The 576,716-nt window shown below is 42.5% G+C and overlaps 5 protein-coding genes and 1 long non-coding RNA gene across 9 annotated transcripts; 5 read left to right on the top strand and 1 right to left on the bottom strand.

Annotated features, from left to right (window-relative positions):
- The first annotated feature begins 65,386 nt into the window (after positions 1-65,386).
- LOC111841653 (NLR family CARD domain-containing protein 3-like) lies at positions 65,387-110,941 on the top strand. Of its 3 annotated transcripts, none has more exons than XM_072715739.1 (11): positions 65,387-65,588; positions 93,695-93,779; positions 93,911-93,988; positions 94,079-94,146; positions 95,194-95,467; positions 95,630-95,671; positions 95,853-97,617; positions 99,800-99,973; positions 104,565-104,738; positions 104,853-104,899; positions 110,122-110,941. In XM_072715739.1, exons 4-11 carry the CDS (start codon positions 94,132-94,134, stop codon positions 110,643-110,645), a joined length of 3,015 nt encoding a protein of 1,004 aa, XP_072571840.1. In that variant the 5' UTR covers positions 65,387-65,588; positions 93,695-93,779; positions 93,911-93,988; positions 94,079-94,131; the 3' UTR covers positions 110,646-110,941. The 3 variants fall into 3 exon arrangements, with proteins under 3 accessions (XP_072571840.1, XP_072571839.1, XP_072571841.1); XM_072715738.1 differs by lacking the exon at positions 65,387-65,588 and adding an exon at positions 72,348-72,383; XM_072715740.1 differs by lacking the exons at positions 65,387-65,588; positions 93,695-93,779; positions 93,911-93,988 and having other exon boundaries at positions 94,108-94,146; positions 95,316-95,467.
- Positions 110,942-130,309: 19,368 nt separating this feature from the next.
- Positions 130,310-135,313, top strand: LOC140592327 (uncharacterized). Its single transcript, XR_011992699.1, has 4 exons — positions 130,310-130,375; positions 130,489-130,660; positions 130,796-130,923; positions 132,285-135,313. It is a non-coding gene; the product is annotated as an uncharacterized lncRNA (long non-coding RNA).
- Positions 135,314-149,671: 14,358 nt separating this feature from the next.
- Positions 149,672-152,923, top strand: LOC140592258 (uncharacterized). Its single transcript, XM_072715155.1, has 2 exons — positions 149,672-150,659; positions 152,519-152,923. Exons 1-2 carry the CDS (start codon positions 149,672-149,674, stop codon positions 152,521-152,523), a joined length of 993 nt encoding a protein of 330 aa, XP_072571256.1. The 3' UTR covers positions 152,524-152,923.
- Positions 152,924-154,360: 1,437 nt separating this feature from the next.
- Positions 154,361-156,600, top strand: LOC140592326 (uncharacterized). The gene is made up of 4 exons (XM_072715729.1): positions 154,361-154,749; positions 154,852-154,998; positions 155,617-155,718; positions 155,905-156,600. The coding sequence occupies exons 1-4, from the start codon at positions 154,405-154,407 to the stop codon at positions 156,208-156,210; spliced, it is 900 nt and encodes a 299-aa protein (XP_072571830.1). The 5' UTR covers positions 154,361-154,404; the 3' UTR covers positions 156,211-156,600.
- Positions 156,601-212,503: 55,903 nt separating this feature from the next.
- Positions 212,504-575,179, top strand: LOC111832835 (cadherin-4-like). Of its 2 annotated transcripts, XM_072715730.1 has the most exons (18): positions 212,504-212,600; positions 212,691-212,749; positions 214,353-214,464; positions 346,449-346,472; positions 418,555-418,730; positions 444,537-444,710; positions 499,522-499,677; positions 520,139-520,283; positions 526,315-526,487; positions 530,666-530,803; positions 548,553-548,738; positions 550,254-550,507; positions 557,511-557,653; positions 563,973-564,206; positions 564,416-564,649; positions 564,823-564,962; positions 572,901-573,065; positions 573,402-575,179. In XM_072715730.1, the coding sequence occupies exons 2-18, from the start codon at positions 212,693-212,695 to the stop codon at positions 573,606-573,608; spliced, it is 2,718 nt and encodes a 905-aa protein (XP_072571831.1). In that variant the 5' UTR covers positions 212,504-212,600; positions 212,691-212,692; the 3' UTR covers positions 573,609-575,179. The 2 variants fall into 2 exon arrangements, with proteins under 2 accessions (XP_072571831.1, XP_072571832.1); XM_072715731.1 differs by lacking the exon at positions 564,416-564,649 and having other exon boundaries at positions 212,521-212,749.
- LOC140577580 (uncharacterized) lies at positions 244,806-247,608 on the bottom strand. Its single transcript, XM_072714928.1, has 5 exons — positions 247,597-247,608; positions 246,518-246,708; positions 246,266-246,421; positions 245,731-245,820; positions 244,806-245,335 (listed from the first exon to the last, which is right to left on the bottom strand). Exons 2-5 carry the CDS (start codon positions 246,701-246,703, stop codon positions 245,048-245,050), a joined length of 720 nt encoding a protein of 239 aa, XP_072571029.1. The 5' UTR covers positions 246,704-246,708; positions 247,597-247,608; the 3' UTR covers positions 244,806-245,047.
- Positions 575,180-576,716: the final 1,537 nt, after the last annotated feature.

Raw genomic sequence — 576,716 nt, 5'->3', positions numbered from 1 at the left:
CATGGTCTTGAATGTCGTTCATCATGAAATTCTGGCCACAGTACATATAAGTCACCATGCACTGTGTTAGTGACTCATCCTCCTGTGTCTGCGTGAGATTCTGTAATGAAAAAAGTCCTGTCCTTTTTAATTTGCTTTTGAACTAGACCAATAAATACAGGACACTACACAGATTTCTTTTAGATATACACAAGACAAATGTTGTACTTAGAACCTCCTACAGTGTCTATGACTGACATGCAAGTAATCATACATAATAACCAAGACTGTGTATAATTACTGTAAAACACTGCGGCAGCCACCATAGATGTAGAAAGTATCCAAATATGGTGGTTATACCTATGCTTTATTCACACAAGCTTTAAGTGTCCCTTCAGCATGCCAACTTTCACATAACACAGGCTAATTCACATTCACCCAATCTGTTAACATCAAAGTAAATTGTTTACCTGTAAACTGATATCCTTCTGTAGTGGCCTCACATATATAATAGCTTGGCCAATGTTGGCTGACGTGCATAAATAATGGGGAGTGTACCCACTACTGGGGCAATCAATTACTGCTAGTGTTCGAGACCGTGAGGAACCTCTTACCCGAAGGGGCTGGTAGCCCCCACAGTCATGCAAAGCAGGGTAATGAGACAGTAACATATTGGTAAATTCAGTGGCAGTGCAGAATTTATCTGTAAGTGAAAACCACAGTCCTTATTATTGAGTGATAAAATAACAAAACCTTTTTACAGTGTACACATTGGCCTTTGTCAATAATCATTCCTTGATGCAAATTTAGCTACTATAACTTTTTTACAGGTGTGTATGCAATTTTGGTTCTATGTGCTGTACTGTTACCAGAAAATGTTAGTCTTCTTTCTCCCAGGCCTGCCTTCTCTAATTCGTATTTTTCTGCTGTCCCCGGAACAACTTCTTGCCGTCGGTTAGCCAGGCAGAAGAATCTGTGCGTGAATGTTTTTTTGGTGGTCTTTGGCATCAAGCGTGGTGCAGTTTGAGGCCGATTATAGGGCCTAAAAAGCCTTAATACCTCCGATGCAAACAAAAATAACAAGTTAATCTTTTAAATAATGCAATAGTAAATGAGATATGGTTATACATAAGTTTTCATAACACATTAAATCATTCAAGTGACACACCATTTGACATTTTTAACATTTAACTGATCCCTTTTTCAGAGTATAACAACTAGGGATAGTAATTAAAGGGATAATAACTCCCTGGAGCAGCTTCATGATAAATACCTTGCTCAGGGGCAGAATTGTGAATTAACCTTATTGGGTTCCACATGGAAGGTGTGATCCCCAGCCACTACACCAGCACTGTCATCAATATAATCTACATGATTGTAGGCTTTAGTATGACCATATTTCGGCCAATGAACCTTACAATGGTTTGAAAGTTAGAAGCTGGGACCAATTGATTAGTTGGCAGTATGCTTCAAATGAGGCTACCATTTTCTCTTATTGTTTTATTTAAAATTTTGTATGGGTTGCATATTTTGTTGGGCTAACGTCTCTGTCAGATAATGTCGACGGGTAGCATTTTTCAGCTGCTTAACGTTACATGCGAAACAAGATTACCTCACGTTCCACTCTCTCCATGACGAGCCGGTGTGCCAGCACCTGAACACAGTCACCGGCCGATCTGGAGTTTGGCTTGGACTCCTCTCTTCAAGTGCCGTGGCGGCCTCTCGGAGAAGATGGACAACGGACTTCTCCATTGCATTTGCCTCTTTCGCGCGAATTCCAGTGAGCGTGACGATTAAACAAGGAAGTGACTTTGTTAATGAAGGTCCGCCTTGATGAGCGGTCTGACAGTTGGGAATTGCAAATTGAGTTTCCCCACCAACATGCAATGCAATTGCCAGGGACGCCATTGCCATTTGAATAAAGAGGCAAAAAACCCATGGCAATACGAAATGCAATTCAGTGCCTTGTTATTCTATTCATTATTCAAAATATTTTGAAATGAATTAAGGATTGCATAAGCACTTTGCACATTGAATTGCCGATTGCAAAATGTATTTTCAAATTAAATGCTCAGATTAAATATTGAAATGACAAATGCATGCTCTGATTGAATATTGAATTGCCAATTGCAAAATGAATTGCCATTTGAATTTTTGTGCTTATAATCTTCCATACTCGTTAACCGCATGTGGATTCCCCGTGTTTACCAGCTGTTCCTGATCGTTGTCAATTAGTCCATTGTATTTAGTCCGCGTTTCCGTTTGTTTCCCCAGTCCGGTCATTGTATTGTCAATGTGTTTTCGCCTGCCTTGTGTACAATTAAACCCGGTGTTCCCCTATTCCTGGAGTCCCGTCGCTTGCTTCCGCCCTGTGACGTGACACAGAAGGCCTTTGATGTTGTCCCCCACAAACGGCTCTTGCTAAAGCTTAAAGCTGCAGGGATTTTAGGAACTGTGGCAGCTTGGATCGAAAACTGGCTAACTGACAGGAAGCAGCGAGTAGTTATTAGAGGCACAATGTCACAGTGGGCCTCCGTTCATAGTGAGGTACCGCAGGGTTCAATTTTAGGACTGTCACATTTAGGCAAGTAGGCTAACCAGGAAGCAGGCGAGCTGAGCCAAACTTACGGGTATAAGGGGGTTTATTGGCTGACGGACAGACAGGCACGGACATCTACGGACAATACAATGACAGATCTGAGGAAGACTGACTCAGACGAGGACTAAATACAAAAGACAAGCTAGGCCTAACAGGACACAGGTGATCACACTCAGGGCTGAACACGAGGTAACGAGGTGGGCGTGGCACACATCAGGAGCGGACGGAGCGGGGCGTGACAAGGACCACTATTGTTCCTAATTTACATTAATGATATTGACACAAATACATATAGTAAACTGGTTAAATTTGCAGACGACACCAAGGTGGGCGGTGTAGCAGATACTGATCTAGCAGCAGAGAGGCTTCAACGGGATCTGGATTTAATTAGCGAATGGGCTGATACTTGGCAGATGAAATTTAACACAGATAAATGTAAGGTAATCCATGCAGGGAGCAGAAATATAAAGTACAGATATTTTATGGGTTCCACTGAAATAAAGGTAGCTGAATACGAGAAAGATCTCGGTATGTATGTTGATGCTTCCATGTCCCACTCTCACCAGTGTGGGGAAGCAATAAAAAAGGCCAACAAAATGTTGGGTTATATCTCTAGGTGTGTGGAGTTTAAGTCAAGGGAGGTGATGTTACACTTATATAATTCCTTGGTAAGACCCCACCTAGAATACTGTGTGCAGGTTTGGTCACCATACCTCAAGAAGGACATTGCTGCCTTAGAAAAGGTGCAACGAAGAGCTACGAGAATGATTCCTGGTCTTAGAGGAATGTCTTATGAGGAGAGGTTAGTGGAACTGAATCTGTTCAGCCTTGAGCAAAGGAGACTAAGGGGGGGGATATGATTCAGGTCTATAAGATTCTAACGGGTCTGGATGCTGTTCAGCCAAATGACTATTTCAATATAAGTCTAAATACTAGAACTTGTGGCCATAAGTGGAAATTAGCGGGAGAACATTTTAAAACAAATTTGAGGAAGCACTTCTTTACACAGCGTGTAGTTAGAGTATGGAATAGTCTTCCTGCTAGTGTAGCGGAAGCTAAAACCATGGGTCCCTTTAAATCAGAGCTAGATAAGATTTTAACAACTCTGAGCTATTAGTTAAGTTCTCCCCAAACGAGCTTGATGGGCTGAATGGCCTCCTCTCGTTTGTAAATTTCTTATGTTCTTATGTACAGAAAGTGAGGAGGTCTGAATGACTGTATTTTTTAACATTAATGTTATCTGTCTGTTTTAGTGCCTACCAAAGTCAGAAAAATTGCATCCGTGAAAAGACCATGGTCTGATGCAGAGACCAGGGCTGTTATGAGACACTTCAAGAACCACATCATGAAAGGACACTTCACTTCTAAAATGGAATGTGAGGCCTGCATAACAGCAGAGCATCCAACTTTGAAAAAGAACATTCAGGACTATGTACGTAACAAGGGTGTAGCTTTTAGACGCCAGGTAGCTAAATAATTTATATGAGTTTGAGAGCCCTGAACTGCCTATAGGTATTACTTAAAAATATTTAGGTTAATTCTAGTATATTTCAAAAATCTTGTTAATGTGTTTTAGTGAGTTTATGTTCAGCATCCTTTGGCTTTTTTGAGCTGTTTTGACTTAAGCTCAATTGACCAAAATCAGTTCTTGAAAGTAAGATTGTTAGAAATACTTGGTTTCATTGTACTTTTTAGAGGTAAGTAATGGTTTTACCTTTTACTTATATTTTGTGTTCAAGAGGAACTCTAAGATTTCTAAGATTTTATAATCCAGTCTAAGCTAAGGTTTGAAAACAGACCTTGTGTAAAAGTGACTGATTATGTATATGTATGTACTGGCCTCTTAATCCATGTCAGTCCTCATATACCAGATAATTGTTAAATTTGTGTATTGTAAGTCAACAGGCCTTGTAATCCCAAATGTCCTGGTAAAAAATAAAATGTCCCTGTAAGCCTGTGAATTGTCAGGTTTTTGTCACACTAACTTAAATTTGAAGTGGGATGTATGTTATTTACACCAAATAAAAATTTTTGGTGTTGGTTCTGTGTTGATAAGACAGTGGGAAAGGGGTGTCCCCATAAACCACTGTGGGTTCAGGTTGTCCTGCTAAACACCATATACCTGTATGTGTGTGTGTGCGGAAAATATTTAAAAGATTAGGGTAGTGTTTACCCTTTCATCAGTGTTTTTTTGCAAGATGATGGGTAACGGCATGAGAGAGGTCGACTTTGATCACCGTTTAGAATTGCAGTTTACGGCGATAATTGCTGGAGCGAGTTCTTCGGAGAAAACCTATTTTACTAAGGAAATGCTTTTAAATCAGAGTCACTGTTTCATAGGGGCACCCGTTAAAAAAATAGTTTGGTGTTATGCTTCCTATCAGCCGCTTTATGATGAATTGCGTGATCGGATCAGCGAAATTGAATTTATACAAGGGCTTTGTCACACCCGGGTAAGAAGGGAAACAGAGATCCAGAAATGCAGGGATGCGGAGACTTTAATGAGGGCAGTGGATGACGAGTACAGGTAAATGTCGTCCTTGCGCAGAACCGGAGCACTCTCTCCCCCGATGGGGCGCAGAGGTGGAGAGTCGCGAAGACTGCTCTGATCCCGGAAGAGGGGAGCCGAAGACTACGTACCAAAGGGGCGCACTGGAGTCGTGGTCTGGGTTCGGTCGCAGGGTTCTTCAACAGGGGAGTCTGTCCGACGGGAAGGCACAGGACAGGGGCACAAAAGAAGGGGGAGACAGGAGGCGCCGGGCTCAGCAGGACAGGGAGGCTAAGGACGGGGTCGGGTCTGAGGAGGGAAGGGAAGCAGGTAAGGACGGTACACAAGGCAAACGGGCTGGGCTGGGCTGGGCTGGGCTGGGCTGGGCTAAACGGGCAGACGAGAGACAGGAGTAACGCTTGGTATGGCTTCTATACATAGGCTCAATACTTCGCGAGGAAGTTCTGTTACAGCTCAGCTTATAAGGGAGGTTGATTGAAGGTTGATGAGCTGCACCTGTCGGGCCCCGCCCCCGTGGGCGTAACAGGTTGATTGTCGGTTGATGAGCTGCACCTGACAGGCTTCCTAAAAGCTGAGAAGATGAGGAGCGCTTCCCCTCCGGCTCCTTCATAATTATCGATGATTTGATGGACAACTCGTCCGAAAACAAACTCGTGGCAGAAGCTTTCACGAGATTCAGACATCACCGTCAAATCTCGGTCATCTACCTTGTGCAGAACGTATGTCATCAGGGCAAGTACAGTAGGACTATAGCCCTAAATACTACTTATTATTGTCTGTTTAAGACAGAATGCAAATCAAAGTATTAGCTCAGCAAATGTTTCCTTCACAGAAAAAGTTTTTTCTAGATGACTATGAAGAGGCCACTCGACCCGCGCACGGGTATTTATTAGTCAATTTAAGAGACACATGCCCAGAAGAGTTCCGAGTCAGGACCGGATTATTACCGGAGTCGCTCCCCGTCCTCTTTCTACTGTGCCATTGATTTACAGTAATACTAAGCAATGTCCGAGCATCTCAGGAAACACCTGCCGACCCTTAAAGTTTTACAGAGGACGAGGGGGGTGAAACGTAAAAAGATTCTATCGGACCCATCTAATGACATAATTTTGGCTCTCTCCGAAATCTGTCTCATAAGAGGTCGTATACCTTTAACTGTAGCTCAACTTAACAAGCTTAAGAAGCAGAAAAGGGTGATCAAACTTTTCGCCTGTAAGAAAAACAGCGTTGCAAGGAAACGCAAGGCCGTGCTTCAGAAAGGAGGATTTTTATTACTGCTTCTGTCAGTGGCTCTGCCATTCATTACAAGCCTGTTCGCCAGTAAGACGGCTAACTAGCTTTTTGTTTTTCCACCACTACCACCATGAGCGAGGTAAAAAAAATGTTCCTGCTGAGCCCCCAACAACTGCGTATACTGACCCAGAGGGCGACCCCGCATACCATCGGGGAATCGGCCCTGGGTGAACTTGAAAACCAGATGCACAGTTTATTAAATCAGCCGGGTATGAACTCGCACGAAAAAGTAAAGAAATACAACCAACTGCTACAGAGGTATCTGAATTTAGTCCGAAAAGAGTCGAGTCAGAGGCGAGAAATTATCCTTACTGAGCGGAAAGAAAAAACGGACGAGGGTGTGGAGGAGGAGAGACAGCCTGACGGTGCGACTAGGGACAAATCTGTACAAGAAGTTGTCCAGCAAGTGGCGCCCCGGGCTAGAAAGAACATGGGGTACATCATGCAGAAACTGCTCGATTCCGACGGGGCAGTACGTTGGACCCAGTCAGGTGAACTCATCATCAGAGATTGACCCATTAAAGGTTCTCATATTTTGGATTTGATGAAAACTTTATCCCAGCCGAAATCCCAGGCCGTCGGATATCCTAAAGGCTGGGAACCCTTTTTAAACGTAATATTCGAATTAAACATCCCCCTCACGACCATTGGTAACATTTAAGCTAGGAAAGCCCTAAGCCATCTTAAAGATTACGGTGGCGGAAACGGCATGGCGGGGGGTCCCCACCCACCCTCCTCCCCTTCTCTGAAAAAGAAGCGCAAGAGACGTGGAAAATTTTGTACCGACTCTCCGCTTGTGGGTACCCCTCACACGCCCCGCAATTCCTCCCCTGAATATCGTTTATGGCCTTTAAAGGCCTTTTATACCTTATTTCGCTAGCGTGCCTCCCCAAGAAGCGCATAAAACTTTTAGGGTAGTAAGGGGAATCGGGAGAAAACCATAAGAATCAAAGAAGGAGGCTTTCCCCTCTTGGGGCTCAAAAATTATCCCGATCCAGTGTTCACCCTCTCTATTGCGGGCGTGCGTGTTTGCGACCATAAAAGTGGGCCTCGTTTCTACGCAGGTGGGTAATAAATCGCTATGCCACACACTTCCAAAAGCATCCCACAGCAGGGGTCGTAAAAGGCATTCCAGTTCATGATTAAAAGTCCATCAAAACCTGTCTCTTGCAGTTTATTTCAATCACGCTGTCGAAGCAGGCGTAGACGATGAGACTCATGGTTCAAGGTAGCGGGGCTCTGAACCTTAAATCCAGACGGCACGTGCCGCTGATGACGGGTGACAGGGCACCGCCGTCCAGCTCGTCGTCTCGGGAGAGATTGAGAGCAAATAGCGAGTATCCGTTTTCAAAATCCTCACGGTTAATGCATAGCGCCAAATCCCTTAAATGCCTGTTTGTAGCCAGGAAAAGGTTGTAAAACTATCTGACCGACTGCCTCGCGTTAAAAATGGGCTGGAACAGTTTGCTGGGTATGTGTCGGCCGTTTACAGACAGGCTCAGAAATTCCAGGTCGTAATGCTGAAACCTGAATGGGTTTCTGTTTCGCGTGCCCACGAACGCGGCGTGGTCCACGATCCCAAAAACGATGTAGTGCGGTAAGTTACCCAGGAAAAGACTGTCCTGCGGGCAGACCCGTGACTGCGCAGGCAGCGTGTAATTTTTAACGACTACCCTGCTTATAGGGTACAGGGCGTTTGCTTTCATGAGAGTGGCCGAGTGACCCAGTGATACCGCCGGGGAGACGTCCACTTTTTTCACAAACAGACTGGCCCTCAGTATTTTCAGTTCATAATCGGCGTCATTTCTACACATGAGACAAAATTCGCTTTTAGCCTTTACAAACTTTAAGCGTATATCCACATTGTTTAACAGCATTCGTTCGCTGAAAAAAATATCAGCGTGTACAGGGCCGATCAGAGAAAATTCCAGAGAGTTTCTACAGAAGGCAGCTCACTTCTGCAACCCCACATTAGGGCCCTGGGGGGTGATGTCCATACTATCCAAGTTGGCTCCGATGTCTTTGTTCCGCAAAACCGGGGAGCCCATGCCCCGCCTGACTGGTGTAATACTGAATAAATCTCTGCGAATTGTGGTACGCCATGCTCTCCCCACCACCTCCTGTGCTTTCTCTTTTTTTTTTAAACGGGGATCTTTGGCACGGGGCAAAAGTTTTTAGCTTGACAATTGTTTTTCCATAGGAGAAATTTCCATGGAGGCTCTGCTTGTTCACCGGTACATAGTGCAGCTTGTGGAACGGCAAAGTGACTACGTCGCCGAACGTACCGTCCATTTTGACGGTTCTCAGGAGCGGCACTACAAATTCCCCCACGTGCTGCGGTTCCATGATGTTCAGTAGACGTACATATTATAGAATTGTGCGTGAATGTCGGCGGGGTAGGGCGAGGTCGACCCGGTACCTCCTACGTTATACCAGCGACCCGGCTCAAAGCTCAGCATGTAGGCCAGAGTAGGTTTAAATTTGATCCTGTATTTCTGTTGTCCGGTTATATTAACCCTTCGCGTAATCTCACTGTATGAGAATAAAACATCCGTACCTAATTTTTTGAACGAAGCGTTGATTTCGGACACAATCTGTGAAACAGATTCATAATATCCGACTTTAATTTTCCGAGGGAAAAGGTAAGGCAAATCTACTAAAGGATCGGGGTCTCTTTTTGCTTCCACCTCCATATCCCACAATTCAAAACCATTTTCGGGGTATGTGATATTTCGCCACGTGTAACAATACATGATTTCAGCCAGTGCTACTTCGTAAGGCCCCCGTAGCTCTATAGTTCGCGAGAGCATCACGGTGTAATCTGAACTCTGGTTATCGGGGAAGATGGAGAGACAAGAGTTTGACGGTAGCGTGAGGTAAAAAGAGGGCCGATCCTTCATTTTTTTCTTTCTTTTTTTTAAAAAAAATATTAAATCTGTATCAAGTCCGACTGCAGTATCCACGAATAAAATCTAGAGGGCCAACCCTGCCAGCGTACTAAAATCCACTTTTTTCCCTTTTTGTCAGTCTTATAGTCTATAACCTTCTCGACCTTGAACGCACGTTTCGGAGATATTTTGACTTTCTGCAGCTCCGCTTCATAGAATGTACCCTCAAGTATTTCACCGCGCACGTCCCTCAATTTATACACCAGCAGGGATCTGGGTACTCATCCGTAAATGTCTGCTCGTACATTTTGTCAAATATCTGACTGTGCTTGGAGACTCTCAGTGTCCCCTATGTTAAACTTAAAACGTGACCGTCTGCTTTTTTTTTTAAAGGTTTCTGAAAAGTCCCATTTAAAAACTCCTTACCGGCATCCGTCTATAACTTGAGGGGTATGCCCCCCTCGGTTAAAATAGAATCAAAGGCCTCCGTTACAGCCACCCCCGTCTTGTTTCTTATCGCACGCGCGTAGGCCTTTTTAGAAAAAACATCAATCACTGTAAGGAGATATTTTAACCCGTCGTTGTACATGTCCAGCCCTTGCATGTCGCATAAATCGGCCTGCCACTGATACATGGCTCTCGGTACAAACACTCTGTTCCTGGGGAAATTCTTTTTAACCGGTTTATGTAAAGTATAACTGTCTTGAATAGACAGCCACTCTCTGATGTCATCTGTAGGATCACGCAGGCCCCACAGCCAGTATTTTATGGCCGCTGAGGGAGTGAGTCGGCCATGCCAAGATCTCCCTCCGTACCTCTTTGACCCAGGGCCCCTCTCCAGGAAGCCGAAGCCCGCATTCCAATGTTTATGGCCCTCAAACGGAGGACCCAGATAGTGGAAAGGGGGGGAGATCCTGCATCTCTCTGGAGTGGGACAAAGCTAAAATCATATGCCATCTATTGTGTATTTGATTGTGTGTTATCCTCACTATTAGTTGGCATCATTACTGTAAACTTGGTGGATGTGTATGTGTCAGTCACAATTGTCTTTTATTTTTCTTATGAATGTCCCATTGTATCTTTGCCACTTGGAGAATTATATACATATATATATATATATATATATATATATATATATTAATAGGCACAGATAGGTAAACACTGGGGTTATCCAACCACGTGCTCACACCTCTCTCAGAGAATAGGGGAAATGAGTTTAAGTGGTGTAACCAAGTAGGTAGAAATGTTTGAGCACATAGTTATTTAGTTAACAGAACTAAGGAAGGCCCCCACCCCTCACCAAAAGGGGGGGGGAAGGGGTAGAAATGCGGTTGCTTATCTATGCCTTACAGTCGTAAATCAGAGATTCGCGCTCTTTTCCTGCCTCCCTTTGTCTGAAAGAGACCATGCAATGTATGTGAAAATTTGTGTACTGAACCCCTTTTAATAGCCCAATTTGCTACATTTTATAATTTTGCAATGTATAATCAACACTGTTCTTTTACTGAAGTAAAGAAAGTTACCCAAGCCATCCTTAATTAGGACACACTGTATGCAATGGGGTACAGCTTCAGTAAAATATACCTGAACTTGTCACAGCTGTGAGATATGCCACCTAGCCATGTATTCTGTACATTGATGGCAATAATAAGCATGCACCTCATAAGAGGAATTATAAATTAATCAATGAAAATTAGCAAAGGTTTGGATCAAAGGTGGAATATCATGTTTGGTATCAATGTCATCCTAAATTATGTCCGAATATGAATCCGGGGACGGATTATTACACAATTGAACCTATCCAAAGCTAAATTACTTAATTAAAATCAGCACAAAAGTTGGCCAAAGACCACCATAAATCTATGGGGACATTCGGGGAGCCTGCAACCGGCCCCTCGGATCCAGGTACCAATTCTCATTGGGTATGAGTTGGACCCTGGGTCATGAATATTCATGGGACCCATGGGGCATAAAAACCTCACACCCAGAGAATCAGGAGGAGGAGGAGGAGGAAAAAAAAAAGTCATCGAAAGAAGTCATCGAAAAAGGAGAAGAAAACGTAAAGCCTCCAATCCAAGACTGCGGGAGAAACTACGCGCGGAGAAGATTAAATCTACCATCGAAACTACGAAGCCTCTTCGCCGCGAGTTTCAACAAAAGACAAAGCTGATCCCCGCTGCAATCACGTAAACTCACCGACAACTCTCTAATAAGCAACTAGTACCGGCTGATCTACGCCGAAATCTGGGTTGCCTGTTTAGATCCTAGGCTTGCCGTTGCAGAACAGTATTTAATCAAAGCTTATCACTGTTTCCTACTGTAAATCCATTTTCCGTAATTTCGTTATTGTGTTTGTACGTATTATGTTATGTTTAATGTTTGTCCTGTTTTAGTGTAGTATTAGAATAAACGCATGCTGTTCACATTTTAAATCTCCCTCTCTGTGCTTACAATAAGTCACTTTATTGGTCTGAATCCCGTTACTGAGCTTTGAAGTCCCACTCGCGTCCTCAAGTATCGCGAGACTCTCTCTTTGGCCAAGAGCTGAGTCGCTAGGTTACAGAAAGAAGCTAACCCGGTGGACGGGCAGCTATCTTAGACTGAGTAGTGATACCAACGAATGAATTCCATTCACATTCTGGACTTAAATCATCCAGATCTTTACCAAGTGGGACTAATATAAAGACTGTGATATCGGAACAACAACTCAAACCTAATATTCCCTATTTAATTGTGTATGAATTAATAATTAATTAAATTCATAATCAATTCCCCTGAACATTGGTGGGAAACCATCCCCATTTGAGCTGTTCAATTCCTACATAATTGGTGGAGAATTGCGGGTACCGATTTAAACTTATTGTGAGCACAAAATTTAAACTTTTACAAGCAGACAGTCGAATAGGCATTACTGTTAACGGATTGCATTGGTTGACGATTGAGCGAACCGCAGTCAAAGGCATCAGAACGGAACTACGCGGGTTTCCTACTGTGCCTTACTAGTAGTAGTTTGTTTAAATTTTGCGTTTTATTTAAGCATTTTATTTTAGGTTTCGTTTTCTTAACTGCAGTAAACGCTTATCCTATATCTGACGAGATTCTCAGGTATAGTGCGTTGTTTCCAGGATAGATTCGGACGAGGTTCTCCGTCTCTAACATCCTGCCAGAGATCTCTAAATTAGCCAATAGGAATTTTTGTTACGAGGATCTAACCTGAATTCCATTGTGCTTAGACTCCCTGAGTTAAGACCGATAGCGTAGCTAACTATCCTCTTACTCACACGTTTGTGCCTGCTTTAGGAAAGAGCAAGCTTAACGCCACCACGGGCAAATAGCCGGAGGGTGTGTGTGTTATTTAACGGGAGTCTGGTGCAGAAAACCCGCCGTGGTATAAGCACCATTTGCGACGTGACGCGACAGCACACTCGCTGCTTGGATCCGTCGCCAAAAGGCAAGCGCCGCCTTGCTGTCGTAGTAAGGTTCAGAGGTCTTAAGCCGCGCACCGCGCAGACCATAATGTGCTTGCATTAAAGGTCGATTTTCTAGCATTGGCAAACCAGCATTGTCTAGCGATCGGCTCGATTACGAGTGCCGTCCACGAACGCCACCGTAATCACATCTGGGTCGGATAAGGCTGCAGGCCTGCCCCGACGCCACTGCAGGGGTCACAAACGCCTCCCACCGAGGGAGTAAAACCCCATAGAGCCTCTAGTGGGCCGGCCTGGAAGTACCACGCCATTTTGGATTGCGCCTCTAGGCGTCAACCATAGAAGTACAACGCCATTTTGGATCGCGCCTCTAGGGGTCAACCATAGGAGTGCTACGCCATTTAAATTGCGCCTCTAGTGGTCAGCTCCGAAAACACTGAATTGGATCCAACGGCATTGTACTCTGAGCAGAGGTCAACCATAGGACTACTTTTATGTAACTTGGTGGCATCTAATTAGTTAATTGTTACACAATCAACTTGTGTTTATGATAAATTAATTAGAATCTCATTTGATTTAATTTGACGTTTCCTTTCCCTGTTTCATTTTAATTTGGGCTTTTCACATTTTATGATTTTAATTGCTCCCTTCCCCCACACAAGGACTTATGCAAGGGTTTGAATTAAATACATAAAATCAATAATAATAAATCAGTTACTTGCCCTACCACCTCAGGCAGCGGTTGGGGTTCTGAGTGTGATCAGTCAAGCTTTTCCGGTACTGGGTGTTTACCATCCGCTCTAATTGGTGGAGCTTGTCCGAGTTGCTGCTGTCACTGCTTGCGATCTTACAGTTTGTCAGAACTGAAAGGGAAGTTCTCAGCAATTGGACGCCCAAAAGCGCGCCAGCTGGGCTGCACCCACTGACTCATTAAGGGCAAGGTTGGCAGGTATCTCGGGAGGTCATTACAAGTTTGAGCAGGACCTCGTCTAGGGCAAAGTTCAGGAGAACAGCCCTAGCTTGGACTCTCAATCGGTTGGGTGACACCCGAGTGCCGTTGCGCCGTCTCTTGTTCGAGTCAGGGCCAGGCAGTGCGCCCAATAAGCTGAGCCCCACCTGGGTTGTCTCAGTTGTGCGTACAGAACACGCCCTTTCCAAGTTGACATTGCTGGGGATCGGGGGAGTGGGAGCCGGGCTCGGGCCTGCTTGGCTAAGATTGAGCTGTGGGACGTGCCTGGTCCGGGAGAGACACCTGACAGCATTCAAACCCCTCCACTCCAGTAAATAGCTTAACACCGCGACACACCGCATAAAGGCAAGCAGAACAGAACCTGCCAATTTTCCCTCTTCTGGTTAAATCTGATCTGCAACAGCAAGCCAGGTTTTGAACGCGGTCCCACTGCTATTGCTGCTGGAAATTCTCCTTGTTCCCCCAACTTCCCTTCTTTCTCTTGACAGCCCATCAGTAGTCACACACACGGCCGGTGGTGTGACTCCTTCCAGACTTAGCTGTCGTTTCTTCTTCCTACCACAGACGCTCACAGGGAACAACTTTTCTTCATTTATTTTGTCTGGGTAACCAGTTCGTGGTCAATACACCCGCCCTGTTACCCATTGACGGGCCCTAGTCCTATTTGTTTTCTTTTCCTTTCTTTGATTTGTCACCTCAGTTTCAGGTAGCAGGCCACCCGCCTAGCCCATACCCGTCTGAGAGCAACAGACCTCTAGTGTCACCCTTCAGTTAATCAAGTCACTATGGCCCACAGAGAAAGCCCCCTGGACCAATGGAAAGCCTTAGGCACCTGGCTGGACGTCATGACTGGCGATTTCCTGCCCGGTCACACGGAGCTCATACAGGGAAAAGGCATGGACCAAATTGATGAGGACATTGCTGAACTCATGGCCACGCCCCCTACTCAGAAGCCCGGGAGCAAAGAGCTAACCAAAGTACTCGGCTCCCTAGCACACAAGCTTCTAGCCAGGCTGATGATGGGTGAAGAAGAAACCTCCCGCCTCCAGGAACAGGTGCAAATCCTCGAGCAACGGGATGGAGACACCCGAAGACTACTGGCTGAGAGTCATCAAGATGCTATCCAAGCACAAGATCGCATCGAGAAGTTGGAGCAAGAACTCCAGCAAAAGAGGACCCCATCCCCAGAGGGGGAGGAGACCATAGAAGATGACACACATAAACTCAATGAAGAGCTTCAACAAGCCCTGGAAGAGCTCCGAGTTCAGGCTGATCAACGAGAACAGAAAGCCAAAGCCACCCGAGAGGACCTCACGGCCAAACTCAACCAGGTTGAAACCCTGTTGGATAGAGCCCACAAAGAGCTCCAGGAAAGGAACAACCGAATCCAATCCCTGGAGGACCATCGGGGAGAAGCCCAAAGGCAAGTCCGCGAGCTCAGGCACCAGGTGACGGACCTCCGAGAACAGCTCAGTGACGCTAAGAGGAAGCACCAGGCTGATGCTACGGAACTTGACCAGTTGAGCCAAGAACTCGAATGGGCGCGCGCAACGAAGGCAGAATATGAAACGCCGTACAACCCAGCAAGAGCACCAGGGTCCCCTCCTGCCACACTACCGCCCCCAAGGCAGTTGTATCCGGCTCCAGTGACTACTCACAGGGTGGAAGGACCACCCCACCTATCCAGCAACTTCAAGGAACCAAGCGCCTGGAGAGCCCATTTCAAGGGAGACTCCCCAGACGGCACGAGCCTACCAAGACCAGTCCCTCACTACTACAGACTCACCACCAAAGAGCTGGATAAGGTAGCCCGGAACGTGAACAAGTTCACCCCTGACCCTACGGGCGGCCACGACATACATGCCTACTTACAAGATGTTGACTTCCACCTCCAAAGGCTGGACAATGTGACCCATGAAGATAGACTCTACCTCATCAGGATCACCTCCAGCCTAGAGGTCCGCAGCTTCTTGGATCGACAGCCAGATCAAGTCAAGATGGACCCCAAGCTGCTACATGAAGCACTGACTCGAGAATTCTCTGATCCAGAGTCAGAACAAGGTCTTACTACGGCACTCGACGTCAGACAGAGTAGACAGGAAACGTCCCAAGTCTACTACAACCGCTTACGGCGAGCCTACTTCGGGTCCAAAAATGAGCCAGGCATGGAAGAAGATGTAAACTTCAAGATTCTCTTCCTCCGGAATCTCCATCCCACCGTGAATCATCACATCGGGCTCATGGCGTGCCCCCACACCATGACCAGCCAGCGGCTGCGAGACTTGGCAATCAAGGCCTATAACAAGCAACGAGCAGCAACAACAGAGAAACCACCCAAGGCTACCACAGTGCTGAACCTGGTGACGCAAGACCCCAGCCTACCCTTAGAAGGTGGCCACTCTCAACCCCCTGGTCCAACCCGTAACCACGGTTGGAAGGCCATGGGCCCCAGAGAGCGATACCCCAGCTCACGCCCTCAGCAGGCAAAGTCCCAGCCAGGTCAGTGGGAGAAACGACGCCACCTTAACAAGGGCAAGCCACAAGCACGGGATTCGTGGAACAAGACGGAAGACCGGCGTCCTAACTCCGGCTCTCCCCCGAGACCGCGAAGAACCCTACCACGGCACCAGTCCGATGGAACAAGGGATTTGGAACGGGATGCAAAGCCGGAACCGTCCAAGAAAGAGGAGGAGTCCGCCCTGCTTCAAATGCTGCGCGACTTCTTCGAACAGAATCCTCCCAAGAGTCCCAGGAATTTTCGAGAGAAAGATCCCAAGTGACTAGGACGAGAGGGCCAGCCGTCACCTGAACCCGCACCTGACCATACCCGTGAATTGCCCTGGCCTTCAACCCCAGGCAACGTTCGAACCCCACCGGTCATTCCTATCATAACCAGGGAAGAAGCCCTGGCTCCAATAGAAAAACCTGCGGACTCACACCTCGTTGTCACAATTGATGTTGCTGCCCCCACCACAGAACCCGACCAGGGAGATGAGCCCTCGCCTGTGCCTGACAGCGTTGTTCTTGTGGTGTGTCGTGATTCGGAACACCAACCCGATGATGGCAACACCTCGCCAATCTCCGTCCAGGCCCCTGCACCACGATTCCTGGGGGACTTGGTGGAAAGGGGGGTTGCCAAGAAGCTGTATCTATCCCTCACCCTAGAGGATGTGATCACCTTGGAGGCCCTCATCGACACGGCAGCAGACATCACGCTCATGTCTACCAGCCTCTTCCTACAGGTGCAACACCTAGCGGCTTGGGAGAACAAAACCCTCCAGCCCAAGAAGTGCTCCCTGGACGTGCAGGCTTATTCACCAATAGGCACCAGGATCGAACACGTGATGCCACTCAACTTGTCCATTGGCCCAATGAACGTGATGCACCCCATATACATTTCCCAACTCGAATCCATCCCTCTCCTCATTGGAAAAGACCTCCTGAACCGGTTTGAGCCACTGCTGGACCTGCAGCGCTTAAAAATCTGGGCTCAGGTCCGAGAACCACTGCCCTTACCGGCATCCAACACCGTCATGGGGGAATGCCAAACCTTGGCTGTCTCCCCAGACTTCACTCCGCACCAAGGAAAAGACTCCCCTCCAGATCAGCGTCTCAACGCAGGAGACCCATACCAGCGACATGACTCCTTCCTATGCAGCCTGGATCCTACGCCGGGACCCTATCGTCCCAAGGTCAGGGACGGCATTCGGCTCCAAGGCATGGAAGTCATGGACGTGGTGATGACTTTGGGGGTGGAAAAATCCGCTATTAGCCAGAAACTGTACGAGGAACTAAGGCAAAGAGACGTTCCCGTGCCACATGCCAGTAAAGCCTCGAGGTTCCCGCTGAGCACGGACCCGGAGTCCACTGTCTCAGCCACAGGCATCTGTGCCCTGGACCTCATCTGGAACCAGCGATCTCTGAGGCATTACTTCACGATCATCCCAAGTCTTCCACACTCGGTCCACATTGGTGCGGATCTACTGGTCAGAATGGCCATCCAAGTGGACACAATCAACAACGTCCTTTGGACCTCCCTACGGGGACAAATGCACCAATCCGAGGTGAACCTTGACAACCTCTGTTCAGGACAGACCATTCCGGAAGCATGCGCAATGGTCACCGAACGAACTGTGACACTCCCCGCATACAGGAAAGGCATCTCGATGCGCCTGAACATGCAGAAAGGCCAAACGCTAGACCACTCCATGGCCTTTTTCCAGCCGTCCGCCCAAGCAACGGAATTGGGACTCACCCTGGAGGCCATGCCGCTTCTGGAGGTAACAGGTCGGACAGTGTATGTGCTCGTCAATAACTGCACGGCAGCCGACATCACTGTACCCAGGGCAACCAGGGTAGGATGGCTCATCAGCCAACAGTTCCATGATTTTGACCTAGCACTTCCGGTGATTGGTCAGATCCCCACTAACTTGCTGACAGCCCAGCTGGACAGAGATCGGCTGTTCACAGCACCGACCGGCGCCATCGCCATTACTTCCACCGTACCGGTGACGAAGGAGGCGGTATGTAGAGTTGAACTCACAGATGAGCAACATCTCACAATTTGTGCCATAACCACAGACTCAGAAGCGGTCAAACCCCCAAATCAGTCGATGCCGAAGTCCACAGAGGAAATCAGTGAACCCTACACTGGATTTGAGGCGGAAGTACGGCAAATCCTCAAAGACGCCGACGCTATTGACTGTGATGAAGATCGCCAAAAGCTTCGTCAAGTCATCTATAAGTATAAGGACTTCTTCGCCAAAGACTCTCTGGACTGTGGACTCACGGACATTCACATGGTCCGCATCCCCACTCGACCAGGGGCCCCGCCAACATTCGTGAAGCAGTACAAGATACCCATCGCTTCATACGAGCCTGTGCAGGACATCGTCGATGCCATGTTGAAAAAGGGGGTCATCCGACCATGCAACAGCACATACTCAGCCCCCATCTGGCCAGTTCTCAAACCGAATGGGAAATGGCGCCCCACCATCGACTACAGGAAACTGAACCAGCAAGTGCCTCTGTCCCGTTGGCCCATGACACAGCTGGAACAAGACCTCCCCAGAGTCGGTGGTGCCAGAATCTTCTCCACTATGGATGTGGCCTCAGGATTCTGGACCATCCCAGTGCACCCTGAAGACCAACATAAGCTGGCATTCACCTTTGCCAACAGACAATACACCTTCACCAGGTGCCCCTTTGGTTATGCCAACTCGCCGGCTGAGTTCAACATTTTCCTGAACAAGGCACTGCCTGACGCAAGAGCTCGAGGAAACCTTGTCTATGTGGATGACATTCTGGTCCGAAGCACCACAATGGACGCTCATCTGCTTGAACTTGACCATGTTTTAGGACAACTGGCTACAGCAGGTGCTAAAATTGCCCTCCACAAAGGCCAGTGGTGCAAAACCAAGGTCAATTATGTTGGCCTGTTGGTGGGCCCAAACGGTGTTGAGCCCCAGTCCAGCCGCACCCAGGCCATCCAGAACATCAAGGCGCCCTCTAACCTGTCAGAATTGCGCAGTTTCCTAGGGGTGTGCAACTACTCCAGACAGTTTATCGAAAACTACGCGGACGTTGCCAGACCACTGACCACCCTTCTGAAGAAGGATATCCCATTTCAGTGGACCACAGAACAAGAAGAGGCCATGACAGAACTGAAACGGCTTTTGTGCTCAGCACCCTGCCTGGCTTACCCAAACCCGGACAAGGAGTTCCACTTGGAAGCAGGCTTCTCGAAGGACTGTCTGAGCGCAGGGTTGTATCAAGTCTATGACCAAGACAGGCGTGTAGTTGCCTATGCCAGCAAAACCCTTCTGGCACCAGAACGCAAGTATTCCGATTGTGAAAAGGCACTACTCTGCACCGTTTGGGCAATGACGCATTTCTCCAACTACATTGGGGGACAGAAGACCATCATTGAAACTAACCATCAACCTGTCACGTTCCTCAACAGCCAGCGCATCAGAGATGGGGTGGTCACTAATTCACGCATAGCCACCTGGCTGATGACACTCCAGGGCCGTGACATCGACATCCGGTATGCCCAAACCCAAAAGCTACCCCTTGGGACAGGACTAGCTAGCTGCCAAAACTGCTCTCGGGATGAACCATTAGCAATCAGTGTCCCTGACCCACAGACGGTGATGGAGCCATCTCACCATCACTACTTTGATGAGAACGTCTGTAAGGACATGGCCACCGTTTATGTGGACGGGTGTGCTTTCAACCATCAAGGAAACCTGAAAGCCGGGGCAGGTCTCACATGGCTCCGAGACGATCCACTCCCACCACAGCAGTTCAAGCTGGGCCCCCGCACGTCACAGTATGCGGAACTAGCAGCGATTTTGATTGCCTTGGAATTGGCTGCCAAACAGGGCATAAAGGATTTGCTGATCTGCACGGACTCCAACTATGCACGACTCAGCTTCCTATGCCATCTCCCTCACTGGCAGCAGAATGGCTTCAAGACATCAGGTAACAAGCCAGTCAAACACCAGGAACTGCTGCAGACGTGTGACGCACTGATAACGTCGCACGACATGCACATTTATTGGAAAAAGGTCCGTGGTCACTCCAGACTCCCAGGCCTGGACAAGACCTACAATGACCAAACAGATGCACTCGCCAAAGCTGGAGCGTTGAACGGAGACCCGTGGGAGTTTCAAGCCCCCCCACCCAACCCTGCTGTGCATGCCATCACTCGCCGCCAAGCTCGTGAGCTGGCCTTGGCTCCAGCATCTTCCTTCCTGGACCTCGGCCCTCAGCTTACTGACTCAGACGTTGTCTCCCTCCAATCTGCTGATGCTGTGCTCAGCAAGATCTCCGATCACCTCCGCGACCCCGCCACCAACCCGATTTCGGCCACGGATCTCGACGCCTCCGCAGATCTCCGCGTCCTCATCCAACTCCTCGCCTTTCTGCGTCTGGTCAAGGGCGTACTTCTCTACGTCCCCAAGGATCACACTTCGCCAAGGCTCGTGGTCCCTCGGGACCAAAGGGGGGTGATGCTACTCTACGCCCATGACGCACCCTGCGCGGGACACCGCAATGCCAAAACAACCTATCAAGCCCTCAATCAGGTAGCTTACTGGCCTAACATGCGGCAGGACGTGACAGAATACGTGAAAGGGTGTCTGGTTTGCTGCCAATTTCAGCCAGCAAACCCAAACCACAAGGCCCCTCTACAGCGCCGAGGAATCAACTTCCCGTGGTCAGATCTGCAGATCGACTGGGTAGGACCCCTGACGAGATCGACCCGGGGAAACAAGTATTTCCTGACTGTCACCTGCCAGTTCACCAAGTGGGTAGAATGCCTACCAGCACCCAATGACACAGCCCAGACAACGGCATACCTGCTCATGAACCATGTGTTCTCCAGATTTGGCCTCCCGCTGAAGGTCAACTCAGACCGAGGCACCCATTTCACTGCCGAAGTGATGAAGGACATCTGGAAACTTCTGGGCATCAAATCAGAAGGACTGGGATGTAAAGCTACCGCTGGTACTCATGGCCATCAGGGCCACACCCCACAAGTCCACGGGAGTGTCACCCTTCGAACTAATGACAGGACGACAAATGACACTCCCTCTCCACCTCCTCTACCAAACAGGTGACCACAGCCTTGTCACAGCCTACACCACGCAGCAGTATCTGGACAGTCTGCACAAGCACCTAAGAGCTTCCTTCGCATTCGCCCAGCAGGAGTTGCAGAAGGCAGCAGAAGGCAGGAAAGCCTACTATGACCAGAAAACCTCACAGGAAGAACTCCAAGTGGGGGACAAAGTCTGGTACTACAACTTCGTGCAGCCGAGCAGTCGGAATTCCACACAACGACTCTCCCGGAAACTCCTGCCACGCTGGTCAGGACCGCATGAAATCGTGGACAAACTGTCCCCTGTAGCTTACCGTATTAAAATGAGCCGGGGCACTCCAGAAACATGCCTCAAGTGGGTTCACCGAAACCAAATCAGGCAACACCGAACCCAAGGAAGGCTGGGAACACCCACTGATCATTCCCAAGTGGACCGTGGTCAGGATCAAGCCAGCCTTTCCAAATAAACCACAGCCAACCTTCAACCTTAAATATGTCCCCAAGCTCAAAGGGACAAGGAAACTCAGATGAGTAGACTAAGGTGGTGAGCCTGACTACTGGTATCTGAGTGACATTAAGTTTTCTTTTTAACTGTTTATTTCATTTGGTTGTTGTTTTTGGTAAGGACCTGGGGTGGCTCACGCGTGCCCGGGAAATTACTGAAGAGGATACGGTTATGCATTTTTATTTGTCCCGTTTATTTGATTTCGGTCGTTCCCTGGCTGAGTGTTAGGGTTTTCAAACTCTCTCTGTCCCCTCTGCACCGGTGTGCACAATCCACTCACTATCCTACCCTCTTTCACTACTCCTTAACCCTACTCCACAAGCTCAACCACCCGAGGCTCTGACCTAGCTCAGTGCCCCTCATAACACGACCTTTCATTGTCTACCCCCTGCCACTAGGAGGATGCTGACCCTGCTCCTGACGTTACTCTGGATGGGAAGAGCAAGGACCCAGTCTGAGACGGTTGTTCCTGGGCCTGCATCAGGCATCGTTTTGAGGGAACAACCGGGCCTATTGATTACCAACTGCCGTACCCACACGCAGAGGGTATTCGTCCGTCTCGACCCCTACGAGGTCTACCGAACCCATTACCCCAATGAAAAGCCCCAGGCTAGTTGGGCGGGTATCAAGTGGACTCAGGACGCCCTTCACCATGCTGCTGCGGACACTACCTATATGTTGCAGCAGTTACAAAAGATGACTGTGACCCAAGCCGAATTAAGCGGTTCCAATCCCCGGCCAAAGAGGTTCCTGGGGGCGCTGCTAGGGGCTGCCGCAGCTGTAGGCACCCTTTTTAATATTGGGTTTACCACAGTCAATGCCATAAATTTAGCCACCGTACGGCGTCACGTCAGCGAATTGCAGGACGAAATTCCCAAACTTCAAGAACAGATTCGCGCCCAGAAGGAGGCGTCCCAAGCTATCGGTAAAACCGTGCAGGGCACCATCGTTGTGGTAAACACTCATAGTGTCATCCTCAACCAGACAGTGAAGGCCGTAAACCAACTTTTTCACGTTCTTCAGAACGACTATGCGCACACGCAAGTCGTTTCGTTGTTGATGGGGGACATGCTTCGCGAGAAGTTCCTCTTTGGATAGCTTGGCCATGGGTAGAATACCACCGTACCTGGTGCCCTTGAGCCTAGTGCAAGATATCCTGGCCGGGGCCACACTGGGAGCTGTACAGTCCATACAAGCCCATTTAGCTTATTCCCTGGGAAGCGCTATACCATTATACGTTGATCCCATTCTCCGGGAAGTAGCATCCCTCGTGAACCTGCCCATTATAGACCCAAACAGCATCTACCGCCATAAACCGGTGTTGTCCCCACTCACTCCTGCCTCCAAAGCCTGATGCCAACGGTCGACTCCCTTCTACCATACTACCCAGGCTGTCAAAAGGATGGGAAGTTTCTGTGTCGTGTCTTGTGATGGTGATCCCTTTTAGCTCTTTGTCGCCTGAATGATGGCAGTGCCATAATCAGCCGAAAGGGGGGATATGTAGGATCACGCAGGCCCCACAGCCAGTATTTTATGGCCGCTGAGGGAGTGAGTCGGCCATGCCAAGATCTCCCTCCGTACCTCTTTGACCCAGGGCCCCTCTCCAGGAAGCCGAAGCCCGCATTCCAATGTTTATGGCCCTCAAACGGAGGACCCAGATAGTGGAAAGGGGGGGAGATCCTGCATCTCTCTGGAGTGGGACAAAGCTAAAATCATATGCCATCTATTGTGTATTTGATTGTGTGTTATCCTCACTATTAGTTGGCATCATTACTGTAAACTTGGTGGATGTGTATGTGTCAGTCACAATTGTCTTTTATTTTTCTTATGAATGTCCCATTGTATCTTTGCCACTTGGACAATTATATACATATATATATATATATATATATATATATTAATAGGCACAGATAGGTAAACACTGGGGTTATCCAACCACGTGCTCACACCTCTCTCAGAGAATAGGGGAAATGAGTTTAAGTGGTGTAACCAAGTAGGTAGAAATGTTTGAGCACATAGTTATTTAGTTAATAGAACTAAGGAAGGCCCCCACCCCTCACCAAAAGGGGGGGGGAAGGGGTAGAAATGCGGTTGCTTATCTATGCCTTACAGTCGTAAATCAGAGATTCGCGCTCTTTTCCTGCCTCCCTTTGTCTGAAAGAGACCATGCAATGTATGTGAAAATTTGTGTACTGAACCCCTTTTAATAGCCCAATTTGCTACATTTTATAATTTTGCAATGTATAATCAACACTGTTCTTTTACTGAAGTAAAGAAAGTTACCCAAGCCATCCTTAATTAGGACACACTGTATGCAATGGGGTACAGCTTCAGTAAAATATACCTGAACTTGTCACAGCTGTGAGATATGCCACCTAGCCATGTATTCTGTACATTGATGGCAATAATAAGCATGCACCTCATAAGAGGAATTATAAATTAATCAATGAAAATTAGCAAAGGTTTGGATCAAAGGTGGAATATCATGTTTGGTATCAATGTCATCCTAAATTATGTCCGAATATGAATCCGGGGACGGATTATTACACAATTGAACCTATCCAAAGCTAAATTACTTAATTAAAATCAGCACAAAAGTTGGCCAAAGACCACCATAAATCTATGGGGACATTCGGGGAGCCTGCAACCGGCCCCTCGGATCCAGGTACCAATTCTCATTGGGTATGAGTTGGACCCTGGGTCATGAATATTCATGGGACCCATGGGGCATAAAAACCTCACACCCAGAGAATCAGGAGGAGGAGGAGGAGGAAAAAAAAAAGTCATCGAAAGAAGTCATCGAAAAAGGAGAAGAAAACGTAAAGCCTCCAATCCAAGACTGCGGGAGAAACTACGCGCGGAGAAGATTAAATCTACCATCGAAACTACGAAGCCTCTTCGCCGCGAGTTTCAACAAAAGACAAAGCTGATCCCCGCTGCAATCACGTAAACTCACCGACAACTCTCTAATAAGCAACTAGTACCGGCTGATCTACGCCGAAATCTGGGTTGCCTGTTTAGATCCTAGGCTTGCCGTTGCAGAACAGTATTTAATCAAAGCTTATCACTGTTTCCTACTGTAAATCCATTTTCCGTAATTTCGTTATTGTGTTTGTACGTATTATGTTATGTTTAATGTTTGTCCTGTTTTAGTGTAGTATTAGAATAAACGCATGCTGTTCACATTTTAAATCTCCCTCTCTGTGCTTACAATAAGTCACTTTATTGGTCTGAATCCCGTTACTGAGCTTTGAAGTCCCACTCGCGTCCTCAAGTATCGCGAGACTCTCTCTTTGGCCAAGAGCTGAGTCGCTAGGTTACAGAAAGAAGCTAACCCGGTGGACGGGCAGCTATCTTAGACTGAGTAGTGATACCAACGAATGAATTCCATTCACATTCTGGACTTAAATCATCCAGATCTTTACCAAGTGGGACTAATATAAAGACTGTGATATCGGAACAACAACTCAAACCTAATATTCCCTATTTAATTGTGTATGAATTAATAATTAATTTAATTCATAATCAATTCCCCTGAACATTGGTGGGAAACCATCCCCATTTGAGCTGTTCAATTCCTACACATCAGTAGCCACTTTTTTCCCCGTATCTTCCTCCACGGCTCTCTGCAGTTTGGAGGCACCCCCGTATGACCCCGGGTGGCTGGGGTCATAGTATGTACGGCTCAAGACACGAGCTGTAGTCTTGGCAACAGACATGCTTTTCACACAGTGAGTGGGGGGTGAGAGCGAGGATGCAGCATTTTATAAGTGTCTGTGGGGAGGGTAGGGAGGGGGGTTTTTATATGTGGGTTTGTTTATAATTTTAGTGATTAAATGTTGACACAACAATGAAATTGTGTGTTTCTGCATTTAACCCATATGTGTAGAGTTTACAGTAGCTGGGGTGGGGTTCGAACCCACACGAACATACGTCCAACACCTTAACCACTTGGTATTTTAAAAAGTCTATTACAAGGGTATACATTTAGTCAAAAATATAGTTTTAAAAATGTTATTACAAAGATATAGTTTTAAAAAAATTAATGAGGTAGCATTCAGTTACAGCCATGACATTTGTTGAGGTAGATTAGCGATGTCACATGCAGTAAGGTGGATATACTGTAGTGGCTTTTTCAGCGATACATGTATGCAGAGTAGAAAGCATCTGATTAACATCGATAGGCTGCTTATTATGAAATTTAAAGGCAACTACGTCTAAGATTAAAGCATAAAATACAAAAATGTGATTACAGTCAAAATCATCGATGGGAATACAAGATACTGTAGACCCGCACGTATGAGACTTTCGGGTGATTGTCCTTCTCTCTCCTCCATCAGCTGAGTAAGTAAAACTATCCCCCGCTGATAATTTTCACCGACTTGAGCGATCTCAAATATCAGTCTATGAAAGCATCAACAAGCATAATCATCCCTAGGAACATCCCGACAATCACTTTTCTGTTTATCAATAGCATGCAAAAACAAAGGACTAACTTTTTCTAAAAAAACGTTTCACATAAACCGCCGTAAGGTGCTGCCGATACCGTTCCCCATCACAAGTTACTTTTTTGTTTTAGTCTTGGGCCTCCCAACGAGTCAGAAATTCTTCTTCCAGGATCTGCTTAAGCACGGGGTTCTGTTCAAACAGATCCAGTTCCAGTCGACTGATTTCCAGCATTCCGTCGCGGGCCTCCCGTAGATTGTACAAGATAGCTTCCACGGCCCCCTCCAACCTGCAGACGGAAGCTTGGATGCCCAGGGTGGTCAGAACGTGAGTTAAGGCGGGTGTCAGCCGGTCGGTCCAGAGGTCACGCAGCACAGAGTCAAAGTGTATGTAAAAGTAATTCCTGCCAGGAGGAAACAGGCAAGGGTGCTGTCTTTGACTGGGATGATCCACCTCACAGCCGTAGCAGTTTTTCTGCTGATGCTTCCTGATGACTGAGGCTAAAAGACCCACTATCATCGCTTTTATGCAGTTGAGTATCCCTCTGCACAAAGCTGGTCTAGAGAAAAGCGTGCAGATCTCAGGCGTTAGAGGGAGCTCTCCAGGATCAGAGGCCGGTGTTGCTGGTGCTGGTGGGGACGGAGGGACCTCTCCAGGATCAGAGGCCTGTGTTACATTTTCGTAGTACTCGCGGAAATTGGCTTCGTTTCTAGGTTGAGGAATATTTAGAACCCGCCTAATCTGTACATTATTGAATCTATGGCGTCGTACAACCCCGTCAGGCTGGGGATCCACGTCACCAACACCGGCACCTTGCTGTTCAATATCAGCATTTTCAAATTCTCCGAAATCCCATACACGATCATCCCCGCCCAGCCCCAACTCATTTTCAATCTCCGCAGCATTGAGAAGAAATTCTGCGTCTGACGAGGCTTCCATCAATTCAGAATCCGCGGGGGACCATGCGGCCTCGTCGCCTGGCAACCCCCATCCCGCTTCTGCTTCAGAGCCCCTTTCATTTAACATGCTTATTTATGTCTCAAAGGATGGTAGGAAACAGGGCTCTTGGACCCTCGCTTCACCAGACGTTGCGAGTGGCAAGTCGTGTTGAACAAAGTAAACCACATCATTTTCATTATTAACGTTGTTGTTGATGATGCCAATTTCATTTAATAAGGCTTCGGGTATAGGAGGGGGTGATGCTGCGGGTGGCGAGTCGTGTTGATAAACCGCATCATTTTCAATATTAGCGTTGTTGATTTCATCTAATAAGGCTTCGGGTATATGAGGGGGTGATACTCCGTCCATACCTGCTGATTCAGGTCTCTCGTAAAATACAATAACTGATGAAGCATATACTGACTCAGATGAATAAATTTTGGTACAATACAGCTTCTCCTGTGAGTTTACAGTGTATTTTCACTATTTGCTGTACATTTTCATAAGTCATACATTTCCAAATCCTGTTCTGTATTGTCTTAACTGGGATATTTAAATATATCAGTAATTTTGTTGTTTCCCTGTCCTAGTCAGCAAGACAAACAGTTTTTACTTGAGACTTTACAGCTGAGACCAAACTTCTGTTTAATGAAATTTACAAATGAAATTTGTAAATTTACCCTGACACTGTAATATTTGTATAGGGTTGTAACTAACGATTATTTTGATTATCGATTCATCTGATGATTATTTATTTATTTTTCCGATGAATCAATTATTAATTGGGGGGGGGGGGGAATTCGATTTCCAGTCTTTTTTAATAACCGAATGGGAGACTGGGGACGGTTGCAACACTTTTTGCATTCCTCTCATTTACTCAGAGACTGTTTGGACTACACCAGCCAACACTTTTTGCATTCCTCTCATTTACTCAGAGACTGTTTGGACTACACCAGCCAAATTTGTATACTATAAACTTACATCTGTCTGCTAATTACCCATAGTACTTGTAGTTAATTATATTTTACATATCCTGCACAACATTGATTTGAACTGAAGAAGTCAGACGTTGCAACCGTCCCCAACATACACATATAAGGGACGGTTGCAACATGTTAAACATATATTAAATTTCAATAATTAACCATTGCTTTTTCTCTGAACTTGCATAGTTGTCATGATCCGCTCCGTCCGCTCCTGATGTGTGCCACGCCCACCTCGTTACCTCGTGTTCAGCCCTAATTGTGATCGCCTGTGTCCTGTTAAGTCTAGCTTGTCTTCCCCAGACTTGTCATTGTATTGTCATGTGCTGTGCTTTGTCCGTCAGTCTGCCTCCATTAAACCCCGTTTGTCCGTATTTCCGGCTCGCTCTCCTGCTTCACCGCTTGCCTGCTTGCCGCGTGCTGACAATAGTACTGTGTAAATCTACAATTATACAATAATATTAAAGGAGATTTTTATTCATATTGAAAGTTCCGTATTTTTATGTCACATGAGATTTTTTAAAAATGCATTTATTGTTCAAACATGGATCTGCTTTAAAACATGTAAAAAAATATTGAATACAAAGTGAATTTAAAGTCACCCCAACAATTCTACTGGCTCTCAGGATAAATCTGCCAGTTACTAGAACAATTATAATATAATTCTTACTAATTAACAGTATTTAAACATACTGTAGTGACTGTGGGGCTGCCTCCTCATTGGCTACTTCCACGCTGGCCGCACGGAGCATTATGGGAGTTCATGGTTTGGGAGCGGGTTAGCGCTATATTGTTCCGGTATCGTGCTATGTTGTGCTGGGTGAAGGGCATGGGTTCATTGTGTGTTATTGTAATGGGTGCTGGCACCTTTGAGGCTGCCTGCCGGGGAAGCTGCGCCCCACCGTCCTCGCGAAGCGGAGCCTGGTTAATGACGGTGAGCGCGGCTCGCTCGGCAAGGGGAAGAGAGAGGGCGGACTTATGAGGTGAATCAGTGCAGTGCAACCTCTGAACGCAAGAGGGCGCACAGGTTCCTTTAGCCTTGTTCAAGGCTGGTAAATAAAGGGTCGGATGTGTTCCAAATTGCACTTGAACTCCTTGTGTTGAGCCTTCCTCTCTGTAGTGAACTTGGTCTCCCTCAAAGTTCATTACAATTGGTGTCAGAAGTGGCCAAGATGGACCCTCGAGCGATGGATGACATTGAACAGCTGATCACCTACCAGGAGTAGGCACTGCAGCGAGCCCGGGCTGAAGGACAAAGCAGTGGACGCCGGATGAGGAAGCAAGTTCTGGGGTACGGCGAACGGGCGGTGCACTCCTGCGATGGTAACTGCAGAGTGGGCAACGCTGTGCCGGCGAGGGGACGCCATGGGCGGGGCTTCGAAGGGCTCGGGCTGCAGCTCAACGGCAGCGATTCCAGACGCTCCGGCGCCGGCGAGCACGGGGCGGGTGGCGCTTCGGCAGGACGCCGAGGGCGGTGCCTTGAAGAGGAGGAGCCGACTGCGCACGGCGTGAGCCGCAGCGAATGGGCTGACGGCGGCGGAACAACGCGAAGAGCCGGGGTGGCGGCAGGCCCAAACCTGCCCGCGTATTCTGGCGGTGGGCCACCGGATGCGTTCATTACGCAGGTGGAAATAGCAGCGGGGCTGTGCGGGTGGTCGTCACAGAAAACGGCGGTAAGAGCCGCCCTCGCGCTCGAAAGAGATGCACTCCAGGTCCTGGACGATCAGCTTCCGGCAGAGCGCACGTCTTGGAGGAGCCTGCAGGGGGCGCTGCAGCGGAGGTTCGGCCGAGCGAACAGTGAGGAAGAGGCCCGCACCGCATTAGTTTTAGCCACACGTACAAACGGTGAGACGCTTGGCGCTTTCGCAAGTAATCTACGGGGGCTGGCGAGGCACGGCTACCCCAACTTCCCAGCGGTTATCCAGGACGACCTGGCACGGCTGGCCTTCCTCCGTGGACTGACGCCACGGCGACTCCGTGATCACGTCAGGCTGGCGGAGCCATGCACATGCCAAGAGGCACTGGACGTCGCGTCATGAGCAGAGGGTGTGCTAGGCGACCGCGCCACTTCAGCCAACAGTGACGCGGAGCTGAGCCGCCACTGTTTCGGCTGCGGGAACGCAGGCCACTTGATCCGCGACTGTGATGCTATCGAGCATGGACAGCGTACTCAAAACCGGACACGTTTAAATGGGGAAGCGGCGCCGAGATGGGAGCCACGGTGCCGAGACCAGTGAGAGCTCCCCACACAACGGAGTTCAGCGCGCGGCTGGGACGAGCAGGCCTGTATGTCAAGGGGGTCTTTGGGGGTGTAGTGGGTCATGCCCTCCTAGACACCGGGTCCACAGTCTCACTGTGTAGGGCGGGCTGCCTCATGGAGGGGGACGCCGGGGGCACTGAGGTGGCTCCAAGTTGTGCACAGACGGTAACATCGGTGACAGGTGAGTGCTTACGCTTTCTGGGGGTACGGCGCGTTAAAGTGGAAATCGGTCGAGTCTCCCTTTCGCACTCATTTTTAGTCTGTGACATACGGGACCACTGCATTGTAGGGATGGACCTTTTGGAGCGCCTCAATGCAGTGATCCACGTCAGGGGAAATAGAATGAAGGTGGGACGCAAATGGGTGGCGTTGGCGAAAGAACGCGACGAGCTGGGGAACGGTTTGCCGGTAGCAACGGTGTGCGAGGGAGGGGCGAGCGAGACCAGGACCACTAGCGCACCCGGAGTAGCCACGCGTACTGTGGGGGAGCACGCGATGGCAGAGCTGCTGGTTCGCAGTAGTGAGAACCTGGAGCCCGAGCAGACAGAAGCGTTGCGCGAGCTATTGGAGTTCGAGGACATTTTTGCCGTGAACGAACTCGAATGCAAGCGGACCGACTTGGTGCAGCACACCATTTACACGGGGGACGCCGCCCCCATCCGGGAGCGCCCACGCCGGCTACCTCTAGCGAAGCGCGAGACCGCCGAGGAGAAAATTCGGGAGATGGTGCGCGCAGGCGTGATTGAGCCGGCGAGCGGGCCTTGGTCCGCACCGGTCGTGTTAGTCGCAAAGAAAGACGGCTCATGGAGATTTTGCGTGGACTACCGCCGGTTGAACTCGGTGACACGCAAGGACTCGTACCCCCTGCCCCGCATCGATGAGGCGTTGGACCGCGTGTCCGGCTCCTCGTGGTTCAGCTTGCTGGACTTGAGGAACGGATACTGGCAGGTGGGGCTAGCGCCGGACGCGCGGCCCAAAAGCGCTTTCTCGATCGGGCAGGGACTCTGGCAGTTCACGACCATGCCGTTCGGTCTCTGTAACGCCACAGCTACCTACAGCGGCTAATGGAGAGGGTACTGGCGGACGTCCCGGTGTCTTGGTGCGTGGTGTACCTGGACGACCTGCTGGTACACGTGAAAACGTTTGAGACCGCGCTCGCGAATCTGAAGGAAGTATTCGGTGCGCTGCGGCGAGCAAAGCTCAAATTACATCCGGGCAAGTGCCACTTATTCCGGTGTAGGGTTACGTTCTTGGGGCATGTGTTGACCAAGGACGGGGTAGCCACCGACCCGGCTAAGATTGAGGCCGTTAAAAACTGGCCAGCGCCAGCGAACATCAGGCAGCTGCGTAGCTTCATGGGTTTGGCATCTTACTATAGGCGGTTCGTGAGGCACTTCGCAACCGTGGCGAGCCCGTTACACCGGCTGACGCAGAAAGGCGTCGCGTTTGACTGGGATGAGCGCTGCGAGCACGCTTTCTCCGCGCTGCGCTCATCTCCGCGCCGATATTAGGCCACCCCGATCCACAGCGCGCGTTCGTTCTCGACACCGATGCCAGCGATGTAGGACTAGGGGCAGTGCTAGCGCATGAAGGAGGCCCCGTGATAGCCTATTACAGCCGCACGTTCTCACAGCCAGAACGGAACTACTGCGTGACTCGGAAGGAGCTGCTCACAGAAATTAGCGCGTTGAAACAATTCCGGCCCTACTTATACGGGCAGAAATTCACGCTGCGAACTGATCACGCGTCGTTGGTGTGGCTAATGGGGTTTCGCGAGCCCGAGGGGCAGCTTGCGCGGTGGCTAGAAGTCCTCCAGACTTATGACTTCGTGGTGGTGCACTGGGCAGGGCGGCTGCATGGGAACGCAGACACACTCTCGCGGAGACCGTGTGTGGATTGCCGCCACTGCGATAGGAAGGAGGTAGTTGATATTGTGAGAGCGCTTAGCACGGGGCCGCACTGCGACATCAGCCACGCGAGCATAAAGGAGGGGCAGGCAGCGGACTCGGAGCTCGAGCAGCTCAGCCGTTGGGTACAGACGGGGCAGCGGCCGGCGTGGGCAGACATCACGGACGTAGGGCCCGAATTAAAAGCGCTCGTGTCCCAGTGGGAAAACCTGGTGGTGCGCGAAGGAGTGCTTTATCGTCGTTGGGTGCGTGGGGACGGTAGAAGCATGCTGTGGCAAGCGGTCGTGCCGAGGGCACTAAGACCGAGCATTCTAGGCCTCGTCCACGAAGCTATTGGTACGGGACACTTTGGGAGCGCGAAGACGTTGGGGCGGCTGCGCGAACGTTTCTATTGGCTGGGCGCGCACGAGGACGTAACGATGTTCATGCACCAATGCGATCGGTGCACAGCCAAAAAGGGGCCGACACAGCAGGCACACGCACCGCTGCAGGTTTACCATGTGGGGGCGCCCATGGAGCGGGTGGGGGTTGACGTGCTGGGTCCGTTTCCTATCACCGAGCGGGGAAACCGTTACATCGTAGTAGCCATGGACTACTTTACTAAGTGGCCCGAGGGTTTCGCCGTACCTGACCAGAGTGCCGCCACCACGGCCACGGTACTCGTGCACGAGATGTTCGCGCGATTCGGAGTCCCTGAAGAGCTCCACAGTGATCAGGGCCGCAACTTCGAGGCCGAGGTTTTCGGCGAGGTCTGCGCACTGCTGGGGGTGCAGAAGACGCGCACCACACCTCTGCACCCCCAGAGCGATGGCCTCGTCGAGCGGTTCAACCGCATGCTCGCCACGCAGCTTGCGATTTTGTGCAGTGATAAGCAGAAGTACTGGGATCTTCACCTCCCATTCGTGTTATGGGCGTACTGGTCGGCGGTTCAGGGGTCCATCCAGTGCACCCCGGCGTCACTCATGTTCGGGCGGGAGCGCCGCACACCTGTGGAGCTGGTGTTTGGTTCCCCTCCTGAGCCAGAGGTAACAGGGGAAGCAGGTTTGGGCTATCTGGGCCACCTCAGGGAGCGCCTCCGCATGGCGCACGAGCTCGCGTGGCAAAACACAGCGGATGCCGGCACCAAACAGAAGCGCGCCTACGATGTGCGTGCGCGCGGGTGCGAGTTCGTGCCAGGGGGGCGAGTCTGGGTGTATAACCCCATTAGAAAGAAGGGGGTGTCGCCCAAGCTCGCCTCCCACTGGCTGGGGCTGTATGTTGTGCTGGAGCTTCTCTCTGAGGTGGTCTACAAGGTTAGGCTGAAGAAGCGGGGCAGAGTTGTAGTGCTCCATGTAGACCGACTGGCTCCCTATCAGCCAAGGGTGGCACCAGATGGGGACTGTGGGGGCCAGGACGTGCCTTCTCCCGCGGACACTGGGGATGCTGGCACTGGGGACTCTGGGGGGGATGCCCCCGCTGAACTGAACTTTCCTTCCCCCACCAGGTTACGTCGTTCGGGCCGCGTCTGGCGGCTTCCCCCCCCTCTACAGGACTTTGTGCTGGACTCTGTGGCTGGGGACAGCCACATGTATGAGGGGGGGGGCAGTGTAGTTACTGTGGGGGCGGGGCTGCCTCCTCATTGGCTACTTCCACGCTGGCCGCACGGAGCATTATGGGAGTTCATGGTTTGGGAGCGGGTTAGCGCTATATTGTTCCGGTATTGTGCTATGTTGTGCTGGGTGAAGGGCATGGGTCCATTGTGTGTTATTGTAATGGGTGCTGGCACCTTTGAGGCTGCCTGCCGGGGAAGCCGCGCCCCACCGTCCTCGCGAAGCGGAGCCTGGTTAATGACGGTGAGCGCGGCTCGCTCGGCAAGGGGAAGAGAGAGGGCGGACTTATGAGGTGAATCAGTGCAGTGCAACCTCCGAACGCAAGAGGGCGCACAGGTTCCTTTAGCCTTGTTCAAGGCTGGTAAATAAAGGGTTGGATGTGTTCCAAATTGCACTTGAACTCCTTGTGTTGAGCCTTCCTTTCTGTAGTGAACTTGGTCTCCCTCAAAGTTCATTACAATACATTTATTGTACAATATTGAGAATATCAAATACAACCCAAATAAAGTTGCACAGATAGTCCTAAACAGTGGCTAATCACCCCTCATATAAAGTACCCCACATCTATACTGACTAACAGTAGAAATCTGCCAGTTAGAAGAACAATTTTGGGAACTGGCTTCCAATGAACCTTTCAGAAATAAAATGTTATAAAATGTAAATAGTTTTTATTATCTTTCACTTTTTACCGATATTACCCTAACCCTCTCTTGGTCTTCTGAGAACACTCTTCTGATGGTCCTGTACCCTGCACGTGGTAACTTATCTGATCCCTCACTTGCAAGCTTCTCTCTTTTCTTATGGAATCGAAATAAGGTGGTATGACAGATGTAAAAGTCCTTGGCAACTGCCCTGACTGTCCTGCCCTCATTCCTAATTACGTTTGAAGCTTGTTCCAAAATTTTGAGGGGAACCCCTCTGTTAGTAACTCTCTTCCTCACTCTTGGCATACTGGAAAAAACAGAATATTATTTCTATTTTTAGATCCATAAACTACAGTTAAGCTGTATAGCAGTATACTTCGGACTTAAACTGAAAAAAATGTGCTGATTCTGAACTAAAAATGTTAAAAAGTAATGATATGTAGTCTATTTCAATATGGCTGGTTGGCTTGGGGACAGTTGCAGCAAGTTGTTGCAACCGTCCCTGACCTGCCAGCCATGACAGAACACCATGTGTTCTACCGAACGTCCCATCACACCTTACAAAGACTACATCAGGGACCCAACGAGCACCAAACACAATTACATATAAGAAACACAATGTTCTCAAACGCCGAACTGTAAGACGCATACACGGTGGGAGATTTATGTAAGCTAATTATACACGAGGATCAGACCGGGTACACACAAGACACAGGTAAACACATACGCAACAATAAGGAATTACCTATTAACAATAACAGCAACAACACAACAATAGCTATTTACAACTGCACGCGGGGCATGCTGGGATATGTGCCCCGCCGGTGCTACAGTATATACAACAGAACAGTACAGAGCTAAAGTACCATGAAAAGAAAAAGCACATTTTAAAAGCTTAATTACAAGCTACAACATCTACTGTGGCTTAGCATTGCCATCTAATAGTTCCGTTGTGGTCACTAGCTATCATTAACTCACGGTGGAATCAGTCACAGTTAGCATTGGGAAGTAGCCGAACATTTGAAAAGCCATATAATATAAAATTATTCACAACTATAATGTTAACTTGTTTAGTTGACGTCGTTTAATCGGCTAGCTTTTAACATGGCAGCAACATTTGTAGCTACATAAACGTTGACAAAACTCTTCTGTGTCTGGTTAGCGTTACCAACTGTTGTTCCCTCATGGTCACTATTGTTAGCTAAGCTGTGGACTCAGTCACAGTTAGCAAGCTAACTAGTGAGGGAATAATTCTATAAGGGGAAATTGAGGGAATGATTCTATAAGCCTGTAACTAATCAAAACGAGAACTGACTGGCGCGCTGGCAAGGCAAGGTTACCTAATCGGAACAGATAGAGGGGGTGACAGAGAACTTCAGTGGCCCCTACTTATCTTTTAGCCTTCCAGAAGGACAACTACGAACCGACTAACTAGAGCAAGTGTCAAACATGTGGTTGTCATGTAGACGGAAGGTACCGAGAGAGGGGGGGGATGCCCAAAGGGCTCTAAAAGGGATACAGCTGATACATATGGCAGAGCTTCCTCGTGTACATGCTGAATGTATGTCAGATGGTCGCTCCCTGATTATAATCAGTCAAGAGAATAAACCGGTGATCTGCCTGTGGCGCCCCTGAACACCTCGGTTGGCCGTCCCTGCCGGCTGTGCGGGGTCGGGGATGGGGACTAATCGGGGCCAGTCGGGGATCTGGCCCCGGTGCCGGAGGGGGGCCCACTCCTGGCACGCCCTTATTGCTCCCCTGGGCCCAACACCACATTTCACACAACACTAGAGCCTTGAGGGGCAGTGGGGAGGTGCGCCGAGACACTGCCCCTCAATTTTTACTTGCATGTTAGACACCACATGACACTAGGGCTGAGGAGGTGGGTTGAGGCAGGTGGGGCTCTGCCGTCTGTCAGCGGTGGGGTGCCCATGCCTCAACTGCTCACCCACTTTTTGCACCTTAGTCATATACACAGTCCATATTACATTAGGGCCCTGGGGGTGCAGGGAGGGGGATGGGGGACTCTTCCATCTGCCAGTGGTGGGGCCCTCATACCCGAACTGCACCCACTAATTTTAATGCATTGTAGACATAAACACACAACTCTCTCACACATGTACATGCACACTTCACACCAACATGGGTCGGGGAGGGTATGGGGGCCGAGGGCCCCCCCCTAACTCTCTGTCTCTGGCCCTGCGCGGGTGGGGTGGCCTGCTGGGTGGAAGACCTATCATGGGGGGATTTGGGCGGCCCTGGCAGGTGTGGGCGGCCTCCTCTCTTGGGCCGCGGGCCGGGTGGTGCTTGGCTCTGCTGCGCCGTGGTGGGGCCCTGGCGGGCAGTCCGGGGAATCTTGGGACGCTCTGGGCCCTGCTAGGCGGATTGGGGGGTTCGGTCTGGGCTGGGCGGGGGGTCTGCCGCTCCCCGGTGGGGGGGGGGCCTCATTGTATGGGCCCCCCTTGGATCATCCTGCAGTGTTGGGGGGGAGGCGTGCCGGGTCGCTGTGGTGGGCGGCGGCCCGTCCTGCCGGGGGACTCCGATGTGTGGGGGGCCATCCGCCGGGGGGGGGGGGGGTGGTCCCGGTTGGTGGGGCCCTTTGGCCCTGGACCCGCCTGCCTCGGTGGGGGGGTTGCGGGTGGGGCTGGGGGGCTCGCCGCCCATCCTCCCTCTGCGGGCCTCCCTGTACGGGGGTTGGCGCCCCCTTAGTCCCTCGCGGGCTCCCTCTCGGGTTGGGCGGGTGGTTGTCTCAGGGATGCGTGGCTGTGGGCCCTTGTGCCGGGGGGGAGGTAGGGTGGCCTCGGTTGCCTGGTTCTCCTACCTTCGCCTTGGGCCTGGGGGGGGGGGGGGGTGCTGCCACCTCCCCTGATGGCATTAAATGCCAGCACATCCAATGACAAATCAGGACACACCTACACTTGCACATGCATACAAGAATGGTTGAGCGATCAATATCATTATTATTATTACTTTTTAGGGTATGTTATAGATTTAGGAATTGAAATATACATATATAACGGTACGATCACATGTGTGTATGCTACATATATATAATACCGATTTGTCACATTATTATTATTATCACTGATGTTATCATTTTTGTTGTTTGACGAGTGTTATGTTTCTTATGATTGTTTGTATTCTGTATTCCCCTATACTTAATTTTTTTCCATCCCACCTACATTATTAGTGTTATTATTTCTGTATACCTTTTTTTTTTTTTCTCTCTCCCCCTCTCCCCATGGTGATTGATGTCTGTTATTGTTACGCTTGTTGTTTCTGTATCCCCCCCCCCCCCTGTTTTTCTTTTTTTCCTTTTTCCACGGTACTGGTGAGTTCAGAGCGGCCACACTCTTTGCTCTTGAATGTAATGTAAAATAAAGTTGTCCTCCGAAGAGGGGGGGTGGTGGTGGGCAATAAAAAAAAAAAAAAGGTGTTACATTTTAACAGTGAATACAGCACCAGGTAAAAGCTTGGACACACCTACAGAATATCATCTGTTAACTCCTCAAGGTTATGTAAGTGCTGTGTTTTCATGAGCAAGCAGAGAGATGGAGTGCTGTGACAGATAACCTGCCCCCCCTACAGTCAACAGACCTAAACCAGTTGGATCAAAGAGTAAGAGCAAGGCTTCGCCTGGTGGCTTGTGCAGGCTTATCTTTGACCCTCAAAACATACAACTAGCCTAGCTAAAATGCAACCAAACTTTACCTCCAAAATTTGCAAGCCTCCCAATACGAGTGACGGGTACTTTCCGTTCTCGGGCTGTTTCACTCAGCTGAGGAAACAAAAAAAACAGAAAATAAGTGAAAGGAATAAGAATGATACATGACACCTATTATATGATCATTTTAATGTACGTGGTGAAAAACACACTTATTAATTAAGGCATGATACAAACTTGCTTTCAGTTCAAGTAAAAACATGAAAAAAGAGAACTGGGGGAAAAATGTTACCACTTGTTTGTGCTGTTTGGAACTGCTGACTTTGTCCTCTTCTGTTTTTTCAATTTCCTTTGCAGCAAGTCCATTAACTGACGAGTGGTCTTGATGGAATGAGCGGGGCTGTCCTAAAAACTGCCTGTTTGGGTCCTTGCAGCTTCCAAATATCTTCATGATATGTTTCCTACTGACGGGGACAAACAGCCCAGGCTGCAAACTCATTGGTCTTTCACTGGGAAGAATACAGTCCCTCCATGTCACATCACTTTTTATCATGGAACCAATCTGACTGGGGTTGGCAAAGGCTTCTTTGGGTCCATGAAGACAGTGCAAACAGTTTCTCTCTGGTCCGAAATCAGAGGCATGCCAGTGCTGCAGGCCCTTTCACAAACAGAATGAAGAGTTAACTGGAATGACATTACAGGTTTGATTTAGCAGGGCTACTTAAGTACTAAACGTCTTAAGTTTTCCAGTAATTTCTATATACTGAAATACAGAAAATGTACCACTACTGCAAAATATTTTATTCAGAAGCTCTTACATAAATAGATAGGAACTGAATTTTTTCAAACTAGATATGTATGCTAGTGTTTGAATGTCAGTGCTAATGCAACAACCAAGAAACATTTGCAACATTATTCTTACTAAATCCTATAAATTTGTTAAAAGACGCTTGTGATGCTAGATTTATCCCTTCAATAAAAAAGAAGAAAAAAAAACCAGTGATCTGCAACTTCTCCCTGTGTCAGCTGTAAATCTCTTCTCATCCACGGACCCGGTGGAGACGGCATACTCCAACACTAGCCACAGCAGGTTGAAGTTGGTTATAAAAAATACCAAAAAGCTAACATGAAGGAAATTCATGAACATAACTTAGCATTAACCTGGTTTAACAAGCTGGATGTTTGTTCGACCGCGCATCAGGCTGCTGCCAGATTTTGAAATCCCGTGCTCTGCGCGTGCACGAAAGTGTCCGCGAGGGACGTGGATATGGAAATACAAAGCAAAACACTCAGTGGTTGGAATTTAGAGGCTGTAAAAATTCTGAATGTGATGAGACAGTTTACGCCATATACAAGTGGAATTGTAAATGTGATCATGATTACATTTACTATTTCAGAAAATGATGCGAGGAAGCATATGGTATATTTTTTTAAATTCCGTTTAATTCAAAGGGGGTTGAATTCGTAAGCATTAAACTGAATTGACAATGTCCAAAACCTAGTGTGGAAGTAAAATTGGACATTGGTAGGCCCGGGAGGGGATGCATATTGGGTCTGTTATGTCTTAGGCCTTAGGCCAGAAGAGATTGTTTTGAATACTATGTGACCTCACTTTGTGATAGCTGCCTGCAGTTGGCTCCGCAGAAGTTCGGACCTTGGAGAGGCAGACAGTGGAGCAAAGGGGGGGAGAAACCACTTGCAGGAAGAGACTCGAAGCCGCCCCAACTGCTGCACAAAGAGTTATAGCTTATTAAAGTAGTTGTAGTAGTCAATATAATATGTTACGCAATTGATTGTATCATGTTAATCATACTAATCATATGTTAACCATGTATTTTCAGCGATTCAGGGACAATATGTCAATGTGTTAATCATTAATCAATGGAACACCCAAACATTAACAGTGATTCAATGTCATATAATTAATATCTATATACATATCTCATGTAGAGTCTAGAAGCCGAGGCTGTCTCCAGTAAGTTGCGTACAATGGGTGGACTTTACCTTGCTACCGAGATGAACCAATGGAGCAGGAGAATTGTGTTTGTTATACGTTTCAGCTTAGTTTGTTGATGTTTCATGACCAATCAGGACTTAGAAGTCCTGGGAGTTATGGTTTATCTACTGGTTGCTCTGTGTGCTGGGGGGGACTTGGTACCAAGGGCCAGAGTGTGATGGGAGCGCTTTGCTGAACTTGCTGGAATAAAGGAGATTTTCTTTACTCACCAAACTAAGAGTTCCAGACTTTTATTCTAAGTGCTTGATATATAATTTTTCTACCACACTAGGCGTTTAGATATTAAACTACATATCAACATCGAAGAGAGTTCGTAATCAAAAGTCCAGATACTGAACCTGATTTGCACGTCGTGCAGACGTACAGATATAGTCCTGGACGGACCGACCCCATATAGCCATGATCTGCAAGTCTGGGAGACGTCTCATGTTTGGGATTAGTGAGTAAACGCTGTTTTGTAAATTTTAAGTATGTAAATGGTGTTTATGTGCATTTACCCTCCACTACACCACTGAATGAAGGATTTGTGTTAATTAGTCTAAATAATTGCATAAAATAATCCAGGAACTCCACAACGTCACATTATCGTCAAATACTACCGTTTCTGGCAGAATTAAACCAAGACTCCGCCTCTGCCATTTTTCAAACGTTTTTTTCAATTCTTCCAGAATTCATCATTTAGGCTACTCAAGGCACGGCATTGGTTCTCGTCTCCTTTTTCTTTTATGGTGGTCGGTATCCAGCTTAATGGTGCTTTACTGTCACCACGCCTTTGGTTAGCTTACTGCTACCAAATAAGGGGGTAGCCACTGTACTTATCTGTATAATAACAAAGACCCAACTAGTCGATTATTGAATTACTTGGCAACTATTTTAATAGTAGATTTTAATCGATTTAATTGATTAGTTGTTGCAGCCCTATATTTGTATAAGTATATTTATAAAGCTCTGAGCAGTGTTGGGGCTCAGTGATCAGTACTACAGCCGAGCCAGAGGTTCTAGGGCAGGGGTCATCAACTATATTTGTCAGAGGGCCAGAGTTTTACCAGACAGTCTCCTTGGGGGCCGGACCCCGAAGAAGAAAATCAAATAAAAATCTAATTTTGGCTTAACATTATGTTTAATGTTTATACTTTTTCCATTTCATTACAAAACTGAAGGCATTTGATTGAGGCTCCCATACCTATACCACAGTCAACCACTAGGAGGCTAAGTCAACTTTATTTATAGAGCACTTGAAAAACAAACACGGAGGAAGTGACAGGAAAGGGTCTCTTAACAGAGGTAAAATGGCACTCTCAAAGACCATGAAACGCAAAGTTGATGTAGAAAACAGGTCCTTCAATGATGACTGGACTGAAAAGTACGCATTTATCATGCCAACCTTCCGAAATGCATCACCAGTATGCCTAATTTGCAGCGAAACTGTTGCTGTTGCAAAAGAGTACAATCTGCGCCATCACCACAAGACAAAACATTCTAATTTCAAGGTTTCATATCCTGAGCAGTCAGAGGCCCGTCAGAGAAAAATCGCCACATTGAAATCTGCCTACTCCCGTGCAAGTGGCATTATTACTCGAACTTTAACTGATCAAGAGAGAGTGACGTGTGCATCCCTGCAGGCTGCTTGGGTGCTTTGCAGACATAACCGGCCTTTCACGGAAAGTGAGGTTTTAAAGGAGTGCATGATCACCGTTCTGGAGGAACTTGCCCCCGACAAATCAATGGACAGAATTATTGCATCTGTCAAACAAGTACCTCTATCTGCCTCAACTAATGCACGTCGTGTGCACGTTTTGGCAGAGCAAGTGCAGAAAGCTGTCATCGACGGGGTTAAGGAAGCCAAATACTTTTCGCTAGCTATTGATGAGTCCACTGACAACACAGATATCTCACAGTTGTGCGTTTTTGTCAGATACTTTGATGGCAAAGATTTCCGAGAAGAGCTGCTGGTATTGCTTCCGCTGGAGGACAACACCACTGCTGACATCATCTTTGGAAGACTGGAGGATTTTTTTAAAAGCCATGGATTGCCCCTGGATAAAATCAACCTGACAGTGACAGATGGTGCATCTGCCATGATTGGAAAAAACAAGGGTCTGGTGAGCAGAATAAAGACTAAAACAATGAAAATTATCAACCACATCAGAGGAACTTCAAGCACGCAGCACCGCCTGTTCCGCAAATTTGTGCTTGAATCCCAGGCTTCTCATGATGACCTGTTACTCCACAATGACGTGCGCTGGCTTAGTAAGGGCAAAGCACTGGAGCGCTTTGTTGAACTCCGTGCGCAAGTAGTGGATTTTTTAAAACAAAGTAAATCCAAAGTGGCAGCTGACCATCTCCGCGTCATGCAAGACACATTATACGTGTGCAACGTTGCGTTTTTAGCAGACATCTTCTCCCATTTGAATACACTTAATCTCCAGCTGCAAGGAAAAGGAAAATCAGTGGTGGATTTGGTGGAAAAACTTGATGCCTTTGGGAACAAACTTGATCTGTTCCACGCAGATTTGTTGTCAGGGAGGCTGCTGCACTTCAACACACTGAAGACGGTGGGAGAAGGCAACATAACAGACAAGATGAAGACATTCATCACACAATTAAAAGATAACTTTTCTGCTAGATTCGATGACTTTTTCATTTCCAGGGATGTCATTGGATTTGTGCGTGACCCATTCACCATCAGCTCAAGCGGAGAATTCTCCACAAACGCGGTGAAAATGCTGCCATTAGACGAGGCGGCCATTCAGAGCCAGCTGGCTGAAATTCAGGTCGCAGGCGACATGAAGGCGGTTCTCCGTGGTGCTGAAAGCCTGAGCGCATTTTGGGTATCTTGTCCCGAGACCTATGACACATTGAAAACGCTGGCTATGTATGTGCTCACCATGTTCGGTTCAACCTACACCTGTGAGGCTGCATTCTCCAAGATGAACTCGATAAAAACACACGAGAGGAACCGACTGTCAACCCAGTCTTTGGAGGACTGTTTGCGGTCTGACAGCGGCCAAGCCTGATGTGAAAAAGTTGGTGTCAGAGGGGAAACTTTAGCCATTGATTAAGCACTGTGAGTAGCCCGTTTCAGCATTGTGATTTGAATACAAGCCCACTTAACGTTTCATTTGATGTGCGAACATTATTTGTGACCTGTTTTGTTCTGATACCAGGTTATTTATTTACCATGCTATAGTATTTTAAGTTGTGCCAGATTGTTTTTCCTCCTTTTTTTAGTCCTGAGGAGTCTGCTTGTTTCAAGCATATTGTTGAGACTTAGAAATAAAAAACAAATGTTAAGTAAGGGCATGAGGAAAAGTTATGCGTTCGTTTTTTTTTTGTTTTTTTTTTTAAAAACCTGTTTGAAACAATAAATGCTTAACACCGCATAGTCTGTCTGAGTCTGTCCTCATTTCGGAGTGTAGCCTAAATATAGTCATAAATGATGGTTATTCTGACAAGAGACTCAGTTGTTGTTATTTTTAGTTGCTTTAATAGTGTGGACCACTATTTTCTTTTTGATCCTCACAATTTTGGAATCCAGTCGCGGGCCGGATGGAACAGCTCAGCGGGCCGCCAGTTGATGATCAGTGTCCTATGACCTCACGGTAAGTTTTGGCATCAACAGGGTCTGCACCACTGTTGTACTCTGTCTTTTGTTCACATGGGGTTGACCTTGGCTTGCAAACTGACATGCCAAATCTTTCCAGTACCTTCATTATATACTTTTTCTGACTCATTTTTACACTCCCATTATCCTGTTCAAAATCAATTCCAAGGAAATGTCTCAGTTTTCTGAGATAAATAAGTGTCTTATTTATATCATTCAACAAATCATCATTGCTAGCAGTAATAAGTAAATCATCAACCCAAATTACAAGTATTGCTCTCTCATTCCCAATTTCTTTTGTATAGACACAATGGTCTGCGGGGTTTTGTGCAAAACCATTTTCAGTTAAGCAATCACTAAGCATTCTGTTCCAGTTTCTACCGGATTGTTTGAGACCATAAAGTGACTTGTTTAGTTTACAGACTAACTTTTCACCCATGTCAGATTTTACCTCAGATCCCTCTGGTTGTTCCATATATACATCACAATCAATAGGAGCATGCAAATATGCCGTCTTAACATCCATCTGGTGTAAATTAAGATCATATTGTGCTGCTAATTGCATCAGAACACGTATTGAGGTAAGACTGGCAGTTGGAGAGAAAGTCTCTTTGTAGTCCACTCCCATCACCTGATTATAACCTTTAGCAACATATCTGGCTTTATAGGTTTCTGTCTGATCTGCATTACTTTTGACAGCATAGACCCATCTACCCCCCCTTCATGTTTGCCCTCTGTTAGGGTAGTTAGTGTAAATGTATTGTTCTCCTGAAGAGAATCCATCTCATCTTTCTCTGCTTTAGGTGAGCTCATAGCTTCTTTGAATGTTTGTGGCACATCACACATCCTGTAACAATAGTCAATGCTAATTAATGCCTGATCATTAGACCTTGCATCAGTAACATACTCAGAGAGGTACTGTGGAGCCCTCCTATCTCTTTTGGGGTAGCGAGACTCAATTCCCTCAATCTGAGCTGTATCTGTCATATCCCAGCTATCAGAAGTACCCTGGGATTGTTTTACCTTCCCTTCCTTCTGCTTAGTTACAGTTACCGTCGGTCTAGATGACACATATCTTTCCTCAAGAAAATCCTCATCAATCATCGATGGGTCTGTCTGAGTTTCCTTCTCACTTACATTCTTTGTGACAAACCTCACCAGTCGGTGTTTCAGAACTTTCTTTGTGTCAGGGTAGTAGACTAGATATGCAGGGCTGTTTTTGTCATAACCTACGAAAATTACCTTATCGCATCTTGTGTCTAACTTCTTATCATGTTTGTATGCGTAACATACATATCCAAATACTTTCATCCTAGACAAGTTGGGTTTCTTGCCTGTAAGCATGTAGTGGGGAGTTTGCCTTGTTCTGCTATTAAAGCATCTATTGCGTATAACTGCAGCTGTCATTATAGCATATGTCCACAATTCTTTTGGTAGATTATACCCAATTAACATGCATCTCGCCATGTGTTACGGCCAAAGCAATGACCGCAACATAAACAAAACCAAAACGACTGGTTTTAGGGTTTTTATTTTACAACAAATAATAAATATAAACACCAACGCAAATGTCCAGGAACCACGAGAGAACAACAAAACAAAAGATCAACTCAACAAAAGTCTCAGCAGCAGGAACACTCAGCGTGGCATCGAATATCCTACAAATCTCTCTCCAGTCCAGGTAGACCCAGGGCCCAGGGCTTTAGTAGGGAAAACTCCACCCATCCAACAGGTCTCACCTGTAAACAATTAGAGATTGATACCACCGCCTGCAATCTAAGAAAACCTATAATGCAGTCCTAAACAAAATAAACAAAAACCCAAAGAGGGGCGTAACACCCCCACACTAAAATGGTGACTCCAGTCTCCATAACCAAGGAAACCCCCAATGCCGATATTCCCCCTGCAAAAGAAAAACACAACAGTTTAATAATTTAACATACCTGTAAAACTACAGAAAAGAACCCATAACAAAGGCACCCTAGATAAAGTATCAGCAATAATATTATCTGTGCCTCGAATATGCCTGATCTCTAAACTAAATGGTTGCAAGATCAAACTCCACCGCATCAACCGATGATTTGCATTTCTCATACGATCCAAAAATTTTAAAGGATCGTGATCACTGTACACCACAACCTTATGGGAAGCACCTATATAAACCTCGAAATGCTGAACTGCCAGGACAAGAGCCAAGGTCTCCTTCTCTATGGTGGAATACCGCTGTTGATGACAATTAAACTTCTTAGAAAAGAAGCAAACAGGGTGATGAATATCTTCCTCACCCAACTGAAAAAGCACAGCTCCCGCACCAACCTCGCTAGCATCCACAGCAAGCAAAAATGGCTTCGAAAAGTCAGGTGCAGCTAAAACAGGGGCAGAAATCAACAACGCCTTGACATTCTCAAATGCGGTTTTACAAAGCCCAGACCACACAAAAGGCTTCTTTGGGCTAAGCAAATCAGTCAAAGGGGCGACCACAGAGGAGAAGTTCTTACAAAAGGCTCGATAATAGCCCACCATGCCTAAAAATCATCGCAACTCACGACGATCTATAGGAACAGGAAAATTGCAAATAGCAGAAATTTTTGCATCTAGAGGGCGCACCTGTCCTCCCACGATTCTACCCAAATAGGTCACAGTGGCCTTCCCAAAATCACACTTTGCCAAATTGATAGTAAGATTAGCAGCAGAAAGGCGGTTGAAAAGCTCCTGTATCTGACAAAGGTGTTCTGACCAAGAGGAGCTGTAGCAAACCACATCATCAAGATAAGCTTCGCAACCAGACAAACCAGAGATCACGGTATTAATCAATCTTTGGAATGTAGACGGAGCGTTTCTCATTCCAAAAGCCATAACTTTATAGGACAAAAAATCGTCAGGGGTAACAAAAGCAGAGATCTCCTTTGCACGAGCGGTAAGAGGTACCTGCCAGTATCCCTTGAGCAAGTCAAACTTGCTCACGAACACGGCAGCTCCCACCCGATCAATGCAGTCGTCCAAGCGAGGCAAGGGATAAGAATCTGGCCTGGTGACAGCGTTCACACGCCGATAATCGGTACAAAAACGAAAAGTTCCATCAGGCTTTCCCACTAAGATACATGGAGAACTCCAAGCACTGACACTAGGCTCAGCAATATCATTCTCAAGCATGTATGCCACCTCAGTCCTTAAAACCGCTCGTTTTATTGGGTTGACACGATATGGATGTTGTTTAATTGGGGCTGTATTTCCAACGTCAATGTCATGCTGTATCACAGGGGTTTGCCTCGGAACATCACTGAACAACTCTGGATACCGACCTACAAGTTCCAGAATGTCAGCTTCCTGAAATTTTGACAAATGTGACAGACAGTCAGACAAAATAGAAAGCATCTGAGTGTTATTAAGCCGCCCCTCAATAACAGCACGAGAGGGACACGATTCAGCACCCTCACAGTCCTCCACAAGAGAGGACAACAACACCCCTGTCTCCTTGACAGAAGCCAAGGTGTCCATGTCTAGTTGCGGAGAACAGGAAGGAACAGAGTCAAGGCGAACAAAATAGGGCTTTAACATATTGATGTGACAAACCCGCCTCTTTCGGCGCCGATCTGGTGTTGCTATGACATAATCTCGATCAGAGATCCTCCGTTCTACCACATAAGGACCACTGAAACGAGCCTGTAAAGATGACCCAGGTATAGGCAATAACACAAGAACTTGCTCACCCACTTGGAAACGTCTATATTTAGACTTACGATCAAACCAAGTCTTCATCTTCACCTGAACTCGTTCAAGATTTTTTTCTAGCCAACTCTCGAGCCCTCTGTAAACGGGAATGAACATCAGAAACATGACTCAGCACACTACTTTGAGGAGAATCACTGAGCCACTGATCTTTCAAAACAGCCATAGGGCCACGTGGTGTATGGGCAAAGACGAGATCAGCAGGGCTAAATCCTAGAGATTCCTGTACTACCTCTCTACAGGCAAACAACAGCCAAGGAACAGCATCTGCCCAGTCCTTACCAGTTTCCACACAATAAGTTCGCAACATACTCTTTAAGGTCTGGTGAAACCGCTCCAAGGCCCCTTGACTTTCAGGATGATAGGCACTGGAAACGTTATGCTGTATACGCAGCTGTCCTAACACTTGGCCAAACACACGAGACGTAAAGTTGGAACCCTGGTCAGTTTGAATAACCTTAGGGAGACCAAACAATGTAAAAAATTTTAACAGTTCCTTAGTTACAGCCTTAGCAGTGATCTTCTTCAAAGGAACTGCCTCTGGAAAACGGGTGTTTACACACATCATTGTTAATAAATATTGAGAGCCATCCTTAGACCGCTCAAGTGGGCCAACAACATCCACAATCACATGATCAAAAGGCTGTCCAATCACAGGAATAGGATACAAAGGAGCAGGAGGAATAGTTTGATTAGGTTTTCCAGTGATCTGACATACTCTACAAGTCTTACAAAACCGAACCACATCCTTCTTCACCCCAGGCCAAAAGAAGTGTTGTAATACACGGTTAAGTGTTTTAGTGACACCAAGGTGTCCAGCTAGACCATCATGAGCAACTTTTAATACATCACCCCTGTAACAAGTTGGAATTACAACTTGGTATACAAAGCTCCACTCTTCAGGTGCATTATAAGGCCTCCATTTCCTCATCAGAAGTCCATCACGCAGAAAATAACAGAGAGGCTCTTTATCAACCTCAATCTCAGATACCACAGACTGGAACAGAGTGGCTAAAGAGGGATCTGCCTTTTGGGCAGTAATGAAGTTTACCTTAGAAAGAGGATTCACACCATCAGTTTTACCTACTTTCCCCACAGGACCAGATAGAGAAACAGGGGAAGAAAGCTCAGATTTCAGAACCTCTCCTGGGGAAACAAAGAAAGTATCAGACAGATCAAATACGTCACTATGTAAAGAGGAGTCCCCCACAACATTTACATTCCGCTTTGTCATCGAACGAGTTACAGCGCAAGCAGGAAAGACGTCAGGATGTTTTAAAACACACTCATGAACGTCGAAACGATCAGGAACTGTAACGACATGAGGAAAGACAGAACCAGGATTACCCCACACATTACTACCGGCCAGATCATTCCCCAATATAAAAGTTACACCAGAAATAGGTAAACTTTCACGAACCCCAACAAGAACCTTACCTGTAACCATGCTAGATTGCAAATAAATCAAATGAAGTGGGACAATAGTGGAGCCCATTTCAAACCCACGCACTAAAACGCTAATATCGGTTTTGGTTTCGTCCGATAGAGGCAAAACCCCAGCCAAAATAAAAGACTGTGCTGCACCAGTATCACGCAGTATACGGACAAAGGTAAGCTGCTTACTACTGGGAAGTGAAACAAACCCATCACTCATAAAAGGCGCATACCCCATCCTTACATGCCTCGAATGTCTACCATGCACCGGGGATACTTTTATTAACCCAATGCTCTTTGCAACCCGTTTTTTTTTAAGCACAGGACAAGCTGCCACTAAATGACCCAACTTCTTACAATAGAAACAAGCCTGGTCAGAACTACTGGAAGATGATACGGCTTCATCTGTATGGGGGGGGAATGACAATCTACGCCAATCTCTAGAAAAAACACGATGGGTCAAAGCGAACTCGTCTGCCAGAACAGCAGCTTCATGCAAGGTATTAACTTTCTGTTCGTTCAAATAGGTAGCTACTACATCAGGCACACAGTTCTTAAACTCCTCGACAAGAATTAAATCTCGAAGTTTTGCCTGATCAGCTACATCTTTTGAAGAACACCAGCGATCAAACAACATTTCTTTTTCACGAGCGAACTCCACATATGTGAGACGCCCAGGTTTTTTGTATTGCCTAAACCGCTGCCTATACGCCTCTGGGACAAGTTCGTAAGCACGCAATATAGCAGCTTTGACCACATCATAATTTGAGCTCTGCTCTAACAGGAGAGAGGAATACACCTCCTGTGCCTTTCCCACTAACACAGACTGGACCAACAAAGACCATACAGTCTTGGGCCACTTTAAAGTTGTTGCTACCTTTTCAAAATGTGGGAAATATTTCTCCACCTCTTTTTCGTTAAACGGCGGCACTAGTTTCACATACTTAGTGATATCAAAACCTCCCCACTGTTCGAAATCAAAATGTTCATATCTAGCTTCAAGCGCTAACCGTCTCAATGCCAACTCATTTTCCAGTGCCTTAGTATGCAAAGCTTCCCTCTCTTTATCAATTTCTTTCTCTCCTTCATACGTATGGCATCTTTCATATCAACAGGTGGCAAAACTCGCTTTTCAACTAGGATAGGCACTAAGACAGTTTTCAGTACATGCTTTAACCGTTTCTCAGAACTTGTCAACTCAATATCGAAATACTCCGCAAGACTCAGAAGTTGTTCTTTAGTTAGAGACTCAAACACCTCCGGAGATGGATTCTCCACAAACTCCCGCACTACCGAAGCCATGTTTTTTTTTTATTTTATTTTTTATTTTTTTAAACCCAAAACATACAAACAAACGGCTGCATTTTAACAACTTAATCTAAAGTGGTCATCAAAATTCCCTACAAACACATGACCACAAGTTGTCCTCACACAAAACCACGCCACTAAACTGACAAACTGCCGGGTTAGGTCAACTAATCGGGTAAAACTCAAACAAAGCAGCCAACAAAGACCCAACCCAAAATACAGCTTGTTAATCGCTACACTCAATAGCGCACAACAAAGCGACCACAAAGTAGGCTATGCTATACGTAAAACAGCCCGTCACTGCCACATCCCAAGCCTGACTTACAAAGCAAAAAAAAAAATCTAACTCACCTTCCCCACTAGTCTTCAATGGTTCCCCGACCCGGCGACTTTAAACATTAAACTCGCGAGCAGGGAGCCGACCGAAAACACAGTCTACCCCCATACCCCGAAACGTACAGAGTCAGAAATCCCATCAAAAACAACAAACTAACAAAATAAAATGACAGACTCAGTCTGCCCGCCGGCTACCTAATTGGGATGTGCAACGACTCAGCGGTCACCACCTATCAGCAAACTCACCACAGGGTCGCACGCGAACTGCTACTGAGATTAACTCAAAAGATCCCGGATGAGCCCCCAATTTATGTTACGGCCAAAGCAATGACCGCAACATAAACAAAACCAAAACGACTGGTTTTAGGGTTTTTATTTTACAACAAATAATAAATATAAACACCAACGCAAATGTCCAGGAACCACGAGAGAACAACAAAACAAAAGATCAACTCAACAAAAGTCTCAGCAGCAGGAACACTCAGCGTGGCATCGAATATCCTACAAATCTCTCTCCAGTCCAGGTAGACCCAGGGCCCAGGGCTTTAGTAGGGAAAACTCCACCCATCCAACAGGTCTCACCTGTAAACAATTAGAGATTGATACCACCGCCTGCAATCTAAGAAAACCTATAATGCAGTCCTAAACAAAATAAACAAAAACCCAAAGAGGGGCGTAACACCATGTCAAATAGTGTGCGCCAAATTCTCTCTGCTGTGCCATTTTGATGTGGCGAATACGGTGCAGAGAACTCATGTCTAATGCTATTCTTACTAAGGGGTTACATCGGCTAGAAATCTTTCTGCAGCTTTCGCTGTATCACTCTTAGCTTTCAGGAAATATACAAACACTGTACCTGAATAGTCATCTGTAAAAGCAAGAGCATACTTAAATCCATCTTTTGCTATAGGGTCTATAGGACCAGCCAAATCAGTATGAATGAGCTCAAGTGCTGCTTTCGCACGAGCATCTGCTTCCCTGTTTCTGCTTTGCACAAATTTACCTTGTGTGCATACCTCACAACTCAGTTTAGACTTGTCAAATTTACCCTTAATCTGCATGCCCTCTACAACATCCTGCAACCTGGAAACATCATCATAATTGCAGTGACCTAGTATTTCATGCCAAGTTTGAATATCATAACAACCATTACAAAAATCACTGGTGTCATTAATTTCACTAACAGCATCCAAGTAATACAGTCTATTATATTCTTTTATCTCAAACTTTGTACCACTTTCATGGATGAGTTCATCATGTCCCTGCTCGAACTTGATTGAAGCTCCGTTGGTTGTCGCTGCTTTTACCGGAAAGATGTCTTGTGGATATGACGGGATGAACAGCGCGTCTCTCAGTGTAGCCTTCACTCGCTCTCCTTTGCAGTTCATCAGGTTCACCTCTGAGTCGTCTCTTTTGAGCGCAACTCCGTTTGCCCTGGTGCCCTCGGCCAATTCAATAAAGTGTTTCTCTGGCCAGAAAGTGTGATCAAACTTCTTGAACTTTCTGATGTCTGTTATAATGTCCGGTATCAACCATCAGGCCTCTGTGTTTCAGTCCGCTTGGTTGGAGATGGCTGGCCATGAACGTATATGTGTGCTTGCACTCATCCTCACCAGCCACTTGTTTCACAATGTCCTTTCTCTTACGCCTGCAAAGTGCACCTGTGTCTGTCGAGCTTTTACAGTGCCCGCACCATTGCTTTCTCTGTCGTTCGCTTGGACATGCCCGGGCCTTGTGTCCCTTCACTCCGCAGTTGTAACAGACAATGTCGGTGCCTGTAGCGATCCCTCTCCCTCGAAAAGTAGCATTTGCTTTCATCACGTTATCATCTGAGCTGGCGCGATATTTCTCAGTGTTAAATTCCGCGAATGTCGAATTCTCGTCGCCTTGTGTAATGTGGATAACGAATGGCTTAAACGACTCCGGCAAACCTTTCAGAACCATCGCAATCAAAAGTCCATCACTCAGAATCAGCATTACATTCCGCAACAGGATCTACACAGGATCCAACATGGCACTGGCCGCTGCTAGCCCCACCAGGGCAACCACACCTGGGCTACAGACACCATTGGCCTCCAGGCATGCGAAGATGAACGAAAAGGTTGAATAGTGGCCCCAGACACTGTGCCAGACGATGCAGAGATGTAACCGAAGCTGAGGGCGAAGAGCCCAGTGATAGCAGCGAGTGGCAAGAGCAGAAGTGCCACCCCGCTGCACATCTCAGCCTCTACGATCTGCTGGAGATGGCAGAGCAGTACCAGGGCCAGGATGGGCAGAGCCAGGGCTGCCCCCTCCGCAGCCTCCATCATCATCACACCCACTCCACCTAAACCACCATGCAGGGTTTCTTCAGGGGTGAGCTGCAGCCATGAGGAGAACCCTAGTCCTCTGGAAAGCCGCTGCCCACCAGGGGGAGGATGAAGAGGATGAAGAACATTGAACGGAATGGCATCACTGACACATGGAGAAAGAGAGAGAACAGGATCAGTTTATGGGTGGGAAAGGCATAAGTCCATTAAAACCAGTGTATCCCTGTGTAGGACACGTCACAGGTCAGAACCTGAGCAGTGTCTGAGCTGCAGACTGTGAGTATGTGAGGCTGCCGGAACTTTGCAGAAAGCAGCCCTGTTTATTCAACATGCTGAGCAGCTACGCATCTTGACATCACATGTCTATGTGTGAGAGATGGAGATTTTTCCAGGGCTGTGCAAAAACTTTTTGAGGGGCAGCTGTTCAGTACTCAGTACCTGTAAAGCTTGTGAACAAGTTCATATGAAATAGTTTAGGAAGAATAGGCAGGTGCTCAGGAAAACCAAGACCCTCTTGCTTCATATCTCTGTGAATGACAACTGTCAGCCAGCGGTGTGGATGTAGCTTTAAGGCGTTTCTATCTGCGAAGAAAAAAAATATATGAAGGGGATGATATTAATCCATGCTGTTGTGGTAGAAAAATTATAAATCAAGCACTTAGAATAAAAGTCTTGACCTCTTAGTTTGGCGAGTAAAGAAAATCTCTTTTATTCCAGCAAGTTCAGCAAAGCGCTCCCATCACACTCTGGCCCTTGGTACCAAGTCACCCCCAGCACACAGAGCAACCAGTAGATAAACCATAACTCCCAAGACTTCTAAGTCCTGATTGGTCATGAAACATCAACAAACTAAGCTGAAATGTATAACAAACACAATTCTCCTGCTCCATTGGTTCACCTCGGTAGCAAGGTAAAGTCCACCCATTATACGCAATTTACTGGAGACAGCCTCGGCTTCTAGACTCTACTTGAGATATGTATATAGATATTAATTATATGACATTGAATCACTGTTAATGTTTGGGTGTTCCATTGATTAATGATTAACACATTGACGTATTGCCCCTGAACCACTGAAAATACATGGTTAACATATAATTAGTATGATTAACATAAGTATGATTAACATGATGCAATCAATTGCGTAACATATTATATTGACTACTACAACTACTTTAATAAGCTATAACTCTTTGTGCAGCAGTTGGGGCGGCTTCGAGTCTCTTCCTGCAAGTGGTTTCTCCCCCCCTTTGCTCCACTGTCTGCCTCTCCATGGTCCAAGCTTCTGCGGAGCCAACTGCAGGCAGCTATCACAAAGCGAGGTCACACAGTATTCAAAACAATCTCTTCTGGCCTAAGGCCTAAGACATAACAGACCCAATATGCCTCCCCTCCCGGGCCTACTAATGTCCAATTTTACTTCCACACTGTGAATCTGACATATTAACTATGGCAGAGAGGAAATACACTTTTAATCAGGGGCTACAGTAAGCTTTTTCTTTTCTTGAACCAACACTGAATGATTGACTGAAGCTTTATGCCCTCATCACAAAAACATTTATTCTGTTGCTCACAGAAGAAAGTAAGAAGACCACCTGTGCACTTCCAAGCACAAAAGACGGCTGAGGGCTGTGAGCGGAACCAGCTGAGTATTTCCTTTGGCACTCTGACTCCTGGTGATAGGGAGCTAAAACGGGCCACTCAAGGGCACCTTAGCTCACCGTACTGCGAAACGCAAGCAGCGCTTCAGGTCAATGCACTGCACATGTGGGATAATCAGGACATTCTGTGACAAGCTCTCCATATGTCAGAGTCTTATTACCAATGGTTTTTGCACAATCAGCTGACAATGTTCAATGAGTGCATGGAGGAGCTTGGCAAACAGAAATCTACCATAGTTTACTTAGTATTCCTCTTGTACAGCCTGCAGAAGAAGCTGATTGAGAGGACCGCATGCTTCATTGGACTGAAGCTCTGTTTGTCCTAATGGTTTGCACCAGTGGCGGCTCCTAGTCAAAATTTTTGGTGAAACAAACCACTCTCCATCCCCGGTGCACCACAAAACAAACTCCACAGATTGCCTTGCCCGCCCACCCCCTCCGGACAGCTTGGTTTTCATTTCAGAGGTGTTGTGTCAGTCATATTGAAGTGGACAACTACCCTATCACAGTAGGCAGTCACTTGTTTCATGGGTGGGACTTATTTGCATAAGACTCCATTGAACCTGGAAAATCCACCAGTCGCCAGGGTCTGAGATGATTTGCACTAATGCGGGGAAAATATTGATCAGGGTGAAGCTTGTTTCATTGAAATTCTCTGTTTCACCGCGTTTGGGGATGGCGCTGTTTCACGTTTTTGACCAGAGCCGTATACCATTGAGGAGCTAAAATTAGGAGATGCACCTTATTTTTATGAGCATTCTGTGGTTTCACACCAATAAAAAGTGATTGTCATGAAGATTATTTTTTCTTGGTGAAACATTGTTTCACCTGTAGTCTTATAGAAGCTGCCACTGCTCTCTGCCACATATTATCTAGTATCTGCAGGCCGGACGACTGTCCCATCAGTTCCTTCTGTAGTAATCCAAACTTTCTGACCAGATGTGAGTTCTGGGAGAGGTCTGGAACGGTGTCTGTGGTTGTAGTGTTTTGCCTGCTGACGCCTTCCCTCCTCATCCTGCTTGCGAAAAACTTGCAGATTTGGCCATTTAGGATCCAGCTTGGCCGTTGGTTGGGGCAGGGAGGTGCGCAGGTTTCTCCCCATAAGCAGCTGAGCTGGTGAGACCCCAAGCTCCAGCGGAGTGGCTCTGTATGCAGCGCTCGGCTGCGGTCACTGTCCTTTTTCCACAGGTCTTTAATGGTCCTAACCGCACGCTCGGCTTCTCCATTGGCTTGGGGGTAACGAGGGCTGCTTGTGACGTGAGTGAACTGGTACTACTTTGCAAACTGTTTGAACAGCTCAGATGAAAACTGCGGCCCATTATCTGATACAACAGTCTCTACAGTTCAACAACAACAACAACAAATTTATTTTTGTATAGCGCATTATCACAACATTACATTGTCCCAAAGCGCTTTACAGCATCCCCACCCAAAGCCCCCAGTGAGTAAGCCATAGGCGACAGTGGCAAGGAAAAACTCCCTAGAAGGAAGAAACCTTGGGAGGGACCAGACTCAAAGGGGGAGCCCATCCTACAGGGGCCGGCAGGGAGAGTCAAATACAGTTAAATCTGAAACACAAACAGGGAGCAGGGGGGAGATGACAAGCCGGTGCCACCACTCCCTCCAATCGCCAGGCAGCCAGAAGGCAGGGAGCGGGTCAAACAAGGAAGATGACACAGGCAGAACGGCGAGCTGGATGCACGGACATCATTGGTAGAGGCGACGTCACATGTTGCAGGGTGTGCTGGACATCTTGATAGATTGAGGGCTCCAGGCAGCACCCCCCAGGAGAAGGTGGTGGAAATAAATGCAATTAGTCAAAGTTCCATGTCTAGCAAAGGCCTCTTTGACAGCTTTAATAGTAACCTCAGCCGAAGTGTGTCCTGTGTCCTGTGTCTCTGACATGTGTCACACCTGTCCACCATCTGGCTAATCTGTGCTGTGATACCGGGCCACCATACTGACTGTGTAGCTCTGGCTCGGCATTCTGTAATTCCTTGATGGCCTTCATGCAGACGCTGAAGAACATCCACTCTCAAGGGGGGAGGTATCACAAGTCGTTCTCCCTTCATGAGAAGGCCGTGAGCAAGGTGAAAATCCATTCTGTGCTGCCAGTATGGCTTAATGTCTGGATCTAACTCACATTTCTCTGGCCATTCTGTGAGACAGTGGTTTGTCACTTGTCTGCATATGTCTGTTACACACGTAAAGACAGAAGCATTGGCTGGTTTGTAACAGGTTGACTTTATTCTGTAATCACAGAAAAGAATAGCTTTTAATAGTAATGGCTACATTGCGCTGACTGCTGTAAACAGCTACCTCTCGAACTGAGCCACTTCTAAGGCTTGAGAAGTCAGTCTCTCCCTCATGCGCCACTACTGCCATCTTCTGGCAGAAATTGGTATAACACCAGATGTTACTGTTAAATAAAAATGTGAGGGAGTGCCACACAGCAAAAACAACTGAAACACAAGTCATGAAATGAAAAGTTGTTGGGGGGGGGTGCCTTTTTATAATCAAATAGTCCTGGGTGCCACACATCATCTTCCACTTTATGGACCTTCACTTCTTTCTCTAGCTGCAGAGGGTGGACCTCCTAGCGGGGCTCTGGACAGGGCATCGGCGGTGACCAGGTTCTTCCCTGGAACATGGATGATCTTGAATGAAAAGCACAGCAGTCGCAGGCAAAACCTCAAGATCCGCGGTGGAAGATCATCCAAGCCTCTTATGCTCAGTAGAAGAACCAGGGGCTTATGGTCTGTCATTAATGTGAACTGTAGACCGATTAGGTATGAAGAGAGTCTCTCACATGCCCATGTGACTGCCAGTGCCTCCTTTTCAATTTGCGCATAGCTCCTCTCAGTGTCCGTTAGTCCTCTTGAGATGCATGTCACCGGTCGCCACGAACCATCAGTCTGTTTCTGTGTAAGTACAGCCCCAATACCGTATGCTGATGCATCAGCAGCAACTCTTGTGTCTGCTGTGTTGGAATACTGAGCAAGTACTTCTGGAGAACTTAATATCTCCTTTAGTCTCAGAGCAGCTGTCTCCTGGGGTTCTGCCCATGTCCATTCATTCCTCTCTTTCTGCAGCTCTTTCAGTGGCGTGGTTATCATGGCCAGCTGGGGCATAAACTTTGCAAGATAGTTGGCCCATGAGACGTCGTACGTCTTCCACACACTTAGGCTGTGGCAGCTGCTGGATCGCCTTTACTTTATTTGGGTCTGGCTTGATGCCATTTCTTTAAACTTTGTGACCCACGAACATAATTTCTGTCTTTGAAAACTCACATTTCTCATTCAGAGTGAGACCCTCCTCCTGAAACTTCTGCAGCACCTGGTGCAGCCTCCTGTCGTGCTCCTGTGTGTGTCTACCATACACGAGAATATCGTCAGCGTGACAGATTACTCCATCTGAATCCTACAGCATCTGCGACATTCTCCTCTGAAAATGCTCCGGAGCCGATGCTAAGCCAAAAGGAAGTCGATTGAACTGATATCTTCCAAAAGGAGTGATGAAGGTTGTGAGGGGTTGTGACTTTGGCGTGAGAGGAATTTGCCAAAATCCAGAGCTTTGTAAACACTCTAGCCTCTCTCATCATTGCAAGTGTTTGGTCCACTGCGGGGAGAATATGGCATTCTCTTTTCACCACTGCGTTTAGGGGAGTGAGGTCTACACATATTCTGGGTGGCTTATTTGCAGGTTTTGGGATGACAACTATTCCTGAACACCATGCTGTTGGCTCAGTGACCTTAGACATAACTCCCATCTTTTCCATCTTTTCTGTTCAGCTCTGCTTGTATTGCCTCTCTGAGGGGAAGGGGGACTCGTCGGGGAGCAGAGAGAGCAATGGCTGTGGCTCCCTGTTCCAGCTCTATGTGGTAAGGCTCTTTTAACCTGCCCAAACCTCAAAAAACATCTGTATACGCTGCACTGAAGTCTATCTCAGCTTCCCTGACTGTGTCCACTCTGTACACTAAACCCAAGGCCTCGCATGCTAGTCTGCTCAGCAGTGGATGTACCAGCCCTGATACAAGGTAGATATTCTGTGAAGTCCTGCATCCTTTTGCCACCAATTGTGCTTTAAAGCAGCCTTTCACTTTAAGTGGGTAACTACTTGAGCCTAGCAGTGTCTTCTTTGGTTCCTGCAGCTTACCATCTCGTTCAGGTTTGTATAACCTCTCCGGTATAGACGTAACATCTGCTCCGGTGTCAAGTTTAAACTCTACATTTTCTCCATTTATCTTGACTTTTTCTGTCCATGACTGTGATCTCTCTGTCCCAGTTTCTCCCAGAAAAACAGTCTTCATCGTCTCCGTCATCCTGGTGTTCTATGACTTTGTGTAGACCTGATGCCTCGCCTGAACGGCAAACTAAAACAAAATACCCATTTTTCTGACATTTCCGACATTGTACGTCTCTAGCTGGACAGTCTTTCTGTGAGTGTTTCTTCTCTTTACCACACCAGCCTGTATTAAAATGGACGAGAGAGGGATATAGGGCTCTCGAAGGAACAAACAGGCACGCTTAGGTTCACTCAAATACACTTTAATAAGTAATACAAAATGATCTCGCATTAACACCAATACTAAGCTATCATATTGAAGGCAATGCAAAATAACTCGTACTACAATGGGTATCAAATATATATATATCTTATAGCTAATAGTATTAGGTGCAAAGGTGCGAATATATATAGAAAAGAAGCAATAATACATAAAAGAAGCAAGGAAACATAAAAAGTTACGAAATATTATCACAAGCGCCGATAATTTACTCGCAACAATCAATGGAAAGCATAAGCAGTTGCAAAGCTATTTACACTCGGACGTGCTATCATCACCCACCTTCATGGACTGGGGAGCCCTTTCAGTCCTGGCAGGAGACCAACACGTGAGTTCCGAGAAAGTGCTGGGCGATGCGCGCTCAATCTCACGGCTGAACTCCAGTCAGTACTGGGATCTCCCCCTTCCTTTATACTAAATTTAGAGTTGCATGTGGGCAGGAGGTAAGCTGGCCAGGCTCACCCCTTCCCCCCAGGCAATATATGGTGCTCCAATTGCCCCTTTTGTCCGAGTGATGCTGCTTGCGATAACATGCTACAATAGGCGTCCTTGCGCAATGCCTCCCTGTTCCCCCCTAAAGGCATTATAGGGTGCTGTATACCGACCCCCCCCCCCCCCCCCCATCTCCCAAAACCAAGATAAGCATCCTGCATGCCGATCTAATGGCCCAGATGAGCATCCTGGCTTCTCTTTATGAGCCCAAGTTATTTATGGCAAAATTAGGTTTTACAGGGGATCGGTAAATAACATGTTTGTGCAGTTTAGTAACATTCGGGGTGAATCATGGACGATTGATCTGAATTTCAGGACGATCAGTCCACACGCGATCGGAATTAATCCACAATTACAACTTAAAGTTAATTCCATGTCACGTGGGTGACGTAATCGTCCACGAATTCATCCTAATACACAGCCACACTCTTTTTCACCCACCTTATATGGATTTTGTCCAGATTCTTTGTATGTTGCCACGTCTGCGTATGTGGCATCCATGTTTGATATCTTGTCCTCTACTGTGCTGCTGTGCAGAATTGTCTGTTGTTTTTTCACTTTTTCGCTTTGCCTGACTTTTTGTGTGGCTTTTGCGAGTGTTAACTCCATTTGTAGCTGTTCAGTAACTTTTTGTCTTTAATCCCAACCAGGACTCTGTCCCTCTTTCAGCTCTCCAAAGTCGCAGCCTTCTGACAGTTTGTGTACAACTGTGATAAATGTTTCTGCACTCTCTCCATTGTGGAATTGAACTGTGCTCTTTCAAATATTATATTATAGCAGCAAAGAAACATAATCAAAATGAAGAAATCTGACATTTATGTGCCAGATCCCTCATTACGATGTGGATTATGTTGAAAAATGTAAAAATCAAATCTGTGGGCTGACAGTGATCATAAAAGCTCTCTGTCTAAACCTGACACATTCTGTCTATAACTGTATATACCTGCATGTTACATGTTACACCTTATGCCACATGACAGCCTGAGATCCCATCATCTTTTTGCAGTAAATCCGCTTCATCTGAGGAAAAAAGCAAATAAAAGATTAACAAAAGTCTAAAAGGACACAGAGATTCATTCTCAGTATAACTGATATCTCCTACCAGTTTGCCTTCTAGATAATTTCTCTTCCCATACATTTTCTATACAGTGTCCAATTCGGGGTTGTGGGAGACTGGAGCCTGTAAGATGCCCAGGATGGGGTGCCGACCCATTCCAGGGCACACTCATAGTGACAGTCACACTCACAGTGACAGTCACACTCATAGTGACAGTCACACTCACAGTCATACTTTTGGACAAGCTGGTAACTTCAATTCACCTGTTTTGGACCGTGGAGGGAAACCGAAGTATCTGGAGGAAAGCCCATGTTGACTCGGGGAGAACATGCAAACTCCACAGACATAAAACTAAGGCAGAGACTCAAACCCCAGTCCCAGAGATACAAGGTAACACTGCTAACCACTGCAGCAACACACCACCCACTAATTTCTCTCTACAATATCAGATTGTAGATTGGGGGAAAAAGATCAATGTCAGTAATAGATATACTCATGAATGCTAAATAAATCTTTGATTTGTGTACAGTTTGTATAATGAAGTATTTTATTCATAAACTGCAACTCCAGTGTTTGCCAGATCTGCTCTTCTCAGTCAGGCCTCAGTCCAAAACCATACCTACCTCAGCTTCAGAGGCAAGACAAAACATTTTTGGAAAATGGAAGAAGCCAGTGGATTCAAACCAGTTCAGCTGTCCAGACTGTCTGGATCTACTGAAGGATCCAGTGACTATTTCCTGTGGACACAGTTACTGTATGATTTGCACTTTGAGCTGTATTAAGTCGTTTCTTTCTCTCAGATCTGGCCACTTATTTTCTGGGTGTTTTGTAGAGCTGATAGAAAATCGATGTGTAGGACTTCCACATACTCTTTTGGTGTATTTTTATCATCATTAAGCAACATACTCAGAAACTCAGTACTCAGAAAGTGCAAAATAGTTTTAAAGTGCAAAAAACAGCATTATGACATATACATGTGTGATTAATGAGCTATTACAAAATATACATCTATACATCTTCTTATTTGTGATTTTAAAATGACATTTTGTTCTGCCTCTGCCTTGCAGTTCAAAAATGCCTCTTTTTGGTTTTGTTTTTATGACCTTCAGTATCAGACTTTGAAACCAGAATGGCCTCATTTACATATTAAATAAGCATGCAGTTAATTTGCAGTTAATTTAAGGTTATTTGTGGGCGCAAACTAGATTCGAACTCAGACTTGTGCATGTCTGCACATTCACAAGATTTATCACGGGATAATGTGCGCACACCAGGATTGATAAATCGATCGATTTATATGCCATTTTTTATGCGTATGCAGTTTTTCTTTTGAATGAGGCCCCTGGATGCAGCATATCCTCACACCAGGATCTTATTTATAGACTTGACCTCTGCTTACAGTAAATATTCTCACTTCGTTTACAGGGATAACAGATCAACCCAAACTTGTTTGTATGATTTTCTAAAGGACAGACCTCAACATGTGGTTGTTAATGGTTTTAAATCTATGTCTTCTGATTTTAAACACAGGGCTTCTGCAGGGTTGCATTTTATCCCCAATCCTCTTGTTCAACCAGATTCACTCGTATCAGAGAAGGAGTACGTGACTCTTTAAATTAAAACACGCAGAAGACACGGCCGTGGAGCTCAGCTGACTGATACCAGCTCGCTGGGAGACTGTCATTGGTTTGTGGAGGGAAGACTCCTTGTGGCTTAACATCTCCAAGACTAAGGAGCTGTGCTGTGGGGGCAAGAGGCAGACTGATTTTCCTCATTCACACCTTTCTCCCTCTAAGGCTGTTTCACACTTTTGCCATGGCCTATGCAAGTGGCCGACGCCATAGTGAGCATTTATACTTGTGCACGGTCTGAGGCACCACGACGCGTTGTTACATTTCTGGGGTGGTGCCCATCAGTCTACGGCATAAGCTACGGCATAGGGTATGTGGCTACGCTGTACTTACGCCGTACCAACGATGTAGATTATACGCAAAAGTTTAAATCAATTTTTAGTCTGAGCGGACAGTAGACAGAGCAGGCTGAGGCATTTAAATACCTGGGCATTTAAATACCTGCCTCCATGTCATTCGCCCAACATGCTGACCTTGTGTTTAATATGGCCCAATGGCTTCTGCTTCTTCCACAGAGGCTTATGAGTTTTAATGTTGGTCATTTATTGGTTCTGTTCTCACCATTAATCTGACATGCTGCTAAATCTCTCTTAGTGTTAAACTAAAATCAAACGTTTCTCAGGTTGTTAATCAGGCCAGATAACAGGGGCAGCTCAGCTTTCACTGCCTGAGTTGTTCTCTCTTGATCAGTCTCTAGGAAAGATACATACATAATATAATACATTATAATACAGGACTCACCGCAGGACCCATAAGTTTTATGTATGAAAAACAGCAACAAAACCACGTGAAGGTTTGGCATGAAATATCAGGCGAAACATCAACACAAGCAGATGGCTTCCATATTAAAGGAATGGGAGCAGAAACAGCTGTGGGCAGCAGAGAGCGCTCAGCTTAGAGCACCGAGCTTCATGGGAGGAGAGCAGGATGTGTGTGTGTGTCTGTGTGCATGAGAGTGTATATGTGAATGTGTGTGTGTACAGGTTTGTATTTACTGCATTGTGAGGAAGAAATATCTCAACAATGTGTCAAAACCTGTTACTTTTTAGCTTATGGGAACATTTTTCAGCTCTCCACAATATAATCTTGAATTTCATAAAAACTTGTGAATGTAATCAAACAACGAAATTAGCCAAAAGTCTAATATTTGGTTTGGTTACTTACGGTTCAGGTTAGAGCTGGATAAAAGATACAGTTATCTTAGTTAGGATTAGGGATATGCCCAGAGAAACGACAGTGACGCCCTGTGACTGTCAAAGGACAGTTTACACGTGTGTCACACGTGTGTGTCACAGTAACTGGGCACAACTGTAATAATTTGTATGCTTTTGAAGACAAAAATGTCTGTGTTTGTGTCACCAGGGGGATAAATTTTCCCGTTTGCATGTGTGTCACTGTCTGTAAGTATATCACAGATTTGAGGGAAATGCTTGTGCATATAGGCTGTAAACCCTCATGCTCATGCATTTTAGTCTCTGTAAGTGTTACGTTCCGGCTGCTGTCAGGCGCATCATAAACGGACTCAGACTCAGGATGGCTCGATTGTCAGGGGTAATTTATTAACAAAGAGCACAAACAGGAGAAAACATAACAGAAAAGGACAATGAGACACTGATGCAGAGCCAAAGCCGGCGTGGTGGCTGCCACAGGATCGATTCCTCCCCCCTTAGCCGGGAACCCACCTTATAGACCCACCCCCAGGGGAGCAGGTGCACCACGTCTAAATCTCACAGAATTCCTAATGAAACAGAATTTATGTTTTTTTCTTGTAATTGGTAATTACCTACACTGCATCATTGAAGACCAGGTGCTTTTTTGCAACATCACAAAATTTTAGCGATTTTACAGTGGTACCTCATTTCTCGAACTCATTAGAACTCGAATTTCTTAAAAGTCGAACCAACCAGTTCAAAAAAAAAATTACCTAGAGCTCGATCTGAATCTCAGTGGTCAAACTGTGAATGCCGACCTAAGATAACTTGTACGCACGGGGAAATGAGTCACATGGCACGTCTCAGTGGAAACAAAGGGTAAAGCTTCAGTCTCAGCCTCGCATTAGCTGTGATAGCATCGTGCATGTTTACACTAGCTGAATACAAGTATTTAGACAGTAAAAATAAATCAAACGTCAAAAATAAATCAAATTTAGACAATGATAGACAGTAACAGTAATTATTATTATTACATAATAAAATACATTTAAAAATAAAGATTTCTTACTCATTATTTTAATATTAATAATAAACCATTAAGACATTTAATTATAATAATATTGTCATGCCGAGCGGGGACGGAACGGAGACAAAGGCGCAGATGTTAGGGTATCGGGGAATACGGGGTTTAATTACAGGTAAGGCAGGCAAAACGCAGACGGACAATACAATGACCGGACTGGGGAAACAAACTGAAACGCGGACGAAATACAGAGGACTAATGACAACAACCAGAAATAGCTGATCACACGGGGATTCCACGCGGGGTTAATGAGGGGGTGTGGCACACGGAAGGAGCGGACGATCGGGGCAAGACACATTGTTTGGATACATTTATTTTCTTATTTTACAAATTACTGTTTGTGCTTAGATGTGTTTAGTACAGTATATGCTCTTCTTGTTTTATCCGGTTCATTTTGTGTTTAAATGCTAAAAAAAGCATATTTACGTGTAATGTTTTGGGGCCGGGAACCAATTAATTGGTTTTCCATTATTTCTTATGGGGAAAATTCAATCAACTCGAAAGTTTAGGATTCGATCCGATGTTCTGAACGGATTAAATTCGAGTTCTGAAGTACCACTGTGATTTATTAAGATTTTATGTTATTTATGTTTGCTTAGTTAACATATGATTAATTTGATTATATTATTTATCTTTACTAAGTTACCTCAGGACCGCTGTAGGCTGTGAGAGACGTTATTACTTTGTTGATTTTCAGGTAATAGAATGTCATTTAATAAAATGTCATATTAGGAAGTTGCTGTCTGCTGCCCCCTGCTGGCCAAAGCATCACCGCTGCAATATCAGGCTGCTGCGCTCAGTCACCAGAGAGCGGGGATTAAGTGTGTTACTCAGTTACGCTCTGGGCAGCCCTGAACCGGGACATTTATAGGATAGAATAGGAAGCCTTTATTGTCAGTGTACAGTGATGCAGAAGCTTGGAATAAGCCACATTCGAACCAAAAGGCGGACAACTTTTCAATGTGAAATCTCCCAAAAATCCCAAGACGAAAGACCAAAAGAGAAAGGTAAGGAAAGACGGCCGCAAATAGGGTAGACTAAGGTGGTGGGCTTGACTACTGATATCTGGATGACCTTTTCAATTTTTTTTTCGTTTATCTGTTTGTTTGTTTTGATAACTTTTCATTTTATTTGGTTGTTGTTTTTGGTAAGGACCTGGGGTGGCTCACCGGTGCCCGGGAAATTACTGAAGAGGATACGGTTCTGCACTTTTCTTTGTCCTGTTTGTTTCTTTGCAATTGTTCTCTGGCCGAGAGCTGTTGTACACTATACTATCTCCCTGTTCCCTTTGTGCCGGTGTGCACAACACTCAAAGTCTGTCTTGACTTGCCACCTCATCACCTACCAGGCTGAGATAAGGCCAGGCCTGGTATGAGAATGGATAAGGGGCCCTCAACTTGGCATGCAACCCCCCCGCTCCCTTTCCATCCTGCCTTACAAACCACAGAATAAAAAATACAAATAAAGCTCTCTTTTTAGTTTGGCTTGTGTATATCCTGTATATTTGTTTACTCATTATTGCTAGTCTCAGTATCCATATAGGTTATGTTTGTGTCCTTAGACAATGTAAGTGTTTTATGTGCCTCCCTTATAACCGTGTTTCAAAGAGTATTACCTATTTTACCCTTCTCACTTGAAACATTATATAAATATGGATACATACAGTCATGGCCGAAATTATTGGTACCCCTGGAATTTTTCCAGAAAATGCACCATTTCTCCCAGAAAATTCCTACAATTACAAGTGTTTTGGTATATACATGTTTATTTCCTTTATGTGCATTTTAACAGAAAAATGCCCTTGCTGGATGAGTACAGACTTGTACAAATTCCTTATGGTTTATCCGATTCCCGATCCCTTGATATTCAGTCAAGTTTTTCGGCTGATCAGATCTACATCAATCCGAGATATGTAGTTTTGAAAAAAGTGAAATGATGTAGAATGTGTGATTATTTGTCATGTTACCTTTTGTGTTGGAAGAAAACTTTATAATTTTGTTATATCCTGTTGTCAGGGTCAGCTCCTGTTGTCCCAGTCTGTGTCCTTTTCCCCGTTGTTAGTCTTTAGTGTTTCCCCTGCCTCTCTAACAGCCACATAGTTCAATGAGCTGAGTATGCAGCTACTTCTGAACCCCTCAGTCTTGTGTTCAAATCCTGCCTCCTCTGTTTTTGTAAATTTTGTTCCCTTGTGTTTCATTTGTATCACTTTTCTAGTTCCTATGTCTTGTGATTTGTATTCAGTTTTGGTTTCATGCTTTGTGCCCGTGGTTGTATTTTACCTCTCTGTTATTCCCCTAGAGTAGATTCTGTTTCTTAGTTTTTCTGTTAGTTCAGTTTCCCGAGTTAATTATTACTTTCACCTGTTGCCTGTTCTTGTGCTGATCCTTGTGTGTTTCCTGATTGCTCGTTGTCCTGCACCCTCCCTGATTGGTTAATTGTCTCATATCTCACTCCTGCTATGTCATTATCCATTTTAGTTTCTGTATTAAAGTTCCTGTCTTAGTTCAATTCTTGAGTGGGTCAGTGATGTCATTTGTACTTTGCCTACCAAACCTGCTCCTTGTTGCCCTGAATCGCTTTGTAGTTAGTCATTGTTCTCCCCTTTTTAGTTTTGACCCCTCATTGGTCTGTTATCGTTTTGCAAGGGTTTTTATTGTTTTCAGTTCTTATAATAAACCTCGTTTGTCCTGTGAGCCGCAAGCAGGTCGTCCACCTTCCTTCCTGCCTGCACCATGCCCTGCCCTCCTGTCAGAATCTCCTGAATCCATGACAGTTGTTTGATTTCTGTCTTATTCTTAGATTGTGTATTTTATTGTCATTGGCAATTTTTGTGTGAACACTTTTTGCATGGGGCTTCCGGTATTTTTAACATGATGTGTGTTGCCAATGACAACACATAATGTGTTAATATTACACATGAATACACATCTTTGTGTTAACCTTCCTGACACATTCACTGTGTCAAAATCATTAGCACAGTGATTATGTCAAAAATAACACAATGAACGTTGTCCCAAATCTCACCCATTATGTGTAAGAATTTGACATAGTTTGTATCAATTTTAAAAGATCCTTTCTAAGAGTGTATTCGTTTTCCTATATATTTTTCCCCAACAATCTGCTCAAAGGAGAGCTTCTTAAGTATGACTTTAATAAGCACTGGAACAGTTCACATCGATGGCTCAAAAACTGATTATTCCCTCCACAGCAACTGCTTGACTGCAGCATGAGAGATGGTGGTTTTCTTTATAAATATAACACTGCAGGAATCCTTCATAAGAGGCATTAATCAGAACTGGGCAGAATCAAAATATAAAATACAAAGTTAATAACTTGAATCATCTAATCATAAATATGATTTTTGCAGATTGGGTGCATGAACCTGCCTCCCTAGACTATAGTATGATCATGTTATTTTTATTTGTTCTATACAACACCTGTGTACACTGATATATGTGCTTGTTATTGATACTGGGGCGAGCAATAGCATAATAGGCAAAAGAAAAGTTGCTTTACTGCCTGAACATAAGAGAATGTTCTATGTGCTTCAGTAATGACGACTAAAAACTATTCCAGGGGGCTTTTTGGGGGTAAACCTGCAGTGTCGAATGTGACTGTGACATACTATGACTTTGGCACATTTAGAGAGGTGTATGCATTCCAGGGGCATCGGAAACTGGGAGAACGTGTTCATCCCAGTATCAGCAGAACCCCCCCCCTTCCCAATTAATAAATAAATACATAATCAACAGTGCATTCCTTATCTCTCAGTATGGATCCACGTGTTACTGAGGCCAATTAGCTGCGTACTCAGAGCACAAGGATGAGACCTAACTAAGATTGTACTCATGTGTCAGACAATATAATTTTATCATATGGACAAGTTATTTTTAGTTAAGTGATGTTTGGTTATGAAACTGTACCCTTAACAATGTTAGTCTAATTTTAAATGAGCAGTATGAGCCGACAACAGTGATGAGAGACAGTTAAGAAAGGCTCAGAGCAGCTTCATGAAAGAGTCTTATGGAAAATTCACTTAACTAAGAACATTTTGGGAAACACACTGGATCATTAAGCGACAACTTAAGGTATAACTTACAAATGATGTAGCGTTAAGAAGGTTTCCAATTTAGCCCAAAAAACAGCGTCCAATGGACGTCTGGTGCTGGGTGAGACGTGTTACTTTCGAAAAGCACGTTTGTAAGAATAAATGATCTTGATTAATAATCGTGCTGAAGAGTAGTAATGAAATTTAGATTTAACAGATATTTAGCAGAGCTTGTGTGCAGGAGGACCGTGCGAGACCCTGTTGAAGGATGATGTCATGCAGCGGAGTCATGACACGAGCTCAGCATCATGGCGGGAAAGGTTTTAAAAGCCAATTTCTATCACGTGATCCCAAATGTTGGCTGAACACACTTAGCAAACAGACTGCTCAGGACCAGCTGTCTGATCCTGCTGTAGTTATGCAGGATGGCAGCCCAGCAGTTCAGCCTCACTACAGCAATCTCCTGGCCATCTGGCTCACGTGAGGCCACTGTGCAGTCCCGGTGCCTTGGCCCAACAGACAGCTGCTCAGAAAGATGTAAAAGTTATGCCAAGTGTAGCACAGCAGTAGAGAGTACATCTGTAATATCTGTAATATTATTGGGCCTCATTCACCAATATTTTCTTAAGAATTCTCTTAAATTTGTTCATACGAAATTTGTTAAGAGCAACCTACGTCGGATTCATGACGTGTTCTTAAGTAGCAGAATTGTTCGCACCTTTGTTCTTAAGAATGGTGAATTCCACATCTTCGGAACTGAAAGCGCGTGCCAGTTTGTCCTAATTAGCATAGGGAAATGCCCTGCAATTTCCCATAAAAGGGCATGAGACTGTAGGGTCGTGTGCAAGGAATGGCGAAGAGACGCGCAGGCTGTGAGCCGCTTGGCACTAAGAGGAAAAAAAACTTCAGTAATGCTTAAGTAGAAGTATTAATACAGTAAAATCCCATTATAGCGGGCTCGCTTATAATGGAATATCATCTATAATGGACAAGGTCCGCTGGTCCCGGCCATGCGCCTTTAAGAACATGCAGAAAAAGCATTGGATATAGCGGACTCGCATATAATGGAATTTTGCTTATAACGCACAAACCATTTAGTCCCCAGGGCCGCTTCTAGCTGTAGTTTTGTTCGCTATAACAGACATACAGGCTCCGCCGACAAGGCGCGTGGCGTGCCGGTGATATCCAGCACAGATACCTAGTCGGGATTATTAATAGTCACACATCTGGTCATGTAAAGTTGGATTACTACATGTACAATATAATAATTTATACTACAAGTGTGTCTGCTGTGGTGTGGCATGAGTAAATGTTGTCCTGTAGTTGTGTTCTGGGCATACAGCAACTCTGGATATAACAGACTTTGGATATAACGGACTGTTTTGCCAGGTCCCTTGAAGTCACACTTCCACCAGGGTGACACGGACCAAATATGGCTCTGATTGCACACGATCATGGACTATCAAGCCACTGCGGCTGAAAGGGTCGAGTCAGTGTTTTCCCACAAACTTAATGTATTCAATGCTTGTTTTCAGGCTAATTGTGCTAATGCTAGCCACACAGCTAGTGACAGCTATAACTTGCTAATGGAGTGCGGTAACATCATCACCATCGCAGAGCGTGACGTGCACAGGACGCCGCAGCGGGTCAACATCAGGAAAGTGCTAGATCTGTACGACATCTCTGGGTGCCTGACCAGAGTCTTCATCTTCAACGAGTCTCTGGCTCAGTCTGTGGTCCTCACATGCTTTTAAATACCCACCAGCAGTGGTCCTACATTCCTGTCAACATCTATGGGACTGCAGTGGAGAGGGTGATCAGCTTCAAATATCTTAGCATAGACTATACAAACAAAAATCCCATCAAAAAAGCCAAGGCAGCATCTCTACCACCTGAGACACCTGAGGAAGTTTTGGCTCTATCCTATGATCCTAAGGAGTTTTTACTCCGGCACTGTGGAAAGTGTCTTGACCGAGAACATCACCTCAGACATTAAAGGTCTACAGAGAGTAATCCGGCTGCCGGAACCCTACATCAGATCAGATTGACAGTCTCTGCAGGACGTTTACACCAGGAGAAGCAAGACCAGGACAACCAGGATCGTCAAAGACGATCGCCTCACCCCAGTAACTGCCTGTTTGACCTGCTTAAATCAGTCAAATGCTTCAGGAGTATTATGGCAAAAAGAGAGAGACTCAGGAAGTGCTTCTAGGCTCAGGCCATCCATCCATCATTGTGACCACTTAATCCCAAGTGGGGTCACAGGGGGGACCAGAGCCTATCCCAGGCATGAACCTACACACTGCAAGATGCACACACAGGGCCAATTTAGACTTACCAATCAACCTGCCCTGCACACCTTTTGGACCATGGGAGGAAACAAGAGCCCCCAGCAGAGACCCCTATTTAACATGGGGAGAGTGTGCAAACTCCAAACAGAAAGGACCGCCTGATCCTGGAATCGAACCCAGGACCTTCTTGCTGTAAGGTAGCAGCATTAACCACTGCGCCACCATGCCACCCAGCTCAGGTCATTAAACTGAAAAAAATGAGAATATACCACCACAGCTTTTTAACTGTTCATAATAACACACTCTGAACTCTCAAGGAACTATACCTCACCTGCTGTTATGAAATCTGTGTCTTAAGTCTATTTACAACAACTAGCACAATGCACTTCACAATACAAATACATGAGTATACTGTATACAGGGTTCCCGCTGCCGCTCGTCACTCTCGTCATTGACGAAAACGGAACCCATGTTTTCAACCATGTTTTCAGCACGCAAATTTTTACACAGTATTCACGATTCAGTGAGTTTAATGATTAATTTACTAAGAAGCGGCGAGACAGTGACTAAAAAAATGGATGCTGAAAAAAAGTGAAGAATTTGATTAGTAGAAGCAAAAATACAAAGAAAAGTGAAGAATTGAAATCAAACTCCAGGGGGAACCCTGTGTATATATTCTGTTATATTGCACACTGTACAGATATTGTCCATAATTGTAATGTTTATTTGGATATATATTTTTATATATATTTTCACTGCCTTCGTCTTATCCCCTTCATATGTATCTTCAGTTTAATTTGTTAAACTTTATTGCACAGGACTGAATCAGGGTACATTTCACCATGCTGCACTTGTACAGTATAACTGTGTATGTGACAAATAGGGCAGCCAACTGTACTTTAACAGTAGGTAAATGTACCTTTTAAGGTACAGAAACTGACTCTGAGGAACATTATTGTACCATTGGGGCTACATGTTGTTTGTACATCTCTCATGTAAAAAGAGAAGCATTTTGCTCACTACAGCAGCACATATACTAAAAGTGGAACGATAGAGAGAAGATTAGCATGGCCCCCATTGGTTGTCGGTGGGGGGCTATGGGTAGTTGAGGTGGTGGTAGGGGGCTATGGGCGGTCGAGCTGTTGTGGAGGGTTATGGGTGGTTGAGGTGTCGGTGGGGGGCTATGGGTGGTCAAGGTGTTGATGGGGCAGGTAAAGGAGCATGCGGGACTGATGCAGGGAGCAGAGGGGCAGGCTGGGGTTGCAGAATAGGAGTAGTGGTAGCTTGCTGCCGTCTCCGCACAGCCTGCCCAGACAGGTCTGGAGGCGAGGTGGAGGGAGGTGTTCCACCCTCCTTTCCCGCTTTCACGTGTTCTGTCCTGCCTCATAACTACAAAAAAAAGAAGTTGCAGCATCTTTAGAACTTATCTCTGCCTTTGTCTGCCTTCCTGTTCAGATCTCAAGGTAAGACGGAGAATATTTTAATAAAATGATTTTAGTTACTTTTGTAGAAGTTTATGATGTTTAATTCCAGGACTAGAAGTGTGACATGCTTAAGATTCGAGTAAAAGTAATGTACTCATATGAATTAATAATTTTAAATCACTATAATCAGCCACATAAGAATGTCGCTATGTCTTTGCGTGGCTGTCTCAGTGTTCCTCTGTGTTCCGCTGTTTTGTACAGGAATTCTTACTTACACAGTACTTTGTTACATTAGTTACTGAACAGACCAATGTGATAATAGTAATAAACACAGGGCTTGTTTTCTTCGTGATCTACGTGTTACACATACTTCCTGCTCCTGTAGAATTTGCTGGGTCTGTCTGACCAGCCTCAGCACAGAGCAGAAAATGGAAACTTATCCATTTATTTTAAGAGTAATTGACCTCTAAAATAAAATTAAAATTTTTATTTTGCATAATATGTTTTGAATTTCCCTAATACAACATATAAAAAGCTTCACTTGAGGTTAAACTTACAAAAATGAACAAAGGTGACAATACTGTCACGTTCGGGTATGTCGGCAAGCAGGGAGGCAGGAGAGCGAGCCAGACTGATGGGTAATCAGGAGATTTAATGGTGACAGGAGAGACAGGCGTGGACATCAACGGACAATACAATGACGGATCTCACGAGACGTACTCAGACGTGGACACAAGACTAGCCAGATGTAACGGGACACAGGTGATCACAACCAGGGATGAACACGAGGTAACGAGATGGGCGTGGCACACATCAGGAGCGGACGGAGCGGGGCGTGACATAACCCCCCCCCAAAGGCGCGCACACCGGGCGCGCCCGAGAGGAGGCGACGGACGAGACGAGACCGGAATGGAAGGGGGACAAAGGGGAGCCCGAGGGAGCCTCAGGCAGAGCTGCAGCGGGCACCACCAATTCCTGGCCAGCAGGGGGCGCCTCGGTGGGCGCCGCCATCACGCGGCCAGCAGGGGGCGCAACCGCGGGCACCTCGGGCGGTACCGCCGGCAGAGCGGAGGCAGCTGCAGGGACCGCAGGCAGAGCTAGCGGGTCAGGCAGGTCAGGCAGGACAGGCAGTGCCGTGGGCAGCGCAGCAACAGCAGCATGCGGTGCCGTGGGCAGAGAGGCGGCAGCTGCAGCAGGCGCTGCTGGCAGGTCCAGAGCAGGCAGGTCCGGAACCGGCAAGCTAGGGACTGCCCCTTTAAGGGCTTTGGGCACCCGGGTGAATGCCGTATCTTACGGCGCGTACCCTGCCTAGACCCAGGCGTGCCGGCCGGTAGTTGTACTCTTCCTTTTTTTTTTTTTTTTTTTTTTCTTTTTTACCCCTCCACTGCGGGGGACTACTTAATCTGTATCTATTTATTTATTTATTAATTTATTTTATTATTATTATTATTATTATTATTATTTATTTTATTTAATTTTTAATTATTATTTATTAATTTATTTTTTATTTTATTTTATATTTTTATTTACTTCCTCAAAAGAAGGAGAGGGAGGGGGGGGACAAAGGAGAAGGAGGGGAGAGAGGGAGAGAGAGGAATGGAAAGAAAACAAAAAAAAAAACAGATAATCTGCTTCCATGTCTGCTGAAAAGAGAAAGACAACATACAACATCTGTACTAATCACAACGACCATCAAACGTTAAATGTTGTTGAACAGCACACACAACCAGCCTTACAACCCATGCCCAGAAACAACAGCCGATCAAGACAGTGTGTGTCCGTGAGCATGTGTCCGTGAGCACCTGTGTGTACACCTGTGTGTCAGCGCGCTGGTGTTCCTAAGGTTTCTCCATGTAATTGTCTAGTAGTGTGTGTAGCAGTAGCAGCTGGTGTCAGCTCGGCCCCTCCCCAGAACCCTCAATATCTATGTGCAACTTAAAATTGAGAAGTGGGCACTGGCACCAGAGGTAAGGCTGAATGAACAGACCGCCCTCTGGACGCCATTCCTTGTGCCCACCCCCAAGGCCCTAAATGTATGTGTCATGAGAGAGTAAGTAATGAGAGTGTCTAAGTTGTGATGTGATTGAGACACAGGTGGTCACGGGGGGACAGAGGAGGAATACCTCCCCTGCATCCCAGCGACCCACCTGCACCTCAAAGCCCTATATGTGTGTTGGGGTGACAGAGCGGGAGGAGGGAAGCATTTAGGGATGGGGAGGAAAGGATCGGGGGGGGCAAAGTACCCCCCCTCTGGAGCCAGCCCCCCCGCTGACCCCCATAAGCACCCCCGCTCCCCGAAATCCACCCAGGGCGGGAGAGCCGAGGCCCATCCAGTCCGGGGGCCCAGAGCAGCGGCACCACCGGGCACCACAGAGCCCGGGGCAGCCAACCAGACCCCACCACAGAGGGAAAAACTACACCCACCCCACCATTCAGTCAACTCCCAGACTACATAAGACAACAGACACCCAGGTTGGGTCCATTCTCCTACTCTATTGGATTCCCCCCCACCCCCGCAGAGTGGATACCCCTAAGGCAGGGACCACCTGCGGGCAGATGGTAACAACCTCCCCACCAGCTAAAGAGGCCCCCAGCCCCTCCAATGCGCCGAAGGTCCCCGCGCCGGGGCCGGGCCCCAGTGCACGCGCCAGCCCACACCCCGGCGACCCACCCACCAGGACCCAAGCCCCCCCCAGCCCAGCCGGAACCCCAGCCCGGAGGCAGAGCGCCCCCAGAACCCCAAGCCTGCCCCGGACCCACCCAGGAGCAGCACGGCCGCCAGGCTGGTACCCTACGTCCGCCGGCACAGGCTAACCCAGCAGCGCTGCATGCAGCCGCCAGAAAGACGCCACCCAAGAGCCACCAAAGCCCCATCCAGGCCAGGACCACAGTCCCAGCGCCGACGGGCTCTGTGAACCCCCCCAGGGAACCCCCAGACACCCCAAGCCCATAGGCCCCCCCCACACCAACAACAAAGACCGAAGCGGGACAAACCTGTGACCCCCCACCGCCACTAGGTGATGGAGCTGATCAAAGGAGCCCAGAGAGATTGGTCTAATGTGGCGGCAGAAGCTGTATCAAGACTAATATGGTCCAGCAAACTCTCTCTATATTGGTTGATATTAAGGTTATTTTTATTTTTCCAGTTCATGAGGACAGTCTTCTTAGCAATGCATAAAGCGGTGAAAGCCATGTGGGTTGTGTTAATCTCGGTAGTGACACCATCTAAGTCACTGTGGTGTTTTGAATACGTTTACATACGTGTCAGCAGGTGTCGCTGTTACAAGATAATGTAGAGGTATGGGAAGAGAGGGGTGATTAAAGAAAAAGGAATTCAGTTGTAAAACTACTACCCGAGTACAGAGATTGATTGTTCCGAATACACAACATATTGGCGACGAGGATGGCTCTTCTTGCCCTCTCACCCCCTCCTGCTTTTTTGGAAACTCCCGGTGAGCCGACCATACAGTTTAATTCATGGATTCGTATGTTTGATAACTACGTGACGGCGTTGTCTGAAGTGGAAATTCCGGAGAAGAGAAAGCGTGCTTTGCTAATTCATTGCTTAGGTACAGAGGGACAGAGGATTTTTTACACACTCACAGTGTCTGATGACAAATATGAGACTGCGCTGACTGCTTTACGAGCATTTTTTGTGCAGAAAGTAAACGTGGTTGCTGAGATAAATTTCGCCAACGTGCTCAGAGACTCGGTGAACCTATCGTGCAGTATGTGGCTGCTCTGCGTGAGCTGCTTGTGAACTGTGACTTTGGCGCGCTTGCGGACGATATGATTAGAGATCAGATTGTGGAGTAGACATGCACTTCACGTATACGGGAACGTCTGCTGTTGGAAACGGACCTCACTCTGCAAAAAGCGATTACTATCGCGGGACAAATTGAGTCTGCAGTAGCAGAGGCTAAAGCTATGGAGCGGACTGAAACTTTAGTTAAAGTGGTGCATACTGGCCCACGCGAAGATACAAAACAACGGTGGCGTCAGAAATCTGTACCACGTAAGCCCACACCTTCTCATCAGATGCCATCTCGTGACTCGCAAGGAAAAATGGATGCAAAAACATGCTTCAGTTGTGGCACTACATCTCACTTAGCAAATTACCCTAAATGTCCAGCTAGACAGTCAAAATGCAGACAGTGTGGTAAATTTGGACATTTTGCAAGAGTCTGTCGTAGTTCAGCTCCCACCTGCAATGTACAAGAAGTTACTGTGCCTGAGTTAACAGTCTTGAGCATTGATACGCCTTTGCAAATGAAACAGAAACAATATCTGACATGCACTGTTTCCTTGCACACGGAGAGTGGTAAATCAGTTGACACTGAACTACTTGTAGATACTGGATCAGCTGTTTCCATTCTCCCAGAGAACCTGTACCGCCAGCACTTTTCAGATATTTCCCTTAATGCACCTAATGTTAATTTAGTGACATATTTGAAAAAGACTATTCCAGTTTTAGGGTGCTTGTCCCTTGATGTTACCTTTAAGTGTCACTGTGTGCAGGCTTCATTCTACATCGTATCTGGCGGAACACCATTACTTGGTATGGATCTCTTCACTGCTTTGCATCTTGACATAAGGAATGGATCTGTTGCATCTTCTACAGAAAACAGCCAAGCTGCTGTGAATTTCACTAAGCCTTTGGGTTTGGCTGCTGGCTTTGTACATAAAATAAAAGTGCGTTCAGATGTGCCGCCAGTCCAGCAGAAACTGCGTAGGCTGCCATTTGCAGTGAGAGATGTAGTCTCGCAAGAGTTAAAGAGGCTGGAATCTGAGGGGATCATAGAAAAAGTAGACTCCTCTTCCTGGGTGTCTCCAGTAGTTGTCATTCAAAAGAAATCTGGGGGAATTCGACTTTGTGTTGATTTAAGAGAGCCAAACAAAGCTGTAATCATCGACAGTCACCCATTGCCACACATTGAGGAAGTTTTTACAGAACTGCGTGGTGCTTCTACGTTTTCTACAATAGATCTCCAACATGCATATCACCAAGTGACTTTGCATCAGGATAGTAGAGATCTGACAGCTTTTGTCACACATGACGGACTGTACCGTTTTACAAGGGTCCCTTATGGGCTGGCCTCAGCACCTAGTGCATTTCAAAGGATGATGGAGATTTTGGCAGGTCAGGATGGTGTGCAGTGTTATTTAGATGATATCATTGTCTATGGTGATAATCCAGAGGTACATGAGAAACGACTTAGATCCGTACTACAGCGTTTGCAAGACAGTGGTTTAAAGCTTAATGTAGAAAAGTGCCCAAACGGGTGGTTTGCCCTCTTCGGGTTGGGGAAGACGTACTGCCTCAAGTGGAGGAGTTTAAGTATCTCGGGGTCTTGTTCACGAGTGAGGGTAGGCGGGATCGGGAGTTGGATAGACGGATCGGAGCGGCGTCTGCAGTTCTGCAGGCGCTTAACCGGTCCGTCGTGGCTAAGAAAGAACTAAGCCAAAAAGCCAAACTCTCGATCTATTGGTCCATCTTTGTCCCTACCCTCACCTATGGTCATGAGCTATGGGTAATGACCGAAAGAACGAGATCGCGAATACAAGCGGCCGAAATGAGGTTTCTCCGCAGGGTGTCTGGGCTCTCCCTTAGGGATAGGGTGAGAAGTTCGGATATCCGGGAGGGCCTCGGAGTAGAACCGCTGCTTCTTCACGTCGAAAGGAGCCAGTTGAGGTGGTTTGGACATCTGGTGCGGATGCCTCCTGGGCGGGTACCCAGGGAGGTTTTCCATGCCTGTCCTACAGGGAGGAGGCCCCGAGGCAGGCCCAGGACTCGCTGGAGGGATTATATCTCTTGGCTGGCCTGGGAACGCCTCGGTGTCCCCCCCGAGGAGCTGGTGGGGTTAGCTGGGGAGAGGGAGGCCTGGGTGCCTCTACTGAAGCTGCTACCCCCGCGACCCGAACCCCGGACAAGCGGAAGATGATGGATGGATGGATGGATGGTAGAAAAGTGCCACTTCAGGAAAACGGAGCTGCTATTTTTGGGCCATGTTGTTTCTGCTTCAGGCTTACATCCAAATCCAGATCATGTTCTAGCTATACAGCAAGCGCCTCCTTCTCATGATGCACAGTCCTTGCGTTCTTTTCTTGGACTGGTTGGATGGTATTCCAAATTCATTCCCAATTATGCGACATTGGTGGAACCTCTCCGTGCAGTGCTCAGAAAGTCTACTAGCTTTTCCTGGACAAAGGGAGCACAGGATTATTTTGACCGTTTGAAACATCTTATCACTGTTAGCCCAGCCCTTGCATTGTTCGATCCTTCTTTACCAACAACAGTTACTACAGATGCTTCAGATTATGGCATTGGTGCAGTGCTTACCCAGCATCATGGCATTGCGGAAAGGACTGTTGCTTTTGCATCTAGAACATTGTCAGATTGTGAGAGGAAGTACTCCACAATAGAAAAAGAGGCCTTGGCATGTGTGTGGGCAACAGAAAAGTGGCGTACCTACCTACCTCTGGGGCCGACACTTTACTCTTTGCACTGATCACAGTCCCTTGTCCACTCTGCTTTCGACTAAGGGCCTTGGACGCGCGGGCATGAGAATCGCCCGATGGTCTGCACGTCTGCTGTGTTTTAACTACAGCATAAAGTACAAACCTGGACAAGACAATGTGACGGCTGATTGTTTGTCCAGACTTCCACTCCCAGTCACCGATTATAGTCAGGAGCAAGAACTTGAGATGGTTGCAGTGCTGTCTCCTGAGTTTGCAGCTGTTACTGTGGAGGAGCTTAAGTCTGCATGTGACGCTTGTCCTATTCTCCAGCAGGTAAAGGCTTGCATCGAAAAAGGATGGCCTTGTAATACTAAATGCAAAGCTATCGCTCCTTATCATCGTCTTCGAAATGAGCTGTCTGCATACGATGGGTACATAATTCGGGGCACACATCGAGTGATCATTCCAGAAACATTACAACCAAAGTTCATACAACTGGCTCATGCCACACATCAAGGAATGGTGCGCACAAAGCAGAGACTGAGGGAATTGTATTGGTGGCCTGGCATGGACTGTCAGGTGGAAAATGCCATCAAATCTTGTGCTACCTGTCTCCAGCACGATAAAACTGCTACTACACATGTAGCCCCACTCTGTCCTGTGCCTACTCCAACGACCGCTTAGGAAAAACTGGCTATTGATGTAGTTGGGCCCTTGCATAATGCCCCTCAAGGATGTCGCTTTGCGATAACACTTATTGATTACTACAGCAAATGGCCAGAGATTGCGTTCGCGCCTGATGTGACTTCTGCAACTATTATAAAGTTCCTATCTGCTACATTCAGTCGTGAAGGAAATCCGCTTGAACTTGTGACCGACAATGGTTCACAATTCGTTTCGGCTGAGTTTGAGGCATTCCTTACAGACAGAGATATTAAACACTATCGTAGCTCTGTCTATTACCCCCAAGCGAATGGTGAGATTGAACGTTTTAACATAGTGTTCAAAGACTGTTTACAGACTGCTAGCATTGAAGGTAAAGAGTGGAAAGCTTTTGTGACAGAGTTTTTGCATACATACAGGGCAACTCCACATGCTGTGACAAAACTGTCGCCTGCCGAACTTTTGCATGGCCGACAAATTAGGACAAAACTACATGTGAGTGGTCTTCCATGCGTGACCCCACCGAAGAATAAGAAGGATTTAAAACAGATCATCCAACGGTCACAAAACAAAATGAAAGACTATACAGATCGGCAACGCTGTGCAACACCTCCGAAGATAGAAGTTGGGACATTTGTGCGTGTTAGAAGGCCTGGGATCATCAAGACAGGACAGTACAAGTTTACACAGCCTCTTAAGGTTGTCGCAAGGCGAGGCTCCGCAACATACCTCCTCTCTGACGGGAAAGTTTGGAATGCTATGCATTTGGCTCCAGCTGCATCCTGTGTCAACGCACCTGCTACAACTTCTGTAGCAGAAGACTCCTTCATGTCTCCTGTAGCATCTCAAACACCTCAAATGGCAATTTCTCTTCCTCAAGCCCGACGTACTCGTAGAGTGCATCGTTCTCCAGTGTGGTCTAAGGACTATGTTCCTTAAAGAGACATGCTCTTTAATTTAACGGGGGAGGGCGATACAAGTACTTTTGAGAAATAGTTAAAAAAAAAAAATTAATAATGTGTTTTACAAAACAAGGTATTGTGGAATATTTAGTGGCATAATATTACATGTTGCAATATTCAGAATTGTGGTTTTCTGGTGTTCTGTGCTTTGTTCAATTTTGCTTGTAAGGCAAGTTTCCGTTCTTTCACAAAAAGGGGATATGTGGTGTTTTGAATACGTTTACATACGTGTCAGCAGGTGTCGCTGTTACAAGATAATGTAGAGGTATGGGAAGAGAGGGGTGATTAAAGAAAAAGGAATTCAGTTGTAAAACTACTACCCGAGTACAGAGATTGATTGTTCCGAATACACAACAGTCACCCAACAAGCAGACTGAAGGAGAGGCTGGAATGGTACATTTCAGACACTTTGATAAGTCCTCACAAATCCTGCACCAAAACATCTGAACAGGTGGACAAAACCAAAGAGCATGGATGTAATTGTCAGGTGTATCCCCTTGACAGTGTGAGCAGTTGTTAGAAGATGTAAAACCCATCCTGAACATCCGATGCCCTGTATAGTGCACTCTATGCAGGATTTTGTATTGTATTAATTGTAAATTGGGACTTCTAATCAGTTCGAAGGTTTTTAAGCATGTCTTAGACCAGAAAGTGTGGTTCCAGCTGATTGATAAATCTGCCTCCCATTTTGCAACAGGAAGGGATATTGAATCATCCATTTTGGAAAGTGTCCTGTATATTTTAGACAGTAATTTGGGGGTTTTGAGATTAAGGAATTCTGCCACCCTTGGTGGTATTTGTAATTTGATTTGATTAGACTTGAATTTCCTTTTTACTATAGATTTAACTTGTTGATATTCTAAAAATCTATTCTTGTTAATCCCATGTCTTTTAACTAATAAGTCAAAGGGGATAAAGTCTATTTCTTCGAATATATGTTCCAAGTATTTAATACCTTTACAACTCCAATCCGGGAAATTTATCATATTATTGTTTAGTAGTATGTCAGGGTTGTTCCAGATGGGAGTACGTTTGCATGGGATTAATGAAGACTCAGTCATTTTAAGAAACTCCCACCATGCTGTCAGAGAAGAGCTGATACTGATGCTTTTGAAGCATTCATGTCGTTTAATGTTTGAGCTAATGAATGGTACATCCGAAATGTCTATGTTATTGCATAGAGCCTGTTCTACGTCTAGCCAAGGTTCATCTAAGAGGGTATGTTTTAGCCATCCTGAGATGTTTTGAAGCCTGTTGGCTAAGAAGTAGTGGTGAAAGTTAGGCAGATCTAGTCCTCCTTTGTCCTTGGTCCTTTGCAGCGTTTTTAAGCTAATACGCGGTGGTTTATCTTTCCAAAGGAATTTAGAGATGGCGGAGTCCAGAGATCTAAACCAGTCAGGTGATGGTTTACTTGGAATCATTGCAAATAAATAATTAATTCTTGGTAACACCATCATTTTTATTGATGCAACCCTTCCCATGAGTGATATGGGCAGGGACTTCCATCTAACCAGCTCATCCTCTACCTTCTTTAAAAGTGGGATGTGGTTTAATTTAGTTAAGTCTGCCAGCCTAGGTGAAACATTAATACCTAAATATTTAATATCCCCAGATTGCAGTGGAGTGGAGGAAGAGTTCTGAAAGGAGCAGTTAATTGGAAGAACTGTAGATTTTAACCAGTTTATTGAATAATCTGAGACTCTTGAGAAAGAGTTTATTAATGTAATTACCTCAGAGAGAGTGGTTTGTGAATGCTGGAGAAAAAGTAACACATCATCCGCATAAAGACTGACCTTATGTTCCACATTCTTGCATTTGATGCCTTTAATCACTATAGCCTGTCTAATTGCTGCTGCTAGTGGTTCAATAAAAATTGCAAACAGTGAGGGGGAGAGAGGGCATCCCTGCCTGGTGCCCCTCTTGAGACAGAAGCTAGAGGATGTTTGGTCATTCGTCCTAACACATGCTGTTGGGGAACTACAGTATATAATATTTTTAACCAGTTTATAAAAGAGGTTCCAAAACCAAATTTGTGTAATGTTGCAAATAAAAAACTCCAACTAACTCTATCGAATGCTTTTTCTGCATCTAGAGACAATATTATGATTTGAAGGTTTTTATTGCACGAATAGTCTATCAGATTGAGTAATCTACGTGTGTTTGTTGATGAGTGCCTCCCTTTTATGAAACCAGTTTGGTCAGGATGAATTATGTGAGGGGTTATCTTCTCTATTCTTTTTGAGAGAGCTTTGCAGATTATTTTAAGGTCAACATTAATAAGTGATATTGGACGATAGCTGGTAGGCAATATAGGGTCTTTGCCTGGTTTTAGCAAGAGACTAATGTTGGCAGAATTCATATTTGGTGGTAGTCTACCATTTTCCTTGGTTTCCTGCAACATTCTGTAGAATGTTGGTGACAGAATTGTCCAGAATTCTTTATAGAATTCTACTGGAAATCCATCTGGGCCTGGAGCCTTATTATTGGGCATACTGTTCAAAGCTTCCTGGAGTTCACCTGGTGTCAGCAGAGAATCCAGTGCCATCGTTTGATTATCTGATAATTTCGGAAGGGTTATACTATCAAGAAACTGATCAATTTCGTCTTTAGATGGGTTTATCTGTGGTAAGTATAAAGATTTGTAAAAGTCCTTGAAAGTGTTGTTTATTCTTTCAGAGTCATATACTGTATCCCCAGTTGAGTCTTTAACAGCACATATAGTTGTTTTTTCTTTATTTATTTTTAACTGGTTAGCTAAAAATCTACCTGATTTATTACCATATTCATAATTTTGCCAGCGAAGTCTTTGTGCTAAGAATTGTGTTTTTTTATGAATAATTTCATTTAATTCTAATTTTGCTTTACGTATTTTATTCAGCATTTCCTGTTCCTGGGATGATACATAAGCTTCTTCTAAGGATTTAATGTTTTCTTCTAATTCCTGAATATACTTGTTTTCTCTTTTCTTTTTATGTGATGAGAATGAGATTATTTTACCTCTCATCACAGCTTTGCCTGCTTCCCAGAGAACAGATGCTGATGTTCCAGGCAGGTCATTATAGTCTAAATATAAAGCCCACTCTTTTTTGAAATAGTTAATAAAATCTCCATCTTTAAGCAATGATGTATTAAATCTCCAGTTTCTAATTGGTGGAATGGCTTTCTTATTTATTAGGGTTAAAGATACAGGAGCATGATCGCTGACAGCTATAGGGTGTATCTCAGTGTCTGAAATGTCACTCAGCAGTGAGCTACTGATTAGGAAATAATCCAGACGAGAGTAAGAGTGATGGACGTGTGAGAAGAAAGTATATTCCCTACGGTTGGGGTGAAGAGAACGCCATGCATCGCGAAGACCATAGTCGCTCATGTACTGCTTAACTATATTTATGGATTCCCAATTGCGCTGAGCAGCTGTACTGAGCCTGTCCATTTCTTTATTTAGTGCGAAATTGAGATCACCCCCAAGAACGAGTGCGCTATCTAGGTGTTCAGAGAGTGCGGTAAAGAAAACGTGGAAGAATGAAGGGTTATCAACATTTGGACCATATATACTAACAATACATAACTTCTTGTTAAGTATAGATAATTTAATGATTATAAATCTACCTTCTGGATCTATAATTGTGTTGAGTAATGTGAAATTAACATTTTTATGTATTAAAATTGCTACTCCCCTTTGCCTAGAGTTATAACAGGCTGAGAACACATTAGGAAACTCAGGTGTTTTAAGTTCATCTGTAGCTGTGGCAGGTCTATGAGTCTCTTGTAATAAAACAACGTCTGCCTGTAGTTTTTTAAGCTGGCTAAATATTTTTAACCTCTTCTCTCTGGAGCCAGCTCCATGCACATTCCATGAGACAAACCTTAGTGTGCCCATAGACATGTGTGTGTAGCTAATATTGCACGTGCACATGAGTCAGATACGAACGAGCGTGTGAGCGCTTGTGTGCGTGTGTATCCTATATGTCTGTGTGCACTATAAGGTCGGAGTGGTTGTGGTGAAGCTAAGTACATATGTACATGATCATGTCGTGCAGATGTGTAAAAATCGAGGGTGTTGTGTGTGATTGAGTAGAAATTTAAAGCAGGTGATCGGTGCAGGGAAAGCAGGGAGAAGTGAAAAAGACATACAAAGGGGCACGCGAGTAAGGGTATTAGTGAGAAACATAGAAACATAAACATTGTTAGCACTGTAGCGCCGCGGAGACTGACGGTAGTGTATTTGTTATGACCTAACATTAAATTAGCGAATTAACATGTATAAGCTAGATTGATGTAAACAGAAGAGGATTTGGGAAAAGAAGAAAAATATAACAGGTTCTTATCTGGAGTGGCGTTAATATAACCAGGGAGTGATGTTAGGGTCGCGGTAGAGCTGTCCATCCACGTAGAGCCGGTCCACGGCGATGACAGCTCGGGAGCCCTTCTGGATGGAGCTGCGTCGGATTGGGAACAGAACTTTGCGTCGCTCCAGAATCTCTTTGGGGAACTGGTCGTTTACGCCAAAGTCCGTTCCTTTCAGCTCCCTGCCGCGGCTCTTCACCTGCTGCTTCTGTTTGAAATTCCCGAATTTGGCCACAATAGGACGCGGTCTCAGGGCACCAGGCCTCTTAGCTCCCAGCCGATGGACTCTGTCAAAGCAGATGCTTTCCACAGTGTCCTCTGGAAGCTTCAGGTGGATCTTGATACTGTAAATGTTTTAACCGTAATTTCTGCGTCCTCTTCAGCAGATTCCGGGATGCCTGAAAACACCAGGTTATCTCTCATACTACGGGCTTGGAGATCGATGACAGTCTCTTTTATTTTTTTATTTTCTTCTTTTAGATTGGTCACATTCTCAGTTAGAGACTTGACCGAGCCCCGTAGTGAGGCGTTTTCAGCAGCGAGTGTTTCCACCTGTTGCTGGCTGAATTCCAAAGACTCCCTCAGGGATGTGAACTCCTGATGCAAAATCTCGACCAGAGACAACCTCGCGTCGAAGCTGGACAATCGCTTGTCGATTGACTCCAGGATGTCGGCGAAGTCTTTACTAGTCGGCGAAGTTGCTCCGGGGGAGTCTGCCGGGCGACTTCTTTTGGATGACGGCGTCTCGCTTTTGCCCGGGGAAAATGTATTGAGGTTCTTCTTCATGACTGTAGTTTCGAAGTACCAGTCAATGTATTCTTCGAGTGATTCCAACTTCCCCTCGCTGTCCTCGCTCAGCTCGCTGTTCATTCAGATTTTCCGCCAAGTCTCCGGCGTCTGACGTCACTTACAGCATTTCCGGTATTTGTACTTTTCCATGGGAGGCGGCTACTCGTCCGCGAGGCTGGCAGCTGGAGTGACCTCCCGGCTTATCAGGAAGTCCCCGTGCCCGCCGGCAGGGAGGAAAGCGGGGCGCAGTGAGCCCTGCGCTTCTTCTTCTTCTTGCGGCTGGGGCAGGTCGGTGGAGGGGGGGTTACCTCCGAGAAGGTGAGCGATCGCAGTTGCCTCTCCATGAATCCCTCGACCAGCTGCCGGAGGTTTTCGCGCACGTCGGCGATTACGTGCGCGCCCGTGATTGGAGTCATCTCCTGAAGAAGGCGACCGCTCTTGCTGGCTAGTTGCCATAGCCCAGGGTCCTCACGGACCTCGGGCTGTGACAGCCAATACAGCACCTCGTCCAGCAGCTTGATGCGGCTTTCCTCAAGCTGCGGAGGTGCGCTCGGGAGATCCGTCATTCTGTCACGTTCGGGTATGTCGGCAAGCAGGGAGGCAGGAGAGCGAGCCAGACTGACGGGTAATCAGGAGATTTAATGGTGACAGGAGAGACAGGCGTGGACATCAACGGACAATACAATGACGGATCTCACGAGACGTACTCAGACGCGGACTAAATACACAAGACTAGCCAGACGTAACGGGACACAGGTGATCACAACCAGGGATGAACACGAGGTAACGAGGTGGGCGTGGCACACATCAGGAGCGGACGGAACGGGGCGTGACAAATACAGCAATCCCAGGTGCTCAATTTGGATTTTCTGCTCAGATCTGATTTTTTTGTTAGCCTGATTTTAAAATGTAGCCAGTATCAGATTCCAGTGTGAACTGGTCACAGTCCTGAAATGACACACATGTGTAGAAGAACAATAACACACAGCATTATTCAAATAGGATTTAGACCAATTCAACACCATTCCACACAGCCCATCATCAATGGGTTATTCAAAAGTACTATTTTTACTCACAACTTTTTAATTTTGAAGGAGGAAATATTTTTTTGCAGTGCAGTGATCTATTAGACCAAATCGACCCCTTGTAATTCAGTACTATGTGCCGGTACTCCCCTTCTTATTCAGCACTAGGTACTGGTACTGCCCTGGTTATTGTGAACTTTGTGCAGGTGCTCTCCTTGTTATTCAGCACTAAGTGCTGGTACTCCCATCGTTATTCAGTACCAGGTGCTGGTACTCTTCTTGTTATTCAGTACTACATGCAGGTACTCCTCTTGTTATTCAATACCAGGTGCTGGTGCTCCCCTTGTTATTCAGAACTACATGGAGGTACTCACCTTGTTAGTCAGTACCAGGTTCCAGTACTCCTCTTGTTATTCAGTATTAGGTGCCGGTACTCCCCTTGTTATTCCGTACCAGGTGCCAGTGCTCCCCTTGTTATTCCGTACCAGGTGCCAGTGCTCCCCTTGTTATTCTGTACCAGGTGCCAGTACTCCCCCTGTTATTCAGGACCAGGTGCCGGTACTGCCCTTGTTGTTCAGTACCAGGTGCCGGTACTCCCCTTGTTATTCAGGACCAGATGCTGGTACTCCCCTTGTTATTCAGTACCAGGTGCCAGTACTCCCTTTGTTATTATGTACCAGGTGCCAATACTCCCCTTGTTATTCATTACCAGGGGCCAATACTCACCTTGTTATTCAGTACCCGGTGCGAGTACTTCCCTTGTCGCCTTTCACTTTTCACACAGCAGAACCATAGACCAGTGTTTCTTAAACTTTTTCTGTCATTCCCCACTTTGGAGGTATGGAAGGGTTGTAAGCCCCACCTGTCCCAAATCGTCCCCAACAAAATTGTAATAAACTGGGCTTTAAGTTTAACTGTTCAAATTTATTGAAATAACATTACATTTTAAAACTGTAACTTCATATACAGTAACAGCATTAAAATCTTTCACACATGGAACCTAAATAAAACATCTAATAAAAGTACAAATATATTATCACTTTGCATGAAATAACACTTTGTTCAAACATATATGATAACTATAATAATAATGCATTTATGTTTGCATTATTATTAGCATACAAAACGGACATATGAAATAAACAAACAATCTTGATTGCTGACAGTAGCCTCGTCTACTTGCAGTGCAAATCGTGTGTCTCTCAGTTTTTCCACGAGTTGGTCCTCGAGATCATTTGAAATATTGCATATACGTTTTGCAACGGTATTGTTTGACAGGGGTATAGTTTTCAATTTGGCAGCACTCGTCTCATCCAGCATAACTGACAGCATGTCAAGAGCAGTGGGGAGAATGAGCTGCTCAGCTATCGTGTGTGGTTTCTTGCAACGGGCAATCCTGTACGCAACTTTGAAAGAAGCCATCTGTGCATTTTTATTAACTGAGGTGGATTTTACCATTCGACTTTCCTGTTGACGATATTCCGAGAGTTTTCTTTCGAAGAAGTCAAGCGGTTTATTCATGTGTTTGGGATGTTTTGTCTCTAAATGCCATCTTAATTTGTTGGGTCTCATGCTGTCTGCAGCTAAAGACACAGAACACATACAGGTTACTCATCTGCCCCCACCACACCAGCTGTAAATCCAAGAGCAAGATATGCCTCATCATATTTTCTTTTTGGTTGGCCTTTTTGATGATTAGGTCTACTGTCTGTCTTGGTTTTCTCTGCCGGCGCGAATCTCCAGTTTTCTTTTCGTTCCGTGTAACAAATCTATCCATTTTAATTATACCTGCAACTGTGTACCGCCTCTCCACATTTAATTATTCCACTTCAATTACTCCGACGTAAAATCACTGTCGTAAAGTACTGTGGTTCCACGTGACATTTTCAATGCCATTCGTTCGCTGATGTTGTTTTAATTTAGGATTACGTTTAAATGTATCTTTGTTTTGTTTTGGGTGTATGGTAATTAAATAAATGAATTAATAGATTTAATAACACAAATGAAAAAAATAAATGAATAAACAAAAAAGTCCCCCTGTATTTCGCGCCCCACTTGTCACGTCTCTGTTCCCCACCAGTGGGGCGCGCCCCACACTTTAAGAAACACTGCCATAGACAATCGCTGTTCTCCCAATTTAGCGGCTCTGTCAGTCATGTACAGGCCTTTTTATTTACCGAGAAAGATAACTATAGTAACTGTCATGGCTCTTTCCTCCCTCTGGATGCCAGTGTTTGCACTGCCCTGAACCAACTATACAGTATTATAAACAAGCAGCAGGCTAATCCTGATGGAATATCATAGCTGCTGACTTCAATCAGGCATGCCTAAAGGTTGTACTCCCCAAATTCACTCAATACATGAACCAGGGGGCAAACACACACTTGACAGCGTTTATTCTAACGTCAAGCATGTCTACAAAACTGTGCCTTTACCACATTTAGGCCAGTCAGACCACCTTGCTCTTCTCCTCATCCCAGCCTATGTCCCTGACTTTGCCGGAGGGTGTTACTTACAGTTGTAGGTAAATGTACCTTTTAAGGTACAGAAATGAACTCTGAGGAACATTATTGTACCATTGAGGCTGCATGTTTTGTACATTTGTCATGTAAAAGGAGAAGCATTTTGCTCGCTATGGCAGCACATATACTAAAAGTGGAATGATAGAGAGAAGATTAGCATGGCCCCCATGGGGCGAGTTGGGTCTTGTTGAATATCAGGACTTAGAACAGGACACACAAACTCCTTTACATTGCAAGCTGTTCTGACAATGTCAGTGTCAACAAACCCGCCCAGGTTTTTCCAAATCAGAAGCCCTGGATAATGAGAGAAGTTCACTCACTCATCAGGAACCGCCACACTGCCTTCAGGACAGGGGACAGGGTACAGTACAGCACAGGGTGAGCTGAGCGGAGGAAGGGCATCAAAGCTGCCAAGACGGCACAGAAACTGAAAATGTAGGACCACTTCACAGACAGCAACCAGGGCGGGTGTGGCAGGGAGACCACAAACTACAAGGGCAGCAACACCGCTACTTAATGCAGACGCCCCACTGGCAGGGGAGCTAAACAGCTTCTTTGCTCGCTTTGAGACACACAGGTCAGACACAGTCACACTGTCCCCCCCAGCCTCCAGCACTCACACACTGACTCTGCAGGAACACCAAGTGAGATGTGCACTCAGGCAAGCCAACCTGAGGAAAGCTGCTGGTCCTGACAGAGGATCAGGCAAAATACTCAAAGCATGTCCTTCCCAGCTCTCGGGCATCCTCACCAAGATCTACAATCACTCCTCAGCACTGGCTCTCCACAAGGCCGTGTGCCAAGCCCACCAATCTATGCCCAGTATACCTATGACTGCACTCCCACCCATCACACAAACACCATCATCAAATTCATGGACGACACCATGGTTATCGGGATCATCTCAGGATGAGAAGAGTCAGAGGTACAGAGGTTCAGAAACTGACAGGGTGGAGTTCAACAAACAATCTGGTGCTAAATATCACAAAGACAAAGGAAGTCATCATTGACCTCAGAAAGCACAGAGGTGATCATTCCCCACTTTACATCAATGAAGTCTCTGTGGAAAGAGACCATTCCATCAAATTCTTGAGGGTACATATCTCTGAGAAGCTCTCCTGGTCTACCAGCACTTCGACACTTGCTAAGAAGGCACAACAGCAACTCCATTTCCTCAAAGTATTCAGGAAAAACAAGCTGGATCAGAAGCTGCTTGTGGCCTTTGATCGCTCTGCCATCAGATGCATCCTGGCGTACTGCATTACAGTGTGCAGTGGTGGAAAGAGTACTGAAAATTGGTACTTAAGTACAGATATTGTTACATTGCTGAAATACTACTCAATTACAAGTAAAAGTACTAGTGTACAAAGTACTCTTCTCAAAAACTACTCAGACTACTATTTACTTTTTTTAGCCGTTGATATTTTATTAATTATCCATAACCACTGAATCAAATTGGAGAACCATGTAGAAAACAGCTACTTCAAACATTTCTACATTACCGATGAAATACAGTGAGGGAAATAATTATTTGACCCCTAGCTGAATTCTTAAATTGATCCATTAATAAATAAGTGAGAAGTTTATAATTTCACTGGTAGGTTTATTTTAGCAGCAAAAGATAGATTATAAACAAAACAAGCAAGAAAATATCATCATGTAGCAGTTACAAACCAATTTGTCATTCATCTCAGGAAATAAGTATTTGATCCCTTGTAACACATGCTTTAGTACTTGGTGGAATAACCATTGATTGGAAGCACAGCTGTCAAACGTTTCTTGTAGTTGGTCACCAGGATTGCACGCCGATTATCAGGAATTTTCATCCACTCGACTTTGCAGACCTCCTCCAAATCTCTAAGGTTGTTAGGCTGTCACTTGGATAGAGGAAGCTTGAGTTCCCTCCATAGGTTTTCTATGGGATTAAGGTCCAGAGACTGGCTAGGGTACTCCATGACTTTAATGTGCTTCTTCTTGAATCACTCCTTTATTGCCTTGGCCGTATGCTTAGGGTCATTGTCTTGCTGGAAGACCCACCTGCTGAAGGGGTGGCTGAAGGAAGAAGGTTCTCATCCAAGATTTTATGGTACATGGCCCCATCCATCTTTTGATGCGGTGCAGCCGTCCTGTGGCAGAAGAACACCGCCAAAGCATAATGCTTCCACCTCTGTGTTTGATGGTAGGGATGGTGTTCCTGGGGTTACAGTCAGCATTCTTTTTCCTCAAAACACGTCGAGTAGAGTTGATAGCAAACAGCTCGATTTTGGTCTCATCTGACCACATCATATTCTTCCAAGCCTCATTGGAATTATTCAGGTGTTCACTGGCATACTTCAGACAGGCCTGAACATGGGCCCTCTTGAACTGGGGTACTTTGTAAGCAATGCAGGATTTAAAATCGTAACGGCATGATGTGTTACTGACGGTTTTCTTGTTGTCTGTGGTCCCTGCTGCTTTGAGATCATTAGCGAGCTCCTCCCGTGTAGTTCTGGGGTTAGCCTTCACTGTTCTTAAGATCATTGATGCCACATGAGATGAGATCATCCTTGAAGCCCCAGACCGAGGGTAATTGGCAGTTATTTTGTCTTTCTTCCATTTGTGAATAATTGCAACAACAGTTGTCACTTTCTCACCAAGCTGCTTGCTGATGGTCATGTAGCTCATTCCATATTTGTGAAGGTCAACAGTCTCTGATGTCCTTAGACAGCTCTTTGTTATTTCCCATGGTAATAAGGTTGAAGATGTAGACAGGTTGGTGACCCAAGAATACTGTTTAACAAAGTAATGCCATTAAATGACAATGCTGGTTTAGTATCTGTTAATACTTAATTAAGTACTACTTGTGTTGTGTTAGTGCACATGTACTTGACCTAAATTCTTGCTGGCTTGTAGGGGATCAAATAATTATTTCCCTAGATAAATAACAAATTGATTTGTACCTGTTACATAATGATTTTTTTCTTGTTTGTTTTGTTGAAAATCTCTCTTCTGGTGTTAAAATAAACCTACCAGTGGAATTACTTGTGAAAATAAACAAACAGGAGTTTTGCCTGTAGTAATAACTTTTACCAGAGCAGAGCCAGCAAACAGCTGGGCAAGGGCCTTAAAGCCTTGGACATAAATATATCTTGGAAAGTTCACTTTCTGAACCTTTTGTTAAGTTTCAGCAAAAGCTGATTTTCAAAGTTCACAGAGCCTTTCTGAGATTAGAGGCTGAAGTCTTGTATGCCGAAATCACTGCAGATGGCAAACAAAGTTTGCACTGCATTAGCACGCTGTCTCCTTTCCTCCCTTTGTACGTGAACAGCTCCTCCAAGTGCGGCCAGGGACACTCATCCTCCGGTATTTCTCGGTCATTTTTACTGCTTTGAATATTGCTGTCCTCCAAGAAGTTTGTTTCTCCAGACCTTCAGTCCTTAGATTACTCCGAGCTCCTTTACTGAGCGATTATAATCAGAACGTGCTGCAGTGGGGCTGGGTGCTTTTTTCCAATCCAGATATCAGGGTTCATTGGTCCGTTTGCCATTGGATACCTTTATTGTCTACCGAAATGCCAGTCAAAAGTTTGAATATTAATTCAAATTGTTGGGGTACTCAGGAATGAATTGCAATTTTAAAAGTAGCAAAGTAGATTCCTTACTTTAATTTGTACTTAAGTACAAGTAAAATTACAGACTAAAAATATATTCATAGAAGTACAACTACCCAAAAAAACTACTTAATTAGAGTAACGTGAGTAGTTGTAATTTGTTACTTCCACCCCTGAGAGTGTGGTATGCCGGGGGCTCATCTGCAGAGGACAGTCCTCTAGAGGTTTAGAAACTCAAAACAACCCAAAAAACCATCAGTTGCTCTCTGTCATCCCTGGTCTCATGTCCTGCTCGTACGATCCTCCCGTGTGCCAAGCCCCCCTCGCTACCTCCTGTGGAATCCCCGTGTTACCAGCTGTTTCTTGTGAATTAGTCTGATGTATTTCAGTCTGCGTTTGAGTAGGTTTCCCCAGTCCGGTCATTAACGTCTTTTTGAGTATGTTGATTAAACCCCGTGTTCCCCGATTCCTTAAGTCCTGCCTCTACTTCCCCGGTCCGTATCTCTTACGTGCATGACACCTGGAGACCATCTCCAGCTTCCTCTGCCTCTCCAGAGCCCAAAACATCCTCAGAAACTCTGCCCATCCCGCAGGCCACAAGTTTGACCTGCTGCCCTCTGGTACAGTAGGTGCTACAGGTCCATCAAAACACGCACCTCCAGACTCAAGGACAGTGTCTTCCCTTAGACCAAAAGATCACTGAACAACAACAAAAAAATGATCAATGTGCAATATTAGTCTTTAGTGATTACAAAAACCAGTTTAATAATACTAATCCTTTTCAATTTATCTTATTCTTCCAAAGTATTGATTTTTGCTACTTGCCTCCATTAGTTGGCTGTTTATTACATATGCAAACACAGATAAGTATTTATTTATTTGACTGTGTTTTTCTAATTCTTTATTGCATTGACCAGTAGCTGCATGCCTAGTTTTGTTGTGTATGTTATATACAATGACAATAAAGCTTCTATTCCATTCTATTGTTATTCAGTCTCAGGTGCCAGTACTCTAAGCAGATATTGTGCGGTGCCGGTACTCTGAAGAGAAAAACAAAGAGGTGCTGGTACTGCATCCCTGTGAGTACTGACCCACTTCAAGCACTGAATACATTGATAGAAAAGCGTATAGTTTCATTTCCAAAGTGCCCATTGAATACTGAAGGAACATGCAGTGTAATGGCTGTATCCTTTTTTTGACTTAAACACAGGGTGAAATACTGTATGACCCATAGTTATGAGTCCAAATGATCAGTGGACGTCTCTGCCTGTGACTGCAAACTGCCTGTGTGAGTAAAAACTGACCAGTTTGCTTTGGATGTAAGATATTAAACTGACTTTTGAATATAAAGCTAACATTACTTTTGGTTTTTTATTAGAGTCAGACTGATACACAGGACCTGGTTTCCTTACAGCCATAATCATCTAAGCAATGGCTCACCAAGAGGTTTGGCTACAGCATTTCGGCATTTGATGCATTTTGTCCATAAATACCAGACACTGAAAGGCAGGGAAGCTTAAGCTGAGTAACGATTTTCAGCTGAAGGTTGCTAAACATAGCAGATAAAAAGCTCCCTCTCCACAGTGCTCTTCCCCAGGCTACTTCCGTACCGTACCGCCCTACACCAAATGTTACAGACGAACTGCAACAGAATAACTTAATCTAAAATATGTATAATTATATTACTTCCGTACTGCCCTACACCAAATGGTACAGACGGGCTGGAACAGAATAACTTAATCTAAAATATGTATAATTATAATACTTCTGTACCGCCCTACACCAAATGTTACAGACGAACTGCAACAGAATAACAATCTAAAATATGTATAATTATATTACTTCCGTACCGTCCTACACCAAATGTTACAGACGGGCTGGAACAGAATAACTTAATCTAAAGTATGTATAATTATATTACTTCTGTACTGCCCTACACCAAATGTTACAGATGTACTGTAACAGAATAACAATCTAAAATATGTATAATTATATTACTTCCGTACCGCCCAATGCCAAATGTTACAGACGTACTGTAACAGAATAACAATCTAAAATATGTATAATTATATTACTTCCATACTGCCCTACACCAAATGTTACAGACAGACTGGGACAGAATAACTTAATCTAAGATATGTATAATTATATCGGATGCTGCCTTAACATGATGTTTGTAGTCTGTTTTGATTTTGACCCTATTGACACTACTGGGTCTTAAATTTAAACTCTTTATATTGGACAGGTCTCTCTTATAAAAGAGATTTTTAAAATCAGTGAAACTAACCTGGTTAAATAAGGTTAAATAATAATGCAGAAATAAACACACGTGTGTCTCCTATAGTAATGAAAAATCATAGCAGGTGTCTTCAGCAACCACATAAGACTGTAAGCAGGAAAACTGACTTCTGTTAAGGGAAAGTTCAGTGCATGTGTGTGAGTGACCATAAACAGGTCTGTGAGTCTCATGGACTCATCTCTGACATTCTGCAGACCCAGACCTCGCTCGCCGACCTCTTGTTGCGTTCTCTGGAGGAGCTCACTGAAGATGAGTTGACTAAGATTAAATATAACCTGATTCATCTGGCATATGAAAAGTATCGGCGCATTCCCAGGGGTCAGCTGGAGAATTTGAACAGAATGGGCATCGCCGACATGATGATACGTTCCTATGGTGAAGTCGGCGCTCTCAAAGTCACGCTTGAAATCCTGAAGAAGATGAACCTGAATGATCTTGTTCAGAGACTGAATGAAGACCTGCAGAAGTGTAACCATATTTTTAACCTTTCTTGTTTTTCATATAAAATGTAATCTTTTTTAGGTTTTTAAAAATAAATATATTAAATAACATTAAATGGGAAATGACGAAGAGTTTGCTATATACTGATGATGAAGATAGAACTGAATATGAAATTCTTTCGTTTTTCAGGTAACAAAGCAGGAAGTGAGCTGGGTGACGTATCAGAGAAAAGTAAGAGGTGTATGTTGTTATCTACATGTATGTGGTGTTTCAGAAAAAAATCTGTATGATGTGAAATTTAAAGTTTCGTTTATCACAGTGAAATAGTGAAAAACGTGTGTGTGTGTGTGTGTTTATATTCTGGTCAGGATCCTTTTGAGAAATAGTCCATTTTCCTCCCGTATTTCTTCAGGGGAACTCATGACGGACAGAATAAAATGTAACCTGAAGAAGAAATTTGAGTTTGTAACCGAAGGGAAAGCTAAGGAAGGACAGCCAACACTTCTCAAAGAGATTTACACAGAACTCTACGTAACTGAAGGTGGAACTGGAGGAATCAATGATGAACATGAAGTGAGACAGATTGAAACAGCATCCAAGAAAAGGCAAACAGAAGATACTACAGTGAAGTGCAATGATATATTTAAACTCTTATGTGGACGTGAGACACCTATCAGAACTGTACTCACTAAAGGGGCAGCGGGTATTGGGAAAACAGTCTCTGTGCAGAAATTTATTCTAGACTGGGCAGAAGGAAAAGCAAACCAGGACATTCACTTCATATTTGCTCTTCCTTTCCGGGACCTGAATTTGCTTGAGGGTGAATTCAGTCTGATTGAACTTCTTCACTACTTTGACCCAGAACTAAAGCTATTTCAATCCACTGAGCTGTTTAGGTGGAAGATCTTGTTCATCTTTGATGGTCTGGATGAGTGTCGCACTTCTCTAGATTTTCAGAACAATGTGACCTGGTTTGATGTAACAGAGAAAATATCACTGGATGTGCTGTTGACTAACCTCATTAAGGGGAATCTGCTTCCATCAGCTCTCCTCTGGATAACCTCCCGGCCAGCAGCAACCAATCAGATACCTCCTGAGTGCATCCAGCAGGTGACAGAGATACGAGGGTTCAGTGATGCCCAGAAGGAGGAGTATTTCAGGAGGAGATTCAGTGATGAGAGCTTGGCCAGCAGGATTATCACACATGTGAAATCATCAAGGAGCCTCTTCATCATGTGCCACATTCCTGTGTTCTGCTGGATTTCAGCCATTGTTCTTGAGAGTCTTTTTAGTGAGTCTGACAGGGGAGAAATTCCAAGGACTCTGACTGAAATGTATACACACTTCCTGATCTTTCAGGCAAGTTTAAAAAATGACAAGCATAGGTTTCAGACCTCTATGACCCAGAATAGGACAAGCTGCTACAGAAAACTGAAGGATGGATGGATGAAAAAAAATGAAACCAAGCTTATTACATGCTTCCTTCTAAAACTTGGTAAACTGGCTTTTCATAACCTTGAGAAAGGCAAGCTCATATTTTATGAGGAAGATCTGAAACAGAGTGACCTTGATGCCAGAGAAACTTTAGTTTACTCTGGAGTGTGCACAGAAGTCTTTAAAGAGGAATATGGCTTGTACCAGACAAAGGTGTACTGCTTTGTGCATCTGAGCATCCAGGAGTATCTCGCTGCTTTATATGTGTTTCTATCAAACTCATCAGCTGACCTGCTGAAGACTGCAGTGAAAGAGGCATTAAGGAGCAAGAATGGACACTTGGACCTTTACCTCCGCTTCCTCCTGGGCCTCTCAACAGACTCCATTCAGACTCTGTTACAAAGGCTACTGGGACAGACAAGAACCAGCTCACATAACATTGAGAAAACAGCCCAATACATCAAGGGGAAAATAAAGGAGAATTTATCTCCAGAAAGAACCATCAACCTGTTCCACTGTCTGAATGAACTGGGTGACAATTCTCTAGTAGAGGAGGTACAAAGATACCTGAATTCAGGAAGCCTTTCAGCAGAAAATCTCTCACCTGCACAGTATTCAGCTCTGACCTTTGTGATGCTGATGTCAGATGAGGAGCTGGATGTGTTTGATCTGAAGAAATTCTTCAGATCAGATAATGAGCATTGGAGGCTGCTGCCTGTGGTCAAGACATCAAAGACAGCTCTGTAAGTGATGTGAGGATGTAAAACATGTCTTTTCTGGCAGTAATATATCAAACATACAATTTCTTCCTCCTCAGGGATTAATGACTTGGCTAGATTTGTTTTTTGATATTCTGAATGCAGATTTTATGTGATGTAGTAAAAAACACAAAAGTGACATTTCCACTAACATCCACTATGCCTTCCGATAACTGGGACAGCATCCTAACCTGCTATAGAAACAAAGAGGGCTCTTTATCTGGAAGGTTTATAAGTGAAATGATCCTTTATTTGCACAAGTACTGGTATATTGTTATGTTTCTCTTCTCACTCTCCATGAGAGACACAGACACATTTACAGGGAGAACAAGCTTAGGGGTCACAGCACTGGGTTGGCTGGCATCCAGCACCCCTGGAACTGGAGGTTTAAGGGCCTTGCTCATGGGCCCACAGACATGTGACTATTCTGCCGAATCTCGAACCAGCAGTCTGTCAGGTTTGTTAAGTCAGCTGTTCAAACCCAGGCGTGAGGACTCTTCAGCTAATCAGTGCTCTAATTAATAATCTGATTAGTGAGTTGCAGCGAAAACCCACATACCCAGCAGACCTTTCTGGATAAGACTGCCCACCACAAGTTTAGACCATCGTAAGGGCACCTTATAGGGCACTGCATCACATTCTCTCCACTAGAAGGGCTCATTAATACACTTCATCACATCTTCTTGTTCTATAAGGCACCATCTCCCGTGAAGGGGGCACCCTAGATGGTACTAAATCGTGCGATGGGCAGCTAATAGTGGCATTTTCACCATTCCTAAGGGAATATTTGTGATGTGTTTTCAGCCATGGGGGCACTAGAGTGGCGACTGCCCCCCCATCCCCCCTCTGAGTCCACCAGTGGCCTGTGCTGCTCGCTTGTTTTAATGTTGCTGTCAGTACTATTAACAATGTGTAGGTTATACACTCACCTAAAGGATTATTAGGAACACCTGTTCAATTTCTCATTAATGCAATTATCTAATCAACCAATCACATGGCAGTTGCTTCAATGCATTTAGGGGTGTGGTCCTGGTCAAGACAATCTCCTGAACTCCAAACTGAATGTCAGAATGGGAAAGAAAGGTGATTTAAACAATTTTGAGCGTGGCATGGTTGTTGCTGCCAGACAGGCCGGTCTGAGTATTTCACAATTTGCTCAGTTACTGGGATTTTCACGCACAACCATTTCTAGGATTTACAAAGAATGGTGTGCAAAGGGAAAAACATCCAGTATGCGGCAGTCCTGTGGGCGAAAATGCCTTGTTGATGTTAGAGGTCAGAGGAGAATGGGCCGACTGATTCAAGCTGATAGAAGAGCAACTTTGACTGAAATAACCACTTGTTACAACCGAGGTATGCAGCAAAGCATTTGTGAAGCCACAACACGCACAACCTTGAGGCGGATGGGCTACAACAACAGAAGACCCCACCGGGTACCACTCATCTCCACTACAAATAGGAAAAAGAGGCTACAATTTGCACGAGCTCACCAAAATTGGACAGTTGAAGACTGGAAAAATGTTGCCTGGTCTGATGAGTCTCGATTTCTGTTGAGACATTCAAATGGTAGAGTCAGAATTTGGCGTAAACAGAATGAGAACATGGATCCATCATGCCTTGTTACCACTGTACAGGCTGGTGGTGGTGGTGTAATGGTGTGGGGGATGTTTTCTTGGCACACTTTAGGCTCCTTCGTGCCAATTGGGCATCGTTTAAATGCCACGGCCTACCTGAGCATTGTTTCTGACCATGTCCATCCCTTTATGACCACCATGTACCCATCCTCTGATGGCTACTTCCATGTCACAAAGCTCGAATCATTTCAAATTGGTTTCTTGAACATGACAATGAGTTCACTGTACTACAATGGCCCCCACAGTCACCAGATCTCAACCCAATAGAGCTTCTTTGGGATGTGGTGGAACGGAAGCTTCGTGCCCTGGATGTGCATCCCACAAATCTCCATCAACTGCAAGATGCTATCCTATCAATATGGGCCAACGTTTCTAAAGAATGCTTTCAGCACCTTGTTGAATCAATGCCACGTAGAATTAAGGCAGATCTGAAGGCAAAAGGGGGTCAAACACCGTATTAGTATGGTGTTCCTAATAATCCTTTAGGTGAGTGTATATATGTGTCTGTGTCTTAACATATTTTCTTTTTCCAGGCTGAACAGCTGTAATCTCACAGAGACATGCTGTGACACGTTGGCTTTAACTCTCAGATCAAACTCCTCACCCCTGAGAGAGCTGGACCTGAGTGACAATGACCTGCAGGATTCAGGAGTGAAGCTGCTCTCTGCTGGACTGGGGGATTCATACTGTAAGCTGGAGATACTAAGGTCAGTCCAGTTTGACGGTACAAATATTGAACTGGTACTTCAACATCATAAAGTAGAGCTGGGCGATATAGCCTAAAAATAAAATCTCCGATTTTTTTCACAATAAATCCGATTTTCGATTTTAATCGATTTTCCCCTCCCCTACTAAAAATCAAACTACAGATGACAAATAAATGGTTCAAATCTAGTTTTAAGTGTATTTTTTTTAGAGTTAAAGTGCAATTTGACAAGCCAAAAAAGATGCTTGCAAGTGAGATGGCAGACCCAGGGCTCTCAAGTGTCACGCATTGAGAGTGACAGTCACTCTTTTCAGTCTTTTGTCACGCACTCCCGCCACACATTGAAAAATAATTTGTAGGCTAATATGCCGCAGAGCCCAATTTTTCCCCAGACTGCGGCACAGTAGCGCCTCACTATAAAACAAGCGTGTCTCCGCTGGAGTCTAATGGTGCATTCGTTTTTCTCTCGGAACTCGGAAATTCTGAGTTAAGTGACATTACGTCCGACAATCCCCCGTTCGAGCTACCACATCTCGGAACAAACATGGCTGCCTCCTTGAACACGCTGCTGTGTGTTGTTGCTTTATATTTTAGCAGATTTGGAGTGAGATTATTTTTTCCGAGAGACAAACAAACAAGAAATACGAACTAGTCAAACCACATTAAAAGCTTTATAAAATATTTTAGTACATTCATAGCGATATTCTTTTTTCGATTGGCAAACAAACTACAAACAAACCAAAGACACTAACAAGTGTGGTAAAAATCTGATATTGCATGCTAGGATACTGTTTACGGTCATGATATGGTATTCTCTAAATCGAATACGTGCAATTACATTTGTAACTATTAATACATTTAACAAAATAAACATTTTTAAAGATTTATAAAATAGAATTACTGTTGAGTGTGTAAGCCGCTATGTTGAAATTACGTCACAGGGGTAACTCGGACAACAAATGGTGCGTTCGATTATTTCTCTCCAAGTCGGAACTCGGATGAAAACGTCACGATACGTCACGAAAAACATCACTTCCCGTCGGAAACACGCCCCTTTTATGACGTTGAAGTCGGATAAGATTTTGTTGCCCGAGTTGCCCTTGTGACGTAATTTCAACATGGCGACTTGGTTTGTTTGTAGTTTATTTACTGTTCGAAAAAAGAATATCGCTATGAATGTACTAAAATATTTTATAAAGCTTTTAATGTGGTTTGACTAGTTCGTGTTTCTTGTTTGTCTCTCGGAAAAATCTAAATTTCTCCATTTTCTTCATTTGTAAAACTCCAAATCTGCTAAAATATAAAGCAACAATACACAGCAACGTGCTCATGGAGGCAGCCATGTTTGTTCCGAGATGTGGGTAGCTCGAACGGGAGATTGTGGGACGTGATGTCACTCAACTTGGAATTTCCGAGTTCCGAGAGAAAAACGAACGCACCAAAAATCTTGTCTGACATCAACGTCATAAGAGGCGTGTTTACGACGGGAAGTGACGTTTTTCGTGACGTTTCGTGACGTTTTCATCCGAGTTCCGACTTGGAGAGAACGAACGCACAAGAAGCCTAATATATGCCAGTTTAAGTTGGAATTGAAATTTTATTTTAACACGTTGGATGGACTTAAAAAAACCGAAAAGTTTATATATTAATTATATATGGACCTGAAGAATCTTTTGTAAATGAGAAAGAATATGTACCCCTTTTTCTTTAAAATGCAATTTGTATTTGTTATGTGTTTTACATTGTTTGTATACTGTTAAAAAAGCAATAAATAAAAAAAAAGAACGAACGCACCATTAGAGCCCCAAGAGCCTGTCACTTACCAGCCAATCAAAAAAAAGAAAGGGCCTACACAATAGCCAATCAGAAAATAGTACTATTGTATCTGAGTAAAATACAACACAACCAATGAAAAGGCATCCTGTGGAATGTCACTCTTGCCTGTCTTCAAAACTTCACAGCCCTGCAGACCACACCATTGTAAACACTTTTAGAAAGTTGTAAAAACTTTTAGCATGTTATTAAATCCCGGCTTTTCCACAGTATGTATGGGCACCATGTCTTTTACAATATACATCGCGACAGCGTTTGTTATCGCGTTCCACCGTGGCCCATTCTTATCATACGGCACACAGCTCGAAAACGTGTCGGGGACGGTTGCTTGCTTAACTTTGGATGTTGTGCTGGTGCTGCGAGATTATTTTCATTTCGTTGGGAGCTGCACTTCTCCCACTCCACTGTGTGCCTCTGCTTTAGGTGCTGGAATAAATTTATTGTGTTGCTTCCTTTGGTTGCAACAGTTTTTAAAGAGACTTTGCAACGAGGACTTGTTTGGTTTGTGTCCGACGGCGCAAAACCGAACCATCGCCATGTCGTTTATGAATACGCTACAGTGTTTGGGTGCGCCGCGCTAATTTCCCCGTGAAGAACGGTGCGTAGCATTAGTTCCGCTTTTGACGCTCGCGTGTAAAATAAGTAATAAAATCGATTTTCATAAAAACACATCGTCCTGAACTGTAAATTTGAATTAATCGTTAAAATCGATTTATCGCCCACTTCTATTATAAAGTGTTTCTGTGGCTGCAAGGACAGTCAGACAAGTGAACCATTGCACTCACACCATTTCATTCCCACTAAGCAGATATCAATTTACACTTTTTACTTTTCAGTTTTTTATATTTTTCAGAAAAGAGGACATGATTATTTGTCTTAGTATTGTCATACTGATTTAATATTGTTATACTATATACTACAGTAAATGCATGGGCTGGACTTTTCACAGTTTCATAACAGATAAACTTAAATCACATTTGCTCAGGTGGAATTACACCAAATAAAATGCTCTTTTATTTTATATGCCTGCTGCATGGGCACCTTCCTGTGTCACATCAGCCGCCTGTCAGAGAGGAATCACTCCTGTAATCAGCTCTCACTGTACTGTACAGATCTGTGTGGACCACAAGGTTTAAAATGTTCATGTGCTAAAGTCTCTCAAACAGAATTCCTGAAAGTACTGTTGCATCTATAATTTGTTTCAATTAACTTTTAAATTCAGAATTTGCACAATTTCAATATAAAACAAGCCATGCATCACCTAGGCTGGAATGAGAACTAACACAGCCTGCCTGGCCTGCATTAGCTGCTGGGGATGTTCACATCTCACAGAGTTACTAGTCAGTCTGGGGCCACCTGGCAGAAAGATGGCTGACAACTGCAGTGGAAGCAATTTTATTGGTTTGAATATGTTATGGGAGGAGTCACATATAATTTTTGCATTGCTTATTAAAATCCACACTTATTGAAATGTCACCTTTTATTATGTAAAGGCCGAAATGAAAATCTGTAATGGCAGCTATATTTTTTGGAAAAGAAGGAGAACTAGTTCAAGAAAATACCTTGAAAAGCTTTAGGTCAGAGCACAGATACAATAGAGGTGTGTCAGCTTTTGACATCCACTGTACACATATTCACCTGCTGCCAGTGTTTTCACAGCCAGAACATGGGAGGCTCTGTACAGCCCTCCCCTTGGGGGATCATCAGCGATTCCCCTCGGAGGTCAGATGGAGGTGTTTCCCAGCTCTGTTCTGATCTGGATATGAAGGTTAATCTTCCCCAGGTTAGTCTCCTGTGTTGGGTAAGGAGGCAGGAGACACAGGGTTGCAGTGGACACCCCAAATGGGCAGTGTTTATTTAGGGGGGAAAGGGGGTACATTTAGAAAGGGCACACGGCTGGGACCGGCTCCTTGGTGACGGTCTGAGCAGGTGGGAGGCGGCAGTCCTTTCTGTGTGGTCATCCTCCAGGCCGTCTGTCTTCAGAGAGAGAGACGACAAGCGGCCTGCTCACCAGTCAGCCTCACCCCCTGCTGTCCAGGGCTGGTTCATACTTCACACAGATGCAGATGCACCATCACAGTGAAGTAATTTTCATTGTGGGGTTGTCCACGATGCAGGTTTTGAGTCGTACTGGGGGAGGCAATACTGCCCCCTCTCTAGAGCTCTTATCAGCTGCTGTCACCTCCTGTTCACATTCCTCACTTCCTCACGGGTGTTTCTGCGGCTGACTCTGGGGATCTAGTGGCTTCTCTCCAGTGCTGTGGTGCTGATTGTCACCCTTTGGGGTTTAGCTGACTTTCCTGCACCTGTGACATCACACCGTTTGCTCTTGGTGTCACCCCAGGGCCTCATCCTCTCTGCCATCAGTGCTCTTCTTGTGGCAGGAGTCCAAGGAATCCTGTTGTTCTAAGTTTCATGCAGTGGGTCACTGGATGGTTTAATTTTGAACTGAGCTGATCATTTGTGTCTGTTACTACACAGTCAGTGCGGCTAAAAGATGAACTTCAGTGAACTGTGTGTAGTGGCCGCAGGAACAGAGACACACAGGCAAACTCAGGTGTAGAATATTACCCCCGAATGGCAGCTTTTTATCAGGAACAGGAAGAACAGGGATGGAGGAAAAGGGAGAGGTGCTGAAGGGCTGTTTCTCTGGTGGGTCCAGGCCAATCGCTGGTCGCTTTGGGTACATCAGCTTTGGCATTCTAAAGAATCGTTTCCATCTGTATTTTGTCCTAAATTTTGTGATTTCCTTTCTATAGGCTGTCAGGCTGCAGAGTCACAGAGAGAGGCTGTACTTCCCTGGCTTCCGCTCTGAGGTCAAACCCCTCACATCTGAGAGAGCTGGACCTGAGCTACAATCATCCAGGAGACTCAGGAGTGAAGCTGCTCTCTGCTGTACTGGAGGATTCCAGCTATAAACTGGAGAAGCTGAAGTGAGTAGAGAGTGTGTGTCTGACACGCTACAGATACTTATGCATGTATGTGAAGAAGAGGCACCAATAAATAAATGGATACAGCAGCACTATGTCATTCTGCTTCTCCTATAGTGTGGACCACTGTGGAGAGTACAGGACCAGACCAGGCGTACAGAAATGTAAGTGTGTTTGCATGTATTTTTTAATAATACCATTAATACTATGTTATGGTTGTATTCACACAATTGTTGTGATGAGTGTGACTTCTTGCACTGTGTGTAGATGGATTTCCATGTTTGTGTTTAGGTGAGTTTCTGTTTGTGTCATTTTAGACAACATCCAAATGAGAAAAATAAAACATCAAAATCATCACCAAAAACACCATCAATTCATTTAGTCATTTTTAAAAATATTTTTTACAAATACTTTATAGCTGCTCATATTGTCTTTGTGTTTGTGTGGGAGTGTAAGATGGTTAAAATATATTCTGATGTAGTTGTACATGTTTAATTTCACAAAAAACAAATCCTTTGCATTTGTGTTTTGGCGCATGCCATGAGTGTATGTGTTTTCTGTGTGAGATTCGTTAGTATTGTCCTAAGACGGCACTCTTTCTCCTCAAGTGCGAAATGTGAATCTGCATTTTTACAGGGTGATTGTGGAACACTTAATATTCATGAGAGCATATTTCTGATTGGCCAGTGAATGCCTTAGACCAGGGCGGTCCAAATCCAGTCCTGAAGGGCCAGAGCCCTGCACATTTTTGGGTTTCCCCTCATTTAACACACCTGATTCAACTCCTTGTGCTAATTACAATACAACCCTTGAGCTGAATCATTTATGGTGGAACAGGGAAAGAACTAAGCTACACTGGGCTCCAGCCCCTCAGGACTGGATTTGGGCACCCCTGCCTTAGGCAGAAAAAACAGGCAGCGCATGTCGATGTTTACTGGCCAATCAGGTAGTGCCCCTCTCATAAATATTAATGAGCCAGCCAATCATGTAGGGCTTCACTCATAAATATTAATAAGATTTTCTGAACCACGGTGCTAAAAGAAATTTGTGCCCGGGACACACTGGATGTGCGGCAGAAAATATCGAATTTCATTCCGGTGCCCATGTTAACAGATTAGAACGGCCACGTGCCTGCGCAAGATGCAGGGCTCATGCCTCGCAGCAGCGGCACTGCATATAGTCACACGCGCGGTAAGCGGTTCTCTATGGAAGCATATTGCATTCATCTGAAAAACAATCAATTCTTCTTTTCCGAATTAACGTAATAATCATCCTGTTTTTCCTGTTTTTCTGAGTAATAATTTTCTGTTTTTCTGAATTAATGAGATAACCTTTCTATTTTTCATGATGCGCGATCTGTGTAGTTTAATCCGCTTTTGTTGATGGTTTGTAAACCATTGTATTATCATTAGTTTGCCGACTTTGCGCGGCACCTATTCCGCCCCGCTTGACACTGCAGTGTTTCTCCCGGATCAGAATATACAGTATGACACGCTTCACAGAAATAAGCTGATGCATGTGAAATGCATTCAGAGCGGCTTTGCTGTGACTAAAGACCATGTCAGACAATCACTGCAAATACTGGATCCTCCTGGAGCGCAGCTTAGGCGCCGGAATCGTCTTCGGAGGCGTTTGTATCAGATTCCAGGTTCAAACCTTTATTAAATATCACTTTAAATATGTAATAATTAGGGATGTGCAAAGTAGCCGGTATTTGTATCTGTATTTGTATTTGTTGAGGGGGGAAAACTATTTGTATTTGTATTTGTATTCGAGTAAAATTCAAAATAGGCATAAAAATCCAGTTTTTTGCATTAGACTTCTAATTTACGTTATAGTGTACGTATTCTTTAATTATATCCATTATAATAATTATGGATATGCAATATTGGTTGATGTTTTTCCATAAATCCAGCAATGAACATGTAACAAGGAACGTCATTGAAAAGAAAATAACATAACAGCCATTACCTCATCCATGGTTAAATCAACAACTAATAAAATACCATTGTGAACATTATGAACAGGTGCGTAATTTTCAGGGGGGGTCATGACCCCCCCAATAATCAGATCCAGCCAATATAACCCACCCAATAATCATGTTTCCCCCATAATGGGTGGAGACCTCAACCCCCCCAATGTTCCAGCCAAAGTTATGCCCTTGATTATGAACCCCACCACCACCCGTCCTTGTTGGAGGACGCTGAACAGACAGAATAAAAACAAATAATACTTCAAAGAACTGTTCTTCTTCTGAAAGAACTTCTTTCTAATGCACAGAATTCCAAGAACTAAACTTTATCAACCCCTGACTGGGAGATCTGGCAGAACAAAAGTTATATTCTATATAATACTGTTACAAACTAAAAGATGCAGCCCCGCTATTGTCAACTGTCTGCCAAAAAACAGACGCAAAACAGGTTTTTTTAATGTTTTTTAATTTTTTTTTTTTATGTTTTATCTTAACCATAACTTAACCATATTTCACTTGGAAGAAGATATCTTCTGCCAACATACTTTCAGTTAAATTTCTCCATGTTGTATTTTGTGAACACAAGCTCCTCCACATGTGAGGGGAGCAGTGTGGAGCGATGTGGGGACACAATATCTCCTGCTGTGCTAAAGATCCTCTCAGAGGAGACACTTGTTGGAGGGCAGGTGAGATATTTCATTGCCACATGAGCCAGAGCTGGCTGTGGCTGCATCATTTTTGACCAGAAGGTCACTGCAGGATCTGAGGTCAGTGATTCAGTGCTGTCCTCAGCTAAGTAGCTCTCAACTATCTTGAGGGAGGTCATAGCACCAGCTTCTTTTACTTTTGTTTTCACATCTTGGTAAAGTTGTGGTATAACTGTGCGAGAGAAATGCCAACGAGATGGTAGTTGGTATTGAGGTGCAACCACATTGAGAAGCTTGCGAAAACCTTTATTCTCCACTACTGAGTAGGGCATCAGGTCAAGGCAAATCATTTCTCCCACTGTGTTTGTTATTTGCTTTGCAGTGGGGTGGTTGGGTGGATAAGCCTGTTTTGCATTAAATGCAGCTAATATAGGTGATTGAAACTGACTTGCAGGGGCAGAACATGGCTGTGATGATGATTTGGTGCTTGTGGAGGGTTTGGCAGAACATGGTTGTGATGATGAATTGGTGCTGGTGGGGGAATTGGTGCTTGTGGGGGGGTTGGCAGACAGTACCAGGAGAGGATGCTTTAAGTGCATGTGATTATGCATAGCAGATGTTGACAGATGTTTGATATCTCTGCCTCTGCTGATTTGACCTTTGCACACATTACATATCACTTTGGTTTTATCTGTAGCACTGACTGTAAAATGCTTCCACACAGAACTTGAGCAAGTTTTTTTGGCTGGTGGAGGACCAAGAGATGGCTCAGCAGCAGCCACACTCTTTTCTATTTGGCTGCCCAAATCCATGTGGGGAGTTTCAGCTAAGTTAATTAGTGACGGGAGGCTATGCTAAGTGAGGGATAATGTACAGGCAGCCGGTAGTTATCGCAGAAATAAGCCCCGACAGTGTGATCAGGACCCGACGCGAAGCGGAGCTACGTAAGCGGAGCTACGTAAACAGGTAGAGCGAACATGAGAGCACCCGACTGCAGACGTCAATAATGCAGCGTAATCGAATAATCTCCCGATGAAACTCCGCTTCCTGAAAGTTATAAACTGCCTCCGGAACTAAGTTAAGGTACAAAAATCTATTCAACAAAAACAGTGATGCAGTCTTTTTTCGCTCAGCCGAGCCTTCTATGTTGCTGTGTGGAGCAGCCTGTGTCAGTCGTCTCTTTTACTCCCCCCCTGACTCCTGAACGTCACTCACTCACTAGTTCACTCACTCACCCGGGCATGCACTGCGGTCTCATGAGGAAACGCATCTTTTTGATATAAAGTTTTTCTTATTCCCGAATACAAATATTTTAAAAGTATTTGTTTGAAATAAGTATTCATAAAAAACACATTATTTGTGCCTTTCCGAATACCGTATTCGGGTTCGGCTCCACCCCTAGTAATAATTAGAGCTTTCAAAATTAACGGGTTAACGCGGATTAATCCATCATCATGATTAATCTGATTAAAAAATTTTACGCAATTAACCCATCTGCAGCGCAGAATGACTCAAAATCCCTGAAATGTCTTTGTCAACCCATTTCAGGCGGTTTTGGTGCGTTCCATTTGCCCTTGGAACTCGTATTCCGAGTCGGATTCTGAGTTTTGAAGCCGGAAGTGACGACATGCGTGCTCCCATTTCTCGGAGATCCGAGAAATATCTCGGAGCAGCACAGAGGATCCCGAGTTCAGAATCCAAGATGGCTGCACCCTTTATCAACAGAAGGGAAAGTTGTAGTTTTATACTGTTTAAGCACTACTTCTCATTTGTGGCTCATTAAATCGGTCGCACACGCTATACCGTCCAACTCATCTGTGGATGTGTTGCTACGGAGTTTTATACGTAAAGCACTGCGCGTAATGTGTTATCAACTGATATTGCTAACAATGGCCAGGGTTCCCGCTGCCGCTCGTCACTCTCGTCATTGACGAAGACGGAACCCATGGTGACGAAGAAAAACGGCATCAAATCGTCACTCTGGCGAATTCAATTTTCAAATGACGAATTTTGAATTTTTGAAAAGTCGAATTTCATTTTTTCCCAATTGTCAACCGTAGCACCCGTAGGGCCTAATCAAAACTGGCCCGGCGCCCCGGACACACGATCGTCGATCATCCATGTCAAATGAGCATGGTCCGTTCTAAAAGTAGCAAATGTTATCGACCAGTGTGGGGACATTCTAAAATGCTTAATGTGAAAACGCTTAATGTGGTTTAATGTACCAAAATAGCGACCAATAATCACCAAATTTCGCACACACACATCTGGTCATAAAGACTTTCACCTGACAATAAATCAAAACCGAAATACAAGGAATATGGACTTTATTTTACGTTAAGCGTTTTCCCCTCCATTGACGCCCATTATAAGGAAAAGGCTTAATGTAACTTAAAGTACCAAGACAGCCACCAAAAATCACTATATTTCTCACACATATATCTGGTCATAAACACTTTCACCTGACAAGAAATCTAAACCGAAATGCTAAGAATAAGAACTTTATATTACTTTAAGCGTTTTCCCCTCCATTGACGCCCATTATAAGGAAAAGGCATAATGTAAAATAAAGTCCATATTCCTTGTATTTCGGTTTAGATTTTGGCGAATCTTCCCGCCCGCGTCACGCACCATCTGACATTTCCTGAGCTATTTCATAATCTTCAGTTCCCGTTTCGTTTGTGGAAGCTGTGCTGTTTTTATATTGTACAGAAACATAAAGTACAGGCTGCCTGATGGTATTAATAATTCTTCCTCCTGCCTACAGACTCCTGCCAGCTGACGTTGGACCCCAACACAGCAAACAGACACCTGTCTCTTTCATGGGGGGACAGGAAGGTGACATGGGGGGCAGAGCAACAGCCATATCCTGATCATCCAGAGAGATTTGACCGCTGGTACCTAGTTCTGTGCAGAGAGAGTCTGACTGGTCGCTGTTACTGGGAGGCTGAATGGGATGGAGATGGAGCTGAGATAGGAGTGACTTATAAAGGAATCAGGAGGAAAGGAGGGAGTTATGACTGTGGGCTTGGAAACAATGACACGTCATGGAGTCTGTACTATTATCCTGACAGTTACTATGTCCGGCACAATAATAAACGGACTTTCATATCAATAGAGCCCTCAGGCTCCCACAGAGTAGGAGTGTATTTGGACAGGGGGGCTGGTGCTCTGTCATTCTACAGAGTCTCCTCTGATGGACTGACCCTCCTGTACAGCTTCACCTCCTCATTCACTGAGCCCCTCTATCCAGGGTTTTATGTTAATATAAACTCCTCAATGTCTCTGTGATGTGTTGCTGGTTCTCCTGGCAAAAAGGTAAAATCTCTGCTTTTTAACCTTTATAATCCTTTTTACTCTGAAATGAATGTTTGACAAAAATAAATGCCTGTGTTCAGCAAGCTGAATAAAAAAAATATAATTTTATAGTTTTTCTCTCTGACTAAAGGGTAACTAAATGTAATCCTGATGAGTGGGGGGGGTGCTTTCCCCCTCCCATCTATATGTACATTTTATATATTTATGTCTATTTACTATATTTCCTCCCTGTACAATGACAATAAAGGCTTTCTGTTCTGTCCTATTTATGTCCTGCTTCAGCGTCACCCAAAGCATAACTGAATCACATAATGAAACCACAGTCTGGTGGATTAAGTTAAATTCACTTTACTGCTGCAGCTGAACATAACTAACACAATGATACTGAATCAATGTATATAATAACCATTTAACTGGAGACAGAACAGAACGTAAAAACAAGTAAAAACATTGGAAATTGGAAATTATAAGTACAGTGGTACCTCAAAGCTACACTGGGCTCCAGCTCGAATCCTAAAAAGTTCGAGTTGTGATCAAATTTTCCCCATAGGAAATAATGGAAAACCAATTAACTGGTTCCCGACTGCAAAAAATTACACCTAAATATGTTTTTTTTTTAGCATTTAAACACAAAATGAACCGGATAAAACAAGAAATGCATATACTGTACTAAACACATCTAAACACATTTATCAAAACAGTACAGTAAAGAAACAGTAAAGAAAACAGTAAAGAAAGAAAATAAATGTATCCAAACAATGTGTCCTGCCCCGATCTTCCACTCCTTCTGTGTGCGACGCACCCTTGTTAACCCCGTGTGGAATCCCCATGTGATCAGCTGTTTCTTGTTGTTGTCATTAGTCCTCTGTATTTATTCCGCGTTTCAGTTTGTTTCCCCAGTCCGGTCATTGTATTGTCCATCTGCGTTTTGCCTGCCTTACTTGTAATTAAACCCCGTATTCCCCGATACCCTGATGTCTGCGCCTTTGTCTCCATTCCGTCCATGCTTGGCACGACAGTATGATAATTAAATGTAATAATGGTTTATTATTAATATTAAAATAAGAAATCTTTATTTTTAATGTATTTTATTATATAATAATTACTGTTACTGTCTATCATTGTCTAAATGTATTTGTACTGTCAAATATATGTATTCAGCTAGTGTAAACGTGCACGATGCTGTAGGAATTATTAGCTCAGGTAAATTTTAATATCTCCACCAATATGTTTGAATTAATTAAAGTTTAATTAATTATTATTTAATACTGATTATTAATCAGTTGTTATGCCGAATGGTCGGCTCCTCCAAACTCGATTGCGGTATCCCCGTGAGTCTGTTAATGTGAGACCTAAATGGGATTCCCTAATTACCAGTATCACTTAGTAACCTGGGTTAGAAGGCTCGTCCACCGAGCTGCGTCACCAGGTAATGTAAACAATTGGTAGCGAAGCCCCCCTCACGGCCGATGAGAGAGAGTCTCGCGATGTTTCAGGCGAGTTTGAGGTTCAGAGCGTGTAGCAAGATCGTACAAAGGCAGGAACTTATTGTGGAACACTCAATGACGGAGGCTAAAGTTGTGTAAAAGACATGCATTTATTCCTAGCTAACACTACAACTAACATAAGACAGACATTACACTTAACACAAACAACAAACACGAAATAACGCAATAGAACAAACTATGTAATTATGAAAATGCAATGACCGGATTTAAATGAGTAACCTTAAATGGGAAATACTGTTCTGCAAAGCAAGCACAGTTTGTGGAAACACGACCCTAAAGTCTTATAGCAGGTTAACAGAACAGCTTAAGTTGTTAGAATGAAAGGAAGTTGGTTTACTTGGTTGAAGAGTGGGGGGGGGGTCTTGGCAATTGATGACAGAGCTGTTGAGCTGATGGCACTCAGGAAGGCGTGGCGTTTGGAGCAGTGGAGTGGAGCCCCTTTGGATTCTCTCTCCTGGTGAAGCTTTGTCTTGGGTGCTGTTCTCTGTTCAGCTGGGCCTTCACCTGAGGGTTTCTTGTGGACTTCTCTTCTCCCGGGCTGATGGTCTTTTCTGCACTGCCGATCTGTTTGCCCCGGCTGATGTTCTCCTTCGGGCTGGCGGTTATTCTCTGCGCTGCTTTGTTCTGAGGTGCTAGATTTTTATCAGAATCAGAATCAGAATCAGAATCGGGTTTATTGCCAAGTACGTTCACACATACAAGGAATTTGCTTTGATGGTTGGTGCCAGAGATGGTCTAAAGTTCATGAATAGGGATGACCAGGAATTCGACTCCTGGCCCAATGGCTGGCCATCCATTTGGCGGGCTTTCGGAAGGGGGTCTGTATCAGTCCTTTTGGGATTTATGGCCCGACTGATTCTCCCTTTACTGATGATTTTCATTAAGCTGTTATAACTTTTGATACATCCACTTTTATGGTAATCACTGACCAGATTTGGAATCAGGAGTGATTTTCCATCAGTTTGACACCAAATACTGTATGCCATACCAGCTTCACAGGTACATACCTCATACCATCTGTATTAATTGATTAAACAATTAATTATTTTATCTATGTGACTCATTCACATCAGTATAGGATACAGGTGTTTTGGGTTGCACCTCAACAGATGTTACACTTTGTGCAGGTATTACATCAAATATTCATATTACAAACAGCACATCTTATCCATAGATAGGCGTGGCCGTTAGTTTGTGGTAATATCAATATAAGTTGCACATCTGGAAACAACATATTTTGTTTGGTGTGGCTTATGCCAATTCATCTTCTCCAGAATGGATAAGATACACCTAAATTCAGTTCTTTTAACATACAGTAGCATGGTAGAAACAAAGAAACTTGGTGACTGTCCACCAAGATCAGATAAGGACCACAAAGGAATGTTGGAAGAGAAGGGGGGGTTTTAACAAAGAAGACTCTCTAAAAGATAGGACACATTGGTTACACTAATTTTCCAGATTCTTCTGGTATACTATGAGAACATATATACAATGGTAGCTATACCTATCTATTTATTTAAATTTATATGTGTACAAGTGCAAAGGGGTAAAATAGGTGATACTCTGTGAACATGGTTATAAGGGTGGCACACAAAACACTATGATTGTCTAAGGACACATACAAACATAACCTATCTGTATATTGAGACTAGTAGTCGTGAGTAAATCAATATACAGTACAGGGTATACAAAAGCCAAATTAAATGAAATTTCCTTTAGGGTGTTCGTCTGTTAGGTGAGTGATATGTAAGGCAGAATGTGTGGGGAGGGGGTTGTGTGCCAAGTCGAGGGACCCCTGTCCGTGAAGTCCACTCTGCTTGTCTGTAGGTCCCTAAATCTTTGGGCAATAAAAGTTGGAGTGCTGGCCTCCCTTGTTATCTGTGTGTGTGTGTTTACCTTTGGTGCCTCTCGTACCAGGCTCGGCCTTGTCTCAGGCCACCTGGAATTTAGGCCCTGTGATATGTGCATGTGTGATCCTACAATGCTATTACAGCAAATGCGAGGCTGAGACTGAAGCGTTACCCTTTGTTTCCGCTGAGAGACGTGTCACGTGACTCATTTCCCTGCGTGTACAAGTTATCTTAGGTCAGCGTTCACAGTTTGACTTCTGAGATTCAGATGGAGTTCTAGGTAAAAAAATTTTTAACTGGTTGGTTCGACTTTTAAGAAATATGAGTTTGAGAACTGAGGTACCACTGTATATCCAGTTACTCCCCTGGGTCAGTGGATTAAAGTAAATAAAATTATTATGTGTTTATTTGATTAAATAATGAAATTTATTTTATTAAATAATTACTCCCTCACCCAAGTGTAAAAGGTCTGCTCATGCCCCCCCACCCCTCCCCACCCCAGTGTAAAAGGTCTGGTTACTCCCCCATCAGATAGAATGGGCAGGTGACCAGGTGCCCTTGCCACCCCCACCGCACTGTAAAAGGTCTGGTTACTCCCCCGTCAGGCAGAAGGGGCAGGTTCCCAGGCACCCTTACCCCCACCACCCCACTGTGAAAGGTCTGGTTATGCCCCCGTCGGACAGAAGGGGCAGGTGACCAGGCACTCTTGCCACCCCCACCGCACTGTAAAAGGTCTGGTTACACCCCCGTCAGACAGAACGGGCAGGTGACCAGGCAGCCTTGCCACCCCCACCCCATTGTAAAAGGTTTGGTTACGCCCCCATCGGACAGAAGGGGCAGGTGACTAGGGACCCTTATCCCGCACCACCCCACTAGCACACTGAACATCGGTTCCCCACAAGGCTGTGTGCTGCACCCCCTCTTGTACTGTCTCTAAACCCACGACTGTAGTCCAGCCCACAGCAACAACCTCATCGTCAAGTTTGCTGACGACACCACCGTGGTCAGACTCATCTCAAAGGGAGACGAGGCAGCTTATAGAGAGGAGGTCCTGAAGTTGTCCGCCTGGTATTCAAAGAACAATCTGGCTCTGAACACCAAGAAAACCAAGGAGATCATAGTTGACTTCAGGAGGCACAGCACCAACTTAGCCCCCCTCTACATCAATGGCGAGTGTGTGGAGAGGGTCCATGCCTTCCAGTTTCTTGGCATCCTTATCTCCGCTGACATCTCCTGGACAGACAACATCACAGCAGTTATCAAGAAGGCTCAGCAGCAGTTACACTTCCTGAGTTACATCCTGGACTCCAACCTGCTACTGACCTTCTACCGCTTGTCCATCAAGAGCCTGCTGACGTACTGTATCACAACTGCACCATGGCAGACATGGAGAGGCTCCAGAGAGTAGTAAAGGCAGCAGAGTTGATCATCGGCTGCCCTCTCCCCTCCCTGGTGGATATTTACACCTCCCACTGCCTCAGCAGAAAAGACATCACCAAGGACAGCTCCCACCCTGGCTCTGACTGTTTGACCTGTTGCCCTCAAGGAGGCGCTACAGGTGCATCACAGCAAGGACAAACAGACTCAAGAACAGTTTTTTCCCAAAAGCCATAACCACTCATGAACTCACACATGCACTGACTACACAGTCTAACCCCCCAACCCCTAGACTTCCTTCTATCTATCAACTATGCAATATCCAATATCTAAATGGTATTGATAATAACTGTACAATATCTGTATACTGTACAATGTCATCGCTCTGTGTCCAACATCCACTACTCACTGCACATGATCGTCATTACTATGTAATATTTAAATAATGTGCAATGACCTACACAGTTATTCAATCATTCCTTCCATATGTACAGTACATAGCGCCACAGAACTTTTTGCACTATTTTTACTTATTGTTTGTTGTTCTACATACATGTCTGCACTGGAGCAGCTGCTTTTAATTTTATTGTACATGTGTATAGTGACAATAAAAGGCATTCATTCATTCATGAACCACTGCTACCTCCTTAACAGGAACCACTGCTACCTCTCTACAAAGGACCACCAGTACCTCCCTACCATGAACCACTGCTACTTCTCTACCAGGAACTCCCACAAGGACCTCCATGGATCTCTACACCAAGGAAGGTGCACCTAATCCCAGTGCCTCCCTACCAGAAACCACTGCTACTTCCCTGCCAGAAGTTCCCACCAGGACCTCCATGGATCTCTACCGCAGGGAAGGTGCACCCAATCCCGGTGCCTCCCTACCAGGAGCCACCACTAACTCCCTACCAGGAATCACCACTACCTCCCTACCAGGACCTCCATGGATCTCTACCCCAGTGAAAGTATACCCAATCCCATTGCCTCCCTACCAGGAACCACTTCTACCTTCCTACCAAGAAACACCAATACCAGGAACCACCGTTACCTCCCTACCGGGAACTCCCACCAGGACCTTTATTTGAACATGGTTACAAAGTTATATGTGTAAAGTCAGGAATTGAACAAAGTTTTCAGAACAATATAGTCAAATCCAGAAAATCTAATTTAAACAACTTCACACATCAGAATGTAAATGAGTAATATCTGTCACCTGGTGTCAAAAAGTAATACTACAATGTGCCATATGACATATATTCCATAAAATTTAGTCAAATTTTTGGAGTACATTGGGTTGTTCCATTATCAGGACAGAAAAACTATTTGTACGGAATCCAATAACTATACCGACCCAAAGCATTTTGAAAGTGCACATCAGGATTTGAATAGTAATTGAATTGTTGTAATAGTACCTCCCTACCATACCCTTAACTCTAACCCTGATTGGTGAAACAACAGGCTGCTGAACAGTAGGAAATATGCTGCTAAAGCATGCTAAACTGTGGTTTCCTATCCTACGGCGGAGCAGAACTGTCATAAAAACACATGTCGATGCCTGAAAATGCCATACTTTTTCCAATCGTAACCCTAGCCTCAGTTTGCTAACCCTAACTCTAATTTGGAGCCTTAGGGTGAAACAACAGTCTGTTGGAAAGTAGGAAATAAGCCACTAAAGCAAGCTAAAGTGTGGTTTCACATCTTACAGCGTCCCAGATCTATCATAAAAACACATTTTGATGCCTGAAAATACCATACTTTTTCTAACCCTAACCTTAGCCTAACGAGAAATAATGTGCTTTTATGACCACCTAGTGGACACTCTAACTGACATTAAAATTCCAAACGTTAGAGAGTGATTTATTCCTGGTGCTGGCATCTCATGGTGCCATCATATAAAATGAGCTGCCATATCTGTCAAGTATAAACTTTGTTACCCGTGTAACGTGACCTAAAAATTCACGCTGAATTTGAATATGAATTTTGAACGAACTGTTGTTATTCTAAAGAAACAAAATATCTACCTTTGGGGTTTCAGAGGTGTGCTATCTGCGTATCTGTATCTTTGTGATACTGAGCGGTGCTGTCCTACACCACGTAGAGGCTGCGTGTGTTATTATGCACTATTTTCAGAGCACAGTAAGTCAAGTACAGTATTTGGTTCATTGCTCTTTGATCGTCTCTTGATCTTGATGCAAATATTTTCTCTGTGTGAGTGTGCCTTGTGTCTCACGTGTTCAGTTTTGCAGAAACAGCTCTGTTGTTAAAAGCTTTGGAAGAATTCGGGTTTATTATTATTGAAATAGGTTTTAATAAGATTTCTGAATGTTACATTGAATATATTAAAAATGTATCATTCCAAATAAAATCCATTTTATGTTGTAGGCCTAATTTCTATAATGGACATATTTGGAAAAAGACCCCGAAAGACACTGTATTAAAAGTTAAAACACTGAATAATAACACAAAATGTGTAAAATGTTATGTGAGATGGTTATGTAATGAAAGCCAAATGGTATGATTCAGGTAGCTTAAAATGCTTAAAAATGTATCAGTCATTTACCATCCTTCCATCCATCCATACTGTCCTGTCCTATCCAGGGTCTCTACAGTTTGGTAGCTATGGAGGCAAGGCGGGGTATAACCCCGGATACATTTCAATATATGAAAATGACCTTATCATCAACTTTCAGATTATTACAAGTAAAACAATTAATGTTTTTTAACAGTTTTAATGTTTTGACTATTGGAGGCTGAAACTTTAACATTGAAACATTGTCTTTCTTTGGCAGAAAAACGCATCACCCTTCGGTACATAGGTGGGCTCGGTTTTTTCCCCCTCATTGAATACTTTTGAAATGTTCCGTACACGTACGACGCCAATATGTTTCTGGACAACAACAACAAATTTATTTTTGTATAGCGCATTATCACAACATTACATTGTCTCAAAGCGCTTCACAGCATCCCCACCCAAAGCCCCCAGTGAGTAAGCCATAGACGACAGTGGCAAGGAAAAACTCCCTAGAAGGAAGAAACCTTGGGAGGGACCAGACTCAAAGGGGGAGCCCATCCTCCAGGGGCCGGCAGGGAGAGTCAAATACAGTAAAATTTGAGACACAAACGGGGAGCAGGGGGGAAATGACAGCAGGTGCCAACGCTCCCTCCAATCGCCAGGCAATCAGAAGGCAGGCAGCGGGTCATACATGGAAGATGACACAGCCAGAACGGCAAGCTGGATGCACAGACGTCATTGGTAGTGGCGACGTCACATGTTGCAGGGTGTGCTGGACATCTTGATAGATTGAGGTTTCCAGGCAGCACCCCCAAGGAGGAGTAGGGGAAATAAAATATGCAATTAGTCAAAGTAGGGGAGACTATAGGCAGTGCTAAAAGTTAGATGAGTGCAATATGAAGTGCAATGTGCAAGCTCTGGCAGATATGGCTATGGCAGCATAAGTAGGAGGGAGAGGCAAGTGGGAATGCAGGTATGGGGAGTCCCTGAAATGTCAGCACTCCAATCCCACAAGCGATTGTGAAGCTACTGTAGAGTGACAGCACTGTCAATTCAGTTTATCCAAAGTCAATGGCACCGATCAGTATAACTTTACTGTTTCAAAAATCCTTATCTGAAGGTGTGGTACCTTCTGATTGGAAGCATGCCAACATATCGCCCATTTTCAAAAAAGGGTTAGGGTAAATTTCTTATCATATTAATTGTGTGAATGTAGGCAAATAGTTTATCAACTTTGACGTAGAGACCTGATAGAACAGGACATCTTCTGTAACTCTGTAAGATTGTGAAAAAGGAACAATCACCCTGGGAGTGGAAATAGACTCTGTCGATACATCAAGGGGGCCCACTCTGAGGAATGCAAGGTCCTGTGTTTTAACCCCTTCGCAAGAAGCACAAACAGCAGTATAGCTTTAGGATACTCCCCATTGTAACCACTCCCCTCCTGTATAAATAAAGAAGCCAAGGGACTGCCCTGTGTGACACTGAACTGAGGCGCAGATATTGTCTGTTGCATCTAAGTGAGTGGGCACCCTTGCGCAAGTAAAAGATTAGAAGTGTGCTGTCTCATTATTATTATTCCTGAGTCCTAGAAGTGCAAAGTGTGGAGTGAGAAGCCAGTACGCTTTCTCCACATAGGTATTGCAGGGGTCAAAGCTTCGGCGCTTTCCCCAACATATAACTATGATCTCATGAGGGGATAGAAGTAATTTGTCAAACTATAGGCCAATCAGTCTAACTTGTATAACTGGTAAAGTTATGGAGGCTATAATCAAAGAGAAAATGGTAGATTACCTGGACTCAAATAACATTTTGAGGGATAGCCAACATGGATTTAGGAGAGGTAGATCCTGTTTAACAAATCTATTGGAGTTTTTTGAGGAAGCTACTCAGGAAGTTGATGATAAGAAGGCCTATGATGTCATCTACTTAGATTTGCAAAAGGCTTTTGATGTTGTCCCCCACAAGAGGCTCTTACTTAAACTCAAAGCGACGGGTATTTTAGGAACTGTAGCGACCTGGATTGATAACTGGTTAACAGATAGGAAGCAGCGAGTAGTTATAAGAGCCACAATGTCACAGTGGGCCTGCGTTCATAGTGGGGTACCGCAGCACCAATATATACAGTAAACTGGTGAAATTTGCAGATGACACCAAGGTGGGTGGTGTAGCAGATACTGAACTAGCGGCTCAGCAGCTACAGCGGGATCTTGATTTAATTAGTGACTGGGCCGATACCTGGCAGATGAAATTTAACATAGACAAATGTAAGGTACTCCATGTAGGGAGCAGAAATGTAAAGTACAGGTATTTTATGGGACCTACTGAAATAAAGGTAGCTGATTATGAGAAAGACCTTGGTGTGTATGTTGATGCTTCCATGTCTCATTCTCGCCAGTGCGGGGAAGCAATAAAAAAGGCCAATAGGATGTTGGGGTATATCTCCAGGTGTGTGGAGTTTAAGTGAAGGGAGGTAATGCTAAGATTATACAATTCCTTGGTGAGACCTCACCTAGAATATTGTGTGCAGGTTTGGTCTCCATATCTTAAAAAGGACATTGCGGCCTTAGAAAAGGTGCAGTGTAGGGCCACAAGAATGATTCCTGGTCTTAGAGGAATGTCATACGAGGAAAGATTAGTTGAGCTAAATCTGTTCAGCCTCAAGCAAGGGAGACTGAGGGGGGACATGATCCAGGTCTATAAGATTCTAACAGGTTTGGATGCTGTTCAATCAAATAGTTACTTCAGCATTAGTTCCAATACAAGAACTTGTGGCCATACTGTAGGTGGAAATTAGCGGGAGAACATTTCAAACTGGAAGCACTTCTTTACACAGCGTGTAGTGAGAGTATGGAATAGTCTTCCTGATAACGTAGTGCAAGCTGAATCCTTGGGTTCCTTTAAATCAGAGCTAGATAAGATATTAACAAATCTGAGCTATTAGTTAAGTTCTCCCCAAGCGAGCTTGATGGGCCGAATGACCTCCTCTCGTTTCTTTAGTTCTTATGTTCTTGTGATATCCACCCAGCTCTACACCTCACACTATAGATCTAACTGGGAGTGAGGAGTTAGCTAGAGCTAGAACTAGTGTCCCTATAAGCTAAACTAAACAGGTATGTTTTAAGTCTAGACTTGAATATTGAGAGTGAGCCTGAAACCTGCACATCCGGTGGAAGACCATTCCACAGCTGAGGAGCTCTATAGAAGAAAGCTCTGCAGCCTGCCGTAGCTCTTTCTACCCTAGGTACTAACAGATATCCCGCGCCTTGAGAACGAAGCAAATGCGGGAGGTTGTATAAAGTCAGTAGATCACTAAGGTATTCTGGTGCAAGGCCATTCAGTGCTTTATAGGTTAATAGCAGTATTTTATAGTCAATCAGAGACTTAACTGGTAACCAATGAAGGGAGGATAAGACTGGTGTAATGTGATCAATTTATTTAGTGTTTGTGAGAACTCTGGCTGCTGCATTCTGTACCAGCTGAAGTTTATGTAAGGATCCAGACGGGCAACCAGACAGGAGGGCATTACAGTAGTCCAGTCTGGAAGTTACAAAGGCATGTATTAATTTTTCTGCATCACGAAGTGAGAGCATCTTACAAAGCTTGGCTATATTCCGTAGATGATAAAACGCAGTTCTAGTAATACTTCTTACAGTATGTGAGCATCAAAACATACACTGAACAAAAATATAAATGCAACACTCTTGTTTTTGTACCCATTTTTCATGAGCTGAACTCAAACATAGGAAAATTTTTCTACATACACAAAAGACCCATTTCTCTCAAATATTGTTCACAAATCTAATTGGTCACAAATCAACTGGGATTTTCATGCACAACCATTTCTAGGGTTTACAAAGAATGGTGTGCAAAGGGAAAAACATCCAGTATGCGGCAGTCCTGTGGGCGAAAATGCCTTGTTGATGCTAGAGGTCAGAGGAGAATGGGCCGACTGATTCAAGCTGATAGAAGAGCAACTTTGACTGAAATAACCACTCGTTACAACCGAGGTATGCAGCAAAGCATTTGTGAAGCCACAACACGTACAATCTTGAGGCGGATGGGCTACAACAGCAGAAGACCCCACCGGGTACCACTCATCTCCACTACAAATAGGAAAAAGAGGCTACAATTTGCACGAGCTCACCAAAATTGGACAGTTGAAGACTGGAAATGTTGCCTGGTCTGATGAGTCTCGATTTCTGTTGAGACATTCAAATGGTAGAGTCAGAATTTGGCGTAAACAGAATGAGAACATGGATCCATCATGCCTTGTTACCACTGTGCAGGCTGGTGGTGGTGGTGTAATGGTGTGGGGGATGTTTTCTTGGCACACTTTAGGCCCCTTAGTGCCAATTGGGCATCGTTTAAATGCCACGGCCTACCTGAGCATTGTTTCTGACCATGTCCATCCCTTTATGACCACCATGTACCCATCCTCTGATGGCTACTTCCAGCAGGATAATGCACCATGTCACAAAGCTCGAATCATTTCAAATTGGTTTCTTGAACATGATAATGAGTTCACTGTACTAAAATGGCCCCCACAGTCACCAGATCTCAACCCAATAGAGCATCTTTGGGATGTGGTGGAACGGGAGCTTCGTGCCCTGGATGTGCATCCCACAAATCTCCATCAACTGCAAGATGCTATCCTATCAATATGGGCCAACATTTCTAAAGAATGCTTTCAGCACCTTGTTCAATCAATGCCACGTAGAATTAAGGCAGTTCTGAAGGCGAAAGGGGGTCAAACACCGTATTAGTATGGTGTTCCTAATAATCCTTTAGGTGAGTGTATATACAGTATATATATATATGGCAGGATGCATATATATATATATATATATATGCATCCTGCTGCTGGGATACTGCAGGTATCCTGCAATGAAAGAAAAGCGACTGTTTTACAAGCAATTTATAAAAGCTACTTGCAAGTATATTGTTACCCAATTTTGCATTATTTGCAGTGTTTGAAGTGATGCAGTCAAGAGTCAATTTTTTGTCAGTCTCCCTGTGTTCTGTATGATGTCCAACCCAGTCCAAAAGCTACACCAAGAGTGTGAAATGTGACACTGGAAAAGTGTCTATATGCGTCCACTCTTTTAAGTGTTAATTTAACACTTTTGAAAGTGTTAATCTTGTAACACTGACTCAGATATATTTTAACACTGTAGGGAGTAAGACAATTACACTGGCCAACACTGAGTAATGTTAATAGCACTCCTGACCAGTGTCTAAGTTAGAAAATAAACACTGGCAGACTACACTCAACTGCAATACAATAAACACTGACGGTGTTGAATGCCATTGCCTCAACTCTAACCAATTACACACAGACACGCACAGAAATACACCACAAGACAATTTGCACAGCAATACTGTATTTAAACAGCAGGCACACTACAAAAAAGTGAACATGCTTCAGCATGGGAGCTGAACAAAGCAGCAGCATGCACAGCAAATTCGATGGTGTTAAAATTTCAGTGTAAGGCCTTATGGTGTTGAAGTGTTAAAATAAAAGTGTACATTTACTGTAATAAACACCAGCTTGTGTGAAATGATGCCCCCAAGTGGTGTAATATTTTGGTGTTGCGCTTCCAAACACCTGTCCAGTGTTAATTGTACATACGGGAACTTTTGAGCAATTGAGGCAATGCAGTCCGCATTTCAGGGCTGTGGAGTTGGTAGATAAATGCTCCGACTCCGACTCCTCAGTTTCTAAATCTTCTGACTCCGACTCCCCGACTCCGACTCCTCTGTATGTATATTGTCACGATCGGGCGGTAAGCGAGCCGGGAAGCAGGCAATCGGAGCCGTAAATGCGGACAGAGGGGGTTTATTGTAGGACAGACGAGGAAACAGGACCAACGCATGACACTACAATGACAAGTCTGGGGAAGACTGACTCAGACGAGGACTAAATACACAAGACAAGCTAGACTTAACAGGACACAGGCAATCACAATGAGGGCTGAACACGAGGTAACGAGGTGGGCGTGGCACACATCGGGAGCGGACGGAGCGGGGCGTGACATAACCCCCCCCCAAAGGCACGCACACCGGGCGCGCCCGAGAGGAGGCGACGGACGAGACGGAACCGGGGAACAGGACCTGGAAGACAAAGCAAAACCTCAACCAAAAACAGGGAACAAGACAGAGACACAAAACAGGAACAGGGACGAGACGAAGGACAGAACCCGACAAAGAACAGGGAAAGCGGACAGACAGACCTGGAAGGGAGACACAGAAGGGGAGAAAGGCGGAACAAAAGGGCCAGGAGTGAACGGAGGAGGAACAAAAGGACGAGGAGCAGAAACAGGCGGGACCAAAGGAAAGGGAGGAGGAAGAAGGGGAGCCCGAGGGAGCCCAGGCGGGCGACGGGCAGCGGCCGGAGGGGCCGCAGGGGAGAGGGAGGAGGGAGCAGGAGGGGACCACCCAGGGGCCAAGGGAACGGGACGAGGGAGTGACGGAGGGGACACGGAGGGAGCAGGAGGGAACACCAGTGAAGGCAGGCAGGAGGGGGAAGCCGCGGCAGGCGGAGGCGAAGCCGCGGCAGGCGGAGGCGCAGCCGGAGCCGGCGAAGGCGCCGTCCGACGCCCAGCCGGAGCAGGGGGGCCCGGAGGCGACCGACATGGAGCCGGAGGCGCGACCGAGGACCGGCACCGCGGATCCAGGGGGGGACCCGAAGGCGACCGCCGACCCCGAGCCGGAGGAACCGCAGGCGGCCCTGGAGCCCCAGCCAAGGCGAGCGAGGGCGAACCAGGGGGCAGGGCGGGCGGGAACCGGGCCCCACGCCTATGGCCCCGTCCCTTTCGGGACACTGACAGGCGGGGTCCTGGGGGGCGTCGGCCTTGCCGGGGTAAGGGCGCGGGAGTCAGGAGGGAGGCAACCAGCGGGGCAGCCAGAGCCTCGGGCGTGGCCGCAGGCGGGGCAGTCAGAGCCGCGGGCGTGGCCGCAGGCGGAGCAGCCAGTGCCGCGGGCAGGACGGGAGAGGCGGCCTCAGGCATGGCCGCGGGCAGGACGGGAGAGACGGCCTCAGGCATGGCCGCGGGCAGGACGGGAGAGGCAGCCTCAGGCAGGGCCGCGGGCAGGACGGGAGAGGCGGCCTCAGGCAGGGCCGTGGGCAGGACGGGAGAGGCGACCTCAGGCAGGGCCGCAGGCAGGTGGCCAGCAGGGGGCGCCTCGGCGGGCTCCGCCAGCACGCGACCAGCGGGGAGCGCCACAGCGGGCGCCGCCATCACACGGCCAGCAGGGGGCGCCACCGCGGCCACCACAGGCAGTTCAGGAGCCGGCAGGACAGGCGAGACAGGCAGTTCAGGAGCCGGCAGGACAGGCGAGACAGGCAGTTCAGGTGCCGGCAGAACGGGCGTCGCCCTCATGCGGCCAGCAGGGGGCGCCGCAGCGGGCGCCGCCATCAGGCGGGTCAGGCAGAACGGCGGAAGCTGCAGCAGGCGGTGCTGTGGGCAGAGCGGCGGCAGCTGCAGCAGGCGGTGCCGCGGTCAGAGCGGCGGCAGCAGCAGCAGGCGGTGCCGCGGTCAGAGCGGCGGCAGCAGCAGCAGGCGGTGCCGCGGGCAGAGCGGCGGCAGCAGCAGCAGGCGGTGCCGCGGGCAGATCGGCGGCAGCAGCAGGCAGATCCGAATCGGACAGGTCCGGTGCAGGAAGGAGGGGTGCTGAGCGCGTAGGCGCTGTCCCTTTAAGGGCTCTCCAGACCCGTGGAATAGGGTCCCTCACGGCGCTGATCCCTCTTCCGGGACAGCGCTCTGGTCGGTCCTCCCCAGCCTCTGAAGGAGGCAGGTTCTCCGGGGCGGGGAGAAGGGAGCACGCTCCCAAGAAGAGCGTCGCCGGCTGGGTTTTCCTCCCTTTTCTCCGGCCTCTCTTTTTGGAGTGGGGGAGAGCGGAGCCCTCTGGGACCCAGGGCAGCTCCCCGTAGCGGGGAAGCTGAGCGGCCGTAGCCACATGAAGCTCAGGGTTGCGCGTCTCATTACCAGCCCTTTTTGTGACCGGGAAGGGGGCTGGCAGCGAGTCGGGGGGCGGTTCCCGGGTGGCATACCCCGGGTGGGGTAGCCAAACAGCCGCTCTCTCCCTCAGCTGCTGCAGGTTTTCGTTCACCTGCTGGAGCAGCTGTTCCTCGCCGGTCCGGAACCTCCTATTTAGGAGCTCCCAACAGCCCTCTATCAGCCGGTGGGCTACGGGATCCGGGTGGTGATCCAGCTGGTTTGTCCATTGAATCACCTCGTCCTCCATGGGGAGGACTTCCCCGGTCGCGCTGAGCTTGTTGCGGAGACTTGTCATTCTGTCACGATCGGGCGGTAAGCGAGCCGGGAAGCAGGCAATCGGAGCCGTAAATGCGGACAGAGGGGGTTTATTGTAGGACAGACGAGGAAACAGGACCAACGCATGACACTACAATGACAAGTCTGGGGAAGACTGACTCAGACGAGGACTAAATACACAAGACAAGCTAGACTTAACAGGACACAGGCAATCACAATGAGGGCTGAACACGAGGTAACGAGGTGGGCGTGGCACACATCGGGAGCGGACGGAGCGGGGCGTGACATATATACTATGCTAATGTATTTTCCAGAGATGGGGGACTCGAGTCACATGACTTGACTCGAGTCAGACTCGAGTCACAATTTTCAGGACTTGAGACTTGCTTTATTGAAGTAAGAAAATGACTTGACTTGACTTTGACTTGAGAGTAAGTGACTTGAGACTTGACTTGACTTAAAGTGGAAGACTCGACAATGACTTGAACTTTTAAATATAATTCGTTTAATAAAATAAAATAATTTAATAAAATAATTATGACTCAGCAGCACCATAATTGGCGCCTGCGCCCTTAACGCTGCACAACTCTTAACGTTACCAAGAAGAAGAAGAACGCTGTACAACTCAAACCGCGCCAAACATGGCAGACAATAGTCGAGCTCCTCATATAGTCACGTTTGGCTATAAGGACTTTGAACTAGACCGTACTAACAAAAAAAGCTTTGCCAGATGCAGAGAATGCAACGCGAGAGTATCAGACACGACAACCACAACATCAAATTTCATCCGGCACTTCAAAAACCACAAGGAAAGGTAAGAAAGTCGAATTCTTTACAGTCAATTTAATAAAACGATTACTAATTAATTAAATTAATCTTTTCTGTTTGTCATAATTTGGCCTTGGTTGCATGTTTTTTTTTTTTTATCAGAAATGTGATGATCATCTCATAAATAAAACGCTATAACGTTACCAGTGGCGTAGCCACATTTTAATGTTGAGTGCAACTTGAAATGAAAGGGCTTCTCGATATTACATGTAAACTATAATGTCTATATTAAATGTGCGCATTTTCAAGCGTTTGTATGGACTGACTGCGTGTGGTTAGTTGAATGGCAGCTCGTGTAATGTTATACTGCATGAAAATCTAAGATGAAAGCGTCGGTGCAATCACTTCTCCTTCAATAACTCGTTCAAAACTTTTTGGTCATACAGACAAGAATAATTTCATCGTTCGAAACGTTACGTTAAGTGTCTATAATTTTTTTGTGTACACTCACAATAACAACAAAATGTTGTGTGCTGTATAAATGAATGAAACCAGTTCAAATAGAAAACAAATATATCAGATTATATATTATGTATGAAACGTGTATATTGCGCGTCCACCGCAGAGATGACGATTAAGCTTCATAACTTCATCACTGGGCTATATTAACATACATTATATTTATATTCTGCTGAAATGAAAAAGATCCGTTCATTTTAATTAACGAGATTCATCACTAACGTTAGATTAAAAAGAGTGGATAAATCCCCTACTGTGCCTTATAATGGACAGCATAAGTATTAAAGCATCATATATAAAACATACTAGATAAATCTTCAGTCACAATACTTTAATTTATAAGGTTCATAACCTGTATAAATACTTAAGTCTTACATTCTGTCAGTACATTTAAGTATTTCCATTTTTGTGTGTGTAAACATGAAAATCTGTAACTGCTGGAACCTAACTTAAAGCACATACATAGGCAAGAGATCATCACTTAAAATTAATTTTGCTTTAATGTTTACTGTTTTCCCTGATTGGTTTGGTATTTTTTTTATCCTTGCAGATATGATGAATATCTTAAATCCAAGATACACTGCAGCGACCCACAGCAGCCATCCGTGGCGCAGTTCATTGTGCCCCAGACGGGGTGCCATACATATCCATTATATAGAGAGAAATCTTGAAATGTTTTCCTCAAAAAAACAATTTCTTAATGATCGAGGAAAGAAAGACATGAACATCTTGGATGAGAAGGGGGTGAGTACATTATCTACATTATCTAGTACATTGTTGTTGTCAAAGTAAACTAATCCTTTCAGATTGAATTGCATTATACATTTTAGACTGGATTTCTTAGTTTTAAACATTTTGTGTAAGCAACACAATTTTATTTTCAGATATTAATGTAGCACAAATATGCATATAATTTAAATATAGCAATGCAAATAAGATACATAATATATGTATATAATTTCATCTTTTCTGTAAAAATTTTTCTGTGCAAAAATAAACATGTATCGAAAATTTTACCTCTGTTTGTTTTAGTACTGCAACTTGACTTGACTTGGCTTGAAACTTATCAGGACTCGACTTGACTTGCTTAGGGTGAACCCTTGACTTGCTTGATTTGTCTTAACTGTGACTTGAGACTTGACTCGAGACTTGATGGTTAACACTTGAAACTTGCTTGGACTTGATCATATGCGACTTGTCCCCATCTCTGGTATTTTCTACATCCATTGAAGGAAAGGAAGGCAACATACATGTCATTTCACCACAGAACTACTGGCTAGGAAGCCAACACTCTACTATAATGCCAGATTAAAGACAAACACAATGAAAACAAGGTTTCAAGGGTAGCGCATAGCGAAGGGGAGCCGACGGAGCTGAGAACACACCAGATGATTTTTCAGGCGTTTGACGCGTGATGACTCGTTGAACGGCCGAAAAATCGGCAGTGCATCTGTAAATGTATGGGGGGCTTTAGGCTAGGTTCACAGTTCCCTGTAACAGTGGAACACGACACAATGGAAAGCGGTGCCGCACCTTACCTGTGCATTACATCCCATATAGTGACGCATACAGTCAATGAAAAGCATGCTTCATGGTTACTTGACATGTTCGTTTTGTGGTAACATTATGCACTGCATGCATTGGGTTTTATTCTTACAGCAGAGAAGTAGTTCATTATGACTGTTTGTGAATTGGGACATTTCAACTTACTTTTTTAATTCCCATTTAAATTTAGTAGGAGTCGGAGTCGGTTAACTTTTTGCCGACTCCGACTCCAGGTACCCAAAATTGTCTCCGACTCCGACTCCTCGACTCCGACTCCACAGCCCTGCCGCATTTGACTGTGAAAATAATGGCGTCTCTTTAAGTAGAGTCCTGCGATCGAAAGCAAAACACAAAGGTAAGATTAAGAATATTCACTTTTAACATGTTGTTTTAATACAACTATACATACATTTAATTGATACGCAGAGTTCATTTTAATATGTTTTATTTCCATGAGACGCAACGTAAACTAGCTTTAGTGAGTCACTGGCAGGCTATATAGGCCTATCTTGTAACATTAGTTTTAGTGAAATCGGACATTTCGAAACATTAGAACTGCGTTATTTATTGTAACTATACGGCTTTATTTTTTGATCGGATTAATTCAATTTTATAGGAATTTTGGGCGCGGACATCTACACTGGTTCGGTGCTTATTTTACATATGGGACATTTCCGTCGTCATGTTGGTCGTTTGAAAGAAAGGAGAACCGAGCTTGAAGCACACAGTTATGGTCTTTTCTCTGTTCAATACAAGATAAAACCACAGGTAAGGCTTACAATTCTGATTATGTTTGTTTTAAATGACGGCCAATCTATTTTTATAGTTTGAGTAAGTTATATGTGGTTAGTGTGTAAAAGTAAAGTTGTTAAAAAGTTATTATAGAGGATACCTATTTCTGAAGCAGGGTGCCTGATTGTTAAAGCTGTTTAAAACATTCTGCATTTTAGTAAGTTATTTTGTACGTTTTGTAACTGTTAATTGTTAGTGAAAACTGAATTCCATATATGGCCGTAGGCTGTTTTTTAATCGAATAATTTAAATTTGCGTAGAAACTTTGGCGCGAACATCTACACTGGTTCGGTGCTTATTTTACATACGGGACATTGCAGTCGTCATGTTGTTGGTCGTTTGAAACAACGCGCTTGAAGGACACAGTTATGGTCTTTTCGCAAATCAATGCAAGATAAAGCCACAGGTAAGACTTACACTCCTGATTGGGAATCAAGTTACTGCAAAAATGAAATCTACCTTCCAGTATCGCCAGAAAATGATCCAAGATCCTGAAAAATCATCATCTGTTCTTTCCTTATTTCCAAGGTTTCTTCACACAAAAGGACTTGTAAGTGTTGCACACAATAGGTTGTTGTTGTTCAAAATTGAATGGACTGTTTAGCTGCAACACTCTGTAATGTAACTAATTATTTTCTTGCTTTTAACTGTATACAACTTTAGGTGCTTCAAGACTTTGAGTTACTGTTTGGAGTGGAGACTGCATCTTAACTTCTGGAGAAGTGGGACTGTACTCTGAAGCAAAAAGTAATTCAAGAAGCCAAAAACCTCACTCAGTCACCACTTTTGAGTTGTCTGATTCAGTCTGCAGAAAACTGCAACACCTGTCAAGAAGGTACAGACAGTTCATTATGTATGCTAATCAAGAGTAATGATAATCATTTTATGTGTATATAAAATAACTTATGTATATTGGTATATATGCTTATATAGATTTGTTATGGTTTGCTTTTTTCTTTTTTGAATTTAGACTGGGACCGTGATATGTCTTCCCTGCTACTGCTGGTCTATCTCCTGCCACCACCTTCTAGCGGAAATAAGAAGTTTTTCAAGATCAGTGTTCGTGAAGCTTTGGATCGCATAGTAAGATTTCATAAGGTATGCTTACTCTTAATTTTATGTAGAACTGCATGTCATGCCTAGAATTAGGGGTGCACCGATCGATCGGCGCACCGATCGATCGGCCTCGATCACGTTAATTTGAGGGGATCAGAAATCGACCATATTCCCATGAGATCCACCGATCTTAGTTATATGCTTTTAACTCTTTGGGATCGAGTATGTCGTCGACGACATCGCGTACTTTTCGCGTACTTTTCGCGTCTATTTCAGTTTATAAATATCTCGCTGAAATCTTAATGTATAATCATGAAAAAAAAACGCTGGCTAAATCCGTAATCTGTCTTCTTTTCAAAACGTCCATTGTCGGAAGTATTAAAGTTTTTTTAATTAGGTTAAATCGGCAAAAAAGTAAACCATGTCATCTTACTTTGTTTTACCTGCATCGGGGGCGTGTAGTACCGCTCTCACCCGAAGATCGCTATTCACATTCTAAATAGCCGCATTAGCGCGTATTCAAATCGCATTCGCATGGTAATTTGATTAACAGCGCAACGGTGAAACGCGATCCAGATACATCCCCTTCAGCGCCATAAAAGGGGGTTGGGGACGTGGCCAGGTGACAATGGCTCATTCATACACATGAAAGTTGCCAGCATTGCTTACTATGTACTTTTATAATGTTTCTGCAAGTGTTCCAAACTGCATTTTGCAATGTCTATACTTTGATGTCAAATTTCAAACTTAACAAAAATCTGACATATTTACAATATATATTAAAATAAAGATGAGTGTAATGGCAAAACAAATATATAAGAAATAATTTATTTGCCATGAATTAAGTGTGATGAAATGTGTGATCATGCCCCAGTCAGTGAAAGTGTGTTTCCTACCCCTAGGCCCCAGAGGGTTAAATCAGCCTTTTCTCCCATTCCCGAGAGAGGTGCAGTGCAGGCTGCCTCCCTCCCTATTTTTTGGACAAGTGTGTCATAAGAGCTATATATATATATATATATATATATATATATATATATATATATATATATATATATATATATTACAAAATTAGAGAAATTAAAGTCTGGAAGAAAAAATATGATTTTGTACTTCAAACAGCAATGCTCATTTATATGTTCATTTATATTTGAGGACACTACCTCATGTTTTGTGAGTATTCATATCAATTTACTCAATAAAAATGGAAACATTGAAGTAACTGTCTTTTAGTTATGAAAGAAACAAGATCGGCAAAAAAAAATCGAGATCGGCAGGTAAGGTTGCCTAAGGATCGGTGATCGTTGATCGGCCAGAAAACTGCAATCGGTGCACCCCTACCTAGAATGTTTGTTAACATCTAGATGTACATTAATTTAAATGTGACTCTTTTTTTCTGTTTTCAGTCCTGTTGCAGTTTTGAAGAAGTCCTTGGATCAACACAGACAACACAGCCCTACATCTTGGCAGTTGGCACTTCGAAGAGTAGCATCCATGACTTCTACATTGCTGTGGATAAGTGGCTCATCCCCTGCATGGCTAAGTCCTCTCTCTCAGCCTTTGACGAACTTTTCAATGTTCATTATGTGTTTGGCATTTCATATGATGCCGCTTTGCACAATATGTTTACCTTTCTTCAGACCACGATTTACAACATTGATGTAGGCATTACCCGTGAAAGCCCACGAGTCAGAGATCTTCGAGCCAAGTTTCTTAATTAAGCGTTGTTACACAGTCATCTTTAAAACATGTTCAGGTGCTTTATTTGCAAGTTGATTTCTGATACAGTAACAGAGTTAATTCGCCATCTCAAGCTTACTCATGCTATTTTTCCTGGCAGAAAGTCACAGTTGGTATGCGATCAGGATGGGTGTTGTCAAAGATTTGTTACTTTCTCCGGCTTCAGAAAACACATCCAAAGTAGACACAAGAGTAAAAGCTGTGACATGCATTCATTAGAACCTCCCTCTAGTCCCTCTTTAATGCAGTCCTCCAGCACAGTTTCAGAAAAACCAAGCACAAGTGGTCATGAGAGAACATTGCGAACCCAAGAAATGTGTGCATCTCTAATTGCAAAACTGCAGAGTAGTGGAGTACCCACCAATGTTGTTACATCAGTGGCTGAAAATATGGAGGAACTTGTGTATGAATTGCACTCAAACATTAAAGAGGATGTTGTTAACTTGATTGAAACTGATGAACATAGGAAAGCTATTGAAGAATATTTTGACTGTCTTGAGAATCCCTTCTCTAAGTTCACAACAGAAACAAAATGGAAAAAGAATTTTTTTGAGACTTGGGGTGTTGTAGAACCAATTGAAATACCTTTAGGACAGAGATATGACACTAGGCGAAATACAACTACAGGTACATATGATCAAGTGCCAGTCACTGATAAATTCGTATATGTTCCTTTATTGCAGACGTTAAGTTTCATGTTCCGAAATGAAGAAATCCATAAACATTTTGTACAGCCAAGTGAGGAGAGGGAAATTTTAAGAGAGTTTTGTGATGGTAGCTATTTTAAAGAGCATTCCCTTTTTTCCAAAGAAAATAAGTCTCTTCAAATACAACTTTTTTATGATGACTTTGAAACCTCAAATCCTCTGGGATCCAAACATGGCATTCATAAGGTTGGGAGTATGTATTTTGTTTTGAGAAACATGTCTCCTAAGGTCAACTCTGCCCTAATGAATATTCATCTCTTGGCACTTTTTCACACACAAGATCTCAAGCGGTATGGCTTTAATGCAATTCTGGAGCCTATTGTGTGTGATATTAAAATTCTTGAGAGTTCTGGAATTAAGTTGCCACTCTCTGAAGAACCAATATGTGGAACAATAGCTCAAGTAACTGGTGATAATTTAGGAGTGCACACACTATTTGGGTTTGTACAGTCATTTAGCGCAAACTATTTTTGCAGGTTTTGTCTAATTGATAAGCTTTCTTCTCAGACCATTTTCTTTGACGATCATCCGGACATCACACTGCGTGACAGAGTTTTACATGCTGAGCACTGTCAAAGCCTCCTTACTGATGATGGTTTACAGTCATCATTTGGTGTCAAAAGAACATGTTTACTTAACGAGTTGGAGTATTTTAATATTTCTGAAAACTATGCCGTGGATATCATGCACGATTTACTAGAGGGAGTAGCACAGTTAGAGATGAAATTGCTTTTTGATTATCTGTCGGAGAGCAATGTTGTGTCCTTACAGTCTGCGAGCAACAGCATTTACTCGTTTAACTATGGTTATGTTGAATGTAAAAACCGACCTACCATGGTTAAGTTTGAACAAGCTGGGACTGGGTTGGGTCTCAATGCCATCCAGACATTTTGCCTCATTAGAAATCTGCCACTGATTTTTGGAGATCTGGTTGAAGTAGGAAATAAGCACTGGAGATTACTGCTGCTTCTACTGCAGATAATAAATATTGTGTTTTCTCCAGTCATCTCGAATGGAATGACTGTTTATTTGAAACATTTGATCTGTGAACACCACACGCTGTTCAAAGAACTCTATCCAAGGAATCTTATTCCCAAGCATCACTTCATGATCCATTACCCCCGATGCATCAGGAAGATAGGCCCGCTTGTTCATGTTTGGGGGATGCGTTACGAAGCAAAGCATCACTTTTTAAAAAAAAGTGTAAAGAATTTCAAAAACATTACGAAGTCATTAGCACTTAAACATCAAATGGCTATCGCATACCACTGGGAATCTCAGCCTTTCAAGAGTATAGAGTGTGGACCTGTAACAAGCGTTCAGCTTTCTAACTTGCTGGATTGTGAACTGATTGCAGAAAAACTGCAACTTGACATTGACTGTTTTGTTAATACTCTTTCTTGGATTTCTTGTTTTGGGACAAAATACCGCTCAAGACTTCTTGTTTGTTCAGAATTGAAAGATGATATTCCTGTCTTCAGTAAAATTACAGACTTAATTGAATTCAATGGTCAGCATTTTTTGTTGACTTCTGATTTTGAAACCGTATGTTTTGTTGAACATCTTCACTCATTTCAAGTCCAAGAGGGGCTTTGCAGGAAAGTTTCCCTTTTAAATGTTGAAACCTTGCATTTCTTTAAGCCTTTTGACCTTCAAACAACGTATGGATTTCAGCAAAATGACCTTTATATTGTTCAGTTACATGTTTTACTATAAAGCACTTTTTAGAGCTTTTTCCAGAGTGCTTTTGTGCTCAGGTCTTTGAGTTCAATACATGTTTAAGTGTGTATGTTGTTTTTCAGTAATATGAAATTGCACAAATGACTGAAATTCATAGTCATACAAATATAAATGATTTGTTCTTTTAAAACTGCAACTTGACATTGACTGTTTTGTTAATACTTTCTTGGATTTCTTGTTTTGGGACAGAATACCGCTCAGGACTTCTTGTTTGTTCAGAATTGAAAGATGATATTCCTGTTACCATAAAGCACTTTTTTTGAGCTTTTTCCACAGTGCTTTTGTGCTCATTGAATCTGTCTGTTCCTTTGTAGTTATACTTTTAACATTTTAATACAATACACATTTAAGTGTGTATGATGTTGTTCAGTAATATGAAATTGCACAAATGGTTAAAATTCATTCAGTCATACAAATTTAAATTTATTATTTTAACCCCTTAACGCCTGAATTTATATAGCTGTATATAAAAAAATATTTTGTGTGTGTTTTTGCCTTTAAGTAGAGAGTAAATAATGTTGAGATTATTAATTTCATTTTTGCACAAAAAAAAAATAGAAATTTTGGTATGTTGCAAATTTGCGACAACAGGCATAATGGTCAATAATAAGACAACAATAACACAGTAGTATAACAGTGAAAAAAAATAAGGTTTTATTTATTCACCCATTTTTTTACTTATTTATTTATATAAATCTGCAACAGGAGGTATTCAATAATAAGTAACCCCAACCACACACATGCATACATACATACACATACACACTCACCCACCCATGCATGCACGTATGCGCACAAACACACACTCACCGGTGCACGTATGTACACGCGCACACACACACATGCATACATACATACACACTCAAGCAGGCACGCACAACAATGCAAACAGTGTAACAATGTAAAAAAAAAACGTTATTTTTTTTTCTCACTCGTGGAATGCACAGAAGCAGTTTTTGTTCTTGTTTAGGCACAGGTGAACATCACATTTTGTACACTTGATGCTAGTGTGGCCCGAGCACTTAGGCAATTTGCATCGTTGCCGCACACTGTCAATTTTTGGCCAGTGACCCACAGCATCAGCACGGACATCTTGTGTGGGAATAGCCTTAGTTGGTCCCCTGCGCTGCTTCTTCTGGAACTCTCGCTCCACATCAGACGAAGGCCGCCCCCTCTTTTTGGCCAACAGATCTTTGCCTTGCATGCAGAGGGCCTGTGCAATGGAAAGCCTGAAAGCCAGAAAGTCCTTCTGCTTCTTCCGTGGAACATTCATACTGTCACAATCACGCCGATAGAGCAACCAGCCGTTGACCACCACCATGTCCACGAAGTGAAAGAAGAATCGGTGGTAGTACTTCTTAGACCTGATGTGGATGCGGTAGTAGGCGATTAGGGCATCAAGTGCATCAACACCACCCATGAACTTGTTATAGAGGGTGATGATGCTAGGACATTTCACAGACACTTTCATCCTTTCCTTTCTGTCCCACCTCTCTATGAAGGAAACAGGCTGAGCACTTGCAAAAGTGCTGGCAACAATCACCCCTCTGTTGTCAAACCATTTCACAGCCCTAACCTCCACACTGTCAACAACAGCCTGTTGCTCCTCAAATGTCCCTCTTCCCTTCTTTTTGAGCTCTTTGTCTTTGCTGAAATTGCCGCCTTGCAGACGATTTTGCCGCACAGTGCCAAGGGCTGGTATCCCCCTGTTTGCAAGAGCTACAAACAAATCTAGCGAGGAAAACCAGTTATCAAAAAACAGCAGGTGGTTGACAGAGCCTTCAATAACTTGTGCAAGTTTTAGCACGACATTCCCGCTTGCCCCGATGTCTGCTGAACCTGGTGGAGGATCAGATTTCCCTGCATAAACATCAAATGAGTGCACCAGGCCTTTTGTGTCACACAAAACAAAAATTTTATATCCACATTTGTACGGCTTTTTAGGGATGTACTGTTTTAGAACAGATCTGCCTTTGAATGGCACCATTTGTTCGTCAATAGACAGCATCTGATCTTGAGGCAGAGCTTGGAATTTGGGGAGCAGGGAATCAATTAGTGGCCTAATTTTGAACAGCTTGTCACTGTTGTTGGGTGCTGTGTTGTCACTCAAATGAAGAAAATGTTTAATTTCTTCCCACCTGTCGCGGGGCATCACATCAGCCACCTGCTCTACACGACATGCATTAGACCAGTAGATCCTAGAGCGAGGTAAGCGGATAACACTCATGTACAAAACAGTTCCAATGAACTGCTCCAATTCCTTCTGATCTAATGTTAGCGCATGGTTTGGATTTTCTTGTGTGCAGTACAGATTGCTCTGATTGACAATATGACGCAAAAGTTCAGTGTCAAAAAACTGTCTGAAATAATCAACAGGCTGCATAATTGAGTCACTGTCTGGGACAGCACCTTGCCACACTGGCACATTTTTTGCAGAGCTCTGAGTCTGTTTTACCGTCTTCTACACCACTTTGTCTTTGTTTTGTCCCTTGCGTTTCTTTCATGCAGCTAGGGCACTGGTGCTAGCAACTTCCTCATCACTGCTGCCCCTGTCTCTCTCGTCCCGGTCACTCTCACTGCTGCCCCTGTCACTCTCACTGCTGCTCTCTTCATCACCTGGCTTGGGAACATATTCCTCATCGCTGCCTGCACTATAGCTGAGACAACTATCCTCACTGTCGTCTGGGGGAGCTTTGACGTGAGGTTGCGCGCTTGCGCCCTTGCCATAAAACATGGAAGGTTTCATTCGGATCTGCATAAAAATAAATAGCTTTTGTATTCATATCCCAGCATGGTGTATCCCAGCATGGTACCTGTATAAAGACTATTGAAAATAACTAAGCAAAATACAAAGGATTATCTATATAAGCCGGCCCGAAAAGGGTTTTCTATATAGCGCTGGGTAGCGGCAGAGCATTAGGCTTATTGCCTACTGTCGCTAATATGCTACAAAGCTAAATATTATATTAATGCTGTTACACTGTTTTTATGCACGCTGTACTAATTGTGTTTGTAAACAAAACATGAGTTTGTGGCCGGTTGAATTTGAGAAAATAAATCAAATTGGTTTGAAGGGTTTGTGTGATTTTGTTTTTGTATATATATAAAATAAATGCAAAATGGTGAACATTTGGAAATTTACAAATGTTTTTAATTCCATAGTACTAAAAGCACAATTAATCTTTGTACATTTTTAGAATAAACCTGTGTGGTAGGCGCTTTACCCTGTCAGTGTAAAAAATAATAAATAATACACTGTTGCAGAGAGTAATACAGTGTACACTAGAGTATATTGTACCCTTATGGTGTAAAACAAGATACTCTGTCAAGGGGTATATATTCAACACTTTTGAAAGTGTTACTTAAACAACAGACTGGTGGGACCTATATATACACTAGAGAAGTGTAAAATGTACACTTGTGGAGTTAAATGAACACTGGACAATTTGCTGTGTGGGACAATGAACTGGTGATCAGTATCAAATGAAAATGTCTATCATATGGTCTGTAGTAGAGCCCTGCATTGGGAGCGGGATCCTGCGGGTCCCGCGGGACCCAACGCAAATCTCACGGGATTGGGCGGGTTTTAGATTGTCGTGGGCGGGAGCGGGCGGGAGTGACAGAGATAGCGGGCGGGATAAAAATAGACAGCGGGTCCCAAAATTGTTAGCTTAGCAGGATGGAGGATGCAGCTGATGTTGTTAATAAAATTGCAAAGGGAGAATATAAAACAAAACTAAAATTGGGGAAATCGGAGATATGGAAAAACTTTAAAATTGTAACAAACAAAGACGGTAAAGAGCTGAACTTTGTGTGTTGTGTGAAGTGCGGCAAAGCGATAGTGTAGAACGGGCACAAATCTGGCACTTCAGGATTGAGGCGACACACCTGCCCCGTTGCTGTACTCCCAGGTAGAGCCCTGCATTGGGAGCGGGATCCCGCGGGTCCCGCAGGACCCAAAGCAAATCTCACGGGATTGGGCGGGTTTTAGATTGTCGTGGGCGGGAGCGGGCGGGAGTGACAGAGACAGCGGGCGGGATTGGGCGGGAATCGTCAGAAATTCAGCGGGAGTGGGCGGTAATGGTCAGAAATTCAGCGGGAGTGGGCGGGAGCGGGATTAAAAAAATAGTCCCGCGCAGGGCTCTAGTCTGTAGTACACCAGGTCATCAACACAGATAAGTTTGAATACATCTGTGCCTTCCTCAATAGCATATGCATTTAAGTGATCATCAAAATACATAGTTGAGACTTTACAAGTCAGTAGATAAGCACTGTAATCTCTAACAATTATACTGACAATCCTATTGAACAAAGGCATATCATTTTCAACACCAGAACATACATACATCCCAGCTTGATACTCTGTGCCATAGTTTTTGACCCAGGAAGTTGTGGAAACAGAAGATGCATCAATACTTTCACTCAGAGCATCACTGCCCTCTAAATCGCTGACTAAGACTTCAGTGATATGGCCAAATTGTAATCTTTTAAAATATAAATTTTCAAAATGAAAAGCCAATTGTTTCTGATGTTTCTTTACCAGTGTCTTTGTAATATTTTTGAAGAATTTGTGTTTTCCTTCAAACCTCATGCACCATGTGTGTATGAGAGGCCCAATTTTTCTGATACATCTTGGGTAATGGATCATTAGATGGTGTTTTGGAGTTAAATTTTGGTCTTGAAAGAGAGATTTAAAAAGCTTGTGATGATCGAATATCAGATGTTTCAAATAGCAAGTCATACCATGGGTTAGAGTAGGTCAAAACACAAAAGTTTACAATTTGAATCAATAGCAGTAGCAAGTTCCAATAACTATCACCCCTGCAAATTAAGTCTCCAAACATCAATGGTGTATTACGCAAGAGGCACCATGACTGGACAGCATTAAGGCCAAGACTTTTGCTATGGTCATCCAGTTTTAGGCCACTTGGCCTGTTTTTCTCTGTGTATATCCATAATTAAAACTCAAAATTCTCTCTGATATTGAAGTCAAGGATATGGAGTTCTTAATAAAGTACTGAAATACAAGCTTTAACTCATACAGTACCACTCCTTCCAGGAGATCATGCATTATATCCACTGCGTAGTTGTCTGAAATATGGAACAACTGCAGGGAATTGAGGAGACAGGTTCTTTTGACACCAAATGTTGAGGCCAAATCAGGATTTTGTTGAATGGCACAGCAATGCTCTGAATGAAGTTCTTATGAACGGAGACACAAACCTGGATGATCTTCACTATGACTGCAACTCTATTTTATTAGTTAAACAAAACCGACAACAATAATTGGCACTGAATGATTCAACAAAACCAAAAAGGCCATGTAAAGCTAAGTTGTCACCTGTAACCTGGAAAATTGACCCTTTCATGGGTGTGGCTGAAAAGGGCACAAAGTGGCTTTAAAATAGGGTCAAACCCATATGTCTTTAAGTCCTCTGAATGGAAAAGGGCTACAAGATGAATGTTCATTAGCACAGAATTCAGCTTTGGTGGCAAATTTCTCAAAATAAAATAAATACAGCCATGTTTGTGCACTCCCTTTTTTGAGCCTAATGGATTTGCAGCTTCAAAATCGTCATAGTACAGCTGAACCTGAAGAGCATATTCCTGTTGTGAGAATAAACTGTGGTTCCTAAAGTAGGAGCCATCATTTAAATCGTTATAGAATCCCTCCCAGTGTGGTTTTGTGTTTTGGAAACTGTTACAAAGCCCACCGTTACAAAACATAGACGAAAGTGAGCCAATGATAGGTACATACATGAACTTATCATTGACAGGAACTTGGCTGTATGCTCCTGTTGCTTTATCTCTGCGTATATCATAACGCACACCAAGAATATGCTCTATGGGTTCAACAATTTTCCATCTTTCCTGAAAATGCCTCAGTCTTTTAGAATCTGTGTTAAGACATGAGAATGGATTTTCAAGCTGATCAAAACAATCCTCAACTTTCTCTAAGGCTTCCCTGCATTGACCAGATGACAAACATTCAAGAACAGCTTGTTTTGCAGAAGCATGGAGGTCATCAACCAACTCTTCCATTGAACCAACTAAACATTGCACAGTACTTTCAGGAACTCCTGAGGCTTGCACTTGAGCAATAAGAGAGCTGCATATAAGGCATAGTATTTGCCTTTTTTCAATTGGAATGTTTGTAGTGACAGGTATGGATGGAGGAGCCACATGTACTGGCTCTGAAACAGAGGCTCCAACAACATTAGCTACAGGCTCAAACTCAAAATTGCTGATTCCTGAATCAAAACATTTACCATGTGCTCGAGATAAGTGCCGTTTGTATCCAGAGTATGTGCAGAAAACAGATGAACATCCAGTCTCTCTGCAGTTCAAACGCAAGAACCGTCCTGGGTACAAACCATGATGAAACTTCAAATGCCTAAATAACACTGAAGAACTTGTGTAGTCTACCTTGCAAACATAACATGTAAACATGTTTCCTGTCAATGATGAATTCCTCTTCAAACTGCACTATGAAGAAGTCTTGCTCTAATTTCCTTGACCTGAGGACTCTCCTTCACATTGCCAACATCAATTCCATACACGGTTGTCTGGATGAACGTGTAGAAGTTGCGCAATGCCTCATCATAGGACACAGCAAACACAAAATGTGACTTAAAGAGCTCATCAAAGGCAGCAACTCCGGTCTGTGTTGTACAGCACAATATAGAAACTCTGGATGCTGTTCTTTCGTTCACCAACACACAGGAGAAAGGGCTGAGCAAGGCCAGTTTCCCTGAGGAAGGTCTGCATACTTCTCCCCACCTGAGAGAGGAGAGTAAATTAATTACACAGTGTAAAATTCTGAATTTGTTGTTGCCTTGAACTTAGAATAAATATTCCAATATCTGACTCCTTGTGCGCAATTCACATGATCACAAAAAGTATCATATAAAAGTATTTAGTAAGATGTAAAGAAAAAAAACAAAACTTATGTGCAGGTCACATCACAATGACATTAAATGGTTGCACAGGTAACCATGCATCCTACATGTTTAAATCTGTTGGCATTACTGCATTGTTCATACGCTGAACACTTTTCCTTAAGAAGGATTTGTTTTTTATAACGATTTATATTAAGTCAGATTTTCTCAGTTTTTCAGTGCAAGATGAAGGCACTTCATGAAGCAGTGATTCTTTTCTAAGGCTTTTTTTCTAGTTTTCACAAGGAGTGAAGGGCACTATACCTTCATGAACTGCATCAGACGATCAGTGGCATTCGATGCACTAATCTTTGAAGATTTTCTTCCCTTGGATGTTGGTGGTAATAAGGAAAGAAGCAGAAGGATGCAAGCCACTTCATAGTCCCATCCTAGAAAATGAAAATCAACACAATTGCAAATATTTTCAATTAATCGACAACTCCAGTGTGTTAGGGCTTTTTTTTTTTTTTTTTTTTACACATAATCAGCCCTACAGTGTTAAAACACACATACATCTGTCTTACCATCAACAGACTCCTGTTGTGCAGACAAAAGTAACTCATTTACAGTAGATGCACACTTGGAGGTTGCTTTATGCAATCTGCGATGACCCTTGGTTTGAAATATCATGCAAGAATGCAAGAAATTTACCAGACACTTCTTCACCAAAAAGCATTGCGAAGTCTTGGTCAATCTTAAACACATAATATAATATTGCGCATTACACAGACAGCAAAAAAGCAAGACAAACACAGACCTATAAATTCACTTTGTCTTACCAAGCCTGATGTATCCAAGAATCTTGCAAAAAGGTCCAAGACTGTGGGGGCCGTGTCTGGGTCATGAACCACCTTTTGTCTGTGCTGAAATGTTGCCGTCATTTTGTCTTTGACAAGTTTCAAATCACTTGAGTGTCTCATCACCGACATTGCTTCTTTGCACTCATCACCTGACAACTGCCTCACAACTGAACATATGTTGCGAAGAGTCTTAGGGCCATCTTGAAAAGTGACCTTCGATTTCTTGATATCTTCAGAACAGTTATTTTCAACCTCCATGCCAGGTAACCTGAACCACTCTGGTGATCATAGAAATGCTCCTGTTGATAAAGAATTTCACAGTATTACTAAAATTACGTTATTTGAATTAGCGTCATAATATGATGCCATTATCTGTACAGGAGGAAAAGGCAGCAACTTAAAGCTTTCAGACACTAATGAAAGCATGACGGTGTTATCTTGTAAATACTTGCATGGCCACTCTTTGAATCCGGGTCCTTCAAGTTTGGGAACAAGGTCGTAATGCCAAGCGCATACATAATGCGGACATTTACTGGAGAGATCCTCCTAATAAGAGACCGACACATAATTGAAGTGGTACTTCATACAAACAACTTGCATTTCACTTAATTATGCCCCACTAATTCAAGTGTCAGGAAAGTTTTATTGTAAGCATTTGTGCAACATCAAAAAACATTGTGCTACCTAAGACCAACAAATTCTCCAAGTAATTTTTGAACATTATCCAAATCTCAGGTATCTAATTGCATTGATTTGCACTTCTCTCATGCATATTATCACGAGACATTGCTAAATACCAATAAATTCTGAAAATTGGGTATATGCGTTAAACAAAGCTTACCATTTTTATAATTCTAACTGTACACTGTAAAAACTGTGATTGGGGTTAATTATTATCTAATAGGAGAGTAATAGTAATTATTACTCAGTAAAAACGTGTATGTGTCGTTTTAATTAAATCTAAGCAAAATTCAACAATTTTGAGATGTTCAGTTATTTAAATTTACACACTTTCGTTTGGGATAAATTAAGCAATGGTTTGTTGAGTATATTTAACAAAAAATGTATGAGTACCAAGAAAATTTAAGAAATCTAATAGATTTAACTGATGAAAGCATTTTCATTTTAATCATTGTACACTTCCGCCCATAATCCTTTGTGCCACGTGCAGGACAAACACGCTTCATGAGTGGACGATCTCCATTTTGTCAGAGGTAAGATTTCTTAATTTGTTCGAATATAAGACACGGTTTAAACAATAACGTATATCGGTTTTGAGTAAAGGTTTTAAACAGTATGATACGTCAAAATTAGATTAATAATGATCACTGTAATGATAGTATCGTTTTTTTACACAAATGGCAGTTAGTGGACTGCTAGCACAAGGTCACTTTCCAAGACTTCACGACTGTGTTACTGAACAGCTTTAACTAACCACATGTTTTACCGTATTAAAAAATATCAACGATATATTCCGATGAGTTTTAACGTCTTTCATCCACTTTTAAAAGTTCATGAAAAAGTTTTGCGCTCAGTGGTGAGTGATTTAGTTTAAATCATTTGTGCCGGATTTTGTCAGCCACAGTCAGTTTTTCTAAGCTTTTGTCTCGATGCGGTGGTTTTCAGTTGTGGTTAATGAAGCTAAAGTGACTCAGTCCAGCGACATAACTGTTTTTTCGCGTCATGCTGTCGGAGCCCCGTGACTGTGGCGTTATTTTTGTGCCACTATTCTGAGCGCACGTAAAAAAGAATTTCAGGTGCAAGTGTTGCATTTTGAGGAGAAATTTATTTTGAGTGAAGAAAAGCTAAATTTGAGTGAACAAAATTCATTGCTGCGTGCAAAAAATGTATTTCACCGTTTGCTATTATCCATACACACACACACACAATAGCAGCTCCTCTCGCTCAGTTTTTGCATTTGCGCTTGCTCGCAATGTGTTGCTTATACTACTTTTACTACTCCTTCATAGAGAATGTCATCTCATTCTCCATCATCTGCTGGTTCCATTCCACCAGCACGCAGCACAGAAATAGGCTACAGAGCACTGTCAACGTGTGTTCTAAGATTATTGGTCTGCCCTTGAGATCCTTATCACACATCTGTGACCAGCAGACACACAGGCTAGCACTCAAAATCATTAAAGACCCATCACACCCGCTGAACACTGCCTTTGAGTGGCTCCCCTCCAAACGCTGGCTCCGTTGTCCTGGTTGCAGGACACAGAGGAGGAGGGCCACCTTTGTTCCTAAAGCTGTCCTTCTTTTGAACTCCTGACACCCTCCCAAACCCACCATTATCACCTCACACTCCCATCTGCCCCTCCCCCCTACAATCCAGACCTCCTCAGATCTGAGTCTCTCACTTTTTTTTTTTTTTTTTTTCCCCCCCCCCCCCCACTTTCTCCATCATGCATACTATTGCCTCTGTACTTTTAGTCATTTATTATGTTCATAGTTTATTGTGTGTCTGTGTGTCATCGGTTGCGTTTAATGTTACTACTGTTATTTGTGTGCGTTGCTCCTCTATGCCTTTTTTTGAAAAAGTTTTTTGAAATTGAAATTGAAATTGAATTATACGCTCTCAACATTTCTGCCCGTGCGCGCTCAACTCTTTCTGAACACTGTTATATTTGTGCCACAAAACCAGCCAATCAGCCCTACCCTCAAACGAGGCAGTGGCGAAGGAACGCAGAGTGGCGGAGTTTGAAATATTACTCTTTCTGGGTCACAAAATAAACTTTTAAGATATTTCCATGCGAGAATGTAGCTGTGTAAACTTCAAATATTTGCTTGATTTGTCAAGACATCGCATATTTGCATAAGTGTTCTAACGTTTTGTGTTTGTTTAGAGGCGTTAAGTCAGTGTCAGTGAGTTTATATTTACTGTTAAGAGTAAATATCTCACATGAAAATTTGTAGAATCATTATTAGAAAATAACAGTAAACATCCTTATATGTTTTGAAATGTGTTAATCTATTGGAATGATTGCATATCAAGTGCTCACATTTGCAATTTTGAAAAAAGGGGGAAGAATTATCCCCTTTTTAATCTAATAAAGAGTTTCCTTGTGTTATATGTCTTTAACAATCTGCGTGTGTTTGTGTAAGTTTTTTATTTTGGAGACTGCTATTAATGATAATGTTGCTTTCCTTTCAGGTAATGGAAGATCCCTCAACTTAAATTCACCTGATCGGTATGTAGACTGTGCATTATAAAGTAAGTTGTGATACCATGTTGTATTAAATTAAACTAATGGTTTTGAAATTGAAGCAGCAGAAAATTATCAAGTTGACCCCACTTAATCTAACTTATTTGTTTTTGTAAAAATAATAAGTAGAAAATAATTGCTTATTACCCCTCCTGGAGCCGACACCTTATCGTGGTGGAGGGGTTTGCGTGTTCCAGTGATCCCAGGAGCTAAGTTGCCCGGGGCTTTATGCCCCTGGTAGGGTCACCCAAGGCAAACAGGTCCGGGGTGAGGAACCAGACAAAGTTCGGCTCAAAAGACCCCATATGATGAAAAAGATTTTGGAAACACGTTTTCCCTTGCCCGGACGCGGGTCACCGGGGCCCCCCCCTGGAGCCAGGCCTGGGGTTGGGGCTCGATGGCGAGCGCCTGGTGGCCAGGCCTATACCCATGGGGCCTGGTCGGGCACAGCCCGAACAAGGCACGTGGGTCCCCCTTCCAATGGGCTCACCACCCGTAGGAGGGGCCATAGGGGTCGGGTGCATTGTGAGCTGGGCAGTGGCCAAAGGCGGGGACCTTGGCGGTCCGATCCTCGGCTGCAGAAGCTAGCTCTTGGGACATGGAATGTCACCTCTCTGATGGGGAAGGAGCCTGAGCTGGTGCGCGAGGTTGTGAAATTCCGGCTAGATATAGTCGGGCTCACCTCGACGCACGGCTTGGGCTCTGGAACCAGTCTCCTTGAAGGGGGTTGGACCCTTTTCTACTCTGGAGTTGCCTGCGGGGAGAGGCGCCGAGCGGGGGTGGGCATACTTATTGCCCCCTGGCTGGGCGCCTGTACATTGGGGTTTACCGCGGTGGACAAGAGGGTAGCCTCCCTTCGCCTTCGGGTGGGGGGACGGGTTCTGACTGTTGTTTGCGCTTATGCGCCGAGTGGCAGTTCAAAGTACCCACCCTTTTTAGAGTCTCTGGAAGGGGTGTTGGAGAGCATTCCTTCTGGGGACTCTCTTGTTCTGCTAGGGGACTTCAATGCTCACGTGGGCAATGACAGTGAGACCTGGAGTGGCGTGATTGGGAGGAACGGCCCCCCCGATCTGAACCCGAGTGGTGTTCTGTTGTTGGACTTCTGCGCTCGCCACGGATTGTCCATAATGAACACCATGTTCAGGCATAAGGGTGTTCATATGTGCACTTGGCACCAGGACACCCTAGGCCGCAGTTCGATGATCGACTTTGTAGTCGTGTTGTCGGACTTGCGGCCGCATGTCTTGGACACTCGGGTGAAGAGAGGGGCGGAGCTGTCAACTGATCACTACCTGGTGGTGGGTTGGCTCCGCTGGTGGGGGAGGAAGCCGGCCAGGCCTGGCAGGCCCAAGCGTATACTGAGGGTCTGCTGGGAACGTCTGGCTGAATCCCCTGTCAGGAGGAGTTTCAACTCCTACCTCCGGCAGAACTTTTCCCATGTCCCGGGGGAGGCGGGGGACATTGAGTCCGAATGGGCCATGTTCCGTGCCTCCATTGTGGAGGCGGCTGACCGGAGCTGTGGCCGTAAGGTAGTCGGTGCCTGTCGCGGCGGCAATCCGCGAACCCGCTGGTGGGCACCAGTGGTGAGGGATGCCGTCAAGCTGAAGAAGGAGTCCTATCGGGCCTATTTAGCCTGTGGGACTCCAGAGGCAGCTGACGGGTACCGGCAGGCCAAGCGGGATGCGGCTTCGGCGGTCGCTGAGGCAAAAACTCGGGTTTGGGAGGAGTTTGGTGAGGCCATGGAAAACGACTTCCGGACGGCTTCGAGGCGATTCTGGTCCACCATCCGGCGGCTCCGGGTGGGAAAGCGGTGCAACATCAACACTGTTTATGGTGGGGATGGGGTGCTGCTGACCTCAACCCGGGACGTTTTGGGTCGGTGGAAGGAATACTTCGAAGACCTCCTCAATCCCACCGACACGCCTTCCGATGTGGAAGCAGAGTATGGGGACTTGGGTGTGGACTCCCCTATCTCGGGGGCGGAGGTCGCTGAGGTGGTTAAAAAGCTCCTCGGTGGCCGAGCCCCGGGGGTGGATGAGATCCGCCCAGAGTTCCTGAAGGCTCTGGATGCTGTAGGGCAGTATTGGTTGACACGCATCTGCAGCATCGCGTGGACATCGGGGGCAGTGCCTCTGGACTGGCAGACTGGGGTGGTGGTCCCCCTCTTCAAGAAAGGGGACCAGAGGGTGTGCTCCAACTATAGGGGGATCACACTCCTCAGCCTCCCTGGTAAGATCTATTCGGGGGTTCTGGAGAGGAGGGTCCGCCGGATTGTCGAACCTCGGATTCAGGAGGAGCAGTGTGGTTTTCGCCCCGGCCGTGGAACAGTGGACCAGCTCTATACTCTCCGCAGGGTTCTGGAGGGTTCATGGGAGTTTTCCCAACCAGTCTACATGTGTTTTGTGGACTTGGAGAAGGCATTCGACCGTGTCCCTCGGGCAGTCCTGTGGGGGGTGCTCCGGGAGTATGGGGTGCCGGGCTTCCTTTTAAGGGCTGTTCGGTCCCTGTATGACCGGTGCCAGAGTCTGGTCCGCATGAGCGGCAATAAGTCGGACTTGTTTCCGGTGAGGGTTGGACTCCGTCAGGGCTGTCCTTTGTCACCGATTCTGTTCATAACTTTTATGGACAGAATTTCTAGGCGCAGCCAGGGCGTTGAGGGTGTCCGGTTTGGTGACCTCAGGATTAGGTCTCTGCTTTTTGCAGATGATGTGGTCCTGTTGGCCTCATCAGACCGTGACCTTCGGCTCTCGCTGGGACAGTTCGCAGCCGAGTGTGAAGCGGCTGGGATGAGAATCAGCACCTCCAAATCCGAGACCATGGTCCTCAGCCAGAAAAGGGTAGAATGCTCTCTCCGGGTCGGGGATGGGATCCTTCCCCAAGTGGAGGAGTTTAAGTATCTCGGGGTCTTGTTCACGAGTGGGGGGACGATGGAGCGGGAGGTCGACAGGCGGATCGGTGCGGCGTCCGCAGTGATGCGGGCGCTGCATCGGTCTGTCATGGTGAAGAAGGAGCTGAGCCAAAAGGCGAAGCTCTCGATTTACCAGTCGATCTACGTTCCTACCCTCACCTATGGTCACGAGCTGTGGGTAGTGACCGAAAGAACGAGATCGCGAGTGCAAGCGGCCGAAATGAGTTTCCTCCGCAGGGTGGCTGGGCTCTCCCTTAGAGATAGGGTGAGGAGCTCGGTCATTCGGGAGGGACTCAGAGTAGAGCCGCTGCTCCTCCGCATTGAGAGGAGTCAGATGAGGTGGCTCGGGCATCTGATTAGGATGCCTCCTGGGCGCCTCCCTGGTGAGGTGTTCCGGGCATGTCCCACTGGGAGGAGGCCCCGGGGAAGACCCAGGACATGCTGGAGGGACTATGTCTCTCGGCTGGCCTGGGAACGCCTCGGGATTCCCCCAGAGGAGCTGGAGGAAGTGGCCGGGGAGAGGGAAGTCTGGGTTTCCCTGCTGAGACTGCTGCCCCCGCGACCCGACCTCGGATAAGCGGGAGAAAATGGATGGATGGATGGATAATTGCTTATTATTTGTAGGATTTTTTATCTTCTTCTCTATAATCTCAACATCAAATGTGTATAGATACCCATGCTCTTACATTTGTCATGAAAAACTATTTAGATTCTTACATATATATTTTTCCATCACTTTAGGACCTGGCAAATGGGATGGCAGTGTAAGATATGCAAATCTTTTTCTACTACAAAGGGGAATCTACTACGTCATTACAGATTACAACACGCAACATTTGGTCGTGGACAGCACCAGCCATGTCTGTATGGCAGTTGTCCTTGTACATTTAAAACACAAGGAGCCCTTCGCACACATTTGTCCAGATACCATGCTGCTGAAGAGAGTCCAAGGCCTGGAGTGATCACTGCATTTAAGTGTTTGGCTTGCACTGCTTTTTGCTCTACTCAGAAGGACTATTTTCAACATATAGGAAATCACTTGAAGAGACACGAAACTGTATTTTGCGTTTTTAATGGATGTGACTTTCGCACAAATATATACAATACATTTCTAAAGCACAAAGGCAGGAGACATACATGTTGCTCCTTAACTGATTTTAAGAAAGAAGTCTTGGAAAGTCATCCTAGTCAGAACACTGACCATTCTGATGTCCCTGAACTCAACAGTGATGAATGCTCTAGTGATGTTGATCCAGAAAGTGCATCTTGTACTGTTCTTCAAGGACTGGGCTTACTTCTACTCAAGTTAGAAAGCACTTATAATGTTTCAGTGAGGTGCATTGATGCTTTGGTTGAAGATCTGTTCTATATTTCTTCTTCAGCATCTGTAGAGGCAGTTAAAAATATAATTGATTCAGCACTGAAATCTAACAAATGCACAGTTGACCACACTATCATAAAGGACTTGGCTGAACAGTTGTGCCGCTCTCATCCCATTAGCAGAGCTCTTGGAGCAGACGGGCCACTTGGTTCAGCTTTTAAGAGAAATAAGTATTTTAAGGAGCATTTCCAGTTTGTGGATCCTATTGAATATATTCTTGATGCTGAACAAAAAAAGAGCTTTCAATATGTACCAGTTCTAAAGACTTTGCAAGAAGTACTGAAGAACAAAGATATTGCAGTGGAAGCCTTTTCGAGGTGCTCAAGTAGCACTGGGCATTTTAAGTCCATTTTTGATGGTACGTGTTTTAAGGACAATGACTTCTATGCTGTAGAAGAAACAAGACTCTCAATAATAATTTATGTTGATGATTTTGAGGTGTGTAACCCATTAGGAACCTCTCGAAAAAAACATAAAATAACTGCAGTTTATTGGGTTTTGGCCAATTTGCCATTGAGATTACAGTCTGCCTTAACATCAATACAACTAGCTTTACTTTGCAAATCTGTTGATGTGAAACAGTTTGAATACAAAGTAGTATTGGATCCACTTTTGAAAGATCTTGTCACTCTTGAACAGGAGGGGGTTTTTATTTCATGTTTAGGGAGAAATATTAAAGGCGCCCTACACTGTGTTGTAGCCGATAACCTTGGTGCTCATGCAATTAGTGGACTTGTTGAAAGTTTTAACGGGCCATATGTTTGTAGATTCTGCCTTGGACATTCTTCAGAGTACCAGACATATGAAGTACGGTCTGGGGTCTTCCCACTTCGAAAAAAGGATGACTATGTTTTACACGTGCAAGCTGTCAAAGAAAATCCAAATTTAGTGCCTCATTTTGGCTTAAAGCGGTCATGTCCATTAACTGATCAACTTAATAATTTTCACTTTGTGTCTGGATACCCACCAGATGTCCTTCATGACCTTTTTGAGGGAATAGTGCCAAGAGAGTTAGCATTGTGTTTTCAAGTTTTTTTGAAGAAGCACTACTTCAGTTTGACTGAACTGAATAATATAATCACACGTTTTCCATATAAGGGCTCAGACAAATTGAACAGTCCACAAGCAATCCCTTCAAATTTTGCTGGTCGCAAAACTATAGGAGGAAATGCTCATGAAAACTGGGCCCTAATACGTTTGTTACCTCTCCTTGTTGGTTTACGTGTACCTGAAGATGATCCTGTTTGGCAACTTCTTCTGACTTTGAAGGACATTGTTGAGTTAGTGGTTGCCCCTGTTCACACAACACAAAGTATTGCCTACCTTGAATTTAAAATATCTGAACATCGTATCAGATATTTGGAAGTTTTTCCTGATCAAAGGCTCACACCAAAACACCATTTTTTGGAGCACTACCCTGCTTTAATAGAAAAATATGGGCCATTGGTTGGAGTATGGACAATGCGCTTTGAGGCAAAACACAGATTTTTCAAGCAAGTTGTGAGACACACTAACAATTTCAAAAATGTGTTGCTGACCCTTTCTACAAGGCATCAAATGATGATGACATACCACATGCAATCAAAAGAGGTGAAACCTGCCCTGCTTGTCACAAAAATATCCAGAATGCCTGTAGATGTGCTGCATCCAGACATACAGGCAGATTTAAGAGCAAGATCACCATCTCTGACTTGTGTGCAGCTTGCCACCACTGTCACCTACAGTGGAACAAGATACACTGCTGGGATGATCCTGTCTAATGGTTCAACATGTGGACTACCAGACTTTGCTGAGATAATACAGATAGTCGTTTTGGACAATTGTGTATATTTCATTGTGAAGTTACTTGCTGCATGGTATGTAGAGCATCTGAGATCTTTTCAACTGGAGGACACTGGCAAGATCAGTCTTTTGGAGCAGCAGAAACTTGGTGACATGTGGCCCTTGGCTTCTTACAATGTGGGAAGAAAACGCTTGGTAACCCTGAAACGTTACATCTGCTGTGAATAATAGGTAAAAAAAAAAACAAAACGACAACAACAAAAACTTGATAACATGTACATCTCCCAAGTATTTGTTTTTTGCAACATTTGGTGTGTTGAAGTGTGCTTTTTGTTTTATAGTTTTATATCTCTACTATTGTATAAATGAAAAGTAATAACTAATTTTATTTAATTGAAGGGAAATTTAACTCTGCCCATTTACATTTTATTCTAGGTTGAACGAGATGGAGGCAAAGCTTCGTGTAATTATTGATGACCAAATCGAGAAGTTGGTTCTTCCATCAGGGATCCCACCAACATTGGAGGAGCTGCAGAGTGTTGTGAAGGATACTTTTGGGATTTCAAATGACTTCAGTCTTCAGTATTTTGACCCAGAATTTCAGGACTACTTCACTCTTCACAGAGCTGACCAGATAAAAGACAAAGACACTGTGAAGGTTGTTGGCATCACCCCGGTCATCCTAAGCTTGACTCCGGTTGATGACAGTTTTGGCAGCCCCTCTGGCCAACTGTCTGACTATGAGTCCTCATATGCTGAGTCAATTGTATCCAATGCAGACTCTGCTGCAACCACTTCTTCTCAGGACACCATTATTCTCAAAAGGCAGAAGACCACAGAACGTTGCAGGGCTAGACATAAGGATTTAGGAGGGCACAGCCACTTTGGCCTTGGCTATTCATATTTTTTCTAGGGCACAAGGCCATTAAGCCTGGGCACAAGGCCAAAATCTGGAGTAAAAATGTTTTTTTCATTTATTTAAATTTCATAGGACACCTCGGGCCTTGTGGAGGAATTTTATTTCCATAAAGGATGCATTTTTTTATTTTCAAAAAAGCAGAAACTTTCCAAAAAGGCATTGGGCCAATACTGAGTCACTAATTACCAATTACTGTAATTACCAAGTTTAGACAACCTACGCAATACGACCTTCGATTTGAGACAGAATATATATATATATATATTTATAGATATATATATATATCTTTATTTCAAAAAACAAAATCCAACAATAAAGGAGCCGTCAATTTTTTTGTATTTGTTTGCTCAGAACACCCGTATTCTTTTAGTGTACATGACAATTGACTTGACGTTCGTTTTTTGCACACTGCACGCTACCAGTCCTATATCCTCCCAGCAGAGCTTGGTACTTCTCTGAGTCAAATCTGCTCTGCCTCGGCAAATGTTTTTTTACAACACCATCTGACACTTACCTGAACAAAGTAGATAATTTGCAACATTTTGCGGCAGTAGCCGCGAGTTCAGCTTGCTTTCTTTTACGTTCTCAATCTTTGCGAGGCATGGTGACAGCATAAGCAGCAGACGACAACTACACGATGATTACCGAAGAGGACACCTATCTGTTATTCGGAAACCGTCGGATGGCTTTTCCAATCAAAAAACGTAACCCCCGATGATGCACCATTGTCATTGCTGTGGCTCCATAGTCGGCTGGACGACACATACCGTACCAGCCAATCATGCGACGAACATGTACATGATCGTATTAGTCCAGAATTCATTGCGGTTCATTCAGTAGTTGGGAATTACGAGATGTGCGGGTCGACCTCGTTTCTCGTATCGAAGGTTGGGTTCGGGTTCAGTACAGATGCATCGATTGTTGACGAGGTAAAGTGGACCGTGTCGTGCGCAAGTCTTTTGTGTAATGAACGTTACTTTTGGTAAAAAGGGGGCATACGGCCAGACAAACATTAAAGGCAGGCCAATCTTGGCCGTAAGGTACTTCAATTTTGAGGAGGCGTGCGGCCAATTTTGAAAGGCACGACGGCCATTGGCCGCGGTGCCGCGGCTTATGTCTAGCCCTGACGTTGTGAGCCCTGGCCAAAACAGTTTCCCATTCCACAGTTTGCATATGAAACTGAGATGTACCTGGAAAGAGCCAATGAGGAGTATAAAAAGAATGGAAATCTTCTGCCCACCTCCAAAGTAAAGACTGATATTCTTGAGAAGTTGGCTGAAACTGTATTTACATTTACAGCCTATCCTTCAAGTGCACAGGTCAGTTATGTTGCTGAGGCACTTGTGACAAAATACCCTTGTCTCAAGGTTATTATGGTTGGCAACAAAGCATCAAATACAAGATGGCCAATTATCGTACAAAACTTAGAGGGTTTGGTGTTCCTGAGTTGACATGCAATGCCATGAAACACAAGAGTCCAGGTGACCAGAAGTCTGCAAATAAAGTGAAAAAGCCTCGGAAAGCAGAGGTAAATTACCTTCCGCCATATCCAGCAGGTGAAGATGAGGACAGTCAAGAAGAAGAGAGAATTCAGTTGCTTACTGAAGTCAAGAAAAGAGACAACAACAAAGTGATAAAAGAAAAAATGGCTAAAACATTTGCACATAGACGACATGAAATTGTCAACCTGTCCCCCAGCATTGAAGACATCAAAGCCAGATGGCCAGCTTTGTTTGAGGCATCTCATGTGAGTTCCAAATTCATTTTGGGTAGGCTTTTGGGTTTTTTTAATGTAATCTTTCAAGCTTCAAATAATTTGAGGCTTTATCGTGTTTTATTTGTCATTCAGCTGCAGGATGAGTTCTACAGGATCACCCTGGTACACCTTGAACCCAAATTCATGTCCATGCTGGATGAGTACACTCCCAAACTGTTGGCCCTTTTCCATTCCAAGGGGGGAGCCATGGGATTGAAGTTGCAGGCTATCATAGCCAAGGTATTTTCCACAGACATTTCAGCTTGTAATTTTATTTAAAGAATTATTTTGTCAAATTTCAAGAGTCATTTGCATGGTGCATAGCTCCACTAACTTGTTTGCATGTTTTTGTCAGTGCAAGAGGACGTCACTGATATAATTAACAACACAATTATGGGTTTCATGTTTTAATTGTATTTTAAATACATGTCTGTTCTTAGTAAAAAAAAAAACCAAAAAACCCCACAAGTACAGGTATTGCTGGGGTTTTGTTTTTTCCCAAGAAGGAAAAACCCTTTCTGACAATCATAAACTAAATTAAATAAAAAACTAAATGACTAAATTAAATTAATTTACTAAAACGACACATTTAAAGATTGAAGCATACAACTTGTTGAAGCATACAACTTGGAATTGTCTTTACCTATATAATGTTGACAATACCGTTTTGTTGACTGTCAGCACCCAGGCATGTGCATTAACATCAGCTACTTATCCCACATAATGTTCCATGTGATGATAATTTGATATTTAACAGTTTTTTTTAATACTGCCAATTCTCACAGTTTTGTCTTAATAAATGGTCACTTCCATTTACCATATCTGATGGTAATTTTTGGAATTCTTGCTCATTTTCAGTCACCAAGCAATCCTAGCAATAACATAACCAGAAATCTGGTTATTCAGTGCTTGATGGTGTACCTTGGGGAGTCCATTGATCAACTGATCAAAGAGTACAGTGTAAGTGTTGAAGTAGAAACATTATTCTGTTTTTGTTATTCATATGTGTTTGTGTATGTGTTTGTCAATTTTCAAATAATTTGAGATATTATCATGTTTTATTTGTCATTCAGCTACAGGATGTGTCCAGGAAATATTTCATGTGTGCAATTACAGTCAGAAAAACCCATGTGTTTGTTGTTTCAGGATGCTGATGAGGACAGTGTGTCACAAGATCTTTCTGAACAGAGGATGAAAATCTACAAAATCAAGGCTGTTGGATCTGAGGAGGATGACATTGGCATTGTGCTGGAGGGTGTGAGAGTTATGCCTGCTCTGGGTAATTTTCCAAGAGCATGCGCAATGCTGGTTGGATTGACATATGCAGTCGATCTCGCCTATCCCAAAGAGCTAAAATACACCTTGGAAGTATTCCAGAAACTTTTCCTTGAACTGGATTGTGCTAGGCTCTCACCAAAAGTGAACAGCCTCAAGAATAAGTTATTGGCTTAAACGAGGACTCTGAAAGAATGAAAGGGAAGTAAGCTCATGGAAAACTTTTGTTTGTCTTTGTTAGATGCAGCTATGTTTTCAGTTTTCAAGTTAATTTCAACTTATTCATATCTTACCCAAATGACCTGCAATGTGTCAGGCTGTATTTGTGCTCTTTATTTTAATGTTTGTTTTTTATTACCTACAAGTTTCTTAGGAATATTCTGTTTGAAAGGCAACAAATTGGAGGAATCACTAGTGAAGCTTTTCTTTGTTTATAGTGTATGTTACTATAAAACATTAGTTTAAAACAACTTTAAAATTTAACAGAAGTGCAGTCCTATAGCTGTAGAAATGTTACTTCCTCTTACATGTGTCTTAGATTTTCTCGGGTTAAACATCCAAATTGGGATAAAATTTACATTATTGATATACCATGTACATGAGTGAAAAACCTTTGTTCTACATTTATATTGAGTAATTCAATTTTTTTTAAAAGTTTTTCTTAGTCAATCATAAATAAGTAACAGAGATAAAGGAAACAGTAAAGGATATTCAAATTTCAGGTTCATGTTGATATTACAGTCTAGTCTAAAGATTCATTTCTTTTTTACAAAACTGGTTTACATTCATGCAGTTCCTTTATGTTGCTGTTGTTCTGTACACAGAGCTGTGTGATAAACTGTTTATGACACTAAAACAAATTTACAGCAGGGGAATATATTCAGGAGATCAGGACATTGTTGATAAGAATTCAGTGTATACGAGCAGAAAAATGTTATATTATAAATTACCGTGTTTTATTTTCCACAATAAAACAAATTATTGTTTTGATGTTTTCGTTGTGAAATTGATTCATTTTACTCAGAAAATAAGTTAAATTCATTTGATTTTCTCCTATTATTCAGTCATTATTTTTAAGGTTTATTTGGAAAATTATTGAATCCAATTTGAGTTTTACTGAAAAAACAAAAAATTTTCATTTCTTTGTAATGGATATTTTAGGAGGTTTTTACTAAACCTTTGCCAGATAGTTAGTAAATTCAAAGTAATTTTTCTCAGAGACTTATTTCAAATCAATAATTTTTTTTGTTAAAGTTGGGCAATTTCAACCTTCAGTTTGAGATTTTGTCCCTAAATCCAACACATATTTACAGTTTAATTCTATTAATATCTACTTTTGTTTTCAATTTGAATTTAATTAACATTTTCTCTAAATTTTACATAAATCTTTTGAAATTAAAATCTACTTAATTATTTTAAGTGTCACTTTGTTGCCATAACTTTTTTAAGTAACCTCTAGTCACAGTTTTTACAGTGTACAAGGTTGAAAAATTTGTTGAGCAACTTGATTTACTTGATAAAATAGATACAATTTCCCCATGAAGGAATGATGCAACAAATTTACCCATGAAGGAATGAAACTTACGCAATAAAACATTTTCCTTAAGGCACTCCATCATGTAACCTTTTCACATAACACATTGACAATGAGTTTACATGTTTATAAAAATCCACTTAAACGGAAAAAGGGAATTGGTCAATAACATTTTAAAAGGGTCCTTTGAAATGGACATTCACTTACCCATGACTCTCTACCATGTCTGCCACAAGAATGTTAACCATCTTTCTTCTTGTGCCATCAGAAAGGCACTTGGTTCTCTCATATTCCTTGAAAATGTGGTCACCACCTGGCTTTGAATAAAGCACTTCTTTAACAGTCTGAAACAAGAGGGTTGTTCATGTTATTCATATTCAGGCTGATAATCCTACTGTACCCAGTGAAGAAGTCAATATTTCACTCAAAATTTGAGTTGGAATTTTTTATAGTCTTTGGAAAATATAAAATTTGCACAACAGCACCGGGATAAATTCCAATGCAAACAAAGAAATAAAATTAAATTCAGTGAAAGTCTGTCAAATTCCAGTGATTGCTGTTTTACTATTATTTGGGAATAAATATAATGACATGCATATTTGAACTATATTTTGTGCTATACAAATACCGAATTATGTATGAGAAAGTTTAGGTAAACAAAATTGAGGACTGAACAATAAGTTTATAAATGATGTGATGGTGGCCTTCATTAGGTTATAAACCTTCCATGGAATTCGGGGAAATGTAGTTATGAAACGACAAATTTCATATTTAATTTTTTCGATTAACATGCATAATGTAGAAAACACACATTACTGTAATATTTTTACTTTTGTGCTTTACGCGATTCATAATTTTTAGTTTAGTTCAGGCTATTTAAAGTCCAATTATTTTAGAAACTTTAATTTCAATTAATTTATTTGATTTCAATTCTGCTTCCTGTCATTCCAATTCAATTTCCCTTCAGCTTCATGCAATTCTAATTCTACTTCCAGGAAGCAGATTCAAACTTTCAATTCATGAATGGTCCCAACCCTGTAAAATATTGGCTATTGGCAGGCCATTTTAAGGAGATCAGACCATATTTTAACACTTACATCTCTTGCAATGTTGCTGTCAGGGGGTCCTTCAACCATCCTTTTATTCTGACATTTCTTGGTTTTATGTGTTAGTGTCAAGTCTGAACCTGATGGCCCTTCTGATTCACAAGATCGTGACCACTCTGCTAAAGATGAGGCCTCTGAAGAAGACTCCTCAACACTGTTATCTAAGAACACATTACCTTGTGTTAATTTCAATTTGCAAAATTTGATGACTTCAGAAGTTCATCAAATATGTCCGAATCCACTTCGACTCCTGCAGAATCCTTTATGATCAAGGAAGTAAACGCTGGCAAATTGAATTTTGCCAGCACTAAGTGTCGTGGAAAGAGAGAGAGAGCAAAGACCCGGATCCAGGGATGCAGGGGAATAGAAGTTTATTACACAGCGAGCAAGAGAGGTAACACTCGGTCTGGCGACCGCGATGAGACAGTCCGCTCGGTTCCGAGTCCGGGGAATCGGACCGGGTGCGGAATCAGGGGCAAAGCCCCGGAACGGGGATCGGAGTCGGAGCGATCGACTAGGGGCGCGCAATACTCGTGGTCCAAAGCCAGGCGAAGAGGTCGTTTCCGGGGTGGTCAGTCCGACGAGGCGTGACAGGACACACACACACTCAGGTAGGGGAATCACGAAGAGCCGGGCTTGGCGGGTCAGGTACGGGATCGGTACTGTGGAGGGAAGGATGAGAGGTAAGGATCCAACAAGAGGAGGACAGGTAAGGAACGAGAGCTCGGGGAGACGGAAGACAGGAGAAATGCTCGGTAGGTCATATAACATGAACGCAATACTTCGCACTGTCGGTTCGTCTGCTTCCTCCTTAAGTCTGTGGGTGGATGACTTCCGGAAATGGGTTCACCTGTCGGGCTCCGCCCCCTCAGGCGTGACAGAGCCCCCCCCCGACGGCCGCCTCCCGGAGGCCGTCGACGCTTGCGAGGGCGCCCCCTAGGGCGAGGGGCCGGCCTGGAAGGGTGCGCTTCATGAAACGCGGTCCGCAACGCGGGGTCCCCCACCTCGGATGCAGAGACCCAACTCCGCTCATCTGGATCGGCTCCCTCCCACTCCACGAGGTACTGCAATTTACCTTGCCGTCGGCGTGAGTCTAATAGGGTCCGTACCCGGGTCAGAGGCTCCTCGGACATTGGTGGAAGAGGCGCCTCATCGTGAGAATCAGGGAGACTGTGAAGGGCACTGTATTTAGCAGGCTTAACTCTATGGAGGGCACCAGGGGCCCCTTGCATGGGGGGGCATTTCTTCCCTCTTTGGAATAATTACCTTATAACTTCAGATATAAAAGTCACAGACACATGCCTGATACCTAAAATCAAAGTTGACCCCTTTACAATTGATTGTAGGAAGTTCAATAACGAAATGAATAACCTGTGTATAATTTATGGACATGCGAATATAACAAAAACAGCTGGAAAAATACAAAAACCTGTCTTTGTGTCTTGGATTTTTGTAAATATTTCAAAAACTACATGATGGAATAGGTCCAATTTTAAAAATCTGGTTCCCAAACTTGTTTTCTACATGTGTGCCCAATTTCATATCATTTGATGCAGCCCAACAGGTTTTACAGAGGAAAGAGCAAATGGTGCAACTGGGAGCCTTTCCTATCCAAAACCTAACCTAAACTAATCTGAAACTTATCCAAAATGGCAATAGTGTAACTAGCAGTGTTTTTTGGGGTAGCAACTTTCTTTCTAAATGCATTACCACTTATAGGTCATAAGTAACAATTTGTCACACATCATCACCACACATTTGTAGGAAAATCTATATTTTATTCACACGACTTGTGCCAAACTTATCCAAAACCTATCCAAACTGGCCACAGTGTAACTAGCAGTGTTTTTTGGGGTAGCGTCTTTCTTTCTAAATGCATTACCACTTATAGGTCATAAGTAACAATTTGTCACACAAAATCACCACACATTTGTAGGAAAATCTATATTTTATTCACACGACTTGTGCCAAACCTATCCAAAACCTATCCAAAATGGCCGCAGTGTAACTAGCAGTGTTTTGGGATAGCGTCTTTCTTTCTAAATGCATTACCACTTATGGGTCATAAGAAACATTTTGTTTCTAACCCTAACCCTGCATAACTGTGCCCAAACAAAGCCCGACAAGTGCCCCGCATAACTGTGCCCAAACAAAGCTGACAAGTGCCCCGCATAACTTTGCCTAAACAAAGCCGACAAGTACCGTACATAATGTTGCCCAAACAAAGCCGACAAGTACTGTACATAACTTTGCTCAAACAAGGCCGACAAGTGCCCCGCATAACTTTGCCCAAACAAAGTCCCGCGTAACTTTGCCCAAGTGAAAGCCAAAAGCGCTGCATTACTTTGCACACTTCAAAGCTTGACAAAGGCGATGCGGAACTTTTCCCAATGTACCACAATACAAGTGTTACCAAAGCAAATGTTAATTGTAATTTACTGAATCACGGAATTATAAAAATCTATAGAATAAAAGAGTAAACTGTAAATAAATGTACTTATGTCGAGCGTTGCATCCTCTCCGCGCAAAAAAGCGTCCTCCTCCATCGAATCAATGGATAAAAGCGACACTTTCTTCCCCCGAACCACTCTTCAAAATCATCTTCTGTGCTTTCTCAACAGTGAAAGTCATCCGAGCCATTTTTCTTCAGTCAAAAAAGTTGTTGTCCGAAAATAACTGGGTAAACTCACGGAGACTACGTGCGCAATGCGTAATCGAGACACTCCCACAAATACTGCACCTGCAGATAATAAGTTGCGCATTCATGTCCCCAGCGCGAAAAACAATGCCCAATCAGCACATCCCATACCATTTTGCAAACCTTAGACACACCTCTATTGGATGAAGCAAATGACACTGTAATTTGATGTTCATGTAAAAAGTTTATTATGGTGAAACATAACCATGGGCAAAGGTTCAGTGCGTAAAAAATAATGTGCTAGCAGGGAAGCAGAGCATATATCTGAAAAAATACTTGACAATGAAGGATTACAGTGATTGATTTATGTACATAAGAGATCAAGCTTTCAAACGAGGGTAACTTTGTCATTTTATTCATTGGTTTTCTTCTAAAACTCCGAAGATAATAAACATTGCACGAATGTACAGAATGCCGACTGACATTTTTCCGCGATGAGTGAGCAAGCTATTTCAGAGCATTACAGTCATATTTATGGAAAAATGCGTGTTTTGTCTTAATACTGTGACGGTTTATGAATTATTGGCCGTGAAAGAAATAGTTTGAAGTGCTTAGTTTTCATTTTATTAACACTTATATTTTACTTCCTGACACTCGACCCGTTTAAAGATGGCTACCATGGTCATTTTATTTTTACTTGTTACAAAAAAACCATGGCACAAAAATTGCGCAACTTTCTACAGATATTATCTGAAAGGTTTTTTGTAGTGTAACAAGCCATTTTTGGTTGATTTGATACATTTGTTTCTTTTATTGAATGTCATTTTTTTTTGTTATTGAAAATTTGGACGTATGCGTCCGAACCACTAGGCGGCGACAATGGAAGAGTTAAGGAGCGAGATATGGAAAGTAGGACAGATTCGATAGATCCGAGGTAACTGTAGTCTCACGGACACAGGCCCTATTCTCTTCAGCACTCGAAAAGGTCCGATGTAGCGCGCATGCAGTTTACGACATCCAGGAATCCGAAGATTCTTCGTGGAGAGCCATACCTTTTGCCCCACATGGTAGGGGAATCCGGGTCGACGGTGTCTGTCAGCATGGACCTTCATTCGATCCGCCTGGGTATGAAGGGCGGCTTGTATTCGACCCCAAGCCTGCTTACTCTCCTGAAACCAGGTCTCTATTCGGGGCACCGGTCCTAACGGAGCATCCCACGGGAACAGAGGGGGTTGATACCCCAACACACATTGGAAGGGAGTTAATTTGGTCACGGAACTCACCCTTGAGTTCAGGGAATACTCTACCCAGACCAAATGGGAGCTCCAGGTGGCAGAGTCGTGTCGGCATAACAGGCGAAGGGCTTTGGAAACCTCTCGGTTAGTGCGCTCTGCCAATCCATTCGACTGTGGATGGTAAGCAGACGTAAGGCTGAGGGAGACATTGAGTTTAGTGCAGAACTCTTTAAATACCCGAGAAGCGAACTGAGGACCACGATCTGAGACGATGTCCTCGGGTATTCCTGTGAAACGGAACAGGTCTCGAATGAGTATATCAGACAGTTCTACGGCGGAGGGAAGTTTCGGCAAGGCGACTAAACGGCACATTTTAGAAAACCGATCGACGATCGTCAGGATTACGGTTTTGCCCGCTGAACGGGGTAGGTCGGTAATAAAGTCCATCCCTATGTGGGACCAGGGTCTAGAGGGGACTGGTTGGAGGAGACCCATTGGGCTGGAATTAGAGGTTTTACATTGGGCGCATTCGGAACAGCTGTCCACGAATGCCTGCACGTGCTGCCGCCACCCTGGCCACCAATACCGCCGCGCGACAAGACGCTGGGTAGCGGCAATTCCAGGGTGCCCCATGCCTGGTTGAGAGTGGATCCATCGCAGTAATCCAGGTCGATGTGGTCGTGACACGAACAACAGACCGGGAGGACATCGAGACAGAGGTGCACGGGTTTCATTTTCCAGTCTGATGGTGTCCTCTAAACCCCAGGTAATGGAAGAGAGGAAGCAAGAGGGGTCGAGGACAGGATATGATCGCTCGACGTTTTCTGGAGGGTCGAACTGGCGAGACAAAGCGTCGGCTTTAACATTTCGTTTCCCTGGTAAGTAACTCACCTTGAAGGCAAATCGGGCAAACCATTGAGCCCATCGGGCTTGGCGTGAGGAGAGTCGCTTGGCATTCTGCAGGTATTCTAAGTTACGGTGATCGGTGAGCACCAGGAACGGGTGGTAAGCTACCTCCAGCCAATGTCTCCACTCCTCCAGGGCGAGTTTCATGGCCAGGAGTTCTCGATCCCCTACGTCGTAGTTTCTCTCAGCAGAGGTTAACTTGCGAGAGTAATAGGCGCAGGGATGTCTCCGTCCTGTTTCAGGATTTCGCTGTATCAGAATGGCTCCCACTCCGGCCTCGGAGGCATCGACTTCCACCTCGAAGGGGAGATCTGGTCGAGGCTGGGTAAGGACCGGGGCTGAACAGAAGGCACGTTTAAGCATGGAGAAAGCTCGTTCAGCTTCGGGCAACCAGATGAGGCGCGTGGGTGATCCTCGGGTGAGAGAGGTGAGGGGCGCCGCGATTTGACTGAAATTCCTGATGAACCGTCTATAGAAATTGGAAAAACCCAAAAATCTCTGCAACTCTCTCAAAGTCCGGGGCGGCGGCCACTCACGGATCGCTGAGATCTTATGTACGTCCATCGCCACCCCTCCTGGCTGAATGACGTATCCCAGGAACCGTACTTTGGTCTGATGAAATTCGCACTTCTCTCCCTTGACAAATAAATGATGATCGCGTAGTCGTTGGAGTACCTGTTTCACATGCTGTACATGTGTCTGTTTGGAAGGGGAATAAATGAGAATGTCATCGATGTACACCAATACGAATTTGTGTAACATGTCCTGGAACACATGATTCATGAATGACTTGAAGATTGACGGGCTGTTAGCTAAACCGTACGGCATAACCAGATATTCGTACTGCCCCCTGGGGGTTATGAAGGAGGTTTTCCATTCATCTCCAGGTCTGATCCTAACTAGGTTATAAGCACTTCGGAGATCCAACTTGGTGAAGATCACGGCCTCCCTCAAGTATTCCAAGGAAGAAGGGATTAAGGAGAGGGGTTCTCTTCTTTTTACCGAGATAGCGTTTAGCATACGGTAGTCCACCACTGGTCGCAAACCCCCGTCCTTCTTCTTAACGAAGAAAAATCCTGCCGTTACCGGTGACTTGGAAGGTCGGATAATACCCTGTTTGAGACCCTCCCGTATGTACGTCTCCAAGGCCTCCTCCTCCTGCAGGGAGACAGGATACAGCCGGCCCCGGGGCATGGTCGCTCCGTCCAACAGTTCTATTGCACAATCGCAGTCTCTGTGAGGGGGAAGTCTGAAAGCATTGTCTTTACTAAACACGTCCTTGAACCTTTGGTACGCCGTAGGTATCAAGGTAAGATTCTCTGGTTCTGGGCTTTCTATCACCGTAGCCCGACAGGGTAGGGCCATACAATCCTGATGACAAGTATCAGACCAGGCGATTACGTCACCGGTTCGCCAGTCGAGGCGAGGATTGTGTTTCCGTAACCAGGGAAGACCCAGGATCAGGGGATCTTTGGCACGGGGTAAGACGAACACCTCTATCGCCTCAACATGAAGGGCTCCCACCTGAAGCACCAAGGGGTGAGTCCGGTGACGGATGGTCCCGTCGGTCATCCTCTCCCCTGTTACTCCGTGGACCGTAAGGGGATAAGCTAATTTTCGAAGAGGGACGCTCAGCTGTTGAGCTAACCCTCGGTCAATGAAATTACCGGCTGCTCCGCTGTCTAGTAGCGCTCTCACAAGCCGCGTTCTCCCATTCCGACTTATTACCACAGGTACCGTAAACTGGGATAACGAAGAAAGGGGTAAGGAAGAGACACCTACCGGCACAAGGCTATCCTCTCGCGTGGGACGGAGGGGGCAGCTCGAGATGTTATGACCCGGTCCACCGCAATAGAGGCACAACCCCCCCTGGGATCTCCGTCGTCGTTCCGCAGGTGTCAGGGGGGAACGGCCCACTTGCATGGGTTTCGACGTCTCCCCCGCAGGGGCGGGCGTCAGTCGAGGGAGTTCTGCTTGTCGACGGCGTCGGCGATCCCTCACTGTATTATCTAGGCGAACCGCTTGACGAACTGTTTCGTCAAAGGATGGGATCTCTCCCCGTGCAGACAGCTCATCCTGCAAATCCGGATTGAGAGCCCGGATGAAAATAGTCTGCAGACAATCGTCTGGCCACCTGAGGTTAGCGGCGATTGTTCGGAATTCCAAAGAGGACTCCGCTGCGGTCCTGTTACCCTGTCGGCAGTCCAATACTCGAAACCCGGGGCGTCTACCGACAGCCGGATGATCGAATATCTCCCGTAAAGCGTGATGGAACTCTCTCCCCGACTGTAGGAGGGGACTATCCTCTACCCAGAGTGCGGTGGCCCATTCACGCACTCTGCCGGTCAACAAGGATAGGGTGAATCTTACTTCAGCCCCCGGGGTGGTGAACATCTCGGGATGCTCCTCCACGTAGATCCCACATTGCATCAAGAAACCTTTACATTGGTCTGGGTCACCGTCGTACCACTCGGGCATCGCGATCGGCAGAGACGGGGCATGGCGAGGAGGAGAGTCTGGAAGTGGTATCTGGTTTGCTCGTGCCGCCAGCATCCTTTCCATGGCTGTAACTCGGCTGTCAAGGGTCCCCGCTGGATCCATAGTGGGGCGAAGTATTCTGTCGTGGAAAGAGAGAGAGTGCAAAGACCCGGATCCAGGGATGCAGGGGAATAGAAGTTTATTACACAGCGAGCAAGAGAGGTAACACCCGGTCTGGCGACCGCGATGAGACAGTCCGCTCGGTTCCGAGTCCGGGGAATCGGACCGGGTGCGGAATCAGGGGCAAAGCCCCGGAACGGGGATCGGAGTCGGAGCGATCGACTAGGGGCGCGCAATACTCGTGGTCCAAAGCCAGGCGAAGAGGTCGTTTCCGGGGTGGTCAGTCCGACGAGGCGTGACAGGACACACACACACTCAGGTAGGGGAATCACGAAGAGCCGGGCTTGGCGGGTCAGGTACGGGATCGGTACTGTGGAGGGAAGGATGAGAGGTAAGGATCCAACAAGAGGAGGACAGGTAAGGAACGGGAGCTCGGGGAGACGGAAGACAGGAGAAATGCTCGGTAGGTCATATAACATGAACGCAATACTTCGCACTGTCGGTTCGTCTGCTTCCTCCTTAAGTCTGTGGGTGGATGACTTCCGGAAATGGGTTCACCTGTCGGGCTCCGCCCCCTCAGGCGTGACACTAAGACAGAAAAGATTACTTCATTTAGGGTTATAAGATAACATGAAGAGTGAAACCTTGAATGCATGAATAAACATGACAGTCAAACACATGGAAAAACTAATTCGATCTAGATCTATTAGATCTAGTAGCAACATCACAGGACTGTATTCCTCAGTAACAAGTCATGAATTTGACTTATAATAGCATCAAATAAACATATCCATTGAATATTAAACCACCCTTATTAAGAATTACATGATTGATCATATTGTTTAAGATTATTGTCATTATTTATACTATATAGATTATCTGCTGGGTATCTTGTAAATTGTGCCTTGTGGATCAAAATTTTTTTACTGTAAAGTAAGTAACTCAAAAATGTATATTTGATTGAAACTGTATCACTGCACTAAAATTACCTGCGTCTGAAAATTCAGGGTAACTGTAGACATCTTCTGTCTTTGGTACCCTGACCCATTTGCTCACTCCTTTGTAGTCTACTGGAACCAGCATTTCACCACCTTCATAGTGGTGTGGAATATATAACGCACACTAGTAAATATATAGTCTACTTCAGAGCCAGGCACTTCGCTATATTGTACTTTGTTAGAGAATGGAATAGTCTTCCTGCTAGTGTAGCGCAAGCTAAAAACCCTGGGCTCCTTTAAATCAGAGCTAGATAAGACTTTAACAACTCTCGAGCCATTAGTTAAGTTCTCCCCAAACGAGCTTTATGGGCCAAATGGCTCCTTTCGTTTGTAAATTTATTATTCTTATGTTCAGTGTGCTGTCTAGTGAAATGCGGCAGGCACATCAGCAAAACGTTCAAATGAAGCACTAGTTGTTGCTAACTCGCCAACATTGATGAGCCCGGTGCTCTTCTAAAAATTCAACTGATTTCAACTTGATGCGCCATAGGAAAAACCGATCCGTTTGGTTTTTTTCAGGCGCGACCAGATTAATTTAATACGCGATACACAATATTAAAAATGAATCGCAATTAATTCATTGCAAAATGTGAAATTTATTAGTAATTTATTTTTTGTTAATTGACAGCCTTCGTAATTTCGTAAAAGTTCTCCAGGGCGTAGTTTTCCCGCCCGTTAGTCATGTGCTAGCAGCGCATGAATGCTTACAATATATAAAATTAGTGCCATGGAGGCATCAAAATTTCTATAACACATCGTAACGTTTATGCAATAACTACAGCCGAAAAGTAAAATTCGCTCAAAATCATTCTAGAACACGTAAAGGAGTTACATAACTTACCTGCTGCCAGTGTCTGTACTCGTTAAATGGCCGCCGAAATAAGCAATACAGTTTCTTTCCAGAGATGGATTCTTCACCGGAAAAGGAGGTGTGGTAAATTTAACACTGACTGTGTAAAAATTAATAAACGACCGATATATGCACCGACACTTTCAAGAACGGATTTTTGAAGTGTTACTCTTGCTAGATTACGTGTTTAAATAACACTTAACTTTGTTGATTTCAACTAACACTGAAAAATTAACACTGTCAGTTTTGCTGTGTAGTAACTGATAACATATGAACACAAGAACTAGAACAAATCTCGACACCATCTTTCTCCCTCTGAAACAACAATATGATAAGGTAAAATGGCATCATCTTTTGTCATTTAGATACAAAAAGGAAAAACCTGATAAACTGTAACAACTAATAACAGGTTAAATTTTAAACCCCTACTACAGTAGTTGGAAAATTGAATACCTCCCTATACTGCAATTTTCTAAATCCCTAAAATGTATGAAATATGGGTGTGGCCACAAAAACATCCCTATGAGGCAAAACCACACATTTTTGAACCAGCACTGAAACTTTAGCACACTTCAGTATATCTGAGGTATGTGAAATAATATGAATATTCAGAAAATCAGAGTTGAATGGGTAATTGAAGAACAAAGATTTCTCCGAAAATTCTTTGTATAGTACATACACACCATCACTGCATTCTACAATGTTATGAATGAGACAAATGTCATTTCCAATGACAAAAATATTATCCCCAGTTGAAACCTTGATGGTCCACTTGTCACAAGCCATCTCACCGTACTGTGCTTTCACGGACGGTCCATCTACAATGGGCCCAATGAAGTGTTGCTTTTTAAAACACGCACCATTAAAATGAGCATTACTTTTCATTTCTGACAACCGGCGGAGAATTTGGGCAAGGGGAAAGTCTGGTTTTCTGACTAACCTTTTTAGCTTGTGCAGGTAACTTTCATAAGGAAATGCTGAAAATGAATCAAGACAGCCATGCCGTTGTACATCAGCTGCCAGATGGACCAAAGCATGGACATTATAAACAATTTGATCTCTGCCATATATTTTGCCAAAATGATTAACAAAAGATGTAAGTAGTGTGTGAGCATACTCTGTGTGGAAGCATAGTCTGGGACTCACTAAAAGAGCAACACCAGAAAAGAGTAGCATGAAATTGCTGTAAATATTTCTGTCCAGAAAGTTACCTAGCATTACAGGTCCTGTGTAAAGCAGAAATTGACAAAATTCAGTGGCCTTCCAACGATCCAGTTCCCTCAGTGATCTGGGCTTTCGGGCAAACTCCACAGGAATGTAAGAGCGCATTTCTAATAATTTTGCAGACATTCTTTCTACTATGTTTGCAGGTACTCGGAAATTAAGAGGAGCCCTGAGCCAAATGTGTCTCCTAACAACTCCTAAACAAACCAAATGCATATTATCTAGTGGAAATTGTGAAACCATCCCAACACTGATGCTATGAAATGGATGTGGCCCGTCATGATGATGACTCTCATCAACCATGTTGTCAAATAATTCATCTGTCCTTACAGCATAGTCTGTATATGGGTATGTCATGCGTCTGTTGATGTATTTTCCAGGCTGCATACATTTGTCACAGCCATGGTAGGCATTGTGGTTCTTTGTGTTTTTAACACCTGCCTGGTGCATCACAAATAATTGTGTCCAGCTTGAGCTTTAGTTTCTTACCCTCTAAAACAAAACCCTTTTCAAGGTGTTTTAACTCAGTAACAAAGTCTTCAAGGAACTCGCTCGCTGAGCTGGGTTTTTTTGGGCCACAGAACAAGCCTATGACTACTGGTTCTTTCATAGAAACACTCAGAAGCAAACCAAGGATGGGCCATAGTTGCAAACTAGAACTCTTGAATAAAGGAAGTCCATCTATGTTTATTTGCAACCTCAAAGTACAATGGTCTCTCAATGTGTGTACATGCTTGGACAGGATATTTCTAAGTGATGACAGAATACCAAAACAGTGGTACTGTCCCCCTGCTCTTTCCAGAATAGTGTATTTTGTCTTAGTCCTAAGGAGAGTCCTGGCATCCTTAGGAAGATCAGGGTGGCAAATGCAAAGTATGCTCAAAAGTGCTGTTACAGCAACCAAAGAAATGCCAAAACGTACAGCCCAGGTAGAAATGCTGTCACTGAGTGAAAATGCCTCGTTACCAGAATATTCAGAACCAGATGTCTCCACCTGACCATCTGACCAACAGCCACTAACCACAACATCCTCAACAATGTCTGTGTGTATTTCCATGCCACCTTCCTCCTCACTAAAGGCCTCTTCAGATACAGTATCTGAATATTTAGGATTTTCTGCCAAATGCAGACATTCGTCTTCACTAGGTTAGGCTCCATTTTCTTTTGGACGTTAGTCAAATTTGCGCAGTCACCCCTAATTTGTTTAAGTCCTTTATCTACGTCTATACGGGTCCTTCGTCTTAATGTGGAGCGGGACACAGGCACAGTCTTCCTATTCAATTTATCTAAAAGAAATACAACACAAAAGACATGTTCATGTTGTACGTCAAGGAATGCTGGCAGCACCGTTTGCTATATGTCAGGCTAATGTGCTAAATCACGACCAGTTTACCACACTGTACGTAAATTATCTTACATTTTTAAACAAATTTTAAAGCAAAAAGTCGTGTTCAGTAGTTTAATTATTACCACCACAACATGTGGCTGATCCCATGCAGTTTCCGAGCGGTCACGATACCCAATTCCTCCTCACAGAGATCCAGCTACCCCCCAATTATGTTAGCGTTAACGTACCTGTCTGATAATGTAGCGGCCCGTTTACCAGTTTCATCCATCCATCCATTTTCTCCCGCTTATCCGAGGTCGGGTCGCGGGGGCAGCAGTCTCAGCAGGGAAACCCAGACTTCCCTCTCCCCGGCCACGTCATCCAGCTCCTCTGGGGGAATCCCGAAGCGTTCCCAGGCCAGCCGAGAGACATCGTCCCTCCAGCGTGTCCTGGGTCTTCCCCGGGGCCTCCTCCCAGTGGGACATGCCCGGAACACCACACCAGGGAGGCGTCCGGGAGGCATCCTAATCAGATGCCCGAGCCACCTCATCTGGCTCCTCTCGATGCGGAGGAGCAGCGGCTCTACTCTGAGTCCCTCCCGAATGACCGAGCTCCTCACCCTATCTCTAAGGGAGAGCCCAGCCACCCTGCGGAGGAAACTCTTTTTGACCGCTTGCACTCGCGATCTCGTTCTTTCGGTCACTACCCACAGCTCGTGACCATAGGTGAGGGTAGGAACGTAGATCGACTGGTAAATTGAGAGCTTTGCCTTTTGGCTCAGCTCCTTCTTCACCATGACAGACCGATGCAGCGCCCGCATCACTGCGGATGCCGCACCGATCCGCCTGTCGATCTCCCGCTCCATCGTAACCCCACTCATGAACAAGACCCCGAGGTACTTAAACTCCTCCACTTGGGGGAGGACCCCATCCCCGACCCGGAGAGAGCATTCCACCCTTTTCCGGCTGAGGACCATGGTCTCGGATTTGGAGGTGCTGATTCTTATCCCAGCCGCTTCACACTCGGCTGCAAACTGTCCCAGTGAGAGCCGAAGGTCACGGTCCGATGAAGCCAACAGAACCACATCATCTGCAAAAAGCAGAGACCTGATCCTGAGGTCACCAAACCGGACACCCTCAACGCCCTGGCTGCGCCTAGAAATTCTGTCCATAAAAACTATGAAAAGAATCGGTGACAAAGGGCAGCCCTGACGGAGTCCAACCCTCACCGGAAACAAGTCCGACTTATTGCCGCCCATGCGGACCAAGCTCTGGCACTGGTCATACAGGGACAGGACAGCCCTTAAAAGGAAGCCCGGCACCACATACTCCCAGAGCACCCCCCACAGGACTCCCCGAGGGACACGGTTGAATGCCTTTTCCAAGTCCACAAAACACATGTAGACTGGTTGGACAAACTCCCATGAACCCTACAGAACCCTGCGGAGAGTATAGAGCTGGTCCACTGTTCCACAGCCGGGGCGAAAAACCACACTGCTCCTCCTGAATCCGAGGTTCGACAATCCGGCGGACCCTCCTCTCCAGAACCCCCGAATAGACCTTACCAGGGAGGCTGAGGAGTGTGATCCTCCTATAGTTGGAGCACACCCTCTGGTCCCCTTTCTTAAAGAGGGGGACCACCACCCCAGTCTGCCAGTCCAGAGGCACTGCACAAATTGTAGGGCAGATTCATTCTACGCCTTTTGTTTGTGCTGTGCACTGCGCCTCACACTAGCACAGGTGAAACCCCTACATTCCAACTGTATGCCAGAGATGTGAACACGCCATTGACATACTACTTTCTCCAGCCACTGACTCTGCTGCTGTCAGCACATCAGACTACAGGGATGACTTGGTGTCGAAGCTGACTGAGGCATACGACCAAGTGCGAGACAGCCTGCCTGAAAGTCACTCCATTCAGAAAAGACACTATGACAGAGTTCAACTTCACGTGGAGTTCAAGGTCAATGACCTGGTAAAAGTATGGAACTTCCCATACTTTTTGTCAGCTTGTGCCTTTATGTGTGTTTGTTCCAGCTCAGTTTTCACCATATATGGTCATCTAGTATGCTGTCTATGAAACTATTGTATGGGACATTGACCTGATGTGCTCTGGGGTTGAAGTTTAGCTATGTATGGTTTATGATACTTCCCTCTACTTATTAAGAGTGGGTTTCCAGTGTATGCCCTTTTATACACCATGTATGGTGTTGTCATTTTATTACTCCCATGTATGGGGGGCTGTTTTTTTTCCTTTTCTGTTTCAGGCTGGGGACAGATCTTTTTTTTTTTTTTTTTAATATTCTCTCCTCCACCCCCCCTCTGCGGAGGACTACTTTATTTGTATTTATTTATTTATTTTATATTTTTATTTACTTCCTCAAAAGAAGGAGAGGGGGGGAAACAAATGAGAAGAAGGGGGGAAGAGAGAGAGGGAGAGAGAGGAAAAGAAAAAAAAAAAAGGGGAGAAAAGAAAAAAACAAAACAGATAATCTGCGTCTGCTGAAAAGAGAAAGACAACATACAACATCTGTACTAATCACAACGACCATCAAACGTTAAATGTTGTTGAACAGCACACACAACCAGCATTACAACACATGCCCAGAAGCAACAGCCGATCAAGACAGTGTGTGTCCGTGAGCACGTGTCCGTGAGCACCTGTGTGCACACCTGTGTGTGTCAGCGCGCTGGTGTTCCTAACGTTTCTCCATGTAAATGTCTAGTAGTGTGTGTGGGGAGCCACAGCCCCGCCCACCCAGGACATGAAGCCGACACGTAAGGAGACCCGGGCCCTAGACATCCAGAGGCCCCCCAGGGCACGGGAACCCCAGGAGGACCACCGCAGGGACAATTGCAGCTCCCACCCAGAAAAGGGCAGAGGAGCGCTCTGGAGGGGGGGCCATCTGGCAGGACAAGAAGGCCACCCCGGACCCCACAGCAGCCGAGAAGCCCACCAGCCCAGACCCCGACCGGACGGCCAGCTCTTCCCAGCCCCCGGCTCCAGATGGTGAACAGAGAACGGGGGTGTGAAAAGACCCCATGCTTCCCTCCGCCTGCTCATATGTGGTGTTGGTGCATGTTGTTCTAAAGTACTTTAAAACAGGGGAAGGGCATGGTGCTAACCACCCTCTGCCAATCAGCAGCTGGTGTCAGCTCGGCCCCTCCCCAGAACCCTCAATGTCTATGTGCAACTTAAAATTGAGAAGTGGGCACTGGCACCAGAGGTAAGGCTGAATGAACAGACCGCCCTCTGGACGCCATTCCGTGTGCCCACCCCTAAGGCCCTAAATGTACGTGTCATGAGAGAGTAAGTAATGAGAGTGTCTAAGTTGTGATGTGTGATTGAGACACAGGTGGTCACGGGGGACAGAGGAGGAATACCTCCCCTGCATCCCAGCAACGCACCTGCACCTCAGAGCCCTACGTGTGTGTTGGGGTGATGGAGCGGGAGGAGGGAAGCATTTAGGGATGGGGAGGAAAGGATCGGGGGGGGGGGGGGGCAAAGTATCCCCCCTCTGGAGCCAGCCCCCCCGCTGACCCCCATAAGCACCCCCATTCCCCGAAATCCACCCAGGGTGGGAGGGCCCAGGCCCATCCAGTTCAGGGCCCAGAGCAGCGTCACCACCGGGCACCACAGAGCCCGGGGCAGCCAACCAGACCCCACCACAGAGGGAAAAACTACACCCACCCCACCATTCAGTCAACTCCCAGACTACATAAGACAATAGACACCCAGGTTGGGTCCATTCTCCTACTCTATTGGATTCCCCTCCACCCCCGCAGAGTGGATACCCCTAAGGCAGGGACCACCTGCGGATAGATGGTAACAACCTCCCCGCCAGCTAAAGAGGCCCCCAGCCCCTCTGACGCGCTGAAGGCCCCGCGCCGAGGCCGGACCCCAGTGCACGCGCCAACCCACACCCCGGCGGCACACCCACCAGGACCCAAGCCCCCCCAGCCCGGAGGCAGAGCGCCCCCAGAACCCCAAGCCCGCCCCGGACCCACCCAGGAGCAGCACGGCGGCCAGGCTGGCAACCTACGTCCGCCAGCACAGGCTACCCCAGCAGCACTGCATGTAGCCGCCAGAAAGACGCCACCCAAGAGCCACCAAAGCCCCATCCAGGCCAGGACCACAGTCCCAGCGCCGAACCCCCCCAGAAACCCACCCCCCCAGGGAACTCCCAGACGCCCCAAGCCCATATGCCCCCCACCCCCCCACACCAACAACAAAGACCGAAGTGGGACAAACCTGCGACCCCCCACCACCACTAGGTGATGGAGCTGATCAAAGGAGCCCAGAGAAATTGGTCTAATGTGGCGGCAGAAGCTGTATCAAGACTAATATAGTCCAGCAAACTCTCTCTATATTGGTTGATATTAAGGTTTTTTTTATTTTTCCAGTTCATGAGGACAGTCTTCTTAGCAATGCATAAAGCAGTGAAAGCCATGTGGGTTGTGTTAATTTCTGTAGTGACACCATCTAGGTTGCCCAACAAGCAGACTGATGGAGAGGCTGGAATGGTACATTTCAGACACTTTGATAAGTCCTCACAAATCCTGCGCCAGAACATCCGAGCAGGTGGACAGAGCCAAAGAGCATGGATGTAATTGTCAGGTGTATCCCCTTGACAGTGTGAGCAATTGTTAGAAGACGTAAAACCCATCCTGAACATCCGATGCCCTGTATAGTGCACTCTATGCAGGATTTTGTATTGTATTAATTGTAAATTGGGACTTCTAATCAGTTCAAAGGTTTTTAAACATGTCTTAGACCAGAAATTGTGGTCCCAGCTGATTGATAAATCTGCCTCCCATTTTGCAATAGGAAGGGATATTGATTCATCCATTTTCGAAAGTGTCCTGTATATTTTAGACAGTAATTTGGGGGTTTTGAGATTAAGGAATTCTGCCACACTTGGTGGTATTTGTAAGTTGATTTGATTAGACTTGAATTTCCTTTTTACTATAGATTTAACTTGTTGATATTCTAAAAATCTATTCTTGTTAATCCCGTGTTTTTTAACTAATAAGTCAAAGGGGATAAAGTCTATTTCTTCGAATATATGTTCCAAGTATTTAATACCTTTGTAAGGCTGGAGGCCTTGCAGGCCCCGTCAGTCTGAGCTCTGGCAAGCCTGTAACACTCCACCCAGTGTCCTGAAGCAAAGACCCACCGGCTCCGACAAGACTGGACCCAAATCACCCGATCACCACATCAAAAGGGACACCTCACCCCCACTGGGCGGCCAGAACCCCGCAGTCAAATTCCAGTGATAAGGCCTGGCTGCGTCAAGACACAGATGCATCCTACATTCACTAACTCACACTAACACAGGAGGTATACATTAGGGACACATACACCCATGTTTGGTCTCGTTTGAATGGTCACAGTACGACGGGCACAATAGTCTCAACCTTAAAGCGGCACGTTTTCACATAAGAGAAATATAGAAAATAAGACTAAACCCTCCAAAGTGGAGGATCTTATCACCTGGTAGAACAAAGGAAATGGCACATTCCTCCTAAAGCAATTTGATTGGCTGAGGGTCTAAGAATCGATAAGATCAACAGTTCTCCAGGACACACACACAAGATCAGAGCAGGCCCTAAAATAATCAATCACAACCTTTGATACAGTCTGTCACTTGGTTTGGAATACTTAAGGAAGAGCTCCAGAGCAGCACGGGGAGTCACTCTGTAATCAGAGCTCCCACATTGTGCTGTATGAATCTTCATCTGTAATCAGATATTTTCTGCAGTTTCTATGTGTCCACTCAGCTGAGGTATGGAATTGTTGTATACTTTTAATTGGATTATATAGTTTAGGAATTGTGGCCACGTTAAAATTATTGGAATGCTATATTTGGTTAAATTGGTGTAATGTATATTAATTGTGAATAACCTGTGTTTGATTACTTCTTGGCTGTCTGACTTGGGCCGCCGGGTCATGACGGGTATCTAGGCTAGCATTGTATTACATTGTAGTGGTTGTCCAACTTCTAAACCTGAGTCACGGATCGCCTTATCGGCCGAGGCGAATCCGATGCGCCCCATCGTCTGGGATTAGTGGGAGTTCAGCAATAGAAGGCACAGCCCAGAAGTAATCTAAATAACAGAAATGTCATGACTAAAATTGCCAATAAAGATCTTTAATTAAATTGGAGTCAGATATAATTTGGTCTTTACCTAAAACGGGTAAGTAATTTTACAGAAGCGCTCGGAAGGATCCACACGCATTTCAAGCCTTCGGCTGTCCAATTGGATTCCGCCATTGGGCCAGTGGACGGTTCCCCTACACCTTTACAACTCCAATCCGGGAAATTTATCATATTATTGTTTAGTAGTACAGTATGTCAGGGTTGTTCCAGATGGGAGTACGTTTGCATGGGATTAATGAAGACTCAGTCGTTTTTAGAAACTCCCACCATGCTGTCATAGAAGAGCTGATACTGATGCTTTTGAAGTATTTGTGTCGATCCGAAATCTCTATGTTATTGCATAGAGCCTGTTCTACGTCTAGCCAAGGTTCATCTAAGAGGGTATGTTTTAGCCACCCTGAGATGTTTTTAAGCCTGTTGGCTAAGAAGTAGTGGTGAAAGTTAGGCAGATCTAGTCCTCCTTTGTCCTTGGTCCTTTACAGCGTTTTTAAGCTAATACGCGGTGGTTTATCTTTCCAAAGGAATTTAGAGATGGTGGAGTCCAGAGATCTAAACCAGTCAGGTGATGGTTTACTTGGAATCATTGCAAATAAATAATTAATTCATGGTAACACCATCATTTTTATTGATGCAACCCTTCCCATGAGTGATATGGGCAGGGACTTCCATCTAACCAGCTCATCCTCTACCTTCTTTAAAAGTGGGATGTGGTTTAATTTAGTTAAATCTGCCAGCCTAGGTGAAACTTTAATACCTAAATATTTAATATCCCCAGTTTGCAGTGGAGTGGAGGAAGTGTTCTGAAAGGAGCAGTTAATTGGAAGAACTGTAGATTTTAACCAGTTTATTGAATAATCTGAGACTCTTGAGAAAGAGTTTGTTAATGTAATTACCTGAGAGAGAGTGGTTTGTGAATGCTGGAGAAAGAGTAACACATCATCCGCATAAAGACTGACCTTATGTTCCACATTCTTGCATTTAATGCCTTTAATCAATATAGCCTGTCTAATTGCTGCTGCTAGTGGTTCAACAAAAATTGCAAACAGTGAGGGGAAGAGAGGGCATCCCTGCCTGGTGCCCCTCTTGAGACAGAAGCTGGAGGATGTTTGGTCATTTATCCTAACACATGCTGTTGGGGAACTATATAATATTTTTAACCAGTTTATGAAAGAGGTTCCAAAACCAAATTTGTGTAATGTTGTAAATAAAAAATTCCAGTTAACTCTATCGAATGCTTTTTCTGCATCTAGAGACAATATTGTAATTTGAAGGTTTTTATTTCACGAATAGTCTATCTGATTAAGTAATCTACGTGTGTTTGTTGATGAGTGCCTCCTTTTTATGAAACCAGTTTGGTCAGGATGAATTACGTGAGGGGTTATCTTCTCTATTCTTTTTGAGAGAACTTTGCAGATTATTTTAAGGTCAACATTAATAAGGTGTCACGCCCCGCTCCGTCTGCTCCTAGTGTGTGCCACGCCCCCTCATTATCCACGTGTGCTTCCCCGATTGTGCCCAGCTGTTTCCTGTTTCTTTTGCCTTGTTCTGTGTATATGAGTCCGCGTCTCCCCATGTATGCCAGATCCGGCATTGTATTGTCCGTCGATGTCCGTCTGTTGTGCATTAAACCCAGTTTACCTGAAGTTCTGGCTTGCTCTCCTGCTTTCCTGCTCGCCTCCCAAGCCGAACGTGACAGAATGCCGGATCTCCATGAAAACACAGTGCGGCAAACCGAGCACCAGCGGCTCGGTCTGCTGCAGGAGGCTGTGTACTGGCGCTCCCAGCCTGAGGTACTAAAAGACCCCATCGCCCTGGAGCTGGCCACCCGGGGCGCGGACCTCCTCACAAAGGAGCGCCCGCCCGGACAGCAGTACCCGCTCGAGCGTGCACGCAAGTGCCTACGCCGCCTGCGTGAGCGTCTCACACTGCAGAGAGACGAACGCGTTGCCCGTAGCCTGGGCGACGTGTTCGCGACGGCTCCGCCTTCCGCCGCTCGCGGAAAGAAGAAGCGGGGAAAGAAGAGGGCTGAGGTGCAGCAGGAGGAGACCCCGACTCTCTTCTTGGGTGCCTGCTCACTCCTCCCCGCCTGGGACGATGCCACTGCTGCCTGCCTGGCCGGCTTCTACCCGGAGAAGCCGCCTCCGTTAGAGGCATATCCATACCGGCCGGAGCGTCTGGGGCACGACGGCATACGCGCTGTAAGAGACGCTTTACCACGGGTCTCTAAAGCCCTTAAAGGGGCAGCGCCTAGTCGCTCGGCTCCCCTCCTGACGCCCGTTCCGGACCTGCCAGCGGCTACACCTGTTGCTGCTGCCACCGCTCTGCCTGCGGCACCGCCTGCTGCAGCTACCACCGCTTTGCCAGCGGCACAGCCTGACCCGCCTGTCCTGCCTGACCCGCCTGTCCTGCATGCAGTCCCTGTAGCTGCCACCGCTCTGCCTGCGGCACTGCCTGAGGTGGCCGCCGAGGCGCCCCCTGCTGGCCACGTGATGGCAGCGCCCGCTGCGGCGCCCCCTGCTGGCCGCGTGATGGCGGCGCCCCCTGCTGGTCAGGAATTGGTGGTGCCTGCTGCAGCTCCACCCGAGGTCCTGGCTTCGCCTCCGCCGGCAGCTGTTGACGCCGCTCTGCCCGAGGCGCCCCCTGCTGGCCGCACGATGGAGGTGCCCGCCGAGGCGCCCCCTGCTGGCCGCACGATGGAGGTGCACGCCGAGGTGCCTGCCAAGGCGCCCCCTGCTGGCCAAGTGATGGCGGCGCCCGCCGAGGCGCCCCCTGCTGGACACACGCCCTCGGCCCTGCCTGAGGCCGCCTCTCCCGTCCTGCCCGCGGCCCTGCCTGAGGCCGCCTCTCCCGTCCTGCCCGCGGCCCTGCCTGAGGCCGCCTCTCCCGTCCTGCCCACGGCCCCGCCTGCGGCCACGCCCACGGCTCCGGCTGCCCCGCCTGCGGCTCTAGCTGCCCCGCCTACGGCCACGCCTGTTGCCTCGTTAGAGGCCCTGACAATTGTCCGCCCGGCTCTGTCCTCCCTCCTGACTCCCTCGCCCTTGCCCCGACAAGGCCGACACCCCCCAGGACCCCGCCTTTCTGTATCCGGGAAGGGACAGGGACACAGGCGTCGGGCCCGGGTCCCGCCCTCCCTGCCCCCTGGCTCGCCCGTTCGGCCGATCGCCATCCGATGCTCAGCCGGAGCAGGGGGGCCCGGAGGCGGCCGACACCGAGCCGGAGGCGGGACCGAGGACCGGCACCGACCTGCTGCTTCTGCTTGAAATATCCAAACTTAGCCACGATAGGACGCGGTCTCAGGGCACCAGGCCTCTTAGCTCCCAGCCGATGGACTCTTTCAAAGCAGATGTTTTCCACAGTGTCCTCCGGAAGCTTCAGGTGGGTCTTGATAAATGTTCTAACAGTAACTTCTGCGGCCTCTTCAACAGATTCCGGGATGCCTGAAAACACCAGGTTAACTCTCATGCTACGGGCTTGGAGATCGATGACAGTCTCTTTTATTTTTTTATTTTCTTCATTTAGATGAGCCACATTCTCAGTTAGGAGTCCCGTAGTGAGGCATTTTCAGCAGCGAGTGTTTCCACCTGTTGCTGGCTGAATTCCAAAGACTCCCTCAGGGATCTGAATTCGTGATGTAAAATCTCGACCAAAGACAACCTCGCGTTGAAGCTGGACAATCGCTTGTCGATTGAATCCAAGATGTCGGCAAAGTCTCTACTAGTCGGCGAAGTTGTTCCGGGGGAGTCTGCCGGGTGACTTCTTTTAGATGACGGCATCTCGCTTTTGGCCGGGGAAGATGTATTTAGGTTCTTCTTCATGACTATATCGTCGAAGTACCAGTCAATGTATTCCTCGAGTGATTCCAAATTCCCCTCGCTGTCCTCGCTGTTCATTCAAGTTTTCCGCCAAGTCTCCGGCGTCTGACGTCACTTACAGCATTTCCGGTCTGTCCTTACAGCAAACAGACAACCTTGTTTTCAATAGACAACTAAATAGGATTTAACCAAATATTTTGCTCTTTTTTCTAAGTTATATGTAACGGACAGAATGACATAGTCTGAGGGACGTAGTGAGGTAGAATCTCACATAAGGGGTGGAGCAGAATAGTGGCGCAAGAGGAAGGAGAGGGGAAGAACTCTGTGCATGTGTACATGTGTGCACCCATGCCTGGGCAAACTAATTGTACTGTATCCAATAAAAGGTGGGCAAAGCTCGTTTCAAACCCAACCAAGTGTCCGCATCCGGCTTATGTATATGTACCGGCGGTCACTTGGAGGATGAATCCCTAGTCTGGCAGTGAGTACATGAAGAGCGAAATGGGTGCCTCTGCCGTCTCACCGACTCCCCAAGTTCATCACACTTGCATTCACTATAATGTAGAGAGTGGCTGACAAGAAGATGACTTGTAAGACTAGACACGTCGCTCCCCTTCTTTTTACATGGTCTGCAAACAAGGTGGCCATCTTCAATCAGTTTTCTTTCGGCAGTCTTATAAAAGCCAAAATAGGATCATACCTCTGACCTAGTCCTCTAGACAGCTGCAAAATTTCCTTAGCTCCTTCTGCCAGGTTTCCAACAAAAAACAAACCCATGTTGCATGCTGTGCACCTGCGTCTGGGAGACTATTGATAACTTTAATCTAATGCTGCACAGTATTTAATGTAATGTAGCACCAGCAAGATGCCTCTGCATATGACAGATCCCAATAATAGCTCAGGAGCATGCTGGAAATATTAGGAACCCCTGTTTGTGTTATTGCTAATGCTTGCTTTGTTCCCCAATGCCATGGGTGCCCTTGCCTGTGTCTTGCATGAACACTGTCCAGTTCTTGCATGTGTCTAGTGATTGTGTAAATTACCCACTATGTGTGTGCCTTACTGTCCAGCGTCAGACGTCCCTGTGTTTCCATGTTATGTGTTTTCAGTGGTTGTTTGAAGTCTGTGTTAGTTCTTTAAAGGGTTTAATAGAAGGGTGTTGTTTCCCATTAAAAACAAGTCTTCTTGTTTCTCACCATTGCCTCGCTGCCTCGACAAGCTTTTCAAAGCACGATTATCAACCAAGGTGTTAATGGTAATTAAAATTTGAAATTGTATTACTAACCATCGGAATATTTACCATAGTTTACCATGAAACTGGTAAATGTTTCATTACTAGTAGGCACCAGCCAGTCTCAGATGGATTATCTATATTATTATTTATTATTTATCTTTCAAGCATGCTGATGCCCTCTCTTTCTACCTTATGTTCCAGGAACACTATTTTACTCTGTATGAAGTGACTTTTAAGGGTGTAGCTTCAGGTACATTTCTGCTTTCCTCCCCAGCAGAACCTGCCAGTACCCAAAGCGGGAGTTGAGGGAGGAGAACCCGGTGGACCCAGACACAAGGTCCAGTGTTTCATCAACCCTGGGCAGGGGATAACCCTTCCTTGTCACATTGTTCAATGGCCAGTAGTCCACAAAAAACTCCATCTCAATCTCTTTTTCCTATACACAATGACCACTACTGAAGAACACAGGTTCATTTAATGATAGCTCATTGATGCCCACCTGCAATATGGCATCCACTTCCTTGTCTATAGCCTCCTGCTGTACCATAGGGAACAGGTGAAGGTATGCCTTAATGGGTTGAGCGTCACTAGTGTCAACATGGTGTTGCACCAGGTATGTGAGTCCCATCTCATCGTCACTAGGGGCAAAATTCTCTTTAAACTGTCTATCACTTATCAGGGGCTGGTTTGCTGTTGGGCATCTGTACTACCAAATTCTTCTCCCAAAAGTGCCTCGATGCCGCCAGCTGATCTTCTTGCCCCCTTGTCTGAGTCTGACTTGGGCATGGGATGGGACAAGAGAGTAGCCTATACACTTGAATTGTGGTCATGGTCAATTTGATGGTGTTGAAGGATGTTAGCAGTGTTCATCCGGCCCACTGGGATAGGGGGCATAGCTCTGCTGTACACATTAGGACAGGGAAAATCAGTTGGGCTTCTGGGAAGGACCAGTGTTGCCTGAGGGCAGGCTTCCGCTAGATTTGTCACTGCACTGTGGAAAAATTGCAGAGGGAGGGAGTGAAAAGCCATGCTGGCCTTTGAGCGGGCACTTCAGCAGCTGCAGCAGTTGTCACTGACATCCTGACATTCTGCCTATTAACAGATATGGCAGTCTTCCTCTCTATGGATAACTCTTGTGCCTCACCCAATGTTGTGGCATAGGCAAGCTGTACATGCAGATGAACTCTGACCATTTAGCTTTGAATAGCAGGTGGCATGGTGGCATAAGCATGCCTGCAGAGGCTCTCAGTATCATAAGCCAGGGTAGGGAGGAACTCACCCAGCTGTCTGGTGTGATTTCTAAACTCACTGTGTACAGAGTCTTTCATATTTAATTCCTCAGAGCAACTCTGCCTAGCCCCAATCAGAGGCGCCCAGTCACTCCTCTCTTCCTGGCTTAGTAGCAGTAAGCATGCTAATGGATCCTGTGTCAGTGGAAAAACCAGCTATAAGGCTATAAGCAGCAAGGCATTTTCTCTGAACTGCAGAAACTAGAAGTCTGAATTGGGCCAAGTATGCCTCCGAGCATCCTTTGTCAGAAAACTTCTGAGTCTTAAAGTCTGCCAATCCAAAGCACTGGGTGGTGCCATCTTTGTTTAGCTCCCAGGCAGCACTGCAACAGTGACGTGACGCTGACACTAATGCCAATGCATCGGAGTCATTCGAATGGTGTGAAAATGCTTCCTCCTCTAGCATGCAAATTGCACAACCAAGCGGCTCCTACTTCAAATTTCACACAGATGTCCGCGTGTCCATCAGGAAACCATGATGCATCAGCTTGAAAACCAGGCTTCTGACACAAGCATAATGACCCAGAACAAAGGCCAGCACCTGACACCAGAAGCTGCAACACTAGGGGTATCATTCATCAAAGTATGTGTAGAACAGTACCTAACAGTGTGAGTACAAATCACCAGCATGCACAGGCAAATTGTTACTTATCATTCATGCATACGAACAGTGATATGTAAACGTGACTGCACATGCATGGCGAATCCAATTTAAATAAATCAATGAACCATATATGAGCACATAACCTCCGCATAACACACATTGAATGTCGTGCAGAAATAAAAACTGTCAAGAGATATATACCCTTATCTCCTTATTTCTGTTTGTAATATATTTTGTATTATACAGTATGTATGTACTGCTCTTTTCTAACCAAATTTTGCTATTAAGAAATAAAGTATAAACAAATGGAAAAATGGAACTTTGCTATGAATGAAGTGGAAGTTTTGCAGGGCATAATTGACATGCCTGAAAACCTACCTAACAGAAGTAGGGCAGTAGCTGGACTTTTACTGACAAACAGTAATTATGACGAGCCTATTAAAGTGCTTCACGATAGATTTGGCAGAAAGGATTTGATTATAAATGCACACATGACCAAATTATTGAACCTCAATCCGGTGTATGAATTATTAGCTCAGGTAATTTTTTATATCTCCACCAATATGTTTGAAATTAATTAAAGTCTAATTAATTATTAGTTAATGCTGATTATTAACCAATCGTTATGCCGAATGGTCGGCTCCTCCAAACTCAATTGCGGTATCCCTGTGAGTCTGTTAATGTGAGACTTAAATGGGATTCACTAATTACCAGTATCGTTTAGTAACCTGGGTTAGAAGGCTCGTCCAGCGAGCTGCATCACCAGGTAATGTAAACGATTGGTAGCGAAGCTCCCCTCACGGCCAATGACAGAGAGTCTCATGATGTTTCAGGCGAGTTTGAGGTTCAGAGCATGTAGCAAGATCGCACAGAGGCAGGAACTTAGTGTGAGTACTCAATGACGGAGGCTGAAGTTGTGTAAAAGACATGCATTTATTCCTAACTAACACTACAACTAACATAAGACAGACATTACACCTAACACACACAACAAACACGAAATAACGGAATAGAACAAACGATGTAATTATGAAAATGCAATGACCGGATTTAAATGAGTAACCTTAAATGGGAAATACTGTTCTGCAAAGCAAGCACAGTTTGTGGAAACACGACCCTAAAGTCTTATAGCAGGTTAACAGAACAGCTTAAGTTGTTAGAATGAAAGGAAGCTGGTTTACTTGGCTTGAAGAGTGGGGGGGGGGGGTCTTGGCAGTTGATGGCAGAGCTGTTGAGCTGATGGCACTCAGGAAGGCGTGGCGTTTGGAGCAGTGGAGTGGAGCCCCTTTGGATTCTCTCTCCTGGTGAAGCTTTGTCTTGGGTGCTGTTCTCTGTTCAGCTGGGCCTTCACCGGAGGGTTTCTTGTGGGCTTCTCGTCTCCCGGGCTGATGGTCTTTCCTCGGGCTGATGGTTGTTCTCTGTGCACCTTTGTTCTGAGGTCCAGGTTTTTATGGTCTAAAGTTCATGAATAGGGATGACCAGGAATTTGACTCCTGGCCCAATGGCTGGCCATCCATTTGGCGGGCTTTCGGAAGGGGGTCTGTATCAGTCCTTTTGGGATTTATGGCCCGACTGATTCTCCCTTTACTGATGATTTTCATTAAGCTGTTATAATTTTTGATACATCCACTTCTATGGTAATCACTGACCAGATTTGGAATCAGGGGTTATTAACAATCAGTTTGACACCAAACATGCCATACCAGCTTCACTGGTACATACCTCATACCAGGGGCGTAGATTTAGGGTGGACGGAGGGGATGTGTCCCCACCAATATCCTCCGACCATTGAAATGTCCCCACCAATAATTTAATCCACTTAAAAAAAAAAAACAATCGTGCTGTCAACATTAACCTAGACACGCAGAAAGGGATAAATCACGTTCTCTCCTTGAGTCCTCCCGAACCCAAAACACATATGAACGTTTTGATTGGCTGTGCATTTCCCTGCTATCATGTGAGAGGCTGTGGCTGCGTTCAGATACAAGCAGCGCCAAATGCAGTGGATTTTTTTCCCCGTGCAAGAAGGTGTGTTGGGTGACACATGTGAGGATGGCGGCAGCAAAAAAAAAAGAAGCTGGACATAAGGAGCTTTTTTTCAAAGAAAAGTGTAAGTCACTTCAAGTTCGCTAATGAATCCATCAAAGTCCATCAAAGTAACGACAACAGTTAACGTTAATGCTAGTAGGGTTTTTTCTTTTTACCGCTTTGACGCACATTCATTATAGCAGGGCAGGCTATAGTCTGTGAATACGGACTTAAAACTAACAGCAGATTAAACAGCTAAATGTAAAAGTATAAATATGATCCCTGTCAGTTCTCCTAATCTAATGACGACTATTTGTCAGAAATCAGTCTTGTGAAAGAAATTGATATGCTACATACTAATATTGCCATGGCTAGAATTTTATTGACAGTTCACCAATAGACAATCCACTTCGCACAAATAGTTTTTAAAATGCATTCACTGACTTGGCAAACATTAATCATTTGATTCGAGATTTGCACACAAAGACTCAGAAAAAGTGAAATAAAATGATTGCTGTTTAAATGGCATGTGTTTATCCTGTTTTGTCAGGTGGCAGAACCTAAACAACTGTGCTGTGCATCAGACAGTGATGGAGAGAAGGGGTCACAGGTGATGTTGAACGATGACTTGATATTATTATACCTAGTTGTCCTGAGATTTAACAATGTTACCAATAATAAGCTGAGGCGTTCTCTGTCAATGCTCATAAGGAATCCCTCAATGTTTTTTTATTAGGGGACAGAAGCAGATCAGCCATGTTGTAGTTTAGGTGAAGAGGCAAGGTCACAGGAGGTGAATCTGAATATTGATTATATATAACATTATAATATGTGTGTGTGTATTATACATGTTGATTATACTAATATTTAACATTATGAGGAGTGATAGGCTGAGGATGTAAGTGATTCATTAGTGTTTTTGGCAAAAGTTTTGAACTCACATGTCTCACTTTTTTGTCACGCTATTTCATCAGGTGGCAATCCTGTCAGGTACTAGTGCAGTCAGAGGGGAAGAGTTAGGGTCAAAGGTGAGGCCTATTAAATGCATTGTCCAGCCCCCAAAAAAACTTTACTCACTATTTACTCCTTAAGTGGTTCCATTCCTTTGACATTACACTATTCCTTAATTTAACTTAATGAATTGCATTTCAAGTGGATTAATATCAATCGAAGCATTGCTAGTATTAATGTAAAGTGATTTTGCATTTTGCAGCATATTAAAAAAACATGCATTCCGTGGACGGAGTTGGGGTGGTGGGGTTGGTGGGTGGGGAAGGGGATGGGGGGGGGGGGGGGGTGGAGTCATAGGTCCCCACCAATGTCCAGAGCAAATCTACGCCCTTGCCTCATACCATCTGCATTAATTGATTAAACAATTAGTTATTTTATCTATGTGACTGATTCACATCAGTATAGGATACAGGTGTTTTGGGTTGCACCTCAACAGATGTTACACTTTGTGCAGATATTACATCAAATATTCATATTACAAACAGCACATCTTATCCATAGGTAGGCCTGGCCGTTAGTTTGTGGTAATATCAATATAAGTTGCACATCTGGAAACAACATATTTTGTTTGGTGTGGCTTATGCCAATTCATCTTCTCCAGAATGGATAAGATACACCTTAATTCAGTTCTTTTAACATAGCATGTTAGAACAAAGAAACTTGGTGACGGTCCACCAAGATCAGATAAGGACCACAAAGGAATGTTGGAAGAGAAGGGGGGGGGTTTTAACAAAGAAGACTCTCTAAAAGTTAGGACACATTGGTTACACTAATTTTCCAGATTCTTCTGGTATACCATGAGAACATATATACAATGGTAGCTATACCTATCTATTTATTTAAATTTATATGTGTTCAAGTGCAAAGGGGTAAAATAGGTGATACTCCGTGAACATGGTTATAAGGGTGGCACACAAAACACTAAGATTGTCTAAGGACACATACAAACATAACCTATCTGTATATTGAGACTAGTAGTCATGGGTAAATCAATATACAGGGTATACAAAAGTCAAACTTAAATGAAATTTCCTTTAGGGTGTCCGTGTGTTGGGTGAGTGATATGTAAGGCAGAATGTATGGGGAGGGGGTTGTGTGCCAAGTCGAGGGACCCCTGTCCATTAGGTCCACTCTACTTGTCTGTTAGTCCCTAAATCTTTGGGCAATAAAAGTTGGAGTGCTGGCCTCCCTTGTTATCTGTGTGTGTTTGTGTGTGTTTATGTGTGTAACCCCCCTTTGGTGCCTCTCGTACCAGGCTCGGCCTTGTCTCAGGCCACCTGGAATTTAGGCTCTGTGATATGTGCATGTGTGATCCTACACCGGTAAGGAATTGATCTGATTTTAAAGCCCTAAGGCAGTTATATGATGATTGCGAGGTTCAGATTAGAACCTAGAGTAATTAGATGTGGTCTCAGAGACCTACGGTAGTTTGTTATGTCCAATCCTATTGCAGGCAATTCCAGAAGAATTGGCCCTAGAGTATAGACGTCAGAAGGTAGACGAGGATGAATGGAAGGTGCAAGATATTATGAGGTTTATTATGAAGGAGGTTCATAGTAGAGAAAGAACCGTGCAGATTGTAAGACCCTATTCTGCCAGAGAAGGCCAGTCTGGTAATAAGACCTTTATCAAACATGGTACATTATGGGTAATGAAGAGAAACCTAAGAAACAGTTTATAACATCTGCTGCCACATTGTATACTGCTAAGCAGAATTCTCCAGGTTGTCTATCCTGCGCTAGTGCCGATCACAAACCAGAAGCATGCCCAGACCACAATGTGGCTGAATGCAAGGAGAAGCTTAAGAAGATGGACAGGTGCTTTATATGTTTAGACCATAAACACAGTGAAGTTTTGTAAAACCAAGAAAGTGGCTTGTGGTACTTATAGAGGCAAACACAACAGTGCAATATGCGACAAAGGTAAGCTGTCACAATCGGTTATACAAGAGACCACAGACACGGGGGTTTCCTCAGTTATTCCGCAAACAGGGAATTTAACTGAAGGGAGTGGCATGGGTGATAGGTCCAGCAGGAAGGAAGATAGCTCGTTGCCTTCTTGATGGTGGTAGTCAGGTGAGTTTCATCCACGAAAAATTGGTCATTGAAGTTGCCCATAGTTTCACAGAAGACTTATGATCTCCATACATTTGGTTCCACTGGGCCCAAAACTGTGAGGCGCAACGTGGTGAAGGTCTTAGAGAATTTATATGATTACACACAACGGATTTAGATAAGGGCAGTGGTGACTCCACAGGTGTGATCAGCTGTAATGATGGTTCCTGGAGACCAAATTCAAATTGGAATGAAGAAAAGATGTCTACAGCTGGCAGACTTACCTGTGGATAGCGGTGAACTTGAACTACCAGTGCTTATAGATTCCAATTTCTACTGACAGATCGTTTCCGGTAGGTTGGAGAGATTATCGGAGGGTTTGCTTTGGAGAGTACTTTCAGATGAGCAGTGCAAATGTGGCGGAGAGTATGTGTATGGACATGCAGCTAGGGGATCAAGGACAGGTTGCTAGACAGCTACAAGTGTTCTGGGAGCTTGAATCTCTCAGAATTACCAATGAAAAACCCCATGCTCTAAAAGACATTGAAGCCTTAAAGCGTTTCAGTGAAACCACTACATTTAAGGGTGGTCATTATGAAATCAAGCTGTCATGGCGGCAAAATCCCCCAGATGTTAAGGATAACTATTTTGTTGCTAAGAAAAGGTTAGAAACCTTAAAACAGAAATTTAGGAAGGATGCAACATTTTACCATTGATATAACAACGTCATAACTGACTACTTGAGGCAAGGTATAGCAGAGGAAGTGGTTGACAAATGTTGTTCAAGAACTAGTACAGTGGAACCTCGGATTACGAGTAACATGGTTTACAAGTGTTCCACAAGACGAGCAAAGATTTTTAATAAATTTTGACTTGGAAACCGAGCAAGTCCTGGTTTACGAGCGCCAAGTATCATCAAAAATCATATGGCACACATGCGCTCCTTGTTTTTCTTGTTTTTACGTGTGCTTGGCTTCAAAACAGGAAGCGCATGCGTGCGCTTCTTGTTTTGACGCCGAGCACACGTCATCACAACTGAACCAATGGTTATTCACTTTCTCACGCTGCGGAATTGTGGGCAATCGAATGTAAACATCCGAGCGCTTGTATGTTGTTTACAACAGCGCTGTGACAGCGTGAGCGCATAAAGCATTTTTAATTTAATTTTAAAGTGTTTTATTTATTTTTGTGTCCTTACTGCGCTTTAGTACTTTAGTGTACTGCAACAATGGCAGTCGTCATTAGATAGATTCCTGGTAAGAGTTACCCAAAAAGAGAAAGAGGCTGGTGAGCCAACAGGCAGCAGTGATGAGTAAATAGTGATAGTGAAAGTCTTGGTTTTATTTACAGTATTTTATTTATGTTATTTTTACATTAAAAGTGCATCTTATTTTTATTTTATTTTTATTTTAAAAGTGCAGGTTACTTTGTTTCATTTTTTTTCTATATTTTGTATATATTGGATAATTTTATAATAAATATTTTTTGGTTTTGGAACGAATTATCTGAGTTTGCATTATTTCCTATGGGAAAATCTGCTTTGGTGTAAGAGCGGTTTGGATTACAAACATGCTTCCGGAACGAATTATGCTTGTAAACCAAGGTTTGACTGTACTGCAGTCTATTATCTACCACGTCGTGCTGTCTTGAGAGTGGATAAAGTGACAACAAGGTTGCATGTTGTCTTTGATGCCTCCGCTCACAAAGATGATAATCCCTTTCTAAATGATTCTCTGCTTACCGGACCAAATCTGAACATGGTCTACACAGCATTCTGGTCAAAATTTGGATGCACCAAATTGCTTATATGGCGGACATTAGGAAATTGTTTTTACAGATATCCCTGAAGGAAAAGGACAGGGATGCATAGGCCTGTCGCGATAGTCGATAAATCGATTAATCGCACGATAAAAAAAAATGACCTCGATAATTTTTCCGGCGGCGATAATTTCATTTGCATACTTGTTTGTTATCCGCGACTGAATGACAACTCTCGTTTCCTTAGCGTAGGAGAAGCGAACCCTCTTGTCAGTTGCATTGTCTTTTGTGTGGGGAGCAGAGCATGTGAGCGGAGCGGAGCGTGAGCGAGGAGCGGAGCGGGCGGAATTTGGTCAGAACGCGGAGCGGGTTTTCTAATTAAGGTTGGAGTGGTCGCTTTGTCTCACTCCAATTTCGCTCCGATACCGCTCACACTACAATTCTGAGGCGTGCCCAAATCTACCCAGAATTCATCTGTACAATTATCAAGACTGTTACACAAATTGGCCGAGATGGAATTCGCAAAGTATTTCACAAAGGAAACTGATAAATCATACAAGTGTACTATTCTTATCAAACGTATAGATGACAAGAATGTACAGCAAGAACAACAATGTGGTGAAACTGTTTCAGTGAGTAAAGATTCACTTTGGAATCACTTTTCTCAGAAACATGAGTGTGCTACGCGAACAAGCGGAAGCCAGAGCAAAACGCGTGCAAGTTTTATATGGTTGTAGCATATCAAGTCTATAAAGTAAATTAAAGTATAAAAACCTATAAAGTAAATATTGGTAATCAAATAAATTGCATCAACAGAAAAAAATTGAGGAATTTAAAACGTGTCTGTATATTCTTTAGGCTATTAAACCCACTGATTCCTTTATTTTTAAGCCTATTTTTGTGTGGAATGCCATTTCCAAACCTGTCCGTTGTTGCCGATAGGTTGCTTAAAAATAAATATTTTCTGTTCTGACTGGCAATGTTGCCCTTGCTCATATTTCTTTATGACATAAGGCTTCGGTTTAAGGTGACATTTGTTAGGTATGCAGATTATTTGTTCCTCTTTTAAATTGGAGCGAGCGTGGAATGATTTGACTGGAGTGGGAGGACATTTTAGTGGAGCGAGGAGCGGTGTTGAGTGGAGCGGCTTAGTGCGAATTAGAGCGGAGGAGCGGGCGGAGCCAACAGCCTCGTGAGCGAGGAGCGGAAATTCTCACCGCTCCGCTCCGCTCACATGCTCTGGTGGGGAGGCGGCGCTTGTCAGTCACATGGACTTTGTGTGGGAAGGCGGGAGTGCTTGAGGCGACTGCAGAGAAGAGCAAAAAGATGAGACGCAAGTTGTGACATGGAATTGGTTTCAAAGCCAAACGCGACAGCTGCCGTGTGGGAGCACTTCAGATTCAAACCGAATGACCGTGGTGAACCACTTTTTTGCATATGGCTTGAGGCTTTTTGTTTGTTTGTTTACAAAGGTCCTAACAGGCAGTTTTGCCTGTTATGGAATGCATGTTGAGCCTATTGTTTAATATTTTTTGAAGTGCAATTTTGTTTACATCCATTTTATTTATTGTTTTTGGTATTTATTCAAGTGCATTTTTTGTTAACAGAGACTGAGAGTCCATTGCTTTTATTGTTTTTGGTTGTTTTGTTCATTGTTATTGTGGATATTTAAAATGTTTTCCATTTTCAGTGTTAAATAGTCTAAAAATAAACGTTTTTGAATTTTGAAAGGCGTATGTGCATTATTATGCCATTATCATTATTCTAGATGAAAATGGTCTCGGATCGACAATATTATCGTTTATCGCGATAATTTCTTGGACAATTTATCGTCCAGCAAAATTTGTTATCGTGACAGGCCTAGGGATGCAGTTCGATTTCTGTGGCCCACTGGTTCGCCAAATAGTGAAGGTGACAATGAGGAGCGTGTGTTACAGATGACTAGTGATATTTGGAGCTACTTCAAGTCCATTTCTCCTCACGGCTACCATACAGAAACATCTACATAAGAACATAAGAAATTTACAAACGAGAGGAGGCCATTCGGCCCAACTAATAGCTCAGAGTTGTTAAAATCTTATCTAGCTCTGATTTAAAGGAACCCAGGGTTTTAGCTTGCGCTACACTAACAGGAAGACTATTCCATACTCTAACTACACGCTGTGTAAAGAAGTGCTTCCTCAAATTTGTTTTAAAATGTTCTCCCGCTAATTTCCACTTATGGCCACGAGTCAATATGACGAAGAGTTTCTGAAAGTGGTAGAGATTATGATAGAGACATTGTACGTAGACCACTTTATTACCTGCTCTAATAGCATGAAGGATGCCTTTACGGTCACGACGACAGCTAGACATATTATGTCTGTGGCAGGAATGGATTTAAGTAAGTGGACAACAAACTCTCCTGAACTCCCGCAAAGGTGGGATGGGGTTTCTATGGATTGTGGAAGTAAAATTGGACATTAGTAGGCCCGGGAGGGGAGGCATATTGGGTCTGTTATGTCTTAGGCCTTAGGCCAGAAGAGATTGTTTTCAATACTATGTGACCTCGCTTTGTGATAGCTGCCTGCAGTTGGCTCCGCAGAAGCTCGGACCTTGGAGAGGCAGACAGTGGAGCAAAGGGGGGGAGAAACCACTTGCAGGAAGAGACTCGAAGCCACCCCAACTGGTGCACAAAGAGTTATAGCTTATTAAAGTAGTTGTAGTAGTCAATATAATATGTTACGCAATTGATTGCATCATGTTAATCATACTTATGTTAATCATACTAATCATATGTTAACCATGTATTTTCAGCGATTCAGGGACAATACGTCAATGTGTTAATCATTAATCAATGGAACACCCAAACATTAACAGTGATTCAATGTCATATAATTAATATCTATATACATATCTCAAGTACAGTCTAGAGGCCGAGGCTGTCTCCAGTAAGATGGGTGGACGTTTCAGCTTAGTTTGTTGATGTTTCATGACCAATCAGGACTTAGAAGTCCTGGGAGTTATGGTTTATCTACTGGTTGCTCTGTGTGCTGGGGGGGACTTGGTACCAAGGGCCAGAGTGTGATGGGAGCGCTTTGCTGAACTTGCTGGAATAAAAGAGATTTTCTTTACTCACCAAACTAAGAGGTCCAGACTTTTATTCTAAGTGCTTGATTTATAATTTTTCTACCACAGGATGAGTCCACATATTGAGAAGTTGCCGTACTTAAGGTCTTAGGTTTAGTGTGGAGACCTGAAGCCAATGAATTTGTGTTTGACCTTCAATCACTGCTCTCAATCTTGAAGGAAAAGAGAGACACAAAGAGAAGCATTTTGCAGATTTTGGCACGAGTATTTGATCCTCTCGGTTTCCTTATACTTTGCTCTGATGGTGAAAGGGGTATGTTTCAGAAAATGTGGAAGGGAGGGTTACAATGGGATGAGAAGTTACCATGTGGCATCAGTGGTGTTTTGAACTCCCACAATTACACCAGCTTACCATCTAATGGTGGTATATGGTAGATATGAACCAGAATAGCCATGCCACAAAACTGCATGTATTTTCGGATGCAAACCAGAAGGTCTACAGTGCAGTAGCATATCTGCAGGGAAGAACAACACAGAGAGAGATGGTTACCAGTTTTGTGATGGCGAGGTCTAGAGTGGCACCACTGAAGAGGGTAACATAGAGGGTAGCTTAGAGCTTATGGGAGCAGTAATAGGAGCCAGGCTAGGGAGCGGTCTTTTAAAGGCACTGCATCTGAATGAGACACAGATTAGATTTTGGACTGACTCAGTGATAGTATTGCATTGGATACACAGTTCTGTATCCAAATGGAAGCCATTCATTGTGAGTAGGGTTGCCAAAATTCAGGCCTTGAACCCAGAGGCATGGGCACACTGCGACAGTAAAATAAATCCTGTCTATTTTCCAACCAGAGAGTTATTGGTACAGAACCTAACATGCAACGAATTATGGTGGAATGGACCATGCGGTCTAGCGTTGTTCAGCCAGCCAGAGAAGAATAATGCTGAGGAACCAGTGTTTGAGGAGGATTTGATTAGGGAATATAAAGGAGGTTTCCAGGTTGCCGTGCAGCTTATTAATGAAAATATGGAATTGCTGGAGCCCATACTGGAATTGGAAAGGTACAGCAAGCTGAAATTTGTGTTAAGAGTTACCGCCTGGATAAAGCGATTTCTGATGAATGGCACAATAAGTCAAAATTGTGTGGGGAATTGACATCAGAAGAACTTTATGAGGCTGAGAAATATTGGGTCAGAGTAGTTCAGCAACAAGGTTTCAGTCCAGAGATAAACCTGTTGAAGGTAGCGAAGGAACTTGATGTAGATTCCCGAATAAGAGAGCTGAAGCCAATTTTTGACGAGGATGGGTCGCTCTGTCTAGGTGGAAGACTTCAACACTCTGATTTCACACACAGGGAACGGCATCCAAGTATTTTTCCAGATAAACACAAATATACAGAGATGATAGTACTGCATCAGCATGGTGTAATGATGCATTCAGGAGTAAGGGACACTTAAAATAAGGGAAAATGATTGGATTTTGAGAGCAAGGCAGGTAATCAAAAGAGTCCTGTCGAGGTGTGTCCCTTGTAGGAGCTTCAAGGCAGTTGCTGTGCAACAAACCACAGCACCTTTGCCAAGGGAGTGAAAAATGCAATCTCACAGTCACAGGTGCTGATTTTGCAGGTGATTTATTCAGATAGTGCCAAAACATTTAAAAGAGCAGATCAGGACTTAAAGGAGTTATGGAAAATCATAAGACACATCAAGACTGTGAGAGAGCAGTAATGCTGTGAGATCTCGCGAGAGCTGTGCGTAATCCAACATGGCAGCGTCCTACTAAAAAAAAAAAAAAACAAAACTTACTTCGATAGCCAACTTAACCAAGCCAAAATATTAATAATAGTATTTATAGTACTTTATCGGATAAATAAGTTCACTCATTTACATCCTGGACGAAGAAAGCTTGGAAGATTTACAGGATTACGTGGACGAGTGTTACGAACGACTCATCATGAAGAAGAACCAAGCGACTCCGTCCACGAAGAGAACACGCTCGGACTGTACCTCAAACAGCCCCTCAAGTAGCCCTTCATCGCCTGATAAGGAATACGGAGATATCCTAGAGTCCATTAACAACAAACTTTCCAGTTTTGATGCCCGACTGGCACTTGTAGAAATCCTACACAAGGAATTTCAAGCATTACGGGAATCTCTGGAGTACAGTCAACAACAGGTGGAATCGCTAGCATCTGAAAACAAGATTCTCAGAGACTCCGTAACATCCCTCACAGAAGGTATGGCGAAACTCTCCACAGAACATAAGCGCATGAAAGAGTCCCTGCTTGATATTCAAGCAAGAAGTATGCGGGACAATTTAGTGTTCGCCGGAATTCCGGAGCGCGCAGAGGAAGACGCAGAAGCTACCATCAGAAACTTCATGCAACAAGAACTTAAACTTCCTCGGGACACCGTCAACAACATCACGTTTCATCGGGTCCACCGCATAGGAGGGGTGAGGAAAGAAGCTCAGCGTCCAAGACCTATCGTGGCCAAGTTTGAACATTTCAAGCAAAAGGAACTGGTGAAAAGCCGAGGCAGGGAGCTCAGAGGAACGGACTTCAGCGTCAACGACCAATTTCCCAAAGAAATCCTGGATCGTCGCAGAATCCTGTTCCAGCTCAGGAAAAAATTCATTGCGGAGGGAGCCCGAGCTGTCATCGCGGTAGACAGACTGTATGTTAATGGACAACTATTTCGCGACCAGAACACCACTGCTTGGCTCTACTGAAACCACTTCCGACTAAGGTAACACGCATTTAACAAACTGACTTTAAAGTTTGGCAGTTAATACAGGTTTTTAGCGCACGCCGCACACTAGACGGCTTTGTCTAAAGACTATTAAGGCTGGTTCACTTTATATCCCTTACTGTTCCTCAACCCCCTTGTTTAATGTCTCACTACAGTCGCAGTTGTTGTTGTTGTTGTTATTGTTATGGCCATCATTGTCAATTTGGTTGTTATGTTAATTGTTGCATATCGATATTGACGCTCAAAAATGTTTTATCTGGAAGCAGTCTACCAGATACTATACACCCACACCGACACGTAGGTAGTCACACACTCGCATGCATAGATGCCCACTCAAACATACACGCACCCCCTCATCTTAACATCACACATGTATGCATTCATACACTCACATATACACATGCCCACTCAAGCTCAGACAGATCTCCTCACCTTAATAACACACATGGAGGCATTCACACATTGATATTTGCACACACACTAATCCTGACATATTCAGACTCATTCACACAGAGTCTTTCACATACACACACATCCATCCATTTTAACATTAGATTGCACTCAGGGGGTCTAAGTTAGGACAGCATGAATTCACTACGCTTTGTCACTTGGAACGTGCGTGGTATTGGCTCAATTGCTAAGAGACATAAAATCTTAGAATATCTAACAACATTACAGGCAGACATTGTCCTACTGCAGGAAACTCACTTAGCCAAAACAGGACAGTGTACATTAAATTCACCAGAATTTCCACACGTATACTTACCTAGTTATAATTCAAAACAGAGAGGTGTAGCAATTTTAATCAACAAAAGAATATGTTTCAACTGTAAAGACACTATCGCAGACCCAGAAGGTAGATTCATAATTATTAAAATTTCAGCATATAACAAAGAGATATGTATTGCCAATATATACGGTCCAAATAGTGATGACTCCTCCTTCTTCCACCACCTTTTTGCTGAAATATCATCGCACTCAGACACAGAACTTATACTGGGAGGGGACTTCAACTTAGTACTTAACCCAGAATCTGACAGACGTAGTACAGCAGCTAGTTACCGTACTTGCCAATCATCTGAAACAGTAAAACAATATATGAATGATTTCGGCCTATGCGATGTCTGGCGTACTTTTCACACCACGCTCAGAGAATACACGTTTTTCTCACCAGTCCATCATTCTTACTCCCGGATAGACTTTTTTCTTACGAGCAATACAGTTATGAAAGATATATCTGACACACAAATTCACCCTATAACAATCAGTGACCACGCACCTGTCACTATGACGGTCACTGTAAAAGTTAGTGCACCACCTTTTAAACGGTGGAGACTGAATACATCATTACTAACGGACTCAGAGTTTCTAGAAGTTATTAAAAAAGATTGGACAACATTTATTGAAACAAATGACCTGCCAGGTATCTCTGCGTGCATTCTCTGGGAGACAGCAAAGGCTGTAATACGAGGCAGAATAATTTCATATTCAGTACATAAAAAGAAGAAAGAAAAAGCACTCGAAACTGAACTAGAACAGAAAATTAAAACTTTGGAATCAGCACATGTTGCCTCCCAAGAAAAACACCTTCTCAATGACCTGAGAAAAAATAAAATTAAATTGCAAGAATTAAGAGACAAAAAAACTCAGTTTTACATACAGAGATTACGCTTGGACAATTTTGAACATAGTAATAAATCAAGTAAATTTTTAGCAAACCAACTAAAACAGAATAAGGAGAAGGCAGCAATCTCTTCAGTTACAGACCCCAATGGGAAGGCAACTCATAGCCTAGGAGAGATAAATAGGATATTTAGGGACTTCTATAAAAAATTATACTCACCTGATATTAATCCAACCAATTCTGAAATAGAAGAGTTCTTAAATAACATCGACCTACCAATATTAAATAATGAACAAATAACGGCATTAGAGTTACCTCTCTCAATAGTGGAACTTCATGATGCACTACAATGTATGCCTAACGGGAAAGCCCCAGGTCCAGATGGATTTCCAGCAGAATTCTACAAAACATTTAGGCCTCTGCTAGCACCACTCTTCCATAGAATGGTTATAGAAATTAAAGAAACTGGCAGCATCCCTCCAAATATGAATTGTGCAGACATTGACCTGCTCCTCAAACCTGACAAAGATCCTGCTTTCCCCTCTAGCTACCGACCAATATCACTTATAAATGCGGACCTTAAAATCATCAGCAAGGCACTGGCTAGTAGAATTGAAAAAGTGACACCTTATATAATACATCCAGATCAAACGGGTTTCATTAAAGGCAGACAGTCCACTAACAACATGAGGAGACTAATTGGCGTAATAGACTACTGCAACATTCAAAATAAGGAAGCCATAATCATGTCATTGGACGCAGAAAAGGCTTTTGACAGGGTCAACTGGAAATTTCTAATGGCAACCTTACTAAAATTTGGATTTCGTGAGAACTTCGTAACCTGGATTAAAATTTTATACAGTTCACCTAAAGCCTGTGTAAAAACGAATGATCAAATCTCCCCAAGCTTCACTCTCAGAAGGGGCACTAGGCAAGGTTGTCCACTTTCTCCATCACTATTTTCTATATTTATTGAACCATTGGCAGCAGCAATTCGGAATAATAATAATATCAAAGGTATTCAAACAGCAAGTATAACCCATAAAATTAGTCTTTATGCAGATGATGTATTACTTTTTCTTCAAAATACACAGGGTTCCCTCACGGAGACGATAAGACTTATAGATAAATTCTCCTCCATATCAGATTACTCTATTAATTGGAACAAGTCGACTACTCTTCCAATATCTTGTGACTTCCAGTCCAATCCAACTATCCCACTTCAATCTGGGAACATTAGATATCTGGGTATTAACATTTCTGCCAAGCTGTCAGATCTGACGCGATTAAATTATAGTCCGCTGCTTAAAAAGATAGAAGATGACCTTGCACGGTGGAACAATCTACCCACATCACTTCTGGGAAGAGTAGCTACAATCAAAATGATGATCCTACCAAAAATTAACTACATGTTCTCAATGGTTCCGAGTCAACCTCCGCGGACTTGGTTTAAATCATTGGACTCCTTAGTTTCAAAATATCTATGGAAATCCAAACCACCACGAATAAGTTTAAAAACTTTACAGAAATCCAAAAACTGTGGGGGTTTGGAGCTTCCCAATTTCTACAACTACTTTCTTGCCAATAGATTGATATATGTCCTAAAATGGACTACGCAAAATAACTTAGACCCTAACTGGTTGGATATTGAGCAAACTTTCTGTAATGATATTCGAGTCGAGGACCTGCCATTTATCAGTCATATACTTAAACGACATTGCTGTTTTAAGAGCATCAACATCAGCACATCGCTGACAGCCTGGTGGGAATTTCTTAGAATAAACCAAACTTCAGTGGTCCCATGCAAACTGACACCCATCTGGAACAACCCTGACATCCTGTTAAATAAAAAAGTGATAAACTTCCTGGCTTGGCATAATAAAGGAATCAAGCGCCTCGAACATATAATCCAAGACAATTGCATGATATCATTTGACAAAATTACAGAAACTTATAACATTGAGAAAAACAAATACTTAGAATATCTTCAACTTAAATCAATAATACACAATAGATGGTGCCGTAAGCAATTAGATCTGGAGCTTTCACCTAAAATAGCAAACTTCTTAATAACTCCAACTAAAAAACTACTGTCTAGGATTTACGTGCTTCTAGCAGAATCTGATACAACGCTCTCACTCCCTACCCACAAATGGGAAAGGGATTTACTTATCAATCAAGACACTAACTTCTGGAGGCAAATTTGCTTGAATACCTTTCGAATGAATCGGAACTCCAACCTGCAGCTTTTACAATACAAAATTTTACACAGAACACACTACACAGGGCAGAGGATGTTCCAGATGGGTATCAGAGATACTGACATATGCCTAACTTGTAAGACGGATGCACCAGATAATTACCTGCATGCTTTCTGGTATTGCACACCGGTCAACGAATTCTGGCAAAGGATTTGTGAAGACTTATCGACACACCTAGGGCATCCCATCCCACCCTCCCCCTCACTCTGCCTGCTTGGGGACCTCACTGACACTAATATGGACATGAATAAATCTTGCATGCTTCTCACAGTACTAACCATTGCTAAGAAAACAATCCTTCTGAACTGGAAGTCAAAAGAGAATTTAAACATAAATCTGTTCAAAAATCTACTCTGGGATTATGTTTCCATGGAGAGGATGTCTGCCTGTAAGAAAAATCAATTGATCGATTTTGAAGACAGTTGGACTCCAATAATGAATTTTTTAACGTAATGTCGTCAGGGGTGGTGGGGCCTTGCCGTCACCGTCCCGGGTTGGGGGCTGGGTTGTTGGGGTCCTCTGGTGTTTCTCTTGGCTGAGGGCGCGTGGTCAGTGTCTCTGGGTGGCCGCTGGCCTGGCCTGGTGGGGGCGGTGCGGGGGGTGGGGGGGTTCTGCCCCCGCGGGGTGGGTGGCGCGCTGGGGGAGGATCGGGGGGTGGGGCCTCTGGGTTCCGCCTGGGCCGCTGCGCTGGGGTGCGTGGGTTTGGGGGCGTGGGCTCTATCTGCTGGGGCCGCTGCTCCGGCTCCTGGGCGGGTGGTCGCCCGCATGCTGGGGGGCCTGGTCTGCCCGGGCCCGTTGCCTGGTGGGGACGGGTCGTTGTCTGCCGTTGGCGATTCCGGCGCGGGGCCCTCGGGCGCTGTGGGGTGGTTTGGGGGGGGCGGTGGGGGGAGCCTCTGCCTCGCCTGGGGGGGGGCCTGGGGTGGCCGGGGGGCGGGGGTCACCCCGCCTGGCTGGTCCGGCTCCCCGTTTGCCGGGGGGGTCTGGGGTTGTCCCGTCCTTGGCCGCTAGCTGGGGTCTCATCGGGTGTGGTGGGGTGGGTCTCTCCCGGTCTGCGCCTGGGGGGGGGGGGGGCGTTCCCTGCTGCTGGGCTGCCTGTGCCGCCCCTGAACACCTCGGTTGGCCGTCCCTGCCGGCTGTGCGGGGTCAGGGATGGGGACTAATCGGGGCCAGTCGGGGATCTGGCCCCGGTGCCGGGGGGGGCCCACTCCTGGCACGCCCTTATTGCTCCCCTGGGTCCAACACCACATTTCACACAACACTAGGGCCTTGAGGGGCGGTGGGGAGGTGCGCCGAGACACTGCCCCTCAATTTTTACTTACATGTTAGACACCACATGACACTAGGGCTGAGGAGGTGGGTTGAGGCAGGTGGGGCTCTGCCGTCTGCCAGCGGTGGGGTGCCCATGCCTCAACTGCTCGCCCACTTTTTGCACCTTAGTCATATATACAGTCCATATTACATTAGGGCCTTGGGGGTGCGGGGAGGGGGATGGGGGACTCTGCCATCTGCCAGTGGTGGGGCCCTCATACCCGAACTGCACCCACTAATTTTAATGCATAGTAGACATAAACACACAACTCTCTCACACATGTACATGCACACTTCACACCAACATGGGTCAGGGAGGGGATGGGGGCTGAGGGGCCCCCCCTAACTCTCTGTCTCTGGCCCTGTGCTGGTGGGGTGGCCCGCCGGGGGGAAGACCCATCATGGGGGGGTTCGGGTGGCCCTGGCGGGTATGGGCGGCCTCCTCTCTTGGGCCGCGGGCCGGGTGGTGCTTGGCTCTGCTGCGCCGTGGTGGGGCCCTGGCGGGCGGTCCGGGGAATCTTGGGACGCTCTGGGCCCTGCTAGGCGGATTGGGGGGTTCGGTCTGGGCTGGGCGGGGTGTCTGCCGCTCCCCGGTCGCCGCGGGTCCGCTCCCGGGTGGGGGGGGGGCTCTTTGTATGGGCCCCCCTTGGATCATCCTGCATTGTTGGGGGGGAGGCGTGCCGGGTCGCTGCGGTGGGCGGCGGCCCGTCCTCCCGGGGGACGGGCTGGGGGGGCTGGGGCTCCCCCGGTGTGTGGGGGGCCGTCCGCCGGGGGGTGGGGGGGGTGGTCCCGGTGGGTGGGGCCCTTCGGCCCTGGACCCGCCTGCCCCGGTGGGTTGGTTGCGGGTGGGTGGTTGTCTCTGGGATGCGTGGCTGTGGGCCCTTGTGCCGGGGGGGGCAGTAGGGTGGCTTCGGTTGCCTGGTTCTCCTGCCTTCGCCTTGGGCCTGGGGGGGGGGGGGTGCTGCCGCCTCCCCTGACGGCATTAAATGCCAGCACATCCAATGACAAATCAGGTCACACCTACACTTGCACATGCATACAAGACTGGTTGAGCGATCAATATCATTATTATTATTACTTTTTAGGGTATGTTATAGATTTAGGAATTGAAATATACATATATAACGGTACGATTACGTGTGTGTATGCTACATATATATAATACCGATTTGTATTAATTATTATTAGTATCACTGATGTTGTTATAATTCTTGTTGTTTGATGAGTGTTATGTTTCTTATGGTTGTTTGTATTCTGTATTCCCCTATACTTCATCTTTTTTCCATCCCGCCTACATTATTAGTGTTATTATTTCTGTATACCTTTTTTTTTTTCTTTTCTCTCTCCCCCTCTCCCCATGGTGATTGAAGTCTGTTATTGTTACGCTGTTGTTTTTGTACCCCCCCTGTTTTTCTCCTTTTCCACGGTACTGGTGAGTTCGGAGCGGCCACAATCTTTACTCTTGAATGTAATGTAAAATAAAGTTGTCCTCCGAAGAGGGGGGGTGGTGGTGGGCAATAAAAAAAAAAAGAAAAAAAAAAAAAAAAAAAAAGAAAATCATAAGGGGTACTCAATTACAGAAATTCTTTTCAGAAAAGGAAATCACTTAGAGATTTATCATAGAAAGGACAGCATGATGGGGTGGATTTTGGGAGCGACTTGTTTGCACTGTTAAAATCTTTTTATGGAGGGTTTTAGGAAATGCTTCTCTCAGTTTCGAAGAGATGTGTACTGTTCTAACAGAAATTGAAGCCATTGTGAATTCAAAACCTCTCACCTACGTATATACAGATGTGGGTGAACATGAGCCGTTAACTCCAGCTCACTTTCTGGTGGGTCAGAGGCTTACCACACTACCTGCTAAGCCATTTCCAAGGGACCAGCAGCACCCACCTGCCAACAAGGAGGAGATGACGAGAAGGTGGAAATACAGACAGAGACTGTTTTTGGAACAGCTGCCGAAGGGATGTTGGATTTGAGGCGACAACAAGGTTGCGTGTTGTCTTTCATGCTCACCATTGTGACTCTAACACGAGGACTTCCCTGAAGGAAGGTGATGTGGTGATGATTGGAGATAACAGTGTTCTGCATCAGTGCTGGAAGCTGGGAAGGGTTGAAGAACTGTTTCCTGGATGTGATGGACATGTAAGGTCTTGTATTGTTCGTACTGTTTCAGGGACCTTGAGAAGACCAGTTCAACTACTTCATCCCCTTGAGATTTGAGTGAACTGTAGCCTACCGGCAGGAGGGGGGAGATTGTTCTGAATTGATGTTTCTGATATTTGGATTTAATCCTTACGATTTGTGTTTTTGTTAAAAGAGATGCTTGAGTTATCTAAATGTGTGCTTTAATTTATTTGTTAGTGTATTGTGTATTTATGTTCACTACATTACCCATAATCCTGTGTGGGTTTACTGATGTATAGGGATGGGGAGTAGACGAAGAAAGAAGTAAGAAAGATGGAGGTACTGCCATCCAGCTGACATTTACTTTAGTGTAAGTTTATGTTTGAAACGAAGTAAAGAGATTTGAAATGTCAGTTCTGTTTCGGTCTTGTGACTCGGAAGATAGATAAAAACTACCACAACAGGACAATGTCCCAAAGCATACTTCAAAAAGCACCCAGAAATGGTTTAAGACAAAGCGCTGGAGAGTTATGAAGTGGCCAGTAATCTCATAGTCCAGATCTAAATCTCATAGAGCACCTGTGCAGAGATATAAAAACAGCAGTTGGGAGAAGGAACCCTTCAAATCTGAGAAACCTGGAACAGATGGCAAAGGAAGAGTGGTCCAAAATTCCAGTAGAGGGATGTAAAAGAGTCATTGATTGTTACAGAATGCAATTAGTTAATAAGTTATTTCTTCCAAAGGGTGTGCTACCAAATATTAAGTTGCGGGTGCCAATAATTTTGACCAAGCCATTTTTGACGTTTTGTGTGGAATGTCTCAGATTTGGTTTTGTTTTCCTCAGCTTTTTTGTGTTCTTCCAATGCCAACAAAAGAAATAAACATGACAATACCAAAGCATTTGTAATTGCAACAATTTTCTGAGAGAAGTGGTGTGTTTTCTGACATAAATGCAGGGGTGCCAATATTTTTGACCATGACTGAGGTGGTGTAGGATGTTCTTGCGGTACACAGTTGGGACCACAATGTCACCATGCGGGAGCAATCCATCTGCCTCCAACAGCGATGACCTAGCTGTATAGTAGTTCTGTAGCTCATGTGGTGTATTCCATGGCCAGCAGTTCCGAATGAACTGTTTAACTTTACAGATGTCTGAATCAAGTCCTGTTGCTTCTCTCATGTGTGCTAGTTTCAGTTCATAAAGCAACCTACTGTTTACCACTGCGTCAACATAAGCCTGGACATCCACCTCAGTGTCGGTGCTGGTAGTGACACTGAGGGGGTTTCGAGACAGCGTATCTGCAACCACAATTAACTTGCCAGGACCATGGATGGCTCTGACAGGTATTTATAAGAGGGACCAGTGGTTTGAGGTCTGTCTGCAGGGTGAATTCATTCAGGTAGCAGTTCAACCTCTCACAGGCCCACACTGCAGCCAGGCATTCCTTTTAAATTTGTGCAGCTGTAAGTGTCCTTAAGCTAAATGCTATTGACTGGACCCTGTCACCTTGCATCTGCAGTAGAGCAGTCCCTAGCCTGTAGCTATATAGTCACATCATAGTTTGACTTTGACTACCTCTGCCTGCCCCTGGAGGATGAGCTCCTCCTTTGAGTCTGGTTCCTCCAAAGGTTTCTTCCTTCTAAGGAGCTTTTCCTTGCCACTGTCACCTCTGCCTTGCTCACTGGGGGCTTTAGGCAAGGATAATGTAAAGCATTTTCAGACAATGTAATGTTGTGAAAATGCGCTGTACAAATAAAATTTAATTAAATTGAACAGTTGGCTACAGTTGGTGCTGAGGACAACATTCTCTTAACTGTGCAGAAGGCCTGTTGTTGTGGGATGTCCCATACCCACACATACTCCTTCTTCAGGAAGTCGGTGAGTGGGTGAAATTCTGTGGAAAGGGTTGGAAGGAATTTTCCAAAGTAATTTACCATCCCCAGGACTTAGCTGAGAGACACCTTTGGGTGGTGGCATGTTCTCAATTGCATTTACCTTGTCAGGATCTGGCTTGACGCCATCACTACTAATGATGTGACCAAAAAAAATTGAAGTTCATATTTCCCTAGGTGACATTTATTTCTGTTGAGCTTCAGCCTAGACCCCATTATTATCTGCAGGACTGCTTCCAGGTTCTTATCAAATGTTGCCTTGTCTTTTCCATACACCAGAATATCATCCATGACCACTTCTGTGACTTCCGTGATCCTTCAGCTGCTTGCTCGTTTTTCTTTGGAAAAAACTCAGCTGTTGAGCTAAGGCTAAAGGGGAGCCTTTGGAAACAAAATCGGCTTCTGGGTGTTATAAAGGTAGTAAATACTGCACACTTTGGGTCTAGGGGGATTTGCCAGAAGCCTGATGATGCATCCAGGGTGGAGAGCATGATCACCGTGGCCAACTTGGGAGTTACGTCCTCCAGTGTCGGTAGTATGAACTTCTTCCACTTCACCGCATTGTTGCGGTGTTTGAGGTCCATGCAAATCCTTATTTTCTTATTTCTTTTTATGACCGGAACCATAGGAGCACACCATTCTGTAGGCTCTTGACTTCCTTTATTATGCTCATAGACAGCATTCTCAGAGGCCCCTCATCCCCCTTTTGCATTAGTGTCAAAAAAGAATATTGTGTGCAGGTTTGATCACCATACCTTACAAAGGACATTGCTGCCTTGGAGAGGGCTACAAGAATGATTCTTGGTCTTAGAGGAATGTCTTATGAGGAGAGGTTAGCTGAGCTGAATCTGCTTAGCCTTGAGCAAAGGAGACTAAGGGGGGACATGATCCAGATGGTTCTAACAGGTCTGGATGCTGTTCAGCCAAATGGCTACTTCAATATTAGTTTAAATACTAGAACTCGTGGCCATTAGGGATGGGTATCGTTTGAATTTTTTCGATTCTGATTACGATTCCAGTTCTGCTTAATCAATTCCGGTTCTTATCGATTCCCTATTTCAATTCCACAAAGGTAAAAAAAAAAAAAAACACTAACATTGCTAACATTATTTAGCTCTGATATAATATTTGCCTTTTCCATTTTGTACAAGGCAGGAATCAATACATTGGACAAGTTGTCTCTGGAGGGAGGATTTAGGGCTTTGGTCATCTCCCTGCAATTATAGATTAAACATAAATTACATTAATTTTTATTTTTTGTTAGTAGCATTATATAGAAAATTGACAAGCTTGTTTTTATCATATACATACCTAAATGACGGAGATTCGACAAATGGAAACGGATGTAGACCTTTAACCACAAATGCGGTTACTGCTATATGACACTCCTCAATTTTTTCTTTGGTCATGTTTCCTTTTATTGCTAACGTGAATGGTGTGTCGCAGCTAGTACTCCGTGATTGTGGATTGGTAGTGATATCGCTAGCTGAAGAGGGCTTTCTCGTACTCGGAGACTGCAAGACATCAAACACTGTGCACTCTTTGAGATCGATCCCGTGCTGCATTAAAGGTTTGGTGAGGTTGGATGTACAGCCCTTTCAGCAACTTATTAATTTTGTGCATATGTTGCACGCTGCCGTATCGTTTCCTTTTTTAGTGTACTGAAACCACACTTTTGACCGTTTGCGATCCATGTCGAACACTGCTAGCACTCTTCTTCTCTGGCAGTAACGTTTAGTGGTGACTAAATTTATATATTTTTTTTAAACAATTAGCAATTTTACATTAAATAAATAACTGAAGAAAGTAACATCACGTAAAATAAATGTGTATTTGGACTTTTTTTTTTTTTTAAACAAACTAGCGAATCTCAATTAAGACAGGTCCTGGCAGATAACCAAACACGTCCTAGCAGATGTGGTGTTTAAGAACTGATTTACAGATCCGAAATTTAAAAAAAACAAGTAGGTACCCAGTACCGGGTATTTTCGAATCGGTTCTTATTTGGAACCTAATTTCGGTTCCCATCCCTAGTGGCCATAGGTGGAAATTAGTGGGAGAACATTTTAAAATGAAGTTGAGAAAGCACTTCTTTACACAGTGCGTAGTTAGAGTATGGAATAGTCTTCCTGTTACTGTAGCGCAACCTACAGTAAAACCCTTGGTTTCTTTAAATCAGAGCTAGATAAGATTTTAACAATTCTGAGCTATTAGTTAAGTTCTCCCCAAACAAGCTTGATGGGCCTAATAGCCTCCTCTTGTTTGTAAATTTCTTATGTTCTTATGTTCTTATGTTCTAAATGTAAAATCACAATACTTTATACTTTAAATAAAAAGAACTTTATACTTTAAATAAAAAGAAATTTCATTTAAACTTTACAAAAAAATAAGACATGATTTGCACCACAAGATCAAAATATGCACAAGATAGTAAACAATGGGAGCCGAGAAAGAAGACAGTTCCTGAATATTTTATTGTACACTACTACAGTAAGTTTATTTTTATGTAATGAAATATTTAGCACAGTATAGGTACCGTATCTGTATAATATCTGCTTATTGTAGCTGTCCATCACATACATCACTGTATGCATACTGTATTACAAGATGGATATGGACAGTGGGTGATTTTACGACTGGCAGTGCTGCCCATTCTCCTGTACTTGTTACACTAAGTGATACACCCGCAAACGTGCTATAGCATCTGCTTTCAGGTTTCTCTTGATCGGTGTATGTTATTTACTATAGACCTCAGACGTAAATGTGAGATGTTCTTTGATCAGGCATATCCCCATGTAATGGTGTATTTTATGACAGTGATATATTATTTCTTTGGCCACGGCCCTCATATGACACATTCTTGACCTGAGCATGGCCTGCCTGCGCAAACTTTGAACATAACTAGATCATTCTATTTGTCAGTCTATCACAGTTTATAATCAAGTGAGAGACCGTGCATATCCTATATACTGATTGGTTTACTTCAGTTACGTTTCTCCGCCGCTAGGGGTTTGTGTGTACATACAGTATACTCAAGGGTGTTTGTAAATATACATACATTTCTACGCACAGGAAGAAATTGATAAATACCATTCTATGTATAAAAATGTGCATATGCACGATTTACACACAAAACTGTTCTTAGGCACTATTGATAAGTGAGGATTTTTTATTAACTGGACAAGGGCTGTCGTTAGGGCCACAACCCATGCCATATTCCAACTCAACTCCTGCTTACCCACACTCACACTTCTTTAAACTTCTACTCCAGCCCCACCCCAATGTAACATCAAACAACCCCATTCGCCATTTACATTAATCAAATGACAAATGATAAACGTAGAATATCAAACGCAATCTTAATAACTCAAGTTCTTACTCTGCTGTCCCTCTTATGAAATCCTTCAACCTGAGGGAGTAAATAAAAGTCATTAAGCCGCATATATACATACAGTATATACACCGGTGATAGACTTCGGAAGTGACCGAGGCCAAAACAACAAACAAAACACTTAGCTCCCCAAACTAACTTAACTTAGCAGACCTTATAATAATCATATGGTGAAACAAGCTAAATGTTTTAGTACAAAACACGCATGCAGTATGGTTCTGCCCAGTGCCTCTGAGTTTGTGGTATGCTCTGCCTGTCATGATCTCACATATAATGGAAAACAAAGATGAAATAAAAAGTGAAGCATACATAGCCAAGCATACGTAGTGATAGTGATGGCGTGGACGAACACAACAGCTTTAAAACAACTTCAAAGAGTTAAATATGTTGCTTTCCCACTCAGACTATTCTGTAACCCCCTGACATTTTTAAATATATCAGTGTCTCCACAAACTTACAGCCTTGGGTATTTTTGATGTTGCTGCAATAACCATATGAAATGATTTGTATTGTATCATCAGTATTAAGATCACATTCAATATTGGTGAAAACACTCTGGATCAGTTATAGTTTACCTGTAAGTATTAAGCTGAAAACCATTAACCATAATCAAATTTGTGTATTTGTGTATGCGTTGCAAAAAACAAATGAGCAGCACTTTTTCGGAAAACCTTTCTTTGCTTATTCTTGTTGTCTTTACATCCATATACAGTGTTGGTTCATTAATGAATCAGGAGCCTGTTTTCTTTCAAGTACCCCCCCATTTCTCCACCTAACCAAGTGTTTTGGGCATTGGCCTTGTGTAAGACATCCTTTATCTGTGTTAAACTAAACTGTCATTAAAAAGTAATGTCAGTAACAAGTATTGTAAATAATTTAATTAAATCAATAATTAGCCATTGATTGTCCTTGAACTTTCAGCTAAAGGGAATTATTTTAAAGATACCTATCCATCTTCTAACTTGCTCATCCTGGTAAGGGATGCCTGGAGCTGATCCCAAACAGCAGAGAGCACAAGGCTGGGGTTCACCATGGACGAGTTGTCCTTTGAAGGGCCCACACATGTGCAGAATCACACAGCATGGACAATTTAGGGACCGTGAAGTATGGCACAAAAAAGTGTTACAGAACTGAAATCAGTTTTAGGTGGATTTTTTTGCTTGTGAACAAATAGATATGTTAATTTAACAGTCACAGTCACAATCTACTGCAAATATAATTACCTGGGTGAGGAGATCAGCTGTTTATATAAGCAGCAAAACTTTTGTCACTGTGACTTGGGAGTCCTAAAACCGGACATCTGGCCACCCTAGTTGCAAGGACTCATGACGAGGAGCTTGTTTGTTAATGTTACCTGACCCCTTGCTGAACAAGTCAGTAATTTTAAAACATTTTTCAGCTTCCTCTTTGACTGTGCTTCTTTTTCTCTCTCACTGCCTCTCAGCACTAGCTTTTCATTTTTTTTCCTTTGATTTCATTTCACTAATAGCCACAATCTCAGAGGCACAAGGCAGAACGATACTGCATGTGCGTTGTGTACTAAAGCAGCTAGTTTGTTTCACCATCTGATTATTCAAAGGTCTGCTCTGAATGGCAGGCCAGGCCACTAGGAAATCTGGTATTCCTGATGGCCAGTCTGGGCCCGCCTGGAAGCCATCATACCTGGTCTGTTAACCATTGAAAGTGAGTGATTTATATCAGGGACAGATTACGGACCGGGCCAGTGGGGCCGCTGCCCAGGGGCCCTTGGGGTGCAAAACAATTTGCAACGCTTATCAACAATGTATTTTCTTTTGTCTATTTTAGAGGGCCTACATTCTTTGATCCTCTGCCTACAAGGGCCCCTGACCCTATAGGGCCTCTGATGGAAACATGGAGGGAGGGCGTTTGGCTGCCAAGGGCCCTTGAATTGTGGTGATTGTGGTGGTGGTGCTGGTGGTGGTGGTGTTGGGGGGTGGGGTGGGGGGGGGGGGGTCGGTGCTTTCAGGGGGACCCCGGCCCTGCTATAGGAACTTTAAAGGGGAATGGGTGCATGGGAGCCTACTTTTAGAAGGCCCTCTTAGGCCCTCCTATTATGGTCCTGGCTTCTGGCTACCAGGGGGTCCTAGGGAGGATGGGGGCTTTGGGGGCTTTTAGAGGGCCCTCTAATTATGAGGGCCCTACTAGGAGGCCCTAGCTACGAGGATGTAATTGTCTTCTTTCGGAAAGCTGCAAAGCAACAATTGCAGATTATAACAGGTACATGGCATTTTGGTTCACTTTTATAGACATTTCCATTTCTATTTCGAACTAGCACATTCTGGATTATTCAAACAAATAATGTTTGTTATGGTACGATCTGGTTGTGCTACGTTGCTACCTGTCTCTATAAACAGAGATGGGTAACCTGGTGCTAACATTAACGTGAGGTAATGGCATTAGGCTGTACTGATTATAATTTGAGATCCAACTTACTGTATCAACTTAAGCCACCTTCTTTTCACTTTTTCCGAGGTAAAAAGTGGCAAAAGATAGTTTTGTCAACATCATTCTGCTTTTACAACACGGTACGCCGCACTAGTTTGGACCCACAAGTGGCATGATGACGTAGCAACTAGCCATCCCAGACAATGCTGGTGTTTTTTTTTTTTGAGGGGGGGGGCCCTCGCGAACGTTTTGCCCAGGGGCCCACACAACCCATAATCCGTCCCTGATTTATATAGCTGAAGCACAGTATAAGGCAAATATGATAAGGATTATGATAAGTAAAATATAAAGCTAATTTTAAAACGTAAGGTGTACAATTGCAAATTATGAATATTGTGGAGTAATTATTTGTCAAAGATTGATAGATTATACTTTTATTGATCCCCATGGGGGAAATTTTCTCCCAGGTGAGAGCAAGCTTGGCACCCAGGATACTGGGGGAAAAGGGCCTTGCTCAAGGGTCCACAGGCATGCGGACGTTTGGGCTTGACCCAGCACCCTTCCAATCACAGGCACAGAGGTTTAGCCCACTGAGCCACATGATTTTTTACTGCTTTTTCTTCTTAATAATATGACCACACTCCCAATTGCAGCAGCAAGTTTATATAACAATGTCCATGAATTCAAAGCATGGGTTAAGCAAATAATTAATGATTCACGTTGTGTAATGAATTGGTGGGATTACTCTAATCTTGCAGAGTGCACCTCCCATTAGTGTCCAGGAAATGTCACCATAATTAACATTTCATTCAGTATTAATACTTGAAAGTGCAGCAAGAGGTGTTACTTTCATGCCTTTCATTCTTTCATCCAGTGTAAACCTATTGCATGCATCAAAGTAATAGCCGTTTTTGGCGTTTCCACCGCACATGTATAATGTTCAATACAATTTAGGTAATAATTAGTAATTGGAAGTTAATAGGCCGAATAAAGAAAAAATATAAAGAAACGAAATAACTATCACAATAAACAATCGATAATATCAAACTAACATCTATGATCGCTAGAAATATATACAATATAATATGCAGTATGTATTACTATATTTTACAATCATGCATGTTTAATTTATATTACAAATGCTTTAACTATCCTGGATTTATTGGAGTTATTTTGGTAAACGTAGCAAATATGTAATGCCTCGGTTTTAACTGCATCTTTAAGCGCATTTCTCCCGCACCGTGTAGTAGGAGGAGTTATAGTGACGCTCACTGCTTTTCAGGCGCTGAAGCAAACTGCGCTTTTTCACCTGCAGTCAAGAGCCGGGACGGTCTTCGCTGCAGAGAGCGCAGCTCTGTTTGTGGGGAACCGTAAGTGCTTTCGTACGGGAACAATCGGAAACTGCGAAGGACCTCTTGTCTTTACTGCCCGTCGCCGATGGTCTTCCTGCTTACTTGCAGACATGAAAATTGGCTTCATTACCTTGCTGGCGAATGCCTTACTATTGGGCACATCTTGGGTGAGAATGATTTAAATTTATTTTTGCGATGGGTGGAAGTCCTGAGCTGCTGTCACAACTTGCTGATACTGGCGAGTTTGGACATTTGGTTATTGGAGTCGTATTGCTTGCACCGTAAAGCAGCTCTGGCCGTTAAAAGGCGAAAGGAAAAAATCGTAATGCCAATGGGGCTATTCCTAATTGTGTTCCAACGTCGATCGAGTTTTGTTGTGTACACAAAAAAATTTGAAGCGCAGTTAACTGATAATTCCAGGTGCTCACGCGAACCTCTTGTGTGTGTGTGTGTGTGTGTGTGTGTGTATATATATATATAGAGTTACATGTACATGGAATTGGAGTAGAGGGTGCCTACCGCAGAAACACTTGGACAGTGAGGATGTTAAACAAGCAACTGCCTTTTTATGTGCGGGTTGCTGAATTGCATTTTATTTTGTAGGTGTGAATGTAGCGGCCGTTTTCCATTTGTAATCTTTAGGTTATTAGTAGAAGTTGACATTGTCTTGTCGGGTTCTTACTGGTTTTTCTAAGTGAAACAAAAAATGCATTAAACACGCATATTTACGTTTTTAAAAAGTATTTTGACACAATGTATACAGGAAATAGCGTATTTCCCTTATTACATATATGTGCTATATATTTTTAATTATTATTATTATTATTATTATTATTATTATTATTATTATTATTATTATTACTATTATTTTACTACACGCCTGTTAATATGCATATTTACTGCATATTTTTAAATGTCCCGAATCTAGTTTTGGACATTTTTTGAAACATTACCTAAAAGTGATCAGCGTTGTGTCAGCCGTTTATTTTTATTTATTTACAAAATTTATCGTTTGCAGATGAAGGAAGATGACATTTTAAAAGTCCAAACAAACATAATGAATGCTATTACACATGAACTGGATGTGTGTTGATACTTTTGAATTTGAGAGTACTTCGTACACTTTTTGTTGCCTGCGTACAGGACATGCGTGCGTTTGTTACTGTAGATTAAATGAAAGAGCAGCCTATCAATTGGCAATTATGGAGCCGCTTATTAGGGAATATTAATCATATAACGCATCCAGAGAAAAACAGAAAAAAACATTTTTTGCATTATTTAATGTACAGCACTTGTGAAATAAAGTTATGTTTGTTGCTGATGCAGTAATAGATTTCCCGAATTATTATTATTATTATTATTATTATTATTATTATTATTATTAGATTAGGCTTTTTAGCAAAGATTGTCTGATAATTTGGATTTGCAGACGACCAGAAGAAAAGGTTGTATTTTTATGGCCTGGAAATAGTATTCACTGCTATGCAAATGTTGTGTTCAAGACCCAGGAGCAGTTCTTAAACCTAGGTTGCATTTATCTGAACATCCTGGAATACAAATAAGAGACAACATATGGAAATTTAAATGTTTATATTTTCTAATTAAGGAGACATTTGAAGGATCTGAATGACAAAAAGAATGTTCAGCACAAAAGCCAATGCGTGTCCATGTGCTGAGATGCTAAACCAAGCTTCTGCTTGCAGTATCTGAGTGAAAGTACCTGTATATTTGTGATAATAGATCCCTAACAACCGCTTCTCTCTCTTTCAGGGCATCTGCAGAGATCCAACACTCAAACCACCCTGCCACCCTGGATTTTCACTGGGTTTTTATAAAATGTTTGTTTCAAGGAATATACCGCAAAATCAAGCCAGTCTCATAGGTAAGGCTTGCTGTGGGTCTTATTTTTATTTTCATTTTGTTTGGAAGGTGTGATCAAATAAAAGTATAAGAGCTGAATACTTAGATTTTCAAGAGACTTTGCAGCTCAGCGTTCTCTCCGAAAGTGAATTGCAATGTCCTTAAAAAAGAAGTGCATAAATGACCTGAAATAAGGAAGTGATGGAGATTGGGAGAGGTCTGCAGCTTGATGCACTACTAATGTTTCCAGAGTGTATGCCCTTGGTAAAATATTTAGTTGGACTACGTTATCTGAGGATGATTGTTTTACAATCCATCAGCATTGAAATTTTGTTTTTCTTACACTTCTCTGACTTGAATTCTTAGTCACTTGATTAGGGACCCATAAGCTTTTTTTGAGTGAAAAAGGGATATATAGAGAGAGGAGATCAGATTTGCCTCTCAATATTGAAATCTGAATTTTAAAAAAGCATAGTAATGTCAGCCCTTTCATTTGTAAGTAGTACAGTGGTACCTCGCTTCTCGAACTCACTAGAACTAGAATTTCTTGAAAGTCGAAGAAACCAGTTTGACCTAGAACTCGATCTGAATATCAGAAGTCGAACCATGAACGCTGATCCAATATAAATTGTACGTCCAGGAAATGAGTCATACTACAATGCAATTCTTACTTGAATGCCTTCTTCACAGACTGGACGATTAACCAAATAAAGCAGCGCAACATTACAGTAACTAACAATAAATAAACCACTAACTTACGTGTACTATTAGAGCATTTATGTAATTTATATAAACTTTATTTTACCAGGTAAATTAACTGAAAACCAGTTCTCACTGCTTTACGTGATATTCAGGAGAATTAGCAGATTACGCATCGGAACTGCCTGGGATACAAACGTCATGCGTGTAACTTAAACTCTTCAGCCAATAAGGGCAAAGGTGTGTCGTCACGGAGGCGGTTCCAGTTTGTGCAGCCGGGTGAGAGGTCGCAATGCATCTAACCGTAATGCATTGCGTCAGGATCAGAATGCGTTGCTTTAAGCCAGCGCTGTAAGCAAGTCGAACTCACCCAATGGCCGGACTGGGGAAACAAACTGAAACGCGGACTTAATACAGAGGACTAATGACAACAACCAGAAACAGCTGATCACATGGGGATCCTACATGAGGTGGCATGCGGAAGGAGCGGACGATCGGGGTAGGACAGGGGTAATGTTGGGATAAGATCTTTATCGTTTTGGAAGCCATTAAGAAAAAAATGCTCTTCTTGTTTTATCCTGTTCATTTTGTGTTTAAATGCTGCTTAAAAAAAAACAAAACATATTTAGGTGTAATTTTGGGGGCCGGGAACCAATTAATTGGTTTTCCATTATTTCTTATGGGAAAAATTCGAACTTTTTAGGATTCGATCCGGAGTCCGGAATGGATTAAGTTCGAGAACCGAGGTACCACTGTATCTTGTTCATCTTGAATATGCAGTATTCTTCTTTATGTCCTATTGCTTTTAATCCCAACATAAGTTTTATTGAATAGGCTGAACTCATTGCTTTCAGAAAAGCAATTCTTCTAAATATTGTTTTCTTCATTCATATTGGGTCACATGGTACAGTAGCTCAGAATAGAGCGTGGCTGCCTCTCACATCCACGGTGGGTGGTTTAAGTCTCAACCCAGTCCTGTGGATCATTCATGATATCAAATTGTCATGGTATCAGTATGTCAAGTAGTGTAGTCATGTATGAGGTCCTTTGTGTATACTGAATTTGTATTGGGTGCAAAATTCATAAAGCAAAACATTCAGATCTTTGTGATGTGGCTTTAGGCAGAGCCACTGTTAGATTAAAGAAGGGCCCAACAGTACTACAGGACAGCGTTATAACTGAAAAGCCTGTGCCCACTAATTCAGAACTGTGCTTGATGTTTTGCTTTTTTCTTTTATTGCTGTGAGAACTCTTGAACCGAGAATTTTCTCGGTTCAGTAGCAATGCATTTTTTTTTCCGTAGTAATCTTCCAATTCTTTGAGGCAATGTTTCTTTCCTTGATCTCATTGTTGAAGCATTGCATTAAGCCCAGGAGAGGTAAAGTCCAAGTCTTGCTTCTTTTATCTGCTTTATTTACTCTAAAGGGAGACTTGGGCAAGCAGTGTGTTGGGCTGCTGGGTTATGGCTATACCCAAAGGCCTGAATGAGAATGACTGCTGCTTTGAAAATTGGTGTTGGCCTCTTTGGTAACCTCTGATGTTAAGTGAATACAGAGCAAATACTTTGTGTTAAGTTGAGAGCAGCTGGCCAGATGAACTTGTTTTATGTCATGCAAGAGCAGTACACCACTGCTCCCCAGAGCAGTTCTGCATAAGTTGGGTCAGAGAGAGGTTCATTTGGGTCAGAGGAAGACTGTGAGGCCAGAGGGCCAGACAGAAAGGTGATGAGTACAGCTGTGATTTCTCTTTTTATGGGAGTGAGGAATATTGATTATCATTATCATTTCTGCTTGCGTGCATGTGATTTATCAAGTTCAGAACAATAACTTGCAAGCGTCACATAGATGTCCAGACTTAAGAGAGCAAACACTCTCCCAAACAATACTTACTATACCTGGTGCTTTTAAGCATTAAAAGTGTGTATCCCTGAAATAACAAAACAGGCCATTAAGAAGTGGCATGTAAAATCCCCTTTTTCAGTTCTTTATGAGCTAGGGAATTTTTGTCACTGTGTCACTGAAAAGGTAGTTTTTTAGGACTGTGGGCTTTAGCCAACAGCTTGGTGAAATTGAAGTGAGTTCACATTGTGAGGAAAACAAACTGATTCCCCTCACCATTCGGGGCTCAAAATTTACTGTCAATACTGTCAATGAGACCACCCCATCCATTACAGACCAGAAAGATTAGAGCTCATAGCCCTCAGTCTTTACTTAAGACCTATGTATTAGCTTTAGGCCAAATTTGTGTGAAACCTAATCTACATCTTCCTGTTGGGTGCACCTCACCATGAGTGAACAACAATGTCTTCCCTGTAATCCATTATAGCCTAAAGAATCCTACACTGTGTTCATCTTGCCACATCTGTGACAATATTTAGCAACTTACTTTAAAAAAAGCTATACCAAGGAAAGATGCTAGTAAAAGTATGAAATGTCCTGAATTTTAATTTGAGCTCATCCCAAAAACTGCTTGAGTAAGGTATTTTTCCAAATATATAAACTAGGTCAGATGTAACACTGTAAATCATGTAAGTGGGTGCACGTCTGGTTAAAGTAAATGGTGTGATATCCCTGTTTGTTACATTTGTCTACCAGGCAACCTACATAAGCTTGCTGCAGTTTAAACAAAATTAAATATAAATGACTAAAAGACTGTCTGTTATATATCCGGTGCTGGATGGCAAAAAATTCCCTAATGTTAAACACAGAAAAAACAGAAGTACTGGTAATTGGTCCCAAGGCTGCAAGAAATAAGTTTCACCACCTCAGCATTAGTGGCCTTCCTACACAACCTAAAACGGTGGTTAGAAATCTTGGTCTTCTAGTTGATTCAGATCTATGTTTTGATGCTCACATAAGTATTACTAGAACTGCGTTTTATCATCTACGGAACATAGCCAAGCTTCGTAAGATGCTCTCACTTCGTGATGCAGAAAAATTAATACATGCCTTTGTAAATTCCAGACTGGACTATTGTAATGCCCTCCTGTCTGGTTGCCCGTCTGGATCCTTACATAAACTTCAGAATGCAGCAGCCAAAGTTCTCACAAACACTAAAAAATTTGATCACATTACACCAGTCTTATCCTCCCTTTACTGGTTACCAGTTAAATCTCGGATTGACTATAAAATACTGCTATTAACCTATAAAGCACTGAATGGCCTTGCACCAGAATACCTTAGTGATCTGCTGACATCATACAACCCCCCGCGCTTGCTTCGTTCTCAAGGTGCGGGATATCTGTTAGTACCTAGGGTAGAAAGAGCTACGGCAGGCTGCAGAGCTTTCTCCTATAGAGCTTCTCAGCTGTGGAATGGTCTTCCACCGGATGTGCGGGTTTCAGGCTCACTCTCAATATTCAAGTCTAGACTAAAAACACACCTGTTTAGTTTAGCTTATAGGGACACTAGTTCTAGCTCTAGCTAACTCCTCACTCCCAGTTAGACCTATAGTGTGAGGTGTAGAGCTGGGTGGGGATTGGTGCCATTGGCTTTGGATAAACTGAATTGACAGTGGTCAATCTAGCTTCACAATCGCTTGTGGGATTGGAGTGCTGACATTTCAGGGACTCCCCATGCCTGCATTCCCACTTGCCCCTCCCTCCTACTTATGCTGCCATAGCCATATCTGCCGGAGCTTGCACATTGCACTTCACATTGCACTCATCTAACATATTTTATTTCCCCTACTCCTCCTGGGGGGTGCTGCCTGGAGACCTCAATCTATCAAGATGTCCAGCACACCCTGCAACATGTGACGTCGCCACTATCAATGACGTCCGTGCATCCAGCTCACCACTGCCTGTGTCATCTTCCATGTATCACCCGATACCTGCCTTCTGGTTGCCTGGCGATTGGAAGGAGCGTTGGCACCGGCTTGCCATCTCCCCCCTGCTCCCCGTTTGTGTCTGAATTTTTACTGTATTTGACTCTCCCTGCCGGCCCCTGGAGGATGGGCTCCCCCTTTGAGTCTGGTCCCTCCCAAGGTTTCTTCCTCGGTAGTTTTTCTTTGCCACTGTCGCCTATGGCTTACTCACTGGGGGCTTTGGATGGGGATGCTGTAAAGCGCTTTGAGACGATGTAATGTTGTGATAATGCGCTATACAAAAATTAATTTGTTTGTTTGTTGTTATGAAATATATTATAGACATGCTGCAGGCACATTTCTTTAACTGAATCTCCCATCAAACATTTGGCTGTGTTATTGTTATGTGGTTGTTGGAGAATGTGTTTGCAGTCTATAGGTGTTCCTTTATGTTCAGTCTAACTTACCTGCTCATATGGGTGCTACCAGAGATTTTGAGCCCCCTGAAAGAATATCATATTAGGTCCCAAATCAGACCAATCCAGTGATGTTTTTTAGGGTTCCTATCACTCAAGGGCCTTTGGAATCGTTGTAAATTTCTCCCCCTTTATGGCATCCCTGCATACTCATCATATCTACATATGACTGGTTGCTCCCTGGATTTCACCGCTCAATTTCACCTCTGGGTCTTACCTGCCTCTGGTCCTGTTCATACGCGCCTTGACTTCCTGCTGTGAGAGAAACTTTCTTTCTAGCCGTTGCGGCTTTGGTCTTGATTAGTGGTTTGGAACAGCCTGTGCATTGTGCATTGCATGCTTCTCTAGTGATTGGCTCCGGCCTTGGGGACAACCCAGCACTGATCGTACTGGACTAAACTCTTGCTACTGTACAGTATTACTTGAAATGCTGGATTCCTATAGTCGCAAATTTTCGCAGCCTGCATCTGAAACATACTTTCCCTGCTAATTGCAGTCTTTCGGTCTGCTCCATGATTTTACAATTATTCTACCGTAGAACTCAAACGTCTTAACAACAACTATTGACTCTCCAGTGATGCTGCCTCCGCTGCATGCCAACAGGCATTTTACATCGGCGCCATTATATTCAATGTGGCATGAGGCGCTATCGACCTTTTTATCGCTGTGACAATACAAATATCTACATGTTCTGGACAGTTTGGTGTCAGTCAACTTCCTTTACCCAGCGTGCTGTTAATTTTAATAATCTCACTGCTCTACCCCAGATTCCACTTATTAACTGCGCACTTCTGAACATTCGTACCATCTCCTCTAAGTCATCTCTACTCCATGAACTGATCATAGGTAAAAATGTTGACATGTGGTTTCTCACTAAAACCTGGTAGCCATCAGGCAACATTTATGCACTGAATCAATCCACTCCCCCTAATTTCAGCTACATCTGTAACCTCATCCTACATGATGTTGGTGGTGGTCTTGCTGTAATTTATAATAACAATCTCAGAATCACTTAAGTTAATCTTACTACGGTTACATTGTTTGAATATCTTGCATTTAAAATACCCTGTTCTGCTACAGTATTGCTCATTTACTGTCCACCAAAACATAGCCCTACGTGAGCCTACTCTCTGAACTCCTTACCACGTCTTCCTCCTTGCGTCTGCTATTTTGTGGTGATGTTAATATTCATGTTGATCAACCTGCACTGTAAAAAGCTCTTCAGGGGTGTTGTCTATAGGAATTAATTTTAAAAAGTATATTTCTTCCAATAAATTGATTCCCTTTTCTTTTTGAATTCATTTAAGTTTTACATAAGTAAAAAGTGTGATTGTTTTTGTAACTTATTATTACCTATCAAAAAATTGTTTTTTACTGACCTTCACAATAAGTTGCTTCTACAAAACTCTATTTAAGTGTTTATATCCAAAGTAAAACGTCACGACCCGCTCACGTGCTGCAGCAGAACAACGACATTGTTGCTCATTGTCACCTGTACCGGACCAGTTTCGGATTTCTTTGGGGTTTTTGGGGACTTTATACAACGTGCAACACATGTAAGCAACTATTTACATCGCATAAAGTTAGATTTTAGCTGAATGAGCACGCATTTATTGCACTATAAAATGTAAAAGCGTCGCCAGGTTTCAGACAGTAACGTTAAGTTTGTCAGTTTTGCAGGCGCCATGCGGCCGTACCAAAGGTCTTGAAATTAACATTAATTTTAAAATAACTATCTTTAACGTTAACGTAGGATAGGTATATGTGAGATATATTGCCAGATTATGTTTCTGCTTAGTCTGGGTACTTAAAAAAAAACATCGCCATTTTTTTTGTTTTAGGAGTCTAATAACGTTAGCCTCGGTGAATGTGAATTATTTTGTCTCAAATCACTCGTCTTAAATGTTCTGCCTCTTTCCGAAATAGCTAGCAAAACACTAGTAGCATGGTCTCTCATCCTCGTACATGTGTCAGTTAAAGCAGTGGTCCCCAACCACCGGGCCGCGGACGGGTACCGGTATTTCATTTTGAAAATCCTTGTATTTTGAAAGATGACCGGATTATTCTCTCGGATACGTCTCGCGCGCCATTACGAGAGCAACCATCCCCCCGGTCCGCGAAAATTTTTTTGACCGCGGTGATAAAACGGTTGGGGAACACTGAGTTAAAGGTTACGTTAACTGATAGATTTGTAGTCACAGTTGTTGCCCTTACATGATTAAAAAGATGAGGACATTATATTTTTGACGCTTCTCTCTGCAACGTATCATAAAGATTTGTATATGGCAGCTGTTATAGAGTAATAAACGTTGGAAACGAATACCTCTCTTTCCTTATTAACTTAAAGTTATGGCAATGTTAACTAATTATTTCAAGTGGATTGAAGAAATTGTCTAAATTAATAGAGTAATAGAGTAAATTAATTAATTAAAATCAAAAAGTTTTTTTTTTATTTTAAATATTACTTATTTTAACTAAGTATGATTTGGTCAGTATGCTGCTCTTTGTCACAATGGTTAAACTCAAATGTTTTGCTTTATATTGTAGACTCTACTTAATTTTTTAGCATACAGTAAAATGAATAATACTGGTTTCTACCAAATCAAAATATCAAGAAGTTCACTAAACTTACAAAAAGTAGTTGGAAAATGTTGCCTTAATTTTTTTGAGTTGAATCTAAGTAACAGTTTTTACAGTGTGATTGCAAGACTTCAGATGATTTCCTTTCATTCATTCACTGTCACCACATTACATAGCATGCGGCATTCCCTATTCACTTTAAAGGCCACACACTTGACTTAGCGTGTTCCTCTGGTTTTTCTCTTTCCAACCTTCTCCATTTTCCCACTCTCTGACCACATGGCCATCCGGTTTTCTTTTCCGCTACTACTTGCTTGTCAGTCTGATAAACGGAGTATCTCATTTCATAACACATGCAATGTTGACACATGCAAGTTATTTCTGCAGCTCTGTACATGAAATGTACCCCTCCTCCCCTGATGAACTTGCCTCCACTCTCAACACATTGCTATCTGACTCATTAGATTCTCTTGCCCCCTTGAAAATAAAACTGGTGTCCTTTATTACCCCTGCCCTGTAGTACACTCTTGAGCTCCGTTCCATGAAACAGAAAGGCCATATACTTGAACGATTACTCAAGAAAACCCACATTTCTGTCCAGGTTGAGGCCTACAAACTACCTATTACCTGTTATAAGGATTATTACAATCCGTACAAACTGCTACATCTGTCTACTACTCCAGTCTCATAAATAGCAATAATAGGAACCTACGTCACCTGTTTTCTAATGTCAAGAGATTATTCAAAGCCCCTGATCACAATATTTCTTTTATGTCAGAAATTGTAATGCTTTCCTTGCATTTTTCAATTGCAAAATTTCTGCCACTTGCTCACTTGACCCTCTCCCTACACCCCTAACTAAGAAATGTCTCCTGGTGCTCAGTCACCTCCTTACCACCTTATTCAATCTATCCTTATCCCATGGCCATGTTCCTGCTGCTAGGTGGCTGTCACCCATATCCTTAAAAAGTCTGGCCTTGACCCAACTAACCTTGCTAACTGCCATATAATTTTCACCTCTATGCCAGCAGCACGCAGATTTGGGTCAGTACTAGCTCCATAAACAACCTGCCATTTGCACATATTGAATCTTGTCTTTATGAAATCAAGCTATGGATGAGCAAAAATTTAATCTAAAACTTAAAAGTGATGACAGAATTAATTATCTTTGGACAAAATCCACACTCAACAAAATTAGCCAGATTATCCTGACATTGGGCCACTAGATACTCCAGAACTTTGCTACCCGCATCCTCACCCACACTCGCTCATACCAGCACATCACACTCATACTTCAGAGCCTGCCAGGCTCCCTATAATAGAATGCATCCACTTTAAAATACTTCTCCTGACATTCAAAGCTCTTAATAACTTAGCCCCATCATACCTTTCTGAACTGCTTCTCCCCTACCATCTGATGTTGGCAGTAATGATGATGTTGAGTTAGCAGATCAATGTTCTAATGGTTACTGTACAGATATTTTGAACAAGATTGTTCCTTTCAGTGTTTCCCCTAGGTTTACAGCTTTGGGGGGGGGGGGTGAGGGGGCAGACGGACACCGACAGGATTCATGGCGTTTATGTGTTTTTTTAATGACAGCAGTCAATATAACAACTGAACTAAACATCAGAACATTTGTTTTTAGTGTTGCCACTAGTCTAGCGAGTGTTGCCATCTTCACCACCCTGGGAGCGTTTAAAAAAATTTTGTCTGCTTTTCAGGTGGTTGACGCGACATATTTTCCGATGCGCACTCTCTGTCTGCTGGTGGGAGTGTGCTCACCTGTGTGTGCACGCGCACTTGTCTGCGCGCGCATCGGGGTGGAACTCTGCCATGCAAGGATAATTGTAAACGCGCGTCCGTGTAGACAAAAATGACAAGCTGTTGTGTAAATAAGATAAATAACATAAGGCTATTTAGTTTGTTCAATAAAAGTACAATGTATATACCTGTTCTATAGGAAAGGTAACCTTAAATGACTTCTATTGTGATCTGGCCTATAAATAAAATTAAATAAAATTAACTTGACCTTCAAGGGGGGGCGGGAGGTGCCGTTAAAATCAGGCAGCATTCTGTTACCCACTCAGTTCCTTGGATAAATGACTCTATCTGTAATCTCAGGAGTTCCTGTCGAAAAGCTGAGCGACTATGGAAGGCCACCGATCTGGAAGTTCATTGTTCTCACTTAAAGGACTTCTTTAAATTTTTTGGTCAGGGATGCTAGAATAGCCTACTTTTCCAATATCATTCAGACTCACAAGCATAATCCCAAAGTTCTATGTGATCTTATTCACAATATTATTTCCCCAACTCGATCTATTATCCAGGTATTTTCTGACAGTGACTGTAATAATTTTCTTAGGTATTTTATTGGCATGGTTAATGTTGTTTGGGCAAACATTGTTCCAGCCATTACATCTATTGATTTAATTCACTCATGCTCTAAGTCCTTTGTGTTCACAGAAGTTTTACTCACTGATCTTTCTGACTTGAAAACCATCATGTCCTTCTGACCTGTTGCCAATGTCATTAATTTTTAAATCTTTGAGCTGTGTAGGTCCGTGCCTTTTGAATATCATAAATTGCTCTTTGAGATCTGGTGTGGTTCCATCGTATTTTAAGCATGCTGTAATTCAACTGCTGTTGAAAAAATCTAATTCTGATCCCTCTATTTTGAGTAATTACAGGCCAATCTCAAAACTGCCTTTTATTGCGAAAGTTTTGGAAAAGGTGGTTGAACAGCATCTTTTGCCTCCTTATAGGAGCAGCGGTTGCTTTCAATAATGGTTTTGGAGGCGAAATTCTACAGAAACAGCCCTTGTTAAAGTTTATAATGACCTTTAAATTGTTGCTGATGCAGGCCAGTGCTCTGGGCTTGTACTGTTAGACCTTACTGCAGCTTTTGATACAGTGGATCATTGGATCTCTGGCACTGCTTTGGATTGGTTCTTATCTTATTTGTCGAATAGGAGTTTCCCAGTCAGTGTGGCTGGCTTCTCATCCGACTCTGCTCCTTTGACATGTGAGTGCCCCAGGGCTCAGTTCTTGGACCTGTACTTTTTTTGTTATATATTATTCCTTTGTTACAGATTCTTAATTCTTTTAATGGTATTTCGTATCATCTCTCTGCAGATGATATACAACTTTATTTCTCATTTAAACCAAATCAAATGAATAATTTAGTCACTTTTGTTGATTATCTGTCTCAGGTTAATGATTGGCACTTGCAACTGAATTCAGAAAAGACTAAGATACTAATTGTTACTCCTCCTGATCTCCATTCTGAGATTAGTTTAAAATTATCTTCTGTCTCTCCTGCTATAATGTCAAGTCTGCGTAACCTTGGGGTTATGTTTCTGCTGGTAACGTTTCTCCATGGCAGCTCGTCACGCCAAAATATTTGCCACCATAGCAAATAATATCTATCCAACCTATCAGTCATGAAATCCAATGCCTTGCTGACTCACTGTGGAAGTCTGATTGTCGCCCCCACCCACCATGCATGCATTATGGAATTCAATTAGTTAAGGGCATTCATAGGCTATACTACGTTGTCATTTAACCCTCTGGAATCGACGGCATTGTCGGCGATGCCGAGTATCTTTCTCGTGTATTTCAGTTCATAACTCGCTGAAATCGTATTATAGAAACATGAAAAAAATCCGTAATCTGTCATCTTTTCAAAACGGCCATTGTCGGAAGTATTAAAGTTTTTAAAATTAGGTTCAATCGGCAAAAAAGTAAACCATGTCACCTTACATTGTTTTACCTGCATCGGGGGCGTGTAGTGTGTTAGTGCGTATTCAAATCGCATTTGCATGGTAATTTGATGAACAACGCAATGGTGAAATGCGATCCAGATACATCCCCATCAGCGTCATAAAAGGGGGGGGGGGGGATGTGGCCAGGTGTCAATGGCTCATTCATACACATGAAAGTTGCTACATATTCAATGAAAGGAGACAGAAATAGTGACATGAGTTAGGTTTTTCTTATTTATTTATTAAACTGAATGTTGCAACTACACCATTTATTCACTACACATGTAGCCAAGACTTTACTGATGAGATATCTGGGATCAAAACAAACTTCCACCATTGCTTACTATGTACTTTTATAATGTTTCTGCAAGTGTTCCAAACTGCATTTTGCAATGTCTATACTTTGATGTCAAATTACAAACTTAACATAAATCTGACATATTTACAAAGTACACTAAGATTAAGATGAGTTTTATGGCAAAACAAATATATAAGAAATAATTTATTTGCCATGAATTAAGTTTATGATATTGAATGAAATGTGTGACCATGCCCCAGTCAGTGAAAGTGTGTTCCCTACCCCTAAACTCCAGAGGGTTAACATATAGTCTTATAAAACTCTATACTGATTTCACAGTAAACCGTAGTAAATTTTCAGATGGTTAGTATTACCATTTCAAATTTTAATTACTGTTAACCCAGTGGTTGATTACAGTAAGTTTTTCAAAACATGATAATGTGAGGCAAACTGAGGCAGTGCGGCATTGGGGAGAAACAAGAAGACTTGTTTTTAAGAGGAAACAACTCATATTAGGCCCTTAAAAAACTGACAAAGACATCAGATATTGAACACATAACAGGGAAACACAGGGAGGTTTGATGCTGGATGGTAAGGCACACACATGATGGGTAGTTCACACAATAACTAGACACATGCGAGGATCAGGCTAGGTTCATGCAAGACACAGGCAAGGGCATCCATGACAATCGGGTACACAGCAAGTATTGACAATAACACAAACAGCTATTTACAGATTTCCCACCATGCTTCTGTGCTGTTACTAGGCTCCACTATGTGGAGCCATCTTGCCAGCACTACATTATGTTAAATACTGTGCAGCATTAACAAGGCTGTGGAGTCGGTAGATAAATGCTCCGACTCCGACTCCTCAGTTTCTAAATCTTCCGACTCCCCGACTCCGACTCCTCTGTATGTATATACTATGCTAATGTATTTTCTACATCCATTGAAGGAAAGGAAGGCAACATACATGTCATTTCACCACAGAACTACTGGCTAGGAAGCCAACACTCTACTATAATGCCAGATTAAAGACAAACACAATGAAAACAAGGTTTCAAGGGTAGCGCATAGCGAAGGGGAGCCAACGGAGCTGAGAACACACCAGATGATTTTTCAGGCGTTTGACGCGTGATGACTCGTTGAACGGCCGAAAAATCGGCAGTGCATCTGTAAATGTATGGGGGGCTTTAGGCTAGGTTCACAGTTCCCTGTAACAGTGGAACACGACACAATGGAAAGCGGTGCCGCACCTTACTTGTGCATTACATCCGATATAGTGACACATACAGTCAATGAAAAGCATGCTTCATGGTTACTTGACATGTTCGTTTTGTGGTAACATTATGCACTGCATGCATTGGGCTTTATTCTTACAGCAGAGAAGTAGTTCATTAAGACTGTTTGTGAATTGGGACATTTCAACTTACTTTTTTAATTCCCATTTAAATTTAGTAGGAGTCGGAGTCGGTTAACTTTTTGCCGACTCTGACTCCGACTCCAGGTACCCAAAATTGTCTCCGACTCCGACTCCTCGACTCCGACTCCGACTCCACAGCCCTGAGCATTAAGCAAAGCTAGCAGCAGTCTCCCAGATGCAGGTGCGCAGGTGCAGCATGTAATGTGGGTTTGTTTTGTGTTGAAAACATGGTGGAAGACGGTGATAATGCTTGGGAAATTTACAAGGACAAGATCAGAGGTGTGGGCCTATTTTGGCTTTTATAAAACTACAGATGCAAAACTGATTGAAGATGGCCACTCTGTCTGCAAAACATGCAGAAAGAAAATATATGCAAAGGGGGGCAACATGTCTAGTCTTACAAGTCATCTTCATGACCACCACTCTCTACTTTATAGCGAATGCAATCTATGTTAACTTTCAGCTCAGTGCATGTTGTGGTGACTTCGGAATGAGGGAAAATGGTACGTTTGTCTGTTTTACTTGATAGTAGCTTGTCAGTAATGTAAACTGAATCTTTCAGTGTTATCTATCCATTAGGGCTGGACGATTTATCGATTTCAAATCGAAATTGCGATTTGAAACAACGCGATTAGCAAGTCGCAAAAATCGCGATTTATGATATACATCACACAGCACGTCGGACCCAGGTTTTAAAATTGCTGTGAGAATAGTTTTACAAATTCATGCTGTGCTCCCTGTGTGACAGTCATTCTCACCAATCACAAGCGCCTTGCTTCTCGCATGCAGGTCATGCTCACCAATCAGAAGTGGCCCAAGAAGGCGAATAGGCCCACAAACAGCAAACACGTGAAACCCAAGGAAAATGTTACATTCGCGGTGCGGAAAAATTCTGATTCCGCTACTGAGCTATAAGTGAACTGCCTTTCTATTTCATGGTCCGAGATTGTTTCAGAAAGGTCCTATCATCAATAGAACCGGCGAGCTCCTTTTAAATACCAGCTGCAATATACTTCAGCGTATCATACCTTTGGTTTTTGTTAATAGGCAATAGCATTAGAATACCGCTAACCCATCAAAACAACGAGACAATAAGTAGTTCTCACAGCAGTGGAGTCGATGACCTCCTAAAAAGCCGTAAAACCCACAATACAGTTGTGTTTATGTCATATGTTTTTGTGCTTATTAAATTTAAGTGTTTCCAAAGATTAATCCCACAACAGTAATAAAATAAAAGTCTTGCTTTAACATAAATACTAAAAGAATAGATCGCTTTAATCGCTATTACAGTTGGGTATGGGAACGCGGTCTTATTTAGAAAACATACAAAAAGAGAGACATATAATGTTTAATCATTCGTTTTGTATTTGTCCAAGTAACAAAGCAAAGGAATGATAAGCTGCTTCAGTCGAAAACTGCATTTTACTTCTCATTTAAAATAAAATGTAGGGTTGGCAACTTTGGTCAGCTGCATGGAGTGAGATTTTCTGTTCTCTCTTCTGCACACACATTTATATGTATGTAAGTTTTATTACCTTGTAAATAGTCTGTAGGGTTTGCAAACTGCAGTAACATTTTTGATGCAGCTAATTTTAAGTTAAGAATGGAATATAGATTTGCCGTAAGATTTCTTGCGTGAGTCTGAAAGAGTTTGCAACCATGAACACGTACATTTTTTGTTTCACCTGAATTGATTTGTATAGAAAATAACAGTATACAGTTGTTAAAAAGTGGAAACTTCGACCAACATGAAATCACCAATAAACGACTTCTATTTATTCGACATTTTATAAAATGCATACTACGTTTAAAAATTTCCAGCTTTACGGTTTCACGACAGAACAGCCACTCTGTTATGAACATTACGGTTTTTTGAGTGTTATTAGTGTTAACAGCAGCTAACAACACAATAGCGCAAACAAAAGGGCTGCATACAACTAAGTAGTTCTTGCTTGTTCATTGGCGTGGGAAAGGCGGTTCTAGTGTTATTAGGAGGGCAATAAGCGTTACCTGCAAGATCGCTATTTTTCTTTTTGCTGCAATTGTTTTCATTATTACTTTATTTAACTTGACTGTGTTTAATTTGCAAAACAAAAGGTGTTAATGGTGCTGGAGAGGGGGCGGGCAGCTTGTGTGGGGAGTAAGGGGGGGGGCTCCTCGTGAGGAGAGCCTAATTTTTCCAGGAATTCCAGTGTTAAATTCTCATCCTTGCATTAGAATATAGACCAGTTAATACTGATGGTATGTCATGCGGCGTCATATGTTTTAAAATTACTACACACTGAATATTGAACTGAAGCTTGACATAAAAAAATTAAATCGCAAATCAAATCGTAATCGCAATCGCAATTTCTGTCAGAAAAATTGCGATTTGATATTTTCCCCAAATCGTGCAGCCCTACTATCAATCCATCCATTCATTTTCTGAGACTGCTTAATCCCAACTGGGGTCACAGAGCCTATCCTGGGAACAATGGACACAGGCAGGAACCCACCCTGGGCAGTCCCCAACACACTGCAGGGTACACGCACTCACAATTTAGACTCACCAATCAACCTATTCTGCATGCTTTTGGACCATGGAAGGAAATTAGAGTCCCCAGTGAAAACCCACATGAACATGGAGAGAGCATGCGAACTCCACACAGAAAGGACCCAGGACCACACCCAGAACCTATTTGCTGTGGGGCAGCAGCGCTGACCACTGCGCCACTGTGCTGCCCCGGTGTTATCTGCTCTTGTAAAAACATTACAAGTTGCCAGTGGTATAGTGGTGCCAGCTATTTTTGCCTATATGCTATTAAATTGAATTCTGTGTGTGTTGTGTTTGCATATTGTTTACACCAGTTCATTTCCTTTATCTGTATGAATTTTCCTGTGATGGAGTATTAGGGCCACATTGAGAGGGGAGACTAGCCAGTTTCAGGATAGAAGTATAGGGGCACGAACAAATCAGACTCACGGTATTTGTTTTATGATGTCAATGAAGTTTTGGTACAAAAAAAATAATCTTTTGGTTTCTGTTTTTATTTTATTTTATTGGCTATATTATTATTATTTGAAGTGTATAGTGCTGCTAATTTTAGTTGTGGTTTTAAATTTAAAACTTGGTGAAATGTTTTCAGTTTGTGTATCAGTATCTTTTAACAACACCGCGATAATTCTGATAACTTTAATAATTTTGGTCACGGTAATTGTGATATTACATTTTTGTACCATTTCCAGAGCTTACTTATGTATTTTCCTAGGAAAAGAAAAACTGATGAGGTAGATAAACAGAACAGGCATTTAGTTAGGTGGGGGTGACAGCGAATCTTTCTTCAGTCACACAAATACTGAAACCCGCTTATGTATCGCTATTTTACAGTCATGTCGTCGTGTAGGAATGGGAGCAAAACAGTAAAGTCTACTTGTTAATCTATCCCCTGGTGATCTATTAACATTAGCGGTAACTTTCTGACACAGCTCCAGGTGAAAACCATAGTAGATTACATTAATATCATTTTGAGAACATGACACCTGTTACTTTACCATTATGGAAGAAATGGGAATGAAAATTGATCTATCCCATGTTGTTTTTAATTTACTACATTAACAGGTTTTTATGTGAAAGGGAGTCACACTGAGAGAGACTCACTTCCCATAACAAACCTGCTAAGTTCAACTGAGTCACATTCAGTGTGTGCTGTGTGCAATGCAGTTAGGCTGTTGTTAAGTTGTTGAATGAAGCACTGGAATTGAGTAAACTGTTGAGGACTTAATTCAGCAACCACTAAAAAAACATACTTGTACTTGTAACTGTCACTAAAAAAAACTAGCCTATATTAATTCATATAATTATTAACTGCTTGTTTACCTCCATAGAAAGAAGACAACAAAAACAACAACAACTAGAAACTGCAAGCAGTTAGGAACGGGTCCAAAGCGTAGGATGATCGGACTGGTAGGACAGTAGAGGAATAACGGCAGAGAACCAGCGGCCAGGGTAGTATAAAGTCAGACAGAATTAGACTGCCATAACAGGATGGAGATTGAGTGTAGGTCTAATGGGATAGGAGGTGTAGGACAGAGCAGGACTGGTTTTGGTGAAATGGTCTCAGTAGTAGGCAGAAATTAGGATGGAGATGCTTTTAGTGCAGGTGTTACAGGTCAGTTGATGTTGGAGAGCACATTGTGCTCATCAGGATACCTAGCTAAAATACCTGCATAAGCTGGGTTTGAACCAGCGACCCTCTGATTACAGGAACACAGGCTTAGCCCACTGAGCCACCCGCTGCTGTGGGCAAGATGGGTGAGATCGGTAGACACCTTCCTACCTGATCTGGTAACTCATTTTAGCTCAATTAGCCTAGGTGGGTCTTAGACATATATTGATAGTGACTATAGCGCTCCCGTATGACCGATCGACACGAAATTTGGAGGGTCTCTCTGCGGTACAGCCCTCCATCAGAGTTAGATATTTGGTAATGATTGGCTGAAGTGTGCCTGAGATATAGCTGTCTGATTGAAATGGACGTGGCACCAGTAAGGTCTTGGTGTGGCTTTTGGCCGTACTTTACCGAAAGTTTAATTTTTTTTCTCTAAATCTTTAAAAGGACTGTCTCCTGATTTGAATGACACCAGATTTAAGTAGGTTGGGGCGAAAATCCTAGGAGGTTAACGAAATAACCTGTTTTCAGACAAATATAAATCATGCAAAAACGCAAAGATGTAGAACCATGCATGCAGTTGGATTCATCAGGACATATTGAATTGGACTGGCAAAAAAAAATTAAGTGTAGGCTTGGCAGTTCTGGAGAAATAGGCAGAAATGCAGATGGGGGCGCTATCACACCCCCATTTGGCCTACCGAGCTGTCCTTTACAGGGAGGGGTGAGGGTCAGAGGACAAATATGCCATCCAAATTTGGTTTGGATTGGTCATTGATAAGCCTGTCAAATGGCTGCTTGAATTTGATTGGCTGATTGCGGCCACTCTTTTAGGGCTTATGACTGCCATTGTAGGTGACTGACCTCAGGCTGGGACCTAGAACATATGTGCCAAATTTCATTTGGATTCACTAAGGTAGTCAGGAGATATTGGCAGTTTTTAGTTGTAGCGGCCCCTATGGACGAAATGCGGCCCGCCTTGGACCGTGTACCCAGAATGGTGTCGGGAGGCAGGATTTCAAATTTGGTCCAGGTAGGCCAAGGCACGGCCAAGTTATAGCAGTCAGACCAAAGCGGGCCAAATTTGGGCATTGTTTGGGCGTTGCTAATGGCCATAGGATACACAAATGTCTGAATTTTTTTTATAATTCTTGATCAGCTTAGAGTTCTAATTCGATTGACACTAGGGGTGCACCGATCGATCGGCGCACCGATCGATCGGCCTCGATCACGTTAATTTGAGGGGATCAGAAATCGACCATATTCCCATGAGATCCACCGATCTTAGTTATATGCTTTTAACTCTTTGGGGTCGAGTATGTCGTCAACGACATCGCGTACTTTTCGCGTCTATTTCAGTTTATAAATATCTCGCTGAAATCTTAATGTATAATCATGAAAAAAACGCTGGCTAAATCCGTAATCTGTCTTCTTTTCAAAACGTCCATTGTCGGAAGTATTAAAGTTTTTTTAATTAGGTTAAATCGGCAAAAAAGTAAACCATGTCATCTTACTTTGTTTTACCTGCATCGGGGGCGTGTAGTACCGCTCTCACCCGAAGATCGCTATTCACATTCTAAATAGCCGCATTAGCGCGTATTCAAATTGCATTCGCATGGTAATTTGATTAACAGCGCAACGGTGAAACGCGATCCAGATACATCCCCTTCAGCGCCATAAAAGGGGGTTGGGGACGTGGCCAGGTGACAATGGCTCATTCATAAACATGAAAGTTGCTACATATTCAATGAAAGGAGCCAGAAATAGTTACATGAGTTAGGTTTTTCTTATTTATTTATCCAAATTAATGTTGCATCTACACCATTTAGTCATCTTCATGTATCCAAGACTTTGGTGATCAGATATCTGGGATCAAAACAAACTGCCAGCATTGCTTACTACAGTATGTACTTTTATAATGTTTCTGCAAGTGTTCCAAACTGCATTTTGCATGTCTATACTTTGATGTCAAATTTCAAACTTAACAAAAATCTGACATATTTACAATATATATTAAAATAAAGATGAGTGTAATGGCAAAACAAATATATAAGAAATAATTTATTTGCCATGAATTAAGTGTGATGAAATGTGTGATCATGCCCCAGTCAGTGAAAGTGTGTTTCCTACCCATAGGCCCCAGAGGGTTAAATCAGCCTTTTCTCCCATTCCCGAGAGAGGTGCAGTGCAGGCTGCCTCCCTCCCTATTTTTTTGACAAGTGTGTCATAACAGCTATATATATATTTTTTTTTTTACAAAATTAGAGAAATTAAAGTCTGGAAGAAAAAATATGATTTTGTACTTCAAACAGCAATGCTCATTTATATGTTCATTTATATTTGAGGACACTACCTCATGTTTTGTGAGTATTCATATCAATTTACTCAATAAAAATGGAAACATTGAAGTAACTGTCTTTTAGTTATGAAAGAAACAAGATCGGCAAAAAAAAATCGAGATCGGCAGGTAAGGTTGCCTAAGGATCGGTGATCGTTGATCGGCCAGAAAACTGCAATCGGTGCACCCCTAATTGACACCTCATTTGTCTGATTTGGTAGGACAAGCTTGGACTTTAAGGCTTAATTAGGATTTGCAAATTATGCAAAATTACCAAAAAATCTAACCAGGTGTAGTTTCATAGTCCGAATGGCAAGTTGGTAGGACATGCCTGTCTGTATCTGGGGAAAAAAGAATTTTGACTGTAGGACCAACGGGTCAGGAGATATCGACCAAAACGCTTAGGGGCGCTACAGCGCCCCCATCTGACTGACAGGGACGGGTCGGAGGGCCTGAGTAGTGGGTAGGAATTGACATCTTGCTGCCAAATTTGGTAAGCCTAGGTCTTACGGTTTAGGCTGGGCATTCAGTTTTAGGGAAGAAAAAAAAAGAAGAAAATTCTAACAAAAACAAATAAGGTTCCATAGCACTACGTGCTTTGGACCCTTAATAATAATCCATCCATTATTGTGACCACTTAATCCCCACTGGGGTTGCAGGGGCTCAGAGCCTATTCTGGGAACAACGGAGGTAATTTGCGAATGCGAGGTTGACAAAATCAGGTTGACTCAATCGGGGCTAATCAGTACTACGACGCAAGTTAAGAAGATGATTTGTTAAATCGGTGTTAACTGCACTGGAGTTTGTGCGCGTTCACATAAATGGAGCACGTTGGGCAGCTCAAGGCACCGTTTGACTCATGGCGCGAGCTCCATGTTTCACGGAGGAAGACTGCATGCTAATTATGCAGGGTTATGAGGAGTTTAAATCAACACTGCAAAGAAAGTTCAATACCACTGCAGCCAACAAAAGCAGGCAGGCTTGTTGGCAACGTATTGCCAACGGAGAAAATGCATACGTACATTTTCATGGTCATAAAACGTGGTCTAAAATATCTCACGACCGAGTATTAGACAATGAAGTGTTTTCTGAAAAGAACTGAAATACTGTTAATAATTACAGAGGCTAACTGATGCGATACAATTCAGAAGTCACCTATTATATGCTGCTAAGTAATGTAATGCTCCCTGAAGTTCCATTACTGTAATGCTACTCATAATGTAGATGTAGGGCAGTATTTCTAATGCACCGCTATTTTGGCCGTTTTACATTTATATGTTCGCTCTGGGACACCGTATTCCATACGCGGGTTTAGAGCGGATGGCATTTTTTTTCCCTTTAGTTTGCTCTCGCTACCCCGAAAGCACGGAGCGGCAACAGCGGAGCATTAGAAATACTGCATTTTAAAAAATTGCGTCAGTCCCGACCTACAATCCCGAACCTGCGTGGCTGGTGTTGTTTTGTTCCTGCCCAAAGCCCCTCGACCCAACACATACAAACACAACGCAGAGCATTGAGGTGCGGACCAGAGGAGACATTCTAAAACGCTTAATGTGAAAAAGCTTAATGTGGTTTAATGTACCAAAATAGCGAACAAATATCACCAAATTTCGCACACACACATCTGGTCATAAAGACTTTCACCTGACGAAATATCAAAACCGAAATACAAGGAATATGGACTTTATTTTACGTTAAGCGTTTTCCCCTCCATTGGCGCCCATTATAAAGAAAAGTCTTAATGTGATTTAAAGTACCAAGACAGCCACCAAAAATCACCAAACTTCTCACACATATATCTGGTCATAAACACTTTCACCTGACAAAATATCAAAACCGAAATACAAGGAATATGGACTTTATTTTACGTTAAGCGTTTTCCCCTCCATTGGCGCCCATTATAAGGGAAAAAAGCATTTAAAAAGACAATAAAACATGTAATGTATAAGATTTTCACATAAAAAAAATATATAAAATATATATATACAGTCGAACCTCGTTACAACGTACCCCGTTTATAACGTTTACACCAATACAACGTTCAAATTTCGATGTCCCGAATTCGCGTAATGCATTATTCCATTTGCCGGTATCGCTTAGAACGTACACCTTTACAGCGTAAACTTCGATATAACGTATGATTTTCAGAGGAAAATAGGCAAATTGACCTTCGTTACAACGTACAGCCTCATCTTCCGAGCGCGCGCACAATTCAGAATCGGCTGTTGCCGGCCATCTACAGTACATCGCTTAGCAACGCCTAACTGTATGAACCTATCCTCACGAAGCATTCCACGCCGGCCAGACTCCTTGCATGCAGCTCCCGTTTTTCCATGGTTTTGCAGGGCTTGTCCTTTAAGGTGCGCAATTGCGCGTGCACGCCATCACGCGCCTAAAATGGTGAAGAGCTGCGCAAAGAAACGCGCGCCTATCAATAAAAAATAATTAAATTGTACGCGCCTCATAATTTGTCACGTGACCACTCGACGCTCCACGGAATTATTCATGACAACAATGGCATTGAAAAAAAGCATGGATAGCAAGGGTCATCCGTGTCAGAATGCAACGTTTTTGGGGAGGGGAGGGATGGTTGTTGTTAAATAATTAATTCATAACGAATTAATTAATTGTAGCCTACCGTTTCCACTACCCGGTCTTTGTTTTACCCATAACCAAACCATAAATAAATAAAGATAAGTTACACACAAATTACCACCTGTCAATCACTTTTTCCGCGGGACTCTGGCATGAATAGGCACAGTGATCTGTGTCGTTATAATGGCGTCGACAAACTTGGTTAGTAAAAAAGGTGCAAATTCACCTTTCTGGCAATACTTTGGCTTTAGACCGAATGAAACAGGACAGCCACGAGATACGTCTGAAGTGGTGGGTAGGATTTGCGGTCAAGTTATCCGCGCAAAAGATGCGCAGACGTTCTGTTCGTTATGGTAAAACCATGAAAAAGGCATATTTGGTGTAGTTTATTTAATCTAATTTAAATCTTTTTTTTTCCTGCTGTTTCTGTATGCCTCATTTATTAATGTAAACGAACTAGTTCGTGTAATTCGTTTGGAGTTCACTGTAATTTGTATTGTGATCGCTAACAACTTCCTTGTTATTATTTCCTCATAATAATAATAATAAAATAAGTAAAGATGCTGAAATTGAAAGCATGCATTTAATTTGGCTATATAGTGTGATTAAGTGTATGTTTTTCGTGAGCTGGTTGCTGCTGCGGCGGGGGTGGGGCGGAGGATCGCGATGTCGGCTCAGCTTCGTGATGTCTATCGGCCATCGGCGATGGACGATGGCATCGTCTATCGACCCAACCCTATTGTCCAACTCTTAATATTGAGCTATCCCCACTCCTAGTCCTAGTCCAACAGCAATATCCTTGGCTACTGTCATTACTCACCCTGTGGTCTAGTTGCCGATTCTATCCTGGAAGGCAACCTACTCAAAATTACTCAAGTACTTAAGAGATGGCATCTTCATAGCTAGTTAGTATTTGCTGTATACATGTTAAGGATTGGCTGCTTCTGGGATCGACTGCTGATGTGTTCTTCATCCAAGAATGAAGTTTTCAGAGAAGACACTGGCTAACAAATGCAATTTCAGTGGAGAAACAGAATTTGGCTCATACAAATTATTGGATGCCATCTCTAAGTTTTGGCCCATATAATCTTAATATTATGGTGCTCTTCCCCTCTGAGCCTTCTGCAGCAAGTGTTATGCAAATTGAGGACAATCTCCAAAGTATTGATGCAAAAAATACTGAATTCTGAATTGCAAATTTTATTCACCAATAAAAAGTGATTCACTTTAAATGGGTTTCTACAAAATATGTTAAAGCATTAAAACTAGGACAAAATTCTCAACTAACACTAGGACTACAAAAAACAGAAATATGTACAAATACAAGTACATTTTGACCCATTGCACCAAAGTCCAACCACATTTTAGGCGCACAAAAAAGGTAAAATTGTGCACCTAGCACTTTTAGGGTGCACAAAAAAAATTGTGCACCTAGCACTTTTTAGGTGCACAAATTTGTGTGCGCCTGCATTTTTCAAAGGACAAGCCCTGGTTTTGCATGGTGTCATGCTGCCGCATATCAAGCAAGATGCCTGCTAAAAGGAAACTGATTTCGCTGACCGACAAGGTGGAAATAATTCAGCCTTATACATGGCAGCCTTATACTGCCAACGCGAACTAAGTTCTGAAACTGTGTGGTTATTGGGGTAATTGTGTGACATATAGTGAAAGAAATTAACAAAAGACAGATGTCTAACACATGTATCGAAATTTATTTCAGCCAATTGAATCATATACAGGTGCATAATTTCGGTTTGACATTAGGTTACAGTAAGGCAATTTGAACGATAAAACGGCAGTGGATTTTGCGTTATGTCGGCTGTCTATGAGTAACTGATATTAACCTAGTTTGAAGAATATAGTTCCTATTATATTCTTCAAACTACACAAGCTGTATGTCATAGTGTCTACTTGAGGGGTGTTTTCTAAAAGTTTTTTATATACATTTTGTGTTCTATCATTCATTTTGAGGGACTTGGTTACAACGTACTATGGTTATAACGTACAAATTCTTAATTCCCCCGAGGTATGTTGTAACGAAGTTCGACTGTATATATATATATATATATATATATATATAAATTTTTATTTGCAAAAGCCCTCTTCTGAATACAGCAACCTCTGTGTAGGAATTAAAACCCCTGGACTTGTGCCACGCTCCAGTTGGTACCCCAATTGATGTCCATCCAATCGCCGTCCTCAACTAGTTATTGTTCGATTGCATAAAAGACGACTAATGTAACCAACAGCCCCTGGAAACTAACGCGTTGGATAAGCAGTATTTTAGTCGGCAGAAGGGGCGAACGTTGTTGGACTACATAAGATTTATGATTTAAGAAGTGCGTTTTTAGGTAAGTAAGGTTCTAAAATTCTGTGACTGTGAAATTATTTGGGATATAAAGGTCTACCGTTTGTGATTTGTTTTTAATTGCACTTTATGTAGAATACTGTAAAAGTCAAAGTCAGCTTTATTGTCAATTCCTTCTCATGCACTGGACATGCAAAGGGATCGAAATTGCGTTTCTCACTGTCCCATGCGCAGACAAGACATGACAGGATAGGACAAACAGTGAAGTGCACAAGCACAACAAAAACACATCCTAAGTACTGAGTAACAGTATATAAAGTATATAAAGTATATAAAGTGCAGGCAGCTTAAGGCATGTACTTTTGGTACTGAAATAGAGATATATAAAGTGTTTCCAGTATTGTAAAAAGTGTTTCTGTGCAGAGAAATTCAATAATAGTAATGCTAGTAATAGTAATAGCAGCTGTAATAGTAATAATAATAATACAATAATGATATAATAATAATAGTAGTAGCAGATTGTGCAATTTGTATATTTCAGAGGTACTTCAGAGGTAGTTTCAGAGGTAGTCGTTTCTGTGGGTCAGAGTCCAGAGTGTTTCCCTTTTTTTTTGGGGGGGGGGGGGCGACAGATTCCTAGCCACTTGCCAGTCTGGTGGCTCTGTTGGCTGGCGCTGAGTGTGGGGGGAGAGAGTTTAGTAGTCTCACAGCCTGGTGGATGAAGCTGTTGCTGAGTCTGGTAGTGCGGGAGCGAAGGCTCCTATACCTCCTTCCAGAGGGCAGGAGGCTGAACAGATCGTGTGCAGGGTGGCTTGCATCGCTCACAATTGTGATGGCTTTGCGGGTGAGGCGGGTGGTGTATATATCCTTCAGGGAGGGAAGTGGTGCACCAATGATCCTCTCAGCTGTGCTCACAATGCGCTGTAGGGCTTTCCTGTTGTATTCAGTGCACCCCACACAGAGATGCAGCTGGAAAGGACGCTCTCAATGGTTCCTCTGTAAAAGATGGTCATGATGGGTGGTGGAGCTCTTGCCTTCTTGAGTTTGCGCAGGAAGTAGAGGCGCTGCTGGGTTTTCTTTGCCAGTGTTGCAGTGTTGGTGGTCCAGGAGAGGTCTTCACTGATGTGCACCCCCAGGAATTTGGTGCTCCTTACTCTCTCCACAGCAGCACCGTCGATGGTCAGTGGTTTCCCGAGTAGTCAGTTAATGCGTCAATCCGTGCACTATGAAAAACAAAAAGTTAAGGCAACATTAAATTTAAGCCAACTTATTGCACTAGATTTTGAAAACCACCTATTGTTCTGCTGAGTAATTATTTTTCGTTCAGATAATTTATATTTCATCTCCATAGTTGTACATACTAAGATCGAATTGCTAACAAAAAAACTTGTTCAAACCTATTGACTTTTCTTAAGATTTATCTTTCAAATGTTTAAAGACTTTAAAATTTCAATTTAGCATGCTAAGGCTTCACCCATTGCAGTGCCCAGGGGTACAAAAACAGAGCCCAAAGATGTGCTGTTTGGGCTTGAACAATCAATCTTTGGGTCAGAGGCACAGAGGTTTAACCCACTGAGCTATATACTGCCACTTGTGGACTATGACACTGCCAAAACTCTGTGAACAGCGTTTTTGTGTTAGGAACTTATTCATCTTATGTTCCATACACCTGAGCATGTGGCTGTGTGAGCTAAGCCTCTCTACTCATGGTTCAAAGGTCACCCGTTCAAGCCCAGTGTCAGCACATGTGGGGGCCCTTGAGCAAGGCCTGTGACCCCCAGCTCTCTATAGGTGGCACAACTGGTAGCTACACTTCAGTCAAGTTTGTTTTCATTCCCCACTGGGATCCTCAAAATCTGTCTGCTATTATTTATTACTATCATGTTCTAAATAAACATGCTAAATGACTGTTTTGTTATCTTCATTTATAAATATTAGATGGCACACATTTTTTTGAATTCTTAGCATGTTTAACTCAAATTTGAAAGTTTTCACCCATAAGAAACATAAATCATCTGAACAAAAGAGAATAAGTTGGCACTACTTTTGTTGTTTGTAACTCCTAGTATGTAAAACTAATATTCATATTTTTTTATAGATGTGAAAGATTGCCAGTCAAAATGCCACATTCACTGGTTTAGTTAGAACACATTAAACATTTGTGGTAGTCGGTACAAGCAACGACTAAACGGTCAGTTGACTTTATACACTTAAGGTGAAACCACCGCCTACAAATGACACACAAAATGTACTCATCCCTGTACTCTGGATCACCCTTACATTTTGATGAGTAGCACAGGGTCCAGTTCTTAGTTTTTGTGTGGCTTAGCTTTCGCCTTTGCAAGGTGGAGTTGTACTCTGTTTCTCTTATAGGTACAGCCTTCATCTCTGCATCATATGACTGCACCTTTCTTCTGTGGCATAAAAGCTTCTTTTGTGAGAGGCCTGATCGTCTGGTTTTCACTGGCTTGCAGTCTTCAACTAGGGAGTGAATCCACAACTTAGCTTTATGGCTGTCAACTGACCCTATTGGTGAGTTGGTGATGACTGAGCAGGCATACACAATGGCAAAAACGCCGCAGTCATAACCATTGGCTTGTTGTGGGACATTTATGACACCTGTAACTGTCCAGTCAGATGCCCGAAAATTTTCTCCAGCTGTCGTGTAAATGCATGCCACAACTTTCAGGAGAGTTGAGCTTGCGGTTCTTGCCGTTTCAGAACTGTGGATTGAACTGAATATGTAAATTTCCTGTTCTGTGAAATCTGCTGCAGCAAGAAGCCAGTGGGAACCAGGACCTTGCAGATCGGTATTGAAGGGCATCAGGACTGTATCGAAATTTAAGGCTCTCTGAGCGGCACAAAACTGTAAAACTGGGCCAAAGCTTGAAAGTGCAGCCATCTGATAAATAAAGGTGGACATACACAGAACAGAGTCCAACACCTGAGCTTGATCTATGTAGCCTGTGATGGCTCATTCATTTTCATATGCAGCCAAGGAGCAAATATGTTTTTCTCTGTTTGTGTTTTTTTCAGATCTGGTTCTGCCTCTGGGATTCTCTCTACTGTATATCAGAGCACCCAGTATGACAAAAGCTGCCGTCTCCCTCAGAATTTGATTTGTGCACAGCCATATCACAATTATCAGTGTTGTTCTGTTTCATAGTGACATCAGGAAGAACTTGGGACATATCATGCAACAGGGAGCCATGCATTTTTGAAAGTAATGAATCTAGGGCCGGATCCACTGAGTAATCATAATCTTTTGTTCGTGGCTTTTTTCTTCCGGATTTGCTCTCGCTTCCTCTACCCCTTTTCCGCATCACTGAAAGGTTGTACGTCTGTTTTGTGGAGAAACGTAGCCCAGTTCCCATTTCCACAGCCAGAATGTGGAAACACTTCCCTGTGCTAGGGCAGGAGCATGTTGTGCCGCTGGAGGTATTTTGCACTACGTGGACTGATTCATTTGATGGACTTTTAACTACGAACACTCCCAAAGACGAATTCAGACTCACCAGGCCAATCTCAACCACAGTCTTTGCTAAGGATGTCTGTGAGATCAACTGATTAGCAGTGGGTCTGTCCACTCTGCAAGGTTCATTGACATGGGCCTTGACACGTTCAACAATGCTCTCCAAGGGAATAAATGAAGGCATCTTAACATCCCTCAGAGCAACAGTGACCCCCTGCTTCACACTGTAATTTCCCAAACCACATCTGGCTCTTTGAAATTCAAAAAGGAAATATGATTGCCTGTAGTATAAAGACAGAACCACTGCATCAACGGGAAGTTCCCTCCACTCATTTTGTGATTTAATCATTTTGTTTATGGCCTCACTGATATTGTTTGTTGGGCTTTTGTGTTTGAATGCTTCAAATCGCTTGGTGTGGAAGGAGACCACATTGTCACACAAATCTGCCTTCAGATGCTGGTGGAAATATTTCACAAATTCCTCTGACCACCCATTCACAAACTTGGAACATTGTGCCTCAAATTCATCTCTGTTGGCTGAATCAATGAGTATGTCGATTTGGTCTTTCAGTACTTTCACATCATCCCTTGTACCCCCATGTTTTTTGACCCAGTACTCAATGTCGTGCAACACATGGTTCCTGCAGAAAACTAGGCTAATGTTAGGAAACCTCCTCTTCAAGGCCCCAACAATTCCTTTTTCTCTGTCTACAGTGACAGGCACTTTCTGGAATTTTTTAGAACCCATCCCAAGTTTCCCCAGAATATCAATCAGAAACATTTCATGATGCTGCATGAATTTGCGCTCATGCAGCATGAAGCCTACAGGAAATACAGGGTTATTAACTAGAGAAGTGTTTCTCATGGCGAGCACAGAAACATAAAAGTCACCCATCTGAAAGGTTGTGTCATAGCTAAGGATTTGAGGGTAGCTGAACGTAATGGCATCCTCCAAGTTGGCGCGTGCCAAATCCAATATATCAGGCATCCCAGCAAAAACTAGAAGATTGGGAAAACTAGAAATGTACCAGACAAAACCTGGAAGCTGGTATGCCAGTTCATGGAGACTGAACATTTCATCGTGGGAAATTCTTTGTATATTCCTGCTAGCATACACTGTGTTCTGTACTTGCTTGACGTTACGTGGGCAATTCACAGGCATGTGTGCTACACTGCTACTGCAGGCTTTGGATAAGGTGGACCGATATAGATGGAGCTTGCCCATGGTCATTGTGAGGGATGTGTGTGAAAACCTCTTTTTTGGAAGGAATGAAAATTCTTTCTGTTTTTGCATTGCCATGTTTCCTTGGCACATGCACACTCTCATCCCCCAGGTAGTGAATCAAAAATAAATTTGTCGCCAAATTATCTTCTTCTTGCTGTACTAAGCAGTACACATTCTTTTTCCCTTGTCATATTGAGGTGTCCTAATATGGTAATACCGCTTCATCACTCTTCCACCGTATTTTTTAATGTTGTTATAATTTGACCCTTTCTGTTTCCACAGCATTTGGTCAAAACGAAAATCCATGCTAGATCTTCCTCCCTTCAGACTCCTATATAGGTATACATCACCCCCCTTTGGCTCCAGGGGTGGTTCATTGGAAATGAAACCTTTGTACCTTTCGGCATTAAGAAGAATGGCCTCTACACTCTAAAAAATGATCTGCTGGCTTAACGTAAAAAAATTAAGGTAACAATTTGCATGGATCTTTTTAAGTTATTTCAGCTTAGCCACTATTGCGTAAATGCCACAAGAGTTCTCTAGTTAGGCAAACTCTATTACTTACGTACAAACAACATGATTTGCTTTGTCCTGTACAAGCTTAATTAAGTTGAACCAACTTAATTTTAATTGTTTAAAAATTACTCCATTTAGTTATTAAAACTTATATAATCCATGCAAATTGTTACCTTAATTTTTTTGAGTACTAATAACTTACAATAACTTATAACTTACAATTATACAATAAATTATACATTGAAATTCCAGTTTTATGATCAAACTGTTTATTAGAACACCAGTCCACCATTCCAGACATTGACATTTCAATAGCAGACAAAATTGTTGCCTCCATAAAATAAATGACATAAAACACCCCTGTAAAACTGTCTCAAAAAGACTGAACATTTTGACAGTCATGCTCTGATTCAAGTTTGTGTTAAAGTGATAGTTCAGGTTTTTTTAAGTATGAAGTACATTGTGAGTGTATTACACACAGTGGACAGCAGTCAGCACATTCCTGCCACCGACACCGCTGTTTTTGTCCATGGACACTGGTGCGCCAGAGCGATTGAAACAACAAGCAGTAGAACTTTCCTCACAGAAAAGGCTGTCTGATAGCAAAATAAAGCAGTAAACATATTCTTGATATAATGTACATTTAAACTGACATCAGTTTTATTAGGATGTAAAGCTCATCTTGCGTGCCGGTGGCCCCGTCTGCTTCTCCGTAGGTGGAGCTTACTGACTGCCATCTACTGTGTGTAATACACTCACTATACATATGTACCTCATACAGCCTCACTTCAAAAGACCCGAGCTATCCTTTTAAAGTGCATTATTTTGAACTAGGTGTACTTAATGCTTAACTCTCAACTTTACACCTACTGCCTACTGTACAGTATGTAACACAACACATTGCAAACAACAGTGGAACATTTCCTGTTTAATTTGAGGATAGCCTCACTCTTCACATTTTTTAGTACAACAGTTTACTTTTTAGTGACATTACCTTAGGACTGGATTTCAGATCATCCAGCTCGAGGAATATCTTTTGAAACACTTCAAAAGTGTTTTTCAGTTCTTTTGGGTAGCTGAGGTTGAGTGCATATATCAGCCCCATTAGCAAGGCACAGGCTCTGGGTACATCCAGGTCTGCTAGGACTTCTGTTCCTTCAAGTATGATCCTTGCGCTGGCTGGATCAGACGTTATGGCACCTCTGGTTACAATCTTCATCACTTCATTGGTAATATCCCCGCCACCATCCTGGTAGGTCAGAATCAATATAAATGTTTTAAGTAATCATACTTATACATGAGAGTAACATAAAATAGGGCTGCAACTAACAATTTTCTCGATTATCTGATTAGTTGTTTGGTCCAGAAAATGTCAGAAAATGGTGAAAAATGTCAATGTTTCTCAGAGCCCAATATGATGACCTCAAATGTCAAACATATTCAGTTTGCTGTCATAGAGGAGTAAAGAAACCAGAAACCATTCACATTTATGAAGCTGAAACCAGAGAATTTGGACTTCTTTTTCTTAAATAATTACTCAAACTGATTAATCAATTATCAAAATAGTTGCCGATTAATTTAGAAATCAATTAATAATAGATTAGATCGTAGCTCTAACACAAAGTATAGTCATGTCTGATTTACCTGCTCTTTGAAGAGATCCTCCTCCTTTTCCCTGAGATACACCACTAAGCCACGGATAGCGACCTCTCGCCTTCTCTCCACAGAATCGTCCTGTGAATAAGAAAAAGAATGTCGAACTGCTCTTCGAGGAGGATGGGTTTTTGATAATTACATCCAAAAAAAAAAAAGGATTGACTTTATATGGCCTGAACTGTACCAATTATAGATTTCCAGTGATAATCAAAATAATGAATTGATCATTTCAAAGACAGCCATTTCTCTGAAATGATCAATTCATGAACTTGAAAAATCCAGGTAACAAATAGAAAAACTGCAAAATCTTGCAAATTACTCTGCCTATCATGATCCACATCACCTATAATTTGTTTTATTATTCAGTATTTATAGTTTTAATTGATATTTGTGCCTCAAGCTCTAAACAATAATTTGACACAGTTGAGTTGTAAACAGCTACCTTTTAAGACTCAATATCACCTATTGGGAAAAAAAAGTGGATTATCCTATTTGAAATAAACTACATTTCATTCATTCATACCTCTAGCAGCATGTTCTGGATGCGCTGAATGCGCATTTTTGCAGCCCCTCCTCTTGAGGACAGCAAGGACGTTATTTTCTGAGAGTACTGGTCCAGCTTTGCCATGAATGTTGTCTCCAGGTTAACAGTGGTGATCATTCTGAATTCTTGGTTTATCTGTATAAAAAAAGGCACAAATAGGCACAACATGTTAATGTATACAATTTACTTTAAAAGAATATACTGCAAATTATCTTATGGAAAAATATTTACCTGAACTGCATCAAAAAGAGCAGGCCATCTTTCTTTCAGGTCATTGATTTTTGGTGCTTGATTGACAACTTCCTGCCTGCGAATGGAGAATGTCTTCGCCATTTTTTCACTGATGATCTGACAGTTGTCCCTCTTCCTCACTTCACTGAGGAGCTCCACTCTTTCATATTCCAAACTTTCTTCCATTTCTCCTTGTGGGTGAGGAGGTAAATAGTTCACTTCTGACTTTTTTGGCTTTTTGACATTCTTTGCAGGTGCTTTCTCATGTAGTCGCTTCTTTCTGAGAGAGTTCACATCAAGTTCAGGGCATCCGAGCCCTCTCAACTTGGTTCTATAGTTGGCCATTTTATAGTTATGTTTCCAAATCAAAGATATTTTTTCTTAAGTGATACAACTGCGCTTATGTATCTGCAGTTAACACCCAAAAGAGCAAAATTATATTTTATGTGCTAATGCACACTCAATGTAATGTCATTAAAACAACTAGTTTATGAAGGTTACTTAAGATCTTTCCTGTGGCGTTTCTACAATGGCGTTCGCTTCCTCGCCCGCGTTTTTAGACTGAACTTTGACACAGGCTGTTCTTCAGCTAGGGCTCAATTAACAAACTTCAATCTCACATAAAAATAACTCTAGGACTTAAACATCAAAATGCATCGATGTTCGATGTTAAACCGAATGTATACTCAGTAACCTACATTTGTTTAGTCATGAATGTAAAACGGCCCAGCCTTTTGCTGGTCAAACCTATATCAACGCTGCAACGATTTCAAAGTAGAAAGAAGCAAAACGTGTATTACCCTGTCTTTGCAGAGTTAAAACTACTGCTACAGAAGTTCAGTGTCAATTAACACCATTCGGCTGCCACCGTAAAACAAAACTTAACAAAGACTAATGTTACGGTCGAATTACTTCACCAGTTAGCCAGAAGTGTAACGTTACTAGCTTAAACATCACCACCACTCGCCGAGGAAAAGTTTAGTGTTGTATAAAAAGGATTTCTTGCAGTGCGTGTTGATAGAGTTAAAGTTAGAGTTATTAGCTGCTGTGAATAAAACAAGGCAAAAAATTGTACTCACCACCAAGCTTTAACGTTTGATAACATTCCGTACAAAATAGCGCTTCTCCCGCTTTCTCTCTTTGCCTCCGTTTCTTTCGATCAGCGGTCTGAGAGCACAACATGTCCGGGCAAGTCAGCCTTGTACTCAGCTTTTAAAGGATGCTTACGAGATTTTTAAGTTGTATTAACTGAATACACTTTCATGTTAAGTTAAGACAGAAATGTCTGTTCAAAATCGATATATTACTGAGCTAAGACTGTTTTCTTTATTTTCATTTAGACCAACTCATTAAATTAAGTTATCAACTGATTACAATGTGTACATGTAACAAACTTAATTTTTTATGCAGAAAAAGCTATTGATTTTAAGCTTTACTTACTAACCCCATGAATCATTTTTTAGAGTGTATTTCAGCCAGCGTGAACTCGGACTGTATTCGCATGAAAGACATAATTTCTCAGTTCCTCACCACAACTACCACAATTATTGAGAGATTAGCCTTGAGAGTGGCTGTTGAATGACAGTACTTTGAGAATATGTCTGTTATGAAGGACACTATGGTAAAATATTACCCTAGTAGCCTCTTAAAAGGCTGTTGAGAGATGAGCCTTGAAAAAGGCCGTTGGATGACAGATTTTGACGAATTACAAGAATAGAACTATGACAATATTGTAATATTATGGTATATATGTATAATGTTTGAATAAATAAATGTGTATATACAGTATATAGAGCCTAAATTAGTCAGCGCAATCACATAATTTCATGTTGTCTCAGTCTCATGACTGTTATTTCGATATGTATATAAGAATAACGTTCTGTTTGTTGGTTTAATAGGAGGAACTTGACGAGATCTGCTGGACCTGGAACAATCACAGGATATGCCCACAACACAATAGTCGTGCTCCAAGTGGCCGGCCTTCACTCACGTATGCGCTGCCAAATTTGTACGCCACAACAGATTATCTTCACACAGTGGATCAAGATTCAATCGAGATCTGCCTGGATGAATGTGCTTTTAAAGACTTCCCATGTGACTATTTATGTGCAGAAATTATATCAGAAAATAATATGGAAGTTATTGATGATTTTCCACTGAAATAAAGGTAGCTGATTACGAGAAAGATCTCGGTGTGTATGTTGATGCTTCCATGTCCCACTCTCACCAGTGTGGGGAAGCAATAAAAAAGGCCAATAGAATGTTGGGTTATATCTCTAGGTGTGTGGAGTTTAAGTCAAGGGAGGTGATGTTACATTTATATAATTCCTTGGTAAGACCCCACCTAGAATATTGTGTGCAGGTTTGGTCACCATACCTTAAGTAGGACATTGCTGCCTTAGAAAAGGTGCAACAGAGGGCTACGAGAATGATTCCTGGTCTTAGAGGAATGTCTTATGAGGAGAGGTTAGCTGAGCTGAATCTGTTTAGCCTTGAGCAAAGGAGACTAAGGGGGGACATGATCCAGGTCTATAAGATTCTAACGGGTCTGGATGCTGTTCAGCCAAATGGCTCAATATTAGTTTAAAAAGTAGAAATTGTGGCCATAAGTGGAAATTAGCGGGAGAACATTTTAAAACAAATTTGAGGAAGCACTTCTTTACACAGCGTGTAGTTAGAGTATAGAATAGTCTTCCTGCTAGTGTAGCGGAAGCTAAAACCCTAGGTTCCTTTAAATCAGAGCTAGATAAGATTTTAACAACTCTGAGCTATTAGTTAAGTTCTCCCCAAATGAGCTTGATGGGCCGAATGGCCCCCTCTCGTTTGTAAATTTCTTATGTGTATGGCAATGTAGATTTGTACATCCAACTTTGAGAAATTGTTGTGGATATGTTGAATTAATGCACTCTAGCTGCATTAAACTAGTCTCATTATACTCCTAATAATTCCACCAATGCCAAAATTCTGTATATAGCTCTTTAGAAATGTTCATGATGATCATGTCAGAAAAGTTTCATTACAGTAACCTTTACAATTCAGGCATACCAATGCTTCCGTCAGGGACTCAAACTAATATGAAATTATGAATGGTTTATTAAGAATTGTAATTTAAGTGAAATTGCATAAAATTACCAAAATTCATGATTAATAAAGCAACATATAAAATTGAACCATCCAATATAATACAGATACATTTATAGAGATTAATTTGTAAACCATTGTCCAATTGGAATATGTGTTGTCATTTATTAGTACCTCTTACCTTCTATGGAAACAAAATGTCTGAAGAGGAGCAAATGTGATTTTGACCATTGCCTCCTATTTCGCCCTTCTTAGCGTTGTTAGAAGTATAAGTGCAAAAACAAATTACACCAGTAGGTGGCAGAATACCAAGTGATACTTAAAGATGATTTATTAATCTTAACAAATTAATTAAAACATTTGTTAGACTTGAACACTTGGATCACAACATTTGCTATATCAGTTCCTTGTTGTAATATATTTTTTTCTAAATCCCTACGCTGTATTTTATTTCAAATGCTTAACTAGTTTCTTGGCAAACATAACTGCCAAAAACCCCTCCACTTAGTGCTCAACTGGAGTATTAAAATATTGAAAATAAAAAAATAAATAAAATAATGTTCAAAACAGTATTCACTTCTACACCTCTTTTAAAAAACTAAGCTTACATGTACAGGAATGTCTTTCCCTGATCTACAGTGTAACGGCAGAATGTGTTTACTCTATAATTGCAATTTACACTAGTGCTGCACCTTGTGGATACATTAAAGTGCTAATGTACATAGGAATGCTTCATAAAAAATATATTAAGAGATTGAGGCACTAAATTATGTACATGACCCATGCATTACTCTGCAAAATCATATTCCCTTAATATGTAAAATGTGGATTGTATTGACTGCCTGGCTATGGCACATGTCTATGGCACTAAACTATGTCCTTGACCCATATATTACTTTCCAGAATTTTATTAATTTCATACCTAAAATCTGGGTAGCTATTGTAATAAATTGACAATCTTAGAAGACACCCAGAAGTATGTGCCACAGGCCTTCTTTCAAAGCCCTGGATGTCTGTAAAGTCAGTGGTTATAGTCTTACCTAGAAACAGATCGGAGCCTGTACAGAATCTAAGAAACAGAGACTGTTGCTTTGAATCACACTCTCACAGGTTTGTGGTCATATGTTTTGTTATTTCCTTTTCTTTTCATAGACAGCTCCCTCTTCTTCAAGCTGCTTTTTGAGAGGGGAAAGCATACCATTACACTGCTCAATCACAAAAGCAGGCTCTTGGATGAGAGTTTTGTGTGCCAGTTCTTGGAGAATTTGTTCAAAGTTGTATTCAGTTGGTATTTTTCTGCAGTTGTAGTGGTCTAAGATGTCCAATTGTTCTTCCTGGTCTAAGCTTTTGAAGTCTCTTCAGCAGGATTCCAAAGTGGTCCAATATGATTATGAGACATACTTTAGAAAGTTATCTATGAGATTATTTTTCACATGTCCCAGGACTACTTGCTCTAAGATCACTGGAGCAAGTTCAATTGTGAGATATTTTTCTTTTTGACAGCCAAAATAAATGATCTGGCCTACACTCTCCCATGCTTGCTTTCCATAATCATGCTGGAGAAAGGGTACATTGAAGGTGTTACCCATGGTGCACTGCTCATAGAATTCATGCCATAATTCAGAAAGGCAACCTCTAAGAACCCCTCTTTCATCCTATCTCATCTCATACTGTCCATTTGGAAGCAGGAGCTTAATTTGAATGTCAGACTCTTCACAGGCTTTTCATCGTTGAAATGTGCAATAAGCTCAGAGAGTATCTGGCCATGATGGATGACAAGGATTTTTTTTCAGGTGTCATAGGCAAGGTGCCTTCCAGACTCTGCTCATCAAGACAGTTCTCCAGTTTATATTGTGACAATATTGTTGTCCAGTATATCCTCAGTGAGGATTTTCAGGACTTCCAACATAAATCACATCCAAAATGTTGGTTTCTTGTGATTCTGCAAATGGTTGGCAAGCTTCAAGACCTGAAACACCTTGCAGGTTTCCCTGTGTGAGATCTATGATGTTTGGTTCATCCTGTGTCTCCACAGAACTGCTGACCCCTCTTTTTTTAGTTGTCAGGTAAAACCACATGATTGTTACCTTTGTGGCTTCATACATGTCTCCTACTGTACTGTCATCATCTACTGAATGTTCTCCAAAATTCTTCAAATCCACATGAAACTCTGAGGTTCTTCCATGATCATTTTTCCCATTTGGGAAAAATAAATGTACAGCCTCGTCTATTAACGCTTTCTTTTTCCATTCCTTAGGGGCATTTATCCTTCATGTCCCTCCTTTTTTGTCCTCACTTGCACAAACCCTTGTGTTTTGTCATCATACATCATCCAAACCAGCTCCACTTTTCTCGTTGCCCTTTGTGCCTTCCCTGTGTCCAAAAGGGGAGATGTACTTGTTTGGTCATGACAGCACTTTTGTTTTTTATTCAACTTTGCCTTCAATCTCTGAAAAATCTTTGATTTCCCTATACGTGTCCCATCTTCCTGCCTCCTGCAATATCCCATCACTGCCAGTCGATCTCCATAACTAGGCAAATAGTTCTTCAGCTGCTCATCAGTCATTAAATGCAAGACACTGGCATCAACCTACAAAAGAAACATATTTAAATTAAAAACCTGTGTATCACAATCTTAAATAATATTACATGTAACCATTGACTATTGAAAATTGAAAATTGAAAATACCCTTTTGGTAGCTGAGTAAAGTGGAAGCTGGACAGGAAAATTTAATTACATTTAAAATCAGACAAGGCATGTAATTTCACACCCTTTATTGAATGTAATGATACAGGAGTTTGACTAAGCTTTAATAACATGATAGCTGTCTTCAGAGGGCAAAGGTCTTACATGTGTGTATAAAAGGGTATCTTTTACACTACTATAAACATTATTATCAGCAGTGGTTTGTCAACACAAACCGTTAATCAAACTTTATGCTCAATGATTTTTTAATTTGTCTGTTTAGCTGAGCTATGAAATGCCCCTTGAGTTACTTCGTTAACCCCCACCTAAATGTTGTCAGAGGATGCCATAATAAAAAAAAAATCAATTACAGATATCAGTTGAGCACATGCCTAAGCCTTCACTCAACAGTGAAACAGTTAAGACACCTAGTTAATCAGGTTTACTCCCATCCATCCATCCATCCATTTTCTCCCGCTTATCCGAGGTCGGGTCGCGGGGGCAGCAGTCTCAGCAGGGAATCCCAGACTTCCCTCTCCCCGGCCACTTCATCCAGCTCCTCTGGGGGAATCCCGAGGCGTTCCCAGGCCAGCCGAGAGACATAGTCCCTCCAGCGTGTCCTGGGTCTTCCCCGGGGCCTCCTCCCAGTGGGACATGCCCGGAATACCTCACCAGGGAGGCGGCCAGGAGGCATCCTAATCAGATGCCCGAGCCACCTCATCTGACTCCTCTCAATGCGGAGGAGCAGCGGCTCTACTCTGAGTCCCTCCCGAATGACCGAGCTCCTCACCCTATCTCTAAGGGAGAGCCCAGCCACCCTGCGGAGGAAACTCATTTCGGCCGCTTGCACTCGCGATCTCGTTCTTTCGGTCACTACCCATAGCTCGTGACCATAGGTGAGGGTAGGAACGTAGATCGACTGGTAAAGCGAGAGCTTCGCCTTTTGGCTCAGCTCCTTCTTCACCATGACAGACCGATGCAGCGCCCGCATCACTTCCACATTGGAAGGCGTGTTGGTGGGATTGAGGAGGTCTTCGAAGTACTCCCTCCACCGACCCAAAACGTCCCGGGTTGAGGTCAGCAGCACCCCATCCCCACCATAAACAGTGTTGATGTTGCACCGCTTTCCCACCCGGAGCTGCCGGATGGTGGACCAGAAACGCCTCGAAGCCGTCCGGAAGTCGTTTTCCATGGCCTCGCCAAACTCCTCCCAAACCCGAGTTTTTGCCTCAGCGACCGCCGAAGCCGCATCCCGCTTGGCCTGCCGGTACCCGTCAGCTGCCTCTGGAGACCCACAGGCTAAATAGGCCCGATAGGACTCCTTCTTCAGCTTGACGGCATCCACCAGCGGGTTCGCGGATTGCCGCCACGACAGGCACCGACTACCTTACGGCCACAGCTCCGGTCAGCCGCCTCCACAATGGAGGCGCAGAACATGGCCCATTCGGACTCAATGTCCCCCGCCTCCCCCGGGACATGGGAAAAGTTCTGCCGGAGGTAGGAGTTGAAACTCCTCCTGACAGGGGATTCAGCCAGACGTTCCCAGCAGACCCTAACTATACATTTGGGCCTGCCAGGCCTGGCCGGCTTCCTCCCCCACCAGCGGAGCCAACCCACCACCAGGTAGTGATCAGTTGACAGCTCTGCCCCTCTCTTCACCCGAGTGTCCAAGACATGCGGCCGCAAGTCCGACGACACGACTACAAAGTCGATCATCGAACTGCGACCTAGGGTGTCCTGGTGCCAAGTGCACATATGAACACCCTTATGCCTGAACATGGTGTTCATTATAGACAATCCGTGGCGAGCACAGAAGTCCAACAACAGAACACCACTCAGGTTCAGATCGGGGGGGCCGTTCCTCCCAATCACGCCACTCCAGGGGCCTCATGTATAAACAGTGCTTACGCACGAAAATGTTGCGCACGCCCGTTTCCACGCTCACGTCGAGATGTATAAAAACTAAACTTGGCGTACCGCCACGCACATTCTCACGGCAACCCCAAACAAGGCGTACGCAAGTTTCTGCTCGATTTGGCAAAATGGAGGCACCTACTGGCAAAAGAGTGCTACTGCAGTTTCACTGTGTCAGACTCGCATTCATGACGCGGTCTGCATGAAATACACCGAAATTATTTGGCCATCGGTCACCTGATCGTAATCAATCTGTAACAATAAAACGGTGCAGGGAAAGAACAAAAAATATTCCAACCATGGCTGCTCTTGCATTGTTAGAGGACATTGCAAATGGAAGAGTCAGAATAGAGCTCGTATTCAGGGATCATATACTGATTTCCTGGCCCATGATGATGACTTGCTTCTAAGTCGATTCAGATTTCCAAGAGCAATCCTTTTGGAGCTGTGTGCTAAACTGGGGCCAGCATTACAAAAGCAGACGATGAGGAATTGCGCTATAGGCTACCTGTTCCTTTACAAGTTCTGTCCACTCGCGGGTTCTTAGCCACAGGTGCTTTTCAGCGAGAACTTGCGGACTGATCGGGTATTTCCCAGTCAACACTGAGTCGCGCCATGCCGGTGTTGTATGGGACGGCAAAATCTGCTTGTCACCCAGATACATGGGCGTAATTTCCAGGGGGGTCATGACCACCTCCCCCCAATAATCATGTTTCCCCTGTCATGGGTGGAGACTTCCACCCCCCCCCCCCAATGTTCCAGCTAAAGTTACGCCCTTGCCCAGATATATAAAAATTCCTTACACTGTGGTCGAACAGGCAAATATTAAAGCGATGTCCAGTTTTCCCAACGTAGACGAAGCTATCGTCTGCGCGCACATTGCTATTAAGTCACCTTCAGAGAACGAATTTGCTTATGTAAATAGAAAGCACTTTCCCTCTATTAATGTACTCTATTAATGCATTGAGGGCACCTCTTGTACTGTTGTCTGTAAGAATAAACAAACAGAATAAACGAAAGTAACACCGCATCTGCGCCCTACGTGTTATTCATAAACATGCAAGTAATTCAAAGAAGTATGGTACAAGAAAAACTCACCCGCGATGACATCAGCGTCCCCCTCACCCGATAAAAGTGTGTCCCCAATCATCGCAGCAACTAGTTGCTCAAAGGGTGTGAGACCGGGAATTCCGCTACCTCCGCCTGGGCTGTTAAGACTCTTACGGTGAGCGGCCGCTCGTTTTTTCACGTCGATTTTAATGTCCGACCACTTCTTTTTAATTTCGGCCACCGTGCGAATTTTGGAACCAACACTTTTAACTGACTCCGCCACGCTGTGCCACTCCGTCAACTTTCGTTTATTGCTGATGCTACTTATACCACCAAATAATATCACTTTTCTTTTCTCGATTTCTGTTAACATGACCTCCACTTCGCACGCGCAGAAATACTTCTTTTTCCCTCGTGGTTTGTCCATTGTTGTTTAAGAAAAACATAGAACAAAGCGGGCATTTATACAGATTTACATATGCAAATATACATAAATATGGGCGGGTCGGGGGAGTGGCTGTGGGCTCGTTCACGTACGTAAAATTTCACGCTCATTGGGATTTATAAAGGGAATGTGTTTAGATCTGTGCTTACGCACAGTTTTATGCATCTGGATTTTTTCTTGCTTACGCACATTCCTAGTTTTGTCCGTACGCCATGTTTTAGTGTGAATTCTACGCACGTTGTTATACATGAGGCCCCAGGTCTCACTGTCATTGCCCACGTGAGCATTGAAGTCCCCCAGTAGAACAAGAGAGTCTCCGGAAGCAGGGGCATCGCACCCGTGGGGGATGTGGGTGTTTTAACACCCACACTTTTCCCGGTGAGAGGGTTCAACACCCACACCCTTCGAATTCGCTCCTCCGTTTCTCTGGCCGCTCCGTGTCTACGCTCGCTTCAGCTCTCCTCTCCCCTCCCTCTCAAACATGACACCGGCTGATGATTGGCTGTTCTGCCTTAAGTCTTGCCTCTCTTGGTGTATTAGATTTATCGGTCAGCTCGTGCAGAGGAGGCGGGAACTTATGGTTGTTATGATTATTTACATCTCCGTTTTCCAGGTACTTTCCCAGATAGCAATCGTTATTGATTCAACATTGAATTATGGTCAGAAAGTTTGTTTTGTGGTTTAAGTTACAACTTCAACTTTAAATCAACATTTTTACAACAACAACAATTTCTATGCTGAAAATGAGCCATTGAATCAATGTTGACTAAGGGTCCTGTTTTCAACATTGAAACTTTGGAATACGTTATACCCATAGCAGAGAAGCAGAATCACTTCATTGTTTTAAAAGCTTTTAAAAATCACATTTCATTTTATTGTAAAGTACTTTGAGTTTCATTTCATGTATGAAAGGTGCTATATAAATAAAGCATCTTCTTTTTCTCTTTAAACAAAGCAGTTTTTCCACTGCAATGCATGCAACATATTTGGATAATTAAGCAATTAAAATGATGTGGAGAACTTTTAAAAGTCGCTCTTAAAGGGAAAACACCGACATTAAATTACCAATGGAAATTAAAGGCTTGCGCTTTATATTTGTTTTTATATAGCGAACTGGGTCACATCATTTTTTGGTGCGGGGGGCGTATTATACACGTAGTTGTAGATAAATCACAGTTTTTTTAAATACATGAAAATAGTCATCTAAAGGTCATCTCTGGACAGAGACTGAACCGAAGAAGGAGCGCGCGGCCCCCTGTTCGGAATGTTCCATACTTTAAACCTTACCCGCCAGCGCCATCGCGCATTCACGCCATCATTGTCTTTGAGGCTGCGAAGAGAGAGTGAGTTAAATTTGAAACTTACTCTTATACTGGCCGGTTCTGTGAATAAAAAAAAACTGCTGTTATTGGGGCTGAGATGCTCCTCGAGCCTAGCCCGGTTGACGCGCACTTTACAGCCAGCCGGTGTCGTCAATGGCGAATCCGGTGTTCCGGGCAGTTCAGTTTCCCTAGGTTTCCCCTGTCGCGCGCTGATTTGTACACGGTTTCGCTGTTGTTTTCATGTCTTTTTACGAAGCTCTTGAGGTAAACAAGCCGTATATTTTAAAACATCACATGCCTTTTCGATGTTTTTTGTTTTTACAGATAATAAATTAAATTATTTAATTCGCTGGATATCCATGTGAGAAATACTTGAAGTCTGCAGTGTGTCTTTCATGTAGTACAGTATAGTAGGAATGTTACTTTTCTTAGTTTCAGATAAGGTACAGTATGTTCAGATGTATTTCAGCAGAAACCTCATTAGTAAAACTATTGATGTTTGAATGAATATTGATCACAAACAGTTTCAATATTAAATCAATTAAAACAGCTGAAGTAATTCATCCCCCACACTTTTGAAAAGCTTGCTACGCCCCTGCCCGGAAGGAATGCTCTCCAACACCCCTTCCAGAGACTCTAAAAAGGGTGGGTACTCTGAACTGCCGCTCGGCGCATATGCGCAAACAACAGTCAGAACCCGTCCCCCCACCCGAAGGCGAAGGGAGGCTACCCTCTTGTCCACCGCGGTAAACCCCAATGTACAGGCGCTCAGCCAGGGGGCAATAAGTATGGCCACCCCCGCTCGTCGCCTCTCCCCGCAGGCAACTCCAGAGTGGAATAGGGTCCAACCACCTTCAAGGAGACTGGTTCCAGAGCCCAAGCCGTGCGTCGAGGTGAGCCCGACTATGTCTAGCCGGAATTTCTCAACCTCGCGCACCAGCTCAGGCTCCTTCCCCATCAGAGAGGCGACATTCCATGTCCCAAGAGCTAGCTTCTGCAGCCGAGGATCGGACCGCCAAGGTCCCCGCCTTCGACCACTGCCCAGCTCACAATGCACCCAACTCCTATGGCCCCTCCTACGGGTGGTGAGCCCATTGGAAGGGGGACCCACGTGCCTTGTTCGGGCTATGCCCGACCAGGCCCCATGGGTATAGGCCTGGCCACCAGGCGCTCGCCATCGAGCCCCACCCCCAGGCCTGGCTCCAGGGGGGGACCCCGGTGACCCGCGTCCGGGCAAGGGAAAACGTGTTTCCAATATTTTCTTCATCATATGGGGTCTTTTGAGCCAAACTTCGTCTGGTTCCTCACCCCGGACCTGTTTGCCTTGGGTGACCCTACCAGGGGCATAAAGCCCCGGGCAACTTAGCTCCTGGGATCACTGGAACACGCAAACCCCTCCACCACGATAAGGTGTCGGCTCCAGGAGTTTTACTCCCATTTTTGTAAATTGTATAAAAATATGAATACGAATACATATACACGACATTAATGGATGTTGATTACCTTTTCTTCTATCATTTTATTTATGGTGGATTCGGGAACATTTCTTCTCCTCAGCAATTCAATAAGGTCATCCATCCTGCAGCAGAGCATTAACATGACTCAATTAATACATACATGCAAATACAAAAATACAGTACAATGAAATCCAGTTATAACACACTTCAAGGGTCCTGGCAAAACAGTCCGTTATGTCCAAAGTCCGTTATACTGTATATATAGTTGCTGTATGCCCAGAACACAACTACAGGACACCATTTACTCATGCCACACCCCAGCAGACACATTTGTGGTATAGATTATTATATTGTACATGTAGTAATCCAACTTTACCTGACCAGATGCGTGACTATTAATAATCTCGACTACGTATCTGCGCTGGATATCACCGGCACACCACTTGCCTTGTAGGCGGAGCCTGCATGTCCGTTATAGCCGAACAAAACTACAGCTAAAAGTGGCCCTGGGGGCCAAATTGTTTGTCCGTCATAAGTGAAATTCCGTTATATGCGAGTCCGCTATATCCGATGCTTTTTCTGCATGTTCTTAAAGGTGCACGGCCAGGACCACGGACCTCATCCGTTATAGACGATATTCCGTTATTAGCGAATCCACTGTAATGGGATTTTACTGTATATAGATGTAGACTCCTACTACTGAAAGTCTCAGCAGTCAGTTACTGACCACTTTGACACCATACAGTGAAGGCCTGTGGCTAGCAGCACCTGGCTCTAACGGACACCACTAGCAGTCCCAATCACATTTCATTTCCCATTTTACCTTAGTGTCTTTATTTGATTATGTTTAACATTTCTTTTACCTGTGCCACATTTCCCCTCTCCTTGCTATAAACACACCTTCCTCAGACCAGCCATCTTTCATTCGAGTGTTTGATCAAATAGTGTTGCATAGTATGTGCGAATAGACGAAACTTTCAGTTATAATTATCATATGTATAGTATACTGCATAATAAAATTATGTAATCTTTAAGTCATATTGTTTGGTGTTTTTAACCTTTTTATTACCATTTTCGTAGTCCATTATTGTAATAACAATTTTAATAATTTTTGAGCTGCACAGACGCAAACAAATATGAATGTATATTACACTGTGAGTGCCACGAACAGCATGAGACGAATGAATGCGGTCTTGCGCTGCCGGCAGAGCGTAAACTCATATACTCACACTGGGCAACACTCGTGCTGCCAGATGCGGAATTGTCATGGCCACATATTTGTAGCCTGGGAACGGTTTTAAAGTCCATCAAAAAAAATTGCTACTGGCAAAAACTACAGCACTTTAGAGAAGCTGCCCTACTGATAAGGCACTGAAAAAAGTTAAAGTTAGTAGCGTCGCTAATTTTAGTTAGCTACTTCACAACACTGTATATAATGGCAGCAGTTTGCAGCTGTGGACCCTGCATAAGAACATCTGCTGGAAAAGGGACAATGCTGACCATTTTTTTTTTAATTGTGGGTGACAGAAAGAAGTGCTGTTTTAATGACTAGGTGATCAATTGTCATTAATTTTCATGACACTAATAACTGAAAAATGTACTGTGGGCAGAGGTAGGATGCTGGTGCACATCACAGGAAGGAGAATCAGGTCATGTTTCTGTGTGTGAAGTTTGCATGTTCTCCCCGTGTTGTCATGGGCTTTCCTCCAGGCTCTCCAGTTTCCCTGGACAGTCCAAAAACATGCTGCCAATCGAGCATAGATTTGAATGGTGTGTATGCTCTGCGTTGGGGTGGTGCCCTATTCTGGAATTTTCCCTGCCTTACACTCTTACCTTCCAGGACAGGCTTGAGAGTCCCTGCATAGAACAAGTGGATTAGAAAATGGAGGGATAGTTGAACTTTGTCATTCCCACAGAGATTTTTAAAGTATTTTTATTCAAAGTCAAAGTGAACTTTATTGTCATCTTTCCATATACAGGAATATGGAAAAACGAGATGGTGAAGCTCAGAATCCACAGATACACTATGTGTAAAATTCAGTTATATGTATGTATACGTAGACACAGTAGTCAAGAGATACTGAGAACAGTGCAAGACAAGAAGAGTACAAATGAGCTGAGAAGCATTTTAAGTAATGTGCAATAAACACTAACAGCTTTCTGGTGTGGAAACAAAGTGCAAAGTAAGATTATTTTGTGCAATATGATTTTTTTGAGCAAATACAGTATGAATACAATATGATATCTGTGTGCAAATACAGTATAAATACAGTATGATGTGTGAAAATACAGTTCAAACTACAGTATGATATAAGTATAATATCAGAGGGCATATATGTAGCAGCAGAGTCAGTTTAAAATGTAAAAAAAAAAATAGGAAAATAGCACAAGTTCAGTGTAGGTGGGTTAAGAGAGGGTTGAGGTAGATTGGAGGACCCTGGGGGGCAGAATTGTGTTGAGAAGCTTGACAGCCTGGGGATAAAAACTGTCATGCAGCCTGGCCAATCTGGCTGTGATGCTGCAGTATCTCCTCCTGGATGGCAGCAGGGTAAACAGTTCATGTGAGGGGTCCTGCACAATGCTGCAGGCTTTTCGAACTGTCCTTGTAATGAATGTGTCTTGTAGTGATGGGAGAGGCACCCCGATGATATTCTCAGCTCTTCTAACTATCCTCTGCAGGTGCTTGCGATTGGAAACGTTGCTGTTTCCGTACCAGATGGTGATGGTTTCTAACCAGCTGGTTAGAATGCTCTCAATGGTGCCTCTATAGAACGTGGTGAGGATGGGAGGGGGAAGGCTTGCTCGTTTCAGCTGCCGCAGGAAGTGTAGTCTCTGCTGGGCTTTCTTGGTTAGGGAGGTGGTGTTGGTCGTCCATGTAAGTTCCTCGGTGGTGTGCTCTCCACAATCTCCACAGCTGAGCCACTGATGTTGAGTGGAGAATGTGCAGGACGTGTCTTCCTAAAGTCAAAAATCATCTCCTTTGTCTTGTTAACGTTTAGGGACAGATTGTTGTGCCTGCACTATTCGGTCAGCCATTCCACTTCCTCTCTGTAGGCAGACTCATCATCCCTGCTTATCAGTCCCAGCACAGTCGTATCATCTGCAATCTTGATAATGTGGTTATTGCTGTGTGCGGCTGTGCAGTCATGAGTCAGCAGGGTGAAGAGCAAAGGACTGAGTACGCAGCCCTGCGGAGCTCCTGTACTCAGTGTGATGGTGTTAGAGGTGTTGCATCCCATCCAAACTGACTGGGGCATCTCTGTCAGGAAATCCAGGATCCAGTTACAGAGACTGGTGTTCATGCCTAAGCCACCCAGCTTCAGAATCAGCTTTTGAGGGATGATTATATTGAAGGCGGAGCTAAAGTCTATGAACAGCATCCTGACATAGGTGTCCCTTTTGTCCAGATGTGTCAGAGAGAGGTGGAGGGCAGTTGAAATGGTGTCATCGTTGGACCTGTTGTGTGGGCTTGTAGTCTGTGAGGGCTTGAGTGCCCTGCCACATGTGGCATGTGTCTCTGGAATTGTTGAAATGTTTGTTGATCTGCTGCGCGTAATCCCGCTTGGCTCTGGTTGGCTCTGGCCGTCCTGAGAGTAGCCTTGTCTCCAGATCTGAAGGCTATGTTTCTGGTGTTGAGCAGCGTGCGCACTTCTCTTGTCATCCATGGCTTTTGGTTGGCTCTTGTGGTGATTTCCTTGGAGACAGTTACAGTACATCCTCTATGCACTTTGAAATGTAACCAGTCACAGAGCCTGTGTACTCTTCCAAGTTGATGAAATCACCATTCACTGCAGCATCACTAAAAATGCCCCAGTCGGTCGATTCGAAGCAGTCTTAGAGGGCTGAGATAGCACCAGCCAGCCATACTCTGATGCTTTTTTGGGCCGGTTTGGAGCGTTTCAGCAGCGACTTGTATGCAGGAACCATGAATACACTGATATGGTTCGAGTAGCCGAGGTGGCGGCAGGGGAAGGCCTTGTAGGCATCACGAACGTTAGTGTAAACAATGTCCAGGCAATTTCCCCCTCTGGTAGCAAAATTCACATGCTGGAAAAACCTAACTGAGCATGATCTGACGATTGTAAATGCACGCTTGTGTGCTACTTTCACTCATCTTAACTTCTCTTATTGAATCTTGGCATGGAGATAATAAAAAGTCAACATTTTTAAGAACTAACTATTTTAGGAAAGTCAACATTCAGAAGTAAATTTTTGACTTGAACGTGGAATAAGTGAAAATTTTGTGAGTATGACACCGGTGAGCCGAGCTTTTACAGTTGTAACCATTTTATTGGTTTGCTCTGACAGAATCAACAGAAACAGTATTTATATAAGTGATTTGGACTTTAAGGCTGTAGGTGGTGTGGTGGTGCAGTGGTTAGTACTGCTGCTTCCTAGCATGAAGGTCCTGGGTTTGGTCCCTGGTCCTTTCTGTGTGGAATTTGCACACTCTTCCTGTGTTTGTGTGGGTTTTCACTGGGGGCTCCAGTTTCCTCCCACAGTGTGCAGGATGGGTTAATTGGTGTGTCTAAATTGGTCCTGTAAGTGTGTTGGCAACTGTCCAGGGGTGGTTCCTGCCTGTGCCCATTATTTCTGGGATAGGCTATAGTTTCACGACCACAGTTAGGATTGAGTGGTTCCAGAAAATGGGTGGACTTTAAGGCATTGAAAAATTATTATTTTGGTGAACAATACCAATATGGTGGTAAAGTATATAATTCACAAGTGTAGGATTCACGAGATTCTGGTTTTGCTTTTGGATCTTAAAAGAGGATTTGAGCATCACACAATAACGTAATGCTGCTTTTTTCTTTTTCAATTATTTATTGTTTATTTCCCCTCATTTAAAATTTTACGTTATTTTGTGCTTAGTTGTTAGTCCTCAAAAGTTCAAAGTTCAGAAGGATGAGTAGCTGTTCCAGACTCAGGTAAATGCCATGTTAAGAGCTATATATCTTTTCAGCAATTTGATCCTTTTGAGTTGGTTCAGCTAACATATTCATTCAGATTAATTCATAGATTTGTTCAGTAACACTTCCCCAGATGAGGTGCAGTGTACTGCCTACTACTAATGTTTCTGTTAATATTTGATCATAATAATACTAACCCTTTCAGAAAACACATAAAAGACATTTCTACTAATTATGTAATGTGATAATTACCTATTTTACTTAACATTTCTGTTTTTAAAAGGAATTGTTTTATTTTCACACCTGGCAGCCCAGCCTTGAATAAAACTGGAAAATATTCTTCATTAATAAGATTATCTGGTTCACTGCTCAAAAGTGTACATTTCTTGATTAAAGAACACACAGAACAAAGGGGGCAGAAGAAATACATCAGAAGCTGGGTAGAAGTACGCATTTGCAAATATGACTTGCACATTTAATGAATTAAGTTCTGTACATAGGCTATATGTTGCTTAATTACTAAATGTGTTTTTCCAGACAATCACAGCAATTGGCAGTTACAGTATGAGCCTTTTTCAAGAACCCAATGGTTAAATCACTTTACCAACTTGGGTATAGTCAGTCCTCACAGCCATGCCCACCTCTTGATGATTTCAATGTACAGGACCAGTCAAAACACACCTAGGTTTATTTTTACTGTACATTTTAGAATAATTATGAACTATAAAATAAAATATATGGAATTATGCACTGACCAAAAAGTATCTGTAGGTTGGTACTCCAGGGGACTGCCAGTTTAAATCCTGTGGTCAGTAGAGTGATCCCACCATTGGGTATTTTAGCAAGGCCCTTAACCCCAGTTGCTCCAGGCACTGATTGTTCCTGCTTTCTCCTTTATGCCAGTTTCATGAGATGGCCTCCTGGGATGCTTTTCCAGCTGTCCTGAAGGATTTCCGACATATGCTGGCCACGTTTCCTTCACTCTCTGGTCAAACTCCTCCAAAACCATTTCTAGGTCAGGTGGCCAGGTCATGTGAGGTGACACTATCACTCTTCTTTGTGGGTGGTTTGGGTGTCCATACTTTTGACTGGTCTTTCATCTATTCACTGGTTTCTGGTTCATAATCAACCAACTTTGTTTAGTACCTCAACACATTAGAGTCATTAGAGATACGCATTATAACTCTGTGCTTGAGTCCTTCTTAACCCGCTTAACTATGAACCTTGAAGTCAGCAGTCCAAGTGATTGCAGCATTAAATATACCACTTGAAGAAGAAAGGACTGAAAAATAAAAAATCTGGCCCTGTGGGGATGCACAGTTTGGGGAGCGCCCTATGGTAACCTGTTTCCTGTTTGACAGAAAAGCTAATTTTGTGGACAGACTGGTTCAGGGTGTTCTTCTCTTGGGCTCTGTCAGTTGTGGAAGCCAAAATGTATTGTAACGGTCTCCATTATGAAAATAAAGAGTGCTGAAAATGAACTATATTTGGCTGTTGTTGTGCACAGCCACTCGGTACACAAATAATAATAATAATAAAAAAAACAATAAAGGATATTGGACAGCACACAAGGAACTGCACTACACTCCTACCACCAACCAACTTTCTCCTCAACTTCCACGCTCCTCTCTCACCCTTCCCACACATACAGACAACGGAAGGGGTGGGCCTCTCCCCACCCTTCCGACACACCCAGCATCCATCCCCCCCAATGTGCCAACACAGAGCACTCAAACAACTGAAAATTACAACCATCGAAGACACGTTATAAACAAACAATTCCCACGCACACTACAGTATTTTAATTGGGTTTTTGAGTCTTATACCATGATGGTGCTGTCCTTGTCATCCTTGTTTTTTTAACTGTATTTGACTCTCCCTGCCGGCCCCTGGAGGATGGGCTCCCCCTTTGAGTCTAGTCCCTCCCAAGGTTTCTTCCTTCTAGGGAGTTTTTCCTTGCCACTGTCGCCTATGGCTTACTCACTGGGGGCTTTGGGTGGGGATGCTGTAAAGCGCTTTGGGACAATGTAATGTTGTGATAATGCGCTATACAAAAATAAATTTGTTGTTGTTGTTGTTGTCATGGTTCCTAAGCTTAACTGTGTAAGATGTAAAAATAGAAAAAGCACTATTTACATGGTATGCAGAACTATCAGAAATAAATACTAGTTAATTTGGCATTATTTTTACTTTATTTTGGCTTTTGTGAAATTTTGTCTCTGTATAAGGACTCAGTGTCCAAGTGATGTTTTCATAAGGATGATCGACAATCATTCAGACAGTCACGTGGATTTCAATGCCCTGTGAAACAAACACCAAACTGTTCCTATTAATTAAGGAATGAGCACATGACTGAAAGGTCATTAGTATGTCAGTACTTCTGAATGGGGTTATAAACATTGTTGTATTTCTTCAGTGATGGTGAAATGATTACTGTTATCTTGTTGTTTGCCATCTATGCACAATATACCTTTCAAGAAGTTGGACATAACACAGCGTGATTGATTATGTCTCCTTATATTGGTGAATACAGGGTTTCCCAACCCAGCCCTCAAGGAACCCCGGACAGTCCACGTTTTTGCTTCCTCTCAGCTCCCAGCGCACCTGTACCAAATATTCGGTGTTCCTGACTGGCTGGGAGCTGGGAGGGAGAAAAAACATGGACTCTCCAGGGTTCCTTGAGGGCTGGGTTGGGAAACACTGGGTTAATATACTTAAGAACTGTGGCATTCTGGCCAACCCTGTCTGTCTCATTAAGCAGCTCTTTGCAGCAGTGATACAGTGAACTGACAAGGGAGCCACCTGAGGCAAGTATGGCTGTGTGTTTATCCATTTCTTAGTATGTGTTTCTATGATATTTCAAACAAAAAGGCAACAATTTCATAATGTATCCATAGAACATGCATAACCAGCATGTAAGTATATCTTAACATCCTAACATACCTTAATGGCTTATACCTAAAATACCTTAACATATTATTCTTTAATAACAAACATTATATGACAATAACAAGCATTATAATCATATAATGTTTGTTATTAATTTATATTGAAGCTGTTAAGGTACAGTATGTTAGGATGTTAAGGTGTACTTACATGTTGCTTATGAATATTCTTTGAATGCATCATGAAGGTGCGTTAACTTTGTGTGAAATATCACAGAAACCCATACTAAGAAATTGAGTACATGTTTATATGTACACATAACTGCATCTTAGGAAAAACTGAAGAGTGCAAGGAGGGATCAAGTAGAATCCTTTCACTGGGGGTGACTAAATAGAGAATAGGGGGAAAATAAGAGAATACAACATGGATGTAATCAAATGCTTATGTCTGCTGTGTGTCGTGGCTATGGGCATGAAATTGTGACAAAAATGTTGTCAGATAAAATCTCAGAAGGAGCTTTGATATCATTTACTTACATATTTACCCTGGATTTCTCATATGAAGTATCCACCAATCTCCCAATTGCTTATTCAGTCCTAGAACACGTGCGAGTTGGAACCTGTCCCAGGTATGAGGCAGGGGTACAGTTTCAATGGGATTATAGTCCATTGGAGGACACACACATACAAATAATATGGGGGATTTATTATTTGGGGTGTGTGGGGGAAACTGCAGTACCCAGGGGAGCAGGATTCGAACCTCCAACCTTAGAGGCCTGAGGTGACTGTGTTCTCCACTACACCTTGCAAGTAAAATATCAAACATTAATCAGATTCCTGAAGTTGTTTAATATTTGAAATTAGCTATTTGCAGTGTAGTTGGATCAAAAAGTCTGTTAAACAATCATTTAAATGATTAATTATATGTAAATATGGAACAAGACTAAACACTGTAAGCACCTTAGAGTCCCCTGTTCTTGATGGTAGGATTTCTATGGCGTTGTGAACCCTGAACAACTCAATCAATCTGCATGGTTGGGGGTTATTGCACTGCGTACTGTGGTTCAGGATCCCAAGACTCTCCTGCCACTGCTGACTCTTTATCATGCATCTACATGGCTCTGCTCTACATGGTTCTCAATTCTGTCTCATTTTACTCAATTTCTGTTCAAGCACCTGTCAGTGTCAGAGGTGGCACTGTAGCCCTGGAGCAAATTCTCTGTCTTCCGTCTCCAGTATGAAAGAAATGCACTGGCATAATAATCAAAGCAATTGGTTGTTTATACATCATGTAATTCTTATTTTATTTTGGAGAGGTTCATTCAAGTGCATTATCTGCTGGATATAAACAGTCACTAAAGTTTTATCCCAGCATTATTTTTCTGATGAGAGTGAGTTAACGTCCTACTGTGGCTGTAGTCATGCAATATAAAGATGATATTTACTATTTGTTGATTTAATGTGTCGGTGCACTTATGCATCAATGCTGAGAATTTAGTGAAATTAATTATAGAAATCAACAAAGAAACGTATTCATCATTTTTAGAACATCGTAGGAAGAATTGTTGAACTTTTAACCCTAAATTCAACAATAAAGTTAACAGGACTCAATGAAAAACAGAATAGCAGTGTATGATCCCTTTGAGATGAAATTGATTCCTTGATATAAGGAAAATAGAGCAAATACAGATTTTTCATGGCTGTCGCTCAGCTGTAATGTTATATCAAGCACTCCTTATGCTTTGTAAGGAGTGTGGGTCATCCAATATAAGATGCTATTTGCTAGTAACTAAAGACACTGGCTTATTGACATGGTAGGGGACTGAGGTATTACATTATTCACTGTTTTGTGCCACTTTGCTCCACCACCATTACTCCCCAACTTGGTGCTTGGTGCCATTCAGCAGGTCCTTATTTTCAGGGGCAGTGGCTCAGGCTTAGAAAAAGGGCACCCCCCAAAAACAGACATGGCAATGATAATTATCAGGCAATGGTAATACAATCTTTAACTCATACTAAAGGTAGTCATACTGAAGGTATTAAAAAATAAAAACTAACTATGACAGAGCTCTTTGTTATATCCAGGGGTCTTTTACATCATAAAACTACAAAATAACCAAAACAAAGTATTTTAGACTTTGTTAACGCATGCTTATTATCTGTCCTAGCTATCATTTTAGAGATCAATTAACCCACTTAAGTAATGAAATCGCAAACAGCAAGTGTCTGTTTAACTGAATTATTTTGCCAAGAGGGGCAACTTAGCCAAGGAGGGCCAATGGGCCATCACTTGAGCCACTGTTCTCACCCCCAGCCTGCCATTGAGCATCCCCAGGAACAGCCAAGGTTATGATGAATTTGTAGGAATTATTAGCTCAGGTAAATTTTAATATCTCCACCAATATGTTTGAAATTAATTAAAGTTTAATTAATTATTATTTAATGACAATTATTGCCCAATCGTTATGCCGAGTGGTTGGTTCCTACAAACTCGATTGCGATATCCCCATGAGTCTGTTAATGTGACACTTAAATGGGATTCACTAATTACCAGTATTGCTTATAGTAACCTGGGTTAGAAAGCTCGTCCACCGAGCTGTGTCACCAGGTAATATAAAGCACCCCTCATGGCCGATGAGAGAGAGTCTCGCGATATTTCAGGCAAGTTTGAGGTTTCAGAGCATGTAGCTAGATCGCACAGAGGCAGGGACTATTGTGAGCACTCAATGAACGGAGGCTGAAGTTGTGTAAAAGACATGCATTTATTCCTAGCTAACACTACAACTAACATAAGACAGACATTACACCTAACACAAACAACAAACACGAAATAACGGAATAGAAACAAACAATGTAGTTATGGAAATGCAATGACCGGATTTAAATGAGTAATCTTAAAAGGGAAAATACTGTTCTGCAAAGCAAGCAAAGTTTGTGGAAACATGACCCTAAAGTCTTATAGCAAGTTAACAGAACAGCTTAGGTTGTTAGAATAAGAGGAAGTTGGTTTACTTGGTTGCAGAGCAGGGGAAAGGGGGGGGGGGTCTTGGCAGTTGGTTGCAGAGCTGATGAGCTGATGGGATGATGGCACTCAGGAAGGCGTGGCGTTTGGAGCAGTGGAGTGGAGCCCCTTGGATTCTCTTTTCTGGTGAAGCTTTGTCTTGGTTGCTGTTCAGCTGGGCCTTCACTAGAGGGCTTCTTATGGGCTTCTCTTCTCCTGGGCTGATGTTCTCTGCCTCTCTTCGGGCTGATGGGCTTTTCTTTGCTCTTGGGCTGATGGTCTTTCTGCTCCCTGATGATCTTTCTGCCCCCCTTTGTTCTGAGGTGCCAGGTTTTTATGGTCTAAAGTTCATGAATAGGGATGACCAGGAATTCGACTCCTGGACCAATGGCTGGCCATCCAATTGGCGGGCATTCGGAAAGGGGGTCCGTATCAGTCCTTTTGGGATTTATGACCAGACTGATCCTCCCTTTACTGATGATTTTCATTAAGCTGGTATAACTTTTGATACATTCACTTTCATGGTAACCACTGACCAGATTTGGAATTGGGAGTGATTGTCCATTAGTTTGACACCAAACATACCATACCAGCTTCACAGGTTCACACCTCATACCATCTATGTTAATTGATTAACAATTATTTATATTGTGTATTTGACTGACTCACATCAGTATATGATACAGGTGTTTTGGGTTGCACCTCAACAGATGTTACACTTTGTGCAGACATTACATCACATATTCACATTAAAATCAGCACATCTTATCCTTAGATAGGCGTGGCCGTTAGTTTGTGGTAATATCAATATAAGTTGCACATCTGGACACAACATATCTTGGTTGGTGTGGCTTATCCCAATTGGATAATGTACACCTTAATTCAGTTCTTTTTAATATAGTATGGTAGAACACAGAAAGCTTGCCAACGTACCACCAAGATCAGATAAGGAATGTTGGAAGAAAGGGGGGGGGGGGTGGTTGTTAAAGAAAAAAAGAAGAATCTCTGAAAGTTAGGACACACTGGTTACACTAATTTTCCAGATTCTTCTGGTATACCATGAGAACATATATACAATGGTAGCTATACCTATTTATTTATTCAACTTTATATAAGTGTTCAAGTGTAAAGGGGTAAAATTGGTGATACTCCGTGAACATGGTTATAAGGGTGGCACAAAAAACACTACGATTGTCTAAGGACACATACAAACATAACCTATCTGTATATTGAGACTAGTAGTCATGAGTAAATCAATATACAGGGTATACAAAAGTCAAACTTAAATGAAACTTTCTTTAGGGTGTAAGGCAGGATGCCTGGGGAGGGGGTTGTGTACCAAGTCGAGGGACCCCTGTCCATTAGGTCCACTCTGCTGTCTGTAGGTCCCTAAATCTTTGGGCAATAAAAGTTGGAGTGCTGGCCTCCCTTGTTATCTGTGTGTGTGTGTGTGTGTGTGTGTGTTTGTGTGTGTGGGGTAACTAAACCCCCTTTGGTGCCTAGGCTAATGTTTACCTCTCGTACCAGGCTAGGCCTGGTCTCAGGCCACCTGGAATTTAAGCTCTGTGATATGTGCATGTGTGATCCTACAAATTTGTGCTAAATTGTATTACAAAATACGATATCTAGATAACATGCTGTTTCAGTGAAAATAAACCTGTTGGTAGGTGGTACAAGAGGGTTCTATTGGATACATCAGACAAATCAAATATTCGAAAAACCCAGAATGGTGAAAGTTCCAGGAAGAGTATGTAGGAATTATTAGCTCAGGTAATTTTTAATATCTCCACCAATATGTTTGAAATTAATTAAAGTTTAATTAAGTATTATTTAATGCTGATTATTAATCAATTGTTATGCCGAATGGACGGCTCCTCCAAACTCGATTGCTGTATCCCTGTGAGTCTGTTAATGTGAGACTTAAATGGGATTCACTAATTACCAGTATCGCTTAGTAACCTGGGTTAGAAGGCTCGTCCAGCGAGCTGCATCACCAGGTAATGTAAACGATTGGTAGCGAAGCTCCCCTCACGGCCAATGAGAGAGAGTCTCGCGATGTTTCAGGCGAGTTTGAGGTTCAGAGCGTGTAGCAAGATCGCACAGAGGCAGGAACTTAGTGTGAGTACTCAATGACGGAGGCTGAAGTTGTGTAAAAGACATGCATTTATTCCTAACTAACACTACAACTAACATAAGACAGACATTACACCTAACACAAACAATAAACACGAAATAACGGAATAAAACAAACGATGTAATTATGAAAATGCAATGACCGGATTTAAATGAGTAACCTTAAATGGGAAATACTGTTCTGCAAAGAAAGCATAGTTTGTGGAAACACGACCCTAAAGTCTTATAGCAGGTTAAATAGAACAGCTTAAGTTGTTAGAATGAAAGGAAGTTGGTTTACTTGGTTGAAGAGTGGGGGGGGGGGGTGGTCTTGGCAGTTGATGGCAGAGCTGCTGAGCTGATGGCACTCAGGAAGGTGCGGCGTTTGGAGCAGTGGAGTGGAGTCCCTTTAGATTCTCTCTCCTGGTGAAGCTTTGTCTTGGGTGCTGTTCTCTGTTCAGCTGGGCCTTCACCGGAGGGCTTCTTGTGGGCTTCTCTTCTCCCGGGCTGATGTTCTCCTTCGGGCTGATGGTTATTCACTGCGCACCTTTGTTCTGAGATGCTAGGTTTTTATGGTCTAAAGTTCATGAATAGGGATGACCAGGAATTCGACTCCTGGCCCAATGGCTGGCCATCCATTTGGCGGGCTTTCGGAAGGGGGTCTGTATCAGTCCTTTTGGGATTTATGGCCCGACTGATTCTCCCTTTACTGATGATTTTCATTAAGCTGTTATAACTTTTGATACATCCACTTTTATGGTAATCACTGACCAGATTTGGAATCAGGGGTGATTAACAATCAGTTTGACACCAAACATGCCATACCAGCTTCACAGGTACATACCTCATACCATCTGTATTAATTGATTAAACAATTAATTATTTTATAAATGTGACTGATTCACATCAGTATAGGATACAGGTGTTTTGGGTTGCACCTCAACAGATGTTACACTTTGTGCAGGTATTACATCAAATATTCATATTACAAACAGCACATCTTATCCATAGATAGGCGTGGCCGTTAGTTTGTGGTAATATCAATATAAGTTGCACATCTGGAAACAACATATTTTGTTTGGTGTGGCTTATGCCAATTCATCTTCTCCAGAATGGATAAGATACACCTTAATTCAGTTATTTTAACATAGCATGTTAAAACAAAGAAACTTGGTGACGGCCCACCAAGATCACATAAGGACCACAAAGGAATGTTGGAAGAGAAGGGGGGGTTTTAACAAAGAAGACTCTCTAAAAGTTAGGACACATTGGTTACACTCACTTTCCAGATTCTTCTGGTATACCATGAGAACATATATACAATGGTTGCTATACCTATCTATTTATTTAAATTTATATGTGTTCAAGTGCAAAGGGGTAAAATAGGTGATACTCCGTGAACATGGTTATAAGGGTGGCACACAAAACACTAAGATTGTCTAAGGACACATACAAACATAACGTATCTGTATATTGAGACCAGTAGTCGTGAGTAAATGAATATACAGGGTATACAAAAGCCAAACTTAAATGAAATTTCCTTTAGGGTGTTCGTCTGTTGGGTGAGTGAGATGTAAGGCAGAGTGTATATGGAGGGGGGTTGTGTGCCAAGTCAAGGGCAATAAAAGTTGGAGTGCTAGCCTCCCTTGTTATCTGTGTGTGTGTGTGTGTGTTCATGTGTGTAACCCCCCTTTGGTGCCTCTCGTACCAGGCTCGGCCTTGTCTCAGGCCACCTGGAATTCAGGCCCTGTGATATGTGCATGTGTGATTCTACAAGTACTTTGCTTGAGGCTACTATAGTAACTTTAAGGTTTAAATTATGAGTCAAGGTCCTTAACCACTACACAAGCTACCGACTCCAAACAAGATTTCAAAACAGAACAGTGGCATATATTTAAAGCAATTTATCATGGTATTTTTAACTACATACATTGGTGTATTTGTTTGGTTAGAAGTGTTCTGTTTCCTATATCCTCCTTTTGCTGAATTGTGGATTCTTTAATCTATGAGAGGGGAACTATGTAGTGTAATTGTATTTCCACAGTAATTGGCCCAGAGGAGTAGAGCAATTGTCAGCAAGGGATTAATTCAGCGTAAAGTGATTATACCTGACTACATTGCTGCCTTTGATTAATCATTTTCTTGAGCCACTGATCTCCCCATTAAGTTTGTGCTGTATTATTTATCCAGTAGGACATGGTTCTGTGAGAAAGGGTAAAAATAGCACTATAAGGTTGGGGAAGCAGATTTTTGTGTTGGAACTGAGTGTAAATTAGGCATCAAGTGAATTTATCAAAATAACAATCTGAAATATTTTCCTTTGAATGTACAGTGCTATCTTTTTCTCAGAATACAGTCGACATGAGGCAAGACTCTCTGCTCGGTAGTCCCAGGTTGCGAAGACCTTTTGAACAGCAGTGGTATCCAAAAAATCTAGCCACATTCATCTGGATGATAAACTATGTTTTATTTGCTGCCCCAATTCTATTTGACCTATATTTGCAGTTGCTCAGTTACAGATATATAATCTGCAGTGTTTTGTCTGAGTGATGATCATTTTGCTTATTTTTCTGGATAGAGTGTGGGTCTTTTTATTTAGTCTGTTTTATTTGCATTATCTATATATACTTGTGGGTTAGTGTGAATATGTGTATTTAATTTAAAACACAATTATGATCTCAGTAAGTCACTGATCAAGCCAGAAAATATTTATCTTGCACACAGAGAGCCACTGAGACTTTAACAAACCTGTGTCATGTCCATATAGAAGTTGCTTTCGGCCCTAACATTAAACAGATCTACATTTGTGAAAGTTTGCAATACTGAAATCTGAGTCTTCTTATGAGGAAAAAACTCATAACTCTGTGTACACAGTTTCTGCTTTTATGCATGTTATCCATGCATAGTGCTATATTTCCACATTATCTGAAACAGGATGTTCTTATTGGTCTGTACTGCACACTTTATTTCCAGGGTTGTGGGTTCAGTTTCCGCTCGCTGTATGTGAAATATGTGAAATGGGCCAGGTGATATGGCAAAATATTTCATCATGATTTTTTTTCATATCAGTTGATATTGATAATTGTTACACTATATTTCGAGTCATTGTTTCCTTACTTGAAGGCTTCATTTTTGATTACATTTTAGTTTTTTTAGTCATAGGGCATTAAACTAAGAAATGCCAACAGTATGGTTTGTTACTTTACTGTTTGTTTTTTCTCTGACAGCCTCACTGCTCATTCCAGGGAATGGATTTGACATTTGCTGTTTGGGTTTGCCACATGTCCCATTAAAAAAAAAAAAACTGTTGTCTATCTAGTAGACTTGTAGTCAAGACCGCCTAAACCAAGACCAAGACACTACCAAGACTAGAGGGTATCGAGACCAAGACAGACCAAGTCAAGACCAAGACAAAGTCGAGACAAGACCAAGACCGAGACCGAAAAAAAGACTCCCTTAACTTTTGTGTGCTGTTGAGGACTGACATGACGGGTACTGACTCGTCCCAAAGTCATCTGATAAAACTGCTAACACCTCCAACAACTGTTAAAGAATAGGAAATATGTAACCGATTTCAATTATACTTAATTTGTAGGTGAAATTGTAACATCAAATTGAAGATACACAAGTATAAAAAAAAGGTTATGTGGTACCTTGGGCGGAGCTTAAAGCTCCCCCATCTATGACGTCATAAGCGGGATGTGGGCGTATCCTTTGTTCTGATCGGTCGGGGGTTTTGGCCAATGGTATCATACATGCTTATGCCACGTGTTGCCGATAGGGGGACGTATGGTTTGGGGAGATAAGGGTTGTCGTTAAACTTTAATAGAATAATAATACGTTACATGCATTTTATTAATGTGTTATTTTTAATAACGTTTTTAAGGAATAATAAAACGTATAGCAGGATGAACGTAAGCTAGGGCAAAACTTTAGTGTTACATTTAAAAAGAAAGAAAGAAAAGCAGGCGGAATTTAAACAAGTAGAGACATGCCCGAGTGAAACACCGTATTTTAAACAACCGACACAAGTCCCAAACTTTAACTTTTTAAAAGAAAGAAAGGTAGACGGAATTTAAACAAGTAGAGACATGCCCGAGCGAAACACTGACAAGACAAAACACCATATTTTAAGCACAAACGACACAAGTCCCAAACTTTAACTTTTAAACTAAAGACATACCCGAGCGAAACAAGCACAAAAGAGCAAATGCGAAACAAGCACAAACATTTTAAACCCATTACATTTAACCAACGTGTTTAAAGAAGAAGAAAAACTTTTAGCGATATTTACCAGTGTTAGGTTGAAGAAAACATTTAACCAGCAAACATTTTAGCCCCGCAGCTCGGGCCGTATGCTACCGCTCCGTTCAAACTTGCGCGACAAATGATCGACCGCTGGGGGTCACGCCGAAGCACGTTCAAAATGGCGACGGCTGAAATTGTAATCGCTAGCCCATGGCCCTTAATTGTGTGAGCACGCCACCATCCTGACAGAATGCGCATTAACTCTATTTGTTAATCTGACTTATTTGTAAATAGTATAAATAATATATTTCTAAATTAAATAAAAGTCGATTTGTAATAGCATTTTTAAATAGACAAAAGGTATGGACATGTACCATGTTCACCAGGATGCCTGAGTGGTTAAGGTGTTGGACTTAAGCTCTAATGGACGTATGCCCGCGTGGGTTCGAACCCCACCCCAGGTAAACCCTTTTCTGGGCAGTAGTGCCTAGCCTAGCCGCTGGTAATCCTTGTTAAAATGAGCGCATGCTCTCTCTCACTCGCTCTCCACGTAGAGACACTTAAATAGCAGCATCGCTGTCAAATCGGTGACAAAAATGGCGACCGGCGGACCAATTGTTTCCGATCAGACAGAGCCCGCAAGGAGTTTGACGACGACACCTACCCGTAACTTGGTACTGCTAAACCCAACTTGGGCTCCACGCAAGCCGCCGGGACAGCGCAAGCACGGAGCACTGTGCAGCATATTCTCGCATAAAGAATGTATCTGTATAAAACTTGAGAAATTTTTTTTAACAAAGTGTGGTCGGCCCACTTCTGGTGATGACGACCAATGAGATGAGAGAAGACCGTGCTTAACCATGTTGAAAACATATTAAAACCCTGACATCCTGTGAGCCAGCACTCACGACGAGACACATCTCCCAGCAAGCAATGGCGAACGAACTGACAGCATCACCCAGCCCCGCATCTCCTGAAGCCGCCCTACTGGAGCCTGCATCGCCTTCTGGCCAGCGATTTCGTGATACAGACCCGTACCTTCAGTGGTTCCCATCATGGCCTCGGGCATTAACTTTTGAACTGCGACTGGACACCCCGCCACAGCTTCCTCAGCTCATCCAGCGGTGGCCCGCATCATGGTGGCCGTCTGGGGATCCGATCCTGCTGCCACCACCTCCTTCTAGCCCGACCTGGGCTGTGTGGCCGGGATCAGAACAGCAACCTCCGCAGGAGACCTCCGACCTAATGGGCACATCGCTAACCCCTTTGCCGACGATGGATGAGCTCAGCGATCGTTTTGCAGGACTGTTATTATCTGAAGATGCTGTGGATGGGAGCATCACCGACTCTGCCATGAAGATAATCAAAGGGGCACTGGCCTGTATTCTGGACCGGATCATCGAAGATGACATGCAGGAGAATGGTGTCGGTTGTTCTGTGAAACACCCGAGCCAGTGGAGGCACACGTGTCTCTATGAACCTGAAGCGTTTTATTTCTTTAACAATTTTGAAAAGCTGATGAAAAAACTGTATAAACCATGGTTTAAGCATATCATAGTGAAAGCGGTCGCGATGTTTCACCCTCACCCCCCACCTGTCAAAGTCGAAGGTGCAGTCGAGGCAGTAATTTCTGAACTTAAAACCGAAATTAACGTACAGGAAAAATTACGTGAGCTGAAACGTGATGTTGAAGGGAAAGATTATGAGTGTGCTGTAGATGGGGCAATTAGTGATTTCTGGGATATGCACAAGTTCGAGCAGACTCTGACTGGTGTGTAAACGTCTGTCAAAATGTGATTGGATGGCAATTTTTACATGCTTTTCTAAATAAAATGAGTTGAGTCATGAAAACATTGTGTCATTATTGCTAGAGGTTCACGATGGATAACAAGCACTTGAAACGTGTCTATTTTACGCCATCAAACCCTGGTTCATTTGGTGGTGTCGATAGATTATACAGGGCACAGATAAATGACCAAAGTGGACATACTGTGGATAAGAAGCAAGTTGCGACATGGCTGTCTGGTGAAGATGCATACACATTACATAAACCGATCAGATTTAACTTCAAAAGGAATAGAGTCTTTGTGACTAACATCGATTCTCAATGGCAAGCTGACTTGGTGGATATGTCGGCTTACGCGGACCAGAATGATGATTTTAAATACATGTTGACGTGCATAGATATTCTATCAAAATACGCATGGGTCTGCTGCCTTAAAAGCAAGACTGGTTTAGAGGTAAAGAAAGTGTTTGAAAACATTCTCTCTGAAGGCAGGATACCCAAAAAGCTACAAACCGGTCGAGGGACAGAGTTTTTTAACACATTGTTTCATAAGCTTACGGAGAAACATGGGATAATACATTTCGCAACTGGTAATGATGTTAAGGCATCCATAGTAGAAAGATTTAACCGCACTTTAAAGACACGAATGTGGCGCTATTTTACGGCTTATAATACAAGAAGGTATGTGGACATTGTACAAGATCTGGCGAGTGCTTACAATAACACCTGCTATAGCACCATTAAAATGAAGCCGGTTGAGGTGAATACGGAGAATGCCGGACAGGTTTTCAACAACATATATGGCTTGACGCCTGGTGCAGCTGAAAAGCGTCGTTATAAGTTTAATATTGGTGATGTGGTCAGGGTATCGAAAGCACGGGGGAAATTTACCAAAGAATATGAGCAAACTTTTACGGACGAGTATTTTACAGTCACCAAACGTCTGCCTAGATCACCACCGGTGTACAGGATAAAAGATTATGATGGGGAGATCATAGACGGCACATTTTATGCAGAAGAGCTACAAAAGATCAGAATAGACAAAGACAAAAACTTCAAAGTTGAGAAAATCGTCGCGGAAAAAATGTTTTTAGTGAAATGGCTGGGGTGGCCCGGCAAATTTAACAGCTGGGTCCCCGCTAGCCAAGTAGTCGACGTATAAGGGCGATGATGCGTATTTGTGGCAAGCAGCCATGGAGGAGGAAAGCGGTTTTTATGTTACGCTCCCTAGCAACGCATCTATGGATGTTTTCCCACACAATACCATATCAAGCTACACGACAAAACTAGCCAAGCCGATCGATCTGAACGGTAAATGGGAAGTAGGATTAGGGGAAATCCACTACCCGCGAACGTGGGATACGCTGGTGGAAGAAGACACATTATTTTACGTGGCCGAAGGGGTGTCAATACCGCCAATCCTGCAATACAAGCTAAAAGCGGGGCATTACAGAGATACTGAAAACCTAATCAGTGAAATTAACGATGCTCTAGGAATGTAAAAACTAAAACTTGACTATGGAGCGATAAAAAACAAAGTGTATATGGTTGGACCACCACACATGGCTTTTAAAACGAAAGGTAACCTTGCAAGGATGCTGGGTTTTGTTCCTGATGTATTTCAAAAGCTTGGTGATAGACCATCGGCTCCGAATCCCGCAGATATATGCGCCGGATTTTACACAATTTACGTGTATTCAGACATTGTCGAGCACCAAAGAGTGGGTGACAGTTTCGTGCCTCTTTTACGGGGGGTACATATTACGGGGACTCACAACTCGATAGTCACAATATCGTACAACAGGATCCATTACGTGTCGCTCTGCAAGAATCACATTGATAATATAGTCATCGAGTTAAAGTCTGACCAGAAGAAGGCGATACCCTTCCGGTACGGAAAAACAATCGTGAAGCTGCATTTCAGGCCGGCTAAGCATTACCCCCAATAATAATAATAATGTACAGCGCCGGCGATTTTTCAGATCCACATAGATATGTGGAATACTACAGAAACCAAGCTGGTAACGGACTCCCCGGATACAACGGAGCACCCTTCATGTACGGAGGGGGTCTGGGGGGCCTTTTTCGAGGGCTCCTCAGAATGGCAGTACCATTTCTGAAAAGGACTTTCAGTATGGCGAAGCCACATTTAAAATCGGCAGCGCAAAATATTGCAAAGGATGTAATTTCCGGTGCGATTACGGGGCAATTAACAACACGGCCGCAAGAGGGCTCCGGGCTCATGGTGTTGGCGCATGGTAAGCGTCAAAGGCCCCCGGGGCTTGAATTACTGATGCTAAAAAACGCAAGGTTTCCACCAAGAGAAGCTCAGTAGTCAAAAAGAAGCGAGAGAAGAAGAAGGACCCCAAAAACGTACAGAAAAGAAGATACATTTTCTAAAACTATGGCCCTCATACACAGCCTGTCAGAGGAGTGCATGAAATCAGAATTGGGTATTTTTGCAGTGCCATACACACAAGCAAGCATCGATAAAAATATATACGTGGAAGTGCCGCCACTCTCAGCTTTAACAGATAATGGCCTCCTGGAGTTTTTCATCGCCGGTAATGGGGAAGATTACCTAGACCTCAACAACACGCTACTGCACCTACGGTGCCGAATCACAAAAGCTAATGGGACAAACATTGACCCTGCTGCGAAGGTGGGGGTCATAAATTACCCTATCGCCTCAATTTTCCCACAGGTGGACGTATCCTTGGGTGACAGGCTAGTAAGCCAGTCTAGCAATACGTACCCTTACAGAGCCATGATAGAGTGCCTGCTTAATTACAGTGTCGGAACGCTATCCAGGCAGTTTACCTGCGGGCTGTTTTATAAAGACAGTTCTGGTGCTATGGACCATACAGACCCTGATGGCGATAACAAGGGCTTAGAGAAAAGAGCAGCATTTTCAGCAAGAAGCGGCGTTTTCGATTTGATTGGACCCATACACTCTGACATTTTTTTTCAAGAGAGGTTAATGCTAAATGGGGTCGATGCCAAAATTAAAATGGTTCGAAACAAAGATGAGTTTTGCCTCATGAGCGGAGATGCTGAACAGTACTCGCTCAAAATCGTATCGGCTTCCCTCTTTGTTAAAAAAGTTTCTGTGTCGACGGCTGTCAAACTGGGTCACGCGAGCGCCTTGCTGACAGCCAACGCGAAATACCCGATCGAGAGAGTCTGCATGAAAACATTCAGCGTTGCTGCAGGCAGCCGGGTCTGCGCGCAAGAAAATCTGTTTCTAGGCCAGTTGCCTAAAACCATTGTCATTGGCCTTGTAGATAACATGGGGTTTTTGGGAGCTTATGATCAAAACCAATTCTATTTTCAACATTACGATGCTGAATTTGTAGCGCTTTATGTCGACGGTCAGTAATATCCCTCTAAACCATTTCAGCCTGATTTTAACAGGGGAAATGTTGCCCGTGAGTATTATAGCTTGGTTCTGGCCACGGGGAGACATTTGAAAAACGATCCTGTTGCTGTTGACAGAAACGAGTACATAAGCGGCTATACTTTGTACGCCTTTAACTTGTCACCGGACAAAGGATGCAATCAGCACCTCTCTATGGTTAAAAGCGGAAACATGCGCCTGGAGATGAGATTCCGTCAACCTCTGACCAGGACTGTCACACTGATAGTTTACGCGACCTTCGACAATATAATTGAGATTAACCAAAGGAGAAACATTTTGTATGATTACTACTAGTCATGAATGCCCTGGAGCTATCTAATATCCTTAGTAGAAACCGATGGACCGCGAGACATTTTTATTTTAGCTTGTGATGAGCTGGAGGAAGTAAAGCTTGATAAATTACCCGCAATCTTCATCGTCAATACACATCCTAGTTCTGCCCCCGGAGAACACTGGCTGGCGCTTTTTATCAACCATGACAGCTCCGTAGAGTTTTTCGACTCGTACGGGAATCCACCTGATCACTCCAACTTTCCGAGAATCATAAAGACATTCATGACGAGGAACTGTGACCGGCTTGTTTACAACGCAAAGCAGGTTCAAGACGATCTCAGCGTAACATGTGGCCAACATTGCCTTTTTTTATTTAATTAACCACTGTAGAGGCTTTTCTTTTTCTAAAATTCTATCGTTTTATAGCAATGATTTTAAAAAGAACGACACCATGGTTTCTCATTTTGTTTCTAAATTTAAATATACCAATCGTGTGAAAAATGTGTTTACCACAATGCAAACGGTGAGATGTTGTTGTAAGGCTTTGAAAAAGACTGTATGTTAAATAAAAACCACAAAGACAAAATATCACGTTTTAGTGTTTTATTAAGTAAGTACAAAAACACTTTAAAACATAAGCCAGTCTGGTTTTAAGAATTTCCGCGGGGTGCTACGGGTCCGTGGAGACCGACAAATACTTTTGGGGGTACTGTCACGCGACACATCGGTGGGATTCTTGATCGCTTCTATGAGACGGCAGACATCTTGGTAAGGTATGAGGGAGCAAGGCATGCTGAGCCTTGCCATTGAGCCTTGTAGAAACTCGCCCCATCCCACAGGTCTTCTGGCATCGCCCACATTACGCGGGTTGGTAATGTTTTTAAGCAAATCGAGCATGTGCGACCCCGCGATAGTCTTTCCATTAAAAACGAACTCCCCGCGTGGGTTCCACGCGGTGACGGCAGAGTTTTCAAGCATTTTACCCATCATATATTCAACCTTTTTCTTGTTACACGGTGCTGCATTTTTTATAACATCATCCATGACGGTGTCCCCAGCATCAACAGTGGCGCGTGCTGTCTCTTCAGTGGCGCATGCCGTCTCTTCAGTGGGAAGTGTCAAAGATAACGGCTCATTATCACCTTGCCTGGCCAGATTCAAATATCTCTGTAACACCTCTGTATACAAGCGGACCTTTTCGTGATCAGCAACATCCGTTCTTGATAAAATGTTGCGTATTGCAATGTCCAGCTCGCTTTCGGCAGTCTGCCTTATTGTATCTTTAGGAGCTGTGGCATCATGCAGTTTTTCAAGTTGTGACTTCGGGACCAGATACATTTTCCTAGCGTAATCCATTTTAATTAACCCCGATGAAAAAGACTGGTGAGAAACGGTATGGCGATGCTTAAAAGGGGTAGAATGAACCCCCCACCGGTCTGGTTAATAGCCTTCTTCTTTCTTTTTAACGATGCCCATTTTCTCGCAAGTAGTTTAATACCGCTTTTTTTCTTTTTAAGTCTTGCAGTCTGTGATTTGGTTAGCGGGATGTTACCGCACAGTACGTTCAAAGCTATTTCACAAAGAGTGTTCAGCAAACCCGGCGATGCCGTCTTTAAAATTTTCTTTCTCTGTCTGGCGTTACTGTCAAATAAAGCTTTCAGGGCACTCCAGTTTCTTTTTATACTGTACGAGCCGACATCGTTAATATTTTTTCTTGAGAACGTAAGCAACAGGCAGCTCCGGTGAGAGCAATCCAGATCTGAGTCTGCAGTCCTCGGGTGTCACGGCTTTTAAATCCACGAGCAGGTACCCGTAAGGGACTTTTGTGGCGTCTTCAAAAGCTTCTAGAAAAAAATTTGAATGCTGCGGGTACATCTGACGTGCCAGTACGCTCGTCTGTAATTTATCTCTGGGGTTTTTAAATAATACGATGTAATTGGCATTCAGATTGATGGTCGAACTTTTCTTACCTTGGAAGAAGAGATTCTGCACCAGATAAATAGCACTCAGATTTCTGTGATGCGTGTACTTGGTGAAAGCTTTTTCAACTTTGTTATTGTCGCAGGCTTTTTCCATTAGATCGTCAATAATGATTAGGTTGATTTTATTTGGAGGCAAAAGTTCATCGTCACACAGAGACTCCGGAATTCCTTCCACAAATTTAATGTTCTTTATTTTGCACAGCAATTCATCATACAGTGGTTGCCAGCAAGAATAGCACCATACAACATTTTCAGGAACTCTGGATAATGTACAATCCACATTTTCCAACAGTTTTTTAATGAAATATGACTTGCCAGAGTTACTCGGTCCCGATATAATACATGAGAACGGACGCTAAAGTCTATTTTCGAACCCTTCACTAGTAGCCATAAGGTAAGGTCGTGTAGTCAGACTGAAGCTGCCGCTTAGTGTACACGACCTTGAAACATTTGCTGACTGTCTTATTTTTCAAAAGGAAACCCCTTTTATCCCGCACAATCTGCTGCGTGGATGTCCTGATCTCTCTAGGGGGGTCACGTGGGTTACCTACATAGTGCTGAACCAATCCTGTCAGAGATGTAATATTGACAACTTTTGAACTGGTGTTATGCAATGTGATCCCCTTCACTTTCATGCTCGTTTTGCCCCTTGCCGTTCTGTACCCATAAGTTTTGGGTCCCCCTGAGACAAATTCCACAATGTGGTCATCTGGGTCCAGCGTGCTTGTTAGTTCACCGAGAAAATCACCCAGAGGGGGCGCCCAGTCACCCGGCTTGCTGACAAAAATGTTACAGGGAAACGCTCGAACTCAGAGATAACTCTTGCATCAGGGTGCAAGATCTGATGGCTAAAATAGCCTCCCTAATTTAGAAACGACCTGCAACAGTCTGTATCATGATACAGCATGCGCCGCCCCAAGCGGTCCATGAGATTGTACAGCTCAAGCCTAGCATACGCGGTAGTGAATGCGGCAATAAAAACATTGACGTGCCGCGGCATGCTAGGGTAACCCTTTATGTGCCACCATTGGACCATCGCCACAAGGAAAAGTGAGACACATTGACCAGCTTTGAAAAAATGAACGTGAGAAACTCATCGGGGTCTTTGATGAGCGTCGTGCTCGCCTGATTTATTCTCTGCCCAAACTTTCCCCAAAGACTGTTTAAAAACAATTTGGAAATTTGGCGTTTCACTTTGTTAACCCCGATGTTCTCGGGGTTCAAAGGGATGCCCTCCTTCTCAAAGTAAGTCTGAATGTATCTCTCTTTATCCTCAGCAGTCGTTGCCCAAGAGGGATAGCCGGAAGCCTCCTGTTTTCCCTTTAAATGGGTGTTAATATAGTCAGCAAAAAGTGTGTCGGTCTGGTCGGGGAAATGCCAGACCTCGTAAATCTTTACGACTTTGTAGCCCTTTTCAACAGCCTTGTTGATTTCGACACTGCACCACGTGCCGATCAGAGCTCTCTGCTCATCTGAATGATTACAGACCCCCTGCCTCTCGGTTTCACAGCATGTTCTGCAAAGTGTGAACATGAGTTTACCACCGCACCTGTAAGGCAGAATCGGTAGGTAAAGGCCTCTTGGTGACTTTGACTTTGATCAGCCCAAAATAGTTTTCAATGCTGTCAAAATCACTGTAAATGATTACAGGGTGGCCTACAGGGTACTCCTTAAACTTGTTGACTGAGGGGTAAAGGCTAGTAAAGTCGTAATAATCTATGCGCTCATCACTCTGTGCTTTATAGTGCAGTTGCAGAGCGTTAGTTCTGCCACCAAACAGAGCATCCCGAGGATCGATGCGCTCTGGAAAGTGAAATTCCCTCAAGAATACCTGCACATCAGCCTTTTCAGCCTTCAATTTATTGCACTGGTGCTCCCAAATAACATATACATTGAGGTTGTACAGTATGTGTTTTTAAGGGCAAAGATTTTGTCCTGAAACTGCTGATGCATGTCCACAAAACACAGTTTTGTTACAGGATTCACTTCGTGTGAATCAACGCATTCTGGGCAACCATGAAAAAAACACCCCGCAAATTCGTACGCCGTACGAACCCCACCGGTTTCGGCATAGCCATCGAGGTAGTAGGGACCCATTTTCACCTCCCCTCTACACAGCGCGTGCTGAATCTCTGTTTGTTCGCGATGGGCTATGTATTCCAGCCATTGAATAGATGGTGTGGAGTATGCTTTTTGTCGGTTGATATAATTTTCCGGAGTGGTGAGCGCGACTGTATTTTCAGGCAAAAAGCTCATGCAAAACTGCACACTGAGGCTATGGTGACACATTGAAAAGGGTCTAGATTACAACTGTTGATGATCTCACCCCTGAATCTGAGACAGCCCTCTCTTAAGATGACAACATCATTTTTACAGTACTCTGCCATTTCTTTCCTAAAATCAAACACACCCCCAATAACAGTGCCGTACCAAGCCATAAACTCTCTCTTTTCCTTTTCCATCATGGTTTGCACACCGTTAGCCTCAGGTGGCGGGTAGGGTCCGATGTAATTTTGATTTTCTACAGTGTTCCAAAAATGGGGGAAATAGCCTTTCTTTTCGCTCTCAAAACCCAGAGCTGCAGGGAATGCGCTCAGCTTCATGGGCAGAAAGCAAAGTGAGTCAATGCATCTTTGTTTAAAGTCCTCGTCTGTCACACATAGCAGTTTGCTGCCCTGCGTGATAATGTGTGGGGTGATGCCATTTTCAACTAAATATTTCATAAGCAGGTAACTGTCATAGCCTTTAGAGTTGTGCGCTATGAATGTATACCCCTTGTATTTACAGTTGCGGTACTTCTTAAAAAATGCCGCAACACACCCGTCCCCTTTAGCGGACCAGCAATTGTCTGCATAGTCCATTGAGCAATTTGCACCCCCACATCTTGTCTGCATTCAAAATCATAAAACACATAACGTTCTGAGAAGTTCTCAGGCGCTACTGGCTTGATAAAACACTGATGTTCACACGCATGCATCAAGTCTTCTTTACAAAAAACACACCTTGTATTAGGTGTACATTTATGAGCCTTTGGGGTTTTTTTTTTAGTGACGGTGTACCGTCTGCAACACTTGTCGCAATACTTGACTGAATCACACAAAGTATAAAAATCGCCGTCTGGCTGCTGCTTTGAGATTTTGTGCTGCTCAAAGCAATACCGCGAGCGGCAGAAAGACCCGCAGTCCTCACAATGGATGTGCGTTGTTGTGTGCTTATGGCACTCGGGACTCAGACATATGTTACAGTAATACTTGCATTTGTGCCCTGTTTTAATACTGAATGCAGTGTAGCAATAATCACAGACGTACGACTCCCCAAAAATAATGTTGATCTTGAAGGTACAGAAAGATTGTTTTATCACAAGGCTCGGGGTTTGTCTGAAATTTCTTAAAAATGTCAGACTTGTCACAGCGGTACCACACAACAATTTTGACCCCAAGCATTTGCTCAAACTCTGCTATGTTTGAGAATGACACCATGTCTGACTCAGTTAGACCTACTGCTTCCTGCAAACGCTTAGCTTCGATCTCAGCAACCTGATGTGACATGTCGGGGTTTAACTGGCGGACTACAGCAAAGCATAGATTATTGCCAGAGTTTTCAGAAACAATAAGCCATCTGAGCTTCTTTTGCAGAATGTCAGACTTTAAAAGCTTTGTTCATTTCTGTCGTTTGGCTGCACCACCATTTCGATTATGAATAATTTGTACGACCAATTCCAGCGTATCATCGCTGAAAACCTCGGCATTGCTCTGTGAAAGGTTGTCTACCATTGATAGCAGATCATTTAGATCGATCTCGCCTCGAACATGTATAGCTGTGTTATTGGTTACTGAAGACCCCTGCAGTTCCACCTGTATTATATCCCCAGCCCCCGCTAAAGCGTTCACTCTGTCCACCAAATTCTGGAATGTCTGTATCACAGCCCTGTAAACGTCTACTATATCATCATGCTGGATTCCATCAAAATGAAAACGCTGCCTTATTTCAGTGTTGTTAAACTGCGGCCTGCGTATCACATTAACATTTGCATCACCATTATCTACACCCCCACCTTGTTGTTGTACCCCATTATCAACATCCATAATTTCTGGCTCCCCCGCCGCCGCTGCACCCACATCCCCGCCTTGTTGTTGTACCCCATTATCAATGTCCATAATTTCTGGATCCATATCCACTGCCACGTCCCCCTCCCCGCCTTGTTGTACCCCATTATCAATGTTTATAATTTCTGGATCCACCTCCTCTGCCCCATCATCATTTAAATCATTTAATAAGTTTTGTAAGATGGAGTTAAATTCGCCCGGATTCTCACCGTTCAGCTCTGTTAGTATCTGGTGCAGTTCACAGTGCATTTCCCCATCTGCGTCCAGTCCGCTGTCACTCCTAACACCAGATCCGGTCACGTGGTCGTCAGCTATTTCCGCCTCCATAGCCACATATGCCCCTGTCTACATTATTATCCATATTAACACAGTCCATAGCTTCATCAGTACCATTCTCATTTAAATCATTTATTAAGTCGAGCATGAAGGGGTTAATTTCAGCCGGCGGTCCGTCATTCAGTTCATCAATCAGCCGCTGCAGATCAGGGTTAATTGTTGCTTCTCCATCGTCGTTTACATGCATCCTTCTAGACCCCCCAGCCCCAACAAAACTACACAGCCACCGTTTTTCAGGCATGCCCCCCTGCTTATTCTTTAGATATGGTCAGACAGATAAAAATCACACATCTGATCCTGAAAAAGGAAGAAAGCTAGTTTGAGCGCCTTCAAACGCTCCTCTCGGGAATCATCTACAGTCCGGGAAATCAAAACAGGTAATTGCCAAGGTGTTAAGGGGTCAGTATCCCAATCTTGTGGCCCCTGCGGTGATTCCGGTAAGGCACGGGGCGATGATGCTGGAACACCGCTTGTCGATTCCCCTTGGTCCGGCGCCCCGCTTTGTGTAGTGGGAGTCCCCGGTCACATAAATTCCAGTTGTCCGGTTGAGGTAGCTAGCTCTGCTTCAATTTTTTCAGCCGCAGCGACCAGCAGTTCATCATCAGTCATGTCTATTAAAGAACAGGCACTGTTAAGCATTTCATACAGAAAAATCAATGATACGGGGTAAGCAAAATAGTTCCACGTACCATTAAAACTATCCGCTCTTTTCCGCTTATGGCTAACTGTTCCTTGACGATTATCTCTGAAAATAACCATTGGCGTGCATAGCAGTTCATTGCCGCTATCTGCAAATGAGAGCATATTCACTTTCAGTCAATGCCACATTTAAACAATAAACCCAATAGAGATAAATAACTATGAACAAAAACTTACCACTATCCCATTCCTCTGTTACATGGGCCTTACTCGGACTTGACAGCGTGGGAAATTCTTGGTCAGAAGTAATCGTAATGTTTTCACAGTAGAAAAATCTATAACAGCAATTATAAAATACATTTAAATGAAAACGTAGCATAGGCCTACCTCCAGTTTAGCGTTTCCATCGCCGCTTTGGTCTTCGTTGTTGCTTCAAGCTTTCAGATGTCAGGTGTATTTCGCCCGTTCATTTGCCCCCGCTTAATAAAGGCAAACTTTGGGGGGGGACGGACGCCCTCCCCAGCTGTGGGGGGTTTACGCGCTGTGGATACATTCGTCCTCAGGGAGGCGCTAGCGGTCCGTCTTTACCATCATACGTGCTATCCCCCGTTTTTAAAAATTTGCTTTTGACACAATTTCTTGTATTACTTTGAATGACAGTTAAACTCTTTTATTCTTTAAACTTTTTATATTTTATTCCTTAATTTATTTATTACAGTGTTAGTGGACCAGCCGTGTGCTTTATTTCCTTAAACTTTTATGTATGTTTTTATATGCAATTACTATAAATAGAGTTTTATTCTTTTTGTTTTTACAACGTTAGTGTTTTGCCATTAAAGAGGCTGATACACGTGTGCTTAGAATCTTCCGCATTTCTCGTTGTCTAAAGAATAATTAAAAAATGTATAGACCAATTCATATTAATTCGAAATAACGCTATTGCAAAAAGAGCTGTTGGCCGTTTACAGTATACAACGCCCACCCCGCTGCTCGAACGATACGAATTCACCCTGCCTATATCTGTACTGTCATGCACCGATAGTAAGGGGCGTGTGGACAATAGGGGTGTGCAAAGCAGCCGGTATTTGTATCTGTATTTGTATTTGTTGAGGGGGGAAAAGTATTTGTATTTGTATTCGTATTCGAGTAAAATTCAAAATAGGCGTAAAAATCCAGTTTTTTTGCGTTGCACTTCTAATTTACGTTATAGTGTAAGTATTCTTTAATTATATCCATTATAATAATTATGGATATGCAGTAGACAGAGTAACTTAAACGTACCATATAACTCCTACAAGTGCATCCAATTCGACACAACTACACAAGCATTGTTTTAACCTTTTTAACCAAACGTTAACGTTACTCTGTCAACAGCCTATTGTCTAAATTACCGAGCTAACAGAGCTACGTAAATAGAGCGAACATGAGAGCACCTGACTGCAGACGTCAATAATGCAGCGTAATGGAATAATCTCCCGATCAAACTCCGCTTCCCGAAAGTTATAAACTGCCTCCGGAACCCAGTTAAGGTACAAAAATCTATTCAACAAAAACAGTGATACAGTTAAGTCTTTTTTCGCTCAGCCGAGCCTTCTCTGTTGCTGTGTGGAGCAGCCTGTGTCAGTCACCTCTTTTACTCCCCCCCCGACTCCTGAACTCACTCACTCACTCACTCATCCGGGCATGCACTGCGGTCTCAAGAGGAAACGCAGCTTTTTGATATAAAGTTTTTCTTGTTCCCGAATACAAATATTTTTTAAAGTATTTGTTCGAAATAAGTATTCGTAAAAAACACATTATTTGTGCCTTTCCGAATACCGTATTCGGGTTCGGCTCCACCCCTAGTGGACAATATGTTTAAGCGACACAAATTCAGTTAACTAGTTGCCTCAGCTGATTGTGGTGTGTGGGGATTGTGGCTCCCCCACCCACCCCGCTGTTCGCACGATAAGAAAAGTCCAGTTCTGCAAATCATGCCGCGCCTATAGTCCGGGGTGTGTGTGGAGGGATAATCTACCATGGTTTTGAAAATGTTGCTAAATACCACTCACTAGTTCTTACAGCTAATAAATGAATTTTAATAAAATCGGGGTATCTTATTTAAAATAAAACTAACAAAATACAAGTAAATACATCTTTTGTAAGTTATAATGTTTTATTCATTTGATTAACCAAACGTAGATCAATTTAGCTAAATGTCGCTAAACCCCCCGGTTGTGGTGTTAGAGATCGACTTTTATTTAATTTAGAAATATATTATTTATACTATTTACAAATAAGTCAGATTAACAAATAGAGTTAATACGCATTCTGTCAGGATGGTGGCGTGCTCACACAATTAAGGGCCATGGGTTAGCGATTACAATTTCAGCCGTCGCCATTTTGAACGTGCTTCGGCATATTTACGCCCCTCCCCTTCCCCCAGCGGTCGATCATTTGTCGCGCAAGTTTGAACGGAGCGGTAGCATATGGCCCAAGCTGCGGGGCTAAAATGTTTGCTGGTTAAATGTTTTCTTCAACCTAACACTGGTAAATATCGCTAAAAGTTTTTCTTCTTCTTCTTTAAACACGTTGGTTAAATGTAATGGGTTTAAAATGTTTGTGCTTGTTTCGCATTTGCTCTTTTGTGCTTGTTTCGCTCGGGTATGTCTTTAGTTTAAAAGTTAAAGTTTGGGACTTTTGTCGTTTGTGCTTAAAATATGGTGTTTTGTCTTGTCAGTGTTTCGCTCGGGCATGTCTCTACTTGTTTAAATTCTTTCTACTTTTCTTTCTTTCTTTTAAAAAGTTAAAGTTTGGGACTTGTGTCGGTTGTTTAAAATACGGTGTTTTGCTCGGGCATGTCTCTACTTGTTTAAATTCTGCCTGCTTTTCTTTCTTTCTTTTTAAATGTAACACTAAAGTTTTGCCGTAGCTTACGTTCATACTGCTATATGTTTTATTATTCCTTAAAAACGTTATTAAAAATAACACATTAATAAAATACATGTAATGTATTATTATTCTATTAAATTTTAACGACAACCCTTATCTCCCCAAAACATACGTCCCCCTATCAGCAACACGTGGCATAAGCATGTATGATACCATTGGCCAAAACCCCCGATCGATCAGAACAAAGGATACGCCCACATCCCGCTTATGAAGTCATAGATGGGGGAGCTTTAAGCTCCACCCAAGGTACCACATAACCTTTTTTATTATAAACTTGAAATTGCATCATATCCCATTGTAGTAGTACTAGCCAAATGACACTGTATGATATCAATTTCCCTGAAATGGATTAGGCCCGTTAAGTCAACACAACGTGATATGCAGATGTTATTTAAAAGTCAATGGTCACATTTATTTAGTCCAACAATACCATTTTAAGTAAAATACTGTAATCAAACAATGTAAAGACATGCGCACAAGTCACATGAATCAAATGCAAACTACAAATACTATATACCAATACAAACTGCACATTAAATTATGCATTAATAAGAATAAGGACAGGTGCTTAAAAGATTCTGACATCTTGATGTCTGCAGTGGCATGTGATTACACATTTAACTAACGCTACATTTATTTTGTGGATATAACACGTATTTTGATTGGATGAGCGCCAATGTCTGAATCACAACAAAATGCATGTATGTCATTGATTGGTTGCATTTGAAGGGCACAAAAGGCGAAATAATAATAATGTTGCATTATCGAACATTACGTTGTGTGTCATGGATACTTTTCGCTCCAAATCTCCCGACCACTATGTCGATCTAAGACAGCGAAACCAAGACAAGACCGAGGGATCCGAGACCAAGACAAGACCAAGACTAAAGACCGTCGAGACTGTGACAAGACCAAGACCACGTAAAAGTGGTCTCGAGACATCCAACTCTATCTATTAGTTAAGTTCTCCCCAAACGAGCTTAATGGGCTGAATGGCCTCCTCTCATTTGTAAATTTCTTGTTCTTAACCTGGTCTTTCTTTTTCACAAAACAACTCAAATCCTACACCTGAATAGCATTTGAAGAAAATCTCTTTTTGCCAAAACTGCCCACTGTGGCAGAAACCCTCTTCAGATACACTTAGTACATAAGAATGATGTCTTTTTTGTAGCCAGCACCAGAAAATAAGAAATTTTAAATCAGCCCTCTAGAGTGTGAAATTAGCATTCATCACTGGACTGAATCCATCTGTGCATGTGTCCAGGCAAGGAGTGACAGCTTTGCTTTTGAACTTAAAAAACTATTTAGTGCTAAAAGAATACATAAAAACAGAACATAAAAGGCTGCTTTTTGTCAAGATGTTCATTGAATACCATAATCCCGCTGCATATGGGCACTTGCTCATTATCTGCACTGTAATCTCAATAAGTTAAGCAACTTAAATAGAAAAAAACACCATGTTCATATTTACATAACAAAAATAACATTTCTTTGATCATTCTAATGGATTTTCATTCAAGATATGTCACTATTCTCTTATGAATATGGTAGCCTACTAAGAGCTTTACTGACATATGTACCTCCTGTAGACTGTTAGCTAACATAGCAGAAACATTAACAAAGAATAACAATAAATAATTATACAATAATGACTACACTGAAAAAATATGCTGAACAATAAATAATACTGAATGAAAAATAACACTGAAAAATTTAGCTAACTCGTTTGCATTAATTTTTTATTATCCGGTCAATCAGATGAATGCTTACATAATAATGTTTCAGAATCTTAAAAGAAAGCTGACAGTTTCTTGTTGAAGACTTAAAAAATGCTCTAATTCAGACCCAGAAATAAAATGATTGTTGTGCTTTATACCAGAGAGCAAACTGGCCACTTTTGTCTTTCATGTGGGGGAGCCACGTGAAAGGCATTTTTTTAAAAGAGACCATGAAATATTATCCTAGGAATTGATTGAGCAGAGGGTGAGTTACACTTGCTTGATGGCCAGACATTCCTATTCAGTGGTGCTATACTTAGTCCTCAGAACTCAGAGCATACGACTGACATATAGCACCAGGCCTCCTCTTCAACCCTGGATGTAGATCTTCCTCCTCGGCAGTAAAGCAGTGTCAGCAACTTCAGGACTAACCACAACTGAGGAAAATGCCATGACAGACCTCGAGAAAGACCACAGCATAAGAAACATTAAATGCATATGCAACTGAAAGTGTGTGATTCTTCCGGTTAGCAAATTATCCCACCCTCACTGAGGGCCACTGCATCTCACATAGGCCTGTCGCGATAGTCGATAAATCGATTAATCGCACGATAAAAAAAATGACCTCGATAATTTTTCCGGCCGCGATAATTTCATTTGCATACTTGTTTGTTATCCGCGACTGAATGACAACTCTCGTTTCCTTAGCGTAGGAGAAGCGAACCCTCTTGTCAGTTGCATTGTCTTTTGTGTGGGGAGCAGAGCATGTGAGCGGAGCGTGAGCGAGGAGCGGAGCGGGCGGAATTTGGTCAGAGCGCGGAGCGGGTTTTCTAATTAAGGTTGGAGCGGTCGCTTTGTCTCGCTCCAATTTCGCTCCGATACCGCTCACACTACAATTCTGAGGCGTGCCCAAATCTACCCAGAATTCATCTGTACAATTATCAAGACTGTTACACAAATTGGCCGAGATGGAATTCGCAAAGTATTTCACAAAGGAAACTGATAAATCATACAAGTGTACTATTCTTATCAAACGTATAGATGACAAGAATGTACAGCAAGAACAATAATGTGGTGAAACTGTTTCAGTGAGTAAAGATTCACTTTGGAATCACTTTTCTCAGAAACATGAGTGTGCTACGCGAACAAGCGGAAGCCAGAGCAAAACGCGTGCAAGTTTTATATGGTTGTAGCATATCAAGTCTATAAAGTAAATTAAAGTATAAAAACCTATAAAGTAAATATTGGTAATCAAATAAATTCGTTTTGTCATTCAAAGTAGGTCTAATAAGATTTTTTTTTAATTTCACGTAACGTAAAATTTTATTTTAGAGACGTGCTGCATCAACAGAAAAAAATTGAGGAATTTAAAACGTGTCTGTATATTCTTTAGGCTATTAAACCCACTGATTCCTTTATTTTTAAGCCTATTTTTGTGTGGAATGCCATTTCCAAACCTGTCCGTTGTTGCCGATAGGTTGCTTAAAAATAAATATTTTCTGTTCTGACTGGCAATGTTGCCGTTGCTCATATTTCTTTATGACATAAGGCTTCGGTTTAAGGTGACATTTGTTAGGTATGCAGATTATTTGTTCCTCTTTTAAATTGGAGCGAGCGTGGAACGATTTGACTGGAGTGGGAGGACATTTTAGTGGAGCGAGGAGCGGTGTTGAGTGGAGCGGCTTAGTGCGAATTAGAGCGGAGGAGCGGGCGGAGCCAACAGCCTCGTGAGCGAGGAGCGGAAATTCTCACCGCTCCGCTCCGCTCACATGCTCTGATGGGGAGGCGGCGCTTGTCAGTCACATGGACTTTGTGTGGGAAGGCGGGAGTGCTTGAGGCGCCTTGAGAGTCCCAGCTTGGGCATGCATGATCACCACACCCTGCGCTCATGAGCATAGGTAAGGGAGAATGTGAATTCTGCTTTAATGGTAGGAGCTCCTATACATGCCCCCCCAGAATTCACAAACACAGAGAAGTCCAACTTGCGGGGAGGCCGGGCCACTCGACCAGAACCAGTCACAATGGGCTGGGAAAGTTGGGCACCCAGCCGCCACCGGAGCAGTCCCCCGTGCACGCACAGCAGCAGGGAAGGGTCCAAGTCCAAATGGGCAGGCTTCAGACAGTCCACGAAACCCGATCCGGCTTGCCCCTAATGTCCAGTGTGAAAATGTCCCCGGATTGTAGCACACGGAACAGCCCATCATAAGGCAGCCGCAGCGGGCCCTGATGAAGCTTCATGGCAGACAAAGACATATGCCGCCTTGGTCAAACCCTCCGGAACATGCGTCTGGGGCACCCCATGCTGAGTCATGGGCACTGGAACGAAGGCCCCAGCCAAGTCCTGTGAAAGCCCGTGCACCACCTCGAGGATTTGACGACACGAACCTGCCAGCAAGATAGGCCTAGGTAGACCTGTCAAGACATCACACAGGAGGAACTCCTGCAGGGCCCCAGCTGTAGCAGGCTGTGTAAATGGCCTCCATCTGCCCCATCGCCCGTGATGTGGTGGCTGAGGAAATCAATGGAGGACAAACCAAACTGGCACTTTTGAGGGTTGATAATTAACCCATGGCTGCTCAGATGCTCTAAAATGGTCCAAAGGTGAGCTATGTGGTCAGCCCTGGAGTTATTGGCCACCAAAATGTCACCCAGATAGACAAACAGGAATGGAGGGATAGGGTCCTTCAGGACACTATCCATGAGCCGCTGGAAAGACTGGGCACCGTTTTTAAGCCCAAAGGGCATCCAAAGAAACTTGAAAAGCCCAAACGGGGTGATGACCGCAGTCTATATGATATGATAATATTTCGGCTTTTAATCATAACCAATGAAGCTCAAAATTTGTGAAAATTTCAATGAAGAGGTTCTTTGTTTTGTCCGATAGGGTGAATTATATGTCTGACATAGAGAAAGTGAAGTAAAAGGAGCAAAGTAGTTCAACCAGGATTTCAAGCCCTTGGGCAGCCCAGTATAAAACTATATAAGCAATTACACTGTTATTATATGTTTCCATTAACATATCCATTATCTAGTCTATTGAATGCACATTCTTACCTACACGTTTTAATTTAGCGTTTATGTAATTTTTACCGGCATGGTTAACCAATATTAATAAAGCATGGAACATCATGCTTCATCAAAGTTCACCTTAAACAGTCCAATATTACATCAACTTCCCAGCAGATTCAAACTTGTTTTTTAGTGTTGTAGAAAAAAATGCGTTGTTATTCACAATGCAGTTTACTACACAGTAGCACATGTTGCACTGACAGATATTCTAACATAAATCACACGTGAAACACCATTTGCGGGTTTAATAAGTACGTACATAATTATGCCCACACGAGGACGTTAGCCGAGTAGGCAGTCCTTAAATGCGGCCCGGGACACATTCGCGTTCATGCTGCTATAAGAATGTGGCCATATGCATCCTAGACCACCTGTAAATGTGGTTTGAGTGATCAGATCTCAATGTGTCTTTAATCTGTTTTGGGTGCATTGACACCCGTCGTTAGCACTGTCCACTTGTGATTGGACGCATGTTACAGTTTTTTTGGATTGCTTAAGCACGATTTTCAAAACAGGGCCCGTGTTTTCAAAACAGTACACACAATTAGCACAACCACACTCCCAATTGGCAAAACATTACAGATCCTTTGCATAATTAAACACTCCTGTAAAAACTATACACTTATGTTTAAAAACCACACTTTTTTACCATAAGAAACACACGTTTCACATTTACTATACTCTGTTTGCACGAGTTACACTCTGCTGTGATAAACCTAAAACACTTTTAGCACTTCTACTTCCCTATGATTAGAGTAGGCTACCATCAACAAAGTACAAATATAAAGTAAATCCACCAAACACTACACAAGACCAATGTTGCACACTGAAGAAACTCATTTATTTTTCAACATGCCCAAAATGTTGACATGGAGATTCATAGTACTGTAACAACATGTCACTTTATGTATTGTACTGTAAGTTTACTGTTACAAAAAAAACACTAGACATTGTCTCTTCGCCTAGCTGGATCTGGCCAGAGAATTTCATCAACATCGCAGGCAATGTTGTCATTAGCAAGACACCTTGGAAAGAAACGTCTTGAATGACGAATCCATCCTTGTATTGCTGCTACCTCCATCTGGTCACAGGCCTCCTCCATGGCTTGGATGAGGGGTACCTCAGCCTGGAGACGGAGATCATATACCTTCCACCGCCATGCCGAGAAAAACTCTTCTATAGGGTTGAGGAATGGAGAGTATGGTGGAAGATATAGGACGGTGAAATGAGGATGTTGCTGAAACCAGTTCTGAACCAGAGCAGAGCGGTGGAAAGACACATTGTCCCAGACAACAATGTATTGCATATGATCGATTTGATTTGCTGCTGTTATGTTGTGCAATTGGTCCAAGAATGTAAGTATGAGTGCTGTGTTGTAAGGGCCCATATGGGCATGGCGGTGGAGGACCCCATTCTGTGTAATGGCTGCACAGAGTGTTGACGTTTCTTCCCCTCCTTCGTGTTCTCGTCAGGTTGAACCCAGCCTCATCTACGTAAATGAACTCATGCTGGATCTCCTCTCCATCCATTCGTAAAACTACCTGAAGAACAGTGTCAGGCAAAATTGTGTAGTTCAGTGTAGATGTAGTATACATATTACAGTACAGTAAAAGATTATGAGACAGTATGCAAGATCACACTGCTAAAGTGAATACATACCTCTGCATACTCATGCCGCAGTCGTTTCACCCTTTCGGAATTGCGCTCGAAAGGCACTCGATAAATTTGCTTCATTTGAATAGTGTTTTTTTTTAGGATGCGTGCCAGTGTTGATATTGAGACCTGATGGATATCGTTGAAACTGGCATGGTTATTGACAATGTTAGCTTGGAGCTGTTTGAGTGTTATAGCATTGTTGGCCAAAACCATGTTTACTATCTCCCTCTCTTGCTGTTCTGTGAACATAGGAGGCCTTCCCCCTTGTCGTTCCTGACCCTCAATCCTATGTAGAAAAAAAACAGTAAACAATAGTACAGTATATTTCACAGGACAAGGAAACAGAAGTGCTGATACTGCATAGAATACAGTACTGTAAAGCAGTTACTGAAACCGTGCAGATGTTTTTGATATGGTGATATTTGTACAATACCTATTTTCCAGCCGAAATGTTCTTATCACACTTGCCACACGTATCGGCTTAGATTTGGCTGTACTCGCAGTCCAGCCTCCCTCAGCGTCAGGCCGTGGTTGACAACGTGGTCAACCAGTGTTGCACGGATCTCATTTGTCAGATTCGGTCCTCTTTGAGCACCTTCTTCTCTTCCTCTTCCTCTACCTCCAGCATGGCCTCCATCTCTTCCTCTGTTGATTCCTCTTCCTCCCCTTCCTCCTCCTCCTCCTCCTCGTTGTCCTCCTCCTCGTCTTACTCTTTCTCTGACTCTTTCCATTGTGCTTGAAGACAGATGAACTCACCTGCTGCTTTTTATAGTGCTTAAACACCTGATTGGTGTGTCTACAATTAAGCAAACAAGTGTTTGCACACCTGATGACTATGTTGAACCAATTGGTTGGACGGTGCGGTAATTTGACAGTCAGTGCTTTGGTATTGCAAGGAAGTGACTTCATGATAGATTTTTGTGTGTGATGTATGTTAAGTGTGTTTAGTGTTTTGCAAATCACTGTGTGTAGAGTTTTGCAACAAGTGTGAGGTTGACAATGTGCTTATAGTTGTGCAAATATGGGCTGATGTTTTGCTTCTTGAGTGTAAGGTTTTGCTAATAGTGTACTACGTTTAATTTTAGTGTGTAAGCAATCCAAAAAAACTGTAATACCAGGTGTGAACAGGACCTAAAGGACAAAGTGACTGATTTACAGTTTTTTACAATCGCTATGACAGTTTTTTCAAAACATTAAACAAGTTTCCTAAACTCTTAACGCACCATCACACCTAAAACACACAATTGACAAAACGGTTAATTTCATGCTCAAAATCACACATTGTAAACTAAACCCCAAAACTAATTTTCAAAATACAATAATAAACTACCACAGTACACCATGTCTAGCAAAACACTGCAAACATGTTTTAAAATCAAATAATTATTCAAAACAGTAACACATGTTCTCTTCCAACAGGAACATTTAGTCAATCATAACACATTGACAAAAAAACACTATCATCAGCTGAAATTACAGAAACTGCATTATTTTATGTGTCAGGTCTGCCCTTATATTTGAAGCCTTTCTACATTTTTGTTTTGTTGGGTTTAGTAAATGCATGCATTTTGTTTCTTTTGCTGCAGAAATTCAATACAAAAAAGTGAATGACCATCTCAGAGTAGCTTTATAAAATGTACAGTTTATGTAAAAAAAAAAATACAGACAGAACTGCTGCAGTACAGACTTTATTTGCAAAAGGACATTACTGCAAGATATACAAACAGAAAAAGCACCGGAATTATAAATATAAAAAAACAAAGTAATCTTCTATTCTGCCTGGTCTTCTGCATTTGGCCACATGTTCTCATCCACATCACACCTGATATCTTCTCTGGCAAGGCATCGTGGGAAGAATCTTTTGGCATGCCTTATCCACCCCTGGCAGTGTTCAGCTGTGATGTCTTGGCATGCAGCATCCATTGCATCCAGGAGGGACATTTGGTCATGTGGACGATGGTCAAAAACCTTCCATCTCCAGGCTGAGAAAAACTCCTCAATGGGGTTGAGGAAAGGGGAGTAAGGGGTAAGGAAATGGGACATCATCCTTGGATGGGCGTCAAACCAGGCTGTGACTGCACGGGAATGGTGGAATGCCACATTGTCCCATGTGATAACATATATTGGCAAGTGGTCTCCCACCGGTCCCCTTTCTACCTCTGGCACCAGTCTTTCGTGCAGGTCTTCTAAAAACAGGAGAAGGCGGTCGGTGTTGTAGGGGCCAATCTGACATTTATGCAGGAGTGCACCGTTGTTGGAGATTGCGGCGCACATGTTGATATTGGCTCTTCTCTGGCCCGGCACGGTAACTGTGGCCCTTTGGCCTATTATGTTTCTCCCACGGCGACGCCTTTTCGCCAAGTTGAAGCCAGCCTCGTCAACATAGATAATTTCATGTGGGACTTGATTGGCCTCCAACTCCATGACTCTCTGAAAGTAATTACACACAGTGTATGTAAATGCTGTGCTGTACTGTATATCTACTGTATGTACTAATGCACTCCAGGTTTATAGAGTAGTTTACTGCAAAACACACTGTGTATAGTACAGTAATGACTGTATTGCATAACCTTACCTGGACGTATTGGTGACGGAGTTCTTTGATGCGCTCACTGTTCCTTTCAAAAGGAATTTTGTATAGTTCTCATTGGCAATGGAATAAAATACAGGGAATATATTTGTGTTTCAATTCACAATATAAACAGCTGTTCACTTTGACTTTAGCCTATATAAGTTATGTTTAGAACATGATGTTATCTGTTCTGACATACAGTGTTAAAGCATTTGTAAATTTGACTGTAAAATTACATTGTTTTGGTCTTGGTTGAGCTTGTGTGTAAAAGAAGTTCAAGCATTTTAAATTGGTGTTAACTGTATGCATTTTGTATCAAAGCAACAAGAAATGTGTTAATTGTATAGCCTACAAAGACGGATGTTGTGCTAACCGTGTTAAGAGTTTAGGAAACTTGTTAAATGTTTTGAAAAAACTGTCATAGCGATTGTAAAAAACTGTAACTATATCTCATTTTGTCTGATTTGCTTTGCAGAACATGTTATTTGTTTAAAGAAAAAAAAAATCTCCTCTGCAATTTAATTAAAACTTTGGCTAGGGATGGCAGCTTTACCATTTGTTTAGTCAGATATCAAATTGGGCTCATGTGGGTTAACCTAACAGGAAAGAAAAAATGCAAATTGAAAACTACAGGCAGTGACATTTTTCCTTGATTCTGGAGGAGAGGGCTAATGCAATAATGTATGCTTGAATTTGAATGAAATGTCACTGATAACAGTGTGGGATACCGTGCTTTAGATACGTAACTGGCGTGTGAAATTGTCTACTCTGGCAAAGACACTGCTTCAACTTCAGGGAAGTTTTAGAGGGTAGCCTCACAGAATTTTAGCAACTGCCAGCCCCTGAGGCAGAAAGGGTATACCTTTGTTAATAGTGTCAGAGAACTGCATGGATCAAAGCAATGGTACTTGGGAGAGCAATATCCACATATCCACTGGGTGATTCAGCTTTCCAGAGTCAGATATTAATCTCTCTTTCTGCCAATTGTGTGTATATATACAGTCACCCCTTCACATTCGTAATACTTGGGTTCATTATTAAAAATACAAAATGAACACTGAAAAGTTTAAAAGTTACTGCGAGAAAAACTAGATTCCATGGTCACAAAGGAGTAAATTCTCCCATCGAGCACTTAAGTAAAAAAAGGCGCTTAAAAAGTTCTGCGTATTCTCCCCTCATCAACTTGGGCATGCCCACTGCACTTAACCTAAAAAAGAAGCCACTGAAAGAAGCATAATTACTTCATCAACCACAAAAAGGGGGAATTACACCCCCGATGATTTTGGCAACAAGCAAATAGTTGAAATATTGGATCAACCCCATTAAGTGTAGAATGCTTGCTAGTTTGGTGAGTGTCCTGGGGTAGATTTCCAGAAGCCTTCTTAACATTACATCATTCGTAAGTTCTACCTTATGCTGTACCTTAACATGCTTAAAACATCCTTAGTAAAGTATACTTTCCGGAGGACATACTTTCGTAAGGTTGGTCTGAGCTGAACCTAGCTGTCTCTTATTGCTGTTGTCACTTCATAATGCTAGTGGCGCCCATTGTTCGGACCACAAAAATCTGACATGAGCAAAATACCGATACGTAATATGTACTCCAGCCTATGCTGTGACCAGCATAAGTGGCTTATGCTGTTGCGAGCATTTATACTTCTGTGCTGGTTTTCTGTGTCTCTCAGCAATTACACCACCAAAACACTGGGCGATACAAAATCTTGGACATTGCATTTATATATTCAGTTGTTAAATCAGGTGATTGAAACAAACAAAAAAAAACATTTCACTTCCTATAGACAAATTTGAGAAAATGTCAAGCTGTTACAAAGTCGCCTTTTATGCATTTTCCTTTCTAATGTTAGTGTTTATACTACTTTTTACTAATTTTTAGCCTTTTGTAAAGTGCGAATGAACTTAGGGGGGTAAATGAACTTGGCGCTGTCATCCTGAGTGTTTTGTAGACCTGCTGCTATGATGCCTAGGGTGGATTATTTCTTGCTAGATATAAATAGTGCTCCAGTTTCAATCAGCGATGTATAAGTACACCTGGGGTGTATACTTTCTTCGTTCCCCTAAAAAAAAAAATTAAAAAAGAATGCTACCAAGACACGATGCGGACATGTCGTCATGTTGGGATTAGAGTTTTCCCTATAGACACTATGGGTACCATTCATCCATCTATATGTACTTTGTAAATGCAGACATTCTGTATAGGTAAACTATCTAAGGCATGCCTTGCAGTATTTACCACTTTTCATCTTGTTTGGTGTCTCTATAAAGCCTCTGCTTTTTCCTTTGTTGTGGATCAGTCCCTTGGCTGAGAGAACAAACATTTGTTGGGCAATAAGACATATATAAAAAACCCTGGCTTTAAATGAGTGAGTATTACAAATGAGTATTAAAACCCTTAGCAGTGGGAACATTTCCTTTTCTAAAATAACATCTTAATTAAGTAATTTCATATTTACATAATTCTCAAACATGATTATGTCTTGTATTTAGCCAGTATAGCTCACAGTATTACTTTCTGCATATGAATGCATTATACCTGATTTTTTTTTTTACATTAAGCCCTTAATCAATAATTTATGATAATAAATGTATGCCTATTGATCTATGAAGTGCCTGAACCATTTACAGTCAACCTAAAAGATTACGTGGGTTTGTTGATTACTCCTTGCCTACTTAATCAACATTTGGCTCCTTTAATTCTGAAAACCAGGGGCCAGTTGCACAAAACACCTTGTGTTTTGCCGTTATGTATGATTAAGGTTTAATTTCACCTTTGCTTGGGATTTATTTAAGGACGTTGCACAGAATCCCTTAAAAGGTTTCCTTAGTTAAGGGAAAACCTTAAGGAATTTACTGCATTGAAGCAGATTTCACAGCAGTAAAATTGTACAGTTTCCATGGAGACCGTTTTGTGAGTGCATGCTCTCACACCAGTTTGTGATACCTGTTATTGCCCCCAGTGTTAATTTTGCTGACAAAAAAGTTGATGAAAATATGGTTTGACAAAGGATTTTTTGTGTGACCCACTAAAACTAAAATATGCATCCATGACAAAATTAAAAGTTATTCGTTGCACAGATATAAATATCCATCCATTATCTATACCTCATAATCCATCTGGGTCACAGGGAAGCTGGAGCCAATCCCAGCATCTTCGGGCGAGGTACACCCTGGGCAGGCCGCCAGTCCACCAGGCCAACACAGACAAACCTATGGGCAACTTAGAATAGCCAGTTGACTTAACCTGCATGTGTTTGGACTGTGGGAGGAAACCCACGCATGCACGGGGAGAACATGCAAACTCCACACAGGAAGGCACCCTGGGTGACCCAGGAATCGAACCCAGGACCTTCTTGCTGTGAGGCGACAGTGCTAACTACTGTGTCACCACAGATATAAATAAAATAATAAAACCGGATTTCATCCCTAATATATCCTTATTTGATGAAAATGTGGACTGTTCCCCCTGCTTTGTTGTGTTCACTACGAGTAGGTACTTTTCGTTTGAGTAAGAACAACTGAGTGGAGCATATGGTGATTAACTCTACTGAATGGATGACAAGCACCGGTGCTGACTTGGAAGATACGCCGAAGTACAAATAAATAAAATATAAATAAAATCATAAATTGACTGTCAGTCAGGTAAAATCAACTACTCATTGAACGCTTTTCTCGGGATGCATTCATCTTCTTCATTTATCTCCATAAACTCAGCCATGTTGCAGTTAAAATACAGTGAGGTACCTTGAGTTATTTTCCCTTACTTTGGTTGGTAAGTTCTTTTGTGCAACCGTTAAGGGATCTTTAAGGTATTCCTTAAGTATATGACCAAGATAAGGAAACCTTAATAATAATAATAATAATAATAATAGTAATAATAATAATAATAGTGGCACCGCCCAAACCTAGTCTGTGCCACAGTTGGATTTAGGTATATAGATAAATTTTGACATATGGATAAATTTGACATTTGATGAAAAACTGTGGAGTGGCAATAATGGGAACAAACAACACAAACTTGACACAATTAAATGAATAGAAACAAATAGTTGGTTTTTTGTTTACAGTTTTTTACAGACGCTAGGACACATTTCTCAATACTTAGGTCATTTTTGCAAAACTCTTCACACAATTCTCCTAACCGACGTTCAGCTTGGCAAAGCAGTTCATTTAACATTCAAAATGCACTACAACTACCAAAACACTTTATTCAGGTCTCAAATAAACTCATTCTTCCAGAACACTAGCAAAGGTTAACAGCCGACAAACACACTTTGTCACCCACAAAACAATGACCTAAAAAACACTAACAACATGTAGCATTACACAGTGTTTTCTTGTGTAAAACAAGGACACATCTCTGTTTATAATTGCAATATATGTTACTGGAATGAATCAGACATGATGCAGAATTCGTCAATATTTGTTTATTTATTTTTATTTTTTTGCACTAAGTAATTCCAAAATACAAGAATTTGTATACACACCATCCACTGATACAGATACAATAGTAATGCTAATCTACTCGGTCTTCGCCATTTGGCCACAGGTTCTCATCCACATCACATCTTATGTCATCTAGGGCAATACACCTAGGAAAGAATCTTCTGGCATGCCTGATCCATCCCTGGCAATCTTCTGCTGATATGTCTAGGCATCCAGCATTCATTGCATCCAAGAGGGACATTTGATCATGTGGATGATGGTCGTAAACCTTCCACCGCCATGAGGAAATGAATTCCTCTATGGGGTTGAGGAATGGAGAGTAAGGTGGGAGGAAAAGTGACTCCATTCTGGAATGGGCCGCAAACCACTCGGTGACTGCACGGGAGTGGTGAAATGCCACTTTGTCCCATACAATTATAAATGTTGGCTGATTCCTTCTCTCCGCATCCCTTTCCTCACCTAGCACAACCCTTCCATAGAGATCATGCAGGAAAGCAAGGAGCCGTTCAGTGTTGTATGGCCCAATTAGTGGTCTGTGTAACAGCAGTCCATCAGTGGATATTGCTGCGCACATTGTGATGTTGGCACCCCTCTGGCCCGGGACATTCACTGTGGCTCTCTTCACAATCACATTCCTCCCTCGTCGCCGTGTTTTGGCCAAGTTGAAACCTGCCTCATCCACAAAGATGAAAATTTGGTGTGTTTGCCTGCCTTCAATCTCCATGACTCTCTAAAATAAATCCACAAGGCAACAGAAGCTGTTACAGTAGTAAATTTGTACAGATTGTCTTTGTGTGTGTTTGGTTTTGTTCAAAAACAGTTCTGTATTTTATTGTGATCTTACCTGGACATATTGGTTCCTGAGTTGCTTGATATGTTCAGAGTTCCTCTCAAAAGGCACAGTGTACAACTGTTTCATCCTGACCTGATGTTTTTTCAGGACTCTAGAAATTGTTGTTATGCTTACACTGTGAATATTTGCAAAAGTAACATTGTCTGCCAAGACTCTGTGTCTAATCTCAGTGAGTTCTATACCATTGTTTCTGATGACCATATCAACAATGGCAGTTTCCTGCACATCAGTGAACATCCTTCCTCTCCCTCCTGTGTGAGGTAACCGTTGAGTCCTAAGCAGAAATGCAAAAACAATTACACAAAAGTTTATTTACTTCTGAAATGTGCAACTGAGTCAAATGCCCTTGCAGAATACAAGTTACAGTACCTGTTGGTTTGCCGGAATAACAATAGATGCCACTGTAGAGCGTTGCAGAATTGGCTGCACTCTCTGACCAGCCTCTCTCATTGAGAGACCATGATTTACTACATGATCAATTACAGTAGCTCTGATCTCATCTGAGACTACAGCTCTTGATCTTCCTCTTATTCTTCTTCCACCACGCATACAGTACGTATTCCTCGCCCCCTCCCAGCCACTCTTCTTCCTCTTTCAGCCACTTCTCTATTTCTGACTGGGTCCATGTTTACATCACAATACAAACCTATTCAGCAGTTGTCTCCTTTTGTAATGAAATTGAAAGAGTAACACCTGTGTAGATGTTCATCTACAATGAGAATCAGCTGTGGCTGGTTAAACTGCATTTTTAGATTTAAAATATGTTTCAATAAAATATTGCTGTTGAATTTTGCTGTCTTATTCAGTTTTGCATTATGCTATTGTTTTGAACATAAGTTTAACAGTTTTGAAAATAGTATGCAAGCACGTGCAAAATGTCCTGTATGTACAAAGATTTTTGGTAGTTGCGTCTGAGTGAGAAAAGAATTCATGAAATTTGAGCGATGTAGTCATTGAATGCATTTTGTGCCAAAACAATGATAATTGATCCTCAGTTTAGCCCACATAGACTTCTGTTGTGCTCACTGTGTGAAGAGTTTTGCAAAAGTGACCTAAGTATTGAGAAATGTGTCCTAGCGTCTGTAAAAAACTGTAATGTGTTTAAAATTTCACTCTCATGAACTAAACTAGGAGAAGAAATAAGCATAACCCAAAGGTTCAGAAAGTAAAAATCCAGACCAAGATTTTCTTTCAGCTAACCAGTTGAGCATAAAGAGTCACGGTCATTGAATATTCTGTTGGCTTGTTGAAACAAAATCTTGGTCCGCATTTTTACTTTCTGGACCTGAATTATCCACCTCTGCAGTTGATTATCATTATTCTAATACTTGTTAATGTTTTTGAGAGTTTTCTTTATTCAAGTTTTATGCACTGGTGTTTTGTCTTATAATACGAATAAATGTCATGCAAATTTTTTGTTTGAGACTACGTTTTGGTTTTATATAGTTTAATGATAAATGAAGTTCATATAAAGCCATTGTATCTTTGCAAATTTTACAAATTACTGTAGTGTGGTCCACATTGGATTTCACAAATACAAACCATTTCCACACAGTCAGAATTTTTTTTTGAACCAATTCTTCCTCATCAGCCATGCTGCACACTCTGTTTATTCTACAGCTTAGTCAACCACTCTGTTGACTGTGTATTGTTTACCGTGTAGAACAATATTTTTAGCAGTCCGATGGTATAAAAAAGTTATTTATTTAATCAAGTTAGGTAACTGTTTATTAACTAGTATATGATAACACGTCCAAAACAGTGTGCTTCAGCGGATGAGTCAAAGGTTGAGTTGTTTGGGCCTAGTTCCAGAATCTTTTACCAACTGTGAGGCTTGGTGGTGTGAGTGTTTGTGTTGGGGCTGCTTTGCTGCCTCAGTCAGGCCAATTTGCTATCAGAGTGCCTACAATAAATTATGCTCCAGGTTTTTAAGAAACAACATTGTCTTCTCTTAATTATAGCACATTAAAACAAACTACAAATTTGTCTCAATAATCAAAAAATTTTTTTTAAATCCACACAAGCGAATGTGACCCCTTTTTCAGAAGGAGCACAACGTTATTGCTGGAAGTGGGATGGGAAAAAATTCTTTCCTCTGTCTCACTGTATCACAATGGGTAGATAAGGGAGACAAGGATCCAGAAGTACGGGGAAACAGAGCTTTAATTAGGCAAACAAGTTCAGAGACGGTAAGCGGAAATCGTGGTCGTAAAACGGGAGCAAGGGTCGAAAGCCGGTGAGTCAGTCCAACAGGTACACACAGGACTGGGGAACAGGCGGGCTGGACGACAGGGGGAGCCGGGCTCAGCAGGACAGGCGGGTCAAGGACGGGAGCTGGACTAAGGAGGCAAGGAACAAGAGGTAAGGATTGTACAATAGGCAGACAGGCAAGGGACGGGATCAAAGGGAGACAGAATAACACTCAGTAAGGCTGTACATTAGCGCAATACTTCGCGGTTTTGGTTGCGCGAGGTACTCTCCTTATATTGAGGAGGTAATCAGTCCCTGATACCCTGCACCTGTCGGATCCGCCCCTGTGGGCGTGACAGATGTGGGCGTGACAGACATGGGCGTGACACACTGTTACCTGAATAGTCTTCTCCAGCCTGAATCATTTTGTTCTTGTTTTCAGTTTTCACTTCCTCCTTGTTGCACACATTAAAATAATTTTTCATTTTCAAATCTGCCCCTGCTTGCTGGGTACAGTTCATCTTGTGGTCTAATGCAGTCCTGTCATTTGTTGATACTGCTTATGGATAACAAAGGAGCGCTTGGTTTTGATACAACAGATCTCCCTGCTAATGCAAATGCGGTAGAATCGTTGTCATATAAGAATGAGATCGCACAGGGGTATTAATAAAGATTGCAATTTAAAAACGATTAATCATGCAGCCTTAAAGAATAATAAATGAAGGAAAATTTAAAAGAAAAAATGTCATTTTCACATATGTCATTTATGTGAAAATTAATACTTGAAATACAAGTAACTTAGGCTCAATAGTGAACAAGACCAGAAAGTACTTTTGCATGTACTGTAGGTCTTGATGTGTAGTTTATGACTTAGAAAATGATTACGTTTTAATTAAAGTCTCTCCAAAGGAGGCAAAAATGGCCTAGAAAAGACAGGATGTTTTAAAGCCACTATGCTAGCAGCTATTTCTGTTGGGCCCTGAGAAGATCAGCTGGCTGCTGCCCATGCTATGCTATTCTTCCCCTAACCCAAGCCACTGTATGCTCTGGTTTCAATGCGACGTAATCGTCCATCTGCCCTTCTCCCCCTCTCCTTTCCCTTGGCCAGAGGCCACCTAAGTCCCTATGACTAAAAAAGATTCAACACCTGCCTGCGGGTTAGAAGGTCCAGTTCTGTCCTTGTTTATCTAGAAAGTTAATGGTGCATTAAAACAGGACACACATGATGGTTTGATGATAAAGCACTATTTGGATTTTAAGGCACACTGATAACTTCCCTAAACGTGTTATGGTGGAAGAGGGAAAAAAAATCATTGCATTGAATTGAAAGAATTTATTTGTACATTTCTTGGTTCACTCTTTATTGCATCTTTTTGTTGTATTGTTTTCATTTGTTGTTAACCATTTAGCAGGACATTTTTTTATTTTTCAAATCGCTCACTCTGTAATAATAAAAAAACACTGTAATAATATGTTTGCCTGAAGCATAAGTAGAAGCAGGTGCTTTTTAAAAATTATTTTCCACACAGTAATGCTTTAATGCTACTTCTTATTTCTTTTTAATTAACTGTCTCAAAAGTTCATTTGTTTTTCTTAGGGTATAGTCCTCCATTGATCATACTATGCAACTTTCACAGAGGTATACAGGAGTTTAAAGAGGATTAAAAGAAGAAACGTCTTCTTGAATTTAACAGACAATGGATCTATATTTATCAAAATATTGTTTTATATATGTTTTTTCCTTTACACTATACTGAATCTGCAGTTGTAATAGCCTTTGTAAGTAGCGACTGCTGTGTATTAAATGAGTAGTCCTTTAAAGTACATGTTTATACTATAGAAATTAATGTTCATTTATTCAAATCTGAAAAATATGTGTCCAAATATTATATTTTTGACCACCATTTTACAGTTATGTAAACATTTTTGTTTCACTCTTATCATATTTTACTAAAATGCCTGCAATGATTTTTATGGTTTTTCATTTGTTTTGGTGAATCATGATGCACTTCGCAATGAGCAGAATTACATTCTTAATGCTTGTGCATGTTTAGGGTTATTTTTGAGTCAGCTTTTTTTGGCCTGGAACAGGTAGTAATTTTATCATATGGATAATGGGAAACGAGTATGAATGGCAAGTTACTATTCAATATTAACAAATTAATTGATTTAAAAAATTGAATGACATGAGCATGCACATGGCATATTGTATCATTCAGATAGAAGGGTGGCACCGTGGTGCTGTGGTTAGCACTGTGGCCTCTCACCTCTAGGACCAGCATTTGAGTCTCTGTCTGGAGTTTATGTGTTCTCCTCGTGTCATTGTGGGGTTTCCTCAGGGTACTCTGGTTTCCCCCCACAGTCAAAAGGTGAATTGGAGTTACCAAATTGCCTGTAGGTGTGCCTGTGTGAGTGAATGGTGTGTGAGTGTGCCCTGTGATGGTTTGGTGCCCCACCTTGGGTTGTTCCCTGCCTTGTGCCCCCTGCCTCTGGGAGACCCCCACAACCCTGAACAGGACAAGCACTTACAGAAAATGGATGGATGGATTCTGATAGCCACAAAAACTGTATTCTTTAATAATCACTTTCATACTGAATGTTGCATTTTTTGAATGAATTAAAGAAAGAGTAATAATAAAATTCAGTATAATGTAAGGTACAGTAAATGAAACCTGTCAACGGTTATAATATGATTTGATTTTAATTTATTGCAGCTTTTTTCTTAGCAGAGAAGCTAATTGCTAGGTGTTTTTTGTAATGGCTGGAGAGGATTAAATCACAGTCATAAATAGTGAAATGTTGTACTGGAATCCTTTGATGAAGTGCCATGGTCTGAAATGGACAGACAGGCTCACTCGCAGCCCCCAGGATCTATCAGTCTGCTTAAATGTGAAATGAGTGGCCAAGAGAATCTTGTGGAAAAGAGGGTGTAATATAAAGGGGGAAAAAGTTGGAGAGTGGGAGATACAGCACTTTCATTGCTTGTCTGTTTGATCTTGGTGGCAGCAAGGTTTGGACTCTTTCCTATCAGCGTCACCATAGAAACAGGGTATGGAAGTGCATCAGAAACCCCTTTTGAACTTGGACAACTGATAATGGTGCTCTGTGGTTAACTTCTTAAACACCCTCCTCAATTAAAAATATAAAAAATAGGATGTACCCAGAATAAAATGCTTCCTACTTTTGAACTACATTCATAAACATGAACTCGTTTTAATCTTGACAGTCAGGAAACATTTGTCTGACACAAAGTGATTTTGAAAAGTGCTACTTATACAAATGAAAAATACTGTAATTGTAATTGTAATGTGGCCAAAAATTATTTTGTGTTTGTTTTGACCTTAGACACCATTTGTCTATAATTTAGAGCCTGCAAACTACATACAATGGTGAAACCTTAAATAACTTAAATTCCGCTTTCAAGTTTAGCTTTTTAATTTTCTCACAGTATTGAAAACTGCAAATAAATGTACAAAAAAATGCCTTACCTATGTTTAATTGCTGTTTCAGAGCCACCAATCCACCCATGGAATTGTCCAAAATGCCTTGGTATGCTGAAGCATTAAGAGTTCCTATCACTGGAACTAATGGACCTAGCCTAACTGTTAAATGTGACTGTGGCAGTCTAGAATAAGTAATACTTGGATGGCATTAAAGTCAAATTCATCTGGTCCCCCTAAGAGAACAACTGGCTCCAGTGCCCCCCCCCCCCCCTGTTGAAATGGTCTGGAACTGCCACTGCCTCCACTAAACTTTACATTTGGCATAATGCAGTCAGACAGGTAATGTTCTCCTGTTATATGCCAAACCCAAGACTTGTCCATCAGACTGCAAGATAGTGAAGTGTGATTAGGTCACTCCAGAGAACACATTTCCACTGTCCAATGGCAGTGAATTTTATACCACTCCATCTGACGACTGGCATTGCACTTGTTGATGGGAGGCTTGCACGCAGCTGCTTGGTCATGGAATCCCATTTCAGGAAGCTCAGGTTGCATAGTTTTTGTGCTAGGGTTAAAGCCAGAGGAAGTTTGGAGTCAGTTTTTGAGTCAACAGAGCGTTGTTGACTTTTATGCACTATGTGCTTCAGCACTTGGTGACCCCGCTTTGTTACTTTGTGTCGTTTTTTGCCTGGCCAAATAAAAAGTCGCCATTTGAATTTATATCAGCAAATACTTAAGAGCCAATGATTGGATCCTTATTACAACTCAGCAACATTATGCAGCAATAAAGTAAAGTCAGCTGAGTACCTGAATCTACTGAATGGCCAGGTTACACCTCCATCCATCATAAATGGATTTTCTCTTCCCTGTTGGCATGGGCATATTCCAGGACAAGAATGCCAAGATTCATTGTGTTCCAATTGTCAAAGAGTGGTTCAGGGAGCATGAGGAATCATTTTCACGCATGACTTGGTCATCACAGAGTTTTGACCTTAACCTTATTGAAGGTCTTTGGGATGTGCTGAAGGAGGCTTTATGGAGTGCTTCAACACACTTGTCAATACAGGATCTCGGTAAGAAATGAATGCAAATCTGGATGAAAATAAAGGGTGAGATGTTGCATAAGCTTGTGGAAACAATGCCATGACAAATGTGTGCCATAATCAAAGCTAAAGGCAGTCCAACGAAAAATTCAAATGGCGACTTTTTTTTTTGGCCGTGCAATGTATATGTAAATAGTAAGTCTTAAATTCCTCCCGTCATTTCCTGAAACCACTTATCCTGTTCAGGGTCACTGGGGGTCTGGAGCCTACGGGCACAAGGCAGGGAACAACCCAGGATGGAGTGCCAACCCATCGCAGAGTACACTTACACACTATTCATTCACATACACAAACACACCTATGGGCAATTTGGTAACTCCAGTTAGCCTCAGCATGTTTTTCGACTGTGGGGGGAAACCAGAGTACCGGGAGGAAACCCCACAATGACATGGGAGAAACTGACGTCTACTCCAAAACTCAAAACAGGCAGCATTCATTATACTGTATGTGACATCAATTTTAGTTCTTACGTTTAAGATAACCTCAGTTATATATTACATTGTTCCTTGAGAAAAAAATATTCTAAGTACCAACAAAAAAGGCTTGAATTTATACATTCTGAAAAATAATGGAGTACATCTTCTAAATGAAGCAGTTAATGACCTTATGATTCTATAGCCTAGACTGAAAATAAAAACATCTTTTGCCATTTCAATGCACACTTATGGATATGGGACATAAATGAACATGATTTTGTGGAATGCTGTAAATTTCAACGTACACAATTTCTTCAGATACATTATTATCGAGTGGTATTATTCAATAACTTTTCACATTATCAGGATTATAAAAAAAATAAAATTTACTTTGGAAAATAAACAAAGTCTTCCATGGCAACCCACTTATACTGGTGCACTGTGCTAAACTGATTTCACATTTGGCTTTTCCTGATTTAAATGTTCCAAGCACAGACAGAGTCGATGCTTTTTTTCCCATCTTAGCATAAGACTGTCATAGAGTGTGGGCAGTTCTACCCGGAGGAAACACACTACATCCAGTACCTTTCTTATCTGAAGATTTTTAGGATGCATTTTTTTGTGTTCCAGAAAGAATGGCTGTCTCTGGTTTAACCTCAGCTGAAACATAGAACTGTCAGACAGGGCAATGCTTTGCCTTTGCCAGCTGTATAAGGTATCATTAGTTAACAATTTCAATAATGCAGATAGAGTCCCTTGTTATCTTTTGAACATGAACCCCTAATTGAGTTTGAGTTGTGCATGGTAGAGGTCTTGTCTACGCGCTCATGATAATCTCCATTATAAATTCTACATAATGTTATACCATTACAAGGTTAGAATTAGAATTAGCTTAGACTTCAGACTGTGCTGCCTAGTTTACCCCTCTAATTAATGTATTCAGAGAACACTATGCATTGTTTCATAAAGAAAATGTTTCAATAATGCAGTTATCATAACTCAAAAATACCTCTAGAATCAGTATGTCAGATTAGAATAGACTAAGACTACAGGCAGTATAAAACTTTTAGTTAATGTTTATATTTACATGGATTAACGATAACAGTACAATCACCTGCCTAATATTGTATATGTGCACCTGTGCCAACAAAACAGCTCTGACCTGTCAATGCATGGACTCCAAAAGGCCTCCAAAAGTGACCTCTGGTATCTGGCACCAAGATGTTAGCAGCAAATCCTTTAAGTCCTGGAAGTTGCAAGGTGAGGCCTCCATGGATGGGACTTGTTTACTGAAATGGATTGAGATCTGGGGAATTTGGAGGCCAAAGGAATACCTTGAACTATTTTTCATGTTCCTCAAACTATTGTTGAACAATTATTGCAGTATGGCAGGGAGCATAATGTTCAAAGAGGCCACTTCCATTGGGGAATTCTGTTGCTATGAAGGGGTGTACATGGTCTGCAACAAATGCTTAGGTAGGTGGTAAATGTCAAAGTAACATGCACATGAATGTCAGGACCCAAGGTTTCACAGCAGGACATTGCCCTGAGCATCACACTGCCTCTGCCAACTCGCCTTCTTCCCATAGTACATCCTGGTGCCATCTCTTCTCCAGGTTAACAACGCACATGTACCTGGCCATCCACATGATGTAAGAGAAAACATGACTCATCAGACCAAGCTGGGTGTTGACTGTTCACTTACCTAATGTACAATGGCACCCTTGACAGGTGATATTTTAATGAGATAACCAATGTTATTCACTCACCTGTTAGCGGTTTTAATATTATGGTTGATCGTGTATTTTTACTAACATATTCAAATATATGACTCATTAACAATGTGAGACATTAAACACCGAAAATCAATTCCAAAGACATCAGTTTCTTTTTTTCCTTTTTGAATTTTTGAGATCTCAAGAGGAGGGTTGCCCTATTTTGCTTTAAACAGACAGCATGAATCATGTTTAAACAGCATCCTACACGCTTTTACAGGCAACTCATTGCTTGAAGAGAAGAAATTCAAATTCATCATTTGTAAGCCTTGCTTTTAGATATTTAATGCCTAATATTTATACACTTTTTAATTTAACCTTTGTATAGGTCTCCCATCAGAGAAGCCATTTTTAGGATATTGTATGCCAAAGGAATAAAAACTGCTTAAATGTTATTAATGGTGTCAGAAAAATATCTCAATTTGGCCCAGAAAACATCCAACGGAGCAGTTGGTGTTAGTCACACTTGTCTTGGTTATTTTTAATTACCGTAGACTGCATTGGGAGATGACTTGCCATGTTAAATGACCATCAGTCTGTGAAATATCTTGAAACTGTCCCTCCCCCACGGTCACTATTCTTTCCTATTTTCTAATAATAATATAAATTTAGGGACATAAAGATCTTTGTGTTTAATTCTGTCAAGTTCAGGCAATAGGCGAGCCGGGAAGCAGGCGAGCGAAGCCAGGAAGTCCGGTAAAGGGGTTTATTTGTACGAAAGACGAAGAACAGGCACGGACATCCACGGGCAATACAATGACAAGTCTGGGAAATACTCATATTTCTGGACATCCTCAGCCATGTCCAGCTATGTTCACAAAGCAGCCCAGGGGGATTCTGTCAATGTAATTCGGGAATCTACCCACTCCACTGAGAAGGGTCCAGCTGCAGACGCCTCTAGAGTGGAGCTCCACCGGAAATACGTCACTTCCACAGGAAATACGTGATTTTAAGGGGCGTAAAGTGGATCTCATCTTTACGGACGTAAAGTGGAGCTCCACAGGAAACACGTGACCAAACTGTGTGTTACAGCGGAATTTCAGTTGTAAAATTCTCAAAAAGTATGTTTTTCTTCATTTATACGCTAGAGAAATTATATATACACATATATATATCTGGTCTGATCTAGTTTGTGGAATATATATATTGGTCATAAGATGAGCAGTTATAAACATACCATACATACGCAATTGCTATTATGTTACTTTCCGTACACATTACTAATATATATATTGGTCTTGCCTTAACTGTTATAAACATATACTATATACGATTGCTGGAACAGCGCAAATGCGTATGTATTTTATGTGCATTTGCGCTGATATAAGAAATTATTGTGCATTTTAACCTGTATATGCTAATTCGTACTTCATTTGCGGTATGTAGGTTGAAATGCACGGTATTTTCACGAGGTCACGTGTTTCCTGTGGAGCTCCACTTTACGCCCCTTAAAATCACGTATTTCCTGTGGAGGTGACGTATTTCCGGTGGAGCTCCACTCTACAGGCGTCTGCAGCTGGACACTCTTGACTCCACTCGACAGCTACAGTGTATGCCCCCCAAGGGTTTCTCACTGCTGAGAACCGCCCACACTGTAAAATTTTTTCATGTAAAATTACAGTAAATTACTGGCAGCAGTTTTGCCAGTAAAATGCTGTTTTATTACAGTATTTGTACTGTAGAAATAGACTACAGTACATTGCTGTATTTTGATATACAGTTTATTACTGTGATTTTGTACTGTTTACTGTATTTTAGTGGTAAATAATTATTCGGACAACTTTTAACAGCATTTTTATTAACAGGTTACTACTGTAAACAATGACACAATTGCTGAACTTACACAGTGATTTACTGTAAATGCACAAAAAAATTATATATAAAAAAGGTTCAATGAGTTGTTTTCATGTTCTTTCTCCCACAACAAAAGAACAAAAAAAAAACCACAGGGAGATCATAAGCTCTGTTTGTTAATTTACTCTCTGGAGTAAAGGTGAAAAATTCCTTGCTTCTTGGTAAACTTTTTTTCTTGGTAACCTCCCATTTGGCAATGCAGTTATAAGAAAATGAACATCATACAGTTCAAGAATTGCCTAATTATTTAAAACAAAAAACACAACATAAACCCATTTACCATAAAAACAACTTATTTACAATAGAAATAAATCACCATAAAAAATAAGTTACCTGTTTTTTGAAAGGATGTAAATATCTAGAAAATGTTCAAGTGTGTAGTCACGTTATAAATGCTCTCTGAAAGCCATTGTTTGCATCTACTAGTGTTAGTTTCTAACTATAATACACTGAATGTGTAGCTTTTTAACACTCCCATTAAACAAAATTCCACTGAAAGTCCATCAAATTCCTTATGAAGGTGCACACATGTGGGTTAAGGGCTGCTTGTTTTTTTTTAACGTCCTTCCCAGTTCGCTTGCTGTATGCAGGGCTGTTGCTCTTCCCTTGGTAAGCTTTGGATCCACGCTCTGGGTTAATGCCAATAAAGCATCTAGCAATGACAAAATAAACAAAAACATGTTATTTGGTTCTCATGGTAATGAGAAAATGCAGAATAGGGGCCATTAACTTCAGTCCCAATAGTCACCAAAAAATAAGCTCTGACATCTCTTTGATACTGAACAGGAATAAAAACCTGTTGGTAACAAACATTCAGTGACTGACATGATGGTTCCTCACCTACAATACTATACAATGCATTAAGCAACATGGGAAGTGATATCAACATACCTCTGAATAAACTCCAGTGTGCAGCATGCCTCGTTCTGATACTGTACTGTAGGTTGAAGTTATAAAAGCTGGCGAACAGTGTGGCAAGACCCAATAGAAATGACTCTCCCTCAGTTACTACATGGCCCTCTATAGACACCATCCAGCGATTTGTCTCTTCCACTGGGCCTGCAGTAAGAAAGTTCAGATTGGGTCAGGGTTGTTTTGGTGTCAACAGGAGTTCCTACCCTATATTAAGTAGGTGGTCATAATGTTATGGCTGATCAGTGTATAAACTGTATCTATCCATGCATACCTAGAACAATCAACCGAGGGCTGTCAGGCAATGTTAGGGACCTTTCAACATCAGCTGCAGAGCTCGGCATTACATGGCACAGACTCAGAAGAAAATCCCTGCTTTCTACGTCTGTCTCAAGGGTGATCCCTGTACATGTGCCATTTTAAGGCCGTTATTTTTCTGAAAGAACGACTGCAGTCAGAAAAAGCACATCTAAACAAAACATTTGGGAGGCTCGAATGTATTTTCACATGTCTGACGAACGCTAGTTGGGTTAAGAGAACGTGCTCACAATATTGGCACCGGAACATGCTTACTTACTTGCTTTTAGCGCGTAATGCTCGGGTCAAATCAATTCAAAGTCATGATTAGTCCAGTAACGGCAGCTGAATTAATTATTATAGCACGTATAATGTGCTGTTGGTGTTCGGTTTGGTTGTTAGCTGTACTAATAAAATTAAATAGCATGTGCAGAAGCAATAAGCATTTGTGCTGCATTGACACGTGTGGTGAAAGTTTCTAAAATGCGTAATAATTTTCAAAAGTGTGCACCCTATCTAATTTACACTCTGAGTATGAGAATGTTGGACAAAAAATGGTTACGATACCTGATGATTATGGATTCCACAAAAATTCCACGATTATGATGGATGAAAAGATCCTGGCAGCATGGAGTCCCCACGTCACTGAAGATCCCAAAATCCTTTGCAATTTGCAGTTAATTACTGTATTTTTTTTTTTTTTACCAAACGCAATAAAGTGTGACAGAACGGTTTTAAAATGCGTGAGTAATTGTTTTCAAAAGTGTGTAGATTATCTAATTTACATCTGAAAAAGGCGAATGCTGCATAAATAGAATGTTTACAATACCTGATGATTGTGGATTCCACAAAAAATAGATGATGAACAAAACAGCATAGCATTCCATATCCTAAGTAGAGAAAATACCAAAAGCCTTTGCGATTTACAGTTAAATACTGTATACTGTAGTGTATTAAACTGTAAATACAATATTTACAGTTAAATATTGTAAATCACAGTAATGCTGTTTCTTTTACAGTAATGTGCAGTATTTTAAAAAAAACAGTAGGAAACTGTAAAAAAAATCCTGTAAATTTACATCAATTTGTTACAGTGCAGTTATGGATGCCTAGTTCAGCCTACATCCTAGATTAGTGGTTTTGTGTAATTGGCCACACCCCCTCACCCAGCTGCAACCTACAGTCCCGATTACTTCCCTATTTATGCGTACATAAATACATGTGTCAGGCTGATGCAAGATCTTGGTTTTAGAGACTTTGAGCGCTTTCCCTTGTAAACCCTTAGCTGTAGCTTAGAAAAAAAATGCAATATGCTTACACAATAGAATGTAAACGCTGAAAATGTGTCGACATCAGTATTTTAATTTTTAAAAATTATTTTAATGAAATTACGATTATGATTTCTAAAACAATTTTTCATTATAACAAATGTTTTCCTTTAATATCACTTCGTAATTTTGGGAGTACAGTAAAACCAAGGATTGTGAGTAACTTGGTCTGCGAATGTTTTGCAAGATGAGCAAATTTTTTTTTATAAATTTTATCTTGATAAATCAGTGAGGTCTTGCAATAGGAGTATTACGTATAGGCTTTGTCTGCCTAGCATCACGTAATTACAACTGAGCCGATGGTTCTTCTCTCTCTCTCTCTCTCGCTGTGGGATTGTGGGTAATTGTCTCCCATGCTCGGTCTCAGTCGGCGTCCCTCACTCATATAGTCAAAATTTAGTAGAAAAGCACCACCTGAATAAGGGCATAGCAGTGTGAGCGATGAATCTGTTTAACCACAATGCAATGGCACATTTCCGCGAAATCGGAAAAGAGACAAAAGCAGCTGTCATTGTTCAAAAAGAAAATGATTCCAGTGAACCAACAGATAGCAGTGATCCCGTTAGTTATAGTGAAAGTCGTCCTACAAAACCCTCCTCATCTCCTCTCTCTCATCACTAAACAAAAATCATCTAAACAAAAAGGTTATCACTAAACAAAAAGGTGGTTTTACATTGTGCAAAGTTCAATGGCATACTACACAGGCACTAGCACTATGCACGAGCGCCTGAAGAGCTAACCATCCTAAGTGTTGTCTATTCATGTTTATTAAATTACCATTAGTACGGAGAGCTTTTTAATATCTTTTATCCTTGTAGCTGCTAAATACACTCATTTTTAAAGCCATAAAGTTGTCTGCCTGATACCTTAGAACAGGGCTGGCCAATCTTATCTGCAACAGGCCGGTGTGTACACAGGTTTTTGGGATAACCTTTAGGTTAGCTGTTCAAACCCAGCTGTGAGGACTCTTCATCCAATCAGTCCTCTAATTAGTAATCTAATTAGGGAGTTGCGGGGAAACCCACATATACAACGGGCCTTTCCGGATAAGATTGGCCACTCCTTCTTAGAATATCCATTGAATAAGTATTTGAGAAAATGTTTAGGCTAAAATCTGGGCATTGATGGTGCAATTATATGCTTGTACACATTGGGCTTGTCCGGACTGATTTTCATTCTGTTACACCTTCAATCCCCTCTGCCTGATGCTGTTGTACCTATTGCATGGTATGCAAAAATATAGAGCAAAATATTGCAGCCTGCTTGATGTAAAAAGGTGCTCCTTATTCAGTTGCCTTTTCACTTCATTAAACAATTATTCCCACATAACCATGTGCATGTGAAGAAGGCTATAATTGTTTTAGCACCATTATATTAGTAATGCTGTTAAGAGGTTTCAGAGGCAATATTTAATTAATTGTGAAATGCAACTAACCTTTCCATAAGAGATTTTATGGCGGAGGGGTTGGGCCATAGCAGTGGATGGCCGACTGCTTTCTTTCCATTAGAAAAGCTTAGTGGTTTGATTATTTTGGCACCAGTAATTCAAATAAATCACCCAATACAGAGAGGATTCATATGTCTTAACTGTCAGTGTTCTGATTTTTTCAATTTCTTCTCTAAGAACATTGATGACAGGTCAGCTCCCATCTTTTACAGTTTTTCTGAATTGCTAAAACACATTTCCTAAAATCCCATCTCCATCCATCCATCCATTGTCCAACCCGCTTATCCTACTGGGTCGCGGGGGGTGCGGAGCCTATCCCGGAAGCAACGGGCACGAGGCAGGGAACAACCCTGGACGGGGGGCCAGCCCATCGCAGGGCACACTCGCACACCATTCACTCACACATGCACACCTAAGGGCAATTTAGCAACGCCAATTAGCCTCAGCATGTCTTTGGACTGTGGGGGGAAACCGGAGTACCCGGAGGAAACCCCACGATGACACGGGGAGAACATGCAAACTCCACAAACATGTGACCCAGGCGGAGACTCGAACCCAGGAAATTTCTGAACATACTGTAGTTAAAGCTGATTATTTATCACTCCTTTGCTCAATCAGTGATATTATTCGGTCTCATTTATTAAATACGTTGTTTTGACATTGGCCCCCACATTTGGCTTATTTTCAATTTGTGTGCATATGTTATGATTGCACACACTTTTGCACTTTGTCTCGGACAATGAGTACCACGCAACTTGCATTGTGATTTTCTGCTGTTCTTTGTCAGTACAGTGGTACCTCAGTTCTCAAACTCATTAGAATTCGAATTTCTTAAAAGTCGAACCAACCAGTTCGAAAAAAAAAATACCTAGAACTCGATCTGAACCTCAGAAGTCAAACCGTGAATGCCAACCTAAGTACGCACAGGGAAATGAGTCAGGCGGCACATCTCTCAGTGGAAACAAAGGGTAACGCTTCAGTTTCAGCCTCGCATTCGCTGTGATAGCATCGTGCATGTTTACACTAGCTGAATACATATATTTAGACAGTAAAAATACATTTAGGCAATGATAGACAGTAACAGTAATTATTATATAATAAAATGTATTTAAAAATAAAGATTTCTTATTAATTATTTTAATATTAATAATAAACCATTAATACATTTAATTATAATAATATTGTCATGCCCAGCCGGATGGAATGGAGACATAGGCACAGACGTCAGGGTATCGGGGATCAAGGGCGTAGATTTGCTCTGGACATTGGTGGGGACCTATGACTCCACCCCCCCCCCCCCCCCCCGCATCCCCTTCCCCACCCACCAACCCCACCACCCCAACTCCGTCCACGGAATGCATGTTTTTTTAATATGCTGCAAAATGCAAAATCACTTTACATTAATACTAGCAATGCTTCGATTGATATTAATCCACTTGAAATGCAATTCATTAAGTTAAATTAAGGAATAGTGTAATGTCAAAGGAATGGAACCACTTAAGGAGTAAATAGTGAGTAAAGTTTTTTTGGGGGCTGGACAATGCCTTTAATAGGCCTCACCTTTGACCCTAACTCTTCCCCTCTGACTGCACTAGTACCTGACAGGATTGCCACCTGATGAAATAGCATGACAAAAAAGTGAGACATGTGAGTTCAAAACTTTTGCCAAAAACACTAATGAATCACTTACATCCTCAGCCTATCACTCCTCATAATGTTAAATATTAGTATAATCAACATGTATAATACACACACACATATTATAATGTTATATATAATCAACATTCAGATTCACCTCCTGTGACCTTGCCTCTTCACCTAAACTACAACATGGCTGATCTGCTTCTGTCCCCTAATAAAAAAACATTGAGGGATTCCTTATGAGCATTGACAGAGAACGCCTCAGCTTATTATTGGTAACATTGTTAAATCTCAGGACAACTAGGTATAATAATATCAAGTCATCGTTCAACATCACCTGTGACCCCTTCTCTCCATCACTGTCTGATGCACAGCACAGTTGTTTAGGTTCTGTCACCTGACAAAACAGGATAAACACATGCCATTTAAACAGCAATCATTTTATTTCACTTTTTCTGAGTCTTTGTGTGCAAATCTCGAATCAAATGATTAATGTTTGCCAAGTCAGTGAATGCATTTTTAAAACTATTTGTGCGAAGAGGATTGTCTATTGGTGAACTGTCAATAAAATTCTAGCCATGGCAATATTAGTATGTAGCATATCAATTTCTTTCACAAGACTGATTTCTGACAAATAGTCGTCATTAGATTAGGAGAACTGACAGGGATCATATTTATACTTTTACATTTAGCTGTTTAATCTGCTGTTAGTTTTAAGTCCGTATTCACAGACTATAGCCTGCCCTGCTATAATGAATGTGCGTCAAAGCGGTAAAAAGAAAAAACCCTACTAGCATTAACGTTAACTGTTGTCGTTACTTTGATGGACTTTGATGGATTCATTAGCGAACTTGAAGTGACTTACACTTTTCTTTGAAAAAAAGCTCCTTATGTCCAGCTTCTTTTTTTTTTGCTGCCGCCATCCTCACATGTGTCACCCAACACACCTTCTTGCACGGGGAAAAAAATCCACTGCATTTGGCGCTGCTTGTATCTGAACGCAGCCACAGCCTCTCACATGATAGCAGGGAAATGCACAGCCAATCAAAACGTTCATATGTGTTTTGGGGGCGGGAGGACTCAAGGAGAGAACGTGATTTATCCCTTTCTGCGTGTCTAGGTTAATGTTGACAGCACGATTGTTTTTTTTTTTTAAGTGGATTAAATTATTGGTGGGGACATTTCCCTACCACCCTAAATCTACGCCCCTGTCGGGGATTCCACATGGGGTTAACAAGGGGGCATGGCACGCAGAATGAGCGGACGATCGGGGCAGGACACATTGTTTTTTTTAACTTTACACATTGTTTACATACATTTATTTTCTTACTTTACAAATTACTGTTTTGATAAATGTGCTTAGATGTGTTTAGTACAGTATATGTTCTTCTTGTTTTATCCGGTTCATTTTGTGTTTAAATGCTAAAAAAAATAATAATCATATTTAGGTGTAATTTTTTGGGGCCGGGAACCAATTAATTGGTTTTCCATTATTTCTTATGGGGAAAATTTGATCACAACTCGAACTTTTTAGGATTCGATCCGAAGTTCTGAACGGATTAAATTCGAGTTCTGAGGTACCACTGTAGTTGGAAAACCACCTTACAGCATAATGCTTCCTTATTTTCTGTCCTTGTATTAATCACTTAATTTATTCATGTCTCCATTCAGCTAAACTATATTACCCTTGTCATCATATTGGTTAAGTTAAACACACTGTCATGGTTACTAACAAATCATTGCCAGTAGCCCCCACTCATAATGTGGAAATACCTATGAATTGATGCACGCTGCAATGCCAGGGAAGGCTTGTCAAGGATCCTTCCTTCTGTGATTTTGTTAGAAGACATGAATTATAATGATTATGCACTACTTGGCTAATTTCAAAGATAAATATCAGTCTGTTTTCAGTGATGTTTTGCTTAATTTTCCCCCATCTGTATTGTGTTCCACTTCAGTAAATCCGAACTGGGGTAAGATCGGGTAAACAGCCCCTCCCATCCTGTGTAAAGCATGCCATTATTTCATGCAGGGAACCCAGATCAAGCAAGAAATACAAACCCAGATAACACTGATAACTAAGAGAATTTGATCAAAATATATATTATAACTGCAATGTTGTGAAGTGATTAATCACTTATTAGCTAAAGGCCCTTCATGTCGATTCTGCTATTTTGTTGTTGAGGGAGCTGTTTAATCCCTGTGACCTGAACCAGTATAAGTGGTTGAATGAGGAGTGGATGAATGGGTGGATTTTTAAGTTTTTTTTTAGTTGAATACCAAGCCATATAAACTGGTGAAGTATGTAATTAGAAGTTATATAAATCTCCAATCATAAAAGTTTATGAAATATAGTTTTTAGATGCAAAAAGAGCCTCGAATTTTAGAGCACAGTCAAGCTTTAACTGGATGGGGAACTTATGATCCACACTCTCTCTTTGCTGGTGAGCCACCTCATCTGTGATTCATCAGTATTAGGTATACTGATGTAAGGTAGCTGCGGTGTTGTGTGCTTTTCAGTGTGTGTGAATTTGTGTTCCACGGACAGGGAATACGTATAATTCTTCTGACCTATCCACCACCCCTGGCATCACAGACACTTTCTTGTTAGCATGATAACTAAAAAAGTAGTTGACAGACTCATTTTGTGGGTGAAGATCGCACCATAATAAAAATCAGCATTGCATAGTGTCAGAAACCAAGGCTAGAAGAATGAATTGAAAGCCAAATCATCAACCTTTCAGTTATACTGCTTTGTGTTCTGCTTCTCCGACAAAAGTGATAATCAATGGTTAGTCACTGTCAGATACTTGTCTGATACCGATAATATTGTCGTGTGGCACATGCATATTATATAGTACATTGGGTCAGTACTTGTAGCAATGCCACACATACTAGAATTTAATATTGAGTAATGACAACTAATCCTAATTACACAGCCAAAGCACAGATCTTTGCTTCCTTTTCAGGATGGAGGAAATGTGACAGACATAATATGATGTCCTAAGTATCTCCTCTATCTTCATTTTGCAGGTGTTGCAAATAGCTGATGTTTTTTTAATTCAGTGTATAATTGTATATACCCATATATACAATTATAACAGTATATAACCGTATAATTTGAAAATCTAACTATTCTGAGCACTGACACAGCATTCCTGAAATCGGCACACTTTATGGTGCATCACATGACGAACATGGGTAGGGCGTCATGGTTAGTATGGATGTGAAGTCTGCCACAATCAACATAAGCATGGTTGATATATTTAGCAGTCTAGAAGATTTTCACATTTTAAAATGAACTGTTATTGCAATGTGGACTTTAGTATCTTTTTAAGATTACAAATCAGTGTCACAAACAACCAAGTCCAAGACTAAGTTGAAATTATGAAACTATCAAGTGCAAGTCCAAGTCACCTATGTCTGATTCACTCAAGATTGTGACTCATGTCGAACTCAATTCCAAGACCTGGCCTTGAGTAATGCAACTCTGCTGTCAACATTATCTGCTCACTCTCTTGAGCTGAGAGTTGCGTTTGGGGGGAGGCTGATGTCAGGCTTGCTGAAGCTATATCTGTGTACCAGTGCAGGACTGATTTAGTTATCAAGCATGAATGATGCTAATTCTCACTAAGTTCAAGCTAAAGTTCAATTTCAAATAAAGCAACAAATTGAAATCATTCTTATTATCAGTGACAGGGGCCCTTGGAATTGCCCTAAATTTCCTCCTTTTACTCTTCCCCTGGGTTTGGGAGGAGTAAGAATTAATTGGGGGGAGGGGTGACAGGGCCATCTGCGAAATTTCAAAATGTATACATCAGGCTGCTGAATATACATGCCAGTGTGGGTTTAGTGCATCTGTGGAACAATGTTGCCTGCTGTGTGTCTCTAAACCGTCTGCTGTGCGTGATTGGTTGTTTGAGTGTGCTCCGTTGTAGTGCCAATTCATCCTGTATATACTGCTACCCTCCAGACCCTCCTTTGACCCTGTTAAGGAGAAGAAGTTGGAAGATGGATGGACTTTCCATTACCTCAATTAGTGACACCCCCCCCCCCATTACAAACATACACAAATGTAATCGCTGTGAAGGAAGTTTGAACATTCACACTTTGAATTTCTTTTTATTATGAGTTATTTGTATTGTGAGTTTTAATTCCTTCAAGTTAAGCATAGTACATATTGCTGCTTGGTCAGCTGACACTATAGTGCCTAAACAGTTGTAATGAAAGCACAGGGTCTATGAAATAACAGTCTGAAACTATGCATCACTATACCCAACAAGGTGAGAGACCTGTTTGAGACTCCCACACTGGATGTTCACCTGGGCCTCATTTTCTTAGGCAGAACCACTTCTCCAGAGCGGCTCACATTGCTTAGAGTTTGAAATTACATTTTGACATTTAGAAAGTGGGATATTTTCACTTAAGAAAGGTATTTCAAGGTGAATACCTTTCTCTAGGGTGCAAACTTTAAGCCTTTTCTTTCATTATTGGATTTGAGCATATATGGAGCAAATCCCATAATGGCCATGGCTTGCTGCTTTAGAAGCTCATCCTTACACACTTAGGTGGATCCTACTAAGGCCAACATAGTTTCCTGGCAGGGTCTGAGTAGACCTTTGGGGGACAGCAGAAGCATGAGATTCTGCGGCATTTCATATTTCAACTTTTTTAGTGGCTCACCAACAACTGACGTTCTTCTTGTGAAATGTTCAAGAAATTATTACTCTCTACAATGTGTTTCTCACTTTTTTGTTTGGGTATTTAAAGTGTACTGTGTCATTCCAGGGCCCTTGAATCTCAGCCCCGTGAGAGCAGTGGACTGTGGGTCTTAAAAATTATAGCGTAATATGAACACTGCTTTTCAGAGAAGAAGGCCAGACTCTCACAGCAGTATGGGCTGTTTATTTGCCTGGATCCTCCAGTACATCATTTCAATCCAAGCTGCCATGCCACAGTGCTGCCTATCATGCATTCTGCTCAGTGCAACTTGAGATGGAGTGGGATTATGTAGTAGGGTGCTACAGAGGTGAAGCTGAGGGAAGTGGGCTATGAACCTAAGTCTGGCTCTCTTTCCATCTCTCTGTCTGTCTGTACCTCAGCAGGTCAGGCCTGTGTGCCTACAATTAGTTAGCACTTAACCTCCCTGACTAATGCTCCCGGGGTGCTGGGTAACTGCAGACATTCTTCTCACCTGTGTATGTGTCTGAGGGCAAGATGGGATGTGAGAACACGAAAGAATTACCATGTACCTCTTCTCATTTTTTCATTTCAAATGCAGCAGCATTCCCCAAGGAGTTGAACTGGCATGAGTGTTTACTGCTGGTAGCTGGTTCTGACTGTCCCCTGCTGCTATGTGGATTTTGTGCTTCAAATACTGCCAGCCTGTGGTCCCTTGGTCTTCCAGCATTCCTACACATGTGTCAGATAAGATCAAATGTTTGCAGACACAGATGAGGTGAGATTCTGTCCAAGGTCTGTATCTACTGATTACATACACACTTTGTAAAAATATTCTGATGAAGACCCTTTAAATCAAATGAAATCAAGGGAAAAGGTACAGTATACAGTAAGACCTCGGACATTCGTGAGGTTATGTTCCAGTACCCGTCGCGAATGAGGAGGATTCGTGGATGTTTGGTAGAGTCACTAAAAATGGTGATATGTGCTTATTTCCATAGTTTAAACCCTAAATATGCTCCCAAAATACTTTAATTTCATTTAAAAGTTAGTTTAATACATTACCTTTAAAAACCAACCCTTTCAGTGTTTATAGCAAATGCGTCTCGAGATGTGTTTTAAGATGATGTGAGGGGGATATAGGGCTTTCGAAGGAACAAACCGGCACACTTGGGTTCGCTTCTAAAAACGCTTTATTACAAGTAATACAAAATAACCTTGCATTAAAATCAATACCAAAATATTGGATCAATATTGGCAATGCAAAATAATTCCATATTACAAGTGATATCCAATGGTATAATAAATCATAAACAATAATCAAACTGCCAATACAACTGATTATATGTATATATAAAAAGTGGCAATAAAACAAGCATGCATAGAAAGTACCAATTAATATTATTGTTATTGTGATTCTCATAAAATGATAATTAATCCCAATAATGATTAAATCAATACAGACACTGCGAAGCTATTCACACTCGCACGTGCCATCATCACCCACCTTAACTCTTAGACTGGGGAGCCTGTTTCAGTCCTGGTAGGAGATCGACACGTGAGTCCCGAGAAAGTGCTGGGCGATGCACACTCTATCCCACGGCTGAGCTCCAACCAACACTAAGATCTCCCTCTTCCTTTATACTAATTTTTGGGCATTACGTGTGCGCAGGGGACGAGCTGGCCAGGCTCACCCCTCCCCTCAGGCAAGGCATTCTCAAATTTCCAATCTTGTCCGGGTAATACGACTTGCGGTTAAAATTAAAAATACAAAAACAAGTTCCCATAATCAACACGTTCCCCTTTTCTCTAGATAAGATCAGTATCCCACGCACCAACTGCTAGATATGGTTTCAATCAAAATTAGACAGGTATCCTTGATCAACTTCCCACTTTCTCATGAGAACATCTTCTGAGAACTAAATAAGCGGCCCACACACTAATCGATAATGTATAAAACACATGTTCGAACATATGTTGGACCACCCTTTCTTCCCAGGAAAGCCCCTAAAAAACAAAGTAAGCATCCTTGAACAAGGTTAGCATCTCATGAATCAGAAATAACAAGACAAGTGTCCTTGAACAGAATAAGTATCCCAGGGCAAGAATTCTTGGGACAAGATAAGCTGATTCTTCTCATGAGAAACAAGTTATACAGTTAAACCTTGACACAACAATATTATGAGTAAATCATGGACGATATGGGCACTGTATCTGAATTTCAGGATGATTAGTCCACGGTCAGAATCGATCCACACTTCAATCACCTCATATGTATGTCTGCTAGGTGGAGTTGGAGGTACTCCACCAAATTGTGAGTAGTGAAGCCGGACAATTACTACCTCCCAAATCATCACAGTGACAGGGGAACATTCAACATATTTCTTTAATTCTATGCCACTAGGGCGACGTGGCCAGTTGCGGGGCCACCTGTAAATTTGTCTTAATACAAGATGGAAACCCGGGACACATTTGCTCTGTATGTAAACATTAGCACCTTTCAAGAAATTTATCATTTTTGTGCGTTGAATTTACATTAATGTGTACTTACTATTAAAAAATAGTAAATTAACTATTTTCTAATATTTGTGTAACCATTAGCATTCCTGTCACGTATTGCCGCGGTACGGATGGGGGACGCAGGGACAGGACGCAAGCAATTGGGGAACACAGGGATTAATCATAAGGTAAAGACAAGCAGGACAACGGAACAGGCAGCAAACTCAAAATGACGTTAATGACCGGACTTGGGAAAACAGCAACTCGAAACAGTGGAGCCTTGCTCATATGTATTGCAACAGTGTTGCTTAATGTGTGCATCCGTGTATTCAACATTGAAATGAAGTGTTGTACCCATGTAGTGTTTTACCAAGAAGTGCATGTCATGTCTCATCTCTAAGTTGCACCATGGTCCTGGCAAATGTTGTATCATATCACTGTACACAACATGTGTACATGATATGATAATAAAATGTTGAAATTTGATATGAACAAACCTTCACACCCACATTCAAATCTAAACAAACTGAATCCTTGGGAGGTTAATCCACTAAATGAAGTGTGCTATGCCTGACACTGTTCCATGTGACACTGGCAGAACAACCCTTAGATTTCAATGTAAACTGAACTGTATTTAAGTTGCACACCATTTTAAAACATAGAGCTTGTGCTGCCAGGCTGATATCTCGGTATCTCAAGATAATGTCAGATTACAGAAAAATTGCAAGCACGGCCATTTTCGGGTTCCGTAGAATATCGATCCACAATGTACAGAAGTGATATATATGTAAATGCCGCAATAGCAGCAAATATCTTTGTTCTTTCTGTTGGCAGAAAGCACGTATGGGTCATATACATACGAAACACCTAAATTTAGCTGTTTGTCTGCCCAAAGGGGTCGATTGTCCCATGCAAGTCAAACAAGAGCATCGCTGGGTGCTTTTTTCACTTCAGTATACTCTCTCATAGACCTATGGCTAGATATGCACTTTGGGTGGAGAAACATCAAAATATTGGTGTGTCGCACATGTAAATGACCCTTATGCACATTCAGCCACTGACTTACAGTTTTTTTCAATCGCTAACAAGTGCTTACCCATACTTCAGATACTTTTTCCAAACACTTAACACAGACACACACCTACAAAACACAATTGGCCAAATGGTTAATTTTCTTCTCAAAAACACATTTTGTTAAACATATACTAGCACTTCATTTCAAAATACAATACACCTTTCTCTGCACACACTAACTTTACCAAAACACTGGAAATCTGACTCAAAATGAAATTATTCTGTCAAACAATAACACATGTTTTCAGTTCACAAGGTACATGCAGTCAATCAAAGTGCACCAGGTTTCAAAATACTGGCAATCTTTGGCATTACAAAAACTACATAGACTTTGTTTCAGTTTTACAGGTAATTGCATGCAAGACATGCAATGCACCGTTTTTACACTATATTTCTTGGTTGGGAACTGTATGTCCACATCTAATGTTCACATTCTAAATCATTCCAGGAAAAAGCAAATCAGTTTTTTTTTTTCCCCTTACTGTATACAAGTTTTACTGTACTGGTTACAGTGAACAAAATATTCATGAAACATACAAGAGCAAACACACAAAATACACTGAGCGGACACACAAAAAACAGCAACAAAAAAGCTCAGATGAAAGGGGGAAAGACTGAAGAAAAAAAAATACTGTAAAAAAAAAAAACAAAATTATCTAATCACGGCAATCTTCGGGGTTAGGCCACATGTTTTTGTCAACATCGCATCTGATGTCATCCAAGGCAATACACCTGGGATAAAACCGCTTGGTATGACGGATCCACCCTTGGCAGTCTTCAACTGCGATGTCCCTGCAGCCAGCATCCATGGCATCAAGGAGTGACATCTGGTCATGTGACTGATGGTCATAAACCTTCCACCTCCATGCAGAAAATAACTCCTCTATGGGATTGAGGAAAGGTGAATAGGGTGGAAGGAAGAGACGGACCAGTCTTGGGTGGACTTCAAACCATGTTGTGATTGCTTGATAGTGATGGAAAGCCACATTGTCCCAGGTGATGACAGAGGTCTCCCTCCTGATCCTGGTCTGGAACTAGGTGCTGGTGAAGATCATCCAAAAAGGCAAGGAGGCGCTCGGTATTGTAGGGTCCAACCTGAGATCTATGAAGGACCAATCCAGTATTTGCAATGGCTGCACACATTGTGATGTTTGCCCCTCTCTGTCCTGGCACTTCAACTGTGGCCCTTTTTCGTATAATATTTCGTCCTCGCCGACGCCTTTTGGCCAGATTGAATCCTGTCTCATCTATGTAGATGAATTTGTGAGGGGCCTGATTGGCCTCCAACTCCATAACTCTCTGAAACAAAGTTTATGCAAATTCATGTCACCATATACTGTACTGTAACCTATTACGTGTAACCTATTAGGAGCACACAGTAACACCTGTATGTGATATTGTACAGTAATACAATGCATTTCAGAGAGCATACAATAGAGCAAACAGCTATAGTACATGTATGTACTGTAAGAGCGCAGAATACTGCACTCCAATGTTATACTAGACAGCAGTATGTAAATTACCTACCTATTTTCCTCTGTGAAGGTCCGGATTATAGAGGCTACTCTGAAGTAGTTCACATTCGGCTGCACTCTTTGCCCGGCTTCCCTCATGGACAACCCATGGATAAGAACATGGTGAACTAGAGTTGCACGAATCTGATCAGAAACCACTTGTCTCCTTGCCCTTGCCCATGCCCATGCCCTTGCCCTTCCTCTTCATCTTCATCTTCCATTTTCTCTTCTGTGTCCCCTTCCTCCACCTTCAGGTCTTTGTAGATCCATTTTTCCAATACAAGTGAACTGACACATGGCCCTTTTATCTAACAAGTGAAGGTTCTGATTGGTGTGTGAACAATTCTGATTGGCTGTGTTTCCCTCTGGATTATTGTGTGCTAAATGTTTTCAAGCTGTGCTGACTTGAGTGAACAATATTGACTGAAGTGCTTTGTAAATGAGCACATGGTTTAGGCGATGATAATTTAGTCACGCATCTCTACATGGTGAAACACAACATTGTAGTATTCAAACAGATGAATATGTAACAAAACTTTTTACATTTATTATACATTTAGAAGTAAATGTTACAATTCAAAATGCATGTTAATAATTAATATAGTTATAGAAAATAATATACAGTACAATTCCATTATAATGGACTTTAAGGGATCTGGCAAAACAGTTCGTTATATCCAAAGTCCGTTATATTCAGAGTTGCTGTATGTCCAGAACACAACTACAGGACACCATTTACTCATGCCACACCCTAGCAGACACACTATATAATAATATAGATTATTATATTGTACATGTAGTAATCCAACTTTACCTGACTCTTGGAAGTATATATGGCCTATAAGTGGTTATACATGTATGGTACAGTAGTAACCTTGACCTCGTTGCTTACTGCAATCCTCCAGCTGTGAGCGTCATCTGCCAAAGCATAACATGCCTGGTGATGGACAGCCACACAGACCAATCAGTGTTGCCTGCTGTTATGCCATGACTTTTTATAGAGCGTGACTATTAATAATCCCGACTATGTATCTGCACTGGATATCACCGTCACGCCACGCGCCTTGTAGGCGGAGCCTGCATGTCCGTTATAGCTGAACAAAACTACAGCTAAAAGCGGCCCTGGGGACTAAATGGTTTGTCCGTTATAAGCGAAATTCCATTATATGCGAGTCCACTATATCCAATGCTTTTTCTATATGTTCGTAAAGGTGCACAGCCGGGACCAGTGGACTCGTCCGTTATACATGATATTCTGTTATAAGTGAGTCCACTATAACGGGATTATACTGTAACAGAATAATACAGTAGAACCTTTTTTTCGACTTGTACCTCGACTGAAATCTTTGAACTCAATCGTTCCTGCTAAAACTTGTATGGGTTGAAGCACGTTCAAGTCTACCAAGTTGGACCTCGAACGGTTCGGTCGAGAAAAATCTAACTGCAACTGGACTGAAAACTCAGAACAGGACAAAACAAAACCGACCTGCTAAAACTTGTACAGATCGAGATGGCAAATAGACCGACTGGGATGCCTACGCCTATGAATCGTTCTCTTGACCGAGTTTGACATGTGGAAGTTCTGTTTGGCATGTATTTTTTTGTGCTTTATCTACAGTACATTTAGTAATACAGTGATCATGGCCCCAAAGAAGGTGAGTAGTGACAGCAGCAAACCAAAGAGGAAAGTGGTGTGAGTAACTGCTTTTTCTCATTAGTTTGGTAGATAAATTTTAATTTGCAATCCTTTCGGGTCTGGAATGGATTTATTTTATTTACATTACAGTTTTTTACAATCGCTATGACAGTTTTTTCAAAACATTTAACAAGTTTCCTAAACTCTTAACACGGTTAACACAACATCCGTCTTTGTAGGCTATACAATTAACCCATTTCTTGTTGCTTTGATACAAAATGCATAAAGTTAACACCAATTTAAAATGCTTGAACTTCTTTTACACACAAGCTCAACCAACAATGTAATTTTACAGTCAAATTTACAAATGCTTTAACACTGTATGTCAGAACAGATAACATCATGTTCTAAACATAACTTATATAGGCTAAAGTCAAAGTGAACAGCTGTTCATATTGTGAATTGAAACACAAATATATTCCCTGTATTTTATTCCATTGCCAATGAGAACTATACAAAATTCCTTTTGAAAGTAACAGTGAGCGCATCAAAGAACTCCGTCACCAATACGTCCAGTTAAGGTTATGCAATACAGTCATTACTGTACTATACACAGTGTGTTTTGCAGTAAACTACTCTATAAACCTGGAGTGCATTAGTACATACAGTAGATATACAGTACAGCACAGCATTTACATACACTGTGTGTAAATACTTTCAGAGAGTCATGGAGTTGGAGGCCAATCAAGTCCCACATGAAATTATCTGTGTTGACGAGGCTGGCTTCAACTTGGCGAAAAGGCGTCGCCGTGGGAGAAACATAATAGGTCAAAGGGCCACAGTTACCGTGCCGGGCCAGAGAGGAGCCAACATCACCATGTGCGCCGCAATCTCCAACGGTGTACTCCTGCATAAATGTCAGATTGGCCCCTACAACACCGACCGCCTTCTCCTGTTTTTAGAAGACCTGCACGAAAGACTGGTGCCAGAGGTAGAAAGGGGACAGGTGGGAGACCACTTCCCAATATATGTTATCACATGGGACAATGTGGCATTCCACCATTCCCGTGCAGTCACAGCCTGGTTTGACGCCCATTCAAGGATGATGTCCCATTTCCTTACCCCTTACTCCCCTTTCCTCAACCCCATTGAGGAGTTTTTCTCAGCCTGGAGATGGAAGGTTTTTGACCATCGTCCACATGACCAAATGTCCCTCCTGGATGCAATGGATGCTGCATGCCAAGACATCACAGCTGAACACTGCCAGGGGTGGATAAGGCATGCCAAAAGATTCTTCCCACGATGCCTTGCCAGAGAAGATATCAGGTGTGATGTGGATGAGAACATGTGGCCAAATGCAGAAGACCGGGCAGAATAGAAGATTACTTTGTTTTTTTTAAATTATAATTTCTGTTTGTATATCTTGCAGTAATGTCCTTTTGCAAATAAAGTCTGTACTGCAGCAGTTCTGTGTCTGTATTTTTTTTTACATAAACTGTACATTTTATGAAGCTACTCTGAGATGGTCATTCACTTTTTTTGTATTGAATTTCTGCAGCAAAAGAAACAAAATGCATGCATTTACTAAACCCAACAAAACAAAAATGTAGAAAAAGTACAAATATAAGGGCAGACCTGACATAAAATAATGCAGTTTCTGTAATTTCAGCTGATGATAGTGTTTTTTTTGTCAATGTGTTATGATTGACTAAATGTTCCTGTTGGAAGAGAACATGTGTTACTGTTTTGAATAATTATTTGATTTTAAAACGTTTGCAGTGTTTTGCTAGACATAGTGTACTGTGGTAGTTTATTATTGTATTTTGAAAATTAGTTTTGGGGTTTAGTTTACAATGTGTGATTTTGAGCATGAAATTAACCGTTTTGCCAATTGTGTGTTTTAGGTGTGATGGTGCGTTAAGAGTTTAGGAAACTTGTTAAATGTTTTGAAAAAACTGTCATAGCGATTGTAAAAAACTGTAATTATAATTCCGGTGCTTTTTCTGTTTGTATATCTTGCAGTAATGTCCTTTTGCAAATAAAGTCTGTACTGCAGCAGTTCTGTCTGTATTTTTTTTTTACATATACTGTACATTTTATAAAGCTACTCTGAGATGGTCATTCACTTTTTTGCATTGAATTTCTGCAGCAAAAGAAACAAAATGCATGCATTTACTAAACCCAACAAAACAAAAATGTAGAAAGGCTTCAAATATAAGGGCAGACCTGACACATAAAATAATGCAGTTTCTGTAATTTCAGCTGATGATAGTGTTTTTTTGTCAATGTGTTATGATTGACTAAATGTTCCTGTTGGAAGAGAACATGTGTTACTGTTTTGAATAATTATTTGATTTTTAAAAATGTTTGCAGTGTTTTGCTAGACATAGTATACTGTGGTAGTTTATTATTGTATTTTGAAAATTAGTTTTGGGGTTTAGTTTACAATGTGTGATTTTGAGCATGAAATTAACCGTTTTGCCAATTGTGTGTTTTAGGTGTGATGGTGCGTTAAGAGTTTAGGAAACTTGTTAAATGTTTTGAAAAAACTGTCATAGCGATTGTAAAAAACTGTAAACCAATAATGGCTGTTAATAAAGTGAGCAACTTCCATTTTAACAGAGCTGTCATCTTCTTTATTAAAATAACTCGCAAACTCACGACAATATGCTGATTTGCACTCTACGTGTGGGTCTGCTGCATCAAAACATTTTCTGACCTCTTGATTGTGGCATGACATAGAACGAAGGTGATGTCATCTTTTTAAGTATGTGAAAGATTGTTCTCACTGATGTGGTCTAGTTAGAATACATGTAACTCGAAAGCACATACGTTTTTAAGTGCTTTTTTGACTTAACCAACTAATGGGAGAATTGATGCCCAAGGTGATGAGCCAAGGTAATTGCACAATACAGTACTGTTGCAACCCTTGAATAGGCAGGCTTTTAAAAAAGTATCAAGGGATGACAGAGCAATGTAATCATGCTTTTTATACATTTTTATAACACAGTCACTGCAATAACATGGCAAGGAATGTGATCAGTGAGATCAGTAGAGGCAGACTGAATGACAGTTCTGCAGGAAGCATGGATATGGGGACAAAGGGAGATCAGTCATGTACTGGGTGCCACTGGGCTGGCGGATTTCATCATGTTACAGTCTGTAATTTGATAAACTGCATGTAGCTGCCAATAATGTAAAAAAATGCCAAGAACATAAAAAACCTCTCTGTTTGCAATGTAAAAAAATATTTTTATTGTAACAGCCAGCCAGTAATGTAAATACAGTACTTACTACATTATCAGCAAAAAGTTATGTTCTTATTTATGTTTTTAGGCTGATTAACAGAATGCTATTGTTATCGTATTCGTTTCAGTATTCGTTAATGATAATAACCTTAGCTTAAAGACAGATGCTAACAAGCTTGCATAAAAATGTGCAGATCACAACACATAATCACACAAATAATCATGCACTCACAAATCCTTTACACACTGATTCTTCAGCTTTCAGCTGATTGTTGCCTTTGTTAAGTTATTGGTGTGCCATTGTATTGGACATGTATATTTTATAACCAACCCTCTTTTATTGCTTAAATACTGCTGTGCAGTATGAACACCAAAATGTAATAAGTTGTTCTAAGGAGTCAAGTCAAACCAAAACATAAAGTTATCGCTGTTGAAAGAATTTAATTTCCCCACAATTCTGTTACTGGATTCAGAATCAAAATGAAAAACTCTAAAGGGTAGTAAGCAAAGCAGTTGTTTGTTATGTGTTCACTAATCAAAAGTGGCTTATCCAGGAGGCATAGATGGTCATCAAGACTGCTTGAGAAAAACAAGAATGGGGGACCTTTTGAAGATGTGTAGCTACAACAGCAGAAGATAAAATATGATGTAACAAATTAAATATTAGATAGAGCTTGTGTAGCCCACATTTTCACTGACTAATTCCCTTCTTTTTATTTATGTTGTAGTTGTCATGAAATTTTACATTAGGCATCACATCTTCAGTTCATACCAGGGTCAGCCAGTGGCTATTTGATGTGGCGCTATCCGAATAATGATCACCATTTCTAAGTGGGGTGCCGCATCTTTAGAAGACCCTGAGGAGGCACTGCTGCTGAAGACCAAGATAACCTGCCTGATATATACACCCCACATTTTTATTCCTCATGCAAATAATGTTATTAATTTTAGACTGCTGTGGAGGTTTCCTCTATACATTAACTTAAAAATGTTTTAAATTATTTATTCATGGAGTAAACAATTTAAATTAATAATATAGCCAATTATTTTGCCCATTTTTTATACTCCCTTCTCCATGCACTCATAATCACCAATGCGCAATTGGGTCAGATATCTTACAGCACTGCTCCAATATAGTAATCCCCTATGACCTGGTTCTTCTTTGGCCAACTTCGAGCTGCAGGAATGTAATCACACTGAGAGCCATTACAACTACAGGATGGTCAATGTTAAAGGAGTCTGGACAGGCCTGTGCTGGCTGAGGTCAGGTACCAAACAATGCTTAAACTCACTTTACCATAGTAATGCCACGAGTAGTGCTTTTGTGCCGTATTGAAACTCCCTTCATTCCATGTTTTGTCAACATATAATACAGTAACTATAATTCACACTATGTACTCATCTACCTAAAATCAACTTAAACTCAATAATACCAGAGTTGGAATTAGAGCTGAATTATTAATGGTCTGTCAGTCTGGAGGCTGTTTGGCAGGAATTGCTGTTTTTTGCAATGCTTGTTTATGCTTGATAATAGTCCAATATTGGATTCATAAAGCATGGTTGTACAGAAGGTCTTTGCCTAGAACAAACCATGGCTCAGCTAAAGAGATACCAGTGCAGGGAGGGTACAGGGAGGGTGAGAAGGCTAAGCTTACAGCGCCCCCTGTGGCACTGCTTAGGGCTGGGCCTGACTACTACATGGGACACTGTAGCCCATTGTAGTCTTGGGAGTGCATTGTTATCTTCTCAATGTAGTTCAAATTGATTGAATAAATGCCGAAATATTTGCAGTAGCTACAGATGTTAAAGTGTGACAGACTTACTCTTTGCGTGGGGTGGCACTGGATACATAAATACAGTTTACTGTGCACACAGTGCTGTATGTGCAGCACTACAGTATATGCTTCAATAGTGGACAATCAAAGATTTGCAACTTAATTGCTCTCATTCTAAGGCACCATGGGATTTGGGTATGATGGGGTTAGAGGAGCTAGTAGGAGATATAGTTCCTGCCACAGTTAGGAGCTCCTACCAGTAAAGGTTAGAGCCCAACTGGCCAAGGTGTGAGAAAGAAGGGTGCCACTGTCAGCGATGCTAACCTCTGATTGATGGCCCATCAGCAGAAGACATCAAGAGCTATCAGCTACAGACGAGGATACTGATAAGGGCTAGCAGTAAGGGTTGCTGCTGGAGGAAATTAAATTACTTATACAATCTGTTTTTTCCCTCTTCTGCTGATGAGTCCAATTTGGCATATTCCTCTGCCAAGCCTGTGCTGAGGTATCTCTAAGTGTCCACCTCAATAAGCAGGGCCCTGAATCATGCTGGAATTGTAGGATCCCTGCTAAATCCACCCAGGTGCTTTCTGATATTTTCATTATTCATTATTTGCAGTAGATCATTTGACAGATGAGAGCTGAATTTGCCAATGAGGGCTATAAATATCCCAGGTAAAGGCATTTCGGATATTCATAAAAACTAATGTGCTACTGTAGTACTCTTGAGCAAAGTACCTAGTGTGAGTTACTAATAAATATTTTGCATGGTTTTGTTCAAACATTTAGGTGCATAAGTAGTGCTTTTGTCCATGGATAATGTAAAGTGATACTCAACTAAATAAAACTGCATCTGCCAACCTGAATAACATGGAGAGGATATTCATTTGAAGTTGTTTATGATACTTCTCCTATTCCACTGAGTGCTCTGGGTGAATAACACATTATATTTTATTATTAAGCTCAATTATTAAACACAAAGCAAAATGTGGATTTATTTGAGTATGAACGGTATTGTGGGTGTGTAGAATTATGTGTCTGTGTGTGCAATTGTTATTGTGACTGTTATAGTAATGTGGGTATTCGATAAAGTACGGCTGGGGTTCTGCTCTAAGGATGAGATACTCTCCATGGTGCTGAAGCTGTGTGGCCTGTGTATGCTGCTTTTCATGGTTAAGGATACATATAAGACTGCAAATTGTACATGGGGCAAGAATTGCAGGGGCAGGGTGGGGGGTACCTCAAATAGTTTCACTGTATATAAGGCAAGAAATAAAGAGAAGTGCTAAATTCATGGAGTTATACAGCAAATTAAATAAGGTCTGTCTGTCTTCAGCGAAAAAAACAGCCTCAGAATGTAGAATGACTGGGCAGCACATTAGTCTATATCATCATAACAAATTGATGCATCATGAACGTTGTTAACTCTGCTTAGAATTGCTTGTAATGAGATTACAAAACCAGTTTTACATTTACATGAATTTAATATTTACTTTATTTAGAAGATGCTTTTGTTCAAAGTGACATACAAGTTTTGCTATTATACTACTGAATATTTTCATTATGACTTTATGTTCAGAAAAAAATGATGACTTCTTCTGAACAATTGATTAAAACTCTTAGATGTTGCTTGGTTACATGTCAAACAATGTTATCTAAGCTGAATTACAGTTCACCCATTTATGCACAGACCAGATTCATGGGATTAAATTAGATTCCTGGCTAAAGAGTGATGCAGTACAGTCCTCCAGGAATGATTTAAAGCTCTTTCTTTCTTTTTTAAGCACCCTGAAATTGTAGCTTCATTAAGTTCCACATAACACGTGTTTCATTATGATGGGTCTGCTTTCCAATCATTAGTCTCTCTCATACCCTATGTACATATGCAATTATGACAGTTATTGAAGTAATTATGAAAAACATATTGTATGATCTCATATAATTGCATAAAATTTCTTGTTTTTTGGAGTATCCGTACTGAAATGTATGAAATATTCTCACTCAGACAGTAAGAAGTGATAAAAAAAAGCAGTTCACAGTTAATTTGTATCATTTCACAGGTTTACAAACACTAAATTGTTTATTTTGGGTACAGAATGTTGGCTCAGTAAGTAATAATACTAATAATAGTAATACATTTATTTATATAGTCCTTTGTAAAAAAAAATAAGTACACAAAGTGCTTTAAATGACCTAAAAAGTCATTTTCAAAGTCTTTTTAAAAGTGCCAAGAGCAGTTGTTTCCCATTGATGTTGTGGTAGAAAATTCCACTGTTTAGACCCATAATAACTGAAAGCTGACTCCTCACTCTCCAGTCTACATTTAAGGATGGTCAGTAAATATTATTTAATGAGTGCGCAGGTCTCACAGGAACCTACCTGGTAATCATATCGCTAAGGCTGACAGGAACAAGGCCATGAAGACATTTAAAAACTTAGTGGAGAATTTTAAAATCAATTCTATACTTCACAGGCAATAAAAGTCATAACAGGGGATTTATATATTTTTCAAGACAAGCTGCAATACCTTGCAGCATTTATAATATCAGCATTTCAGTTTCACAACTCATGCAAAAATTTTCAATAAGGGACAATTTTCTTTATAATATTTATTCTCAAGAAAGCTATGTAATAAGTTTATGCGTCTGTTATGTCGGGTCTAGTTCACACGCTAGGTGCTGCAGGCATGATTAACCCTCACTGACCTCCTGCAAAGGTTTCTAGTCTTTCAGACATGCCTGCAGTCCGTCCATCCAACCATTGAGGCGCCTTTTCTCAGTCTTGGGTTGGGTCTTGAGGCAGCATTGTGGTGCAGTGGTTAGCATTGTTGTCTCACACCTCTAGGACCTTGGTTCAAGTCTCAGCCTGGGTTGCATGTGTGTGGAGTTTGCATGTTCTCACCATGTCGTTGTGGGCTTTCATCCAGGTGCTCCAGTTTCCCCCTACAGGCCAAAAACATGCTGAGGTTAATTTGAGTTACTGAATTGCCCATAGGTGTGTATGCATGTGTGAGTGAATGGTGTGTGAGTGCCCTGCAATGGGCTGGCCCCCCATCCTGGGTTGTTCCCCGCCTCATACCAGTAGCTTCTGGGATAGATTCCATACCCCACGCAACCCATAAAGATAAGTAGTTTGGAAAATGGCTGGATGGGTTTGGTCATTTTCACCTGCTCAGTTTTGGCCTAAATATCATGCTCAGTACTTATGTAAAGCTCTCATCCCAGCTTCATTACACAAATCACCTGCTGTGGGCCTAAATGTGTTTTCCATCCCACCTGAGAGGCCATCATTGTTCTTGCCTAGCATGCTATGGTTATTACACACAATATTCATTCTCTATTATTGTGTTTTCATTTGACTGCATTAGTACAACAATTGATCAGAACAAACACATAAAGCCCAGTAAATGTTCTCTTTTTCATTATTAGGTATTTTGTCATTAAATAATGTGCTGTGCTTTCTTGCTAAAAGCTCTCACACTCTTTGGCACTCTTCTGATTTCTTCCCAATTAAAGCTGCTTTGCAAGGACCTACAGCAAGTGCTATTAAAACATTCAGTTTATGAATAATTGATTGTTTGCAAGAATCTAAATGGGAAGTATACTTATGTCTCTGATGAGTTTGTCGAATGTCATAATTTAGCAGGTTTAATCATAGTGATAAAAGAGCACTTTTCCATTTGGTGAAGCACTATGCTGAGGTTTTGCCCTCCCCTGCATTATTATTGGCTGACGTAATTGGACAGGCAGCAGGCCAGTGTGTACTTGGGATCATATGACACTCCTGGGCAGGGGCTCACACCTCTGTTCATACCTGTGTACACAGGTCATTTGGGAGCTCGTAATACCTGAACTGCATATATGAGTGGAAAGTCAAAAAACCTTGAAGCCTCTTTTGTGAGTTTCAGTGTCAGTGTACTTATTTTGCCTTTGTAGGGTAGATTACAGTTTGGTATTGCTACCAAATGGCCTCAAACTTTATTTTAAGATTCCCCAGATCCATCAAATTTTACCTAAGTAAGTAAACAAGCAAATAAATAATGCCAAATATTAATTAAACTAGCTGAATACTAAACATTCTGTCTTATGTGGCTATGTGCCTTCAGAGGAATGAAACATTCATGTGTATTGCAGGGCTTTTGAACAGACCTACCAAGTCTCATGCATTTCACAAGTCTCACGCATTTAGAATGATTTTTCCACACTCCTGCAAGCCCTTTGTTTTTTCACACATGCACAATCAAAAGCAAGTTTGCAAACAATAGCATACAATTACTACATGCAACTATTAAATGTTTTGCTGACTTGGATAAATCTGTTTATGCTTAAGAATTATATATTTTTGTCTTCAATTATTTAATTTGCTGATAAAATGGCCTGAAATCAACTTTTCATCAATTTTTGAAAGAAAAATCTTCAGAATGAAGAAATATTTTAGAAGCTCCAGCATGACAACCCCCAAAAAAGCCAGGTCTGTTGGAAAGTGTCTGGAATGACGACTGGCAAAGCAGGACACTTGCACAGATACAGGTTACAATAACAGAGTTTATTCGGGAGCAATACAAAGCCATAATCCACAGTCTGAGTCCAAACCAGCAAAAGCCAAAACAGGATCCAAATCACAAACTAAGCCATGGTCAAGGGACGTGCAAGGGTCAGGCAATGAGTGTCGGACAGTAGGAGGGAAAAACTGAATCCAGAGTCAGTAGACAGAAGAGGGTCAGGCGATGTGCGTAATCTGGCAAGAAGGGCTAGATGGGTCCCGTGGTCTGAAGACACAAAAGCAAGGTCAGGAAGTGGGCAGGCAGAACAGAGAACTAGGAAGCCATTCGAACTCCAGAAGAATCAGGAAAATCTCGCGTCTGACTAAAATAGACTCCACTGATAAGAATAATTAGAATCAGCTGGGAGGATATAATTACACAAAACTGGAAAATACCGGTGCAGCCAAACGTAACCTGAGTGGGCACCGTATTCAGGAGAGTCAAAGCGATTGGGGTTTTTCTGGCGGCATGGGCTTCATGATGTCATCTGGGGGTCCCTGTGGTTGATCTGTGACAGAAAGATGGTGGTTTTATATGAACAATCCAGGATAAAATATATCATTGACCTTTGACATGGCATCACTGCATCTTTTCTGTAGGAGTGTTGCTTAGCATGTAAAAATGCAGCAGGAAAGTTGTGAATCGTTTATTCCAATGGTCATATATGACGACATTGGATTTATGTTAAAGATAAATACCTTAAGCACATTTAAGAAAAAAAATATTAGTTAGGTTGTACATTGGAAAGCAGTAGACATACTGTTTAAAATGAAGACAAAAAACATTTGAACTCTTAAATCTGTTCTGGTTTTGTGGTTTAGTGGAACATGCCATGGAAGATGTGATGATGAACTACATCGGTGGAAGAACACCTGTCTGTCCTTAAACATAATTGACTCGTACGCCCACTATAGATTATCTTGGAGCAAATCCTTGAAAGTAATTGTAAAAATGGTTCAAAAAAGTGAAGTTTGTTATAGGAAAAGGTCTTGCATCATTTGTTTGCACAAAGAAGGCAATTCTGTTTGACAGAAACAAAAGGCTTAATCTCCCATCTTCCACAGTTGGCTATATTGTTAAAAAAAATTTAAGATGAAAGACTTGTGAATGTCAACAGAAAGCATAGTGGCAGACCAAGTGAGACTGCCAAATTTAAAATTGATTCCCAGCCCAACATAATTAAATAAACAAACAACAAAAAACGTCTGTGTGCATGTGTTCAAAATGTATGTATGTGTGTGTTAGTTTTTATTTTGAACAGTATGTATATTTTTGTATATATTTTATTGTGTTTATACACACACACACACACAGACACACACACTTTACTTGGTTATGCGTGTAGGTGGTGCAGTGACGGCTATACATGTGTGACTTTTACGTGTCTTCCTGATGCTCGTGTGATTTTCTTCCTACTAGCCAAAAGCACCCAATCTTTCTGCTTTCTGGTGTTGGCTTGAGCATCTCTGCAGTCTTGCACATGGAAAAATAATTACAGGAGAGATACAGACAAATTAACTATGGTCAATTTTATCTTAACTTAGTTAAACTTATTTCCCCTGCATTTTTTCAGAATTCTAATTCTAATTTTTACTACTCTTTAATGTGTTATTTATACATATTTCGATTATAACTTCTTCAGTGGTACCCTCTAGCCTGAGGCATAAGTGTGTATGGATATGGAATATTCTCCCTGCATGTGAGTTTGCTGTCATTTCCCACAGAGTGGTGATTTGGAATCTCTAACTTGTTCGTTCTGAGTGTATGCCCTGTGATGGCATCCTTTTTACGGATTTTTTCCCCCTGGATTACACTTCCTGGCATTGGTTCACTGTGACCCTACGATATAAGGGTATGGAAAATAGATTAATTTACCTTTCTTTAAAGGTTATTTTTATATCATTGCATATCTGTCTTTTAATATCACAGCACTTGACACTCTTTAAAAGTTTGTGTTACATTTCAACCTTGTGATGCATTCTCAGATTTGTGAGATTCTTCTCTTTGATCTCTGTATCACAATCATTGATGTGTATTGATGGTGTTTTTGCATTCGAAAATTTCCCAGCCACTGTTCTCTTTTATACAACTCCAGAAAAAGAAAAATTAAAATAAAAACAATTTTGCTGTTAGCTGTAATAGCATTACAATAGCATTGTCCTTTAGTTTATTTAGTATAGCTTAAGATTAGTTACGGTTTTCGTGTATGCATATCAGCAAAACCTGTTATTTGTGTGCAGTAAGCAGATTATATAGATTTTGTGACTGACCCTTCTTGCATACTGACCCCAATAGGCTATAAGTTTTTTTTAACATTTATGGTTCAACCATAACATGCTTCATAACTGAGACCAATAATATAGTGCATTTTAGAGCTGATTTAAGAACCTTAGTACACATTCACTGAAATGTGTTCTTTCTGGCATCGTAAAGGGAGTTAGTGTGGAGCAGTAATGTAGAGTCAGCGATATACAGCTCGGAAGCCTTGCTATAGTAGCGAAAATGTGCTAAATCCTCATAAGTTTGGAGGCACTTAACACTTGGCTGGAAAGATGCATCGTGCTGGAACCTGGAGCTACATCACTTCATGTGTGTATGTGTTTGTCTGAATCAATAATGGTATGCTTAGGGCCAATTCAAAATCCAAAAGGCAGACAAGGAGGAGCTCTTTCAGAGCCCAGAAAAAAAATATATATATGTATTTCAGTTAAAAAAATCAATCAACTTGTTAAACCAGGTCCCTCTATGTTTCTTTCATAACCAAAATTCTGAGCTGGATGGTATATGTAATTTCCATGCCACATTTTATCTAAATCAAAAATGGTGATGCAAAAACTTCTTCTGAAATTTGTTGAATTAAAATGGAATGATGCTGCTTCCACTTTATATGGCAAAGCAAACACAGTGGGAGTCTTGCAGTAAGTGCTTCTAAGCTAGTTTATTTACAGAAGAAGCATGTGGCTGTCAGCTGGCAAAACGTAACACAGAGGTGTCCAGCCATGCACTGTGAAGGGTCTTTGCTCACTTGATTAAAGTTATTTTTTGGGGAAGAAATACAGTTGCCTCACTTGATTTTTACAGTAATTTTACATGTAATTTTAAGATTAAGCCAGAAAGTAAGTAAGATATGTAATGTGCTGATGATTGGTAGTGAGACAGACAGACAGACAGACAGATAGATAGATAGATAGATAGATAGATAGATAGATAGATACATTTGCAGTACAAAATACAAAAGACTGTGCCTGATCTATGAAACATACACCCATGCTTGACATACATGTGTCGTATCATGGACCCGGGTCGGTGGTTCAATTTTAATTGTGTCCAGTTTAACAATGAAAGTCATATTCCGCAGAATGATAAAAGAAGCGTTATTGATGGAAAAGTAGTCCAAGCACAAAAGAAAATTACAAGCCCTAAACCATATTAATTATACGCAGAAGTCATCTAAATTGGGTGTCAATTATAAAAGATACATGTTTTTGTTATAAATGACCTTGGCTGCTGTTTTGTCACATTTCCTTCATTCAAAACCTATATACAAAATGTGTGTTAGTACCTAGTAGAACATGTTCTATCTCAGCCAATTATCTTCTTTGGGGAGGCTTGTCTAACTTTTTTCCTTCTCCATTTACCTGATAGATGCCGTGGCATCATCTGGGCACGGTGAGTAGAAAAATGGCTGTGAATGTTTATGAAGCAGGTATAAAAAATTATGTGTAAGAAATGTTATCCACCCATCTATCTATCTATCTATCTATCTGACTGCAAGTATGTCTGTCTGTCTATCAGCTTAATAACTAGTTTACTAGGTGATTTATATGATTTGTTATTTGTCTGTGCAAGAAGTGCTATCTAAACTAACTATCAATCTATCAGCTTAATTAATAACAGATTAGCTTACTATGTGGTTCATTTGATTGGTTGTTATTTTATTAGACATGAAATCATACTGTGTCGTGTAATATTCTTGTTCCTTTAGTCCATCTATCTAGTTACAGCGAATGTCTAATCAGTTAAAAACCCTGAAAATTTCTTGGTGATGTTCAACAGCATCCATTTCACTGACTCAGAAGTCTCACAGATGGTTTGGTCCATATCGTATGCAAAACTTGATTTCTGACCTTGAAGGAGTAAATTTCTTTTAGATCTTTTAGGCACTGATTTTAAATGGCCTTTTATGCCTGAAAAATTAGTGGTTGATTTCTCCAAAGTAAACCTAGATATCAAGTCAAATACCTAAAATATTTCTGAGATATAGGAGTAACTTGTCTGAGTGGAGGGGATTGTGAACAAAACATTTAAGAAATCCTGCTTTCATCACCCTTTCTAGGTAGAGGAATGCTTTGTTATTGTTGGCTGTGAAGCTTGTGATTTTTTATTTATAACTGGAAATGGGGCTATATGACAGTTGAAATGTTTGTCTTTGAATTTAGAGGTTACACTTGTTCAACTAGTATTGCTCATATATTGCTCAGACAAACATTTTTTTAATACAGAGCTGTGCTGTTTCCATGGCATCACTACGGGTTTGTAGGACAGGTAAAGGCCATAATTTACTCTTCAAGCTAAGAGGCTCTGTCCACCTAGGACCTTGGTAGCAGACGTGTGTATACACTCACCTAAAGGATTATTAGGAACACCATACTAATACGGTGTTTGACCCCCTTTCGCCTTCAGAACTGCCTTAATTCTACGTGGCATTGATTCAACAAGGTGCTGAAAGCATTCTTTAGAAATGTTGGCCCATATTGATAGGATAGCATCTTGCAGTTGATGGAGATTTGTGGGATGCACATCCAGGGCACGAAGCTCCCGTTCCACCACATCCCAAAGATGCTCTATTGGGTTGAGATCTGGTGACTGTGGGGGCCATTTTAGTACAGTGAACTCATTGTCATGTTCAAGAAACCAATTTGAAATGATTCGAGCTTTGTGACATGGTGCATTATCCTGCTGGAAGTAGCCATCAGAGGATGGGTATATGGTGGTCATAAAGGGATGGACATGGTCAGAAACAATGCTCAGGTAGGCCGTGGCATTTAAACGATGCCCAATTGGCACTAAGGGGCCTAAAGTGTGCCAAGAAAACATCCCCCACACCATTACACCACCACCACCAGCCTGCACAGTGGTAACAAGGCATGATGGATCCATGTTCTCATTCTGTTTACGCCAAATTCTGACTCTACCATTTGAATGTCTCAACAGAAATCGAGACTCATCAGACCAGGCAACATTTTTCCAGTCTTCAACTGTCCAATTTTGGTGAGCTTGTGCAAATTGTAGCCTCTTTTTCCTATTTGTAGTGGAGATGAGTGGTACCCGGTGGGGTCTTCTGCTGTTGTAGCCCATCCGCCTCAAGGTTGTGCGTGTTGTGGCTTCACAAATGCTTTGTTGCATACCTCGGTTGTAACGAGTGGTTATTTCAGTCAAAGTTGCTCTTCTATCAGCTTGAATCAGTCGGCCCATTCTCCTCTGACCTCTAGCATCAACAAGGCATTTTCGTCCACAGGACTGCCGCATACTGGATGTTTTTCCCTTTGCACACCATTCTTTGTAAACCCTAGAAATGGTTGTGCGTGAAAATCCCAGTAACTGAGCAGATTGTGAAATACTCAAACCGGCCCGTCTGGCACCAACAACCATGCCACGCTCAAAATTGCTTAAATCACCTTTCTTTCCCATTCTGACATTCAGTTTGGAGTTCAGGAGATTGTCTTGACCAGGACCACACCCCTAAACGCATTGAAGCAACTGCCATGTGATTGGTTGATTAGATAATTGCATTAATGAGAAATTGAACAGGTGTTCCTAATAATCCTTTAGGTGAGTGTATATCAATTTCAGCAGTACAAAGTCACACATACAATATTACAGTACAGTGCACATTGTTGTATCTATGAAACATTTGGATGATTCAGGGAACAGTTGTTCTCCCAAAATACGGTTGCACCCTTTAACCACTGTAAGGCCATGACTGTGAGCATGGTCCACAAATCAGTGCCATTAGCCATTTCTTACTCTTGCCTCCCTATCATTTCACCACTTGGCTTTACTTCTCTTCTTTTTCCTGGCTGTTGACCGTGTTCATTTGCTTGTCGTTCTAACGTTATCAGAAATTACAGTTTTTCTCGGTTGCTTTGGAGCATTTCTTAATATTTGCATAACAGGTAGTGCATTCTCAAAACAATTAGTACAAACAGCACAACACATTGGATTTCTTGCAAAAGCATGTACTTAAGCATGTACTCAAAATCCTTAGGTACTCCCTCAAAAGTAAGTTTTTGTGTCAATGAAAATGTCATCACCATCAGAATGACAAGTCCTTTTGTCATTGTTTATATACGGTGAATCAAAATGTTTAGCCATGTTGTCAGAATGACATTGCATGGTTTCAGGATTTCCTGATATAATATGGTTTGGTTTACAGTAATTCACAATGCAAAAGGCTGAATTTCTTCTGTATGGGATCTATGAAATTCAACAGCACAAATTTACCAACGCAGTATCACGGCATTACGTGCAATATTCACGTTATTTCATCTATTTGATTCGTGCCCACTGACACAAATTGCGCTTTTTTTCGTGTCAGACAGTACGATTTTCAAACCAATTCACTGCTAGGGGAATTGTCTTTTGATTTTCACTATGTTTGATCAATTACAGTAACAGCTATATTATCAGCACGTTTCATCAATATATTTTACAATATTAGATCTTATTGCGGATTTCCATAGAGCTATTTTTCTGTATGTATATTTAGAGTTTTTCTCAGTTACTTTGGTGCATTTCTCATAACGGATTTAACATTTGCATAACAGCGAATGCATTTCTCAAAACACTGTGCAAATGGCAAAATATCATGGATGACCAGCAAAAGCAGGAATCCTCTTCAAAATCCTTAGTCCATGTCTCAAAAGCAAGTATTTATATCATTGAATATGTCAGTGCCATCAAAATCCCAAGTCCATGAATCATCGTCCATGGACATGTCAGCCAAAATATAAAGTCATGTTATCAATATAAAATTGGCACAATGTAAACATTTTCTGACACAAAACATCTGATTGACAAGGGCAGGAAACATAAAAATAAAAAACACTGATTGCGGGAGATTGATTCAAGAAGAATATTTTATTGATTGCACTGGTATATGGTGACATACCATGCACTGCGATTGCAGTCTAGCAAAAAAATGCATTTCAATGCTTTATGCATACAGTTTTTCTCAGATACTTTGGTGCATTTCTCATAACGGATTTAACATTTGCATAACAGCGAGTGCATTTCTCAGAACATTTAGTGCAAATGGCAAAACATCATGGATGACAAGCAAAATCAGGTAACCTCTTCAAAATCCTTAGTCCATGCCTCAAAAGCAAGTACTTATGTCAATGAACATGTCAGTGCCATCAAAATCCCAAGTCCATGAATCATCGTCCACGGACATGGCAGCCAAAATGTAAAGTCGTGTTATCAATATAAAATTGGCACAATCTAAACATTTTCTGATGCACAAAACATCTGATTGACAAAGGCAGGAAACATACAGTTTTTCTCAATTGCTTAAACACATTTGCCCACTCTGACATCACATTTTCAAAACAGTTAACACACAGGATAAAACTGAAGCTCAATGGCCAAAATGACTCATTTTGTTAGCAAAATGCTCTAACACTCACAAAACATTAAAAACATGCAACATAAGCAAATATTTCCATCAAACACCACAACTTGTGGTCAAATTAATGCATTCTTTCAATCAATCATTACACGATGGATAACAAAATACAGCCATCAATATGCAATATAATACTTTACAAACTCAAATGGATACTGAAAAAAAAAACTACCAAAGGAAACTTATGGGTAGAAATATCTTTAAAAAGAAAAAAAAAAATATATATTTTATCTTTCACATTTAGTCCATTCGTTCTTGCCGATTATGCCACAGGTTCTCATCAACATCGCATTGAATGTTTTCCCTTACAATGCACCGAGGGAAATACCTCCTTGCATGGCGTATCCATCCCTGGCAGTCCTCTGCACCTATTGCCAGGCAACCAGCATTCATTGCCTCCAGGAGGGGCATCTGCTCATATGGCCAGTGATCATACACCTTCCACCTCCAAGCAGAGAAGAACTCCTCGATTAGGTTCAGAAAAGGCGAGTATGCAGGGAGGAATTGCATCATAATACGAGGCTGTGCTGCAAACCATTCATTCACAAGGCGAGAGTGGTGGAAAGCCACATTGTCCCAAATTAAGATATACTGAGTCATGCCAGGCCTCAACAGCCCTCTCTCTTCGGGTGGAATCAGTATTTCTTTCAATGCCTCAAGAAATGTGATGAGGCGTTCTGTATTGTATGGGCCAATAGTTGGTATGTGTCAAAGGACCCCATCATTGGAGATGGCAGCACACATGGTGATATTGGCACCCCTCTGACCTGGCACTGTGACAGTGGCCCTCTGCCCAATGAAGTTCCTCCCGCGTCTCCTCACTTTACAGAGGTTGAAGCTGGCTTCATCCACAAAAATGCATTTGTGATGTGCCTCTTCTGCTTCAAACTCCATTATTCTCTAAGAAAAAGAGCAAATTCACGAAGCAAATTATTCCAGTCGCATGTAACTATGTACAGCTGCTTCATTCTGACATGGTTTCGTTTAAGGACTCGATCTATAGTTGCCAAACTCACACTGTTTATATTTCTAAATACTCCCTGATCTGCAATTACTGCTGCCTGGATTTCACGCAGTCTGATTGCATTGTTTGCCACTACCATATCTACAATGGCAGACTCCTGTTCAATACCAAATATCTTTCCTCTGCCACCAGTGTGTGGTAATGTGTGGATTCTATAAAGTAAAAGCAAAAAGCATGTCGAAATTGACATTACTGCATGACAGTCACATAAATAGGATTGATAAAACATCTGCATTACTGTAGACACAGTTTGTTCTGGTAACAGGGCAATGCAGTAAAGCTGAAATACACAGTGGTATACATTACAGTAACACTGTGAATTACCTGTTCTCATTCCGAAAAAGCCTGACAATAGATGCCACAGTGCTCCGACTCAGAATGGGCTGGACCCTTTGTCCAGCCTCTCTAAAGGACAAGCCATGATTGATGACATGGTCAATAATTGTTGCCCGAATTTCATTTGGAACTTGAGCTCGATTTTGTCCTCTTGCTGCTGCAGCTCCTCCACCACACGTACAAACTCCTCTTCCTCAGGCCCCTCTGCTGTAGGATCACAGATGCACATATCACAGGGCCTAAATTCCAGGTGGCCTGAGACAAGGCCGAGCCTGGTACGAGAGGCACCAAAGGGGGGTTACACACATAAACACACACACACAGATAACAAGGGAGGCCAGCACTCCAACTTTTATTGCCCAAAGATTTAGGGACTAACAGACAAGCAGAGTGGACCTAATGGACAGGGGTCCCTCGACTTGGCACACAACCCCCTCCCCATACATTCTGCCTTACATATCACTCACCCAACAGACGAACACCTTAAAGGAAGTTTCATTTAAGTTTGGCTTTTGTATACCCTGTATATTGATTTACTCATGACTACTAGTCTCAATATACAGATAGGTTATGTTTGCATGTGTCCTTAGACAATGTTAGTGTTTTGTGTGCCACCGTTATAACCATGTTCACGGAGTATCACCTATTTTATCCCTTTGCACTTGAACACATATAAATTTAAATAAATAGATAGGTATAGCTACCATTGTATATATGTTCTCATGGTATACCAGAAGAATCTGGAAAATTAGTGTAACCAATGTGTCCTAACTTTTAGAGAGTCTTCTTTGTTAAACCCCCCCTTCTCTTCCAACATTCCTTTGTGGTCCTTATCTGATCTTGGTGGACCGTCACCAAGTTTCTTTGTTCTAACATGCTATATTAAAAAGAACTGAATTAAGGTTTACATTATCCATTTTGGAGAAGATCAATTAGAATAAGCCACACCAACCAAGATATGTTGTGTCCAGATGTGCAACTTATATTGATATTACCACAAACTAATGGCCACGCCTATCTATGTATAAGATGTGCTGTTTGTAATATGAATATGTGATGTAATGTCTGCACAAAGTGTAACATCTGTCGAGGTGCAACCCAAAACACCTGTATCTTATACTGATGTGAATCAGTCACATAGATAAAATAATTAATTGTTTAATCAATTAATACAGATGGTATGAGGTATGTACCTGTGAAGCTGGTATGGCATGTTTGGTGTCAAACTGATTGTTAATCACCCCTGATTCCAAATCTGGTCAGTGATTACCATAAAAGTGGATGTATCAAAGGTTATAACAGCTTAATGAAAATCATCAGTAAAGGGAGAATCAGTCGGGCCATAAATCCCAAAAGGACTGATACAGACCCCCTTCCGAAAGCCCGCCAAATGGATGGCCAGCCATTGGGCCAGGAGTCGAATTCCTGGTCATCCCTATTCATGAACTTTAGACCATAAAAACCTGGACCTCAGAACAAAGGTGCGCAGAGAATAACCGCCAGCCCGAAAAACAACATCAGCCGGGGCAAACAGATAATCAAGGGCAGAGAACAACCATCAGCCCGAGGAAAGACCATCAACCCGGGAGACGAGAAGCCCACAAGAAGCCCTCCGGTAAAGGCCCAGCTGAACAGAGAACAGCACCCAAGACAAAGCTTCACCAGGAGAGAGAATCCAAAGGGGCTCCACTCCACTGCTCCAAACGCCGCGCCTTCCTGGGTGCCATCAGCTCAACAGCTCTGCCATCAACTGCCAAGACCACCCCCCCCCCCTTCAACCAAGTAAACCAACTTCCTTTCATTCTAACAACTTAAGCTGTTCTGTTAACCTGCTATAAGACTTTAGGGTCGTGTTCCACAAACTGTGTTTGCTTTGCAGAACAGTATTTCCCATTTAAGGTTACTCATTTAAATCCGGTCATTGCATTTTCATAATTACATCGTTTGTTTTATTCTGTTATTTCGTGTTTGTTGTTTGTGTTAGGTGTAATGTCTGTCTTATGTTAGTTGTAGTGTTGGCTAGGAATAAATGCATGTCTTTTACACAACTTTAGCCTCCGTCATTGAGTGTTCCACAATAAGTTCCTGCCTTTGTGCGATCTTGCTACACGCTCTGAACCTCAAAATCGCCTGAAACATCGCGAGACTCTCTCTCATCGGCCGTGAGGGGAGCTTCGCTACCAATCGTTTACATTACCTGGTGATGCAGCTCGCAGGACGAGCCTTCTAACCCAGGTTACTAAGCGATACTGGTAATTAGTGAATCCCATTTAAGTCTCACATTAACAGACTCACGGGGATACCGCAATTGAGTTTGGAGGAGCCGACCATTCGGCATAACAATTGATTAATAATCAGCATTAAATAATAATTAATTAAACTTTAATTAATTTCAAACATATTGGTGGAGATATTAAAAAATTACCTGAGCTAATAATTCTTACACTGCCATGGCCTCTTACTCTCCTTCCATGCCTATGGCCTCTTTGATCCATGCTTGCAAATAACAATACAGAGGTGGCATCTTTTGTAGAGCGATGGGGATTGATTGCTGATTGAAGAGTTGTGCAAACAAGTTTCACACAGGTGCATTGGATATTCATAATTATGCAAGTACTTTCTATCAGCTGTTAATAGATGTTTTCCTTTTGTTCAACACAGTGAATCCAATGGAGTTTGGGATCTTTCAATGAGATCTTTGGTGACTGTTTTGACAAAGGGTGTGAAAAATGTGTGAAACAAATGAAAAAGTGTTAAGGCATTTGAAAGAGAAGACTTCTCCTGTGCTAAGAATGTGATGATGAAGATCAAGTGAATCCCAGTTTCACTGAGCGTGTCTTAGCAAATGAGAAAAACTGTAAAAGTAAAAAACACTGATTGCGGGAGATTGATTCAAGAAGAATATTTTATTGATTGCACAGGTATATGGTGACATACCAGGCACTGCAACTGCAGTCTAGCAAAAAAATGCATTTCAATGCCTCATGCATAACATATGAAGTAAAAAAAAAACAATTACAAAATCAAAAAGGGAAACAATACATACATACTGAAACTCTAAATGCTTTCTACAATTGCAGCCGATCCTGTATATTGGGCCACATATTCTCATCCACAACAACAGATATCTTCCTTTGCAATGCAGCATGGAAAGAACCTCCTAGAATGTCTTATCTAGCCTCTAAAGGCATCTGCTGTTATATCCCCACATGAAGCTTCCATGGCAGCAAGCAGTGTCATTTGTGTATGTGGGCTACAGTCATATACCTTCCATCTCCAAGCTCAGAAGAACTCTTCAGTTGGGTTGAGGAATGGGAAATATGGTGGTAGGAATTCCATCAGCATCCTGGGGTGATTGGATTGGAGTAATGGAAACTCACATTATCACAAATGATGACATACTTTGGTAAATTTTCTTGACCAATCTCCTCTTCAGGTGTTGTATGGCCCCACAAGAGGGATGCGAGTGTGGACCCCATTGTCCGAAATAGCCGCACACATAGTGATGTTCCCACCCTGCTGGCCTGGCATGTCAATAGCAGCTCTCTGTTCAATCAGATTATCTCCTTCCTTTGGTCAAGTTGAAGCCAGCTTCATCTATGTATATGAAAATGGTGCAGAAATCATTAGTATTGTGAATACATGCCAAAATAGTTTTATAGAAACTTATGATACACTTGATAGCCAATGATATCTTGTTCAACACTTTTGACTGCAATGACTTACACAATGACAAAACGACAAGTTTGTCTGGAGTGTAAGACTATGCAAAAGAGGGCTAGCACAATGCATTTTAGTCATCATGACATAAGCAACCGCTGATGTATGATATAGCTGAGAATTGCACATAAGCATCTGCCTGAGTGTACTAAAGCAATTGCAAAATGACGAAAACAACCAGAAATTGCTGTTATGATCTGCACAACTGATTAGAGGTTGTGGGAATTGAACGAGCAGTTTTGAAAACTTCAATTCTGTTGTGAGAAATGCATCAAAGCAACTGAGAAAAACTGTAAATCTGTTTTATTTATCCGGAATTGTTTTCAAAATCGTGTTCTCTGGCACGAAAAGAGAACCGTGTTGTCTGTCACGAAAAAAACCCTCGAAATTTGTATCGGTGTGCACAAATTACGTGACTATTGCATGAAATGCCGTGAGACTGTGGAATATTGATTGTATATTGAGACCGAACAGGATTTTTATTGTACTTTTACTAGTGGACTGAAAAAAAGAATTACAATATAACATCATACAGTATAATGTCATTGTGATAAGAAAAATAAGGACACAAAAGCACAATGGGGAAAAATATAGAACACGAGGGAAAATCAGGGCTGGGTCGGATCGGAGTGGGACGGAGCAGGCAGTGTGGGAAGCGGGGGCAAGAAGAGTCGGGCGGATCGGAGCTGGAACACAGACAAAGGAGAGAATTGCTCGAAAGTTGCATAATACAATACCTCGCACTGAGTGACGGTCGTGCGGGGTTTATATAACGGAGGGAGGTGTGGCTTAGCTAAGGGGGGCGTGGTCGCTCGCTGTCGCTGGTGCAACAGAACCCCCCCTCTGACGACCGACTCCCGGCGGTCGATCGACACGTCGGGGCCGGCCACACGATCGAGGACCAGGTTTGGAGGGGTGATCGTCGTGGAATTTCGCAATCAGTGCCGGATCCAAGATATTCGAGGCCGGAACCCAGCAGTGTTCCCCGGGGCCATACCCCTCCCAGTCAACCAAATACTGCAAACCCCTTCCACGGCGGCGGGAATCCAGCAGGGTGTTCACCAGGAAGGCTTCTCCATCTGACAAGGGAATCGGCGAGGGGGGGTCTCGAGCGTCCGCTGGGGAATGAGCGAGACTGTAACGAAGGGCTTTAAAAGAGAAACATGAAAAACAGGATGAATGCGGTACACTCTGGGTAGAAGTAAACAATATGTCACGGGGCCGATTCGCGCTGCAACTTTGAAGGGTCCGATATATCTCGGAGCAAGTTTACGGCCCCGGGGAAGTCAGAGATGTCGGGTCGAAAGCCACACTCGGTCCCCTGGGCTGAACGTCAGTAACGGACGCCGGCGCCGATCTGCTTGTGCCCTCGTCCGAGCTGCTTTTCTACACAACTGCCGACGTGTGGCGGTCCATACTTGGTTGCATCTCCGATACCAATGGTTCACTGCGGGTACCCCAGTGTCAGAGGGGGTCCAGGGGAACAGCGGAGGTTGTAGACCCAGCACGCACTGGAAGGGTGTCAACCCCGTGGTCGGGTTCTCGAGCGAATTCCGGGCGTATTCTGCCCAAGGAAGATAGCGAGCCCACTCCTGGGGGTGAGTGGAGCAGAGGGATCGTAAGATCTTACCGATATCTTGGTTAAGACGCTCTACCTGTGCGTTGGCCTGGGGATGAAAAGCCGTGGTGAGGCTCAGCTGGATATTTAATTTAGTACAGAGAGCTCGGAAGACTCGGGAGGTGAACTGGGGTCCTCGGTCTGACACTATGTCCTCTGGTACTCCGTAATACCTAAACACCCACTGGATCAGTAATTCTCCGAGCTCCAGAGAGGACGGTAACTTTGGCAGAGGAATGAGCCGACACATTTTCGAAAACCTTTCGATTACTGTTAGGATGGTCGTATATCCCCGCGAAGAGGGGAGGTCGGTCACAAAATCTACTGCCACATGAGACCAATGGGAAGAGGGTGCAACAATCCCGTAGGGAGTTGAGTGGGTGATTTGTTTTGGGCACACACAGGACAAGATAAAACATAAAGCGACGTCTCACGTCTCCAGCCGGGCCACCAGTAATGCTTCGAAACTAGGCGGGTGGTAGCATCCACCCCGGGGTGACCAGAGCCTAAGGATGTGTGAACCCACTGGAGAATGGAGTTTCTCAGCTGAGATGGAACATACGTACGGCCAGGTGGACACTCTGCCAGCGGAGGATGTCCCTCGTTGTATTGGTGGAGCTGACACTCCAGATCCCATTGGATGGGACAGACGAAACAGGCGGGAGGCAGGATCGGGGTAGGGTCCATGGTCATCTTGGGACTGGGAAAACAGCGGGACAGTGCATCCGCCTTAACATTCTTCGTTCCGGGGATAAAAGAAACCTGGAAGTCAAAGCAGGTAAAGAAGAGAGCCCACCTTGCCTGACGGGGATTAAGACGTTGCGCGGATTGCAAATACTGCAGATTTAGATGATCCGTGAATACTTGGAAGGGGTGTTTAGCTCCCTCAACCCAGTGCCTCCACTCCTCTAATGCAATCTTTATGGCTAGTAGTTCGCGATTCCCCACGCATTCGGCGGGTGACAGTTTCCAGGAGAGAAATGCACAGGGTTGTACTTTACCTGACTCTTCGTCTCTTTGTGAGAGCACAGCTCCAACACCGATCTCGGAGGCATCCACCTCAACAAGGAAGGGCTTCTCCGGATCGGGTTGTCGCAACACCTGGGCTGTGCATAATTTCTCTTTCAACTCTGTAAAGGCTAGGGAGGAGACTTGGGACCATGTTAGCTTATTTCCATCGTTTCTCAACAGATTGGTTAGGGGAGCTGCCACGGTGCTGAAGCCACGGATAAAACAACGATAGAAATTGGAGAACCTGAGAAATCTTTGTAATTCTTTAATGGTGGTGGGTTGTGGCCACTGGAGGACCGCCTGCACCTTCCTGGGATCCATAGCCACTTCTCCCGGTCGAATGCAGTAACCCAAAAACCGAACAGATGACTGGTGAAACTCACACTTCTCCCCTTTCACGTAGAGCTGATGATCGGCCAAACGCTGAAGGACTTGCCGGACATGGGCGATGTGCTGAATCGTATCTTCTGAATATATCAGGATATCGTCAATGTACATAATAACAAACCTGTTCAATATGTCTTGAAACACACGATTGATGAATGCTTGAAAAATAGACGGACTGTTAGCCAAACCGTAGGGCATCACAAGATATTCGTACTGACCAGTGCTAGTGAGGAAGGACGTCTTCCACTCGTCTCCTTCTCGGATTCGGATGAGGTTATAGGCACTCCGTAAATCCAATTTGGTGAACACCTTAGCCAGTCGAAGCTGTTCGAGGGCTGACGGAATAAGAGGGAGAGGCTCTTGTCTCTTCTTGGTTATGGCATTAAGCGGGCGATAGTCGATACATGGACGGAGACCCCCGTCCTTTTTCTCCACAAAGAAAAATCCAGTGGCAATGGGAGAAGTGGACAGACGGATGATCCCTTGCTCCAGCGCCTCCGAGACGTAGGTTTGCATGGATTCCTCCTCCGATCGAGACAAAGCGTAGAGCTTCTGAGGAAGAGTCGCTCCGTCCAAGATTTCGATCACGCAATCGGAAGATCGATGCGGAGGAAGCCCATAAGCCTCAGCTTTACTGAATACTTTTCAGAACTGATGATATTCCTCAGGGATTGCAGTGAGATCCTCCGGAAGAGGACTTTCTAGGGAAGAAACATGACAAGGGACAGAAAGACAGCGGTGGAAACAAGAGGGGGACCATGCTTGAACATCTCCTGTTCTCCACTCGATTCGGGGATCGTGTTCCCTTAACCAGGGGAACCCCAGGATGACGGGATCCTGGGGAGAGGTAATGACCAAAAACCGGATCGCTTCACTGTGAAACAGCCCCACCTTTAAAGTTACCAGACCGGTTTGTGACGTTATTTTACCGGAGGTCAAGGGGTTACCATCTATGCCCTGTACACACAATGGCTGCTCCAAGGGTTCTATCGGGACGTTATGGTGATGAACAAATTCCCTATCCAAGAAATTCCCGGCAGCTCCAGAATCCACCAGGGCTAGACTCTGGACCGAGCTGGTTCCCCCGATTAGTTCTACAGGAACTGTCATCTGAGTTAGGGTGAGGGACGGTAAGGGCAAGGATCTTACCTGAGTCTCCCCCTGATTGCGTCGCGAAGGTTTGGTGGGGCAGTTGCGTAGGTAATGACCTGTCGCCCCACACTACACGCACAGACCTCCCCTCATATGTCTCTTCGGCGGACAGTGGAGCGCGTCCTAAAGTCATAGGTTCTGGTTCTTCGGGACGCTGTGGAGGGATGACCGGAGCCTGGAGGGGGGGTTGAGCCGATCGACGCTGTTCTCTGACAATGTTGTCCATGGTTATGGATAGCCGGACGTAGTCATCGAATGACCGAGTAGCCCCCCGACATGCTAACTCCGCTTTTAACTCCGGTCGGAGGGCGCGACGGTAAATGGTTTGGAGACAGTCAGGAGGCCAGTCCAGACCGGCGGCGATTGTACGGAACTCCAGGGAAAAGTCCGAAACCGATCGGTTCCCCTGTCGCAGGTCCAGAAGTTAGTCTCCAAGGTCCCTTCCAACAGCAGGGTGATCAAAGACCTCCCGGAACGCCTCCTGGAAATCTCGGGAAGATAAGAGAAGAGGGTTTCGTTCGGCCCAGAGAGCAGTAGCCCAGGTCAGGGCACGTCCTCCGAGGAGAGATATCACAAAATGAACGCGATCTTCTTCTTGTTGGAACTGATCAGGATGATGGGTAATATATAATCCGCACTGCATGAGAAAAGGCTTGCAGGAGTCGGGATCGCCCTCATAGCGGTGTGGGACGGCTACCGGGACCGGTGGTCGGGGAGGCGAACTCGGCAGGGGTACGGGAGAGGCGCGTTCTCGGAGGAGCTGACCGACCAGGTTGGTCATGGACTGGATCTCCTCCTGCATCAGGTGCACCTGCTCCTGCACGTCCATCGGTGCGGCGAGGTATTCTGTTACACCACGACTCTCTGGTAGAGCTTGACAGTCTTTATTCGGGGCAGTCCCCAGGGGAGATCGAAAGACAAGCAGGGTCAAAACCGAAATCAGTCCAACACAAAACACCAAAGCAAGAGGAATATCCGTAGGAGTAGTTGGGTTGAGCGCACGAAGGTCATGGAGCCGGGGAGTCAGTCCGAAGACGTAGACGGGAGACACCGGGAGAGAACACGAGGGGAAAATCAGGGCTGGGTCGGATCGGAGTGGGACGGAGCAGGCAGTGCGGGAAGCGGGGGCAAGAAGAGTCAGGCGGATCGGAGCTGGAACACAAACAAAAGAGAGAATTGCTCGGAAGTTGCATAATACAATACCTCGCACTGAACGACGGTCGTGCGGGGTTTATATAACGGAGGGAGGTGTGGCTTAGCTAAGGGGGGCGTGGTCGCTCGCTGTCGCTGGTGCGACAATATGAAGGTGTGAGGTGGTTCACTTGACTCCAATTCCATTATACGCTACAACACAGAAGATACCCAATTAGTTATGCATTTTCATTTCATTTCACACGATACAGTTATATCAAATGTACACATATTGTATTATTTTCCTAAAGCTATAGCAAATGTACATAGGTCACACATACTGTTATATATATATACACTCACCTAAAGGATTATTAGGAACACCTGTTCAATTTCTCATTAATGCAATTATCTAATCAACCAATCACATGGCAGTTGCTTCAATGCATTTAGGGGTGTGGTCCTGGTCAAGACAATCTCCTGAACTCCAAACTGAATGTCAGAATGGGAAAGAAAGGTGATTTAAGCAATTTTGAGCGTGGCATGGTTGTTGGTGCCAGACGGGCCGGTCTGAGTATTTCACAATCTGCTCAGTTACTGGGATTTTCACGCACAACCATTTCTAGGGTTTACAAAGAATGGTGTGCAAAGGGAAAAACATCCAGTATGCGGCAGTCCTGTGGGCGAAAATGCCTTGTTGATGCTAGAGGTCAGAGGAGAATGGGCCGACTGATTCAAGCTGATAGAAGAGCAACTTTGACTGAAATAACCACTCGCTACAACCGAGGTATGCAGCAAAGCATTTGTGAAGCCACAACACGCACAACCTTGAAGCGGATGGGCTACAACAGCAGAAGACCCCACCGGGTACCACTCATCTCCACTACAAATAGGAAAAAGAGGCTACAATTTGCACGAGCTCGCCAAAATTGGACAGTTGAGGACTGGAAAAATGTTGCCTGGTCTGATGAGTCTCGATGTCTGTTGAGACATTCAAATGGTAGAGTCAGAATTTGGCGTAAACAGAATGAGAACATGGATCCATCATGCCTTGTTACCACTGTGCAGGCTGGTGGTGGTGGTGTAATGGTGTGGGGGATGTTTTCTTGGCACACTTTAGGCCCCTTAGTGCCAATTGGGCATCGTTTAAATGCCACGGCCTACCTGAGCATTGTTTCTAACCATGTCCATCCCTTTATGACCACCATGTACCCATCCTCTGATGGCTACTTCCAGCAGGATAATGCACCATGTCACAAAGCTCGAATCATTTCAAATTGGTTTCTTGAACATGACAATGAGTTCACTGTACTACAATGGCCCCCACAGTCACCAGATCTCAACCCAATAGAGCATCTTTGGGATGTGGTGGAACGGGAGCTTCGTGCCCTGGATGTGCATCCCACAAATCTCCATCAACTGCAAGATGCTATCCTATCAATATGGGCCAACATTTCTAAAGAATGCTTTCAGCACCTTGTTGAATCAATGCCACGTAGAATTAAGGCAGTTCTGAAGGCGAAAGGGGGTCAAACACCGTATTAGTAAGGTGTTCCTAATAATCCTTTAGGTAAGTGTATAAGTCAATATAAGAAGTTTATGTAAATTAGTTATTATATGCACATACAGTATATGGTTTACCTGTACATACTGGTACCGTAGCTCCTTCACTCTGTCTTCATTCCTTTCAAATGGTACGCGGTACAGCTGTTTCATGGTCATGTGGTGTCTTTTCAATACCCTGTCAATAGTTGAGATGCTAACAGATTGGGTGTTTATAACAACATTGTTGTCTTCTATAATGGCCCTCTGTATTTCCCTTAGCTTAATGGCATTGTTTGCTCTGACCATGGTGCAAATAGCCTCCTCCTGCTCAGGTGTGAAAAGAGGTCCTCTGCCACCCCTACGAGGTAACCTTTCAGTCCTGTGTGGAAAAAATACACTATGTAATACAATTCAGATATACTTACACATATTTGTGTGTTAAAGAATGTATATACAGTATAAACAGCACAGTCCACACTGGTAGATTACATAGCTGTTCTCTCGACGAAATGTTTGAATAATTGAAGAAACTGTTGATCTCCCAATATTTGTCTGTACCCTCTGACCTACCTCAGCCATTGTAAGGCCATGATTGACAACATGGTCCACAATAGTGGCTCTAATGTCATCAGAAATATGTCTGTGTCTCTGGCCTCTTCTTCCTCTTCCTCTATTTTGCCTCCTTACCCTTCCAGCATGCATACTTGTTCCTGGCTGTTTACCACGTCCTGGTTGTTCATCCATTTTCAAATATTGTAAATCTGTATTTTGCTCTTTTTTTATATAGGCAAGCCAATTATAGGTTCACGAGATTCACCTGTTTTAGAGAACTAGTTGATCATTGGTTCTTCACGCCCCTTTATTAGTGACATTCAAATTTCATCTGCACAATGTGTCAATTCAAGACACATTTACATAAAACAGTTTTTATTTAATTTTTTTATTATTAGTTTTATTTTTTGGAGATTTTGACAACTGGATTAACTATTAACATAAACAAGTGGAAATGTAGGGAACAGCAGAGAATTGTACACAATCAATTATATGAATGTACAAAAGCATTTACATTTTGATCAAAGCAATGAGAAATGTTCATGTGTTGTGCACAAGTGACTAAATTACGTGGCGGTTGAACAAGTAGTTTTGAGAATTCACTTTCTGATCTGAGAAATGCTCTAAAGCAACCGAGAAAAATTGTAAAACACTGTGTCATGCTCTATCAATACATGTTTGCCAACTGAAGGCTCATGAAATGCACCTTTGTGCAGTTTTAGAGAACTGCTTGATCATCGGATGATCTAATGCTTCAAACATTCCCTTCCATTGGTAAAAATCAAGATCAACTCATCAATTCAGGAGACATGTACAGAGAACATGCTTGACAGATTTTTATAACTGGTTCAACCATTTTATATGCAATGACTTATGCAATGAACTAACGCCTAGATGTTTTGGGGTAGTAAGTCTATTCAACAGACAACCAGTATAATAAATTTTTACCAACATGTCACGAACAGCTGATAATGAAGAAAATAACAGACATAATCATTTATATGAATTTACTAAAGCATTTCCAATTTTCCCAAAAGAATGACACTTTGCATTTATGATGTGCACAAATGACTCAATGGTGTGGAGGTGGAACAAGTAGTTTTGAGTATTTCAATACTGATCTGAGAAATGCACCAAAGTGATTGAGATACATAACTACCCTTAAATCTTATTTTCATCATCATACATTTGTTTAGCTGAAGTTTTATTCACAGCCTTAATTGCTTGTCTTTACATAATTGCTTCTTTTCTACAACTTGAACATGTAGTGATAATCATATGTTGGATAAGATTGTTTTCTAGCTTCTATTTGCGGCTGTTTACATGCTAGTTCATATTTCTCCACGGGCTGCACATCAGTGGACAGATGAAAGAGAGATATGTATTTGGTTACCTCTAGAAGTCTAAAAGTGCATGTGGGAGTGTATGTCTTGGCCACCAATTAAAAACGGCTCAAGCCAAATGAATATATGTTCTCCCTTTTATGATTCATATTCTTCCAAAAACTAAAGGTACCCAGCAACATAGAACCCTATTTGAAATAAACAATAGCTGTACAGTATACTGTGTACTAATAGCACACAGTTAGGTAGACAGCAGCCAGGACACCCAGGCAGTAGCACTTTTGCCTCAGAGTTCCAGGATCGGGGATTTAAAGCTCACCCTTGGTCTCTGTGTATGGAGTTTGGATGTTACTGTGAATCATACTGTGTACTGGTGAGAACTGACCCACTTCAAGCACTGCCTGCATCACAAGGGTTTCCTCTGGGTTCAGAAGAATATATATTTCTCCATGCATGTGCATGTATGTGCCCTGTGAATAGCTGGTATCCCATCCAGAGTGTATTCTGGCCCAGTGCCACTGGGCATAGGCTCCAAGCACCCCTGCAACCCTGTCCCCGATAAGTAGTTGATAAGAGTGTACGTCTTTAACATAACATAGCTCTCAGCGCAAGATTCCCCAAAATGAATAATGAATAAATAACAAAAAAGTATATAGTACAGTTCAGGTGATACAAGTGAGGTAAAAACATGTTTGTAAAAATGGAAAGTAAAAATTGCTGCAGGCAGAACAATACAAAGATTGTTCAAAGACAGCTGGGTTGGTGTCCTCCAAGTTGGGTGGGGGAGGCTAGAGGCACTGAAGGAAAAAATGGCAACTCCCAAAATGAACTCCTGTAGGGCTCAGTCAAGCATCTAGGGGAGATGATGATGCCTGAAAGTGTTCTTCGACTGTACCAGCTTCCAGTTGCATAGGTCGGCCTCATTATTCGAAACAGAGTACAGTTTGGATGAATGCACAGGTAGTTCTTTTGTCTGTCATATAGTTTTAAGCATGTGTGGTGCATATCCTAACATGATGTGTATCTGAAAGCTGTGACTGAGTAGAGATAATTAAGAACCACCCATCAGTGCTGTTATCCAAAGTGAGACACTCGTGTAACACACAGCTTGTGTCCGTTTTCCGCTTGACTGTGTGTCAAATTATTTTTTCGGCCTGTCATGCTACGATGGGAAACGCTAAGCTGTGGCATGGTTGCCAAGTCTGGAGTTTGACTGTGGCGGGGGAATGGGGCGGAGCTGGCAGCTGAAGCAGAGCAGGTGGTGTCTTCCTCCCAGGCAGTCCTACCCACATACTAGCTGGCATATTGTACCCAGCGGGATGGTCTCTACTGGGACTCGTCCACTGGGGAATTATTGCTCTCACTTACTTTGTGACTGACTGTGTGTGGTAAATGTCAGCAGTTTAAGGCATATAGTTGAGATATTTTATTCATCCTTGGTGGGAAATTATGTCATCGCCTATCCTGCCTCTCTCCATGAGACACACAGACACACATACAGGTGAAAGCAAGCTTGGGGCTGACAGCACAGGGTCAGCCAGCATGCAGTGCCCCTAGAGCATTTGGGGTTAAGGGCCAAGCTTAGGAAGCCAGCACTGGCATCACTTTGCCAGCCATAGGAATTGATCTGCCAATTGATCTTTCTTGCTTAGCCAGATAACTTCTTAAATTAAGGTTGTCTGGGCTAAAGGCAAATGAAAGAAGTCAATTTAAACTGCTATAACTTAAATCTCACATGTTATCCCACTAAGCAAGAAATCCAGCTTCGTGATACAGGCCCCGGGTGTCAATGATAAAGCAACAGCTCAGAAGCTACATCATATTTTTTAGAATTTGATTTGATTCTGATTCACAAGTTCATCTCAATCTGATTTGATATTATTCCGATAGGAATGAGACATGAGATATCAGCTTTCTGTATTTGGAGAGATGTTTAAAAAGCTCTAAATGGAACACAGACTTCTACAAATGCAGTCACTAGAAACATATTGTGAAAACCACTAAAGAAACGCTTGCTTACCAAACACTTTTATTTGAGGAACATACGAGTATAGTTCCTTAAAAACAAAACCAGCCAGTCTCTTTCAAAACAAAAAAAACTTCTAACTGAAAAGAATATAAAAATGGGCAAACTCACACGCCATGTTTCAGATGGACTTTAACTTAAGGACATGTGGCAAAATATGAATTGGAATCTTTTTATTTGAGAAACATTCAGGTATTGTTTTGGGCTGGGAATCGGCCCTGACCTCACAATGTCACAAACCCGCTAGGACCAACAGAGGGATTATTGACAGAGCCTTTATTGGACAGTGCTGAAGGAACAGAGACTTGGAGCGGGCAGGGACGTGGTCGTGCAGGCAGGGTCGAAAACCAGAAGGTCGGGCAGGCCAGGGTCAGGATCCGGGTCCGTAGTCGGGGTCGCAGGCAAAGGGGTCGAGAGCTGGGAGGTCCGTCCGAAGACACAGACAACGCACATGGGGTATTCACGAGGAGAAAGAGTGAGGGGAGGAAGGGCAGGAGGGAGGTCGAGACGGGTCACAAGGAGAGTCGTGCAGGGCAAGCAGGGTGGAACGGAGCTATACGGAAGACAGGGAAAGTCACACTCAGTATGTATCTTTTCCTCTACAATACCTCGCACCGGGCTGTGGTGTCTTTGGGCTTATATCCAACGTGGAGTCCCGGTATTGGTCGGGGCTGCCACCTCCCATTGCCGGTTCACCGGTGGGGCGTGACACACAATTTGATACACAAGTGCTCAATTGGATTACAGTTGAACATAGGGCTGGGCGATATGGCTGAATACTGTATCACGATATGAGTGTTTCATATCGGTCGATATCGATAATTATTGATATTTTTTATGACCCATTTAAAATAAGGACCAGGAGAAAAATATATTACATTTAAACATTTTTGTTTTAAACATGTCAACAACCATGGAAAACTCAAATAATTAAAATGTAAACATAAGTCTAAAGTCACAATGAACACTTAACAATTATCTCTTAACATTTAAGGTGCAAAATGAAAGAAAATGTAAGAAATGCTTAATAAAGTATAATAAAATAGTGCAAAGTGTTAATTATAAACAGAGAAACCTGAGAATTGAGTGCAAGTTTAGTGCTAGGAAGTTCACTAGCTGTTCACCTTCTGGTAAATAAAGTGTTTTTAAAATATGTGCAGTGTTTTGTAAACATAAATAAAACTGAGGTAGACTGAGATACATCTGTAATATAAAAAAACAAACCTGATACAGTACAGTAACATTGTTTGAAATATAAAACCTGCAGAAATATGAAAAAGTAACTCTTCAAGTTATTCTTACTCTAATCATACTTGAAGTTGAACTATTCAAGTATATTTTCAGTCCAGGTTTTGTGCTAGGAACACCAGCTGGTTGACCTTCTCTGGGTCTAAAGCTGCCCTGATGCATGTGACAATATTACCCCAGTACTAAAAATTCTTTCTGAGGGGGTACTGGTGGCTGGAATGCACAAGTACTTTTTCGCCAGCTGAGACAATCTGGGGAAGTTGTGTTCATGTAGCCTCCACCAGTCCAGAGGGTTAGACTCACTGTCTGCATCAGGGCACATCAGGTACCTTTCCAGCTCACTCTCCACTTTTTGTTTTTCAGTGAGAGGCAAAGCATCATCTTCTTGGCACTGTTTTTTGAAAAAGCTCCCCAATGACTTGCGTTGCTTCTTCATGCCCAGTGGCATAGGTGGTCCACTGACAGCTCCTCCTTCTGCACCTTGGTCTGCTGCTCCCTCAGAAGGCCCTGCTTGTGATTGGCCCTGGTCTTCATCCATGATCTCAGACTCTCATTTGAATGGCCCCTACCTTCTCTGGTCTGATGTATTGGCGTTTAAACCTAGGGTCCACGAAAGTAGCCATGTCAAGGAGATCATCTGTGTCAGGGTCAGCATATTTCTTATCGATGATAGGTCATTATTTTTGTCTTCAGCTCTTTTGTGAGCTGAGTGTCCCCCTTATTAACTTTCAGCAAACTGGAGCGGAAAAGGTGGAGCACAGGCTTCACGTACGAGACTGTCACATATGACTCCCCAGAAAGGGAGTCTGTGAACTCCAGGAGAGGAGTTATGGCCGCATGCATTGACTCAAGGACGTCAATATCCTGCCACGTTGGGATCAGGTGCCTGTTGTTTTTGTCAGAAGACAGAACTTCGGTGATGGCCTTTTGTTGCTCTAGGACCCTTGCCACCATCTTTTGTCTTGATCCCCACCTGGTTGTTGACTCTGTGACCAACTGGTGTGTGGGAAGATGGAGATGTTCCTGTGCTTTAGAGAGTGCACTCTTTTTCTTCCACGAGTAAGAAAAGGTAGATACCACTTTCTTGCACACACCTACAGCCCTCTCCACTCTTTTATCTTTTCCTGCAGCACCTGCAGAAAAACAATGCCAGCGTTAATAACTGATAATAGATCACACACAGAAACACACACACACACAGAGTCATGTCAGTGTGTAAAGCTGCTTCCATAGATCATAATATATAATCTCAATTACTGGCTAATAAAATCACTATAGGAACCAACATTGATGGCCAGCATTACAGTGATTCACAAAAAACAGACAGAACTTCCATAAGAGGAGTTGTTTTGCTGTGCTACGACCATTTATGACAGCTGTGTTTCCGGCACGGATCCAAACTAGCAACCAAACTAGCTTCGCAACCTCTGTTTTCTTCCGACGAAGAATAAAAAATATCAAAAGTTTTATCGAACACATTTTTTATTGATATTGTTCACGTGTCTATTTCGCGATACACATCGTAATCGTTTTATCGCCCAGCCCTACTTAACATAATTCATTTTAGCCAGAGGCCAGCTTTTGTTGTAAAAGCTTTGCACATGGTCCCTCAGATATGCATCCTGGAGGGTTTTGTGTTTGCTAATTGCGAGGAAAATCCACAGAACTCTGCCGGAATCAGGCAGCAATTCCTTGCTCAATGCTGCACTTGCTGTATTGAATGATTGATAGCAAAATTAAGAAAAATACCTGGCAAGTATCAGGATTTTCCAGTGAGAATAACATTTTTCTATGTTTCAGAGAGTCTGAAATTACTTTGCTGCACATTTGTGAGTTCATTGAAAGTATAGAAATTACATTTTCCTGATTTTCACTTGAGGCTTCTGTCACCACAACCACCCAAAAAAAAGAACTTTCTCAACAAGCAAAACTTTAGAATTATTAATTGATATTAATTAAGTGTGGCTGGACCTTTGGATAAGATAAGCCTTTGTCTATGGTACCCTTAGCTGCAGTAACTAAGTGATGGAGTCACTTGTTTCCTGGATTTAGTACATGCCTGCCACAGAATGAGAGTACAGAGATAAACCCCCCTGGACCACGGAGCTGAAGCTTCCAGGCAGATAGAGTGGCTTGAGATAGAACGAACTTTATTGGCACTTGTGTCACCAAAACCTGGCAGCAGCATTTGCTTTTGTTAATGGTGGAATTGTATGGGTTGAACTTTAAAAGAGATAATGGCATTAATACTAGAGGTGTTGAAGCAGACACACGGTATCATTTAGAAATGATTGCCACTGCAATTTTTGCAATGTATGTTGCGACAAGACCAAGGTGCAGTACCAAGGCTCTCTTGTATCGTGTGACAAGGTGGGCTTAATCAGTGTAACTACAACAGAATAAGTAATTTGTGCTAATTAATTGTGCTAGTAATTGTGTGAATTAATCTAACAACTATTTTACCAATTTGTCAATTAATAATAATGATTTTCCTCCTAAAAAATCCACCGTTTAATTTTTATTTTGACAACATATTGTCTGTCATTGGAGAGCTTTAGATAAAGGATGCTGGCTTTTTGGAACTATCCAACATTTTTTTTCTCCCATAATTGGAAAATTAGTAGTGTAGCATCTCCCCCGAAAGATGGTCAAGGCTTGACTGATGGTTTTATTTTTTATTGAGATCCTTGTGTTAATCAATCAATAATCCACTGAACCAACGTAAGAGCTTGTGCTGCTTCGGAGGGTGCAAATCATTCTGTTTCCGCTTATTTTCCTTGACGTGAGAACTCACAAAAGCTAAGCACGTAATTTCAAAATAAAAGTCCTTCAAAACAAAGTAAAACCTAGGGCAATATAAATTTACAAAAAATATTTTAAAAATAATACCTTAGGCATATTTAATAATACAATATTTTCTTGGATAACAAAAATACAAATTGGGCCATTCACAAGTAGTATGCCTAAGATATTAATAAGAAGTGTATTGTGATGCTCAAAAGTTAGTAATCTGTATAAATTCGGCATATGCTTAAGAAATTTGTTTAGTGGAGCAAGCCACATGCGACTGTTTTGGCATATCATGGAAGTGAAAGTAGCATACTGAAGTCGTGGTGAAGAAAGGTATGGCTCAACAAACACAATATCTGTTAAAAGAGGAGATATTGATGTTAAACAAGGTAAAAGATGTTGACGAGTGCTCACCACTGCTGTCCCATGGGGAGGGGTCTGGGGACTGCAGCTCTCAGGAGACAGAGAGTTGGGCTGGATAGCAGCCTTAGCCTGGAAGCAGGACAGCCTGATATCTTTCTCCTCAGCCAAGAGTTTTACATTCTGAATATCTCTATTACTCATTACTCATTACACTTATTAGATATGCACAAAATCTGTGAATTGTTGCTGGGCCCTGATGATTAAATTGAAAGGCAGTGTAGCATTACGGAACACCGTTAAAGCCATGTTTTGGCAAAATCTTGTGCAAATTGCAGCACAGGAGCCTTTATGGTAGGCTTCTCATGTTCACAGTTTAGTCATTATCTGTCTTTCTATTATTGGCCCTGGCAGAGAAGAAACCTTTCCCACTATTCTGTTGTCTTATCTTTTATCCATGGAAATATTTGCCATCCAGGAGATAATGTCCATGTCCACATCACTACAAGCAGGAAAAACAATATTAGATATTTTTTAATATAACCACCAACATTTTGCTAATTTAGGTGGCTAAAAGATGAAGTCACTATTCAAAAGCAAGAACAACTGCAAGTTTAAATTAAGCATTGTCTAATTGTAAAAGCTCCTATTTTAACCAACCATGAACACAGATTGCAAGATATTGTAAAGAATTTGCTATAGGATACTCAGTGAAACTGTTAACCTCCTATAAACTGTCTGCAGTCAAGAAATATAAACCTTATATTACAGCACACATTGTATAAAAGGAGAAATTTTATTACATTTGACACTATTCTGCAGAATTGTGATTTAGCGGCTGGGTAATATTGTTGCATTACGGCTTTGATTGCAGCTCCAATATGAGTACAGACCCTCATGCATTTTTCTGACAGAGACTTTGAATTTCTCCAGCTATCCAAAGGCCTGAACTTTTGGTGATTTGGTCATCCTAAATTGTCCCTAATTAATGCTTGTGTGTATTAATGGTCTGCTGTTCAGTGTATACCCTATACACATTCTGATTGTGTGCGTTATGAAAAAAATTTAAGATACATTTTTACACTTATGGTATTACCACTGATGGAGGGAGTTCAGAATATTTACAAACCACTTACAAATCATTTTAGAAACAAAAATAATTTGACACATAATATTTTTGATATCATGATATCTAAAAATAGTAGTGGCACTGCAGTTTCTTTGGTTTACAGAACAGGAAAAGGCCCATGTGTGCTATGCTGTAGACCAGCGTTTCTCAAACTTATTTGTCCTGGAGACCAGTCATGTCAGGCTTTGGGGCTACAGGGCCCTGCATAAAACGACGAGTGTTATTACACCACTACCACTACTGTTATTATTACTATTAGTATTAGTATTATTAGGGCTTATGCCTATGTAAGAACAATATTAAATATGACCTAACAAGAGTGCTTTGGCTAATTTGGCTAATAAATATATTATTGCCAAGTAAATATACAGTTATATAGTAATTAGGCTGTTGTTGTTATTATTATTATGTGTATTATTATCACATTTTCTTTTGAAGAAGTCATCTAATTTATATTTTAGATGTGCATGTTTTGTTTCCAAATGCCGACGTAATTTCGATGGTTTCATAGCCTCGTTACATACATAACTTGGTAGATGACACAGATTGGTTTCGGGGGGGAACTATCGCTAGAAATAAAACCGAATTTAATGTATGAAATATCGTAATTTCAAGTAAATGGGCGATGCTTTTTTGCCTCTGGCTCATCCTATAAGTCTGCATCGTTTGATGGACACTTCTGAAAGAAAGAATCCAGACTCGGCATGATTTATTGACAGCTCTCATAATGCGTATGTGTCTGTGGAAAGTTTGGAGTGAATGAGACAAAGGGCAGGAACGCTGAACATTCTAGAATGCTGAAACAAGGGGCGGGCCGTGAAGTCGGGGGGGCGGGGAGGGGCACGCAGTGACAGCAGCGCTGAGATCAGACTTGATCTGACTGAATTTTGATTGGTGCAGAAGCAAGGCTCTGCAGACTGGCAGGAGCCCTCTCATGGACTATGGTGCCATAGTTTGAGAAACGCTGCTGTAGACAATGATCTGTAAGGGTGTTTATGGCTGATTTGTGGCTCAGCGGATGGAGACTCTGTGCCTGTGATTTGACAGTCACTGGAAGGGTGATATCACCATTGGGCCTTTGAAAAAGGCCTTTAACCCCAACAGCAATAGTAATGGCCTGGAATATGAAAGCCATTTAACAGGAAATCAATATTTTTTCTAAATAAACACCCCTGTACATGACCCTGTGAGACATATGCCAGCCTATGCCAGTTCATGTATGCCACAGGTTTGAATGTTTTGTGAATGTATTATAAATGGGGACTGCATGTTCTATGACTGCCTAATGAATACATTATGAAGGTTCAACTAATGAAGCATTGCCAAATCTTATTGACACTCAATTATACCTTATTTGGCATCCTGGACCCCCTCATTTTGAACTACGTGCACAAGTGTGCACTTTCCTGGGTTCCCAATTATTTATGATGTGTTCCTGCTTGCGTAACGGGACATAAATTAAAAAAAAGAAGCATGGGCCAAGGTATCTGAAGTTATTGGTCTTCCAGGTGAGTTGGTGAAGTGCATAATATATTTTTGTGAAAAGGGAAGGAAATCATGTACTAATTTTGGCACCGTAGCATGCAAAACAATGCGAATTGTCGATAACGTTAATATTATTCATAACATAAGTGTTTGCATAATATAATTACATGCTCCAGTAGAACAGCCATGATAAATTTTTAGTACTATTTATGTGACATGGATGATGCTGTCAAATGGGAGGTATTTCACTAGCCTACTTTAACACATAGCTCGCATATTCTTTGCTTAACTGGAGATAATGATATATGGCATTAAAATATTACGCAGTGGCACATATATTGTTCAAGCATTATATTATTATTTAAGCACATATGACGTTTAAGGGAAATTTAAGCAATTTTGCTCAGGATGAATAATTTTTTGAAGACAGGATGCTCGCTATTTTGGAGGCAGTAAGAGAGAGAGCCCTCCGCCAGAAGACAGTGACAGTTTATTTTTTAAACGCTTCTTATAAGACACTGTCTTATAAGAGAAGGCAGGACTTGAAATTGAAGATGCACAAATTAGTATATGAGGCAAAATGTCAAAAGGCTGGACACATAGACAACATTTAACACCAAGGAGGGAGTAATGGGGGGGCGCTGACAATGCTGTGAGGGTGTAAGCTTAATTCCCTTGCAGTGCCGTCAGCGGCACCTTGTGAGTACCCCCCTGTTGATTTGGGACCCTTGCAAGCATATCTTAAACCTATTATTGTTGCTCTTGGTGTTAAGTTGGACAGTGATTTTAAGTTGGACAGTCAAATTAGAGCCATAGTTAAGTCCAGTTTTTATAACTTAAGGCGACTGGCAAATGTAAAATCTTTTCTTTCTAGGCAGCATCTTTGAAACAGTGATCCATGCTTTTATTTCATCCCGTCTGGATTACTGTAACTCACTTTATGTGGGAGTCAGTCAGTCAGTCATTACTCTCGCGTCTGCAGCTGATTCAAAATGCCGCTGCATGACTTTTAAGACTCATAAAAGAGAGCACATAACCCCTGTCCTGGCCTCACTCCACTGGCTGCCAGTATATTATAGAGTTCATTTTAAAATTCTTATGTTTGTTTTTAAATCTTTTCACAGTATTGCCCCCTTTACCTCTCTGAGCTCCTCCACCCCTACACTCCTGCTCGGTCTCTCAGGTCAGCTGGTCAGCTGCTCCTGGAAGTACCGAGATCCAGGAGGAAGCTCAGAGGAGACAGGGCTTTCACTATCGTTGCTCCCAAATTATGGAATAACTTGCCCTTGCACGTTAGAGAGGCCCCCTCACTGTCCACCTTTAAAACACGTCTTAAAACTCACTTTTATGCTTTGGTTATTGGCCCCAGCAGGAATTAGTTTTCTTTTAGTTATCTGACTTTGACTTTCTCTCTCCAATGCTCCAATGTACAACATTTTGTGTCAGCTATGGTTGTTTTAAAGTGCTTTTATAAATAAAGATGGTATGGTATGATATATGGGTAAAATTTTTGCCCCTCAATCATTGTTTTTAGGTTTCTTGGGGCATTTTTATCATTTGCCCTCTTTAATTTCCAACGCTGATTCCTGCAGTCATTCTCAGTTTTTTTGGTTGCTATAATAAAGGCTACTTGAGGTATATTGCAACAAAAGACCACATGTACACCAAATAAGTGGATGCCTCACATGTGTCTGACTTCTTAATCAGCATAGCCAGGAAATAACGTAGATGACAGAGAGCTGAGCATTATCTTTGTTTCCCTGCCAAATTCCTTGCCTTCTTGTCCTTTGAGCCCAAGTCCCCTGTCAACATGTCACATTACTTCTTTAAGCTCTTCATCATATACCCTACAGATCGCAGTTGGTAAAATCAGACACATCTTACTGAGTCCATGCTGGGAATATGAATCTCTTTATGTGAACAAGATGTTTGGTGTAGTGATTCAGTAAATAGTGCTCATGTTATGTGGTTTTTCCTCCATCAGTCCAAAGTCATGGCATGTTACAACGCATTATGTAATAATACCACATTATGTAATAACTCAACAAAGTGTTACAAATGTATATATTAAATTATAATTTTATACTGCAACATTACTCTATTACCCATTATTATTATTATCATCATCATTAAATTTGTTACATTCTGTTGAGCTATTGGATAATGTGTCATTATTACATAATGTGTTGTAACAAGGCATCTGTTATCGAATTTTCCTATCAAGTTTCCTCACATGCCCCATCAAGTGTAGGTTAGTAACTACATTATGATTTGTTAAGCCTCTTCCATAACCAGAGTAAACCACTTTTGATTCATAGATTTTAATATCTATAAAAAATACATCAAATATCACAAGCGATTGCTCTAATACTACACGGGAAGCACAGCTTCCCCCCACAAAATTAACAAAAGAATTGAATTAGTCAATGTATCAATGTAAATTAATTTAACTTAAATTGTTTGAGAAGGAGCCATGCTGGTCTGACAGAGTGATAGATCATTTCTTATGAAAAGAAAGGAGAGCAGAATTTACACTTAAATAAGAAAAAAAGACCTAATTTGGTCAGACTGCTAATGGTCAACACTGTGCATGTTCCGGTCACATTTTACGATATATTATCACTACAGATGCACTGATCCAATCCGATATTCGGATCAGTATCTGCACCAGTTCAGACATGTTTGACGGATCGAGTATCTGCCCTTTGCGACCAATCTATGTCTGATACTTACTTATTTAGGTTTTAGCAGTCTCATATATCATGTTTAATCTATTTGTACAATCAATTGCATGACAGCATTTGCATGCGTTTTTTGCAGCATTTAAGCTGAACACTAACAACGCTATTGTTTTTTTGTTACTTAGAGGGGTGTGAGCGCAGTGACTTCAGTCTGCTGCGATGTCATGCGCATACCCTTCACAGTAGAACAACAGAAAACAGGGTGATGATCTAGAAGTATTTTACGCTTTTAACAGCAACTAGTAGCACAGCAATTGGCAGTCTTTGTAAAAACAAAGCTTTGAGAGGTGGAAGTAGCATTTAATGGAAAATCCCTCTAAACAAAGCACGTACAATTGTACGAGACAACATGAGTAATATTTAAAATTGATCAAAATGATTTGGGAGTTGCTAGCTTAGACACTTGCCACAGTTTGTGATACAGGAGGTGCTACTGCTACAATGAAGTGTAAGAGATGCTGTTGCCAGTGGAAGAAAAATTGCGAGCCATTTTAAGCAAAACAGACATTCAAATTTTAAGATATTCAAACTGAACTGCAAAATGCCCCCAAAATGCTTAAAGCAAGATGGAATGGTATGTTATGTAAGTTTTTGTCATGCATTAAACCAGGGAAGCACAAGCAGAGATGGAAAATCGGGAAATATGGGGTTTAGTTACAGGTAAGGCAGGTAAAACGCAGACGGACAATACAATGACTGGACTGAGGAAATGAACTGAAACGCGGACTAAATACATAGAACTAATGACAGCAACAAGAAACAGCTGATCACACAGGGATTCCACACAGGGTTAACGAGGGGGCATAGCACATGGAAGGAGCGGAGGCACCTGAAGGGGAGCGAAGAGACACAACTGGGATCACGATGGGACCTAGGGAGACAAAAGCAAAAACATCAACGGGCTACAGGGAACAGCATGGACACAAAAAACAGACACAAGGAAGACAACTCAAATAACAACCGACACACGACAGGGAACACAGACACACACAGGGACACCAGAAATGGGAACACAGAATCCAAGGAGGGGGACAACGATGGGACAACACCAGGAGGAAAACCTACAGGAGGCATTAAGGGATCAAGAGGGAATGAAGGCACAGAGGGATGAGGAGGAAACACAGGGGGCACAAAGGGACCAGAAGGGAGCAAAGGCACGGAGGGATGAGGAGGAAACACGGGGGGCACAAATAAACTATAGGGAAATGACGGTGAAGCAGGACAGGGAGTGAGCACAGGGGGCAAGAAACCAATGGGCGAGAGGAACCGGGTAGCTGGAGGGACCCTCGGCGGGCGTGAGGCGAAGGGTGCCAGAGCAGCAGGCAACCGCAAGGCTGGAGCAGGGGATGAAGGGGACACTGAAGGTGGCGAGGAGGAAGGCAAAGGGGATTGTGGTGAAGGAGGGCAGGGAACCGTAGCCATGGCAGGTGGAGGCGTTGCTTGAACCGGCTCAGGCACAGGCGACCTGCGAGTCGCAGGTGGGAGACACACAGGCGTCTGGAGCCGAAAACTGGGGGAGAGAAGGTATGCCAGGGAGTCGACCGCAACACCAGTGTCCCCTCCCTCTCCGGGAGACTGAGAGACCGGAATCTGGCCGGGATCTGCCATGATGAGGGGGAAGTGGCTGAGGTGACCCACAGGAGGGGTTCACTGGGACAGTCAGGGTAATCCAGAAGGGTCTCATTCAAGGTCCTCCCCCAGCTCCATCAAAGAGGGTGGAGAGGTGGTCAGGTTATCAGGAATCTCCTTGGGGATAGGGACTGGGGCTGTGGAAGCTGTGGACATGGGATCGGGGTCAGGAGCAAGGGAGACAACCGTGGGGACTGGGCCTGGAGGGTCTGTAATGTGGGGGACTAGAACTGAGGAGACTGGAACTGAGGGAACTGAAACTGGAGGGTCAGGAGCCAGGGGGACTGCGGCTATAGGGTCAGGGACTGGGGATACTGGGGCCGAGGGAGAAGGAACCGGAGGTACTGGGGCCGAGGGAGCAGGAAGCGGAGGTATGGGGCTGAGGGAGCACAAACCAGGGATGGTGAAGCCAGAGCTACCGGGACGGGAACCACTGGGGCCTGGATCTACCGCGGGAACCGCTGGGGGCAGAGCGTCATCCGCCCGGACTGGGGCCTTGTTGGGCGGTGGGGACTGGAACCTCTGGTGCGGGCCTCACCGGGACTGGAGCCTCAGACGTGGGCCTCACGGGGACTGGAACCTCTGGCACGGGCCTCACAGGGAGTGGGACCTCAGGCGCAGGGGCCTCGGGCGCCGGGACAGGAACCTCGGGCGTGGGGGGCGCGAGGGCTGCAGGTGCCAGAGCAGGGACCTCCAGCACAGGGGCCTCGGGGTGAGAGCAGGAACCTTGGGAACGGGAGCCTCAGGATGTGGTGCAGGAGCCATCAGGCCAAGAACTATGGAGGGTGGTGCAGGGGCTGCCGGGCCAGGAACCACACAGGGTGGTGCAGAGGCCGCCGGGCCAGGAACCTTGGACGGTGGTGCAACAGGAACCACAGGTGCAGCCAGAACCTCAGGGGGTGGCGTTGCAAGAAGCTCAGGTGGCGGCACAGGAACCACTGGTGGCAAAGCAGGGAATGGAACCACTGAGGGCGAAGCAGGGACCTCGAGGACAGGAACGACAGGGGCAGGGACCGGAACCACGGGGGGCAAAGCTGTAGTTGCCGGAACAGGAACCTCAGAGGGCGCTGCAGGAACCGTAGGTGCCGGAACCTCAGGGAGCACTGCAGGAACCGCCGACACTGGCACCTTGAGGGGTGCTAAAGGAACCACCGGCACAGGAACCTCAGGGGGCGCTGCAGGAACCACCGGCACAGGAACCTTGGGGGGGGTGCTGCAGGACTCAGCGGGACAGGAACCACGGGGAGCGCTGCAGGCACCGCCAGCATTGGAACCATGGGGGACGCTGCAGGCACCGCTAGTACAGGGACCATGGGGGGCGCTGCAGGCACCACCGGTACTGGAACCTTGAGGGGTGCTGCAGGACTCACTGGCACAGGAACCTCAGGGGGCGCTGTAGGCACTGCCGGCATAGGTATCACAGGAGGTGCGGCTGAGGTTTGTGCCTTGGCAGCGGGTACCAGCGAATAGCATCCCCAATGGACCTGGCCCCTTTAACGGCCAGAGGCCTTTTTTAGGCTTAATGACTGAGACTCGGACTCAGACTCACATGTGGCATGAATTTGTGTACCAGTGACTCAAACTCGGCCACTGGTGACTTGACACTTGAATTGAACTTAAAGTAGTGGTTACAACACTACATACATATATTGGATTATTTATTCATTGTCATCACCTCACTGATAAGCTTGTAGTTCAATGGAACTATTTCCTTAGCTTCATATATAGTAAATATGTATTAAAAATCAGGCATTCATCCATATCCAACAACATGTGTCGATTTTCTTTGTCAGATTCTGACTAAATAGATGTACTAAAAGAACATTTTTAATAGTTCAATTAGCACCCAAAGCAATTCACAGTTAAAATTAGGGATAACAGAGCAAGTCTCTATAAACCAGTATATATAATCTGCATAGAGAGAAATCTTATGGTGTAGAAGAGTATGGGAGTCTGATCAAAAAGCCATTGGTTTGATATCTTGAATGAGCAAAAGTAAGAAACTCTGCAGATAAAAGGTTTGGAAATTTTCTTCATCTGTTCGCAGAATTTCTTCCCAAATCTGGGACAGTACCTCAAAGAGGTAGGACTGCTTAATGTAATATCCTTTTTAGCATCTAATGACAGATAACTGAATCTGATTTTTAGTGCACGGCTAGAACATTTTCTCTTTCAACAATATGACTGCCCCAATATGTGCTCTAAATGAAACCGTTTTGATCTGTACTTAGTAGCCTGGAGAGCATGCCATCTAATGTCTGAAGTAATGCTTTTAACTCTGATAAACTGAAATATGGTGGAATGATTTAGTACACCAATTTTCCAATTTTAACTGGCAAGCCATCCAAGATATACCCAAGCCTTGTGGCCTGTGCTGCCTACAGTAGAATGGGCTCCAGACCCCCCCAGCCTCATCAGATCAGCAGTGAGAAGATGGATGGATAGATTGATGGATTTTCCAATTTCAAGTTAACTGGGGCTTTTGTAAGGGACAGGGATAGGGAGGGTTCAAAAAGCTTTTACATGAACAAATGATGAAATTTCTTTGTAAATTAGTTAGTTCTCTCACCCTGATATCTCATCCCTCATAGCCCTATATGCATCCAAAGGTACATTCAATGTAGCATCAGGGTAAGTTTTCATTCACTTTTGTTGAGCAGATTTTTTGTTTAAGGATTTCAACCATGCTAAACTGCTATTATTATTATTATTATTAAGGGTCCAAAGCACGTAGTGCTATGGAACCTTATTGTTTTTGTTAGGATTTTCATCTTTTTTTTTTCTTCCATAAACTGAATGCCCAGCCTAAACCGTAAGACCTAGGCTTACCAAATTTGGCAATAAGATGTCAATTCCTACCCACTACTCAGGCCCTCTGACCCGTCCCTGTCAGTCAGATGGGGCCATTCTGGGGACACAGTCCAAGGCGAGCCGCATTTCGTCCATAGGGGGCGCTACAACTAAAAACTGCCAATATCTCCTGACTACCTTGGCGAATCCAACTGAAATTTGGCACATATGTTCTAGGTCCCAGCCTGAGGTCAGTCACCTACAATGGCAGTCATAAGTCCTAAAAGAGTGGCCGCAATCAGCCAATCAAATTCAAGCAGCCATTTGACAGGCTTATCGATGACCAATCCAAACCAAATTTGGATGGCATACTTGTCCTCTGACCCTCAGCCCTCCCTGTAAAGGACACCTCAGTAGACCAAATGGTGGCATAATAGCGCCCCCATCTGCATTTCTGCCTATTTCTCCAGAACTGCCAAGCCTACAGTTGAAATTTATTGCCAGTTCAATTGACTATGTCCTGATGAATCCAACTGCATATAGAACTTGGTTCTACATCTCTGTGTTTTTGCATGATTTATATTTGTCTGAAAACAGGTCATTTCGTTAACCTCCTAGGGTTTTCGCCCAACCTACTTAAATCTGGTGTCAATTAAATCAGGAGACAGTCCTGTTAAAGATTTAGAGAAAAAACTTTAAATTTTGGTGAGATTTGGCCACCAGCCACACCCTGACTGTACTGGTGCCACGTCCATTTCAATCAGACAGCTATATCTCAGGCACACATCAGCCAATCATTACCAAATATCTAACTCTGATGGAGGGCTGTACCGCAGAGAGACCCTCCAAATTTCGTGTCGATCGGTGAAACGGGAGCACTATAGCCACTATCAATATATGTCTAAGACCCACCTAGGCTAATTGAGCTAAAATGAGTTACCAGATCAGGTAGGAAGGTGTCTACCGATCTCACCCATCTTACACACAGCAGCGGGTGGCTCAGTGGGCTAAGCCTGTGTGCCTGTAATCAGAGGGTCACCGGTTCGAACCCAGCTTTGATGGGTATTTCAGCTAGGTATCCTGATGTGCACAGTGTGCTCTCCGACATCAACTGACCTGTTACACCTGCACTAAAAGCATCTCCATCCTAATTTCTGCCTACTCCTGAGACAGTCCTGCTCTGTTCTACACCTCCTATCCCATTAGACCTACGCTCAATCTCCATCCTGTTATGGCAGTCTAATTCTGTCTGACTTTATACTACCCTGGCCGCCGGTTCTCTGCCGTTATTCTTCTACTGTCCTACCAGTCCGATAAGCTTTGGACCCGTTCGTAACTGCCTGCAGTTTCTAGTCATTATTATTATTATTATTTCTATACTTTCATTTCACGGCCCTAAAGTCAGTCTTTACAAAGTAGCTGGGTCTCAACCAGAGACCTAAGTATTACTTTACATTAAACATTCTCTCAGAATGTGTGCAGTTCCTAAGAGCACAATCTTTTGTAAGTCTTTAGCAGAGGGCTTCCCGGGGAAAAGCTCCAAGTCGTCTTTGAATCCCTTCCTTAGGGTTCCGAGTGCTCCAGTGACAACTGGAACTATTTCTGTTTTTGTGGCCGACATTCAATTTATTTCTCTCCACAGATCTCTGTATTTGCTAACCTTCTTGGTTTCCTGTGTTAGATGATAAGTGTCATCTGCAACATCGATTAGGCTGGAATGTTTTCACCTTCTTGTGGACCACTATATCAGGCTGGTTTGCTAATATGGCTTTATCGATGTTAGTGGCCATATCCCACATAATTGTGATCGAGGCACTGGTGTTTTTAACTGCATGTGGGTCATGATCAAGCCAGCGCTCAGGCACTTCATGGCCCAGTTCCGTGCAGATTGCCCAGTGTAGATTCACCATTTTGTTGTGCCCATGAAGGTTATTTCAGCTAGGCATGTTGCTCAATGGTGCAAGCGACAAACAGAAAAGAAGTGGAGACAAGGAATCCCCTTGGAAGATGCCTCATTTAATAACGATGTAATGATGGTTCCCTTATTATACGGCAGGTTCATCACTGTCTTCCAATCTTTCATTGAAGCCTCCATCATAGAGGTCGACCGATATTGAATTTTACCGATACCGATAGCTAGGTTGGTCCGTACTTGCCGATAACCGATTAATTAACCGATAGTTTTTAAAATGGATACTGGATTAAAAAAAACACAACACTACATGTAAAATAGTACTAAACTTTATTACAAAAACCAAACAAAAAAACAGTACTGAATCATGAAAATGTGCTATATGAAATAAATATGAATATATTAATAAATATTGAGGTAAATTAAAGACATGCTTTCAAACTGAAAGAAAAAGTAACACTCCAAATAAATAAATAAAAAGTTACATACAAAATGAATTATAATAATAATTATATAATTATATAATATTATAATTATATATAATATTAATTATATAAATGTATATTATATGTGTAGTCTCCCACTATATTTGCTTCTATTTTGAAAACTTTTTTCTCTCTCCATAGGCAGAGGTTGACCAAACTGTTTGTGTAATCTGTTAACAACGCTCATTATATACCCGTCTTTTTAGGCAAGAACCAGATAATGAGTGTCACGTCATGAAATGGTTTTAATACGAAGGGAGCTGTATTACGTGATAACAAATTTAATAAAAACATCGTAAATTAGGCCTATAATAGTAATGATTTCATTTCAAACAACAAATATATTATATAGAGAAGGTGAGCAAAGTATCAACAGAGCTTTTTGAAACTCCGAATCAGTAAAACACAGATTCACTGTTTCGAAGCGCTCCAGTCGGATCCCCCCATCCCCCCGGCAAATCGCACCCTGTGCCTGAAGATAAAAAGAACTGAAATCGAATGCATTCCTGATGGTAACAATCATGACATTAAACATTTGGGTCGGACTTGCGTGTATTTTTGCCACATTATTTTGACCGCTTGATGTACTGCTAATGTTAGCGTCCTCTCAGCCTTGTCGACAAACATACTGCTGTTCTTTCTCCAATGCAGAATCTAATCAACAAATGAATTACTTTATATTGAGATGAAAACATGTACTGTAGTGTACTGTATACATACCTTTTCGCTGTCTGTGTTTTAAACGTGCATTTGAAGTGTCAGCGTTGTCCGTGCACCGCGCTCTCTCCAGGCAGCTTGCGCTCTCCTTGCAACTAACAGTATCACGTGTCAAAACAAAAGCATGTGCTTTACAGCGATTTTCGCCTATAGAGGCGGCTCTTGCCATAGATATATATGTTGGCTCTCGCACTGTATAAGGACAACGGACCGTTCTCAGCCGCTTCAGCTCTGACGCAACCCGGAAAAACTATCGGCGTGGATTTTTGCTGATAACCGATAGTTCCGGGAATCAACTATCGGTGCCGATTAATCGGCAAAACCGATACATCGGTCGACCTCTACTCCATCAGCTTCCTCAGGAGTGGAATCACCTTGTGAACTTCCATTACTTTCAGGGTCCAAGTATGCCAGACAGTATTAAATGCCTTTTTCTAGTTGATCCACGCCATACTGAGGTTTCTTTTAAGCTTTTTTTTTGTCATTGTAACAATCATCTTGCTTATAAGGAGCTAATCTTTGCAGCCTCTACTTGCCTTTCTGCATCCCTTCTGCTCATCTGGGAGCAGATTATTTCTCAGAAAGTTATCAGATATCCTATTCGTGATGCCGGCAGTTAGCACTTGTCGTGACCAGTTGCAGACATGTCCAGCACGGCGGGAAGGGAGGCACAGAAGTCCAGGATACAGGGAAATCTCAGGGTTTAATGAGGGCAGGATATGATCAGGAGTACAGACATTAGCGACTAGTAGACGTTAATGACAGGACTGGGGAAACATACTCGAACGTGGACTGAAATACACAGGACTTAATGGAAATAATACGAAACAGCTGGTAACAATCGGGATTTCACATGAGGTTAATGACGGGGTGTGGCACACTGGAAGATCGGACGAGCAGGGCGTGACAGCACCTTATAGATAGGAGGCAGGCATGTACAATAATTGGACGTTAGTTCTTTGGGTCCTTTGTATCTTTGCCTTTCAAAAGAAGGAAAATGACTCCTGTTGTCAGCCACTGAGGAATGCTACGTGGACTTCTACCCAGCTTATTAAACGCCTCTACGAGTGGTTTATATAGAGCTGCTTGAGTCAGAAGTTTTGGATCTGGTGATTTCCAGTTTTGAGTGTTCTTTGACGACATGAACTATCCCTTCAGCCAAAAATTCAATTCAATAAACTACGAAGGGGGTTTAACCAAATCAGATTTAACCCGGAGTCAATTTGCGAATGCAGGGTTGACAAAACCAGGTTGTTTCAATCGGTGCTAATCAGTACTATGACGCCAGTTAAGAAGTTGATTTGTTACATTGGTGTTAACTGAATGTGAGATTGTGCGCGTTCACATACATGGAGCACATTCGGCAGTGCAAGTCACTGTTTGACTCATAGCACAATCTCCATATTTCACGGAGGAAGACCGCATGCTAATTTTGCAGGGTTATGAGGAGTTTAAATCACCGCTGCAAGGAAAGTCCAATACCACTGCAGCCAACAAAATCGGGCAGGCTTGTTGGCAATGTATTGCCGACCGAGTAAATGCGTACTGTAATTACATTTTCATTATCATAAAACAAAGTCTAAAATATCTCACAACCAATTATTAGACTATGAAGTGTTCTCTGAAAAGAAAATAACCCTCCTCTCTCTCATATCACTCACACCATCCATGATTCTTTTCAAAGGTTAATTTGTTTTATGTATTTTTACTTTATATTTTGTATTAATCATTTTTATATTAATATTTTTGGGTTGTGGAATGAATCATCTGAGTTTCCATTATTTATAATGGGAAAATTTGCTTTGATACACGAGTGCTTTAGATTAGAAGCACGTTTCCGGAAAAAATTATGCCTGCAATCCGAGGTTTTACTGTACTGTTGTAGGAATTATTAGCTCAGGTAAATTTTTATATCTCCACCAATATGTTTTGAAATTAATTACATCTTAATTAATTATTATTTAATGCTGATTATTAACCAATTGTTATGCCGAATGGTCAGCTCTTACAAACTCAATTGCGGTATCCCCATGAGTCTGTTAATGTGAGACTTACATAGGATTCCCTAATTACCAGTATTGCTTAGTAACCTCGGTTAGAAGGCTCATCCAGCGAGCTGCATCACCAGGTAATGTAAACGATTGGTAGCGAAGCTCCCCTCATGGCCGATGCGAGAGAGTCTCACGATATTTCAGGCGAGTTTGAGGTTTCAGAGCTTGTAGCCAGATCGCACAGAGGCAGGGACTATTGTGAGCACTCAATGAACGGAGGCTGAAGTTGTGTAAAAGACATGCATTTATTCCTAACTAACACTACAACTAACATAAGACAGACATTACACTTAACATAAACAACAAACACGAAACAACGGAATAGAAACAAACAATGTAATTATGGAAATGCAATGATCAGATTTAAATGAGTAACCTTAAAAGGGAAATACTGTTCTGCAAAGCAAGCACAGTTTGTGGAAACACAACCCCAAAGTCATATAGCAGTTTAACAGAACAGCTTAGGTTGTTAGGATGAAAGGAAGTTGGTTTACTTGGCTGCAGAGTGGGGCGGCTGGTCTTGGCAGTTAGTTGCAGAGGCTGATGAGCTGACAGCAGCATGATGGCACTCAGGGAGGTGCGGCATTTGGAGCAGTTGTTGGAGTGGAACCCCTTTGATTCTCTCTTCTTGTGAAGCTTTTTCTTGGTTGCAGTTCTCTGTCCAGCTGGGCCTTCACCGGAGGGCTTCTTGTGGGCTTCTCTTCTCCTGGGATGATGTTCTCCGCCTCTATTCGGGCTGATGTTCTTTCTGCTACTCCCCTGGCTTTGTTCTGAGGTGCCAGGTTTTATAGTCTAAAGTTCATGAATTCGGACTCCTGGATCAATGGCTGACCATCCATTTGGTGGGCTTTCGGAGGGGGTCTGTGGCAATCCTTTTGGGATTTATGACCAGACTGATTCCCCTTTGCTGATGATTTTCATTAAGCTGGTGTAACTTTTGACATACACTTTTATGGTAACCACTGACCAGATTTGGAATCAGGAGTGATTTTCCATCAGTTTGATACCAAACATGCCATACCAGCCTGGCGGTTCACACCTCATACCATCTGTATTAATTAATTAACAATTGCTTATATCATGTATGTTACTGACTCACATCAGTATACGGTATAGGTGTTTTGGGTTGCATCTCAACAGATGTTACACTTTGTACAGACATTACATGACATATTCACATTCAAACAGCACATCTTATCCTTAGATAGGCGTGGCCATTTGTGGTAATACCAATTTAAGTTGCACATCTGGGAACAACATATTTTAGTTAGTGTGGCTTATCCCAATTGATCTTCTCTCCAGAATGGATAATGCACACCTTAATTCAGTTCTTTTAATGCAGCATAGCTTAGTAAAGAAATGCTAACAGGCCACAAAGATCAGATAAGGGCCACAGAGGAATGTGGAAGAGAAGGGGGGGTTTGTTAAACAAAGAAAGAAGAATCTCTGAAAGTTAGGACCCACTAAGATACCTGGTTAGACTATTCAATTTTCAAGATTCTTCTTGTATAACCATGACAACATATATGCAGTGGTAGTTATACCTATTTATTTATTCAAGTTTATATACGTGTTCAAGTGTAAAGGGGTAAAATAGGTGATACTCCGTGAACGTGATTTTAAGGGTGGCACACAAAACACTAATATTGTCTAAGGACACACACAAATGAATTAAGTTTATGATATTGAAGGAAATGTGTGACCATGCCTCAGTCAGTGGAAATATGTTCCCTACCCCTAGACTCCAGAGAGTTAAACTGCTTTACTTTAAATCTCACAATTAATCTTGCTAACAAACAAATCTCACTTTGTGAAACAGGCCTATGATCCTATGTTTAACACACTGTTTTTCCTGTTTCTGTATTTTGTCCTGCGCTCTAGATACTTTTGCCTGTGATCGTTTGCCTCCTACATATTAAACTTCTTCCTGTTTATTGACTTTGCCTGTGCCTGGGCCCATTTTGAAGATTCTGGTGTATTTCCCCTTGGCTTGTTCCTGGATTTCCCCTTTGCCTACCCCTTTTTCTTTGTTGTCTTTTGGCGTTGTTCATAAATGACTTCTGTGCTACCCCTGTCTCAGTCTGTATTTGGGCCCGGCTCTGGACCACCTCTGTGACAGGCAGCAGGGAGAAACTTTGTTGAGGTGATGTGACAATAAATTTGAAAGGTTATATACAGTTGTGCTCATAAGTTTACATACCCTGGTGGAATTTATGATTTCTTATCCATTTTTCACAGAAGATGATGATTGATAACACAAAAACTTTTGTTTCACTCATGGTTAGTGGTTGGTTGAAGCCATTTATTGTCAAACAACTGTGTTTACTCTTTTTAAATCATGACAACAGAAACTACCCAAATGACCCTGATCAAAGATGAAAGAATTGATACCATTGACTGGGCCCTGCACTTGTGTGACCTTAATCCACCTCTGGGACATAATATTTTGGTCTATCTGATGCTGCCAGGTTGCACCTCAGACTGTCCAGGAGCTCAGTGATGCCCTGGTCCAGATCTGGGAGGAGATCCCCCAGGACACCATCCATCGTCTCATTAGGAGCATGCCCCGATGTTGTCAGGCATGCATACAAACATGTGGGGGCCATACAAACTACTGAGTACGATTTTGAGTTGCTGCAATGAAATTTCAGCAAAATGGACTAGCCTGCCGCATCATTTGAACTGAATAAAGAGTTTGGATGACAACAAAGCAAGTGCGTTTAATTCATAGAGCAGTTTACAGTGATTTATCCGTGGTTTGACTGATTCCTAGTTTGAGTTTATATATTTATTTATAGACATATTTAATAAAATTACACAATGATGCAGTGACCCCCTGCAGTTCCTCCATGGACCCCCTGTTGAACACCCCTGTGATAAAGTAACAGTTAACTACATTTTATGCCAATATTGAGCTTAAAAACTTGCCTCTAAGTACATAATGACTAATTTGGTTATAACTTGGATGAGGCATAGTGGTGCAATGGTTAGCACTGTTATCTCACACCTCTAGGGCCTGCGTTTGAGGCTCTGCCAGGGCTCCATGTGAGTTTGTGTTTTCTTCCTGAGTTGTTGTGGGGTTTCCTCTAGGTACTCCAGCTTCCCACTGCAGTCCAATAAAAACAATCATGCTGAGGTTAACTGGAGCTAGCAAGTTGTCCATATATGTGACTGAATTGTGTGTGAGTGTGCCCTGTGATGGGTTGGTGCCCCATTGTTGTTTCCTACCTTGCACCTATTGGCTCCATCACCCCTCAATGCTGAATAGAGAGCAAGCAGGTATAGAAAATGAAATGGATGGTTGTAACAAAGACATTAATTGTGTTAAATTAATACATATTAAATAAAAGTTGGTTACTGATTAAGTGCATAATCATACGTTATTTGTGACCCCTCAAGTAAAGTGTTGCCATGACAAATATTTTACATTCTTGTCTTTGTATTTCTGTACTATTCCAGTTCTTAGCTGACAGGAATGGAACCCAATGTAGTCTTCTGCTGTCATAGCCCATCCACCTCAGGGTTTGATATGTTGTGAGATGTTTTTTATTCAACACTGTTCTAAAGAGCTATTTGAGTTACTGTAGCCTTCCTGTCAACCAGTCTGACTTCTCTCATCAACAAGACATTTCACCATACAGAACTGCCAGATGTTTTTTTGTTGTTGTTTTTTGCACCATTCTGTATAAACTCTGTCAGTTTTGCATGAAAATCCCAGGAGAACAGCAGTTTCTGAAATACTCAAACCACCCCATCTGGCACTAACAACTATGCCACAGTCAAAGTCAGCTAGATCACATGTTTCCCCCCATTCTGATGTCTGATCTGACCAGCTGGCTCATGACTGGCTGAATTGATATTTGCTTTTAACAAAAATACATAAAGCTCCTATACATTTATCCATTTTCCAGCAACTAATTCAGTGCAGGTTTAAATTAACCCAATCCCAGTCCCAGGCACATGAGCACCCTGGATAGGATGCTAGTCTAATGCAGGGCTCTTTTTAAGTAGTAATTTGTACAAGAAAAATTGTGTAGTATGTATAATATGATATGCAGTTTATAAATATTGGAAATAGTAAGTCCTGTATGCTGAATTTTGGAGCCTTTTGTATGACAAACCAATTTAAAAAGAAGGTATACCCTCTTTCAATTCAAGGTTTTATGTATCAGGACACCAAAAAAAATCATCTGGTCCTTACAACCTCAGCTAAACAACAACACATGACATATTGCACATGCATTTGATTAACTGATCAAGTGTGACTACCTCTATAAAAGCAGAAGTTTTGGCTGGTCTAGAGCACCCTGGTGTGTATTAACGCAGTGCCAAGGAGGAAAGACATCAGCAATGATGACATCAATAATTGTTGCTACCCATCAATCTTGGAAGAGTTATAAGGCCATTTCCAAACCATTTTAAGTCCTTCATTCTACAGTGAGAAAGATTACTCACAAGTGGAAAACATTCGAGACAGTCGCCAATCTTCCCAGGAGTGGACGTCCCAGCAAATTTAGCCTAAGGTCCGACCATGCAATGTTCAGAGAAACTGCAAAAGAACTACAAGAGCTACATTTCAGACTCTCCAGGTCTCAGTTAGCATGTTAAATGTTAAAGTTCCAGGTTGCCAGAAGGAAGCCTCTATCACTAAAAAGAACATGGCAGCATGGCTTAGGTTTGCAAAGTTGCATCTGAACTTGGAATAATGTCCTTTGGAAATACAAGACCAAAGTGGAGATGTTTGGCCATAATGCCTAGGGCCAAGTTTGGGTGAAAGAAAAACACAACATATCAGCACAACCACCTCATACCAACTGAGCACAGTGGTGGAGGGATGATGATTTGTGCTTGTTTTGCAGCCACAGGACCTGGGCACCTTGCATTGAGTCGAACATGAACTGCTCTGTATACCAAACTACTGTGGAGTCAAATGTGAATCCATCTGTCCGACAGCTAAAGCTTGGCTGAAATTGGGTCATGCAACAGGACAGTGATCCCAAGAACACCAGCAAATCTACAACAGAAAGGCTGAAATAGAAAAGAATCAAGGTGTTGCAATGGCCCAGTCAAAGTCAAGACTTCAACCCAATGAAATGTTGTGGTGGGACCTTAAAACAGCAGTGCATAAACAAATGCCCATAAACCTCAATCAACTGAATCAATCCTTTACAAATGCTTTACTTTGGCCTTTACATGGCCTCCCTTATTTCTTAAAATGGAAAGTGCAAAGGCCCAGTCAGCACAAGTTGACAATTGCCAATAATTATTTCTACGTTTGCTTTAGTGTTGAACACGTATTGATACTAATATATTTTATTTATAATTAGGGCTGTCAAAATTAACGGGTTAACACGGATTAATCCATCATCATCATTAATCTGATTAAAATTTTTAACGCATTTAACCCATCTGCAGTGCAGAATGACTCAAAATCCCTGAAATGTCAACCCATTTCGAGCAGTTTTGGTGCGTTCCATTTGCTCTCGGAACTCGTATTCTGAGTCGGATTCCAAGTTTTGAAGCCGGAAGTGACGACATGTGCGCTCCCATTTCTCAGAGATCCGAGAAATATCTCAGAGCAGCACAGAGGATCCCGAGTTCAGAATCCAAGATGGCTGCGCCCTTTATCAACAGAAGGGAAAGTTGTAGTTTTATACTGTTTAAGCACTACTTCTCATTGTGGCTCATTAAATCAGTTGCACACACTATACCGTCCAACTTATCTGTGAACGTGTTGCTACGGAGTTTCATACGTAAAGCAGCGCGTGTAATGTGTTATCAACTGATATTGCTAACAATGGCAATTAACCGGGCTAGAATTGGATTTCATGATTAGTCGGATTATTTGTCGGATTTACAGTAGTCCGGGCTAATTGTAAGTGAACGAAGATAAAGACCATTTAAACTGAGTTACCTTAAATCTGACAAGTTGTCCGGCTAAGCAAAAAATCTTGCTTTTTGATATGGGTCCATGGTATTGCACTTCTGAGGCAGATGGAATGCATCCGACTCGTGTTCAAGATGTTCAATTAACATGTTAAGTGCATATATATTCCCTTTTTTCTTGAGTCTGTTTGCTCATGCAAAATTAAATGCGATTAATATAGATTAAAAATGAAGGATATTTAATCGTGATTAATCAAAATTAATCCACAGTAACCCTGTGATTAATCGGATTTAAAAAATGTATCATTTGACAGCACTATTTATAATATATAATAATAAAAAATACAAAGGTCTTCCTTAAGAGTTTTTATTAAAAAAATAAACAAAATATAAAACGCACACGTTAAAAATAAAAAAAAAATACAGAAAAATAAAAATACTGAAAGAAAAGAACTATTGGACATGCCTGGTCAGCCTGTCACAAGACAGTCTGAGCCACTCTTTGATGGTTTTTTCAGCTTCAGCCTCATTTGGACTAGACACCAGTGGGTTTCATGATGTAGACTCTAAAAAAACAGAACAGACACAATTCACTTACATTAGACCTTATTAAATGGTAAATGTTAATCATAAACAGGTGAGTTTATTGTTATTCCTTTACATTGTGGTTGTTCACTTTTTATCTGCAGTTTGAAAAAAAGCAACTTTGGGCATTAAAACCAATGAAAACTATGGGAAAGAATTATGTAACGTGCATGGGGAGGTTAAATCCATATTGTGTTTAAACCATTAGGATAAAAACTTTATCCTGAAAGGATCATTTAAAATTTTGCTTAAACATTGGTTTTACTTACGGATAATCACATCTATGATGTTTATATGCCTCATCGGTGTTTTGTCCCCTCTACCATACCAGTTTAAATGAACTGCCAACTGGGGAGCAAACAGCTTTCCACAGATCCTCCAGACTGTTTTCTGTAGTGTTTGACCCCCAGTCAGTGACAGTTTGGAAACCTGGAGGTGACACAATTGTTAACATATTAATTTGTATCATCAAAAACAAAAAGAAAATCATTTAGATCATTCTGAGACTATTTAAGAAAGAAATTATTTTCAACCTACCTTTCCAACCAAGCTTACGCGATGGAATAGACTTTTCTTTTTTTCTTGTCTTTTAAAGCTGGTTTAACAGAACAAAATATCTTTTAAAACATGATCAGTTTTTATTTTTCCTACACACAAAAAAAAAATCAAGAACAATGGTAAAAACCTGCCTCTCTGATCGGCGACTGGCGCGAAGTAAGATTCTGAGCGGGAAAAAAATTAATGTTTTATCAGAAAAACGTGAACATCACAGTGCCACCACGTGGTGGAGAGGTGTAATTATTTTTGCCTGCTTTGAGGATGAACACTTCATCCAACTTTATTATTTTGAAAAGAAATCCAGCCTAATTGTGTTTTTGGAATGTAAGCTTCATGTAATGCAATTATTTTAACTGTAAAACATGTATGGAAGTGTAAACAACTATAGCTCCCAAAATGAATAAGTGCAATAAATCACTACACAAGTTGCTGTTCATATATCAGTTTTTTATGGATTTGGTGATAAAGGGCACACATCAGATATCAGAGACACAGCAGCCTAACAACACACACTTATTTAAGAACAGTTGCATGCCATCTGACATTGCCAAGTCTTCACCCACAGTGGGACATCTCTCAATAGATCCCCACACAGGTGCACTCATATTTAAAATACTCTCATATAAACAGGATCTCAAATAAACATTATCGATGATAACAAGAAACATTTAATAATGTCCAGTATATAAAATAGCTATGTAAATCATACCATACCCTATAATATTACAAGTAATATTACTATATTAAATATTATTTAATATTTATATTACTACTTCCAGAGGCAAACAAACCCTTTTTTAAACAAGATCCGATGTGATGCATAGTTTTCCCTACCAACAAGTGACCTTTGACTTAAATGTGATGATCCGACATTTTGACGAGCAATACTTTTTAACACCGCGACAGTCTGACGTTTTCACAAATAAAACGCTATGTTTCATAATGGAACACGATCTGATTGCAACCATCCGCCGTTTATGTGACTTGCCTACAATCTGTGCTGACAGGGGGTGTGCATCTCCAGTTAGCAACCACAATGACATGATGAGGAAAAACCATCAGATTCTGATAAACACTGATAAATGTGATTTTATTTTTGGGTTGGCTGGACAAGATGAGGGTGAAAACTCTGAAACCTCTGTCACCTCTTCTGTTCATCCTGTACACCGATGACTGCAGGTCCTCCTACCCAGACTGTCATCTAGTGAAGTACGCAAATGACACAGTCCTCCTGTCTCTGCTCTCTGGCTCCTCACATCACCACAGCTCAGTGCTCAGTGAGTTTGTGCAGTGATGTGACAATACCTCCCTGGAGCTAAACGTGGAGAAGACTAAGGACATGGTGGTGACCTTCTCTAATAAACAGAGTAGGAGTGCAACGATTATTCCACATTGTTGACAAAAATCGACAATAAAAATAGTTGCCGACGAATTTGATTGTTGATAATTGTCGCCAGACGTATTTTTAAATGAAGTGACACGTTTTCCTTCCTTTCTACCTGTGCAATACTACTGCTTTCCAATAGACTGCACCAATACACCACACTGGTGAGAATCGCTCTTGCGCAATAGCATTCAGTGACAGGTACAAGAATGACGGCCACAAATCAGGCATCATCGCGTATTAAACGCTCTAAAGTCTGGGACACATGGATTAAAGTTTTCCGTTGCTATGACAGATTTCCGTCAACTGAGTGCACTAAAGGTTAATAATGAGATTTATGTAGATCCGAAGGAAAAAAATGGGGGGGCTGGAAAGGCTGTATTTCTTTTGTTTAATTACGATTTAATTATTCTTTCTAAAAATAAAAATAAACATTATGGTTTCGGCAGTTCGCTTAAACATTGATGGCTGCGGAGTAGCCTACAGGCTGCAAGCTATTTCCCAATGCGTGTTTAAGATGCCAAACTTCATAGTAAGGAGAAAATAATTCCCCAGCATTTAGTGCCACATCAGTATCAAAGGCTTTTAATGTCCCAAAACAAAGACGAGATCTGCAAAAGGGTGAATGGCACGGGCTTCTTGTTGCCTGGCGTATCCAATAATAATAATAATACTAATAATAACAACAACAACAATAATAATAATAGGGCATAATAATAGGCTAGTAGTAGTATATTTTACATTTTCAAAAAAGATCGGAAGAGAATGTAGAATGTTTTGAAGTCGGTGCTGTGTCATGAAGTGTCTCTTTCGCTAATAGTACAGTAGCTAAAAAAGGTTGGAAAACAGTGGAGAAAACCCATTGCTTAAATAGATAAAGAAGCCAAAACTCCGAAGCTCAAGATTCAGGACAGTGGCTTCGATGTCACAAGTGCTGCGAGAGCTTATACTCCGTTAAAAATAAATAAATAACAGCAGTATTTGAAGTCTGTTTTCTTGCTGTTAACAGAGGAATGGCAATGGGAAGCTGCTCTATATTTCCCGTATTTTGGGTCGGGATCTTGGGATTTTTCAGTCTGCTTTAAAATGAGTGTCCTCTGTTTTTCATCGCCTGCTAGTATCACTCCACCAGTCTGCAGCACAGGACCTGCCTGTACAACATAGGGAAAGTCTGCTCCAAGATCATTGGACTCCCGGTCAGAGCACTTTCATCCCTGTGGGAGCAGCAAACTCTAAGAGCAGCGTGCAGGATTCTGCAGGACCCCTCCCATGCTCTGTTCCTGGAGTTTGAATGGCTCCCCTCAGGACGACGGCTCCGCTGTCCTGGCTGCAGGACATAGAGGAGGAGAGCGACCTTTGTTCCCAGGACCGTTCAACTCCTCGACTCACAGACTTCCCTTCCCCCCCCCCGCCTCCCTGCACTGAAACCCCTCATTCATTCTGCACTTGACCCCCTCCCCCCATGCCTACTAACAATCCCCCCCTTTTACATATTTATTCAGTTCCCATCTACCTGATTGACTGCAATTTTGTACAGAACCTTCTAAACACTGTAATCACTGTTGCACTTTACGTCACTGTGTCCTTCTTCAACTGCCCTGTGTGCCTTAATTGCCCCTCGGGGACAAATAAAGTTTTTTTAATTGAATTGAATTGAATTGAAAGGGAACTACAGGTGTACTTTCCAGGTAACCAACTAATTAGCTGGGAAAGAGGTGCAAATTGGCATATAAGTGGAATGTGCAATAAATTAAAAACTGTACTTTCAGACCTACATGTCACAACAAGGACATTAAAAAAACACACACACACGTATTATCCTTCATAATTCCAGTTGATCCACCCAGTACTTCTAGAAATATTACTGGTTCACGAGTGTGGGATCGGGAGGTAGGGATGACTGAGTCAAACTGTCCCATTAGCATTGCTGCTAATGTTAATGACTGTGGTCAGAGGGGCCGCAGGACGGAAAAGTAGAGTGTTTAAAATAGTGCTAAAAGCTAGGCTTGGTGCATTGGCTGTCTAGCTAACTCGACCCTCAAGATAAATCAGTAGGTCAGACATAAGAAGAAACATGCATATTCAGTTAAATTTCCGGTGTTGAACATAAACATTTTAATACATTAAGAAAAGCTTGATATTAAAAAGGTTTTGAATGTAATTGTTAATGGTTTGGTTGTGCTTTGAGTTGTCCCTGTTTTTCCATAATACCAGTGTCTGATGAAAACCAAGTATGCAGTGTTAATTTTGACAATAAGTATTCTTTGACAGCCTTTTATTTCATGACTAAATTGTAAGTACAATGTAAACGGAAAAATGGTTGACAGCAAAAATTACGACGACATCTCTGTTTGTTATACTCTTATGAGATGAGATTGCTGGCTCTGGGCAGATGACCTTGATCACAGTAGCCATCTCATACCATTGGTTGTAAATCTTTTTCACTAATCATTTACATACGCATAAATCTGCAAGTACACATACCAGTTCTCACTGTCTCCATGCATCTTTCTCATTAGATGATTTGTTTTTCCCACTTGTTGCATATCTGCGCAAATGCCAACTTCCAGTGTAACTAATGCTAAGTTCACACTATACGATTTGCCAACAAATCCACCCAGATCTGAAGCAAATCAGTGTGCAATCAGTGCTGGCAAATTGGCACACTATCTATGTACCGTCTACAACACGACCCGATGGAGTCAAGGATGTGTCGCAGACACCCATCAGATATCTAGCAGGCTAAATATCTGGACCTCTTAGTATGGGGCGCCGTTTGTAAAGTTACGAAACATTTTTGTACTTGCCACTTTTTCAACATTTAGTGCAATTTTCTGACATTTAGCTAGAAGTCAATGGTGTTGTGGATCATCATATTTTTTGCTGTGTAGATTATTTGCACAATTGTTCATCATATGTAAATATAAATGGTATGTCTATATATAAATATTAAATGTAAATGTCAAATATAAATGTTAAATGTAAACATAAATATAAAAGTTAAATGTAAATATTACAGTTAAATGTAAATATAAATGTTAAATGTAAAAGTTAAATGTAAATATAAATGTAAATGTTAAATATAAATATAAATGTTAAATATAAATGTTAACTTATATCTAAATGTTAAATGTAAATCTAAATGTTAAATGTAAATGTTAAATATAAATGTTAAATGTAGACTCTAAATGTTGAGAACATATGCAAATTCGCCACTCCCATCTGCATACAAATGGGCGGTAACGACAAAATTAGCCCGCTAAGTGGTTCGCTTGCAAAACGGCAGGTCCAATCGCGAGGACCGTAATGCATTGAGATTATCGTCACTGCTACGCGTCGCTCGTTCGCATGTCGGTAAATACTGACGCGCGATATGTTTCATGTGATGTGTTTTCACTTTTAAGGAAAGTGAAACTGTAAGGTGTGTCCCCCCCTCGAATGACTTTTCCAGGGTGGGGGGTGCTTCTTCATTACATATGGTGTCCAGACAGGTATGCAGCTGGACACCCTAAATGAGGGATCATACTTAAAAGAAATCTGACCCTCACAAATGAATTTGAATTCTTGTCCAGCTCAGAGAGGAAGGGGGTCATGGTTACACATACAGCAGGCCAGATGGGGTAACACGTCTTTCACACATTTCTTATGGTCTGTATGAACCCACAGTGTATCATCACAGGCAACACTTGCAAGGTCTTCAGCATATAACTAGAACTCAGCTAGCAATAGCTAAAAATCACTGAGCAGCTCAGCAGAATGTGCCAAACCAGCCCCGTTATAGCTTGTTGGGTTATTAACTGAACGGGTAGAACAAAAAACAGTATATTTCCTTGCTGCTTACTTCCGTTTTCTGTTTGCCAGATAAACATCACTAAACACATCACATGAAACATATCGCACATTCGCGCGTCAGTATTTACCGACATGCGAACGAGCGACGCGTAGCAGTGATGATAATCTCAATGGATTACGGTCCTCGCGATTGGACCTGCCATTTTGCAAGCGATTTCTTGCCATTTCCGAACAAAATGTTGAGCAGCAGTATCTTACGAACTGCCGCCATCAGCTAAAGCATGGCGGGAAATATTTAAGGCCAATTTATACGATACTACTGATCCCCTTCTCGGCCCATTAAACATTCATAATTTATCAATGTTACAGTGGAAAGTGCAGATGATGTTGCTCCCGGCTGTGAAGCAACGCCATGTAATGCAGCGTTCTATAGCATCTAAGTGAGTCGAATTCGCCATATTGTCCTCAATCGCCCCTAACCTGCAACCACTTAGCGGGCTAATTTCGTCGTTACCACCCATTTCTATGCAGATGGACGTGGTGAATTTGCATATGTTCTCAACATTTAGAGTCTACATTTAACATTTATATTTAACATTTAACATTTACATTTAACATTTAGATTTAGATTTACATTTAACATTTAGATATAAGTTAACATTTATATTTAACATTTATATTTATATTTAACATTTACATTTAACATTTAGATTTATATTTACATTTAACTTTTACATTTAACATTTAGATTTATATTTACATTTAACTTTTACATTTAACATTTAGATATAAGTTAACATTTAACATTTATATTTAACATTTATATTTAACATTTATATTTAACATTTATATTTACATTTAACTGTAATATTTACATTTAACTTTTATATTTACGTTTACATTTAACATTTATATTTGACATTTACATTTAATATTTATATATAGACATACCATTTATATTTACATATGATGAACAATTGTGCAAATAATCTACACCGCAAAAAATATGATGATCCACAACACCATTGACTTCTAGCTAAATGTCAGAAAATTGCACTAAATGTTGAAAAAGTGGCAAGTACAAAAATGTTTTGTAACTTTACAAACGGCGCCCCATATCTTAGCAACTCCAAATCCTGTCGGTGTGAAAGGTGCTGTGACTGGCAATGAGTGCGGCGACGAGCCCCAGCCAAAAAGAGCGCAAGACATGGGGTGAGGAAAAACCCGAGGGAGGAAGTTAGAAAGGTGTAAAAAGTACAGTTTGCTTACGAACTGTTAATAGTGTTCAGGGATACACACACACACGTGTGTGTGGACGGGTCATCTTGGAGATAAGTATCTTCCTGAAACTAAACTGAGATAAGTAAACTATATCTAGTAAACAGGAGGAAAGATACATACAGGGTTCTTGCAGGTTTCAGTAAGTTAAATTTAAGACATTTTTAAGACCTTTTAAGACCATTATGAGTAAAATTTAAGACCAACACAATGTATTGCTAGAAACATTCGAATGATACCAGAAATTCTCATATTTTATGTCACTCATATCCTTAGCCCAACATCCACATATCATATGTGTTTACGAAGTGTGTTTTAATAAGTTCACATGTGTTTAAAGCATGTGGGAGGGGTATTTTAAGGCTTAAACTACACTCACCTAAAGGATTATTAGGAACACCTGTTCAATTTCTCATTAATGCAATTATCTAATCAACCAATCATATGGCAGTTGCTTCAATGCATTTAGGGGTGTGGTCCTAGTCAAGACAATCTCCTGAACTCCAAACTGAATGTCAGAATGGGAAAGAAAGGTGATTTAAGCAATTTTGAGCGTGGCATGGTTGTTGGTGCCAGACAGGCCGGTCTGAGTATTTCACAATCTGCTCAGTTACTGGGATTTTCACGCACAACCATTTCTAGGGTTTACAAAGAATGGTGTGCAAAGGGAAAAACATCCAGTATGCGGCAGTCCTGTGGGCGAAAATGCCTTGTTGATGCTAGAGGTCAGAGGAGAATGGGCCGACTGATTCAAGCTGATAGAAGAGCAACTTTGACTGAAATAACCACTCGTTACAACCGAGGTATGCAGCAAAGCATTTGTGAAGCCACAACACGCACAACCTTGAGGCGGATGGGCTACAACAGCAGAAGACCCCACCGGGTACCACTCATCTCCACTACAAATAGGAAAAAGAGGCTACAATTTGCACGAGCTCACCAAAATTGGACAGTTGAAGACTGGAAAAATGTTGCCTGGTCTGATGAGTCTCGATTTCTGTTGAGACATTCAAATGGTAGAGTGAGAATTTGGCGTAAACAGAATGAGAACATGGATCCATGCCTTGTTACCACTGTGCAGGCTGGTGGTGGTGGTGGTGTAATGGTGTGGGGGATGTTTTCTTGGCACACTTTAGGCCCCTTAGTGCCAATTGGGCATTGTTTAAATGCCACGGCCTACCTGAGCATTGTTTCTGACCATGTCCATCCCTTTATGACCACCATGTACCCAACCTCTGATGGCTACTTCCAGCAGGATAATGCACCATGTCACAAAGCTCGAATCATTTCAAATTGGTTTCTTGAACATGACAATGAGTTCACTGTACTAAAATGGCCCCCACAGTCACCAGATCTCAACCTAATAGAGCATCTTTGGCATGTGGTGGAACGGGAGCTTCGTGCCCTGGATGTGCATCCCACAAATCTCCATCAACTGCAAGATGCTATCCTATCAATATGGGCCAACATTTCTAAAGAATGCTTTCAGCACCTTTTTGAATCAATGCCACGTAGAATTAAGGCAGTTCTGAAGACGAAAGAGGGTCAAACACCATATTAGTATGGTGTTCCTAATAATTCTTTAGGTGAGTGTATATATGACATTTTGCATTTCCTTCCTGAATAAGCACTAAAAAGAAGAACCAGTGATGAAAAGTTTTATATTAAATCTTAGTGCTCCAGAAGGCTTGAAACAGGGTGGGACATAGAGAGATATTTTATGGTCTAATAATACCAAAACAGTCCTTTTTGGCCTCCTCATTGGGCACTATATTTGGCACAATTGTAACACCACACATCATAATATAACTAGGACTTTACTTAGTGTGGCAGAATCATTATCTGGGAACCGTTCTATGAGTCAGTACTGGGATAAGTATCATTAATAAGTAATAAATATCATTATTACAGCAAAGGTAATGTAACATTTGCTATTTCCAAAAAAGAATGAAAATTCTCAACCTTCTGAATGCTAAGATCCACAGGACATCATGGATTTGGGGATGGAATGGGGTGATATTATTAATACACTCAGGATGAGTCAGACATGCTTACTGAGCAACATACAAAACAAAAGTTTCACTCTATGACATAAATGAGCCAAATTGTAAGGCCAAAAGAATCAGACTGTTCCCTCCGGACAACCTGTCTGGCACACAGTGATTAAGCAGTTAGTTACGTAGTTACGGGTCACCTGGGGGGATTGTGCACATCCACATGTGGTAGATGAGGGGGTGTGGCAAACGGGAGGATCACGGGGCATGACAGTTTAAATGTTTTCTTTAATAACAATAACAAGTCAACTGTTATTTATCGGTTATTTCCATCTCTATGATTAAAAAACAATATTCATCCACCGTCATCTTTCTTTCATTGTAACCTGCACTGTTGTCCTGCATCCTGATCTTGTCATAGTCCATAATATATTCCATGGTAATATATGCTTATTTCTATAGTTTAAATCCTAAATATGCTCCCAAAACACTTTAATTTCATTTAAAAGTTAGCTTAATACATTACCTTTTAAAAAAACAAATGTTTGATGTAAAAATAGAGTACAGTAACGCCTAACGGATATTTGTCACACTAGCACATTTACAGTACAGTATACTAATGTTACCCCTACTAATTCATAGAACACGGCATTGGCTGCCATTTTCTTTTGCATTCACAGTAAGGTAAAATGAGTAAACAAACCCTTTCAGTGTTTGTAGCCAATGCGTCTCGAGAGGGAAACACGGGACGCATTTGCTATGTATGTAAACATTAGCACCCTTCAATTAAATTTATAATTTTTGTGCGTTGAATTTACGTTAACGTGTACTTACTATTACAAGATAGTAAATTAACTATTTTGTAATATTTATGTAACCATTAGCATTCCTGTCACGTATTGCCAGGACATGGACCAGAGAAGCAGGGACAGGATGCAAGGAATTGGGGAACATGGGGTTTAATCAAAAGGTAAAGACAAGCAAGAAAACGGAACAGCTAGCAAACTCAAATTGATGTTTATAACTGGACTCGGGAAACATACTTAAACGCAGACTGAAATACACAGGACTAAAGACAGCAACTTGAAGCAGCTGATCACAAGGGGGCTCCACACTAGGTCATGACAGTTCCAAAGGGAATAAACTTTGCAAATGGGATTCCTGTCTTGTAAAGGTACAGTACAGTAATTTGCGAATCATGAAGCGCGAATGCACGAGGGCTTACTGTATTTACAAAACTGTGCTTATAATCCACATCATGACTTCTTAACCTTGCTACTGGTGGACAACTGCTTCATTGTGAATTATACATAACCCTGATGATATGATGCTCTGAATAAGGAGTAAGAACACTGCTAATCTTATTAATTGAACTAGTTATGAAGCACCTTGAGGATAAACTTTGTCTGGGTAATGCTTCCTGCCTTGATAACATATCTGAGTAGATGAGCATGGATTGAGTACGATCAATACAAAAATAAAACAAGGACTATACAAGGTACTGTATACATTAATGATTTTATGGTTTTGAGAGATGTTTAGCTTCTAGTTGTCAATTTCAATATGTGCTTCTTCACAATGGGACCCACTTGAGCATGAGCAGTGAGGAAAAGCTCGCTGGCTGGGCCTGGGAATCCAGGAGCTCCCTAATTGTGATCAGAGGTCACATTCCCAGGCTGCTACAGGCCAGTGATAAGCAGCAGATAACAGTAGGTGTGAGAGGTCCAGCTTCCACAGTAACTCCCTATGAGCCCTCTGTAGCAGAGATGTGCATTAATCATAGCCATGATTATCGTCATTGCTGTCTATTTATTGCTTCTACAGATGTAGCCACTTGAATTTTCTGTTTCCTTGATGGGGCCTTGGCTGGTCTTTGGCTGGTCCATAACAGGTCCCTGCTGGATCCTGGGTGGGAACTTGACTGTAATGAGATCCCCCACGATGATGTAATGAACATGGGGGCCGGCATGATCCGCCCCTTAACTCTGTGTGTAAAGTAATTGCAATGATTAATCCATTCACCAGGGAGAGCAGTGATTATGGAAGCTTAAGTGACTTACCTTAAATCAGGTGAGATACCTGAAATCAGGTATTGTAACTCCACTGCAAAAAATGAAAATCTAAGCAAGTATAATTTTCATATATTTAGACAAAATTCCAATTTCATTAATAAAATGACTACACTGCAATAAACAGCCTGTGAAATTTAAGAAATTGTTTCTGTTGTGAGGCAAAGATGGCCTAAAACTAGCAAAATTATACTTGGCAAGATTTTCTAATACAAGACAATATACCTAAATCCAAGAAAATTAATCTTATTCATATGATGTATTTTTAGTCAGTTTATTGATGAAATAAAAATTTTGTATTCTACTTCCCCTTTTGGAGATGAGGCAGACACAAGATACAGTATATGCAATACAATAATTACAGACCTAAACATAGCAATAAGACCTCATTTGTAGCCCTTTATTTGAATAAATTGTGTGCTTGTAAATTAAGACAATCCATTAAAATTTAGTCTTTATATTTTTGCTACAAAAACATACCAACCATTGAAAATACTGTTTTGTCCTGTAAAACGGCCTTGGGACAGTGTGAAAGGCCGCTGACGGCAGCAGCCTTTCATATTCACACTAGGAGGGAAGCTCCAGCCCGCAGGGGAAATACTGGCCATTGTTTTGTGTGTTTGGGTGTTAGGTAACTAACCTAAGTTTATCAATTTTCTCATAATTGCATTGTTTTTAATGGAAATTGAATAGTTTTTAACAGTTATATGAAGATTATACAACATTTTTATGATAATAGTGCATTTTAATTGCATATACTGTACTGCACTGCATAGTGCAGTACTCTATAGTGGCAGAAACTTTTCCCACTTTACCCACTTTAAAAGTAGTCTGACATGCCTTGACATTTTACAGTTTTTCTGAATTGCTAAAACACATTTCCTAAAATCTCCTCTCCTTTTCTCAAACCACTAAGCACAAACCCTAAAATTCAAGCTAAAGTCACAAAACCTTTCACTTGTCTTGCAAAATCAAACAATCTTCTCAAAACAATATTATCTTTGCTCAAAAGCAAACATTGCTTTCAGATAACGCATCAAGCCAGTCGGTTAAATAAACACTACTGAGCAGTAATTACACACTACAGCAAAAAATTGAAAACACTACCAGTCAAAACTGTTGTTGGCATGTAAATTAGAAACCGCAAGACTATAGTAAAAAAAAAAAAGTATGGTCGTCTACCAAAAATATTTGTATACTGTACAGTTATGACTGATAACTAATATGCAACGTTTGCCATATTCAGTACTCCAAAAAAGTTACTGTAAAGGACAAAGCAAAAAAGTAAACAAATTAGAGGCATATTACAGTAAAATGTTGTGCAACTGCCAAGCCAGAGTCATGGAAGAATATTAATTCTGCCTCATAACCATGTCTCAGGGCTGGATCTAGCGATGCTATCCCTTGTTGGGTGATGCAGAAAGAATCCTCTGTGTGACCCATTTGTACCTTGACGTCGAAGTTCAACTCCTATTCACCTCCGGCACTTGCGTTTACAGTTTTTCTCGATTGCTTAAACACACTTCTTGAAACTATGCCTCGTATTCTCAAAACAGTAAACACAAATCCATAACGTCTCACCCAATTTCCCAGACATCGTATTTTCAGGTCAAAATGAAGCTCTACACTCAAAACCATTCACTGTTGCTGAAAAACCAAACTTTGCCCACAGACATCACACACAAGGCCTCAAAAACACACACACTACAACATAGTCTTACACATTGGTGCAATAAATTAAAAACAATATTGCCAAAACTGGCAAGTTATGTTGCTTGTGGTTCTTCCCCATAAAAATCTTTTCACATGATGAACACAAAAGACGCAACCAATGTATATACAGTGACACATTTTTATTCATGTACTATACAGTACAACACACACCAAAAACATTATTCCACCTCAGCATCCTGTCTTTGGTCTGGGTCAGGCCAGAGAATCTCATCCACATCACAGGCTATATTGGCCCTAGCCAGGCAGCGGGGGTAAAATCCTCATGCATGCCTGATCCACCCCTGGCATGCATCTACTGATATGTCTAGGCAGGCTTCTTCCATGGCCTGGAGGAGGTGAACACGGACATAAGGTTCTGTCGTACACTTTCCACCGCCATGCCGAAAATAACTCCTCTATCGGGTTTAGAAAGGGAGAGTATGCAGGCAGAAAGATGTTAGAAAACCTTGGGTTATTGGTAAACCAGTCATGAACCAGAGCAGCGCGATGGAAGCTGACGTTATCCAGCCTCACTACAACAACGTAGTGAGGCTGCTCTGGCTGTGCTGGTTCCCTGTAGTCCAGCTGGAACATATGTTGTCTTAGACCATCAAGAAAAGCAAGGAGAAGCATAGTGTTATAGGGTCCTAGAATGGCATGGCGGTGGAGTCCCCCTCGTTGGCTGATGGCTGCACACATAGTGACATTCCCTCCACGCTGACTAGGGACATTTACAATAGCCCGATGGCCAATTATGTTCCTCCACCTCCTCCTCCACCTCGTCCTCCCTGATGTCCTGGACCTCCTTCTACTCCTCTTCCTCGACCTCCTCCTTTGCATCTCTTTGGATCCATTGTTTCAAACCTGAATGAGCTGACTTTGGCCCTTTTATCTATCCATCAAAGTTTCTGATTGGTGTGTGATAAATTTTGACACCTAGTGTTTCCACTTGGTTAATTGTGTGCTAACTGAGCTTAAACTCTGCTGACTTAAGTTAACATTATTGAATGCTAGTGCTTTCTAAATGACCACATGGTGTAAGCACTGAAAAATGTAGGGATTTCTGTGTAGAGTTTTGCAGTAACAGTTCACCAAATTTGACTCATGTGTTAAAGCAGGGGAATAGTGTTTATAGTTCAGGGAAATGGGTGTGCTTTTTGAAAAATAGCATTATGGTTTTGAAATTTTAGTTCAAAAGATTGGTTATAGTGTTTTAGCAATCGAGAAAAACTGTAAATGAGTACTGTGTGCTGGCTGTGCTTATCTTCTGCGGCCTGTGTATTTTGCATCAAAGTTCACCATTGTTATGTTACGCGGTGCAGGCGAGCAGAAAAGCAGGCAAGCTGAGCCGGACTGACAGGCAAACGAGGTTTATTGCTTACAGACGGGCAGACAGGGACAGGACCAGGCACTACGTCAGACAACGTCAATGACAGAACTAGGGAATACAGGTATAGACGCCGACTAAATACACCAGACGGATAGGAAAGCACAAGGAACAGCTGATGACAATCGGGTAGCCACACGAGGTAATGAGGGGGGCGTGGCACACACGAGGATCAGACGAGCTGGGCGTAACAACCATAGCGCAAAATGTGCTTTGATGAATGAGAATGTGTTTCAAGTTTTGCAAATTGTGTCTGACTAGGTGAACACAGTTTAAAGTTTCGCCAAACAAGTGATTGATTCAATAAATGACTTTTGGCAATTGGCAGATTTGTTCACAAAATGATCGATTTTTAATATTTCAGCAATTCGGAAAAACTGTAAAATATTTCACCTATCCAAAAAACATTTATCCGAAAGTGCTACAAATGCTTTTATTTAGCACAAACTCAGCACCAATAATCTGAGATCATTTAGAATGTGATTATTCTATTCTTTTTTTTGTTCAAATCTACTTTAAATATACACTTTTCAAAAACCTATTTTCAGTGGTGCTGACAAATTGTAAAAACATTATAAACATTTCTAGCCAAGACTTTTGAGCTCTGAAGCTTATAGACATAGGGGTTGGCTACACAAAGGTGAATGAGACATTCAAAAAATTGTATGAGGTTTGATTACTAAATTGCTACAACTTTGAAGTGACTTTGGAGTCACCACACCTTTACATACTGTCAATGGCCAATCAGTCTCGAATGTCTTTCACTGCTCCTCACACCAATCAGTTTGGAAAGGCAGTGTGAATTTTACAGGTTTTTTTCAGTTGCTAAGACAGATACTGCAATACTGAAGTCACTTTCTCAAAACTCTTCATACAGTAACCACAACATTATCTTATGTGGGCTAAACTATTAAGCATTTCTCTTTGTTTTCATACAAAATGCAATGACTAAACACTTCAAAAGTCATGGATTCCTGTCTCACTCAAAATCCATCAATGTCACAACATTACATTTTCAGAGGCCATTTTGCACATGCCTACATACTGACCCCAAAACTGCCAATAAGAAAGTCAAAATTGTAATACGTCAATTTGCTAAATTACTATCAAGACCCTTTCTATAATAGATTGTAAAACCCACAGAATACAAACAAATTATATCAATTGACACAAGATCAAACAATGAATTCTGTATGCCAAGGGCGTAACTTTGGCTGGAACATTGGGGGGGTTGAGGTCTCCACCCATTACGGGGGAAACATGATTATTGGGGGGGTTGTATTACAGTTTTTCTCAAATGCTAAAACACATTTCACAAACATTTCCTCCATGTTCCCCAATGTCTAAACACAACACCCTTTTCTAAAGCTACATAAACACAACCACACCTTCTCACTTCAAAACTCAAACTTTCACACCAAAAGAGCAGCTCGAAGCTTTCAAAAATGTAAACACTATACACATCATTACACACTACAGCAAAACAATTGAAAACACAATGCTCAATTTGTGAGAAGGTTCTTTGTTTCATAACTGCCAATGCATATTTTTAGAAACTTTACAGTAACGGATCTTCTTAGATCTCTGCAGAGGATTAGGCATTTAGATTTGTGAGTTTCATATGAAGAGTATAAATCTATAGAAAATTCTGCATGTACACTACTGTAACACAACTCAATGCAAAAACAGAATCTATTGCACACAACAGTACTCTTGAAAACATGATCAGGGTGTGAAGTTTTTTTATTTACTTTATTCACACCACAATCACTGTGCGGCATCATGTCGCTGAGCTGCATCGGGCCACATCACCTCATTCACATAGCAGGCTATATTGTCTCTTGCCAGGCACCGCGGGAAAAACGCCCTGGAATGGCGAATCCATCCTTGGAAGGCCTCCACTGGGATGTCAACACAGGCCAGCTCCATTGCCCTTAGGAGGTTCTCTCTAGTGTATGGTTGTCTGTCATAAACCTTCCATCTCCACGATGAGAAGAACTCCTCTATAGGGTTCAGGAAAGGGGAGTAGGGTGGCAGACAGACGTTTAAAGAGTGGTTACTGTTGGTGGTGAACCACTCTCTGATTTGGTTTGTTCTGTGGAAGCGGACATTGTCCCAAATGATCACATAAATGTGATGTGCGGGCCCAGGATGGTGTTGTTGGCGGTCCAGGAGGATGTCTTTTAGCTCCTCTAGGAAGGTGAGGAGACGTTGGGTGTTGTAAGACCCAAGGACAGCATGCCGGTGGACAAGCCCCTCCGAACCCATGGCCACACAAAGAGTAATATTACGCCCCCGTTGGCCAGGAACCTCAGTGATGGCTCTTTGGCCAATGATGTTACGGCCTCTTTGCCTTCGTTTCTGCAGGTTGAAGCCAGCCTCATCCAGGAAGAGGTACTCATGAGATCTGGCCATCGCTTCCAACTGTAATATCCTCAATGAAAAAGTGAAAGTGCACAGGTGTTCAGAACAACAGTCAATCAGGTAGCACAGTATTGTCCAGAAGTAATGTAGGCCACTGAGCAACACAGTATGTCCACTAACTGTACTGTGAACATGGATGTATACTTACTTGCACATACTCGTAACGTAGGTCTTTGTGTCGCGCAGAGTTGCACTCAAAGGGAACCCTATACTGTAGACCTGTTTCATCCGCATCTTTTGGCGCCGGAGAACTCGGTCTATTGTGGCCAAGCTGACATCATCAATGCTCTCAAAGTTGACATTATCGGCAATGACTTTGTCTCTGATCTCCCGGAGTCTGATGAGGTTGTTCTCACGAACCATATCCACAATGAGGGTTTCTTGTGCCGCTGTAAATATGGCAACCCTCCCACCTCTACGTGGCATTCTTTCAACTCTAAAGAAAGAAACATGTGTTGTCAATTGACATGTTTTGCAATAACAACTGATTTGAAACCAATAGACTACTTTCACAGGCTTGTAAAACTGTATTGTGACAAAGACAGCAATAGAGTACAATACCTGTTGTGTTGTCTGAATGCCCTGATAATGGTGGCCACGGTGAACCTACTCAGGTTTGGACGGACTCTTAGTCCTGCTTCAGCCATTGTCATGCCATGGACAATGACATGGTCAATGACTGTTGCTCGCATCTCGTCCGTAATGATGGTGCGAGGTTGTCTTGCTCTCCCTCCTGGACCTTCTCCTCTCCCTTGTTGGCCTCCTCCTCTTCCTCGTTGGCCTGCTCCTCTTCTTCCATGGCCAGCTCTTCTCCCTCCTCTGACTCGAATTCCTCTTCCCCTGACTCTGCCTTCATCTATTGTGTTTGTTTGGAATCTTCAGCAAACTGTGCACTCTGAACTTGCTTTTATACATGTGGTCACAGCATTAGCAACAAGTGTCTTCAATTTTGAGTCGTTGTGTGTAATGAATGACGCCACGTGTGTTCATTGTGTTCAAATATTGCTGACTGTGGCAAGCATTTTGCATCACATGAGCTTTCATTTGAGAATATGAGCAGAGTTCTTTTGCAACTTGTGTTTTAGCAAGGAAAAATGTGTTTAGATTTATGAGAACGGAAGATTGTGTTTTGTGAATTGTGTCTTCATGTGAAATGTGTTTATGATATTGGAAAATGATGGCTAGATTTAGTAAATGTGTTTAGACAACTGGTCATTTGGTTTAGAGGATTGGCTTTTGTGTTTTAGCATTTCAGAAAAACTGTAACTGGTTTTGATTTATTGGGGGGGCTGCAACCCCCCCCCCCCCCCGTAATTTCCGCCCTTGCTGGATGCCAAGATATTTCTCCAGAGCAATGCCAAGGATGGTTCATGCATGTGAAGAGATACTACCCTAGATACTACCCTGTCTTAGCAATTGAAAAAATCTGTAAGAAAAGAGACAGTACTAGCCTTTTTACAGTTCATAACATACAATGGATTAAACGTTGATGAATCAAATGTGCAATCACATTATATTACAGGAATAATACAAAACAATAAATGAATATTAGAACAACAAATTTTCACTCCTGATTAGGATGTCAAGCCGAGGAGTTTTTTTATGTACTGTATAATATCATAGAACTGGATTAGTATGTACTGTATAATATCATAGATCTGGATTAGTATGTACCGGCATGCTCGCTAGCCAAGTAAATAGCCCTGTTTGTCTCTGGTGTTGTAAAAACTTTGGCTGTGTCTTCAGTTTACCTTAAATCCAACAAGTTATCTAGCTAAGAAAGAAATCCTGCTTTGTGAAGTACCCCCCGATCTGAACCTTATTGAAAATTTGTTGGTTATGCTTAAAAGCCGGGTCTGTGCCAGGAACAAACTAGTTTAAATGAATAAATATGCCAGAAGCTTGCTGATGGCTACCAAAAGATTCTGGTTGATACCTGTTGTACTAGTGTATGTAAACTTGTGACCACAACTAAAATGTGTTTTTGTAAAGAAAGCACCATCTCATGGTAACACCCTGCAAGTGAATGAATGGGTGGGTTTAGAGGAGAATTTAGGCACACCCCCAGAAGGAAGGAGGTTACTCCCTTTGGCTGGCTTTTGGCTTTTGGAGGGGAAAATTGAAGTGACTACATCTGTAGTCTTCCTCTGACCATACATTTTTGTGCTCCTTCTTTTCTTTTTTCTTCTCCACCATTCGCTAACAGGGTCTAATGTAGAAGTTGACATATACCTACAGGGAGGGTTGGTCACCTGCAGGGCTTTCACGAAGTCCACTGGCTTCAAAAGCTTACCCTTACTGACAGCTTGCTAACTTTGACAGCAATGTCTACTAGTCTTTTTCTGCCAGTCCTCTGTCATTCTGATGCTCCACCCAACCCAAGAGTAAATCTTTCGATATCCCTTGAGGCCCTGTTATTGACTGGACTATAGTCTCACAGTGAATGGTGGTAAAGGGGCCTACATACAATGAGCTGGTGTTTGGGCTGAAGAAGACCTACAGCATAAGGGAATAGCTGGACTAATAATCTCTAATCTCTATACTATCCAGTTTTCAGATTTTTTCAAAGTTTCCTCTACTTTTATAACATATCATAGCTTTTTCGTTGAAAAAATCACCACAAAACAGAAGCTTCATCTAATTAATGTCAATTTGTGTTTATTTTTTATGCAAGTGGTAGTAGTTCAAATGCATATGTCGTTAATTATTGCTGGAAAACCACATTATGTGTTTTCCACATACTGAAGCAAAATTTTAGTACTTGCTGCACTTATGTGGCTTATACATATACTGTACAGTGGTACCTCGACCCATGAACAGTCCTGTTCACGAACAAAATCAGGTTAGGAACCAGATTTTCGAACATTTTTTGTACCGGTTCACGAACTGTGTTTCAGGCTGCAACCACACAAACATCCCCCAAAAGCGCCCCAAAGAACCACCTGAAACACGAAGAAGTGTACATTATGCCCAAGAATGGTTGTGGAATGTATAAAGAACTTGTTTTTCATCTTCCCTTTCATTTTTTTAGTCTTACTCCTGCAGCCAGGTCTGATAGGCATCAATCCATTCATCTGTATTCGAATTCCTTAGCCTACTTATCTTAGGTCAGCGGAACTAGGCATTTACGTTTTTAAATAAAAATAATGAATAGATAAAGACGTTTTTGCAATATTAAAGAATTCCAACATCTTCTCATATCTGTAACTCTGTATCTCATTTTCACACACAATGGATTTTGTATCATTCACGCATCCATTCTTTTTCTTCTACGTTGCTTTCAGCAAATTACTTCTGTAATTACCAATTTTATTCCATCTTAAAAATCAATTCATCATTGCTAACAGCATTCATTTATTTTCCCTGAGCAATTGTGTATCTTACTGTATACATTGCTGTTTTGACTTGTATAGTGTTTTTTATTATGTCTTAAGTTCCTTCTCCATGTTTCCATAGATACGTCACCATTTCACTACATTTGCACAAAGACACCCAGCTCAGTCTAAATCACAATGAAGCGAGAGGGATTATTATCTATCTATCTGTTTCTGTAAATTAGAAAACACTGTGATGAGGAAGTGATTAAATAAACATGTGAGGGGACATGGTGATTTCTCATTATATGGATGGCAATGGAAGTTGCTCTGGACAAGGAGGTGTGTCTTGCAGAATGATTCGGGGAAGGTAAGTGTTGAGTGATTTAGGTGTGTTTCAGGGTTCCTTTGTGGTCATAGCAGCAGTACAGCTACCCATAATCTTTGCAGAGCCACCCATATCATGCAAAGCTTCCATGTTCATATTATTGTAATAATTATTGTTTCAATTCCTTTATTTTCATGGTTTCCATATCAATCATAATCTGAATAAGTAGGACCGTTAAAATGGCTCAGAGCATGCCGCAAGTGATTCGCGCTCTGATCACTATGAACAAGCCGAAAGCACATTCTGGGCGTGTCTTATTCCCAGTGTAAATTTTGGGGGCTTAAATAGCGCCTGGACAAGCTCTGTTCACTTCTGCTCTCGAACACCATTCTCCCTTCCTCTTCACACTCTCTGCTTCTCCTGCTCTAGGCCGCCAGTCCTCCTAACACCTTTCTTTCTTATTGTCTTAATAAACATGGGCACCTGCCCATTCGGCAGCAAGCTGATCAGTCATATTATTTAGTTCTACAGTTACTTTACATGGAGAATAACACCGACTAGACAAATTGAAATGAGCAATGCACAGACACCCCTTCAAAAAACATGGAAGTGAACAAACATAGAGACACTACCAATAAGCAGATACATTCTTTAACTACACTTCGGTCTGACAGCTGCCTTCTCATTTTTTTTTTCTTTATTTCTTGAAGAATTATAAACCCAAGGCTCACACTGGCTTATAAAGCAATTCATTTTCTTCGTTAATTAAACTAAAAATGCTCATGTAGACAGGGTTTCTTTCCTACAAACATGAAATATAACATTTTGCTACATTTTGCAGGTGACTATTTTTTTCTCTGATTGGTCTTTGTATTTTTTATAATATTTGTTATATAATTGCTATTCTGAATGGCCAAATGAGCATTACCTAGCCTTAACTCAACAGGCAGCCCCAAATTTAAGGCTCGGAGAGAAATGCAGAGACACATGTTCCTATTCATCTTTCTGGATGGATTACAGCACTGCATGCTGCACTGGAGTGGTTAATCCCAGGGCAGTGAATCATGCAAACACAGGGTCCGTTCGCAGGGATCTGTGGTGACTGCAACACGATTATGCTGAGCACTTGCAGCCATTGAATAAACCTGATAGTGCGGGAGGAGGTGAGCTGGGTGGATGATTTGATGAGGGCAGTTATTGTTTGATCCTTGATAAGTTCTTTTTTATTAATGACTGTGGGGGAAGGGCAGTGTTAATGATCTATAGGGTAAGATATAGAGCCATACATAGACCTGAACTATTAGCCAGACCCAGGCCCATGGCATTCAGGGCAGATCTGATCCGAGCCCAAATATGAACAGAATTCCTCAGCCCAAGCTCCGAGCCAGCTTTTATGAAGTGAAGGCACCTAGGCACAAATACACAGATATAAAACACAAGGGCACACTGGCTTACACACAAAGGTGATGTTTCAAAAACATAACTAGACAATTAGCGTCTTGTCTCTCCTCATGACTATAGGCATTGCAAAAATATGCTAACTAGACAATGCACTCACCACTTATGAGATGAGAAGTTGAATCAAAAGTCCAAATCATTGCCAACTGGCTTTAAAGAATAATAACTAAAGTTGTTTTAGCACATAGAATTGTTTCCACAAGTTATATTTCCTCAAATTATTTCGGAAAGGTCAAAAGGTCTCTCTATGCAGTTTTATTTATTATTTCCATGATGGACATTGGCCACCTATCAATAGACTCTTCATTGACCTAGATTTTGCACATTTTGAACATGTGAACTGAAAAACCATTAATGGAAATACGGAAATTTAATAAAAAAAAAAAAAAAAAACTGAATTATCACAAAAAAGTTCTTAGGTCTGTTTCAGTGGTTTTTGTAGGGGGCAAAAAGAAGTAGCTTGCAAAACTGCAATGGAAATGGAATTAAGAACATAAGAACATAAGAAATTTACAAACGAGAGGAGGCCATTCGGCCCATCAAGCTCGTTTGGGGAGAACTTAACTAATAGCTCAGAGTTGTTAAAATCTTATCTAGCTCTGATTTAAAGGAACCCATGGTTTTAGCTTCCGCTACACTAGCAGGAAGACTATTCCATACTCTAACTACACGCTGTGTAAAGAAGTGCTTCCTCAAATTTGTTTTAAAATGTTCTCCCGCTAATTTCCACTTATGGCCACAAGTTCTGGTATTTAGACTAATATTGAAATAGTCATTTGGCTGAACAGCATCCAGACCCGTTAGAATCTTATAGACCTGAATCATATCCCCCCTTAGTCTCCTTTGCTCAAGGCTATGATTCAGTTCCGCTAACCTCTCCTCATAAGACATTCCTCTAAGACCAGGAATCATTCTCGTAGCTCTTCGTTGCACCTTTTCTAAGGCAGTAATGTCCTTCTTGAGGTATGGTGACCAAACCTGCACACAGTATTCTAGGTGGGGTCTTACCAAGGAATTATATAAGTGTAACATCACCTCCCTTGACTTAAACTCCACACACCTAGAGATATAACCCAACATTCTGTTGGCCTTTTTTATTGCTTCCCCACACTGGCAAGAGTGGGACATGGAAGCATCAACATACTGTACATACAGTACAACATACTTTCTCGTATTCAGCTACCTTTATTTCAGTGGAATATAAACACCTGGTATAGTGTTTGCCTTAGCATAGTAAATACAAAATACAGTTGTGACCCTATAATGTGCCTGACCCAAACCCGACCAAGGCATGAAAAAAACTGACTACCTTAAATCTTCCGTTGAGTTTTACCCATGTCAAGCTTGCAAACGTATAGCAATAAAAAGTTTGGGACACCAAAAATTTGTGGGTCACATACATTAGTGGTTAGAAAAAAATTCTATTCTTGTAACCCTTGGTCGAAATGGAGAAAAACACAGAAGTCATCCAGTTTGCTTCCCAATAAGAAGCTGCCAAGTTGATTCACTATGTTTACTTGCTTTAAACACTACAAATCAGCCCTGACACACATGTAGACTCACTACAGGAAAACTATGGCCACTTGAAACATCTTCAGGGGCTTATGTACAGACCACAGGTGGCAATTATACAGCTTCTCTTCTGCACTAGAATGACGACAGTTTGTTTCGAGCCTCCCAGTGGATGGCATTTCTCAAAATCAGCCCAAGATCAGAGCTTCAGGTGTCCGCCTCCCTTGGGAAGGAGTGCCTTCACTATCTCTGTGATCTGTGTGCTCTGTGTACCTTTTTGGTCCTTGAAATGCATCCGTTTATAACAATACCTCTTTGTAATGAAAGAGTTCTGTGATCCAACTGCACAGCATGATAGTTCCAGGATTCACAAAAGGGAATGACAAGAGCCAAAGCATAATCCAGAAATCAGGGTCAAAACACAAGCTAAATTCAAACAGGCAACAGTTCAAAAAACAGCAGGCAACGTATCTGGTAACAAACAGGCAAAATACTTCGCAAAGGCCCTCCTTCAGCAAAGCTTCTTATACACTATATGGAGAAAAGTATTAGAATACCTGGCCATTACACCTACAGGAACTTTTATGGCATCCCATTCTAAATCCATAGGCACCAATATGGAGGTGATCTCCTCTTTGGAGCTATAACAGTTGCCACTTCTGGGAAGGTTTTTGGAGTGTGTCTGTGGGAATTTTTGCCCCATTCATCCAGAAGAGCACTTGTGAGGTCTGGCACTGATGTTGACCATGAAGGCCTGGCTTACAGTACCCATTCTGTCTTATTCTAAAAGTGTTTGATGGGGTTGAGGTCAGGGCTCTGTGTGGGTCAGTTAAGTTCTTCCACACCAAACTCACCCAACTATATTTTTATGGACCTTGCTTTGTGTACTGGGGTACAGTCATGCTGGAACAGAAAAGGGCCTTCCCTAAACTGTTCCCACAAAGTTGGAAGCATAGAATTATCCAAAATGTCTTGGTGTGCTGAAGCTTTAAGAGTTCCCTTTACTGGAACTAAGGGGCCTTGCCCAATGCCTGAAAAACAACTCTATACCATTATCCCTTCTTCACCAAACTTTACCGATGGCATAATGCATTCAAGCAGGTAATGTTCTCCTGACGTCCGCCACACCCAGACACATTTATCAGACTGTGAGACAGAGAAGCATGATTCGTCACTCCACAGAACACATTTCCACTGCTTCAGAGTCTAGTGGTTTACACCACTCCATCCTATATTTGACATTGTGCTTCTTGATGTGAGGCTTGCATTCAGCTGCTTGGCTATAGAACCCTATTCCATGAAGTTCCTGCACTTGGTGACCCAGCTCTTTTACTATACATGATCTAGCAATGCTTCCTCATCCAATAATACCACTTACAGTTGACCGTGGAATATCTAGCAGGGAAGAAATTTCACAAACTGACTTGTTGCTATGGTGGCATCCTATGACAGTACCACGCTTGAATTCACTGAGCTCTTCAGAAAGGCCCCTTCTTTCACAAATGCTTGTAAACTTCACTGCATGGCTTGATTTTATATGCCTCTGGCAATGAGTCTGAATGAAACACCTGAATTAAATGATTAAGAGTTGTGTCCCAATACTTTTGCCTATAAAGTGTATCTTCTTTAATTTAAGTTTAAAATGTGGAACAGGTGTAGTTCACGTTCTTTTTATGGCAGGGTGTGGCACTTGCTATCTGAAGCCAGGTGTTACGATTTCAGTTTTTTTTGTTTATTAAACAGGTGCCTCTGTCTAAAGTGAAATACAAAGCAGGGTCAGCCAGTCCCTGGAGTAAACTTTGAGCTAGACCAGGTTTTTTAAGCTACCTTTTAATTGAAAAGGGCCAGGATTTCACTTAAGTACTGAGTTCTTCCTGTGTGCTGATTGATCAGTCTCCTATTATCATGCATGTGTCACTAACATTAATATGAAACTACTGGATGAGTCTTTCAGTCTAGGAAACAAACCAGTCAAAGCAGAAGAATAACTGAACTATTCAGCCAAAGAGAGGAACCTTTCAGTTTTAAAGTAGTTTGTAAAATCTACAGAGCTCAAAATGTCCTCCTTGACATGGATTATCTGGTCATTATAGGTTAAGGGCCTTGCTCAAGGGCCCAAAGATGAAATCACTCTGCCAACCATAGGAATTGTACCAAAGTTCTAACTCACTAAACCATACGCTACCTCATTTTATGAAACACGATTTTGATTTTGTGCCGTTAAAAAACCCTATATGCCATATCGAGTCATATTCTTTCTATGGTGATTCCTTGACTTTGCTATGGGTCTTCAGTCCTGGCTGGAGTTATACCTGCATTCACTGCTTACCTTGTTTTACTTCAATAACACATTATATAGTGCAGCATGCATCATGCAGATACTTCACCTAAATTAAATTCCTTTAATAATGAACAATTAACGTATTGATTTCCTGTTGAAGAATGTAATATGTACAACATATCTTAATTATCTAAGTGTATTTGTGGGGAGTTCTGCAGGGGCAAAGGCAATTTTCACAGTTCTCTGGTAATTTTCTGCATATTAGCTTCTTGATTCGAGCCAACGGAGAGTGCAGCCAGTAGTACCGTAGGCTGTTTACAGATAATCCAAATTTGTATCACAATCTCTCCATGTAATGGGCCTTATATGCAATGTTTAATGGAAAATTCATAAAGGAAAACACATTTTCTTAAAGAAGAACATTTGTCATTAAAAAAGCCCTCAAGAATTGAAGCAGAACTAAAACAAATACATTTGTGACTGTAAACAAGTGTCCCTAAATGCATGATTAGCATTCCTTGTGTTGTGATTGTGTATTTGCATTTTATGTGCATCTGTTTGATACAGTCCTTCAATGACCAAATCTAACAGACTCTCTTGGTTCTTGCTATAATTTTACTAGGACTTAGTGCCTATTTTTGCTTCAAATCCAAAAGTAATAAAGAGACAAGATTGCATCTGTTTAGAGCCCAGCGTATGTGAAATGCTCCTGACAGCTCACAATGGAGAAAGAAAGAGAGGCTGAAATCTATTTGCCCAGTGAATACTTCCTGGGTAGTGAACCATGTGACTGCTTGGCTTACACTTGTCTCTTTTTAACCCTTGATCTACCTTTTCTCCCCACCTTATGACCCTGCTTCCTTGGCCTCTAATTCCACAATCCAACCCACCCATTGCTACTAACACCTCCTGCCCAAAGACTGCAAAAAGAGTGAAGTCACCACACTCAGGAGCCGGAAATCTGACTTTGGCGCCCAGATGGAAGGTCTGAGCAACAGAGAGCAGAAGGTGTCTGGAAGCCCACAGACCCCCGCTGGAGAGGCCGTCATTGAGCAGGATTTGCTGGGACACACGCCTTCGCCATCCATCTTTCCTGTAAGAGCCTCTTCCTTTTCTGTGCGTGCCATGATTGAAATAAACTTTGTAAATCTTGATCAGTATAAACACAACCTTATCAATTTTGCCCTCCATAAGCTTTAGACATGTAGTCCACCCACAAGTCTTCAACCAATCATTTCCAAACACATTCAGCTGGCATACACAGTTACCATATTATTATATAATTATTGACATATATCCCAAGATTGTATAAAAAAAACACCCCTAACCAGAAATACAAGTGGAACAGGATTTGTGATTGCAAATGTTGGTTTTTATAAAAAAAAAAAAAAAACTACTGGAAATATTCTTCTAAATTTATTTTAAAAGTACTAAAAATAAGAAATCAGGCCATTAATTTGCTTTAAATTTTCCTTTATGTGACTCATTTATGCTCACTTTTTTATCTTTGATGTGTTATTTCTGTTTACATTCCTGAAAAGATATCTGCATACAATGACGCACTTTAGTGTCTAATATGTGCAATTTGTTATTAGTGATAACCTAGCCTGTTGTTTAAGAAACCCCAGAATGAAAATCATACTCACACCTAATGAGATAATGGCTGTATGGCTTCAGTGGAACTGAAGTGAAGTCTGTGTAGAAGTTATTGAAGAGCAGGTGACAGAATGAAGGGATGTAATTATTTTTCTGCTCTCAGGAAAGATGGAGGTCCAATAATGGAATATAATGGATTTTTTTTCTATTCTGTAATCACTATTATTTCAATGGAATGAAAAGAATAAAATGTATGGAAAAAGTTGAAGTTGACACATTTAAAGTAATAACAAGAAAAGGGGAGGTAACTTTAAGCCTCTTTCAGTGTGCTAAAATACAAAAGAATGTTTAGCACGCTGTACTCTCAGGATGGGTCTTTCAGCACTTTGTGAGGGATGAGAGAAGCAGTGTTTCACAAACCCATTATATTCAAATCCAGTAGACAAAGTTAGGAAGGAAAGCTGGACAGGCAGGGATAGGCGAAAGTAGGCAGGGCTGTGTTTGTATCATGACCTCAGAAGGCCACATGCTTTACACTGGGATTAAAGTTAAACCTTAAGGGGCAGTTTCACAGACAGAGATTAAACCTAGTCCTAGACTAAAATGGCCTATTAGCACTAGATCTACCGTTGCCCACACCAATGACTGTCAGCCTCCTTTAGCTGCCAAGCAAGTCGTAAAATGATGTTTGCAGCCCATTTGTTTGCACTAATGTGCAATTAGTGTTAATAACAGCAGCGAATCTAATGCCCTAAACCAAAAGTAAAACACTAATTAAAAAAATATATGTTTTTATTTGAAATTTATTCTAAAATGTACTTAAATATTACATAACACCCACTGCAATAAGCACAAAGAAAAACAAATAGACAAGCTGGTACTCACAGTCCTTACATGTCTTTGTCGGCTTTTTTGAACTTCTCCAACACACATACCGATTGTATTTTATACAGGTGTCTTTAGTTTTATTTTGAGTACATTTGCCAACCTAACACTGAGTTGGAATACAAAGTGGATACTGAATTTGTGCTTTCTATACTTTATCAGCTTCCTTATTCAACAAGTGTTGCTCACCGCGTATAACATAAACATGATCGTATTATGGGTTTTATTACTTTTTTCGGGTGACTGTAACTGCAGTTGTGAGGATTAGTGACGGTCCCATTGTTTTTTTGATGGATAAACGTTACTCTAATGTCTAAATTTGTCATATGATGAAGCACATTACAGCTGGCAGTCAGAGAAGGTCAAAAAATGCTGGCAGCTCTAGTGTTAAACTAGATTAGTGGAAATCTGCTTTCTCAGTCATGATTTAGAATAGTTCTAGTCTAATCTAGTCCTGAATACACTGAACTGATTTCCTGAAGAAAGATTAGAGGTACTCCAGGAATAAATTAAGGCTTAAATTGAACCTCCAAGAGGGCAAGTTTAACCATATTAATGCTGTCTGTAAATGGAGAAACATTGATTACCTTCAATGAAGATCAAGGAGCACCAGGAATGGCAACAGCCATTGCTCATTGCATCTCACGATTCAAGGATTTTCCTGAACTCATCTTTGTATACTCACCTGGAAAAAGGAGAGCATAGTGGAATATTAATTGGTGATAGTAGATATGCTTCTAACTTTTTGTTCACACATACCTAAATGCAACAACACTTGATTAACAGTGCTACAACCATGCCCATATCCACAGCAAAGGTCTTGTTTATGGAAAAATCACTTCAAGTGTGTATGGAAGACATTGTGTTTGAGCCAAGATGCTGTATCATCATTTCAACAGCTGTCATTAAAAATGGTCTGAGACACCACAGCTGACGTGATCCTCCAGTGGAATATGAGGAACCAACCAGATGTCCCCAGTGTTAAACCCAGGAATTACAGATGTGGGCTAGCTTTCAGAGATGCTTTTGCGCTATAGCACTTTTCTAACTTAAATAGACTGCTAGATAATTTTGGTATTTTGTTTCCCGCTTTTGTTGTTTAACTTTGTTTAAATAAACATTACACATTGTCAGGATTGGTCCCTGTGTTGTCCTGTCCTGTCTGTCGTTTTCCTACTCTACTTCTACTTCTACACTACTTCTGTGTTCCTTGTTTGGTTAATTAGTAAATGATTCACACCTGTCCCTCATCTAGTTTCAAGTTTATTTTCAAATACAGATAATAATGGAACATCATTACCTTTAGTGAAATTTCTCAGCACTCCCTCAATTTTGCACACTAAAATAACACTAACAGTAAAACAACAACAACAAACAACAAATTTATGTTTGTATAGCGCATTATCACAACATTACATCGTCTCAAAGCGCTTTACAGCATCCCCACCCAAAGCCCCCAGTGAGTAAGCCATAGGCGACAATGGCAAGGAAAAACTCCAGAGAAGGAAGAAACCTTTGGAGGGACCAGACTCAAAGGGGGAGCCCATCCTCCAGGGGCCGGCAGGGAGAGTCAAATACAGTAAAATTTCAGACACAAACGGGGAGCAGGGGGGAGATGGCAAGCCGGTGCCAATGCTCCCTCCAATAGCCAGGCAATCAGAAGGCAGGCAGCGGGTCAAACATGGAAGATGACACAGGCAGAACGGCAAGCTGGATGCACGGACATCATTGGTAGTGGCGACGTCACATGTTGCAGGGTGTGCTGGACATCTTGGTAGATTGAGGTTTCCAGGCAGCACCCCCCAGGAGGAGTAGGGGAAATAAAATATGCAATTAGTCAAAGTAGGGGAGACTATAGGCAGTGCTAAAAGTTAGATGAGTGCAATATGAAGTGCAATGTGCAAGCTCCGGCAGATATGGCTATGGCAGCATAAGTAGGAGGGAGAGACAAGTGGGAATGCAGGCATGGGGAGTCCCTGAAATGTCAGCACTCCAATCCCACAAGCGATTGTGAAGCTAGAGTGACAGCACTGTCAATTCAGTTTATCCAAAGCCAATGGCACTGATCCCCACCCAGCTCTACACCTCACGCTATAGGTCTAACTGGGAGTGAGGAGTTAGCTAGAGCTAGAACTAGTCTCCCTATAAGCTAAACTAAACAGGTGTGTTTTTAGTCTAGACTTGAATATTGAGAGTGAGCCTGAAACCCGCACATCCGGTGGAAGACCATTCCACAGCTGAGAAGCTCTATAGGAGAAAGCTCTGCAGCCTGCCGTAGCTCTTTCTACCCTAGGTACTAACAGATATCCATGCGCCTTGAGAACGAAGCAAGCGCGGGGGGTTGTATGATGTCAGCAGATCACTAAGGTATTCTGGTGCAAGGCCATTCAGTGCTTTATAGGTTAATAGCAGTATTTTATAGTCAATCCGATACTTAACTGGTAACCAATGAAGGGAGGATAAGACTGGTGTAATGCGATCAAATTTTTTAGTGTTTGTGAGAACTCTGGCTGCTGCATTCTGTACGAGCTGAAGTTTATGTAAGGATCCAGACGGGCAACCAGAAAGGAGGGCATTACAGTAGTCCAGTCTGGAAGTTACAAAGGCATGTATTAATTTTTCTGCATCACGAAGTGAGAGCATCTTACGAAGCTTGGCTATGTTCCGTAGATGATAAAACGCAGTTCTAGTAATACAGTGGTACCTCGGTTCTCGAACTCACTAGAACTCGAATTTCTTGAAAGTCGAATAAACCAGTTTGACCTAGAACTCGATCTGAATATCAGAAGTCGAACCGTGAACGCTGACCTAATATAAATTGTACGTGCCAGGAAATGAGTTACACTACAATGCAATTCTTACTTGAATGCCTTCTTCACAGACTGGACGATTAACCAAATAAAGCAGCTCAACATTACAGTAACTAACAATACATAAACCACTAACTTACGTGTACTATTAGAGCATTTATGTAATTTATTTAAACTTTATTTTACCAGGTAAATTAACTGAAAACCAGTTCTCACTGCTTTACGTGATATTCGGGAGAAATAGCAGATTACGCATCAAAACTGCCTGGGATACAAACGTCATGCATGTAACTAAACTCTTCAGCCAGTAAGGGCAAAGGTGTGTCGTCACGGAGGCGGTTCCAGTTTGTGCAGCTGGGTGAGAGGTCGCAATGCATCTAACCATAATGCATTGTGTCAGGATCAGAATGCGTTGCTTTAAGCCAGCGCTGTAAGCAAGTCGAACGCACCCAATGACCGGACTGGGGAAACAAACTGAAACACGGACTTAATACAGAGGACTAATGACAACAACCAGAAGCTGATCACATGGGGAGGTTAACGAGGGGGCGTGGCACACCGAAGGAGCGGACGATTGGGGCAGGACAGGGGTAATGTTGGGATAAGATCTTTATCGTTTTGGAAGCCATTAAGAAAAAAATGCTCTTCTCGTTTTATCCTGTTCATTTTGTGTTTAAATGCTAAAAAAAAAAAACATATTTAGGTGTAATTTTGGGGGGCCGGGAACCAATTAATTGGTTTTCCATTATTTCTTATGGGAAAAATTCGATCAGAACTCAAACTTTTTAGGATTCGATCCGGAGTCCGGAACGGATTAAGTTCGAGAACCGAGGTACCACTGTACTTCTTATGCGAGCATCAAAATATACACTCACCTAAAGGATTATTAGGAACACCATACTAATACGGTGTTTGACCCCCTTTCGCCTTCAGAACTGCCTTAATTCTTAATTCTGCCTTAAAGAAATAATTCTTAATTCTATGTGGCATTGATTCAACAAGGTGCTGAAAGCATTCTTTAGAAATGTTGGCCCATATTGATAGGATAGCATCTTGCAGTTGATGGAGATTTGTGGGATGCACATCCAGGGCACGAAGCTCCCGTTATACCACATCCCAAAGATGCTCTATTGGGTTGAGATCTGGTGACTGTGGGGGCCATTTTAGTACAGTGAACTCATTGTCATGTTCAAGAAACCAATTTGAAATGATTTGAGCTTTGTTACATGGTGCATTATCCTGCTGGAAGTAGCCATCAGAGGATGGGTACATGGTGGTCATAAAGGGATGGACATGGTCAGAAACAATGCTCAGGTAGGCCGTGGCATTTAAACGATGCCCAATTGGCACTAAGGGGCCTAAAGTGTGCCAAGAAAACATCCCCCACACCATTACACCACCAGCACCAGCCTGCACAGTGGTAACAAGGCATGATGGATCCATGTTCTCATTCTGTTTACGCCAAATTCTGACTCTACCATTTGAATGTCTCAACAGAAATCGAGACTCATCAGACCAGGCAACATTTTTCCAGTCTTCAACTGTCCAATTTTGGTGAGCTCGTGCAAATTGTAGCCTCTTTTTCCTATTTGTAGTGGAGATGAGTGGTACCCGGTGGGGTCTTCTGCTGTTGTAGCCCATCCGCCTCAAGGTTGTGCGTGTTGTGGCTTCACAAATGCTTTGCTGCATACCTCGGTTGTAACGAGTGGTTATTTCAGTCAAAGTTGCTCTTCTATCAGCTTGAATCAGTCGGCCCATTCTCCTCTGACCTCTAGCATCAACAAGGCATTTTCGCCCACAGGACTGCCGCATACTGGATGTTTTTCCCTTTGCACACCATTCTTTGTAAACCCTAGAAATGGTTGTGCGTGAAAATCCCAGTAACTGAGCAAATTGTGAAATACTCAGACCGGCCCGTCTGGCACCAACAACCATGCCACGCTCAAAATTGCTTAAATCACCTTTCTTTCCCATTCTGACATTCAGTTTGGAGTTCAGGAGATTGTCTTGACCAGGACCACACCCCTAAATGCATTGAAGCAACTGCCATGTGATTGGTTGATTAGATAATTGCATTAATGAGAAATTGAACAGGTGTTCCTAATAATCCTTTAGGTGAGTGTATATTTCTGCATTGGAAATTTTGATTTATAACCGTAATACTTTTATCTAATATTGCTGGTGCCGATGGCGAAACTTGCCAGTGCTTAATAGCTGAATAATGTTGAGCGTTAAGCTCTGTTGTGAATTTCTTTTCTGCTGGTAAGGTATGAACCTGTCTTTTGGCTACTAGCTCCTATACTCAGCTGGAACTAGATTAATGCCACTAGTATTGTTGTTTTTGTAGTACTCAGGAGTGTTTGGTAGTCTGTGCCAATTCTCTTAGGAAAACGGAAAGTTTTGGTCTCCCTTAAGATGTGAATTGGGGGCAGGGCTTAGGAAGATATATTGAAGGTGTATCTGCCAGAGACATGCATGGACTGGAAACCTTTGCATATGATCCTTGTAAACTAATGTAACATATTTTCATCATTACTTAACCCGCCAACTCCTCCTGCTCCATCCTCCCTGACCACCGAAGACTTCGCCAACTTCTTGGATACAAAGATCAATCTACTCTGTCAGACATTCTCTCCCACCGCATCTACTACACTACACATTAAGGATTTCCCTTTGCCTTTATTGGCTCAATTCCCCAATCTAACAGCAGAAATGATCCTGCAAGTCATCTTGTCATGCATTCCTACCACCTGCCCACAGGATCCAATACCTTCCACAATGCTCCAGACAATCTCTGAAGACCTTCTCCCCTTCATCACCACTATCATTAATAGCTCCATAACATCTTATTATGTACCAACAGCATTCAGATAAGCCAGGGTTATTCCTATCCTAAAGAGACCCACACTGAATCCCTCAGACATCAACAACTACCAAACAGTATCACTTCTCTCTTTTATTTCAAAAATCCTTGAACACACAGTTTGCAATCAGCTATCTCTCTATCTCTCTCAAAACAACCTTCACGATCCTAACCAATCTGGCTTCAAAGCGGCACATTCCACAGAGACTGGCCTCCTATATGTCACTGAGAAGCTACATGCTGCCAGAGCAGCCAAATTGTGATCTCTCCTCATCCTCCCTGACCATTCAGCAGCATTTGACACAGTCAACCACAAGACTCTCTTGTCCATCCTAATGAGTCTTGGAATTTGCGGCTCAGCGTGGCAATGGTTTATTTCTTACCTAGAAGGCTGGTCATATCAAGTGACAAGATCCACATCTACTCCACGCAGATTCTCCACTATTGTCCCTCAGGGCTCAGTTCTTGGTCCTCTTCTGTTCTCCCTCTATACTAGATCACTTTGGCAAGGTCATATCCTGAAATGGGCTCTCTTATCACTGCTATGCAGATGACACCCAACTTTTCCTTTCCTTTCCTCCCTCAGACACTCAAGTCTCCACTCGGATCTCTGCATGTGTGGCAGACATCTCATCATGGATGACAGCTCATCGGCTGAAACTCAACCCCAGTAAAACTAAACTGCTATTCATCCCAGCTGATCCATCCCCACACCAGGATCTTGTGACCTTCCTGGACTGGACAACTCTCTGATTTGTCCTCTCACATTGCTAATCTGTCTCGCTCATGTCGAGTTCTCATCTTCAGCATCGGAAGGGTCCATCCATTTCTTTCCACACAGGTCACTCATGTACTAGTTCAAGCTCTTGTCATCTCGAGACTTGACTACTATAACTCACTCGTAGCTGGTCTGCCTCTGAGCGCCATTCGTCCACTACAACTGATCCAGAAAGCAGCAGGCCAATTCATTTTCAGCCTTCCCACGTTCTCCTACAGCACTCCATTATTATACTTCCTCCACTGGCTTCATGTAGCTGCCCAAATCAGATTCAAAACACTGATGCTCGCCTACAAAGCCAATAATGGACCAACACCTTCCTACCTGAAAGAACTTATCTCATCCTGCACTGCACCAGTCTCTCCCTGATCCTCAAGCACTGTTTGACTGGTCCCACCAACTCTCAAGGCACAAAGAAGACATGCAACTAGACTCTGTTTTGGTACCTATGTGGTGGAATGAACTTTCCCTAGATGTCCGAACAGCTGAGTCATTGGGAGCCTTTAAGCGACTACTAAAGACCTACCTCTTTTGGAAGTACTTGGATTAGCAATTCCAGGATTATACTCTTACTATTAAAAAGAAAAAATTTATTACTTGCCAACAGAGTTTTTTTAGAGTGATGTAAAGCTCCTAAAAACATTTATCAGCCAGTGACAGCTAATGTTCCGCTGTCATTGTGGTGGGAAGAAAAAAATCAAAAATCATTCATCTGCTTCTTGTTGTGTTGACATGAAAAGTGACCACATGGTTGATGTTGTTGTTCATCTTTTCTCTTCATGTCCTTATAAATGCATGATCTATAAGTTTGTTCTGTATATTAATTTTGAAAACATGAAAATTAAATGCTAACTAACTAAATTAAATGCTAACTAAATGTCTTATAAAAATAATTTAAATGACAGCTTATAATGGATGACAATTTTTATGACCCTGTCACTCAAAACGATGGACAACTAGTCTAACGCAACCACTGGTCATGACCTTACATAAGCATTTACAACTTTGGCCAAAAGTTTTGGGAATGACACAAATATTAATTTTCACAAAGTATGCTGCCTCAGTTTGAATGGCAATGTGCATATACTCCAGAATGTTATGAAGAGTGATCAGATGAATTGCAATTAATTGCAAAGTCCCTCTTTGCCATGAAAATTTACTTAATCCCAGAAAACCCATTTTCACTGCATTTCAGCCCTGCCACAAAATGACCTGCTGACATAATTTCAGTGATTCTGCCATTAACACAGGTGAGAGTGTTGTTGTGGATAAAGACAACACTCACAGACAAGGATATTGCTGTGAGTAAGACTGCACCTAAATCAACCATTTATCAGATTATCAAGAACTTTTCTCTTCTTATCAAGAAGAGAGGTTCAATTGTTGTGAAGAAGGCTTCAGGGTGCCCAAGAAAGTCCAGCAAGTGTCTCCTAAAGTTGATTCAGCTGCGGGATCGGGGCACCACCAGTGCAGAGATTACTCAGGAATGGCAGCAGTGCATCTGTGTGAGGCAAAGACTTTTGAAGGATAATCTAGTGTCAAGAAGGGTAGCAAAGAAGCCACTTCTATTTATGTGTGAGGTTGCTTCTCAGCCATGGGAGTGGGCTCACTCACAATTTTGCCTAAGAACATAGCCATGAATAAAGAATGGTACCAAAATATCCATCCAAGAACAGTTTGGTGATGAACAATGCTTTTCCAGCATGATGGAGCACCGTGCCATACGGCAAAAGTGATAAATAAGTGGCTCGGGGAACAAAACACTGACATTTTGGGTCCTTGGCCAGGAAACTTCCCAGACCTTAATCCCATTGAGAACTTGTGGTCAGTCCTCAAGAGGCAGGTGGACAAACAAAATCCCACAAATTCTGACAAGCACCAAGCATTGATTATGCAAGAATGGACTGCCATCAGTCTGAATTTGAAGTTGATTGACAGCATGCCACGGGACTGTCCTACCTTGTCCATGCTCTCTGCTGCCTGAACCCCACCATCCTGTTTGCTCATTCTTCCTCTACACCTGCTTGGACTTCCTCTTCAAGTAGATGATGTTTTTCTTTTCCTTGGGCCTTATCTGACAAGATTTTAGGGAAGAGACCCAGGCCAGCTAGTCCTGCTGTTACATTCCCCACTAAAGTCTTAGGCATGACTCTGCCACCTACAATACTTTGTCAGCTCTCCTTTTCCTGCCTGTTTATACCACTAATTTCACTGATGATAACTTTGAGTCCCTGTCATCTGTATTGAAGAGTTTGTCTTGCTTGCACCACCATTAACTCTTCCATGAGGCTGCTGAACTGTAGCTGCATAATGTTACTGTTTCTGTACAGTGCTGGACTGCTTTTACTGAAGGGTAGATCAAGCCATATGTGGACTAAGCAGCTGATTTTCTTCCAGGGGCTCAACTGTATTAATTGGGACTAAATATATCATCAGAGGCCACAAAATTCTGGGTGAGATGGCATGCTGTTACATTCGGGCCTTGAATTTACCATGTACACCTAACTTATCCACCTTCGTGAGCAAAGCCTCAAGCTCTTGCTGGTCTTCAGTCTTTTCAGACTGGAGTCAAATGTAAAAACCTCCAAGAGCTAATTTACCCACACTTATCTCCCCTCATCCATCCATCCATCCATCCATTCCTCCATCCATTTTCTAAACCTGCTTTTTGAGGGGGTCCAGAGCCTATCCCAGAAGCTATAGGCATAGGGCATGGAATCACCCAGGACATGTCCCTCAAATTATAGATAGTATAATAATACCTGACTTCTGCTTCTGAATAACAGGCTTTCTTTCTACAAGGATGAATTTTACAATTTGCATTAGGCAGATTCATTTATATGTTTTATATGAATGTATAAAGTACTATCAGCATAACATAATAGAATAAGCAGGAATTGAGTGGCAAGTTTATTAATTTGATCAGCTAAGGAATCTCACTTTGGCATCTTGGTTGAACCTGGTCCTAACATTGCAATTAATAGGTTTTGAGTTTTGAGAACTCCATAGGAACAGACCAATATAATTTTCAAGACAAAATCTTATAGATTTACAAAAATATTTTGGCACCATTCTCTTTAACTTAGTTAGACTTGTTGGTGGAGGTAGGGGGAGCTAGGGTGGCACCAGCCCCTATGAAATAGGGTCAGACACCCCATGCCCCCCACCCCATTTACCTTGCTGTGAATTATAGATGTTAGAATGTGGAACACAGTTACCACAAACACAAGTATGTTGTGCGACAAGACATTCAGTCTTATGAACACAGTAACTCTGAAAGTATTTTACAGACATTTTTTCAAACTTTGCAGGTACATTGTAGGGGTGACAACCTGGCAGTGATCAAATTTTGAGACAGATCAGCCCAAAACTGAAGCAGCACTGCATAGTGATATCAAAATAACAAGTAGTTTCTGACATTTGATGCTATTACTCCTATAACTCAAGAAGTAGTTTATAGGTCTTTTGCAGAATTCCACCCTTACTACAATGTTTGCAGTAAGGGTGGAATTCTGTACCTGATAAACCCCCCTTGACTACATATAATCATGTCACTTCTCCCGAGTCCAGTTCAGTTTAGTCAGTGGCAACACACAAAAGAACAGGCACAGATCTGGTGAACCTAATTACATTAATTTAAGACACACAAAGTGCTCCAGGGGTACCGGATAAATGGCTTTACTGTACACTCAGACCTAAAGCATTGCTCTGAACTGTGTATACAGTATGTGTGTGTGTGTGTGTGTGTGGTGGGGGGGGGAGGCATATATATAACATTATAGGGACCAAATATCCACAAAATATGACAAAAATCTCTTAATCCAGTCCCCACAAGGGAAAACTCAATTTTACAAAAATCTGTAACTGTAATCAAAAAACTAAAATAGCCAAATATCGTTAATTTTGTTTGGTTACTTTGTTTGGTTAAGGATAGGTTTGAATAGGAATTAAGGTTGTCATAGTTGGGATTATGGTTTTGCCCGTAGAAAAGATATGAATATAAATGTGTATGTATGCGTTTCTAAAAAGGAGAGTGATTAAGCCATATTTAACCATTCAGAACATGAGTTCAGGCATCAGAAAACTCACTTGTTCACCAATAATCCTTGTTGATTTGTGGTCAAGGAAGTGGCATGTGAAAGATATTGAAAATACTTCGATTTGTAAATACTGTTCTTGTTGATTCTAGCTATTTTCATGTATATTCTATAAATAAGAATGCCCATTTGTTTTATATTTACAGATTGCCCCATATTGAAAAATAAAATGCTTTGTCTTGTTTTGAACTGACATTTGTCTCATATATTCTGACCACGGGATCATGAGCTCGATTTGGTATTTCTTGGGTGTGTTAAATTAGAGAATGATTTAGTATAATGTCAAGAGCGCTCCTGTAGCTCAACAGCATTCTGCTAAAGGTACAGAGCTAGTGGGTTCAAATCCCAGGGCATGCACAGCAGTTAATTGTAGCCTTTTCCTTGACCATAAGTCCCTTTTGATAAGTGTCAGTTAAATGTATATCATGCCCACAAAAAAAAGAAACTGTCAGTGGCTCCTCCAAGGCTCTATAAATACCATCAGTGTGCCTGTTACAGTTCTTACTGTTATGTCACAGAAAATGTTGGTCATAGTGCAAAAGAGAAATAAATAGAATACAAATATTTAAAGATAAAATATGTGAATAATATAAATGACATAGGAATACAAGTAGCCACATAATTGTCAGGGAAAGAATTAACAAATTGTCATATAAGTGAATATGAGCAAGTTTGACATGACCTACATGTCAAACATGGACAGAGCATTTAGGTAAAAACACATGTATTAACTTTCACATTCCTGGTGATCTATCCAGTACTTTTAGAAATTGTACTTTAACTATGATTTTCGTTGTCCCTAGAATTGCCTGAACATGCATGGCTCCTAATGTTTTCATGTGCAGAGACCTATACTCCTGGAGACAAGATGGTGGGTTGTGTGTGAGAATGATTGGGTGACAAAACCTGTGACACGCTGGTTGAGGAGGCTATGGAGTTGGACTGTGTGACCTACCAAGAACCCCGGTTATTCATGGTTTAGGGCAAACTGAGAAAGCTGGACCTCATCTTTAAGCTGGAAAGTGTTGCCACTGTGGTTTGTGTCACTGTGTGATGGGAATATGACTCAAACACCCTTGCTAAGGTGGCCAATGACAAGGTAGAGTACTAGCAAAACCTTGAGCAACAGGTGAAAGACCACATGGAGACCGATACCATACACTTCTTCAGATTTCTCGTTGGAGCCACAGGGAAATAGCATGAGTCAAGCAACGAGGTCCTGCAGCATGTCAGACACCAGGACAAGACAGATTGGGAAACTGCTTAGCTGCAGGGCATTGCTATGCTCCCTCAACATCTTGGTAATGGTTATAGGCATTAGCTATACCAAAAACATTGATGAAGGCCAGCGTTCCCAGATGGGGCTCTGAGTGATGATAACTATCCAATAATCTGTCCAAGGTGACCAGTTCCCACTGGAAGCAACCCTACCCAACCTACCCCCTTTTATGTGCCGTAGTTCCCATTTCCATCAATGTTCATCCCTCTGTGCAATGCCACCCGTGCTGTCTGTGCTAATGACACTTGCTGACGTTGAGTTTCCACTAGCAGATCAGCCGCTCACAATAACCCAGAAAAGAAGGTATAATAAAAGCCATTGTGCCAAATATAATAGCTAAATTACTCATCATCTAGTTAGTGATAATTAGACAATAAAAGTCACAAATATTTCACATAATCACATAACTCACACGCAGAGTTTAAATATAAATGGAGCCCTCCTTATGTCCAAATTGCACTTTGCTAAAGTGCAACTCTACCTCCTTTAACATTAACCTTTTTTTTCCTGAATGTCCTAAAGTGAATGGTTTAATAAAAGGTCAGTTTTGAGCTTTTTTTTAAAAAATAATTTTTCATGTTAATTTTCAGTTTTCATGTTAACTTTCATTAGCCACTCTGATTTCTTGAGTGGATAATATTGTCCTAGATGAGGAGTTGGCAACCTGTGGCTCGCGAGCTACATGTGGCTCTTTGGCTACATCACAGCGGCTCTTCTCAGAACGATAGCCGCATTCACATTTTCATGTCTTAACACAATTATGATAATACTTTCATAAACATTAATTATTTATTTATGGGTTAATATTATTTTTCATTTAGATATTTCTTTGGCTATATCTGAATGAGGCAGTCCATTGCACGCTTCGGTGATGTTTTAACGGCATCATTTACATCTTCCTCAAAGTCATTCTCTACGACGAGAGACGTTTCCAGTCAAATGGTATGCTTTTCCGGAGTTTTCTTTAGTACAAGACATTGGATGTACGCTTCAACATTTATTAGGATTCCTAATTCTTTCATATACTTTTTGTAGTAAATCATCACCACGCCTTTCCAGGTTTTCTCCAATTTACATATTATAGTCAGCTGAGTTGTACAGTAAGTACATTTGCTTTGCTCGTCAGCACAACAGTGGTGAAGAGGAGAGTGAAGGGCAGATGACTGCAGAGCCCTCCTCCAACCTAGAATCATTTTTCATAAATTGGAAACCCTTCTACCCCCCTCGCGAATTTGCGTCATTCATTCTAGTCGGAGTTTACATTCCACCACAAGCGGACGCAAAAAACGTGCAGCGCACGCTGGCCGACCAGATACACATTATGGAGCGGACCAACCCGGACTCTCTAGTTATTGTCCTCAGCGACTTTAACAAAGGAAACCTCAGCAACGAACTTCCAAAATTTAAACAGTTTATTAAATGTCCAACCTGAGAGGAAAATACCTTGGATCACTGCTACACCACAGTCCCTAATGCTTATCATGCCATACCCCGTGCTGCTTTGAGCCACTCCGACCATGCCATGGTGCATCTTATCCCTTCATACCGGCAGAAACTAAAGCTGAAGAAACCTGCAGCAAGGACTACAAGGGTCTGGAACAACTCAACTGCAGAGAGCCTTCAGGCGTGCTTGGACTGTACTGACTGGGATGTGTTCAAGACTGCTACCATTAGCCTGGGTGAGTACACAGAGGCTGTAACATCCTACATCAGCTTCTGTGAGGACTGCTGTGTACCATCATGCACCAGGGTGAGTTACAACAATGACAAGCCCTGGTTCACAGCTAAACTCAGACAGCTAAGGTTGCAGAAGGAAGACGCATTCACAAGTGGGAACAAGGACAGGTACAAGAAGTTGAGGAACAGGTTTAGCAAGGCGGGGAGAAATGCTCTGAGAAACTCCAACACCAGTTCTCAGCCAACGACCCCGCGTCTGTCTGGAAGGGGCTCAGACAGATTACCAACTACAAACCCACAGCCCCCCACTCAACGACCTGCGCCTTGCAAATCAACTGAATGACTTCTACTGCCGCTTTGAAAGACAACTGGATAGTTCACACTTCACCATCCCCCGCAGCTCCTCACACCGACCACCTCCCCCACACCGACTGCTGGTGTGGCATCTTTGAAGCCTCACACCCCATCTCCTCATATTCAAGAGGGGGATGTTAACAAGGTCTTCAAGAAGCTGAACCCCCGCAAAGCTGCAGGTCCAGACTCCATCTCCCCGTTCACCTTGAAACACTGTGCTGACCAGCTGACTCCTGTGTTCACAAAAATCTTCAACACCTCACTGGAGTCATGCCATGTGCCAGCATGCTTTAAGACCTCTACCATCATCTCTGTGACAAAAAAACCTAAGATAACAGGACTAAATGACTACAGACCCATTGCTTTGACGCCTGTAGTTATGAAGTCCTTTGAGCACCTCGTCCTCCGCCACCTCAAAGCCACCACTGACCACCTGCTGGACCAGAGCCAACAGATCTGTAGACGATGCTGTCAACATGGCCCTGCACTTCATCCTCCAGCACCTCGACTCCCCAGGAACATACGTAAGAATCCTTTTCGTGGATTTTAGCTCCGCCTTCAACACCATCATCCCAGCTTTACCCATCTGGTACCCTGCTGTCACTGCTAAGGACAAGAGCAGACTACAGCGCATCATTTACTCTGCTGGGAAGACAATCGGCTGCAACCTTCCATCTTTACAGGACCTGTACGAGTCCAGGTCTTTGAAAAGAGCAGGAAGGATTATGGCTGATTCCTCTCACCCTGGTCACAAACTCCTTCAGACTCTCCCCTCTGGCAGAAGGTTGCGGTCCATTGGGATCAAAACATCACGCCATAGGAACAGTTTCTTCCCCACTGCGGCCTGCCTCATCAATAAGGCTAGGAACACTCACTCAAATACTATTTCCCCATCCTAGCACAAGCATGCACTCTCTTAAATATGTATATATTTCCACTCCTGCATCATATTCACTGACTATTTATATTAGTACCTGTACATACTCTATGTATATATATTTATATATTAACCACCTCATCTCTCGAAGTCTGGCACCAACCACCAAAGCAAATTCCTTGTATGTGTGAATGTACTTGCCAATAAACTCGATTCTGATTCTGATTCTGAAAAAAGGAAGGAGTGAGGGTGACGACTATCGCTACAGAACTGAACAATGTTGTAATATTGGTCACCTTTGCGCTGTTATGCATCTGAGTGATTTAAAACTGAGCCCCGAAACTTGTTTTCTTTATTTTTTGTAAGTACTTGAACTTTTGTTTTTGTGTTAAATGCAAATATGCCCATATCACATGAAAAAATCATATCTCAAACCCCCTTCTCTACCCATTGCGGCTCATTGTAAATCTTGTTTCAGATATTTAGGAAAAAATGGCTCTTCGTTTTAAAAAGGTTGCCGACCCCTATCCTAGATGACTCCATGATTTCTGTCCCATGTTTTTGTATTTTTAATTATTTCACTAACTGTACTGCTGCTAAAACTTTACTTACTAGCTAGACACTGTTAGATGTAAGACACGTAAGAAGCAGTCCATGAATAACTTCATATTTTAATGCTTTTTCATTGAGGAATTATAAATGAATAAGCAACAATATTGCTTGTAGTGATAAGCCATTTTGATGCATTTATGTTTGTTTCAAATTGTCATTTTTAAAAAAATGCATTATTTACCCATGCAATATGTACAATAATCCTATTGTTTTCACTCATGCTGACTATCTCTGTCACGTGGTGCATGAGTAGGGCAAGCAGGAGTCCCAAAGGAGACAGGATGCAAGTGCAAAAGAGGAGTTTTAATCACACAATAAAACAGAAGCAAACCCCTGGGAACAGCCCTGAAACAGCAACTAAACAGAAACTCATGTAAACCAACGGGTTCAACGTATAACTTTCCTATATATATTCATAGGTTTATTATAGCAACAAATGGATAAACATGAGTTGTTCCTTCAAATAGCTACTTTAGTGGGCTAAATGAGACACAAGAACAGTGACGACACAAATCAAAACCATTATAAGAAATATGAAGAACATCAATAATGCAAAAAGTAAGCCTTTAAACACCAAACATATTTAATCAAAGTCTTTGTTCCTCAATGTTCACTTTTTATCAATTCTCAGTCCAATGAAGCAGAAAAAAGAGAAGCAAAACTTGTGTCTAGGGAAAACAGAATCCTGTCCTTATCCAAAAATCAGCGTAGCTTCTTGAAAATTCCAAGCAGTTATTCAGCCTCCCAGATCCCTTTGGGCTTATTTCCTTGGATGGTGCACTCAGTCAACTGGGCCTCCAAGCAGCACCTTCCCAGCTCCCCTTTGGTTTATTTCCTTAGACATCACACACAATCACCTGGGCCTCCAAGCAGCACCTTCCCAGCTCCCCTTTGGCTTATTTCCTTAGACATCACACACAATCAACTGGGCCTCCAAGCAGCACCTTCCCAGCTCCCCTTTGGCTTATTTCCTTAGACATCACACACAATCAACTGGGCCTCCAAGCAGCACCTTCCCAGCTTCCCTTACATCACCTTCCTGCCTCCTTCCCTTGTTCTCTTTTGCCTCTAAGACAAACTCCACCTACCTACCTGGCATCTGTCTTCCCACAGATAATCCAATCCCCTTAGTGATTGCAAAAAAATGACAGGTGACAGCAAAGGAAAACAGAAAATATCCAATGGAACCCCAATGGTTACAAACAGGAAGATGTGGTTGACTGCCCCATCATTTATTTGCAGAAGTCTCACATGTAGAAGGTTAAAACAACAAAATTGATTTCACAGTCATCTGCCTTGCAATTGCCTGGTCTTGGTGGGGGGTGGCTTATTTGATTTTGGCTCCTTAGTTCTCTAGGCCCATGGCTGCTCATCATGTGCATTGTCAGCACAATGCCCGCACTTTCCGGGTGGTACGGTTTACAGGAGGGTGGGGGCTGGGAAAGCCAATGATCTGCACAGGAGGTCACTGCCTCGCTCTACATGCTTTTATGGGACAGAATTTATGAACTTTTAATTAACCAAGACTTATTCAGCTGACAGAGCTTATAACTTCAAATGGCATCCAGTTATGCAATTGTAAATTTTATTCAAATCAACCAAAAGGGGCCTTTTTTGGGTGTGTCTGCAGTCGACTGAATCAGGCATATTGGCATGTGAGTTTGTGTGTGTGTTGTGTGCTTGTTCCAGCCAGGGTACAAATTTCTCTATGTGTTGTATAACATAATATTTAGTTTTTTTCATCAATGTCTTTATGGTTACATATATAGTTTCTTAACTAATATAACATTCCGTTCATAACAAAGAAGTTTAGGTCACAGTCACAGTCAGGGCTGTGCAAAGACCTTTTGTCTTATAACATTAAATAGTTCGGACAAAGCGGGCAGATGTTCGGCAACCCCAGACAGACTGCAGAACACAGGTCTACAAACTCAGGAGGGTTACAGTTTTAATTGGCCTATACCTAATTTTCTCCTACAGACATACACATATATATTGCTAAAAGTATTGGGACACCCCTACAAATCTTTGAATTCAGGTGTTCCAATCACTTTCATAGCCACAGGTGTATGAAATCAAGCACCTAGGCATGCAGACTGCTTCTACAAACATTTGCGAAAGAATGGGTCGCTCTCAGGATGGGTCGCTTGAATTCAAGCGTGGTACAATGATAGGATGCCACCTGTGCAATAAGTCCATTCGTGAAATTTGTATAACATAGTGGAAGCAATTGGGAACAACAGCAACTCAGCCACGAAGTGGTAAGCTATGTAAAATCAAAGAGCGGGGACAATGCATGCTGAGGTGCACAGTGTGCAGAAGTCGCCAACTGTCTGCAGAGTCAATAGCTACAGACCTCCAAACTTTATGTGGTCTTCAGATTAGCTCAAGAACAGTGTGTAGAGAATTTCATGGAATGGGTTTCCATGGCCGAGCAGCTGTATCCAAGCCTTACATCACCAGTTGCAATTTAAAATGTCGGATGCAGTGGTGTAAAGCACACTGCCACTGGACTCTAGAGCACTGGAGATGTGTTCTCTGCAAATGACGAATCATGCTACTCTGTCTGGCAATTTTCCAACATGACTGTGCACCAGTGCACAAAGCAAGGTCCATAAGGACATGGATGAGCAAGTCTGGTGTGGTGGAACTTGACTGGCCTGCACAGAGCCCTGACCGCAACCCAATAGAACACCTTTGGGATGAATTCGAGCAGAGACTGCGAACCAGGTCTTCTCGTCCAACATCAGTGCCTGACCTCACAAATGCTCCCCTGGTAGAATGGTCAAAAATTCCCATAAACACACTTGTAAACCTTGAGGACAGCCTTCCCAGAAGAGTTGAAGCTATTATAGGTGCAAAGGGTGGGCCAACTCCACATTAAATCCAATATATTAAGAATGGGATGTCATTAAAGTTTATGTGTTTGTGAAGGCAGATGTCCCAATACTTTTAGCAATATAGTGTACGTTTGTACCTTCAGAATTTGAATAGGTGCATGGTTCCTTATGTCAGGGCTCCATCCATTTTCCTTCCATCTCCACTGATAATATGACCTGGAACTGTTCATTACCACAGTGATGTCTGTGGAGATCCCTGAGCCAGAGATGGAGAACATGTGAATAAGTAAAGAAGCCTGACACTCTCAGTATGCCTCTCCCAGCAGTTTTTTTCAGCAGTTCTGTGAGAAGCTCGACACTATGATGCAGGCACCGGTCTGCAAAACAGTCTCTGCTCTCCTCCCATATTTCCCAGTGGGTGGAAGAAATCAAGATTCTGTCAGCTAGCCTTTTAAGGGGGTTCTGGACCTGAATCAAGACAGAGGACAGACAGATAACCTACCAATATGCAATTGTTCTACAGCAATTGCTGGACAAATTGTGTGGCAGAAAAAACACTGGCAAATAATTATGTGCATAAATTCAAATACACGCATAAACATACAGAAACCAATAAGGTATAGGTATGCAAACAAACTTTAGGAAATTTCCACCGAATTGTGGTGGGAGGGACTTAGAGCAATTGAGGTACTCTTCAAAATATGGCTAGAAATATGACTTGACTGTAGAGACGTTAATAAAATAATTCAGGTGTGACTTTTGTGCTGTTTGTTTGTTCTGAGGCAGACAGGAACCACTGCTGTGCTGAGGGATGCATTAAATCTGCCAGCTGCTCAAAGCACGTCCTGGTATGTTGCCCGGCCTACAGATTTTTGAGGGTTAATACCTTAGAGTTTTCCTGACATTCCTGGGCAGAAAGAAGGACCTGGTCGTTGGGAGGAGGGATGGCTTTCCTCGCTGGTTCCTTGATCTGTGCCTCAAAACGTGCGTAGAAGTTATTCAATGCATCCAGCAGGGAGGCATCACTACTGCAGGCCTGAGGAGTTGGATTATACTTCGTGATGGATTGAATTCCCTGCCACATGCACCGTGGGTCTCTGTAGTTCATGAAATGCTGTGGATTTTCTGTGCATGAGCACGATTTGCTGCCTTGATGGCCTGTGACAGTTTAGCTCTGGCTGTACAGAGAACCTCTTTGACACCAGACATAAAAGCAGCATTTCTAGTCTTCACCTGAGTGCATACTTCTGCAGTGAACCAGGGCTTGGGATTAGCCCGATTTGTGATGGTTTTGGAAACAGTAACATACTCAATACACTTGCTAATGTAGCCAGACACTGAGGTTGTATACTCCTCCAGGTCCACTGAGCCGTTGTAGGTGGCAGCTTCTTAAAAATGTCCTAGTTTGTGCATTCAAAACAGTCCTGCAGTGCAGAGATGGATCCTTGGGGCCAAGTTCTCACCTCTTTCAGGACTGGTCTGATTCGTTTCTGGATGGGTCTGTAGGCTGAGGTGAGAAAGATGGAGATGTGATTCAATTGTCCAAGGTGGGGCCAAGGAGCAGCCTTCTATGCACAGGGAATATTTGTGTAAACAAGGTCCAGCATGTTTTCCCCATGTGTGGCTAAGTCTGTGTGCTGATAAAATTTGGGGAGTACTGCCTTCAGGGATGCGTTGTTGAAGTCACCCGTTGGGGTGAACAGTCTGCAGCTCGCTTATTTTCTCATAGAGTTCACCCAGGGTGTTGTTAACATTATCACCATTAGCTTTAGCATCACTGTAAGAGGGGATGTAAACAGCCACAACGAAAGCTGATATGAACATTTTCGGTAGATAGAACGGTCTACATTTGACTGCATTTGGCACATGCGGTTCAGCATCACGTCTTCTACAGTCCTCATTTCTGTCCAACAGACTCCCATCCTGCATGGCAATATTATGCAACATACAACATGCCATGGGAATGCTGTGACCTTCTGAGGACAGTATTGTATTGTTTATTTGACTTATCTAAATATCTGAAACACATTATTTCTTTCAATAACAGTACATGCTTAATTCTGCTATTGAACACGAAAGGTTGTTTAATGATATGGTTTGTTCTATACTTAATATATATTGTTTTTATTTTGGCGTTTTATTAAATAGTATGATTACATGAAAGGACCAGATGTACTGTATTTAAGAAATGTATATATAAATGAAATAAAATAAAATAACACAAATCCATTAGTACACTTCGAGCATGTATCTATGTCAATAATGAGGGCACTTAAATACCGTTTAATAATGTGCCACTGACTTCAAATGTGGTTTTTGTTGGTCAAAAGCGCAATGACATTGCTCTGCCTTACAATAGCAACGCATCGACAATGCTCCCAGCCAAGCCTCATTTAAAAAACACCACTCTTATAAGTGGAAAATGGGCAAAAAATCCTTCTGCTATTTTGATGACGTGCACATATGGTGTGAAAGGGAGTAACGATCCTCTCATTCATAGGGGTAAACTCCAACATACTGGCACTAAACCAGAGGTCTTTAAGTAGACCCACATTTCAATGGGAAAAATGCTAACACTAACTATGACTAACTATGACAACCTTAACCCCTACCCTGCCCTAACCATAAGTAACCAGGAAACCGGTCCCCATAAGGGAAAAAAAATGGATATTTATCACGTTATGGGGACATTGTGTCCCCATAAGGATAGGTAAACCCGCTCACAAAACCCCACACACACATACACACACTCAAATATTCAGTCTAACAACAGTGTTAAAAACAACATTTGCGTGTCTCATTAGGTATGTGTGTTAATGTTACTAAAATCAGTGCAAAAGGGTGCAACTACAAGTCTCTGACAAAGTGTTTTTACTGTGTCTTTTCATTCCAACTTAATTTATCTAAAATGTAAACTTGTTTACACGGTTCAGTGGTTAGCACGGTTGCCTTACACCTCTGGAGAGCAGGGTTTGATTTGAAATAAAGAGACAATGCGGGGGAAATGGAAAACCAATAAGTACAAACAGGTGAGACTAGCCTCTGGCCTCTGGCCTCTAACCAGCCTCAAACCCACAACCAGAGGGCTTCATCTCTGAGCCACATGCTCAACCCATGGAGCTAGGCTGAGGTCTGCAAAACCGGGAAAACACATTAGGGCTGAAGGGCTATGAGACAGAGAGGGGAAATGGGAGATGACCATGCAGCAACGCCTGCTGGACAAACAGGAAAGAGACACAAAGGGCAAGGTAGTTTGTCTTCTGAGTCTGGTTTGTGGTAAAAGCTATAAATAAATATTTAACATTTTACTAAGATGTAAAATGCAGGCAATTCTGAGGATGAAATTAAAGCAAACATCAGTTATGAGTTTTATATAACAACTGAACGTCACTTTGGCTAAGGGCATCTGCCAGATGCTGTAAATGAATGCAACTGAACATCACAAAATAAACAGTCATGCGAAAGAAAGAAACTGGAGTAAGACATTCACAATGGCGACTGAAGAACAGAGATTCTGATAAAAGAAACCAATTTCTTCTACTGAAGTCCACACACCAATTGTATCACTGCGCAGAGGATATCAGCGAGATGCTCATGCTCATATCTTTTGTGCAGTGACATGATTGGTGTGTGGACTTCAGTAGAAGAAAATAGTTCCTACAATAAACTGCTCTCCACAAAGTATATGAATTATCTTGTCTAACTGGGTCATGATTTCTAATAGTGTACTTTTTTGAAGCTTAAATCACCACAGAAATAATTCCATTCAGTCCCATTATATTCAAGAGAAAACCAACATTTATATAGCTGATGTCTCCAAAATTACGTAACAGCCGAACAACCTGGATGGATAGATAGCACTAAATCCCTTCTAAAACACATAATTTTTTCAGTTTAGGGGTGAACTGCCCTTTTAATCATGGGGTTTAAATGCACATGGGTAATTTATGCACTTTGGGTGGATAAACACCAAAATATGGGCATGTTGCATGTAAATCACCCTTAACAGGACATTTAGGCACCCTCATCTTGATGTACTTCAACTGACCGAAACCAAATTCATCGCAAGTTTCTGGGTGGATTGTGAAACGATCCATTTTGAATTCCAATTTGTCCTGCATTTTTGTGCACTACATAAACTACATCAAGGGTTCCCAATGGAACTACCTGACCAGAACACTCGCCTGATTTGTAACCATTCTAGAAAATGGCTTAGAATACTAAAACTATGCAATTGATTGTATTGTATTATTTTATCAGCAATACTTTCTAAATATCAGTCCAGGCTGCTAATAATGCTATATTTACACCATATTCATTGGTTAGGCATATTTTCTTGTAAACAGAATTGTTCTGAATATAGAGGGGGAAGAAAATCCAAAGTATATGGATTTGTTCTTAAACACAATATAGGTCCTTCTCGTGAACTCATTAAATAGCATATTGATTTTATCTAATTTTTTTAATTAGTTTGACGACAGATGCCGGGTGGAAACATTTTACACATAGTATTGTCTAAAATGTTGTAAAATGTTGATTTTCCCTCTGTTTTAGTTAATTGATTGTGGAGTAAAACAATTGACAATACAAAACAACTGTAGAAATTATTGTGCATTTTGGGTTACTTGCAGTGTTATTTAATCTAAAACCTGTAACGGCAGTCCCTATTTGGGGAAAATACTTGAGGGATCATTAAATCAGAGCTATAAATTACATAATTTTTATATACCTAACAAGTTCAGGCAGAGGTGAATAGTTCCAGTCCAGAAAATAAAAATCCAGATGAAGATTTTGTTTCAACCAGCCAGTTAAGTACTCTGTGACTGTGACTCAAAGGTCTGCACAACTGGTTGGTTAAAGCAAAATCTTGGTCTGGATTCTTACTTTCTGGACATGAACTATCCACCTCTAAGTTCAGGTAATGTCAACTGACAAAATTCAAACATATACCTGTGGTGTGCAAAAACTTGTAACTGACGTGTAAAATATATTTCACATGGCAAAAACATTTTTGGATGTCCATGTCTTAGGAATGTATTTCATATTTAATATTTTTCTTGCATATGGGACATAATAACTTAATGCAATGTCAATTGCTCTGCATAAAATTCAAACATAGCATTTCGTTTTTGTCAAAAGATTCTCATGTTTGTGAAAATAACCAAATATAACCATAGTAGGCTACCGCCCTGCTTTCATTTTCAAAATAAAAGAGTCTCTGCGGATTTCGGTTAGGTTCACAATGTAAATGAAACAGTCTATATTCTACAGTTTGCTTGTAGCTAAAATCATCTAAGGTGATTGTGGGCATGATCGCGGTGATGAGGGGAGACTATGCTTAACTGAAAAGCGTGTAACTTTTTAAGCACTTTTTAAAGTTCTTGACTCTTGTATGAGGACTGGGTTGTGTTTCTCATCTGCATTTTTCTTGTTGCCAAAACTATCAAAACTCTTTTTTCTTGCTTGATGAATTAATTATACTTCTTGCATAGCTGTGCCTTACCTTCTCTTTCAGGTTCAGTGTAGTGAGCATGTCCGTGCTGCTTAAGAGAGGAAGCACTTACTGTAACTCAAACACGTGTAACTTTTTAGGGATTTTTTTTACTTAACTGCATGATGAGAGAATTGATCCCTAACACCGGGACATACAAGGAACACAGGACATAGATTCAAACTATGTGCAGGACTAATTATGAGCAATGACACTAAGTTTACAATGCTTTATGTGTACAAAGGCAATTTATGTACAATACTACAAATGAAGGACTTTGTCTCTGGTTTGCAACAGTCTAGTTCCTTGGGTGCTTTCTTAAACAACAGACTTCCTGCTAAGTGAGATAGCTTTACTGAATGCTCTACTTTTCATACAGTCCCTCTCCGACAGCTTGTCACTCATAAACCACTCTAAACCTGTCAATCACATATTGTGCACACCTCAGTCTGAACATAAGCAAAAACTGAAACAAATGACTATTGGGAAGTAGGTGCTTTAATTATTTACATTTCAGGGATCCCTTCACCAGCTCTGAACCTCTCACACTCTCGCAAATTCCTAATGAGCGTTTTCTGTTTTGTTTTTGTCAATATTATTGTGCTGAAAGTACCAGATTTGCCAGATGAAGTACATTTGTTTTAGGGGGGCATTCTCTGCTTTATGTCTGCTTATGACAGTATAATGTCTTACTTTCTCTTTTTTTGTTTGGATGTTTTTTGTCATAATTTTTCCCCATCAGGGTGCAGGTAAATTGGACAGCCAGAAGTCCTGGCCACAGCCCAAAGTCATCACATTCGCCTGGAGACGATGGGCAAGTTACAGCGGGCCAGGGAGGCAGAAGCGCGACTGGGTCATCCCACCAATCAATGTGCCTGAAAACTCCCGGGGACCCTTCCCTCAGATGCTTGTCAGAGTGAGTGGCCACTCAGTCAGTGTGGGAGTGTTCTGTAATAATGTTGCAAATTTATTGATTTCATAACAAAGGTTCATTGAGAAGCAATGTTTAACATATCTACACATATGTTCCACCCAGACATTTTCTTTTTATTAAGTGTTACGATTTTTTAACTGACTCATTCAGCTCTGTTCTTGCTTTTTTGCTATTAATTGCAATTGTTGGCTCCCAAAGTGATACTAAACACAAATATGAGGCATTTTGGCAATAAATCTGTATAAAAATAAAGATGATTGAACAAACACATAAAACTTCACTTTGAGAGGGAATATGTATTGCATTGAAAATTCTCTGAAAAAATATTCTGTGTATTTCACTATTTACAAAACTCATTTACTGTTTACGAACGTAATAGGTTATTTATTCTTGCCTTTAATGCATTCAAAATGCACTCTACAGAAACATTTTTTCCACTGCGAGATAATAGAGATATTGAGGGTTCTGCATCATGTAACTTTAGTTAAACCCCTTGTCTAAAGATCAGGGTCAACTTACATAGCTGTTCTTCACACAAAACCATAAAATGTAGATGAGAAACACAGTCCAGTCCTCATACAGGAGTCAAGAACTTTAAAAAGTGCTTAAAAAATTACACGCTTTTCATTTAAGCATATTCTCCCTTCATCACCGCGGTCATGTCCACAATCGCCCTAGGTGATTTTGGCTACAAACAAAATGTGGAATACGGACTATTTCATTTACATTGTGAACCTAATTGAAATCCGCAGAAACCCTTTTATCTTGAAAATGAGGGCAAACCAGTTGCTAGTCAATGCCATTAAAAACCCACATATCTACCCTATTAAACATAGAATGGTCACCAATTAGGTGAGTATGCTGGTCAGGTAGTTCCATTGGGGACCACTGACCTAGTGTATGTAGTGTATGTATGAAATGTATATATCTGTACGAAAATGAGGAACAAACTGAAAATCAAAAACGAGCATTTCACGTTCCACACGGAAGTATATGATACATTCAGTGTCAGTCAACTGAAGTACATCAAGACGAGGGCGTCTTTGTCTATGCCACTCTTGCATTAGCGCAAGTACACTTACAACTGCAAGAACACACTATATTTCCTTTAAACCTATTTTTTTACTCATTTTAATTGAAATAATTATCCTTTTAATCAACCAATTGTTTAGCTGATGTAACTGATTCTCCTGCTAGGCACGTTGACAAGGCAGATGTCACATAAATCTTGCATAATGGTAACGTACTTTGTATGTACTTATGTATTTGTATATATTCTTCCATTATATTATCCTTACATAATTATACAAATTATTTACATGTCTTTTGAATTGTGCAAACTGCAATATTAGGTTTGACCATATGGAGCCACATGACTTAATACAGCACTCCAGAATGTATATTTTGTGTAAGTGCATATTTAGTCCAATTATTATTATTATTATTATTATTATTATTATTAGTCCAATTGTACTTAAACCCCAGACTTAAGTCTGTGGAAGAATACGCTTAAGTGAAAAAAGCATGCAGCTATGCACTTTATTAACTTAAGTCCATGGGGGAATAGACCCCACAGTGCAACACTTCCAAGTTTGACTCCATAATGATGGATGATGCTGTGGACACTATATGTATGTGTGCAATTTCTTATATTCAGAAGAAAAAAAACTGAAAATAACTATAGGAACCCAACTGACCCAAAATGGATCTTAGTTTTTCAAGGTTGCAGATTATTCTTAACATTTATTCTTAGCAACATTATTACTTTACTTTAATTAATGCTTATATTCAGATTTTGGTATAGATGGGACTTAGAACTAGCAGATCACTCTAACAGTGCCTTTTGTCATCCCAGACAAATTGGAAAACATATGCTGGTGTCAAAGATTGTAAAGCATTTTCCATCTGCCATATTTAATTATCTTTTTTTTCCAGCAAGAATGTAGTCTGCAGAAGAGTCTCAGTCATCCAGGCCTCTCCCTGAAAGATAATTTGGGTTGTTGAAATGGCTGTGTCACTTCATATTTGACAAAGTCAAAGTCAAAGAAGATATAGAATAAGGGAATTTTTTGGTAAACAAGGTAGATGGATAAAAGTTTCACCAACAAGCTCTCAGGGAGATAGATTGAAAATGAGCTGTAGACACCATTACTTACTGTGCAGGCCAATGCATCATGCTGTCATTTACCTTGCTTAACGACCTGTGAAGCCATCTCTTGTTTCTTTTTCCTGATGCTTACGCTTTTATCTAGAGTGACTTACATCAATTCATATGTAATTCAAAGAATCTTTAGACTTGCTACCTAATGATCATCCAGGGTTTTCCCTGCAGCCCCTTTTCCTAGGACCACTTAGCAGTCACAGCACGAACAGTATCTCCAGAACGCCACCGAGAAATTATATTATATAGAGGCTTTAATGCCAAGTCGTCTATTAATAGCTTCAATAAACAGGGATACATATGACCACATTTTCTGGTTTTTAAAAACTCAAAATCCCAAGCATGCATTAAAGGTTTCTATGTTTTTGCATGTACAAATGGCAAATAAATCTCTTATATCTTGAGATCAGAAGTAACACTGTAGGTGATAAAGCATATATTCTACTTCTATCAGGGAATATTCTGCTGTAGAAATTGATAATTTGAAAGTTAAATTACTATATAGAAATTGTTTTAATACCAAGTGGTGTATTAATAACGTAAATAAACAGGGACAAAGATTACTATATTTTTGGTTTTTAAAAACTCAAAATCCCAAGCATGCATCAAATGTTTCTATGCTTTGAATTTAGCTGCAACCACTCCAAGAATAGTTTCTTGTGTGAAAAAGGCCATCCTCCAGGAGAACAAAATGTACACACCCCTATAATTCAAGAAAGTGTAATTTAGGCAAGACCTACAGAAAAAACTGCATGTTATTTTCAGCTGCTGACATTGGTGCATCTCCACAGATTTTGAAAAGAAATGAAGAGGCAGACAGTTAAATAAAAGATTAAAAACTATTTAAATCAGATATATAGCATATATGACTTGGGTTTTTTCTGCATGGTATGAAAAACAGCAAATTCTCCAGAGTGATTCTGCTTGAAAGAAAAAGAATGACTGAACAGAGAAAATCTCTTCCTGGATTGCTTGATTGGCAACTTCAGGAACACATGTGAAAAAAAATAAATGGTGGATCAGATAAGATGCCTGCAATGGGAATGCAAGCATCAGAACTAGACCTTGGAGTAATTAGAGAAGGTTGCCTGGTCCAATGAATTTCGGGTACATGTCAAGCATCTATGGGATGTATTGGACCAACAACTTCAATCTGTGGCTACACAGTCGTATATGTAACAGGGTTTGATTCATGAGACAGTACTCCCCTAACCAACATTAAAATTCATTCATTCACATTTTTCATTGACAAGTCTTGACCACCCAATAACCTGTTGATGGATTGTGGTTTTTTCCTCCTCTGAGCACTCTCAGTAGGTATTGACCACGGCTGACCCTGAGCACTCCACAAGTCTTGCTGTTTTGGAGATGCTCTGACAGCCATCTTGGCATCTTTGGCCCTTGTCAAAGTCACCCAGATCTTTATCCCTGGCCATTTCATTTGCATTCAACATTCAGCATGTCTAATATAGACAGGCTCCGGGGGGTCCGGAGCCTATCCCGGAAGCAACGGGCACGAGGCAGGGAACATATATATATGTTGACAATAAACATAAACAACATAACTGACAATACAGTTATGCTGAAACATTTGAAAGCTGTTCTGAAATTCTGTGTATATCCCCTGCATTTTATAATGTTCCTTTTCATCTTTCATTTATGGTGAATCCCTTTATGATGGCAGCAGTGCATAACTTGTATAGTTCAAGAGCTCTGTCTGTTCAAATAATTTTAGTTTTACCTACAACTAGTAAAAAACACATTTCAGGGTATGGAGTTCAAGGGAATGCCTGGTGAGTATATGGAGATCATGCTATACACCCTAAAGGCACAGTCTCCTTATGTGTATATGTGTATGCATTGTTAATAAGTAAATGCAGATTTTTGTTGTATGTATGTGTGTGATAGTAATCAAGTATGAACTGTACAGGTGTTCTGTGCTACATGTGTACCCATAAAACACATATATATAATATTCCAATTTAAAAATCCAGGGTGTTTAAATAATTTAAATAGAAATTGATTTCTTTGTCATCTGGTCAGCACTAATAGTTTTCTAGGAAAAAGTAAATAGACTGTCGTTATTTTAATACAGTAAGACCTCGGACATTCGTGAGGCTACATTCCATAACCCGTCGCGAATGAGGAGTCACTAAAAATGGTAATATGAGCTTATTTCTATAGTTTAAATCCTAAATATGGTCCCGAAACATTTAAATTTCATTTACAATTTAATTTCTTTTGCATTCACAGTAAGGTAAAATGAGTAAACAAACCCTTTAAGTGTTTGTAGCAAATGCGTTTTGAGAGGGAAACACGTACGGGTTAGTAATTTGCTATGTACGTAAACATTAGCACCCTTCAAATAAATTTATAATTTTTGTGCGTTGAATTTACGTTAACGTGTACTTACTATTAAAAGATAACTATTAACTATTTTCTAATATTTTCTAATATGTAACCATTAGCGTTCCTGTCACGTATTGCCGGGGCACAGACCGGGGATGCAGGGACAGGACGCAAGGAATTTGGGAACACAGGGTTTAATCAAAAGGCAAAGACAAGCAGGACAACGGAACACCTAGCAAACTCAAAATGACGTTAATAACTGGACTTGGAAATATACTTAAAATCAGACTGAAATACACAGGATTAATGACAGCAATTGGAAACAGCGCTGGTCCACACGAGGTAGATGAGGGGGCGTGGCACACGGGAGGATCGGAGGAGCAGGTCATGACAGTTCCAAAGGGAATAAACTTTGCGAATGGGATTCGCGTCTTGTAAAGTTACAGTACAGTATGTACATAAAAAGGAACGTTTCCATAAGAATGCCACTTTTTTAAGGTATTTTTCAACTGATTTATATTGTATGTCTTGAACTTTCCTCAAAAACACAGTAGAACTAAATTTTTCTTACCAATTTTACACTTAAAAGCATGAAAACTTACTACGAATTATTACGAAAATTAAACATAAACACTTTTGTAGGGTTTTTCGAGGATTTCTTTAGTGTAAGAAGTTTAAGCTTCTAAAAGACAAATGGAACCTGGTTTATCACTTCACAACATGTTTCAGTATTGGAAGGATTAGTTGCAAGCATCAAAAACGGACATCATTTCAAAGCATTAATGAAATTAGTCTAGATTAACCCTTCCCTTAAAATACAGTCATTTATTAATCAGATTATCTCAGGACGACCTGCAGAGACTGAGGGGAGGGGGAATATAATTTTCTAACATCAGAGAGATATAATTGAACAGCCCATAATCCTTGTGAACAAGAGAAGAAACTAGCTTGCATTTTTAATTATTAAACACCCATGCTGTGCATAGTACTTAATTAATAATAGATAATATTACAGAGGCATGCCTAATCCCACAACAGCTTGTAGCAATTTAAATTCATTTTATAAAGAATTACAAGAAGTGAGCCACATCTGGTCTCTGATATGCTCTACTGAACATTGTACCACCAGCATCTGTCTGCTGGCTAACCTCAGACGAGGGACAGAATGTGTGGTCAAACAGTGTATTTACGAAGTGCTTTTTAGGTCACTGCTGCAAGGTGGCACAGTCCCTGACACCTTGAGGGACAGAGGATAAGCTCCCTGCTCTTTGGGGGGGGTCCTGTTCTAGAAGTGATTCAGGGCTGTTAACTCAATCCACTGACATGTTGCCTTCTAGTTTGTATTTGATCAGCACCTCACTTGTTTGATTCCACACTTCCACTGGCTTTAGGATACTGTATTCGTGGAGAAAGGTATTGTACTTCAAGGGGTTTAAGGGTTATATACCCATTGTTTACAACAACAGTGAGCGGCAGAAGGTTTCTTTGAATTTTATTGCATTCTGATAACCCTTGGGGAAGATCTTTGGGAGTGGCAAGGATTATGCAGGATAAGGATTCAATAATAGGCTGAGAAATTGTCAGGAACCCTGTTCTAGCCCTGCCTGGATCCAGCAGTTATCCTGGGTCTTCAGCTAAGCCAGGTACCCTTCCACAATCATCCTCACCTGTTTAGTAAGTCCACCTAGTAGTAACTAGTACATACCAGTTGTTTGCAAAATGCAAATCAGCAGTTGCTAGGGAAGGCAATTAAGCTTTTTAAGTGCTTTACCTTACCTGCTTCAGTGGCATGTGGCACGCAGTGACACAAAAATAACAGTCTTCTGGCTGTACGAGATGTGCTGAGACAGAGAAGTGATTAAATTCTGCTTTATCGCAATGATTTGCTACAGACAGCCATTTCCCTATAATAGATTTGGCAGCACTTGCCCGCTTCATGCCAGTAAAGCACTGTGAAATGGGAAAAATACAGCTGAGAGACGTGTGTGATTGTTTTGTCCCCTGCGACAATGTTCTTCCAGGTCCATACAGGTCCCGAAAGAGCAAATAGTGAGATTTGTTTTTTTTTCCGTTTTTTTCAAATAACTTCAAAGCAGTGGCGAGCAGAATGAGAGATGAGGGAGATTGTAACCATGGCATTGTGTACCAGACACTACTAACAAGTGATAGAAAAAGAAAAAGATAGACATATGTTTATAATACAGTGATTGTGTTATCCTGCCCATGCAGCATAGCCCCTACACAGTCAGCATTGCTGCCTGCTGTCGCTACTGCGCCTTTTAGAAGCAAGGCCACTGTTCTGGGACATATCCAGGGACATCTGTTTGTTTTGTGAGTTTTCAAAGGTGTTTCCCACCTTCTTCTCAGAAGGGCTCAGACAGACCACCAGGCATCCACTGTCAGCCAGCTGTCTCTTTACACAACCTTACCATGCAAATATCCATATCCTGAGTATAAAAATATCATGAAAATTTCTCATTACCTACCAATTATGTTTCCTATACTTTTTGCAATCTGTCATACAGTATTGTTTAAAGTTAGCAGTGTATCATAAAAAGTTACTTTCCCCAAAAATTATAATGCTAATTATTATTATTATTATTAGTAGTAGTAGTGGTAGTAGTAGCAGCAGCAGCAGTAGTAGTAGTAGTAGTAATATTGTCGTTGTTCAAAATAACACTTTTTACGTTCAGAAACCAGAGTATGTGTCCAAAGGTCCCAAGAGCATGTCAGAAATTAATGTATTCAAACACACAGTTATTTATGCATTATGGACTCTAGGAGGTCTGAAGGGCAGAGAAAATCCAGCAATTTTTAAGTTATTTTGAGGAGATATCCATTTTGTACTGAGTAGGCCACAACATTTTACATTAGTTACCGGTCAGTAAAATGTCCCAAAATGTTAACCAAACCACACATATAATTCATTTCAGTGTTTTATTTTTTAAATGTACACTAAGCACAGGAGCTATTGCCAACTCATAGGGCAGTAAGAAAAGAATTTCAGGGACATGCAGAGACTCTGGAATCGACTGTCCCTAAAGAAAGCTTTTATGACCAGGCAGAATAAAGGAATTATTCCACAGCGTCATGAGGTCCATGATTTGCTATTGAAAAAAACCAGAAAGACCATTCAGCCTCTGCTCTACAAAATCACAAAAGGAAACGGGAATATCCGGCTATTTATATACAGTATTTTAATGGCTGCATCTGCCCTATTCTTCCTCCTACACAAGAAGATGGAGGGAATTTAGTCTATTGTTCATGTCAAAAGAAAGGCATTAGGATTTTGTGAAGTACCTGCAGGTCAGAATGTTTTTTTTTTCCATCAATGCTCTACATACACTCATTTTAAAAAAGAAATTCAATTTACTAGTAATGGCTAGTTATAATGTCCTAATAGTTTTTTCAGATGTTGTTCTTAATATGTATCTGCATTGTCAATCCCTAGGGGCATGACTATATGTACTGCAGAAGTTAGGAATATGTCGATGCCCTTTCTGTTCAGTTATCTTTAAAGAACATGTTCACATTACTCTGGTCTACTGGGGTTTCAGATAGTTCACCTTTGAGTGGGCCATATGAAGCTTGTCAAATGTGCCGTCTTTGCCAGAAGGAAAAGGGGTAAATTCCAGTTGGCTCCATCCATGTGGTTTACAATGATGCACTGCTCCTCTGGCCCCTGAAACACAGCCCCATTTAAACTTTTGAGAGGCATGTCACACTTCTCCATAAACTGTGACATAAACTGGCAAAGTGAAACAGCCTTCTGGACTTATGTCACTTTTATGCTCAGCAAATCCTTCTCAAATATTTCCTTAGTTGTCAGTGTTTCTTTGCTTGTACATTTGAGCATAACAATTCTAGTTATTCTATTATATTGAAACTACACTGATTGTCTGATCAATATTTCAGATAATATATCTGCTTGTGGACTTACAGGGACCAATGTCCGTCCTACATGACATGGTTTATTATGTCAGTTTTTTTTTTTTTTAATAAGGAGAAAGAAAACACGTTGGAAAGAGAAATTGATCTTTTATGGATTTAGACAAACAAACTAATTTAGCTACTTCAATGTACTGTAACTATGAGTAATCTGAAGTTTGAAGAATATAAAAAAAATTCTAAAAATACTGATTAAAGACATAATGGGCCCTATTTTCCACCGGTGCCAAGCGTGACGGAAAGTGGTTTTGCTAGTTTCATACCAGCGCATTGGTTTTCACACCATGCGCGCACATCGTCAAAATAGCAAATGATTTTGCGTCTGCTTTCCGCTTGTTGGAGTGGTGTTTTTTTAGGTGAGGTGTGGTCAGGTGCATTGTCAGTGCATTGTTATTTTAAGGCAGGGAAAGGACATTGTGCTTTTGACCAAGTCAGTGGCGCATTATTAAACGGTATTCAAGAAGCGTGTTTTATAAATGTGCATATGCATGATGCTCATTATTGACACAGGTATGTGCTCAAGGTGCACTAATATAGTTATTTTACTGTATTTAATTTCATTTATATACATTTTATTATAGCGTACATCTGGTCTTTTCACATAATCATACTGTTATTGAAACACCAAAAGAAGAACAATATATATTAAGTAAAGAACAAACTGTAATCACTTACTCTAATTGAAAGGACATTTGGATTGCTGAAAATGCATTTCAGATGTTTAGATATGTCAGGTGGAACATTACAATATTGCTGTCAGAAGGTTGCAGTATTCTTTGTGGCATGTTGTATGTTACATAACATATTGCATGCGTGATGGGTGTCTGTGGGACATAAATGAAATGACAATATCTACTACTACTATTATTACTGCTACTACTACTACTACACTGACACCAAACACAAAGACGACTACTACTAGGGATTAATAAAATGTCAATTATTATTATTATTAAACAAATGCTCAGCTCCCCTGCTAGGCTCTAAGCCCCTACATATAAAGTATAACACACAGGTGCAACACATGAGGTCAATCAGGGCAGGATAATTGGTAATAACAAAACACAATATGGTAAGACAGTAGGCAAGCCTGACAGTAACCCCCTCCTGAGGCATGACAGATGACATACAGCACCGCTGCCTGGCAGGCAACCCTTTTTAGGCGGTCTGGTGTCTGCCTGGGGTGTGCTGCAAAGACCTTATGCCATAGACCAGACAGGACTGGTGACAAGACTAAGGCCAGGACTGAAGATGGCACTTGGGGGAACAGGACTGCAGAACTGGGAGGAGACTTAGAGCCAGGGCACTGGTGTCTGGGGAGGCAAGGGCAATTAGGGCAGGATAACTGGTGATTACGAGACACTATAGGGTACCACAGTAGGTAAGTCTGACAAATTTGAGGACTGAATAAAATCCATTGGTATATAAAGAAAATAATATGTAGTGCAATCAAACAAATGTTGAACAAGAGTGAATTTTATTTTGTTTTCTTTGTTGTTTATTGAATGCTTTTGTGTTTGATAGAAAACGTCAGACAGTTATAACTACATGGTAACCTCATATTTCTGAGATTAAGTGATTATGATGAATAGAGTGAATAGAGAATGTAACATGCTCCTTTTTCTGGTTACCTCTTAACTGTGAGTTGGGAAACAAAATGTCCATTGGTTTAGCAATGTTGTATTTAGAACTATTTGCAAAAACAAACTTGAAAACTGAAATATTACTAAAAAAATAAAACCAAAACCATAAGAAAAATTATTTTACAGTTCATTGCAACTGACAGTTGACTTGTATGAAAGAGAAAAACTCCTGGGGCCTCATGTATAACGACGTGCGTAGAATTCACACTAAAACATGGCGTATGGACAAAACTAGAAATGTGCATAAGCAAGAAAAAATCCAGATGCATAAAACTGTGCGTAAGCACAAATCTACGCACATTCCCTTTATAAATCCCAATGAGCATGAAATTTTACGTACGTGAATGAACCCACAGCCACCCCCCCGACCCGCCCATAATTATGTATGTTTACATATGTAAATCTGTATAAATACCCTCTTTGTTCTATGTTTTTCTTAAACAACAATGGATAAACCACGTGGGAAAAAGAAGTATTTCAGTGAGTGCAAAGTGGAGGTCATGTTAACAGAAATCGAGAAAAGAAGAGTGATATTATTTGGTGGTTTAAGTAGTGGCATCAGCAATAAATGAAAGTTGACGGAGTGGCACAGCGTGGTGGAGTCAGTTAAAAGTGTTGGTTCCGAAATTCACACGGTGGCTGAAATTAAAAAGAAGTGGTCGGACATTAAAGTCGACGTGAAAAAACGAGCACAGGCGGAGGTAGCGGAATTCCCGGTCTCACACCCTTTGAGCAACGAGTTGCTGCGTTGATTGGGGACACACTTTTGTCGGGGTAGGGGGACGCCGATGTCAGCGCGGGTGAGTTTTTCTCGTACCATACTTGTTTGAATTACATGCATGTTTATGAATAATAACACGTAGGGCGCAGATGCGGTGTTCTTCCATTGAAATCTTCCATTGAAATCTTTATTGTTAATTGTGGTGCCAGTTAATAAACCAAAATGTTGTGCTATCTGATTTCCAATATAAACCATATACTGTATATATAGGGAGTATTTAGACAGATATAAAAATACAATTTTGTGTGTTAATTGATGAGATGCAAAAAGAGGACAAAACTAGGAAAAAAAGATATTGATGCTGCACAGTAAATACCAAACAAAACAAAAAAACTTGTATGCCCATATTTTGTAAACAGTGCAATATTCCATCATAATTAGTTGTACAAAAGCTTTGTGACTAATACAAAAACATACTATATTGTGAGTGACATACTGCTGGCTTTTCCATTGTCATAGCGACTAGGAAAACTTCAGGAGCATTTCTCATTGTTTTCATCTCACCTTTTTAAATAATTCAATTTCCTTACTTTTAAATGTAAATCATAACATTAACTATAGCAGCAAGTTTGAACACAGCTTGCATTTTACATATGGATCATTTAGCAGTTGTATGGTCAAACCATAATGTTTCTAAAGGTTGTATATGTATCCCTCTCCTTGCCAGAACATAAATCAGGGCCTTTGTTGTCCTGAGCTCTGAGCTTCAGCAAAAATGTGTTTTTCTGTGGCCACAATGCAGTTATTGGGTAAATGACATTCCTTCTCTTGGTTTCACTACTAGATTGGGGCTTTTTTTCTACAAGTAATTTACCCAGTGTGTCTCTGAGAAATATAATAATAATAGTAAAAAACACGGGATATATTTGTATTTCTCAGACAGCACTACCTTCAGTCATGTTGAAGATAACAACTCTTGATGTTGATGTGACCTCTTGATCTGCTCCTTCTCAAGCAATTCACAGTTTGCCAGCCAACATTAGTTTGCTCAACCACATAAACAGAAATAGAATAACAGACAGAAAGAGTAAAAAAAAATAGAATGACAAAAATGAAAGGCCAAAAGGTAAATGATAAAAGTGGATGAAGTATTTAAACATGTGGCTGTGAGAAATTTCCTGTTCTGCCACTTTCAGTCCTGGCTGCTGTTCCCCACATTGGCCATGCTACAATAACACAAATATGGGAACCTTGGTGAAATGTTATGCCTTGTTTTCAGTGGTGTTTGTGGAAGTAGAATTGTTATATCATTACAGGTGTTGGCAGTATACTGAGTGTGGTCGCACTAGGAGTGTTTCCAAAGCCACAAGCAGTGTGCACAGGAGACTTGACAACAGGAAATTTCTGGGGAACTCCAAAGCTGTAATGAATACAGAGTAGCTGTGAAGTCACAGTTCTAGAGACAGAGCTCTATTAAATGCAGGAAAGTTCTGCACTACAGTCCTCTCTTCTTGGTGTCATTGTGAATTAGCCTTATGTATTAAGATTAATATGATTATAATATTTATTCATATTACTTAGCAGTGGCGCTTTCAATTGTTGGCTTAAAGGCAATGTGATTCGATACATTGGAGATATTTCTATCATTATTTTTCCATCACAATACAATTTGATGGAGTGATTATTTGATTATTTTGAGAACCTAAATTAAAGCCTTTTTTTAACTTCACACAAAAGTGTCACAAATATTACCATTGGAGCTTAATTAATTAATTAATTGATTAAATACAAAGAAAGCAGAACAACAACTAACCTGCTTTACTTGCCATTTGCACAAGTATATTGGTATGCTTCTCTTTGCCAATCCCATCTTGCTCTCCATAGCTTTCAGGGTCAGCCAACATGCAGCTCCCCTGGAGCTGGGGCTAAAGAGCCTTGCTCAAGGGCCCACTGACATGTGACTATTCTGGTGAGGATCAAAGCGGCAATCTTCTGCTCACAGGCACAGAGACTTAACCTGCTGAGCCACTCACTGCCAAATCTTGGCACCTAAATTTTTATTATTATTAAACAGTGAGAACACAGCTGTGTAAAATTGTCAAAATGGAAGCTCTCCCTGACTGGGGGTTGATGGCAGTGAAACTTGCTGTGCCAGATGACCTAGATTCAAGATCGATCTGCGACCCAGACTTAATAATGAATTATAAACATGTTGCAGGCCGGTACTTTGACACTTCTTCCAAGTGGTGAATGAGGTGAGAAAACCCCTCATCATTCACTATGGAAAATGGCTGATTGTGCATTGAACCATCTCCGTTAATTTTATAGTTCTGTTTTTAACTCTGGTGCTGCAAATTTTAATATTTATGAAATTTATAAAAACATATTTATAAAAATATCAGCTAGCAATATTGGCCATGATTGACACATCGCACCAATGCCAATATCTTAATTTTCAATGAATATCGACTAATACCAATATGTTACTCGATTTGATATGCATCTCTTACTTAGCTAGTTATCTACATCAGAGACTTAGATATAATAGAATGACTTTTTTCAGCTACAAAACAAGCATTTCCTAAAAGCATCATGGTGTGTTCCATCCCACAAAACAGGGGCAAATCCCTGAAAAGCATTGTAGTGCTATAATCATTAGATTAGATTAGATTAGATTAGATTAGACTTTATTAATCCCACAATGGGGAAATTCTTTGAGAAACAGCAGCAATAATGAAAAAAGACAGTACAAAAAAGGACAGGATCCACAGGATCAGCAAAAAAATAACAATACAGATAATGAAAACAATAGAAAAAAATTACTGTAGCGCAAAGAGATCATCAAGTAACACTTCCTTTATGAATAAAAGTATACCTTCCCCTAAGATGCTACATTCTGGACATTTGTGCGCTGGCGCTGCTACTTTGTGTGTCTATCTACCTACCTGTGGAGGAAGAACTAACATTTTTGTCCTTTGTCTACATCCATGGTTTTTATGATAACAGGAGAAAGTGTATCTTAATAGTCATACAGACTATAATATTACCAAGTGGTTTCCAATTTCTCTCTTGCAATGTCCTCCAAATATGCTATTCCTTCATGCTAAGTTATACTCCTGGCCATTGCTAGGCTTTGTTGTTACTTTTTTTTTCACTGACTCAGTAAGTATGTAGAGATAGTTACTGTTACTGACACTACGTGCCATTTAGACATGTTACACTGGGAAGAGTAGAGCCATGTGGTCAATAAAAAAAACAAATGAGGATCTTATTATGCCTGACTAGAATTCATTAGTTTGTTTATTTATCATGACATGACATCCCAGTGGGCAGCACCATCACTTCATGCTTTCAGCATCAGGGCTCTGTGTTCTGCCCCTGCTGTGTGCCGGGAGTTTGAGAGTTTTCTGCACCATGCAAAAGCATGCAGTTTGGTGTACCGGTGTCTTTAAATTGCCTGAAGTGTGTGAGTGTGCATGTTTTGGCCCGAGGATGGACTTGCTTCCTATCCAAGGTGATTCTATCGCCTTGTGCCTTATGCTGCCTGGAACTGGCTCCAACCTCCTGCCATGAATATACACTGGAGAAGCAGTTGGAAGATGGATTTTTTTGTTTTTGTTTTATCTTTAGTTTTTTTTTTTTTTTTTAAAACACCCCCTCCATTTTTTAAATAGACAGCTCTCGAGCATTTTATTTCCAAATGTGCTGAAGACATTAACAAATATGATGCCATGGGAGACCAGTTTTTAAAATGTGTTAAATTTATGATATAACCACAATTAAAAGGAAAGCAATTACTCAGCTGTGGTCAGAATAAGGTTGAAAAGGAGAAAAGGAAACAGTTATATAAAGCAGAACATGGTTTGTCAGACATCAATAAGAGTCAAGTAAGCCAATTGATACCAGTACTTTCTGCTTTGTTCACCCTCTGGAGAGCTAGGTGGTGTAATATCTCATTTGGTTTAGTTTGCTTTTTATGGGAAGCTAAGCCCAGAGATAAGATTTCTTTTAAAACCTGGCAAGTTGTCAGTAATAATGGAAATTGTTTTGATCCCACGACAGATAGGTCACTAGCTTTACTATACATCGGAGAGAATTTGCGTTAATTCCTTGCCTCTTGACCCCCTGGGGTTTGTCATGCTGTGGCAGTACACATCAGCCACACCTGAGAGACCGGCAAATTTGCATTTGACTGCTAGCGCCACTGTCACAGAGAGGTGGGGGAGGGTTTGTTCTGAAAGCACAGGCCTGACTTTGCTTGAGCAAGAAAAAGGTTTTGTGTCTGACCCTCATTGGAACTTTGGGCAGTGTTTGTGTGTGTGTATATATATATATATTGTTTTTGCTCCCATTTTTCATGAGCTGAACTCAAAGATCTGAAAGATTTTCAACATACACAAAAAACCCATTACTCTCAAATATTGTTCACAAATCTGTCTAAATCTGTGTTAGTGAGCACTTCTCCTTTGCTGAGATAATCTATCCCACCTCACAGGTGCTGATTAGGCAGCATGAATAATGTACAGGAAAATGGGGTACTCATTTGCAAATGCACCAATGACAAAAGCAGCCAATAGCAGGACTGTACTGTGTATAAAAGTGCTGCCACAGAGCTGCATGAATCATTTCTAAACGTGATTCCTGAAGAACAACACCAGAATGGCCCCTCAAGACCTGCCATGCCAGAAAAGATACACTGCGCAAGCTGCTTTGCTTCTGATGCAGGAAATGGATGACGGCGAGTCTGATGGCGGCGATGTTTCATTCGCTGTAGATAGCTCTGATTTGTCATCTGATGAAGGCACCGACTTTACAAGTACGACGGAACAAGAAAACACCAGCCCCCCACGAAAGAAGAGCCGTGGTATAGGGAAGAGAGATGCCAAGCCAAGCCTGACTGCAAAAGATGGCTCAGTTTGGCTGCATCAAGAAGCCGGACAACAATTTGAGACAGTGCATAGCACATCCTTCACTGCCAGCAGTGGACCCACAGAGTATGCAAAGCGTAAAGTCACCAGCGTGCTGCAGAGCTTCCTGTGTCTGATTGACATTGGGATGCTGCTGACCATCAGAGAGTGTACGCTCCTGCAAGGCCGCAGAACAAATCCCGAATGGAACCTGTCAGTGTATGAATTGATGGCTTTTCTATCAGTTCTGTTTTTCAAAGCAGTTATGTCTCCAGTTGGTGCCATGGTGGACTCCTGGTCGGAAGACTTTCTGGTGCCAGCAGTCAAGGAGACAATGTCCAGAGACCGCTTCATTAGAATTATGGCAAACCTTCGCTTTGACAACAAGGACACCCGTGCTGAGCGTGTAAAAACCAATAGATTTGCAGCAATTTCTGATATCTGGTCACGCTTCACTACAAACTGTGTAGCAAGTTTCTGCCCAGGACAACACATCACAATTGATGAACAGCTTTTCCCAACAAAGGTCCGTTGTCCATTCATACAGTACATTGCCACCAAGCCCGACAAATTTGGAATTAAATTCTGGATGGCCACAGATTTGGAGACGAAATATGTTTGCAATGTATTCCCTTACTTGGGAAAGGATCCTGGTCGTCCCACAGGTGAGAAGCTGTCAGAGAACGTGGTGATGCGTCTCATGCAGCCATTCCTTGATGTGGGCAGGAATGTCACAACGGACAACTTTTTCACCTCATTATCACTGGCACACAGACTGCTTCACCGTAACACCACTCTTCTTGGCACAATGAACAAAGTTCGGCGTGAGCTTCCACCTCCAGCAAAGGACACTGCAGCACGGGAACAATTCTCCACATCGGTGTTCAGAAGTGGCAGTGTGTCATTGACAGTGTATGCTCCAAAGGTGAAGAAAACAGTTTGTGTTCTGAGCTCCATGCACCAACACGTGGTGCCCGGGGATGACAGAAAGAAAAAACCAAACACAATAACAGACTACAACTATATGAAGTGTGGTCTTGATGTTTTGGACCAAATGGCACGCAAATACTCGGTACGAGCAGCAACACGCAGGTGGCCAGTTGCAGTGTTCTATAATATGCTGGACTTGGCGGCAGTGAATGCCTATGTGCTCTACAAGGCATGCACGGGGTACACAGGTACTAGAAGACGGTTTCTGCATCGTCTAGCCATGGAACTCCGAGGGCGATTCATGCAGGAAAAGGAAATGCAGAAAGAAAAGGCTTCTGCTGCTGCTGCTGCTACTATAGCCGCTGTTGCTGCTGCTGCTGCTCAGGCTGTTGTGCCAATGTCCTCACCCACATGGACAACGCAGTGCCAGGCACAGCAGAAATGCAACAAAAATCGCAGCAAGTTTCGCTGTGCAAAGTGCCACAAGTACACCTGCGCCAAATGTAGGGACCAGGATTACTGGGTCTGTACAGCGTGCAAATAAATAAATCACATAAATAAATTTGTATTTCAATTTGACTCTGAATGTTATCTGTTTGGCTGTTTTTTTCATTTCATTTTTTAACAAATAAAACACATTCTTGTTATAAAACATTCTGTGACAGTTTTTCTTTCATAATTGCAGTTTAGTCCGTGTGTGGGACATTTTGTGTGAATAAGGTACACAATCAAGTCACTGCTGTGAATGTTTCTCTGTGAGTTAGAGAGTTCCGGGCTGTAGGTGAATGGTGTGAACAACTGCAAATACCTTCCCTTGGAGAGTGTGAACGGGTAATTGGTGCGTTTACACAGCAATTACAGGAGGACAATGGACTGGCTCAAAATGCTAATTTGTCTCCAGGATTATTTTTTGTCAGTAAAACTAGTGTTAACCAGCATCTGCTCTGTGCCAAGACCCATTTTCAGCCTTTGTTTTCCTCTTCTCTAACACAGAGAAAGAGAAAGCTCTTATTAGTAGCACTTTTTTAGAATTATTCGATTGATCACTTGATTTGTTAGAGATACTGTCGCAACAGGACAAAATTATGGAAACTCAGAGTTCTGAGCAGAGTACACAGTGTCTGATAAAATGGCACAGCCCAAACTGCATACACACGGTCAGGCTTTCTGACTGTCAGTCAGTTCTTCTTTAGCTGCCACACCTCCCAGTACTCAGTCCTGCTGACTGCAAGCTATGTATTAAGGTGACTAAGAAGGACTAAGGCACTTATTCACTATTGGTATCACATTGGACTAAACCAGGTGATTAGCAACCAGTAACTAAGGCGATGATCGAGCTAATCAGAAAACAAAGTTAATCATAGAAACAATCAGATAACCAAGAAATCAGACACAATTAGAGAGAGAAAGTCAAACTGAGAAAGAGAACCCCAAGATTAACCAAACATCAAGACAGAGTAATTTGGGTGTAGGTGTGGGGGATTAAAGCAACTATTTTCTGACATGGCTTAAAAGTTAAAGTTTTTTTTTTTTTAAAAAAAAAAGGTGTGGTTGTATCTTATGGGATATGCAGCGTGCAATTCGACCTTTTCTGTGGAACAAGATATATACATGCTATGGGTTTGCTACCCAACCTTCAGAAGCACTCCAAAAACCTTCTAGACAGCATTGTTATTTATTTGAAAAGTTATTACTTGGACTTGATACTAAGAGCAGATTCTTTGCAAAGGGCAAAGGTTATAAAAGCAGGAAAGATACCTGTAGATACAAGATGAAAAGATGCTGTAGCTATATTTACCACTGATTGACAGACATTTTCAGTGCGAAATGACAGGGCCAGGTCTACTTTATCAGGGGCTCTAGGACACCCCAAATCCATAAATAAATTTCACATAGGAAGGTCCCCTGAAAGATGTCAGGAATGGGGGGGGGGGGGATTTTGCCAATTAGGCCCTAGGCAGCTGCCTAGTTTGCCTAGATATCCCTGGCCCTGCAAGCAGTTAAAAAAATTCATAATGGCCGTTTTTTTTTTTGGATATTTTAAATATAATGTATTTTGCCTGTTCTTGATGAGGAGGGCAGGTCGCATGAACTTAAGGAATGATATCCTTGTATAACCATAGCTATGGGCAAAAACATTTCCATTCAGCAGAGCAGAAGCACTTTAATTTACATGCTTAGTTCCTACACTCATGCCCCCAAAAAAATGCAAAGAAGGGTAATATTCATCTCTGGTGACTATGTAATCATTTTTCTGCCTTATGGTAGGGAGGGTTGAATTAATTCTCTGTTTTGTTCTCATTCTGTTAAATCCACCTCCTCACTAATTGAGAAAATAAGGGACAGATTAGTGAATGAATAAAAATGATCCCTACTATATTTTGTGTGACAAAACATCCTGCACTAAATATGATCTGCCATTTTATCTTAAGATGCTTGGAGTGATTTTGTACGTAGCTGCATACATTGAATTCTATCTGTAAAAACGACCCTATATTTCTTTAGTTGATACCTTATTTTGTAGTTCCTATTTAAAATTGCACTACTGAATATTGTAATAAGAATACAAGGAACTTCTTTCCACATTCATGTATCTATTTTTGACATTTTTCACAGCTGACATTGTTGTTTCATTGTACAGCCTCAGTGGCCACATTGCAGCCAATATGAGGCTGATAGCAATATTATATATTTTAATTCATACATATCAGAATGTTTTATGATGGCCACATGGTAGCTGAAGGAAATGCATCCTAACATACAGTATAAACTACAGTATAAAACCCAATGTCTGTTTTTGTGTCACATTATGAATATAAGAAATTTACAAACAAGAGGAGGCCTTTCGGCCCATCAAGCTCGTTGCCGAGAACTCAACTAATAACTCTGTCAGGGTCAGCATCCGTCTGTATGAGTCTTTCGTGTCTTCTCCCCATTTGGTCAGTAGGTGTCGCTCACCATCCTGTCCTCCCTGTTGTCAGTCTTTAGTATTTCCCTGGCTCCCCTTTGGCTGCATGGCTCAATGATCTGAGCATGTGGCTACCCTTCTTCATATGTTCTAATCCTGCCTCGTCTGTTTTTGGTATTTTGTAGAATTTTGTTCCCTAGTGTTTCATTTGTATCTGTTTTTCTAGTTTCTGTCTTTTGTGATTTGTATTTGGTTTTTGTCTTTGCTTTTGTGCCCATGATTGTGTTTTTACCTGTCTATTATTTCCCAGTATTAGATTTGGTTTCCCTGTTTCTGTCAGTTTCTTAGGTTCCCTGGTTGATTCCCCGGTTACTTGATTTAATTATTAGTTTCACCTGTTGCCTGTTTTCTTGTGCCAGTCCTTGTGTCCTTCCCCATTCCTGATTGGTTAATTGTTTCATGTGTCACTCCTCCTTTGTCGCCTTGATCTTTTTATAGTTAGTTTTTGTTTTTCCTATTTTACCCCTCGTGGTCCATTTGTTTTGTAGTTTCCTCATTGTTTTCAGTTCTGTTAATAAACCCCTTGTGTTTCCGTGAGTTGTCAGAGGATAGTATTCTCCTTTCCCCACCTGCATGATGCCCCGCCCCCGTGCCAGAACCACCCATATCTGTGACAAGCTCAGAGTTGTTAAAATCTTATTTAGCTCTAATTTAAAGGAACCCAGGGTTTTAGCTTACACCTTAGTGGATGAACATAAAGATAAAAATAAGCTTACTGCTGAAATTCATTGGTCGTTATTTGTGACTTAGAGGTATGCTAACGTATAATTCATTTCATCTAAATTTTAAGGATTACTAAACTGGTTCAATGAGGATTACTGTTTAGGATTGCAATAGAATTGAAAATGTCTGCCATAACTTGCAATCCAGGTACAAATAAATGTCAAACAATGCAGTCACCTGGATAAAAAGACCAAAGATGTCAATCACCACTTAAATAGTGTCACAACAAACATGACATGCTGTATAGTTTTTCAGATGCTGTACTACAATAACAGAATAAACAAAGCCAGAGAATCTTGTCTAAGCAATTTCATCTTGATTGGCACAGACAAGCAAAGGTAAACGTGTATAATGACACTGATACTTTTGACATAAAATTATGATTTTGACAAGTGATTCTGGGTCCTTTACGGACCAACTGGAGGAATTTCAATCAGGTAGGGCCCTAGAAAGCACCCCTCACATTCAGTTTACAAGGGTACAGCATTTATGGCAAATACAGCAATGTTCTTTATTATAGCAACTCAACTTGCTGACTGGTTATTTTGTGCAATTGGGGCAGGTTGTTCCAGTGTATCTCTGCAGTGCCCTAATTTAATTAGGGGAGCTACATAATTATGTGAAGTTTCAAGCAGCTCACAACCTAACAAACAGTGTGCAATTACCACATGACTTAATTTGAGGTGGAATGAAACCTTACTATGTTTATATTCTCTTTTTTATGTTGGTTATTAAGCCTGTTGTCTCATTGACACATACTGTAATGAGCTGGGTATTATTCTAGAACAGGGGTGCCCAAAGTGGGGCCCGCGGGCCAAGGTTGGCCCGCCGTACTATTTAGATTGGCCCGCCAATGAATATCTAAAATTTTTAATTATACTGTACTAAAATTTGTTTCAAAAATTCTTAAAGCAAGAATCCCAATGTAGCTATCAGTGCGTTTACTTTTTAGTGTACGTTGGCCTAACTAATATACAGTCGAACCCGGTTATGTCGCCGGAGTAGGGGGTTGCCAAAAAGCGTCGAGATAACCGATGATCGAGATAACCGAAAACCAATATGGCGGCAATATACTGTATTAAGATATGCTTGAAATGTATTTATGTGCGTTAATAAATTAGAATGTACATGCACGGGTTTTTGGCGTTGCCGTGATTTGTTTGATGACGCGATCGGCATGCTATAAAAATGCACATACATGTCGGCTAACAACAAAAGGCATATGTGCACCAACTAAAAGCGGAGATTTACCAGTATACAATAAAAACCACCGTCGATTCTCGATACAAACCTTTAATTATATTATCCAACACTGCAAACACAAAGATCGCTCACAAAATCACAAAAAAACCTGCGGGGTGTAATTCGTTGTTACAAAAAGCAAATCTGCAGTGTCAAAATTACATTCACAAGTCATTTCGCTCTGACAGCTCTGAAATGTATCGTACACGCAGTTAATATGGTTTCTTTACAAAGTCTAAAATGCTTAGTTGCTTTTTGCCTTTAACAGTCTGCTTGCAAACAAATGCTTCGATATTATTTATGCTGTCTAAAACAGTCCATCCCCTACAAAAGAACCATACTGTCAAATTTTTTGTAGCATTTCTATCACCTCACCGGCAGAGGGAATTGGTTCCAAATCTTCGTCCGCATCTTCTTCATCTTCGTTGTCATTGCCGCATGCAGATATGCTTGGCTTTGGTTTTGATGGGGATTTACCTAGATCGCGTTTCACCTGCGTTGTTCAGCGAATTACCATGCGAATGCGATTTGAATACGCGCTGTTTAGCACTTGTGATACATTTTAAAAAGCCGGCGATTAGTTACGGGGATCGAGATAACCGATGTTAAGTGGCGATTTTGGCCCTCTTTCGTGCTCGAGATATTAGGGTTCGGAGACATAAAAGAATCGACATAACCGATGAGAAATGCTATTGCAATAAGGGAATTTGGCGGTTCCACTTCAAAAACGTCGACTTAATAGGGTTGGTGAGTTAGCTGAGGTCGAGATAAGTGGGTTCGACTGTATATTATACAGTCCTCACTCATGGTGCTTTGATTACATTTGAAATATCTAAGACTAAAATTGAAATACAAGCAACTATATGTCACGCCGGCGGGGAGGCGAACAAGGAAGCAGGCGAATCGCAGCAAGGAGTTAGGGAAACGTGGGTTTTAATGGAGGGACGGACAGGCACGGACACCACAACGAGACACTACAATGACAGATCTAGGGAATACAGACTGAGACTCGGACTAAATACACAAGACTAGGTAACAGAACGAGCTACAGGTGGGAACAATTAGGGCGAAACAGGAGGTAATGAGATGGGCGTGGCACTCATCGGGAGCGGACGGAGCGGGGCGTGACATAACCCCCCCCCAAAGGCGCGCACACCGGGCGCGCCAGGGAGGAGGCGACGGACGGGACGAGGGAACAGGACCTGAAAGACAAAACAGAACGTCAACCAAACCCAGGAAACAGGACGGAGACGCAAAAGACGAACAGGGACGAAACGAAGGACAGGACCTGACAGAGAACAGGGAAGGCGGAGAGACAGACCCAGAAGGGAGACACAGGGGGAACACCCACAGGCGACACGAAAGGGCCAGGGGTGCCAAAAGGAGGGACAAAGGGACCAGAAGGAGAAACAGGCGGGACGAACGGAAAGGGAGGAGGAACAAGGGGAGCACGAAAAGGCCCAAGCGGGCGACGGGCAGCGGCCGGAGGGGCCGCAGGGGAGAGGGAGAAGGGAGCAGGAGGGGACCACCCAGGGACCAAGGGGACGGGACGAGGGAGTGACGGAGGGGACCAGGAGGGAGCAGGAGGGAACACCAGGAAAGGCAGGCAGGAGGGGGAAGCCGCGGCAGGCGGAGGCGCAGCCGGAGCCGGCGAAGGCGCCGTCCGACGCCAAGCCGGAGCAGGGGGGCCCGGAGGCGGCCGACCGGGAGCCGGAGGCGGGACCGAGGACCGGCACCCAGGAACCAGGGGGGGACCCGGCGGCGACCGCCGACCCCGAGGCGCAGGACCCGCAGGCAGCCACCGAGCCACAGCTAGGGGCCGAACGGGCGAGCCAGGGGGCAGGGCGGGCGGGACCCAGGCCCGACGCCTGTGTCCCCGTCCCTTACGGGACACTGACAGGCGGGGTCCTGGATGGTGTCGGTCTTGCCGGGGTAAGGGAGAGGGAGTCTCAATGGAGGTCCATAGGGCAATCCCAGAGGGATCCCATTCCAGGCCTTCCTCCTCCCCGGAGGAAGGAGCGGCAGCCAAGCAGTGTGGGACCTCCTCGGGGACAATGAGCAGGTCTGGGGGAAGTCGAGGCAGGGCCTCAGGTGAGGTCACGGGCAAGACAGGAACGGCGGCCTCAGGTGGGGCCGTGGGCAGGACTGGAACGGCGGCCTCAGGCGGGGCCGCGGGCAGGACGGGAACGGCGGCCAGCTGGACAGGCGCCGCAGGAGGAGCGGTGGCAGCAGGCCGCATACGGAGCAGCTGCCTCAGGGTTTCTTCTACCCCGGCTAGCTGTGGGAGTGGGGAGTCAGGGGCTGCCCTGGCAAACTCCCTGCGGAGTTGCTCCAGGAGCGGAGCTGCCTCCGGGGAGTCTTTTCTGGCGGGTTCGCCAACCACCCGCCAGTACTGTTCCTGCAGGACTCGAAACCTGCTGCTCTCCTCCAGACAGGGCTGTGGTTCCGGGACCCTGTGGGATGCTGCAGCAGGCAGATCCGGTGCCGGCAGAACAGGCAGTTCAGGTGCCGGCAGGATGGGCGTTGCCCTCCCGCGGCCAGCAGGGGGCGCCGTCGCGGGGCAGAACCCCCCCCCAAAGGCGCGCACTCCGGGCGCGCCAGAGAGGGACACCCCGGCGGGCGCCACCAGCACGCGGTTAGCAGGGGGCGCCTCGGCGGGCGCAGCCTCCACGCGGCCAGCAGGGGGCGCCTCGGCGGGCGCCACCAGCACGCGGCCAGCAGGGGGCGCCTCGGCGGGCGCAGCCTCCACGCGGCCAGCAGGGGGCGCCTCGGCGGGCGCCACCAGCACGCGGCCAGCAGGGGGCGCCTCGGCGGGCGTAGCCTCCACACGGCCAGCCACCGGGACTGTAGGTAAGCCAGGCAGGACAAGCGGGTCCAATGGGACAGACGGGTCAGGCAGAACAGGAGGTGCCGCTGACAAGGCGGCGGAAGCTGCAGCAGGCGGTGCCGCAGGCAGAGCGGCGGCAGCTGCAGCAGGGAAGACAGGCAGGATGAGTGGCGCCGCTGACGAAGCGGCGGAAGCTGCAGCAGGCGGTGCCGCCGGCAGAGCAGCGGCAGCTGCAGCAGAGAAGACAGGCAGGACTGGCAAGTCGAGCGGTGCTGCTGGCATCGCGGCGGCTGCCGCAGGCGGGGTTGCAGGCAGCACAGCCGCGGGCAGATCGGCGGCGGCAGCAGGCAGCGCAGCCGCGGGCAGATCGGCGGCGGCAGCAGGCAGCGCAGCCGCGGGCAGATCGGCGGCGGCAGCAGGCAGCGCAGCCGCGGGCGGATCGGCGGAGGCATCAGCAGCAGGTGATGCCGCGGGCAGATCCGGAACACGCAGGTCCGGAGCCGGCAGGAAGGGTGCTGAGCGTGTGGGCGCCCTCCCTTTCAGGGCTTTGGGAACCCGGGGAATGCCGTCCAGTACGGCGCGAATTCCGCCTGGCCCCAGACGCTCTGGATGCGAGCCGGCCAGGCTCGTAGCAACGGTGTCCTCAAAGGCGGGGAGGAGATAGCAGGCTCCTATGAAGAGCGACGGAGTCTCTTCCTGGTGCTTCTCCCTTTGCTTGGCGAGCCGGCGTTGTAGCCGACGGAGGTACTTCCGGGCTTTGGTCAGGGGGTAGTCCTGCCCTGACGGGCGCTCCTCCCGGAGCAGGTCCCGGCCCCGGCTAGCCAGCTCCAGGGCTACCGGGTCCTGCTGTACCTCGGGCTGGGCATGCCAGTATACGAAGTCCTGCAGCAGTCCGAGCCGGAGGTGCTCGGACTGCTGCTTCGTATCTTCCGAGAGATCTGTCATTCTGTCACGCCGGCGGGGAGGCGAACAAGGAAGCAGGCGAATCGCAGCAAGGAGTTAGGGAAACGTGGGTTTTAATGGAGGGACGGACAGGCACGGACACCACAACGAGACACTACAATGACAGATCTAGGGAATACAGACTGAGACTCGGACTAAATACACAAGACTAGGTAACAGAACGAGCTACAGGTGGGAACAATTAGGGCGAAACAGGAGGTAATGAGATGGGCGTGGCACTCATCGGGAGCGGACGGAGCGGGGCGTGACACTATAAGGGTAATGTAGAGTATATCTGTGCACATATGTACATTTCCACACTTCATAAATAGTCATATTTTAACAATTTACAAAAAGTCCCATGAGTCTTTGCTTATATTGTTGCTACTGTTGTTGTGTTGCTGTTGGACATGCACTCTTTGACATTTTGCACTACATGTGATTACAAAAGTTTAGACGTGCTCTAAATGCCTATATATGACTTATTTGTCATATTTTGTTTAATGTTATTTATACAGAAAGGAAGGTTAGATAACTGTTTGATAAATAAAAGTAGCCTACTTTACTTTACTATTAGTGTATTTTGTGTAAAATATTACATTTGGCCCGGGGTCCTCCGATAGATTTTCATTTTGGCCCACTAAGGGAAAATGTTTGGGCACCCCTGTTCTAGAAAGTGGGTTTGGGGTTTAACCTGAACTCCATGCTGTCTGTATTTAATGTAGTTGCATTCTAGTAGGGACCAACTTGGCAGCAAGGTACAATGTAAAATGCAAAACATAATTAAAAAATATTGCATATTTGTATCTATGTTTGCCTAATTGTAGACTTTGGCTAATTGTTAATATTCATTATGTATACAGTGGTACCTCAGTTCTCGAACTCATTAGGACTCAAATTTCTTAAAAGTCGAACCAACCAGTTCGGGAAAAAAATTACCTAGAGCTCAATCTGAATCTCAGAAGTCAAACCGTGAACACCAACCTAAGATAACTTGTAAGCGTGGGGAAATGAGTCACGCGGCACGTCTCTCAGCAGAAACAAAGGGTAACGCTTCAGTCTCAGCCTAGCATTAGCTGTGATATTGTCGTGCCCAGCGGGGACGGAACGGACGTCAGGGTATCGGGGAATATGGGGTTTAATTACAGGTAAGGCAGGCAAAACGCAGACGGACAATACAATGACCGGACTGGGGAAACAAACTGAAACACGGACTAAATACTGAGGACTAAAGACAAAAACCAGAAACAGCTGATCACACGGGGATTCCACACGGGGTTAAGGAGGGGGTGTGGCACACGGAAGGAGTGGATGATCGGGGCAGGACACATTGTTTGGATACATTTATTTTCTTACTTTACAAATTACTGTTTTGATAAATGTGCTTAGATGTGTTTAGTACGGTATATGCTCTTCTTGTTTTATCCGGTTCATTTTGTGTTTAAATGCTAAAAAAAACATATTTAGGTGTAATTTTTTGGGGCTGGGAACCAATTTATTGGTTTTCCATTATTTCTTAATGGGAAAATTCGATCACAACTCGAAATTTTTAGAATTCGATCCGGAGTTCTGAACGGATTAAATTCGAGTTCTGAGGTACCACTGTATATGGATGGATGAATGGAATGGGGGGTTGGCGATGTTTGTCCCCCAGTACATTTAACATAATCAGCAGAGACTTTTACATGAAATCACTGGTCTGTTCATTATTGGTCTAAATGGATCGAGTGATTCTCAACCTGTGGGTCATAACCCAAATTTGGGTCGCGACTAGTTCTGAAAGGGTTTGATAGATAGACTGTCATCTCCAACAGTTTGTCTCTCAGCAGAAGGGGCTGGATGCTGTTGAAAATGCTGGAGAAGTAAAAAAACATGTTTCTCACAGCACTGCCTCCATTGTCCAAGTGAGAGTACAGCCTGTGTAGCAGATAGAGGATGGCATCCTCCACTCGCACATTCTCCTGGTAAGCAAACTGTAGCGGGTCAAGCACATGGCGAACCTGGGGTCTTAGGAGGAGGTGGAGCAGCAGCCGCTCAAGGGTCTTCATTACGTGTGAGATGAGGGCAACAGGCCTAAAGTCGTTGAGTTCTTTGGGGTGTGGCTTCTTGGGAACCGGTACCAGGCATGATGTTTTCCATAGTGTAGGTACCCTCCCCAGATGCAGACTCAAGTTGAAGACATGTTGGTGTGGCTCCCCCAGTTCCACAGCACAGGCCATCAGCAATCTTGCACAGATGCCATATGGCCCAGCAGCTTTCGGTTTCAGCCCCTTCAATTCTCTTCTTACCTGCTCTACAGTGATAGTGGGGGGTGAGGGGACACTTGCAGAGCCTGGTAGCAGCGGCCGGGGGGAGGGGGAGTTTGCAGTGGAATGTCACAGGTTGGCAAAGGAGGTGTAGGTTTGATGGCTGCGCCATCAGCAGACCCATCAGCAGACAATGCCCAGCAGTTCACTGGAATGTCACATGTTCGCAACGGAGGTGTGAGTTTGATGGCTGAGACGTCAGCAGACAATGCCCAGCCATCAGTGTCCAGTGGAATGTCCCAGGTTGTTGATGGAGGTGTTGGGCTGCTAGCTGTGCAGCCAGCAGGCAATGGTGGGGGATGTGTTGGGGTGGTTGCTGCAGCAGTTACAATGGCCAGGCCATTAGCAGTAGTGGCAGAGTCATCAAAACGGTTATAGAAATAATTTAGCTGATTTGCTCTAGCCACATCACCCTCTGCCCAGGTGCTGTTTTTCCTCCATCCTGTAACCTGCTTCATCCCCTTCCATACCTCTTTCATGTTGATTTCTTCCGATTTCCATTTCAACTTTCTTACTGTAAGACTCCTTTGCCTCTTTCAGATGCTCTTTGAGCTCATTCTGCACACACCTCAGTTCAGTTAAGTCACCATTCTTGAATGCCCTCTTCTTCTTATTAAGGAGATTTTTGACATCACTGGTCACCCAAGGTTTATTATTAGGGAAGCAGCGCACCGTCTTTGTGGGAACTACAACGTCCATGCAGAAGTTCATGTTGTCCGTTGTGCAATGTGTGACCTTCTCTAGATCCTCTCCATTCTGTAGCACACTCCAGTCAGTGGATTCAAAATAGTCTCTCAAGGCCTCTTCTGCTTCTGGTGTCCACTTCCTGAAGGTGCATGTAACAACTGGTAGCCTGTGTACTTGTGGTTTATACATTGGCTGAAGATGAATGAGGTTGTGGTCCGACTTTCCCAGTGGGGGTAGGGGGGTGGAGCTCTATGCATCCCTCATGTTTGCATACATGAAGTCTATTGTCCTATTTTTCCTAGTTAGGCATTCAACAAACTGGTAAAAATTAGTGAGGGTGGAATCCAGTGTTACATGATTGAAGTCCCCAAAAGCATCTGTGTGTTGAGTTTGGAGCCTTTCAATCGTAGAGTGAATGACGTCACACGCTGTGTCCGGAAGAGCTCGTGGTGGAACATAAACACAGACAACAATGGCATGCGAGAACTCCCTCGGCATGTAATACGGCCGGAGACTAACCGCTAGTAACTCCACATCCTTACTGCATACAGTCTCTTTAACTGTAACATGACCGGGATTACACCATCTGTTATTTATGTACAGCGTCAGTCCACCTCCCTTCTTCTTGCCCGAAAGTTTGTTATCTCTGTCCAAGCGAATCACGCTGAATCCTGGTAGCTTACGTTAGCAGTGGGGATGCAGCTAGTTAGCCACGTCTCCATCAGGCATATCAGACTACATTCTCTGAACAACTTCTGGTTCTTTACCAAGGCAGCCAGTTCGTCAGTCTTATTAGCCAGTGAGTTCACGTTCCCCATCACTATCGATGCAATTGAGGGCTTGTATCTCCACTTCTTCTCCCGTCGCCTTGCCCTCACCTTAACTCCAGCTCTGCAGCCCCGAAAGCACCACAATTCTTCAGGGGTGTTAAAGTGAACGTCGCCAGCATTCCTTCATAGTGCGACCAGATGATTCCTTGTATAAACAAGTTTTCTGCTGAGTGTTGCAATACCAGTTCCATATCCACAGGATAGAATACAGACACTCCTCAGATTGTGTAATCCAAGAGTTGTGAAGTAAAAAAAAAAAAAGTCAACAAAAAGAAGATGTAAAAAACACACAAAGACACGGAGCTAAAGGATGTGCTGCCACTCTCGCCAGCACCCAGAACAAATGCACACAGAGTTGCAAGGCAGAGTTGGAAATGTAAGCATTTTAAAACCAACAAGCTCTTATACTGATCCGCAATCAGATTTCCCAGCCCCAATTATAGAATTAACCTACATAAACGGGTCTTGGATCTGCAACTCAGACCAAACAGGCACGACAACCTTCTAATTTGCACACAGCTGCAAACAGGAAGGCTGCACACATCATGAAGGCAGTGATGGGAGGTAGTGCTGCTACATTTAGCGAAGCTATTAGTTTAACTACATTTTCTAGTAGCTTTCCTGTAGCATCGCTGATTTCTGAATCAAATAACTTTCCAGTAGTTACGTTATTTTTTTGATCAAGTAGCGACATAGCGTCCGCAAAAGCTACAATTTCCAGGACATGTCTCTGAAAAGCAGAGGTTTCCTCTGCAGTATGATTTTGAAACGCAACAATCAGACAGAAATTAAGCATGTTCATGCGCGACCTTCTACTCTGCTTCTACTGCCTGTCTATCGAAACACGCATGCGTATGGCAGCCTCATGAGATCGATACTTCAGTTTCAATTTCTGTCCTGAATGCACTGCGGATGTCTGTGTAAGCACTGCTGCTCCCGATTGCCGCTCCTGGCTATCACGTGACTCAGCGGCGCCAGGCAAGAAAACGGGCTCACTTGCGCGCGCACACATACACACAGAGTGTAATATTTAGAATAAAGTACTGAATTCACAATAATTAAACAGTAGAGATAGTTCGCGGTTTAATCACCAGATGGCGTTTATTACACCCGTACTGCTACAACCCACACACTCGCACGCACACTACGTACAACAATAAACATTAACGATTATACATGACGTAACACACAGCTCATTTATAATCACACACACTACAGTATTTATTTACTCATAGACTTTGCCCAAATTCTGTCCTGGGTTTTAACTAATTAAGAAATAAAAAAAACACTTAAAAGTAATGAAAATGAATTCAGCTTTAGCAATTTGATGATGCATCCACCTTAGTTATTAAAAAGTATGGATACCTCACAGGGGTCCCAGCAAGTGCAGCCTGTGAAAGACTGTTTAGCGTAGGAAAGGATATTTTCAGACCAAAGAGAAACCGCCTTTCTGATGCCACCTTTGAAAAGCTTCTCTTGTGCCGTGTAAACAAACACTTGTTAGAACAATAAGAGCCCAGCCATGCACCATTACCCCTCTCCCCCCGCCCGCCCCTCCCCTTCCATCCCATTCCCACAGCACTAAAACATGTAATTCAGGACTCTCATTTCAGTTTGGACCAGTTCATTTGCTACTGTCCCAGTGATCACTGTCTGAGCCATGCTTATTAATCATGGTGTTGCATGTCGTCCGTAAACACAGTTTAACACGGTTCTTAAACACAAAGTTCATTTGTAACTTCAATCGACTTGTTTAATTGGGGTCTGAAGAAGTTTTCTCATTAAGGGAGACCCTGAGGAAATAAGATGGCTGATAATATGGTTTTTCTTTTCCCTAGAAATTTTAAATTGATTTAAACATATAGCCATGTCTTGCCCATCGAACACTACACAGTAGCTTTCATTTGGTACGAAATAGTTTGTTTACTAGAGTACTGGTTTACCTAGTAGTAGGCCAATAACTTTTTTTTTTTATTCCCAGAAGTAAGCTTTTATTTATGCCTCGATGCTTCACATAATGCAATGTCTACACTGTGTTAAATCATGGGTTGTTCTTTAATAATTGTCTTAAACGTGTATCTGACTGTCATATTGAACTGATCTGGCATTAGGTTGGTACAACGTGAAGTAGCTTCTGATGTAGTAAACTACTTTTGCCATATTTGTGTAACTTAGATTGCTATATTTCTATGGGTGGTAGCTTTTGTGTAGTGAAGCTTAATTTATTGTTGAGTAACTGATAGCTTAGCTCACTACACTTTACAAGTAGCTTGCCCAACACTGCATGAAGGGAATAGGGGAAAGCCTTCGGGAGCCTCATCCCTAGAAGGGACTAAACCATCAGAGGGCTAGTAGGATCAGGCATGTTTGGGATCAGGTCTGGTGTGGTGCTGAGGTGTCACAAGCTGTATGACAGCACTTGGATTCCAGTTTGAAGCGGCCCATCTGGGTTAATGCATGGAACGTCTTGTCTCTCCGGCAAGATAACCATCTTCCTCTGTTGTTGGGGAGCTTTGCAAACTCCACATTTTGGTGGTGGCACTCTCTGAAGAATGCAGACTGGGGAATGGCCAGATTTCTGTCGGTATTTGTAAGAGGCATCTGTGAGCAGGTGACACACCATCTGTGGTCCAATGACCCATGTCCTGCTTACAGAGGAATCGAAGCATTACATACATCTGAATCTGTTCCTTGGAGACTTGCAGTCAGGGCAGGTGATGGTCCATACGGATGACCCTGACCTGCTGGGCTGGCTGCTTTGAGCAGTTGTTTAAAGCTGATCCTCTGGCTAGGATGCTGGGCATCTCTGGGTCCACGGTTCTTTTGGCTGATCCCCCATCAGCTGTGAACCACCCAATCTCACTGAGATTGTATGAATGGTGAATCAGATAGGGGTAGGGAAGGCCACAGGGATCTGTGGTATCCAGGATGGTAAGGCTGCCCTCCTGGCATTGCAGGCAATCTTTGCTTCCATTTGGGAGACAGGTATCATCCCAACTGACTGAAAAATGTGACTTGTTGTCTCTGTCAGGAAAGGGAAGGGTGATTGCCTGTATTATAGGAACTACAGTGGGATAACAGTGCCAGGCAAGGTCCTTGCTAGGGTCATCCTTAGCAGGATCTGTGATTATTTCCTCGCCTACCAGCAACTGGAGCAGTCTGGTTTTAAGCGTCTACCATCGACTGCATCCTGGAACTGAGGGTTCTCATCGAGTACAAAAGTGAATATCGGCAATTTTCATAAAGCGTTTGAGTTGATGGAGCTGCCCTGTGGGACATCCTGAGACTTTGTGGGATCCCCCCGAAGTTGCTGGACGTCATGGCTGGCCTGTATACTGGTACTATTAGTGCTGTGCAGAGTGGAGGGAGAACCTCCAGTAGTGTGTCTGTCTGTCTCAATGTCGACCCCAGTGAGAGGTTCACTTATTTCGGCAATGACATTCATGTCTCTGCTGACTCTTCCTACACTCTAAAAACTGCTGGGTTAAAAACAACCCAATTTGGGTTATTTTGGTAACCCAGCGCTGGGTAAAAAAGGGACTAACCCAACGCTGGGTTATTTTGACCCAACAAGTTGGGTTACACGTTTAACCCAGCATGCTGGGTTGTGATTTTTAACCCAACTATTAGTTAAAAATGACTACACTGCTGGGTTGAATGTAACCCAAAATGGGTCAGAAATTTAATCTAGAAACTTTGGTGATTAAAATTATTAAAATAAAAACAATTCTACAGCAATACATACTTCAGTAATGGAATTTTATTTATGACAAAACATGTAAAAAATGTGTCCATATGAATTTAAGACATTTTTCCCATCTCCACCTCAGCATCAAGACAATTTCTATTAAAATGTATCAAACTGTATCACAGAAACACTGTGACTGAAGTCAGTAACAATGCATCAGACTGAAGTCAGACAAATTAACTTTAGAAAAACACAGTTTGAAATATGAAAACGTTTCATAACATTTACATCATGCATAAACATTAATATATCCTGAGATATACCTGTAGGAATCATCAGTAAGAATCAATTGCAATGTAATTGCAGAGTAGAGGAAAAATAAAAGTATGTAGAAGTAATAATGAAAAAGCATCTAACTGACTGAAGTCAGACAGATTAACTTTAAAATACAAATTTGTGCATAAACATTAACATATCCTGATATATATAAATCATCAACTGAAAAAATATGTAGAAGTAATAATGAAACGGCATCAAACTGACTGAAAAAACAAACGAAAAAAAAACTTAAGAAAATACAAATTTAAGATTAGGTCAAAATAGGAAAACATTTTATAACTTTTATGTGCAAACATCAATATATCCTGAGATATAAAGTGACTGAAGTCAAATTTACTTCCAAGAAAATATGTATTTAAAATATGAAAACATTTCAAACGTCCACTGCAGCAAGTAATGTACTTTGCTCAAATGCTGTGCCATTTATTATAGCAAAGGGTTGAAAGCAGTGGTTGTCTCCAAGCATGAGAACATAAGAAAATTCAATGGACTCTTCTGAACGAAGGTACTCAGCCATATTGGTCCCAATCTGAAAAAAGGAAAAATAAATAAAAAAGAAATGGTATAGATTCATTAAGAACTCAAAAATGTGTAAAAGTTAAATATCCTTAGAGCTACCTTCAGAACACCTAAAAAACCTTTAGGAGCATTAAAGACCATAACACACCAAGCTATCAGCATTAGTTAACCACTGACCATGGCCTTAGCACTATGCTTAGAAAATGTCCGTCGAACATGCTTAGTTTCAAGCCTCCTTTAGCCTGAGCTGAGCTCAGACATTCCCGCCTGCATCAAACCATTTACAGGATTAAAGAAATTACATGTTCGTAGTAAATTAACATCGTTTGCTGTCGAATGTACAACTAAGTCAAACGAATTGAACGAAATGTACCTTACAAGCAGAGCGGGAAATTTATGTGGATGTGCTGACAAAATCAAATTAGTTAAGTAAACTCCGCTATATCAAAACCGTATCTAACACAGTAAATCATTAATAATAAACAAAGTAGATTTAACATATACAAAAGTAATATTTAAAAATTTTACGTTATCCTTTCCAAGCTCCTTCCGATGACGATGTCACGCGCGCTTTCCCGTCCACTGAGCAAGAGATCGGCCGTCGCTTAGTCGTTAGGTAATCTCAGTTCAACTGACCGAAAGCCTAAAATTTGCATGTATATATATTATACAGTAAAGCAAATGTTTTATTTATTATGAACATTGTTAAATACACACTGAATAACTTACGTTTCAGACAGAATTTCACTGGCTTCCCTCTAAAGACGGCGCAAAACTCTGTCAACTCTCGCTGATGTCCCTGGATGTTGACGTGACGTGCGTGCTCTCTTTCACGTCCGCGTTCCCAACCCAGCACTGCTGGGTTATAGATCAAGACCGATTTTCAACCCAAATTGGGTTAAATCAACCCAACTTTGTTACCCAGCAGTCTCAACCCAGCATTTGGGTTGAAAAAACAACCCAGCGTTTTTTAGAGTGTATGAACTCAGTAGATGGATTGGTAGAGCATAGGGGGTCATGAGGTCGCTGGAAAGGGGTATGTGTCACTCCAGAAATCTATACAAGAGTCTTTAAAGTCCTGGTGCTCCCTGTCTTGCTGTATGGCTGTGAGACATGGATGCTATCCAGTGAGCTGTGTCTCTTTGGAGAATCCTTGGGTACTGGTAGTTTGACTTTGTGTTGTTGCTAGAGGAGTCCTGAATGAGGCACATTACTTGCATTGTGAGGGAGTGTCAGCTACGGCACTACAGCCATGTGGCAGATTTCCCCGAGGGTGATCCGGCTCGCAGGATCCTCATTGCTGAGGACCTGAGCTGCTGGACCAGGCCAAGGGGACGCCCACGTAAGACCTGGCTGCGGCACATGGATGGGTCTTTCTGGAGGGTGGGACTGGATTATGTGTCTGCCAGGGGGTCGCCAGCCGGGATTCTGAAGTGTTTCTTCATGTCGTGGATGCGGCAACATGCTGCATCAGTGCATGCTCTCCAACCTGACCTGACCTAACCTGGACTGCAACTGCTTAGTGCAAACCTAGTGAATCCAAGAAGCGGAACCACAGATGCTTAATATAAAATGCACTGGCATATCCAGTCAGATTTGTCCAATAGGCATTTATTGATGTAAATTGCAGTGTGCACTGTGCCCTTGATCATAGCATAAATTTAAACCTATACCATTAGCACAACTAATGTTTTTCATCCCTTAAATTATTAAAATAACTAAGGCATTATTCTAACAAAGTTTTTTAAAAATGTTTTTGATGTATGTTGATACATATCGCTCACTAGTTCCTACAGCTATTAAATGTAATTAAATAAACCGTTCCGTCTTATTTAATATAAACCAACAATATACAGCTAAATTGTTTTATTCCTTAAATCTTATTGGTTTAAAAATTTATACTAATTGTGATGCAAGGTGAGCAGAGTGGAGGCAGACCCCGTATTGCAGGAGAACAGGGTTTTAATTAATGGGCAAACCGGGTGCAAACAAAGCCAAAGGGAATATCCAGTAACGTCGTCGGGGCGCAAGCAGAGGGTCAATAGCCAGTGAGGTCAGTCCTACACAAAAGGACAGGACAAGACGACGACAGGGAGGGAGGACCGAGGACGTGGGTTCAGGGGTGTAGGGCAGGGCAGACAGGCGGGTCAGCAAGACAGCAGGGCAGGATGGAGCAGGCAAACGGGGAAGACACAAGACAGAGAAAACGCTTGATAAGGTTCCAATATATTGGCAACAATACTTCACAATGAGCGTGATGTAATGTCCACTTTATGAAGCGGCGCTATTGGTGCGTTCAATCATTTCTCTCCGAGTCAGAACTCGGATAAAAACGTCACAAAAAACATCACGTCCCATCGGAAACACACCTCTTTTATGACGTTGATGTCGGACAGAATTTTCTTGTCCGAGTTACCCCTGTGACGTAATTTCAACATGGCCGGTCACACACTCAACAGAAATTATAGTTTATAAATCTTTAAAAATGTTAATTTTGTTAAATGTATTAATAGTTATAAATGTAATTGCATGTGTTCGATTTAGAGAATACCATATCATGACCGTAAACAGTATCCTAGCATGCAATATCAGATTTATACCAGACTTGTTAGTGTCTTTGGTTTATTTGTAGTTTGTTTGCCTCTCGAAAAAGAAATATTGCTATGAATGTACTAAAATATTTGATAAATCTTGTAATGTGGTTTGACTAGTTTGTGTTTGTTGTTTGTTTGTCTCTCGGAAAAAATAATCTCACTCCAAATCTGCTAAAATATAAAGCAATACACAGCAGCGTGTTCATGGAGGCAGCCATGTTTGTTCCGAGATGTGATAGCTCGAATGCGAGATTGTCGGATGTTATGTCACTCAACTGGGAATTTCCGAGTTCCGAGAGAAAAACAAACGTACCATATTAGTAGGGAATAGCCCTCAGCTGTTCCTTCCCGCCCGTGTGGGCATGCCACTAATTTGTCATACCCTGTGTAAGCTATAGAGCTTTATCCAAATGTAGCAAAATTCAGCTAAACAAACCAGGAATGTGGTGTTACAGATTGACTTTTATTTAAATTAGAAAGAGATTTTTTTATAGTATTTACAAATAAGAGTTCATTAATTCATAAATAGAGTTAATGTGTTTTCTGCCAGGAAGGGATGCTGGCTGTGTTCCTCCCATACACAGGATCAGCGTCCAGGGGTGTCAAACTCCAGTCATGGGGGGCCGCAGCCCTGTGTAGCTTAGTTCTTTCCCTGTTCCACCGCAAATGATTCAGCTCAAGAGCTGTGTGGTAAGTAGCACAAGAAGTTGAATCAGGTGTGTTAAATGAGGGGAAACCCAAAAATGTGCAGGAGTCCAGCCCCCAGGACTGGAGTCTGACACCTGTGGTCTAAACGGTGTGCTATAGACACTCTGTAGTCTCGCGGCACAGTAGACAGCATACTGCACAAGTGGATGGTGTCACTACCAAAAATGTTACACTTACCGAAAATGTAACTTCCGCTACTACGCATGCGCACGCTTACGACTTCTGAAAGAAGGCATGCTATTTTTACGGCATCATGTCACATTTCATTGTCTGTTGATTTTTGATGAGAACGTCGATAGTGAGGAGAAGGTTTAACTGGATAATGATGGAGACCTTTGACTTTTACTCCACTTTAAAAAAAAATATTTCTCACAGGGCATTAATGCCCAATGTGCCTCCGAAAGAGCGATGTAAAATACGGCGTATGGCCGTGAATTTTACAGTCAAAGGTGACATTACTTTAATGTTTATCTCTAAATGAAATTACCATTATGTATTACACCCAGTTTGATGTGCTGTGATGTTACTTAAACTAAACCTGCTTTTTTTGTCCTTAGTCATTTCTTTTCTTAATTGTATCAGTAATTACCACACACTCCTGTCAGTTATGGCAGCTGTGTATTGCGGTGCTAAAACAAGGGTGTCAAAGTCCAGTTCTGGGGGGCCGGAGTCCTGCACAGGTTTTGGTTTACCTTCATTTAACACACCTGATTCAAATTACCACAGAGCTCATAAGCTAAATCATTTGTGGTGGAACAGGGAAAGAGCTAAGCTACACAGGGCTTGGGCCCCCCAGGACTGGAGTTTGACATCCCTGTGCTAAATGAAGCAAATTATATTTGTTTCTGACAGACAACCAATTGTTTCATCTTGGGCCAAACCGCACGTCCATACGTTTGGTTGTTTTGAATGAGGATGAAAATATCTTGTGCATTATTGTAAATATATCGTTTGTGAGTAGCCGGGAATGTTATCATGCCCTGGGGGGTTGGGCAGCCAGTTGACCTTGGACCCCCAGAGGTTTGTTTCTTGTTGCTGTATAATAAAGCATAATAAAAAACATTAACCAGATGTACAGGAATTACGGTAAATAATGCCCATGTCCATAACTAAGGGGGACATCTTTTTAACTTCCTTTCTCTTAATTTTAGCCCAGTAGGCAAAGGAAACTGACTTCCTTCTTGAAACACAAGGAACAACGTGCAGGTTAAGAATTTTGGTTAATGAATAAAGGAAATTAAAAAAAAATTAGAATTAGAATATGGGTACGCAAGATTGATATACACCCCAATTTCATTATGTTTTCTAACTAGGCATCTATTCAGCAATACCATTGGGAAAAATCTTACATAAGATTACTGTCAGGCACTAAAAGCAATGTGCACACAGATGCAAATATTACAATCGGCAAAGCAAAATGGTTTAAATACCACAATAATGTGATGGCTGAACTACAAATATAAACATCGATGACCTATCTCATAATACGTGATCAATGCATGATGATACACGACGTCCATGCCCTGATTCACACAATTATGGTCTGCCGCAAAATGTGAATACATGCGCAGTATCGAGCCTGTGAAAGTGTACATTACGCATGCGTAACAAAGAAGTGCCGCAAAATGTGGTTTTGTGGACGCATGTGTGATGAATGTGCGCATGCATAGTAGAGGAAGTTACATTTTTGGTAGGTGTAACATTTTCAGTAGTAACAGATGGTCACGCTACATGTCCAGTAAGTGTCTTATTAGAACAATGAGAGACAGCATGCTGGGATATGATTTTTTATGGGGTTGTGTCTCTGCTCGCACGCGCTACATGGGTAGAGAGAGTGCTGGGATATGTCTCTACGTGTATGCGCTACAGGCTGATTGAGCGCACTATGAGTAAATATCTGATTTCTACTTTGTTCACCGTCAGGGTCGACCGAAAGGTAAATTCTCCTAAAAAGTTTGTTGGTTAAAAAAAATCAACCTTATACTGAAATAAAAGATTTTATTTTAGTAAATACTGCTAAAGTTTTTCTTCTCTAAACATGTTGGTTAAATATAACGAGTTTAAATGCTTTCTTCCTTTAAAATGCGTAAAGTCGGGTCACATGTGCCAACTCCTAACAACACGTGGCTGCAGCCTGACACCCACTGGACATGTATGCTCTAGTTTACATTCATCCTGCAATATGTTTTTTATTACTCCTTAAAACGTATTTAAAAATAACACGTTATATAATAAATACATGTAATGTATTTTTGTTCTTTTAAAGTTTAACGGCCCCCTGTCTGACAAACCACATGTTCCCCTTTTCAACATAATGACATATACAAACCACGTGACCCCTAATGCCCATATGATACCATATATGGACATGATCCCTGGACCAATCAGAATAAAGGACACACCCCCTCTTGCCTATGACATCATAAACGGACACCTACTAAGTTTTGCCCTAAGTGCCATGTACCCTCTCTTACAATACATAAATGAAAGCTTCTTGTTTTGACGCCGAGCGCACGTCATCACAACTGAACCAATGGTTATTCACTTTCTCACGCTGCGGAATTGTGGGTAATCGTCTCCCATGCTTGGTCCCAGTCAGCATGCCTCACTCGTATAGTCAAAATTTAGTAGAAAAGGGCGTAGCAGTGCGAGCGATGAATCTGTTTAACGACAATGCAATGTCCACATTTTTGCGAAATCGAAAAGGAGGCAAAAGAAGGATGGGTTCCTTGTTAAAGTCACACAAACAGAAAAAGATTCCAGTGAGCCAACATATAGCAGTGATTCCGTTAATTATAATGAAAGTTAATTTGTTTTATGTATTTTTACTTTATATTTTGTATTAATATTTTTTATATGAATATTTTTGAGTTGTGGAACGGATCATATGAGTTTCCATTATTTCTAATGGGAAAATTCGCTTTGATATACAAGTGCTTTGTATTACAAGCATGTTTCCAGAATGAATTATGCTCGTAAACCAAGGTACCACTGTATGTAAGCATATTAATCTTTTTAAAAAGAAAAACTAGTTTTGAAATGTCATACAATGTACATTCCCTATAAATCCATGAGTCATGAACATGACTTGAAGTGAATTCCATCTAGGCATTCATTGGTATTAGTGAATCCTACAATATTTACATAATTATGCATAGTGATAAATCGTTCAATGGCGTTACCAATACAAATTTCTGTAAAAAATGGCAAACCTGCAGTTTGGTGGAACTATCCTTTTATCATTTTCTAATTATTTTCCAAGGTTTATGTCTGGGAAAAATTACAAAAAAATATGAAGTAGCCATTTGCGTACTAAGCATACTTTGTGGATAGCCTGACATACCACTGCTTTGATGTGTTTGGCACCTTCTATATTATATTAGAGGCATCCAATAGGAAAAATGGAGGACAATACATAAAGTTTGTAAAGAAGTGAGTGTAAATCTGGTGTGTGATGAGATGCTGAAAACGAGTGTTAAAATAAAACTTTACTGATCCCAGGAGAACATTAGGCTATTGAATAAATCATACAGTGGGTGAGAAACGATTATATTCATGAAGATAATAGCCAGGGAGTGACAGGATGTCTAATAGGAGAAGAATTTACGCTTCTAATGCCGGCCATCATTTAAAGAAACAGGCAATTTCTAGCGTCTCTCAGTCTAACCTCGGTTTGTGGAAAGGAAATTATCCGTTTCACACATTTAACTGGGGATTTTGTGCTAGACTGAGATCATGTACAACCTAGGGCACAGGTGTCAGACTCCAGTTCTGGAAGGCCGGAGCCCTGCACATTTTTGGGTTTCCCCTCGTTTAACACACCTGATTCAACTTCTTGTGCTAATTACCACATAGCTGTTGAGCTGAATCATTTGTGGTGGAACAGGGAAAGAACTACGCTACACAGGGCGGTGGCCCCCCAGGACTGCAGTTTGGCACCCCTGGCCAAGGGAAAGAGAGATTTGGAGCAATCGAGAGAAGGGTCAACACCAAGGCAACAAAACAACCAAACAGGCAAGAGAGGGAGATCCATAACCTGAGGTATGAGATCAAGAGCCTTAACAGAAAACAAGCAATTCAGAGAAGAGAGAAGAGCTAAAGGAGCTCACAAGCAGCCTTTGGGAGCGCCTCACCAGACTAAGAAGGGCACAAATGACAAGGAAACTGAGCAAGGAAAAGGAGAAAAGGAGGGCCCAGTTCATTAAGGACCCCTATTACTTCACCAGGACCATACTGGGAGAAACAAAATCTGGGAGCCTGAGTTGCCCTAAAGAGAATGTGGAGGCTTTTCTCAAGGAGAAGCATAGTGACCCTGATAACAGCTTACCCCCTGGGTGAAAATCCAGAAATTGGCAGGGTTGAACCACCCACCATCATGCTAGACACCAACGAACCAACCTGGAAGGAAGTACAGGAAGTGGTCAAAAAGGCTTGAGCTGCCTCAGCCCCAGGCCCCAGTGGCATACCTTACAAGGTGTATGAAAAATGCCCAAAGCTCCTCCGGCGGTTATGGACGCTGCTATGTAGAATCTGGAAAAAAGGCACCATACCATCATACTGGCAGAGGGCAGAAGGATGCTTTGTCCCTAAAGAGGAAGCCTCAGCGAGCATCAGACAGTTTCGAACAATCTCTCTAGTCAGTGCTGAATGTAAAATCTTCTTCTCAGTGCTGGCAAACAGGTTGTCCACATACATGATCGGAAATGGATATCTCAACACCTCTATCCAAAAGGGAGGGATCCCTGGTTTCTCAGGATGCCTGGAACATACAGATGTCCTGAACCAGATGATCCACGAAGCCAGGTCGAACCTGACCGTAGTCTGGCTAGACCTGGCGAATGCCTTCGGATCCATTCCCCACGATCTGATTAGAATAGCTTTGAAGCACTACCACATCCCAAACCACATCAAGGAGATGATCAGCACATACTTGGGAGGGATCAAGCTTCGTTTCAAGACCAGAGACTACATCACACAGTGGTAGCACTTCGAGAAAGGGATTGTCACTGGATGTACAGTCTCGCCCATCCTGTTTACCATGGGTATGAAGCTTATCATTACAGCAGCTGAGAAGGAAACTAGAGGCCCAACTATGGACTCTGGTGCCCGACAACCGGCGATAAGGGGCTTCATGGATGATCTTACAATCACAACATCCTCCCATGTGCAGGAAAGATGGGTTCTAAACAAGCTTGATGAGGTGGCAAACTGGGCTAGGATGACGTTCAAGCCAAGAAAGTGAAGGAGTATGATTTTCAGGAAAGGCAACATCACAGACAGGTTTAATCTGCTCATACAAGGCGAGTTCATTCCATTCATCAAGGATAATCCCATTACGTGTCTGGAGAAGTGGTATGATGAGTCACTGAAGGACAGAAATAGCATCCACAGCACTGAGAAGCAAGTGGAAAGATGGCTGAAGAACATAGAGAAATCCGGACTCCCTGGAAAGTTTAAGGCATGGCTATACCAACACGGCCTGCTACCCAGACTGATGTGGCTGATTATGGTGTACGAAGTCCCATTAACAGCAGTGGAAGGAGTGGAGCGAAAGATCAACAAGCACCTCAGACGGGCTGTACATCAGATCTGGGCAGCTGCAACTACCTCTGTCATCCCTCGTTGAGGAATTCAGGGTGGCAAAGTGCAGGGTTGTCATGTCCCTCGAGGACTCGAGAGACAACAAGGTCCGGGAAGCAGGGGTAAAGACCAGGGGTCTCATTTATAAAACTTTGCATAGAACTCATACTAAAAGTGTACGTGCGCTCAAAAGACGAAAATGACGTACGCAAAGAAAAAGTCAGACTTATTCAATGCATGAACAATGAATAGTTATAAATTACACAATGTTTTTATCACCTTACCAAGAAGCCAGTCATCGCGCGCCAACTTGATCAGTCTACTCCCTGCACTACTGTGTTCCAGGATAAACGAGTCATGTGTTGAATCAAGTCATCGTGCAACTCCCGCTGGTAACAGCCAGTTGCAAGGAACCCCAGGGTTGTCAATACCTGTATTTGTACTGTGATTGCGTGGTTCCATCGGGTTGGTCTCTCTAACATTGGACCCAGTTCAGCACATACTGTATAGCTCCAAAAGCACACATCTAGGTAATCTAAATTGGCTTATGAGTCAGACATCATCATGGGCCAAAAAATCTTCATGGTCCTTCCCGTTCTCTTGTAATACTGCCATTGGCATAATCTTCTAACAAAGCCAGCGCATCCATTGTGTTATGTTGTGCACTAATGTGATCGCGGTATTTATGTGTTTTCGGCAATGTGACTGATTGTTTCACACCATGTCCAAATGATTGTTATATTCACAACCACCACTTATCCATTTACATTTCATCAGCTGCGGCACATAGATTAAAAGTGTAGATTAAGTTAAGATTTGAGTCAGATTATATATTTTACTTATATATTTATTCACTATTATAAATATGTGACTGAATAAGTAAAATTAAATGTACGGTATATGATTCACTAGCACAAGGAATTATTATTTATGCACTGATGCCACTCACATGATTGCTCACCCTCTTCACCCGCGGTCGTATTTTTTTCTCCAAAATGTTTGCACGCATAGGTCAGAGTTGGCGTACACATGCGCACATTCTGCCATCAAGTTTGTTTCTATTGATCGCAACGTTTGCTTAGAAAGAGGCATACGCATCTTTTAGGTCCCGTTTTGTGCATACGCAACGGTTATAAATGAAACCCCAGATCAGGACAGAAGTGGGAGGCCTCTACAGCACTGGCCCAAGCAGAAGGAAATCTGCAGCTCAAAGACATCATCGGAGCACCCTGCATAGGCAGGCAAGGTCTGGGGATGACCCACTTCCAGGGCTAGACATAAGGATTTAGGAGGGCACAGCCACTTTGGCCTTGGCTATTCATATTTTTTCTAGGGCACAAGGCCATTAAGCCTGGGCACAAGGCCAAAATCTGGAAATTTCATAGGACACCTCGGGCCTTGTGGAGGAATTTTATTTCCATAAAGGATGCATTTTTTTATTTTCAAAAAAGCAGAAACTTTGCAAAAAGGAATTGGGTCAGTACTGAGTCACTAATTACCAATTACTGTAATTACCAAGTTTAGACAACCTACGCAATACGACCTTCGATTTGAGACAGAATATATATATTTATAGATATATATATAGCTTTATTTCAAAAAACAAAATCCAACAATAAAGGAGCCGTCAATATTTTTGTATTTGTTTGCTCAGAACACCCGTATTCTTTTAGTGTACATGACAATTGACTTGACGTTCGTTTTTTGCACACTGCACGCTACCAGTCCTATATCCTCCCAGCAGAGCTTGGTACTTCTCTGAGTCAAATCTGCTCTGCCTCGGCAAATGTTTTTTTACAACACCATCTGACACTTACCTGAACAAAGTAGATAATTTGCAACATTTTGCGGCAGTAGCCGCGAGTTCAGCTTGCTTTCTTTTACGTTCTCAATCTTTGCGAGGCATGGTGACAGCATAAGCAGCAGACGACAACTACACGATGATTACCGAAGAGGACACCTATCTGTTATTCGGAAACCGTCGGATGGCTTTTCCAATCAAAAAACGTAACCCCCGATGATGCACCATTGTCATTGCTGTGGCTCCATAGTAGGCTGGACGATACATACCGTACCAGCCAATCATGCAACGAACATGTACATGATCGTATTAGTCCAGAATCTAGAATCAGTAGTTGGGAATTACGAGATGTGCGGGTCGACCTCGTTTCTCGTATTGAAGGTTGGGTTCGGGTTCAGTACAGATGCATCGATTGTTGACGAGGTAAAGTGGACCGTGTCGTGTGCAAGTCTTTTGTGTAATGAACGTTACTTTCGGTAAAAAGAGGGCATACGACCAGACAAACATTAAAGGCAGGCCAATCTTGGCCGTAAGGTACTTCAATTTTGAGGAGGCGTGCGGCCAATTTTGAAAGGCACGACGGCCATTGGCCGCGGTGCCGCGGCTTATGTCTAGCCCTGCACTTCCAAAAGTGGGGAAAAGCCAATCCAAGGGAGAGCAGATCCATGGTCCAGGCAGAAATAAGAAACCTAATAATAATAATAAATTTTATTTGTATTGCACTTTATATTTTAGGAATCTCAAAGTGCTACACAGTAAAAATAAAGAAATAAAAACAGGAGGATCTATAAAATACTTTAATAAAATGTCTTTCTAAAAAGATGAGTTTTTAGGTTTTGTTTAAAAGCATCAGTCGACTGTGGGGTTCTCAGGTAATCAGGGGGGGCGTTCCACAGCCTCGGCGCCACAGATGAAAAAGCCCTATCACCCATGCTGCGGAGCTTGGTTCTGGGGACTTGGAGGGTGTTAGTGTGTACAGAGCGGAGGGTGCGTGAGGAGGTATGGGGGGTGAGGAGTTCTCGTAAGTAAAGGGGAGCATGTCCATAGATGCACTGATGGGTGAGGAGAGAGACCTTGTACTCTATCCTGAGTGGGACAGGGAGCCAGTGAAGGGTTTTCAGGATGGGGGTGATGTGGTCATGCTTTCGCACCCTCATCAGGATCCTGGCAGCGCTGTTCTGAATATACTGTAGTCTCTGGATATTCTTGCCAGGAATCCCAATGAGGAGTGCATTACAGTAATCCAGCCTGGAGGAGACAAAGGCATGGACGAGCTTCGCTGCATCTGACAGGCTGAGTGTTGGGCGGAGTTTGGCGATGTTCTTGAGGTGGTAGAATGTTGACTTACAGAGGTGTTTGATTTGGGTGTCAAAGGTGAGTTGAGGGTCCATTTTAACACCCAAATTGGTGACAGATGTGGAAAGGGGGATGTTTTGGCGATGGTAGAAGAGCGGAGATGGTGTGGTGTGCCAACTAAGAACCTAGAGGAGGAGCGGAGGAAGGCGAGAGCGGTGGAGCTAGGTTCCCAGGGAGCCTGGACAAGGTGGGAACTCCTGAAGAGGAAGCTAACATGGGCAGACCTATGGAGACTCGAGCCATTCCGGAACTCCTTCTTGCTGAGGCCCGTCTACAACACCCTACCAAATCCTGTGAACCTGCACAGATGGGGCATGAGAGATGACTCAATGTGCAAGCTCTGCGGGACAAATGGGACCATGGCACATATCCTGTCAGGGTGCAAGATCGCTCTGTCCCAAGGCAGATACAGGTGGTGCCATGACAAAGTGTTAGCCATGTTCATAGACTTTCTAGAGCAGGCAAGAACCCAGAAACGGCAACCCATGGGTAGGCCACCACCTGCCATCACAGGAGGGAGCAAAGCCACTAACACCAGGGCAAGTTTCCTGCAGTCAGCCCAAGTGCGGGAGCTAAGGGTAGACCTGAAGAGAACGCTCCAGTTCCCAGATGTCATCCACACAACCTTATGACCAGATGCAGTCCTGTTCTCCACTGAAGGGAAAAAGAGCATCCTTGTGGAGCTCACTTTGCCATGGGAGGGGGGGTGTGAAAAGGCATTTGAGAGGAAATCCGAGCGCTTTAGAGATCTGGTGTAGGACTGCAGGGACAAAGGATGGCAGACATGGCTGTACCCGATTGAGGTAGGGTGCAGAGGCTTCCCAGCAGCAGGAGGGTGTTATGGTTAAGGGTTGAAACACCCAGTTAGTGCTGGTAACCATCTGACGACACGACCTCCTGGCTAAAGGCTGCAGTCATTATGTAATGACAAAGAAGTGAAGCATCACAAGATGCACGTAGACGCTTTCTGGAATACCCCCCTAGTCCAATCAATATTTACCCAGCTAACAATTTTTCATTCTAGGAATACAGACGCTCCTCTACTTATTACCTTTCAACTTACGAACTTTCAGACATACGAACGAAGAGGACTCTAAGTCCAAATTGTCTTCCTTGGGCTCCCGTTTCCTGTCCGCAACATCAATTTTTTTTTCTGCGCACCAATTCCACCTACTACGACTTTTGGCCACTACTCCCGCCACGCAGCAGCATAGCATGTATACTCCCAGCATCCCAGTTCTTTGTACTTGCGTATATCCTTAAAATGATGTAGAATAATGACTCACAAACATTTCAAGTTAAGAACGGCCATTCGGAACGTAACTCATTCAGAAGTAGAGGAGCATCTGTATTTACCAAACATTACAGTTAAGCTGTGGAAATGTTCAAAATGTCCAGTTTTCCTGTTGTTCCTCAAACATTAGCTCACTACTATAAGAACTACTAAAAGTAATAATACGAGCTTGAATGATGGGCTTGGTAGAGCAGTTGGTAACACTGCTGTTTGCATTTACACATACCACACTTCAACAAAAAAATAATTTTATTATAAAGTTATTGTTCAACATTAATTGTGCAAAAAAAATGTTCACATAATGATGTTACCATGCTAACATTGACAGAACCTTTGTTAAAATGTTTAATGTTATAGTAAGAACGTTCACTGCCAATTTTGAGAAGACCTTAAATAACGTTTGCTGAAGTTTTGGGAACATTCCCTGTTAGTTGGATATTTACCTCTATTGTTTTACATTCTTCATTTTAGTTTGGTAAGTCCATCTTAGATGAATGTAAACTTAAACATTTTATCCAACATTATTGTCACGATCGCGGGCAACGGAGCAGGAAAACAGGCGATCGGAGCCAGGAAGTCGGGTACCAATGGGGGTTTATTGGTAGAACAGGACAGGGTAAGCACGATGAGCAACATCAATGGTGAGTCTGGGGTACGGAGACGGAGACACGGACTAAATACACCAGACCAGGCAGACAAAACAGGAAACAGCAGGGCACAATCAGGAAACCACACGTGGAGAATGAGGGGGCGTGGCACACATTAGGAGCGGACGGAGCGGGACGTGACAGAACCCCCCCCCCAAAGGCGCGCACACCGGGCGCGCCAGAGAGGAGGCGACGGACGGGACGAAACCGGGGAACAGGACCTGAAAGACAAAACAGAACGTCAACCAAAACCAGGGAACAGGATGGAGACGCAAAACAAGAACAGGGACGAAAAGAAGGACAGGACCTGACAGAGGACAGGGAAGGCGGACAGACAGATCAAGAAGGGAGACACAGGGGGAACACCCACAGGCGACACGAAAGGGCCAGGAGTGCCAAAAGGAGGAACAAAGGGACCAGAAGGAGAGACAGGCGGGAAGAACGGAAAGGGAGGAGGAACAAGGGGAGCACGAGGAAGCCCAGGCGGGCGACAGGCAGCGGCCGGAGGGGCCGCAGGGGAGAGGGAGAAGGGAGCAGGAGGGGACCACCCAGGGGCCAAGGGAACGGGACGAGGGAGCGACGGAGGGGACACGGAGGGAGCAGGAGGGAACACCAGTGAAGGCAGGCCAAAGGGGGAAGCCGCGGCAGGCGGAGGCGCAGCCGAAGCCGGCGAAGGCGCCGTCCGACGCCCAGCCGGAGCAGGGGGGCCCGGAGGCGACCGACATGGAGCCGGAGGAGGGACCGAGGACTGGCACCGCGGAACCAGGGGGGGACCCGGCGGCGACCGCCGACCCCGAGCCGGAGGACCCGTAGGCAGCCACCGAGCCACAGCCAGGGGCCGAACGGGCGAACCAGGGGGCAGGGAGGGCGGGACCCGGGCCCGACGCCTGTGTCCCCGTCCCTTGTGGGACACTGAAAGGCGGGGTCCTTGGGGGGTCGGCCTTGCCGGGGTAAGGGCGAGGGAGTCAGGGCTGCGGGCGTGGCCGCAGGCGGGGCAGCCAGAGCCGCGGGCGTGGCCGCAGGCAGGGCCGCAGGCAGGGCGGGAGAGGCGGCCTCAGGCAGGACCACGGGCGTGTGTCCAGTAGGGGGCGCCTTGGCAGGCACCTCGGGCGTGCGACCAACAGGGGGCGCCTCGGCGGGCGCCGCCGTCATGTGGTCAGCAGGGGGCGCAACCGTGGCCACCTCAGGCAGTTCAGGAGCCGGCAGGACAGGCAGTTCAGGAGCCGGCAGGACAGGCAGTTCAGGAGCCGGCAGGACAGGCAGTCCAGGAGCCGGCAGGACAGGCAAGACAGGCAGTTCAGGAGCCGGCAGGACAGGCAAGACAGGCAGTTCAGGAGCCGGCAGGACAGGCAAGACAGGCAGTTCAAGTGCCGGCAGGACGGGCGCCGCTGTCCCGTGGTCAGCAGGGGCCGTCCTGGAGGGTGTCGCCACCCCGCGGCCAGCAGGGGGCGCCTCGGCGGGCGCAGCCTCCACGCGGCCTGCAGGGGGCGCCGCAGCGGGCGCAGCCTCCACGCGGCCAGCAGGGGGCGCCGCAGCGGGCGCCGCCATCACGCGGCCAGCAGGGGGCGCCGCAGCGGGCGCCGCCATCACGCGGCCAGCAACCGGGACTGCAGGCAAGCCAGGCAGGACAGGCGGGTCAGATGGGACGGGCGGTGCCGCTGACAAAGCGGCGGAAGCTGCAGCAGGCGGTGCCTCAGGCAGAGCGGCGGCAGCTGCAGCAGGGAAGACAGGCAGGACGGGCAGGACGGGCGGTGCTGCTGGCATCGCGGCGGCTGCAGCAGGCGGTGCTGCAGGCAGATCGGCGGCGGCAGCAGGCAGCGCAGCCGCGGGCAGATCGGCGGCGGCAGCAGCAGGCAGTGCAGCCGCGGGCAGATCCGGATCATGCAGGTCCGGATCGGACAGGTCCGGAGCAGGCAGGAGGGGTGCTGAGCGCGTCTGCGCCCTCCCTCTCCGCGCTTTAGGGACCCGGGGACTGGCGTCTCTGACAATGCCGATCCCTCTCCCGGGACATTGCTCTGCCCAGTCCTCCCCCGTCACCAAAGGAGGCAGGTCCTCCGCGTCATGGGGCTCACCTATCCCACAGGCGTCCTCCAAGGCGGGGAGAAGGGAGCACGCTCCCAAGAAGAGAGTCGGGGCGGCTTCTTCCACCTTTCCCCTTCGCCTCTTCTTTTTCCGCCCTCCGGAACCGGTCAGAGGCAGCGGGGTCGCATCGGCGGGTGGCGCGCTGTACAGCAGTCCGCAGTCTCGTTCCACCGGCCTCTGCATTGCTGCAGCCGCTACCTCCCGAAGCTGCCGGAGGTTTTCGCGCACCTCGCTCGCTAGGTGCGCGTCGCCGGGTAAGGACATCCCCTCCAGGACCTCCCGGCTTTGATGAGCTAACCCGCAAGCCGCGGGATCCTCCTGGATCTTGGGCTGGGTTAGCCAGTACAGGACCTCATCAACCAAACCGAGGTACTCCTCCTCGGCTAGGGGGATCCTTTCTTGTGGAGACTCACCATTCTGTCACGATCGCGGGCAACGGAGCAGGAAAACAGGCGATCGGAGCCAGGAAGTCGGGTACCAATGGGGGTTTATTGGTAGAACAGGACAGGGTAAGCACGATGAGCAACATCAATGGTGAGTCTGGGGTACGGAGACGGAGTATGGAAGGCCAACGGGGCCAAAACGTCTTAAAAAACACGTCGATTTTTCACATGCAAAAAATCAACACGTCGGTTTTTCACATGCAAAAAATCAACACGTCGATTTTTCACATGCAAAAAATCAACACGTCGATTTTTCACACCTTCAGACGTCAAAAACAGGCAGCATTTTGCAACGTATGCTGAAATGGACAAAGCGTCCCTTTCAAAATAAAAGCACCACCAACTCCTGTCCACAAACGTCCCTTAGTTGAGTGTTTCCCTCTTTTTTAATTATCTATTCATTATCAATTAATACATGCACACTGAACATAAAAAACATGGATATACTGCCTTTTTATACTGCCTATCTGCTGTCATACACCTCCCTCAAGTACTTTTGTCCATTAGACAAACAATTGCACATACTTGTAACTTCCATCCAGTGACTACATTCAACATATTTATTCAGCTATCCCAGCACTGCTGGTATTTAATGGTGTCTATATTGAAGTCTTATTATCCATGTATAAATGGCATTTTACATACAAGTTGTTGAGACCTGCGCGAACGAACGAGCAGGGAGCGGAGAATCAGACTAAGGAAGCCGTGACGGGTAAACGGGGTTTATTAAAGCAGACAGGGAGCAGCACAGGACGAACATTAATGACAGACCTGGGGAAAACGGACTCAGACGCAGACTAAATACACAGGACAAGGCGAAAATAACAGGCAACAGGTGATCACAATCAGGAATTAACACGAGCTAACGAGGGGGGCGTGGCACACACGAGGATCATACGAGCAGGTCATGACACAAGTCTCCAAACGCAAGGACCGATCATAACATATTAGTTATTATTATTTTAATTCTTGTAATATACAGCTGTTACTTTTTCTCATCATTCGTTGTCCCACAGACATTATTTTAAAGTTAGTCAACATGAAAATGTTGGAGCAAAAATTACTGCATTTTAAAAATTTAACATGTTAAAATGATGGCAGCATATTGTGCCTCTGACTACCATTTCGGGCATCAGTGAAAATGGTCGATTGTGCAGAAAAACTGCAACGCGCAAATACATCATCCGTGCAATGTCTGATCAGCTCCCCCGATGGAGAAATCCGTCACATTAGTGCTTCATTCATCGAAATTGTTATCGGCATTTTGCGTTATTCTAGGCTCGTTTTCACTTTACGTTGTAGATTTGAAGTTGTAAAACCAGCATAATAAACACAGAATCACCTTGTGCTCTAATTTGAATAATCGAAAAGAGGAAATACGACAACAATAGTTAACCTACATCACTGTCAAGTAATTTGCAGTCACACCTCAACGATCCACGCGTGTACTTACGTCATAGAAAAAATTAACATAATATAAATATTTATTATTACGAAAGTGGAAGTTTCGTGTCGCATCAATGAATATATAAATTATACTAATAAGCAGTGGGACGTATCGCCGTACGTGTTTAAACATACCGTGACTAAGAGACAACGCAGGTCTTCGCCGCAGGTACGTATTTCTGCATCACTTTACGTTTTTGATTACGGATTCTTTGCGTGGTTGTGATGAGCCACAGAAGACTGCTTAACGGAGGTGTGCGTGCCATTAAACTAGATAGAGAACTTGATTCGGAGCGCAAAGGAAAATGGCTCTTAGAAGCTTTCTTTTGAACTGCAATCAGATATTTACAGAATACACCCGGCTGGCATTGTCTAGTAATGGACAAGCTAATGTAGACACAATACTGACGAAGTAACTCATTTTTCGCTACTTTAATATAACAGCTGTTATTATGATTTATGCCCTTAGCGTGTCCTTGAATATCTCTATCTTGCTATAATAGAATGACTACAATGGAAAGCAGTGTACGTTGGGCAAGTGGGCGATTGATTGAAAATGAATTTGCTGATGAGATGATAACAATTTCGGAGTTTGTTGCCGAGATTCAAACACTCACTCAGCAACAAGGTTTGTCAAGTGTATTATATTAAACATATATTACAATTGTATATTATTATTACAGTTTCAATTGTCCCAAAGCAGAAAAAATCACTACAGCCATTAATTGACAAATCTGCACAAAGTGGTGCAGCTAATCTACGCACGTAAACCCAAGTTTTTCTTAGGAGAAACCTGGAAAATTGTACATCAGAATTGCCAAAGTAATGTGACATTTACAAGGAATTTGACCTAACAAACCTTGTTCCAATACAATCAAGATAATAAATACTAGAAATGTAAATACATGTGAGCACAAAAGAAAGTACTAGTATAAAGTATTAATAAAAGCCCTACTACAATTATACAATATATATATATATATATATATTGTATAATTGTAGTAGGGCTTTTATTAATACTTATATATATACACACACAAATACGTATACATACTCTAGATCTATTAGATCTATAAAGTCTATGAGTCTAGATGAAGTGGTGTGGCCTGTTGAATATTCAAGTACCTAGGAATCCATATCTCAGAGGGGCTGACATGGGCCGAGCAACAAGGATTGTAAAAAACTAATCTCATCCCAGGAATGGACTGTTTCAGCTTCTGCAATCAGGCAGAAGGTTCTGCACCATTATGGGCAAAACAGAGAGACTTGTGAGGAGTTTTTATCCTCAGGCCATTCAGCTTCTCAACTGAGACATGTACAACCCCTCCTTTTTGTAGTATTACATTCTTGATCACTGCAGAGCAGCCCAATTTTTGTCTGTATTAATAATAATTGTCTGTCATTCCATACTGCCTCTATCATTTATTACTGTACATGCACTGTTCATGCTGCTACACTATTACAAGGGTTTCTAAGCTGTTCACACTGTTGTGCAGACATTGCAAAATGCACTTTAACTTTATAACTTGCACATCTGTAAATCTGTCTCAGACTTGTTTAATCTATTTCAAAGTTTTACTATTTTCCTACATTGTTTTACAAATGTTATCTTTTTAACTTGTGTTCTTTGTTTGATTTTTTGTTTAATCATTTAATGGAGGCACAGTCAAAAAGAGCGGTTCACTATACATTTCACTGCATGTTGTACCTGTATGACTATGCATGTGACAAATAAAGAATCTTGAATCTTGAATCACCTTCCTTCTCTCTGACTGTTCTCTATATCTGTGTGTGCCAATAGAGGTGAAGTGGGTGACGTGTTATACAGTATAAAACTTGACAAGATTGTAAGCAGAATGCTATGACATAGCTATGAGGAAGCTATTACTCACTTTAATAATAATAATAAGAAGAAGAAGAAGAAGAGTAGTAAGAATTTGTTAAATACAACTACTAGTACCAACGAATTGTAATTAAGAATATTAATAATATAGGCACATGCACATATTTTATCATATTTTAAAATAATGAAGTGTATGTCCTCATTTAAAAAGAGAGAAATTCTGCCTGTTTTTGACGTCTGAAGGCGTTAAAAAAATACGTCTTTAGCCGTGAAAAATCGACGTGTTATTTTTTTTGCATGTGAAAAATCGACGTGTTGATTTTTTGCATGTGAAAAACCGACGTGTTGATTTTTTGCATGTGAAAAATCGACGTGTTTTTTAAGACGTTTTGGCCCCGTTGGCCTTCCATAACGGAGACACGGACTAAATACACCAGACCAGGCAGACAAAACAGGAAACAGCAGGGCACAATCAGGAAACCACACGTGGAGAATGAGGGGGCGTGGCACACATTAGGAGCGGACGGAGCGGGACGTGACAATTATATTTTAATTTTTTAAGCAATTTTAAAGCAAGCTCCTTTAGCAAAGACTATTGAAAACAAAAAAACATTACCCAAGCTTTAGCTGACAATTTACATGTACATGTACAGATCCCACATGTTAGTTTAGTGGTTCTGTATTTTGTACACAGCAAAGACACACATGCTTTTTGCATAAAATGTGTTTGTTGGAAACAGTGGGGGCCTGCTGATTACCCATGTTTGAAAGAGAGAAGCATAATGTGATGTAAATATCTTGTCAGCTCTGCATCTGTTCAGTATTTTTTTGACTAAGCAAATGGCAGCACTGAAACCACCAGCCTCAAGAGGTTCTTATGATGGGCAGAGTCATGCTCTCTGTCTCTGCATCAAACCACTCAGTATTCAGAAACACTGAACTGTTAACTCTCCATTGGCCAAAGTGCCCAAGTATGCCTGTGACTCTGCAATGGACTAAAAATGCCATGTCTGCCATTTGATGCCTCCAGAGATGCCATGAACCTGAAATGGCTAAACTCTTATGGAAGATGGATGGATTACTTATATCCGTGCATCGAGGTTGTTTCACCCTCTTTAGAAAGGAATAATGGCTGAATATTAAGTTTGAAAAAGGCAGTAATCACGTTTGAGTGTAGATTTGCCAGCAATGAAATTTGTAAGTGTTTGAAAGGAACCACAATGTGTTAACAAGTGACCTTAGGAGTGCATTATCTATTCTTATTTTCAGATTCGCTCTGACCAGGACCGCGATACTCAGATCCGGTACAGCATCACAGGCGTGGGTGCAGACCAACCTCCCAACGAGGTTTACAGCATAGACCCTGTGGCAGGAAAAATGTTTGTGACCCGGCCACTAGACCGAGAGGAGCGCTCCTCTTATCACGTAAGTCCCCCATGTTTGTTTGTAACAGCTCACTCTTTTACTAGGATGTGCACTTCACTTAAACCCAATGATACATTTATTGTGGAATTTCATTGTGGATGTTTGGGTTTTTGGAAAAATGTCATGGATTTTCATCAACCTCCTTCTGAAACATGTTTGTATGCAACAAATGTAGGGCTACATAAATGTATGGCAGATTAAAAAAGATGCAGGGGATATAATTTTTCTCAATTTTTCTTGAAAAAGCTGAGTAACTAAATATTAAACTAGAACAAGGCATTGCTCTGTTACAGTCATTAATATCATGACCAAATGCACTGAACAATGGAGACAATTAAATTCAGAAGCATTTATGATGGGTTTTTGAATTAAATATGTCATCTGCCAGCCTAATTTTTTGCAGGAATCTATCGTTTTGTGTGATTTGAGCCACTATGAATTAGAAGCAAAGTTGCGGATGCAAATATGCAAAAACATTACATTGTTGAGCAGTTGTCATGTTTTTTTAAATGATGCTGTTTTGTTTTACTTATTTTATTTTTGTTAAAGTTATGGTATGAAGTTTGGTATGGCATTAACTGCCAACAATAAACTGCAGTGAGTGTTTGTAGTTTGTCAGAATAATGAAAAAATATTGGAAAGGTTCTCTCTGAGGAAAACATAGAATTTTTGCTTCTGAAACAGTGCTCTTTCTTCTCTTTATGGAAGGCACTTATTCTGTGCCTGCCTGCCCCTGGAAGTACTCTGTTCAGGGAACTGATGTTGCCATTAATACTAATTACATTGACTTATTTAGCAGATACTTTTTTCCAAAGTGATGTGCAATTGAAAAAGGGGGGTCAGCCAATCCCTCCACCATGCACAGGATTAGAACCGACAACCATCTGTGCACAGTATCATAACCCGTTGAGCCACAGACCTCCCCCAATTTACTGATTAATTTGCCATTTTTTTTAAATTATTAAATTAAATTATTATCAACCCCCCTCAACTAAGCTCAGGCTTTATACTGGCATTCTGTACATCCCCTGCATATACAGTTACTTGATTACATATTTATTAGACTAAATATGTATTTTTTTCTATATATTTTCATTACCTTTAGTATCACCCTTTTTATATTTTCTTTAATTTGTGAAACCTTATTGAACATTTAGAAATGATATCATTGCACTGCTTTTTTGTTGCCATCAGGCCCATGAGAGAAAGTTCCACAGATGCATAGACAGATGTTGAACTTGTGGAACTGTTCTATCAGACAGGCATTTTCATGGAAGCGGAGGTATTTGGGAAGAATAACTACTTGCCCAGCGTCTTCCTGTTGTGAACTGCTGCACATTTTGATTCTAAATATAGCTGTACTGTACTTTTATTGTGTTAGATTCTGGTGCCCTTTAGAAATAAACCCGTTAGAGATTCATACTCACTGAATAGACCCAGAATCTGATTCAAATTTAAAATCTCAAAGTACTTTGCACATAGAATTTTCCTTGGTTTATTTGTTCTTGCTCAGCATTAAAACAATATGAGTTTTGTGCTGCAATGGTCAAGATGTTTTCTTCCCATTACAGTATTTTGAAGATGGCTGCCCCTAGGAATTTCAGTAGACCACCCTGATGATTGTATCATTGACTTATAAAGAGCACATTTTTGGCCAGTGTTAGGTCAATTGAGTTGCCATTTCCACTGTATGCTTCCATTGAAAGGGGGGAGACTAACTAAACATACTCCCCTCAATTAATCAGGAAGTTACAGACCCAATGAAATATTGTCCAATATATTGTATTTTCATTTGGAAGAGATTGGGAGAGTTCCATGCATTGAGGTTGTTTCACCCTTGTTAGAAACTGAATAATAATTGAATATTAAGATATCACTGTAGCTACTGTAGTTCTTCTGTATGAATAGCTTGAAACTGCCTGTTCTATAGCAAGGCAAGAAAGGAAGGATCAAGAGCTTGAGGAGAACCTAAGAAGGTGTGAAGGCAGGGTTGTCAAACTCAGTCACTAAAAGGGCCATATTAAAAACCACCAATGACTTCGCAGGCCGACCAAAGCTTATTTATTTAGTTAATACCCAAACTTTGCAGATATTTGGTTAAAATCTTTACTATACGTATAACATTTACAAACGTGAACTTTATAGTGGACCATCCTGAAAATTAGTTTTGAATAAAACTGAACAATAATATGCAAAAACCATTTTATAGAATTAAATCAAATGCGTCCACTGGGCTAATGAACAATTATTCATCTACTTTTATTTGACATTGTATACTCTTAAATGAGAAATGGGCTGAGTTCAGCCCCAATAAGTTGAAACAATCAGATTACAACTGTAATGTTTTGCAGTATTTTATGCTAACTCTCTTCTTTGGAGCTTGTCAGTGAGGAAAGGAGTAGGGAAAGGAAAGCGTAGTGCAGGTTCACACAGGATAATCCCTACGTCCCGGGTAGCCGTAGCGGTACACACATTCATCATGTGCTGTTCTGTTATATTATTTTTGGATTGGTCTGCACAATGAACACAATGAAATGAACACATTTCTTGACATGGGCGAAAGATTATGAAAACAGAAAACATTATGCTCATTGTGTCTGCAAGTTGGTTACAGCTAATGCTGGTTAAAGTCAGTCATAATTGGTAGTTTGACAATATTTTGGTTGCCCAATAAATTACACCAGTACTGGAGAGAGGCCGGTTGATAAGACCAACACTGCCTGTCGGCTTTGTTATACCGACTTTGGACATGTTGCTGACTTTGGAACATGGAAACACTTCCAGCATGATATCTTGTTTGAGATGACATGATCGGAGTGTGTGTGCGAATAGAGCAAGGCAGAAACAGCCTTTGCAAGTTGGTCTCCTTGTGCCATTTAAAGCGGTCTTTGCCAGGAAATTCAGAACTGGACTATTGGTGTGTTTGTCGCTTTGGGTATTTGACAATTCTCAGTAGTAGAGTACATGGGATTGAGACAGGATTTAGTTCATGATTGTTATGGTGCAGTCTTATTTAGAATTTTTATTTTTCTTCACAAATGTATTTTTACAATGTGCAAGTAAGCATCGCTAGTTTTGTCTGTTCAGACACAACGACATCAGACACATTGTCTTTGGTTGACAATTATTCCACATTGTGTTTGCTTTTGCAGTGTGCAGGCCTCTTCCTTCCTTCATTAGTCATGGTAGGTCATTGTTGCACTTAGAACTTCTGGTAGGAATTCAGGCCTCAGAGAAACTAACGTAAAACTGGCAATGTCCTTGTGAAGTTATTCAATGTCAGCATATGGACCGTTGACAATATGCCAGTCTGCTGAATCAGGACAGTTTAGGAGCTCTGTCTGGTCAGCTTCACTGAGGAAATAAGGGCACAGGTGTTTAATCATGTTTCATTATTCCAAAATCCCAAAGTAAGAAAGTGGTGTTTCATTCTCTTAAGCAATAATTGGACTTCATTCTATTGCAAAATGAACAAACATTGGAGAGAAATATACCAGTAAATAATCCTTGGAACCCTTATAATGTGTACAAAGGGCCTACATGCTAACCTTGCACAGCTTTATCTGGCTGGCTCTTCCATAATCATTCATGCAAATGTGATATTTGTAATAGAAAAACGTTCTACCTTTGTATAATTTTACATTTGTTTAATTTTATCTCCTTTTGCAAATGTAAAGATTATATTAAAGCCTGAATGCTAAGCATAGGCTCATTTCTTTGAGAATGGTTTAGGCTGACTGGTGTTTTCTGGCTTTAGATGGTATATTAATATAATGCATGTATGTTCTTGATTTTTAAAAATATATTTAATGGGGTGTTTCGCGACTTTCACTCTCCTGGTGTGCTGCTCACAATGTACGTATTTGTAAGGCATGGCTGTGGCCAATAACAGCCATTATTAAAGGGTTAAAAGAAAATTATGTTTTCATTTCACAGTGATGGGTACAGGATGTCTCACTGAACACATAACAGATCAAAGTAAGATGGCAGTAAAATTATAAAAAATCTGGAGGTATATATTTTGTCATTAACTTTATTTTTAGCAGATGTCCATTATATCACTATGAAATTAATGTGTGTAATTAATGTGTTTTGTGTGTACAATATACAGTACAGTTTGAGAAAATACATTTTGTAAATATAATGGGATGAAAACATGACAATCGTTGGTTGTGTCTGGTGCAGCATTACGCTACAGCAGACATTACCAAACACATATATAACACTGGTCCACAAATTTTTACTTTCTTTATGTCACAGAAATCAAAACATGAGAATTTTACAGAATATCTTGTGCTGAATTCAAATATCTAATCAGAATTTCCCTGTCATGCAAGGATTTTGATTGACACACAATTAAACTTTACTCTGTATGTATATTTACAGTTTTATGTATATTTACATGTCCGTTATTGTTTACATTTCTATAGTCCCAACACCATATCCCTGCTTATTAACTGGTACCTATATATAACATGTCAGGGGCAGCATCTGGCTCAGTGGGCTAAGTGTCTGTGATCAGAAGGTTGCAGGATTGAGCCCAGTCTCAGTACAGCTGTGGGTCTTTGAGTAAGGTCCTTAACCCCCAGCTCACTGGGTGTTGCTATAGGTGGCTGTCCTTCCCAGCCAGCTTGTTCTCACCTACAATAAGCAAGTTGGAGGAGGCATTAAGAGAATTTTCCATGAGAATCAAGTATCTATTATTATTCACATGTATTTCATTTTTCCAATAACCCAGGAACAGAGCCCCACACCATCCATTTTATAATATGCTTAGGAGTGCAGTTTGACTTCTCTGCTAAAATGGCAATTCACCCTGAGGGATGTGCTAATAAATAGATTTTCAAATTCCTCATGTCACTTTCTGTTTAGTGAGACACCAAGACCTTCCTTCTCCATTTAATTTTTAGATCCTTTACCAATTTCATTGGTCCAGCATACCCATTATCTGATGCACCTCCTATCCTCATCAGCACTTATGTGAGGTCCATTATACAAGGACTGCTTCTCAGCCATGATATTTCCTTGAGTTGAAGCCCCATTTCTCTGCTCATTTATCTGTTCCTGCGCTGACCTCACAGTCTAAGTGGATAGGTACCTCTGGTGTCCCTATACCAGGTGTCTGAGAACTTGGGTGTATGCAGCGTATCATTTACTGCCACTCAGACGACACATTTGGCTGAGGTCCCCCACAAACAGTCACCACACTAAACATTAAAATAAGTACATCCCTTATTTAGCAGATGATGAAGCAGCATGTTCTGCTAACCAGTTAATTAATTCTTCTGATTTGCTTGCTAGCTATTTATTTAGTTTTTGAAACATCTGAGAACATGGGGGGGTTCATGAGTGTTCATAAAAATTTAAACCTCAAAATTAATTATAGCCTTTCAAGTAAGACACTGAGATTATCTATATTTATTTGTTCCACGTGCTTTTATTGACAACTCTTAAAAGGACCAAGAACAATCACCCAGCACACACTCTGCCCACAGTCCCGACCTCCACAACAACACACCCAACGCACACATTATATACAGCACATAACATTTATCGTTACACCAGACATTACAACAATGCACACTAATTATCTACAACTATTTACAATAGCACACACACAGGCACTATTTACATGGCTTGCAACCTTACCAGGATATGCAAATGGCATCTGCTATGCGGCACCAGCTCACCAGCACTATAGTATTCTGTTATGCCTCACATCAATAACTGGATGACAATGAGTCAGATACGTGGCACGTTTGCCCATTTACATGTTCAGGCACACTGACGAAACCTCGTAATTAGCTGATTAAGATGTGTTTGAACGGCGGAATATGCAAGTTGTGTTGGATTCTGGCCTTCCAGGACTGGAATTGGGGAGCCCTGGTGTACGTGGTTTTATTTATCAACACACCATATTATTCCCAGTATTTAATATCCTCTGCCATTTTTCAAAAAAAAAAGGGAGCCAATCATGGACTGAGTGGTGACGGTGCATGGATTCAGTAAAAGCTGCCATATACAAAAGAAAGAAACCTGATGTCTGTAACTCACCATGTATGTATAGTTGGATCCTTTCTGTACTTTACTCTGTCCTTGAAATCGGGAGGAATGAACCATTGGGTGTCTTTGTAAGGAAGAGTTGCAGAAATTTTATAAAAGCTACCAACTGTGCAGGGTTTTCCTGGGTTATAGGGGAAATGCTTTTATATGTGGTTAAATAAGCCTATTGGATAACAAAAGATATATTATTAGTTTTTGTTTTGTATTTGTTGATTGTTGTAATTGTTTCTGTAGGGAGTTTTTGTTTTTGGAGGCCATATTGGTGTGAGCAGAGGGTGTGAGCACTACAGCTACAGCGTGGCTGTATCAGGCCACTGGCTTTAGCATGGTGTAACGTAGGAGATGCTGGTGTAAGTGTGGTGATCACTCACAGAAATAAAAATTACTTTTTGATCTTCACTACTGCCTCTATCCATACAAACTTTATATATATCATCTACATGTCACAATTTCATACACATCAGGCCAGAGGCTATATATATATACATACACACACGAGGACCGTACTGAGCTGGGCGTGACATAACCCCCCCCCAAAGGCGCGCACACCGGGCGCGCCCGAGAGGAGGCGACGGACGAGACGAGACCGGGGAACAGGACCTGTAAGACAAAAGCAAAAAACATTAGCAAGGAACAAGAAACAGGACGGAGACACAGAACAGGAACAGGGACCAGAAAAACGACAAGACCTGACAGAGGACGGGGAACGCAGACAGAAAAGGGCGACACGGAGGGAACACCCACAGGTGACACGAAGGGGCCAGCCGCGGCAGGTGAAGGCGCAGCCGGAGCCGGGGAAAGCGCCGTCCAACGCCAAGCCGGAGCAGGGGGGCCCAGAGGCGGCCGACATGGAGACGGGACCGAGGACCGGCACCGAGGAACCAGGGGGGGACCCGGCGGAGACCCCCGAGCCGGAGGACCCGCAGGCAGCCACCTAGCCACAGCCAGGGGCCGAACGGGCGAGCCAGGGGGCAGGGCGGGCTGGAGTCAAGAGGGAGGTCCCTGAGGGTGGAGGCTCAGGCAAAGCAGGGGGCGTGGCCGCAGGCGGGGTAGCCAGAGCCGCGGGTGTGGCCGCAGGTGGGGCAGCCGGAGCCGCGGGCGTGGCAGCCGGAGCCGCGGCCAGGACTGGTGAGCCGGGCTGGACGGGCAGGACAGGCAAGCCGGGCTGGACAGGAGAGCCGGGCTGGACGGGAGGAGCAGCGGCCTCAGGCAGGGCCGCGGGCAGAGCGGTGGCCTCAGGCAGGGCCGCGGGCGTGTGGCCAGCAGGGGGCGCCTCGGCGGGCGCCGCAGTCACGTGGCCAGCAGGGGGCGCCGTGGGCAGAGCGGCGTCATCAGCTGCAGGCGGAGGCGAAGCCAGGACCTCGGGCGGAGCTGCAGCGGGCACCACCAATTCCTGGCCAGCATAAGTGTGCACACCCTTAAACTAATGCTTCGTTGAAGCACCGTTTGATTTAATTACAGCATTCATTTTTTGGGTATATATCTGCATGCCACATCTTGACTTTGCAATATTTCATCACTCTTCCTTGCAATCTGTCAGATTGTGGGGGCATCTCTTGTACACAGCCCTCTTCAGGTTTTCAGTTGGATGTAGGTCTGGGCTCTGGCTTGGCTATTCCAAAACTTTAATTTTCTTCAGGTGAAGCAATTCTTTTGTTGATTTGGATGGATGATTGGTGTCTTTGTTGTGCTGAAAGGTAAAATTCCCCTTCATATTCAGCTTACTAGCAGACACCTGAAGGTTTTGGGACAAAATTGACTGGTATTTGGGACTGATCTATGGTATATCTAATGCCTTGGAAATTTTTTGCACCCTTCCCCTGACTGATACTTTTCAATAATGAGATCCTTTAGATGCTTTGTAAGCTCTCAGCAATCTGTGGAATTTGCTGTAGGATGCAACTAAGTAAATATCAGGAAAATCCTACTAGGACAGCTGAACTTTATTTGGGGTTAATCAGAATCACTTTGGCAGCTGTGTACCCAAAAAGACTGAATGTTGTAATTCAATCAAAAAGTACTTCAACAAAATATTAGTTTTAGGGTGTGCACACTTATGTAGACAGCTTATTGTGCATTATTTATTTTTCCAGATTTGTTTGTTTTTCAAACAAATCTAATCATCTTTGGTATATATGGAATGAATGAATGAACATTATGGTCAAAGCCAATCGAAGGCAGAGAAGGGCTGGGTCTTTGCCTTTGATTTGGTCTGACCTTGAGATTCTTCTACACTCATGTGTGTGAAATTGTGACCTGTAGGCTACTCATCATGGAGCGACAAACAAAACACATTCTAGGCAACTGGTAACTCAAGATTAAGAGAAGTATTGATAGTATGTTCTTTAAGAAAAATGCAGTGCTACTCATTGCACATATCTCTGCAAGGGGGTGTGAAAGTTCCAGTCTGGACCTTGAACCATCACTTTGTTTAATCATCATCTGAGTTTACTGGAGTATGGCAGTTTTAGTCCTTTATACAAGAGTTAGCTCTGACCAAGAAATTAGATTGGACAAGAGGTGTTTTTTGAGTGCCGTATTCAGAGTATAACTGCATTTGGACAATCAGCTGTATCACTCCGCTTTACAGGTGTAACTAAAAAATATTACATATGTCTCATCTCCACCAACATGGAGCCAGTGCTGGGTTAGTTCTCCCTTGGTGCCTTTTGAGAACCTGCCGTTTTCACCGGTTATAAAAATTTATGTAGGCGAAAGAGAGTGAGAGTAAAGTGAAGGTTCATATGTATTCCACTTTGTTGGACTTATTTTGATCTGTTTTGGATTTAAATTTTTTATAAGCTGCAGATTAAAAAAAATATTTTCAAATTATGACTTGTTGAGCTCTCTCTCTATTTCCTCTATCCACTTTTGTGCATAAGTGAGTTTATTCTCACTCACTGTTTTACCACTGTGTTTATGGATCGCGCAATAAAAGTGTCTGCTAATAACTGAACTTTGCTGTCCACCTCATGATTTCTTCACCACTGGAACGCCACCATATTTTATTTATTAGACCTGCGACATGGTTTTAATTCACAATACAATGTTATTTCGCTAATAAGCTGGCTAACTGTTTCACTGCTGGCACCGGCGATATTAATCAAAAGTATATTAGTTATGGACTGAATTTTCCAGGTATGCAGAAGGTTTGGATGCGATAGTCGGTTCCATTTTCGCTAACATTATGGGAACCTTTTTTTTTTACGCGGAAGCCCGTAAATATTCCAAATAAATAAACAAAATATGCTGTATGTTATTACTATTACCTTATAAATGCTACTCAACAAACTGATGTATAAAAGCAATAACATACTCGAAGTCGCGCAGTTGCACTCCAATATATCGCAGAGCAGTATGGAAAAGACGGTTGATGAGAAGAAAAGTCTACAGTGTTTATCTTCCAAATCAACTTTGGAATGTAAACTCAACCACATTTTGAGTTTATTTTGTGTATGTAGGTTGTGCACGAAAACCCCCTTGTCATGCACCCATATTTCAAGCTTTGGAGAAAATATGCTCCACCAGGTAAATTTTATTGCAGCATGGTTTGTGAACATTTCACCACAATTTTCAGAACACTAAAGACCCTTTATCCACATTTATGCTTAACATGCTTAGTTTTGTATATATTTCTGCAAATAGTAGTCTACATCAGACTATTTGATGAAGTGCTTTTATGGTGTTATATTTCAGTATATGCTCTACTACAACTAAATTGAATATTTCACAGAAAAAAATGCAGTGAAAATCACAAAAAAAATAATTATAATGGCTCAATTATGATCAAAGAAGATCTTACCCTCACCATCCTCTATGCAGTCTCGCCAATATCCCAAGATGCAACACTGCGCAAATCTGTTACTGCCCCTTTCTGGCAGCCAGCACCTGAAGAGAAGATCAATAGCTGCAGCTGTTACGGATTTGGTTGCTTTCATGAAGACATTTTGGAACTTTTCTGGGTATTTCTGAAGTGCAGCCAAGACAGCCAAGCTCTGAAGACCATCATGGATCCTGAATTGCAAATAAAGGAAATAAAAAAAGTCTCTATATTGGAAATAACTACTCTAAATGCTTAGGTATTATTAGTTATTTATAGCTTAGATCATTCTACACGTGTCGTTGCATGATGAAAAGGTTACAAAAACATTATTTTAAGAATAAAAATAAAATATAGATGTCTTTTAAAAACAATGGTTTTATAAATATTTGTTGAAATACACTACAGGGCCAAAACTATGCAGACACATAAATAAATACTGGCAATAGAATGTATTGTGTTCCAGTTACCCCCATGGGCCTCAGCTGTCAGAGGGCGGTGTACCGTAACCGGTTCTCCCGGTTCCTGGAGCCGGCAGAGAGTGAGCAGTCCGGCTGCTGCTGCACTCCCTACTCGGGAAACCCCAAGGACGTGACAGGGAAGCCCTGTGTGATGTCAAAGGGGCTTCCTCTGTGCAGTCCATGACACTGAAATTAAAATGAAATATCATGTCTTATACTACAGAGATCATCCCCCCCAAAAAAAAAATTCTTGTGTTTCTCTCAATGTCATCTAGATTATTATACAAATAATACAAATAATTTTAATTGTAATAATTTTAACTTCACGGTTCCAGTAGTACTCTCAAACAGCTAGTTCCAAATGGCTTCCTGAAGACTTGGATCATTGGGGTCATATTCAAATCCAACCTGTACAACGTGCCTGTCCTGATTGTCCCCCTTAGACCTGTCCCTGACACCAATATGACATCACTCTCCTCTGGGAGAACAGCAGCAAATGTCTGTCTATCCTGATCCATTGCAACTTGTGGGATGTCTTACTGGAATAATTATCTAACAATGTAATGACAAGAGCAACAGCAAAAATGCATCAAGCATCACTGACAAAAGGCAATACCACATGCAACATTCAACACATTAATTAGATCCTGCTACTGCAAAGTGTTTTGATAATCAAAAAGAAGTTAATTACTGTATCTAAGCATTACAGATATTTGCTGTCCGAATGTCACTGTTAACCATACAATGCAATTATGTTGTCAAACAATAGGTTCCATAGCCATAGCTGTAAATTGCACTCACCAACTCTCATTCTCATTCTTTGAGGAAACGTGAAATTATCAGCTCTTTCATTTGCTTGACCACAACAGAACATTTTAATATAAAATGCATGACTGTGGTGCACTTTTAGGTGCCATCTAGGTTCAGAAGGCAGAGATATCCATTCTAGATTGAAGGAATGGTATAAAGTGAGTAATTGGCAGGACTTCATACAAAAGAAACTAAAAACAGATTATTATGGTGGCTGGTTTTACCTGGTCTAAAATGTTTAAACAGAATACCTAAAAAAAGGTTAGTTGGTACAATGGGAGGAGCCTAAAGCGCTCCATGTCTATGACGTCATAAGCAGGAGGGGGGCGTATCCCTTGTTCTGATTGGTCGAGGGTTATGTCCAATGGTATCATACATGCTTATGCCACGTGTTGCCGATAGGGGTTTGGGGAGATAATGGTTGCCTTTAAACTTTAATATAATAAAAATACATTATATGTATTTATTAACGTATTTTTAATTACGTTTTAAGGAATAATAAAACATATAGCAGGATGAACATAAGCTAGTGCATACACGTCCAGCGGGGTTCCGCCCGCAGTATACACAAGCGCCCAGCATATTTTAAAAAAATAAAGTGCGCCGGTTATTTCAAATAACCCCCTTAACCATGACGTTTTTTAAGTAATGAAGCACTTTTCTGCCAATGTGAATAATAAAGTAAAGCGCCCTAAACATTTTCAACAACAAGAATCAAGGAATAACGCTGCGTAATCCTTGTTAAAATGAGCGCATGTGCTCGCTCTCTCTCTCTCACTCTCTCACTCGCTCTCCACGTAGAGACACTTAAATAGCCGGTTGTCAAATTGGTGACAAAAATGGTGACCGGCAGACAAATTGTTTCCGATCTCATTCAGACAGAGCCCGCAAGGAGTTTGATGACGTCACCTACCCGTAACGTGGCGCTGCTAAACCCGACTTGGGCTCCACGCAAGCCGCCAAGACAGCGCAAGCATGGGGCACTGTGTAGCATATTCTCGCATAAAGAAAGTGTGGTTGGCTTGGGGGGGATCAACCCACTTCTGGTGATGACAACCAATGAGATGAGAGAAGACCGTGCTTAATCATGTTGAAAACATTAAAACCCTGCCATCCTCTGAGCCATCACTCAGGACCAGACACATCTCCCAGCAAGCAAGCAATGGTGAGCGAACTGACAGCATCACCCAGCCCCGCATCTCCTGAAGCCGCCCTACTGGAGCCTGCACCGACTTCTGGCCTGCGAATGGGTGATACAGACCCGTACCTTCAGTGGTCCCCATCATGGCCTCGGGCATCAACCTTTGAACTGATATCATCACGAAAGCGGTCGCAATGTTTCACCCTCACCCCGCACCTGTGAAAATACAGGGAGCCGTTCAGGCAGTCATTTGTGAACTTAAAGTTGAAATTAATGTACGGGAGAAATTGTGCGAGCTGAAACGTGATGTTGAAAGGAAAGATTATGAGTATGCTGTAGATGATGCAATTAATGATTTCTGAAATTTGTACATGTGCGAGCAGACTCTGGCTGATGTGTAAACGCTGAACTATGTCTGTCTGTCAGAATGTGATTGGCTGGCAATTTTTACATGCTTTCTAAATAAAATGAGTTGAGTCATGAAAACACTGTGTCATTATTGTTAGAGGTTCACGATGGATAACAAGCACTTCAAACGTGTCTATTATACGCCATCAAACCCTGGGTCATTTGGTGGTGTTCAGAGATTATACAGATCGCTGATAGATGAAGAAGAAGGGGTCTATAATATAAATAAGAAGCAAGTTGCGACATGGCTGTCTGGTGAAGATGCATACACATTACATAAACCGATCAGATTTAACTTTAAAAGGAATACGCATAGGTGTGCTGCCTTAAAAGCAAGACAGGTACAGAGGTAAAGAAAGTGTTTGAAAACATTCTCTCTGAAGGCAGGATACCCAAAAAGCTACAAACCAATCGAGGGACAGAGTTTTTTAACACATCGTTTCATAAGCTTACGGAGAAACATGGAATAATACATTTCGCCACTGGTAACGATGTCAAGGCATCTGTAGTGGAAAGGTTTAACCGCACTTTAAAGACACGAATGTGGCACTATTTTATGGCTATTTTAATACAAGAAGGTATGTGGACATTGTACAAGATCTGGCGAGTGCTTACAATAACACCTGCCACAGTACCATTAAAATGAAGCCGGTGGAGGTAAATGCGCAGAATGCCGCCCAAGTCTTCAACAACATATATGGCTTGACGCCTGGTGCAGCTGAAAAGCATCGTTATAAGTTTAATATCGGTGATGTGGTCAGGGTATCGAAAGCACGAGGGAAATTTACCATATGAGCAAACTTTTACGGACGAGTATTTTACAGTCACCGAACGTCTGCCTAGATCACCACTGGTGTACAGGATAAAAGATTATAACGGGGAGATCATAGAGGGAACATTTTACGCAGAAGAGCTACAAAAGATAGGAATAGACAAAGACAAAAACTTCAAAGTTGAGAAAATCGTTGTGGAAAAAACGCAGAGGGGTAAAAAAATGTTTTTAGTGAAATGGCTGGGGTGGCCTGACAAATTTAACAGCTGGGTCCCCGCTAGCCAAGTAGTCGCATTATAACTGCGATGGTACGTGCTTGTGGCATGCATTCACATCAAAAGCAGCCATGGAGGAGGAAAGTGGTTTTTATGTTACTCTCCCGAGCAACGCGTCTATGGATGTTTTCCCGCACAATACCATATCAAGCTACACGACAAAACTAGCCAAGCCAATTGACATGAACGGTGAATGGGAAGTAGGATTAGCGGAAATCCACTACCCGCGAACGTGGGATACGCTGGTGGAAGAAGACACATTATTTTACGTGACCGGCGGAGTGTCAATACTGGCAATCCTGCAATGCAAGCTAAAAGCTGGGCATTACAGAGATATTGAAAACCTAATCAGCGAAATGAACGATGCTCTAAGAATGTCAAAACTAAAACTTGACTATGGCGTGATAAAAAACAAAGTGTATATGGTTGGTCCACCACACATTGCTTTTAAAGCGAAAGGTAACCTTGCAAGGATGCTGAGGTTTGTTCCTGATGTATTTCAAAGATTTTCAAAAGATCCCGCAGACATATGCGCCGGATTTTACACAATTTTCGTGTATTCAGACATTGTCGAGCACCAAAGAGTGGGTGACAGTTTCGTGCCTCTATTACGGGGGGTACATATTACGGGGACTCACAACTCGATGGTCACAATATCGTACGACAGGGTCCATTACGTGTCGCTCTACAAGACTCACATTGATAATATAGTCATCGAGTTAAAGTCTGACCAGAACAAGGCGATACCCTTCCGGTACGGAAAAACGATTATGAAGCTGCATTTCAGGCCGGCTAAGCATTACCCCCAATAATAATAATGTACAGCGCTGACGGCTTTTCAGATCCACATAGATATGTGGAATACTACAGAAACCAAGCTGGTAACAGACTTCCCGGATACAACGGAGCACCCGTCATGTACGGAGGGGGTCTGGGGGGTCTTTTTCGAGGACTCCTCAGAATGGCAGTACCATTTCTGAAAAGGACTTAAAGTATGGCGAAGCCACATTTAAAATCGGCAGTGCAAAATATAGCAAAGGATGTGATAACAGGAGTGATTACGGGCAATTATACTACGGGACCGTTGAATGCTTGAATCTGATTGGCTGACGAACATTCTGAGGTGTGCAATTATTTTCAGGGAAACGCACGCCGAACGTAGTTCCAGGCAGCTCTCTTGACCGCATTACAGTTCCATATCACTTCGCATAGTTAACTGTAATAACGGGAATTAGCATACAGTACCTATACAGCACACAGGACTAACAAAAACAACAACATGACAGACGATTTTCCGAAAGTAAATTTTAATATTTACGGTGAATATGAAACTTTCAACAACTGGGCTGCAGCAGTATTAGACAGTCCAGATGAAAAACAACATAAACGGAAGCGGACATCAAAGGCAGCCAGCAACAACAAAAGACATAAAACGATCAGCGAAGAACAGCTAGACATACTCGAGGGAGAAAAACACCAAAAAAAACAACAGCTAATGACGTTTTGGAACTAGCAAAAGAGTCGTTGGATGAGATGCGGAAGAAATAATCCTACTCACAATAGCGATTTAAGTAGAAAAACCGGACGAATCCCTTGAAATATATCATCTGATCGATGTCTTGAGGTGTGGCAACCGTAGTATAAGCGGAATAATTGACTCCGGATGTCGTGGCCGCATCACCACCTCGGGTGTGCATTATTTTTCTAATAATTCAACGGCCCGTCATCAATTATTCCTTACTTAACAATACAACCGCAAGAGGGCTCGGGGCTCATGGTGTTGGCACATGGTAAGCGTCAAAGGCCCCCTGGGGATCGAATTACCGATGCTAAAAAATGCAAGGTTTCGACCAAGAGAAGCTCAGTAGTCAAAAAGAAGCGAGAGAAGAAGAAGGTGCCCAAAAAAGTACAGAGAAGAAGATACATTTTCCAAAACTATGGCCCTCATACACAACCTGTCAGAGGAGTGCATGAAATCAGAATTGGATATTTTTGTAGTGCCATACACACAAGAAAGCATTGATAAAAATATGTATGTGCCACCATTCTCAGCTTTAACAGATAATGGATCCCTGGAGTTTTTCATCGTCAGTAATAAGGAAGATTACCTAGACTTCAACAACACGCTACTGCACCTATGGTGTCGAATCACAAAAGCTAACAGGACAAACATTGACCCTGGCGTGAATGTGGGAATCATAAATTACCCAATCGCCTCAATTTTCTCACAAGTGGACGTATCGTTGGGTGACAGGCTAGTAAGCTAGTCTAGCAATACATACCCTTACAGAGCCATGATAGAGTGCCTGCTTAATTACAGCGTCGGAACGCTATCCAGACAGTGTACCTGCGGGCTGTTTTATAAAGACAGTTCCGGGGCTATGGACGAGACCGACCCTGATGGCGATAACAAGGGCTTAGAGAAAAGAGCAGCATTTTCAGCAAGAAACAACGTTTTCGATTTGATGGGGCCGATACACTCTGACATATTTTTTCAAGAGAGGTTAATGCTAAATGGGGTCGATGTCAAAATTAAAATGGTTTGAAACAAAGATGAGTTTTGCCTCATGAGTGGAGATGCTGAACAGTACTTGCTCAAAATCGTATCGGCTTCCCTCTTTTTTAAAAAAGTTTCTGTGTCGACGGCTGTCAAACCGGGTCACGCGAGCGCCTTGCTGACAGCCAACGCGAAAAACCCGTTTATGAGAGTCTGCATGAAAACATTCAGCGTTGCTGCGGGCAGCCGGGTCTGCGCGCAAGAAAATTTCTGGGCCAGTTGCCTAAAACCGTTGTCATCGGACTTGTACATAACATGATCGCGTACGATCGAAACCCTTTCAATTTTCAACATTACGATGCTGAATTTGTAGCGCTTTTAGTGCATTTCCACATCTGCGTCCAATCCGCTGTCACCCCTAACACCAGATCCGGTCACGTGGTCGTCAGCCATTTCCACATCCATAGACACATGTCCATTTGGTGGTCCCCCGTCTACATCGTTACCCATATTAACACAGTCCATAGCTTCATCAGTACCATTCTCATTTTAATCATTTATTAAGGCGAGCATGAAGGGGTTAATTTCAGCCGGCGGTCCGTCATTCAGTTCATCAATCAGCCGTTGCAGATCAGGGTTAATCGTTGTATCACCTCTGTCGTCGTTTATATGCATCCTTCTAGACCCCCCAGCTACATCACAACAGGCAATTGCCAAGGTGTTAAGGGGTCAGTATCCCAATCTTGTGACTCCTGCGGTGGTTCTGGTAAGGCACGGGGTGAGGATGCTGGAACACCGCTCGCAGATCCCCCTTGGTCCGGCGATACGCTTCGTGTCATGGGAGTTCCCGGTCACGGCTGGTCCTGTATGCTGTCAGTTGAGGTAGCTAGCTCCACTTCTATTTTTTAAGCAGCGGCGATCAACAATTAATCATCGGCTGTGTCTTGGGGGGGGGGGGGGTGAAATGGGGCAAAATCAGTCTTTAAGCATTTCATACAGAAAAATCAATGATACAGGGTAAGCAATATTGTTCCACGTACCGTTAAAACTATCCGCTTATGGCTAACTTGTCGGGGCGCAGGTCCTTCACGATTATCTCTGAAAATAACCATTGGCGTGCATAGCAGTTCATTGCCGCTAACTGCAATTGTGAGCATATTCACTTTCAGTCATTGACATTGAATGCATCCCATGTTTCTAGGTGAATCATGAAATCCTCAGTTCAGAATTCTGATTCATCTAGTATTTTTGTACGCATACATTTACTTCATACATATACTACATACACTACATAAGGGGTCTCCAACAAAATTACACAAGGCAGATTTCACTTGAATCCTACATAATGGAAATATAGTAATATATTTCTATTGTAGCATCGGGCGGACCGAGGCATCGCGAGAGCAGAGAGAAAGTAGTTTCTGTTCAAAAATATTTTTATAAAACTACTGTTTCTAATTCAAGTTCCAAGTGCAATATCTGGTTACAGTACATTTGGGTAATATTTCTTCTTATTTACACTGCATTTCTTGTGCATTATTATGTAATTTAATTGTGTTATATTTAATTTTATTATATTTAAATTTATTGTTATTTTCTCTTAAAATTTTTATTTTATTTTTATTTTTTTTTATATACTTTTTTAATGTACTTTCTTCTAATATAATTTTTCTTTCTTCCTGGTAAATTAATTAATTAGAGCAACTGTATAACCAAGACAAAGTAATTTCCCTCTGGGATTAATGAAGTTCTTTGAACCTTGAAACATGGACACTACCTTGCCGGGGAGAACACGCTCCTTATTGGTAGTCCTGAAAAGGACTACATCAGGCACCCAACGAGCACTAATCCAATTACACACGGGAAACACGAGGCTGTCAGACACTCAACTGTAAGACGCATACACGGTGGGAGATTTACATAAGTTGACTACACACGAGGATCGACAGGGTACACATAAGACACAGGTAAACACACGCACAATAATAAGGAAATATAACCATTAACAATAACAACAACAATACAAGGGCTATTTACAACTGCACGCGGGGCATGCTGGGACATGCGCCCCGCCGGTGCTACACTATATACTTCAGGGGATCCTCGGGTTATGACGTCTCGACATACGATGTTTGGAGTTTACAACACTCACTACAATAAAAACTTTATAAAAAATGAGACGTGTTTTGCCTTACGCCGTTATCCTCATACTTATGGATTACGTGGGTGAACTAGTTTGGTTGCGCGCAGCGGAAAAATATGCAGTAATGCAGTATATGAGTGAGGGAGTTGTCGTCCCCCAGTAAACTTACCTACGCCGTATTGGACTGTTAAAAGCACAAGTGTTCCGTTTGTGAAGAGGAAAGCCATCACTATAGAAATGAAGTTAGACATTTGTAAAGAGATCAGGAAAAGGATGCGTTTCGACCTACACCAAAATTCAGGTTACGTCACTGTCATAGGAACGGAACTGCGTCATAACCCGAGGACCCCCTGTATTGTCTAATGTAATTCTTTTATAATTATTCACATCTGTTTTGGATTGTGACACTAATTTCTAAATGTATAATAAATGTAAAAAGTTTCATTTTGTTTCGTGTTTGGCCTTCTGAAAATGGCAATTTGCGTTTGGCTGTCTAGAAGCATGAGACTTAATACAGCCCTCCAGAGCACATACTGAAAAATGCACTTAATTGCACTTAAGTCAGTGGCAGAATGACCATAATTTGGTGTTTTGTGTACATTCAACCCCACACTTAGCTCGAGAGAATGTCCTTAAGTGAATAAAGCATGCATGGGGGAATCAACCCCCTAGTGCAGAGAAGGGTCACAGTTTTCCTACAGTATAACTGTACATTCACGGTATCTCAAATATTGTATCTCCAATATCTACATTGTGCAGGTTGATTGTGAAGGACTGAAATGTGTATATAGTACAAACCAGATAATGTATAATTCAGACCTCCATGGAACTGTCTGCTAAATATGTAAAATAGGAAGGCAAATCACAATAATCAATAACCTAAGGCTGCAGCTGTGCTGAAGGGTTTACAAAAAAATCATGTATTATAATTATGAGGTCCAGTGCTAATGGAAGTCTCAGGTAAAATATGTGATAAGCGTAAATAGTTCTTTTTCCATCTGAGATGTCCAACCGACTTTAATTGAGCAAGTAGTCTGAACAATTTTGTCAAAAACAATTACAAGAGATTCAACATAGCAATCTGCAAGTGGATAGTTAAACTCATAAGAAATGTTTGTTACTGTAATTGCTACCAAAGTTATTTTTCTCAAGTACTGTGTTAATATCACGAGAATGTAATAAAAAAAATACCTTTTAACCATAAGAGTTACTTAAAACAAGAAATCGATACATAAGAAATGAGGATTAGGTAGCTAAAAATATTACCCAGCATTTTTGCTGCTAGACCTAGATCTGAATCTAAGTATCATTAATTACACTTAAGCATTAAAATTAAGATGCTTTTCTTTCCATTGACCCTTTGTCATCATGTTAATTGTAATTACCAAGATAACTATATAATTACCATTGCAGATATAACTCATTCCTTATTAATATAGCCTATCAAGTACAAAATCTACTCAAATCAATTAGCTGCCCTAGAAAATGATATTTTAAATTCTCAATACTCAAAAGTATGCACTGCTGCTTCATACTGACAGGAATGGGGATTTCAATGTCACCTCTGCTCAGTGTGTGTGGATGTTTAGTGATATCCAATGTGTATGGATTTATAACGATATGCAGTGTGTATTTATAATGCTATCATGTGTATGCATTTGTAATGATATCCAGTGTGTGTGGATTTATAATATCAAGTGTGTGTAGATTTTAAATGCTATCCAGTGTTTATGGAATTATAATGATATCCATTGTGTGTGGATTTATAATTAAATCCAGTGTGTTTAAATTTATAATGCTATCCAATATGTGTGGATTTATTGTGCTATCCAGTGTGTGTGGATTTATAATGATACTCAGCGCGTGTAGATTTATAATGAAATCCAGTGGCCTCAGGCCTCAGACTTTGTTACAATTCTCCTCATTAAAAGCACTATATAAATTGAATTAAACTGAAGTGAGTCTTGGACATTCCAACAAGTCATATTTCTGGCACCTTTGGACTTATGTAATTTCAGTTTATGGTAATGCTGCTGTCAGAGCCTAACTCTCTGTCTTTACACTTTTGCAGTTAAGAGCACATGCAGTGGATATGAATGGCAACAAGGTGGAAAACCCTATTGACCTCTACATCTATGTCATTGACATGAACGACAACCGGCCTGAATTCCGTAACCAAGTCTACAATGGCTCTGTAGCTGAGGGTTCTAAGCCAGGTAGGCAAAATCAATGATGGATATTGTGATGCTGAAGTGCACTGTTCAGTGCTAAAGTAATATGCTCTTCTTTATTTAAATTAAATGCCAATTAACTAGTTGTACAAGACTGGCATAGTTTTTCCTAAAGTGACAGCATCATAGTAATAAGAAGAATGTATTAATGTCAGGGTCAGCTCCTGTTGTCCCAGTTGGTCATAGTCTGTAGTGTTTCCCCTGCTCCCCATCGGCCGCATGGCTTAATGAGCCAAGCATGTGGCTATCTGTTAACCCCTCTGTTGTGTGCTTCCTCTTCTGTTTTTGTTTTTTGTTCCTTAGTGTTTCATTTGTATGAGTTTTCCAGTTCCTGTGTGTTGTGATTTGTACTTGGTTTTGGATTCATGCTTTGTGCCCATGCTTGTGTTTTTTACCTGTCTGTAATTCCCCTAGTGTATATTCTGTTTCCTTGTTTCTGTCAGTGTCTTAGTCCCTCCCAGTCCCTGAGTTAATTAGTTCCACCTGTTGCCTGTTCTTGTACATGCCCTTGTGTGTTTTCCTGATGGCTCATTGTCCTGCACCCTCCCCGATTGGTTATTTGTCTGTCTCACTCCTGCTTGTCATTACGCCATTCAGTTTTCGTATTTAAGTTGCCTGAGTTTAGTTCCCTAGTGGTTCATTGATTGTGTTTGTTGGATGTTTGTGTATGCCTACCTGCCCTGGGGCGTATTCCACGAAGCAGGATTAAGGGAAAGTCTGACTTATTTCGACAAGTCTGGCTCATTCAAGTGGAAATTCCGTTCCATAAACGTGTCTTAAATGAATCCCCGCTGAGCTACGATGGTAACTTATGTGAGTAAATAAGTCTGCTCCGGACTAGGTTAACTGTCTCGCTTAGTTTAGCGTTGTCCCAAAAGATCGTTCCGTGGGACAAAATTCCGCAATCTTACTACTCATGTCTTGTATCTGTTGAGTTATGTGTCCTCATCTGACATAATATTTTACATTATCTGATTGAATTATTTTGTTAATCTGTATGGTATGCCAAAATTACATGATTTTGTTTGAGTTAGCGGGAGAATGAGTCTTGTATATATGTATATAAAAAAACGGAACCCTGTAGTCAGCGCTGTGAGTAAAAGCAAGACGAGAAAGCATAGAATAAAATCCATCTTTTCTGAAGTAATCCTCTGCGTGATACTTCCATAGTATGGAGAACAGAGCTGAGATTGCTACATAATCAATATAATAAAGCCTATAAAATCACGTCTTAGCATTCCAATTAATTCCTAAATAATTACAATAAAATCCCGTTATAGTGGACTCGCTTATAACGGAATATCGTCTATAACGGACGAGGTCCGCTGGTCCCGGTACAAGGCGCGTGCTGTGCCGGTGATATCCAGCGCAGATACGTACGTAGTCGGGATTATTAATAGTCACGCATCTGGTCAGGTGAAGTTGGATTACTACATATACAATATAATAATCTATACCACAACTGTGTCTGCTGGGGTGTGGCATGAATAAATGGTCTCTTCTCTGCCTGAAAGATGCCTCGTCCTTGTGCCTGAACCACCCGAGTTCATAACACTTAAATGTTTTCCGTTTAGGGAAATTGTCTTATTGTAAAGAAGAGTACCTCTAGGTACTCTTCTTTACAATGCATGATCATACGATATAAAATAAGCAGCACTGAAATGAGTGAGGCCCACTTTAGTGTTATTTACTTATCCAGTAGTACATGAAAACTTGATGGGAAACAGTTAACATGAGAACAAAACATTTCTTTACACAAAGGACTGACAGGTCTCTATATTTCTGTTATCTGTTGTTGTGGGAGACGCACAGTCATTATGTAAGTACTAAATAAAATTATACTAATGACCTGTTACAGATCAGATTCAGATTTTTGAAGTGCCTTTTCTAGTTCCTCCTGGCCAAGACATGCCGTAAAGACACTTGCTCCATCCACAGTTGGATGTTTTCTCCTGACTCACAGTGATGATAGAGAGCTTGTCTGTTTCACATACCACCATCACTCTGCTGCATTCCTCATAGAATTGAGAGTCTTTGTTGGTCCATAGAAAACCCTATTTTTCCCAATGGAGCTGCCAGATTTCAAAGAGAGCATTGGCAAAGAGGATGATGTCTATCAAAAATGCCTAGCAAAGGTTCATGGCAGCAGAGTGAGTGGCTCCTGTTATTGTACTTGGATTGCAGGATCATTTATTCTCATTAGAGCTGATGAAGCACAGGAGGGGTTGAGTGTGGGAATGCCATTCGATCCATTGGAGTATGAGTTTCTGTATCCTCTGCAGCCCTTAATGAAGAGAAAGAACAATGCTTCTCAGGTGAAGCCACCCATATGGAAAAAAACAGTATGATTCATATACAGCAACCATATATTTTTCTTACTTAATTCAGCCAGAATTGCCTTCTGTGTTTCATACAAGTCCAATATATGTCCTATACAAAATCAGACCGGTTATGGCCACTTTCATATTAAAAAGCGCACATTAAACATGTAATGGAATTTTTGGGTCATATATGAAAACTGCATAAAATATTATATGAATTTTACATGAAAACAATATGTAAAGGTATATGATATTACTAAAAGAATAAAGAAACTTACTAATTCTCATATACAAATCATTTAAAGTTCTTATATTAAATCATATGCTAGTCTAATTGAAGTCATATAGGATTTATTTACATTCTGTGTCATTTGTTTAGAGGTATTTCATATTGTTTTAATAGGGAAACTGTGTGCCTGCTCTTCAAGCTTTATATGTTTCCACCTGATTGCTTATATTACAGCAATAATATTTTTATAACTCTACATATAATTATCATACATGATTTCAGTCAATATTACAATAGACATTTTTGTATATTATGTGCAAATTTGAAATCTAAAAAATATAAATTAAGTATGTATGTGTCACGTGGAGCAGGCGAGCCGGGAAGCAGGCGGGCAGAGCCGGTAATACGCACAAAACGGGGTTTATTACGGGATACGGGCAGACATCGAACAGCAGACGTGACAATACAATGACGGATCTGACGAGACGTACTCAGACGCGGACTAAATACACAGGAAAGATCAAACGAAACAAGGCACAGGTGTTGACAATCCGGGAATCACACAAGGTAACGAGGTGAGCGTGGCACACACGAGGATCGGACGGAGCTGGGTGTGACAGTATGTTAGATAAATAAATGTATAAGTGTACAAAAAGTGTTGTGTGTTCCTCAATTATTGTCTGAGATGGACTGCCTGAGAGAAGAAACTGTTGCTGCGCCTGGCCGCGTTCTGCACTGTCGACCAGACGGCAACAGTTCAAAGAGGGAAACTGGGTAAACTGCACTATGTTTTATACACCTCTCAAAAGATGTGGCTGGCATTCATATTAAATTAGCATTCTTTCCCTATATTTTTACATCTTGAAAATCTATAAGGCTTTAGTCAAATGCTGGACATATATAACATATATGATTGTTAATACACAAATATTATGCATTTTGTATATGTGGTTTTTGCAACATATGAGTCCTTTACGGTATTCTGTTGGAACATATAAGAATCACAGATGTTTTTAACAAAATTTTTCCATATTGGCTGCAGTCACCCTGTATCAGTTCTAACACTCTGGAATGAGAGCTTCTTTCAGGATAGGACTATCCTACATCAGGGTTAGAAGGCATTTGGCAGATACAGTGTGTGTGTGTGTGTGTGTGTGTATATATATATATATACACTGCCTGGCCAAAAAAAGAGTCGCCATTTGAATTTTTCGTTGGACCACCTTTAGCTTTGATTATGGCGCACATTTGTCATGGCATTGTTTCCAAAAGCTTATGCAACATCTCACCCTTTATTTTCATCCAGATTTGCATTCATTTCTCACCGAGATCCTGTATTGACAAGTGTGTTGAAGCACTCCATAAAGCCTCCTTCAGCACATCGCAAAGACCTTCAATAAGGTTAAGGTCACAACTCTGACACTTTTTGACAATTCAAACCCAATGAATCTTGGCATTCTTGTCCTGGAATATGCCCATGCCAACAGGGAAGAAAAAAATCCATTGATGATGGATGGAGGTGTAACCTGGCCATTCAGTAGATTCAGGTAATCCGCTGACTTTACTTTATTGCTGCATAACGTTGCTGAGCTGTAATAATGATCCAGTTATTGGCTCTTGAGTATTTGCTGATATAAATTCAAATGCCGACTTTTTTTTTTTGGCTGGGCAGTGTGTGTGTGTGTGTGTGTGTATATATACAGTACATATAATATATAATATATAATTTATTTTCCAAACTGCAGTCTGGTTCTTCATTGCTTCTCATTGATGAAGGGCTTCTTCCTTGCTTTATGGGTCTTCACTCCTGCTTCTAGGAGCCTGATACGTACTGTCCTAGCAGTGCACTTCACACCTGCAGTTAATGTTTCCCATTCCTTTTGAAGGTCACTTGACATCCTCTGATTAATGAGAAACTGTTGGATAAGTTTATTTTTAAATTAGTCTCCTCTCTTTAGACCTAAGCATGACCTAAGATAACAATCACAAGTGTAATTCACCATTGTGATTGTGTCCTTTTAAAAACATGTTATTCTTTTCTTACTTATTTGTGATCATAAAAAGCCTAACACATCACAGCTTTTAAGATTTGAAGCAGTAGCGCCTAAGGCCTGTTAGTCTGTATAATGCTTTTCATTGGTCACATACCCAGTACAATTGTTGTTCTGAGTAGCTGTGAGGTGTCTGATGGTGACTTTGCCCAACAAAACCTTCTGCTGTTTACCAGCACCAGCTAAGGCTGTGAATTCATACCAAAGAGCTGTATGATTACATCTGTAGTCAGGTTGATCTGTGCAGCTGTCCAGTGGAGACCTTGTGTAGATATAATGGACTAATAAGCTACGCTTTGCCTGTTACTCATTGATATTTTCCTGTAAGCATCTAGGACTAAATCATAATTTATGCTGTACCATTTCTTGTTGTTTGAATCTGATCTGCACGTCTGTGTTGACTTGCTCCCATTGCCTTTTAACATCTTTCCTTTTATTTGTCCATGTTCAGGGATGGTTTTTATCTGGTTCACTAAATCTTGCCTCTAATTTTCATGTGTACCTTATGAATAATCAGTATTGCTGGGAGTAGGAGGTAGATCATACTGTATTGTTGCGTTGCTGTCCCATGACTGACACAGTTCTCTTGCATTATGGCCCGAAGCATTATAATCATTATAAGCATTATGGCCCGAAGTTTTCAGAGGCAAGATGGCTGATCTTTGACTGTCTGATTTTCAGTAATGGCTTGTAGAACATCTCGTAGAACTGGTTAAAGGGAAATTAAAGGGTTAATTCAGTTGAAAGGCTATAAGAAAAGAAAATGAGGAAGGAGAAAAATACACTGATTTCAATAATACAAGGGTAACCATTAAACAGTGCTAGCAATGGATATTGTCTGAGCAGGAATGCATTTAGTCCCTCAAGCTGTAATAATACTGTCACATACTGGACTGTTATTTTGGCACTGTCCCCTTTCCAGGGAATTGCCATCTGCCATCATTGGGAAATCATACTGGGAGAATATTTTGCAGTGAGAATTTTTTAGTGACCTGTTCTGCACTCGGAAATGCACTCAGTGCCTGTCTTCATCCCGCTGGCTTGCTTGTTAACTAGCATTCGCCATGCTGGAGGTGCTGCACGGAGGTCTGCAGCCGTCTGCTTCGCAGCCATTCCAGCTCCCCAACAGCGTGCTGTGCATAGAACTGTTTTCAATCCTGAACAGGGATAGAGATTAACCAATAAATTACACCAGCTATTGTTGTACCAGGGATTTGGGACTGTATTTGGAAACAGGTGTTATTATAATGGTTATCTGTAACAGTTAATAGACATGTTAGCGTGTATGTATTTCTATATGATTGTCTAAAGTGTGTACATTGAGCCAGTGCATATGTTTATTTATATTTTGGTCTGTATGATGATGGCTGCCTCTTTGTACTTCTCTGACTCCCCCTCCCCCCCCCCAACCATAGGCTCATATGTCATGAAGGTGACGGCCAATGATGCAGATGATGACACCACAGCCAATGGGATGGTGCGCTACCGCATCCTGTCTCAGTCACCCCACAGCCCCATCCCCAACATGTTCACCATCAACAGTGAGACGGGTGATATTGTCACCATGGCAGCAGGCCTGGACCGAGAGGTGGGTCATTAGGCCTCAGAAGGAGCCCCTTAAACTGTTTAGGAAGGATAGCAAGATCCTGGAGCAATAAATGAAGATACATTTTAATGCCAGGGTCTATAGAAAATTCTCAGCTATATGGATTGTGACCTTTTTTCTTGTGGGTTTTAAAGATTCCAACTAGTAGAACTTGGTAGGTTTTACTTTGCTGCTTTCATAAAAAACACACACACACACATACACACAGACACGTGTTTATACTTGCTACATATGTTTATGTGTATGCATGTTTTTTTTGCTTTGGGATGGGGTCCGTACCCCCCGTGACTGTGAATTGGACAAACAGTTACAGGAAATGGATGGATGGAAAAATTATAATGAAACATACGTAAAATATATATGTGCGTGTGTGTGTGTATGTGTGTGTGTGTATATATATATATATATATATATATATATATATATATATATATATATATCTGTATATAGATATAACATCCAGCACTATATTTTCTTCAGCTGCATCAATCCCTTGCAGCTAACCATATTATACTACAACAAGGTAATTAATTCAACAAGGGTCAGCTGGATCTCTTTACCTCAGGGCATTTGTAAGCTGGTGATCAATCACCATGGTAACACACGAGATCACCTACAGCCAGTCCAGGGCCGTTGTTCTACCTCCTTCGAGTTCACAGTTTGTAACTGTCTGTAATACTGTGTTTGTGTATGTGTGTTTCTTTGTCTTTGTGGCTATGTCTGTGTCTCTAAGTGCACAGTTAGCTGAGATTGTGACGAGAAAGCTCTAGGGCAAGACTCAGGATGTCTTTGAGCAAAATTGTGATTGGCAGTCTAATTGCTGCAGATGGTGAATGACTGATAAACAACAAACTGGACACTCTTTGCCAAAAGTGCCTGTATACAGAGGGTCACTGGAGATGTGCAGGCAGTTACACACAGAAACACAGGCCACACAAACATATACAGTTATGAACTCATTATTGAGTTCAGGCTTGTTACGAAAATGGTATAAAACTGGATAAAGTATCCAATTTAAGTGGTGTATGGCACTGGTTTGGCCTATGCATTACTGTAAACATACAGCAGCTTCCATTTAAAATGCACTTGAATGGAGCAGCTTTATTGGCACTGTAAAGTGCCCATATCACCTCCTCCATTATCGCACGTCGGCTTTGTTGCTTCTCTTCAGCCCATGGTTAATATTCCGCTACTGTTGTTACTCTTTTCAGTCTGAATTTTAAAGTGACATCTGGTACCACTCACCCTGTAAATGCAACCATTAGTATTAGCATTGTAAAGGGCTTCCTTTTCTTTCCATAATCTATTTCTTAAATTTTAATGCTGTCCTTCAAAATGCTTTTTAGGAATAACATTTAGACATATTAACAGATCTATTCATTCGCTTCTGTGTACTGCCATTGTAATCTTGGCTGCATTTACACTTGGCAGATTGAATCCCATGTTTGCAGTCACTGACAAATTGGCCCATTGGGTAGTTGGTCAGGAGCTCTACTGCACAGAATAGCAGTAGAGCCCAAAATGTAGTTTATGGTATGTGGCCCCATTATCTGCTACCCAGCATCGCATTCTGCATGTGGACCTTAGTAGACCAGCTTTCCTTGGTTTAATGTTGATTTAGATGTATTGAAATCTCACTTTGAGACCTGCCTTATTTCTGTGCGTAAATTCCATGGGTAATATTGAATTTTTGCATGGAAGTTTGGCTCGCTGACATACTTTCATGTAACATTAGGAAATTTCTCAAGCTAAATATCTGTTCAAAGCATTCATCCATTTTCTATATCACTTTTGCAGTACTAGGCCATAGTGATTCTATATGTCACTCTTTAAGGTAGTGTATTTTTTGAGTATTTATATTAATGGTATTGATTTCATTGTAGTAATGGGGAGTGATCAGTATTTGATTTAAATAAAGGGCTCTTATTTGATGTTGTTTGACATGTGGCACTTAATGATTAGCTGGCCCATTAAAGCCACACTCACTGTTTAAGAGCATCCAGTATAACAGGAGAGATCGCAGTTTACATGATATTTAATTGACACCGACTTCCCGTGGGGTATTAAACTCACTGAAACAGAGCTACTTTATAATCCTGATATGTTGCTAAGAGGGCCAGTAGAGGAGATCTAAGCCAGTGTTTCCCAACCCGGTCCTCGGGGACCCGTAGACAGTTCATGTTGACAGGTTGCTAGATGGGAAAAAAATGTGGACTGTTTGGGGGACCCCATGGTCTGGGTTGGGAAACAGTGATCTAAGTCTGTGAAGTTGTGGACTGCAGGACTTTCAACATCAGAACAACAGAACTGCATTAGACCGAAATGCATTTACTAATTTAGCAGATACAATGCGGAGCAGGGCTTGTCAATCATGGAGCAATTGTGGTTAATGGCCTTGATCAAGGGCCCAACATTGAGATCACCCTGTAGACTAAGGGATTCAAACTAACGATCTTCCGTTCCCAGAGTCGTAACCCGCAGAGTCATGCACCGCATCCATAACTAGGGGCACTGGAAAACCCTGGTCTTTCAGAACCACTGACAGCATTGAAGTGATCAGCTATATTGTGTAAAAACTGGCAGTAGAATGGTCTCTCTCTTTTTAAATTCCAGTCCTGGAAATCCAAGGGACTTAACAGTTTTAATTTAGTACAGTATTCACATACCTAATTTGACTATCCAACTAATCATCAAGTCCTTGATTAGCTGAATCAGACCTGTTAGCACCAGAATATAAGAAAAATATGCACACTTCTGGGTCCCCAGAAGAGAGAATGAAGCAGACAGCTGTGGGATATTCATTAAGGGCTGTCCCACATATAACCCTTCAGCCTGATTTGAAGCAGCAGCCAAACTCTCTTGGCTCATTTGGAGCAGTGCCCCAGCTGTCTGGACTCCTCAAGAGGAATTGCTCCCCCTTTCCAAAGGCCCCTGCAATTAATGCACATGGAACTGGGGCAGGAAGGCTCACACAACCCTCATGGACCCTCTGCTTTGCACCACTTGGAACTACAACTTCTGCTGGTTTCACATAAATCATGATTTGTTGCCAATGAGGGACCCACACATAATAGCCATCATTTTTTCCCATTTTGGTTTGAATTTGCATTTATTCAGCACACACTTTTGGCGACTTAGAAGCGAGACAGATAATGCATTGCAAGCTTTCAAGAAGCCAACTTAAATAGAACTGCAGCTAGGCAGAGCTTTCAAGGACTGACCTATAACAAGTGTAAATTTCACTGCCACAACAGCTGTACACAGAACACTGGAGGAACCTAACAAAGGAGGAATGCAAAGCACCACGAGGACTAGGTTCGTCTTACACAAATGCAAAATACAAGAGCATCCAGTTTTGCCAAAAATCTATAACCAAGGGATAGGTAGTGAAGATGGAGCAAGTCAGATCAGATGAGCAAGTTGAAGTCTTCTCAAGAAAGATGGATCTTTGGCATTTCTTGAAGGCTACGAGTGACTCTGCTTTTGAGAAAGTCTCGGGCACTGGGTGACACAAGGTGCAGCATTCGGAGCCTGAGAATTTGTGTTTCTTTTTTTCTTTTAAAAAGAGCCTGTGATGCTGTTATAGTTATGGATGGTCTAACGCAGTGGAGGGCACCGTTAGGCAGGAATGAACACAGCTCTTACTCATAACCTACTCCTATACACATCACTTGTTTCATCATATGCTTTTATTTTCTTGCCAGATGCTTTCATCCAAAGCAGCTTGAGCAGCTTATGCTCTTTATGACTGGATATAACCTGAAAGTAACTGAGGCTAAATGCAATAGCAAGGATGGCACCTTGGTTGCCTACAAACCATAATAGTGCCAACGGTGAATCCAAATTTCACCTGTGCTCCCAGACATGCTTTCCAATCCCTTACTGATAAAGAAAGGCCTGTATAACATCCTTCCATGGCTTAAGAGGCGTGCAGGGCTCTCATGAAAGACAAGTGTATAGGTGTATAAAAACACACAGATATGTAGGCAGTACATGCTTAATAAGTTGCTATGCAAGATACATGGTTTGCATTCACTATTTCTGTTTTTAGTACTTCTACCATGACTTTGTGCTCTGAATAGGCACTCAAGTGTTAATTAGGGAATTAAAGAAATATTCTTGTTAAAACAGCAGTCGGGTCTGTGTGATCTCCTTTGCAGAAGGTGTCCCAGTACACCATCATCGTCCAGGCCACCGACATGGAGGGAAACCTCAATTTCGGGCTATCCAACACTGCCACTGCCCTCATCACTGTGACTGACATCAATGACAACCCCCCAGAGTTCATTAGCCGGACGGTGAGTGGAGCCGAAACGCCAGCACATTTTGTAGCAAATAGCACCGGGTTTGAGGCGGCTTATAAATGACGTATGGGTTTAAATCCCGGAGGTTGTGGGGTTGGTATGCTATTGTATTTTTAAGCAAAGCAGCAAACCTCATTGTCTTCAGTTATGAAAGTATATCCAGCTGTATAATTAGGCCATGTAGAGGTTCAGAGGCTATCTAACCTATCCAGGCACTGTCTTCTTCCATTAGATGTATAAAAAAAATTGTAAAGAATGGGGCTGACTGATTGACTTACCAAAAGACATCTAAGCAGCTTAAACATTTTTTCAATCCCTGCTAAATATTTCATTTGGTGATATTCCATTGACAAAAAAATAGAACATACTGAAGTGGATTGCAACCTGTGAAGCTAAACAAGGGCAAATACTGATCTAAACATTGTTGTAACACTGGTTCCATTGTGGGCAAACTTAGAAGACATAATTTAATTCTGCTATTGAACTAAAGGTCATTTACAGATGAATAAAATGCATAGTGCACAGTTCGCTTTTTATGAAGAATCTGCAAATAGCTTTGGGATTGGAGGAATGTGAAATGCCTCACTTGATTCACAAAAGCATAGCTGAAATTAAACTCATATGAACTGCTTGTGCCCTGCAGCCTTTTAGCAGCGGCAGTCAGCTTCAGAATGAGAGCGATCTGGCCTGAAAGCACAGAAATGGCCTGGCAGTTCTGGCCATCCCTGCCAAATGCAAGTCAGCAGTCTTTAAATAATCTATCATCCTGCCACCAGTAGAGCAGAGGAGGGGCCTACACAGCCCTGAGTGACACTCTATCATCTTGTAATTTTTAGAGGCAAAGTGAAAAGTGTCGTGTCCTGCTCCTATTTTATATTTCTTTGCTTATGACTATTTGGCATGACAGCCCTGCACCCCCAAAATCTACGTGTATATAGAGCCATTAGCATGTAACCCAGTTAAAAGCTAAAAGCCCTCCCTGCTCCAACAGAGTAGCAAGTGGATAATTCCTAGAGGGAATGGATCACGAGAAAGCTGAGGCCTGTACGCTGCTGGGGAACTTTCCAGTAAAAAGAGGGAGAAGCAGAGGAAGGAGTTAAAATGAGGGAAATTCAGTAAATACATAGGGATACAATGTACCCAAAGATCACTGAATGCTAAGCAAGAATTTCTGCCCCTGACCGTCGGACATGGAGATCAATGTTGTGACGTCAGAGAGAAAAGGCAAATAAGTAAATGTATATGTATTCAGTACAGTGCAAAAGTCTTAGGCAGTCAAAGAATGTTTAAAGCTATTTATCTGGGTAGTAGGGGTATTTTTGCATTTTCTGATATTCTGAAATAATGCAACAACAGGGTAGCAAAGGGGTACCCTGGGGGGGAATCACAGCCTTACCCCTGATTTACACTGGATGCGTATCCGCTGCGGTGCGTTTCCGACACGGCAGCCGCAGGCAATCGCCGCCAATAAAGTCAATGCATCAGTTTACACCAGATCCGCTGCGTTGCGTCTCCGCTACGTCTCTGTTCCGTCACGCGTCCGGCAGTCTGTCGAGATGCGCATCAAGTCTATTTTTGACGGATACGGATCAAGAACGCAACACAGAGTGCATGCGCCAATTCTCCGTCACATCATGGATGAGGAAAAATTAATTTTGGAGGTGGAGAAACACGGAATTCTGTACTACCCCAGACATCCTTTTTACAAGGATAATAGTAGAAAGGAGAAGGTGTGGAGTGAAACTTCAGAAGTTTTGGGATTTGACGATAAGTTGAATCTTCCAATTAACTATGTATATACTTGATTTTTAATGAAAGTAACCTGTACTGTGAAGTACTTGTAAACTCCTAATAAAGTGTTCAGTAACCTATATGGGAGTGACACGTTATTTTATCCATAGAAACATAGATACATAGACACATGTTATGTTAAATGTTATTCTCCCGTGGTCATGTGATCTCGCAAACCAGCGGTGCGCCGGATCAGATACGGACCACAAACGCATCCAGTGTGAATTGGCGGATGGCCTCGGATGGAATGGGAACGCAGCGCATTCGCACCGCAGCGGATACGCATCCAGTGTAAATCAGGGGTTATCAGCTTTGTTGTGGAAGGTGGGGGGAGAAGGAATATTAGGCTGAAGGAAACACCTAGGCGAGAGTTGACCTCGATAGGCAGCTCTGTTTCCCAACCGAGATCACTACTACATCTCTCCACCCTGACATAGTGGCGTGGTCCACCAAAGTGAAATCCGTGCTCCTTAATGAGCTCACGATACCAGCAAAGGAGGGGATCGAGGCTGCCTACGAGTGAAAAAAGGCCAAGTACTCAGAGCTGGCTGCTGAGTGCCGGATGATTGGCTGGAAGACTACCATCTGTCCAGTGGAAGTTGGATGCCGAGACTATGTAGGGCTGTCAATCACTCGCCTTCTGAGGGACGTGGGAGTGACCGGAGGGAGCCTAAAGAAGGCAATCAAAGAGATGGCAGAGGAGGCCGAGAAGGGGACTTTTTGGCTTTGGCTGAGTGCTGGGGAAACAACTAACCCCAATAACAGCCGCAGGGGAAACACCTAGCAGCTGCAAGGGTGACAGGGAGTCGTCCCTGTCACTTCTCCGCCACCAGGAGATGTTCCAGGATTAAAGGAGCGAAACGTCGTTGATCGGTGGTTCCTGGCTGACGACCCTGCAGCTGACTCGTAGGCACCGGAGGAGGTGCGACCAGCAGCAATGCCTAGTAGGCAATTCCATCTTCTTGTATATACTACTACTGTTCAAGGCTATAAAATAGTGCATTTGTTTAAAATAACGCGTTAACAAAAAACAACTAATGTTTTTTACCATTTAAAACTGCCAGACCCAGTACAGTGGAACCTCGGATTACGAGTAACGCGGTTTATGAGTGTTGCACAAGACGAGCAAAGATTTTTAATAAACCAAGCAAGTCCTGGTTTACGAGCGCCAAGTATCATCAAAAATCATATGGCACACATGCGCTCCTTGTTTTTCTTGTTTTTTTATGTGCGCTCGGCTTCAAAACAGGATGCGCATGCCTCACTCGTATAGTCAAAATTTAGTAGAAAAGCACCACCTGAATAAGGGTGTAGCAGTGCGAGCGATGAATCTGTTTAACGATTACATTTTTGCGAAATCAAAAAGGAGGCAAAAGAGGCTGTCATTGGATGGGTTCCTTGTTAAAGTCGCACAAACAGAAAAAGATTCCAGTGAGCCAACAGATAGCAGTGATTCCGTTAATTATAGTGAAAGTCGTCCTACAAAATAACCCTCCTCTTCTCCTCTCTCGTCTCCCTCACACCATCCACGATTCTTTTCAAAGGTAAAGCGCAGGTTAATTTGTTTTATGTATTTTTACTTTATATTTTGTATTAATTTTTGTATGAATATTTTTGAGTTGTGGAACGGATCATATGAGTTTCCATTATTTCTAATGGGAAAATTCACTTTGATATACGAGTGCTTTGTATTACAAGCATGTTTCCGGGACGAATTATGCTCGTAAACCAATTTAATCCGTTCAGAAAAAATCCTAAAAAGTTCGAGTTGTGATCGAATTTTCCCCATAACAAATAATGGAAAACCAATTAATTGGTTCCCCGCCCCGAAAAAATTACACCTAAATATGTTTTTTTTTTAGCATTTAAACACAAAATGAACCGGATAAAACAAGAAGAGCATATACTGTACTAAGCACATCTAAGCACATTTATCAAAACAGTAACTTTTAAAAAAAGAAAATAAATGTATCCAAACAATGTGTCCTGCCCCGATCATCTGCTCCTTCCGTGTGTTACGCCCCCTTGTTAACCCCCTAGTTATATTATTATATAATAATAATTACTGTTACTGTCTATCATTGTCTAAGTGTATTTTTACTGTCTAAATATATGTATTCAGTTAGTGTAAACATGTACGGTGCTATCACAGCGAATGCGAGGCTGAGACTGAAGCTTTACCCTTTGCTTCCGCTGAGTGACGTGCCGCTTGACTCATTTCCCCGTGCGTGCAAGTTATCTTAGGTCGGCGTTCACTGTTTGACTTTTGAGATTCAGATGGAGCTCTAGGTAATTTTTTTTTCGAACTGGCTGGTTCGACTTTTAAGAATTTGAGTTCTAATGAGTTCGAAAACTGGGGTACCACTGTATTTGTATCTTTGTTGTTGCATGTGTCTTTGTTGATGCATTTGTATTTGAATAATGGTGGAAATAGGTGTAATAATCTAGTTTTCATTTTTATTACACTTCTAATTTTACAATATTAAAGTGTTTATATAAATGTTCTTCAATAAACTATTGCTGTGGTTATGAAATCCATAATCCAATATTACATTGAAGTGTTCATAATTATTATAATGAACATGTATAATCATAAACACCAATGAAAAGAAAATAATTTTAAAAACAACATTCAGTTCTTATCCACAATCAAACCAATAAACTAAACTCTAAAGTAATAAGTAATTGGCACCCCATCCTGGGTTGTTCTCTGCCTTGAACCTATAGGCTCCAGACCCCCCCATGACCCTGAATAGGATCAGCAGTGTCAGAAAATGGATGAATCTACAACTGGAGACAATGATAAAATGTAATGAAAGTGACTAAAACTTATGGGAAAAATGCTGTGTAGTGTTAAACGTTTACATGGAGACTTTGCTGCTTAGTGTTGGAGGAAATTTTAAGCAACAAAGCTAACATTTGTTTCTCAAAAAACCTGAAAGTGACACTACAGTCAGCAGATTAATAAGCAGAATACAGCCTTTTTTTCCTCACCGGTTAGAACGGGATCACCTTAAGTTAGAACCAGAACAGTACCCCTCTTTTCCTCATTCCAGCAGAAAAAGCTATTTTTTCAATAATTAATAATAAAACACACAATAGTTCTTAAAATCATAACAATAAAACTCGAAGAATTCATAAAAACAAGGAAATGCACTAAGTATGGCTGTTGCAATGATTAAAATGTCACCTTAACTGCAAGCATTTTAAAAAATCAAAACTTTTTAAAGAGGAACAGACCCAGAGAACTGCCTCTGCACAAGGGTTGAGCTAAAACAGGGACACACACATGTAAAACACATAAAATCAGTGACTTCGGGACTAAAACAAAGTTAATCTCACACACAATACAAAATACACCAAATACAAAATAATATTGTTAATAAATTAGGGTTAAATGGGTTAAAACCATGAAAAACACCAAACACAAAAAGAAACAAAGCAAATTAACTTATCTAAAACCTGAATTACCATGTGCTTCAGAAGAGTGCATAACAGCACCCCTTTACAATGTAAAAAAGAAAAAGTTAAAACAGCTTAAAATTTCATGGCAACTTGTGGTAGATTTTTGAGGGTAACTCAAACTTTTAAGTTTTGAAGAAAACCACCTATTGTAGGATGGAGTGTCACCACCTAGAATGTAAAACTACCCTGTCTTTTATTGGGTGGGTTCATATCAGAGCATGTGAGCGGAGCGGAGCGGAGCGTGAGCGAGGAGCGGATCGGGCGGAATTTGGTCAGAGCGCGGAGCGGGTTTTCTAATTAAGGCTGGAGCGGTCGCTTTGTCTCGCTCCAATTTCGCTCCGATACCGCTCACACTACAATTCTGAGGCGTGCCCAAATCTACCCAGAATTCATCTGTACAATTATCAAGACTGTTACACAAATTGGCCGAGATGGAATTCGCAAAGTATTTCACAAAGGAAACTGATAAATCATACAAGTGTACTATTTTTATCAAACGTATAGATGACAAGAATGTACAGCAAGAACAACAATGTGGTGAAACTGTTTCAGTGAGTAAATATTCACTTTGGAATCACTTTTCTCAGAAACATGAGTGTGCTACGCGAACAAGCGGAAGCCAGAGCAAAACGCGTGCAAGTTTTATATGGTTGTAGCATATCTAGTCTATAAAGTAAATTAAAGTATAAAAGCCTATAAAGTAAATATTGGTAATCAAATAAATTCGTTTTGTCATTCAAAGTAGGTCTAATAAGATTTTTTTTTTATTTCACGTAACGTAAAATTTTATTTTAGAGACGTGCTGCATCAACAGAAAAAAATTGAGGAATTTAAAACGTGTCTGTATATTCTTTAGGCTATTAAACCCACTGATTCCTTTATTTTTAAGCCTATTTTTGTGTGGAATGCCATTTCCAAACCTGTCCGTTGTTGCCGATAGGTTGCTTAAAAATAAATATTTTCTGTTCTGACTGGCAATGTTGCCGTTGCTCATATTTCTTTATGACATAAGGCTTCGGTTTAAGGTGACATTTGTTAGGCATGCAGATTATTTGTTCCTCTTTTAAATTGGAGCGAGCGTGGAGCGATTTGACTGGAGCGGGAGGACATTTTAGTGGAGCGAGGAGCGGTGTTGAGCGGAGCGGCTTAGTGCGAATTAGAGCGGAGGAGCGGGCGGAGCCAACAGCCTCGTGAGCGAGGAGCGGAAATTCTCACCGCTCCGCTCACATGCTCTGGTTCATATACTCATGGGAGTTGTACTTACACAAAAATCTTCTGAGGGCATAATTATATTGTAGAGGAGATGGGTCCAAGCAACTCGAAGAGGTATAACCAACTAATCAGATTTCTTGATCCCGCCTCCTCTATTTGCTTGGATCCAGCTCCTCTAAAACACCTATGAGCTCAATAGATGGCTGGAAACAACTGCTGGTTGGGCCCTATATGGATATGAGTAAGAATGAGTAGATAATGCTTAATTCCAGCATCACACCCAGGCCTAAAGAAGTAGGCCACTGACAGCATACACATCACAGCTAATATGTACTGCACTTCAGTACCTCCTAAAACACAACATTGGCATAGCCATAGTGCATTGTTGGTGAGACCAATTTGAAAGTGTAATATTTCACAATGGAGAAAAGTTTCAAAAATGCACACCAAATTTTGTGATGGCCAAAATGATGCTCTTTTACAGCCTGTTTATATTTATGCTTTTCAATGAAATTTGTAATCAGTAAAAAATAAACAAAGGGACATTTATTAACAATGTTCACAAAGTTATGTACATTACACCCACTCTATGCCATTTTTGGATTTAAAATCAAAGAAACAGCTCCCCTTAACTCAGGCAGGTTTTTATGAATAAATTTGTACTAATAAATTATCAAAATAAATGGTTTTTGTGCTGGAATGAGGAAAATGTTTTTCTTTGTCTTTATGTGGTGGTTTAATTACTCTGACATAAAAGAATAATCATAAAATGTAAAATAATATTTCTAAATGTATGCTAGTACTAAAAATATTTTCCAATACAAACATAAATGTTCAATTTTCCAGTGCATGTAAGTAAAAAAAATGCATAGCTGCATGCTTCTCCCAATGACTTACAGTAAGTATGGTGGTCATTCCTGTGTTTTTCGACATTTTTCCTCAAAATTTGCTACAGCACCATATACTGTACTAAATATTTTCCCATTTGTTGTAATGTGAAACATTAAAATTCTTTGCAATTATAAAATAGCTTTATATGAACTTTATCATTAAATAAAGTATAAATAAAACCAAAATTCTGTCTTGAACAAAATACTTGCAGATTAACACATCTTCATTCATGTTATAAAGTGTCTTTTCTCAAAAACATTATCAAATATCAGACTGTCGTGCAATAAGGGACAAAGGACTTGGGAGCAGGCGTGGGGAAACAAACAGGGTTTTATTCAAATAACAAACAAAAACAGAAAGGAACAGAATTACGGCAGAGTACGTTGCCAACTTTGATCAGCTGGCTGGTGTGAGATTTTTAATTCGAGACAAATCTGCACGCGCATTACATGTATGTAAGAGTTTAAATACCTTGTAAATAGACTGCTGGATTTACAAACTACCTCAACGGTTTCGATATAGCTAATTTTTGGTTTATAATGAACACTGCATACAATGGAATTTAACTTGCAAATAACTTTTCTTTTGCAAGACTGATCTACCCAAAATCTTTTGATTGCGCTAATGGTTCATGGGGATATTTTAAGTGTTTTTTTTTTTATCAAAACGGAAAGCAATTTAGAAATTTTGAGAACTGTAAACCTTGAGGTAGTTTTATTCTTTATGGGGAGATCGATCTGTGTTTAGCTCAGGTTTAATGTAGAATTTAAAGATTTTTTAAAAATGGCTTTTGAGTTGTAGCCCACTCAGCTATAGCAAAGTTGTCCCATTTGGTTGTCTGTTTCAGTAACGTATTGCTTCACCAAAATAACTGTACTAATGGAGGAACCTGCACAGTGTATAATTATGATAATATTGAATAATATTGACCCGATTTTTAATCATGTGCTCAGATAATACTTTTGTGAACCTAAAAAATCTGCAGTAGTGCAGCATGACGTCCATCACTTTGTTCTTCAGCTAGGTCAGGTCATTCGCTGGATGTGGCTGTAAGGCTGAGAATGTGCAGTCATGGTGGCTGTGTTGTCTTGTGAACTTGGTAGGGGCAGCAAGATTACTGGTATAAATCACTGTCTATAAAGAGGTCTTTCCTGGTGGGGTTATGGAGGGCAAAAGAAGGTATTATTGGGCTGAAGGCAAAAGTTTTAGCAACTACAATGAATCTTACTGAAAGGTTATCAACATTCATGCAAAAAAATCAGTTCTTATAAGTCCCGGAGCTGTTTTTCTTCTATTGTATCAGAAATTAAGTATATTGAAGTACATTCAAACATTGGATCAGCTGGCTGTGGGTATGTGTTGGTTACCTACAGTATATGTACTGGATAAATACTGTTGATTTTTTGTAAGTGTAAAGGTTCTGATTTGTTGCTTCAGGTAGAGAAGCCAACACATGGACAGGTAAATAACAGTAGCTGTGTTTGTGTTTTGCAGGATATATACATGGTATACTGTATACACAAAAAGACAGAGAACATATGTACATTTTCACTATTAATTTTCAAGCTGAGAGCTGATTCAGTCTAATGACTATGGAAAAAAGGATGGTGATCATAAGTGAAGCACTCAAGTGGCTGCAAGACTATGATCATGTCAAGATCAAGAACATGCATGCTGCCTGCTGAATAGTATGATTGAGTAATTTCTGGCAGACTAGACTAATCACTGTCAGAAAGGTGGATATGGTGATGCATTTGCGGAAACTTGAGGATGCATTTCATCAGGCAGTTTCTCAAGACAGTGGGATGTGGAGGAAACTTGAGGCATGCCAGGGCAAATGCAGGTATGCCATAGTAATGCCCCCCACAGCACTTGGGAAGCCCAGTGACTCACCCAGAGACAAGGATTCCCTCAGGCTGCCATGAAGTTTAGCTTCAGCCTAAGCCGTGTGACTGTGGCTCCATGACTTCAGGCTTACTTACAATATGAGGTGTGTAGATAAAAGAGATACCAAGGATGTGTGAATCATTTAATTCCTGAAATGCAAAATGAAAACATGGCAAACTGAAAATTCTCTGGAAATTAACACACGTGTTATCCCAAAGGAGAAAAAACAAAAAATCTGTTCATGTGATAAAACTGACAAAAACATGTTTAAATAGAATATGATGTTTGTAGTTTTTATTTGTTTTTTATTTTGTTTTATACCTTTTTCAAGTTCTGCTTGTTGGAGTGTGAAACGCTGCAAAAAAAGAATCCTACTGCTAATTAGTTTTCATCAAAGGATCTTCCCGGTTTTAATATTTTGGTACCAGCCTGCTCTCTCTCAGGTCTTGAGCAATGTTGCAGAATTTAAATGACAGCCAGTAATGAACACGGTCACCTGTAGGTGAAGTCATCTCCTGTCAGGTCTGATGGAATCCCTGCCAGGCTCTGTTTTGTCCTGACAATGTTCCACGTGTCCAGGGGCGGACTGGGACAAAAATTCAGCCCTGGCACTGTAGCCACACCAGCCCACATTACCACACTGACACAGCCCCACCCACGGACACGCACATTCACTACTTATATTGGTGTACAGATGGTGAAATAATATAAGCAGTACCATATGTAATAGATATTTAAACATGTAATGTATGTGACTGGAACAAAAATAACCCGTTTATAACAAATTTATACATACAGTAAAAACTAAATAAAAAACAATCTGTGAATCTTGTAGAGTCCGTGTGCTGTCTGTTTATGCCGTTTGTCTGCTATTACTTATGATAGGAGTAACCTGTGAATGTGTATCACACACACACACGCACACCTTTACACACAAATGGACATGCAGCACTAGCAACACTTCAGCATACTTTTATTCACAAATAACTATATATGTCATTCTCTGCAGTGTTGTTCTTTATTGCCACTGTTTATATGTTCGCTTCTCCTTGTTTCTATGTTGACATTGTACACATTGTCTGTCTGATTCTACATATTCTCATCCATTTTAACTCTGTAACTCTGCAATTTTAATACATTGTCTAACTACAGTATTGCATAGATATATTACACTAATGCCTGTAATAGAAATCTATGTTCCACCCTACCTAAGGATTAATTACATACTGTAACCTATGAATGTATTTAATGTTTTACTTTAAAGACTAGCTATGTATTCAGAGTTCACTACAAATGCCTACAGTACTATGGCTATAGCTATAGGTTCTTTTGCATGTTAGACTATATTGCTAGTAGCATACAGCAGTCTGTATACCCTAAATCCCACGTTATCTGCTGATAATGACACTTTAAAATGTACGGGAGTTCTACGCTAAGCTTACAACTGTTAAACACCGTGTAGGTTACTGTCAAAAACTGTCAGAAGTAGCGTGAATGGTGTGAAAATTACTTAGTAAATTTTAGTATAATGACTTAGAAGTATATTTTCTGTTTTCTTCTTACCTCCTCTACCGCGCTACTGTCCTCCGATGCAGCAGCCGAATTTAAACCTTTGGAGAATATTTCAGTAAATTTTATGCATTTGGCAGCGTCTGATTTTAGAGCCTTTTTTTTGCTTTCTCTGAGCTTTTCGGCACCGCCTTTCTTTTTTTTACGGTCCATCTCTGACAATTAGCTTGTGTTGCACTTACTGTTTGACATTCTTGCCAGATTTTGATTACGTCCGCGTAACCTCTGATTGGGTCGGATTGGGTCGGCCCATCTCGAAACCAGCCGGCTGTCGCCGATTGGGCCAAATGCTTAACCATCCATCCATCCATCATCTGCCGCTTGTCCGGGGTTCGGGTCGCGGGGGTAGCAGCTTCAGTAGAGGCACCCAGACCTCCCTCTCCCCAGCTAACCCCACCAGCTCCTCGGGGGGGACACCGAGGCGTTCCCAGGCCAGCCGAGAGATATAATCCCTCCATCGAGTCCTGGGCCTGCCCCGGGGCCTCCTCCCTGTAGGACAGGCACAGAAAACCTCCCCGGGTAGCCGCCCAGGAGGCATCCGCACCAGATGTCCAAACCACCTCAACTGGCTCCTTTCGACGTGAAGAAGCAGCGGTTCTACTCTGAGGCCCTCCCGGATATCCGAACTTCTCACCCTATCCCTAAGGGAGAGCCCAGACACCCTGCGGAGAAACCTCATTTCGGCCGCTTGTATTCGCGATCTCGTTCTTTCGGTCATTACCCATAGCTCATGACCATAGGTGAGGGTAGGGACAAAGATGGACCAATAGATCGAGAGCTTGGCTTTTTGGCTCAGTTCTTTCTTAGCCACGACGGACCGGTTAAGCGCCTGCAGAACTGCAGACGCCACTCCGATCCGTCTATCCAGCTCCCGATCTCGCCTACCCTCACTCGTGAACAAGACCCCGAGATACTTAAACTCCTCCACTTGAGGCAGTACGTCTTCCCCAACCCGAAGAGGGCAAACCACCCGTTTCCGGCTGAGAACCATGGTCTCGGACTTGGAGGTGCTAATCCTCATCCCTGCCGCTTCGCACTCGGCTGCGAACCGCCCCAGTGCCTGCTGGAGATCCCCAGCAGATGAAGTCAACAGGACGACATCGTCTGCAAAAAGCAGCGAGGCAATCCTGAGGTCACCAAACTGGACACCCTCGACGCCTTGGCTGCGCCTAGAAATCCTGTCCATAAATATGATAAACAGGGCCGATGACAAAGGGCAGCCCTGGCGGAGCCCAACACGCACCTGGAACACGTCCGACTTATTGCCGGCAATGCGGACCAAGCTTCTGCTCCGTTCGTACAGGGACCGGATCGCCCACAACAGTGGACCCCGAACCCCATACTCTCGAAGCACCCCCCACAGAGCACCTCGGGGAACCCGGTCGTAAGCCTTTTCCAAATCCACAAAACACATGTAGACTGGATAGGCAAACTCCCAGGCCCCCTCCAGTACCCTTGCAAGGGTATAAAGCTGGTCCAGTGTTCCACGACCAGGACGAAAACCGCATTGTTCCTCCTGAATCCGAGATTCGACTATCGATCTCACCCTCCTCTCCAGTACCCTGGAATAGACCTTCCCAGGGAGGCTGAGAAGTGTGATCCCCCTATAGTTGGAACACACCCTCCGGTCCCCTTTCTTAAATAAGGGAACCACCACCCCGGTCTGCCAATCCAACGGCACTGTCCCTGACCTCCACGCACTGTTGAGAAGGCGTGTCAGCCACGACAGCCCCACAACATCTAGAGCCTTCAGGTACTCCGGGCGGATCACGTCCACCCCCGGGGCCCGGCCACCATGGAGTTGTTTAACCGCCGCGGCCACCTCAGCCTCAGTGATGGGCAAGCCCCTCCCAGCACCCTCGGACTCCGTGCCCTCAGATGTCTCAAAGGCAGTATGCGTAGATGTATCTGAGGCAGGGTTGAGGAGGTCTTCAAAGTATTCCTTCCACCTCAGGATGATGTCCCCAGGTGAGGTCAACAGCCCCCCCCCACTATAAATAGTAGGAACCAGGAGCTGCTTCCCCCTCCTGATACTCCGTATGGTTTGCCAGAACCTTTTTGAGGCCGACCGAAAGTCACTTTCCATGGCCTCACCGAACTCCTCCCACGCCCGGGTTTTTGCTTCTGCGACCGCCCGAGCCGCGATCCGCCTGGCCCGCCGGTACCCATCAGCTGCCTCTGGAGACCCCCGGGCTAATAATTCCCGGTAAGCCTCCTTCTTCAGCTTCACGGCCCCCCTCACCTCTGGTGTCCACCATCGGGTACGGGGGTTACAGGCACCGACCACCCTGCAGCCACAGCTCCGTACGGCCGCTTCCACAATGGAGGTCCGGAACAGTGTCCATTCGGACTCAATGTCCCCTACCTCCCCCGGCATGCAGTCAGAATTCTGCCAGAGGCACGAGTTAAAGCTCCAGCGAACAGGAGCCTCTGCTAGACGTTCCCAGCAGACCCTCACTATGCGCTTGGGCCTACCAGGTCTGACCGGCTTCCTCCCCCGCCACCTGAGCCAACTCATCACCAGGTGGTGATCAGTTGACAGCTCTGCCCCTCTCCTTACCCGAGTGTCCATGACAGAGGGCCGTAGATCAGTTGATACGATTATAAAATCGATCATCGACCTGTAGCCCCGGGCATGTTCGTACCATGTCCACTTATGGACACCCTTATGCTCGAACATGGTGTTCGTTATGGACAAACCATGCATTGCACAGAAGTCCAATAACAGAACACCACTCGGATTCAGATCAGGGAGGCCGTTCCTCCCAATCACCCCCTTCCAGGTCACACTGTCATTGCCCACGTGAGCGTTGAAGTCCCCCAGCAAAACGATGGAATCCCCCCGCGGCACGCCAAATAGCATACCGCTAAGGGAATCCAAGAAGGCCGGGTACTCCGAACTGACACTCGGCGCATAAGCGCAGATGACAGTTAGAGACCTATCCCCGACCCGAAGGCGCAGGGAAACAGCCCTCTCGTTCACCGGGGTAAACTCCGATGTTAATGCACCGAGCTGTGGGGCCACCAATAGCCCCGCCCCAGCCCGGCGTCGCTCACCCGCCGCAACTCCAGAGTAAAAGAGCGTCCAGCCCCTCTCCAGGAGGTTGGTTCCAGAACCCAAGCTATGCGTTGAGGTGAGCCCGACTATATCTAGTCGATACCTCTCAACCTCACGCACAAGCTCAGGCTCCTTCCCCACCAGAGAGGTGACATTCCATGTCCCGAAAGCCAGTTTTGTCAGCCGGGGATCGGACCGCCAGGGCCTCCCTTGGCCGCTACCCGATCCACAATGCACCGAACCCCTGACATTTCCCTTGCGGGTGGTGGGCCCACCTGGGGACAGTCCCGCGTGCCTCTTTCGGGCTGTCCACCAGGCGCTCGCCAACGGGCCCCTCCCCCAGGCCTGGCTCCAGGGTGGGGCCCCGGTGACCCTACAGTACTATTGGGTCGGCCCATCTCGAAACCAGCCGGCTGTCGCCGATTGGGCCAAATGCTTAACATTTATTATTACTATTATTACTATTATCATCATCATCATCATAATATTCACATCTTGCAAGAGATAAAAGCTGCCTGCATGTAAAAACAATACAAAAAAAAAAAAAAAAACTGACCGGCCCACATTTAAAAAATGGTCCGGCCCTTCTGGCATTTGCCAGAATTGCCAGATGGCCAATCCGCCCCTGCACGTGTCTCTCTAGCAGCCAGGTAACTGGACATCAAACACTATGTGATGCTGAAAATTACTACCCATCATTCTTTAATTGGTTGTTTGGCAATATTAATGGTACATTGACCTTTTCGTAGCGTATAAAACAGCACAGTAAAAACTATTTCTATATAATTCTAAAATATTAGTATTAGGTTAAAAATAACATTTAAAAAAACAAGTAATAGCACTATTCTATTACAAATTTACACTAAAGTAACTAAAAATAACAAAGAAAAGCATTGCACAAACCAAATATGTGTTCCTGCAGATGCTTGGTCCTCTATTGTTCACCTTGCAGTCTAAGAACTGAAATGCATTAAAATTGAATGTTTTTCAAGAGTAACATTCAACAGTCTGGAAAATTCAACCATGTGCTGGTGCCTTGGTTCCAACATTGCTAGATACAGGAACTTTTACTGTAATACTTTACAGTTAATACTTTGAAGTGAAACATTTTTCACCATGAAAGTGAAAAAGTCCACTCCAGTTGCTGAAGCAACGCAGGGCTGTTCAGGAGCTGTCCTCAGTCCAATTTTTCTGTCTTCAGTTGTGCTGTTGGCAACGACACTTGCCCAGCAGGACAGAGATTAATGGGCAACACTTTGCACCCACAGTGCCCTTATGTCAGGCTCGTCACTTCAGAATAGACATTCCACCTTTATTGGACCTCTCTATGTCAATCACCACTGGCTTTTGAAAAAGCAACGATGTGTGTGTGCGTCCCCTACAGGGTCGTCGCTGATCACTCTCTTTATCTCTTCCTCTTCGTCCCTCCAATGTCATGGCAACCCTTGTCAATAAAATATGCCATGAAAATCCTTCCATTTATTTTCGGTATTACAGATCTGTGGTGAGCAATTTCCTACATATGCTTTCAGGCCCTAATCCTTATGAGTGCTGACTTCCAGGAACTTCTAGGAAGTAGTTAGATTGACCTGAACCGTACATATAATGCCAGGGTTACTAGAGTAAAGGGGAACAGTTGTGCTTAAGCATGAAATATCTAACTGAATAACCATAAATTCCCTTTTGAAGTACTTGCTATGGAAGTATGGTACATAGTGCAATCATTTGTCTGTATTTACATGAAATCCAACTTTCTTCCAACTAGAAAAAAAAAGAATTTATTAATAAATACTTCATTGACTTTTTTTCAGTAGCATGAAGGTGTATTTTTCCATGTGTTTTTATAGCATTCTTGACATCAATGAGTAACATCACTCTTTCTCACCCATCTTGGAAGTAGGATGGAAATCTTAAATTAAGAAATTTGCATGCAAATATAATCTACATACTTAATTTGCTTACTGTTTGTCACAGTCATGTTTCTACAGGGGGTTTATATTCGATTTCAGCAAGATGATGAAGCTATTACTGGTAACAGCAGTTGGCAGAGAGACTCATCTATGGTTTAGCCATCATGGGAAGACACGGACTTGCTGTCACACAATGAATCATCTGTGGTGGGACAAGCTGTCAGCTCTCAGCAAATTAGCAAACTTATTGGTGTAGCATTACATCACCACTTCAGTGAGTCATGTATGGTCAGCATCAGAGCATGTGAGCGGAGCGGAGCGTGAGCGAGGAGCGGAATTTGGTCAGAGCGGGTTTTCTAATTAAGGCTGGAGCGGTCGCTTTGTCTCGCTCCAATTTCGCTCCGATACTGCTCACACTACAATTCTGAGGCGCGCCCAAATCTACCCAGAATTCATCTGTACAACTATCAAGACTGTTACACAAATTGGCCGAGATGGAATTCGCAAAGTATTTCACAAAGGAAACTGATAAATCATACAAGTGTACTATTCTTATCAAACGTATAGATGACAAGAATGTACAGCAAGAACAACAATGTGGTGAAACTGTTTCAGTGAGTAAAGATTCACTTTGGAATCACTTTTCTCAGAAACATGAGTGTACTACGCGAACAAGCGGAAGCCAGAGCAAAACGCGTGCAAGTTTTATATGGTTGTAGCATATCAAGTCTATAAAGTAAATTAAAGTATAAAAGCCTATAAAGTAAATATTGGTAATCAAATAAATTCGTTTTGTCATTCAAAGTAGGTCTAATAAGATTTTTTTTTCATTTCACGTAACGTAAAATTTTATTTTAGAGACGTGCTGCATCAACAGAAAAAAATTGAGGAATTTAAAACGTGTCTGTATATTCTTTAGGCTATTAAACCCACTGATTCCTTTATTTTTAAGCCTATTTTTGTGTGGAATGCCATTTCCAAACCTGTCCGTTGTTGCCGATAGGTTGCTTAAAAATAAATATTTTCTGTTCTGACTGGCAATGTTGCCGTTGCTCATATTTCTTTATGACATAAGGCTTCGGTTTAAGGTGACATTTGTTAGGCATGCAGATTATTTGTTCCTCTGTTAAATTGGAGCGAGCGTGGAGCGATTTGACTGGAGCGGGAGGACATTTTAGTGGAGCGAGGAGCGGCTTAGTGCGAATTAGAGCGGAGAAGCGGGCGGAGCCAACAGCCTCGTGAGCGAGGAGCGGAAATTCTCACCGCTCCGCTCCGCTCACATGCTCTGGTCAGCATGCACAACCTTACCCTCGGTCAGTCTAATTACAACTTTGATGCCTCCACAGTATGTGGCGCTATATAGGGATAATGACTAATTGCAACAGGTACAATATGCTCACGTTTGGAGTAGAAGTGGCTATAAAATATCTGTAAAAAGTGTAGCATGTGCTAGGCTCAGTATTTGAATAATTGAGAATAACCTGCACGTGATAGTGTGAGGTATGTGCATTGAATGTTGTAAATAGTGGATTCCCTGCAATGAGTGGTCATGAGGTAATTCTCAGTCTCACAGGGAGGGCAGGTGAGTGGAGTGGTACATTGGAAAGTGCATTTTAATTACATTTGGTTAGATGAGGAATAAGGAACTCGTGTCTTTTAACTTCATGCTGTGTAAAGTAGTTGTCAACAGCATAAAAAAGTTATTCCTCTGTCAAATTTCCAGAGAAGCCAACTGGCCACTTTTAAAACTATAGCAAGAAAGGAAATAAGAAACTAAAAGTTTTTGCTTTCCTTGCCTGCTATAGATTTTCAGGTCTTCAGCTGCTCTTCTTGCTGGTGTAGGTGAAACAAAGCATTTTTATTGAGTTATCAAATTTCAAAAATGAGTCTCTGAGCTTTACAGGTTCGTGAAAGTCCTTAACTTTCTCTTTCTCTCTCTCTCACCATCTGTTCCCACCAGTTCTCCGGGGAGGTGCCAGAGAACAAGGTGAATGTGGTGGTGGCCAACCTGACTGTCAATGACCTGGACAAGCCACACACGCCCAACTGGAACGCGGTTTACAGGATAGTCAGTGGGGACCCCTCCGGTCACTTCACCATTCAGACACACCCAGTCACTAACGATGGAATGGTCACTGTGCTCAGGGTACATATGCTACTGTGAATGCTAAGCTCCTGCCCCAACTTTTAACATGAACTTTAGCTTTATATTATTGTAATTGTATGAATGTGTAATATGTATGTGTGCATTATTTTTTTTATTATTAATTATAGCCCTTCCTACCGGCATGCTGTGTAGGCAGTCTTATACTAAAATATATAACTATTCCGAGATTCAAGTTAGGTGTGGTTTAAAGGTCTAATAATTTGTATGTCTTCCTTTTAAACATTAGTGTGCCTTTGACTTTGAGCTGTGTTACAAGTTTTGTGTGTGTCCACATGATGGGGTGAGACACACTGAAAAGTATATTTCCCACAAGCCCAGTCACATGCAGAGATGGCAAATCTTTGCAGCCACCTCACACCTTGTAGCACAGCTGAAACTATTACTGAAAATGACATGTTTTCTTTTATATACCCTTAATATTTGATCAGCGTGATGTTTAGCTGTGTATCAGCGACTTCATTTAACCACTCTTGGTTTTCGAGTCTCTTCATTACACCCAAGAGTAAATTGGATTAATGATCTGCTTTGGGGATGCGTAAATCAAGATCAACAGAAGCAAACAGCAGAAGAACATTGAGAGCCTCAACTGAACTTTGACATTCAATTCTGGGGATTATAGACGAGACACAACATGGGCAAACAGCAACATCCAGTGATTAACAACAGCCAGGGTTGCTTGCTTTTACCGACACCTTTTTAAAAGAAAAATAAACGTTTTTACTTACATGCCATATTTTTTATTGGCACCCTATTTTTTTTTATTTTTAGGTTCTATGAACAGTCTAATTTATTTATGGATTTACAGACAGGGTGAATTTAATACAGACTGTTCCTAAATGTACAAACAGTTGGCATCCCTGACAACAGCACAATACCCAGCATCCTCTTCTTGGCCTTCGGAGGGAAAGAGTGTCATCCTAAGATAATCATACAATATTTGGGTTTTTTATGCATTTGTCAGTTTACTTAATTTGGTTCTCCCCTTGAGAGAGGTATTTTGCCAGATGTTTCAAAATGAATGTAAAATTTACAAAATTAGTTAAAAAATCACATTGTATAAAATGAACTTTGTGTTGGGGAAGTTCTAATATTAAAAAAATCAGGAAGCAGAAGGGATCTGAAACATCAAAGTATCTATGTTAGTAGTTTTATCAAAGAGATCAGGGGATATCTTGTTCTGTGGAGGTGTTTCACTGCTCTGGATACCTTGCAGACTTCAGCTTAGACTGGGGTACAGTTAATCTGCCCCTGTGCGATGTTTAACAAGAGTAGAAGTCAGACACAGTACAGATTCCACACTTTTGTAGCGTTACTTATTTTTATGTGTTTTTGTTCAGGAGAGTATAGGAATTAGGAAAGTTGTTTGTACGAAAGTAGAATGTTTTAATTGCATACTTAAGTATAAGAAAAAGAGATTTAACTAAGCAGAAGTGACCTTCACACCATTTATTGCTTGAAATTGACCTTGACGTCTCCCATCTTGACCATATGTAGCCAGTGGACTATGAGATGAACCGGGCCTTCATGCTGACAGTGGTGGTGATCAATCAGGAACCTCTGGCTAGCGGGATCCAGTCCTCCTTGCAGTCCACGGCTGGGGTCACCATCTCAGTGGCAGACGTCAATGAGCCGCCTTTCTTTCCCACCAACCCCAAGCTTGTGCGTTTCGAGGAGGGTGTCCCAGCAGGCACCGCGCTCACCAACTTCGCCGCCACTGACCCAGACCGCTTTGTGCACCAGGTGCTCAGGTAAGCCCTCAGTCTCTTCAGGGGCACACTGGTCATTCCATGTGTTTCTTACATTTACATATCTGATTTCACTGAATAATTAAACAATTTGATGAGATATTGATTAGTGAATATCAATGAACATAAAGAAAGCAGTGAGCAGACTGCGAATTGCTTTGAATAAACCTTTTACCCATTAAACAAAATAACAGTAATAGTATGACATCAGAAGTAATATGAGCGTTCTGTGATTTTGTTTTTCCATTTTGTCGCTTACTCTGAAGTTAATTGGTCAAGTGACATAATCCTACCACATTCTTGGATAATTGAGTGCATTGTACATTTCCTTCTTATATTCTATTTCTATTCCCTGAAATTAACAATTTAATCAATCACAAAATGTCACACCTATGTCAGTAAGCATTAACGAAAAGTGAAATCTAAGCAAGTAACTGATTAAGCTGGTACATTTCTGTGATTCTGTAGTGAATCATAGAACCATATGACCATAATAAGTGGAGCTCTTGATTTGTTACATAAGTCTGGTTTAAGCTAAGGATCAGCCCCAGCTCATCCAAAGCTCAACTGTATTGGGGGAAGGGATTTCTGTTTAAAACATTCTAATGCATCCATAAAAGAAGTTCATCTCTTCGTGTTCTGCTGCGTCTGTTTGCGTTCCTCCAGTTTGGTTTGGTTTTACCTGTGGAGTATAGGTATGTCCTCTGAAATTCCTACACCCTGCGTTAAGTAATGACAGCAGAAGCAAAAGCAATTTAGTCATGAATGAGCTGCAGACGGCCCCAATCTGTTTCACATAATTAAATTTGGTGATTAGACTGGAAGTAAGGATTTGCCAGGGATCTTGCTAGAGCTGGATGGAGTCAAATGATGGGGTCTGGTTGAGGGAGTGGGGTTGGCAAGGATATGAGTGAGACACATTGTGTTTTCCCCCTTTCCGGTGTCAACCCAATGCCTCTGACTTCAGGGAAAAAGCAGGCGGGACCCATTTACTCATTTATTTTGCAACAGATGGTAATGAATGGGTTTGAGTAAGTGAGGACTTGCCAGCTGGACACTAGGTTCTTGCTTGGACTGGACCTACTGACCTGGCACAGGACCAGGCATCCTGGACCACCCCAAGCTTGTTCAGCTACTGACTGGACATTGCAGATTGTGCTTCCAGAGCTGTGTATATCTGAATATTTACCAACCATATAACACTACTGACTTCCTGAAAAGAATCACGTCAAGCTTTGTTTAATAGCTTACCTGTTTAAAGCATAGATTTTTTACTGAAGCAGGTTAAGTGCCAGAGTCAGAAGTCCAGCAAACAGAGTTCTCCTCATAGGACTTGAATCAACAACCTATTCTTTTAGCAGTCCAATTCTTTAAGCATGCAAGGACTCTTGGTAATTTGTTTATTCCTCTTCTGTTACACTGCCAACCCTGTAACACTGTAGGCTTTGTCAATCGCTACTACTCATGCATGGAAATGTGTTAATTAGTCTGCTAGCCCAGTAGATGAAGCCCCATGGATTATTATGGTTTAAAGCAGACATGAGATGTGAAAAAAATAATGCCAGTCTTTCTCAGTGTAATGTTGGGTGTGAAGGTTGTGAAATCTTCTAGTCTTGTTTGTATGCTACTTTACAGGCCATAGAACAAAGCATGCTGAATGCAATCTAGTTAAGTAGCTTTCAGACCCATGGTCTATTGTTCTAATTCCTGAGCTTTGCTCATTTTTGTTGCCATAAAGACTTCAGAACAAATCAAGGACTGATTACTCCATTGTAAGTTTACATGAATAGCAGGTGGGGCAGAGCAGTTATATACAGTGGTGCTTGAAAGTTTGTGAACCCTATAGAATTGTCTACATTTCTGCATAAATATGACCTGAAACATGATCAGATTTTCACACAAGTCCTCTAAGTAGATATCGAGAACCCTGTTAAATAAATGAGGCAAAAATATTTCACTTGGTCATTTATTTATTGAGGAAAATGATCCAATATTACATGTCTATCAGTGGCAAAAGTATGTGAACCTCTAGGATTAGCAGGTAATTTGAAGGTGAAATTAGTCAGGTGTCTTCAATCAATGGGATGACAATCAGGTGTGTGTGGGCACCCTGTGTTATTTAATCTATCATAAGAACATAAGAACATAAGAACTATACAAACGAGAGGAGGCCATTCGGCCCATCGAGCTCGCTTGGGGAGAACTTAACTAATAGCTCAGAGTTGTTAAAATCTTATCTAGCTCTGATTTAAAGGAACCCAAGGATTCAGCTTGCACTACGTTATCAGGAAGACTATTCCATACTCTGACTACACGCTGTGTAAAGAAGTGCTTCCTTAAATCCAGTTTGAAATGTTCTCCCGCTAATTTCCACCTATGGCCACGAGTTCTTGTATTTGAACTAATGCTGAAGTAACTATTCGGTTGAACAGCATCCAAACCTGTTAGAATCTTATAGACCTGGATCATGTCCCCCCTCAGTCTCCTTTGCTTGAGGCTGAACAGATTTAGCTCAAATAACCTTTCCTCGTATGACATTCCTCTAAGACCAGGAATCATTCTTGTGGCCCTACGCTGCACCTTTTCTAAGGCCGCTATGTCCTTTTTAAGATATGGTGACCAAACCTGTACACAATATTCTAGGTGAGGTCTCACCAAGGAATTGTATAATCTTAGCATTACCTCCCTTGACTTAAACTCCACACACCTGGAGATGTACCCCAACATCCTATTGGCCTTTTTTATTGCTTCCCCACACTGGCGAGAATGAGACATGGAAGCATCAACATACACACCAAGGTCTTTCTCATAATCAGCTACCTTTATTTCAGTAGGTCCCATAAAATACCTGTACTTTATATTTCTGCTCCCTACATGGAGTACCTTACATTTGTCTATGTTAAATTTCATCTGCCAGGTGTCAGCCCAGTCACTAATTAAATTAAGATCCCGCTGTAGCTGCTGAGCCGCTAGTTCAGTATCTGCTACACCACCCACCTTGGTGTCATCTGCAAATTTCACCAGTTTACTGTATATATTGGTGTCTATATCATTTATGTAAATTAGGAACAAAAGTGGTCCTAAAATTGAACCCTGCGGTACCCCACTATGAACGCAGGCCCACTGTGACATCGAGCCTCTTATAACTACTCGCTGCTTCCTATCCGTTAACCAGTTATCAATCCAAGTCGCTACAGTTCCTAAAATACCTGTCGCTTTGAGTTTAAGTGAGAGCCTCTTGTGGGGAACAACATCAAAAGCCTTTTGGAAATCTAAATAGATGACATCATAGGCCTTCTTATCATCAACTTCCTGAGTAGCTTCCTCAAAAAACTCCAACAGATTTGTTAAACAGGATCTACCTCTCCTAAATCCATGCTGGCTATCCCTCAAAATGTTATTTGAGTCCAGGTAATCTACCATTTTCTCTTTGATTATAGCCTCCATAACTTTACCAGTTATACAAGTTAGACTGATTGGCCTATAGTTTGACAAATTACTTCTATCCCCTTTTTTGAAAATGGGCGTTATGTTGGCATGCTTCCAATCAGAAGGTACCACACCTTCAGATAAGGATTTTTGAAACAGTAATGTTAAGGGTCGGCAAATAATATCCCTCATCTCTTTTAACACTATAGGTAAGATGCCATCAGGGCCCTGTGATTTATTTATTTTGAGCTTAGCTAGGCTTTGCAAAACATCAGCTTCAGTTATATATATATTAGTTATAGACGATGTTGAATTAGTAATAAGAACTGGTAAGTTACTAGTGTCCTCGACAGTGAATACCCGTGCAAAACTATCATTGAACTCATTTACTATGTCAATGTCGTTTTCAATTATAAGACCCTTACTATCCTGCAGATTAGTAATTTCAGCTTTTAGAGCTCTTTTAGAGTTAAAATACTGGAAGAAACTTTTAACGTCATCCTTAGCCTCCAATGCGATCTTCCTTTCGACATTCCTTTTAGCTCGTCTAATGTCATTTTTTAATTCAGCCTGTAGATTTAGATACTCTTGCTTTATTATGTCATCATCAGTTATTTTCCATCTCTGGAACAAAGCCCTTTTCCTCCTTACTTTATACTTTATGTCCCTATTAAACCACCTAGGTTGCAATTTCCTAGATTTATTCTTGCTAGAAACAGGTATGAAGTCCTCTTGTACTTGCAATAATGTGCTTTTAAAAAATTCCCATGCCTCTTCAACAGTTTTGTTATTTAACTCCATCCAGTTCACGGTTTCTAGTTTTAATCTCATACAATTGAAGTTAGCCTTCCTAACATTATATATTTTTGATTTGGACTTTGCTCTTCGGGCACTAAACTTAACCTCAAATTTAACCATGTTATGATCGCTACTGTCAAGTGGTTCTAAAACATCTAATTTACCAATCCTGTCCTGGTTATTAGACAAAACAAGATCAAGAATGGCATCTCCCCTGGTAGGGGTGTTAACAAACTGAGTAAAAAAACAATCCTGTACTAATTCCACCATCTCAAGTTCATTTTCAGAAGAGCCAGCAACAATGTCCCACTGTATCCCCGGTAGATTAAAATCACCCATAACTACCACATCATTTTTATTGCTCATAATCCTAATATCACTGTATAACAATCTGCTTTCATCAGCAGCTACATTGGGTGCTCTGTAACAAACACCGACAATTAGGCTATTTGAGTTTGTAGCATCTAATTTTACCCATATAGCTTCCGTACTTTTACTTATATCAGTAAGCTCCCTTGCCTGCAAGATTTCCTTTACATATACTGCAACACCACCTCCCTTCTTACCTATACGGTCTTTACGGAACAATGTGTAACCATCCATATTATATTCTTGTCCATCCTTATCACTCAACCACGTTTCAGTTATTGCTATAATATCATAAGAGTCCAATGAGATAAGAGCCTCTAAATCATGAATTTTATTCCTAATACTCCTGGCGTTTAAATACAGACAACAAAGGGTAGGCTTATTACAGTGCCTACTTATAATATGATTTTTTTGGGCTTTCCGTTTCCCCCCAGTTACATACTTAACTAACCTCCCTGCCCCCCCAGTCCCTAGTTTAAACATTCCTCAACTACTCTACAAATACGCCTTCCCAGTACACTGGTTCCCCTCCGGTTCAGATGCAACCCATCCGGCTTGAACAGGTCCCACCTGTTCCAGAAGGTCCTCCAGTGCCCCATAAACCTAAACCCCTCTTTCCTACACCATCCTTTTAGCCACGCATTTAATCTCCTTATCTCAGCTAACTTAGCCTCACTTGCGCGTGGCACGGGGAGTATTTCGGAAAATACCACCATGGACGTTCTGCTTCTAAGCTTATTGGCGACTTCTATAAATTTATCCTGCAGAACAGCCCTTCTACCCTTGCCTATGTCGTTGGTGCCAACATGCACCACGACAACTGGATCCACCCCAGCTGGGGCCAAAAGCTTGTCCACACGATCTGGAAGGTCTCCTACCTGGGCACCAGGCAGGCAAGACACCGTACGGGACCCTCTATCACGCGTGCACACATAACTGTCTACTCCCCTAATAATTGAATCCCCCACTACCACAACCTCCCTCTTTCTGGGGGGAGGGGGCTCCTCAGTGCCCAAGGGCCCACCTGCTTCCCCAGTCCCTTCCGGCTCTAAAGCTGGAAGCACCTGAAACCTGTTAGACACAGACACCTCAGGTGATGCCGCCTCTGTAACGTGTGTACGCCTTTTCCTGCGTCTACGACCTACGGTCACCCAGCTCTCTCGACCTCTCTGCTCTTCATTCTCCCTCCCCCCCGTTAGTGGCGTACACACCGTCTCCCTAAACGGCGTATCAACTAGCTCATCTAACTCACTGTTGCATTGGATGCGAGCCAGTTGCTCCTCAAGGTCGCGAACCTTGACCATGAGTGAGTCCACTAGCTTACATCGCTCGCAGATGAAGTCCGACTGGACACTAACGTCCAGAAGGGCAAACATCTTGCAAACGCAACACTGAGCTGGCCCCATAATTAACTAACTCACTATGACCCCGTACTCCCAGCCCAGTAAATTTATATAGTGTATTTAACTATAAAGATTAATTTGCGTAACAATAAATGCAGTAACGTGCGGAGTACACTAAAATAAGTTATTACTTGTGTTAAAACGGAACTTAATTATTATTTTATTAAAAATTTTAAACCTGATAAACTTACTACTACTTACCAGAAGAACTTCTGCCTGAACCAAGTATGAACTAAAAACAAGGCACTTTATCAAAGTGTTAAAGTGTAAAGGAGATTACTGAGGACCTCAGAAATAGGGTTGTTGATGCTCATCAGGATGGAAAAGGTTACAAAACCATCTCTAAAGGGTTCGGACTTCACCAATCCACAGTAAGACAGATTGTGTACAAATGGTGGAAATGTAAGACCATTGTTACCCTCCCCAGGAGTGGTCGACCAACTAAGATCACTCCAAGAGCAAGGCGTGTAATAGTCAGCCTGGTCACAAAGGACCCCAGGGTAACTGCTAAGCAACTGAAGGCCTCTCCTGCACTGGCAAATGTTAATGTTCATGAGTCCACAATCAGAACACTGAACAACAATGGTTTTCATGGCAGGGTTGCAAGGAGAAAGCCACTGCTCTCCAGAAAGAACATTGCTGCTCATCTGCAGTTTGCTAAAGGTCACGTGGACAAGCCAGAAGGCTATTGGAAGAATGTCTTGTGGACGGATGAGACCAAAATAGAACGTTTTTGTTTAAATGAGAAGGGTTATGTTTGGAGACAGGAAAACACTGAATTCGAGCATAAGAACCTTATCCCATCTGTGAAACATGGTGGTGGTGGTATCATGGTTTGGGCCTGTTTTGCTTATGACTGGTAATGTATGATAGCCCAGAGTAAACTTGTGAATGCCTCTGGGTCAGTGATGGAATTTGTTTTAGAGAATAAAGTACAAGATTATATCTCCCATTATCCTCTGTAGAATGCTTCGTGTTGTGCCAAGAGTATAATCTGTTACCTATAGGTACTCCAAATATGATGATCCAGCCAGCTGGCTTAGTATCAACATTACCAATGGCCAGATTGTCACCACAGACCTCCTTGACCGTGAGTCCATCTACGTGAAGAATAACATCTATGAGGCCAAGTTCCTGGCAGCAGACAACGGTGAGTCTCCGGGCCAGGTCCACCCCTGCCCCTGATGTGCTGCTTCAATTAACTAGGAAAAATGATTGCAGACTGTCATTGTCCATGTTTACCATCCTCTGCTTCTGCTACAGAGCTGCTGAATATGGAATGATTTACACAGCTCTACACTTTCAAATGCATTTCTTTGATACAATGACAGTTTTTTTTTCTTTTTTTTGAAAAGAAAAGGAAAAACTTTTTGGTCAGGAGATATAACCAGCTGGTTCTAAGCCCAATTTTATAACCACAGCACCACCTGCTGGTCTATGCACTTTAATTGTTAAATAGCTAGACTCTATTATGTGAACCTCCAGATTGTGAAATTATACACAGTCTTGCGTATTTTCAATGGCTATACAAGGACCCCACAAGTTCTTCTTTAGCTGGTATTGTTTTTAAATAAGTGTTTGGCAAATTTCTACAAATAGTTAAAATAACTGCCGTTAATATTTTAAGCATCTTGATTTTCTAGGCTGTTGTTCTGCTCAGTATGTTCATACTACCTTCAAAGCTCTTGAGTGTGGAATTTTAGAATTTCATTTTGAGATCAGGATAGTATTTTTTTTAATGGTATTTATTTATGGTCATTGTTATGGTACAACTATATTGCTAACCATATATTGCTAAATGTACAACACTAAGATCTGATTTTCTAAATGTCTTATTCTTATGTCTGTCTAATTTGATTTCTGTAGTATATTTTAGATCTAATATGTGTCTCATATTTATGTCATTCCAAGGGTTACTAATGTTGCTCCAGTAATTTCAATAGCTCATTTTTGCTAAGCTTTCTGGAATGTCCAGTCTAAAGAATGCAGATCCCCTGTTTCATATAGATGTAGCTGTTTTGTGTTATAGGAATGATGGGAACTAGACACTTATACAGGTATGCCTTTATAAGAGCAGAGCAGAGCAGATTTAATTCCAGCATTGTGTGTTGAATGCCATGCTCAGCGATAGTTCTAGCTGTTCTTCATTCATCACTTGAGACTTCTGTCTGACACAGAATGCCAAAGCTTGCTGTATGATTTTACTCATATCCTGTTTTTAGAATTTGCCCAGGTATTTGGATCTTTTTTTCAGGGCAATTTGCACAACCATAGAAGGGCAAGTATCAGGAGAGTATTCCGATAGTGTCGATTAATACAGTCCCCAGGTTACGAAGAGATCTGGGGAGTGTTCCATGAAGCAGGATTAAGAGAAAGTTTGACTTATTTAGACAAGTCTGGCTCATTTAAGTGGGAGTTCCATTCCATCAACGTTTCTTAACTCAACTGGGAATCATTTACCAATAACTTGTGCAAGTGAACAAGTCTGCTCTGGATCAGAATAACCGTCTCCCTTAGTCAGACTTTCCCTGAATCCTGCTTCATGGAATACCCTCCTGCCTTGCCCCCTGGTAATTTTCCTTTATTTTCCGGGTTCTAATTGACAGAGCTCCCACCACTGGTACTTGCATACAATACTATATAGTCCAAAAGTTTTGAGAATGACACAAGTATTGGATTTCACAAAGTTTGCTGCTTCAGTGTTTTGTTTCTATGGTATACTGAAGAATAATTACAAGCATTTCGTAAGTGTCAAAGACTTTTATTGAAGATTGCATGAAGTTTATGCAGAGAGTCAATATTTGCAGTGTTGGCCCTTCTTTTTCAAGAACTCTACAATTTGCCCTGGCATGCTGTCAATCAACTTCTGGGCCAAATCCTGACTGATAGCAGCCCATCCTTGCATAATCAATGCTTGAAGTTCATGAGTTTTTGTCTGTCCACCTGCCTCTTGAGGTTTGACCACAGGTTCTCAATGGGATTAAGGTCTAGAGAGTTTCCTTACCATGGACTCAAAATGTCGATGTTTTGTTCCCCGAGCTACTTAGTTATCACTTTTGCCGTATGGCAGAGTGCCCCATCATGCTGGAAAAGGCATTGTTCATCACTAAACTGTTCTTGGATGGTTTTGAGAAGTTGCTTTTGGAGGATGTTTTGATACCATTCCTTATTCATGGCTGTGTTCTTATGCAAAATTGTGAGTGAGTCCGCTTCCTTGGCTTAGAAGTGACCCCACACATGAATGGTCTCAGGATGCTTCACTGTTGGCATGACATAGGACTGATGGTAGCACTCACCTTTTCTTCTCTGGACAATCCAGTCTGCTATTGTAACTCAATCAGTATGACAGGGTGATCTCCAGCCCTGTCCTCATCAACACTCACACCTGTGTTACCGAAAGAATCACTGAAATGCTGTCAGCAGGTCCTTTTGTGGCAGGGCTGAAATGCAGTGACATAGGACTGATGGTAGCGCTCACCAAATTTATTTTATTTCTTTCTGGATGCCTCAAACAATCGGAAAGGGGATTCATCAGAGAAAATGACTGTACCCCAATCCTCACCCGTCCAATCCCTGTACCTTTTGCAGAATATCAGTCTATCCCTGATGTTTTTCTTAGAGAAGTAACTTCATTGCTGCCCTTCTTGACATCAGGCCATCCTACAAAAGTCTTCCCCTCAGTATGTGTGCAAATGCACTCACACCTGCCTGCTGCCATTCCTGAGCAAGTTCTGCACTGGTGGTGCCCTGATCCTGCAGCTGAATCAACCTTAGGAGATGGTCCTGGCGCTTGCTGGACTTTCTTGGGTGCCCTGAAGCCTTCTTCACAACAACTGAAGCTCTCTCCTTAAAGTACTTGATGATCCGATAAATAGTTGATTTAGGTGCAATCTTACTAGCAGCAATTTCCTTGCCTGTGAAGCCCTTTTTGTGCAAAGCAATGATGACCACACGCGTTTCCTTGCAGGTGTCACGATCCACGGGGAAGTAGGCGACAGATGCCATGAATATAAACAAAAGGGCTTTATTTCCGGGACGACACACTGCAAGACACACGTAACATTACAATGACCGGACTGGGGAAACAAGCGGAAACGCGGACTAAATACAATGAACTAATGACAACAATAAGAAACAGCCGTAAAACACTGGGAATCCACATGAGGTTAACGAGGGGGCGTGGCACACGAGAGGAGTGGACGATCGGGGCATGACAGAACCCCCCCCCAAAGAGGCGCACACCGGGTGCACCCCAGGGGAGGCGACGGACGCGACGAGACCAGGGACACGGGACCTGAAGAGACAAAAGCAAAACATCAACGAGGGACCGGGAACAGAACACACACAGAACATACACAAGGGCAAAAGCCAAGACAAAACCTGACACAAAACGGGAAAGGCAGAGAGACACACAAGAAAGGGAGAGACAGAGGGCACAAAGAACGAAGAAACAAAAGGAGCGAACGGGGGAGGAACAGAGGGACGAGGAGCAGACACAGGCGGGACGAAGGGAGGAGGAGCAGACAGGGGAGACCAGACAGGAATGGACGGGGGGCAAAAGGGAGCCCGAAGGAGCCCAGACGGGCGGCGGCCAGAGGGGCCGCTGGCTAGAGGGAGAAGGTAGCAGGAGGGAACCATACAGGGGCCGAGGGAACGGGACGAGGGAGAGACGGAGGGGACACGGAGGGAGCAGGAGGGAACACCAGTGAAGGCAGGCAGGAGGGGGAAGCCGCGGCAGGCGACGGCGCCGTCCGACGCCCTGCCGAAGCAGGGGGGCCCGGAGGCGACCGACATGGAGCCGGAGGCGACGCCGAGGACTGGCACTGAGGCACCGGGGGGGGACCCGAAGGCAACCGCCGACCCCGAGCCGGAGGCGCAGCAGGCGACCCCGGAGCCCCAGACAAGGCGTGCGAGGGCGAGCCAGGGGGCAGGGCGAGCCAGGGGGCAGGGCGGGCGGGACCCGGCCCCGGCGCAGGTGTCTGTCACACTGGGGTGACGGTAGAGGAGTCACGGGGGAAGTCACGGGGGCAGTCACAGGGGAAGCCAAGGCAATCCCTGAGGGGTCCCACTCAAGCTCCCCCTCCGACTCCACTATGGAGGGAGGAGCGTCAGAGCAGCAGTCAGGGACCTCCTCGGGGACAGGAGCATTGGGAGCCGCGGGGAGCTCAGGAGCCTGCACAGGGTTTAGTGCGGGGGAGGAGTCAGGGCCTCAGGCGAGGTAGCCTCAGGCGAGGTAGCCTGTGAGGCTGCGGGTGTGGCGACAGGTGGTGCAGCCGGAGCCGTGGGCGTGGCGGCCTGAACAGGCAAGCTGGGCTGGACAGGCAGGACGGGCGAGCCGGGCTGGACAGGCAGGACGGGCGAGCCGGGCAGAGCGGCGGCATCAGGCAGGGCCGCGGGCAGAGCGGCGGCATCAGCAGGCACCTCGGGCATGCGGCCAGCAGGGGGTGCCTCAGCAGGCACCTCGGGCATGTGGCCAGCAGGGGGCTCCTCAGCAGGCACCTCGGGCGTGCGGCCAGCAGGGGGCACCTTAGCAGGCACCTCGGGCGTGTGGCCAGCAGGGGGCGCCGCAGGAGCAGGAGATGACACAGGCGCCTCTGGGGGCGCTGCGGGGCACTCAGGAGGTGCAGAAATGGCCTCGGCCGGCGGGTCAACAGGGGGCGCCGCAGGAACCACAGACTCAGCACCAGCAGGGGGCGCTACAGGTACCTCTGAGGGCTGAAAGGGGAGCACAGGGGCCTCGGGAACCTCAGAGGGCAGTGGTACAGCAGGGGCCGTGTCCTCCTCTGGAGGGGCCAGCTCTGACCGCAACCGGAGAAGCTCCCTCAAGGTCTCCTCCGCCCTCTCCAGCTGTTGAGGTGGAGCCGCCTGAGAGATGTTCCAGGGAGCCCCTTATGGCGGGTTCACCCACCACCCGCCAGTATGGACCCTGGAGGGTGAAGAACCTCCTAGCCGTCTCCAGGCATGGCCGTGGCTCAGGAACCACGGGGGGCGCTGCAGCCTCAGGAACCACGGGGGGACGCTGCAGCCTCAGGAAACACGGGGGGCGCTGCCCACTTCCAAAATCGCGGAACCCACGGGATAGCGTCCTTAATGGACCTGGCCCCTTTAAGGGAGAAGCGACTGGCTCAGGAAGAGAAGCGGCGGGCAGACGGGCTTCGGGCGTCCGCCTAGGCAAAGCGGCGGTGACGTCACCCGCGAACACCGCTGGGTCTAGAATTGGGCGAGGATTCTTCCAATGTTCAGCAGGGCAGGCGTCAGAAATATAGACGGCCCCCAAACAGACCTCAGGCGCATCCTCCTGTCTTCTGCCTCTCCGCATCTTCCTCCGTGCTGGGGGAAGCGGAGTCGGGGGCGCTTCGTGCTGGAAGCAGTCTGGCAGTCCGCTGTCCATGGCAACCCGTCTTAACATGGACTCGACGGCTCCTTCCCGAAGCTGCCGCATGTTGTCGCGCACCTCCCCCACAAGGTGCGTGTCTCCGGGCAGGGACATCTCCTCTAAGACCTCTCAGACTTTGGGCTGGGCAAGCCAATACAAAACCTCGTAGGTGAGGCCAAGGAATTCAGCCTCACCGATCTGGGGTGTCTTCTCGTAGAGTCCGGTCATTCTGTCACGATCCACGGGGAAGCAGGTGACAGATGCCGTGAATATTAACAAAAGGGCTTTATTTCTGGGACGACACACTGCAAGACACACGTAACATTACAATGACCGGACTGGGGAAACAACGGAAACGCGGACTAAATACAATGAACTAATGACAACAATCAGAAACAGCCATAAAACACTGGGAATCCACATGAGGTTAACGAGGGGGCGTGGCACACGAGAGGAGCGGACGATCGGGGCATGACAGCAGGTAACTATGGTTAACAGAGGAAGAACAATGAAGTATCAGTCTGCTATTCTAACTCCATCAACATGACAGAGTGACCTCCAGCATTGTCCTTGTCAACACTGTGTTAATGAGAGAATCCCTGAAATCCCTGAAATCCCTGTCAGCAGATCTTTTTGTGGCAGGGCTGAAATACAGTGAAAATGGGTTTATTTGGGAGTAAGTTCATTGTCATGACAAAAAGGGACTTTGCAATGAATTGCAATTCATCTGATCACTCTTCATAAAATTCTGGAGTATATGCAAATTTTCATCATAACTGAGGCAGCATACTTTGTGAAAATTAATATTTGTGTCATTCTCTGCTTTGGGCCACAGCTGTACTGTACCTAGACTGACAAAATGTTTTCACTAGTGACTAAGTAATGTGATGATTACAAACCAACAATGTTTTATTAGTAAATACTTTATGGTAGTCCGTTTGTAAGTACATGTTTTCTGTAACTCAGACATTCTTAACCTGGGGACTGTCTGTATGAATACACGGTTGTGTAATTGAATGGGTATGTCATGAGAGTCATGTGCCCCGGTGCCCTTTCCTATTCCTCATTGTTTCTCTCTCCAATCACACCCCAGGATCCCCCTCTGCCACCGGCACAGGCACCCTGCAGATCTACCTGATCGATGTGAATGACAACCCACCTACGCTGGTGCCCCAAGAGGTGCAGATCTGCGAGAGGCTCCACGCCGCCACCATCAATATCACGGCGTCTGACGTTGACACTGAGCCCAACATGGGCCCCTTTGTTTTTGAACTGCCCGCCCATCCGCCCAGTGTTCGCCACAACTGGACCGTGTCCCGGCTGAACGGTGAGGCACGAGCCCTCCGGGATCGTGTGCATTTCTTCAGCTCAGGGTCTTCCCATTTCCATAACAAGCAAACATACTGTATTAACAACAACGTATGTTTAACTCAGATTATTTCCATATTCTTTTGTGCTGGCTGCTCACAGTTACCCATATTGCAGACAGACTGACTCTTTTAGGTCACATGACCAGGCTCCATGTGCGGCCCACAGGTTACTACGCCCAGCTGAGGCTCCGCATTCAGTATCTGGATGCGGGCGTATATGATGTGCCTGTGGTGGTGTCCGACTCGGGGAACCCACCGCTCTCCAGCAGGTCCATCATCAAGGTGAAGGTGTGCCCATGTGACGAGCACGGCGACTGCACCAACGCAGGGGCCGTGGCATCCACCGGCCTGGGGACCGGAGCCATTATCGCCATCCTCATCTGCATCATCATGCTGCTCAGTGGGTGTCAGCCTAAACACTCAGAGACACGCACACATTCTTGTGTGTCTTCACATGTACAGTCCTGCACTGCTCACATTGCTGTGAACTGGGCTATCCCCAGAACTGACTAGTGTATGCCATCTGCATGCCCATAACACATGCCGACAAACGCATTTCTGGAATCTTCCCAGTCCTGGTGCTGTTGTTTGTGGGATGGATCAAGCGCCGGGAGAAGGAGCGACAGACCAAGCAGCTGCTGATCGACCCCGAAGACGATGTGCGGGATAACATTCTGAAATATGATGAGGAGGGAGGCGGAGAGGAAGATCAGGTAAGGCAAGCGCAGGCTAGCAGTCCACTGCTTACCACAAGCAGATGACATATACGCTCATGTAAATACACTCATTAACGCATATGGTTTTTCTGTCGGCACTAATGGTTAAGAGCTCATTTGTTCATGGTTGAATATGCTATTATATTGTTTTTTCATGAATTCTCCATAGAAATGTATGTCACTATGGACAAAGTGTGGATTTTATTACATCTGCACTATATTACACTCATCCACCTTCCAGACATATAAACTGGTTCAGGGTGGATTGAGCCCCATCACAGGCAGCACAGTGGCCCCCATTCACACATGATGGCCCAGCAGCATAACTGTACTTCTTGCAGTTGTAGTAGGAAAACCCACATGACACAGAGAGAACATATACAGAGTGGAGATGGGATTAAACCCCCCATGTTTGAGGCAAATGCCACACACAGCACTACCTCCTGTAGTATGCCTACTATTTAAGGGGCAGTGTGAGGCTCAGTGGACTAAGTCTCTGTGCCTGTGATCTGAAGGTCACTGGTTCATACCCACCCTCCACATGTCTGTAGGTCCTTGAGCAAAGCCCTTAACCCCCCAGCTCCCTGGGTGCCACAACAGGTGGCTGCCCTTCACAACCAGCTTGCTCTCACCTGCAGAGTTGGGGGAGGCATAAAGAGAATTTCCCTTCAGGGATCAATGAAGTATTTATTCTTTATTATGTAACATAAGTCTTAGGTAATCAAAGAAAATTATTTAAATGAGCTCCATAATATTTTGTCTGTTCATTATTTCTGTCAGCTTATCAATTTCAAACAGTCTCCTCCAGTCACCCCAGTGCCTTTCTGGAGAACAGAAGAAATTCTTATTTTTTATTATGCTGCTATTCTTCCAATTGTACACTGTCTTCTGAGCAAATATGTACTTACTACCCAAATAAAAAGCACAATATAAATTTTGCACAATATTTTGTGTGTGTGTGTGTGTGTGTGTGTGTGTGTGGTCCAGGTATACCTTACCTTGTGGAGACCAAATGTCCCCACAACGTGACGAATACCCTTTTTTTTACCTTATGGGAACCATTTTCCTGGTCCCCATATGGGAAAACTCTATTTTATAAAAATTTTGTGACAGCAATGAAAAAACTAAAAATGCAAACGGACTTGAGCCCTTAACCCCCAGCTATCTAGATGCTGCAAGGTCGCTGCCCCTTCTCTGTGACCCCCAATTTTGCTCTCACACCAGCATGGAGAGCCAGAAGACTAAGAGAATTGGCCCACAAAGTCTCTCTCCATGTTATAAACAAGTGAGCCAAAACATTATGACCACCCCAATGTGAAACAAATAATATTTGGGTTATATGAAAATAACATATAATGGTCTGGGTTATATCAGACGGTAAACTAACATTCAGCATGCAGAAGAAATGGGCAGGGTTGAATGGACAGAGCATATCCAAAATGGAATGACTTGTGGTGTGCTCAGGGTCAACCGTAGTGAGTACCTACTGAGAGTAGTCTGAGGAGGGAAAAACCACAATTCGCCGACAGGGTGCTGGGTAGTCAAGACTCATTGCTGTGAGATGTGAATAAAGGCTATCCCATGTGGTACAAACCAAGAGCAGTGTTGCTTTTGTTAACAAAAACTAAAATTATTAGTGAAGATTTTTATTTGACAAGAATAAAACAATAATAAAATAAGAGTTAATTTATGATGCCAATAACAATGACAAAACATTGTCAGGATGAGATGAATTTGAAACCAGTCCAGTCAGAAGCAGTATCTTTATTTATTGTTGATTGTATTTCTACTGCTTTTGAAAATATACTGCTGTGAAATCTCTGGATTGTATGACAGTATGAAAAATTAGATACTTCCCAAGCCTAGTGTGTGTCACAGTTGACTTTTGGATAAAGTTCACAATTGATGCAAATTAGAGCTTAGATCGGGCCCAAAAAATTAAACCCGACCCTACCCGAGCCCGTGCACCTTGTGTCCGAGCCCGACCCGGTCCGACACATTAACTGTAATTATGAGCCCGAGCCCGATTTAAACCCGACTATTTTTTAATACGTGAGCCGTTGTAACAGACGTTCTCAACTACAATTCTAAGTTGTTTGAACTACAGAAATTAGTTTAGATTTATCTTAATGAAAAATGCAACAAGGACGAAGCATGTAAACTGCATTGTTTGTTTATTCAGAATGGATTTTTGAGACACGTTTAGAAGAAAAGCACGTTTTCACTTATCCAGTTCGCTTGCTGCTGGAACCAGTTTGTGTGCTCGGCATCGAACTTTAAGTAAAGGGTTAAGAAAAAGGTTAAATCCTTCCGTAAGCAGCCAACGAGGTATGTGTTAATTAAGTTTTAGTTAAGTTTGTTGTATTTAGCCATGTAAATGTAAATGCTTACTGAGGTTCGTGTTAACTGTATATGAATTCTCTAAGCTGTCTTTATTGTTATTTATGTTTATATTTCATTTGAATTTCAATGTTTGTTAGCTAATATTGTAAGTAAATGTGCTTGATTTTGTGTTTCCGTATCTGTATTTAGTTCTCATGTCTGCCATGATGATGATAATAACGAAGCCACTGTCTTTCGAATAAACCGTCGGCTCAGTTAAATGCAAAGGACTCTTGTGCTCGTGTCTTATGGGAGGAAGCTACATTTATAATTATGGCATAGCTCTCCACCCAATTAGGCTAATTAAGTAATGATTTAAAAAAAAAAAAACACACACAAATGCTTGATCATGGCCCCGCCCAGCCCGGCCCGGCCCGGCCCGGCCCGAAGATAGTGGCAGGAAATATCGGCCCGACCCGGCCCACGGGTCGGGTCGGGTCGGGTCTGGGCTCGGGCTCGGGCAGAGAATCTAAACTCTAATGCAAATGAAGGACTCTGCAAGCCATGTGGAGCAACAATAATGGGGGAAAACGCCACAAAATTAAGGAGCAATGAAATTAATAAAAACAAATACAGTGGAAACCACTTATAGTGATCACGTATGTCTGGGTGAAATTGACCACTATATGCGGATGATCATTATAACCAATGTTTTTCTTTATATTTCAGGCAGATTTCCATCTAATTGATACAGTGGTACCTCGGTTCTCGAACTCACTACAACTCGAATTTCTTGAAAGTCGAACAAACCAGTTTGACCTAGAACTCGATCTGAATATCGGAAGTCGAACCCTGAACTCTGACCTAATATAAATTGTACGCCCCAGGAAATGAGTCATACTACAATGCAATTCTTACTTGAATGCCTTCTTCACAGACTGGACGATTAATCAAATAAAGCAGCGCAACATTACAGTAACTAACAATAGATAAACCACTAACTTACGTGTACTATTAGAGCATTTATGTCATTTATTTAAACTTTATTTTACCAGGTAAATTAACTGAAAACCAGTTCTCACTGCTTTACGTGATATTCGGGAGAAATAGCATATTACGCATCAGAACTGCCTGGAATACAAACGTCATGCGTGTAACTTAAACTCTTCAGCCAATAAGGGCAAAGGTGTGTCGTCATGGAGGCGGTTCCAGTTTGTGCAGCCGGGTGAGAGGTCGCAATGCATCTAACGGTAATGCATTGCGTCAGGATCAGAATGCGTTGCTTTAAGCCAGGGCTGTAAGCAAGTCGAACGCACCCAATGACCAGACTGGGGAAACAAACTGAAACGCGGACTTAATACAGAGGACTAATGACAACAACCAGAAACAGCTGATCACATGGGGATCCCACACGAGGTTAATGAGGGGGCGTGGCACACGGAAGGAGCGGACGATCGGGGCAGGACAGGAGTAATGTTGGGATAAGATCTTTATCATTTTGGAAGTTCTTAAGAAAAAATGCTCTTCTTGTTTAATCCTGTTCATTTTGTGTTTAAATGCTTAAAAAAAAAACATATTTAGGTGTAATTTTGGGGGGCCGGGAACCAATTAATTGGTTTTCCATTATTTGTTATGGGAAAAATTCGATCAGAACTCGAACTTTTTAGGATTCAATCCGGAGTCCGGAACGGATTAAGTTCGAGAACCGAGGTACCACTGTATTTGTATATTTATTACATGGATGTAAGGTAATGGAACGACTGAATTTTACTGACTCTTTCAAAATACAGTACAGCGATTTTCAGATTACAGTACTGTACAATTAAATTATTGAACTGTATAATTTGCTATGAAATGTGCTATAATACAGTACTGTATGTAAAATGTAGCTTATTCTGGTTCTCATTGGCTTGTTTTTTGCAGTTCATCATAAGCTTTGAAGAGTCTACATGTCATTGAGAGAAACTGACTTTCTTTTTCTTGTCATGTTTTTTGTGCATGCAGCAGGTAGCTAACCAGTCAAGTAAAGTTAAAATAAATTACTGTAGTTTAGTTTTTCTATGTTGTCATGTATTAAAATAAATTAAGTGTAAGTGAACTACTTGATTAGTATAAACAAATTATTTGTATAGGAATGATTCTGTCCCAAGCTTTTTGATCCATATAAGCGGATGATCACATTAACCATGATCATTATAAGCAGCTTCCACTGTAGTTAATTTTTCTTTTAATTTGTTGGATAAGTTCATTGTCATGAACTGAACTAGGTGTAGAAATAAGCATAACCCAGATGATTGGTAAACTTTCTTTTTACAGTGTTCTAATTGCAGGTAAATATATAGTAAATTCTTGTTGATTAATTACCACAGGTAATAAGTAGGTAAATACAGAGAAACTACAACTGAAATACTAAGAAAAATCTCCACTATTATCCTTTAACTCAGCTAAGTACTGTATAGTTGTAAAAACTGTAAAAGGAAGGGTTACCATTGATTTTCAGTAGTCTGATTCATTTTAACATTTTAACAAGAAGGGCTACTGTGGCAGAAATTGCAGATAATTTTAATGATTACCACAGGAGTAATGAATGAGTCACGACACACAGTGCGTAGAGGCCTGCTGTGTATTGGGCTGTCTAGCTGTGGACTTTTCAGTCCAATGCTTCCCAAAGATGCTTGACACCTATCCAGCTGTCCACATGATGCAACAGAAAATGGGATGTATCAGACCAAGCAGCCTTCTTGCATTACTCCATAGTCCACTTTCAATGCTCGTGTGCTCATTGTAGGTGGTTTAGATGGTGGACAGGGGTCAGCATGGGCCAATGAGATGCTTGCAGCCCCTTACTGGGTGAGAGCAAACCAGAGCATGTGAGCGGAGTGGAGCGGTGAGAATTTCCACTCCTCGCTCACGAGGCTGTTGGCTCCGCCCGCTCCTCCGCTCTAATTTGCACTAAGCTGCTCTGCTGAACACCGCTCCTCGCTCCACTAAAATTTCCTCCCGCTCCAGTGAAATCGCTCCACGCTCGCTCCAATTTAAAAGAGGGACAAATAATCTGCATGCCTAAGAAATATCACCTTAAACCGAAGCCTTATATCATAAAGAAATATGAGCAACGGCAACATTGCCACTCAGAAAATATTTATTTTTAAGCAACCTATATAGGCAACAACGGACACGTTTGGCAATGGCATTCCACACAAAAATAGGCTTAAAAATGATTTGGGCACGCCTCAGAATCGTAGTGTGAGCGGTATCGGAGCAAAATTGGAGCGAGACAGAGCGACCGCTCCAGCCTTAATTAAAAAAACGCTCCGCGCTCTGACTAAATTCCGACCGCTCCGCTCCTCGCTCACGCTCCGCTCACATTATCTGGAGCAAACCCAACATGTGTTTGAGATGTTTTGACCCTGTCATCTGCCATTAATGATCTGGCCCTTGTCACGGTTACTCAGATCTTTATCCCTGCCTATTTCTATTGCATTTAATGTGTCAATTTCAAGTATTGAATGTTATCTAATCTAATATAAAACACCTTGAGTCACACCATTTTTACAAGATAGTCAGCATTATTTGTGGTGATGGTTATGATGTTATAATGTTTTGGCTCATCTGTGTATATCTGTATGTTCCAACATTTTAATTAGCTAATTAGAAAATCAGGAATGCAGTCATGGCCAAAAATTTTGAGAATGACACAAGTATTGGTTTTCACAAAGTTTGCTGCTTTGGTGTTTGTAGATCTTTTTGTCAGCTATTTCTATGGTATACTGAAATATAATTATTAATAATTGATACTTTATTGATCCCAGTGGGGAAATTGTCTTTATGCCTTATTTTGTAGAGTAAGTCATCTGTGAAGGGCAGCCACTCATAGTGGTGTTACGCCCCACTGTTGTTTGCTCCGCCTCCCCGTCTGGACCCCGCCCAAGTTTCCCCGCAAGCCGGCCGTCACTTCCGTCCGGCGGAAGTGAAAAGCCGGACAGCAAGACCCTTTGAGAGCTCTGCTCATATTTTGGATTGTGTTTTGGTTTACTATTTGATTGATTATTGTGTATGACGGTTTTGGTTTCTCGGATTATGATTTCTCGCTTTACCCCTTCTCTGTACTTCTGCCCTGGTTTTGTTTGCTTTCTGGTTTTCGATCTTTCGCCCGGTTTTTGGTTTATGACTTCGTGCGCCCCTCGGACTTTACACTTTGGCTTGTATGTGTGTTTGTGTATGTATCTGGTGCGTAGGGAGTGGTTGCCGTTTTGTTTTGTTATACTTTGTGTCCACTGATTTGGAGTGGGGGTTAAGGGCCTTGCTCAAGGAGCTGCAAATGTGTTGAAGTTGGGTTTGAACCGGCAACCTTCTAATTGCAGGTACACAGACTTAGCCCACTGAGCCACATGCTACCCCCAATTGCAAGCATTTCATAAGTGTCAAAGACTTTTATTGAGAATTGCATTAAGTTTATGCAAAGAGTCAATATTTGCAGTGTTGGCCCTTCTTTTTCAAGAACTCTACAATTTGCCCTGGCATGCTGTCAATCAACTTCTGGGCCAAATCCTGACTGATAGCAGCCCATCCTTGCATAATCAATGCTTGAAGTTCATGAGTTTTTGTTTGTCCACCCGCCTCTTGAGGTTTGACCACAGGTTCTCAATGGGATTAAGGTCTAGAGAGTTTCCTTACCATGGACTCAAAATGTCGATGTTTTGTTCCCCGAGCTACTGTACTTAGTTATCACTTTTGCCTTATGGCAGAGTGCCCCATCATGCTGGAAAAGGCATTGTTCATCACTAAACTGTTTTTGGATGGTTTTGAGAAGTTGCTTTTGGAGGATGTTTTGATACCATTCCTTATTCATGGCTGTGTTCTTACGCAAAATTGTGAGTGAGTCCGCTTCCTTGGCTGAGAAGTGACCCCACACATGAATGGTCTCAGGATGCTTCACTGTTGGCATGACATAGGACTGATGGTAGCACTCACCTTTTCTTCTCTGGACAATCCAGTCTGCTATTCTAACTCAATCAGTATGACAGAGTGATCTCCAGCACTGTCCTCATCAACACTCTCACCTGTGTTACCGAGAGAATCACTGAAATGCTGTCAGCAGGTCATTTTGTGGCAGGGCTGAAATGCAGTTAAAATGAGTTTATTTGGGATTAAGTACATTTTCATGGCAAAGAGGGACTTTGCAATTAATTGCAATTCATCTGATCACTCTTCATAACATTCTGGAGTATATGCAAATTGCCGTCATAAAAACTGAAGCAACAGACTGTGAAAATTAATATTCGTGTCATTCTCAAAACTTTTGGCCACAGATATACATTACATGACTATTTATCAATTTTCTATCAAAGCTTTACTAGAATACATTGATAGAATAAACCACCTGTCCTGGACAGTATATAACAATGCATTTTATTTAAAATATCACAATAATTGAGAGTACAACCTGGGTATGTGGCTATTGAATTGGAATGGATGAAGGAATAATATTTTGAACTGCATGACTCGGAGAATGAACTACTTCAAAACCATAGGAGAAAATCATTGATGTATTAATATATGATGTTAATATTCATAATAAGCTGTTAATACTGAGATGTGAACTCTCTGTAGGACTATGATCTCAGCCAGCTGCAGCAGCCTGGCTCCCTGGACCATATCATTAAAAAACCTCCTGGAATAAGAAGGGTCGATGAGAGACCTGTGATGGCTGAGGCCCAGTTCCCCGTCCGACCCGCTTTGCCCCATCCTGGGGACATCGGGGACTTCATCCACGAGGTAGATCACTACAACTACATTGTCTCTCCCCTGCAGATACAGCCATGAAAGTCCAGCCACATAACATTAAAAGACTCCCTTTCTTAAACATACACATTCACACACACAGGTATCCATCTTTCACATTGTTTGGCACAGCAGAATAAACTGAAATGCAATACATTGACTTTCTCCCTTAATTCTCTAAAATATGTCTTACTTTCTTTAACACAGGATGTAGTAGCTAATAATAATAGCCCCTGTCCTTTCTTTTCCTGACTCAAACCCAAAATATTAATCACACCGTGTCATGAACCACTCTCATCTCTGTGCTGTTGTACCACCTCACCATCACAGGGCTTGCGAGCGGCAGACATTGACCCAACAGCACCACCCTATGACTCCCTGCTGGTGTTCGACTACGAAGGAAGTGGTTCCATGGCAGGATCCATCAGCTCTATGGGCTCCTCCAGCACTGGCGACCAAAACTATGATTATCTCAAGGACTGGGGGCCACGCTTCAAGAAGCTGGCTGACATGTATGGCAGTGGGGGTGACGACTAGGGCCTAAAACTTAGACTTCCCCCTAATGCTCACATGGAATACCCTCCCCAAGCCCAATCAATGCAACACTCTCAAATTCAACAATGGCCTGGATTGTAACAGGTGTGTTGAGGCCTGCAAATCAGTCTCCTGTGGACTTTACTCAAAAACTCTTCTGTTTCTTTTTCCCTCCATTTTAGTATTAGTGTTTGGTGTTTTCTTGCTTCTGATATTATTTTCTAGTCTTTGTCATGGGCTGTCCAGTGTCCTGAGGGGCCCGTTTACAGGACAACTGCAGAAGGAGAGTGATGCATAGTACTACATTTTTTTTGCATTGAAAGAGTGTGAAAAGGCTTTCTTTTCTAACTTGAGTTCCTTGTAAAACAGAAGCACGGTTGTTATGAAGTGCCTTTTGTGGTGTGTTTCATTGGAGTCCCACTATCTCAGGACTGCTGGCCGCTCGGATGCTTTCGCGCGGCATGCGTTTCATTCTGCATTCTGACCTACTCTCCACACCCCCCTTCCTGAAATCTCTAAATGCCTTCAGTTAGTCAACCTGTGGTTAATTCACCAACAACTAAAATTTATTATGTGGAAAACTGGCCCCATAAAGATCAGTAAAAAATAGCAGTGGTTATTTATTTCAGAAGAAATTGGTTCGAGTAAACCAGATATTTCTTGTTGGAGACTGATAAATATATTTATACCTGTGCTGATTAAAAACCAGAAGCATGACCATGATCCGATAAGGAGCTTCTGTCTAGCAGAGAAGTTCTATTTAAATTAAAAACAGTTTATTTCCCCAAAATTTTTAAACAACATAAAACGTCCAATAATATCTTTCCAATATAATTAAAAATATATAAAATCACTTTGGGATTTGTACAGATGAGGAATGTTGCTCGTTCAGTTTCATGAGGCTGGGGCCATTTAAGGTCTGATGCCCATATTTCTTTTATAATTTGTGTTGCTTTGCACTCTAAAAGCTCACCTGGGCATGATATTAGAACAGTGCTAAGACAAATGTGAAACAAGTCATTGAGAAAGAGGACAGTATTAATGATTTTAGTTAATGACATGAAAAATTGCATGATTTTATTTGTTTCCCAACAAAGTATAGCACTTGTTTGTATTTGATCAGACTGGGAAATGTTATGTGAAACAAATATTTAAGCTGTAAAAAAAAAACGACTTGAAGTGGAAAAAAATGTGTAAAAGTACTATTTTTAAAAGTGTTAAGGGAATACAGTTACTGCTTTTGTGTTCTAGTTTTGCCTCAGGGCAGAATCACATCTTAGGGCCCTTGTGGTTCAAAACCTCTTCTTTTTTCCAGACTCACTACAGTACTTAATTTTAATTTTGAAAGGTTTTCATGTGTTGTACAGTTCTGTTTTGATGCAAGTACACAGATCCCTTTTCTTGTTCTTTGTCACTGTATAATGTGTTTTCAATGATTACTTGCATTCTACACACTTGAGATAAGTGATTTATCTTAGAAAGCACCAAGAATGATTTCTAAAATCTCTGCTGCTGAAAAAGGTGACAAGTGCTATGTTTTTTTCATTTCTTGTCATTCATCTAAATACTGCATATGTGCTTTAGAAAATAAACAAGATGATTTGACAAAAAATGCACTTTATAGCTCTAATTCATCCCATTCTCTATCATCAAAACAGTCTTTCCCATTAGACTGTATCATCACGGGTAATAGGCAGGGGTAAGTTTCACTGGAATTTCATACACAAAGGTCACTTACACTGTTATAGACTAGGGTCAGATTATTTGACTTGAATTATACATGATTGCATGCTTTCAGTGCACAGCAAGAGATATTCAACTCTTAAAATATTTTATGGGTGCCACAAATATCTAAACGTTCAGATTCCGTGTATAATGCTTGCTAGTTATGCCTAGGGTGGTGCAGTGGACTTCTCAGTTTTAACAGATGCTTATTAGAAAAAATAAGCATTTATTTGTACATGCTTTCCTGTTTAGACCTAATTGTGTATCACCTCAGATGTCAACAAAATGTCAATCCCAGGGTCTGTACAGTATATTACAGAACTACAGTTAGTCAACAATGGTCATAAGACAGGTAAATATGCATATATGGATATAAATTTCATAATTATGTGTCGTAATGATAGATATGATTCAAAACCTGCAGTAATATGCCAGTGTACCTAATTTACCCAATGGAACATTTCAAAATCTTTTTTTAAAGACATTGTATGTTACATCTGTTAAAACTAACGAGCATACAGCACTTTTTTTAACTCAGAACTTTATACGGTACTGTAAATATAAGTCAAATTTTCACTTTCATAGATATGCAGCTACTGTAACTAGATGCAACACATTTTGCCTTCCCATTAGTATCTGATTAAAATTTTGAACATTAGAAATACATCAATTTCTGCTATTGATATTAGAATGTATTGACAGTTTGATGCTTGAAATGTTGATACACATTTTCCTTATAAGATCAAAATACAAATTTAAGCTAAATAAATAACAGTATTCTGTTGTATGAAAAAGGTACACCTGTTCAGCTGCTTGTTGAAGTAAATATCTAATCAAACAATCATATGTCAGCAGCACTACAGTATGTATAAAGTCATGCAGATACAGGTCAGAAGCTTCACCAGAATAGGGATGAAACATGATTAATGCGACTTTTGGACATGACATCGTTGTTGGTGCCAGATGGGCTGGTATGAGATCTAGGATTTTCACATGTACGTATATCTAGGGTTTACAGAGAATGGACTGACAAAGAAAAAATATCCAGTGAGTGGTGGTTCTTTGGGTGAAAATAGCTTGTTGATTACGGAGCTCAGTGAAGAATGGCCAGATAGGTTCAAGCTGATAAAAATGCAACAGTAACTCAAATAACCACTTATTACAACCAATGTATGCAGAAGAGCATATCTGAATGCACAACATGCCAAACCATAAAGCAGATGGGCTACAGCAGCAGAAGACCACACTGGGTGCCATTCCTGACAGCTAAGGACAGGAACTGAGGTTACAGCGGGCACGGGCTCACCAAAATTGGAGAATTGAAAAGATTAGAAAAAATATTGCCAGTTTGTCTCGCTTTCTGATACAAAATTCAGATCATAGTAA

This window comes from Paramormyrops kingsleyae, chromosome 8 (assembly GCF_048594095.1).
Source record: "Paramormyrops kingsleyae isolate MSU_618 chromosome 8, PKINGS_0.4, whole genome shotgun sequence".
Taxonomy (NCBI): domain Eukaryota; kingdom Metazoa; phylum Chordata; class Actinopteri; order Osteoglossiformes; family Mormyridae; genus Paramormyrops; species Paramormyrops kingsleyae.
This window is presented reverse-complemented; position numbering and strand designations above follow the sequence as displayed.

Coding starts and splice junctions, on each gene's coding strand:
- LOC111841653 (XM_072715739.1), top strand. Junction 99,974..104,564: donor TGTAAGCTGGAGATACTAAG/GTCAGTCCAGTT, acceptor TCCTTTCTATAG/GCTGTCAGGCTGCAGAGTCA. Junction 104,900..110,121: donor CAGACCAGGCGTACAGAAAT/GTAAGTGTGTTT, acceptor TCCTGCCTACAG/ACTCCTGCCAGCTGACGTTG.
- LOC140592258 (XM_072715155.1), top strand. CDS start 149,672: ATGGGATGGCAGTGTAAGATATGCAAATCTTTTTCTACTACAAAGGGG.
- LOC140592326 (XM_072715729.1), top strand. CDS start 154,405: ATGGCCAATTATCGTACAAAACTTAGAGGGTTTGGTGTTCCTGAGTTG. Junction 154,999..155,616: donor TGCAGGCTATCATAGCCAAG/GTATTTTCCACA, acceptor GCTCATTTTCAG/TCACCAAGCAATCCTAGCAA. Junction 155,719..155,904: donor AACTGATCAAAGAGTACAGT/GTAAGTGTTGAA, acceptor TTGTTGTTTCAG/GATGCTGATGAGGACAGTGT.
- LOC111832835 (XM_072715730.1), top strand. CDS start 212,693: ATGAAAATTGGCTTCATTACCTTGCTGGCGAATGCCTTACTATTGGGC. Junction 550,508..557,510: donor TTTGTGCACCAGGTGCTCAG/GTAAGCCCTCAG, acceptor TGTTACCTATAG/GTACTCCAAATATGATGATC. Junction 573,066..573,401: donor TCGGGGACTTCATCCACGAG/GTAGATCACTAC, acceptor TCACCATCACAG/GGCTTGCGAGCGGCAGACAT.
- LOC140577580 (XM_072714928.1), bottom strand. CDS start 246,703: ATGGAAGAAAGTTTGGAATATGAAAGAGTGGAGCTCCTCAGTGAAGTG. Junction 245,821..246,265: donor TCCAGAACATGCTGCTAGAG/GTATGAATGAAT, acceptor TCTTATTCACAG/GACGATTCTGTGGAGAGAAG. Junction 245,336..245,730: donor AGGATCTCTTCAAAGAGCAG/GTAAATCAGACA, acceptor CTGACCTACCAG/GATGGTGGCGGGGATATTAC.